The sequence below is a fragment of the Mustela nivalis genome (genome assembly GCF_964662115.1).
Source record: "Mustela nivalis genome assembly, chromosome: 16".
Taxonomy (NCBI): domain Eukaryota; kingdom Metazoa; phylum Chordata; class Mammalia; order Carnivora; family Mustelidae; genus Mustela; species Mustela nivalis.
Genome location: NC_139035.1, coordinates 62,521,611 through 63,049,694, shown reverse-complemented (window position 1 = coordinate 63,049,694; position 528,084 = coordinate 62,521,611). Strand labels below are relative to the sequence as shown.

At 48.1% G+C, this 528,084-nt stretch overlaps 6 protein-coding genes and 1 long non-coding RNA gene across 20 annotated transcripts; 3 read left to right on the top strand and 4 right to left on the bottom strand.

Moving 5' to 3' along the window:
* Positions 1 to 18,187: 18,187 nt before the first annotated feature.
* OLFML2B (olfactomedin like 2B) lies at positions 18,188 to 52,500 on the bottom strand. 4 transcript variants are annotated; one of them, XM_082704202.1, is made up of 8 exons: positions 52,032 to 52,500; positions 49,195 to 49,458; positions 47,337 to 47,444; positions 36,159 to 36,335; positions 30,883 to 31,114; positions 28,730 to 29,239; positions 19,668 to 19,844; positions 18,188 to 19,246 (listed from the first exon to the last, which is right to left on the bottom strand). In XM_082704202.1, exons 1-8 carry the CDS (start codon positions 52,206 to 52,208, stop codon positions 18,645 to 18,647), a joined length of 2,247 nt encoding a protein of 748 aa, XP_082560328.1. In that variant the 5' UTR covers positions 52,209 to 52,500; the 3' UTR covers positions 18,188 to 18,644. The 4 variants fall into 4 exon arrangements, with proteins under 4 accessions (XP_082560328.1, XP_082560327.1, XP_082560330.1 ...); XM_082704201.1 differs by having other exon boundaries at positions 28,730 to 29,242; positions 52,032 to 52,492; XM_082704204.1 differs by having other exon boundaries at positions 30,883 to 31,108; positions 52,032 to 52,492.
* A 38,866-nt stretch (positions 52,501 to 91,366) lies between these two features.
* On the top strand, positions 91,367 to 355,644 carry LOC309850364 (carboxyl-terminal PDZ ligand of neuronal nitric oxide synthase protein-like). Of its 5 annotated transcripts, none has more exons than XM_082704194.1 (13): positions 91,367 to 91,935; positions 116,394 to 116,486; positions 164,617 to 164,688; positions 280,015 to 280,107; positions 290,759 to 290,817; positions 311,032 to 311,140; positions 319,530 to 319,671; positions 327,610 to 327,776; positions 329,368 to 329,547; positions 336,409 to 336,574; positions 337,753 to 337,905; positions 351,205 to 351,496; positions 352,219 to 355,644. In XM_082704194.1, the coding sequence occupies exons 1-13, from the start codon at positions 91,831 to 91,833 to the stop codon at positions 352,691 to 352,693; spliced, it is 2,106 nt and encodes a 701-aa protein (XP_082560320.1). In that variant the 5' UTR covers positions 91,367 to 91,830; the 3' UTR covers positions 352,694 to 355,644. The 5 variants fall into 5 exon arrangements, with proteins under 5 accessions (XP_082560320.1, XP_082560319.1, XP_082560321.1 ...); XM_082704193.1 differs by having other exon boundaries at positions 290,744 to 290,817; XM_082704195.1 differs by lacking the exon at positions 116,394 to 116,486 and having other exon boundaries at positions 91,369 to 91,935; positions 290,744 to 290,817.
* LOC309849566 lies at positions 241,155 to 249,713 on the bottom strand. The gene is made up of 4 exons (XR_014303759.1): positions 249,531 to 249,713; positions 248,633 to 248,753; positions 243,079 to 243,183; positions 241,155 to 241,993 (listed from the first exon to the last, which is right to left on the bottom strand). It is a non-coding gene; the product is annotated as an uncharacterized lncRNA (long non-coding RNA).
* Positions 344,017 to 346,736, bottom strand: SPATA46 (spermatogenesis associated 46). Of its 3 annotated transcripts, none has more exons than XM_082704199.1 (3): positions 346,410 to 346,588; positions 345,275 to 345,388; positions 344,017 to 344,682 (listed from the first exon to the last, which is right to left on the bottom strand). In XM_082704199.1, the coding sequence occupies exons 1-3, from the start codon at positions 346,486 to 346,488 to the stop codon at positions 344,156 to 344,158; spliced, it is 720 nt and encodes a 239-aa protein (XP_082560325.1). In that variant the 5' UTR covers positions 346,489 to 346,588; the 3' UTR covers positions 344,017 to 344,155. The 3 variants fall into 3 exon arrangements, with proteins under 3 accessions (XP_082560325.1, XP_082560326.1, XP_082560324.1); XM_082704200.1 differs by having other exon boundaries at positions 344,020 to 344,583; positions 346,559 to 346,736; XM_082704198.1 differs by having other exon boundaries at positions 344,021 to 344,682; positions 346,559 to 346,731.
* A 6,691-nt stretch (positions 355,645 to 362,335) lies between the features above and the next one.
* Positions 362,336 to 385,770, bottom strand: SH2D1B (SH2 domain containing 1B). The gene is made up of 4 exons (XM_082704192.1): positions 385,472 to 385,770; positions 370,034 to 370,097; positions 367,888 to 368,053; positions 362,336 to 366,355 (listed from the first exon to the last, which is right to left on the bottom strand). The coding sequence occupies exons 1-4, from the start codon at positions 385,633 to 385,635 to the stop codon at positions 366,318 to 366,320; spliced, it is 432 nt and encodes a 143-aa protein (XP_082560318.1). The 5' UTR covers positions 385,636 to 385,770; the 3' UTR covers positions 362,336 to 366,317.
* A 22,380-nt stretch (positions 385,771 to 408,150) lies between these two features.
* UHMK1 (U2AF homology motif kinase 1) lies at positions 408,151 to 460,296 on the top strand. 2 transcript variants are annotated; one of them, XM_082704183.1, is made up of 8 exons: positions 408,151 to 408,628; positions 410,010 to 410,302; positions 411,024 to 411,215; positions 413,187 to 413,281; positions 418,751 to 418,827; positions 418,979 to 419,077; positions 421,046 to 421,134; positions 424,805 to 431,678. In XM_082704183.1, the coding sequence occupies exons 1-8, from the start codon at positions 408,361 to 408,363 to the stop codon at positions 424,949 to 424,951; spliced, it is 1,260 nt and encodes a 419-aa protein (XP_082560309.1). In that variant the 5' UTR covers positions 408,151 to 408,360; the 3' UTR covers positions 424,952 to 431,678. The 2 variants fall into 2 exon arrangements, with proteins under 2 accessions (XP_082560309.1, XP_082560308.1); XM_082704182.1 differs by lacking the exon at positions 424,805 to 431,678 and adding an exon at positions 460,122 to 460,296 and having other exon boundaries at positions 408,192 to 408,628.
* Positions 460,297 to 461,730: 1,434 nt separating this feature from the next.
* Positions 461,731 to 495,361, top strand: UAP1 (UDP-N-acetylglucosamine pyrophosphorylase 1). 4 transcript variants are annotated; one of them, XM_082704179.1, is made up of 11 exons: positions 461,741 to 461,992; positions 468,565 to 468,901; positions 477,221 to 477,425; positions 479,453 to 479,628; positions 480,996 to 481,168; positions 486,372 to 486,565; positions 487,646 to 487,786; positions 488,595 to 488,783; positions 489,828 to 489,875; positions 493,636 to 493,702; positions 494,783 to 495,361. In XM_082704179.1, exons 2-11 carry the CDS (start codon positions 468,622 to 468,624, stop codon positions 494,873 to 494,875), a joined length of 1,566 nt encoding a protein of 521 aa, XP_082560305.1. In that variant the 5' UTR covers positions 461,741 to 461,992; positions 468,565 to 468,621; the 3' UTR covers positions 494,876 to 495,361. The 4 variants fall into 4 exon arrangements, with proteins under 4 accessions (XP_082560306.1, XP_082560305.1, XP_082560304.1 ...); XM_082704178.1 differs by having other exon boundaries at positions 489,825 to 489,875; XM_082704180.1 differs by lacking the exon at positions 489,828 to 489,875 and having other exon boundaries at positions 461,731 to 461,992.
* The last annotated feature ends 32,723 nt before the right edge of the window (positions 495,362 to 528,084 follow it).

The following is a 528,084-nucleotide window of genomic DNA, read 5'->3' as shown; positions in this document are numbered from 1 at the left end:
CCCTGTCCCCAGGCTGCATCCACTGCCTACTCTCTCCATCAAAGCTCTACCTACGAGGGTTTCACTGCTGAATTAACTTCTAGTATGGATACTGACTATAAGATGGGAAAAGATGCTGCTGTAAGAGAGAGCTATTGTGCAGCTCCAAAACATTTCCACAACGAAATGTTTTCGTCTAGTACAAAAGGACAGATCTTTAAAAGAGATACAACATGGCCATATGAAGAAGTGGGTCATCTGGTCAGGACAACTATTTGCAGCACTGTGTCTCCTGAAAACTGTGCTCATTTAGGTGGGGGGCCTTGTGGTGCTAACTAGAAAACCCCACAACTATAAGGTGTTCCCTGTTGACACTATAGCCCTCTGCAGGAGAGTGTCAGCTGGTTACAAAAGAAGAACAGAGAACCCAAAAGCCCGCCCTGAATCATTTCATCCGTGTCCTGCTTGACTCTCGAGGCCTCCAGGGTTATCTACACTGCCTGAGCACCCAGCGGAACGTGCATTCTTGGGCTGCAATTCAGCACAGGCCATGGCGAAGAGGTGGTGGCCCCGGAATTTAAAACTTCGCTACAGACTCTAAGTGTTGGCCCAGGCTCAGACACGTATCACCGATCTGTGGGAAACAGTACAATGAACCAGACAATATCCTTGTCCTCAAAGACATGTGACTGACGTCTCCTCCCCAGGTCCATGGGGTCACCCCTCTATTCCCACAGAAAAATAAAAAGAATTTCCAGAAGAGGGTAAGATTTCTGGATAGCCTGCAAAATTAGTTTATTTAGACACAGGCTGCTCTCAGGAGAGCTTTGGAATGGAAGATTCATCGGCCGGTGCCTTTGTCACAGCCACAGAGCTCACCCACTCACTTGGCTGCTGGTCCTAGGACATAAAAGAATGCACTTCACCACACTGTCTCTGGTTTCCGGGCGGGACTAGAATTCTCTACTAAGTGACTTGTTCACATCAGACCCACACATCGCCCCCTCCAGCCTGGCAGCCTGGAGGAAGGCAGAGTTACCGCAACCCCCTTCCACTAGCCTGGGTGTTTCCATCAAACCTCAGCAGGAGGGGAACTGGAAATTCATCTTAATTTGAACAGTATGAGCAGGAAAGATGCTGAAACATTTAACCTCTTGTTAAATGGCTCTACGGGTCACCACTCAGGTGAGCCCAACTAGCAGCACGTTCCAGCCAGCAGCATATTTGGGGTTAATTCCGTCTCCCCGAGATTTATAACCTGGTACAAGTCAGCAAAGCATGAACAGTCCAAGGAGGGAAAAATCTCCTCTTAGGTAGATGGAGGGCAGGGGGCTTCCAGAGCCACATCTCGTCCTCTCCTTCCCAAACTCACCCCTGCAATGGCTTGTGCACACCCACGCCCCCCGCGTGACAGTGAGCTCCAGAGTGCCTGGAAGGCTCTCCACGCCCAAGCCACTGCTGTGTCCCCAGTAGAGCCAGAGTGCTTAGAACAGGGCACTTTGGGGCATTTTAGGCTAAATCTGTTGTTGAGTTGAAGTATTGAGCATTTAGAAAGCGATGGACAGACTTTGCCTTTCCTGGAGTGCACATGACAGACCGGCATTTCTTGCCTGTTTCGGCACCACACACTCGCGACATCGCCCTACGAGGAAGCAGTCACGGAGCCCGTGCCGAGCAGGACACCTGCTGCCCGGTGCTGGGCCAGGACGCCAGGATGCGGGAGAGCCTGCCTTCCTTCAACAGAGGAGGCCACATGAGCTTTCCTTGCCCCTTTCGTACTCCCTCCACCTTCCAACTGTGGCAAGCTGGAAGGGAACCTCGGAAGAAGCTGCAGATTGTGGGTCTGTGAGGGCGACCTCCATTCTGCAGCACTTGGGAACTTGCTAGAAATACCACCTCTCTGGCCCTGACCCAGACCTTCTGAGTCAGACTCTGAGGCTGGGCCCAGCAATCTGTGTTTTCACAAGCCCTCCAGAGGGTTCTGATACGAGTTTGCGAACCACCCATGGAGCTGCCTGTCGGGGAGGCTGGAGGAGGGAGGGCAGCAGGTCTGCCAGACCCCAACCTTCCCAGGCTGCCATCGCCAGGGCTTTTAAGGAAACACCAGGAAAGAATTTCCTGCTGTCACTCCCTTTCTGAAAGTCCACGGGGGTCGCAGCTTGAGCCTTCCCAGCCTCCCACCCGTGGTCGCATCATCTGGCCTCGCCATCAGCTACAGGCCGGGAACCAGGCCCAGGCCCCTCATCCCAAGTGTGCCCTCAGTCCGTCCACAAGCCCAGGGCTCGGGCTGCGAGACACCGAGCTGGAGACCTGCCTCCCTACAGATCCAAGGCTCTCCTAGAGACTGAGCTCCTGGGCCCCCCACCTCATCCACTTGGACCCAGCACCCTCCGCTGAGGAAGGGAGAGCCCCCGGAGAAAATGCCCCCTGATCCCCCTCCGTCACAGCTCTGAAGGTCTGCCTGTGCCCCACACGCCACGAGGCTGGCTGGGGCTCCAACCCGCTCCGGCACATCGCTCAGTTCCTGGTGCCCGCACTTCGCACACTGGAATCACCCGGGGACCTTTAAAACCTGCTGCCGCCTGGCCCACACCCTCAGACGTTCTGACTTCATGGGGACAGGCTGGGGCCCAGCTTGGCGGTGGGTGGGTGGGTGGGGGTTGCTACCATTTCCCCAAGGGATTCTCATGTGCAGCAAAGTTTGGGAACCAACAAACACTGTCTTTGGAAGCCAAGACCTAGTTCGCCTTCTAATGCTTACAGAGCAGCGCGCAGCCCTCGAGCTGGACGGCAGAGCAGGTTCCAGGGAAAAGAATGAAGTGTGTCTGGATCGTCAGAGGCCAGACTCAGCAAAGAGCTGGTCAGGAGAGGAGGGGCGGGAGGGAGGGCAGGGAGGTAGGGGTGGCGTCTGGTGAACACTGGATTCACTAGTGGAGATGATGTCAGACATTCCTGTGATGTTAGAACTGGGAAACGCGTGAAAAGACCAGGGCTGTGAAAATGGAACTTTCTGTGAAATGGCATATTCTTGGAAGGAGAGGGACCGGGGAGGAGAAGGGCCAGACCAGAGAGGGCACCAGAGGCCAGCTGGCTCCCCGGCCTTGACGTACGAAAGAGAGATGGTCTGGGTTGCCCTGATGAGCGGGTGCGGGAAGACCACTGCTGACCCAGAGGAGCCTGAAGCCACAGAGGAAAGATGAGGCAGGAGGGAGAGAAGGAATCACACTCATGCTGGGGTTGACCCAAACCCACCCAGCTCTGGCCACGCGGAGGGCTCTGGGAAAAGGCTGAGTGGACAGCTTCTCTCCACAGCAGCCCCTCGGGAAGGGAAGGGATACGGCGGATGACCTGATTCCCCTTCCTCCTCCTCCCGCCCCCAGCTCTGCAGGCCTCAAAGGAAGCCAGACCCGTCCCCCGGGAGTCTTCAGGCTGAGAGACAGCCCAGACAGGCATAGGCCTCTGGCTCCTGTCTTGGGGTGCAGTTCCCCTATCTGAGGCCTGGCCCCAGCCCCTCATTCTTAGATCTCACCCCAATGGCTTCCCTCCAGGGGAGCCACCCAAATATGAAGTCACAGAGAGAAAAAGCCTTGCAGACTAAACTGAGAAAAATTACACGGGCTCTTCGATTCGTGGGTGAAAGGCTTTCCACCTGCTTTGCACAATCAGGAGACTTCCCGAGCCCAGGTGTGACCATACCCCACGTGCTTGCAACGAGCACCCGCAGAGGAAACACACGAAGCAGCCGCACGACGTAGCCCCTGCGAACCGCACGGGAGGCGGGCAGGAAGGTCCTGTCTCTGCCAGTGAGCTGGTCGGGGCGGCGCAGGCATGAAGACCCCACTGCCCCGTGGGGGGATCCACGCTCTCCCCCACCGGGCTGCCTTCCTGAGGGTGTCAAGAGAGAGGCTGTTGGAGCTCCAGGAACCATCTGGGGTTACGGAAACTGATCTCAACATTAAGCGCTTCAAGATGTCGACTGGTCCCCACTAGTCAGTGTTCCTTCTCCCTGGGCACCAGCCCCACCATGCCAGGCTATCTGCCCCTGATGCCTCGGCTCAAGCCGTTCCCTCCCCCGGAGGGGCTTGCCAGCTTGCCCGGAGGAGCCCGGGATCCCCACAGTCACCTCTGAGACCGTCAGAGCTTCCAGTTGGCAGTTTCCTGTGGGAGCACGGCCAGGGCCTCAGCTCTCCACTTCCTTGAAGACTTCCCTCTCCCCCTCTGCCTCCGTCCACCCCGACCGCCGGCCTGGCCTCACCAAGGAGCAGGAAGTGGATTGGCGGATTGGCCTCCCCCGGCCATAGATTGCCCCTCCCTCGGGGTGGGGGGGTGGGCAGCAGCGGCAGAAAGCCGGAGAGCAGGAGCCCACCACAATGGTCTTGTGCTTCGGGGAGAGGAAAGAAGGGGAGAAGGGGAGCCTCTTGGGACCCCAGGGTCAGGAACCCATCCCCTCCAGAGCCCCTATGGGCAGTACAGTCTATCCTTCAGGAATGCCATGACCCCGACGGCGCCCCCGTGAAGGCTGTCTTTGCTAGAAATGCAACACGGAGGACAATGGCCCCTCTGAAACAGAAGAGCCATTGTGAGACAAAGATGTCAGAATGGGACCAAGGTCTTTATTCCACTGCTGACAGAGCACAGTGGGCTGGAAGGGCCAGGGTGACTGAAGGGCAACTGTGGCCTAAGGGTCATAGGTCCTTCTGTGTGACCAGAATGGGGCTCTCTGGTGGCAGCCTATACATCAGTACACGCGCGCACCCCTCTGAGCCAGGCCCCGGCCCAGTTCCGACAGGGACACAGAGCCGTCCTCTAGCAGCAGCCAGGCTGGTGGAAATGCACGCAGGCCTGGGTGATGGGGGTGTGCTCGGACGCAGGCGAAGAGGGAGACGACGAGGATGGGCGCCGCCCCGGGGTGAGCCACGGAGGTCTTCATGAGGGCGGTGGCTTTGAGGTAAGACCTTACTTGTGGGGAGAATTCCCACAGGTAGTGACTGGGGAGGGTCACCCCTCAGGGCCTTGTGGGGGGGTGGTGGGAAGCAGCCTGAGCTGGGGCAGGGAAGGTGAGCTCCAGCCAGTGTACCCTCTTGTGTGGGGGCCTTTTGTGCCCAGTGGGGGCAAACCCGCTGGAAGATAACTTCCTGACTTTTAGAGCACCACTGTGATGCTGAGAGTGGTTTTGAACAGCCCCGAACTGTTCCTGGAGCTTGGATGGCCCTATCTCAGCAAAGTCATACTCTGAGGAGTTTCCTAGAAAGAAAGAAAGAAGGATCAACCTGCCGAAAGTGAGCGTGTTTCACCGCAAGTTAAGAGAGTTGCTGTTCTCCAACAACCAGACATGCCTCACGGGTCAAGTGGCCCTGGGGCCCAAGGATTCCTTCCATGGCACTTTCAACAAGAGCCTTTCTTGACTTGAAAGGTCTTAAGCACCCTCCCAGTGGCCCTTTGGCAAGAGGAAAAGCTAGCGGAGTTAACCTTGACTAAGCCCTACTCTGAGACCTTCTTCCCAGCCATGGCTGGTGGACAAGGGATCAATGCAGTCAGCCGCCATGCCCAGCGCGACAGAGGAGCTGAAAGCTTGAACAAGCTGGTGCGCACACGGGTCCTCAAGCTCAGGGACCTCGGCGAGGCTGCCACCGTGGGGGGCCATGGACAAGATGAGTGAGCAGTGGGAAGCAGGAGCTCAGGCCCCACAGGGAGGAGAGGATGGAATTTCCTGAATTTTCTGTCACGGTCCTGGGAGGACTGTGGTACCTCCCCAAATCACTTTGGGACACATGCCTTGTCCTTGCCACCAGCTGCCCTCCATCTGAGCCAGCCTGGAGGAGGGACCCGAAAGAGCCTAACACCTAGACATCCCTGGTGACACTCCCTTCCCTCCACCGGGTCTCAGGGTTCAGGGGGGAAAAGCCAATGTCTTGTGGCGGGTGGAGCTGGATAATTCTGAGGGCAGCGGGCGGACTTTCCGACTTTCTAGCCAGCCCTCGCTTTGCCTCTCCAACCCTGTAATGAGGCGGCTATGTGACTCTGGGAAGTTCACCAGAGTTTTCCGGCCTGTTCCTGGCACCTGCTGCTATTGGCTGCACTTTAACTCCCCAAGGCACTGCCAAATTTTCCTTGGTGCTCCCAGGCCAGGCGATCTCCTCCAGAGAGAGAGCTCAGCTGAGGTCACATGGAAAATAACCCCAGAGCAGAGCCCTGCTCCAAGCTGCTTCAGCTGACTTCCCTTTGTTCTCTCTCTCTCTGTCTCTCTGTCTCTCTCTCTCTCTCACACACACACACAGAAGAAACAGGCCTGCACCCCCACAGGTCACACTGCATGCCCCTAAACAGAGGAGTGCCATGCAGTAAACGTTTGAGACAACTTGTTTGCATCTAATGACTCTGGGAACACTTAAAAAGTAGAGAACTCCCGGGACACCCTGCCACAAGGTTCCTGTAACCGCTGGCTTCCAAACTACAAGGCCTTCCAGGGGGAAAGCTCTCAGGACAGATGAACCTTGCTTTACACCATAACACATTCCTGAAGAGTCACAGATAATCTACTAATTTCTACTCTGCCTTATTCCAGGAAAACAAAACACAAAAACACAGCAAACACGAAGATGGCAAGTTAGAAAAAAGAACTTTAAAAATATAAAATACAAAAAGATGCTCAACATCACTTGGGATCAGGGAAATGCAAATCAAAACACCAATGAGATAGCACCTCACACCTCTCAGAATGCCTAAAACCAGCAACACAAGAAACAACAGGGTCAGTGAGGATGCTGAGAAAGGGGAATCCCTCTTACACTGCTGGTGGGAATGCAACTGGTGCAGCCCCTCTGGAAAACAGTAGCTCTGAAAAAACAGAGCTACCTTAAGACCTAGCAATTACACTACTAGGTATTTATCTAAAGAGTACAAAAATACTAAATCAAAGAGACACAGGCACTATCATGTTTAGAGCAGCATTATCTACAGTAGCCAAATTATGAAGGAGCCCAAATGTCCATCAATTGACGAACGGATAAATGCTGTGGTGCATATATACAATAGCCTAGTACTCCAACATCAAAAAGAGTGAAATCTTGCCATTTGCATCGACATGGATGGAGCTAAAGTGTACAATGCTAACGGAAATGATCAGTCGGAGAAAGAGAAACACCATATGATTTCATATGTGGAGTTTAAGAAACAAAGCAAAGGAACAGACTCTTATCTAAAGAGAACAAACTGATGGTGGGGTGGATGGGGGAAAAAGGCGAAGGGATTAAGAGCACACTCATCACGATGAGCAGGAGGTGATGTATGGAAGTGCTGAATCACCATATTGTACACCTGAAACTAACATAATGCTGTCTGTTAACTATAGTGAAATTAAAATTAAAAAATTAATTATGGGGTGCCTGGGTGGCTCAATGGATTAAGCCCTGCCTTCGGCTCAGGTCATGATCTCAGGGTCCTGGCATTGAGCCCCACATCGGGCTTTCTACTCAGCAGAGTCTGCTTCCCCCCCTCTCTCTCTGCCTGCCTCTCTGCCTGCTTGTGATCTCTGTCAAATAAAGAAATGAAATCTTGAAAAAAATAAAATAATAAAATAAAATAATTAAAAATATATAAAATAGGGGGGTTGGGTGAGCCTGGTGGTGGGTATTATGGAGGGTATGCATTACATGGAGCATTGGGTGTGGCTCATAAACAATGAATTTTGGAACACTGAAAATAAATAAAATAAAATAAAATGAAAAAATAAAAAATATAAAAACATAAAATAGAACCAGGAGAGAGGTAAAATCAGCATGGACACCATCAGACAGACAGACTCGCAATGGGTGAGACACAATGCACCATAAACTCTCCAGCAGCTGCACAAACAGAGAAATCTGATTGGTTACCCAAATTATAATGTATAAACTGAACAATGAGAAACTGAATCACATTTCAAATACCTTAGTGTCATTACTATTAAAGAAAACCTTCGTAGCAGACTTCTAGTTTCATTTTTTGTTTTTGTTTTTTGTCTGCTCAGCAGCCCTTCTTTAGGGGAAGTGGCCCTTCCTAGCCTCCTGTGATGGGGTGGGTTGTCACTCACAGAATCCCAGCCTCATTAGGGCGATAGGCTTTAGAGCCAATCATACACATCAGACCCTCTCTTGGAAATCTGCATCCTGAATGGAGACACCTGGGGACTGCAGGTGTTAAAGCAGAGTCTGCTGTGAGGCTATGCATAAGACAACTCATCTCAGGACATCGGGCTACTTGGGGCCCCAGGCCTGACCTAGTTCTGTTCTTCCCATGTCTTGATTTTCCAGATTTTCCTTGAGTCTACAAACTTTCCAGATTCTTTCCAATAAAATCTTTCTAGCCTAAGCTAACAAAAGTCTATTCTGGGAGAAGGAGGAGCAACATGGCAGAGTAGGAGACCTAAATATCATCAGGTCTCAAGAGTTCAGCTAGATAGTTATCAAACCATTCTGAACACCTACAAACTTAACAGGAGATAGAAGAGAAGAAGAGCAGCAATTCCAGGAACAATCGACTGCTTTCCAGAAGGTCTCTTCTGATTTGATTAGTGTATTTTTCTGGGGTCATTGCTACCTTTCTAGTATTTTGTTCTCTCATTCACCTACTCTTATCTGGATAAAATGACAAGATGGAAAAACTCACTACAAAAAAAAGAACAAGAGGCAGTACCGACAGCTAGGGACCTAATCAATATGGACTTTAGTAATATGTTAGAACTAGGGTTCAGAATGACAATTATGAAGGTGCTAGCTGGGCTTGGAAAAACCATGAAAGATACGAGAGAATCCCTTTCTGGGGGAAATAAAATCCCTTTCTGGAGAAATAAAAGAACTACAATCTAGCCAAGTTGAAATAAAAAAGCTATTAATGAGGTGCAATAAAAAATGGAGGCTCTGACTGCTAGGATAAATGAGGCAGAAGAGAGAATTAGAACAAATGATGGGGAATAAAGAAGCTGAGCAAGAGAGACCAACTACTGAACCACAAGGGGAGAATTTGAGAGAGAAGTGGTACCATAAGACAATACAATATTAGAATAAATGGGATTCCAGAAGAAGACGAAAGAGAGACAGGGGGCAGAAGGTATACTGGAGCAAATTATAGCAGAGATTTTCCCTAATTTGGCAAAGGGAACAAGCATTAAACTCCAGGAGGCACAAAGAATCCCCCTCAAAATCAATACAAATAGGTCCACACCTCATCATCTAATAGCAAAACTCTTAAGTCTCAGCGACAAAGAGAAAAATCCTGAAAGCAGCTCAGGACAAGAGATCTGTAACATACAACAGTAGAAATATTAGATTGGCAGCAGACCTATCCACTGAGACCTGGCAGGCCAGAAAGAACTGGCATGATATATACAGAGCACTAAATGAAAAAAATATGCAGCCAAGAATACTATATCCAGCTAGGCTATCACTGAAAATAGAAGGAGAGATAAAAAGCTTCCAGGACAAACAAAAACTAAAAGAATTTGAAAACACCAAACCAGCCCTCCAGGAAATATTGAAAGTAGTCCTCTAAGCAAAGAGAGAGCCTAAAAGTAAAAGACCAGAAAGACACAGAGACAATATACAGTAACAGTCACCTTACAGGCAATATAATGGCATATCTTCCAATAAATTCATATCTTTCAGTAGTTATCCTGAATGTAAATGGGCTAAATGCCCCAATCAAAAGACACAGGGTATCAAAATGGATAAAAAAAAACAAGACCAATTGATATGCTGTCTACAAGACACTCATTTTAGACTCTAAGACACCTCCAGATTTGAAGTAAGGGGGTGGAAAATAATTTATCATGCTAATGGACATCAAAAGAAAGCTGGGGTGGCAATCCTTATATCAGATAAATTAGATTTTAACCAAAGACTATAATAAGAGATGAGGAAGGACACTATATCATACTTAAAGGGTCTGTCCAACAAGAGATCTAAGAATTTTAAATATCTATACTCCCAACATGAGAGCAGCCAATTATATAAAACAATTAATAACAAAATCAAAGAAACACATCAACAATAAAACAATAAAAGTAGGGGATTTTAACGCCCCCCTCACTGAAATGGACAGATCATCTAAGCAAAAAATCAACAAGGAAATAAAGGCTTTAAATGACACACGTACCAGATGGACATCACAAATATATTCACAACACTCCATTCCAAAGCAACAGAATACATATTCTTCTCGAGCACACATGGAACATTTTCCAGAACAGATCACATCCTGAGTCACATATCAGGTCTCAACCAGTATCAAAAGATTGGAATCATTCCCTGCATATTTTCAGACCACAATGCTTTGAAACTAGAACTAAATCACAAGAGGAAAGTTGGAAAGAACTCAAATACATGGAGGCTAAATAGCACCCTATAAAAAAATGAATGGATTGACCAGGAAATTAAAGAAGAATTTTAAAAATTCCTGGAAATACGTGAAAATGAAAACACAACTGTTCAAAATCTTTGGGATACAGCAAAGATGGTCCTGAGGAGACAGTTTATAGCAATACAAGACTTTGTCAAGAAATAAGAAAGGTCTCAAATACACAACCTAACCCTACACCTAAAGGAGCTGGAGAAAAAACAGCAAAGAAAGCTTAAACCCAGCAGGAGAAGAGAGATAATAAAGATCAGAGCAGAAATCAATGAAATAGAAGCCAAAAGAACAGTAGAACTGATCCACAAAACTAGGAGCTGGTTCTTCAAAAGAATTAATAAGATTGATAACCCCCTGGCCAGACTTATCAAAAAGAAAAGAGAAAAGACCCAAATTAATAAAATCATGAATGAAAGAGGAGAGATCACAATCAACACCAAGGAAATACAAACAATTATGAGATCATATCATGAGCAACTATATGCCAGAACATTTGATAATCTGGAAGAAATGGATGCATTCCTAAAGACATATAAACTACCAAAACTGAACCAGGAAGAAATAGAAAACTTGAACAGACCCATAACCAGTAAGGAGACTGAAGCAGTCTTCAAAAATCTCCCAACAACAAGAGCCCAGGGCCAGATGGCTTCCCAAGGGAATCCTACCAAACATTTAAAGAAGAATTAATACCTATTCTCCTGAAACTGTTCCAAAAAATAGAAATGGAAGGAAAACTTCCAAACTCATTTTATGAGGCCAGCATTACCTTGATCCCAAAACAAGTCAGCAACCCCATCAAAAAGGAGAATTACAGACCAATATTCCTGACGAACACAGATGTGAAAATTCTCCCCAAAATACTAGCCAATAGGATCCAACAGTACATTAAAAGGATTATTCACCATGACCAAGTGGGATTTATTCCTGGGCTGTAAGGTTGGTTCAACATCTGCAAATCAATGTGATACAATACATTAATAACAGAAAGAACAAGAACCATATGATCCTCTCAACAGATGCTGAAAAAGCGTTTGACAAAGTACAGCATCCTTTCTTGATCAAAAGCCTTCACAGTGTAGGCACAGAGGGTACATACCTCAATATCATGAAAGCCATCTATGAAAAACCCACAGCAAATATCACTCTCCATAGGGAAAAACTGAGAGCTTTTCCCCTAAGGTCAGGAACATGGCAGGGATGTCCACTACGAACACTGCTAATCAGCATAGTACTAGAAGCCCTAGCCTCAGCAATCAGACAACAAAAAGAAATAAAAGGCATCTGAATCCGCAAAAAAGAAGTCAAACTCTCACTCTTTGCAAAGGATATGATACTTTATGTGGAAAACCCAAAGGACTCCATTCCAAAACTGCTAGAACTCATACAGGAATTCAGTAAAGTGTCAGGATTTCAAATCAATGCACAGAAATCAGTTGCATTTCTATATACCAACAGCAATACAGAAGAAAGAGAAATTAAGGAGTCAGTCCCATTTACAATTGCACCCAAAACCATAAGATACCTAGGAATAAACCTAACCAAAAAGGCAAAGAATATGTACTCAGAAGACTATAAAGTGCTCATGAAAGAAATCAAGGAAGACACAAAGAAATGGAAAAACATTCCATGCTCATGGATTGGAAGAACAAATATTGTGAAAATGTCTATGCTACACATTTGATGCAATCCCTATCAAAATACTATCCATTTTTTTTCAAGGAAATGGAACAAATAATCCTAAAATTTATATGGAACAGAAAAGACCCTGAATAGTCAGAAGAATGTTGAAAAAGAAAACCAAAGTTGGTGGCATCACAATTCCAGACTTCGAGCTCTATTACAAAGCTGTAATCATTAAGACAGTATGATATTGGCACAAAAACAGACATATATCAATGGAACAGAATAGAGAGCCCAGAAATAGACCCTCAACTCCATGGTCAACTAATCTTCAGCAAAGCAGGAAAGAATATCCAATGGAAAAAAGACAGCCTCTTCAACAAATGGTGTTGGGAAAATTGGACAGCCACAAGCAAAAGAATGAAACTGAAACATTTCCTTATACCATACACAAAAATAGACTCAAAATGGATCAAAAACCTTAGTATGAGACAGGAATCCATCAAAATCCTTGAGCAGAACACAGGCAGCAACTTCTTCCTAGAAACATCACCAAAGGCAAGGGAAGCAGAGCAAAATGAAGTATTGGGACTTCATCAGGATCAAAAGCTTTTGCACAGCAAAGGAAACAGTCAACAAAACCAAAGGACAACCGACAGAAAGGGAGAAGATATTCACCAATGACATATCAGATAAAGGGTTAGTATCCAAAATCTATAAAGAACTTATCAAACTCGACACCCAAAGAACAAATAATCCAATCAAGAAATAGGCAGAAGACATGAACAGACATTTCTGCAAAGAAGACATCCAAATGGCCAACAGACACATGAAAAAGTGTTCCACATCACTTGGCGTCAGGGAAATACAAATCAAAACCACAATGAGATACCACCTCACACCAGTCAGAATGGCTAAAATTAACAAGTCAGGAAATGACATGTTGGCGAGGATGCGGAGAAAGGGGAACCCCTCCGACACTGTTGGTGGGAATGCAAGCTGGTGCAACCACTCAAACAGTATGGAGGTTCTTCAAAAAGCTGAAAATAGAGCTACCCTATGACCCAGTAATTGCACTACTGTGTATTTACCCTAAAGATACAAATGTAATGATCCGAAGGGGCATGTGCACACAAATGTTTATAGCAACAATGTCCACAACAGCGAAACTATGGAAAGAGCCCAAATGTCCATCAACAGACGAATGGATAAAGAAGATGTGGTATATATATATATATATATATATATATATATATACTATGCAGCCATAAAAACTGAAATCTTACCATTTGCGATGACGTGGATGGAACTAGAGGGTATTATGCTAAGCGAAATAACTCAATCAGAGAAAGAAAAATATCATACAATCTCTCTGATATGAGGAATTTTTTAGAGGCAGGGCAGGGGGCCATGAGGGGTAGGCAGGGAAAAAAAATGAAACAAGATTGGATCAGGAGGAAGACAAAGCATAAGAGACTCTCGATCTCACAAAACAAACTGAGGCTTGCTGGCGGGCGTGGTGGTGGAATAGGGTGGCTGGGTTATGGATATCGGGGAAGGTATGTGCTATGGTGAGTGATGTGGAATGTGTAAGCCTGATGATTCACAGACGTGTACCCCTGGGGCAAATAATACATTATATGTTAATAAAACTGTATATCAAAAAATCCAATGAAGCAAATATAATGCAATATAGATGATTATTATATCTCGGTGATAGGGGTTTTATATACTTTTCTATTTTTCTTTTCTTTTTTTTTTAAGATTTTATTTATTTATTTGACAGACAGAGATTACAAGTAGGCAGAGAGGCATTCAGAGAGAGGAGGAAGCAGGCTCCCTGCTGAGCAGAGAGCCCGATGCGGGGCTCGATCCCAGGACCCTGGGATGATGACCTGAGCCGAAAGCAGAGGCTTTAACCCACTGAGCCACCCAGGCGCCCCACTTTTCTATTTTTCTTATGAGTGCAAGTTTGCACATAAAAACTCAGTCCCTATGATTTAACTTGTGCTTTAGATATTATTTCGTTAAGCCCCCAAACATCCATGTAAGACAGATCCATTACTGAGTGCTCAGAGTTCAGTGTTTTGTGCAAGATCGCACAGCCAGAACAGGGCTGACCCAGGGTGTGTCCACAAGCACCCACCTCTCATCATGCCGCTTGCAGAAGGATAGTATCGGGGAGGGGTGTGAAGCTATATACCAGGGGACCAGGGGGCCAGGGGACCATCAAGGGAAGTCCAAAAGAGGAGCTGGGCAGAGGAGTCAAGATAAGGACTTCGGCTTTGGACAGCAATAACAGCTGTATTTCTCACTTTTCCTTGCATTGCCTTCTTGAACCTCCTGTGAACATACTCGTTTTGTAGGCAGAATGTGCTTTTTAAAGATATATTTGTTTTATTTTTTAGAGAGAGAGAGATACAGACAGAGCACGGTGGGGTGGGGCAGAAGGAGACCCCAGAGAATCTCAAGCAGACCCTGAACTGAGCATAGAGCCCGCCACAGGGCTGGATTACACGACCTTGAATTCACAACCTGAGCTAAAACCAAGAGTCTGACGCTTAACGGACCCCCCAGACTGCCCCACCCAGGTGCCCCAGAGTGTGCTCCTTTTTGCAGAGGACAGCCAGATGCAGAGAGGCTGATCCAGGTCATGTGAACGCCAAGTGGGGGAGCCAGGACTCATTCTAGGCCCCGGAGACAGTTTCCTCCAGCAGACGCGCGGCTTCCCTGGGTGGTAGCAGGTGGGAAGAAGGCATATACGCATCACCCAGTTGTGCCCAGGTACATGCTGGCATAAGAGGTGGCAGCAGCTAGAGTGCCTCCGCACACCGCTGGGTTGGTTGCAGGTGCTTCCGCCAGCCTCCCCAAGTGCCCAGGATACCTGGGCCAACTCAGGTGGGCAAGGCCACCCCAGTTCCTATCCTTTGCTGTCAGCCTCTGGAAGTCTTCAGGTTGAGCCCCTTGCTGTCTTCTGCTTCTGCCCAAATGTGCCCTCATCACACAGACTTTCTCTGAGCTGCCCATATAAAAAGCCATCCTGTTTTTCTCCATACCTTTTTCCTGCTTGCTAATATTCCCACCTGTCACATTATGTATAAATGCATTTCTTTCTCCTCCTGCTCTACAATCTAAGCCCCGTGAGGTCAGGACTTAGCCCCGGTCACTCAGGACCCCCAGGGGAGGCTCCATGAACATTTGTTCAATGAATAAACGTACACGCGAGAAAGCGAATGTAAAAAGACGGAGGATAGTCATTTCTTTTCTCTACTTCTGAAAATTAAGCTGTTGGGAACTACTATAGAAGGAGAAAAAAAAAAAGTATACCTGACGCTTGACAACACAGGTTTGAACTGAGCAGATGCACTTCGTGTGTATTGTTTTTCAATAGATACAGGGTCATTAACGTATTTTCCTTACAATTTTCTCACCATATCCTGTTCTCTAGCATACTTTATGGTAAGAATATAGGCTATAACACATACAGCACACCAAGTATGTGTTAATTAGCCGTGTCATCAGTAAGGTTTCTGGTCAAAGGCAGGTTAATAACAGCTAAGTTTTGGGAGCAGTCAAAAGTTACGGAGGATTCTCAGGCACTGAGGAGGCTCAGTCGGTTAAGTGCCTGCCTTTGGTTCAGGTCGTGATCGAGTCCCACATCGGGCTCTGTTCAGCGGGGAGCCAGCTTCTCCCTCTCCCTCTGCCCTCCCCCTACTTGGGCGCTCACTGGCTTTCTCCATCTCTCAAATGAATAAATAGAAAAATCTAAACAAAAACAAAACCAAAAGCTCTCATAGAGGTTGTCGTCCCTGAGCCCCGGGCTGGAAGTCTATCTTCCCATCCCTGGGGCACTTACCCGGGAACTCTTCCAATGCCCGAGGTCGGGGGAGGGTGGCAGAGATCAGGAGAGACCAAGACAAGCCTGAAAGCGCTGAGATCCCTGCGTTCCCCGGAAAGGGGAAGACCCGGGAAGGCCCGAACTTACCGGGCCGCCGGCGCCTCTGCGGCCGTCTGAGGAACTCACCGTGGGATTCCTGGGACGGCCCGCCTGTGCTCGGGGAAGCCGCTTCCCACCACCCGGCTTCAGGCCTGCGGTCACCGCTCCGGCCCGCGCGGCCACCTCTTCCTCCGCTTCCTCCTTCCAGCCCAAGGGAGCCACGCGGGGCGGCTCCTCACCTGCCCCGGGGTGGGCAGTTCGCTCGCACGCAGGAGCGGCCGCTGGCGGGCCCTCGCGGGACGGCGGGCGGGAGAGGGCGCCCCGCCGAGCGGCCCGTGGACGGCTCTGGGAAGCCTAGAGCGGGAGCACGGACGCCCAGGTGCGCGGCCAGGCCGGTTTCCAGGTGGGAGCCCGACCCCAGAGTCACCGACCGGGTGAGGAGCTGCCCCTCCGACGGCTGAGCGCCCGCATCCTGGGCCCCGGCTCCCAGCTGCTCCCCGCGCTTCGCCAGACACGGGCCGTCGGGGCGGCCGCTCCTGGGCTCTGGTGGAACCGCGGCCGGGCCCGCCTCTGCCGCCCCCACCTTGAGGCTTCTCAGGCAGGATCCTGGCTTTCCAGGGACGCCGGCCCGTGTCCCGGCATCCCTGCAAGCTGCGCGCGGACCTCTCAGAACGGGTCCCCTCGCCTCACAGCCGGGCCCTGGGCGCGGCTGCCGCACTTCCGGCTGCCCCTGGCGACTTGCTCGAGGCCGGTCCGCCATGGCCGCCCTGAACCGGAAGCCGGAAGTCGGAGGCCTTTCTGGACGCTGCGGGGCAGCCCGCCCTCGGGTTAGCCCGGAGACCTCCAGAGTAAGCAGTCTGGGAGGCCCTGGCACAGGCGGCAGCGGGCAGACCGCTGGCGCTGGCCTCCGGGGTCCCCGGCCACGAGGTCACCAGGAGCCGGTGGCGGGAAAGTCCTGGTCCGCGAGGCTGGCAGCTGTACTCACATTCCTCAGGCAGAGGGAGGTCCGTGAACATTTCCCGGAGACCCACGTTCCCACCAGCGACTCCCTCGGGGCTCGCCCCCTGCCCTCACAGCGGCCCTACCTGGTGGACTTGAGTCTTGGCCACGGTTTCCAACCCGTTCCCTCCGCTGGCCGAGCGGGGCCTCAGGACACGGGCACCGCCTGCCGTCTTTCCGAGCCCCGGACACACACCTCTCTCCCTCCGACGCTCCCGCTTCCCCCAAACCTGACGGGCACTTGCACTTCCTGCGGAAAATGTGACCCAACAGCCCCGGATGGGGTGAGGTCGTTTGGGTATTTGTTATCTGAGACCTAAGTGGTGGACGCGAAGAGCTGGGAGGGGGTGGGACGTCCCCACCTCGCATGGAGGTTGTATGCAGCACAGGGATGGACACGGGAGCACGTGTGTATGTGTGCGTGCGCGTGTGTGCGTGTGTGGAGGGGGCGTCTGAAGTCTGTGCAGAAGGAATCACCCGGCAGCTGCTCCTTAAACAATGGGGGGGGTTGGTGGGGACAGCGCGGTGGTGACATGCTGATGCACTGGCCTTCCTACTTCATCCTGGGAGTCGGCCCTCCTCCCAAAAACTCAGGAGTCACCTGTTCAGGCTTTTCCCGATTTTCTGTCTCCTGGTCCATGTCCTCTGTAGGAAAGGGGAGGCCCATGGACTCAGCCATGCTTGGGGAGGGGTGAAGGCCTCACTCCACCACAACCTCCCTCCGCTGCTGGTTTCAGAGCCAGGCCCCTCTGCTGGAGAGGAAGGTGGGCAGAGAAGCCTGGGGAATGTTCATGACAAGGATGAGGGAGACAGACTGACCCTGAACTTCTTCAGCAGTGCCCGTTACCCTCACTCAGCCTCCTGTTTTGTTTTGTTTTTAAAGATATTTATTGGAGAGAAAGTGTGAGAGAGAGCATGAGTAGGGAGGAGGGGGAGGGGCAGATGGAGAAGCAGACTCCCCTCTGAGCAGGGAGCCTGAAGTGGGGCTCCATCCCAAGGACCAGGAGACCATGACCTGAGCCAAAGGCAGACGCTTCGCAGACTGAGCCACCCTGGTGCCCTGAGCCTCCTTTCAAGAGTGTCTACCATCCCGCATGCAAGGGCTAAGGAATGAACAGCTTCCCACACACAGGGTCAGCAGGGTGCAGGACCTCCCCCCTACAGCAGGGGAGTGGGCTCCATGTAGACTGAGACTCCTGGGGGGTTGGGGAGCAGGATCAGCCCTGCCCCACACAACCATGCTGAACAAAAACACACTCGGGGGTGGTTTAACATTTTTTCTTTATTAAAAAAAAAAGCATTTTTCTGGGTTTTTAAAACTTCTCCAAAACATAAAAATTTTCCCGCCCCTTAACACTTCATTCTTGCCTCCTTCACTCCTGCTCCTGGTGCCTGCAAGCCCCAGATGGAGAACTCTTTTCCACTGCTAAGATCTGGGAGCGGGAGAGGTTGAGGACTTGAAGGAAGGTGGTTACTGGTCAAAAGGAGAAGTCCATTTGCACAAAAATATAAACCGTGGAGGATGAGACCAGCACATACGTGTAGGGATTGATCTACAATCCACTTAAAAAAAATAGACCCAAACTGTCCTTTTACAGTTGTAATATTATACAAAATAATATATATTTTTTAAACAACACATACGCATCCACACACACACTCACGCATGCACACAAGGTGCCGGGAGCCCCTCTGCACTTCTGCATGTGGGGCCAGGGTGTCAGTAGGCGAAGATGACGTGGTAGGTGACCTGGTGGCCATTGTCCCAGGCGTAGAGCAGGCGGTCCTTGGGGTTGTAGTCTATCTGGGTGGTGTAGGAGTACTCGTTCTCGAACAGCAGCCGCGGGACGATCTGCGTGTTGGTGTGGGTGTCGAAGGCGTAGGAGATGTTGGCGTTGCGCTGGTTGTAGCTGTCCACGGCGTACAGCACCCCACAGATGACGAAGCAGTTGCCGTAGAAGTTGCGCCGCAGCCCCGTGCGCCACGTGGTCTCCTTCTGCGTGCTCAGGTCCACGGCGTTGAGCTTGCTCAGCACAATCACCTCCTGGCTGAAGCCCTCGTCGTCCAGGGCCGGGTAGATGAGCCACAGGCCGTTCTCGTCCACAGCGAAGTCCACGTCTGAGTGGCCCTGCCACCGCCAGGGGGTGGCCTCCTCGTAGGCCACGTCGTGGAGCATGGCCCAGGCGGCCACGAAGCGCTGCTTCAGGTCGTACTTGATGATGTTGCGGGTGAAGGCGCGGTTGTAGTAGAAGGCCCCGTTGTACACCACGTGGCCGGTGCCGATCCAGCTGTACGGGAGCTTGTAGGAATTGCTCCAGCGCCCTGCATGCGAGGGTGGGGCTTCAGGATGGGGGCGGGGCAGCTGGTGGCCCAGGGGGCGCAGCCCTGGGGCTGTCACAGCGCGCCCAGTTTTGTGCAGCAAGCAGCTTCACACTGCTGAGCCTCCCTACGCTCACCCGCACCCAGAGGAACTGTTCCCACTTCCAGGCCCAGGCGCTCACCCCCTGGGGCCCCGCTGTAGGAAAGGGGCTATCTCACTAGGCTACGCCCCCACCCCCGGCCCTGGACCCCAGCCAAACGCAGATAATGTGGGGCATGGAAGGGGGACCTCCGCCACCAGGATGGTCCTTTCACCATCGGAAGACGGCGTCCCGCTTCTGGACCGCAGGCACCTCCCAAAGCGATCTGGCTGTGATGAGGACAGGGGCCGCAGGGACGGCCGAGGGGGGCCGACGGCGCCTACCTTGTTTGAAGTTCTCCAGGTTCCGGAACTCTACCAGGGTGTTGCCGTAGTAATAGTTGGTGACGTAGATTCTCTCGTCCTTGGCCAGGGGGTCCTTCATCCAGGCCCCCTCGTTCCGCCCATATGTGTTCTGGGTAGTTGGCCCCGTGATTGTGGACAGGGTGTCTTTGCACCTTCCTAACAGAGAGGGGGAGACAGGGTTGGGATGAAGGAAGACCTGAAGTCCCAAAACCTGTGCCCTGCCTCCCCCCACCCCGCTGGGGTCTGTGGCCCCTGGGGGGCTTCTAACCCAAGTCTGGACACCTCAGCATCATCCACTTGCCACGGCCCCACAATCAGTCCTACACGCCACTCCTACAAAGCCACCTGCTGCCACCGTCCTCTGACTTCTCAATCCTACAGACTCATCCCTCCAGGATCTAAGCTCCAATGTTCTTTCCTGACACCACACCCTCCCCTGAAAAACCAGTCTTTGTGTTCCATCTGTTCCCCTAGTGCTGTGAATGAGCCGCTTCCAGGATGTCCTCTACCTGCTCAAGGATGCTCTGTTCCCGCCCCGCCCCCATGGCCACCCCCACCCAAGCACAGAGGGAGCTGGGCTGGGACTTTCCTCTCTGTCCTCCATCCTGGGGAAACAGCATCCGGAGGAATGCATGCCAGCCCCAGAAGCGTGAGCAGAGCTGAGGGCCTGGGCCACACGTGACCCAGGAACACGGAGCTCCACCAGCCACTGAGCTGCCACCTGCTGGGTCCTAGAGAGCTGACCTCAAGCCTGTGCTCCTGTCACTACTGTGGGCAAGGTGCCAGGGTCCCCTTCTGGGGACAGGGAGGAACAGGGGGCCAAGCTCTGGCAGCCAGATGGGTGACAGTGGCCAGAGTAACTGGTCCCTGATGTTCACATGGACAAAGCACAAAGGCCTCCAGTTCAGATTCAGGGCTCTCTCAATTCCAGGCCACCCTCACTTCTCAACTGTTCCAGTCTGTTCCATCCACCCTACTGTCCCATTTGTGGTCTGAGGAAGGAGCGCAAGCTGGCAGGACAGGGCAGGCACCGTGCCCTTGGCGCCGGGCCTGGGGCAGCGGGCGGCTGGAGGTGGGGTGTACACTGTTTCCCAGGCAGCCCCCGCAGTGGGGTGCAGTTGGCAGGTTCGGGCAGCTCTGTGTGGGGTTCATTAGGTCCTGATCTGACCGACTGGGGAGGGAGGGATCCAGTCTCCGCAAGACAAACAACAGAGCTGAGTAGCCAAAGCCTCATTCCCCCACAACTGAGCTCATCTGTTCAAGACAATAAAAGAGAAAGCTCTAGCTGGCCCAGGCAGCAACGGTCGGCTGGAAAATCCCTCCTTCCCTGGTGCTGAGCGGGGGCCCTGCTTCCTGTGCCTGGAGGTAAGCCCTAGGGTGCCATCCCCAGGGAGGAGCATTTCCACGTGCCCCCTGCCCCTGGCACAGCCCAGCAAGGGCACGGACTCCCTGTCTCCCTCACCCACGCCCCAGAGCCCTGCAGATGGGAGGCGAGGGGTTTCCATCGGGGGCTGCCACGACCATGCCACCTCCCGGACCAGACTCAGAAGCCGCAGATGAGCTCCTGCAAGCCAGGGCTCATCTGAGTTTTGAAGTACTGGGGTGCCCTGGGAAGCCCCCTAAATTCCTACACAGTCCTGTCTCAGCCCTGAGGCTCTGTAGTAGCAGGGTCCTGCTTGGGGGGCTCCAGAATCTGTCCCGGCTTTGGAGCCAGAGGCCTGGCCTGGGTCTTGGCCCTGCTACCATTGGCCCTGATGTGATTAAAGTGGGCAATCTGGAGACACCTTGGGATTGGGGACTGACCAATCCCCAGTTTGTCATCACCCGGGTCTCCTTCAAGGGATGTGCCCCATGGGTACAGATCCTTAGGGTGTTTACTTTACTTTGACACCTTGATTTTAGCCCCTCTAAGACTTATTTCAGACTTCTCGCCTCTAGACCCGTCAGAGAATCCATTCCTGTTGTTTAAGCCACTAAGTTTGTGGTAATTTGTTACAGGTGGCCAAGGACACTGGGACAGATGGAGACAGTGAGCTCTGGAGTCGGGCGTCCTTATTCTCGGGTTGTGGGGAGTCCCAGCTGGTGGGCACCCAAGACCTGGGGGCACATCTCTACAGGCCCAGAGACAGAGCAGTGCTGACCCACACGCAGGCAGACACATGTGGTTTCAGAGCCTCGTACATAGGTTCAAGCTCAGTAAGCCATGAGGCCCGGACCCATCACCACGGTACAAGGGTCAGAGCCGTTCAGATGCACCTGCCCTTGGAAGGAACTGTCAGCTGTGAAGAGAAGACACTGTGTGATAATGCTCCTCAGGGACGAGGAGAGAAGGTGGGGGGCGGTTGACAGGAGCCACAGAGAAGACAGCGCTATCTGTGACTCACCCTGGAAGTGTCCCCAGACTCGGAGACAGGGACCAAGTACAAAGCGTTCTCTAAGCATTGGCCCCTCTCATCGCTGGTAGTCCTGGGAGCCGGGGGCTCACAACACAGGGTCCCAGGGTCTGAAAAGAAGGCGCTCTTCCCCTCAGCATTTAAACCTGCCCACACCTCACCATCTTAAAAGGGAAATCTGCCGGAGAGGTTCCCCTGCCACCCGGGCTCTCAGCTGTGGCCTTTCCCGGGGAGGCCTGGCCACGGGGGCACTGGGGCATCATCCCATGACCCCCAGCACCCCGGCGACCGTCTGCCCACTGCAGGGGCCAGGCGCCTCCCTGCCGGCTGGGCTTTCCCGCTGCTGTCTCCTGACCGCCCTCCCCACGCCGCGTCCTGCTTCCCCAGCGGCCTTCCCTCCGCCGCCGCCTTTCCCCGTCATCCTCACAGCTGGCCCTGGAGCCTCCTCTCGCTCGTCCTGCATCCCCTGGGCAGACTCCACCCTCCCTGAGCACCTCAACAGTCCCCCACACGTTGCTCCTGTGTGTCCTCCCGGTTCCTCAGACTTACTGGATGAAAAGCAGAATCTGTGTGCCCCAGTGGACAGCCCGCTGCTGTCCTAGAGCCCGGCCCAGCGCACCAGCCAGGAGCCACCCCAGGAGCCCCGGGCCTCTCTGCGGCCGCCTCCTGCCCCCACACCCACAGGTCGCCGTCTCCTCCCTCTCCCTGCCCTTCCTTTTCACCTCCGTGGCTCAGTTAGGACCTCACCGTGTCTTTCCGGGTTCATTCTGGCTACCCCGCGGTCCCCTCTGGATCTTCCCTGCCCCTCCTGCCCCACAGTCATGAGCTGTGTTCTGCGTAAACCCTTAACAGCCATCGCCGACCATGGTGGGGAGCCCGGGCACCCTGATCCTGTCCACGCTGGCTCTTGCCATCCCCTGCTTCGGAGTTCTTGAACTCGGATGGCTTGGAAGGCTAGGCAGGGACTGAAGGGGTGCAGCGGGGAGTGCGGGCCAGTGGGCAGACGCAGAGGCTGCGGTGGGGCGGGAGAGCCGCGGACCCGATGGAGAGCTACGGACTAAAAGCAGCTTCGGGACGAGCGCAGCCCTCGGGCTGCCAGCCTGACCTCCCTGGCCGGTCCCCCGCTGATGGTCTTCCCAGGGGCCCTCCTGCCATGTCACCTGTGCCTTGCTCAGAGAGAGGCACCCTAAGGTAATGCCCTGCTGTCCCCATCCTGACATTCTTCGTCATTTTACCTGTGACCTCGTGTTCTAGAAGCAAAGTCTAACAGGACAGTGGAGAGTGTGTGTGTGTCTGGGAGCAGGCCCCTGACTCTGTGTGCCTTCCTGCCACCCGTCTGCACGCAGTGTTTGCTACCCCTGATGAGCACGGGCAGACCCAGGGCACGTGGGCGTTCAGCCAGACTCAGGGGAGCGCGCTCCCCCCACAACTGAGTAAGGGGGGCCTCACGGCCCCCGAGGTTACACCTTCCATCGGGCCAGAGCTGGCTTTGAATGAAGAAGACGGCGGTGCTTTAAGAAACATGAAAAACCAAGTAAAGAGCTCCGTATTATTTCTTACTTGTGTTACTTCCTTGTATTCGCCAACAACTTGGGCTAAAAATGATGAGACGGAAAGCCTGGGTGACTCACAGTCTTTTCCTTGTCCGCCTTTCCCTACTCAGTGGCCGGAGAGAGGCAGTGCTGCCAACACGGCACACACCAGCGAGGGAAACAGAACAGCTGAGCTGGCTTTGGGCAGCGTCTCCCCTGCTCCACCAAGAACAAAATGCATATGTACGAAGGAGCTATGACACAGGCATCATGTCATTTCGGTGACTGCCACACTGGAGTCAAATGACCTTATATTTGCAGTGAAAAAACCCGACATTCATGGTATAAAGATGAATGGTAAAACTCGGGCTAATTCTGGGAATTTTTAATATTTCTTCACTTAGAATGGCATGAAATAGCCAAGGGGGAAAAAAAAAGAGCCTAATGAAAGAGCGAGAAAGAGTGAGTCACCCCAGAAGGAAGGGAGAAGCTTTTGACTGACGACCTTCACTGGCGCGGCCCCCACGTGCTCATCGGGGCCAGGACCCCCCGCGGCCCCAGCCCGCTGGCTCGCTGCTCCCATGGCCCTGCTCCTCCTCGCTGTGGCACCACCGCCCTTGGCAGCCCGGCCAGTCCTTCAAACGGCCAGGTCAGCGTCTCTTTCCAGGAGAGAGTCCCTCGGACCCCAAACACCCGATGCATCCCTTCCCCACAGCTGGAGGGATGTTCTCATGTCTGAAACACAAGCGAGGGGGTCGCTGCCCTGCCTCTCTCTGAGGCGCTGTCACCTGTGGGGGTCACCTTCCACCGGCCTGCCCGAGAACCTCCCCCCGCAGCTCTGACTGAGGGCAGGGGCTTCCGACTCTCTCTACCACTTCCAGCGTTAAGGCCGCGCTCCCCTCCATCAGGCCCCTGGCTCCCTATCCCAGGGCCCTGTCCCTGCCCCCCAGTGTGTGCCCCTGCTCAGGGCTCCCTTCACGGCCCCCCACGTGCTCTGCCTGTGTGGGCGTCCTCTCCCCTAGGGACGCACTAGCTGGCGACCACATCAGGAGATGGGGGTTCACTGTCAGAGCCCATGGCCTCGGCTGGACCAAGAGCATCCTGTCTACCAGGCTTCCCTCGTGCCACGTTGGTCACCTGCCACCCTCCACCAGCGGTCCTCTCGGCAAGTGAGCCCTCTCACCCCGTCAGGGTGGCGAAGAGTGGTGCTGGAGGAACCTTTTCGTGGCAGAGGGGAAGACTTTATTCCTCACCCACTTCCACACAAGGTCCTACTTTCCATTCTCATTTCCATGGCCAGAGCCCCTGTTATGACTGAAGATCCCTGTGGCTGCAGGGGGCTGGCTAGGGGGCTGGTTAGGGGGCTGGACTGCGCGGCCGGAGCAGGGAGCCCGTGGAGTCCGGGGCAGGGACCGGTCTTGTCAGCATCTGGTCTGGCCGCTGCAGAGGCCAGGACCTCATGGGTCTTGCCTTCTTGCCCTGCCAGCACCACCTTTCTCGGGCAGCCCAGGCCAGTCCCCCTGACGCGTGGCAGGCAGGCCTGGCCACCTTCCCCCTCTCCAGTCCCCTCCCTGCCCACAGCTGGAGGGCCAGCGAACCTCAGGGACTGTTAAGGTCTCAGGCTAGTCTGGGAGCCTCGTCTTCCCAGATCAAGTTTCCTGGATTCAACAGGGACAGGCTCTCGCTGGCGCTGTCGTCATCCTCACAGTCCTCTTGTCTGCTCCTCCCCTCTCCCTCCCCACCCCAAACCAGCCCCGTGGAAAAACTCGCATCAGGAGCTGCAGCCATTCAAGTCTGGGGCTCTGCGGAGCCTGGCCCACGTGGCACAGCCTTTCCCTGCTCTGCAGAAACTGAGCAGCCCTCTCCAGGCCCCAGGACGGTGGCCGACCCCTCCCCAGGCCCCAGGACGGTGGCCGACCCCTCCCTTGGAGAGCCAGCTGCCATCACTGACAGTATTTTTCCCTTGCCGGTCCCACAGTGACTACACTTCAGCCAAATGCTTGTTTCCATAACCAAAAGTTAATTCTAATTTACTTGTTTTTGGAGTTTTTCTGAAAGGTTTATAATTCCCCTAGGGATCATGGTTAGGCATTTTAGGACATCACAAAATCAGATTTGGAAAGCATGGGATAGGATGTTCCTCTTAAATGCAGCCCTGTTTAAGACCACACCTCAAACAGCTCAAAATCAAAACGGACAGACTCATTACGCAGCAAACAACCTTCAGGGGCAGCAGACCCGTGGCCTGTGTCGGTTTCAGCCAAATGGTTTTCATTTACCTGCAACCAGGACACGCGGCACAACCTGGTCTTACTCACCCGGCACAGATAATCAGGAGTCTGCAGAGGATCCAGAAGGGAAATCCCACCCACACTCACAGCAGCTTCAGGGAGGCACCTGACAGCGATAAGCAATTAAAAATGATTCCCCAAGGGGCGCCTGGGTGGTGCTGTTGGTTTGAGCTCCTGGTTTCAGCTTAGCCTGTGATCTCGTGGGTCATGATCTCAGGGCCGGGAGATGGAGCCCTGCGTCGGGCTCCCTGCTCAGTGGGGCGGGGTCGGGGGGTGGTAGAGTCTGCTTGAGATTCTCTCCATCTCCCTCTGCCCCTCCTGCTCGTGCTCAGGCATGCACATGAGCACACGTGGGCTTTCTTGCTCTCAAACAAATAAATCTTTAAAAAAAGATGATTCCCCAAAACAAGCCAGTCAGGAGTCCACGCAGCCCTGCCCCTTCTCCGAGCCACGCCGTCTTTCACCTGTGTGTGTTTGAAGAAAACCCCACGTGCACGTTCTTGTCCCTGTGTTTTCTCGGTGGTGGACCCGAGCGAGACAAAACCCTACAGGCCAGTCTGGAAGCAGAACCTCACACCCTCCACGCGCTGCTGTCGTTCTGGTTAAACAGAATCCGGAGCAGCAAGAGGAAACATTCCCCCCGCTCCGGCTCCCACCAGGCAAATGGCCACTAGGATGCTGGTGTCTCCTTCCTGCATCAGCATCTCAGGCTCCTAGAGGAGAGGGATTCCTGAGGGGCCCACAAAGGTGCCCGTTGGAAGCTACACTGCCGGTGGCCCCCCGAGAGGCAGGCACAGCAGGGAGGGGAGGCTCCACTCCACTGGCGAGGAAGTCACCTGGGGAGGCGGCTCCGAGGCTGAGGGACAGCATCGCTGGGGGCACAAAGGTGTGCAGGCCTACCTGTCTTCACTGTCCCTATCCGAGCCAGCCGTGGAGGGTCGCAGCAACGTTTTTGGGGGAACTGATCCTCCCACTCGTGGGTGAGGCGGTGGCAGAGTGGGGGGTATGATGTGGGGCTCAGGGGCTATAGCCCCAGGAGCGTGGTCAGGCTACCCAGAGCCAGGGAGGAAGTGGAAACCTCGGGCTCAGGCCCCAGGGCAGTCTGCAGAAATCAAGCAGGACTTACAGCTTTAGAATTCACCATCCATGCAGAGCGACTGCCTTCTCTGCCACGTCAGCTTGCTTCCACCATGCGAGGGAAAGAAAATGAAAAAGACCACCCCCTCCTGCTCCCACCCCTCTGTGGCCCAAGTACGGGCTTCTTCTAGAGGTTCATGAGCTCTTGCCCTGGGGTCTGCTGCTAGTGGTTATCTCCCTGCTCCCACGGTGCCATTATTCTGGGAATTTCCCTTGTATCACCGCCTGATAAAACCACTGCAAGAAACCACAGGATTTCGTGGAGGAAACAGGCTTTAGCAAATAGCTAATTACATCGGAGCCCCATTGGAGGGGAGGGATTCGGCCAAGGTCACACAGCTGTCAGTGGCTGAGACCCAGCTCTGACCCAGGTGTCTGCTCCTGGCAGGTGCTCCTTCCCCAACCTTGTCTGACAGCAGCCAGCACCTTGTTCTGAGCAGGGAATGGAGACAAGGCGGCCAAGGGAGCAGAAAGTGGGAAGAAGGAAAAGGTAGAAGGCAAACCATGTCTTCTGTCAAAGCACGTACATTTTTCAACAAGTACTTTGATGAAACTCTTATTCAATAGTCGGTCTCAGTGGTGCCTCAGTGGATGTCTGGCTGTGCTCTCTTTGGGAGAGACCCCTGCAGCCTGCTCCCGTGTCCTTCTCTCGCTGTCTTTCCCCAACACGTGTTCCAACCACGGTTCTCAGGGTCACCATGTGGCTCTGGAGCTCACGGAACAGACTGAACTTGTCACACTTCTGGAATGTGCTTTGCTCCTTTAGATCTAACAGTCAGAAGGTTTCCCTTCTCTGTTTAGAAAACTCCTGTTCATCCTTCAAAACCCAGCTCAAATGACACCTCCTTAGAACAGCCTCCCAGCCTGCTTAGCATCCAGGCTATGCTGGTGCTCCCTCGGTCTCTCCCTCCCTCTCCCGCCACAGCATCTATCACACGAAGCCACAGCGCTCCACACTCTCCAAGGCCGCCGCTCGGGGAACCGGGCCCTGGGGCCCACTGTACTAGTGGTACCGTGCTCCCTCTTCTCTCTTATTTTGGGACCTCCACGACTAAAAGTCCCTTGTTCCGTCACAGCCTGGTAAACCTACTGCAGAAAACCGAGTCATTGCCAAATACCCAACCCCCATCACAAAGCCTAGGACACAAAAGGCGCTCAACAAATGTTCACAAAACTGACCCATGAGGTAGGGCCCTCTCTCCACTGACTTATGTATACCTCAGAGAGGAGCTTCCCACCGGCACCACTGGCTTGTTTGGAATACATAAACCCTAGATGTTGGGGCACCCGGGTGGCTCAGTCAGTTAAGAAACTGACTCTTGTTTTGGCTTAATTCATGATCTCAGGGTCGTGAGGTTGAGCCCCGCGTCGGGCTCTGGGCCCAGCAGGGAGTCTGCTTGAGAGTCTCTCTCTCCTTCTGCCTCTCCCCACCGTCGGTCATATGCATGTGCACACACTTTCTTTCTCTCTAAAAACCACAGCAGCAACAACACCACCCCTAGATGTTATTAACATCTAGGTGTAAGATGTAAGTCACTGGCTAAAGGTGTAAGTCCACCTGCTTTTCCTTCCAGAGAAGGAAGGACCTTCCGGCCTTCTGGCTCCTCTCTCTCCTCTCTCTCCTACCCCCGGGCTGAGCCCGTTACCAGAGCTGAGCAGGACACAGTGGCCAGGTGGAGGGAACTCACCTATGACATTCCGGATGTCATCCTCCTCTTCTGGGCTCAGGGTGGGGCCGGCAGGGGCTGTGCCCTGCCCCGTGGTAGCATCTCTCCCCAGCGAGTCCGTCCCAACTGTGGTAGGAGGCACCAGGGCCATGTGTGGAGCCTCAGTAAATGGGTTCCCAGAGGCCGCTGGCGGGGAAGCTGAGGCCGGAGGCTGCTGGGTGGCTGTGTGCGCCACGGTGGTGGCTGGTACCTGAGTGGAAGGTTCCAGGCTTGCCTCTGCTGTGGGACCTGGAAACACGGAGGAGGTCTGGAGTGGTGCTGAGAACTGTTCCACTGAGGCAGACAGGGTGGGGTCCGGGGTGCTGGGCTCTGAGGGCGCGGCCAGGACTGAGGTCTGCGTGTCACTCATCCCAGTGGTGCCCTGACGGGTGACCACTGGCCTCCGGGTAGCACTGGTCAGCAGGTCATTGTGTCTCAGAAGCTGGTCTTCAATCAGCAAATCCACTCCATTGTCACCACTGAAAAACTCATCTTCTGGGAAACAAACACAAGGTCATCTGTGACTCAGGGGGAGGAACCCTGTCAGAGGAGCAAGAGCATGTGGCACTTGGAAGATTAAGAAGACTGTTCCTGGGGCGCCTGGGGGGCCCAGCCAGTTAAGTATCTGCCTTCCGCTCAGGTCATGATCCCAGGGGCCCGGGATCGAGCCCCAAGTCGGGTTCCCTGCTCAACGGAAGAAGCCTGCTTCTCCATCTCCTTCCACTTGTATTCTCCCTCCCCCTCTCTCTCTCAAATAAACAAGATCTTTAGAAAAAAATAATGAGAGGGTTCCTTCCCTCAACACGACACCCTGGTTCAGAGATGGAGCCCGGCTGGGATTCCGGAGAGGGTGAGAAGTTGCAGGGATGGGAGGGCACCGCGTTCCCCGGAGGGTCTCCGACGGGGCTGCCTCTCAGCTTCACCCAGGCTCGGGGACGTGGGGAGGACCTGCACCCACGGCCACGGAGCCCAGAGGAAGCCAGTCACCCTGTCCATTCGTCCAGCACGCTTATGGCGCACACTCAACAACCGTGAGCAAAACAAACATCTTGCCCTTATGGGGCTTCTGTCTAGTGGCACAGACACTAAAGAACAGATAGACAGCACACTTGATGGTGCTGAGGAGAAAATTCGAGTAGGATGAGGCGTGTCTGGAGAGCTGGCAGTGGGCAGGGGGAGACTTGCAGTAATGAATCAAGTGGTCAGGATGGAGATGAGAGAGGCCTGAAGGAGCTAAGGGAGCTGGCCAAGCAGCCATCTGAGGAAGAGTATTCTGGGGCAAGGAGCAGCAGTGCAAAGGCCCTGAGGCCAGAACATGCCTACAGTGGGTCCAGTGTGGACAAGGCAGAGGGTGTGCAGGAAGAATAACCCATGATGGCGGGGAGGGCACGGGAACTGGGTCACCTGGGATTTGGGTGCTGTGTTTGGCCTTCAGCTCTTATTCTGAGTGAAATGCAGGAGGGGGCAGGGTTTTGAGCAGAGAAGGCATATGAGGAAGCAAAGCTCTGTTAGGACACAAAGAGGTCTAACCACAAATGAAATAAAGAGCAAATTGCGTTTCTTCTGTTTGTCAAAACCACCATTAAGGAACTGAAGCTGCAGTCCCCGGGCAGGGCGAAAACGTGTGCGGCACTTACCACTGACAATGGACTTGTTCCAGAATTAAAAAAAAAAAAAAAAAAAAAAAAATTCCCACAAATCAGTAATTAAAAAAGAGAACAGACAAGGTTAAAGTGGGCGAACTGATTACGTCAACAGCTAGGTGAGCACAAACTTGGAGAGGGGAAAAGCCCAGGTCCCCTGGAGGCAGGGACAGCAGGTGCTATCCTGAGCACAGCACCCCTCTCCCCACAAGCCTCAGGGTCCTTAAAACAGGACTGGAGGGCACTGAAGTCCCCTATAGCTTTGCTACGTGATCTTCAAAAGCCCAGAGACCTCAAGTGACCCGCTGGAGGCAGCGCAGCAAATTGTGAGGAAGCACAGCAGGAACTCCCGTCTTTTGTCTCGGCAGGCAATTCCCCCATGACCCTGCTGGCTCTGCGAGGCCACAGCAGTCATTAGACTGCGGGAGGGTCCAAATACTGACTCCCTCCCCTCCGCCCTGCCTCCGCAGCGGCCTGCTGACCCCAACTCACGCTGCTCTTCGATGTCATTCTCCTCCTCGGGGACCTTGGCCTTGTAGTAGGTGATGCCCCGGATGACGGTGGGCTTGGAGGCTGGCCGGCCCCGCAGGTGCACCTGCCTCTGCAGGGGCCGCTGGGGCCTCGCCACCTGGGGCGGGGCCAGGGGCCGTGTCTGCAGGAGCTCGACGGAGTTGATGTGCTGGGACACGGTCTCTTCCTGCAGAAACCGCTCCTCATACTGCTCCTCGGAGGGGACACAAGGGAAGGCCGGGTCACTGGTCAGATAGGCAGGGGTCGGGAGGAGGCAAAGCTGTAGGCAAGGCACTGTCTTCCGGGGTAGGAACTCTTTACCATTCGCATTTACACGTTAGGAACCTGAGGCACAGAGAGGTTGCCCCAGGTCCCACAGCTGGGCAGTGGTGGAGGCAGGATTTGAACCCTGGTACCCGGACTCCAGCGTGTGTCTCTGACCTCCACGCTGTACTTCTCAGAGCGTGCAGTCCTCCTCTCAGCCTGGGCTAGGGCTGCTGTGTGACTTAGATCTGGAATCAGGTGTTTCCAGGGAGATCCCTGTGTGGACGGACAATGGTGCCCGGGCCGGGACATGAGGCCTGAGGCCCAAGATGCCCACCTCTGGGGGAAGCTCTTACTTCCACCGTCACAAGGAATGACCCCAACCCACCCTGATGCATCCAGAAGAAAGTCCAAGGTCCCTGGCCTGGCATTTACACCCCTCTTAAAAATGCACCTTGACCCAGCTCAGCATTCTTCTCTCTAGTTCTGCCCCTCCGAGCCCCGACCCCTGGTCCTTCAGGCATTTGGCTAACCTCTCAGCCTTGGCTCTCCTGAGCTCCGGGCTCTTGGTTTTGACTGCTCTTTCTGTCTGGAAGCCCATTTCCTTCTCCCATCCAGAGCCACTTACCATAACCTACCCATTTCTCAAGGCCTGGCTAGCATCTCAGGTCCTTAAAAAAATACTCCCAGACCTTCTCGTTCGTAATTAATCTTTCTTTCTCAGTCCTCACTTCACACGTTGTGGCAGAGACTTCTGACTGACTGAATGCAAATCCCGTCTCCTGTTCCTTTCCAGTGGGAAACTGGCTCTGCGGGAGCAGCCCAAAGTTCTGGCCAGTGGGGTACAGGACAAGTTGGTGGAAAGAGCTGCTGGGAAAGTTCCTTAAAAGGGGGCTGTCAGGGGCGCCTGGGGGGCTCAGTGAGTTAAAGCCTCTGCCTTCAGCTCAGGTCATGGTCTCAGGGTCCTGGGATCAAGCCCCGCATCGGGCTCTCTGCTCAGCAGGGAGCCTGTTTCCTCCTCTCTCTCTGCCTGCCTCTCTGCCTACCTGTGATCTCTCTCTGTCAAATGAATAAATAAAATATTTAAAAAAAGGCAGGGGGTGCTGTCAGCTGGAAGGCATCTTTCGCACTCTTCCTGGTCGGTGTGGCCTGCAATGTGCATGGGGCAGCTTCCACTGAGCACCCATCTCGTGACCATGAAGGGATTCTGAGGACGGGCCTCACTAACGGCATCGTGCAGCTAAGCACAATGGCCAGGTCGGCCTGCCTCCGAGGCTCCTTCTTTGTGAAAGAACAGCAGCTTCTCCTCAAAGCTGAACACAACTTCCAACGGACCAAGTCCACACCTCCTGTCATAGCCCCTCTCCCCACCTGCCTTCCACGGGCATTGTGGAAGGATTTTGCCTCTGCAGACTCAAAGGAGCTGGAAGAATAGCCACCTCTTGCGCATCTCTGAGTCCCCCGAGTCGGTGCTCCTAAGGGCCTATTACACTGACACTTTTTTTTTTTTTTTAAGTAATCTCTATGCCCAACATGGGGCTCGAACTCACAGCCCTGAAATCAAAGAGCTGCATGTTCTGATTGAGGCACCCTGGTGACAGTGTGTTTTTCACCCATTACAAATCCCAGAGAACAGGCTACATTTATGACGGGCACTGGGATTTTGTCAAATGATGCTTTACAGTAGGCTACAGGCTTTCCTGTGACAAAAGAGTTGACCCAGGTGACAGAGCTGACGCGACAGCTCCTCACGCCCCAGCACACTGTGGAGAGGACTCCTGCAAGCCAGGAGCACCCTTCGGCCAGCCCCCATGGCGGGGGTCTGAGAGGGGTCCTGGGGAGCCCCCACACCTGCCACTAGCCTGTCCTCAATTCCCATTTCTTGCCACTGTGGTGCTCTGGACGAGAGATGCAGGGATGCGGGGCCCCTGGTGATGGGTTTCAGGGAGCACCCACCTTGACCTTCATGGTGTTTTGGCCCTTACAACAACGGGGCAGGGCAGACAGCACTATCCACACTTTGCAAGCCAAGAAAAGGGGGCTCGGCGTCATCTAGCGAGTTGGTTGCTGGTTAGTTGCTGAAGGGCAGAGGGGGCACCTACCAGGCAGGGGCGGGGCTGCTGTGTTCAGAGCCCTCCCCCTTCCGGCCATGCAGCCACGCTGCCCACACCCGTGACCATGGGACCAACTTGTCTGCTATCCAAAAACTCGTCTACATCCTCAAGCGCACAGGGCCCTGGTCTGGCCGGTGCCCAGCAGACGTGGGGATCCCTCCTTTCCCACTGGGGAAGGAGGCTGGGAGGCAGATAAAGGCCCCATGTTTGACTCAGACGCTGTGGGCCGGCTAATTGCTGGACCCTGGTCTCCTGTGCATTGCGAAAGCGGGTTGCCATTTCTTCATGGTAAACCCCAGGAACTGTCTTTAATTCCAGGCTCTCCGGGACAGGCGGGAACTGCAGTTCCTTCTCCCAGCCAAGGAGATGGAGCAAGACCATGGCAGCCTCTGCCAGAGAACATATAATTTCCTTGGATTCACTGGCGACAGGCTGAGCTGGGCGGCAGCTGCCCCCACCACGCTTTGCTTTCCTCTCTCTGCTAATCCGGGAGCCTGTTGTATGACTTCACCTCCTGGCGTCCCTATGTCCCAGCTCCCACCCTGCCCTCTCCACTGCCAACCCAGCCCCCGGAGCCCCTTGCCAACCCTCCAGGCAAGACCTTCTTGGAGAGAGGCCTCTGACATATTGCCACTCACCACTCCGAGAAGCCCCAGTATCAACGGAGAACCCTGAAAATAACCACCAAACCTCGCCTCCACATGCCTCCTTTCTAGCACGGGGTGCACTAAAGACACGGAAAGATAAAGAAGAGGAGGAAGATCCTAGTCTTGGGACTTCTTGGATCCCAGTCTTGGGACTTCTTGGATCCTAGTCTTGGGACTTCTTGGATCCTAGTCTTGGGACTTCTTGGATCCTAGTCTTGGGACTTCTTCCCAAGTGCTTCCCACTTTCCCACCCCTCCCTGGCCCTGGCTCTAACCACCACCCCCCCCCAACCCGTTTGGGTGGATTGTGCTAACTTCAGCAGAGTGATGAATGGGAATTTCAGGAGGGGAAAGGGCTTTGCTGAGCAAAGAGAAAAAGAGTTTGGTGTGTTTGATTTGGGTTACTGTTTGCCCTCAGGAAATATGAGCTGGGTTGCTGAACATACCACGTAATGTATCATCAAGACAACAGCCGAATTCTCCAGCTCAGCCGAGCGGGAAGCTGGAAGCCAGAAAGGATGGGGAATGCCGGACACCACGGGGCACGGGGCCAGCGGAACATGCCAGATGGGCTGAGACAGGAGCCGCTGGGCCCGGGTGGGGGGAGGGGGTACCGCCAAGGTCCCTTCCAGCCCAAATGTCCTTGGCTTTTTGGTTTATAAGCTCAGATCTGTTCAAGGATGACCCACCAAGCAGACTAAACACATGCTCAGTAGCTAGCCTTTTGGGGGACAACTAAAAACGAGAATAAAAATAATCATTGAAGAAATATAATACGTCCAAAAAAGCATCAAAGTAGTCATCATGGGTAAAGCCAGAAAATTATTGGCCTTTCTTATCCTTATTTTCTGGTTTGGAACTGGTTTTATTTTGAGTTACACGCTGGGCAGGGTGCGAGTGCCGTACCGTCTTTGGGGCTTCTTGCCTCCAAAGTCCAAATCCGCCTGCCGTCCTACCTTGGGAACACATGTGCCCGGGGTGCCCTCCTAACCCACGGCTGCTGCCCACCTGGCACCACGGTGATGAGTTTCCAAGAGTTCCAAGCCCAGGCTGACTTCCTCTCCCGTCCCAGTTCCTACTGACCCCGGCGGAGTCCGGGGTAGCAATGCTTAGCCCTTCTCCATGCCCTGGCACATGGCGCAGCTCAGCGACTCTGGAGGTCCCGGGCCCTGCTCCCCTCCACCCCACCTGCTGCCCCAGGAGGGTCCATCTGGTATCCAGGCTCTGCCGTCCACCACCCACCCTTGGCCCGGTTAACGCCAGCAAGGCCTCTCTTAACTGCTGTTGTCCCCTGTTGCCAAGGACCCTCTTCTGACACTTGACCCAGACCGGCTCACACACCGCATCCTGCCACCAAAACTGTTTCCTCCTCTTCCGCTCTTAGGGCTTAGCTCCCAAAGAGATACTGTTTCTTGGGCACCAGCTTGGGACACAACCACCACATTAAATGGCAACACTCAGAGCCACAGAAATGCACGTGAGCGTCTCTTCCTAACTGGGGTCAAAAGGAACCAGCGCCACGCGGGGGCATTTTTGATAAGCAGGTCCTGTGGCATCGCTCCAGACCTCGTCACACAACGTTCCCCTTTACGCACGGGCAGCGGGGGGCTCGCGCCGGGATGCCACTGGGTGGGAGGAGACAGAGGTTTGAGAAGCCCTGCCACCGCCTCCGTGGCCGAGTGAGGGGCCCCACGAGCGTCCCGGGATGTGTCCCCTCCTCTGGAAAGTGAGGATCCTGATCTCCGCCCGGCCTGCCGCAACCGGGGGAAAGCCCCCCGGGAGGGCGATGGGCGGCCGGAGCGCACCACAAGCCCTGTGTGAACAGGGAGGCCCCACAACTTCCTGTTTCTAACTGGGGAGCTTTTGAGAGCCGAAGAAGGTTCTGTCAGTAATGATGTCAGGGCGGCAGGAGTGAACCACGACGGGCCCAGACAACCCAGGAGCATGCCCGCTCGTCCTCACTCCTCACTCGGGGGGCGGGGTGGGGCCAGGGCTTCACCGCTTCCTCTCGGAGCCCCTGTGGGCTTCACCATTAGGTACCACAGACCCGTCCCCTGCCCCATCACACCTACAGAAGAAGGGCCGTCTAGAAGAAATGTGACCATGGCTGTGAAGGGATCCAAACGCACAGAGCCTGGCACAGGTGCAAGCCTGGCCGTGTGCTTCCCGGGGCTGTGCACCCCCCAAACCTTCCCAACCCCCCACCCCCAGCTGCCTCAGGGCCAGGGCCGCACCTCTGGGTGGGCGTACGCTGCAGCCGCGTCCCTCTGCAGAGCCGAGCGCACGTCAGGCATGCCGTCTAGGACGCCGCCGGAGCAGTTCTCTTTCCCTAGTTTGCTCATCTCCGTCCGAATTTCTTCCACGTCTTCTTTGATTTGTTCATTTTCCTTGGTGAGGTTTTTAGAAACTTCCTGAGAAAGGAAAAAAATGTCACGAAGATCCATGGAAGAGCTGCGCAGGAGGCAGCCAGCCCCTCTCTTGGCTCAGAGCTGGGTGCATGGAGACGGGTGGAGAAAGCGGCCAGGGAGCACCCCGAGTCCGGAGAGCATCTGACCCCCTGCACTGCGGGCCAGTCCTGCGGGCGCAGCCCGTCTCCAGCATGTCCTGCAGCAGGAGATACCCCCCCCAAAGCCCCCATGGCTTTCCTAACCCTGATGCTGTCGTGTTTTTGGGTCACCAGGACACCTAGCTTCTTTTTCGTCACTGGTACATGGCACGTGCCCCCTTAACCCATGAATATGAACACGACAAAAAATTCCACTCACTTGGACCCAAAACATGTGAACCAGGAGCTCGATTAATGAAAGAAGAGTCTTTAAAAAAGCAATTTGAGAAGAAGTGGCCAAAGATACCTATTTAGTCTGCTTTTCTAGTGAACACAAACTATTCCCTGGCACTTTTTAAAGGCATTGGTTACATAGAAAACCCACGGGCAGGTTTCAAACTTTCCTATTGACCCATAAAAAGTTTCCCTAAATGACCCCCACTTGGCAAATGACCTGTGTTCCAGGTCTGGTTCATACTGGAAGGGACCAAAGGTGTACTTCAGCCAACCCATACTAGTAAGCATCTCCCGTGTGTCTAAGGTAGAGTGTGGTACCAAAAAAAGGCTCAAATACTGCTGGGGCTTTGTCCTGGGGTGCTGGGGAGAAGCCGCCTGTAACTGGGAAAAAGGCCCACATGGCGGGAGGAAGATGACCCAGCACACTGGACTCTGCAAGTGGCAAGGGTGAACTGACGGAGTTCAGAGGAGGGAGGGGACAGGGGAGAGACAGTGTCCTAGAGGAGGGGACGCTGCACGGGATCTGAACCAGGGACAGTTACCGGCAGGCTCAGAGGTGCCCTTTCTCCTCAGGTTATTTTGAGAGACGTTTACTGGCCTGAGATCCAACATTGTCCAACTCTGGCCGGTATTCTAAAGTTTCCATAAGCATTAGAGTTTTTGTTTTATTTTTTATTTATTTTTTACAAAAGATTATTTATTTGAGAGAGAAAGGACATGGAGGTGGTGTGGAAGGAGAGAGAGAAGCAGGCTTCCCACTGAGCAGGGAGCCTGACGCAGGGCTGGATCTCAGGACCCTGAGATCATGACTAGAGCCAAGGACAGACGCTTAATGAACTGAGCCACCCAGGCGTCCTGCATCTGAGTTTTCAGATGGGATGTTCTCTTTAAGCATTGTTTATGGGGGTAGAGGAAGCAAACACGTAAAACAGAGGATGCATTTGCTTTCCATCTTTAGCAGACAGATGCGAGGAGTGTAAAGGGTCAGACCCCTGCCACCTGGCAAGATATTTCAAACTCACAGAGGAAAGGCACAGTAGCTCAGAGAGCGTATCTAAGTACCCAGGCAGATAGTAACCCCCAGACACTGTGGCTCTGGTGGCTCCTACAGGGGCTGCCCCAAAGAATGCACCAGGTACTTGTTAAAACTAACCAGACTCCAGGACCCCTGGCCATGCCGTTTTTCTGGCATTTCATTTCATGGCAGATTTTGAGACCTGGAAGGGCTTGCTGTGCTTCTGTGGGGCTCAAGCCAAGCTCGCCTCTCTAAATTGCACAGAGTTCACTGGAAGAGATAAAGCCCCTGAGAAAGAAGGCTTCTTTCAGGAACAGCTGGATCGAGCAGTCTTAGTGGATGAACAGTCACTCTTGACAGGTGTTACCAGTGGCAGTTGAGGGCAATGGTTAAGAGTACAGATTCTGGAGGAAACCGTCTGGCTCACATGTTGGTGTTATTGCTACTTCTTTGATCTTGGGCTAATCAGACTCGCTGTGCTTGTTTCCCTAGGGGTAAAATGGGGCAATACTAGCACTTTCCCGATGAATTCCTATGAGTAAATAAGTTAAAATATGAGGAAGTGCCTGGGACACACAAAGTGGTTATTATATTTCATAGGATATTACAGTTGAGGTTTCTAGGCCCCTGGAGGATCCCAGAACTCAAATATGTCTCAGATGGGGACACCGAGGCCCAGAGGAATGATGGGATTTGCCCAGGATGATAAAAATAAAAGTGGCAGAGCTGAGCCCAGCACCTAGCCTCCTGGTCCTTGTCTCTGAAATTCACTCACGGGACCACTAAGACCCCTACGGGAGGGTCCTGGTGCTCAGCCAGCTCTGGAACCATGGGGAGCCCATCAGAGGGGCCTTGAATACTGCAGTGTGGCCTCGGGGTCTCTGAGAGACTGCGCATGTGCATGTGCAGAGACATGGGGTGCAGTGGACCCGCAAAGTGGGACGGACCAGCAGCGGGGAGCACCTTCAGGAGCTGTTAGGAAGACAGTCTGGGGCCCCGCCCAGACCTGCTGAATCGAAGTGTGCTTTTTAACCAGACCCCCAGGCAATCTGCAGACAAGTTAGAGAAGTGCTGCTTTAAAGGTAGGAAGCTTGGGGTACACCTCTGGAAAAGAGGGGCCCAAATGTTCAAAAGAGGCAGTTTTATAGGACCCAGATTTTTCTGGGGCCAACAAGAAAGGTGCCAGGTGCCTCCGTGGGATTCACACATTTCTTTTTTTGTTCTTAAAGATTTGATTTTTAAGCCACGTCTACACCCAATATGGGGCTCTAACTCATGACCCCGAGATCAAGAGCACTCACTCCACCGAGGGAGCCAGCCAGGCGCCCAGGATTCACACATTTCTGTGCATCCCCGAGCACCTGCTGTGTCAGGTCCGGGCCCCTCCCCCCTGTTACCACTCAAGGTCCTGAGACATACGACACAGCCCAGCAGGCTCAGGAGTTCCGGGTGTTACTTCCACATTAATACATTCACGTGCTCCATGCTGAGCCTCAGGGATCAAGTGTAAGCCACACCCTGCAGGACCCTGCTCTGATGAAGACCACCCTCCTTAAAGGGATGAAAGCACCAACCAATGAAAAGTCAAAGGACCAGGAAAGCACCAACCAATGAAAAGTCAAAGTCACGGCGGGTGACACTTGTATCTCCCGAGACGTCAGGAAGGTCAATGACCCAGTCTCTAGGATGGGGGCTGCGGTGCGGCCCTAGGACTCCCTGCTGGGTGGACCCAATGCCTGGCCCCGCAGAGCCTTGCTACAAACAAGATCCCACCTTGCAAGAGTCTGCACCAGCCTCTGCACTCGCTGTGAGGCAAAGGGGCAGCCCCATGGACTCGGCTCCCGTTCTCCAGATCTTGGGGTTTCTAGGTCCCTGGACGGGACTTCTTCTCCCTGACTTATAAATCCCCAATACCCTTTCCCATTTGAGCAAGGAGCCGTTATCTGGAGTTTCCACAGAGGAGGGTCTGGTACAGTCTGGCCTTGAGAACCCACAGAAGCTATACGGTTCCTTCCCCCCGCCCAGGAACAGAAAAGTCAGCCAGTCGCCGAGTAAACAGCCAACAGGCAGGGGCATCACCCCATTGGCCTGCCAGGCTGGGCCAGCGGGCGTCCCCCAGGGCAGCGACCACCCCCTCAGCCACCCCCGACCCGGCCGCCTCTACCGGGGGGCGGGGGGTGCTGGCCTTTCAGGGCCCCCCCACCATCCCCTGCGATTCTTGCTTCCCCACACCAAGGTTTTTCATGTGCCACTTCTCAGGAAGCACGCGGGGCACCGCCCACATGGGGCACTCTTGACTCTGCTCTGGCCGAACAGCGAAGCCCATGACCTCAGGCCTCAGGCTCTTCCCCTCCGGACAGCTGCAGCCGTGATGGTGATAGTGTGTGCAGCTTGGCCCACGGGCGGTGCCAGCAATGCGGTGGAGGACACAGGCATGGGGGCCTATCTAGCCCCCGCCAAGGATGCTGGTGTGAGGAAGAAGAGGGCAGGGAGGAGAAAGGAAGGGCCTGTAGACGGGGCTGGCTCAGAGGCTGGACACAGCCAGCCACGGCATATAAAGATCTGAGCAGAAGCAAGGACCTGAGCAGGGTTCACAGAGCATGTGCCATGGACTGGAGGGACTTGGCGTTGGCCCCGGGGCCCAGGAGATGCCCACCGAGAGCAAGCCCAGACTGCCAGAAGGGGACACGTGTCTCACATTGACACAGCCAGAGGCATGCACACCAGAGGGGAGGAAGTATGCAAACCTGGCGGGGTTGCTGGGCACAGGGGACTGGAAGTTGGTGGAGCTGGGGGCAGAGCCGGCACGCGGGTGTCAGGCCGTGGGAGGTGTGCAGCCCGGTGGAATGGATGTAGGGAAGCTGTTTCACAGGTACAGACTGTGTCCTGACCTTGTCTGGCTGTTGGACAGGGACAGGGGTGTCTGGGTGAGACGGTGACAGCGTAAGCAGAAAGCGTTGGGGGTGACGGGAGCAAGCACGGTGCAGAGCTCTGGAAGGCTTCTGTGCTCTTGCACAAAGGCCGACGATGCCCCCAGATGAAGCTGGAGCAGGGCTGGCCCTCGCCATCCGGAGCAGATATGTAGGCGGAAAAGGGGAAGTGAGCTAAGGTTTGGCAGCTCGGGCAAGAGGGAAGGTGAGAACCCTCGTCCCCTGGAGAGGCTGCTGGGTTGTAAAAAGACGCACTGGGCCCCTGCAGGAGGAGACAAAGCCAGACTGCAGCTGGGTCAAGTCCTGCAGCAGGCATGTGCCTCCACATTCGAGGAGGCCACCTGACCCCTATCACTCGCTGGCTGAATGTGCCCAGGGCCCGAAGCAGATGGCAAGCCAGAGGGCGCAGGGAACGGCCTTCCTTGAGGGGGTGAAGTGAGCGTGTGGGCGACCGGATTCTGGGGGCTCTGAGCTCCCAGCAGCTCGCCTGCCCTTCCCCCTCTGAGCCCTCCAGGACACAGGTAGGACCTGGTGGCCTGGGACAGCCACCCCAGCCAACAGCTGTCTCCAGCCCCTAGTGAGAGTGCTGGAGGGTGAGAGCAGCTAGAAACAGCCGGTGTCCCAGCTGAGCGGACAGGCAGGACCTGGCACAATCCCGGACCACAGCTGACGGAGCTGGACAGGCTGGCCCAGGGGCAGGGGCCACCAGCTGCCCCTTCAATCACTCCCCCAACCAAACAGCTGCTGAGTGTCTAGTCTACCTTGGGTGGGGGGCCAGCACACTGAAATAGAGATGATTCAGGCTCAGGTCGCTTTCAAGCAGTCCAGAGCCTGGAAGGACAGTCAGACAAGTTGAACCAAGAAGTCCCAGGCCTCTGATGCTGAATTTCTGGATCGGGGTAACCTCACCCGTCTATATAGCACACAAGTCCTGGCAGCTAGAAGCTGTTCCTAGGGCAGCAGATGGAGGGCTGCCTCTCACACCTTCAGTCTGCTTCGCTGAAAAGAAAACCTTTCATTCCACAGTGACAAATTAGATTTGAAATATATACAACCCCAGGAGAACTCATATTCAGATGTAGCTGAATTAAATAACATTAAAGCTGAAATGTAGCTTAGAAATACTCTCTTGAAGCCTTTCCCTTTCCAAGGTGACAACACTGGGGTCGGACTGGGTGGGTGAGACTCCTCTCCAAGGCTGCACTGGAGTGGGAGAGGCATGAAATGCCTCACCGCAAACGCAGATTTCCTCGGGAAGGAGAGTGAACACTTGGGGTGTCTCGATGGGCACAGAGGGCGGGCAGAGAGGGGAGGCCTGCAAAGAGACCTAACTCGTGGCCAGGCCTGCACAGACGCACATGACATTTTCCTATTAGTTGGTGAAAAGATATATCCCCCCAGAGTCGGAAATGCTCTTTGGCCTTTCAGACCAGAAATCCAAAGGCCACCACATCGTCAGGGCTGAAGGAGAAGCCGTAGCAATGTCTGTGCTAGCACATTCTGGGGAGCAGGCCAGTTCTGAGCCTGGTAAACACATCACAGATGTGAGATCTTACTTGGACACAATGCCATTAGGAGAAAAGCCTTCGGATGACACACAAGGTTCCACGGTGACCATGCCCTGTGCTCATGGACACGTTTCGCAAAGCCTGGCAGAGAAGGGCAAGAGAAAGAGAAGAGTCGCACCCGGCAGCCGGGGCCAGGCTTCGGCAACAGAAATCGCACTTTGGGGAGCTGCAGGCACTTTGTAGATACACGCACACGTCTACAAAGGCACGTGTGTACACGGTCATACCCATCTCTAAGTACTTACGAACATGGACAGGTGCATCCCACAGCTGAGTGGGGGTGGGGCGCTTCTTCCCAAAGATTTGCCCTCTTTAGGGAATGACTTAATCCTACTAAGACTGTGATGCTATAAGAGATTATTTTAGCGATCTGTCCCTCCGTCCTTTGTTCCACTTTGCTAATTAACCTCCTGGAAGCAGCAGTTGGATTCTGAGTTGTAGCCCGCGCCTGCGTCCCCATGCCGAGGCTCAGGCAGCCCACACAGCTCTGGGTCTCTGGGTGCCCTCAGAGCTCGGGGTAAATTCTTCTTAGCTGAATCAGTGCCATGACCAGGGTTTGCCCTCGCCTTTGGAAGCTGCAGATTTTCCTTCTACACTTCTGATTCTCATCTCTGCTGCCTCCTGTTCTGTGTACTCACCCCCAATTTCAATGCACCCTCATACCTCTCTTATCTCCTTCCCAGCCTCTCCCAATGGCCAGCCTTAGTCTACCACATTAGAGGTTCTTGGCTTGGGGGTGCCCAGGGGGCTCAGTCGGTGAAGCGTCTGCCTTTGGCTCAGGTCATGATCCCGGAGTCCTGGCATCGAGCCCCACATTGGGCTCCCTGCTCAGCGGGGAGTCTGCTTTTTCCTCTCTCTCTGCCCCTTCCCTGGCTTATGTGCTCTGTCAAATAAATAAATCTTAAAAAAAAAAAATGTTTTTGACCTGCTGACCACTTCAGATGTTACTTCTACTGGGGCCAGTTCTAGAGGAATGCCCATGGGGCTTCAGGCCTCCACCAGGCGAACAGAAGAGATGTTTTGGGGGTTAGGTTTCTGGAATACAGTCACATGGCCCGACTCTCTTACACTCTCCAAGCTGACAAAAACTGGAAAGTCTGACAGTACCAGCTGTTGGTGAGGACGTGTGTGGCACTTCCATACCCTGCTGGAGGGAACGTAAATTTGTACTAGCACTTGGGAAAACAGTTCTGCAATCGCCCCTACAACTGAAGGTTAGCCTAACTCACATCCCGGTAGCTCCGTTCCCACTTACACAGCACTGAGAAGTGCCCGCAGGCCTGGGTCCAGGAGCACACATGGGGCTGTGTGTATACAGGGGAGCTCCCAGGGCTATTATGAATTAAAAACCTGAAAACACACCCCATATCCCTCCTCAGTAGGACAGTTGGATAAATTACGCTATAGTCACACAAGAGAATACGGCACAGCAGTAAAAATAAATGAACCACAGGATACGAAACAACATAAGTAACTGTTAAAAACAAAATTGAAAAGGGGCACCCGGGTGGCTCAGTGGGGTAAACATCTGCCTTCGGCTCAGGTCATGATCTCAGGGTTCTGGGATCGAGCCCCATGTTGGGCTCCCTGCTTAGCGGGGAGCCTGCTTCTCCCTCTCTCTCCGCCCCCTCTGCTCTCGCACACTCATGCTCTCTCTCTAATAACTGAATCTTTAAAAATAAATAACTAAATAAATAAAAACAAAATTGGGGGGCTCCTGGCGGGCTGAGTGAGTGCAGCACACAGCCCCTGATCTCAGAGCTGTGAGTTCAAGTCCCACGCTGGCCTCAGAGATTACTTAACAAAACAAAACAAAACAAACAAACCAAAAAACGAAAACTGAGTAAAAGAAACCCAACACACATACACGGGTACCCACACGTTCACACACACAATTCTGTAGGACTCTATATACCTACCTAGAGCTCAAAAACTGACAAAACTGTTATATTTAGGGATGCAGCCTTAGGTAATGAGAATGTTTAAAAAAAAAAAAACAAGCAAAGAAGATGATTAACATAAAAGTCAGGATAGAGGTTCCTTTGGGGGAGGGAAGGCGTGTGGGGGGTGCTGAGCTTTCCTGAGCTGGGTGATAGTTACATGGGTATTTGTTTTGTAATAATTAAGTTGTACATTTGTTGCTTATGTTCTTTTTTATGTGTGTAAATAACACACACATAAAAGGAAAGTAATTAAGGAAAATAATCCTTAAGTTAAAACAAAAGCTTAACCAAGATCTCCCCACTAACCAGAGCTCTTAGAGCTGATTTTACCAAAAGGCAAGACTCAAGCCATTTAGATTCTGTTTCTCTCTCCTTCCTTCCTCTTTCATCTGCAAATGGAATTTCCATTTCTACATACACATGGGGGGTGGGGGGTGGTGTTCACACGTGTGCCCACTTCTACTGCCAAGCACTGATCCTATTCTGGGCAAAATGCCCCTCCAATGTGACCCCTTTGTCTGGTCTGACCTCCAAAGCACCCCCCTTGGGATTCCAGAATATCCAAAGACCAGAAGCGGAATTTCACGTCCGTTCCTCCTGCAGAGCCCGGCTGGAGGACTGGTTTTTCCATTTACCCAACACTGTGCCTTTCCAGTGACTGCAGACTGCAGACCGAGTCCGCCAGCCTGAGCCAGGAGACAGAGGCTGAAGGTCACACGAGGAGACAGTGCTCTGTTCTGCGGGCCCCGGAGCCTGGCCCCATCTGTGCCATCGGCCACACCACTGTGCCTGGTAGCCCTGGAAAGTCTGTTTGGGGAAACCTCTTGTTCCACTTTAATCTTGTTCAACAGGACTTCACAGGCCGCAGCCACAGCTCAGCCTAAAAATGCCCTTGGAAGAGCTGTTGCTTGAAGCTCTGCTTAGGAAAAACTGATGCATCCCAGGGCAGAGAGCAAGGACTCAAAGCAGCTTACAGGTTGATTAGAAAGAGCCTTGGCCCAGGAGCCAGAAGGCCTGAGCTGCTGCCTCCACTTCCCTAGAACCTACCACAGGCCTCACTCACATCCTACCCAGCTTGCGGCAGCAAAAGCGCTCAGTGTCTATGGGATGGTTCAAAGCCATAACTGCTGTGGGAGTATACAGGGCTGTTGATGTTAATATAAAGGGCCAGTTTTTGCTACTCGACATACCATGGTTTTGGAAAAAGAGATCGCTCTGATCGATACACCTCAGATTGGTTTTGGCAAAAACCCAGTTACTTTGTGCCTACACAGAGGACACCATCCTCCCGGGGCAGTGTCACTGCACCAGATTTGCCCACTACATGCAGGCCTACCCTCTGTCAGCAGGAAAGGCTCGCTGCCTGACTACGGAGTTGAGCAGAGCCCTCGGAGGCTGAGCACCTGACTGTGGCCTCCTGAGCACTGTGCTCTACCCAGGAGCCTTCTTTCCCGGTCTGTGCTCTTGAGACAGAATGAAAACCAAGTGGCTGCCAAGGTGCAGTGAAAGCAGCAGAGGTGGCTGTCAGCCCTTTCCCTATAAAATGTTAACCCCCTTTTAAAGGGAGCATCTCACATTTGCATGGCTCTGGGGGCCAAGGGAAAAAGAACTTCCCAATTTCCAAGGTCAACTTGGATCCAGGCTTGATCCCTTCTGAACCCATCTGAAGGAACCAGAAAGTAGTTGTAAATGGGAGAACTAATCCCGGGCCTGGATGAAGGCCTTTGGTAGCAGGACGGTGCTGACCGTTCCCAAACTCCTCACTCCACCCGTCGAAGTTAAAGAGAGAGTGAAGATTAGGCCTAATTCTCTTGCAAAGGCCCCTCAGGAAGAGTGGGCTGACGTGGTCCTATTGGCCACCTCAAACTGTCCAGAAAGCTCAGGTTCCACAGCCCTGACCCTTCTCGCCAGACCTGGGAACTCAAGTGACTGTGGACCCACCAACCCTGCCAGAGCTGACAGCCACGTTCAGAAAGCACTCATCACAGCACTGCGGGAGTCGGGCCCAAGGACAGGTGGACAAGGAAGTGGTGTTCACTTTCCGGGAACATTTTCTGAAGCACAAGGGGAGTGCTGACAGTCGCAGTCTAAAATTTAAACAGACCTAATTTTTTGAGTCACCGTTTCAAGTATCAGTTGAAGAACGGGGCGCCAGTAGACGACACACACCCGTAAGCTCCCGACCAAGGAGGCTGCGTGGTCGTCATTCCCTTCCTGGTGACCAAATGACTTATCTCTGTTTTGAAGCAGGACAGCAACAAAACGGCATCAACATTATTATTGTGTGAATGACTTCTATTCACACCAGACCCCCCGCACCGCCCGCTGAAAACCGTGGAGCCAGCCATGCACGTCCCGGGAGCCCCGTCGGAGCCACGTGATGTCTGTCTGGGAAAATTACACCACCGGTCTGTCCTTCCAGCGGGAGAGGAGCCGGAAAGCTTTCCAGTGGGGAATGTTATTTATTAGTAATCACTTTTACGTCTTCTTTCTCTAAAGCGGATTTGAGATGGATCTACGCAAACACACACACACACACACACGCACACGCACGTAGGGAGACGGACGGCAGGACAGTTGAAATAATGAAACAAAACCAGAAGAAGAGATGAACAACCCTACTCCCAGAAGGGAGATGCCCCCACCTCAAAACCGGAAGTAAGATGCTTACTGTACTCTGAGATTTCATTTAGCTCTGAGCTTCCTGGAAGTCAAGGTAAAAACAGAAATATGTTGGGTGTATGGCTCTTGTCTATAAAAAAAGATATTTACATTTATATGTCACAGATCCTCTTTGTCATCAACAGTTTGGCATGATTTGGGGTGAGCTTTTTACTATTTTGTCTTTCCAAGAAGAAGATGGGTGAAGTCTGGTCAGGATACCTGCTTTCTGAAAAACTACTGTGGGGAGTTTGATACAAACTTTTGGACCTGATCAGACAAAGATACAGCAGGGTGGTCTGGGTGGCTCAGTCGGCAGAGCTTCCAACACTTGATTTCGCCTCACATCATGATCCCAGGGTCTTGGGATCGAGCCCCGTGTTGGGTTCTGCCCTCAGCATGGAGTCTGCTTGAGGATTCTGTCTCTCCCTCTGTCCCTCCCCCCGCCCACGCTCTCTCTCTGAAATAAAGAAATAAAAGCTAAAAAGAAAAAAAGCATAGGCAAAACCTTACCTCCTCCAGTTTATCTACCCGCCCCACCAGTTTGGTAGTGACGGAATGCAGCTTCAGGAGATCCAGGCCATAGAAAGCTCCCTCCAGCATGTCTATGATGGTGGAAAGCTAGGAAACAGGAGTGGGGGGTTAGTCAAAGGCTGGGGTGCGACAGACCCGGGACGAGATGCTTCCTGTCGGACCTCCACGCTGGAGGCTCCACAGGGAGGTGGCCTTGGAAACTAGCGTTTGTGTGTGGGGGGCACAGGAGCAGGGGTGGGAGACAGTCTGACAACTAGAACACACGGATGAGACAAATGGAAGAATCCTGTAAGGACAAGTGAACAACAGAGAGCTGTTGGTCACCAAAACCTTCGCCAAACTGTCCAGACCTCCTATTCTCTCAGCTCAAAGGAGTCTCCCCAAGCTACCCAGCACAGCACCTGGCCCACAGCAAGCGAACCAAATACTCAACAACAGGGCTTAGGAACTTCTTCTGTGCTTCTGGAACACTTGCCTTCATCGTCTCCCGAAGGCCTAGAACCTACCAGCGATTTTCCCTCAGCACTGAAAGCTAACCTGACCCTGGGGTAACGGAGGCCCAGTGACCCTTCTCCGAGGTGGCAAGAGCTGTCAGATGCACCAGCCTTTCTGCCGGCGGCCTGGGAGGATGGCGGCGGAGGCTCTGGGGGCATCCAGGGCACGCCGAGTGCAGGCAAAGGGGCCGATGAGAGATGCCTAAGCTGAGCCGGCCAGCCAAGGACCAGTCCCCGAAGGGCCTGCCGGACACACTTGTCTCCCGGCCTTGCTACTGGGTGAAGAATTCCATGTACGAGACACTCGTGGTTCCCACCAGAGGAAGGCAGCTCGATCGTGGGGGAGAGCCACAGGATGGAATCTGTGAAGGTCTTCGGACTCCTAATAGATGATTGTTCCAGAAACTCTCAGGGCCCAGACAATCCCATAACAGGGCAGTCCCAAAAGTAGTTACAGGCAGGGCTGCAGCTCTGTGAGGCCAGCTGAGTTCCGGGACGGGATGTTACAGCACCTGCTGCGGAACCCCACTCTGCTTGAAGGGAATCCATGACCACTGGTCATAGGGTGTGTGGCAGGCACCAGGCTCCATGGTGGCCCTCTGCGTGGTCATCCACGAGCGAGACCAGTGGCTCCTGACTCTGACTGTGTATCAGGCATTCTGCTAAGGTATGCCATCTCAGCTCCCCCGCAAGGGAGATGCTGTAGTCCCCACTTTCTGTGCAAGGAGACGGAGGTCAGGCAAGCGAATGAAGCGCCGTGAGTAGGATCACAGTCAGTGGCAAAGCCAAGATCTGTACCCAAGTCGGCCTGTCTGCAGGCGGCTAGCCCACACTGTAAAGATCGGGCCAAGCTCTCTGCCCAGCCGTGCAGTGGCCTCAGGCAGGCCTGAGCTTCCCCACCCTGGGGACCCGGGTCTCCATTTGATCCCGACCTATGGCAGGCCCCAGGCTTCTGCTGCCCTGGGTCACCCCAGCCCCGGTGCTGAGGACTACCAGGCTCGCTCCTATGTCTCTAGCCTCTGGGGTGCGTTCTGGGCCGACAGCAAGTCGTGGCAATAACTCTCACGGAGAAGAACATGGAGTTCTTTTGGCCCCTGGGCACAGCAGCTGCTCCCAGGCCCAGCCTCCCTGGTTCCACAGGGAGAGGCCGGCACACTTTGCTCTCAGCATCCCCTTCAGATATCGGGATTCCAGATGACCGGCCTGCCAGATGACCGGCCTCGGACACGCACTCAGCACGCTAGATGCTGGGACATGACCTTTAACAGGCTGAGCCAGGTCCCATTTACCCAAAGGCCTTAGGGCACCCTCCCACTCGTGGCATCGCACCGCCCTGGTCCTACCTTCAAGTCCCGGCTGTCCGCTGCCCGCAGCTTCTGGAGCCTGAAGTCTCCCTCGCAGGGGTTGAGGGCCGATGGCGGTGCCACACACGCACACTTGCAGGACGAGCCTGAGGTGATGGTTTCCACGGTGTAGAAGTCCTCCTTCCTGGAGGTTCCCTCATTGACCCTCTGGCAGGCATCTCGGCCCAGGGGTCTCACCACACACTTGCACTGACAGTCGGAGCCCTCAGACACAGCCTTGACCTTGTCATAGTCTCCTAGCAACTAGACACAGAGACAGAGGAAGGCGTTGAGTGTGCAAACAGAGGTATCGGCTCGGCTCCCAGGAAGGGTCTGCCTTCATTGTGTCGAACATCCTGCACTAGCCGGAGACCTCAGACGACTCCGAACAGTCGGGAGAAGAGGTCATCGGAACACGATTTGCTGACACTGAAATTTCCTTGAAGGCGCTTAGGAGTTCAGCTGTCTTCATTTGTCTTGGAAAGCTGTGCATTTCTCAGGGGGCCTTAGGCTTTCATCATTTCAAGGGAAAAACAGATGAGCCCTTGCCTTCGCTAGAGCCCAGGTTGAGGTTTAAAAAGGAAAGGACAGGGGCGGAAGGGAGGATGGCAGGGCTGAGGCGCCAGTTTAAAGGCTGCTTTGCCTCTAGCCTCATCCCTCAAGGACCACTCATAGGGTGCCCACTCGGGACGGTGCCGGGGGCTAAGAGAGGGAAGTGGACGGGCCAGAGAGCCCACTCGCAGGAGCTCGCGGTGCAACACCCACACAGATCACAGCCATGCCAAGCAGAGAGAGGCCAGTGTCCTGATGTGGTGCAGTACAGCCGGGCTCAAACTGGCCAGAGAGGCCCCAGCCGAGTGCCAGAGAAGACTTCTTGGAGGAAGTGGTACTTGATCTGACCTTCGAAGGATGCTTTCTTTTTTCTTTTTTAATGATTTTTTTAAGTTTATTTGCCAGAGACAGAAAGAGAAACAGTACAAGCAGGGAGAACAGCAGGCAGAGGGAAAAGCAGGCTCCCCACTGGGCAGAGAATCCATTGCAGGACTCGATCCCGGGACCCTGGGATCATGACCCGAGCCAAAGGCAGATGCTTCACCGACTGAGCCTCCCAGGCGTCCCTGAAGGATAGTTTCGGTTTCAAAAAGAGACCTGGGAGAAAAGAGACAGGCCCAGAACTCGGTAAGGTCTACTCAGCCTAAGGATTCCTTTCACTCCTAGAACAGCTTCTGAACCCAAGCCCTAGGCCACAGCTAGGACAGCAACCTGGCAGCACTTGCTGCTTCTACAATGCTAAACATTTCCTTCTGAGCTCTCGCCCCTGCCAGCCTCCCCAGGCAGGAAAGCACACCATGGAAGCAGGCTTTCTGGGGGAAAAGGCTCCTCCCCAGCTCCCCAGCCACAGAGCCTGCAGCCACAGAGCCGCGGAGCTCTCCCTTTCCAGGCACAGAAAAGGGTTCCCTCCTTTTGACTAAGGACCCTGGCAGGCAGGCAGAGCCCTTGCTGGGGTGGGAATGTTCCTGGGATGCCGTCTAGGGGAAGAAGGCTTGTAATGTTTTTCTTGCAAAGGCTGGGTTTCTTCTAACACTAATATTTGTTTTAGAGCTGTTGTCAAATACAGAATGGATCAGAGCAGGAGTCACCGCGCAGGGTGACCGAAGCGGCTGCTCTTTATGGGCTGACAGACAGTAAATTGTGGCTGTCTGCTCGCTGAAACTCTGCCTGGATTCCTGCAAAGCCCACTCTGGGACCTTGGGTGGATTCCTTCCTCTCCTAGACTCGGGTTTCAGGAACACTTTCATGCAGGGTCCTCCAGAGCCCCGCTGTGACAGATTTTTTATGTCCTTTCGATTTAGGAGCCAGTGTGAGGCTATCGGGCTATGTGGCATCAAGCAGTGTAACTTCTGAAGGAAAAGGGTGAGGGCAACACGAGCGTTTGATAACATCACTGTGAAGAGATCTTCCTCCGGAAAGGAGACAACACCCAGCCCAAGGACTTAGCAAGATGCAGGCAGCACAACAGACCCCCTCCCTCGGCCAGCCCCCATCCTTAGGGTGATGGCAACACCCACCACACTGTATCCAGCTCTGGAGCGCGTGCAGGTCGAGAGAGCTGTCCCTTGCAGGTACCTGGGCTGCAGACGGTCAGGAGACCTAGCTCTACCCACCCAGCACTCCTGCCATTCCAAGTCTTACTGCTCCACCAGTCCCTTGCTAATAGAACACAAACCAGGGTGTTTGAAGTTGGGTCAAACCCAGCACTTTGCAAAGGGACACTTCACAAAGCCCGACACAATCAGCTGTCTGTCACTCACCCCCCACCGATTATCCACCAGAGGAGAGCAGATCTGCATTTCCCCCTGCCTCTCCAATATGCTGGCTCTTGTCCTGGTACCCCCTGTGCGGGGCCACCGGGGGGCATCACACCTGCCGCTGTTCTGTCTTCACCCCTTCCTTCCTGGTGTGCGTCCCACTCTGGGCTGTCAAGTGCCACCCCGGGGGAGAGCCCTCTGCCTCCCGGCCCACACGCCCGCCTGCTGTCACGTCCCCTTTCCCACGAAGAGCCACACAGGCAAGAGACCGCCACGCTTTCACAGCCCTGGAACTAGAGGTTTGGGTTAGAATCCTTTTTTTTTTTTTTTTTTTAACCCTCCTTTTCAGGGAGCTGTGTGGAGTCTTGCCTTCCTTCTCTCCTTTCTCCCGATTCGGTAACCTTGAAAGACCCCATGACGCCAGACGCCAGGAGGAGGACCCCGTCCCTCCGCTGAGGAATCGCCTCCGGAATCGGGGCGCAGCGGCCCGGGGCCTGGGGCGCGGGGTGGCCAGGGCCCGCAGACTACCTGCGACAACACGTTCTCCTGGTTGTCCGCCTCGTTCTGCAGCGTCTCGTCCTCCGTGGGCGCCACCGTCGGCGCGTCCGGGGGCTCGCTCGTCCCGGCGGGGGGCGCGCTGGGCCCCCACTGGACCCCGGCCGCCACCAGAGCGCCGCAGACGACCAGCAGCAGAGGCTTGGCCATGAGGGACGCGGGCAGAGGGGCTGCGCCCGTGGGAGAGCGGCGGGCTGGGGCTGCGGGCCGGCACTGAGGCGCGAGGGCGGCGCGGCCCGGGAGTGGCGGCTCAGGGCGTCTGCGGACGCTGGGCGCGGCTGAGCGCGGCGGGAGGGTGCGCCCCCGGGCCCCGGCTCATGTCCTCCCCGGCGCGAGCCGCCGCGACTGTGCGGCCCCGGCCGAGAGCCGGGCGCGGGGCGGGGGCGCGGCCCGGGGCGGGGGGCGGTGCAGGGGGGCGGGGGCGGCGGCCCCGGGAGCGAGCGCGGCGTCCGCGCGAGGGCTCAGGTGGCAGGCGGGGGGCCGGGCGCGCGCGGCGCTGGGGGGCGGGGGCGGGGCGGCGCGGAGGGAGGGAGGGAACGAGCGAGGGAGGGAGGGAGGGAAGGGGCGAGGGAGGAGGAGGGGCGGGGCAGGGGCGGGGCCTCCATTGTGCGGGCGGCCTGCCGGGCCGGATCCCGCTCGCTCCCCCCGTGGCCTCCGCGCACCCCTTCCCCCTGCGAACGTCGCCCCCGCGCTGGGGGTCCCTGTGCGGTTCCGGCGGGAGCCGCGCGCCCGCTGAGTTGGAGGCGGGCACCGGGCGCTCGCTGCGGGCCCGCGCCCCTCTCCTCGGCGCGCTCCTTTTATTGCCCCCGGGGGAGAAGGAGCCCGGCTCTCCGCCGCCCCTTTCCCGGGCTCCGCTCGGCCGCTTTGAACTTAGCGCCACCGGCGGCTCGCGGGCCGGCCGCCGCGGCTGCGTCTGGCCATACCTCCCCCCAGAGGACGGCCGGCGAACTCCCTGCCCGAGTGTGTCCCGACCGCTGTGACTCTTCAGCACGAGGAGCGCGGCTGGGAGGCTCTGAGGCTCTGCGGGTCCGCGTGGGCGCAGCTTCTGCCCGAGAATCCGTGACTGTCCCAGAGACCAGCTCTTACTGTCTTCCTGCTTCGGGACGGGTCGCTAGATGATCCCCGAGAGGGCGTCCACTTTCAGTGGTGTGCGATTATGTTACCGTGTCCCTTAGTCTGCGTCCCTTTTATGTACCTACTGTAGAGATTAATAAAGTGTGGATCCGAGGAAAGGCACTGTGCCTTCCGGGACAACTGTCACGCAGACAATACCGAACAGAGCCAGACCCCTTCAAAGATGGGTAAAGTGTTATAAATCTGGGGAGATGCGAACCCCTTGCCTCTCACACTAAGGCATGAGCGTTGTAATAATCAGTGACAAACTAAGCCGAGTTCAGCTCGTGGAAACGATGGTCATGGACTCACGTATAATGATAGTCTTTATTAATATGCTTTAATAGTTGTTGTTTTTTTAATCTGAGTTCTTGAACAAAAATCCAAGGTTCTGGATGTCTGGGCTGGTGGAAACATCTCTCACACAAACACATACATACATCTGCAAAGTACTCTATGGCAACTATCAAATCGTTTCTGAAACTAGATGGGAGTAAAAAGCTATAAAATATACTTTTCCAAATTCAGTTGAAGTAAGTGTTGAATGTTGGCTAAGTGCAAGAAAACGAGAGAGGTTGCTCCTATTTAATGGGAAGATAAGCCCGTCCCTGTTTTCCAGGAGTGGGATGGGAGTGCGGAGCTAAGCAGAACCACGGCTCAAATTTTAAGTTGAGGTGAGAGCATTTCCCAACAGCGTTGGAGGAGGCAGGGGTCCCAGGCAGGACTGCGTGGGAGGCTGACGGTGGAGGATCTGGGACGGCGGGAAGGCTTCAACAGAGCAGATGGTAGGCCAACAACAGCAGGCAGGCAATAGAGAGATGCCACTGCAGGCAGAGACAGCAGCCTGAGAGTGGTTTGTTCAGATCTCGGACTGGCCAGCTCGTGTCAGGGAAGCCCTCCCGGACTCCAGGACGATTCCCCTGCCGCATGCTGCCATGGTACCTTGTACCCTTTTTATGGGAATTTCGTCTTTCTTCTCCTTGGTAGGTGGCTTCAGCCGTACCTGTCTTCTCCACTAGAATGTAACAGTCAGCGAGGGCTGCGCTTTTGTCTGGTTCTGGTCGCTGTTACGTTTCCAGAGGTTAGCCCATGCCTGGAACCAAGAAGATGCTCTGGCAAACTGGTTGGATGAATGGGAGCTACACGTGGTCCGGCTGGATATATCCCAGTTACTTTCATAAAGACCATCTTTGTATCCACCAGTGTGCACTTGACTGCAAGGAACAGAAACTCAACAATGGCTTAATCAAATGTGAATTTATTTTTCTCTCACTCTAAGAAGACTGGAAGTTGGCTGTTTTAAATTTAGTTCAGCAGCTCAGTGATGTCATCAAGGGCCCAAGCTCTTTCCATTTTGCCCATCTACTATTCTTAGAGTATTGGCTTTTTTATTCCATCATAAGTGGTCGAAGCCAGGCTAGCTTACCCCTTTGCTGTTCTCTTCTACCGGACGTTCCAAGTCTCCAGTCTCTCGGAGAGAAGTCACTGGCAGCTAGGGGTGGCCATGTGACTCAGTTCTGGCCAATAGAATAAAATAAATCTGCAGAGTCTAGAAAAGATAGTTTGCCTCCTAATAAAGGAAACAAATAAGAGAGAGGAGCTTTCTGGTGCCCCCACTTCCTGTGTTTGATGGTGGTCATGGTGCCTGGAGCCGTGGCACCATGACCACGACCATGAAGCCCTTCTCCTATAGAACTGAAATAGATCTCCTTTTAAAGATTTGTTTTAAAGTTTTGTTTTAAAGCTCAGTCCTAGAGTCCTGGGTGGCTCAGTTCATTAAGCTTCTGCCTCCAGCTCGGATCATGATCCCAAGGTCATGGGATAGAGCCCTGCATTGGTCTCCCTGCTCATCGGGGAGCCTGCTTCTCCCCTTGCCTCTGCCCCTTCCTCCTGCTCATGCTCTCTCTCTCAAATAAATAACAACAACAACAATATCTATATCTAAATATATATATATATATATATATATATATATATATATATATATATAATATTTAAAGCTCAGTCCTGTGGTCCTACCCAGAACATGTCTAAGACCTTTCCAGCAAGAGAGTTTTTCTTTCACTTAAAGATAGAAACCAAGTACCTTCTCAATCCCCTCTTTCTCTGGGTGCCGGGTGGCTCAGTCAGTTAAATGTGTGCCTTCAGCCCAGGTCATGATCTCAGGATCCTGGCATGGAGTCTCTTGTTGGGCTTCATGCTCGGTGGGGAGTCTGCTTCCCCCATCCCTCTGCCTGCCACTGTCCCAGCTTGGACACACACACACACACACACACACTCTCTTTCTCTCTATCAAATGCATAAATAAAATCTTTTAAAAAATTAAATCTCTTTTTTTGAGCTTATTACACCCACGGTCACCTTCTGTCTCTATTTTACTCACCTATTTCTCAGACCACATGGTCTTTCAAACCTACCATTTTTCTGGTTATTTTTTCTCTAGAGAGGCCCCAGTTTTGAGTAGATGTTAGGGCATATTGAAACCATTTTTTCTCTTTTTCCAACCACTGTTATTTTATTAATGTAGCCCAAGATTGACTTTGATTTTTTGGCAGTTACACTGCACCAATGATTCACATTAATTTATTTTTTTAATGTAGTTTTTTTCCTTTTTAAAAAAAATATGAATTTAAGCTGGTTTCCTCCCTCCTGTGCTTTCCAGCTATAGTCTTCCTCTTTTTCTTGTTTTTAACTCCAAGTACAGGCTTTTACATTTTTTCCCTCTGATTATTATGATACTTTCAGCCCATCTTCTCATCCTGTTGAAATCTTGCCGCTTTTGCCCTTGTCCAAGTTTTCCGAATTAAGTAAGCATGGTTTCTGTCTTAATTCTAATCATTAATTTTAATAAGTCATATTCATTCCAACAGGGCTAGGTTCTAGAGAGCTAGGCCCAGAATAGGAAAAGTATTAACGCTTTCGGTGTGTGCTCGTTCAGGCAGTCAGAGGCGTCGGCGCCCAGCACCCCACGTCTTCAGCATGTCTATAAACGTTTCTCGAGAGACTTTTATCGCCTGCCTTTCAGAAACTGAGGTACGCTGCCCATGGCACTCCTCGCACCTGCCGGACTGCTCGCCTGATTTAAAGATCCCGTGGAGAGCTTGATGTGGCTTTAGAACCTCCAAGCTGTCGCACAAAAAGTTCCTTGCATCCTTGAAGCTTAGCATATTAGTGCAAAATAGGTATTGCTCTCCCCGTTTAACAGATGAAGTCACTGAGGCCTTGAGACAATGTGTGAGGGCTACTCTCTACAGACTGTTCACCAGGCACCAGGCATGATTCGATGTTCAAGATACCCCAGAGGTGGCTATTGTCTGTCACCCCCTTCTGCAAGTGAGAAGGCAGGCTCAAAGATGGACACGCTTCCCCTCCAAATGTTCAGAGGACAGGGTCTTAGAAAGCCTGGAACGTGCCCCTTGAGCTGCCTGAGCCCCAGGACCTTTTCCAGTCAGGTGAAGGGTTGGGGTTCCCCCGGCCGCTGCATCCACCAGGCCTCCCCAGCCGAGTTTGCTTCTGGCAAGAGCATCTGTTTTCCAGTTTATCTGGGAGGCTCTCGGCTTTGCTCTGAATCGCCCGCCCGTGGAAGACCGAGGCTTCCTCTGCCAGGTGAAGCTGGGGCGGCTGTAAATGACCCGCCACCTCCGTGAGTAATTTACCCAATGCACCTGCCCCACGGCCGCAGCATCAAAGAGCGAGGCGAACTCCCACGGGCAACGTCACTCTGCCGCCCCCCTCCCTGGCTCGCTGCGGCGTGGGAGCCTTGCCAGGCAACTGCCATAAAATGCTGGGAAGGAATGATGAAATGCTCGGCTGAAAATGAAGCCTTTTTTCCCCGTTCGCCCCGCTTTGCTGCCTGCTCGGCTTCTTATTTTGACTTTGATCTTCGGCGGTTTCTCTCTTCGTTCATTCCATTTAACTCATTATGGAACATGGGTTAGGAGGCAGGTGCTCTGCAGGCCTGTGGGACACACGAAGGCGAAGAAGACAAGACCTTGGCCTTGGGGAGCGCCTGTTCTGAAGGTTATAAATGTGCGATCCCCAGCAAGCACACAAAAGAGCTTTTTCCGCCTTAAGAGATTTTAGGAAAGAAAAATGTTTTTCTTCACTGCAGGAGAGATGGGAGTGTGTCTTGTAGGCAGTGAGAAGCCATGAGAGGGTTCGGGTCAGGAGGAGAGGGCCGTCGTCCCTGAGATGAATGGGCTGTTGTCCCTGAGATGAACGGCCGAGGCGTGAAGAGGAGAAGGCAGACAGGACAGCAGTAGGCACTGGTCTCTGTCTGCAGACCTCCCCGGGGCCTGTGCTTGATGGGTCATTGCTCTGACTCGGAGGGGAGCACCCCTGTCTTCTGTGACTTGTGATGACCCAGAGAGGGATGGATGGACAAAGGCTCTTTGCCTGCCCACAGGATTTCCCAGCGCTGCTCCATGGCCCAGCGCCATAGGGACAAGTCAGGAACACTGCAGCAGCCCCTGGCTTCCTGCCCACCATGATATCCCCTGCCTTCCTCTCTGTCTCCCCTTTCCCCGTGCTCTCTCCTCCCTTGCTCTCCCCCCGGTTCTCCAGGCTCACGAACAGAGCGGTTCTGCCACGGACGAGGGGCTGTGCTACAGTGCGCCTTCTCCGAGCATTCGCGTGCCTGTGCTGCCTCGCACAGACACCTGATGTCGCTGTAACAGTTCTGCTTCGGGTGCCTGGGTGACTCTGGGTATGAGGGTGCGGAAGGGTGGGGATGTTGATAAAAATCCTCAGTTGTAAGTAACAAAGAGAAGGACGGGGTGGGGAAGGAGACTGATTATAAGGGTCTAGGGGTATCTCACAGAATCCAAGGCTTCGGTGTCACTAGGGTCCATATGATGGACAGAAGGTGTCCAGGCCACAGGTATTTGAAGAGAGGGTAAGACTTTCTCCTCCTCGGGGCCAACGCCAGATGCCCAAGGAAGGGGGTCTCACCCACCATGAATCAGGTGCCTAACCCTGAGCTAATCACAGAAGGTGAGTGTGGAGGGGGGCAGGTCACTTTGTAGAAACAAAGTGGGAAGAGGAGCAAGTCCCTGGGAGGACCGGACAAGTCAAAGTGTATCCATTTCACTCTTGCCCATGGCTGGCTGGCTCTCTCTCTGTCTCCCCTTGACCTCCAAAGAATCACTTATTTAATGTAAATTCATCATCTTATAGAAAAGCAAAAATATCTCCTTATAAGAGACAATCCAAATTATCCTGCCTCAAAGAAAGAGAAAGAGAGAATCCAAATTAGTATCTAAGAATATCCTTGGCAACTTTTCTGTGTGCCCACATCCCCAGGAGGTATCTTTTCTAGCTTGGCATGAAACTAGTCCAGATGGGACTTCTCCCCACCCCGGGCACCAGGTTAAATGGTCGCCTGTGGCTCTGAGCTCGTTGTAGATACTTCTTGTGGTAGGATAGCCACTGAAAATGATCCGTCCATTCCTGTACTCTTCAGGACGCTTCCTTCCCTTCTCTAGGGTGCATGAAGAGCATTTAATTCTAGCCTCATCAGGCAGCCTGGGGCCATGGGGAGTCTAGGCTTTGGGGTCAGACAGATGGGCTATGAAATTTGGCCTTTTCATACTTACGAGTGACCTAGGGCAAGTCGTTTCCCCTCTATGGTCTCTTCCTTCCGACTTGAAAGTCATCTAGACACCATCCTCCATTTTCTCTGTGCTCAGCAACATTTCTTTCTTTACCCTTACAGGAATGAACTCACCCCCCAATTCCAATGCTAAAAATCACGAGGAATGTAAAGATCCCAGGTGCCTTAATAAAGGTCTCCGATTCAGTATCAAGAGGAAACTCAGACACAGATCCAAAGGTGAAGCTTTACTTGGGAACAGGATAGGTGATTCTAGCCTGAGCTTTGTAGGGGTTGCAGAAGCACAGACCTGGGTTCATACTAATTCTGCCACCTATCCGGTGGGTGACCCTGGGCAAGCTTTATCTCTTCTAAACCTTACTTTTCGAACATCACTAGGTTGTTGTGGAGATTAGAGTTACATACAAAAACGCCTGAGCCATTGCTTGCCGCACTCACACACAGGAGCATTTTAAATGTTGACTGACTGAGCACATGGTCATCGTGTATTAAATGTTTGTAGATGACCGTTCCCCTTTCTGGGTCACCATGTGAATTTCGTAGAAACTCTCTGCCTCAATTTCGTTACCTGAGAAAATATAATTTTTGAATCTCTGCTCCTCCCATCTGGTGATAGTGACTTCGGTAAGCAAGTTTTCCCTTTTGGGGGTCTTGCTTTGTTTCAGGGACTAAGGTTTAAACAGGTAACTTTCTTACACTTGAGCAATTCCTGTGGTGTCCTTGGACATGGAGCCCTGGAGGCAACGGCCAGCTCCCTTGCCGCTGTTGGCAGGGTGGCCCGGGTACATCTGGAGGCTGCAGCTGCCCTTGAATGGGGCTGGGGGGAGGGTGTAGGTGGGTCCGGGAGGGCTTTGTGCAGGGAACCTAGAGCAGCGCCCAGAACTAGGAAGTGAGCAGAGCAAGGCAGTCATAGGCATCTCTGGCCTAATGCGGAGTCCTGTGAAAAAACCCAAGGGACGCCTCACTCCAGGCAGGAGGAAACCCAGCTTTGTGCTCTGAGAGCCAACCCTCCCATCCAAGGAGAGACACCTAAGATAGCAGTGATGCAGCTGGGACAGAGCAGCATCATCGCGGAGTTTCAATTTTCTTCTACTTCCTCTAAAAATTGCTCTCTTCCATGTGAAAACCTAATTTGGGGTGCCTGGGCGGCTCAGTCAGCTAAGCATCTGACTCCTGACTTCAACTCAGGTCATGATATCAGGGTCATGGAATTGAGCCCCACATTGGGCTCTGTGCTGAGTGTAGAGTCTGCTTGAAATTCTTTCTCCTTCTCCCTCTGCCCCAACTCTGCTCACGTTTGTTTTTTTTTTTTCCTCTCTCTCTTAAAAAGAAAAGAAAAGAAAACAAAAGAAAATAAAAGAAGAAAACCCAATTCAAGCTTGTTTCAATTAACCCTGAAGCTTCCCTACCCCCTCCTCCATCCATGATTCCTGGTCATTCTCCATCCCGTTGATAGCACCCTGCTTCCCTCCCATTCTCCTCCTCCTCCTCCTCCTTCTCCCCTTCCTCCTCTTCCTCCTCCTCCTTCTTCTTCAAAGATTTATTTATTTGACAGAGAGAGCACAAGCAGCACAAGCAGGGGGAGTGGGAGAGGAAGAAACAGACGCCCTGCTGAGCAGGGAGTCTGATGAGGGACTCAATCCCAGGACCCCAGGATCATGACCTGAGCCAAAGGCAGATGCTTAACCGACTGAGCCCCCAGGCGCTCCACCTCCCATTCTTCTTGCAAGAAGAAAGCCCCTCAGAGCTGTCCTCTCAGTGCTAAGTGTGGCTTCCAAACCGTTCATGTTTTTTATTCCTTCACAAGAGATTTTCAGTGTGTGAGCGTCACTTCCTTTGGACCTAGAATCACGTGTCCAGCGCCAGGCTGCCTTTGCATAACTCCAGGCAGACCATGCGGTATAAACGTGTGTCCCCCCGGGGTTCAGGATGGTTGGAGCACCGACTATGGCCAGGTGCAAAAATCTCATGTCGTCCTCACAACCATCCTGCGCTGTGGGCAGTGTTACCTCCGGGGGGGCAAGGCAGGGATGGGAGGTCGGGAGATCGCCTGACCTGCCCAAGGACAAGAGCGCACGACTAGTGAGTAGTGAGGTGGCTTCCATCTCAGGTCTGTCTCCAAGGTCCCGCCATTCATCACAAGCAACACACATCCTCCAACATTTATCCTTTAAAACCCGACTTCAGCTTCTCACCCACAAGAAACCTCTCCTTCTGGAATTCTGTACTCAAGGCTCTCTGGCCACGTGCAGGCCAAGGGACACATCTAAGGGAAAGCAATTGGCTGTGGCAGTGAGCAGTCCCATCGGGAGAAGTGGCACTCAGTCCCAATGCTGCTACTCCTGCTGTGGCCTCTCTAGCAAGTCCCGGGCCTCAGTTTGGCCCATTTGCCGAGAGAGAAGTGGTCGGACTCCATGATTTCCAGGGTGGCCTCTTGCAGCCCAAACATTCTGGACTCCTCTGTCCAAGCAGCTTGATTTGTTATCCGAGCGGGATAGACCCTCGGTGCATTTTCCTCAATGCCTGTGCATCAGGCTGCCCTCAAATTATACCATGGTGGTTGTGCAGCCAACACATGCCCCTTGAAGGCAGGTGGGAGAGGAGAGATGGGACTTGACTCGGTGCTGCCCCAGAGCTTGCTGGCGGGAGAGGCTGGCGGGTCTGGGCAGCAGTGGGCCAGTCCGTGCGAGCATGCCTCCTGGCCCGGGCCGCAGGTCCCAGCTCTAGACCTCCCAGCAGCTCACTCTGGGTCAGAGACCAGCCAAACAGAGAGGCCAGCATTCACAGCAACACCACTTCTCCGGTGATTTCAATGTTCTTGTCACGAATTCTCAAGGCATTGTTGGGAAGCACGTGTGGCTCTCTGTATGGCACAGATGAAAACACAGAGACTCAGACAGTGGAGGTGCTCAGAGTGGGGGCACAGTCTAGATTGGCACTCGGGGCTTATTTCTTCAAAGTCAGGACCCTGAAACACCAAACTGCATTCAGCCTTTCTTAGGAAAAGTCTAAAGGAAGAGTCTAAATAAAAAAGTGAATTAATTTAAGATCTATTTAAAGAAAAGGGTTAAGTCAGTCTAAATGATGTGGCAAAAACAGGAAGGTGGGGACCTTCATGAATGTCCGAGGTATGGCGGGGCCTGAATCAGTTAGTATGTTCCCATGTCCACTGGTTCCGTGTGGACAGAACAGGACCATGGCCTTCCTGAACATCTGGCACAGTGTCTCCAATTCTTGGGCATTTGGAGGCCTTTGAATGCGGAAAAGAAACAAATTATGTATACAGAAGCGTTACTTTGTCTACATAATCTAATATCTACTACACCTACCCTCACCCTTGTCTCCTGAGCATCCAAGACTTTGCTATCAGGTATCTGTCAACATATCCCTTGAGAGAACGGCCTGAGTCATAGGTTGTAAGGTGGTTGCCTAAGATGTATTCAGTTTGGCCAGCACAGTGATTGCTTGTTAGTTTCTGCATTTGAACGGCGCACAATCTGGTTTGCATGGAACCCCTTCTCCACCAGATACCATCCTAGCTAACTCCAAGGCGTATGAACCTGTGACCCCTGGTTTGAGGCCTTAGCTTCCCCAAGATCAAAATCCTCAGTGGTGGAATTTCAGATCAGAGAGCTCCCGGGAGCCACCAGCAGCGCAGATGTCTGTACACAGTGGTAGTCTCTAATGCTTGCTGGGATCTGTACCAGCCCTGCAGGAGACAAAGTCAGTACAGGATCCCAGGCCAGGACATGGCTACAAAAGGTCACAGTTTTCTATGGTCCCTTGGTAGCTCAGTGAGTGCTTTGTGTTGTTCTGCCTGGAGTAGAGTGACACCTGCTGTCTGCTGTCCCTCTTCAAACCCAGCAATTTCCGGTCTCCATGCCCAAGCCAGCTGCTCCTCCTCCCCTAGTCCCCTGGGACCAGGCTGCGACCATCATGGTCTTTGATCACTGACAAAGTCATCAGTCATTGACAATGCTTTCTTCTCTCCCTGCTCCCACAACCCATCTGCTGCCGAGGTCTATCAGTCTGATTTGTGCTGATTTCATATATCTTGCCCCTTCTCGTCACGGTGTCTTGAGGGCTCGTAAGTTCATCTTAGTTTTCTGAGGTGGGAGACCCTCTGCTGGCATGGATGATGTCATACTTGTTTTCTTTCCCTCAACAGGGCTTGTACGTTTTGTGTATTTTGGTTGTTCATTAAATGCTTGCTGATTCGTTGGTTGACTCTTTCTTCAAGTGAAGCTATTTTTTCCCCTTTACTTTCCCTTCTTTGTTATGCTTTCCTCTCTTTCAGTCTGTGACCCAGAATGTTTCTTTTTGCATTTTCTATCTTTTCCTCCCCACTTAACTCTCAGGTGACTAAAGGTAGCTGTGAGCATTGCCTTGTGAGACTAGGTTCTATTTTTTTTTTTTAATTTCTTTTCAGCGTTAACAGTGTTCATTGCTTTTGCACCACACCCAGTGCTCCATGCAATTCATGCCCTCTTCTAATACCCACCACCTGGTTCCTCCAACCTCCCACCCCTGCCCCTTCAAGACGCTCAGGTTGTTTTTCAGAGTCCATAGTCTCTCATGGTTCACCTCCCTTTCCAATTTCCCTCAACTCCCTTCTCCTCTCCATCTCCCCATGTCCTCCATGCTATTTGTTATGCTCCAAAATAAGTGAAACTATATGATAATTGACTCTCTCTGCTTGACTTACTTCACTCAGGATAATCTCTTCCAGTCCTGTCCATGTTGCTACAAAAGTTAGGTATTCATCCTTTCTGATGGTGGCATAATACTCCATAGTGTATATGGACCACATCTTCCTTATCCATTCGTCCGTTGAAGGGCATCTTGGTTCTTTCCACAGTTTGGCAACCATGGCCATTGCTGCTATAAACATTGGGGTACAGATGGCCCTTCTTTTCACGACATCTGTATCTTTGGGGTAAATACCCAGTAGTGCAGCTGCAGGGTCATAGGGAAGCTGAGACTAGGTTCTCTTGAGGCTAAGAAACTGTGCTGTTTTAGAATATATGAAGATCATGTAACAAATGGAGATGGTAATGCCCCCTGGACACTCTCTGTGTATGTCACTGGACTTCTTATAGCCATAGGGTAACCTTGACTAGAGTGAATCCAAAGTGGATGAAAGCAAAATCTTTAATTGCTACAGACAGAAAGCGTATTTAATTTAATAATATTACACAGGGGCCCATGGTAGCCATATTGTTCCTCAGTTCATTTTTTTTCTAGGATTCTCTTTCTTTAGATGTTGTCCTCAAAGTGCCACAGCCAGAAGCCTAGGCTCACAGAATTCAGCAGTAACAAAGGAATATACACAGACATGAACTCCCCAGGGGGTAGGCTGGAGATGTCCCGCCCCCTTTATATCTTAATCCCTGGAAGTATTACCTTATTTGGGAAAAGAGCCTTTGAAATGTTTTCAAGGATCCTGAGACAAGGAGATTATGCTGGATTATCTAGGTGGGCCCCACAGGCCGTCTCAAATGTCCTTATCTGAGAGAGGCAGAGGAAGAGTTGATACACACAAAGGAGAAAGAGAAGTGATAGAAGGAGCCAAGGGAGACTGAAAGGGGACGGCTGAAAAGTCGGAGCAAGGCAGGGAATGCCAGCATCTGCTCAAGTTGAAGGAGCCAGGGAACAGAATCTTCCCTAGAGCCTCTGGAGGGAGTGCAGCCTTCTCAACACCTTGAAACGGGTCCCGTGAAACTGAATTCGGACATCTGGTCTCCAGAGCTGTGAGGCACTAAATTCCTGCTGTGCTAAGCCACCAAGTTTGGGCGTGATTTGTTACACTAGCCACAGCACAGGAATACACCACACCAGTAAGAAAACAGGCTGTTGCGTGATGACAGGTAACCACTGGGGGGCATTTGGCAGAGCCTGCTGGAAGAAAAAAATATCATCGCTGTTTTGGTTGTGCACGACCCTGACATGCAAAGTAGAAGCGAGCAGTTTGAGACAGAGGCTGAAAGAGAGCTGTGCCTCTGACAGGAAAGGCGCTGACAGAGAGGTGTCCAGCTCAGACTTGCATGCAGCAAGGACAGCCTGGGGCACTCAGAAGAGGGTCAGCCAAGCTAGACGGGGCTGCTGAAAAAGGGAACGTGGGAGCACCCAGCTGACTCAGTCGGTTAAGCGTCCGATTCTCAAGCTCAGCTCAGGTCTTGATCTCAGGGTCCTAAAATCAAGCCCCCTGTTAGGCTCTGCGCTGAGCTTACCCTGCTGAAGTTTCTCTCTCCCCCTCTCTCTGCCCCTCCCCCTGCTCATGCTCTTGTGCTCTCAAAAATAAATAAATAAATAAATAAGTAAATAAATAAAAATGAATAAATAAGGGAAATTGAGATTGTTCCAGAACAGACACAAGCCTCTGAGACATACTTGCCTAATGATTTTTCCACTTTTCTTACAAGGAAAATATTGACGTTAATATAAAGACAGTCAAATGTTGAGTAATTATTCTCTTATGCTTAACTAATTGTAACAACTTGTCCTGCCCTCTCATTTGCCGAGGTGAGTTCTGTTACTCGGAATTAGTCCTCGTGCTGGTTTCGGAATCTCCTGAGGTAAAGCCCTCCTCCTGACACTGTTATGGACAATGTCAGATAACAACCGGGGGTACCTGAGGAGAGCAATTTAGTCTGCTGCTGAGGTGGTTGTGCTCTTTTAGGACAACCCAGAGGAATGGTGCCTCTTCCAGGATGCTGGCTTCGTAAGACTCATTCCAGGGCGGGCGGGCAATCCAGTTGGTAAAGCAGGAGTGGCAGGCTGATGGGTTCCGTCAAAGCAGAACTCAGCGAAGCTCCTTTTCTGTAAAAGGAAAACATGAAATCCGAGATACGAAATCCGGAAACGGGGGATCTCCCTGTAAGAAAGGAACCTGCCCCACTTAAGTGGGAACAGGAGGATGACTCCCTCTCCTGGCAGCAGCGGAGACTTGCACTCCCCCTGTAGAGAACCCCGAAAATTGGACAAAATGTAAGAAACAACTGCGTGGACCCGACACCCCAGGCGGCATAGAACTGTGATCCCTGAGGGAAAGGAAGCAAGCAAGGAGAGCCCTACAATTTTTAACACCGTTTCCTGCCTGGACCAGGTGAGTTCTACAATTATTAACAGTTTCCTGCCTGGAGGCCCTTTCTAGAATGTGGCGCAGAAGTGGGAAACCCAAGAAGATGCCCACCGTCTCACCGAGCTGAGGAGACAGAGTTCCAGTGGGTAAAGGTGATGTGGATATGCAAAGCAGAGCACTGGAGAGAAGGGAGATAAAAAGAGAAAGATTCAGAAATCTTAAGGTTCCCTCTTGAAACCTTGCTGAACACGAAGCTGTACGTGGATGTAGGATAAAACTCCATGGAACCTACGCAAATAAAATTCTGAGAGAAGGAGCAGTGACTGGAAAGATATGATGAGCCATTCTCAGAGCTCACATGGGATGGACAGATGTTCAACTTCTCATAGTTCGGAGTGGAAGATCTCTTCCAACACCCATGCATTCAGTAGAGATCCAAGATTGTTACACTTCCATTTTAGGGCTACCTGGGACCAGAGTAAAGGCAGGGGTGTGTTGGAGCTGGCTCACGCTGGTTTGTGAGAGCCGATGGTGCATGTCTCTTCCTAACCGCACCTTCAGGGACATTGTGTGGAAGGCCGGACATCTGCCATTATGAGATATTTACACCGAGGAAATCCGCATTCATGACATACACTTAAATTGGGGTTTTATTTTCCCCGAGAGCGTTAGTTGTTAAACAGTTGCCAGCATGCCAGTGGTATGTAGGAAGATACTTGGTCTTTGTCCCTGGTTCCTAGCCCAGAGCTCTTACAACCCTTGGAATTTCCTGAGTGATAAGGGCAATAGAGCGTCTTTTGTTCTGATGAGGTGACTATTGACAGGCTCCTAGACAGCTTCAGGATGAGGGCTGGTTGCCAGAAAGAGCAAGCCTTGATTGGAAGTTTAGGACTTGTAGTCTCACTGCCCAACCTCTGGGAAAGGGAAGTATCCTGGTAATAAGTTAAGTCGCCAATGACCAATGATTTAATCAAATGTACCTGCATAATGAAACTTCCATAAAAAACCCTAAACAATGAAGTTTGAAGAGCTTCCATGTTGGTGAACTTATCAACGTGCTGGGAGGGTGGTACGCCTCTCTCCCTCATGGGCCCCTGCACCTTTCTCTTTACATGTCTACCATTTGGCTGTTCCTGACTTCCATCATTATAATAAACCAGTAATAGTGAGTAAGGTGCTTTCCCAAGTTTTGTGTCATTCAAGCAAATTATGGAAACTGAAGGGGGAGAGTGTGGGGACCTCTGACTTTAGAGCCAAGTTGAATAGAAGGGTGGGTAACCTCAGGATCCAATACTTACAGCTGGCACCTGAAGCAAGGACATTCTGGTGGGACTGAGCCCTGAAACCTGTGGAGTCTGACACCATCTCCACCTAGTCAGTGACAGAATTGAATAGCATCATGGGACATCCAGTTGATGTCAGAATTGGTTGGGGTCAGAGGTAAAAACCTCTCAATACCACTGAGTAAAACCTATACAGAGTCTACCCTAAAAAAATCTTAAAAACAATTCTCACAAGATTCAAGGTATTCTGAAAATAACTGTGTCTGAACACAAAATTAAACTTGCTTAAAAAAAAAAAGTACAGGGTGTCTGGCTGACTTGGTCAATGGAGCAGTTCTGGACTTTGAGGCTATGAGTTTGAGCCCCACATTGGGTGTAGAGATTACTTAAAAGTAAAGAAATCTTTTTAAAAAACATGTTCACTATTTATTGGGGGGGGGGGGGACCAAACATAGATTATCCCAGACAACAAATAAACAAATGAAGCAAGCCTTAAGAAGGTTTAATATGGGGACACCTGGATGGCTTAGTCGGTAAAGGTGACTCTTGATCTTGGGGTTGTGAATGTGAGTCCCATTTTGGGTGTAGAGATGATTTAAAAGTAAAATCCTGGGGCACCTGGGTGACTCAGGCTTTAAGCACTGCCTTCGGCTTGGGTCATGATACCAGGGTCCTGGGATCAAGCTCCACATCAGGCTCCCTGCTCAGCAGAGAGCCTTCCCCCCCTCCCACTCCTCCTACTTGTGTTCCCTCTTTTGCGTGCTCTCTCTCTCACAGAAGTAAATAAATAAATCTTTTTAAAAATTTAAAAATGTAAAATCTTAAAAAAAAAAAAGTTTAACATAAAATCTGAATATAAGAAAAATGAAAGACAAAAGAATCCAGTGGACTCTCTCGAACTGAAAAATACATTCACTGAATAGAAATTATACAAAAAAGATTTGTAAACTTGAAGACAGCAACAGGAACAATCTAAATTGAACTTCAGAGGGGAGAAAGTTGGGAAAAAACACATAGTGACCTGTGGGACAGTTCCAAGTGACCTAATATATGTGTAGTTGGAGTCATAGGGGAGAGAAGAAAAGTACTGCGAAAATGCAGGAACTGAAAAACTTCTATTTTGATAAAAATGACAAACCTAATTACCTAAGGAACTAAATGAATCACAAGTAAAATATGCACACACCACACACAAAAACCACGCAAAGGAACGTAATAATTAAATTGCTGGGAACCCATAGGAAGGAGAAAATCTTAGCAACAACCAGAAGAAAAAAAAATAGGCACATTATATATAGCAATGCAAAAATAAGAATTTCTTGACTTTTTATCAGAAACAATGCGAGGCAGGAGACAATGGAACACACTCTTTCAAGTGCTGACATTTATTTATTTATTTTAAAATATTTATTTTTCCAGAGACACAGAGAAAGAGAGAGCAGGGAGTAGGGCAGAGGGAGAGGGAGAGAGAGACTCTCAAGCAGGTTCCCTGCTGAGCATGGAGTCCATTGCAAGGCTTGATCCCCGGACCGATGAGATCATGACTAGAGCTGAAACCAAGAGTCAATGCTTAACTAACTGAATCACACAGATGTGCCTCAAAGTGCTGAAATTTTAAAAAGAAGAGCCTATCAACCTACAATTCTATATCTGGCAAAAATATTCTTCAAAGATGAAGGCAAAATCAAGATATCTTTAGAGAATCAGAGGCTGAGAAAAGTTGTCACCAGCAGACCTACATTAAAATAAATGCTGAAGGAAGCTCTTCAGGCTGAAGAAAAATAATACCAGATGGAAAGGCAGATATACAAGGAGGAAATAAGAAATCAAGAAATGATAAATATGTATATATATATATATATATATATATATATATATGAGAGTTTTTCTAATTTAAAATATGTTTAAATGTAATTGTTTAAAGCAAAAACTTTTAAAAAACCAGTGTATTCTGAGGTTTATAACATAAGTAGAATAGCATAAAGGATGAATAAAGGATGGGGGGGGAATTGAAATATAGTGTTGTTTCTTAAATTATACTGAGATTGTATAATATTCAGAAGTAAAGGATGATGAATTAAAAATATTGTAAACTCTAAAGCAACCCCCTAAAAATAAGATTAAGAGGTATATAGCTAATGTTTTAGTTTGCTAGGGCTACCGTAATAAACTATAACAAACTAAATGGTTTAACAGCCAAAATTATTCTCTCATGGTTCTAAAGACTAGAAGTCTAAATTCAAGGTGTCAGCAAGGCCAATGTGACTGAAAATTTTAGGGCAAAATCCATTCTTGCCTCTTTCTAGCTTCTGGTGGTTGCTGGCACTCATGGCATCCTTGGTTTGTAGACACATCACTTCAGTCCCTGCCTGCCTCATTTGGTGTTCTCCTGTGTCTGTGTGTCTCTGCTTTCTTTTCTTACAAGGACACCAGTCATTGGATTAAGACCCATCCTTACCCAGTAAGACCTTACTTGAACTCGAGCTGCAAAGACCTTATCTCCAAGTAAGGTCACATTCTGATGTTCCAGTGAACATGAATTTTGGGGGACACTATGCAACCCAGCACAGGGGTTGGATATTAGTAAATAATATCATTATTTACTAATAAACCCAAAGTGGAGATTAAATGGAATTATAAAAATAGTCAATAAATAATAATTATTAGAAAGTAGACAACCTCCCCAGGTGTGAAAAACAATCTAGTTATATCTCTAGAGAGCTGAACTGGCCAACTATTCTCTTCATGTCCAGTTCAGGCATTTTGGTGAGTAGAAGACATGGTTTATTTGTTTACATATTTATGTCCATTTAGCACCCATTTCTTTCCCTTTTTCCCATAGTGATCCATCTCTTACCCAAGTGACTTGTCAGAAGGTAACTCTATTCCCTGCTCAGGATTCAGTCTTGATTGGTTTGAGCCACTCAGATTAGTCCCATGTCCATTGCCAATTACTTATTTAGGGGTGAGCCTGTGGCACAGTTCTGGCCAATGGAATGTGGTGGGCACTAGTAAGATTTTTCTGGGAAAAGTTATTCTCTCTCCTATAGAGGACACACCAGGAGAGACACTCCCTTTTCTATCTGTGAATGTTGTGTTTGAGTACCATGTTTAGAACTGTTGTGGCCATCTTACTACCAGAAAGATTCTAGAGAGGAGGAGTTGGAGTTTGGTGACTCATACATAGAACTTTCCAACTTCTGAAACCCTGATTATAGGGCAAAGTACAAGTCCTTTTTGTTAAAGCCAGAATACATGAGGATGTTCTGTTCCTGTTGCTAACTCCCAGAATGGGTCTGCACAAGGCTTAGGTAAATAAGCCTAGAGCTTTATTAGTCACTGCTGCATGAATGGGAGATGCTTCTCATTCTTGGGCTATAATCATGTGTTATCTTTCAAGGGCCAAGAGTGAATCAGCAAACCCCTACCAAAATAAAGAAGATTACCTACTTTTAATAGATGCTGTCTTGAAAAATTTGATATCTAATTGTGATTATCTACATTAATTTTCCTTTTCTTGGTCACATAATTAGCCTACTTCTTCCCTCTGCTAGTGATTTTATCAACCACATGTACTCATGCATAAACATCTCATCAAAACATCCTATAAATGGTGTAGATGTAAAAGTGAAATGAGGGTAAATCTGACATTGTGATTGTCTGATGTCATAATAAGGAAAAATCTGATATTTATATCTTTCCATCCTAATTTTTTAATCACGTATTTTTATTTTGAAAGTATTTTAGAGGTCAGACATAAGGGTATTCTAGAACTGGGTTCACAGCTACATTTGTGTTGATGATTGTCACCCAGTGATCCTCTAAGTGACAACACCATTGCAGTAAAGTCTGATATGTTCTAATGTTCGAACAATAATTGACCCATGAGTGTTGCTGCTACCATGTTATATTCTTCTAATAGTATTTTTTAAAGTAATCTCTATGCACCCAATGTGGGGCTCAAACTCATGACCTCAAGATCAAGAGTCACTTGGTCTACTTGTTGAACCAGCCAGGCACCCCTGAATTCTTCTAATAATTTAAGGACTAAACTTTTCTTCTGTGATGATAATTCATGCTGCAATATCATCTAGTCTTCTCTCGGCATGAGACGTTAGTCATGTTTTCAAAGAAGTAAAACTCCCAAAGTGGAGTGCTGATGCCTAAAGTGGAGGTATTTTGAGTTCAGGATGCCTATGCCCTGTGACTCAGTTCTTGCCCCATTTTTCTCTGTTTGAACTACCAGCAAGGTTTTAGTCACTCTAATTGCACTGGACTCCACGTGACGCAAATGCAAATGCAGGTCTTGACGTATGTGGCAGTATTTGGTTATACGATTATATGATGATCCCCCAAAACACCTTTTTTTTTTATGTCTTCCTTTTGAAAATGAAACTGAAGCTCAGATATTAAGTAATTTCTTGAGGTTAAATAACTGCTAAGGGGCAGAACTATGACTTGAATTTAGGTATTCTGGTTCCATTTATAGTGCTTTTCCCACCATAAGACTATTTCTCAAGTTGGTATGCATACCACTGTGCCTGATCATCTTAAGTGACAAATGGGAAGATATTCTTATTTTAACAGTTGTCTTAGTTAAATGTGTATTAGAAAATATAATTAATTCTATTTCAAAACAGGTTTTTCCATAGGACAGGGTTAAATTAGCACCATGAAAATCTATCTTAGAACTCATAAAACACAGGATATGCTTAGGCAAGTATATGGATGTTTCTAAATTCCAGTAACTGAATCTTCTGTTATATAAAGCTACTGATGTTAGAGATGACATAGATCACTTATATGGCTTCTCATATAATGAGTTCTTGTATTCTTTTCAGCAAAATACTGAAGTCTTTGTTCTATAAACTTTCAGTTATTTGCAAAATCAATAAGAAGACTTATTTCTCATATATAATCTATAGTAGCAATAGGAAAATTTGCTTACTGATGTTAGCACAGGCAAGTCTTTCCCACTGGAGAATGGCATGAAGATTTAACAAACCCATTAAAAGTGTCAATCACATTATAATGGATTCTTGGTTTTTTTCTCAGATCAGTGGTGACCGTGAGCAACATTCACTTCATACTGAAATTCAGTAGCTTTCACAAGAAGCCCTCTCTTATGTATTCAAGTTGCAAGAAGAAGTTCAGGACTTCCAGAAGGAACCCATCACTCTCTAAGGTCATGTGCGTGATTGAGACTAACATTGCAAACTAGCTTATCTCATGGATATATTTGCTCATTTAAAAAACTTAAATTTTTCCTTTCAAGGCAGGCCTATGAAAACAGACCATGTGCAAAACCGAGTGCACACAATTCTCATGAAACCAGGGTGTGGGATACATGCCATGACTGTATGGTTTCTTTTTATCTAAATTGTCTGCTATTGCTTTGACTTCTGAGCTTCCCAGTATAGTTTCCTCATATGTTCTCCCTGTACATTCACATCATGTCCTGTGGCTTGTTATGCCCATTCATTACTTCTAATTTATTTTTTATAAATTCTTCAGAACTTTATACACAGGTGATCAAATTGTCTGAGAAATAAGGCAGCTTTATTTCTTTCTTTCCAATCCATATGCCTTTTATTTCTTTTTCTGGTCTTATTGCTATGGCTTCCAGTAGGGCGTTGAATAGACATGAAAGTGGACTTGTTGCCATTGGTGGGGGTGTGACATTGTGACTTATAATAAACATGTATTTGGTCTTCCTCCAGTTTCTGGTACAGAGCTCCTGAAACTGATGGAATTTTCAAAATAATGAGAGCAATGAGAGCAATAAAGTCTTTTTTTATTTTTCTTGTGAGATGACTTTAGACCCCACCAAAAGTTGGGGTCTGGTTGCCAGGAGGACCAACCATGTGACTGGAGGTTTGGAACTTTTAGTCCTACCTCCCTAACCACTGGGGATGAAGATGGGGCAGAGGCTGAATCAGTTGCCAAAGGCGAATGAGTTAATCAATCATGCCTATGTAATGAAGGTTCCATGAAAACTCAAAGGACATATTCAGAGAGTTTTTTGGTTGTTAAACACATAGAGATTTGGGGAGAGTGATCCACCTGGAATGGGCATGGAAGCTCTGTGCATTTTCCCATACCTTGTATTATGCATTTCTTCCAAAGTTATATGCTTTTATAATAAACCATCTAGATAAATGAAATATTTCTACAAGTTCTATGAGCCATTCCAGCAAATTAATCGAACCTAAGGGGGCTGGTTCATGGGAACCTCTGATTTATAGCCATTTGTTCAGAAGGGACCAAAGGTGACAACCTGGGCTTGAAATTGGCATGTGAAGTAGAGCGGGGGACATCTTACAGACCCAGTCACTTAGCCTGCAGAATCTAATACTATTTCCATAGACAATGTCAGAATTGAGTTAAATCATAGGACTAAGCTGGTGTCTGAGAATTGCTTGGTGTTTGGGGCGGTGGGAGGGGGAGACCTACAAGTCAAAATTGGTGATCGGAACCCATTAGGGAAGAAAGAAATCAGACTTTCACTCTAAGGATAATATGAGTTGTTTTTTCACAATTTCCTTTTTTTGTATTATCTATTTAATTCTCTCATTAGGGGATACCTGGGTGGCTCAGTAGGTTAAGCATCTGTCTTGGCTTGGGTCATGATCTCAGGGTCTTCGCATGGAGCCCCAAGTCTGGCTCTCTGCTCAGTGAGGGGGGGGGTCTGCTTCTATCTCTCCTTCTTCCTCTGTGTTCTCTTTCCCCTCCTCTCTCTCTCAAATAAATAGATAAAATCTTTTAAAAAAAGCTTCTCCCATTAGGCTTAGTGTTTGTGTAGAATTATTCCCATTTACAGATGAGAGTACTAAGGCTCAAAGACGTTATGTAAATTGTTACAATCATGCAGCTAGCAAGAGGCAGTCAAGACTCCAATGCCCAGGCTGTTTCAAACTGCACTGATGATCTAATTTGTTGAGTATCTGGTGCTTTATTTAATTTAAATAATTCAGTGAGTTCATACGGTGTGCTTTGAAAGTGCAGAGCATCTAAAGAAAGTTATGCATTTGTATCAATTCTTTCAAAATTAAGATGATTATCTTTGTTATCTTTGAAGAAAGGCTTGCAAGATGTTCTTCCATGGATTACTTAGGAGCTAAAACGAAGTCACTTTCCAGATGGAAATTCATGTTCAAGCAGGGTGGTGCATCCCATTAGGCATTAAAGAGATGCTGAGTTTTAGCTCTTAAAGCATGAGCTTGTGTCTCCAGAGATCATTTGTGATAACAACTGTATATTTGATGGCCCTATTTGTCTGTAGTGAGGAACACAGTAATTCCACTTTGAATACAGGTTCTACTTACGGAAAAGCATCATTGTCAGGATGGTTGCCATTGTCTTCTTGAAGCCTTACGTCACAGCACGCTCTCCCATTCTGATTTTGTTGAGAGTTTTATTTATTTATTCACATTTTAAGCACTTTAGATGAGGAAATTTTCATTTTAGGTACAGATTTTACAAAATCATTCTAATCCATTCATTCTAAATCCAGGGGTAATTTGCAGAGTAAAAATCAGTTCATCTGTCTTCTTCAGATTATGAATAAATACGAAGAGGAAGGTGAAGACTGTCACAAGAAAAGAGTCACAGAATGTCAGGGTTGAGAGAGACCGTGGTGGTCACCCCGTTATTGTAGAGATGGAGAACTGGAGACCAGAAAGCACAAGCCACATGTTCAAGGTTATACAGCTACTGCCCAAATGACAAAGCCGGGGCTCAAACGCAGGCCTTAGCTTCCAAGGCCAGCATCGTTCCCACAGTGAGCATCAGATGAGCAGCTGGAATAGTTTACTTTTAAGGCCACTTTCAACTCAGAGTCCTTAATTATGTTTTCTATTATATGTAGAATTTCATTATTTCTACAAAAACTAACATTTGCAGTATTTCATGCGACTCACCCTGAAAAAAAAGAAACATTTCAAACAAAAGACAATTGTTTTGGGGGCACCCGGTTGCCTCAGGAGGTGGAGCTTACAACTCTGGATCTTGGGATTGTGAGTTTGAGACCCACGCTGAGCACAGAAATTACATAAAAGAAAAGAAAAGAAAAGAAAAGAAAAAAGAAAAGGAAAGGCATAAAAACAACAGGTTTTTGTTTTTTTTTAAATCCATTATAGGACACCTGCGTGGCTTAGTCAGTTAGGCATCTGCCTTCTGCTTAGGTCATGATCCTGGGGTCCCAGGATCGAGTCCCTCATCAGGATCCCTGCTTGGTGGGAAGTCTCCTTCGTCCTCTGACCTTCCCTCTTCTCATGCTTTCTCTTTGTCTCTATCTCTCAAATAAATAAAGTCTTTAAAAAAAATAAAAAATCCACTAGAGGCCAGTTTAATTAGAATCTCCGGGGACCTGGGTCACTCAGTGGGTTAAGCCTCTGCCTTCAGCTCAGGTCATGATCTCAGGGTCTTGGGATCGAGCCCCACATTGGGCTCTCTGCTCAGCAGGGACCCTGCTTCCCCCTCTCTCTCTGCCTGCCTCTCTGCCTACGTGTGATCTCTCTGCCAAATTAAAAAAAAAAAAAAAAACTTAGAATCCCCACCACCTTTGAAGAAAAGCACTCAGAATTCTTGGGCATGTTTTAGTTAAACAGAACACTTTTGTACAACTGCTGTGTTGTGTAAGATCCATGTTGTCCTTCTACCGCCTGTTTCAAAAAGGACCTACGATTCCCCGGCCACACTGGGGATATTTAACTGCACTGACTCCACACATCTGTGCCTAAATGAGCAACTTAACATTTCGCTTTCTTGAGACACAAAATCAGCCTCAAAAATATAAAAATTGGATCACTGCTTCAAAATGTAAAATGTGTACTGCCAAGAAGTGAAATATACATATTCAACTTCTGAAAGCTCTATGATAAGATTATGTCAAGTGACACGAATATTTTCCTTAAAAAAGGGATTTTAATTTTTCCTGGATGGTGATAGAAATCATTTCTATTTCTGTTAAAGCCACCAAATTGTAGCCTCCTAGCCCACAGCTGTTGTCGGCTATGTCCACAACACCTACTGGAGAATTACCTCGTCATGCCGTTGAAAAACACAGATTTCTGGTCCTGACCCAAAAAACTTTTCTACTTGGTGCCCTGGGGCATTTTGGTACAATCTCCTCCCCAGGATGATACTTACGTGCACTAAGTTTAGATCATCAGCCTGGAGAACAGTTTTATTTATTTATTTGTTTGTTTGTTTGTTTTTAAGTAATCTCTACACCCAGTGTGGGCTTGAAACTCATGATCCCAAGATCAAGAGTGGCGCGTTCTACCACCTGAGGCAGCCAGGCGCCCCTTCATTAGCCTGAGGACAATTTAATCTTAGTTTAAACACCACTAACCACAACGGGTGGTTTGTATTGCATTCTCTGATGATGATCATGCTATGTCTACCCATCCCCTGCTTCTCAAGCCCTTAGAGCTAGAGCTAGCCCAGCCCCTGCTTACAGGCCAGTCCCCACCTAGGCTTTTGGAGCAGTCCTAGTCAGGGAGAATTTTAGAATGCATGGGTCCATGGTCAGAGATTGGCACTAAGAATGAATGAGGATTCCATGACTTCAGTATTCTTCTGACCCCTCTTTTGTTCTCTGTGTTTGGCACAGAGCTCCAGGCAAGGGAGAGAGTGCATACTCTAGGACCCTCCTTACTTCTGGGGGGCCCACTTCTCACTAGTTTGTGGGTTCATTCCACAAAGCTGACCATACAGTCCTTGCACTGACCCTTCCCCTCCCCTTCTCCCCCTGGTCCACACAAAAGGACAAAATGTTGGGCAGGATCTTAGGCTTGGGCAATATTTATATCTATTTTAAAAGAGATTTTTATCTATCTATCAATCTATCTATTTAGAGAGCACAAGCAGACCCCCTACTGAGCATGGAGTCAGATGCAGGGCTCAGTCTCACAACCCTGAGATCATGACCTGAGCTGAAATCAAGAGTCAGATGCTCAACCGACTGAGCCACCCAGGAGCCCCAATATCTATTTTTTGATTGAAGAGTGAAGTGTTAATCATTTTTTCCAAAACAGACTGTTTCAGATATTCAAACAGATCTTAGAACTCTCTCTGCACTTTAACGATACTATTTTCAGTAGCCAAATTGTCAGTCAATTTAAAATATATCATCAAGGGGCTCCTGGGTGACTCAGTCAGTTAAGCATTTGCCTTTGGCTCAGGTCATGATCCTGGGGTTCTGGTGTCGAGCCCCGAGTCAGGCTCCCTATTCAGTGGGGAGTCTGTGTCTCTCTCTTCCTCTGCTACTCCCCCTGCTTGTGCTCTCTCTCTCAAATAAATAAAAATTAAAAAATAAAATAAAATATATAATCAAATCATCACCTCTAGGTATGGCAAATGCACACGTTGGATCAGAAACCCTTTGAGGTTTAGGTCTCAAATTTTAAAGGAACAGGTGCAGACACCAGGGGCCTCAAATCCAATTCTCTCTGAGCTGGTCAAGGCACCTGCAGGAGGCTGGAGTTTCTGCTCATCTGCCACCAATTCCTCAAACCACATCTTACTTTAGTGTCAGATACAGTGTCTTATGCCATCTCTGCCTTTATAGCTCAGAATTTCTTTCTTTTTTTAAAAAAGATTTTATTTATTCATTTGACAGAGATCACAAGTAGGCAGAGAGGTGGGCAGGGAGAGAGAGGGAAGCAGGGTCCCTGCTGAGCAGAGAGTACAACTCGGGGCTCGATCCCAGGACCCTGGGATCATGACCCAAGCCAAAGGCAAAGGCTTTAACCCACTGAGCCACCCAGGTGCCCCTCAGCTCAGAATTTCTGGAACAGGGAGCACACTTTTATCTGTGACCTGTCTTTATGTAGAACAAACTGTAAGTCAAAAATCCATTTTATTTCTTGTGTCTCATAGCAGAACTTTAACGCCTAATTATTCCACAGTGCTGTTTGGGCGGGGATGACTAGCAGAAAATGTCATGCTCCCTTCTGAGATGCAGAGTTACCGCCGACAAGTAGCTATCCAGCCAGGGACCCCTGGATCCCGGCTTCTGGTGCGTGTGTGAGGGACCATGTGGCTAGTTCTCACTGCAATATCAGGGGCAGAAGTGATGTGTGAACCCCCTGGTTGAGCTGAAACAGCCTTTCCTCTCTCAGACTGGCTGTCTTTTAGAAGCATTTAGAGGATCCCGTGGAGATGACAAGGCGGAGCCACAAGGGAGAAGGAGCCCGGGTCCTGAGGCGAAATTGACTAACCATTTTAGAAGAAGCTGTGCAGACCAGCTGCTTGACCAGAAACTTCCACTTCAAATTTGCATGGGTGAGAAATGCTTTTCATGGGCTAAGTTACTGAGACTTGGGATTGCTTGTTATAGTAGCTAGCATCAATGGCTGACTCGTACAAGCATCTTCCTGAGAGCGAGGTATGAGGAGGGGAAAAAGGCGTGAGGCATGAGGAGGGTAAAGGAGAGGACAATCCCATGGGTCAGGTAAATAAGAACAACACCCAGTCAGAAAGCCCAGGGCCTAGAATTCCACACTTGGCACGGGGAATCAGCATCTCTAATTGTCCTGAATCACACTGCTCAGATCTCATACTTACCAGGTTGCTCTGCACTGGCCAAGCAGGATGTCGAGACAAATGAGTGTGAGTCCCTTTGGTCTCTTGTGGCATCGCGGTGCCCGTCATAGAGAAGCATCGATAAATGTTGACTTGGATCATCTGAGGGTCGGACAGGAAATGAGATACAAGTTAAGTATCCATTTTCCATTGTCCAAACAGGGCAATGGGAACAGATCATGGAATAGCTAAATTTGCTTACTTACAGTCTATGTCAGTGGTTAGTAAAGAAAGGCCATGGTTTCTGGGTGTTTATCACAGAACAAAGAGTGGGGAACGCCCAGTTCTCCCCAAATCTTGGCTCTCCGTCTTGCGGTCTTTCCTATCCGAGTCAGCCGTCGTGGGTCCCCCATCCCTGCAGCATCCTCACGTCCTCCCTCCTCCCACAGCCCCTGGGCTTCTGGCTTCCATGGCTTCCCTTTTCCCCTGCTTCATTGTCAGCACCCACCGTTCACCAGTGCTCTCAGGCCTGAACACTCTGCTCTGTGGCTCCTGGGACCCAGAAAGTGGAAACCAGCACCCCTTTCTCTGGCTGAGGCACCTCGCACTTTCCCTAGCATTTCAAGTTCAGGCTCTGGGGAGGCTCTTCTGGGAGCAGGCCCGGGTCTGGCCTAGGCTTTTGAAAGTGTCAGGGGCAGTTTATGTTTCAAATGTGTTTTGACACATTTCAACATGTTTCATGATTTTCAAAATGAAAAGGTGATTCCCAAGTATTCTATAAAATTGGGGTGGGGGTGCATCAGAGGGTTGGGTTCCCAGGCTGCATCCAGACGCCGTCTTGTGTGAGCAAGTCGCCGCTGCTCGGTTCGGCCCCTTGAGGGCACCAGAGACTATGTTACTGTACAGAGAGCTGCCCCTGGAAGGAAAGCAAGTTGCGGGAGCCAGGCGGCAGTCCGGCAGTCCGGCAGTCCCCTGTGAACCGTCTGTGTCTGGAGTGCCTGCGGAGTTCTGTGTGGCAGGTAGATAATCCCAGGTTCCTGGGCTCACGGAAGGACCCAGAAGCTCGAGTCCCAGCTCCACCTATGCTATCAGCTAGCTGTGTGGTCTTTCAAAAGTCATTAACTTCTCTGGGCTTTCGTTTTCTCCTGTGTAAAAGGATGGGGTGGAAGGCGCTAACCCTAAAAGTGTGTTCCTTCAGTGTTTTAAATTGCTCTAAATAGTAAGGGAAGGGGCACCTGGGTGGCTCAGTCGGTTATGCGTCCGACTCTTGATTTCCGCTCAGGTGATTTTTCTCAGCGTGGCAAGGTCCAGCCCCGCATCACGGAGCTCCTCACTCAGTGGGAGTCCACTGCTCACTCTCTCTTTCAAATCAATCAATCAATCAATCAATCAATCCATCCATCCATCTTTAACACTAAGGGGAATTGGGAAGTGATAGAACAGCATGGATTCTTGCTTCCCTGGGCCTTTGAAATGTCCCTGTCCTAGACACAGACCCCAGGGTGACCAGGAGCAAGTATGGCAAGACAGCTGTGATGGGGACAACGTCGGGGCTGCGAATGACATTTCCTCAGGGAAATGAGGAGACAAACTGGAGGTGGAAATCTCATGATGAGGTCTCCCTAATCTAGGATCTCAGCTAATGGTGGGATCAGGATCTGGAGAAAGATGAAATAACCTTTGTGTGACCATCCCAAGCTGCCTAGCAGTGTGTGGGGTGACAGCTTCGAAGCACAGTACACCACAGCACAAGGGTCCTGTCACTCACCGGCCCCGCTGCCATGTGGGCGGTTGTCTTAATAGTATTCGAAGCCCAGAGGAGCTTGCCTCGACAATTCATTTCCACTCCTGAGTTAGGCACATCATACCAACTCACTGGGGCAGGGAGACGAATGCACGCATGTAGCACTGTTACATGAATAAACGGATGAGTGAATCAGGGAGTGGGAGGGAGGGTGAGCACTGAGTGGGAGTCTTGACAGTGAGGAGAGTAGAGGCAATTTGGACTGAGGCATAGTGCTCTGAGGTGTTAGTCTCCAGCTCCCAAGCAGAGGGAACATGGAGGCCGGTCAATGGGGCAAAGTTCACTGCCTCCAGGGGTGCTTGTATGGAGGTTGGACTCAGAGCCCAGGGTGTGGCAGAGGACTCTAAAAAGACTCTGTGGGGAGACCATGTTACCCCTTTGCTGAGGCAACATCTGACATTTCATTCCTTGTTTTGTAAGGATATCACGTCAAGCTAGACAGAAGTCTGAGGAAGATCTCGTACAGAGAGACATCGAGGCTGTGGGATCCTTGGAAGCCTTCTTGAGAGGGCATGGTTCTCTCAGTGTTGAGAGTTCACCACTCTTTCTGAGGAGCCATAAGGAAGACAAGGACCCTGTCTTTGGTCTTGACTTTGCAAATATGCCGCTTTCCAGAAAGTCCCTCTCGTCAAGGTAGCCACAGGCAAACAGACTTACAGTGGAGTGGGTTGTGGAAGTCAAAAACTAAAGAGAAGGAATGCGGGGTGCCTGGGTGGCTCTGTCTGTTGAGCGCCCAACACTTGGTTTCGGCAATCTCTACACTAGGTATTGCTTATAAGTAGAATCACACAATATTTGTCCTTTGGTGACCAACTTATTTCACTTAGCATAATTCCTCAAGTTTCATCCGTGTGGTAGTATGTGTCAAAATTTCCTTCCTTTGAGGAGGCCTGGGTGGCTCCACCTGTTGGGTGTCTACCTTCAGCTCGGGTCATGATCCCGAGAACCTGGGATCGAGTCCCATGTTGGGCTCTCTGCTCAGCTGGGAACCTGCTTCTCCTTCTCCCTCTGTCTACTGCTCTGCCTACTTGGGCTCTCCCTCTGTGTCAAATGAATAAATAAAATCTTCAAAAATGTTTCCTTCCTTTTAAGGGTGAATAATATTTAACATGTGTATACACCATGTTTTATTTTGTTCTTCTTTTTATTTTTTAATTAGACAGAGAGTGTTGGGGGAGGGCCAGAGGGAGAGGGAGAATCTGAAGCAGACTCCCTACCGAGAGAGGAGCCCATGTAGGGCTTGACCTCGTGACCCTGACACTCAACCAACCGAGCCACCCAGACGCCCCTATTTATCCATTCAACTACTGATGCACGTTTGGGTTGTTTCTGACTTTTGGCTCTTGTGAATAATACTGCTTAAAACTTTCTTTAAATGGAAAGTTCCAAGCATACAAAAGCAGACCAAAAAATCTAATGAGCCCCCTTGTACTATGATCAACTCATCAACAATTAGCAACTCATGGCCAATCCTATTTCATCTGTAACCCCACCTCATTCTCTCATCCCATGTGATTTGGGGGCACATCATACCTGCCATTACTGTTCCCATTTCAAAGATGGGAAACCTGAGGCACAGCGAGGTTAATTATCAAGGTTACAGAGCTCAAGAGGGATGGGCCAAGATTTAAATTCGGGATGTGGGGGGCAGGGCATTTGGCACCTGGCTGGCTCAGTAGGTAGAGCAGACGACTCTTAATCCCAGTAGTGGTGAGTTCAAGCCCCACACTGGTTGTTGAGCTTACTTTAAAAACAAAAACAAAAACCAAAAAACAAAGCTCAGGCAGTGTGACAGCTGGTCTTGTCCTCATACGTCTTCCCCACAACTCTGTGTGTATGTGTGTGTGTTCGTGTTTATACACACACACACACATGCATCAGGTCACCTTTGGGCAAAATTGTCTGTTTGGAAAAGTTTGTCTCTGGTGCCTCTTTTTACATTCCCCCCCCCCTCCCCGGCCCACACACACACACTTGGATGCTGTGTGGAATCTGGAACAGACAGGCATTGACTTTGAGGTCTCAGTTCTTAGTTCTAAGAAGAGTCCGTGGTCTCCAGCCTCCAGAGTTGTGAGAGTTTGATGAGATAAGGTCAGGGTCAATGCTGGGTATCTTCCCATATGTCACGGGAGATCATTCTGTGTACTTTGCCCTTCCCTTCTGGGTGGTGGGCACAGGGGGTGGGCAGGCTTGCTTTCCCTCCACAAAAGCAGACTTTAAGAAAACACACACCACTGGGGTGCCTGGGTGGCTCAGTGGGTTAAGCCACTGCCTTCGGCTCAGGTCATGATCTCAGGGTCCTGGGATCAAACCCCACATTGGGCTCTCTGTTCAGCGGGGAGCCTGCTCCCCCCCACCCCACCCGCCTCTCTGCCTACTTGTGATCTCTCTCTCTGTCAAATAAAAAAAAAAAAATTAAATTAAAAAAAAAAGAAAAAAGAAAATAAAACACACTGCCAGCATGTGACTCTCAGAGCTCAACGTGTAATCACTGCTGGGAGATTTGTGTTGTGAAATAAAGGATTCTCTCCTTTCGCTTTGCAGTGCAGGGTGTGAGTACAGAATCAGGGTGGTCCCGTTCCTTCTTGCCCCTGAGATCATGGATGTATGTGGCTATATGTGTGCAAAGGTGTAAGACAGGCCTATCAACAGGCTTGGGCAGGGGATGGGGGGATGGGAGGACAAAGGGAGAGGGAGAGAAAGTCTCAAGCAGACTCTGCACTGAGTGCAGAGCCTGATGCAGGGCTCGATCCCATGAGCCTGAAGGTCATGACCTGAGCTGAAATCAAGAGTTAGATGCTCAACTGACTGTGCCACCCAGCCACCCCTGTAATTGTGGCCTTTAAATAAGCAACCACTTTAAAAAAAAAAATCTCTTTTTCCTCTTACTGGCTATAACAGGAGGAAAAGCTCTTTGTTGGGACCCTATCATTATCTGGCTGAATAATATGCAAACGCGCAGGATGGAGGTGTGCAGTCAGCCGGGTCTTGGCCAGTCCCGCTCAGCTCCTTCCGCACCTCTGTGGCCAAGGCCTTGTGTTAATCTGGGACAGACCTGCAGAGCTCAGTGGACAATTGAGCAGGGCTCACTGGCTGACCGCAGGGAAGTCTCAGGCAACCTCACAGTGCGTCTGCAGAGGATGGGGGCTCTACTGCCTCCAGTATATTGAAGGACAGCGCGAGTCTCAGGGCTGTTTCCTCTGCCTGGAATGCCGTTTTCTGACCTTGGCCATGGATATACTATAGTCCTTTAATGCCAAGAGAAATTAGTACCTCCCCCACAAAGCTTTTCCTACATCACCTCCCACCACCATGTACCCCTGGCTGCCAGGCAAGTGACTTCTCTTCCTCTGAACCCTTACAGGCATTTTTACAGCAATATTTTTGCACTATCTGAATACCAGTCTTAACTTCTTGATGGGTCAAAGTGAGTTCCTGGAGAATAGGAACTTTTATTTATTTATTTAAAGTAGGCTCCACACCCAACATAGGGCTTGGACACATGTCCCCGAGACCGAGAGTCACACGTTCTACTGACAGAGCCAGCCAGGCGCCCTGAGAATAGGAATTGTTTGATTTCTTTCTACTGTTCAGAGTCAGTCATTCATGGGGCACACAGTCAGTGACTATTAATGTCTGTTGAATGAGTGACGCACCGGCACATAGTAGGCACTCAATAAATGCATCTGGAATGAAATAGCATCCATCTCCAGCAGCTGGGAAATGTAAGCCTTTTCCCCTTACCCTTGAGGTTCAGCTGGAAATTCATTTCCTCTAACCCTTGAAGCGCCAGTCTGTCGAAGTCCCGTGGAAATAAGCGTTAAGAACTGCCTTGAGGTAGCCCCTGAGCCTTCTTGTTTATTAGCTTTCTCATTCAATAGCCCAACTTGTCTCCAGAGGGACTTGAAATCGTACAGAGTGCGTGTCCCATGGGAACATCGGATTAACCAGAGCTTTTCTGCTCATCCACAGAGCGATCATTGATATTCATGGTGGTGACCTGTGGTTCCAAAAGAAACCCATGCACCTTAAGGAAGCATCACAGTATCTCCAGACACATACTTTTTATGTTTTTATGTGATCGCATGAGCGCAGGCAGAGGGAGAAGCAGGCTCCCCAATGAGCAGAGAGAGTGGATGCAGGGCTGCATCCCAGGACTGTGGGATCATGACCTGAGCCCAAGGCAGACGCTTCACCGACTGGACTGCGCCATCCAGGTGCCCCCAGAAACACCCTTTTTATATATCCCATTTTGTTTTTCCATTCATTTGTTGATGAACATTGGGGCTGCTTCTGCCTTTTGGCTATTATGACGAATGCCGCTATGAACACAGGTGTGCAGATATTGTTCAGAAATGTGCTTTGTATGCTCGTCTCATTCTCCTTGGTAAATCCTATATCCATGGTAACTCCCCACTAACCAGAAAATTTGACTAATTAGAATAGCCCATTCCCTCATTAGGCTCCGGGAGGGCTTTTTTTTTCGGAGCATGTGTTGGAAGCACAGTAGGCAGCCATGGGGAAGGATGCCCATCTCACAGACGGACACGGGCCACTACAGGCAGATCACGGACCCTGAGAGCGCACCAATGGTGTGCCCAGCCCCTAGAATGGACAATCAGACCCGTATCCAGAAGTCCCGCCCCGCTCCTACCTTCGCCCCCCGACCCTGTCAGGGTTCTAGCTGTTAGACTGGCAGCTTTTCGAAAAAGGTAAGAACTTGAGGAACATTTGTTCTGAATTAAGCTTGGCGGCAGTTACCCTGTTATCACGTACCTAGAAGCTCAAATTACAGAGGCTGCCTCCAGCCGGTGAATGGCACAGACGAGGCTGTTCAGAGAGGTGGAAAATTCTGAGGCCCCTCCAGGAAAAACGCTCTGAGTGGTGTGGAGAGGGGCCAGCTGGTGATGTCAAGGGATTTATAAAGGAGATTTCAAGACCTTTTAAGGGAGTGAGGCAGTTGCTGATGACGGAAACTGCCGAAGCTGGGTCTGGATAAGGCCTCAACACTTCATTTGCTGGTAACTTATCTTGAGATGCCTGTAATTTTTTTAAAAAAAGTATCATGCCACTCCCTTTGCATGTAGGTCAAAAGACAACCTTAGGTGGTGGGGAGAGGAACCTATAAAGGTGATCAGAGTCTGGGGTCACGGAAACTGAGCTCTCAGAACACTCGGAGCCCAAAGTGGGTGATCTGGGACCTGGGTGGGAAAATTAAATGCCCAAACACACCTGGGCACATTGCACATCTGTATTTTTCTTTCCTTCTTGTTTTAGTTTTCTTTTCTTTTTTTTTTTTTTAAAGCACACAAGTGGTCTGGAGGAAACTTATTTTTTAAGCTGCTACAAAGCTGCTTAGCAGCTTTGCACCTCCAAAGAGAGATCTGAAAATAAGATATTTACTTACATCGCATTTCCAAGGCTTCCCACAGTGTTGTCAAATGGTCAGGCCTCTCCCAGCCCCCCATGGCTTCTTATCTTAAGAATGTGGGTTTTATAAAGAGGGACCAAGCCCAGCTACCGCCACAGAGTAGATTGAGTGGAATAGATAAGCTCCAACTCTAACAGCTGGGCTTACTTTGTGTTTTAAATCGCTAAGAAGGAAAATAGCCCCAGATTTAGGAACCGAGATTTAAGTTAGGAGGAATAAAAGTGAAGGTCCTAAAACCAACTTCGTGCAGAGCAGGTAACTAAAGAAAATTCTCCTTGCCATCACAGAGCATTAACACAAACACACACACACCACAGAGAATTGCACGGAGGACCATACGGATAATCCGCAAATAGTCTCCCAATGGGAAGGCCTGAGGCTGAAGCGGAATGGAAGCAAGAATTAGGAAGCATCTGGAAGCATGCGAAGGGAGGTGCTTTGGGGCCCGCCATCCTGAGGGAAACTTGCGGCAGCTCTGTTTCATCATGTTTGCGGGTGCGGGAGAACACAATCTCATGGTATGAAAACCCGATCATCTGTTTGGCACCAATTTTTTCATTTGTAGCTGAAATAAAAGGGCCAGGGACAGCATGTTGTTTTCTTTTCCTTTTCTGCGGGGTGATCTTTCTGAATTAGCACCCCAGGTCACATCCCTGTTCACACGTTTCCCACAGAGGAGCGCCGTCCTGGCAGTTCGGTGTTGACGGCGTTGGCACAGTGCACCCAGACTCTGGGACCAGCCTTCCCTCCAAGGGCAATTACTTGCAGGCTTCTCCCTCCAGGGAGCTGGTCCCCTCAGTGTCTCCTGAAGACACTTTGTAGATTAATGTCTCTACAGGCCTGCATCCACGTCTTTGGTGCTCCTCCTGCCGTACTATTAAATCCTTCCCCTGTTTCAGATTGGATTTGAGCCTCACCTCCCTCTTGAAGCCTTCCCTTTCCTCCCAGGATCCTTTTTTATACTCAGATCACACATTACCCTCCACCCTTCAAAACTGTCTCCCTGCGGTATATACCTCTCTGACTCCCCCTGCTACCCCCCACCCCCAATGAAGAAACTCTTGTTAGTTTTTGTCAAAAATGATTGTATTGCCTTTGATCGCAAGGCACTTTGGTGAGAAGCTGTTGAATTAATAAAAATTTCTCACCTGAAATATTAAACAGAACCCAGAAAGACAGCTGTTAACTTGGAAAGGAAAGCTGAATTCAAAAAGCAAGGAATGGTCTCGATGCCCAGGAGAGATTAGAAGAATCTCCATGAGAAAGGGCGCTCAGAGCCCTGCCAGGCACCCAGCCTTCTGCCTTCAGTTCAAAATTCCGCAAACCCGGGCGCCTGGGTGGCTCAGTGGGTTAAGCCGCTGCTTTCGGCTCAGGTCATGGTCTCAGGGTCCTGGGATCGAGTCCCGCATCGGGCTCTCTGCTCAGCGGAGAGCCTGCTTCCCTCTCTCTCTCTCTGCCTGCCTCTCCATCTACTTGTGATTTCTCTCTGTCAAATAAATAAGTGGAATCTTTAAAAAAAAAAAAAAAATTCCGCAAACCCAAGGCTTCTCGGCCTTTTGGCTAAGATCAAGGCTTTTGGCTAAGACCTGCAGCCTGTGCTCCGTCCTCAAGATCTCATTGCACAAGTGTTCCAAGAGAAAGAAGGCTGTGAGGCAGTGAGCAGACCTTCCCAGAATGTCCAAGACCTTCCGTTCTCTTTGTTTCTTGCCTCTCGGGTTCAGAGATGAGTGGGAAAGCGCTGCAGAAGGCCAGAACTGGGGAGCTGCAGCCCGGCTCCCCACGGCCCCCTTCTTCCTGCCTCATTCCTCTGCACTGGCCAGCTGTGCCAGAAGGCCTGGAGCACAAACTTCCATGTGGAAGTCAATTTGAAAGAGTATTTAGTTTATAAAAACATAACACACCTGATTTTGTCGACCGAGAGGCTCACCTTTAAAATAAATACATGGGAAATGTGGCCTGCCCTTGGCATAGGGGTGTAGGTCACGGCTGTCAGTTTTAAGGGGAAAAAATAATGTAGGCCGGTCCTTTGTTTCAGCAGATTCGAGCTCAGATTGAGTGCTGAACCCTGAATTCTGAGTTCTCACCCCTTCTGCAGTAGTTTCGAACAAAGTCATCCTTGTCCACTGAGAATAAAAAGGGGGCTAACAATTCTATCTCTCTGTGCCCCAGGCAACTTAAAAACACTGCCGTGAAAAAAGAATTTGAACTTTTGGGAGCTAAATGTTATCTAGCAGGAGGAAATCGTTGTGTGTTCTTAATATTTGATAAGATTTCTACAAAGATTTTGAATTATTTCCATGTGTGTATCTGAGCAGTATTGGGCAAGCTGACATTATCTTCATTCTTTGTGGCTAAACTCACGGAAGGATTCCCAGGACCTATTGCTCTATGACGTATACAAGTTTTCCCTCTCTTAGTTTCTTCATCTGTAAAATGGGTATACTGATCATACTTATCTCCTATGACCAGGTAAGAAAATGCACAGGAAGTACATTGAGAAGCAGGTGTTTTACAACCAAAAGCAAATGAATTTTCTCAGCTCCAAATATGTGTTAAAAATAAAGTTTCCTGTCAATTTACTTATAACCCATCATTGTGTAAGGAAAAGATCACTGAAGTAGGAGTTCTCATTTAGAGTGAGATGTAGGCAATATCGCTTCTCGGCCTTTTGGCTAAGATCAAGTGTAGAGTGAGATGTAGGCAAGCTACTTACTCTCCCAGGTTTGTGTTTCTTTCAGGTGAATTAGGGGTGACGGCGACTCAGTCGGTTGCGCAGCTGACTTTGACTTGGGTCACAATCTGCGGGGGGATCCTGAGATGGGAGCCCTGTGTCAGGCTCCTTGCGGCTCCTCGCTTGGCAGGGTGTCTGCTTCTCCCTCTCCTCCCTCTGCTCCTTCTCGTGCTTGCTCTCTGTCTCATAAATGGATAAAATCTTAAAAAAAAAAAAAAAAAGAGTCACTTATTTAAAAAAAGGGTGGGGGGAGCTGGCTTAGAGAATCTTCGAGAAATTTCCAGTTCTAAAAGGACTCAGGAATTTTTTTCAATTCATTTTTAAACAAAGTTTTAATAAAATTTAACACAGCAAGTATTATACGCCTTAGCGATTTATATTTTAAATGTACTTCAGATTAAAATTGTTTTATGCAGTTTTTAAATACAGAAGGATATGGAAAGTGATAAAACTTGACTTGTTTAAAAAATAGATTTGGAAATGCTGTGGGAAATTCAATTATATTTAAAGGTGCAAAAACAAGATTGAGATCACTGCTAAAAAATAAGGAAATTCACTTTGGATGCCCATTGTTTCTGGAAGAAGGGTGTTTTTATGCCTGTGTGGCTCTGACGTATTATGTGGAGGTCAAAGCAGAGAATAGTCCCCTTCTTTTTGGAACATTTCATCCAACTAAAATGGAAGGAATACAGCTTAGCACCAATGCACATCCAAATAAAACATAGACCCTAAATTTGATATGCATCTCGTTTGCAGTAAGAAGAGTTTCATGGCAATCCAGGCCATGATGGAAACACCTCATGACGTAGAACTGGATTCAAATTCTGGCTCCTCTCCTTTCTGGTGTGACCTTGGGAAAGTTCATAACACATGTGTGCCTCGGTTCTTAAAAAATGGGACGACCCTTGGAGTGTTGTCAATATTAAATGAGATAATACACATAAGGCTCTAAGAAAAATGCCTGACACATAGAAAAAGTTCAGCAAACATTAGTTATTATTATTGGACTCCATAAATTACAACTAGATGTCAACTACAGAGTAGTCACTGTATTAGACCCTGAAATATCTTTGGGGTTTCAGCTTTTTGTGTCTCATCTACCGTGTGTTAGAGAGTTATATAGGAAATACCAAAAATTTAGCAGTCCAGTAGGGCCCAAGGAAATCTAGAAAAAAGGCACTTTGGAGTCAAAAGACTAAATTCAGGAGGGAATAAGAGAGGTCAATGCGTAGTTGCTTGAGGTCTTGTCTTGAAGTTGTTGAGTTCTGTGCCAGGTTTCAGAGAGCAGGTTATGATGCATATATTAAAACTATGGTGACATTCAAAGAGTCAGACGTGCTTGATTAGACTTTCATGTTCTGTATTTATAAAGATGTTAGTGGTGCTTTTCCTCAGTGCAAGTGATTTTTGGCTCTAACTAATATTTATGACTATAATAAAGTCTATTCAGCATAAAGTATGTGATGAATTTGTTCCAGTTCTCAGCTTGCTTTTATTAGAGGGGATATCCCAGAAGATGCTACATCTTGACCAGTCATTTCAGCGGATAGGGAGTGAGCAAAATTTAGGCAAGGACAATTGGACTTAAGCACTATGAGACAATATGAGAAGTAGAATTTTGGCAGTAAGGCATTCTGTTATATGAATTTATCATGGAAGTGGCATAGGAAGATATGCCTTTTGCAAGCAGTAGTGTTGCTTTGTGGTGATTCCAAGCTTGCCCCGTAACAGTCAATGATGTTTGGTTTGAGAGTTTCCGCACATGGACATGTCGGGATCAAAGGGCATCAAAGGTGATGAATTCAACCTTCAAGAGGTGCCTATTTGGTCTCAGTGATCTCAGGTTGGACTCCCACTGGCACCAGAGTGTTTGGTTGTCTTTGGGGGCTTTGGTAATGGGAAGCCAAGGAAATCATAGTTATTCTGTACCACTGCCTATGAAGTTTCGGCAGGTGTCTGTGGCAGATACTCTTATGACCCCTTCATTTGCACCTTGCGCAAGCCAAAAGCTCTAGATGTAAAGGAGAAAAGCAAAGGGGTCTCTTCTTAACGGGCAAACTGACTGAAGTATTTAGGGAGGGAGGAAGAATAGAACAATCGGAAATAACTTGGAAGTTCATCTTGTCCATAGCCGGTTACAGAAGGTTTAATTAAGAAAAATGAAAAGGCTGAGGATTCTCCTGTGCTTAGTATTCCTTTTTTGGCCTCCTCCATTTCCACAGGCTGATGGCTTTTTAATATTAACACCATTCCAAAAGGCACCCCCCAGGTCCCATTACACAAGGCACAAATCACCGCTCCAACAAAACGTTCCGAAGAAAAAGCGGCTGTGATGGGCCCCCACTGGGTACAATCTTGATTCTCCAGGGAAAAGGAACTCTCAGAATTACTGATTTGGATGTATTTGGGCCAGGAGCTGGGCCTTCCCGGGAGAACATAAACACCGGACAATAAACACCGCCCCTCCCCCCCACAGCAAAAACAAAACATCCAAGGCGCTGCTGCGGCGGCTGACCCTCGGCACCCGGCTCCGAACGTGATCATAAAAACAGAAGCAGGGCTGAGCCCGGGCGCCCGGGAGCACGGTGCAGGTCGCGGGCCGCGCCGCAGGGCTCGCCTGCCTGGCAGCGCGGGTCCGGCGCTCCCGGGGACTTTCACCTGCTCTGCAGGCGGGCGTCGCGGGGCGGGGCCAGTACGGGCGAGGGGCGGGGCCTGGGCGCCCGTGGGAGGAGCCGGCCCAGGCCCCGCCCCGCAGGAGGAGCAGCTCCCGGGCGGCCGATCCGGCGTCTCCGTGACAGGCGCCCCGCTCCGCCGCCGCCGCTGCTGCTGCCGCCGCCGCCGCCGCTGCTGCCGCCGCCGCCGCCGCCTTTTCTTCCTCGTCCCGGGCAGCCGCCGCGCCGGGTCCCGCTTCGGGCCGCGCGCCCACCGCTCCCTTCCCCCGGCCCGGCGCCGCCCGCTCCCGCCGCCGCCGCCGCCGCCCTCCTCGCCCGCAGGAATCGTGCGGCCACAGCGCCGCCCGCAGCCGCGCAGCCCGCTGCCGTCCGGCCCTCGGCGCCGCTCGGGTCCCGGCTCCCGCGGCCGCCGCGCGCCCCTCCCCTCCCCTCCCCTCCCCTCCTCACCCCTCCCGGGTCTGGCCAGCCCCTTCCCGCCGCCGCCTCTGGAGGAGCCGGTCCACCGCGGGTCACCACCATGCCCAGCAAAACCAAGTACAACCTTGTGGACGATGGGCACGACCTGCGGATCCCCTTGCACAACGAGGACGCCTTCCAGCACGGCATCTGCTTCGAGGCCAAGGTGAGGGGCCCCCGAGGGGGGGCAATAGCCGCCTGGGGGCACGTCCGAGCGGACGGGGGGCTGGCGGGCCAGGCTGATGTCGGGGGCCTTTCTGTGAGGGAGGGGACGCCCCTGGTCGGGACTGAATTCCGCGGGCTCCTGCCCAGAACTGCTTCAGAGCGGCTGGGAAGTTTGGGCGGTTTTGCTGCGCCCCCTCCTCCCACCTGCGGACGCCCCCATCCTCACCTCCCGGGACTGCCCGACTTCCCGATCCCTGCTTCCGAGCAGGAGAAGCCAGCGAGGGAGCGCAGCCTGGACCCCTGATTCTTTAGAATCGCTTTGGGGAAGCTCTGGTGTTATTTACCTGCTGGGATCCCGCGGGAGAGGTGCTTTCAGGAAGGTTTTGTTTTTGTTTTTGCTTTTGCTTTTTTAAATGGGGGGATGCCTACTTCCTGATCGAGGAAAATATTACAGGGGTGTTTCTGTGTTTGTTTTTGTTCTAGATTTCAGGTAACCGGGTCCAGGTGTCAGTCACTTCTTAAATGCCTGATTTGCCAGGACTTCTTTGCAGGCGCCAGTCATTGAAGGGGGAGGGGTGAAAGCTGCCCATTTGCTAGTTTTGTGGCGTAATGTTAAGTTTCAGCAGCTAGTGGGGACCCGCTGTTGAAGAATTTAGCGGGGATGACTGGAATTTGCAGCGCCAAGGCCAGAGCCCCGGGTCGGTCCTTGGGGAGGGGGCGGGGCGCAAGCCTCGGGACTGGACCCGGAGGTGCGCGGTAAGGCTGGCCCCCTGGGATGCCCTTCCCGGAGGGAGGCGTTCTGGTTCCTGCGATCGCAGCTGGGCTCCCGCTGCCCATCGCTTGCGGAAAGTGCTTCTGCTCTTCCTTCGTGCCGCCTGACCCCAAAGACTCAGAGTTTCTCAGCACCTGCAGCGTGCCTGTCGCTGATAAGTGACAGAAGGTATTGCCCCTGCCAGGAGGTTGTTTTTTAGGTTCTTGCTGGTTTTGAAAAAAGACACTACTTTAGATGTGGAGACTGTTTTACTCTCCGTTCCCTTTTTTCCTTCCTGGCTTGGAAGATGCAGGTTGTTATCTCAGGCAAGGGTGATTCCGTCAGGTGGCTATTTCCTTCAGTTTGTGAAACATTTTTTGAGTGTCTGACACGTGCCCAATGCAGTCAGTTACCTTCAGATCTTTCTCCTTCTCATGGGGATGTGTGAAGTGATGAATCTTACTCCCCCCACCACCCCATTACCTTCCCCCAACCACATTTGCTTGACCTAGGACACCCCTGCCTCCATCCCACTCAGACCCTGTGGAGGAATGCAGAGCGGAGTTAGTGGGTATGGCTGGGACCAGAGTGGGGCTGTAGCCAAGATCTTATCTTGTTTCTCTCAGAATAGATCTGGTTGGTCTAAGATGGGATGTTTGGGTTAATTTTTGTCCAGGCCTGTTGCTCTGGTGAGCCTTTGTCACTTTACAGCATGGCTTTTCATTGTGCCTATAATTCAGTTTTCTTGGATATCCGTAAACTGGGGAATTGGCTTTGTCTTGTTTGGTTCACCAGTGCTCTGTTTCACAAGAATGAGGGCAGGAAGGGGGATCAAGAATTAAAGTGTTTTAAACCCTTTTTAATTCTTTTTTGCACAGTCTCTGCCTTTGGTCCCGACGAGGTGTCAAAACGCGACAGGCATAAAAATCCTATTGAAAAGTCCGATTCTTGCCACCCCCAATTCTAATTTCACTCATCTGGGGGGAGCCTGGGACTGGGTACCTTTAAGGGGGATTGTAGTGATTTAATGCAAGTGGCTGGGACCAGATTTTGAGAAATATTGGGCTTGAGGCTTGCCTCCAACTTGCTGGATCTTACCTTCACCTTCCCTACATGGAATTTCTTTTCTAAGCAAATGTCTGGGGCATGATGTAGTTCCTCTAGTGACTTCCCCAGGTTCACACACAGTGGTGCTTGATTAGAGGATGGGGAGCCACAGCTGGTCCAGGCTGTTCCTAATGCAGACCTGAGACACAGCTGACCAAGGGGTTCTGTCCTGAGAACGGCAAGGTAGAGGAGAAAGCACAGGGCTGACTGAGGACTGGTCCTAACTCCCAGCCCTTTGTAATCGATGCTGGACACCAGGACGTTCAAACTGCATCAGCCGGAACCTGAGTAGCGGTGGAATCCGATTTTCTGTCCCAGAAAAAAACCCAGCCTCCTCGGGCTGGTTTCCACCTTCCACCAGAGCAGGGTCTGTGGACCTTCACGCTCCTTGGGATGTCAGGGTTAAATCTGCACCACATTCGTTTTGGAAAAAAGCACGGGCTGGGAAATGTAAATGTAATCTCGGGGCCTTGTCAGATCCCCTTGGAAAATGAGCCCAGGTCTTTTCTGTCCCAAGCGCTGGCAGTTTTTCAGAATCAACACTGGATGGAGGGGCTGTGTGGATGGATGCCACTCGTCTTCAGGCCTCTGCAGGGATTGAAAGGGTACGGCTGGGGTGGAAGGGTGTCTGGGAGTCAGACGGTCGGCGCACTGAGAAACAACATCATGAGGGCACCTGGGTGGCTCAGTGGGTTACGCGTCGGACTCTTGATTTCGGCTCAGGTCATGATCTCAGGGTCGACAGATTGAGCCCCGATGGGGCTGGTTGAGGAGCCTGCTTAAGATGCTCTTTCCTTCTCCCCCATCTCTCTCTCTCGAAGAAAAAAAAAAAAAAAGAAAGAAAGAAAACAAAAAACATCATGCACTTAATCTCAGATGTTTTTCATGCGTGGTTTCATGTGATTCTCACTGCTTCCCTGGAGGCGGGTCTCCTCATGTCTTATAAATGACGGTATAGGCTGGGGGGTTGTTGCCTGCTGTAGTGCACACAGCTGTGGATGGCAAAGCCAGCATTTCAACTGCTGGGAGCGTTGACTCCTTCAGACTCCCAGATCGCCTGCTTACTTAGTCATTTTTATGGAGTGTCCACTCTGCTGGGCGGTGGTCTGATTCATGGCTCCCTGGCGGGGCATTCTCAGGTTGCTGGCCTCTTGGACTCTGATGTAGGAAATTCCGTAAACTTTTAGTGTCGGGCTGTTTGCACATATCCCCTTTGGTTGGGCGCTGCTCCTAATTACCTGCCCTCCGTGGGCAGCATGGGTGCCTAGCCCACTGATCCCTGCTGGGAGGTGGGTGGTAAAATCTCACTCGGCCTGATGGCTTATGTGGCTGCTCTGTCCCTGCCTCTCCCTCTGTCCCCATGTGTCTTCCTGGTAGCCAGTGCCACTGACCGACTGTCTCCCCGTGCTGGGTGAGGAGGGGACTGGGCATGGCTTTGGTATTTATGCATTTTGTAGGTGTTTTTTTTTTTTTTTAATTCACATGGGACTTTCCCATACAAAGCCTTTTCTTCAGGTAGAAACAGAAGCATTCATGTCCTCTCTGTTTCTCCGATGAAAAAAATTGGGGGTCAGAGGGATTAACTCATCTAGCATCACAGAACTGCTCCTACCATCTGATTCTAGCTGATATTTAGTGAGAACTTACTACGAGCCATGGAGCTGCTGCTGCCCCAGGGCCGTTGTCTTCTGGTTCCGGTTCCTCCTCCTGATGCCCAGTCTGTATACCCAGGGCTCATCGCCTCAACCCTTCCTGGAGACCATGAGTCTGGCGCAGACTGTTACAACCAGAAAGCACCTCAGCTTACCTAGGACACAACCCCCTGTTTTATAGCCGAGGAAACTGCAGTGCAGGGGAAGTCGATGATCCAGGCTCACCTCACTAGATAAGATGAGATCCAGGCTTCAAGTCAGTTTCAGGAATCTCTTGTTGCTTAACCGATTACCCAAACACGAAGTGGCTTTAAGCAGCATCTGTTTTTGTGTGCCAGGAATTCAGGCGGGGCTTGGCTGGGCTGTTCTTCTGTTGCACGTGTTGTTGTTGATAGGCTCAGTCATTTGGCTTCATTTAGCTGTGGCTGGGCCGGGTTGGAAGGTCCTTGAAGGCCTCTCTCACATGGCCGGTTCTCCCAGGGGTGGTTCGCTCCAGGGGGTCGCTTGGATGTCCTCATAGCATGATGGCCCTTTATATGGCAGCTGGGTTTGGGGAGGGAGTGTTCCAAGCAACGAAGGCAGAGCCTTGAAGTCCTGTCGTCAAAAGTTAACGGGGTCATTTTTTTATTCTGTTGGTTAAATCAGGCCATAGGCTGGCTCAAAATCAAGGGGAGGAGAGGTGGACTTCATTCCTGAGGGGTGAGCATTAAGGCCACATTGTATGGGTGCACACGGGGTGGGAGAGATTGCTGAAGCTGTCTTTGGGTCATGGTTGGCTACGAGATTTTGTGCCCCTCTGCATACACTGTCTGCAGAGATGTGCGTGTTCTTTGAGGATGTTGTCTCCTGCCTCTGTGTGGAACCCCTGCCCCAGCATCAGGGGCATACATAGCCAGCAGTAAGAACATATTTGTCAAGTGGAAGAAAGTACCCGCTGTAGAAAGTCTGAAAGTAAAGATATTGTCCTATTGTGGAGTGATTTTGCAGTTGGGAGCTCCTGGTCAAATCTGAACTCTGCTGTCTGGACATATTTCCCTCCTTGCTAAATGGAAGCTTCTGTGATTTGGATTTTAGAGATTCCAGAAACCCTGGACGGCAGGCTGCCTGTGGATGCCTCTTGAGCATGCTGCGGCGAGGCCTTCCAGATTAGGACATTACATTATTGGCTCACCATAAATGGGGTGCTCTGACTCATGCTTGAGCGCGTAGCGTGGTGAAGGGCTCTCACCCCGACTCCACAATATCCTGGGTGTGGGAGTTTTGCCTCCAAGGTCTTATCTTCTGGACCAGTAGGGGTTCAAATGGAGGGCCTGCTGTATATACCGACACTGCCACTGAAGCAGAGTTTCATTTCACCTTCTCACGTATATGTCCAGATGCTTTCAAACTCATTGTAATCTTTTTTTATTTTTAATTAAGTAAGCTCTGCCCCCAACATGGGCTTTGAAGTCACGACCCCAAGATCAAGAGTCGAGTGCTCTACTGACGGATCCAGCCAGGCGCCCCTCCCATTGTTATCTTATGCTGGACCACTTTTGGGGGGCAGTCAGTTTCAGAGATGCAGCGCTGCTCTGAGATGATGGCTATTTTTACTCGTGCAGGTGCCCCACTGTGTTCCTCCCCAGCGGATGTTTGGGGATCTGGTGGGCGGGTCTGTTTCTACCTAGCCATACATTTTGTGAATTGATGGCTTTCAGTCTTGTCTCCTTGGCGCAAAATGTCCGGGTCCCTTCAATGTGCAGATCATTCAGCCACATGTAATGTTGACCTTTGCCAGTCATTATGTCTAAGACCCTAATCAGACTCACCGTTTATTATCGCTTACTCATAATGCTGCTACTTCCAAGAACTTGAACTTTCAGAACGCTTTCTTTGACTATAATTATCCGCCTCCTCACACCCTCGTCGCCTTGAGGCCTTGAGCTCCCTGGTGAACTTGCCATCTTTGTCCTGCTTCCCAGGGCTGCCTGGGGCCATGCCCATGACCCTTTCTGCTCCTTCCACTTTGCTACCCAACATTGCAAACTTGGTGTCTGCTGCTTTCCTTCCTCTTTTTGGAAAATGAGCTTCCTTTCCCTGCAACATTCTGAGAGTTTTATTGAGGCATAAGTCACATACCGTACAGTTCACTAACGTGAAATGCACAATTAGGGGGTTTTAGTATATTCACAGATACATGCAACCATCACCATAGTCGGTTTTGGGATATTCTCATCACCTCAAAAAGAAACCTCCATACTCTCAATTTAGCATCCCCTACCCTCCCATCCATCCCAGGCCTAAGCAATCATTCAACTACTTTCTGTCTCTAGATTTGCCTATTCTTGACATTTCATATCTGTGAAATCATATAGTATGTTTTTGTGTGCGTGTGTGTGCGTGTGCGTATGAGTGGTATCTTTTTTTTTTTTTTTTTTAAGATTTATTTAATTGAGAGAGAGTGCACCCACACACACGGGGTGGAAAGGAACAGAGGGAGAGAATCTCTAAGCAGACTCCTTGCTGAGTGTGGAGCCCGGCGAGGGGCTCGATCTCACCATCCTGAGATCACGACCTGAGCTGGAACCAAGAGTCGGACGCTTAGTGGACTGAGCCAGCCAGGCGCCCTGCGGGTGACATCGTTAGCTTAGCATGTTTTCAGTCCGTATTGAAGCCCGGGTGAGTGCTTCATTTCTTTTAATGGCCAAATCATACACCACTATGTGGGCCTACCACATTTTGTTTATCCATTCATCCACCGATGGCTGCTGAGATTCCTTCTTTAGCTTCTATGAAGACTTTTTCTATAAACACGAGTGTCCTTGTTTTGGTGGGGATGTCCGTTTTCATTTCTTGTGGGTAGATAAGGAGGAATGGAATTGCCTGGTCTCCTAGTAACTGGGTTTCACTCTTTGTGGAACCGGTAGGGGCTGTTTCTAGTGTGGTTGCCCCATTCGCACCAGCGGGGTTTGGGTTTCCCATGTAAGTAAGTAAGTAAGTTTCCTCATCGGCACTTACTATCGGCTGGCTTTTTGAGTCTAGCCAGTCTGGTGGGTGTGAAAATGCTGTCTCATTGTGGTTTTGATTTGCATTTCTCTGATGAATAACGATACAGAACATATTCTCATGTGTTTATTGGCCATTTATATGTCCTCTTCGGAGAAATGTCTATTCAGATCCTTGACCCATTTTTGGATTGTCTTTTTTTTTTTTTTAAGGATTTTATTCATTTATTTTACACAGAGAAAGAGATCACAAGTAGGCAGAGAGGTAGGGAGAGGGGGAAGCAGGCTCCCCGCTGAGCAGAGAGCCCAATACGGGCCTCAATCCCAGGACCCTGGGATCATGATCTGAGCCAAAGGCAGAGGCTTAACCCACTGAGCCACTTAGGCGCCCCTTGGATTGTCTTTTTTAAAAAGTTCTTGAGCTGTAAAAGTTCCTTATTCTGTATTCAAGTCCTTTATATAGATGTGAGCACATTTCTCCCTATCCTGTGGGTAGTCTTTTTACCTTCTTGATGCTGCCCTTTGAAACACAGATGTTTTTCATTGTGATGAAGTCCAATTATATATTTTCTCCTTGTCCTGCTTCCTTTTTTTGAGATCCCTCTGCCCTCCGTCCTCTGCAGAGTTCTTGTTCAATCTCCTCTGCACTGGCACTCCCCACCTTTCCCTGGGCCCACCTTCCTCCCCAGTTGGTCACTTGTCTCTGCCCAGGAATGCGCTGTGCCCTTCCCTACATGAGGACTCACTTCTCTGCATCTCTTTAACAAGTGTCCCTCCCTCCCTTGCGCAGCTCATTCCCAGGAGAGAGCAGTCTAGTCTCTGCAGTTTCCCAGGGTCTCTCCAGCTCCTGGAGGTGTGCTGACTTCTGTCCTGGCTCCACATATAGGAGCTGTTGTACTGTTTCCCTTTTCTGTCCTTGTTCCTTGCTGATTTTCTTGCTGTGCAGCCTGTCCTCCTCCTCGGAATGCCTTAGTCTGCCCTCCGAGCAGGCTCGCAGGTGGCTGTGCTCTGCCTGTCCCTCGAACTTGCCCTCCTCCTCCTTGCTGGCTGTTCTCTCTCCTCCCTTGGACCTCTCCTGGGAGGGCTTGTTTGCATGCCCTCCTCGCTGCTAGGCAGGTTGGCTCCTGGACCTCTAACTCTACTCCAGCCCGCAGATCTCTGTTTGCTGCTTCCGCTGACCGTCTCTGCCCCAAGGAACGTGGATAAGCTGGCAAATCTCTCTGACTTGGGGCCTCTCTTAGTGACCCCACCATGCTCTTGGGCACTGAGGCCTGACATTTTGGAGCACTGCCTGGACCCTTTGGTTTAACAGCTGACTCATCGGCTGGCCACCGGATCCCCATTGTGGCCAGGCTCTTCTCTCTGTGAATCCCCATATCAAGTCAGTTGCTACGTTCTTGAATCTTCTCGATGATCTCCGCCCATGCACCCTGCCTGTTCCATCCTTTCCCACCTCTGGCTGGTTCAGACGCTAACCGCCTCTTCCCAGACTGTTTGAATAACTTTCTGGAGGCCTCCACTTGATCCTATAAACTTTTGCTCTGGTAATTTTCCTGCAATATAATTATGTTGTCCTCCTACTCAAAAACACAGAGAGTCTCCAAGCCTACTATATTAGATCCAAAATTCTTAGCATGATATTCAGGGCTGTTTTTGAACAATTCCCCTTCTCACCCCATACTCCGAGCTGGTCAGAGCATACCCTATTCCCTTGGCTCCCATGTCACGTCCCACACAGATCTAGCCTAGCGCCCCTTGCTGGGGCAGATGTGACCTGTCCCTCCTCTGTGTTGAGGGGACTAACCAGACCCCACTGTGCAGTTAAGCAGCTCTGATTTTTTCTCCCCGTGCCATCATCAGGGGCCTTGTCACTTTGAGTCCCCCCACTCCCATGCCTTCTGCAGTGCTGAGTGCAGTGCTTTGCATAGAGAATGTGTATTTGCAGTAAATGAACATAATTTCTGAGATGCTCCCTGTGAGGACTGCCAGGAGGGTGCGGACGTGAGCCCAAGGACTGGATAGGCCTCCGCCAGCTTCCATCCCCTCCTGACCTGGTCTCTTGCTCTGTGTCTGTGACTTGCAGTCTCCTGGCTTCCCAGGACGCACACCCTCCGCGCAGCCCGCCCCATGCCTCTTCCTTCCAGAGGAAGTGCCGAGTAAGCATTTTTCCTGAATTAAATGGAATCCCCATGATGGATGTGCCATGGAATTAGAATCTTTGATTACAGAACATCTGGCCAGTTTCAGGAGGAGATAATTGTCATTTATTAGTAAAAAGAAAAAACCCCCAAACATTTTCAGCCTGTTGTGTTCTCATTAATGAATTGGTATCCCCTACCCCATTCATTGTTTTGTTTCCTTTAACTTGCTACTTTAAGGACATGGATTTGGTAGACAATATAGTATAGCATGAATTCAGGACCCAGACTGTGCTTGGGTCCAAATCCTGGCCCTGTCCCTCTCTTGCTGTGTGACCTTCTGTGAGTTACTCAACATCTGTCCCATGGTACCCTGGTCTGTAAAAAGAGGGTACACGTAACCCTACCTCCTGGGATAAATGGGTTGCACATGGAACGCCTCATGCAGAGCCTGGCCCAGGCTGGGCTGTTGTTGTTGTTATTATTATTATTATTATTTTGTCCTACAAATTGCACCATAGGTTGCATCTGTGCGTGGTTGTAATCTGCAGCCTTAGATTCATTCTTTGGCAAGTCAGAGGCCTGGTAGTGTATCCACGCCGCACGCCCGTTTAAAGCTGTAGCTACAGGACCACTTGGATTCCCAAAGTTGCAACTCAGACAGCGTGGCTGCTTTGGGGGCTTAAAATAGCTGTCAGCCTCCTTGGGAGGGAATTAAAAAAAAAAAAGGGTTAACTTGCTTCTGGTGCATGCCCCCATCACATGTGTTTCAGCCTTTAATCCTCATTAGGATTAAAAATCACAGAATCTCCTGGCGTGCGGGATGCTGTCTGTCTTCACTGTCTTTCTCTGAATGTCTTGGATAAATATTTCTTTAAGCAGAGGTAATCTAAGCTGAAGGAATCTGGCATCATGGGATTAATTAATATCTCGTGATGCTTACATTTTCCTTTTCAATTTTTTTGATTCAGCATCATGTTTCTTTGTAAGCCCCGGAGCAGCTGGTTTTAGAAGTTACTTACAGGGGCACTTCCAGCAGGTTTCACATCCAGAGCGCCCCAACACTTTGGACCCCTTGCCCCCCCCAACCCCCAGTGTGAGCCCAGCGGTTTTCTTGTCGGTTTTCTGCAGCACTTGATGGGGGCTCGTGAGTCTTCCCTGATGGTCATCTGTGCAGGTGGAGGGCTGTGGGCTCTCTCCCATTTATTCTGGAAGCTACCATGTTCCCGGGAGGACTGTTCACCTGACCAGCCTTGAGAGCTGAATGAGACCTGGAACTCTCCTACACCCAGAACATTCTGAACTGTGGAGAGGGAGACTCATGCTTGCAAATTGTCCCAGGTCCTGGGTTCAGTGCTGCTGTTCCCTGCTGGTCGGGTGTGTGCATCTCTGGCCTCCCAATCTAGGCCGTAAGCTCCTCTAGAGCCCAGCGGAAGCACCACGTGTCTGCCTCACGCTGTCCACATCATAGAAAGCCAACATCATAATCACGGTCATTTTAAAAGCACTTACTGTGTTCCAGGCCCTGTTCATATTCTCTGAAGTGATTCGTCTTCCCAGCAGCCGCGGAAGTGAAGGTTCTCTTATTTCCCGTTTTACAGATGGGGAAGCCGAGGCATAGGGAGACGGAGCTTGGTAATGGGTGGGTCCCCCCAGCCAAAGCCAGGCATCTGGGCTCAGGCATCATCACTGCCGATCTTTAAGAGCTAATGTCTATCAAGTTCCATATTTTATGCTTTGTTCTTAGCGTTTTACGTATGTTGACTGGTTTAATCTTTACAGTGGCCCCGTGGGGGGGGGTGCTGTTCCCATTTCGCAGGTGAGGAAACCGAGGCACATCTCTTTAGGCTGGATCGAATGGGCAAATGGTCTGTTAGAGGGGGTGGTCTCGCACCTCCCACCGGGGTCTTGCCTGGGACCCGGGGACCGGTCTGCTATGTGCCAGCGGGCAACAGGCCACTCGCAAAGACCCCTCTGGTGCGCCATGTTGCTGCTGTCTAGACACGGGCGTGCGGCACCCGTGAGCGGGCCAGCGGCTGGGCGGAGAGGAGCTCGGGAGGCCCCTCCTTCCTGAAGAGTTTGCTGGGCTCTGGCTGTGCACTTCCCCTCACCACCCCTCTTCCTCCCGGCCGCCTCCACGGCCCTTCTCGGCCTTTCTGGGCTCCTGAGGACCCGTCCTCTAGGCCCGGAGGCACCTCCAGGAGAGAGGGAATGCGGGCCGCCTCCCGCCGCGGAGCCCCTGTCGCTCTGGGTTGGAGCTCTCAGCCCACAGCCCACCACAGAGAGGCTCCTCCGTGGTGCCCTTTCGTTCGGGCTTGACGGCGGACGCTTCCGTTTCTGTGTTGGCCTCTCTGGACAGGCAGAGGCGCTCATGTGGAAGCGTTTTCTTTTTCTGCCAAGAGGAAGATTAATGTCTCCCAGGGGCCGAGTGACAGGTAGCATGACGTCTCACTCCCACGCTCTTTCCACATAATCCCACGTGACCTGTACCTGGGCTGGGCTGGCCCGCCACGTGTGTGGATTTTCTTTTCTTGAATTTGGCAGCGCCGCTTGAACGCGTCGTATCCTGGGCACCCATCCCCAAAGTAGGATTGAAACTTGACCCCTGGACTCAAGGTTACTGAAATGCAACTCTTTCCTCCTTCAGGTCAAGAATTCTGCAGCGTCCTTCCACGAGGAGAATCTCCCGCAGATGCCTTCCATTAGCGAAAGCAGCTGTTCTCAAACTTTGACGTCTCTCAGAATCATCTGGAAATCAATCAAAATACAGAGGCCTGGGCTTGTTGAAGGAGCATTAGGGCCTGATCTGTCGTGATCGCATACGTCTTCCAGGTGATGCTGACAGACACCCTAATCTGATGAAGCTGGAGCACTGGTTCTCACACCTGGTGCTCATCCGGGACTTAAGAAAACACGTTCTGATGGTGGGCTGTTCTCGGTGATTCGAATTCAGTTAGTAGGGGGTGCCTCCTGGAAGTTGCTGTTTTCAAGTCTTCTCTTTCTTTGCTGAGGCTGTTTTTTTCCCAAGCACATACTTAAATGAAGCCTGCTTTAACATTTTGGTCAGATAATTCTAATATATCCTCCTCTTGGTGTTGGCATCTGTTGTTGTCTTCTCTCATTCATGTCGAGATTTTCTTGGTTCCTGGAGTGATGAATGATTTTTGATTGAAACCTGGACGTTTTGGGTATTAGGAGCTTCTGAGTCTTAATTAAATCTTCTGTTTCAGCAAGATGCTTCTGCCCGTGGCAGGGGAGGGGAGTGCTGTCTCATCACCGTCAGGTGGGGATGGAAGTCTAGAGTCTTTATTGGCCTCCGCTGAGACCACGCCGGAGCCGGGCGGGTGTGCCTCACTGGTGGTACTCGTGGGGTCTCTGCTGACCCTCTGCCTGTTTAACCGCTGGGTAGTGGTGAAAGTTCTGAACTCTCTGGTAGGTCTCCTCTGACCCCAGTGGGGAGGGGGACGGGGAGACCATGTTATCTTGGTGGCCCTGCTTCCCTTCAGCCTTCCCCGATAGCCCTGGGAAGAAGGAAAGGGTGAAGCATCTCCTTCCAGCCTGATGAAGGCAGATGTCAGGTTTCTTTTTTTAAAAAAATTTTATTTGAGAGAGAGAGAGAGAGAACACAAGTAGGGGGAGCGGGAGAGGGAGAAGCAGGCTCCCTGCTGAGCAGGGAGTCCACTGTGGGGCTTAGTCCTAGGATGCTGAGATCATGACCTGAGCCTAAGGCAGATGCTTCACCCACTGAGCCACCCAATTGCCCCAAAAAGCAGGTTTCTTGAACCAACAGGTGGGGGCACGGTTTTCTTCTGTGACGCTGGGCTAGAGTAGGGCTGTCATTGTCTAAAACTCTGTCATGTGGAGCTGCCCCTGTCCTGGTCCTTTAAGCTGGAGAAAGCAGGCTCATCTTGGGACATTTTTTTTTTTTTTTAAGGATTTTATTTATTTATTTGATAGAGATCACAAGTAGGCAGAGAGGCAGGCAGGGAGAGAGGGGGAAACAGGCTCCCTGCTGAGCAGAGAGCCCCATGTGGGGCTCAATCCCAGGACCCTGGGATCATGACCTGAGCCGAAGGTAGAGGCTTAACACACTGAGCTACCCAGGTTGCCCCTCATCTTGGGACTTTTAAAAATTTTTTAATTTTTTTTAGGAATCTCTACAGCCAACGTGGGACTCGAACTCACAACCAGGAGATCAAGAGTTGCTTGTTTTGGGGACTGAGCCAGCCAGGCGTCCCAGGATTTTTAAAATTGTCCGTCTGTTGGCTTTCCTGGGTTTCTGATTTTTCCAGCAACCAGTCTGGGATACATGAGGCCGAAAGAAAACCCAGGGAACCCTACTACCATGTTGTGCCTTGGGTGCGGAGGTTCCTGGCCGGTTGGCCTTCTTTCCACCTTTGAGTCCTCTTCTGCTTCTTTTCTATGTCCTAGTTGGAGTTCTCAGTGCTTGTCAGTGGGAGGATTAGAGGGGTTCGTGGAAGAGGTGATGGGAGACGAAGGTCCAAACTAGCAGTTACAGAGTAAGTCCGAGACGAGCAGTGCAGCAGAGGGAGCTTGGTCGATGATCTTGTAATAACATCGCAGGGTTATCGGACGATGACGACGCTTGTCCTGGTGAGCACCGAGTAACAAGTGGACTTGTTGAAGCGATGGGTACACCCGAAACTAGAACCTTGTCCTCTGTACGTCGGTAAAGCTCCCCCAGGTGATCGTAATCAAATCAGGACCCATAATTGAGAATCTCGGGGTCAGCAGCTGGAGCCAGCCGAGGCAGTTCTGGTGGAATGACCAGAGGCCCCGGTCTCTTCCCCAAGGGCTGGTCTTTATGAATCTTTGTGTAACCTCTCCTAAGTCCTTAAGACCCTGATAGTCCCTTTCCTTCCATAGATTTATGGCTTCCCTCCATGTGGCCCGTTCTGAAGCTAACTTGTGTTCCCAGAATACATGTTCCCAACTGCAGGTGTAGAAATAGATCCAGTCCTATAGGACGTATTTATCGTGCTTCTGTACTGGGGGCACAGTGCTTGGTGTTGGGGTCAGAGAGCCAGAAGACTGGACGGTGACCGGAGGGCCGTCCTGCTAGCTGGGGAGATATGGATATGTGGAAAGATGGGCACAGTGGTAGGCGTGGGTAGGAGCACATACCGTGTGCTGGCTGTTCTCCGAGGTACCTTACGCCCTTTCTCATTCAATCCTTGTAAGTACACTGCGTGAGAGATGGTATTTTCTCTCTTATCATGGTGGTTTAGGAGGCTCCGTATTAAGTGACTTGTCCAAGGTCACTCTATCCCCAAATCTAGGCAACACTGGATCTCGAATTTGCTAAAACAAGGCCTTGCGTTTTCCAGTGGATGTTCTACTGAGCTCTCTTCACAAGCTGTGGGTACTGCTAGGCTGGGAGAGGGCTTATCTGTCCATCTTCTTCCCCAGTCCCAGGATGGTGTTCCAAGGCTGTGGTTAGTGGCTTGGTCTGTGACTTTGCAAGGGGTCCTGAAAGAGCATGAAATGAGGATTCTTGAGTGTAAGAGTGTCACTGTAGTAGTTGTGCAAAGAGTGGGTTGCACGTGTGTGTGTGTGTATGTGTGTATTGTAGGGGGTAGTAATAGACTGGTGAGAGCTGTTTGCGGCTGGAACCAGGGCCCCTGTTTCCTTCTGGAAGTTGCGAGAGGTGCAGCACCTTTCAGTTTCGTGTGTATGAATAATGACGGGAATGGGCAGCTTTTAGGGAAGTGAAGGAGAAGGGAAAGGTGCGCTGTGGTGGGAGTGGGGGAGACGAGGGTGTATATGTAGGTTTTAGTCCTTTTTTTTAAGAGTAAGAAAACCACAGATATGAAGAAATGTGTGAGGTAGGAGGACCCATACCCCAGGAAGCTTTTAAATACCAGGCTTGAGGGATACCTGGGTGACTCAGTCGGTTAAATGTCTGCCTTCGGCTCAGGTCATGATGCCAGGGTTCTGGAATCGAGTCCTGCATCAGGCTCCTTGCTCAGTGGGGAGCTTGCTTCTGCCTCTGCCTGACACTCTGCCTGCTTTTGCCCTCTCTCTCTCTGACAAATAAATAAATAAATAAATAAAATCTTAAAAATACCAGGCTTGAGAGATGTGGCTTGTACACAGTAGGGAACAAAAAATGTTTCTAGGGGTGACCTACATGCGTGTGTGTATGAATGCGCACACACAGTGTCTTGGGATCAGGAGAGAGAGAAGAGCTGTTTGTAAAAATAAAGCCAACAGAGGACCAGTGCTAAAAACCCACGTGTAGGGCCCCAACCAGTGTGACCAATGGTGGGGGACATGGAAATGAAGGGGGAGAGGTCAGAGAAGTTACAAAGACAGACTAGGGCCAGGCTGTATTGGGGAGGAGAGTCAGAAAAGATGTAGAGTTAAATACTCTGTGCTTCCTAGGAAACTGGATTGGATCATTGGGACTCGTGTGACAAAGCTTTAAGCCACCTCCATTAGAGGATCCTCTAAAGTCTGAACTGCACGAACTTGAAAGGTGGTTTCACTTGCCTCCTCTCGCTGTCTGGCCCGAAGCTGTTGGCCGGGGCTGGACCCTTGGCTGTGCCAAGTCCTGATGTCCCGTGTGGAATTCTCTGCCTTTCTTGAGCAGTCCTGACGTCTCTCACTCCCTAAGAGCTGGGGAAGCACATTGAGGCTTCTGACATGCGGCAGTTTCCTGTCCGTTCAGCCGCACGATGAGCACGAGACTGTGTCTGTGGGAGCCCCTCGTGAAAGGTGGAAAAGGCTGAGTGGGCTGCTTGGAAGGTCTGGCTCGCTGGCCTTCTCCGCAAGCTGGGATTATGACGACCCCTTCTCCCTCCCAGTCTCTTCTTGAAGTGGAGGTTGCTGAAACACGAGAACTTCAGGTGGCGATTCTAGAGGTCACTGTTGACAGATCTGTAATGGGTTCCTGAGGCTAATAATGTTGTTAGAGGCATCAGACAGCAACTTCCGGGGTGTCCCTAGGCCTTTGGCTAATGTTCCCTGCCTGTATCCCAACCACTTCTGTCTCGTACAGTGCCCCCCCCAACCCCACCGTCCCCCTCTGTGGTAACTGCTGGCCAGTGGGGTCCCAGAGGGAACACCATGTCTGATGCACTATGGACGCATAACAGGTGCACCACTGACCTTGCATGAACAAGCGAACCAGGCCGACGTCACTAAGCACGCATAGCTTCACTCCTCCCCACGTTTCCCTGGTGCCTTTGTCTGGAGTGGGATCCCTGGCTTCACTCTTGCCTCGGGGATTCTGCTTTGACCAGCCCGCTTGTTGTCTGAGTTGTGTTGGACGTATTTCTCAAAATGGTTTTTGTGGAGAGCGTGGGGTGTTGGACTTTGCCCTCTCAGCCTTTCCCTTGGCAAGACGGTGCAGATTTCTATGGTCAGAGGCTCCTTTTCCTTGACTGAAGGTGATCCAGCCCGCAGCCGGAAGCTGGCTTCCTCGTTGCCCCTTTCAGATGGGTTTGTCTGCTCCATCCTCCTCTTACGGGGCTTCCCACCTCAAAGGCTGGTTTCCCACTGGTCTCCCGACTTTGGGAGGTGGTCTTCCTCGAATTGCTAAGCACCATTTGGCTTATAACCTGTTCTTTGTGTACGTAACCTGGGCCCTACATGAAGGGGTTGAGCTTCTGGGTTTTCAGCAGTAGCTGCTCAGTAAACACATGGAGATGTGAGCGGAATGCAGCAGGGGTGTGGGTTTGGTGTGTCAGGTGAGGCTGCTCCCCTCGGGTCCTTAGACGTCAGGCGCTTCATGGCACTTATGCCTTCTGGTGATGATTTCCTTTTCCCAGCAGTAGCTTATTAAGATGTCTGAACTACAGGTGAACTACACGTGAGAGGCTGCGGACCCCCGTCTTCTGTGGGGGAGGGCTCGCTGCCCTGGCTCTGCCACATGGAAGGGATGCCCCTCCTTGCTCCCTGCTGGTCATGTCTTCACCAGCGTTTCCTCCTTACCCGGGGTGGCCGGGGCTGGGGAGACCTGGATATAGCATAGGAGTCCCGGATGGTGGCAGAACCAACCCTACCCTTGCTTGGATCAACAGCCTGGTCCTTGTCCCTTTCCTTTCCTTGGAAAGGTCCTTGTCCCTTTCCCCTCTTTCTACTTCAACCCCCCCAGCCCCAACCTGTAAGACACCAGAGCGGAACTCTCACAGCTGAAATCTCAGCAGATCCCCGAGGTCCCCTCCAAGTCCAAGAGTCTGATTCTGTTGGACTCTTCCCATTCCTTCTGCAGACCATCCCCCTTTCTTGATGATGTCGCATCCCAGTTACCTGATGTCCACATACTGGTTGACAGATCAATTAGAGCAAACAGCCAGAATGCAGCCAGACGGCATGTGGTGCTGCCCGTGTTCCCAGCTGCGGCGTGCCCACTCTCGGGGGCGTGGGTGGCGGATCTGGTGCTCCTGCCCCGGGTCTTCATCTGTGTGTTGCTGAAGTAACCACATGCAGGCAGAATTTATTTGCTCCGTGTCTTATGTTCTCAAATATTTACACCTTTTTCTCCTCTCGGGGTTGGGGGGGAGCCTTTGAAGTCTCAGTTGTCCATTTTACCCTATTGCAGCCAAAAGAGAAGTTTTGAAAACAGTAGAACACTACAGGGTCATGTTCTGCAGAAAGGCAAAGGAGGGGGAAAAAACAAAAGATTGAGCTTGGTCTTGGATTTTGTAGAAATTCAGGGGGGCGGGGGACTCTGTGCGTCTGCCAGCTCTCGGGCCTGCCAGGCCTTGGTCCTGAGGGCAGCCTTCTTGCCCCCTTCATATGTCAATGGAGCTTTGCAAACCCAGCTGTGCCTTTGGATCCCACGAGAACTTACAAAACAGAGATGCCTCTGTCGCCTAGGGACTCTCCTTTCCTCTACCTGGGCTGGGGCCTTTCTATCCCTGTAATTTAAAAGCTCCCAGGCAATTGCTCGCGCAGCCAGGAGACTAATGTGCGTGCAGGCAGGCCCCGGTAATTCAGACGGACCAGCTGATCGGGACAGAATACCTTTCTGTGGCTTTCCACGGAGAGGCATAACTGAACGAGGGACTGGATATGCTTGCGGGTGCGAACGCAGCACTTGCCTCCCCGCAGGTAAGAGCATGGGGGCCCAGGTGCGTAGGTCTCCATCAGAAGGTGGCTGGCAGGTTTGATGGCAGCTGGCCAAGAGGGTGGGAGGGTCATCCACGCGACGGTGATGGTCCCCTCCGAGAAGCCAGGAGGGGAGAGCCTGTAGCTGAAGCATGGCTGGGCGCTGCCGATGATCGCCTCGATGTGTTGTGTGGAACCTGCTGGGGCTGATCCACATCTCCCTCCCCGTCCTGTGATACATCTTTCTTTGCGTTGGTGAATGCACACTCCCTGGTAGCTGGCCTCTCTTTTGGGCCTGGGAGATTTTCTCTCTGTCTTCCCTGCTTTCTCGCTGTTCTCCTTCCCCTTCTCCTCTCTTCGGCTCCTCCAATTTTTTTTCTGCCTCAGACTGGATTCCGCCATTTCTGGTAGCTTTTAATGCAAGATGATTTTTTCAGGACCACTGTATGGGCACCTGAGATGATGATTTTTATTTATTTTTAATTTTTATTTATTTTTGTAATGCCTTTATTTGACACAGAGCAAGCGCAAGCAGGGGGATCAGCAGGGAGAGGGAGAAGCAGGCTCCCCACAGAGCAGAGCGCCCAATGCGGGGCTCAATCCCAGGACCCCAGGATCATGACCTGAGCCAAAGGCAACCACTTAACCAACTGAGCCACCTGGGCACCCTGATGCTGAGTTTTATTTCTAAATAAAAACCAGCATGGGAAAATACATACAAGGAGAGCTCAAGAATGAATGTGACAGATATAAATGTACTTATGAGTTCATAGTCCTATTTCCAACTCAACTACAACTCAAGACTGAGGTTTCTTTTTTTTTCTTTTAATTTTTTAAAAAGATTTTATTTGAGAGTGAGGATGTGTGAGCAGGGTGAGGAGCAGCAGAGGGAGAGAGATGAGCAGACTCTATGTGGAGCTCGACCTGGGGCTTAATCCCAGAACCCTGAGATGATGACCTGAGCTAAAATGGAGAATCAGGTGTTTAACCAACTGAGTTCCCCCACCCAGGTGCCCTAGACTATGAGGTTTCTACTTAACCTCTATTTCATCTGTGCTATCACACTGAATTCTAGTTTTCAAGTACATAGGGAATGATAGAATTCAATATCCTGTAATTACTCTTTTGGTCTATCCCATAATACCCAGGCTGCTGTCTCCAAATAGTAGATACTAACGCCGGCATCAATTATGATGCTGAACACATTCAAAAGCCTTGTTTGCCAGGCCACCCCTATACTCTGCCATTCAAAAGAGTGGCTGTCCTAGCTCCTTGCAGTGCTCTGAGTAACATATGGCCCCTTATAGTGTCCATGTCCTGATCTCTAGTACCTGCACTTGTTACTTTATATGGCAAAGACTGCATTTGTGATGAAGGATCTTGAGAAGGGAGATGATCCAGGTGGGTTCTAAAAGCCACCATACATGCCCTTATAAGGAGGGGGCAAAAACCAATCACTTCCAGAAAAGGAAAAGAACCAAGTGATCTTGGAGGCAGAAATGTGGTGATGTGGCCACCAGAAGCTGGACGAGAAAGGAATGGACTATCCCCTAAACCCCTTGGAGAGAGGGTAGCCTGCCAACACCATGATTTTGGTCAGGGAAAAAGATTTTGGACTCCTGGCCTCCAGAACTGTAACAGAATAAGCTGCTGTTATCCCAAGTCACCAAATGTGTGATAATTTGTCACAGCAGCTGTAGGAGACTGATACAGTCACATGGCCTTAACACATTGTCATCGCTCCCTTTTAATGCCCACTTAGCCTTATTCCTTAATGACTATATACTTCAAATACTTCTATCCTTGTGTCTTGTCATTTTAATTATTCGAAGTTCATTCTCTGGGATCCTGAAGAAGGACTCATGGAACAGTATTTCTAGGTCTAGTTATGTCTTACAGTTTTCTTAGAGTGTGTCTTTATTCTGAGTCTGTGTTCTCAGGTACATAATATGTTCTCTGTGAGGTTTTCAATACATATATATATGGGGGGTAGTTTGAGTTACTGTTCTTAGAGTTCTATTTCCCTGCTTTGATTTTGTTTGCAAGGACCCCTCTTAACCCTATGTTGGTTCTTCTTTGTCCATCTTCACTATTTGTCATGTTCAAGTCCCTTCGATGTATATTTTTCATCTGAACACATTCCTGACTTTTCAGGAGTTTTGTTAGGTCTAATTTTTTCTTCCTTATAGTTTAGTTTTTGTTTCTAAAATGATTATTTTTAAAATTTCTGATTCTTGAATTTAGTCACTTCTGAATTTTCATAATTCTAACTTATGTTTTCATGTCTTGCATAATTTACTTTTTAAAATAATTTTAGCTCATTTTGAAACGATGTTACATTTTAACATTTTTCGAATGTCTCTCTGGCATGTTTTCATTGTTCCACATCTCTAGAGCTATTTTGTTTGGTCCTTATTCATTTTCTTCTAGAGCTGCCTATGGAGTTGACCCTGATATTTTCTTTAATTTTTATGTGAACTTGCTTTCCTGAATTTTTAAAAGGATGTGAGGTTCAGGAGGATTTTTGACTCCATAGTTCTTCTGTTTTCAGTTAGATTAGGATAACATGGTTCTGTTTCCCGCTCCCACTTTTTTTGGAAGCTTTTCTTTCCTTTGTCCCTGTTGGCTGCCCCACCCAATTTTGATTCTGCTGTGGGTGGTTTCTCCTCTCTGTGGGATCCTGTCCTGGTAAGTCCGTTGAGAGTTCATGGAGGCTGGAGCTGCCCTCACCCTTTGGATCTCGTTGTGGGCCCTGCACAACAAATGTGGTTCTCCACTTTTCCTATTGTGGTCTTCAGTGAGTACCTGTTGGCCCTTTTGGGGTTCTCTTCTCTCCATCCTCACGGGCCCATTGCTTCCCTTTGTTTTTTCCCACACAGACACCAATACTATGCTGGCTGCTGATTTGTACCCATCCACATGTATTTTGGGGATTATGGGGCTACCTTGTCACCACTTTTTTTTTTTTTATGTTGTCCATAAGTTTTTAATTTTGTTACTTAGTTGCCCTGTTTTTAAGGATTGCTGAGGGCCCAATGATTATGTGGTTTCATTGCTGCCATTTTCCCAGAATTGGCGTTCCATCTTTTTATTTCCCCTATGATTGGGAAAACTGCTGACTGAGAGTTTAAAAGTTGTTTTCCTCCCCATGAATCAGCAAAAGGTGTAAATATTTGAGAACATAAGACATGGAGCGAATAAATTCTGCTTACGTGTGGTTGCACTTGAGCAACATATTGATGAGCAGTTAAGGGAAGAAAGAACACCAGTTCCTTCCTCCCACACCCCCGAGAGCGGGCACTGCACAGCCGGGAACACGGGGAGCACCACGTGCCGTCTGGCTGCATTCTGGCTGTTTGCTCTAATTGATCTGTCAACCAGTATGTGGACATTAGGTAATTGGGATGTGACTTCATTAGGAAAGGGGGATGGTCTGCAGAAGGAATGGGAAGAGTCCAACAGAATCAGACTCTTGGAGTTGGAGGGGACCTCGGGGATCTGCTGAGATTTCAGCTGTGAGAGTTCAGCTCTGGTCTCTTATAGGTGGGGGGGCCTGGAGTACAAAGAGATGAAAGGGACAAGGTCCAGGCTGTTGATCCAAGGAAGGGTAGGGTTGGCTCTGCCGCCATCTGGGGCTCCTGTGTGCCATATCCAGACCCCCGGCTCCCTGCTGTGTAAAGGGTAAACAGACTATTGTCAAGTTGAAGAGGGCTTTTGTAGAGTAAATTGAAGGGTATTCACTCTCTTGTTTTAAGAAGTTCAGTGTTTCAGTTAGTGGATTTTCTTAAAATAGAGGCACACATAATTGGGGGTTTGTGTGGGATGATTGGGGAGTGGAACAGAGGATGTCATCCACGGTGTCTCTGCTCTCCCATGGCAGGATCAAGAGCAGAACCTGAAGGCCCGACCTCGTCCCACTGAACTTTTCACTCCAGCAGTGATAAATCTGGTGTTTGTTGACATTTCCAAGAAAAGGAAGTGTTTCTCTGAGAGTCTGTGCTATCCATTGCACAATTGTTTACAACTGATGATTTAGTGGATTGCCATTTATTCATCTTCTCGTATTCTCTCCTTAATGGTCGTCTTGCTTCTCTGGCCACGGAGGCAGTAATTCATATTTGTGTACCCAGTTTGGGTTCCATATGTATTACATGCATTGAGTGAACCTGGAAAAATGAAAGTAGTATGTGAAAAAGATTACTCGAATTCCATGCATTATTGAGCATTAATAATTCCCAGATCCTCAGGAGGTGCAGGGTGGCACGCCTTCCTGGATGAAATGGTTGAGAGGATTTGAATACTAATCCCCTTCTATACTCCCAGGCGCAGGCTCTCACCACCACCTTCCTGTGACAGTGACAGTAGATAAAACCACAGCAAAAGTGTTTTGCCATCAGAGAGACATGGCTCCTTGACGAGGCAGGTGCTTGGCAGCTGCTTTTTCCTTGTTTTTTTGGGAAAGATTTTATTAATTTTTTAAAAAATTCATTTATTTATTTGTTTGACAGACAGATCACAAGTAGGCAGAGAGGCAGGCAGAGAGAGAGAGAGGAGGAAGCAGGTTCCCTGTTGAGCAGAGAGCCCGATGCGGGGCTCAATCCCAGGACCCTGGGATCATGACCTGAGCCAAAGGCAGAGGCTTTAACCCACTGAGCCACCCAGATGCCCCTGAAAAGATTTTATTTTTAAGTAATCTCTACACCCAGGGCAGGGTTCAAACCTACAACCCCAAGATCAAGAGTCGCACACTCCGCAGACTGGGCCCTCTAAGTGAACCTGCTTTTCTGCCTCCTTCCTCACGTAGTCAGCTTGCTCCTGCAGTTTCTCAGACACTTGAATTACTGTGTTTGATATGCAGGTCCTCTGAGACCGTTATTTCTACCTACAGATAGGAAAATTAGGTCTTAGCCTCCAAGTGTCCTTCATCCCTTGGCTGGTGAAAGGCTGTTTCCAGCAGGACTGGGACTCCAGAGCCCCTGCCATATTGCATGCTGTCTCTCCAAGCTGGCTCTGGAAAAATGTTCCCCTGCCCCCGGCTCCCCCAGCAAGAGAACACGTGGGAATGTGCTTAGACTAGAGGATCATGGAAGATAATTTTGTTATTGCAGTGGGCAAGTACTTCTTGAGTTCTATGGCAAGCCAGGTACAGTGGTAGGTCTTAGGGCAATAACATAAAAATTTTTTTTGTTATTTTTTTGTTATTATTTTAAAGAGCCAAGTATGAGAGAGCATGCCCAGGGGAGAGGCAGAGGGCGAGGGAGAGAGACTCTGAGGCAGGCTCCCCACTGAGCGTGGAGCCTGATGTGAGACTTGATCCCATGACTCCTGAGATCACGACCTGAGCTGAAATCAAGAGTTGGGTACTTAATCTGCTGAGCCACCTGGCACCCTGGGGAAGATGGACTCTTAAGTTCCTTTTGGCATTCTAGTTCTTCTGGAGCTGAGAATTCAGTATGTGTAACATGTTGGTCTACAGCCTTCCTCAAAGTTTGTTATGTCCATGTGTGTATCAGAAGAGGGACTTGTGCTCTCGTCAGAGTATGTAGCTCAGCTCTCGGCCGGTGGGTGGGACGGGGCTGACTGTTACCCCTTGGGGTAGGAGAAGGCATTAGCATACTCTTGCCTCACCCTGAAAGTGGACTTAGCTCTCTGATAGGGTAGCCCTGATGGTATCACAATCATGGGTTGGTTCCCTTGATCCTTCTTCCCGATGCACATGATTCCATTAGCACTAATCTCCCACTGGGACAGTGGCTGGGTTGGGGGGGCGGTGGGTGGTCTCTGCTTGCTTTGTAGACTTTAGGTCTCATTTAAATGTTGGCAGTGTGTGCTGGATTGGATTTGGTCAAGCCCTGCTTGATTTATTTTTACTGTGGAGCCCACAAAACCCATAAAACAGAGTTAGAGAACCAGTCCCTAATCATGCTTAAGGCTAACCATAAACACAGTCTTGTTGATGGATGGTTTAATAAATATCCACCAAGCGTCTGGTTTGAGACTGCATGCATGTCCTGGGCCTGTTCACAACCTGGCCAGAGGTGGCTATGGACATGTGGCGGATTCTTGGACATCTTCAGGCCGTCTCTGCCTTTCTTTTGACTCTACAGGTTGAAGCTCAGGCTTGGCTCCATTTAGTGATTTATCCAAGATCACACAGTTAACTGCTTTATTAAATATTGTAAGATCGCTGGAGGGAGGTAAACTGACAAGCAGTGTGTACTTGTTGCTTTGCTTCACACTCATGCTCACACTTGGCTTTCTTAGCTTTCTTTTCTTTTTTGGCTAGATACACTGAATGTGAAGTATCAGAATTTACATTTCCCTCATTACTAGTGAGCATCGGTTCTTCCTGTTTTGCCATTTTTTTCTTTCTTGTGTGAATTGTTTGTTCCTCTCTCTTGTTTATTTTTCAATGGAGTCTTTAGTGTTTGCCTGGTTGACTTGTCAAAGACTTATCTGAAGCCTGAGCTTCGTTATGTGCATTACTGCGGTCTTCCTCCACTCTGGCTTGTCTCTTCACTGTCATTGTCCTATCTTTTGTGGTATAAAAGATCCAGATTTTAATATAAAATGCACTGATCTTTTCATTTATGCTTACATTGCCTTTTAAGAACTTCTCCGTACTCTGAGATCCTAATGGTGCTATTCTATATCTTGGGTTTTATAAGATTTGCCTTTCCCATTTAGCTCTGGAATTTATTTTTATGCATGGCTAGAAATAGGAGTCTAATTTTATTTTTTCTTCTATGTAGATAACCAGTTGTCCTGGCACCATCTTAGCCTGTCTCTTCACTCCTTTCGCTGCGTCACTGCTGTCCTATATCAAGTGTCTGCAAGATGTGGAGGTTTGTTTCAAGGCTTTACTGCTCTGTTCTCTTGGTCTCTTTGTCTGTCATTCCTTTAGAACCTCTATTTTAATTATTATTGCTTCATTATAAGTCTTCTCATTCAGTAGGAGGATTCCCAACCTTATGGTCTTCATGATTTGTGGGACTTTGCTCTTTCCTAAAAATCTTAGAATTAGATTTTTGAGATTCTTCAAAAATCTCAAGCCAAAATGACAAGCCAGGGGTGGCCGGCTGGCTCATTTGGTAGAGCGTGTGACTCTTGATCTCAGGGTTGTGAGTTCAAGCCCTGCTTTGGGTGTAGAGCTTACTTAAAACCAATCAGTACAGGGGAAACTGATATACACATCCTTATTTTAATCAGAATTAAATTGAACTTCTAGAATGATTTCGGTGGTAGCTGACACCCTTATGATTGTCAGTCTTCCACTTCATGTATATGGCATATCTATTTAGATCTTCATGAGTGTCTTTTAATAAAATTTTATAATTTCTTCTCCACCTTTCATCAGATTGATTTGCACTGCCTTATGGTTTTGGTTGTTACAATAACAGGTATCTTTTTAAAAACTTTTCTGACTGGGAGCTGGTATTCTTGGCTTGTATGCTGTGGCTCTTTTCACAAGTAGGCCGTCTTACATGGTCCTCATCTTCCCCATGCAGAGGTCTCTCTGTTCTTCAGCTGGTCAATGACAGACTTTTGAACTTCTTATCAGAAATATGAAGAATCGTTATTTCAGATGGCTCATAATCATATGAAGTTATGCTCAACTTGATTCATGAAAGTAATCAAGATTACACCAGGATCTCATTTCTCACTGAAAATATTGGTAAAACTACAAAAGTTTGATCACCTACTCTGTTGACAACCTGCTGGGGACCTGAATACATACTTTTCCACTTGCTGGGGGGAACGTGGAGCGGTGTCCTACCTGTCTTTGTAGGGGACTGAGCAGTTAACTAGTACAGTTAAATATGCATATCCTCTTTGATCTAGGAATCCTAACTCTAGGCTTCTATTTCAGGCTTACTGATTTTTTTTTTTTTTTTTTGGTTAATCTTAGAGAGTGAGTGCATGTGTAGGTGAGCTGGGAGCAGTGTGCAGAAAGAAAGAATCTCCAGGCAGACTCCCTGCTAAGGTTGGAGCCTGACATGGGGCTCCATCTCATGACCCTGAGACTATGATCCAAGCTGAAATCAAGAGTCAGTTGCTTAACCGACTGAGCCACCCAGGCGCCCCCTGACAGAAATATTTTTTGAAAGTATGCATTGTGCTGATGAAGCACTGTTTGTACTAACAAATGGCTAAACATGACCCACATGTTCTTCCTGGGAGGCAGACTGCTGTCGGTGTCTGAGGAGGGGAGGGGAGGGTGTGTCTGTAATGCAGTAATCTCTCGGATATATTAAGCAAAAGGGCAAGATTCTGTTTATCTAAGAAAAGAGAGAATATGTATTTGCATTAAGAAAAATGGTGGGGTGCTGGCTGCTTCAGCTGGTAGAGCATATGACTCTTGATCTCAGCGTTGTGAGTTCAAGCCCCACGTTGGGTTTAGAGATTACTTAGAAATCTTAAAGCAAAAAAAACCCCAAAAAACAGAACACCAAAATTAAATGGTAATTAAAGTAATCCCTAGGAGAAGAGAAGAAATAACCTGGAGGGAAAAGGAATAAAACTTTATCTTCTTTTTTTTTTTTTTTTTTAAGATTTTATTTATTTATTTATTTGACAGAGAGCTCACAAGTAGGCAGAGAGGCAAGCAGAGAGAGAGAGAGAGAGAGGAGGAAGCAGGCTCCCTGCTGAGCAGAGAGCTGATGCGGGACTAAATCCCAGGACCTTGAGAACATTTCCTGAGCCAAAGGTAGAGTCTTAACCCACTAGCCACCCAGGTGCCCCAAAACTTTATCTTCTTTGAAGATTCTTTGTCTTGTTAGTTTGGACCTCGAGTCATGTGAATTTTTTAACATAATGTTTAAAAAAAGTAAGCAATCCCAAACCAAGTGAAATTGAGCTGGTTGGCATGACCCACAGAGAGAAACTGAGCAACTCTGCCAACTGGCTATGAACCACAGTGATGTGATTGTACATTCTTAGTGGCATACACCATAAAGATACCAGAAGTGTAGAAAACATTCTAGACTGATTTTAACATCACTGGTGATGGCAGTGTTGGCATGGGTCTTCTGAGATCCTTTATATTTGTTGTGGGATAGAGTGAATGACTGATTATTTTGGTAGGAAGGAAACGCAAGCATGAGAACGAGGTTAGAGCAAATCCCCGCTGACCTGAATTTGAATTGGATGTGCAGTATGAACTCGTGAAGCATTTTGTTATTAAAAAAATATGTTCTAGCTTTGTCTACTGGCAAGGCCAATAAACAATGACAGTGAATATTCTTGGTGTCCAGATCATGATTACTAAATATCATTTCCCACTAAAAGGAATCCGAGCTTTTTGGAGGAAAGTCTGCTTTCAGATCTGGGGCAGGAGATCCCCAGGATGTGCCTGGAGCAGGGAAGTTATGAAGGAACTTTCAGGGTCCTTTTTTTTTTTTAAGATTTTATTTATTTTTTTGACAGATCACAAGGAGGCAGAGAGGCAGGCAGAGCGGGGAGGGAGAAGCAGCCTCCCTGCCGAGCAGAGAGCCTGATGCGGGGCTCCATCCCAGGACCCCGAGATCAGGACCTGAGTCGAAGGCAGAGGCTCAACCCACTGAGCCACCCAGGCGCCCCTCCAGGGTCTTGTTGTAAAAGGACCCAGGAACCAACCTCAAGAGGCTCCCACGGGCAAACGAGGTGACATTCTGAGCATCATTAAAGATCATACTGGAGTAGATAGAAACAGATGACTCAGGATTAAATACCTGAGTTTACAATGTAACTGAAGAGAAGTCATCACTTAAAAAAAAAAAAAAGATTTTATTTATTTATTTGACAGACAGAGATCACAAGCAGACAGAGAGGCAGGCAGAGAGAGAGGAAGGGAAGCAGGCCCCCCTGCTGAGCAAAGAGCCTGATGCTGGGGCTGGATCCCAGGACTCTGGGACCGTGACCCGAGCCGAATGTAGAGGCCTTAATGCACTGAGCCACCCAGGTGCCCTAAGCCATCACTTTTGTAGGATGCTTTGAAGTTAACTCATTATTTTGAAAACTGGTGAAGAAAAGAAACGTTTATGAAGGGTACTTTAGGATGACCAAGGAACTGGTGTAGGGAAAAGGAACCGTCTCTGTGTAGAAGTACAGCTAAGAGATGAAGAGGGGATGAAAAAATCGTATCGTTTTAAATACTTGCTAAAATCCTGGATTTAGGTCATGACCAGCAGTGTTGGACAACATGAAAGGGGACACGAGCAGACAGGATATGCCTCCTGATGTGGCCTTGTCAAAAAAATGAACCCTAATCTGATGAAGCCTCTAGATTTAACAGATGTTTTGAAATGCTGTCTACGGGGCAGAGGAATCATCCCTGGATGGGATGCCATCCGTGAAATCCACACTGTTGAGCACCATAGGAAAGTAACCCAAGTTTTTAAATAATGACCAATAATTTGTAAAGAAAAGATGGCAGGTAAACCTGTAGCTTAGAATAGACCCATGAACCCATTCAGGTGTTTGGACTTATTTGTACCTGAATTAAAACAGTTTAAAAAATTTAGAACCATTAGCTATTTGAAAGAAGTTGTAATGTTGGGTGAGATAATGGTGTTGCAAGTGTGTTTTTCTTTTCAGATATGTTTAAAGAAAGGTCCTAGGGCACCTGTGTGGCACAGTTGTTAACCTTCTGCCTTCAGCTCAGGTCACGATCCTGGGGTCCTGCGATTGAGCCCCGCATCAGGCTCCCTGCTCCGTGGGAAGCCTGCCTCTCCCTCTTCCGCTCCCCCTGTCCATGTTCCCTCTCTTGCTGTGTCTCTCTCTCTGTGTCAAATAAATAAATAAATAAAATATATATGTTTTTAAAAAGGCCCTTTATTTTTTAAGGTTTTACTTTATTTTTAAAAGATTTATTTATTTGAGAGAAAGCATGAGCACACAGAGGGAGAGGGAGAAGCAGATTCCCTACTGAGCAGGGAGCTCGATGTGGGGCTCAACCCCAGAACACTGAGCCGAAGACAGTCACTTAACTGACTGAGCCACCCAAGTGCCCCAAGAAAGGTTCTTTAAAAAATGCATACTAGGGCGCCTGGGTGGCTCAGTGGGTTAAGCCGCTGCCTTCGGCTCAGGTCATGATCCCAGCGTCCTGGGATCGAGTCCCACATCGGGCTCTCTGCTCAGCGGGGAGCCTGCTTCCTCCTCTCTCTCTGCCTGCCTCTCTGCCTGCTTGTGATCTCTCTCTGTCAAATAAATAAATAAAATCTTTAAAAAAAAATGCATACTAGGTCATTTTCTTTTGAAATAAGAGGTCGGCTGGGATTCGGTTTAAAATGAAGGGCTGATGAGGAAGTGAGTGAGTGTGGATGAGACCAGAGTGGCTGCAAGTTGGGGGTTCCTGAAATTGATGACGAGTTCACGAGAGTTCATTCATTGGTACTCGCGCTCTACTTTTGTGTATGTTTCAGGTTTTTGGTGGTAAAGCCTTAAACGAAAGTGGAATTCTTAGCATAAGTATGGCTCGGATGAATTTCTGAAACGTTTTGTCAAATGAGAATTCTGTATGAACCTCATTTTCATATCCTCTTTATACATCAGAGATATAGTCCTGGCGGGAAACAGAGCACATACTGGGGGTCCGGAATTAGTCCTAGTTTTGGTTCAGTGATTTAGTTGCTCATGCAGATCCTGAGGCTCATGACTGGTGAAGGGGGTTGCCCCAAGTTTGCGCCCCGGAGGACCATTCATAGGATGGCTTCTTGGGGTTGATGATATTTCTCTTGTAGTATTGCTCTGTCTTCTCTCCTCTCTACCTCCAGCCAACTGCAGACTGTAGAGTCTCTGTGGGTGGAAAAGAGCCCGTTTCTTGATCTTCAAGTGTTGCGGGGCTTTTGAAGAGTGAGCCACTTAGAGGTGGTCTGTGACCTCCCAAAGTCACTTGGACAGTTAGTGGGAGAGCTGGGATTCGAACCCCAGTCTCTGGACCTCCACCACCCTGTACTTAACACTTTCTCTTATTTGGGAAGTTAAGTTCTGCCTGTTGTTTCTCCACGTTCTGAGAGGTGACTCTACTCTTCTTTGAGCCTGCAATATGCTCTTTCAAGAGTTTTTTTGCCCTGAATAAATTATATAGCACCGTGCCTGTCTGGGTACGCATTCACTAGCCAAATAAATTTCAAGATGCCCAAGGAAATGAGCACTGCTTCCAGGGTCTGAGGACTATTAAACCAGGGACAAGAGCATTTTTTAAAAAAGATTTTATTTATTTATTTGACAGACAGAGATCACGAGTAGGCAGAGAGGCAGGCAGAGAGGGTAGGGGAAGCAGGCCTCCCTGCCAAGCAGAGAGCCCGATGCAGGGCTCGATCCCAGGACCCTGAGATCATGACCTGAGCCGAAGGCAGAGGCTTAACCCACTGAGCCACCCAGGCGCCCCCTAAGAACATTTTTAATATTGGTAATACTCGTAAATATGGTGCCTTAGAGTTCAGAAAGTGTTTCATGTAAATCTCCCATCTCGTTTGTTCTTCACACCTGCGGTCACCAGTGATGGGATGGCTCGTCAGGTTGGGATCTCCTGACTCCAAGCTCCATGCTGGCTCCCCTTTGTCACACTGCTCTGTCCTTTAGCAGAAGTTGAGAAATTGGATGGTCTCTTTGGCTGCCAGTGGCCTGTCGTCGTTATGGTATAGGCTGCTGCCATCACCGTCCTTATTAAATGAGGAAAGATCACTACTGATGTCAACTTAGGACTTCATGTTTGTTAAGCATGCTTGGAAGCTGGAGTTCTAAGATTTTAAAACACCTAATTCTTCTACAAACCTGGTGACACATGTATCGAAACCTTATTAGCTGTGTGGTCTTGGATAAGATTAGTTTCTCAAGGTCACAATGCTAATGAGTGGAGGCAGCATTTGAACCCACAGGTGTCTGATGACAGGGCTTGTGCTCTAACCGTGAAATCCATTCACTGACATTCATTCATTCAGTTAACAGATTACTGAGCATCTACTCCATGCCGGGGACTTTCCAGGCACTGGGGATGTAGTCGTGAACAAGACAGACCCACTCCCTTGTCCTTAAACAACTGATGACTTGCAGGGTGAGACAGAGTAGAGTAAGCAAGATATTTTTAGGTGATGATGAGTGGTTTGAAGGAAATGAAACTGGGCAGTGTGACACAGAATGTCTCGCGCATATGACTGGGGTGCTGCTTTAGGCTGGTCAGGGGGCTTCTCCGAGGTCAGGTAGGACTTGATGTGTTAGACAAAAGAGGAAGTGATCGCTTAAAGTCATGCAGTGGGAGCTTGCTGGGGTGTTTGGGAAACAGAAAGTGTACAGGAGAGAACGGGAGCCATTGGGTAGGGAGGGCTGCTTGTGGTCATTGCTCATCGTCGTGGGTCTAGATTTGCAGCGAACTTCCTACCTTCCCTGTCTGAGGCCCCTGGGGATCCAGGCAGGCAGGGCTGGGGCAAGGACTCTTGCCTTTGTCCGTGGCGCAGAACACATTCAGCTGTGACCAGTCCTGTTTCTGAGAAACCAAATCTACTCCAGACAAGTGGCATGATTCTCCAAGACTTTTGGCTCTCTAGTCTCAACACCAGTAGGTTGGATCTAAGTTGTGGAGACCTAAAACAATTCCAGGGTCTTTTTTTTTTTTTTTTTTAAAGGTTATTTATTTATTTATTTACTTGACAGACAGAGATCACAAGTAGGCAGAGAGGCAGGCAGAGAGGCAGGCAGAGAGAGAGGAGGAAGCAGGCTCCCCGCTGAGCAGAGAGCCTGATGCAGGGCTTGATCCCAGGACCCTGAGATCATGACCCGAGCCGAAGGCAGAGGCTTAATCCACGGAGCCACCCAGGTGCCCCAACAATTCCAGGGTCTTAAATGGCATCAGGAGGAAGTGACATCAACAGTGTGACTTGGTTGCCAGCAAAGTGGCCACAGTTGAAGGCTTTCCTGCTGGAGGATAGAAGGAGAGGTAGGCGTCTGTCACGTAGAAGGAGGACGTTCCTGGCCCCAGACAGAAGAGGCATCTTGGGAAGCTGACACGTGCCCTCTTTTGGGGAGAGACTCCGTGGTCCTTGTGAGGCCTGGATACGGTGGTTCGAGCGTGGCCGGAGGCAGCGGAGGAGCTGGACGTGGGTCATCGCTGTGGGCCTTCCAGCCCGTGGGCCAGACGGCCTCCTTGCCAGGCTGGCAGTCATTGATGATGTTGGTTAGTAGCAACCTGAGGGAGCTACCAGACCCGCAGTTTTGTTCCTGTCTGCCTCACCCCGAGGCCCAGGCTCACGTTGCAGCCCCACGTACGCTCCCTGACTGACTCTGGGATCTCTCTTAGCTTAGTGGCTTCTTACTTAATTCGGTTCCCGATTTTCCAGCTCACTGGCACCATCTGTCTGCAATCACACTTCTCCGAGCTGCCTCCTTGTCACCAGCCTGCCTGCGTCGCCGATGGGCTGGGAGCTGGTTGTGTTCTCTGTACTTACTGTACTTGAAAATCTTCGCTTGGCATGGTCAGCCGAGGGACGTGGCAGCATCTGTGGAAGCCAGCGGAAGCCTCAGAACAGAAGGCTCACGCTGTCCTCTTGCGCTGAGGCGTCCCGGCCTCCGGCGCAGGTGCTTCCGAGGCGGGTCTGGGTTCCAGTTTCTTTGTCACTGGGTTTTGTCTACGCAGCCTGGGCCGCCTCTCGTCACACCTTTGGACCCTAGTTCTTTGATCTCTACCCAGGCTGACAGGATCAGACCCGTGGCTCTCCAGAGGGCCCGCCCAGCTCTTGGATCATTCAGAAGTGTCCTTAGCCTGTGTTCCGCGCCCTCAGGAAAACCTCGGACTCTCCAGGGCTGATGGACTTCCCAGGGCTTGCCCTCGAAGACCGTCTGCCGTGTGTGTACATTTTAGAGCCTGGGACCCAAGAGCTGCTTGGACAGTTTTGTCAGGGGTGTGAGGAAGCTGGCATTTGTGCGAAAAGGATGTGTGTGTTTTCCTTGTGTTTTTGCTACTAGGTTAAAGTGTTTGCCCCAAGAGCTCCCTCGAGTGTAGGCATGCCTGTGCCATCGCCGAGTACGTGAGCGCGGTCAGCATGTCCGGGATGTAAGAGCTCATCTTCACTGGTACTACCTATCGCATTCCTAACAGCTGCGTGTGCTCTGCGGTGGAAAGATACTCGAGGTCAGAGAGGAAGAGGCCTTCTGCAGGTTACGTGGCTCTTCCGTGGTATCTGGCTTCAGGGCTGGTGCTACTCCTGGGCTGGGCTGGGCATCTCCGAAGAGGGCTGTCGGCTTGGCAGGTGTCTTGGGGAGAGGGTGGAGGGGGGTAGGTAGGGGTCACCGAGAGAGGCAAATTGAGATAGGATCATAGGTGAGCATTCCTGGTGCCTGGAAATGCGGCGAGCGTGAGCTCTTGCCTCTTCTCTCCGTGGCTTCGCTGGGACAGGGGGGACTGGAGGCTGGCAGTGGCTAGGTTGTGGGGGAGCTTGGCCCCCATGGTAAGTACAGTGGTCGCAGCAGGACGGAGGCAGACCAAGCGTGACTTAGTTGGTAGGAGGTCTATACATCGAGCCTATGAGAGTGCGTCGGGTGCCCCAGTGGCGCCCTGTCAGCACCACGGTGGAACGCGGTGTGGCGCTCAAGCCACCAAGGAGGGTGTCGCCTCTCTCCTGCCCATCCCTCTCCTCCAGAGAGGGCAGCCGTGGGAGAGCGTCTGCCTCTAATTTGCTCTTGAACGCCCTTCCAAGGTGGGAGTTAAAAATATATTTTTTAATATTCTGAAGGTAATGTCCTTGTAGACAGTTTGACAACCTAGAACTTATGCAGGAAAGCCATAAGGCGGTGGGAGAAGATGGCAAGCGCTGGGGGGAAGATGGTTTCCTTTCCTACTCTGTGATTTGAGTGCATGTGCCAAACACGGAGCCACTTTATTTTTTTATTTTTTATTTTTAAAGATTTATTTGAGAGAGAGAGAAAGAGGGAGATAGAACACAAGCTGGGGCAGAGCACAGGGAGAAGCAGGCTTCCTGCTGAGCAGGGAGCCCGATGTAGGGCTCGATTTCAGGACCCTGGGATCATGACCTGAGCCGAAGGCAGATGCTTCATTGACTGAGCCTCCCAGGCGCCAGGTATGGAGCCACTTTAAATGAATACTCAATGGAAAGGACTGTGGTGCCTTCCGTCATGAGCTCCCCAGTGCTGGAAGAAGCTGTGTTGCTGTCCTGTGGGGCAAGATCACTAGGCTTTGCAGGAATATCAGCCAGGGTCGACCCAGGGATGGTTGGTCAGAGAGACCTGAGCAAGGAGCTGTACTTCAAGCCGCTGGCGCAGGTGATGGGGGGACCGTTTAATAACCCTAAATCTTCCGGGCCAGTCGCCAGGCTGGAAGTCGTGGGCACAGACGGAAGCTGCTGTCCACAGGCAGGATTTCGTCTTCTGGAGTCCTCTGCTCTGTTCTTGAGGGCTTTCAACCCCTTGAATCAAGCTCTTCCAGATGGTCTAGAATCCCCTGCTGTCCTTGAGGAGGATCGTGGACCTTAATCACACGGACAAGGTATCCCACAGCAGCACCTGGATTAGTGTTTGGTAGGATGGCTGGGGACAGCATCTGAGCCAAGAAGACATTAAAAAAAAAAAAACAACCCCCCCCTCCAATCCATCATTTGGTAAAGTATCCTGTTTGAAAATTAATTTGGAAAATTGAGTGTATCCTCTGCCTTGCTGACCCAAGCTCTCCTCCCAAAGCCCTCCCTGAATGAAGAGGTCTAAAGTGAACCCCACGGGTCTCCCCCGAACCTCTCTCCACCCAGAACGTTCTGTTTGGTCTTGATTGTATGTGTTTGTACTTTTTCTGAAGTATGTTGAAGTCTCATGTATCTGTGACCTTTCCCTGTGACTAGGGTGGAAGTTCTTGCTGGGGGGAGGGGCTGCTAGCTTCTGCTGCCTCCGTCTGTCTGTCTGTCTCTGGTCTTGAATGCACACAGCAGTGCCCTCTCAGGCTTCTCCATGACTGACGCTGATGACTTCCCCCCAGGGCCCAGCATGGTCAAGGTCCTTGTTCTAGCTCCTTCTGGAAGAAGAAGCCATTTGTTTTGTTTGCTTTAATTCATGCAACAGATATTTTCAAGTGCCCCCCTGCCCCCACCATGAGCTCGGGCTTTATCTTTATACCAAAGATCTAGCCAGGAGCAAGACAAGTGTGTTCCCTGCTCCTTTGGAGCCTTACAGACGGCCTGGGTGCTGGGGATGTGGGCAGAGGAAAGGAGAGGAACAGAGCCTTATCAGTGAAACAGGCTAAGTTTAGATAGTGCTAAGCATGACAAGGACACAGAGGAGGATGCTGGGACTAAACCCAGTCCCTTCCTGAGTTCAGATAATGACTTCCGAGTTGTGTGACGTTAGGGAAGTCCCTGTGCCTTGGAGAGCCCCCGTTCCATCCTGGGTAAGAATCGCGGTGTTTGCAGCCTGGGCCACCACCTGTTGGGACCATTACAGGTTTGGGGGGAAGAGGCCAAGGTGGGGAACTGTCCAGAAATCCTTTGGGATGGCTGAGCTTTGCTCCTCAGAGTATGGCTTGTGCGCCAGCATCTGAGTCGCTGGAGATCTTGTTAGAAATACAGCCTCTCAGGCTCTGTCCTAGACCCGCTGAGATAAGCCTGCATTTTGCCAAGGTGACGTGTCTGTCACCTGCAGTTTGAGAAACACAAGGCAGAGAGACTGAGGGCAGTTCAGAGGCCGACAGCAACTTGTAGGAAACCGTGGATTCAGGAGGGAAATGAGAAAAGCATCCAGAAGGTCCGTTTTTCAGGTTTTATCCTGAGTGAGGTCAGTCTCTGAAGCAGGGACTGCTAAGAAACCAGCTTCTCCCTAGATTGCCTGTTGGTGTGACCTCATCCGGGGAGGTCAGTCCCGAGCACACGCTCTGGTGTCTGGGTGTCAGACGCACAAAGCTGAAGGCTGCATGGAGCGGAGAGGATCCAGAAACCAGAATTGGACAAATTCTGAATTGTCAAAAGGACATTCAGGCTGCCGCTGCTGGATGTACACTCCTCCTGTGCTTCAGGAATGTTCCCCTTCGAGTCCTAGGTGCAGCCTTCCTCACACCAAGCCCCGGCCTCCAGGTGTGGCTGCAGACACAGCCACTGTCCCTGTCTCCAGAGGCCGGCGGAGGGCTCCCCTCTGTGTGCCGACCATGGTGTCCCCATCTCCCTCTAGTTGTGACTCTTCGAGGACTGCAGTGTCCTGCTCCCCTAGTATTCTTGATGCCTTGTGGGAAATGACTCGATCCTCTGTCCGTGTTTCCAGAACGGGCTGCTGCCTGGTGGATTTGCAGGAACAGCGAACCCTACCTGTGAGATCCCTGGTCGAGTGCGCTTGTCCCCAGGAGGGCAAACCTTTCTCCCTTGGGCATTGCTGAGTCCTGTACTTACTCCGGCTACGGCTTAGGAGGTGGTTGGGTGGGCTGGTGGCTGCGTTGGATAGCTGCCTGGTGTGTTACCTTGAAATCCGTTCTAGCTGGGGATGACTGTGGAAGCTGGGGGGCTTTCTTCCAGAAAGATTTGTGTCCTGGAGATGATGCATGGGAAGATGACAGAGGACCGGCGTAGTTGGTGACTGAACACGTTAGCATCCTGGTTTGTTGACTTGGGAGCTGATCCGGGGCGGGTGGGTGTCTCAGAAGTTGTCACGTGCGGGGTGAGGACAGCTTCACTCCCTCACGCCCTCCCTTCCTGCCAGCATCCTCTGTGACAAGTACAGTTTCCTCCAAGACCCCCCCCCCCCCCGCCACCAGCCGTGTGTTTTGAGGCTCCCATGTAGACCTGTGGTTTCTTTGCAGGGTAAGCCTGCCTTTCACTTTGGAACAAAGGGGCAGTCTTGGTGCCTGTGTCTGAATCACAATTAATCCCGTTTCATTTTCTAAGTTCCTTGAGTTCTCCTGCAGCTTCTTGTAGACCGAACACGCCACCGTGCCAGGAGGGAGGGAGCCTGGAGTTAACAGTGCCCCCGTGGACAGTGTTAACCCAGGTCTGGGGCGTTATCTGATCACAGAATGCTGGCTTCGGTTTCCTGGGGACGGGAGCTCATTTTGCACATCTTGTTCTGTGTGCGCGGCGGTCCCTCCAGAGGCTGGGGCTTCCCCACGTCGCTCCTGTCTTGATCAGATTAGTGGCGGGCCCTAGCGATGGGCTGCGCGTGTGCATTTCCTCGCTGTGCTGAAACGGGTCTCAGCCTGGCTCTGCTTCTTGGGAGCCGACTTCCTCTTCTTCTTCTTCTTCTTCTTTTTTTTTTTTTTTTTAAAGATTTTATTTATTTGACAGAGAGAGATCACAAGTGGGCAGAGAGAGAGAGGAGGAAGCAGGCTCCCTGCGGAGCAGAGAGCCCAATGTGGGACTCGATCCCAGGACCCTGAGATCATGACCTGAGCTGAAGGCAGAGGCTTAACCCACTGAGCCACCCAGGTGCCGCGGGAGCCGACTTCTTAGCAGCTGTTTTGTTGGTTGGTTGAAACTGCTGAATTCTTTCCAGGTCCTTCATCGTGACTTTTTCCTTCTGTAGACAGGGAGGTATGAGCCCACGTGCCCTGGTGCTTGTCCGTCCTTGTTTGGAGGGAGGGAGGGGTGTGTGGGGAAGTCCACGTCCTGGGCCCTGGCAGCTCAGAGCCCTGGACTCCTTGGGGCCTCAGCTGCCCCTCAGGTGGCACCTATGATCTCCCTCCTCCGGGCCTTTGAGACGGTGGCGGAACCCATAGATGAACAAGTGGGCTGGTGCTCAGAGCGAGAGGAGAGGCTGCTTCCCTGAATGCACTTTGTCAGGCTGCTGCTGGGAGACCATTAGGCTCTCCCTTGTGCTGAGGGTCTTCTGGGAGCGGTTGCTGGGACTATACCCCTCCTACCCTCGGGAAGGTTCTGTGCAGAAGAAGCTGCCTGGCCTGGCACGTGTTTTGTGTCACATGGGTATGTGTGCTTGTACGTGTGGACACAGAAGGGGCTCTCACTGCTCCCCTGGGAGCCTTCAGGACCCATCAGGGGTTCTAGCCATCCGAGGGCGGACATGTCCATGGACCCTTTGTTGGCCTCGACTTTCTTACCACGTAGGAGTCTGCAAACCTTCCTCTGTCCTCCAGGGCCTGGATGTCCTAGGGTCCTTCTTTCCAGAGGTGTTGGGGGAGCTAGAGGGAAAGAGAAGGAAGCAGTTCACCAATATCAGCTGCTTAGCAGGGCTCAGCCTTGCTGATACTGCGGTTGACTCTTCATTTAAAAAAACAAAAAGCAGGGCGCCTGGGTGGCTCAGTGGGTTAAGCCGCTGCCTTCGGCTCAGGTCATGATCTCAGGATCCTGGGATCGAGTCCCGCATCGGGATCTCTGCTCAGCAGGGAGCCTGTTTCCCTCTCTCTCTCTCTGCCTGCCTCTCTGTCTACTGTGAACTCTCTCTGTCAAATAAATAAATAAAATCTTTAATAAAAACAAAAAAAAAACCAAAAAACAAAAAGCACACTGTTCTTGGCCTGTTTTTCCTGCAGGATGATCAGTATCTATAGACCCTTATGTCTCCCCGGTGGTTTTGAACTTGCTTCCCAGTGCACTGAACACCCACTGTGTGTCCAGGGCTGTGCATGAGGTAGGGGTCGAGGTGGTGGACGAGTGTGTGTTCCCTGGCCGTGAGTCCAAGCTCTGCTCTGGGTGGATGCTTTCTCGGTCCTTTGGAATTGTGGTCCCTGGGGAAATCTCACAGAAGCTCTGGTCTCTCTCCTCTGAAAACTGCTCATAAACTGAACCCTAATATTCCATTTCAGGGGGCCCCTGGGACTTGTGAGACATTCACAGGCATTCCTAGGACCTCAACGTAGGGGCCACTTGGTTGAGGATAGGACCAATCACTTTGAGCTGCCTGGTAATCTGTTACCCTCTGCATTTTGGGGGAGTTGGGATGCTGATTTCTAGACCCTCACAGCATGTTCTCCTTCTTAGGAACAATCTAAAAACTGGACCATTTCATTGTCCTAATAACCAGAAGAGGGTCTGCTTGGAGTCCAAGAAGGGGGGGGGGTGGAATCTATGTCCGTAGCCTGTGAGGGAAGGCAGGGAGAGGTTTGGAGGAAGTCTGTCCAGACATTCCAGAGAGGTCTTTGCCCTCCTCGAGTTTGGAAATGGGGTCTGGACTCAATGCCTGACACAGGCAGTCCACGGTCTGCTTCACAGGGAAGGATTTGCTCTGTGGCCCTAAGTGTGCAGACAGGGAGCCTATGTGCCTGCATGTCCCCAAGGACTGACTGGGGATGTCCCTGCTTTCAGCTTCTGTTTACATAGAGCTGACGTTGCTCGGTTTACTCCACATTCTACAAAAGCCAAAAACCAAAACAAAACACCAAATGGCAAAAAAAAAAAAAAAAAAAGCAAAGGACTTGGATTGCTGCTGTTTGTTTTTTATTTAAAAATTGCCAGCATCGGGGCGCCTGGGTGGCTCAGTGGGTTAAGCCGCTGCCTTCGGCTCAGGTCATGATCTCAGGGTCCTGGGATCGAGTCCCACATCGGGCTCTTTGCTCAGCAGGGAGCCTGCTTCCTCCTCTCTCTCTCTGCCTGCCTCTCTACTTGTGATCTCTCTCTGTCAAATAAATAAATAAAATCTTAAAAAAAAAAAAATTGCCAGCATCAGGGCGCCTGGGTAGCTCAGTCGGTGAAGCATCTATCTTCTGCTAGGTAGTAATCCTGGGGTCCTGGGATCGAGTCCTGCATCGGGCTCCCGGCTTCTCCTTCTGCCTCTGCCCCTTTGTCTGCTTTTGTGCACGCGTGCGCTCTCTCTCTCTCAGATAAAATCTTGAAAACAAAATTGCTGGCATGAACAGGGTTCAGTCAGCATTAGTAGGAGCCTACTTGTGTGTGACTTTTTTAATGAAAAATTGTGTGAAACGGGGGATGGGGCTGAAGGGGACACTTAGGATGAGCCGGAGTGATGTGTCATCGTTGAATCACTAGGTTGCGCCTGGAACTAATACAACACGGTATGCTAAGTGCACTGGAAAGAAAATTAAAATTAAATAAACTGTACACCCCCCCACACAGAATCACATGAAACCCCGTTCTGCAGCGGGAGCTTTCTCGTGGATTCTGGAACACTTAACAGCCGGGGCTAAGGAATCTCTGCGTCTGTGAGGTGTGGGAGGGTAGAGGAGGTATTTCTGTTGGTGAAGGGATTTCTGGAGGCATTTGGAATTGCCTCGAGTTGTCCTCTGAAGACTTGGAGAGTGAAACACACCAGGGTCCTTGGCTTGTTGGACAAGAAACGGAGGGCAGAGGGGAGGAAGTGGGGATGCTAATAGCCAGCATATGGCCAGAGGGACCGGTGTGAACCTAGTCTGTGAATCATAGGATGTCTCCCTTGCTGCTGGTGGGGACATAAATTAGTACAACCTTAAGAAATCAGTTTGATTTTTGCGGCTTCTGGGTGACGCAGTCGCCTAAGCATCTGGCTCTCGGTTTTGATCTTGGGTCACGATCTCTGGGTCTTGAGATTGAGCCCCGTGTTGGGCTCCATGCTCTGTGCGGAGTCGCTTGGGTTTCTCCCTCTCCTCCTGCCCCTCCCCACTGCGTGCTCACTCGCTCTCTAAAATAATTTTTTTTTAAAGATTCTATTTATTTATTTGACAGATAGAGATAATAAGTAGGCAGAGAGGCAGACAGAGAGAGAGGAGGAAGCAGGCTCCCTGCTGAGCAGAGAGCCCAATGTGGGGCTCGATCCCAGGACCCCGGGATCATGACCTGAGCCGAAGGCAGAGGCTTCAACCCACTGAGCCACCCAGGCGCCCCTAAAATAAATTTTTAAGAACACAATTTGATTTTATGTATGTGTACATAAGTGTGTATGTGGATCCTTCAACATTTTTCTAAACTTTTCACCAAATAACTCCTGTTTTGGGGGATCTAGCCTAAAGAAATAGAAGGGATTTTGTGCACGAGTTCTTCAGCCCAGTTTCCTAATAGTGAAGAGTGGAAGGACAGCTTAAGACTCACAACTGGGGAATATGTTATGCAAGTGACAGTTTGTTCAGATGATTGGCATTTGTGTGGGTGGCCATTAAGCTTGTTAATGGGGAAACAAGGAGAGAATGGGGGATCTGGTGTGGGAGATGAGGGACCAATCCTTTCAGATCCCGCAGCTCTGTCCCCCACGCCCCCTGCAGCCACGCCCCATCCTTTTTAACAGGTGCTTCTCCACATTCCCCACGTAGAAGCCATGCGCTCTTGTTCCCTCATCTGCCTGATGCCTTCCTCAGCCGTCTCCCTGAGACTCCGGGCTCTGGCAAGGGTGGTGTTGGCGCCTCTGATCTCTGATCCCCGTGTTCCTCTCTTGGACGCGGGTTTCCTGTTGACCCGCAACTCCAGGGTAGAACTCCTCCTTAGGAGTTAAGCCGAAGGACTTGGAGAGCCAAGTTCCAAGTGGGACGTCTTTCTGCTGAAGGACTTGGAACTTCAGGGTATATTCATTTGAAAAATTGCATTTGTAAGGGGTAGAGTGATCTGTTCAGAGTTTGCGGGAGTCTCTAGTCCAGCTTCCTCATATTGCCACTGGGGAAACTGAGACCAAGTGACGCTCTCCAAATGTCACAGCTGGTATTAACAGGTGCGCCTCCTCCCTTTGACAGAGGACCACAGCTGAGGACGTGGCTTAGCCCTCTATGGGCGCTGTGACTTCGGGGGAAAGGTGAGCGTCCTGGTGGGTGCGTCTGTAAACTGGAGGTTATGATGCGTTTCGCACCATGCCTGCCATATTTTAAGTGTATCTACTATAAATAATGAAAATAACAGTGATGGCTCAGCCTGGGTGGCTCAGGGGGTTAAGTATCTGCCTTCTGCTTAGGTCATGATCCTGGGGTCTTGGGATTGAGCCCCACATTGGGGGGAGTCCATGCTCAGTGGGGAGCCTGCTTCTCCCTCTCCTCTGCCCCCTCCCTGGCTTGTGGTCTCTGTCTCTCTGTCAAATAAATAAAATCTTTAAAAAAAAGTACTTAAAAGAGTAACAGGGAAAGTAGTTTTTATTCTTAAGGAGTCTTCTAGCATTGTCTGGACCTTCTGGGGATGTAGAACCCTCTCCTGTTTAGGGATGTGGGATAATTATTCAATTATTCATGTCCCCATGTGGGAGACATTGAATAAAAATTCAGTGTTTGCAGTTAGAGTGGAATAACCCTTTTCTAAACAGTTAGGACCATTTGAAACAAACACTTTATAATGCAGGTGAACCTCTATTTTAAGATAAGCTCATATTTGAAAGCTGGAATCTATCAACAGATTAATTAGGGTGATTACCATAATTACAAATGACTGTCACTTGGCAAAACAATTTCACAGTATGTTTGTCTGATTGGATATAATAAAACGATTCACCGATGGTTTTCCCTTGGACAATAATTAGCAAAATGAAGACGATGTAAAGCAGGGCATGTGATCTGTTAGAATTGTCTTCTGGTGATGGAATAAATGTCCAGAAAGCATGCTTTCAGTTGTCAGTATTTAGAAACCCTAATGCTAGAACATATAATAATCTGTCTGCTGGGCATATAAGGAAATGAGAATTAACTGTTCTAATCTTTATCGCATGGAGGTTGTTCATAAATCTTGAATTCTTGGGGAGAATAGTGAGCTCTCCAGAATCCAAGGTCCCATGTGTTACGTGTGCGGTAGGTCTTTGGAAAGTCTATTGTAAGAAATTTTATTATGAAAAAATTATAAAATCTACAAAACAAGAGCAGACAATACAATGAACCTCTGAATACTCACTGAATTGTTTTAAGATTTCACCACATTTGCTTTATCTGTAACTTGCTTCCCTTATTTTGTTGAAGTATTTTATGGTAAGTTATGAGATCCTGTTTCCCCCTCTGTCCTAGACTATGTCCTAGACTATGAATTTCCATAAAAAGGGGGACTTCTCTTATGTACCTAAAAAATTAGCCACAAACTCCTTGTACCTTGTCCTTTAAATTGCCACAGTCGTCTTCAGATGTCTTTTTATGCTTCCTTTGTTGGGGTGAGGATCCAAACACCGTATGCGCATTGCACTGGGTGGTTAGGACTCTGGGCTGTTTTCTGGAGTAGACTCTCTTGCCTCCTTTCTTTAACCTTTGAAGAAACTGGTTCAGTTGTTTGGTAGAATGTCCTACAGTCTGGAAAAAAGTTTTTTTTTTTTTTTTTTTTTTTAAGATTTTATTTATCAGAAAGAGAGGGAGAGAGAGTGCCAGAAAGCGGGCACAAGTTGGGGGTCAGGGGGAATGGCAGGCAGAGGGAGAAGCAGACTTCCTGCTGAGCAAGGAGCCCCGATGCAGGGCTTGATCCCAGAATCCTGGGATCATGACCTGAGCTGAAGACAGATGCTTAACTGACTGAGCCACCCAGGCGCCCCTGGACTTCCATGAGACCCGTGAACACATCGATAATGATCTCTTCAGCGTGTCTCATTAGTTTTGCAGCTCTTACTCATTCGAAGCTCCTGTTGTCTCCTGTTTTGATAGTGACGACTCTTTAGGTTGGCTCTTGGTCCTTTTGACATGACCCCACTTACTTAAAAAAAAAAAAAAGTTTCCCATTCGTTGTTATCGCCTCCCTGCTTTGTGATACACTGAGATCTCCTAGGCTGATCTGTACATTTCCTAACCCAGACCTGGAAGCAGCCTCTCCCTCAGGAGACCTGTTTTCATAGAGAAGGATTTTAGACACTACAGCTCAGGTGTTGGTTGGCAGGGGCGGGGGTGGGGGGAAGGGTACCCTTTGCTTGCTTCTAGGCCTTTTCACTGTTAGAATTAGGAAACCTATATTTCTTAAAGTTTATATTACCATTTCCTATTTTAAAGAACAGTACAAATTTTTAACTTATTTAATTTTATACCTGTATGTTTTTGTTATTGAAAAATCTTAGTTCCTAACAATATTATTTGCTTTACAATATATAGAATATTACAATATATGGGATACTTTCCCCCAAAATACCAAATTGCCACTGCCAATATTGAATAAATTTTATAAGATTTCATCGCAGTTCTCTCTGTCCTTAGAATATATTCCATCAAGTTTTTACTGCCGAAATAGTGTGTTCTAAAGGCCTTTGAAATACTGATTTTCCTTATGTTTATCTGTATTCGTTTCAAACTTTCACATTGTTTTTGAATAACCTAGGACTACAAATTCAAAGCTATTCACATGATATATTCTCAGATGCTCAACCATCTACCCTGGGTCTTCCCTCAGCCTCTATGTGAACATTATTAGTTTTGGATAACCTTTTCAGTTTCTCTTGCAAATGTAAATATATATAATATGAAGTTGACCCTTGATCAACAGAGATTTGAACTGTGTGGGTCCGCTTATATGTGGATTTTGATAAATAGAATTCATTACTGTAGGTTGAAAGAACAGGACAATGAACCTCTAAACTCTCTACCTAGGTTCCCCAGTTTTGAATAATTCTGCCATATTTGTTACGTCTTATATCCACAATTCTGTTCCTTTTGAAAGTCAGTTGTAGAAATTATGTACTTTCTCACTAAATACTTAGATAAATGTTCTAAGAACAAGGACAAGCCACTTGTAGCTACGTAATACACAAAAATACACAGAATTTTTTGTTTCTGCAATGATTCATGTAGTTTATATGCTTTCCTATAGTTTAATTGATCTCGTAAAGCTTCCAGAGTTTGAAGCGTAGTAAGATTTTTCTCATTTTGGTAGATGTAAAGAAATTCACCCATGTTTTCTTTTAGTGCTTGGATGGTTTTTTATTTTATTAAAATTTAATTCAGATCTCTCATTTGCTGTCCTAGTATACAAGATGAAGTACAGATCTGATTTTATGTTTTTCTACATGCACTCAGGAGTCCCAGCACTATTTGTTCAGTAAATCTTCCCCTACCACGAAACGATAACCTTGTCTTTATTCTATACTTGGGGTTTTCAGGTGCTTGCATTTTGCATTGTCTTTTGGGGACATATTCATTCAGTTGAATTGTTTGATTTCAGCTCACTCGATAATTTGTTATCCTACGGTTCCATTCTAATCACGAAGTATTCATTCCTTGTGCTTATTTACAAAATATTCATCATATGAGAATGAAATATTCAGTGGTATTTTATTTTTTAAAAGATTTTATTTATGTGAAAGCGAGCACAAGCGGGGGGAAGGGCAGAGGGAGAGGGAGAAGCAGGCTCCCCTATGAGCAGGGAGCTGTCTATGGGGCTTGATCCCAGGACCCTGGGATCACGACCTGAGCTGAAGACAGACGCTCAACCCACTGAGACCCCCAGGCGCCCCAGTTAGTGGTATTTTAAATACTGATCATTTTCTTCAACACTCTCCAATATCCCTGAATGAAAACTCCTCAAAAAGAATTTGCATTCCAAACTGAAGTTTATCTGTAATCTTTCTTTAAAAGGGGCAGATTTTCCTGTTTTATCTTTTTCTCTCATTTCCAAAAAGTAGGAGTATGTGCTATTTACAGTGTAACTTAACTGATACAATGTAGCATACGAATTGTACAAACAGGGAAAAATTAGTTCCACGTTCAACTTGTTTCCTTTCATTATTTGAGAGAGTCTGTTCAAGCTTCCAGATTCTTGAGCTACCAGGCATCAGCCGCTGGCCGGTGAGGTCAGCCTGGGACTTCCCGGCTAGCTGATTACTTTGGCGGGGTGACTGTTGAGTCACCTAGGGCTGGGTCCTGATGAAGCCGTTGGTTCTTTCCCCTGTCCTGGGAGTCTCCTTTGGCTCCGATAAGCCCTGGCTCAATTTTTTAGCCTTTACTCTGCACACACGGATGCATGAGGACTTGAAGGTGCTAAACATACTGATGTTTGTCAATGTTCCCGCAGCTCATGCCCCGGTGGTTTGAGTCCCCATCTAAGCTTTCCCCTTTGTGTTCGTCGTTGTCTGTGTGTGCATAGCTGCTCTCTGCTCCCGTTTAGAGAGGCTCTGTGTGGAACCAACTGTTCTAGCCTCTGTGCTCGGTCTCTTAGAATTCCATGCTCTCCTTTGGCCTGTGGCACGCATGCCATGGGTCATTCTAGAACTGTTTCTGTAGCTCTCCTCCCTCTAATTGAATAAGCTGGGCTCTTTGTCATCTGACCTCATTTTTGTTCTTTCCGATCTATGAGCTATTATCGCTCACTTGCCCTTCTCTGCTCAGTGTCCTATCATGCCTCAAGCACACCGTTACGCTTTCCTACCTCTGTCTCCCGTGTCTCATCTCCCACTTTCCCTGCCTGAAATGTCCTCCCTTACCACTTCTGTTTGTCCATTTGTCCTCCTAGGGCTCAGCTCAAAGGCTCCATCCCTGGAAGCTGTCCCTGATCTCAGTTTCCTTAGCAGCTCGTACAGTCTTTGCATAACTCTTCCAATGGGAATGCCTGCCCTCCTGAGGCTGTGAGCTCCTTGGGGCAGGTGATCCCATGCATTATACTATTCTCTCTCTTGGAAGACCGTGCTGGGCCCAGAGCAGGCACTCGCTGGGCCTTGCAAGATGAATACATCCAGAAATGCTTTAGCCCCTGGAGCACTGCCGAGTCTTGCTCTGTTTCTTTGGCCCTGACGGAGGTGTCGTGCTCAGGTGTACCACAGCCTCTGTAAACTGTGTCACGCGCGTATGGTCTCTGGTTTGTTCTGTGCATATTAACCTTGCCTGTCTAAACTGAGTCCCCTGAGATCCGGGACCTCTCTCCCACCGTCAGGAATACTCTTGTCGGCTGAGTGGTTGCTCATAAGCCTTCCAGCAGCGGAGGTGCTGTGCTAGGCTTCCTACATCTTAGCACCGGATTTAGTCTGGCAGTGTAGACCGTTCCTTGAACTGTTCAAGGAGCCTGTAGCTATTTCGGATATTGGCAATAAAAACAGCCCTGGGAAGAAGGTGGCATTTTCTCCATTTTGCAGATCAGAAAAACAAAAATGCAGAGAGGTTGAGTAACTGGTTCCGGTTTTCTCAGTCCGTAAGAGGCAGAGCTGGGGTTTGAACCCAGGTCTTTCTAATTTTTGAGGCCACAGTGCTCAGGAGCACAGAGGTATGGCATGAGGTTTTCTTTCTCCCACAGAGTTGATGGTGGCACGTTGCATCTAGCGGACGCTCTCCGTGTTGCCACTGAAGTGCTGTTTATCAGCTTTGGGTTAGAGGCGATGAGTGTTCACCTGCTCTGCTCTGTTTCTCAGGCAATAGCCACATGGCACTTGCTGAAAGCCCTGTTTTTGTCACCTCCCAAGAATAGGAGGAACAGAATCGAGTGCATTAGGGCCATCTCTACTGTGATTTGACATCAGGTTACAACGTCCAAGGCCGAAAACAGGCCTTTCCAGAGGCTTTTGCTCTCTGTTGAGCAGAAGGAGAACTTGCAGGTCTCTAGTCCTAGACCTTCAGCCTCGACTCTGTAAGGTGGCTTCACAAGGCAGGGACCACATCGGTTTTACTTTATTTATTTATTTTTTTTAAAGATTTTATTTATTTGACAGAGAGAGATACAGTGAGAGAGGGAACACAAGTAGGGGGAGTGGGAGAGGGAGAAGCAGGCTTCCCGCCAAGCAGGGAGCCCAACACAGGACTGGATCCCAGGACCCCGTATCATGACCTGACCTGAAGGCATCCCCTTAATGACTGAGGCACCCAGGTGCCCCTGCCGCATCAGTTTTATTAAAGTCAGCAGCTCGTACAGTGCCTGCTCCATGTCATGCTTTCTTGTTTATGGAGGCTGAGCATCAGAACCCGCTGGGGAAGTAAAGAACAGAGATTCTCAGAACCCACCCAAGGCCTAGCAGGTTAAAATTTTCTTCACTGGGCTCCAGTAGGTCTGATAGACCAGGTTTAGCATCTACAAATGTAGTCCTTCTCCATCTTTCTGCAGAAGAGAGAAAACGGAGACTTAGGGGAATGGATTTGGAAAAAGACGAGATTGTGAGCGAAGCAAAAATGCTTTTTCTGTTCTCTTCCTGTTTTCTGAGGCCAGAGGAGTTTCCCTTCAGATTTCTGTAGGTGGGGTCAGCGAGTGTGGCAGGAAGGGGTCCCCACAGGACTTGTGTGTGTTTTGTATTAGAACATTCGGATGCCTGCTTATCTATACGAGGCGCTAGGTGTGGGGCTTCACAAGGGCTTTGGTCTTGGGGTCACTTGATTCGGTGGGGAGCAGATTTATAAGCGAAGGATTGCTTTAGAGCTGACACATGACAGGACAGAAGGGGGAACACAGACCTATAAGGGTCTTCATTGTATTAGCGGCTGAATTAGATGGGCCAGAAACCGTTAAGTCTGTGATTTCCCATGGAAAGAGGCTCCTCACTGAGATTGGTAAACAGGCTGACCCAAAGTACAATGTCCTTGCAGGGACATTTCCCTGAGAGTTTGGAAAGCGTTCAGAGGTGATTTGATTTAGTTGCTGTCCAAGCTCAGCAGAAACAGCCTTTTTTATAGGCCTCCTGGGCTAGTCTCTGGGTTCCAGGGTTATCCTGTGGCATCTTTTTTTTCCTCGATTGTGATTTAGAGGCAGAAAGAGCACCAGACGGGAGTCAGAAGCTCTCCCTTTCCCTCCCCGGGCTGCTGTGAAACTTGGGGCAGGGGTCTAACTTCTCCAGTCCTCGGGCTTCTCACCTGTGAAGTCGAGCCAGCAACAGTGGCCACTTGTGCTATGGCGGTGATTAGCGGGATCCAATAAAATCAGGCGTGAAACTACTTCGGGAACTGTAAGCCGCATCGTGAAGTCCTTTGTGATTATCAAGAAATTCAGTTTGAGGGTAGTGGGAGTATGTGTCCTAGACCCCCTGACCCCAGGGTGTGCATGAAAAGGTGTGCCAGAACCTTCTCACCACAGTGGAGGGTGGAGGGAAATGTCAAGACCAAGTCCCTGGGAGGGAGGAGGTCATGGGCCACCGGACTCAGCCATGTACTGGGTGTATTACATCAAACAGTACCCCTTCAAGCAGAAAGTGAGGGCATCCGCAGACTTGGGGAGGTGAAGCCTGTTGGAGAAGGGGCAAGTCACCTATGCCTTCCCTGACGAAGGGGATCCTTGGGAGGCCCATGATGGAAGATTTAGGTCTGGGGAGACTGGGTACATGAAGGTGAAGCAGTGCTACTGTGTATGATCATTTTCTCTCTACCTTGGTGAGATCAAAGGAGAAATGACTTGGTAGAGAGAGAAGCGGTCAAGGAAACCTAGATTTCCTCCCTGAGCTTCAGGTGCGGTGGAACGTGGAAGATCACCTTCAGACGGAATTACCCGGTGATGTGAGATCATGGGAATGGGATGACTGTGATTTCATAATAGCACTTAATAAATGTTCGCTGCAATTTCAGCTCATTAAAGTAATATGGGAAGTGGTGGTAAATGTGTTCTGAAACTGACATTAGTGTAAAATGCGCTGATGATGGCCTAATTCTCATGTCTCCATATTGGTTCCTTCAGTTGTGTGGGCCATGAGCGGCCTCTCCTGGGCTCCAGACCCCTTCAGTTTACCCCACTTACCCAGTATACCCAGTGTGCTGGGTGCCATGGTGGGACAAAGAGCTGTCTTCTGAAACCAGAGCTCTCTGCTTGCTAAGATTTCTGGCTTTGCCTGATTGTGCCCGGTTTTCTTTGTGTGCTCGGAGCTACAAGTCTTTCGTCTTGTCCTTTAGGTCTGTTGACTTGGCACCCAAGTGAAACTTTGGTGTCCATGAGATCCAGTGGAAGTAGTGAGCGAATATCACGACGCAACGTGTTGGTTGAGATTTCTGAGTCCATTGCTTTGGTTCTGCCCGTGTTCACTTTCTAGCAGTCATTCGCCTATAGTACTCTCCAGGGGTGTGCTTGTTATGTGAGTCCACTGAATTTGTCTTCTTGGTGTTCAAGCCTAGACATTTTGAACTAAACTCTTTAACAGCAAAGGCAAGTGAACGTTTTATTAGATATCCCGTATTTGGTTATACTTTCCAAACTCGTCACAGGAGACTCTTTCATTCCCATCATATAGTTGATTCCTTACCCGTCTTAATCTATTCTTGATAGAACCAACTCCAGGAGATTTCATATCCCTCTTGGTTACCATTGTGTCTGAACCCAGAAACCATTTATAGTTTTCCCTAAAATCTGTAAATGAGGTCATGCTATTTTGTTGTTCTTTTGTTCTAAAAGTGCTATTTTATGTGAATGAGATTTTAGAACAATGTCTCCTTTTTATAATCTGACAGGAGTATAAATTATTAATGTTTATTATTTTATGTGGTAGATTAATCTGTTCGATGTTAGCCGTTGGGTGACTCATGTTGTCAGCCTTCTGCCGCGGCACTGGGTGGTCTTCACATTTTATTGGACTGTTACATTAAACTCCACCAAAGAAATATGTTGGAACTGGTATTTATTGCCTTAATCTTGTTGTCTGCATTGAGAAGTTGCTAACTGAATGTTTCTCCAGCCTTTCCTTAATTGCAGTGTGGTTAATTCCTCTTAACTGCGGGAAGCCAAGGTATTTATAGATTGTTGTTCTTATTTCTGTGGTTGGTAGAAGTAACCAGCATTCACCGAGTGCCAAGAACCTACTTGGCATGAAGTAGAACCTAGAAGCCGATCTTGTTCCTGCCCCACGAACTTGATGCGGAGTGAGCTGGGCAGGGAGGAAGGAAGGAAGAGAAGGCGTTTTCACAAAACTGAAATGGATGCTGAAAGGGAAAGGAAAATGAATTCAGCTCCGAAGGACACCGTGGGAATTAAATGGGATAAAACACAGGGGATGCGCCATCAATACTGCATTTATGCTCGGTTACACGGATCTGAGGCGTGAGTCCGAGCGAGCACAGGTGTGATGGATAACGTATCTCAAAGCAAAGCTGTAGTGATGTGGGAGGGGGGCGAAGGGGGAGAGGGGGACAGTGAAGATGCATCAGGTTAGAAGGATCCTGAACATCCTCCTGGGTCGGTCTCCCGCCTCCCTCCCTAGCAGCCCCATCTGCGGAGTTTCCCAGGCCTGCCCCTGCTGCCTCTCGGATCTCCCCATCCTGCCCGGATTGTGTGGCTCTGGTTCTGGTCCTTCTCTCTCACCGGTCTGCCCTCTTGTCCCCTCCTAGTCCGTCCCCCATGAAGCTGCCATATCAGTCTGAACAAAGTGGGCGCCGACCCTTCTGTCTTGGGGTTTAGGGGTGTGCAGCGCCCACGGGCCTGCGCACTGTGTGTGCGCGTGCAGCTGCTCCTGCCAGGAACGGCCTTCCACCGTTTCCACAGGACAAGAGCTCTCCATCCTTCAAGTTGTGACTCGGCGCTGCAGACGTCTGATCCGACCTGCTTGACTTAGATTTTGGCCTTCTGTGCCGCCACTGTGTTTTGTAGAGAGAACCTTCTCGCGGCAGTGGCCTTAGCTCTTGGCTGTCCTTTATGCATCCTGTCGGTGCTTACAGGATTGGCGTGGTGTCTTCACGTTTTTCTGCCCCGTGTGGTCGTGGCGGCCTGGCTGGGTCATGGCGGGGTGCAGGCTACTCAAGGACTGTGTGCCCCGAGTGTCTGCAGAGGCTTTTGACTTTTATAGATTGCCGAGGGGGTGGGGGGAAGACAGGCTCTTGGAATCGTAGGAAGATGAATTTCTTCCTCATTCTGGAAGATGTCCAGTACTGGAGGACAGGAACAGTTGGTACAAATGTCCTGAATTTGTGGATGTGATCTGGATAAGGGGACACCTGTTCTATCTGCAGAACTGGCATTTACTTTGGACTCTGAGAAACGGAAGACTTCAATATCTTCCAAGGGGATGGCCAGGTCGCGCAGGGAGGGGGCAGACCCACGTTTGCTCTGTAACTTGGCAATTACTCTCACCATCTGGGGATCTGCCTTAAAGCACGAGGATGGCTGGGACACTTCTGACCTTTGTGGAGACTCAGGGAGGGTAGCTGAATTTCAAGAGCAGTGGTGACAAACAGACCTGCTTTCTAGAACCCTAAAGCCTCATCCTAAATGAGCTTGGTGCATTTATTGGACAGCTTGTCATTTGAGTCATCTGTGTCACTTAAATTGGCCTAGGCAATGGAATATTGTGAATTCACTTTTGAAGTGGGAACTCCAAACACTTTTTAAATTCAAAACCTTCTATATCACCTCCCTGTGTATATGTGATTGAGTGTCATAGGGGGTGTGATTTAGGTATATAAGACAGTCTAGGACCCTTAAGATTTGGGGAATCTAGTGAAAACTGTTACATGAGCGAGTGAAAACATGAAAACAACTCAGGTTAGTACTGTCCATATCTGTCTCAACAGATGCCCCAGGTCTTCGGAGGTGGGCATCCTGCTGTGGGCTGGTGTGGTTGGGGAGTATTGTGTAGGGAAGAAAATGAAATTGACCTGGATCTTGAAGATGGTGGAATTTGAAGAGATTTCATGGAGAAGAAGGGATTTCAGGGCAGGAAAATAGCACAGGCAAAGCCAACCAGATGGGGATCCTTCACTTAATACTTAAAAAAATTACGCTGTTAATTCAGATTTCTATGATCTGAGCTCATGATTACTCCATCCCCACCCCCTTACCTTTTTATCTAACCTCTTCTAATTCTGGGCTGGATACAAAAAGAAATGCAAGATCGTGATCTTTTCCTTATGGAACTTCAGTCTTGTAAGTTACCACATCCTATTGCAAAGCAGAATCAACAGCAGATTTTGAAAAGAAAATGTCAAACTAGAACCTCAGATTCTGTTTTCCTGGTATGACACACTGGGCGTGTGCTCTCATTTTCCCACTGCCTTCTGGATACATTTTTTCCCCCTCCCATGCTGCAGAGGTGGGTAAATGCCTTACCCTTTCCTGGTAGGAGCTCTGATATCAGGTGGCTTGCCTAAGTTCAGGAGACCAGTTGGTGGAAGAACTAGAGTAAGAGGGTTGTGTTCTGTGTCCTTATCTTTAACTGCTTCCCAGCTGGTGTGTAGGGAGCTTCCTTTGAGCAAATAGATGAGTGCCTCTTGGGCCTTTCTGGGATGAAACACTGGAACTTTTTGAAAAGGTGACTTCATCAGGCCAACCAGAGTGCAGGTCACAGGGCAGCAGCTCTGAGCTTCTATGGGGGAATGGGTGACTCATGCAAAAGCGTACAAAGATTCTGAGATTCCTGTCATCTCGGGACTTGGTTTCCGAGTCTCTGTCCTACTCTGAGTCCTCAGGGAACTTGGTTCTGGAGATACAGGTGGGAGCCAAAGGTTGGAGTGCTGTCTTCCTCGCTTCTTTGACTTTGTCCCATACGGCCTCTCCCCCCACCCCTCTGCCCCCTGATTAGGAGGCACAGCACATTTGCACTTGCAAGAGCCTCCTTGGGTGGGGCCGCCTCGCCACAGTTTCTATCCATCTGTCTCTTCTTGGTCAGTTTCGTGCTGATCCGTACATTCACATTCTGGGCCATTCCTGCCACCCCCCAGAGCGATTTGTCTGTCCCTCTGCACTTCTGCAATGCTATTGATTTGCCCTTTGCATGCAGTTTAACTGGATTTGGGTTGGCATGTGTTTCTGGATGCTTTTATAGCTATTGATCTGATTTAATGGTACCCATCACCACAGTCTCTAGGAGTGCTGTGTGTGTTGCTGTTTTTCGCTCTACAGCTGAGGCTTTAAAGGTCCAGGGACTTGGGGGCACTAAAGGTGAATCTCAGAACTCTGTTTTCTTTACGTTGGTATGTGGGGAACTTTTTCTGCTCTTTCTGTGCTTGATTTCTAAACCCATTCTTCTCCTTACCTGCCTCCTATTCTGCTGTCCTAATCATCAAAAACCTGATGCCTTCTCTCCACCATGATCTCTCAGCATCTCTCCCGTGCCTTAACATACACATGTGTGAGTGTATACTTACGTGATTCTGTCTTACTATGGTGTTAGAGACGCACACTGAGCACTTCCTCTGGGGTTGCTCAGGCTCCTCCCCATTCATGAATCCACAGACGGAACACCCTACTTAACTGAAATAAAGTCCCAATAGCTGTGGCTTATCTTGGATTGTGTATATGAGCATCTTTATATCCGTGAGAGAAAGAGAACATGTAAGTGGGAGTGCTGGTGTGGTCAGTAGAGTCTATTCTCTGTCCCTCACATTGAAAGGTTACACAACCTGAAGGGATAGAATGCGTCGGACAGTTCCTCTGGATACAAAATGTATTGACTTGGTAAATTACTTCAGCTAATTCAACAAATATATTGGGTATTAGTTGCCAATTCCTCAAGATTTAGCTCCCTAAAACAGCCATAATCATTTATTATGTCACCTAGTTTCTGTGGGTCAAGTTTCCAGGAGCGGCTTAGCTGGGGAGCTCTTGCTCCAAATCTCCTAGGAGATTGCAGTCCTCTGAAGACTTGACTGGAGAATCCATTTCCAAGATGGCATACTTTCATGGCTAGCAAATTGGAGCTGGCTGTTGCCTCATAGACCTGCCCATAGAGCTGCATGGGTGTCTTGATGATGTGGCCGTTAGTTTTCCCAGAGCGAGTGAATTGAGAGAGAGGTAATGTCTTAAAAACTCAGCTACAGAATTCATACTCTGTCATTTCTGTCACCTCTTACTGGTTACTCAGATCAGTCTATTCACACTTGGAGGGAACTACACAGGGGTGTGAACACCAGGAGGTGAGTCATTTAGAGCTTCTTGGAGGCTGGCTACCACCCACCAAAATCTCTGTGGTTTATATCGGTTGGTATTTCTCACTTCTCACTGCACAGTCCTTAGACCCATGGGGACCCAGACTCTTGCTGTCTTGTCTGCCCTCCTTGAATGGGAAAGACAGCAAGGATGTCCCATGAGAGTCTCTTTTTTAATAACCAGATTTGGTGGGGGTGTGCATCACTTCTAGTCACATTTTATGGGCCAGAGCCCCCCAAGATCGTCTCACGGGGGTTGGATAGGGCCACCAAGCTGTGTTTGTTCAGTAAGGCAAGAACACAGATATTGATTGGTCTTGTGGTTTTTGCCACATTTCACTAAGTCCTATAAACCTGTGGTAAAAGCTCTGTGTCTTTCCAGAAGGAAAACTATCAACTGAGTAGACTTGTGGCCTTCACAGGCCATTAGTGAATCATCCTACAGTCCCAGAAGGCATTCTGCCCCATATCTCTGGGCTGACCATGCTGGAGCAGCAGGGCAGTGAGCCCCAGGAGGGAGGGGACTCCATGGGGTCTCAAGTATTTCCTTCGACATCAGAGCCCTTCACGGAAGACTTTGCATGTGGCAGGCTGCTCTATGCTCTACGTATGTTATTTAATTTTTATACCTGAGCCTTCACTGAGGTATTCTCTCTGTTGTCTGATGAGGAGATCAAGTCTCACTCCATGAGGGTGAGCAAGTCTCCTGAGACCCCATAGTCCGTATGTGATGCTGAGATGTAGGCCCTTTCTACTCCACAAGGCGCCTCTGAGCTCTGCCAAAGTGGAGCCCAAGAGCGCCAGCAGTCTGGTGATGTCTTATGGTTGTAATCTTAGGAACTGCCCCTGCCTCTCCCTTTCTGGGAGAGAGATGGTGTCCAAAGGTGGTCCCCCTCAATGAGAACATGTGGCTCTACCTCTCAAGACCAGGTAGAGCTGTAGAAACATAGAATCTGTTCCCAGCCTGGAAAGTCTGGTGCTTTGGGTTGGCTCTACCCTACCTTCTCCCTCTGGTTGTACCTCCTGCTCCCCATCCTGGCGGGCAAGGACCTAGTGACTACACTTCCACCATATTAGAACTGTATCCCCACTTGCTCTTGTAGGGCTTTATGCTTTTCAAAATCCGTTCATATTGATCACTCCATTGGGCCTCACACACACACTCTGTTCCTATTGAGGGTGAGAGGAACGGAAATTCTTTCTCTTGTTTAGGGAGGCTGAAGCCCAGAGAGGTCAGTGGGACAGTGGTGATGATGGAGTCATGGTTTTCCTTTGGTTTGGTTTTGTGTATATGGGAAGAGTGGCCCAACAGGATAAGACTGTGGTATTGTGGTTTACAGTTCTTGGAATTTGTACAGAAATACATTGATATTAATGTGGTTATTAATTTCCATATTCTTTTTTAAAAAAGTTAAAAAAAATTTTTTTTTTAAATTAGACAGCACAAGTGGTGGGGAAGGGCAGAGGGAAGGGAGACCAGCAGACTCTGCACTGAGCAGGGAGCCTAATGCAGGGCTCAATCTCAGGACATAATATCATGACCTGAGCCACCCAGGTGCCCCTAATTGCTGTGTCCTCAAATAACATTTTACTTTGTTCATTTGCCCCCCTCCCCATTCCTGGGCAGAAGATAGAGGAAGAAGCTGGTGTGGCTGAGTGCCATTTTTCAGGGGGCATCCTGGGAACTGGCCAGATGGTGCCTGCAAGACATCCCAAGGGGCTGGTCTTGCTCACTCCTATTTCTTCCTTTCCTATACCTTTCCCCAGGAGCTGAGGCACTGGGAAGGCCCTCCAGTAAGAGAGGTGGCATGCTTTGCCAGTAAGGCTGCTGGCACCCATGGCATTCCCATCATGCTAGGTAGGCCAGGCTAGGGGACACTTGTATCTGGGGTGACCAACCAAGATAGGGACAGGGTTTGTCCAGGCCTGGGGATCCCTCTCATGTGGAGTTTTCAGTGCTAAAACCAGGACCACTCTAGGCAAACTGAGATGGCTGGTCATCTGGTTGACCTTCACCCCTACTGCCCTTGCCCCTACAGTTCATGCTCCAGGAATTGTGCCTTTTATGACAGGTCAGCCTCCGGTGGAAGGCTCCTTTGTGGCCGAGTGTCTTGGCTCAGCACCTGTTGCAGCGTTTCCTTCTGCCCCAGTGGCTGTCTTCTGGCCCAGCTGGCTGGCTTTTGTTCTCATTCCCTTTCTCGTGTTCTCTTCTCCAAACCTGTCAGAGCTCCAAGGATGAGGTAGACCACTAGCGAGGACATCTCAAAGGGTTTGCTAACTCTGTGGTATGTACGGCACATCTTTTCTACCTGTCCACACAAATCTTTACTTAAAATACCAGTTTCTCCTTAAGTCTTTCATCAGACAAATCCAAACCCTTGCTGTGATTTGTTGGCATCTCAGTCTGGGAGGTGAACAGTGTGGCTTATGATGTTCAGGTTTTAGGCCAGGTTTGGCACAGTCTGTCTTTTATTTTCTAAAAAGCATTTCTCTGTCCCAGAGAGATCTTTGCCTGCAAATCCTCTGTCCCTGTCCTGGACCACTTTGCTTTTCTGTAACCTGGTTCCTTTCATATTTTGTTCAAGGTCAATCCTTAACAAACATAGTTCTTTGTTAGGAAGGAGCTTGGTCATTCCTTGTTATTATCCTCCACCATTACAGTCTCTTCTTGCCTCCCTGATCTTTGGCAAATAAAACGTGCTCTTTATCTTCTTTTTTCCCCGAAGATTTATCTGTTTATTTTTGGGGGGCAGGCAGCAAGGAAGAGGGAGAGAGAGTCTAAAGCCGACTCCATCCTGGGTGTGAAGCCAAACTCAGGGCTTGATCTTACCACCCTGAGCTCATAACCTGAGCCGAAGTCAGGAGTTAGACACTTCACTTACCAAGCCATCCGAGTGCCCTGTGCTCTGTAACTTTCTAATAAAGGACTAGAGCTCTGATGAGCTACAACATACTCTTCTCACAGTCTCATGTAATCCCCTTGATAACCCTGCAAGTTTCCATTTCCCATGAAGAGGAAGTGCAGCAAGGTTGACCAGTTGACTCCTGTTGTAAACCAGCTTAAAAGAGGCAGAGTGGGGGTTTGAAACTGCCCAGACCAGAATCCAATGATTCTGTCCTGTGATTTTTAGAGCATTGACTTGGAGGCCAGGACACCTGGATCATAGTCTCGCCTGGAGTCTGTAACTAACTGGGTGACATGGAGCAAGAACTTGATCATTGGACATCAGTGTATTTCCTAGCTGGAGTGAAACAGAGGGTGAGGGTGAAAGCCTTTGGAGATGCTCTCCTGTGTTTGCGCTTCTCTTCCATCATTTCCTCCCTCTGGGAAACTTTTCTTAGTCCATGTTCCCCTCACTTCTTCCTGTCTCACTGGCTCCCCTTGCGGATTCTCCAGTTGGACTTCTTGATTATATCTGTGGCTTATCATTTTTTTCTTCCTTTTGGTGAGAGGAATTGTTACTGTGACCCTTGATTCCTTAGACTTCCTGCTTTCTCTAGATTACCTGGATGACCCTGTCTGACACATCACTGCTCAAGTATTTGCCGAAGGATGGGTGCTGGCGGTGATTAATGACTCCGCTATGAGGACTGTTGGGTGATCACCGTGGTTCCTTGGGTCATTAGATCATTAGATATAAACTTAACAGATGGGATTGCCTAAAGGTAGTAAGAGAACAGCATGTTAAAGATTTTTGCTTAACAGGAAAAGCTACCAGTGGTCACTGGTTTGAGGGGCCAGATCTTGAGCTGTGTTGGGATACAATGGCAATCAACACAGTGGCCCCTTGTCATGGTGGTCTAGTGAGGGAGGACTCAGTTCATTTAAGAAACAAACAAACAAAAACTCACCACTGATGAGTGAACCAAGTGTAACGGGGAGAACTAACCCACAGGGAGCCGAGAAGGTGTAAAAACCCAGCACTGTATGTGGCTTATCTCCTTGAATCTTTACAGTGGCTCCGTAAGGAGGTGAGACTCCGTCCAATTTTATAGAAGAGGAAACTGAAACCCAGATATTTATCCAGATCTGACTCCAGGGCCTGGGTTCTTGCTTACCTCCCCCATGCGAGTTCATAATTCCAGCCTCAAACTCTCCGTGGAGAGCTAACACCTGCCCTGGGCCAGAAAAGACGTTGTGATTAGAAGGCTTTAGTTAAAAGGCATCTCTGTCCCCAGATACCCACTCTCTTGTGCTGACACTCAGGCCTGGAGACCCTGGCTGGTGACTGGCACGCGAGGATACTCCGTTTCCATGAGATGCTGCGAAGGTAAACGCATCACCTGGCCTGGCTAGTTCATCAGGCCGTTTGCTGCCAGTGTTGTCCTAGCAGGGTTAGTGTACGTGACTAGTTAGCAGTGTGTAGAGTTGGGGGGAGGGACTTGGAACACCAAGCAGGGAAGTCTTGGTGGGGCCAAGGGAAGAGGGGAAAGAAGTCACAGGAGAGGATGAGGGCTGCCCCAGGAGGAGGGCCGGATGCAGGATGCCTGGGTCGAAGAGGGAAGGGATGGATGGAAAGCAAGAAGTGAGAGGTCACCTGGGACGATCTTTGGCTCCCTGCTTCTTAGTAATAAGTGGTCTGTCGCTGCATTATTTCCTCTTTCAGAGGGAAAGTACACGATACCTCTGTTTTCTCAACTCTTGTGTAAGAATGAGGACCCGGTACCCGGGGTCTCCGTTGCATGTGGATTAAAGACCAGGGCAGCCTCACGGCTGAGCCTCGCGCTGAGGGACTAGGGTGCCTGGAGCTCCGTACCTGCTGCAGCTCAGGCTTTGGTTGGCATCAGGGGAAAGCGCCTCTCGTGGGCGCCTCTGGTTTCCCTCCCTGGTTCCTTCTCGCATACCTTGTTGTTCCTCACTCTCTCCTCATTTAGGCTGCCCCCTCTCCTCCTGCCCTGGCCTGCTGGAGGGCGCTCGGCGGGGCCATGCTAGCACCTGAGACACCTGTCCGAGGAGAGCCATGGAGGCTTATCCATGACGCCCTTTGAACTCTAAAGATCAGAAGAGCCAGGGTGTGCGGAACAGAAGGCCTCTGGCTGCCAGGGACAGAGTAGAGTCTGAATCCTTGTGGAGACCAATTTTTGCTTGCCATAAAAAGGAGCAGTTTCTCACAGAGCTGTTGTCCGAGGTAGTGAGCTCAACATCAGGAGTGCTATTTAAGCATAGGCTGGTTGACAACATGGCAGGCATTTACAGAAGCGATTAAAATTCTAGGTGTTGGGGCCCTGGTGGCTCAGTGGGTTAAAGCCTCTGTCTTCAGCTCAGGTTATGATCCCAGGGTCTTGGGATCAAGCCCCGTATCAGGTTCTCTGCTCAGCAGGGAGCCTGCTTCCTCCTCTCTCTCTGCCTGCTTCTCTGCCTACTTGTGATCTCTGTCTCTCAAATAAATAAATAAATAAAAAATTTCCAGGTGTGACTGGTCAGCGTGGCTAAATGAACAAGTCTGGAAATGACAGATGTTGGAGAGGATGCAGAGAAAGGGGAACCCTCCTACACTGGTTGGTGGGAATGCAAGCTGGTGCAGCCACTCTGGAAAACAGTATGGAGGTTCCTCAAAAAGTTGACCATAGGGCTACCCTGCAACCCAGCAATTGCACTTCTGGGTATTTACCCCAAAGATGCAAATATAGTGATCCAAGGGGCACCTGCACCCCAGTATTCATAGCAGCAGTGTCCACAATAGTCAAACCAGGGAAAGAGACCAGATGTCCATTGACAGAGGAATGGATCAAATTGATGTGGTTCGTGTATGCAATGGAATATTACTCAGACATCAAAAGGATTGAAATCTTGCCATTTACTACAACGTGGATGGAACTAGAGTGTGTTATGCTAAGCAAAATAAAGTCAAAGAAAGAAACATATGATTTTATTCACATGTGGAATTTGAGAAACAAAACAGCAGCATAGGGGAAGGGAGTGAAGAAAAGATGAAATCAGAGGGAGACAAGCCATAACAGACCTTAATCATAGGAAACAAACTGAGGATTGCTAGGGGTGAAGGAGGTTAGGGGATGGGGTAGCTGGGGATGGGCATTAAGGAGGGCACTTAATAGAATTAGCGCTGGGGATCACATAAGACAGTTATTGAACTCTACCTCTGAAGCTAATAATGCACTATGTTAGTTAATTGAATATAAATTAAAAATAATTCCAGGTGTATGTATGTGTGTTGGGGTATGTGTGTGTGTGTGTGTGTGTGTGTTGGGCAACATGATCTGTGTTCCTTCCAAACCTGAAATCTACTTCTTTCTCTTAATCTCATCATGGCATAGCCTTTTTCTTTTTCTTTTTTTTCTCCCCCCTTTCAGTCGTGGTCTTGAGTATTAGAATTTCTTAGTTGCAAAATGTATAATACATCATTTTATCTTTTTTCCTGCTGTGTCTTTAAAAACCCATTTCTGCCTAGACAATTAGTGCTGTTTGTGTTTTGGGATCACCTCTAGTGAGCCTGGTTCACCCAGGCAGCCCCTAAAATGTCATGGTGTTGAGACTCTGAGAAGTTTCAGCATGAGACAGAAATAGTCTATTTTGTGAGCTGCTTTTTCGTTTTATGGCATTGGAGAGTAGGAATATGAAATGAGATTGCTGTACTCGTTCAATGTGGGAAAAAGGCATATTCTCTGGGGTGGGAAATACATCTTTTCGAACGAGAACTAAAATTCAGGACAGTTATAGCTCACTTTTTCCCTAGGAATGCTTGTGTTATCTGAAGAATTTAAGCATCTAGATGATAGCAGTGCAGAAGGGCCCAGAAGAGCGTTTGAGCAGTTGGAGTGGCCGGGGAGGGTCATCGCCTTGCCTTCGAGAGCTCACTCAGAACCCAGCTGGGCTGTGATTGTCCCTTCCTGTCCACAGCAAATCAAAAGGACGACAGTCCTTTCTCGTGGGTGTGTTTTTAAGATTGCAGTTTTACTGAGATAAATTTACATGCCGTACAATTGACTGTGTTAAGTGTGTACGACTCCGTGGTTTCCAGTGTGTTCACATTGGGGTGCAGCCACCACCACTGTGGGACTGGAGACCGTTCCCATCCCCCCCAAAGGAAAACTGTCATTATTGATCCCCCCAGTTCCTGGCAACTGCCGGTCTACTTCCTGTTTCTATGGATTTGCCTATTGTGGGCATTTCCTGTAATGTGGAGTCTTCTGTGACTTGCAGCTTTCACTTGGCATCATGGTGAATTTATTTATGCTGGAGCACGTATAAGCACTCCATTCCTTTTTATATGTAATACGACTACTACTAATAATACATGAACATGCCCCATTTTCTTTATGCATTTATCCATTGATGGACATGTGGGGTTTTCCCATTGTGGTGGCTGTTACGCAAAACGCGACTGTGAGCCTTCATGGACAAGTTTTTGTGTGGCCTTAGGTCTTCATTTTTGGGGGCTGCTTACCTAGCATTGGAGTTGCTGGTTCCAATGTGAACTCTTTCACCTTTTGAGGAACAGCTAAACTGTTTTCCAAAGTGGTTGCACTAATTTTTTTAAAATTTTTATTTATTTATTTATTTTTTACAGATCCTTATGAGGATTCTATTTTCTCCATATTCTCATTAACACTCGTTATTTTGGGGCTTATTTTGGCCATCCTGGTGGGTTGAAGTGGATCTCATTGTAGTGTTGATTTGCAGTTCCCTAATGACTCATGATTCAGTGTTTTTCTCATGTGCTTATTGGCCATTTATCTTTTGGGGGAGAACTGTCTCTTCATATCCTCAGTCCATTCTTTATGCGGGTTGTTTGTCTTTTATTGTTCTGAGAGTTATATTCTGGATAAAGTCCCTTCTCAGATATGACTTATAAATATTTTTCTCCCGTTATGCCAGTTGTCCTTTGACTTTCTTGTTCAAAGAACACTTGGAAGCACAAGCATTCTTAACTTTAAGTCCAGTTCATTTTTCTTCTGTTTATGCATTTGGTGTTCTCAGAAACCATTGCCTGATCTAAACTCATGATTTACTCCTGTGCTTTCTTCTAAGAATTTTGTAGCTTTAACACTTAGATGTGTGATAGGTTTTGAGTTAGTTTTACACAACAGTGTGTGGTAAGAGTCCAACGTCATTCTTTTGCGTGTGGATATTTAGTTGTCCCAGCACTGTTGTTGACCATTTTTTTTTCCTCCAGTGAATTGTTTTGACACTCTTGTTAAAAATCGGTTGGCCATAAATTTAAGGATTTATTTCTGGACTCTCAATTTCATTCCATTGATTTATGTGTCCAGCTCTATATCAGTACCATACTATACTGATTTCCGTAGTTATGTAGTGATTTCTGAAATTGGGAAGTCTGAGTCCTACAACTTTGTTTTCCTCCAAGATCATTTTGGTTATAATGGATCCCTTGGATTTCCACGTGAATTTTAGGACAGGCTTGTCGACTTATGCAAGAAAAGCTAATTAGACTTTGTGATACAGTAATACATTAAATATCTGTTTGGTCTCTGCTTCCTGACCCATACCTCCTAAAACCACTTAGAATCTCCTGAATGAGAAGCACGAGAAGAACATCTTTCATTGGTCTTGAGAAGCCTCTCTCAACTTTACCTTGAGTTGATATTAATGAGGTGAATCTTAGTGGGCCCCTAGAAGCTTCAGCATGGGGGCTGATTGTGAGAGAGATACCGACCATGTAATTGGAAGGTTGGAAATTTGAGCCCCGCTTTCTGACCTTAGGGGGAGGGGGAGAGGCAGGAGATTGAATTCAGTCTCAATGACCAGTGACTTAATTATGCCTGTTAGTGGACCCTCCATAAAACCCCTAAACAATGGGTTTGGAGAGCTCTTAAGTTGGTTAACACATTGAGATGTTGGAAGGGAGGCCTGCCCAGAGAGGCTTCCTAGAGCACTGTGCCCCTTCCCACATACCAGTGTCCCTCTTCATCTGGCTGTTCACTTGTATCCTTTGTAATAATTTGGTAGTAGTAACTAAGTGTTTCCCTGAGTTCTGTGAGCTGTTAAAGCAAATTATTGGACCTGTGAGGGGATCATAGGAATCCCTGACTTAGAGTTGGTTGGTCGGTCAGAAGTATGGGAGGCTCAGGAGTTCTGACCAGCATCAGAAGTGGGGGGCAGTTTTGTGGGGCTGAAATCTTAATCTGTGCGCATGTGCTAACTCTGGATACTGAGTGTCAGAATCGGATTAAGTCGTCAGGCACCCAGTTGGTGTTTGCAGAGAATCAGAGAATTAGTTGGTATGGAAAACCTATACTTTGGAAGTGCTAGTTTATAAATAGGTTTTATAGATATTAATGGAGAAATTGCATTGAATTTGTAGATCAGCTGGGGAGTGCTTCCATTTTCAATCTTCCAATCCATGAACATGGGAAGTCTTCCTGCTGATTTAGGTCTTGAATTTTATGGAGGTGTTGGCAAGCTTCAGTGTATAAGTCTTATGCTTCTCTTGTTTATTCCTAAGTATTTCTTTGGATGCTATTGTGCATGGAATTGTTTTCTTAATTGTATTTTTAAAAAAGATTTTATTTATAAGCCAGAGAGAGAGAACATGTGCATATACAAGTGCAGGGAGCAGCAGCAGAGGGAGAAGGAGGCTCCCTGCTGAGCAGAGAGCCTGATATGGGACTCAATCCCAGGACCCTGGGATTATGACCTAAGCCAAAGGCTGAGGCCCAACTACCTGAGTCACCCAGGTAAGGCATCCCTCTTAATTTCATTTTGACTCCTTCACTGAATCTGTGTGTGTGCACACACGCGTGTGTGTATATGTGTGTATTCCTTAGGATTTTTTATATCCAAGATCATATCATCTATGAGTAGGTAATCTGGCTACTTCTTTTCCAATCTGGATGCCTTTTATTTCTTTTCTTGCCTGATTGGCTGGCTAGAATTCCCAGATCATGTCGAATAGAAGTGATAAGGGCAGACCTCCTTGACCTGGTCCTGATCTTTGGGGAAAAACATTCACTCTTTTGCCATTAAGCATGATGTTAGCTGTGGGTTCATTACCCTTTATTAGATGGAGGAAGTTTCCTACCGTTCATAGTTTGTTGAGTATTTTCATCATGAAAGGGTATTAGATTTTATGAAATACTTCTTGTCTCTTGGATTGATTGAATGGCCTTTGATCTTTATTTTATTAAGTGATATGTTGACTGTCCTGTGTTCAGCCAACCTTATATTCTTGGGATAAATCACACTTGGCCACCGTGTATAATCCTTTTTATAGGTTGGTGGATTTGTCTTGCTAGTACTTTCTTGAGGATTTGGGACAGTTATTGTTAAAGGCAGAAGCATATATAGCCTGCTGTTACCATTCTTGCCACTAACAGTGTAGGAAGCATTCAATTCTAAAATCAGCCTCAAGGACTCAGAGGGATAATAGTAATCTGGAGCCTGTTCTCATTGCCGTAAGACTTACACAGTAAGTGATATATTTAATGGTTATTCTGAATCCTGAAGAAATGTATTCAGTTCTAGCTTACAGAATCTCCATTGTTGGGGCAGAGTATAATATATTTTAGGAAGATTCTACTCAAGACCATTCCAAATAGAGAAAAGTTGGGTATTTCCATGGGGTACCTCCAGTTATCTGGAAATTTTGCTAGGTTGTGGGGTTTCATTCTGCGATGGTGGTAAATGATGAGTGGGTTAGAGATCTTGCCTCCCCGCCTCTGGGGAGGTCATGGCTCAGTCAGTTGGGAGGGAGATGTGGCGAAGTATTTACCTCAAAAGGCATCTACCCCCTGAGGTTCTGCGAGCCTGTGTGGTGGCCATTCCTGGTGCAGGGGTGGGGGTGTTTGTCAGCTGTCCATGTGGCCCAGTCACACTGTCTTTCCTGGTGGTCACCCCTCCCCTTCTCACTCCTGTTTGCGCCTGAGGGACCAAGTTCCTGATTCCACCTTCCACTGACTCCATGACATGTTGGATCAACTTTTGCTTTGTCTGGTCATTAGTCTGTGAGAATCAAGAGGCAATTATTGTAAAGCTACAAATTCTGTGTCTTCAACGCCTTGTTGGCCCATAAAGCAAGGACATAATGACACAAAGAATATCCTGTCTTGATGGTTATGTGGTATTTTATTTATAAAAGATTTTATTTGAGAGATATCAAGAGGGAGAGAGATCATAGAAGAAGGGGGAGAAGCAGACTCTCTGAGCAGAGAACCTGATGCGGGGCTCGATCCCAGCACCCCGAGATCATGACCTGAGCTGAAGGCTGACGCTTTGCCGACTGAGCTGCTCAGGTGCGCCAGTTATGTGGTCTTTTAGAAACTATGGAACTTTCGTCTGTGTTACCTAATTTTGATTCCTAGGACACCCTGGACGTTGAGGCAGTTCAGATACTGGCTCTGTTCCAAGGAGAAGACCAAGGCTTGGAGAAATCAAATACTTAGAATTCAGCTGGTGCAGAATGCTGGTGCTGCCCTGAGGTGAATGCCTTTGTTCTTTATGTGGAGAATCAGGAGACTTTTTCCAGCCTCATCTCGAGGGTCTTTCGTGTTTCCATAGTTGCATTCCCAAAGTCCTTGGAGGAATTGGAGAGTGAGCCCTTGTCCTTTACCCTTGCCCTGCGGCGCTTCCTTGGTTTGGTTTTGAGCTCACGACCGTTCGGGTGCCTGTGCACAGGCCTCTTCATCCAGACCCACCGGAGTTCAATGTCGTGAACCAGGCCTTGGTGGGGCGCTGACTGTGCTCACCCCGCTGCTGTGTCCAGGGCAGGGGGTGCAGTAGCGAGACGCACATTGATTCTGACCCCGCCACTCAGCTGGGATTTGGTTCTCTTGAGCCCAGTTTTGCCTTCTGTAAAATGAATGTTTGGATCAAAGGGTCCTTGATGGCCACTTTAGCTCTGTCCTTGGGGTCTGACTGTTCCTCTAATCTCGTGGTATTTTTGTTCATCTTCCCATTCCTGGTTTACCTGGTTGTTTTATAGCTGGTGACTTAGTTATCCTGTAGCCTGGGTCCGTGTTTCGCTTGGCTGTCACCGTGTCCCCCCCCCGTCCTTTTTAATCCCCCCAGAGGAGAAGTAACCCATGGGCCAAGGAAGCCTCCCAGATGGGCAGGGCAGAAAGTGCTTCCTGGCCTCCGCCGCTCGCCCGCGAGCCAGATTTTCATGTGGCGCTGAGGCTTTCATTTGGGAGCTGGTGGTTGAAAGCGCAGAACATTTTTTTCTGTCTTACGGCTTTTTCTCTCCCCTTTGCCTAGATCCCTCAGATCCTTATAATAAAGAGAAATAATGAGGCCAACCCATCTAAGCTTTTGCTAATGGACTAAAAGAACCCAAAAGAGCCTCTCCATGGGCTTGCTGGATGGTTCAGTCCGACCTGCTGTCCCTTTAGAGAGGCACATGGCATTAGCATAAAGACAAGTCACCATGATGATTTTGCACCCAGCCCGGTTCGTGTGAGGAGCAGGAAGGATTCTGCTGTGATCTCCGGCACATTCATCGGCCCCCGCTGAGCCCCTGATCAATAGTGACACAGTCACATCAGATGGCCCTCAAATAGTACTTCCTTTTTTGGATGGGCTGGGAGAGAGAGGAAGAAATATAAATGCCTCTTTCCTCTTAGACTACAAATAAATAAAGACGTGGTGTGCAGCTGCATTTCAAGCATTTTGGAAGCTTTTCTGGTTGAGTGTGTGTGTGTGTGTGTGTGTGTGTATAGGGAGAGGAGGGGTGGGGGGACCCTGCCCCTGAGGCTTCTGCCTCCTTGCTGTCAGGGTGAGTACCCTGGTAAATGTCTGTATGGGTACTTCGAACCCCCTGTGCTCCCCCACCCTTAGCATCTCCCACCTGGGGACCACAGAGCAGGCCTTAGAAGTGGGGCGGGTGACACCCTGAGGCGATGTTTTTCCTCCCCTCCCCCAGAGCAGTTAGTAGAAGGTCATTGGCTGAGTGTGCGCCCTGGAATCTGGGGCCGCTGCTGCCTGCCGTTAATGCTGCTTTGTTCGATGCTAAATGAGGCGAGAACTTTCACCCAGGTCACATTCATAATCCTGCTCGGTGGGGACACTCAGCTGTGCACCAGGAGCCGATTCTGAGGCCGCAGGAGAACTTTTCCCGTTGGAGTGGCGGCGCCAGCCTGGAGCGGGGCGTGGGGGCTGCTGGGCCCCGGCCCTGCCCCTGCCCTGGGCCACCTGTGACTTGGGCAGGCCCCCTAAGCAGTGTGGGCTGTGCTTGCCCCCTCCTGCACTCGGCAGATGCTTGAGTCTGACTCAGCCAGGCCCTGGTCTGAGGGCTGGGGAGACGCAGATGGGTATGGAGAGGACAAGGTCCTGGCTCTCCCAGGAGCTCCCATTCTCTGGGGAAGGCCTATGACGATTGTGTAGCTGGGGCCCAGCCCGTAACGGCAGGCCATGTAAAATGCTGGGAAGGAAACCAAAGGGCGAATGGGAAAAAGAGCAATTTGAGCGGGTCATAGTGGCGGACGTTTAGGAAGGCCTAGCAAGACACCCCGCGAGGTACTTTGTACACGATCCTCTTTAACTGTTCTTTTGTGACGGCTTCTTGAATGTGCTTCCTAAGGTTCATTTTGGAAGGGAGCTTTGCTTCTGTGATTCTAAGTTTTTATTTTTAAAAATATTTTATTTAGCAGAGAGCACGAGCAGGGAAGAGGGGCAGAGGGAGAGGGAGAAGCAGACTCTCCAATGACCAGGGGGCCTGATATGCAGCTTGATCCCAGGACCCAGAGACCATGACCTGAGCCAAAGGCAAACAAGACAGATGCTTAACTGACTGAGCCACCCAGGCGCCCTGATTCTAAGTTTTTAGAAGGTATCAGGATAGGATTGGTTAAAGGACTAGTTCAGACAGGCCCTCACTGGTGGTTTCTAGATTCCTGCAGGGTATCAAACTGCTTGGGCGTGTTTTTGAAAAGAGGACACAGTAGGGCCAGGAAACCAGGGGGTGGGGGGGATTTTGGAAGGTAGGCAGGGGGGCAGAACAGAAGCCAAGCTGGGTTGGGACCCGAAAGGAGAGTGCTGGCCCAGATGCAGGCGAGGAGGCCAGAAGCTGGGAGATCTCACCCTTCCTGCGCCTTCTGCTCTCGGCTTTGGGCCTCCTTGTCCTTCTCTGACCGGAGTGGCTTCCTCCTCAATCTCATGTTGCATTTGCCGTGGGCTGAGGCTGTTTAACTGAGTGGTTTTCAGAGAGAAGAGCCAGGAAGGCAGAATGTAGACACCTTTACATTGTACCCCTTTCCAGAGGCCCTTTTCCTTTTGCCCCTGAAAATGTGGCCCCGTGGCCTTTCCCCATGGCCTTGCCTGTGCTGGCTGGGCAGTAGGGCTCCAACAGCCCTTTGACGCAAGATTCAGCTATTCTCCTTGGAAGAGTGTTCGCTTTCGTTCTCCATGATGGTGGATGTGGCTGGTCCTAAATCCCTTACCTGCCACTCCTGGGTGGAAGCTGCCGCCTTCTCCTGGGCTCCTTGGACTCTCCCATGCACATGTGTTGTTCGGAGGTCACCCGCAGACCCTGCTTGGGTTGACATCCGGAGGTCACCCTGCAGCGCCCCCTTCTGTTGGGGATTTGTGCCCCCCACTTTCCTGTTGCTCTGGCTCTCCCGTCTCTGGCGTCCAGACCGCCCAGGCTGTCTGTCTGGGCTCCTGGGCCCCAGCTCCAGCCAGTGGTTCTGTGCAAATGACACAATCCGAGCCTCGTGTAGGTCAGTCGCCTCCTTTCGGGGATGATTCCCTGCCAAGCCCTGCTGTTCTTGTTCTCTCTCCGGTGCCTTCAAGCTTATTTTTATGACTTCAAGTAACAGACTTGATGTTTTAGGGTTACAGAAAAGTGGGGAGGCAAAGACAGAGTTCCCATATACCCTTTACTGCCTCCACACCGCCGTGCGCCCTCCCCCCCGTGCACACATGGTTTTTCCTCTTAGCATCTTGCATTAGGGAGGTGCTTTTGGGATGTTTGAGTCAATACTGATACGTTACACGTCAAGATTAATTAACATCCTAGATGGTTTTTCAGCTCAGTCCTTGTACACTCTCTGCAAAGTTTTTTGTTTGTTTGTTTCTTTTTTTTTTAATAATCTTGCCCAGACTTCCTATTTATTGCTTGTCGGAGGCCTGGTCTGGTGGAACAGTTCCTCCAGCATTATCGGAGGCAGGATCACCTGCTATTTATTTTTGACACAAAATCAGTTTTGTGTGTGTGATCCTTTTTTTCCTTGGTGTCTGGAAACAGTTGGCAGAAACCTTGTAAACTAAAGGGCGCTCCCGAAGAAGGTGATGGCACAGCGTCTAGCCAGTCCACAGCGGCTGTCAGGTTTCACGGCTGTTTAGTGTCGTGGGTCGCACCCCAGGAGACCCTGCGCACCGAGCAGTCTATCAGTGTCTCTTGGAGTTAATCTCCTGAACGTGGAAACGAGAAAATGAATGTAATTTTGGGAGGTATTAATCTAGCACCAGGGCTGAGGTCGTCTAGAAACTCACAAAAAATATCTGAAGTCCTACGGGTTAACCTTGTTTGCAGCCGCCTCTTGCTTATCTGGAAGATGAAGCCGCAGATAAAACCAACACAGGTGATAGCGTATCTTGATTGCCCGCTACAAATTGCATCTTCCTTCTAGGCTCCCCCCGCCCCTCCCCGGATGCTCATGAACAAGAAGTAGGCCTGGATATTTTAAAACCCCTTTATTCTCTCTTTAAGCTGCGTGGTAGACGTTCTGAATAGCAGCCCTGTGAGGTGCCCCCCAGCAGGGATTCCTACAGAATCCTAACCGAAGTCCTCCCCAGTGCCAGGTGGCTGAGCGTCGGCCGGCAGGAAGGGCTGATGTACTTCACGTCCTGGTAAGCCGGGAGCTGCGGTGCTGCCGGAAGAGCGTCTGGCTTGGGTCCAGCTCAGGTGCTGACATGGAAATTAGGGAAGTTTCTGGAATCACAGTGAGGAGATCGCACAGCCGGGAAGGCTGATGACGGGAGGAAGGGGCCCATGGCCTCTGACGTCGGAACACCAGTCAGAGGCCAGGGCTCAGGCCTCTCCTGCCCCTTCTCGGAGCACGGGGGGTGGGTGTGCTCTTTCTGGGAGGATTCCAGTCAGGTGGACGTGAGTCACCAGTGACAAGGAAGTCCTGTACGTGGCCATGTGTCAGTGCTTTGCAAGGGATCTGGGGGGCCTTGCGGGAGGCCTCCGTAGGAGGGCAGCGGGAGCTGTGCTGAGGGCTCTGGTGGGCCTCTTCCTAGCAGTTGGCAGCAGGTGTATGGGGGTCTTAGGGTGAAGCCAGCGGGTTTGCGCTGGAGAGTGCTCACTCTGACGCCTCGTGGGGAGCGGTTTGGAGGGGCTCTGGGGACAGTGGAGGGGACACTGCACAGATGAAGCCAGAAGGAAGGGTTCTGTGGGATGTGGTAGCGGCAGTGTGGGAGGGGGAAGGGAGGAGCTCGTTCCAGGGTGCCCCCCCAGGTTTTAGGCTTGAATAACCCGACTAGTGGGTATTCGGGGGCTGTTAATCAAGGGGGAGAAACCTAGGTGAGGAGCTCAGTGCGGGGCGTGGGGAGGAGAAAGAACACGAGTTTCCCTTCTGGAAACAACTGCTTTGACTTTCAGGCATGGAGCCAGCCTGCTTCTGCTGGCACAGGAGCCTCGACACCCGTGTCTTGCAGGAGAGGCAGATAAAGGGGATGCCATCTCTCAGCAAGAACCCACCACGGTGCATCAGCCTTTGGCTGAAGGCAGGCTTTTGCCCGATGGCTACAGGAGGTGACAGAAGTGCGGATCTTGAAAGGTTGTTAGCTCAGCAGGTAGACGAGGTCCAGGCCTGGGAGCCAACTTTCCAAATAGCGTGGGAAGGCCCTGTCCCGTTCGCCCTAGAAATGATGGCGATTAAAAGGAAACCCAACTATGGTTCTGGTCCACATGCCGTCACAAGCTAGAGAGTCACACAAACAATGTGAGTCACAACGCAGAACCACAGTACCAGGGGAGCAGGGGAGGGTCACAGAGCCCACTCCTTGGGGCAAAACTAGGCTGGAAGCCAACACTGCCATACATGCAAGTATGGCCTCAGGACCTCCATGTCAAGGATGAAGCATGAGCACCTCCACAACGGACTCCAGTCCATCAGGGTCTCGATCTTGAGACAGAGCAAGTGCAGGACCCAGTCCAAGTCCAGACCCACCTGCTCCAAATTTCAGAAAGAACCTTCCTTTCCTGTGACCACAGGAAATAGGGGATGACTGTCCTCTTAGCGTCTATTAATGCGGTCTTTGCTTAGGTAGACTTCTAAGTTATCTGGGGGCTGTTCATTCCTAGGACATCCCCCAGGCCATTTTCTATCATTTGAATGTCAAAAGGGAAGGTGGACCCAATAGGTCAGTATGGCTGTGTGAGAAGCAGATGTCTCTTGCTTAAAAAATGTCCTCCATCTTGACTTGTTTCCTCCTACTGAGGAAGGATCTCAAGATATTTCTGTACTTCTGATCTAGCAATCCTCCTCATCCAAGTCCAGCCTACAGAGCACCTGGATGAGCTCTGGGGTCTGTAGATGATGGGGTCGTGGACTCAATGTGGTTACTAGTGAGAGGGGAGGTGTCTGCCAGTCAGTGAGCCTTCACGGGTAATGTGGCAACAAAAATGCCCAAGTTGTATTTAGAGTAAAACAAAACAAAACAAAACAAAAAACCCCAAAACCCAACATGCAGAACAATATGAAGAGTGTGCCTTTTTTACATAAAACAGACTCCTTTGTGTCTGTGAATGTATCTGTCCATCAGCACGCACAGAAATGAATGTTAAACTATCAAGGGGAGTGGGGTGAGGGCTTTATTCTTTTGCTCTGTGTATTTCTGCTTTATTTGAATAGTGTACTGGGAGGAAGTATCCGTATATTAAACATTAACCTGAATGTCATTGGGTCTTAAAAATAACTCAAAAGTTTTAGATTAAAAAATTGTTTCAGAAGATTACGTTTTTAAATAAAATATAATTAGAGTGTTCCTTTCCTCTAGTTGGGAACTTAGTCAAGTGTCTGAGGTCTCTGTAACATTCAGGGCTAACTCACTGAAGTGCCATTCATTGAAAAAAAGCATATATTCCTCATTTTTTTGTGGAGGGGGGGACTTTAATATAAGTAAAGTGTATTTTTGTAGGAGATTAATACCTTCTTTCGTTGGATCTTTCCTGAAATGCCATTTTACCAATGAGGCCGGGCAAAGTACCTCGCCCCAAAGACAGTGGTGGGAGGTTGATTACAGGTCTTTCTGGTTTAGGAGGCTGCTCGGGGGGACACTGGGATCTGTTTCACTTCTGATCAAGAGTGGGGTGGGAGAGGAAGCAGGGCTTTCTTGTTCAGGGGCTTTTTATAACTTTAGGAGTCATCCCCGAACAAGACACCCCTTTGGCTCTTTCCTCCTTTGCAAAATAGGGAGCTCGGCTGGGTGTCCTTCTGCGAACGTTCTGTCCTTCTGTGAACGTTCTGTCCTTCTGCGAACGTTCTGTGACCGGGGACCCTTGCTATCTTCCTCTCACCGAGTGCTTGCTTCCTCCCTGCAGTACGTCGGAAGCCTGGATGTGCCGAGGCCCAACAGCCGAGTGGAGATCGTGGCTGCCATGCGCCGGATCCGGGTGAGTGGCTGGAGAGGGGCTGTGAGGGGTCAGAGCCCCAGCATCTTCACTGTCAGCCCTGTAGATGGTGCTGGGGGCATCAGAGTAGACGGCTCTACCCACTGCAAACCCCAGATCCCTCTTCCTCTACCCTCCAGGGAAGCTGTTCTGAGCTGCGTGGTTGATCTTGATTTAAAGGCCAAGGTTAAGATGGATGTGATGGCGGGAGGGGTGCCCCCCCCCCCCCATCTCCTGGCCTGTTGCTTCTGGAACCGAGAGGCACATACCTTGAGGATATGTGGGGTCTCCTGGGGACTGAGCGAGAATGGCGAAGGACCTTTGTTTATTCAGATTTTAGGGAAAATGTTTGATAATTAGTTGTTAATTGGCTCAAAACATTTAAGAAGTGAAACGATTTATTGTGGTATAGAAGAAGGTCGACTTGAATTTTTAAGGACAAATTGTGGGATTTCAGCAGAATTTCCGTGGTCAGTTGCTTTAGGCTCTGAAAATGTGTACATTCTCTTCTGGAATTTTGGGGATCTTCTAGCAGCATCTGGTAAACATTCTGGACTGTTGTTTTTTGACTCTGGTGCACAGAGCAGAGATTGAGCAAGAATTAAGTTGTCTTCTGAGCACAGTGAAGAAATTTGTCCATCTGCTCTGCATTGAAATAGAAGCTACTTTAAAGTTGTACATTTCAAAGGGAGGATGGGGATTGATTGAGTGGAATTGTAGGACTTCTTGGAGAAAATGGGTGTTGGAGGTGATGGGATCAGTCATCTCGGATGCAGCCTGGTTTGGGCTCTTTGTCTCCAAAAGAATCTACTAGGTAAATAGAAAACCTGTGGCAGATGTTGGGTGCGTCAGTTGGCTTCCTGCCAGTTTTACTTCCTGCCAATTCATCCCATCCACAGAAATCTCAGTTCAATGACAGCAATTTGGGGAAGAAAATTAGTATGTTTGCTCCTGTTTCTCTGAGTAGTTCATTAGCTTATTAAAATTACTTTTTTGGGGCACCTGGGTGTCTCAGTCGATGAGGCATCTGACTCTTGATCTCAACTCTGGTCTTGATCTCAGAGTCATGAGTTCAAGCTTGGTGTTGGGCTCCTCGCTGGGTGTGGAGCCTGCTTTACAAAATAGAAAAATTAGGGGGAGCGGGAGGGGGTAACAGGAGGAGGAGTATTAAGGCGGACACGTGTTGTGATGAGTGTTGGGTGTTGTGTGTAGCTGATGAGTCATCAAACACTTCATCAAAAACTAATGTACTACACACAGTGGCTTACTGAACATAAAAAAAAGTTAAGTGATAATAATAATTAAATAAAAAGATCAAAATAACCTTTTCACTGCCTTGATCCTCCCAGTCCTTCAACATTTTTTTTTTTTTTTATTAAGTTGAATCTGTCAAAACTATGAAAAACAGCAGTGCCCTTTCTCATGGATGTGGGAGTGAGTTGCTTCAAGCCCTTCCACATGGGTTCACTCCACATTCACAGCAAGCTGTGGTGTTGGGGTCTTGTTACCCTCGTTTTTTTAGGTTCAACTGAAGCTCGGAGGGGTGGTGAGGAGTCCCAGGGTCCGGGAAGTGGTGGGTGTGTGGCCTGAGTCAGTTCCCCCTTGGTCTCAAGAGGCCACGTGAGATCCTTCGTCCCTGTGGCGTCAGGCTTGCCATTCAGTACGTCCCCAGGCCTCTCCTCTTCCTCGGCCTTCCCACTCAGGGAGGGAGTGCAGCGGCCTTGGCTAGGGGGTGCCGGGTGGGGCTTTCCCATGCTGGGGGTGCTCCTGCTCTCACTGGCTTGGCACTGTTGCAGCCGTCAGGCCTGGACCTGGGGCTGGCCGTCCTTGGGGTTTCACCAAGAACGTCCCTCTTTTCTTCCTATTCAGCTAAGATGCAGGAAATATGTTGAAAAAATACCCTTTTCATAATTAGAGTCATATCTCTGTTAATATTAGCTGTCAGGAGTAATACTGTGTGTTAGGTGCTTCAGTTGGCCTTTTAGGATGGAAATAAATTTTTCTCTATTATTTGCCACTACTCTAGACAAGGTGAGGATGTTATCACGTGTTGTAGGTGAGGAAACAAGAGTTTTGGTGAGGCTCAATACGTGGTTCTAGGTCAAGTTGCCATCAGGAGGCGGAGCTGGGACTCGTACCCAGCATGGCGCTACCTCCTCTGTGGCCTGGCTCTTGGACATGGGTTTGGGTGATGGTGCGCCCAGTTGGTGAACCAAAGGGTTGGGCTGTGGGACTTCCCCAGTGAGGGAGTCCATGGCAGAAACACCATTTCGTAGAAGGAACAGAGTGTACTTGTGTAGAAAACCTCTTCCCAAAGCTGGGGTGTCCGCTAGAACTGGTCACGCCCTGGGAGCTGGGGACCCGCAGGGCTGGAGTGGCCCTGTCTCCTCTGCCCCGTCATCTGTTAGCCCGCGTGGCCATGTGCCAGGAGCTCCCGTTCCTGTGACCTGCTTCCAGTGCTTAATGAGTGAGCGGCTCATTCAGTTAGAGGGAGAACTACATTGGCCAGAAGGCTGCTCAGTCTGGCTGGCCGGGCCCTTGTGTAGACAGAACGCTGCAGCAGCAAGCACTCTGGGTGTGTGTTTTACCCCAGAACCCCCAATTCACTGCTCGGTCCAGGCTGCTGTTTTCTCTGCCTCTCTCCCTTTCAAAAGAGCTGTTTTGGCTGTAATTACAGTCATCGAGAACCAAGGCCTGGGATTTCTGTGTAAAGGACTGTTCCTGACTTTCTTTGTCTGTGGAATGGTGCCAAGCCAGCGCTGGGCAGGACACTTCGGGGTTTAGGTGGCTGAATGCTCATGCGGATTCAAAGACGCAGGCCTCCTAGGGCAGAGGGCTGGTCCTCCAAGAAGCCGCCGTGAAAGGGATCATGGCGTCTTACATCTGGGGGCCTTGCCAAGCCTTTTATGTGCCCCTCTCCCTGATCAGGGAGCTCTGCACGGGACAGGGGATGGGGCAGTACAGGTAGAGAGAAGCCCATGGAAGGGGAAGTGACTGGCCTGAGGGGGGCCGTGTTCGGCCTCAGGCCTGGGGCTGCAGCAGGTGTACGGGCCCCTCCTCCTTCCTCAGTTCCCACTGCGGGGCCGACTGCACTGAATACGTGTTCTTCTTCTTCTTCTCTCCCCGCCCCCCCATTTCTCATTTGTTCTCTGACTGTATAGATTTTCTTTTAAAATTCTTGGTACCTCTTCTGGATGTCTTTTTTTTTTAAGTTTTTTCCTCCTTTTGTAATGTGCTTTCAAGATTTTTAAACTGATGTTTAAACCATTTTTACATGTAGAGTTCGGTAGTGTCATTCCCATCATGCCACGGATCGTTCCAAAACTTCTTCCTTTTGTAAAACAAACTCTGTATGAAACCCCAGTTCCTTTCCCTCTTCCTCCAGCCCTTGGCAACCACCTTTATACTCTGGTCTCTCTGATTTTGGCTGCTTAGATACCTCATAAATGGAATTCTACTGTATTTGTCATTTTGTGACTGGCTTGATTCATTTCGCATAATATCCTGGAGGTTCCTCTGTGCTGTGGCATGTGACAGGATTTCCTTCCTTTATGAGACTGTGTAGTAGTCAATTGTACGTGTATAATTAACACATTTTCTTTATTCGTCCTTCTGTTGATGGGCACTTGCGTCTCTTCTCCCTTTTGGCTGTTGCGAATACACGCAGCGTATTCACGAATACACGCTGAGCACGAACGTGCAAATATCTTTGAGATCCTGCTTCGAATTCTTTTGGGTCTATACCCAGATGCGGGAGGGCCGCATCGTATGGCAATTCTATTTTTAATGCTTCATATTATCTTCCATAATGGTTGTATTGTTTAAAATTCCCACCCATGGTACACCAGGGTTTCAAGATTTTTCTTTTTTTTTGAATAATGTGTGCCTTCTTGGTGCTGGATCTTTAAATAGATGGGTTTACTTTTCTGGAAGGGGTATGTCGGGGTGGAAACCACTAAGCCGGCGGGGGGGGGTCTCTGGGCGGGGAGGAGGGAGGCATCAGGAGGCAGAGCAAGCACTCGCGGTGGGTTACCCGACTGCCTCCTGTCATAGAGCCTTCCTGGCTGAACTTGCCCATGCCAGGGCCCAGGGGTTCCTTGTACTGCACTTCCGAGGACTGGGCTTGAGGTTGTGAACGGCTGTAACTTCAGGGTGACGCCGTCCTGGATATGGGGTGGCATGTATGTGGGGGACTCGTCAGGACTGAGCCGAGTGGACTGCTTGCTGTCCACCAGCGGGACGAACGTGCGTCAGCTCGTTCCTCCGTCCTGCAGGTATTTCCTGAGCACCGTACGCTTCATCAGCGTCCGAATCTTCCTCTGGGGCTGGCATTTGGCCATGGACGAGATAAGCACACGAATAACTAAGTTAATAGGCGAGGGGCAAGAGGTTAGGAAGTGTGTAGCTGGAGATCTAGCCCAGTCTGGGGACACAGGGCAGCCGTGTGGGCTCCCAAGGTAGAACCCGGGATTAGCAGCCGCTGCAGCCGGATGACACCCCCCTTGACCCTGCCCAGCTGAGGATGTCACGGCTCAGGGAGGACTTGCCGTCTTGAGGGAGCACGTCCCCCCACAGCCCGCTCCGGGCCCCAAGTGCCTCACTTCCTGCCTGACCATCACTGCAGACTCTGGGAGTTTTTCCTGAGTGACTTTGAACAGAGTTCTTTAAATCCGGTCTGTCCTGCACTTAAGGGCCACGGAATCCTGGCACATGCTTCATTGTTTGGTGGGGACTGGGATTGCGGCTTCTCCGTCTGTCCATTGGGTGTTCCCGAGGGGACAGTGAGGCCCACACAGGAGGAGGACCCAGGTCTTCGGACGCCCAGTACCTCCCACCGCTGTAGAGCGAGGCCTGGGGGAGGTCACTGTGCAGTTTTTGCTTTTTTGTTTTCTTCATACCGCTTCTGGGAGTTTCCACTGACGGGGAGTGAGGGTGAATTCTGGTTTGCTCGGGGGATCCTTCTGCGTTGGAAGGATCTGCAGTCACAGGTAGCTGTGGTTTTGGGGTCTCTCACCGCCTTCTATGTTTGCTCATTCAGGATGTGCCCCTTTGCTCAAGGCCATGGGGACCCTGGTCTGTTCCCTCTGTGGTCTGTCCTCTCCATGGTCTGTCTTACTCAAGCTTCAGCTTCTCTCCTATTCTGTCTGCTGTTGCTGCTGTAACCAGTCATCACAGACTTGTTTAGAACCACACGGAGTCATTAGCCAATGGTCCTGGAGGTCATTGTGCGGGACAGTCTTCGCGTCTTGTGATTCTTAATCACAGCTGCAGTGTCCTTTTTGCCACATGCAGTAATAGTCCCAGGTTCTGGGAGTTAGCGCTGGACATCACTGGGGGCCTGTTCCACCAACCCCACGTGCCTTGCCTGTAGCCTACAAAAAAGAAGCAAGTGAGGACCCAACCCAGGCGGCCTTCTGATTCCCGCCCTGATCCTTTCCCTCACCCGTCCAGTCCCATGTTCTCCTCTGATCCCTGGAACCATCTGGGCAAGAGGGAAGTTTATACTCTCCAGAAGCAAGCACAGGCTGATTGTCCTGCTTTTTGTCTACCAACGATCCCGGTGTCTGAGCAGGTGCCATCTGGAAGACGAAGAGGAGAGGGGAGGGGTCTACGGGCCACCCTCCCCGACTTTGCAGGCAAAGTGGAGGGAAGTTCTGTGTGAGCCCAGGGCTGGTTTGGTTCCAACTGGGGCTGCTTGGTTGCAGGTTTCTGGTGGAAGGGGAAGGTGGATCCAGCCTGCTGGCCTTGCCTCACGGTACCTGCGTGTGTAGAGGGGAATGCAGCAGGCAGATATTTGCTATGATTTGAATGCCTTTTGTTCCCAACATGATCACCAGCCAGTCCCTGTCCCTGCACGTTTTGGTTTCCCTGGGAAAGCAGCGCTGTGCAGTTAGAGCCCTCAGTGAGGACTAATAAGAGTTGGGTTCTGAGTCTTCTTATTGGAAGGTGTAACCATTCAGTTCATCTCCGCTTCCTGGTTTGTAAAAGGGAGAGGATCATACTTCTTGTCTCGCTGGTGCTGTTGTCAAATCTGGGATGATGCCTGAAAAGATACTTTGTAAGCCACAAAGGGGTATTTATATTCATCTGTATCATTTCTGTACCTTCTTTTGGGTTTCAAAGCATTGTGCAAACACAGATCAATACCCCGAGAGACACCACCCTGCTTCATGGAAGTCCTTTTAATGGCTAGCGTCTTCTTGTAGATTTCAGTGCAAACCTCGCTTCCTCAGAGAGGCTTCTCCAGCCCCCACAGGTCATTTTGTCCCTTCCTGCGTTCTTGGGCACCTCACCCCTCCCTTTGCTGCGCTCAAGTGACTTTGCAGGCTGTCTGTATGACAGCCTGTGCTCAGTGGACTTTTGCTGAGTGACTGAGAAAATTAATCTTCATTGATGACCACGTGAGCATCCAGCAGTGAAACCCAGTGAGATTTCGCTGAGGGGGTGCCGGGAAGGAGGAATGCTCTGGGCTACGGTGTGTGGAGAACCAGGCTGGGCTTGAGCTGGGTACCTGCTGTTCTGTTACTTCCTCACCTTTGGAACCTTTTGTAGCTTCTAGAAGGGGAGCCTTCTAGAAGGGGAGAAGGGGAGAAGCATCTTGCTGGAGCTTTGGTGTGGGAGAGGGGACAGACAGCTGTCCTTGTGGCCAAAGACTGGATTTCTGGCTGTGAAAAGACCAGGGGACGGGTCCCTGCTGTAGAAACATGGCATAGTCTCCCGGAAGCTAGAGCAGCCTGGACCTGAAGCTGTGTGTGTGCTTGTGTCCAGAGGTGCTCAGAGGTGGTTGGTCTTTCTTTGTGGCTCCTCCGGCTGTGGGCTGAATTAAACCTCTGGTCATGCTGCAAACACCTTTCACAGGTGTCCAGGATGGGAGCATAGATTTCCGTCTAGTGGTGACCTGATTTCTCAGATGTGGCTGCTCAGGAATGCTGTGGCTCCGTGGTCTTGAACAGGATGGGCTGGTGCCCAGGAAGTGGCCAAGCCCACCCCTCTCCCACAGGCCCCTTCTGGTATTACTGACTCTTCCAGAACTTTTTCTCAAGGGATAACAACCCCAACATGAATCGGCCCGGGGTGCTGCTGTTTTGGGAGAACATCCGGGTCCTGGGCGGGCTGTGTGGGGCAGCCTCAGCCCTTGTGAGAGCCTCCTGTCCCTGCCGCCTTTCCTTCCCCACCGCCAGTCAGCCACAGCACCCCATCCCCCCACGTGTAACCCTCTCCCTGTGTGGGTTCCTGCAGCATCACATGTTCCATGGTCGGTAATTTTTCTCCTTCTCAAGTTCAAGGCTGACTCGTCTACCTTGGAACAGCTTAGGTGGCAACGCAGACCCTCTCTCGTTACCTTGGTATGGCCCTGTTATTCCCCACCGGCTTCCATAACCCATGACTGCTAATGTATGGGGCTTAACACAACTTTGGTTCAGGGTCTTAAAGATCAGGAGGCCAAAAATTTTGAACTGGGGCTCAAGTCAAGGGGTTGACATGGTTGTTTTCCTTCTTGAGGCCCCTTGCTTTTCCAGCTTTTAGAGGCTGCCTGAATTCCCTTCCATCTCCCGGGCCAGCAGTCCTGGCCTTTGACCTCTTCTCCAACCCTCCTGCCTTCCTCCTTCCCTCACCAGGACCCTTGTCAGTACCCAGGCCTCTCCATCTTGTGCTTCCCTGACCATCCAGGTTAGTCTCCCCGACTCAGAGCCTGTGATTGAAAGACCGGGCAGAGCCCCCTTTGCCGTGCAAGGGTAATACACTCACAGGGTTTGGAGGTCAGGTTGGGGACCTCATGGGGTGGGGGTGTCCCTGTTCTGACTCCCAGCATAGGATTAGAGTGTTAGACTTGTAGCAGGGTTGGAAGAGTTCAACCCCTTGACTGAGGTGCTCTAGTGGGGGCCAGGACACCATCTGCTCAAATCCTGTCCTTTTGTTTGCCGCCTGAATGATGGCGCAAGTTTCTTACCCCATTGGCCTTGGTTAATCACCAGTAAAACTGGGATGTCGTGTTGGTAGATGCATCTCATGGGTATATCTATGGCTGCAACGCACTGAGCAAAGCCTGTCGCACGAGGGTTGTGCTCCATAAACCATAGTTCTTTCCCCTCCTTTTCTTTTTTTAAAGGTTTATTTATTAGAGTGGTTGGGGGGAGGGGCAGTGGGGGAGAGAGAGAGAGGGAGAGAGAGAGATAATCTCAAGCAGACTCCCGGTGGAGCACAGAGCCCATGCGGGGCTTGATCCCAGGACCCTGAGATCACAACTTGAGCCAAAATCAAGGGTCAGATGCTCAACCGACTGTGCCACCCGCTCCCCCCTTCCCCTCCGTCCTAACTAGTATGTATTGGGCAGGGACACTGGGGAGCTGGCACGGGGTCAAGTTTCGCTTTGGGAGTCAGTTACTTTTTTTCCTTCGTCTGTAGATGAAGGCTTCTCAGAAGGGTTTCCATGGCACTCTTGGAATCTATAAGTGTGCTTTCCAGGGTCGGAGAATCCTCTGGAAGAATTTTTAAAATTTGGTGTTTCCATTTGATCCTAGTGAAGTCACCCAAGCGTGTTCCAGGCTGTCTGAGGGCCACCCCCTGTCCCTGGGCAGTGAGCGGATTCACCGTCTGCAGGGGTGTTTGTCTGCCGGAGCCGGACCCACGTCTTCCTCCGTGATTGTCAAGCACCGCGGAAAAAAAAAAGTTCATCCTCCGTCTGTAATGGATGGCCATGAGAGCAAAGACAGATGACTGAACTGGGCAGCAGTCTGGACAGCGGGCAGGGGCAGAAAGTGGGCTTGGTGGGTGGAGCTTGGGGCCGAGGGCCGGGCGCGGCACAGCCGTTCTCCCTGGGTGCTGGTGGAGCTGTTCGCTGCTGCGGGGACGGGACCTTTCTGGTTAATTCCAGCAGCTCCTCTGACGGGCTGGCCCCCGGACCATCCCAGTGGTCACGATGCGGAGTATCACCCTGAGTGTGCGTGCACCAAAGTTAAGAGAACCCTGGGGCCAGGTGGTCAGCGCTAGGGTTTCAGTGAAATAACAAGGTCTTCTCTGACACAAACAGCTTTCCGTTGAATTTATTTAGGGGTACACTTTGTGTTTAATTTAGAAATTTGTATCAGACCTGGATGCACGAGTACGTACTATCTTGTTTTAGGCCATACGTGTGAAATCATGTTGCAACAAACTTGATTTGTCGGGGCTTGTTTTGGTAGTGACTTGATGGGTACTTAATTCCCATACCCTACAACTCACCTGTTTCAGGGACGGAATTCATCGGTGTTTAGTCTGTTCCTAGTGTTGGGCAACCGTTACCCCAGTCAGGTTTAGAGCATTTTCATCACCCCAAAAAGAAATTATGCCCCTTAGCCAGCATTTCTCAGTCTCTCCCCTGAGGCCCCCAGCTCTAGCAACCACTAATCTACTTTCTGTCTTTAAGGATTTGTCTGTTCTGGACACTTCCTAGAAATGGCCTCCTACGACACATGGCCTTTTATTCTGGCTTCTTTGATTTCACATCATGTTTACAAGCTTCATTTATGTTGTGGCATGGATCAGCATTTCATTTCTTTTTATTCCCAAATAATATTCCTTAGTATGGATGTAGCAAAAATCATGTACTCATTCAAACACTGAATGTTTGCGAGAACATTTCTTGTTTTCTCTAAAGGGGGGGCCGGACTTTATTGAACTTCAGAGAACACTTGGTGTGGCTTGAGCAGCGTGTGATGGCTGGGTTACAGCTGTCTTCTCAGCCGGAGGAAGAACAAATCACTGCTTTCTTAGGGGAACTGTGGTGACGCACTCTCATCAATATGAAGAATGGTGTGCTGAGAGCAGAACCTAATATTTTTCCTGTATTCATTAAAAAAAAATGTATTGACTCCTTTTATGAGTCAGTATTCTTTTAGGTGCTGAGGACACAGCAGTCTACAAAACAAAGCCCTTGTCTGCCTGGAGTTTCATTCTGCTGGTTGAAATTGGAGGTAGGGGAGGAGGCCATTTACATAGTGTATCACGTGTGAATTCTCTGCAGGAAGACAGAGCAGAAAATAGAATAGATAGTGCCAGAGGAGAGGGGGTGGGTGCTACTTTATATGGAGTTTTGGAAAAGCCCTCTGCATTATGGAGGCCTTTGAATTGCAAGAGATGTGAATATGGAAGGGAGGGAGGATCATGTGACTGTCTGGAGGAAGATACCCAAACCTGCAGAGGGGCAGTAAGTGCAAAGGCCCTGGGGCAGGAATGGGCTTTGCAGGTTCAAGGAATAGCAAGAAGGTCAGTGTGACCAGAGACTCAAGGGTCCCAAGTAGGGACAGTAGATCACACCTCATGAGAATCTGGTTCACTTAGTACCTACTAAAGTCCTGCCCACACTTGAGGAAATGCATTCATGTGTCCCCTGGACCTACACTGGACTGGAAAATCATTCTGTATGAGAAGCTTTGGTTCTGCTCCTAAGGCGAGCGATTCGGAAATGCGTTTAAAATTGGAGCAGGACTGCTAAATACATTCCCCATCAGCAGAGGAGTTAGGAAGAATCAGTTATCATCAAAGCCAAATGCCCTTTTGCTTTGAAAGAAGCTGTCTTGATTACAGCTGTTTGTGCTCAAGAGTAAGAAATAATTTAATTGTGTTTCCACAGGAGCATTTGAATATTGCCCAGCCCAGCCCCCAGATTCTTGCATGGCCCGCTTAGTACCTGAAGTGGTGGTGTTTCTCCGTCACACCAGAGGTTGGGAAGAACCCCACTTCATTGCTGTGACACTGGCCAGTCTTTGGGGACCCATTTGTTCAGGTTTCTGCCATTAGTAGCTGAGCAGCCACTCCTCATTTTGAGGACTTCTGTGGATTTTTAAGTATCTGTAATCCTCATCATGTTAACCATTTGTAAGTGTACAACTCAGTGGCATTAAATATGTTCCTAATTCTCAGGACGCCTGGGTGGCTAAGCATCTGCTTAGATCATGATCCCAGGGTCCTGGGATCGAGTTCCGCATCAGACTCCTTGCCCAGCGAGGAGCCTGCTTCTCCCTCTGCCTGCCGCTCCCTCTGTTTGTGTTCACTCTCTCTGACAAATAAATAAAATCTTAAAGATATTCACAGTTCTGTGCCCATCACACTCTATATCCAAAACGTTCTCATGGTCCCCACCGTGAGCCCTGTGCCCACTAAACAATAATCACCTCTTTTCCCTTGGACCCTGGTAGCCTCTATTCTGCCTGCTGTCTCTACGATTTTGCCTTTCCCAGAATCCTCCTCTAAGCAGAATCTCCTACAACATTTGCCTTTCTCTGACGTATTTCACTAAGTATGCTGTTTTCAGGAACCATCCGTAGTGTAACGTAAGTCCAATTTCGGCCCTTTCAATTGAGTAGCACGCTGTTGTGTGATGTCTTGCACTCAGCACATCACACAGACTGTAGTGTGTGGCTGTTTCCTCTTTGGATCCTGAGCCACGTGCTCAAGGACGGGGATGTGCAGCTCGGTTCACTGAGGACCTGAGCTGCTTGTGGGGGGACCCCTCAGACCCCTGTGGAGTGGCCCGATCTGTTCCTTAGGGGTACTTCCTAGTTAAGTCCATGTTCATGTCCATTGTCCTCTAATTTAAGTCTCCAGGAGCCCCATAAAAAGCAAGTCTTACCCTTGCTTTACAGATAAAGGTCCCGAGAAGGGAAGTAACTCACTCAAACTAATGACACCACTGTTGTCCTTATCAGTAATGACCAAATTTGGATAAAGACTGTACTGTGTGCTGTGTCACGGTGTCAGGCTCTAGCAAAGAGCTTCATGAGTGTCACGTGACTTGGTCCTCTCGGCAGCCACACACATAGGCATGGTCATGGTCCCATTTTACAGATGAGGAAACCAAGGCCCAGAGAGGCTCACTCGCTTGTCCTGAGTCACAGGGCTGGGAAGGGGGGAATCTGGGATTCTGTCCAGAGCTTGGATGTGGTTTGGCTGTGTTGTCAGAACCAGCATGAGTCTGCAGCCCACTTACTCCGGGCTCAGATGTCCTCCAAGGACGTGCTGCTGGGCCCCGTGTTTCCAAACGTCGGTCCGGGCCACGTCCTCTGTGTCCCTGATGGTGCCTTTCTTCAGCCTGGGAACTCTGCCAGACAGTGTACAGCACTGGCTGTAAATAAGGCCATATTTGATTTTTATAAACTTCTCTTTAGAGTTTGAGAACCATACGTCCTGACTGACACCCCCGCTTGGGTGTCCCAGAGGCACCTTCATTTCAGTATGTCAGAAATGGAATTCGTCATTCCCACAGTCTCTTCTCTTTGCTGTGAACCCTCTCCCCTGAGTCTGTTTTTCTCCTCACATTTGCTTATCTCCCTGCAAGCATCTTATCGGTGCAGGAATGGAAGCCAGAAACCTCAGGGTCACCTTCCTGACCCCGCATTAGTCACCCCTACTGATGGGGCCTCTCAAATACTGCTCAAATGCGTGTCTCCTGTGAACCCCTACCCAGGGAGGAGGGCCCTATCCTGTCACCGCACACCCCGTCGCAGGAACCCCTGCACGGTGGCCGTGCCCTTGGCTGAACCGCACTCTCCCCATCTTCTGCACGGCGCCCTCTGTCTGAAGACGGGTCTGCAGGTGGGTCTGCAGGAATTGTCCTGCTCAGAACTGTTTGGCGATGGTTCATCACCTGTGGGCTGGAGTCTGAAGTCTGTGCGAGACACATGGGGTTCTTTGGGGACCCTCAGGCCACAGTGGGGTCCTGTTGAGGTCCCCCTCTGCTCTGCTCTTTACCGCTGTCTGGGAAGCGTCCCTTTATCCACAGGGTGGGGGTCTGTCCCACAGGGACTCTGCTGAACTTCTGCTTATCTTCCACACGGCCGCAGAGCATTTGTCCCTTCTGGGAGCTCTCCTTCTACAGAGACCTCGGTCTCTGCATTTGCTGTAATGTAGTTCTCTCCCCGAGGGCATGGACTGTGGTCAGCCTCCCGCGAGCCAAGGGGCGAATCTCTCAATGGCTCTTTCTTCTTTGGGAAAACAGGAGCAGTGTCGCCCCTGTGGGAAAGAAAGGCAGGGACGGGTGTCTGGTCCGTAGCACTGCCCGGCCTGGGATGGGTGATGTAGTCGTTGTGGGAGTCTCCTGTCCTTCCCCGCTGGGGATACGACTGGACAGGAGCCTTGCCTCCACCCCCCGCTACCATCTGTTGGAATGTTTCCTTCTGAGTTGTTCGGGACTTGGAGGCAGGAGCCTTTGGAAGCAGGAGCCCTTGGCGGGTTTCCTGCTTCATGGGGAAGTTAATTTTTCTTAGGGGACTTACGGGAAGTTAATTTTTCTAAACCTCAGGCTTCCCCTTATAAAATAAGGGGCCTCTCTGCAAGGTCACCTCGTGGCTCTTCCCTGCAGCTTCAAGGACCCGTGATGTGGAAGGTTTTGTAAACCGTCGGGTGCGCACACAGGTGGGTTGTCAGACCCAGAAGGCAGCGAGACCAGCGCACGGGCTCCAGGCCAGTACGGTCTCCCACCGGTGTGGAATCTGGCGCTTCCCTCGCCAGGTCTGGGTGAAAAAGTTGCCATGTCTGCCTATTCTGTATGGCCCCCACTCCCCTGGCCTTTTGGTTGGTGTGAAAAAGAGCGGGACAGCTGCCACGCCCGTCCCTGTGCTCCTGCTGCCCTGTCCTCGGGGTCCGAGGAGAGGCGTCTCCCCACGTGGCCGTCGGCTGCAGGAATGACAGACCTCTTCCCCACAGTGAACTCAGTCCTGCTAACCAGCAGGAATCCCCCTTGTTAGTGTGATATTAGCAGTTTCCCCACCTGCTAACCCTCTCGAGGAGATCTGGCATTCCTGCTCGCTGCTGTTAATGGTCCCCTCACCACAGGGCTTGCGCAGTCGCTGGTGTGCACATCCTGCCTTCCTTCGGCAAAGTGGATCTTTGTTTATCCTGGCCCAGGAGGAGCTGGGAGAGAAGGCATTTTGAATAGTTTGGGGTGTCTGTTCGTTGCTAATATTTTAAAACTTGATGTGGTGCCTCTTTCATTCTTTTTTTTTTTTCCCTAAGATTTATGTATTTTGAAGAGAGCGTATGCACACACAAGCAGGGGGAGGGGCAGAGGGAGAAGGAGAGAGAGAATCTCCAGCAGACTCCACGCTGAGCACGGAGCCTGACGCAGGGCTCGACCTCACGGCCCTGAGATCACGACCTGAGCCGAAACCAAGAGTCGATGCTTACCCAGTGGAGCCACCCAGGCGCTCCCTTAATTCTTTAGGGGTATGAGTTAAAAGCCACTTCACGGGAAAGCCAAGAAAGAACAGGGAGGGAATGGTTTCATTTCTTCTGGGTACGTGGGCACCCCCAACATCAGACACGTAGCAGTGAGAGTCTAGGTCAGATATACCAATGACAGCAAGCCGATCCTTGCTGTTCAGTAACAGGTGCTGTTCCGAGCCCTTGGCCTGGGTGCCTCTTTATAGAGGAGCTTCAGTTACTCGGCCGAGGTCACACAGTCAGTCAGTGGCCAGAAGTCTGGCTCTAGCACCTGCACTCCTCACTGCCACGCTGCTGCTCTAAGGCGGACCGACATTCCCACTCGGTTCCCCCCATTCTGGATCATCTGTAGGTGGACATCGTGTGTTAGTCCAGAGTGTGGCCTTGACCTCTCCACCCGGCCTCTCCCTGCGCAGAGTCGGCGGCAGTCTGCGTTTGCTGCATCCTGCAGATGCTGGACCCATCCCGCCTCTGCTTCCCGGGAGCAGCTGCTGGTTGAGCCGGTTTGCTCAGGTAGGGCTTCCAGACCAACCTGTTCTCCCCTGGTCTTCGCCATCCGCTGGCTCTGCTGCAGAAACAGCTGATAAACAGAACCAGGCCGCTGAGAGGGAGAGTGGGACAGCAGGGTCCCCGTGGAGGTCGCCTGCTTGCTGGGAAGAGCCGAGGCCTAGAAATCCATGTGCAGTTGATGGGGGCGCTGTTGGCCTGCCGAGGCTTGGGGGCGCACAGGTCGCTTGGTCTCTCCCTCCCTCCCGAAAGGGCATGCGATGCTGACCAGCAGGACTCCAGGTGCTGCTCACAGCTGAGGCCCTCCTCGGGTGGGTCCCGGGCAGCCCTCCGCCTTCCCTCAGTGCCGACCCTGCTGCTCAGGGGCTCTGGCTGGACCCTTCTCCCGGCACCTGCTGTCTTCGCCCAGGCCCGCCCCCACTCCGCGCCCTTCTTCAAGCCTGGTTAGATGTCGATGTTGGCTTGTTCATGTGGTCTTCATTTAGCAGGGATGACACTTAATTTAAGTAAGAGTTTGGCTGCTTTTAAACTAAACAACTATCCCCCCCAAGGGGCCAGTGCGGAGTCAGTAGCCAGATCGTTTAGTGAAAGACATGGTATTGATTTACGACTTTCACTTTAATCCATTCCCAGACACCTCCACACTTAATTGTACGGCCAGGCACGCAGGCTGCTCCTTTGAGAATCCTGTGTCCTGCCTGCAGAGAGAGGGGGGTTTCTCCTGAGTGTGCCTGTGACAGGTGTGTCCGGCCTCCTGGAGGAGGCTGTGTTGGCAGAGCTGACGGGTCCCTCCTCCCCCTGCTCACAGCTTCTCGACCAGCTTCTGTCATGCCTCTGCTCAAACACTGTCCATGGCTCCCTATTACCTGTGAACAGAACACGGAGTTCTCAGCTGGTGGGCAGGGGCCTCCCAGGCTGGCTCCACTGTGCCTGTCGAAACTTCTTTCCCGTTGTTGCCGCTGTGGCCATGCAGACTTTCTAACTTGGTGTTGAGTGTGTGGTGTCCAGTTTCTCCTGCTTGTCCTCTTCTTCCTTTCTCTGGGATTCTCTCCCTTTGCTGCCCGCCCGCTGTCACCACTTCAAGGCCCACTCCAAATGGAAATCTTGGCTAAAAAATTGTGATTTCTCTGAGCTGTGGTTCAGCTCTGCTCTGGTCTCTTGCTCCTCAGGTACATTTTAGCCTGCTTTGTTTTACAGTTGTTGTTCTTATTAAATGGGGACTCCGTGAGAGCAGTGACGCTGTTGGTCACGTGTGTCCCTGGCAGCGGCGAGTCTGAGCCTGGGGGAGTAGCCCTGAGTCTCCCAAGTGCGCCCTCCATGCCCTTGTAAATACTATACATATCCAGCCCGGTCGTCCTCACGGGAGCTTTCAGAGATCGGAGCTGTGTTTAGTCCTGCTCTCGAACCTCAGTGTTAGGGGGCCGGGTCAGGGGCCATCTGAGGAACCCTGCAGGGGTGGAGACTGAGGGTTGATGGTCTGATACTCAGGCCGCCAGCTGCTTCACCTGCCATCGGGCCATCAGGGACCCCTTCTCTAAACACGCGGTCTGCTTTATTTAAGCTTTTTAAAAACGTCACCAGGTTTGCAGAATTATGGCAAAGAAAGTACAAGGAGTTGCTGTACCTCTCCCTCCCCCACCGCTTCCCTCAGTTTCCCCAGTGACTGGTGTGTGTGGCATGTTCGTAACCATGAATGAACCAATAGCGATCCACGACGATGAACTAAAGTCCCTACCTCTTGGGGCTTCTGTAGCTTTTCCTAATGTCCCTTTCCCAGGGTCTGGTCTGAGATGCCCCATTATATTAAGTCTCCGTGTCTCTCGAGGCTCCTCTTGGTGGGGACAGTTCTCAGCTTGCCCTTGCGCCGGTGACTTCCACAGGCTTGAGGGGTTCTTCTCCAGCATATAGTTTAGAATGCCCCTCAGTTGGGATTTGTCTGGCTTTTTGTCACGAGTGGAGGGATGTGTTTGGGGAAGAACAGAGAGACGATGTGCCCTTCCCATCCATTCTGCCCGTGTGGCTTATCCCTGTTGGTGTTAACCTTGCTCCCAGGACTCGAGGTAGTGTGTGTGAAGTGATGACTCTTCTTTCTCACTTTCCGTGCTGTTGTCTCTGGGAGAAAGTCCCTGTGTCACTTACAGAGTGGGGAGGCAGGTTCTACTCCCTGAGTATCTCCCTAAGTTGGATGGAATTCTGCATCGAGATTTGTCTCTTCTCGCCACTCACTTCAGGAATTTTTTTACGTCAGTGTGGACTCGTTCACGCTCCTTTCATACTTCGGGCTCTAACTGCTGTTCTATTTGGTTCTTCTGCTGTTCCTGCTTTGGCCACTGAGAGCTCATTTGCGTGGTTCCTACATCCCTTTGATAGAACCCCATCAGTGTGGAGGCTTGTTTTGTCCTTTTTTTTTTTTTTTTTTTTAAGTTTTCTGGCTCTACAAGATGCTCCAGACTCAGTGTAGATTTCCTGACGAGTTCCGGGGTCCCCCATTTTTGTAGGGAGCCCTCATTCCTTTCACCAGAGAATGGTGTCAGGAATCCAAGACGGGGGGCAAGGTGTGCACATGCTCCAGGGGAGGCTTTGCTCCTTGGCCCCCTCAGCCATTAGAGCAAGGAAAGGTGGGCATGCAAGTGCTCCTCTGCTTTCTCTCCCATCACTGATTCTGTCTATAACCACCTGTATCTGTGTTCAGCTCAACCTTAATCTGTGCTGAAGCTTCCAGATCTAATCCGTCACCTCCTGACTCGTTCCAGCCTCCTCCCTTGGTTTATCTGTGGCTTCCTTGGCAAGGGTGAGAAAACTGGCTCTCACCGTGGCTTTGTTTCATTGTTGGGTTCCAGCGCAGTGGTTGAAAGGTTGTTAAGCTGGATCCCTGGGGGAGGGCCCTTAGCTCTCACACGTCTACGCATACTGCGTTCTGCCTTGACTTTCCCGGACTCCGCCCTCAGACTCCCGCCTCCACAAGTGAGGCTGTTTCTTATGTCTGTGGTGTGTTTAGATGCTTCTGTCCCAGTTCGCCCTTCCATCCCGGGATTTCCCTCACTTTCCCGGCCGCCCCCCCACAACCTCCCCAGTGATATTTGTCTTAATGGCATGCATGAAGGATTCCTCTTGTGCTGTGGAGTTCTCTGGGCTTCTGACAAACGCTTAGAGGTCTCATTTTTACCATCACAGTATCCTACAGACTGATTTCGCCATCCTAAGTAACCCCCCGTGCTTTACCTGTTCAACCCCCACCCCCCGATCGCAAATCCTTGTCAACTGCTGTTGACGCGGTCTCTCCAGCTTCGTCTTTTCCAGAATGTCCTGTGACCAGAATCACAGCGTGTAGGTTTCCTACAGGCTTCCTTCTGTCACTTAGCCATGTGCGTTTAAGGGTCATCCCTGTCTTTTTGTGGCTTGACAGCTCATTACTTTTCACCACTGAACCACATTCCATGGTGTCCGCGTACCCACCGCCCTTCATGGACTCAGCGTTCCTGAAGGAGGACACCTTCCGTGCCTCCAGAGTTTGGTGACTCTTCATTGTGGCCAACGAAGCTTCTGTAAACATGCCCGTGCAGATTTTCAAATCTCTTGGATAAACATCTGGAGGTCCTTCCCCTTTATACAAAGTCAGCGCCCTCTGAAAGTAGACTAGTTCTGGTGCTGAGCTGCCCCTACACAGGCTTGCTTTTTTTTTTTTTTTTCTTCTCTGTTTATGAGTGGTAAGCACGGCCACCTGCGTTGCTGAGATTTTTTTTTTTTTTTTTTTTTTTTTAATTCTGGGAGGTTATAATGGGAAAGTAGGGTGATGATGTGATTTGGAGCAGCCCTGGGGAAGTCGGGCCGTAGCTGAACTTCGAGGATCCCTCCATGAACAGGAGCATAATGTGATGCCTGGAGCTCCTCTCCCCTTGGGGGTGACAGGAGGCCCGCAGCCCTGGGGAGTTTCCTGCAGCTGAGCCCTTCACCCTGTTGTGACTCAGAGGAGGGGCTGGCCCACCCGTGGCCCTTTTAGGTGTTCAGGTCACATTGGGGTGGCAGTCCTGTTCTACAGGCAGGTGGGTTGTGCACTCTGGTTACCAAGTCACTCGCAGGAAGAGACCCCAGCCCCAGGCTCAGCGTGGTCCACCTTCCCTCCTGGTTTCAGTGACCTTAGGAGGTGGGATTTTCCACTGTAGGATGAGCAAAGTGAGGCTGAGAAGGTAGAATGGTGAAAGTTAGCATTAAATTGAACCCAGCACTCCTGATGTCCATGCTTCTCAGTCTGTCAGCCCAGGGCATCTCTGGAGGGAAGCACAATGTGGGGAGGACATGTGCGCTGCCGGAGGGGCTGGAGTGGTGTGCCCCCGAGCTCCCTGGGGACCTATGGCCACATGGGAAGCACAGTAGGAAGGGGGCGCTTCCTCGGCACGTGAAAGGCAGAGCCTTGCCCAGATGCTCAGGGCTCTTTCTGGGTGCTAGGCCGGGGCTGGCTGATTCAGCCTTCGGCTGTGTTCATCCTGGAAACTGTCGAACTTGTAAAACCCGACAAGTAGAATCGCTGGTCTCCCTGTCACTCAGGTGCTGGAATCATCAGGCTTTTGCAGTTTCTGCTTTCTCTGTTGTCTCATAGTTTATTTTTTATTTATACCTTTACTTTTTCGGCTAGAGTATTTCAGAACAACATGGCTGAGGACGGTTTACCTGCTGGTAAGATCTCTCTGATCTGTGTGCCATCTCTCCTTTGTTTGGATGGATTTCTCACCATTGCGTGTCCCGTGGTTGTGGCGTGACCAATATTTGTATTGTCCCGATCCTCTCTATACCTTTTTCCGGGTCCTTCACAAATATCAACTTGTTCATTCCTTATATAGAGCTTATAAAGTAGGTGTTCTTTTTTCTAAATTTCAAAGACATTTAAGAATTAAGTTTTTTTTTTTTTTCCCAATAGAGATTTTTGATTGGGAAATGATGAAACCAAAGTGCAGAGAGGTTGAGTAACGTGCCCTGAGTCATGCTGCTAGAAGTGGTGCAGCCGGCCTTCAGACCCAGGCCCCGTGGTTTCATAACCCTGGGCTCTTAATTGCTACCTTGTGCTAGAAATAGGGTTAATGCAAATGCCATCACTGTTGCCTGTTCCCCGGTACTGTTGAGATACAGGAAGGAAAAAATAAGTTCTTGGCCTCCAGATGCCCCTAGTATGGCAGGAAGAAGAACCTAGAAGCCAGTAGCTCTAGCCCAGGGGGTAAATGCTGTGTCGCAGTTGTGTGCGATGGGAAGGACCATGCGGGACGACTTGGGGGAGTCAGGGTTGGCCTCACAGGGGATGGGACCCTGGAGCTCAGGTCAGAAGGGTGGACGAAGGGCAGGGAAGTCCAGGCCAAGGTGACACCCTGGGTCTTGAGGGGAGAGCACAGGGCCAGCTGGGGAGGCAGGCCTGTGGCATTGGACTCTACAGGCCACAAGACCATGAAGGCACCTCCTTGCCTGCAAGAAAGCTTTGACTTTGTCCTGCCGTTCCTGGGGAGCTACTCACGCGTTGTAAGCAGATGCGAACGCTGTGAGGTGTGCGTGGTCCAGAGCCCTCTCCAGGGACAGAGCAGAGGCTGGATGGAGAGGAGACGAAGACTAGCCACTGTATCGTTCCCACTGGCAGGAAATGCGGGGCCCCCAGAGCCCTGGTGGGTGGGATCGAGAGACTGGATCTGAGGGTGAGGGCCCGGGGGTCCTGACTATGCCCGGGGTCGTCTGCACTCGCGAATGATGGGGTTGCCTTGGAAAGCAGTAGCATTTGTAACATCAAATCTTCACTAAGGAGCTGATCGCTTAGAAAATGGTCCTGTGGCACCTGAGTGGTGCGGTCAACGGTGCACCCAACTCTTGATTTCAGCTCAGGTCGCGATCTCAGGGTTGTGAGATTGAGCCCCGCGTGAGGCTCTGGCTCAGTATGGAGTCCCTCCTTCTCTCTCTGCCCCTCAACACTGGGTTCTCTTTCTCTCTGTAAAATAAATAAATCTTTATAAATAAATAAAATGGTCCTAATGACAAATATGCCCAAGGTGACCCTAGTGCTTCATGCTTTTATATCCTCCCCTACCAAGATTATGTCGTTTTATAGAAGGCTCTTTGGAATGAGAGCTTCTCCTGAAGGCTTCAAAGAATTGCCGTGTCTGAGAGGTCACATGAAAAGGGACGGCGGACAGCGTGGAGGAGCTGAATGACCCCTAGCTTACAGCCAGAAAGAAAATGGGGGCTTCAGTCCTTTAGTTGCCGGGAACCGAATTCTGCCAACAACAGGGAGCTTGGAAGAGGATCCGGAGTCCACAGTGGAACACAGCCTGGGCCACACCATGATAGCAGTTTATGGGACCCTGAGCAGAGGACTCAAGCTGGGTCCAGAGGAACAGGGAGAAAATAAACGTGGTTTCTTATGAACCCCAAAGTTTGTGCTAATTTGTCATGAAGCAATAAAAAGCAAAAACCATCCCCCATTCAGTTTCCTCTCCTCTGTTCTCCATCCCCAGGGTCTGTCAGCCCCGGTTTTCTTCAATGCAAATTCCATGCAAATGCATTTCAAAGTGAAATTGCAAATCTTCCGAAGATGTCGGTTTCCAGATAGTCAATAAAAGGGTTGCCGGAGAACTGTTCAAACCACTCTCCAGACAAACGAGAAATGGGCAGGGTTAGATCTGTTCATAATTGGCGAGAGAAATAACCAGCATGCTGACAAGAAACGGGCTTCAAAGGAGGATTTGAATATCTTTGAATACAAAGAAACACCTTCGAGAAAATGTAAGCCCTTAAATAATTTTTGCAAAGATTATCCACGTACAGTAGTGTGTGTACAAGTCAGAGGTGGAGGATGGCGTCCTGGTGTGTAGACCTGTCAGAACAAAGAAGAATGTACAACAATAAGTCAGGACTCCACTCTTACTCCAGTTTAAGAATTCAGAATAGAGTGTAACCTAAATGTTCCATGTTTCACGTAGTGTCTTGTATTTTAAATAAGCTCATCTACGTAATTTTTACTTCTTTTTGAAAGATTAATATTGGTGAGCTCTTTTATTATTTGTTTTCCCTGTTTTCTGTGCAGATTTGGTTCTTGTTTTGGGGGGTCTGGAATAGGACCAGCTGACCCGGATGACCTGACGTCACAGAGGGCCTTGTGTTTTGGGGGATTGTGGTAATCTGAGCCCCTCACGCTAGCCCTAGCCCGGTTATCCGAGGATGGATTTTGGCGTTCTCATTTCCGGGAAGGAACCCAGAACGTCCAGTTTATTCCATCTGCGGCTTATGAGCTGCCGAGAGCTCTGACACACCATGGTTTATGTTTAGTACCTTCCTCAAGTGCACGCAGCGTGTTTTTTTGGTGATGGCCTGACGCGGGTGGCCCTCACGAAGGACTCTGGAGAATGCGTGGATAGAAATGAAAAAGTCCTTGCTTCCCATCGATGTTGGGCTTGTGTTTTTCACGTTGTTCCCATCACAGTTTAGATTTTCAGTCTCAGAGCTGTGGAGCCAGATGGGTTGGGAGCCACCAGCCTTCCTCATTGACTAGCCAAGGAAGCCAGGGCCGAGGGAGATGAGAAGTCAGGGCCGTGTTCGTCACTTGCTGGCCCAGAATGAGCTCACTTATTAGCACCAGTCTCCACTGCTAGCTACAGAGCAGCCACTCACAGGGTCTGCTGTCTGACGAGGTGCTTGGCTACTGATCCTCACGTGGCATTGGGTCTCTCCAGTTGGATGTGGTGCTGTCAGGTCAGATGTCCCTTGCTGCTGATGAGTGGAGCTGGGATTTGAGCCGCACTTTTCCTGATTCCAGGACCTCTTTCCACATTGTGGGGTTTTCCAGCGAGCGTCCTCTCTGCTCCCCCAGCACCATGTCCAGTAGGGGAGGCAAGGTCCCCATAGGATGCCTGTGGAGAGCCTGGCCGCCATGTTTCCCCCACGGCTCCCTGAGCCTGACTGAGGCACGCAGCTGGGGTGACGTGAAGGCTGCAGCCTTGTTCCCTGTGCAACAGTGGACTGCAGGCCCCCAGCTCTTGAGGAGTCACGATAGTCTCTCTTACTCTCTATTGCTGCTGTAATAAATTTCCACAGGTTTAATGAGTCTGTGTAAATCTATGCTTCTACAGCTTTCTGTCAGAAGTCAGACATGGGTCTCACTGAGCTCATGTCAAGGTGTCTGCAGGGTCATGTCCCTTCTGGAGGGGAATCCATTTCCTTGCCTTTTCCACTTTCCAGAGGCTCTGCTGGTATTTTCCAGCTCAGGGCCCCTTCCTCTCCGTACTCTCACTCCTCAGACCGTTCTTCCATAGAAGTTCCTCTGATGCTCCTCTCCTGCCTCCCTCTGCCATCTTTTTAAAGATTTTATTTATTTATTTGACAGAGATCACAAGTAGGCAGAGAGGCAGGCGGGGGAGGGGGAAGCAGACTCCCAGTTGAGCAGAGAGCCCAATGGGGGGGCTCGATCCCAGGACCTGGGGATCATGACCCGAGCTGAAGGCAGTGGCTTAACCCACTGAGCCACCCAGGTGCTCCTCCCTCTGCCATCTTTAAGGACCTTTGTGATTACTTGGGGCTGTAAGATCATCCAGGATAATCTCTCCAGAGAAGGATTCTTTTTTTTTTAAGTATTTATTTATTTTCAAGTGAGAGCATGCTCCCGTGGGTGGGGGAGGGGCAGAGGGCGAGGATCTGCAGGCTGACTCCCCGCTGAGCGCAGAACCGACGTGGGGCTTGAGCTCACTGAGGTCATCACCCTGAGATCATAACTGGAGCCGAAACCAAGAGTCAGACAAGCTTAGCTGACTGAGCCACCCAGGTGCCCCTGAAGGGCTCTTGGTGTGATCACGTCTCCCAAGAACCTCAGCTGGGTCAAGTAACATATCCATGTGTTCTGGGGATCAGGCTGTGGACGTCCTCGTTGGGGGGTGGGCGGGGCGCTGTCCTTCCTCTCCCAGTCTCTGCGTGGTGACACTAGTTGGCAGCTTGTGTTCATTTTAGGCTAAACTGATTCCACCGTACTTCCCAGAACCTGTTGCTTTCATGAATTGCTCTTGTCTTCTGGTCGATGACTTGGCGGCTCGAAGAGCTATAGAGTCTGGATGGGGGTGATGGAACAGCCACGTGGGTGAGGGGCTGGACTGCTTCCTCCGTGCTGGGCTCTGATGTCGCCTGCTCTGCGTACCGGGACTGCACGCCCCAACTGCACAGACTTCTGCCTCTGAGCCTCCAGACGTCTGGGCATCCTCCCCTCTGTCCCAGTGCCACTAGAAGCACTAGGAAGGAGATTATAATGTAATCTCTTTTTCTTTCTTTCTTTCTTTTTTTTTTAAAGATTTCATTTATTTGACAGAGACAGTAAGAGAGGAAACACAAGCAGTGGGAGAGGGAGAGGGAGACGCAGGCTTCCCGATGAGCAGGGAGCTCGATGCGGCACTCGATTCCGGGGCCCTGGGATCGTGACCTGAGCCGAAGGCAGCCGCTTAATCAACTGGGCCACCCAGGCACCCCTATAATGTATTTTCTATTGACAACTTTGCACCTAGACACAGTGTAAAAGCTGAAATAACAACGAGGCATGTCACGGGACGTGTGACGAAGGACTTAGAAAAGCTTATTCATGCAGCTTCTAGAAAGAGTGCCTGTGCACCACCTCCCTTCTCTAGAATCAGATTTCAGTTCTGAACCTTGGGCTGACACGTCCTGTCTCCTCTTCCAGGAGACAGTGAGGCTCTGACGTTGTTCCGGAGATTCACTATGAGTGCGTCCCAAAAGAGGCTGAGTCCTATGATAAGCTCTGCCTGGGACCAGAAAAGCAAGTTCTTTGCTTCTCCTTCCATAGTGGTTTTGCTGAACTCTCTCTCTCTCTCTCTCTCTCTCTCTGTGTGTGTGTGTGTGTGTGTGTGTGTAACAGATATATATGTATAATTTGCAAATGTTAAGCTAACACTGGTAATTATAGCATCAAGATACGGCAGTCCTGGTCGGATGGGTCTCTATCTGGCACCATTTGTTTCAGATCTCGGGAAACACGCAGTGAAACGGCGTTCTGGCGGGCACCGTGGTATAATGTGTGTCTTTGGGCAGAAATCTTAATGTCACTGTGCTTGTGTCTGAGCTGTTGTGATTGTCTCCCGCAGATGAGTGTTTAAACCCTGTGTGATGTTTCCACAGTGCATTATTTTAAAATAATAACCCCTATTCTCTTTGATGGGAAGCCTGTTTCACATTTACTGTATCAAAGTGTTTTAAAAGATGAGGGGGAAACAAAAAGGAATACAGAGCTTGCCAATGATCCCACTGGCCAGAAATAGCCATTGCAAAGCTTTTTGGTATATATCTTACAGGATGTAATTTTAACAAAAAGGGAATATTTTTAACAAAAAGATCTTATGTAGAAGGTTTTGCCATCTTTTTGTCGCTTAATATTTCATAAGATTGCTTCATGGCATTAATCCTTTACAGCATTGTATTTTTTTCTTTTTCTTTTTTTTAGAATTTTATTAGGGAGCATGTGCAAACAGGAGGAGGGGCAGAAGGAGCAGGAGAAACAGGCTCCCCACTGAGCAGGGGGCCCTATGTAGGGCTGGATCCCAGGACCTGGAGATCATGACCTGAGCTGAAGGCAGATGCTTAACCCACTGAACCACCCAGGTGTTGCTACGGCATTGTTTTAATGGCAAATATATTTGCTTTCTCGTAAAAGGATCTAGCATAATTATTTAACCAGGACCATGTTGCTTGACATTTAGCTTCTTTCTAGTTTCTTTTTTTTTTCTTTAAGATTTTATTTATTTATTTGACAGCAAAAGAGACCATGAGAGAGGGAACATAGGTGGGGGGAGCGGGAGACGGAGAAGCAGACTTCCTGCTGAGCAGGGAGCTCGATGTGGGGCTTGACCCCAGGGCCCTGAACCGAAGGCGGATGCTGAATGACTGAGCCACCCAGGCGCTCCTTGTTTCCGGTTTCTCATACCTCCCTTGCAGTACCTTGCAGTTCTTCTACTGAATGCACTCAGAACAATTCCTTTAGAAGAAATTACTAAATGGAATTGTACTCAAGGTATGTAAAATTTTAAGCCTTTAGGTACTTATGTTGCCAAATTGTCCCCCCACCCCCACCCCACCCCACCCCGAGGCATCACACCTTTTGAATGTAAGAGTGTGCTGGGTTCGCTGTCATTCTGTCCAGCCTGCTGAGGAATGGTACGGATCCGTGAAGCCAGTTGGCGAGAGGACCTGGGATAGTTCATGGAAACATCTCGGGTGGTGAGCTGGAATCTGATTCAGAGTGGCCTTGCTGTGGCAGCAGGTGTCCAGAGCCCGTGACCTCTTGTCTGTTGCCCTGATTGAGAATTTCCCGGTAGGCAGGCAGCCCCTGCCCTGTCCTCCCTAAACGCTCTCGTCTCTTTGTGTGTCTTGGTGATTTCGAAACAGACGTGCTGGACTCCGTGGCTACTGGTTTTGCCTCTTCACACCCTGAACCTGGGGAGGAGGGAGCCAGGGCCCAGTCCGCCCGGCCCCTCCCGCCACGCCCCCCCCCCCCCATGAAGCTTTGGACACCTCTTTGTCTGACATGCTCTAACGGAACCCTCCGCCCGCTCTCCTGTGGCTGAGGATGGGGCCAGGAGTTTGGGAGAGAAGCAGCTCAAGGCACAGACCGTTTCGTATTTAAGGAGAACGCAAAGCCAGAACGCGGCCCCGTGTACAAAGAGCCTTCCGTGCCACTTGATGGGCTGGACAGAAAGCCGGCTGTGTGAGCCATGCTTGATGCAGCTACACTCCTGCACGGAGCGTAGGAGTGTAGCCCTCCTGCGCGGAGGTCGGAGCTAAGAAGGCATTTGGAGGAGTTTCCGGGGTCACAGAAACACGATGGCATACCATCTTGTTGTCCTCCTCCCCGGCTAGCATTCTTACTTTGAGGAGGCCTCTTGCGGCAGAGAAAACACTTAGCTCCCCAAAGTCAACCTGCCTAATTGCCCACGGATGGCTTTCCCACCTGCCCGGTGGAGAAAGGGGTTGGACCCTTCAAAATTGGGACGGACTCATTCCTCCTTAAGATCTCAGTAGGAACAGCCTCTGGTCAAACGGCATGCTGGAGTCTTCAGATAAAAGATGTTATTTTGGGGGCACATGGGTGGCTCAGTGGGTTAAAGCCTCTGCCTTCAACTAAGGTCATGATCCCAGGGTCCTGGGATTGAGCCCTGCATCGGGCTCTCTGCTCAGTGGGGAGCCTGCTTTCCCCTCTCTCTCTGCCTGCCTCTCTGCCTACTTGTGATCTGTCAAATGAATAAATAAAATCTTAAAAAAAAAAAAAAGATGCCATTTTGCATCAGCAAATGATGCCCTTGGCAGTTATTTTGCAAATTAGGGTGGCCCGTTGGGAAGTGGGCTTGGTATTCTGTTCCACAAACTTGTTCTCCGTGAGAATTCTTCCTCGATTTCTGTTGCTGGAGTTGGGCCCATATGCAGTCTCTTTATGGGCCGTTTTCAGGATGCTTGATTAATGCGCTACCGTTAATGTCCCTTATAAGACCTGGACCACTGGCTTTATTGAAATGGGATTTTTCGCGTGCAGGCATGCTGCTCCTCTTTGCCACGTGGCCCAAGACTCAAGTCTGGCAAACCCTGAGAACAGCTGGAGTGCGTCAGCATCGGTGCAGGAGCGCGATCTGGCTGGCACTGTTGAATCTTCGGGAAAGGCGGCAGAGGGGGGCTGGAGATAGACTGTGCTGTGGTCCTACCCTGTGTCATTCCAGAAGTATAGTACGTTTCGTTGAACAATCCCAGTGAGAGAAGTGTTTTCATTTTTCATCAAATTTTCAACAGTTGGCTAATACTAAGATTATGTCAGTGTGTTCCACAAATATATCGAACTTGGATTTGTATCCCCGTCTGTGTTGTGATATTTATATCCCGCCATTTTGCCTTACAATAGGGAGTCTAGGAGTGCTCTTTCCCATATTGGCTGTGTTCGGTATTAATAACCACCCAGAATTATCACTTGAAGCTGCCATTATAAAAAGCAAAAATATCTAGGCAGATTTTATTCAAAATGTGGAAAAAGTTTAAGGTGCTCATTTAGTTCTGCTACCAAGTTATTACGGAAAAACTGGCGTCTTTTTGTCAGTGATCTGCCAGTTCGTAAGCAGCTAGTGTTCTAGAATTTCCATGCCAAAGTGCCCACCTTTGTGTGCAGAGCCAGACTCCTCCTCCTCAGAGAAGAGGACTGTGCCCGTGGTTTCAGCAAATACTCATTTCATCAGCGAACGTTGGCGTGCCATTACCTGATGATGTTCTAGGCCCCGGGGGACCGGTGGGTGAGGGCTCTAGTCTTCATGGAGCTGAAGCTGACGTGGGGAACATGGGTTACAGGGCAAGGACGTAAGGAACAAGGTAAGGTCAGGGAGTGGTTAAGGCCTGTGAGGAAAGCAGAATGGTGTGACCGAGGGTGAGGCAAGGGCAGGAGGGCCGGCCTGCTTTGGAGCGGGGCCGGCAGACCCGAGGGAGCTTGGGTGTTGGCCACGAGCCAGCCTTGCCGAGATTTGTTCATGGCTGAGGGATCAGCGCACGCAAGACTGGAAGGCGGGCATGAGCTTGGCTTCTTCCAGCAGCGGGGGGAAGGCTCATGTGGAGTGTGAGGTGCAGAGAGGGGCCGGCCTGGATCGTGAAGGAACGTCGAGGCCGCGGCCGGTAGGGAGCCTCCCACCATTTATGACCCGGACCTGCATATCGACACTGGATGAGACGCCGTGGAGCTCGACCTCCTGTGGTTACTGCAGAGATAATGTGGCTTTGGTGGTACCCGGGCCCTGTTTTCAGCCCTTCCCCGGCCAGGCGCGCACTGAACAGGATCTGTCCGTGTCTCTCCTGTGCTGGTGGCGCCCCCCAGCTCTGGTGTCATGCGCCAGCCTTTCTGCTTGGATGGAGTCGTCAAGCCCAGGCTCTCTCCTCTGAACACACATCAGGACCTGGTAAGATGCTGGTGGCTGTGAGCACGGCAGCGGAAGAGGGCTGTCATGCTAGGCTGAGCCTTGTTAAGCTCTTTGGAATACGGTGTCTGTCTCTGGAACCCAGGGAGACTCTCTGTTGCGTTGCTTTTCTGGGGGCCGGCATGAGGAGGGGCCCCGACAGAGGTGTTGCCCCACCAGGACCGTCCACCTCCCCGTAGCCACACCTGTCCACATCAACATCATTTAATAAAGCCGCTTTTCTCTTGGCCTCAGTTTGACTATCCGAGCAATCCCGTGTGAGCTCATCACCAGCCCTGTTCACACCACACCGCGCAGGTTGAAAGCGCGCCTGAGTGGGAGAGACCAGAGGGACCGGTGCTGCCCCGGGGATGCTTCTGCCCCTGCCCCTAGGCTTCCACCTGCTAGCCTGCGCCCCTGGGTGTTGTCACGGCTCCTCCGTGAGCACGCTTCCTCGGGGAGTCTTTCCTGCTTCTAAGTGTGTCCCTCATAGCGCCCTGCGGTGCCGCAGTCTCGTGGGACAGCCACTCAGCTCCTTTCTGTTTCCATAAAGGCTCCATCAGCCATTTCGAGGTTCTGCCCCCAGCTGCTGGCTCCGGCAGGACGGACCGTGGGAGGAGACAGACTCCTGAGCCTCCCAAGGACTCTTCCTTTGTATACTTTGATTTACTGAGTTGCTTAAGGATCCCTGTTTGGGCTGGCAGAGGGAGATAAGAGATTCCAGAAATTCTTGCTTTCTCCCCCACGGCTGGCTAAATTCCCTTCCTTTTCCTCCTCCGTGAGAGAGGCCTGGGGCAGAGAGAGCAGAGTTCAGACTGGTCCTGTCATTGCCCTCTCTCGGGGTTGGCCACTAACTCTCGGTCCTGCTGACCCGTTGGCCCGTTAATTTTAATAATTGTCGTTCCTGTGGGGCGCCTGGGTGTCTCAGTGGGTTAAGCCTCTACCTTTGGCTCAGGTCATCATCTCAGGGTTCTGGGATCAAGCCCTGCATCGGGCTCTCTGCTCAGCCGGAAGCCTGCTTCCCCCTCTCTGCCTGCCTCTGCCGACTTGTGATCTCTCTCTGTCAAATAAATAAGTAAAATCTTAAAAAAAAAAAAAATTTGCTGTTGATGTTACAATTACACCATTCATTTGGCTGAGGCCTTACTCTGTTGATTGAGAACCAGATGACGTGGGCCAAGTGCTCGTCTGCATCCTGGGGTGGGGCTGGTGTTCAACTAGGAGGTCCACTTGTGCTCAGGTAGGAGGTGGTGGTCCTTTTGCAGGGAAGGGAACTCTTTGGGGTTTTCAGTCAATGACCATCTCTTTGGCTTCCCAGCCCTATATCCTGGATCACTGGAATGGTCTAGAATGGTGAGTCCCGAAGTGTGGTCCCCAGACTGGCAGCATCAGGCTCACTTGGGAATACAGAGAAATGCAGAGTCTCAGGCCCCACCCAAGAACTACAGAGCCAGGAACTCCAGGGTTAAGGCCAGTAATATGCTTTCGCAAGCCTTCCAGGTGATTCTGAAGCAGAATGGTCTGGACCATCAAGTGGGACGTTCTCCGGGATTTTTCAGGGTTGATCTCTGATTCTGGTGTGAACCTTGATGCTCTTAAGGTGGTTCTGTTGAACTGGCAAAGGTTTCAGGAATGGTTTGTGGTTTGGTTATGTGATTAAACCGAGAACATGTGGTTTGGTTTTGGTGATTCGCTGGTTGGAAGGAAGGCCTTTTGAGCCAGCACAAGACCGGGTGGGGCAGGCTTGGAGTTGAAGTGGGACAATGGGTGAAGGGGCAGTTACAGATGGTGAATTCAGAATAAGGGGTACAGGGAACACTTGTGTTGGGGAACCGGGCTGAGAGGCTTGATGGCTGCCTTCACACCTATGTTCCTCCTATCCCTGTCATGTGGCTGCGGACCAAGGCTTCTCTGGTCTGTGCCTCGGTGGGTAATACACATTTGCTTATAGGATTCTGCTTCTCTGTGCTTCCACTGATGGCCAGTCCCCTTCTGATGGGGGTATGAGTAAACATAGATACAGATTTTAAAATAACCTAATCTGGTTATAGTCCGGTTTACCAGTCTGGGTACCTTTCTCTGTTGGGTGATTTTGCATCTTTCTGTGTGACTCTGATGTGTGTTTGAATTTTAAGCTCAGCTGGAGACCTGGCGTGCCTGTTGCCACCTTCTTGCGGGACAGGAGGTATCCCCACTCCCTTTCTATACATACCGACCACGAAAGAGACCGGAGCACGTGTCGAGCCCAGTCTCCTGATTGCAGCCAGACCCTGTCACGTCCCTCTCTGACCCCCTGGTGAAGGGTTAGGGTGGGTGTGCTCGTGTGCCAGGATCCCACAGGCTCTGCGGAGAAATGCCTGTGTGAGAGGGAAGGGGAGTTTTGACAGTTACGGGTTTTTCGTAACTGTTCCTGAAGGATGACTCTCGGGCTATCGGGGGATACCATTCGCCTTCAGCAGCAGCGCTCTTGTGGCTGTAAAGGCTAGAGGTGGGAGCCTGGACTGTCCTGTAAGTTTTTAAAAGATTTTATTTGTTTGGGAGAGAGAGAGCGCACACACACCTGAGTGGGGTGGGGGCGTAAGAGGGAGAGGGAGAAGCAGACACTTAGCTGAGCAGGGAGCCTGATGCTGGGTTAGGTCCCAGGACCCGGGGGTCCTGACCTGGGCTGAAGGCAGGTGGGCTCAACGGACTGAGCCACTCGGGTGTCCCTAGACCCCTAGTTTTCATTCTGCTTAGCAACAGGTTGTCCCTTTTGGAATCTCTTCAGGCTGCCTTCAGGGCTGTCCCAGACTGCAGTGGAGGTATGCTGGGCCATTCTGGACCTGAGTATGTCCCAGCACCCTGGCTTGTGGAGAGGAACCTAGGGCACTGGGAGCTGGTGGGAATGTGGTGGCAGGTGTGGTGGGGGGTGGAAAAGCCTCCAGCAGGGAGAAAGCAGGAATGGCCCCAGGTCTTAGAAAGGGACCCAAATCAGCAATCAGGCTTGAGCAGAGGAAGGAGACGGTGTTCAAGAATTCGCGTTGACGGGTAATTCCGTGTGCTTCCTTTTTCTCTTCGCCATTTACTATGTGTTTGTCTATTTTGCTGAATAGCAGCCAAAAGGCTCTAAATTTTCTTGGCTGCTGTTGGAATTTAGTTGGGTTGTCTGTTCCCTTCCCTGACCATTCCCTAAAGACTCTTTCCTCATTTCAGAGGGGGCCCGGGAAAGGGGGCATTTCTCAGAAATCAAGCCAGATCTTTTCTCTTTCTTTCAGACCCTTCTCCTAAAGCCTAGAAGCCTCCTTTCTCACTGGTGCACCCCCCACTGTCACCCTTGTTAGATTCTGCTACTCTGTTTTCCATGTCTAGATGGCTGTTTCTTTCCTTTCTTTTTAATTAAGAGATTACCTTTCCACCTGAGCCGTTGGCATGAATTGGCCAGAAAATCTAAGGCAACGTGGCCAACTCACCAGAGCATGACACAGCTGCTAGCACTGCCTGTGTCCCAGGCTCCACGGAGGTGTGAGGCTGTCCCTTCAGGTGTCAGAGAGACAAACTCTGCGCGCAGAGTTCCCCATGTATGGCCCTAAATAAATATCCCACACGCATCTGCCCTGTTTCCCACCTCTGATCCGTTTTTATAAAACATGATTTCCCAACTTCTCAATCTTTCTTCCCTGGATTCCTATAGATTCTCTTTCTTTTCTCCCTCTCTCTAGCAAAATAAGGAATCAGAGCACCCTTTATGATTTCAGTGATGAGCAGGGACTACATTCCCGTGGCCATGACCAGTTTGCAAGCGTGCTCTGCCCAGCCTGGCGGGCAACAGAGAGAGCCTGGCTGGTTTGTCTGTGCAGGTTGTGTGGTCTGGGTCAGTTTGGGAGCCCGTCCCCGGCTGAGGAAAGGCCTCTCCCTATTGAACTAATCATCAGTGCTGGCTGTGCCCGTGTTTTGTTTTGAGACCTTTGCTCAAAGGGCACTGTGGTTTCTGCTTCCCTGTTGGAAGTTCCGTGTCCGCAGAAAGTTCCCTACAACATTTTAAGGTTTGTACTCTGTTCCAAAGTGGATCTTGGAAATGGAAACCTGCCCCCCCACCCCGAAAATGATCTCACAGAGGATCAAAAGGAGCACATGGAAACCGTAGTGTGGAGCTGGCGAGGTTGCCCGTGTTCTCTTTACCTTGGGTCTGGGCTCTTAGTTCTGAGACAGTGTCTCACCAACAGTCCTTGGCTGTCCTTGGGGATCGGGGCTGCAGGGGCACAGGAGGGGGAGGTAGGAGCGGGATATTAACGCTATGAGGAAGTCTAACTTCTGTTTTATTCTAGGGAGAGGCTTGAGAAATTGGGTCGAGATACTCAGTCTTGAAAAAGCTTGTGAAACCAGGGTTTGCCTTCTGCATTCTCTTGCAGGGTTTGGCCAGTGCTGTCTTGGGTGCATGGCCTGCTGGTGAGAGGAAACCTGTGTGCCTTGGAATTGCTCCTGCCCGGTAGCAGGGGAAATGCCGGAGAGGACATTTTCCCTGTTCTCAGGACCTTGGGCTGCCACTCAGTAGCTCGTGATCTTTGTAAATGCACCTTTGTAAATGCGCTTTTCTGAATGAGATGGGGCTGGGTACTGACTGGAGGGCTCTCCGAGGGCTACACCAGTTCTAAGTCCTGTGGCTGATGTGCAGTAAGTGTTCAGTAAATGGAAGCTGCCGTGAAGAAGAACAGCACTGAGGCACCCGGCACCCGGCTGGCTCCGCCGGAGGAACATGTGGTTCTTCATCTTGGGTTCAGAGTTCGAGTCCCATAGTGAGGATAGAGTTTACTTACAACAAAAACAAAACTAAAACAAAATGGGAAAAAAAAAAACCCAAACAACCTAAACCCCATCCTAAACAAGTATTAATGACAGTAAAAAGGGGGTGCCTGGGTGGCTCAGTCGGTTGAGTATCTGCCTTTGGCTCAGATCATGATCTCAGGGTCCTGGGATTGAGCCCCGCATTGCGCTCTCTGCTCAGCGGGGAGTCTGCTTCTCCCTCTCCCCCTTCCTATGCTCATCTTGTTCTCTCTAAAAATCTATAAAATCATATAAAATAAAATCTAAAATAAAAATCTATAAAATCTATAAAAATCTATAAAATAAAAATAATAGTAGAAAAAGAATAACAGTGTTGATAATGATACCAAAATTGCTGTTTTTCTTACCAGCATGAGGTTGGTGCTCCTCTTTACTGCCCCATAGTACTTTCTGCTTCGTGTGTGTCACTCTGTCTGCTAACTGCCAGTGTGTTTGTGGACTCCGCTGGGCTGTACTGTGAGGTCCTTGAACGCCCTGACCTGTTTAAGTCGCATCCCAGCACCCAGCACAGTGCTTGGCACGTACGATGGGCTCAGTGTCTAGGCACTGAATAAATAAACGAGCAAACGCCACTACCCGACTTCTCTTTTTCCCATTTGTTCTCAGACTTCCCGTTCCGCCCTCTGGAGCACATCCTGTCCTTCATGCAGGCAGGGGACCTGTGGGACTGACTTCCTGCCTCCCCACCACCCCGCCCCCGTTACCATGTCATTTGTCCTGTCCTTCCTTTATTCATGATCATGGTCTTGTTTTAAATGCCGTTTATCTTTTCCATTCCCGTTCAGCCTCCCCTTTTCTCCCCTGTGCTCTTCCCAGCCACTCCGGGCCATAGGAATCCCGTTCGTGCAGACTTATTTCCTTTATGGCCCAGAAGCCCTTGTTCTGGGGTCGAATTTTCGTGGCATAATTTTAGCTTTCCAACGAGATTGTCAGCGTCTTGAGAGCAGCCATATGCCATATACTGTATCTGTTCACTCTTGGTCATGGGCCAGGGCCAAGTATGTCATTGATTTTAAAGAAAAAACAGGCTTGGGGCACCTGGGTGGCTCAGTGGGTTAAGCCTCTGCCTTCGGCTCAGGTCATGATCTCAGGGTCTTGGGATTGAGCCCCATATCAGGCTCTCTGCTCAGTGGGGAGCCTGCTTCTCCCTCTCTCTCTGCCTGCCTCTCTGCCTGTTTGTGATCTCTGTCTCTCTCTCTGTGTCAAACAAACAAATAAATAAATAAATAAAAACTTAAAAGAAAAAGCAGGCCATTGTCAGAATAACTAAATGAATTTGTTGGATAAAAAAGTACTTGAGACAAGAATATCTTTGCTGATGGGACACAGGTTTGGGGGTCAGTCCTATGCCTGGGGGGTTAGGGGCAGGAGCTGGTGCCTAAATGTCTTGTTGGGATTTGGGTTTTCTATACATTTTCTTCCCAGTTCCTTGCGTCTTGCGTCTCCTGGTAAGCTCTTCTCCCAGTCGGGACTCGGACGTGTGCTAGGAGAGTTCCAGAGCCCTGGGGTACTTAGGTTAGCTGGAATGAAATGGACACTGGCTCTCGGGTGGCCGTGTCCTGTCCAAGGAATCATGGCATGACAGTGCTGAGGGCACTTTCATCATCTCTCAGGCGCAGGGTCCCATTGTCGTCCTTGGTGCTGGCTCTTCACTTTCTTTAACTCCTGATAGTTTTCTTTTCTTTCTTTCTTTCTTTTTTTAGAGACTTTATTTATTTGAGAGAGTGCCCGAACATGAGCAAGGGGAGGGGCAGAGGGAGAGGGAGAAGCAGAGCCTCAAACCCAGGACCCGGGATCATGAGCTGAATGAAGGCAGACACTTAACCGACTGGGCCACCCAGGCACCCCACCTCCTGGGAGTTTCTACAGTGTTCCAAGAGTTCACATTTCTTTAACACGTGAAGGGAAATGTGGGAAAATGAAAATCCGTCCACCGGCTCTAGGTTGGGGGGCAGCGTGTTTGGAAGGGGGAGGAGACTTGGCTCACCAGTCCCGTCGTGGGTTTTACTTACGCACACGCTCTTCATTTCTAAATCAGGGTGGTCGATTCCAAGCAGTTTCTGTATTCTGCGTGATTGATACAGAATGACCGATTGATTCCTTCAACCTGGTTTTGAGGCCAGAAGGACAGCCGCGAGCTCTGTGCCCTGCTGGGGGCACAGGGGTGTGGTGTGGAGCCCACGCTGCTTTGTCGACGCTGCGAAGGGAGGGGTACGACCGCGAAGCGGCTCTGGGACGGCAGGGAAGCCCGGGACGGAGGGCACTCGCTCTCCAGAGGGAACCGCCAGGACACAGTGGGAAGGAGATGCTGCGAGACACCACCGGCTGCTGGAAACAAAACAGCATGCGTAGAATCCCATTATACTAAATACTGAAATCCTTGCAAAGAGGCTGTTCGGTGGGGAGCACCTGCCCGGCGTTTCGTAGGTGGTCCGGCAACACCGGTGAAGTGAACGAACCCAGGACAGAGCGGGCTGGGCCCCGGGTTTGGGGGACGGGGGGGGGGGCTGTCCCTCTTGTTTCCCGCACCCAGCCCTTCGGCTGCTCCGCGCGCACCGCGGGGACTTAGGACAAACCGAACAGCGGCACAGCGGCCACACAGCTGGGGGTGGTTTTCCTTTTATGTCCCCATTCCGTGGTGAGGGAGGCCATGTGCTACGGGGGCGTTTATTGGCGAGTGCAATAAAACACACGTTTTAGAGGGCACAGTCCATTTCTTTGAGTAATTATTAACCAACCCACCATGGACATGGTCTTGGGCGCTGGACGGCAAATAGTCGGAAGTGCTCCAGCTCTCGTCAGGGAGCAAAGGCCACACACGGTCAGACCTGAAAGGTGGTGTTTCGCCCACACGGGCAGGAACAAAGGGAAGAGGCCCTGCTGGCTGCGTGTCGCCAAGTTGAACTGCGTGATGCTGTGGGGCCCCCTGGATGGCCTCCCGCGGGGTGGGGGGTGGGCTGCCTGGTGAGGAGCGGGGATGGGGCTGTGCCTGTACCCCACCCCAGCCCCCCAGCAGCTGGGACATCCCGGCTGCTGGCTTTTCTCCTGTCGCGGTGTCTTCGCTGCACGTTTTCAGGTCTGAGTGTTTGGAAATGGAACAAGTGCACTGAGCCTGGTCTGTCCTTAAAATAAGTCTCAAGAGCTAAGTTAAGGGCTTTTCAGTTGGAAGTGTGGAGCCTGGAGCGCAGACTACAGAAGCGAGGCAGGTTAGGGTCTAGTTTCCATGCCTCTCTTTAGGCTCAGGAAAGAGGAAATGACTTGCCCTGGGTCCCTTAGGGTCAGACCTAGAGCCTCGATGGGCCGCACTGCCTTCCCCGGCCTCGTCCCAACAGTGGCCACTAGCCGTCCGCAGCGTCGCTCCTCTGAATGAAGCAGAGAAGGCTGGCTGGAGCGTCCCCGACTGGCCCCTGCCCAGCCTGGGCTGGAACTGTCCTCAGGCTAATTTGTGTCTCTAGGGCTGGTCTGCCCGGCTCTGCTGGAGAGAGCTCACAGCAGCCTGCCCTAAGTGACACTGATTCTGCCTGCTCAGTTCCCCTCCACCACGGTCCCCCCAGCCCTGGACGCAGACTCTGACCGGGATGGTTTTCTAAGATGCAGAAGGAGGGATGAGCCGAGGGGGGTAGGAAGAGAGTGGGCTGCCCCGATCTTCATTTAGGTGCTGGGGGCGGGACAGAGAGAGAATGACATTTTAATTAGGGACTGGGATGTCAGGCCTGTAATCTTCACCGAAGGTCTTCTGTATTTGCCTGTCTTCAGAGTCATCTGCATATGAATCCCAGACATGGAGGCTTGGAAGTGTCTCCTTGTCTTCGCAATATCCTGTCAGTGAGGTCTTTTATGCTCTTGCCCTTGGTGAACAGAGGGCAGGAGCTGCCCGTTTCCAGATCGGCTTTTAAGAAACTCTCGATGCAAAAGTTGACCCAGAAAGAGACCTGGAGGTCTCTGGGAGGTTTCTGGAGGGTTCTTGCTGAGCTCGCTGAGGGGTGGGGCTCCGGAGGACCTGAGAATGGCTCCCGCCTCTGCCGAGCCTGGGAGGCGGGCCCCAGCCGGAGGGCTTTGCTGTGTCTGTTTCTCTGCCCTCTGAGATGACTGCCTGGCGCCGACTCCTGCTTAATTCCCTCCTGCCGCTGCTGCTTTATGCATCGACCTGATAGTTTCTGAGACCCTCCCTGGGCCAGCTCTGGAGGTGAAATGGCAAACTGGACGCACTCAGTGCCTGTCTTGAGACCATCCTGATGGAGTCTGCCATGTAGATGTGGTCCCTGAGGCCGGAGAGGGAAGGAGTGTAATCACTCTCCGGGTTCCTGGCCCTAGCTTCCCAGGTTGACACAAGCAGCTGGAGGACAGGATCAGGTTTTGTCCTCCTGTTACGTCCTACAAGCCGTAGCAATGCAGCAAATGTGGATGGATCGATCAAATATGGCAAAGCTAACTCCTTACAGCTTCTTGTCCTCGGAGAGGTTCCAGTCCCTTGCCTTCCAGGTGGTGGCATGGGGCTGTGCCCCTTTCCCTGCACCTCACCACAAATGCAGCTCTAGGTTACCTCTGACCATCAAATCTCCCAGAGTTGGCTGCTAGAATTACACGGAGCCTGAGGTAGGAGGAGACAGGATGGATATTTCTACGGTCAGAAGGGAGTCTTGCAAGATGTTCCTTAAAGAGTGGGAGACGGGAACAGCATCATTTATGGGTTTTCTGCTCTGCTGCATGTGCTGTTTGCTTCCTCAAACTTCAGTTTTATTTAACCTTTTAAACCTCTGTAAGGACCAGGGCACCTGGAGTAGCTCCATCGGTTGGGTGTCCGACTCTTGATTTCAGCTCTAGTCGTGATACTGGGAGTCCTGGGATTGAGCCCTGCATTGGGCTCCCTGCTCAGCACGGTGCCTGCTTCTCCCTCTCCCTCTACTGCTTTCTCTCTAATAAATAAATAAAATCTTTAAAAAAAAAATTCTCTCCCTCTGCCCACCCCCTCTCTTTCTGAAAAGAAAAAAATTCTAAACCTTTGTAAGATGGTGTGATCTCCCCTTTCTTGAGGATATACAGAGAATAATTGGCAGAGCTGGCTGAAGCCCATGTCCCTGTGTCCTCTATTATTTTTCCTAACCCTGCATGGGAGTATATAGCTGTCCCCAAGCTCCGAGTGATTTCTGTGCTTTCTTTCACCCAGAAGCATCTGGGAGACTGGGACTCCTAGGAATTCCCTTGATGATCCCTGGAAGCAGAGCCTAGATCGCTGCCTGTGTTGTGTTTGTGCAAGTCCTTGTAAGTTCTCCTGTCCCAGAGTGAGTGCCCACAAACCACCCACCTAAAAGCCAGCCCTCAGGCACTCTTAGGCTGGGCACAATAAAACGTGCTGGTTTTAACACTGAAGTAACTTGTGGCTAAAACACCTAGTTCTGGGTCCGAGGACAGTTGCACAAGACCGGCCTGTTTGTTTGATCTCCCCACTTGAAATTAAGAACTGTGAATTCTGTATGCAAATGCAAATTAAGCGGGATACAAATGACCTCCCTGGTCCCAGAGTCCAGAGGGCAGGGGATGCCACTGGCTTTGTGGGAGGGGGTGGGAGCCTGGTGCCTGGAGATGGAAGCTATTTGGTGCTGGCAGTGGCTCCTCCTGGGGAAGTGGCAGTAAACCCGTCTCACTTCCTCAGCTTCCATTTGCCCATCTGAGAACTGGGAGGAAGAGTTGCCGGCTGCTTTCTTTCCCTTCCTTGGTGCTGTGGTGTCCAGAATTCCTCCCGCCCAGACAGGGTAAAAGCTGGTGCATGAACGCCTGGTCACTGCGGGTGGGTGTTGCGTGCCTTCCACTCTCGTGGCCTTCCATTCATTCCGTCAGGCCCAGAATTTGGCTTTTTAAAGCCTCCCCGACCTTCCCTCAAGACCTATCTGGTGACGCGGGAAGAATCCTGAAATCTCCCATTTCACCTCCTAAAAGGCTATGTGGATTCTGAACCTGGAGCAGGACTCTCTGACTCCCTGGGGTGGGGGCCACCCACCCTTGCTGAGCCCATGAAAACTGGTTGGACAGAAATCTGACCCAAGTGTCCCTGTGTGTTTTGTGAGACCCTGGGGCAGGGGGTTACCTCCAGAGAGCTGTGAAGCTCAGGGCTTCTGCTGTACCTCCCCTGGCACCCTCGCCTGGGCTTTAGAAAGTTCTGGACTTTGTTCAGAGTGAAGTTGAGAGTGATCCCACCTCTGAGGAATTCTTGGTGGGGGGAATGGTGGGAGGATGACTCTTGGAGAACCAGGAGCTCTCAAAAGAGAGAAGAAATGTGTGTTTTTGTGGTGAATTCCATCTCTATCTCTGAGACCGGAGCTGTTCTTGTCACTCCTGTTCTGAGCTGGAAGGAAATGGGAACTTAGGCCACATTAATAGAGGTACTATATCTAGAAGAAGGGAGGTGAGAATCCCATTCTCTCGGTGTAAGTTATTAGACAGTACCTGGAGCATTGTGGTGAATTCAGAATACCTTTTGCAGAGCTGCGGATGCATTGGAACGTGTTCAGAGGAGAGTGGAAGAAGCCACACTGGTCTGTGGGGACAGCTGGGAAAATGGATTTGAAGCTGGAGAGGGCGAAACTCAGGTTGTGGCAGGGTCTTAAATATCTGAAATGTTGTCCTGGTGATCCTGTTTAATAGGAGGAAGAATGACTTTCATTTAGCCCAAGGGGGGGTAGTTTTACTGTTTTTCTCCTTGACCATCAAAGTGTTGTATTCGTTATAGAGCATTTGAAGAGGAAGGAATTAAAAACAAAACAAAACATGAAATAACTGTGATATACCCCTATTCAGAAGCGGCTACTACTAACATGTGGCCCTCTGTCTTCTATTTTTGTGTATTTTACTTTTCTTTACAAAGTTAAAATCATAGTGCCTTAAAATTTTTTTGAACCCTTCTTTTTTAAGTAAGGGAAAACATTTAACCTTGCATTTAATAATTTGGGGTTAAGATGCTCTTTTCATGGTTTCATAATATTCTATCCCTAAAGATAAAAACGTGATTTTCATCCCATGCAGGCCATTCCATTTATTTCCTGGCTTGTGCTTCTGCAGCCGACAGCATATGGACGAATCTCTGCATGTATTTCCGATTATCACTTGGGTTGAGTTCCTGGAAGTGAATTTGCCAGGTCAAAGTGAAGGAAAATTTTGAAGTCTCGATGCATATCGCTATATGCTTTCACCGAAGTGTTGTACCAATTTACATTTGGTATCCGTATGTTTGTTTTCCAAATGATCAGAAAACATAATCTTAACTGCCTTAAGTAAGAAAGGAATGTGTTGGCTTAGAGAACTGGGGAGAAAGATAGAGGGCAGAGCTCCGCTTCGTGTATGTCTGGACACAGGAGCTCAACTCCATCGAGGACTTGGTTCCCCCTTCCCCATCACAAAGGGTTTGTTGGCTATGAATGGCCACCATGAGTGGTGGCCTTTTTGGGGTGTGTGTGCAGGGGTGGGCTATCGTTGAGGGGTGGTGTCTTGGAGACTGGTCTCATCGCTGGGAGGCTGTCACTGGAAACTGCTTATTTCTTTGGTCCCATTTGATCTACTTTTGCTGACATGAAGACATTTTTCCTGTGAAATGTTTTATTTTTATTACTTTTAAAATTTTATTTGACATAACGAGCAAGAGAGAGAGTGCGTGCACATGCGTATGAGCTGGGGGGAGAGGGGTAGAGGGGGAGGGAGAAGCAGACCCCCCCGATCAACAGGGGTAGGGGTGGCTCGGTCTCAGGAGCCTGTTCCTGAGCTGAAGGCAAATGCTCCGCTGACTGAGCCTCCCAGGCGCTCCTCTTGGGAAAAGTTTCGTTTGAAAGAGGTGGATATAGAGCCCTTAAAGGCTTGTCCGTTGGTCCGTCTCCACATTCGTGCTCGTCCATTTGTGTCTTCGTTCATCCAGATGATGTAGTGGACTGAGCCTTGGGCTCGGGGTAGAGAATGTAGGTGCCCTTCTGGCTCTGGCACCGTCCCTCCAAAGCGGTGCGCCTTAAGGGCAAGGCCCAAAGAGTAGCTGGGATGGGGAGTGAGGAGACCGTTTCTCCTCCCAGGGCCCATCCCCCAAAGCATTTACGTTTTCAGCAAATTTTTGGAAGGCCGCATTATGATAAAAAGGCATCAAAGGAAGGAGCGTGGAAGCCGGGCTTAGGGCCGCCAGGGAGAGAGCATCAAAGAGGATGATCTTTTTCTCTGACCGACTTTGCCACTCCACCCCAAGGCCGCTCCCCATGACTTCAGAACCTGACTTTGTATCTGCTTTCTGAACATCTCCTCAGTACTTCAAGGGGGCTAATTCTAGTTCTGCATTCCCAGAGGCTCTTGCGGGGCAGGAAGGGGGAGGCAAATGAAATGAAAACGCACAGGACAGCACCGCATGAGTGGAAGATGATGCTTTGAGTGCTGAGCACCTAGGACGTGAGAGCTAGCTCACCTTCCTTCTCCCAGGAGCTCTTCTGCCCAGCGGGCTCTGGAGGAATTGGTCTTTTCCCCTGGGTAGAGCGGCCCAGAAAGAAGGCTGGTGGGATATTCAAGAATGTCTGGGGGTCGACACATAAGGATCTTCATGTCTAGAAAAGCGCACAGTAAATGCAGATTCTTGTCCATGTCACTGCTGCCACAGGCCCCTGTGGATCGGTGGACAGTTCCCGCAAGAGCGTGGGCTTGCTGCCCTTGACTGTGTCCCCTGAAGGATGCTTGCCCTGCACCGGCCCTGCTCTTGGGATGAGGCAGATTCTCTCATCATAGCCGGAAACGGCCCACAGAGAACCTTCAGGCTCCAGCTGATTTCTCCACCTGCTTTCCCCTTCTCTGCTGCTTTACAGGATGGCGGGACTTCTTCAGCTCGACCACGCTCTCCTTGCTTCCAGACCTTCCACGGGTAGTGCACGGCTCCCCCCAGCCCCAGTCCTGCACCCAAACTCTTAGTCCTCTTTCAGATTTCAGCTTACATGTCACTTCCTTCGATTTTTGTCCATCTTGAGATTAGAAGTCTTGGAGGACTTGTCACTAGGGGTAGAGGGACTTAAAATGGCTTTTGTGTTCACTTCCCCTGGGCAGCTGGTGACTGGGCAGGAAACCCAGGTGCCACAGGTGGCTGGCGGGTGTCGGAGGGGGCGGCCACCTCGAGCACAGTGCACAGTGGGAGCTGGGAGGAAGGTGGTCCATGGCCTCTTGTCCCTTTGGTGTCATCCTGTGCCCGTCTGCTTTGGGTGCGTTCTAAGGTTAGAGCACCCTGCTCCGTGGCGTGGTGTCCCAGCTTTCTGTCTGGTGCAGCTGCGCCCAGCTATTGGAGCGGTTTTCGGAAGGGAGTGGAATGGAAGAATGGAGATGTGAAGCTCCAGCTTTCCTTAATTCTTAGAAATAATGACGATTCTGACTCACCCGGATGGTGTTGCTGCAGTTTTCTGGGGATTACATGTGCACACGTGTGGCTCTGGGTGCTTATGTGGGATGTGAATGGGTGGTGATTTGTTTACAGGGTAGGCCCAGGGAACTTGGAGAAGCAGCTACTAAAATTTACCCTAGATTTTTTCAGAAGGGGATAGGAAGATAACTGGGCTCCATGGACTGCCGAGCCTTCGTGGGGCTGGACAACAAGGCATTGAGGGATTTTGTAAAACCTTATGTAGCATCAGTTTGTTGCCAGAAACCCTCGAGCCCATCAGTTGGTCCCAGAGATGAAACTGAACCGATGCCCAGCTTCTTAAGGGATGAGAACGTGAACCCTGGACAGAAAGCTGGTTCCTGGTGATTATTTATACGTTTATGGAGCAAACATCTGTTGATGATTGTGTGGGCTTGCTTGTGCCTGCATACACATGACCTCATTTCTTCTCGCAATTCCTGGATTGGTTTGTGTTTTATTTTGGGAGTTTTTAAGAAGTAGCTTTGACTTTGTTTGAGGAGGTGTGGATGTTTATCTAATGGGGAGTGGTGTTGACTTATGCCATCGGATTGCAAGGCAAAGCGTTCAAAGCAAGCTTGGCTCTCTCTCTGCCTACCGTGCCCTCCCCCTCCCCTCCTTTGGCAGAGAGCAACCATGAAGTGAGTGGGGACCGGAGAAAGCAAAACTTGTTAAACCAGATGCCTCTTGGAAATGGGACTCTAAGTTACAGGGTTTCCCTTGCAGCTCTCCAAGCAGATGCTAATGCCACCGCACTCATGCTGCTATTTGGGAGTTCCTTCCAGAACAACAGAACAGCTTCTCCCAGGAGTGTTCTGGTGTCATCATTGTTAAGTCTTTTTGTTAGGGAGGACTGTGGAGATGGGCAGAAGGCGTGCTCAGCCGAGAATGGTAGGTCTGGGAATTGCAGCTGCCTTGCCGGGGCTCAGCGGCTTGTAATTGCTACCTCGGCTGCGTGAGGCGGCCTGCAGAGTTCCGAAAGCTCCCACGACCTTGTGCATGCCACGAGCAAGTGGTGCTTGGGGAGCCCGTCGCTGGCTCTTTAGTTCTCGTCTTCAGCAGTCTCCTCGAACCATTGCCTAAAGGTTTGTTCCTCCCACACTTTCAGGGGATTGTTTCTGGTGCATTGGACCCGTGCTCACCTCCCTAACATGCTGATGACCAGGAGCCTGCGTATATCCGGGCCACTTTATCTCAGCGGAGCCCACTGTTCGGACTGTAAAGACCACTTCCTGAGCAACCGGAGATCCTCTCTTTACCCTTTGAAAGGGGAAACAGTGGCATACAGCCTCTCGGGGAATGTTAACATAAGTAACTGGAAAATTCAGGGAAACAGGGAAGAAAAGAAAAATGGGGGAAAAAACCAAGGTGATATTGAGCTAAATCTTCAGCTTAGAATAAAGAGATCTTTAACTCAGGAAAGGGAAGTGGACTGAGGCATTTTAAACCTATTACCACTAGAAATTATTATTTTTCAGAGTCCCTAATTTATGGGAGTTTGACTCTGATGGGTTGATCTGATTTGTAGGAGGGTAGTTTCGTCTGCTTGGGCTGCAGATGAATTCACTACGACAGAACACCCCAAAGAACAGAAATTTATTTTCTTATGGTTCTGGAGGCTCAAGACCTAGTTCCTGGCAGGGTTGGTTTCTGGCGAGGCCTCTCTTCCTGGCCCGTGGACAGCTGCCTCCTGGCTCTGTCCTCACCTGCTCTTTTCTCTGTGCGTACATACTCTTGGGGTCCCTTCCTCTCCTCCTGAGGACCCAAGCTCTCTTGGATTAAGCTCCCTCCACTCTTACAATCTCGTTTAACTCGAATCACCTCCCTGAAGGTCCTCCCTGCAAATACTGTCACTTTGGGACTTAGGGCTTCAACCTGTGAATTGGGGTGGGGAGGGGCAGTTCAGTTCTTAACAGAGAGGAAGCCCTTGTGATTAAGGGTTAGCCAACTAGTCCCAGTCCTGGTTTATATAAGTTGATTGGCACAAAGCCACGCCCGTTCACGTGTAAATTGTCTGCAGGTAGTTGTGTGCTCCAAGGGCAGAGTTGAGTGGTTGTGATAGTCTGTCCTACAAAATCCTCAGCTCTTTGCTGCCTGGCCTTGTGCAGAAAAAGCTTGCCAACCCTTGAATTGGCTGAGCCATGTTCTAATAAGAGGAAGGATTATTGGGTTTTGTATCAGCAATTTCTCTTTATTGACATACAAGTAGACACTGTTTGTTATTTACAAATTAAATAGGATAGGAAAGGAGAATGAAGAATTGCCCCCGTGGCCAGTAGGTCCTGCCCAGTGGCCGGTCCACATGAAGGTTGACTGGAACAGATAGCTGTGGTTGGAAGACACTCCTGTGTGACTGTGGGAAAGGCACATTGCATCTCGGAGTGAGCCTCGGTTTCTCCCACTGTAAAATGGAAAATTGGGGGACCTGCCTCATAACCTGCTTGCTTGGATCCTGTGAAATAAAGCCACAAGAGCATCCTCTAAATGGTAGGAGGGTTGCATAAATAGAGGGGATTAACCAGTACCCATTCGTGCTGGTGCAGCTGCTGTAGATACGTGCCTTGTAAAACTACCCTATTATTTAGAGACTGAGGAATATTTGGATTGTGGGAATGTGCTGCTCTGGGAAAAGCAGTTGCCAGTAGGATTTTTATCACATAATTAGAGGCTGTGTTAAATGTGCTGGTGAAAAGAAACTGCTGTGAGCTGCTGCCTGGGCTCACAGGAACGGGGATCCTGAACCTTTTCCCCGAGAATGTTCCTGGAGCAGCGTTCCTGCTATGGTCCCTTCTGTGGCGCTGGCTCTGGCCAGCAGAAACTCCAGGAGGTCCTAGGCCTAGTGCTAGCGCCACAACGGCCTTAGGGACCCTTGTAAAATCACCAGTTACCCACTGGATGCCCCCGCCTTGCACAGCTAGGTGCTGGGCAGCCCCCTCGAGGGTGCGTGCCCTGATGCTGGCGGGGGGCGGGTGGGGTGTTGCAGGCCGGAAAGTGGGGGAACAGTCAGAATAAGGAAAACTCCAGGTTAGGAGGAGAGACGGGTCTAGCAGAGCTGTTCAAGGTGTTTCTTTGTTGACTTCTTTGTGATCTCCCTGTTCCTTCAGTATCCCTCAGTGTCGCCCTTTAAGCACGTGGTTTGGTGTACGGGACAGGGTTGGGGCGAGAATTGAGTGAGGGTCAGCAGACTCTCTGGCCTGGAGTAAATGCCCATTGAATGGTAGTTCTTATTGTTATGGTCATTTCCCAAGTATTTCCTACTCATTAAGTTCCTGTCCCATTTCAGGCCCTGCGGAACAGGGGGAGAGAAAGACATGCAGGTTCTCGGCTTCTGTAGCTGGTGAGGAGGTAGGAGAGCCAGAGGTCAGTGGGCTTCGCGTGTGTCCCCCAGGCACGTGTTTCTCACAGTGGCACAGCAAGGCCACTGCTGCCTTCTAGCTCAGTGAAGTCACCTGCCCCCCCCCCCCCCCGCAACCCGAGCCTGCCCCGTCCCAGCCTCCCCTACCCTCCACGACCAAGTTGGGGACCCATCTTCTTCCTGATGAATGCCAGCCTACCCTTGTCCAACTTTTCTCGGGATCCTGAAGCATTTATACACCCAGTTCAACTTGTATTTAAGTGTTGTTTTATGTAGCCTCGAGAGAAGAGACTTGCCTTCCTCCTAATTCCTGAGTGCTTCTAACCTCACACCTGCATATGCGCAGCAAATGTTGAATTGGGTGGATTCTGATGAGTGTCTACTTCAGAGTTTCTTAACCTCATCAATACTGTCATGTTGGACCAGATAATCCTTTGTTGGGGGGTCAGCCTGTGCCCAGTGGGACGTTCAGCAGCATCCTTGACTTCTATCCACTATGGACCAGTAGCAGTTGTGACAACCCAAAACGGCTCCAGACACCATGAAATGTCCCCTGGAGGGCAAATCACTCCTTGCTGAGGCCCACTGATCGACCAAGTTCTAGACATGACAGGTATGCTGTCCCTCAGTCGGGTTGTAAATACCTTGGGGAAATTGGGGGAGATTTTTCATTTTCTCTATGATTCCTATATACAGACAATAGCATAAATGTCTCATAAATGTTTGTTTACTCCGTGCGCTCAGCTCGTCTCCCTGGTTGTGCCATCTCCACCTGAGGCCGGGCAGAATGGGAAGTCTGAGGCCATGTTCATCATTGTCAGTTAGCACAGATTAAATAAATACTTACAATTTCGTGGTTTTCACTGTGCTCTCCTTGCCAACTTCCGGGTCTGGAATGCCTTACCTTCAGAATGCCAGCCCTGCAAGGGAGTGAACACATCCCACATACTTGGTCCAGATTTACTTTGAAAGAAACTGATCAGTAGAATAGGCTTATAGAACCCTCTAGTTTCTCATCGACAGCCTTACAACTCTGCAGGGCCCGGGTTTGGCTATTTGTACCAGATGGTCCTAAATTTGCTTGGGAATGGTTTCCAGAAGGATTTGCTGTGCCCTTCCAAATGTGGGCCCCAGTAGGGGGCTCAGGGGGCCCAGGGTCCCAGTTTTACCTGTAAGGTTGTTCCAAGATAACCAAAGGCTGAAGGTCTAAGCCTGTAAGTTAGGAGCAGTGCTGAATTGATGTGCGTGTGTGCGCATGTGCGTGTATGGGTGTGTGTGTGTGGTGGGGCAGTCGTGAGGACAGACCACAGTGCTCTTGGGAAAATGAGGGGTGTATTCTAGGAGAACTCACTCTGGGGAGATCCTGAAGGGAGGGGAGCTCACATCTAACCTGACTGTGAGGACTGGACCAGGCAGGTTCTCCTCTCTGGACCTGCCTTGACCCTTTCATCCTTGAAGGGAGAGAAGAAGTTAAATGAACTTCATCTCTTCAGCCTCTGACCATCGTGTGACTTAAAATTTATCCTGAAACCCGCTTCTTTTATGCTCATGGAAGAGAAACCTATTAGAGTGTTGGGCCAGGGTCTTCCCAAAGCTTTGTGAAGACCAGGCTCTTGCTAACCATCTCCAGCTTCTGGAAAGACTGTCATGAAGCTGGGAGCAGAACCTCGTATGGTAGGAAGAGCAGATTTGGCTCAGAAGAATTTTCTAGCTATCAGAGTTGGTGGAACGTGAAATAATCCCAGGAGAAAAAGCGCTCTCCTCTCTGAGGGTCTTCCTGCCGAGGCTGATCCTGGCCTGGCAGAGATGGAGGAAGCAGATTGTGCCCAGACTGGGGGCCTCAAAGTCCTCTCTGACCCTCTGCATGTAAGAAAAATTGTATATTAATTTTCCTTGAATCTTGAAATCCTTAGTGAGGGAAGGGGAAGGGAGATGAGCAGAGCTGGCGCCTGAAGACGAACTTCTTGGTAGGGATAGGTATTCCAATGAAGGCTCCAGTGGGCCAAGAACCTTGCTGTCATTACATTTCTTGAAAAACTTTCGGTTGGGAAGTGAGCTGAGATGTGTGGGCTCAGAGAAGCCTGGGTAAATCAGAGGGTTTATTGGCTGTGGTCCTGGCTTGTCCTTCTGGGGCCAGTGACTGCCCCCCTCCCCCTGTACTTGACTCTCGCTGTGAGCCATCCTGCCCTACTGAGCAGCAGGCAAAGGCCGTGTTGTCTCTCTTGCAGCCTTCTGCCTGTCCGCACGGCTCGGAATCAGCTGTCAAGGGAGCTGGCTGTGACTGAGAACCAAAATGAATCCATCTTCTCTGGAAATTGTTGCTTCCAGGCCCATGACTGTCCCATCACTGGGCTCTCCAAGGCCACTGTCTCTCTGTGAAGTCCTTGCTTTCCATGACAGCGTTTTTGTGGGGCTCCAGGGAGCACTGGTTCCACTCTGCACCCACCGGATGGATTTACACCATGTGTAATGACCTCAAGGTTGTTGTCTGCTGACAGTAGGGACTCGTCCCCGGTGCCCTGTACTGGCATTTCGGGCTGTGCGGTGGGAGGCCAGTTTTCTCTGGCATGGTGGGGAGGCCGTGATGTACCCGCATTGTTCCATAACATTGGCCGTCTGCTTTCCACTGACTGCCTTTACTTATTCTTCTGCCTCCTCCTCCTAGTCTTCTTTTAAATCTTTAAAAATATTTAAAATATTTTAAATGAGAGAGCATGAGCTGGGGGGAGGAGGAGGAGAGGCAGAGGGAGAAGCAGATTCCCCTGAGCAGGGAGCCAGATGCAGGACTCGATCCCAGGACCCTGGGATCATGCCCTGAGCCGAAGGCAGCCGCTTCACTGGCTGAACCACCCCGGCGTCCCTAGAACTTCATTGTTGATTCAGCTGGCCCCTCACAAATACTTAACACTGGGCTGGGTGTTGGGATTGAATGGCGAGCAGCGCGGGCTTCCCTGCCCTCATTGGACAGAGTCTCGTCTCCGCCTTCCTCCCTCCAGGTCCTCACTGACATGTCCACACTGGGAACCTCTGAGGGTCTGGGGCTTGGGGTGGCAATGGGCAAGCTCTGACCGCCCCACCGCCCCCGCCTGGCAATAGGCGTGTGTGCGGTGGCTGTGGTGGTGGAGGAGGAGGAAGGAGGAGGAAGGGGAGGACTGGTGTTGAGGGACACAGGGTGAGACCAAGCAGGTGTGTTAGAGCTGGAGGGCACTAGTGAAACTGTGTCCTTGCCTGAAGCACGGACAGGTTAGGGGACCCACCTGTGGACGAAGGCCTGGGAAAGGACAGGTGGGTGGGATGGAGAGTAGTTTTGGGGATGCCTACGGAGCCTGTCCCACTGGGTGTCCTTTTGCCCTTGGCTGCTCCCTGGCACTTTGCTGCTTCTTTGAGAGCTGCTCGCTCGCTCTTTCTTTCTTTCTTTAGATCAATGACAATTTTAAATGAAAGTTGTATCTGTTTAAGGTGTCTGATATTGGATATACACAGTGAAATGATGACTGGAGTTGAGCTCATTAACATGTCCTCTCCTCACATCATTACTTTTTTTGATGCGATGAGAGCACTTGAAATCTACTTTCAGCAGAGTTCCAGAATTCTCTACAGAATGATTAACTCTAGTTCCCATTCTGTGCATTAGAGCAGTCCTCGGGGCCGAGTACGTAACTTCTCCGTACTTCTGTCCCAGCGTCTTCCCATTGCCTCCGTCTCGGCGCCCCCAACCCTACCACTCTCTGCTCCGTGTAGACTATTGATCCTACACGGGATGAGATCAGGCAGGGCTTTTCATTGGCTCATTTATTCGAATCACTTAGCGTAATGTCCTCTGGGTTCATCCACGTCGTTGCCAGTAGCAGAATCCCCTTTCTTAAAGCTGAGCAACGGTTCGTGGTATATATACAGATGAACACTGCTCTTTCTTCATCCCTCCCGCGGCGACACTTCCATCATTTCCATATATTGTGTATTGTGAGGAATGTTGCTGTTGGACGGAATCACAGACACGTCTCGGTGGTACTTTTCATTTCATTTCTTCTGGGTATAGAGTCGGGAGTGGATTGCTGGATCATATGGGAGTCCCATTTTTAGTTTTGTGAGGACCCTCCATACCACTTTGCAGAGTGGCTGCACCACTTTGCACTCCCACCGGCAGTGTATGGGGGTTCCCCTTTCTCCGATCCTCGCCAACCCTTAACTTCTGTTTTGTTGATAATACTCATTGTAGCAGGTGTGAAATGATAATCTTCTTATGGTCTTGAATTTTATTTTTTATTTTTAATTTTTAAAGAGAGCATGTGTGGGGTAGGAGGAGAGGCAGAGGAAGAAGGAGAGAGAGAATCTTAAGCAGGCTCCACATTGAGGCAAGAGCCCAGTGTGTGGGGCTCGATCTCACGACCCTGAGATCATGACCCGAGCTGAAATCAAGAGTCAGACACTTGACTGATTGAGCCACCCAATCGCCCCTTGAGTTTTATTTGATGAGTAGTGATTCTGAGCACCCTGAGTTATTTGTCTGTCCCTTTGGAGAAATGTCTATTCAGGCCTTTTGTCCATTTTTAAAATTGTGGTGTTTGTGGGTGGGTGGTTTGTTTGTTTGTTTTGCTATTGGAGTTCCTCAGCCATTTTAGACATTAACCCCTTATCAGATATGTAGTTTGCAAATAATTTCTCCCAGCCCATAGGTTGCCTTTTCATTCTGTTGATGGTTTCCTTCGCTGTGCAGAAGCTTTTAATTTGTTATAGTTCCATTCCTTTATTTTTTGCTTTTGTTGCCTAAGCTTTTGGTCTCCTATCCAAAAACAATAATAATTGCCAAGACCAATGTCAAATATTTTTCCCCCCTTGTGTTTTCTTTTAGGAGTTTTATGGTTTGGGGTCTTATTTTAAGTCTTCCATCCATTTTCTGTTAACTTTTATGGGTTAAGAGATGGGTCCCACTTTATCTTTTTGTAGGTGGATACGCAGTTTTCCTAAAACCATTTATTGAAGAGACCACCGTTTCCCCATTGTATAGCCTTGGTGCCCTTGTTGAAAATTAGCTGACCATATAGGCAAGGTTTGTTTCTGGGCTTTCTCTTGACTTCTGTTGGCCTATGTGTTTCTCTTTATGCCTTACCATACAGTTTCAAATCAGGTACAGTGAGGCCTCCAGCTTTCTTTCTTAAGATTGCTTTGACTGCTTGTGGTTCCCTGTGAATTTCAGGATTGCTTTTCCTGTATCTGTGAATGTCTAGTTCCTGAGCTCCCCAGGGCGTGCTTGGCGGTCGGTACGGTGGTTGGTGTTGACAAGCCAGGCTGTGTGTGTCAGTACCAGTTACCAGATGAACCTGGAGACTGTCCCTTGAAAGTCCGTTCCGTGACTACTTTGATCTCAAGGGACAAGTTGCTGATTCTTGTTCAGCAAAATCATTTCGGACTCTCCTGAATGGTGTGGGTGGAATGGGAAATTGTATCTAGGCAGATATGGGGGGGCCTGAGGGGGTTGGGGATCAGGGCGGTGCTGGCTGCCTGTGCTTACTTCCCCAACTCTGAAGAACCCAGGTGCAGTTGGGAAGTCCCGACTTACTTGAAAACCCTGGCATGTTTCCTTAAGGACATAAATTTGTGATCACGGCCCTTGTGCTTTGTTCCACATGCATTTAAATACCCAGGAAACTCTCCTCCTTAGCACTAGCTGTAATAACCTACTGCATTTCCTGTTGCAGAGCCTTTCCTTATCTAATAATTAGCTCCTTGGTCTTGTCCCTTTAATCTAGTGGTAGTTACACAGGGAGCTGCCTGCCTAGGAATTTTTGCATTAAGGAAGGAGACTCTCCCACTGAACCCGTGCAGGCATTTCTGCTGACAGGTTGATATGGCCGGTGCCCTCGAATCCAAGAAACGGGAAACCTTTCACCTTCGCCTGGGTCGTGTGCTCTGGGGGAAGAGGGATGGGCCCGGTCCCCTCCTTCCTGCCCTGACTGTTGAATTTGGTTGACACTCCATTGCCCAATCTGCAGTCATACTCGACTAATTGGATTGTTTTTAAATTCTCCTCCGGATGAATTATGAGCTTTCTTGACTTGAGTCGGGCCGCCTGGAGTCTGTCCCAGCCCTGGGCAGGTGCCGTGCCAACGTCGCTGGCATACGTCTCTGCCAACGTACTTCACTATTGACCCTGAGCTATCCCATGGAAACACCGAGCCTGAAGCTGTGCGGAAGGCACTGCCCCTCCCTTAGGTCTCAAAGGCTGCCTTTGTCTGGGGGAATGCCTGTCGCAATGAGGCTTGATAAACAGCCAGCTCATTTCTCCGGTAAATGGAAATGAAAGAACCTTGCCCGCCAGAAGTAACTTTCCTTGTCTCTTCTCATCTTCTTTATTCAAGCCCATCTAATGAATAACTATTTAAGACCCCAAGTCCTGCTCTGCACCAGGCGCTGGGAAGGAGGACGTAGGAATTTGTGGTCCCTGCTCTCAAGGATCTCGGGCTTCCTGGTGGACACCAAGCCTGTGCATGGGAGACCAGTGAAGGGTATAAGAAAATGGAATTCCAGGAAACGCCATGTGCATGAGTCACCTTCTCTGGTGGCCTTATGGACTAGAGCTTGCCTTCCCTATGTCTTCCAGAGATGGGCTTTTATCTCAGGGTCCTTAACACTTCTTTGCTCACTCACGAAACACAAACGGAAGGCTTCCTCTCTGCCGGGCACTGTGCTAGGTGCTGGCCACGAGGAGTCAAGTCTATAAGACCCAGCCCTCAGCTCAAGGCACGGGTGGGCTGCCGTGCAAAGGTGTGGATGGAGGAGCTAGTTCTCTTGGAGATTGGATTCTTACCTTGGTCATTTGTCTTCTGATCAAAAGTAATTCTCCATGTTTCTCCCATCCTTCTGCCATTCAAATGACCGGTTAACCTTTCCCGCCCCACCATACATCTTTCTGATTCTTTGAAAGATCCTTTCCCTTATCAGCTACTTTGTATTCCTTTGCCTTCCTTCTTCATATTATTTCTTACTCTTGATTGTTACTAAAGCCCCTCATAAGGCTATGGAGCTGCTATTTTGCTTAATTTTCCGTCTGAAATTAGCCACTCTTTTGTTACACCAACAATGGCTGAAACGACGTGGGAGTCCCATCTGTGTGCTTAAGTTAGTTTATTAGTCTATTCCTCTCTTTCTCTTGCCCCTTAGAGTTGCTTTCAGTTACTAATTCACCCGTGTTATTTTTGAATCTTAAACTTTTTTGAAAACAAAAAACCCTTGTTTTCCCTCCAGGCTGCACCAGTGAGTGGAGCATCAAAAATAGAACAACTCTGAGGTGCCTGGCTGGCTCAGTGGGTGGCGCATGCGACTCTCAAGCTAAGGGTCATGGGTTCGAGCCCTGTGTTGGGTGGGGAGCCTACTTAAAGAAATAATAAGGTTGGGGCACCTGGGTCGTTCAGTGGGTTAAGCCTGTGCTTTCTGCTTAGGTCATGATCCCAGGATCCTGGGATCGAGCCCCGAATCAGGCTCTCTGCTCAGCAGGGAGCCTGCTTCCTCCTGTCTCTCTGCTTTTGCCTATCTGCCTACTTGTGATCTCTGTCTGTCAAATAAATAAATAAAATCTTAAAAAAAAAAAAAGAAAGAAGGAAATTTAAAAAAAAAGAAAGAAGCAAAAAATGCAAAAATAAAACAACTTTAATATAAGAAATATTCCTCTAGCTGTGCCCTGAACACCACAGGGAGACTTTGATGCTACTTTCTCTGGAAGCTTCTCCAAGTGTCTTTGAGCACCCCTGGAAGCTGCCTCATGGGTCCTATGGCCACTTTCTTCCCGTGTTCTTTATATCCCCATGACTGTTCTGAGCACCCCAACCCTGGGGCCCAACAAGTCCCAGTGTCCTGCTAGGGCCCTGGGACCAGAGTCGGGCCACATAGCACCCTGCTGCCACCACGGCCCTGTGCGGCCTGACGCTGCCTGGCTGGGCCACGGTGGGCCACCCACTGGCTCCTCCCAGGTGGCCACACTGCTGTGCCCTCCACTGAGGTGCTGAGACCATCACTTGCAGCTCCGACAGCCCCTGGTGGTGGTTTTCTGTTGCTCCCCTGTGTCCTGCTATTGTGGTCTTTTCCTAAGATGCAAACAGGAGGCCGGGGATGCCAAGGCACAGGACGGATCAGTTGGCGCTGTGTTGGCCTTAGAATTGCCCTTGCCCCGGCGTGGACCCTGCTACTGTTTCAAGTATTTCTGAGCACCTGTGGGCGGGTGCCTCGTGGGTCCCACAGAGGACTGGCCCTCCTCAAGATACACCCGCTTCCCGCGGGTCCTTTGTCCATCATCCTGATGGTCTTTTGGCAGAATGGCCCGAGGTCCCTCCCCCGGGCCAGATAGGCCCGGATCCCCAAGTGCACTGTAGGCCCAAGCAGCACCCTTCACAGTAATTACAAAAGAATATAACCTCCTTATGTAAAATTTGGGAAGCAGGAAAAATAGCTCATGATCTCACCAGCCTTGTTTTTTTGTTTTTTTAAGATTTTATTTATTTATGTGACAGATCACAAGTAGGCAAAGAGGCAGGCAGAGAGAGAGAGAGAGCAGGCTCCCCACTGAGCAGAGAGCCCAATGTGGGGCTCGATCCCAGGACCCCAAGACCATGAACAGAGCCGAAGGCAGAGGCTTTAACCCACTGAGCCACCCAGGCGCCCCACCAGCCTTGTTTTTTAGCCATCAGGTCTCCCTCGTGCACATACCATTCACACGATTGTACTATCATACCTTGGCATTCTTTGACCACCCTGGGGGCTGGGTGGTGTTTGCCCATCTAGGGGTGCTGCCAGCGGCTGCTGCAGAGACCCTCCCACACACTTCTGATGCTGCCCCGCTCCCCCGCCCCCCCTGCTGACCCCACTGACACTTGTTGACATTCCTTTTCCTTCCCTGCCCTGATGCTCATCCCTGGCTGCCTTCTCTGCGTCCTTTCTCAGAGGTTGCTCCCTGCCCCGAGCCACCTGAGTCCCATTCCTGTTCTCATCTCTGCTGGTGACCTCACTGGGCTGGTGTGGGGTGGGTCCCCCCAGCAGTAAGACACCCCACCTTCCCGCAGTCATGGCGAAGGAAGATCAGTGCCTGCGTAACTGCTCTGACCCGATGCGGAGAAATGCCGCTGGTGGGGGCACGTTAAGGACACCGGCAGACATCCCGTCATCAGTACCTGGGCAGCCACAGGCCATTCACTTGTAGAGTTTGGCTCTTGGTATCCTGCATTTTAACCTCAGCCCTGGCACAAATTCCCGCCGTGAGGCAGGTCACGTAACCTCTGTGCTTTGGTTCATTTGTCTTCTAAATGGGAATATTAAAATTTGACCTTTTAACCTCACAAGTATGTTTGCAGATAACATGAGAAGCCTGTTGAATTTCTAAGAGTGCTGTGAAATGTAAACAAAAATTATAGTTAGAGAAGTAGGAGAATAGTAAGATTATTGTAAGTACTGTGGCCCCGGGACCAGGCTGTCTGGGTTCGAATCTTGATGCTACTGTTAATAGCTGTGTGACCTTGGGTAAGTTTCTTAGCTTCTCTGGGCCTTGGTTTCCTCTATTGTAAAAGGTTAAGGCAGCATGATGGTACTTTATAAGCTTGTGTTTATGGTGGGATTAAATGAGAGATAATTATGTAGCAGGTCTAAAGGAGGGCCTGGCATGTTGTCAGGTGTCCTTATGGGTGCTGTAATCATTTACAGACACCCTCTGCTACCAAATCTTCCCGCACTGGTTAGGGAAGGGGCCCCAAATGGGGGCCTTGGAGGGAAGGACGTGTATTTCTCTGGTGCATGTTGTGTAATGGGGGAATGACGGATACTTGTACATGTCCTCTCCTTTATTTTATTTTTTTAATATTTTGTTTATTTTAGAGAGAGCAAGAGAGCTGTGCGTGCTTGCACAAGCAGGGGAGGGGGAAGGACGAGCAGGCTCCCACTGAGCGTGGAAACTGACCCCCCCCCCCCCGATCATGACCTGAGCAGAAACCAAGAGTTGAAATCTCAACCAACTGAACCATCCAGGCCCCCCAGGCCTCTCCTTTAGAGGAAACCTAGCTCAGGAGAAACCCAGCAAGAGGCAGACCCTTTGGTCCGACCCCATGGAGGCCCGGCCTCCATGCCCAGCCCAGCAGGTTCTTTTTCATTGGTCTGGACTACTTCCCGTTTGGGTCCTGACCCGTGTTGTTGGCTTCTGGGTCACCCCACACCGGTGGGTTCAGATGCGTGTGGAGTCCAGCTGCGGGGGCCAGTGAGCTAGCTCTGCCTTAACCCCATGGAGGTAATTAAACCCGCGTGTATACCTCTCCCTCTCTCTCTTCCCCTTTTCTATACATTCCTCTGATTTGATCAGCATCCTTGTTTAAACGACTTTTGGCTGCTCCACCGCTTGCCCTCGGACCGACTGATGACGGCATCGTGCTGGCCACTGGGCCGTGGCCGCTGCTCCCCGCAGGCGCAGCGGCAGCGGTGACCGGAGCCGTCGCAGGTTCACTGTCTGGGAACTTCAGTAGTCTCGTTTCCTTCTCACAAATAACCCTGAGGGAGGCTGTCTGATCCCCTTCGTTAGAGATGAAGAAATGGAGTTGTGGAGAGCCTGACTTCCTCCGGGTTTCACTGTCCGTGAGGGGCCGACTTGGGATCAGAAGCGGGGTCCTGGGGCTCCGGGAGGCCCGGCCTCCGTGCCCAGCCCAGCAGGTCCACTTTTGACCGACCTAAAATCTGAGCTTCCAGAGAAGTTCCTACTTGAAGCAGTTCTGAGACTTTAACTTTTTGAAAATCATTGGTGACCTGAGGTCTCACTCTGGCTAGAAGTGAAGTCACTTGTCCCCAAATAGCCTCCGTTTCTTCCGAATCTGCACACATGGGGAACGTTATCCGCCCCCTGATGCCCAGCGGATGAATGCGCTGCTGCGGAGACAGGGCCCTGAGCTCCCGGACCCGCCTCAAACCCAGCCTCCCTGGGTGTGCCCCCAGCGATCACAGGAAGGTTCCATGGTGAGGACCAGTGTGAGTTACGGTTCCCACTCCCACCACCACCCTGGGCCAAGCCCTGTAGGTGTCCTTGTCCTGCAGATCTTGAGCAAGGGTCTTCGGGAAGGACAGGGGGCTTGCTGGTCTCCGGGGGTGATGATCACGTGTAGTGTGCTCGTCGCTCTAGAAGCCTCCCAGGACCAGTTTGCCTCACTGAGTGGCCTCGACTCCAGCCTGCCTCCTGCTCTTTCTGGAGCGCCCGGCCTGTTGGGCAAGAGGCAGGTGGTCAGGAGTGTCCGGGGCAGCCTGTCCCCTCCAGCAGCCCACGCATGTGGTGTCACTGTCGGATGCTTCCTTGGCTGCAGGACAGTTAGGACTCTGGGCACGGTGGGCTCCTCGCTGCTTCCTCAGCCGGTTTGAAATGTGTCTTCTCTGCGCTGCTGGGCTTGAGATCACCAACACGGCCGTGGACCACTTGGCCTAAACCAGTCTTTCACTCAGTTTTTGGATCATCATAGAACATTCCCCAGGGATGCAGGACGAGGGGGGAGGGGTTCTCCGGGGTAATAGCAGCTCTGTGCGCAAGCATGGTGTTACCTAGTACTTAACGGGAATGCGGGGTGGGATTCAGTTACACCTGGGCATGGGGTGTGACTCTGTCACTTCCCAGCTGTCTCCGGAGTGAGCTCCTGAGCTCCTGACCTCCAGCCCACCTGCTTATAGAATGGGGATGAGAACGCTCGCCTCCTGGCGTTGCGGTAACAGATGACAAGGTGTGTCCGGAGCCTCCATGCATCCCTGGCCCACGTAGGCGTCCTGTCATAGTCTCCGGAGACGTGGGCGGTCTGACTTAAGCCCCGGGATGATTTCTTTAGGTCTGCGGTGTGGGTTCCTGTTTGCCTCTTCCTTCATCTCGTGAGCCCTGGGGATCTGGTCCTTCTGCTTCTCTTTCCAAATAGCCTCTCACTCCTGCGTGGTCTTTACTCCCATGCTGTGGATCAGGGCCCGGCGCTGCTTTCATCCTTGAGCCTCATTCCTAACCCCTCCCACCCAAACCGGACAAATCCTTTTCCTTTTGAGAGGATCACAGTGGTTGGGGTCATGAGGAGGTAGAGTGGGTGCGTTAGTGGCTCACCGGAGAACTGTCAGAGACCGTGTCCACCTTCGGCGTGGCTCGTCGCCCCGCTGGGCAGCACCTCATTCCAGGGGAGCAGCCCTGGAAACATCCAGCTTTCTAGGAAGATGCTTCCTCCCTTGAGAATAACGGTGTCAGGTTTTCAGCTTGCTGCTAGGATTCACTGGGCTTGCTGTAAAGACATCGCTGCTCGCGGGAAAGACAGATGGTCGGGAAAACCTGTTGCCTGTGCCTTTACCTTTTAGGAAGCTCTGATGTGTGTTGGGGAGAGAGAAAGCATCACCCCACGGACTGAAGTCGCGGCTTCTTTTCACGCATGCACGGGAGTTGGGGACAGGATGCTGTAGGAACTGGGGGGTTTCTTCCTTCTTCGTAACTGCCTCCCCTGCTCATGTCCAGCTGGGGTTTGCTGTGTGGCCTGCATGGGTCTAGGTGGTGGTTACCATGGACAGTGGGCATCCTAAGGGGGGGGGTGGCAGGTGGATGGATGGCATATGGAGAGCACAAGGGGTCCAAGGTGCACGTCCAGCCTACGTGCTTGGCCCAGCTGGCACGAGTGCGCTTGCCACAAGTCAGCTTTCTCACTTATAATACGGAGACGTTGCAATCTGGACTTGGGAGGCTGCTGCGACTTTTCTGGGGCTGGGGTTTGATTCCTGGATTGTGCAAGGACAGAAGCTTACATGAGGACCTCCTGTGTTGCCCTGGTCATTGTTTTCGTTCTGGCTATAAATTCTCCCACTTTGGTGACCTCATCAGGAAAACCTGTCCTTCCCCTATGCCCTCGTGCCGAGGGCCCCCTGCCGTGTGTGTATGGCAGATGCTTGGAATCTTTGGGCCAGTTGGGGGGGCGTAGTTGATGGGGTCCACGACTTCAGTATGCATATCAGATAAGGAGTCTCCTCTTCCCGGATGTGTCGACTACTGCTCAGCGCTCTACTCCAGGAGAAACCAAACCCTCTAACTGCTGCGTTTGAGGTGATGGTTTGGCTGACCGCATGGTGTTAACCTGTTCAGGAATTTACACCGAAGGCCTACTTTCTCTCTGTCCGTCTGTCTTTTTCCATTTACAACTGGAATTTCTTGATGGAACAAATAAGTTCTAATTGTTGAGAAGAGGATGAAATTGTATTTAAAAAAAATATATATTTATTTGAGAGTGAGAACATGACATGGTCAGTGGGAGAAGCAGACTTGAGCCCGCTGCAGTACTCGATCCCAGGACCCTGGGATCATGACCTGAGCTGAAGGCAGACGGTTAATCAACGGAGCCACCCGGTTAATCAACGGAGCTTACCTACAGTCATATTTTCATTCTCCCTCTCTAGAGAGCTTATCACCATTAACCCCTCTGGTAATCTTGCGTTCCTTTTTGTTTGTTTGTTTGTTTTTAAGGCACATGACACAGGTCAGTGCCTGACCCACACAGCTCACTGGCTTTTCGACCTCAGGCAAATCTTTACACCAAGAGCCTGACTTTGCTTGGTTTTCAAATGGAGAATATTAAGTCAGTCCTAAGACTGTGAGTGATGTTAAATTTAAAAACCCATGTCAATATTTAACAAGCCCCAGAGCACAAGCACTCAGATGCCAGCTACTGATTTTTTTTTTTAAGATTTTATTTATTTATTAGAGAGAGCGAGTGAGCATGAGAGGGGAGAAGGTCAGAGGGAGAAGCCGACTCCCCACGGAGCCAGGAGCCCAATGCGGGACTTGCTTCTGGAACTCCGGCATCGTGACTTGAGGCGAGGGCAGTTGCTTAACCAACGGAGCCACCCAGGCACCCGCCAGCTACTGATTTTTAACAGGAAAATGGGATTGTACAGGACATACTTCTACAGCTTTCCTTTTTATTCTGTGTGGCAAATGGCAGATATCCTTTCATGTCCGCGTACGCAGATGGTCTGCGTCCCTGTGTCACAGCCTCACAGTGTTCTGTTCCATTAAATGATAATTTATAGAATCATTTCCCCAATGAATTAAAAAACTCTTAAGGATGATCGATGTTGTGACGAATACGCGTGTGGGTGTCTCCACACACGCTGTGCGTTTCTGCAGGCCTTGCTACTGCTCGTGGGGAAGCTTGGTTGGAGGCTGTGCCAGTGTTGTAGGGACTGTCACCCTGCCTCTGTGCCCACCGTTAACGTTCGTCCTCCACTGGAGGAGGAACTCAGAATACTGCTCAGCAGTATTCTTGTGAGATGCAATGAAAATGTCTGATAGTGGCCAGTATCCTACGTTGCTCTCTCGAGCATGAATGGACCTTTGAGAGCCCTTTCCATCTGACCGGGGTTAACTGAAGTGTTTGCTGTGGACTAGGTCTTCCCTGCATGATGTGGATTCTGTGCAGTATGAGGCTGGTTTCGTTCGTAGTACTGATACCACTGGGGGGATCCCTGTTCTATCTATGGGTCAGAGATGCACCCTGGGGCATCCTTTGTCAAGCGGGGTTCTTTTAAAAATAATTCTTAATGAAAATCATTTGGTGTTACATCAATCTCAACTGTGATTTTTATTACTCTATTCTATTTTATTTTGTTTTTCTATTAAAGATTTTATTTATTTATTTGTTTGTTTGACAGAGAGCGCGAGAGGAAGAACACAAGCAGGGGGAGTAGGAGAGGGAGAAGCAGACTTCTTCCTAAGCAGAGAGCCTGATGTGGGGCTCAGTCCCAGAACCCTGGGTCATGACCTGAGCTGAAGGTAGACGCTCAATGATTGAGCCACTCAGCTGCCCCTCAATTGTGGTTTTTATTAATCAAGGTCATAAGACCAATAGGCATGTGGCCAGACACAGGTGGCCCCTGGCAGTGGCCTTGCTGGTTGGCAATGAGGTCATACGATGTTTGACCTCTTTGGGGACTCCTTCCATTTCCTGCTGAGCATAACTGGCGTATTCCACATCGTTCCGAAAAGGCACGAAGCTGCTGACAATAAAACGAGGAAAGAAAAGTCACTTCCATTTGTCCATGTGGATGTTTGCATTCCTCGTGGGGGCAAGGGTAAGGCCCCATGTGACTTGGGAGGTCCAGACAGGATGGAAGACCATGTGTGTGCCGGTGTGCGGGGCTGCGCACACAGGTCACACTGTTCATTTTGTCCTTCGAGAGCTGCGAGGAGGCTCAGCACCCCTGCTCATTTATTGGTTGTAATACCACCTGAGGGGCGCCTGGGGGGTTCAGTCGGTGGAGCGTCAGACTCTTGGTTTCTGCTTGGGTTGTGATCTCAGGATGGTGAGATCGAGCCCCATGTCTGGCTTCATGCGCAGTGCAGAGTCTGCTTGGTGTTCTCTCTCTCCCCTCCTGCTTATTCTCTCTCTCTCATAAATGAATAAATCTTTTTTTAAAAAATGGTAATTCAAGGGGAGTTAGAGAGGAGAAGGGAGTTGAGGGAAATTGGAAGGGGAGGTGAACCATGAGAGACTATGGACTCTGAAAAACAATCTGAGGGTTTTGAAGGGGCGAGGGGGGGGGTGGGAGGTTGGAGGAACCAGGTGGTGGATATTGGGGAGGGCACGGATTGCATGGAGCACTGGGTGTGGTACAAAAACAATGAATACTGTTATGCTGAAAATAAATTTAAAAAAATTTTTAAAAAAAGGTAATATAACCTGAGCACTCCATTCACAGACTTCTTAACACTTTATCCAGTATGTGGAGTATAAGAGGTGGAATCTTGATGAAAATGTTCAGGAATTCTGTGCAAGACTATTGCGATAATTCCTGTTACATGCAAGTGTCGAGTGAACAAATTCCTCGTTTAGAATCTGCTTGTGAGATTTTCTGCTTTCAGATCAGAGGGGCAGTTTTAGACCCACCTCCCTACCCCCTAATCTCACACCTTCCCCTAGATGCCCCCCCTTTTTTGTCTTGAGAAAGCAGAGAAACTCTGTAAAGGATAGGAACACAACCAAGACCAGTCCTGTGATTATTTAAAAGCTGTCACAAAGTAGCTTCTGCCTTGCTCCAGAGTGGGTGGGGGTCGGTGAGGGGCTGAGGCCCTACAAGGGTTGAGGAAAGGCAAGTGGAAAGGCTTCTGGGTTCAAGTGGAGCTTAATGTTTGGAGGGAGATTTGAAAGGGGTTGATTTTCCACAGTCAAAGCACAGAACAATTTAAATAAAAATCTGAAGTTGAGATGAGGGTTCAATTAAACTGTGATTAAGCGCTTTCTGAGAAAAATTCCTAATTGTGCCTGTAATTGTTTCCATAAATACTTTCTTTATGAATCATCGAAGTTCAGCTGTTTTAATAGTCCTAGTTCAGTGGCATGTAGGAAATTATTAAAATTTCAGAGCTTTGCAGTTCAGAGTACGGCTGCCTCTGTTGGCACATTAGCCCGTTTGCAGGAGGAAACCTGAGAGGAGTCCAGGTAAACATTTCAATACCTTACACGGTTATATAACACATATAAAATTTATTTCTGAACCCCAAAGGCACCTTTCCCTTGTGCCTGGGTGCTCTGGAGGGTATCTTTTTTTTTTTTTTTTTTTTTTTTTAAACTGGAGAGTTAGTCTGTGAAAGGTAGTCTCCAGTTCATGTTCAGGAAGTTTATGTAAATAATGATTTTTAATTTGTACTCACTGGTACTTTGCATCTGCACGTTTAAAGAATGTAGAGTCACTACCTTGTAATGAGCAAAGTGTGCAGTCCTAACGCCTCTCGTTCCAGATCTCGGAGTGTTTCTGGTGGAAAGCGAGGGAGGAGGCGAGAGGCAGACCTTTCTCGGTCCGTGTTAGGCAGTTTTGAGGTTTGGGATGTGGCAGCTCAGGAACCCACTCGGGAAGTCAGGTGAGGATGGATTCCTGACACCATTTGTTCATTCATGTGTTTCTTGCCTGCCTCTCTGTTCAAGGCACTGTTGTTTGTTTTCGCATCGACTGTATTTCTGGCAGTTTCTTCCTGCCTCTGACATTTACAAATTCTTTCTCCTCTGGTGGAGACTTGGCTTTATAAGAACAATGAACTTTGTTAGTAGAGGAAACACGCCAGTGGCAACTTAAGGCTTTATTTGTTTTTTTAGGGCGGTCGAACTTTTTAGGTACGGGGTCTTGGAACCGGAACCCTGGGAGCCCAGAGAAAGGTCAAACAGAGGAATACGAGTTGCGTTGGAGGCAGGTAGCTGCGGCGCTAAGAGGGGGACGCTTCGGATAGAAAGCTTTGCCTTAACAAAAACTAAAAACAAAACATGAAGACTGTATTAAATAAGAAGACAGAAGCGATGCTGTGGACCCATCCCCCGAGTCTGACTTCATCCAGAGAAACTTTGGCAGAAGGTCAGAGAGAAGTTAGGGAGGGAGTCTAGGCTCTTTGTTGCCCCAGGAATCCTCCCCCCGGTTTTGGCTAAGACCAGTGGTCTTCACAGGATGGAACCACACAGGTCCAGAGTGACCTTCTCAGAGGGAGGCCAGGGGCTTGGGGGTCATGAATAAAATGGAGGGGGGGAGGGTCCTGGGAAGACTTAAATGGGGAGAGATGAGCATCTAAAAAAGAAGCATCGCAGGAAATATAAGGTTCTAAGAGAATCGGAAATGATTCTCTTCCCGGCGATAGACCCGAGACCCAAAAGCCAGGCACAGGATGCCTGCCGCCCCGCCAGGACCCCACATGCTTCTCCCCGAAGCCAAACCATTCATCCTGGTCCCTGCCGCCCCGCCAGGACCCCACATGCTTCTCCCCGAAGCCAAACCATTCATCCTGGTCCCTCTGGAGCCTGCGACAATAAAGATCAGCACAAGCTTCAATGTTTTCTAAACAAGGTCGTAGGGTTAGGAGGTCACTCCCCCATTTCTTACGCATTCGTTTTTATTTTATTCAACGATCTCCCCTTTCCCGAAGGCCTGGACTGTTGTCACAACACAAAGCACAACTGGTCATAGGCAGAATATCCCTTCCGGTCTCTCCCTCCTGATCCCTCACCGTGTTCCAGCTCATAGACCAGCGCTGCAGCCGTGCGCCCCCGCCCCCCGCCCTCCGCCCTCCACAGCAGGTGCTCCAGCCCAGCTGTGCCTCTGAGTGCCACTGACCTTCCCCAGCCTTTGAACTGGGTACACCAGCACCTGCAGGGCATCCCTGTTAAGGGAGGTTGTGTAGAGAAGCTGTGTCTGGGGGAGTGCAGTGTATACATGACGATGTGCCTGCTCTTTTCCAAAGAGGATTAAAGGTACGTCAAACAGGTCATCCCAAGTGCCATTTCCCAAGTGTTCACTCTCCAACTAATCTAGGTTAAGGTCATGCCTTTGCCGACTCGAGCTGTCTTACCTGCCTGAAAGGGGCGAGGATTGTGACTTCCCGTGTTCTTGGCCTTCCACTGGCACAGTCCTGAGATCACGCGGGGTGCTCCTTGGGATGGAAGTCCAGGAGTCACCCTGCCTTTAGCTAGAGCCCACTAGCAGCTCAAGTTGTTTTTCTTTTCATAAAATGAAAGTAAGCAAATTAGGCTGATTTGTTTAGAAACCAGGAATGTTGTAAGAATGTTTTTGCTTGTGTCCTACGTTCACTGAAGAGACGTTTTACTGGGTCCTGCGGCTTCAGCGGGGAGGGGAGCGGACCCAGGCCTTGGGCTCTTGGGTGGGGGTCCCACCCAGCACGGCCGCAGGGGGGCGCACTCGTGGACTGTGACAGGTGCACCGGAGACAGAGTACCAGGTGTGATGGGAACCCGGCAGACCACCCTGATGTTCGTTTGGGGGCATCGGGAAGGCTTTTCTGTGGCAGTTTGGTGGAAGCCGTTCCGAACTTTTCTGAGCCATTTACTGTCTTCTGCAGGCTGATTCAGCTCCCTTTCCCTCCTTCGGGCTGTGTGTCTTCCCTGAGCTCTGCTAGTTAGGGAGCGAGTGATAAATACGCCCATTAGCGCTTTGTGTCTTTCTAAGCTGGTGCTGCCCTCGGGGAGCTCTTAAATCCTCCCCTCTTTAGTAGCCTTCCACGACAGGCCTGGATTCTGTCCTTCACTCTTCCTCCAGGAGGCTCCTAGCTTTTCCTCCCCAAAGGGCCAATTTGTCTGGGGGATGTGGGCAGGGGGAGAACAAATTGGTCTCATTGTACCATTCATTTCCCTTTGCCTTGCAAGCTGAAGAAAAGCATCCTGGACAATATATTAATGATTGCAGAAAATATGTTTAAAATAAGCTAAAAATAAAATTCTCACCCTGAATTAAAACATTATCATTTAACATTTATTGACTATATGCTCCCAGTCTTTCTCCCCCCTCGCCCAATGCATTTGTCATTGAATGATCTATTTCTATATGTTAAAAAAATTATAACCTTTTTTAAAGAATATAAGCTTTTTAATAGTTAAGAGGTCCATATTAACATCTTTGTAGACTTCTTGTGACTATAGGAAACACATTCAAAATAATCTCTCCTCTGTTCCCAGCACAAACTGTTCTGCTCTTTCCTCTAGAAATGTTTTGAAACAAAATTAGGGGCACTTGGGCGGCTCAGTCAGTAAGTGTCTGCCTTCGGCTCAGGTCATGATCCAGGGTCCTGGGATCGAGCCCCACGTTGGGCTCCCTGCTCAGCAGGAAGTCTGCTTCTCCCTCTCCCTCCCTGCCTCTTCCTTCTCATGAGCTCTTTCTCTACAATAACATCTTTTAAAAAATTGAATTTTTTGGACCAGGAATAGAAGGTAGGGGGAAGTGCTGTTCCAGACTTCAAAACCTGCCCCAGTGAAGTGTGTCCATGCACTTTGCACGTGGCCCGCGGGCAGGACCAGATTCCTTCGCCAGGACTCAGGAGACGGTCATTTACGGCGGCTCTCAGGGATGGGCCCCGCGGCCGGACAGCACCACGGATCTGCTGGGTATCCTGTGCTTCCTAACAGATCCTAACAGCCCGCCGTCCAGCCTTGCTCAGAGTCGTGTATCCGACTGGGCACGGCCCAGCCATGGTGTCAGCCGTCGGGGAGGGGCAGCGAAGGAGGGAAAACTCCTAGGCGAGATGAGTTCGCAAACAGACCTCTGGAGCCCGGAGCCCGCTAGGAAAGCCGTTGTCCATGGGAGGCAGGCAGTGGACGAGCAGCCCTCCTCACGTGAGCAGACAGGACCAGCGGAGCGCTCTGAAAAGGTCTTAAAATGTGTGCATGAGAGACGCAGGAGGAGGAGGAGCAGTAAGATGAAAACAGTTGATTGCACAAGAATGTTAAAGAAGATTCACGTGGGAATGTCTGCAGTGGAAACACAGGGTTTATGGCCAGGGCGGGGGACGAAGACCCGGTGTCCGCTGCAGGCCGGTGTAGCTGAGAAGCCTGCTTTTGCAGCCAGAAGTGAGGCAGCAGAGGACCCTGAAGAGAGCAAAGCATAGGGGTTGGGCTGAGAAGCTGACCCACAGCAAGCTCTTTCTTTCTGGGGTTTTCTCCTGATTTTGACAGAGAGGTTTGTCTCCTACCCATCCTTCCACGGTGGCGGCGGGAGGAGACTAGAAAAGCATACACATGCCTATCGTGTGCGTGAATGTGAGTGATGCGGGGTCTGTGTGCGGGCTGCTGAGGCTGCGTGTCCTGGGGAGAAGGGAAAGACCGAGAGGTGAGCCTGACGTTCCGTGCCGCGTGCCCCTCACTTTTTTTTGGCGGGCTTGTAAGCAGCAGCAATGCGGCTAAACAGGTACACAGAGCTTTCAATGATCTTGCAGAACTGGAGAGATAAACTGTGGGTCTAGGGCTCACCCAAAAGGGGAGGGGTCCTGGAAAACACCCTCCTCCCCCACAACCACGCTTTCAGCTCGGAGACCCGACAGGTTGTATGTTGGGAGAGAGGACACGGGGGAATAGACTAGCCCTCCCCACGTCCACACGTAGCTTACGATCAGCGGGGTCGAATCAAGGTGGTGCTGCTCCTCTCCACTTGCTTGCGAAAGGCACGTAATTCCTCTCTGGAGGAAGAGAAGGTTTTTCAGAGCCTCACCGCACTCATGAGCGTTTCACAGACAATGTATTACAGTCAGTGAAACATGACCGATGTTTGAGTGTCAAATCAAAGGAAACACAAGAGGGAAAACAAAAGGAGTAGACCCGTGCAGGAGCTCCTGGTGTTGGAGTTACCACACGGGGGCTTTAACCGGTGGTGATCAGTAAGTCTAAGGGGCCAGAGAAGATGGGGCACTTGGGCAGAGAACTGGAGTTGATTAAAATGTATTGCTAGGAATCTGAGAACTAAGATTTCCATGGAGCAGGTACCATCTTAATCCTTTATTTATGTAAAAGATTTATTTTAGAGAGTGAGGGGGAGGGCAGAGACAGGGAGAGAGCATGCATCCCAAGTGAACTCTGCGCAGAGCGTAGAGCCTGACGCGGGGCTCGATCTCTTGCCCCCGAGCTCATGACCTGAGCTGAAATCAAGAGTCGGACACTTACCTGACTCAGGTTACCCAGGCGCCCCATCTTGTTCTTTTATTAAAGATAGGAGTTGGGGTGAAGTTGGGGTCTGGGGCTGATGCTGATGGCTTCGAATGTCCCCAGAAATGTCCCTGGGATGTGTAGCTTGCCTGTGGCTTTGGGAGGAGAGGGGAGGCAGAGGTCAGTGTGAGAGGAGGAGCCAGGCCTGTGCGGACACAACATCCAGAGCTGTTGATGGAGAGCAGAACCTTCGGTTAGTAAGAGGCTGGCTGGGTGCCTGGGGTGAGGAGAGGACGGGTCCAAAAAGGTTTTTTTGTTTTCTTTATATATTTTCCTGGGGCCAGGTAGGGCTGGCTCCAGGCCAGCTCACTCCGTTTTCGGCTCATCCCAAACGGATGAGCAGCTGCTTTTTATTCTTGTAACTTTTACTTTTTTCTTGTTTTATAATAATTTGTAACATCCGCTATTTTTATTGGCTAGGCTGGGGTAGGGGCTAGAAGCTAGCTAGCGTGTGTTTGCTCTGCCTGTTTTCTCTTCTCTGCGTGTCACCTCTCCCTCTCTTCAGCGGTCACCTGGTCACCCGCCACCCAACAGCAGCTGCTGTGATGATGGCAGGGTGCGGTCGTGTCGTGGGTAACAGTTCTGCCTTCAGGGAATGGACCACGGGGAAGGATGGAAGACGGTGTTGGAGAAAAAGACCAGTGGGGAATGGAGGGTGTGGGGCACGTGTTCCAAGCCTCGCTGACACTCTGTTTCTGACTTGCATATCCGGGACTTCCCTATCCACAGGGTCTGGGCAGGAGACGGAAACCAGACCGGGCATTTTACCAGGGAAAATGGAATATAAAAACAATAATTATTATTATTTTAAAGATTATTATTTACTTGACAGAGAGAGACATGGAGAGAGGAAACACAAGCAGGGGGAGTGGGAGAGGCAGAAGCAGGCTCTCCGCCCAGCAGGGAACCCAATGCGAGGCTGATCCCAGGAACCTGGGATCGTGACCTGGGCTGCAGACGCTTAACGACTGAGTCACCCAGGTGCCCTGAATATAAAGAATTATTAACTAGGAAACGAGAACCAATTGCAAGAGTGGTAAAGAGAATTTTAGAGAATATAAGTGCAACTTCTAGCTCTAGGACGAAGAGAGGTTAAAGTAGGAGACAGAGTCTCCCAACGTTGAGATTTCTGTCTCTTGAGAGAGAGTGCATCTGGGGCTCACTGGCGGGTGGAGAAGTCACGGGGGGCCCCAGGAAGACTCAGTGAGGGGAGGATGTGTGCCACAGGAGTCTCCCACTTTCCAGGGGCCAGGAGGCCTCCTGCTGAGCCATGCAAGCAAGAGCAAAAGCTCGAACCTCTTATTACCGCAGTGTCCTTCCAGCACCCTCTGCTGACAAGACCTCACGTGGTGCCAGCCGGCAAAGGAGAAATGTTTACAACAGCTCAGTCCAATAGAGATAGAATGCAAGTCACATATGTGAATTAAAATTTTCTAGGAGCCACATAAGAGAAACCAAAAGAACCAGGTTACATTTGTTTGGGGAATGTGATCTGTTTACGCCGATGTGTCTAAAATGTTATTTCAGTATATAATCAGTATAAGATCAGTATAATCAGTATGAGATATTTCATGCATGTTGTGCTAAGTCTTCAAAGGCCAGTGTTGTGCTCTACCCAGAGCACGTCTCTTGTTCACCCTGGCCATATTTCAAACGCTGAACACTGTGGTTCGTGGCTACCATTCTGGATAGCACAGTTGGATCCGAAAGCTGGTCATAGCATCATGGATATGCAGCTGAGATACCAAAAATTGATAACTGGCTCATAATTATAATAATTATGTGTCCGCATAATGGAATATTGATGTTCTAAAATTTTACAAGAATCTTGGTGGGGGACCTTTATTATGCTAAGTCAAATAGCCTGTAGAATTGTGTATAAATAGAATGCCAATTTTGTAACAACAACCAAACTCCAAACAGAAACTTATGTATTAAAAAAAGATAGGGAAACTCAAATATTAACAGTGGTTATCTGCGGCAAGTGATACCGGGCTGTTTGGCTTCTTCTTCCTACATTTACCTATTTTCTCTTTATTTTTTTAATTTCAATTCAATTAGCCAACATACGGTACATCATTAGTTTCAGATCAGATTCTCTTTAATGAGCACAGAGTTCACTAGAAATCCATGCTCTTGTGGCTCAGAGGCTTATGGGGACCCAGGACCTTGGGCTTCATTTGATCACTGTTGAAATGGGATGGACTCCAACGAGGGTGTGAACCCAGCTTTGTAAGGTGCAAGACTTACCCTCTTCTCAGTTTGAAGAGTCATGACCAGGAGTCCTGAAGGTGGCAAAAACCCTGATCTCCAAATTTCTGAATAGGAGAAGGTAGTTTATGTTGCTTCTGTTAAAAGCTGCTTGGTAATGGCCGTCGTTGGCATGCTTGTCCTTGTTCATTTCCTTTCTTTCTCTTGGGGATCAGGGAATTAAAAGGCCGTTATTGGAACTGATTTATTTTGCCTCTTCTGTAGAAAGCATTTCATCCCCTCTGCTGTGTCATAAAAAGTAGAAGTTCTTTTTTCTTCTCCTCAGGGAAGCCGAAGATGGGGAATGTTGTGATCTTTTGTGTTGTATGTGTGGGGTCCATGGACACAGCTGCAGGACCATTTCGGGGAATTGGACATTTTGCAGGGCTCTCTTGTGTCCTGCGTCTGTTAGCCTGCCTCGGCTTTATGCTGGTCTGGCTTCGAAAGGGCGAAGGTCCATGAGACCAACTTGGAATCTGACTGTATAAATTTTAAAGAAGCAAATGCTTTTAAACTTTATTACGAACCAGATACAGTTGTTAAATATTCGTCACGACTACCTTCCTCTCATCTTTGTGATAATCCTATGATGTGTGGGCACGGCTGCTTCATTATCACAAAGGGAAACAAATGCTTAGAGGTTAGGGAACTTGGTCTAGGTCACTTTAAGTAGTAAGAGGAGGCAGCAGAATTATATTTACACAGTCTAGCTTCAGAGTCTGGGCACTTATGAATTAAGCCAGTGTAGTGGTTCTCAGATTTGTGCCTTGGAGTCTGCTTTTGTGAGTTTGAGGGTGTCTCTGGAACAGGGCGGGTTTAATGAAGCAAGGATGGGAAGGTACATTGGGCTCTCAGAGTGAAGGCACTGAGTGCCCTATCTTACTCCATAGATGGTGGAAAGTCAGTAGGTTTTGGTCAGGGGAAAGCTGCTGGACACTGTTAGAGCTGTACTCTAGGACTATCTCCCAGTAGACCTTTTTCTCTTATGAAGTCAGTGGGGTCATTTTGGCCTCTGTTCTCCCCAGCTTCTGAACCCCTCCTGAGCAGTCTGTCTGTCCTTCTCTCTGTTCCCGGCAACATGTTATGTCCCTGTCCTTCCCAGTTTATACCTTCCTGTAAGATGTTGCTGCCCTGCTCTCTGTGATCCCAGTCCTACTGGAAAGAGCTATGTCACGGGAGGAGTGGCTGCTGCTAGAAGTCTCGAGCCCGTTCCAGAAAGTGCATGTGTCCCCAGTGTTCTGTAGAAGAACCCCCACCCCCCCACCCCCCAACACACACCACCCTCTGTCCTCGGCCAGTTGGAGTGGTACATCTGGATTCATGCAGGAAAACAGGCCATTCCTTCTGGGGTCCCCCAACTGCACCCCAACTCTAGCCCCTTCTGCTGCTTCCAGTGCTGTTCTGGTAGGATGCATGCAGCCTGAGTCTGCTGAGTCTGCCTACCTATCCTCATAGATTGGGGCTGTGACTTTTTGGTTTAAATCTGAGAATTCCTTTAGTGAGTCCTTAATACATGGGGAATAGATGCAACGCAGGGGAAAGTTTGTCTTTCGCACATCTTACAACCCTCTGTAGACTTGTCAGTTAGACCCTGGACCCTTGTTTCCGAGAGCTTTCCCATCGTGGAGAGGTTCCCACAGCTTACATGAATTTGCTCCGACTCCTAGTGGTCTCCCTGCAACAGAGCATTTTTCTCCCTGTCTTGGTTGGATGGCATATGTAGCAACCAGCCTTGGCCCTCCTGTGCCTCTGTTTGGTCAGCGTCCCTAACCCAGAGAAGCCTGCCCTGGCCTCCTCCTCCTCCTCCTCCCCGGCCCTCATCCTCGGGCACACCTGTGTGGGTGCCGCTGCCGGGAGCTTGGTCAAGGCTGAACTGTCAAAGGCTTTTGCTGGCTTGTGTTTCAGACTCTTGGAGCGCGGTCAGCAGTGCAGAAGCATGCCCCGTGGGGAGATCAAAGCTTTGGTGGCTGGATGGGTACAGACATTGCTCTGCTTAATTAAAACCAGGCCTGCATGCGTGCCCATGCCTGTGCCCGTTGAAGGCCCAAAGGCGGCCACACAAAGGTGACGGCGGTTAATCCCTGGCATTCTGTCCCTTGGTCTGCCTGGGGCTGGCATTGGGGGAGGGCTAGCCCGCCTCACCCCTTCCCAAGATACCGCACCAGATACATAGGCATACGTGTGGGCTTGTCTTTGGCCTATACCTCTCTCTCATGGGCTGAATGAATCCTAGAGATAGTCTGAGCACTGGAGGGGACATGCAGGTCCTTTGGGCCCGTCTGGTGGAGATCAGAACTGAGGCTGGAAGGATCCTCAGGGTGGGGTGGGGATAGAGCCTGTATAATTCATGTCCTTTCTCCTCGTCCCAGTGTAATGTCAGGAGGCAAATGACGTGTTGTGTAGCTTCTTATTCCAAAGATATTTATCAATCACCTGCTGTTGGCCAAGGTCTTTTGTATTCTGGATTTCATTCCGGACCTGCTCATCTGGCTCCTTTCCATCTTAAGTGCTACAGGACGGTTCAGCCTCGTGATCCCTCTGCTGGTAGCTCTCCCGCTACCCAGGCGGCAGATTTGAATTCCTACCCTGTCGGGCCCTGTGCTACCATTTCCTCAATTACTCAGCCCAAAGGCAGCCATTATACTGCGCCTAATAAATGCCCGAATCTGTGTCCGATGCTTTGCAGAGCTGTCTCACTTAATCGTCTGGGAAGTATTTTTAGGGAACCCATCGCTCACAGTAGGACATTTGTACTGTCCAGCTGAGGGGCTGCGAGCTCGAGCAGTGTGCCCAAGGACACTCGGAAGAAGCTACACGACCGTCTTAACGTGACTCTATCCACCTACCAGGCATAAAAGCACATGCTTCCTCCTGCCTTTGTGTTTGACCCTGCTAACCTCTGAGGAGGTGGGGCAAGTCTGTCTGTCTGGTCTGTCTGGTCTTCCGCTGCCTCTCTCCATACTTCTAGAAAAGAGTATCCAACCTTTCGTTTGTTTCTGGTAGGACATGGCATGGGTCTTATTCTTCATTCTCTTTCCTTTAGATTCTCACTATTTAGAGATGGAGTCTCTCATTGGAAACCCACAACCCCCAGGCCGACCCACCGATTTCAGCGAGACTGGCAGGTTCAAGGCCGCCATTCACCAGCTTGCTCTGACGCAGATCCTGCTGGCTCCCTCACTTATCCCCCTCCCCAGCACTGTCGGGGCAGGCTCCTGTAGCTAAATCACTTTATTTGGGAGTGAAGTGGTATGTATCATCTGGATGGTAACATGTTCATCACCACCTCAGCTTACCCTTGACCCTCAGAGAAGCGCAGTAATCCATGTATGGGCTATTGAATTCATCTTGGTGTCTGGAGAGAGGGCGGTGACTTAAACCAGCTTATTTCCCGCTTACTGCTGAGGCCAGCTCCCACCTTTGCTGGGGAGGATTCTTGACTCTTCCCTTTGTGGTAGGAGCTCCTGAACCAGTCTTTTCAGGAACTTTGGCCTGAAAGCTGCGATCAGTCCCTCAGGAGTAAGACCTCTGTTCTTCTTTGGGTAAATTCTTATTCAAGGCAGAGGGCCACGGATCGTGTTGGTGGATTCCGTTTTCTAATGTTGACTTCAACCTAGTAAACCCCTCTTTAAGCCATTTACCTCTAACATGGGCCATGGGAAGGCAGTGCAGCTGCTGGGACAGGAGAGAGGTCAGGAGGGCGGAAGGCCTTAGGCCAGCCCCTTTCTGTCCCTGTTCCCCTATTTTGCACTGAGATTCACATGAGCATTAAGGCCCACTGGGGACCAATCCCTTTTTCAGTGTGGTGCCTGGTTTGGTGAGGATGCTGGTCAGTTTTGATTTTTAAGTACACAGGATTGTGGATTAGCTCTGTCTGAAATTCCACGGCAATTGTCAGTTGGCCTACAAGAATGAAAAAACGAGACCTAAAGAACTAAAGCATTATAACTAAGTCCTTTATTAAAAGAATGCTCAACTCAAGTGAACACAGACCACCCATTCTAACATGCCATTGGCCAGCCCGCTTAAATTTAGGGAGACTTGGCAGAGAAAGGTTTAGCTTTGTATCTTGCAAAGTGGAAGCAGACACTGCAAATAAAAACTGATACTGTTGCTGTTCCTGGAGCTCTCCCTGAGAAGCCAGGTGTGGCTTTACACATTGGCTGTGGTTGGCGATGGCGTCTACGTAAGGGATTGGAAGGACTTCATCAGAGCAGCCGCTCTCTTCCGTGATCTCCATTTAACTTACTTGCTAGTCTCCATCCCTTTTGCAAAATGCATTAATGGCTACTGTATGCTCTATGCCCATGTTACTTTTGTGTGCACAGTAATTCCCCTCCATTAAGGCTGAGTGCGTAGCAAGAGTCCATTGTGCAAGTTGCTGTTACCTGTTTGCAACAGTAAATTTGCTGTTGTAACTTGAGTAACTTGATCATGACATAAATGGAATGAGTGGGATAGATAGCTAACGTGCATTGAGCACCCCTGGGTGCCAGGCACTCTTCCAAGTGCTTAACACCTAATTGCCTCTAATTGCTGTGTGAATGAAACTAAGTTGAGGGTTTCCAACAAAATTGGTAAAAGTGAGTTGCTACAAAAGAAATTGCTGGTGAACTAGGTGCAAAGACAATGGCAAGAGTTAAAAAGTTGAAAGGAGAGAAGCAGCTGTGGAAGGGGTCTGCCTGCAGCCGTCTTTGTGTCTTACTGTGTGATGTCTTCAAGGTCTTCATCCACTTGGAAGAAAGCAAACTAGAAATCTGTTATTTATGCAAGAAGACTTTGGGCAATTAATCTATGGACCCGTACCTAAAGGACAGATCACCAGTAGGCTCAAAAATATTAGTAAACCTATGTTTATATACTTATTTTAAAATGCTCAAGGTATATCCATTTTTTTTTGTTTTAGTGATTCATGGCTTTAACATCTGGTTTAACTAATGGACCATAATAGTCTTGATAAGAAGTCTTTTGCTATAAAAGTCACCGAAGCCAAAACAGATATGAGCCCCAGATGGCTCTGGTCCGTACACAGGTGCCCACAGGGGCTTGCTCAGGCTCCTCTTTGGAACGAGTCTCCGAAGTAACCGTTGTGGCCCACGGATCGTGTTCTCGTACTACAAGTCCCTTTCCCCACCGTCAGTTAAAGTGGGTCAGATCGGATTTTAACCTGTCAACTGTATCCACAACTTGGTGGACTGCGTCAGCAGAGGTTTTGAAGCTCTGTTTCAAGGGCAATGCAGTTTGGCATAAGAAAACACCGACTGCCCTTTGGTGCCTGTCCCGGAAGGGGTCGACTTGCTGTCCCCGTGGTCAGCTCCTTGGCGGATGAGAAGGGCAAGCACTTGTGCACCCGCATGTGTGTACACCCCGGCTTGGGGTCCGCGAGCCCATGGGCCAGGGGCTGGCCTCTGAGCTTTAAGGACACAAGAAAATACCTGATGTGACCACTGCCCTCCAGCTGGGGTATGTGTCTAGAGGAGCCCCCACGACTGGCTGAGCGAGAAGGGGTGTCAGGAGCCGTTGGAAGGACGAAGACCACAGGAGGGGCTCCTGGAGGGAGAGCCGCGGAGCAGCGTGGTGACCACACAGAGGAATGAGACAACCCAATGACAATAACTTAGGGAATCATCCGCTTTCAGAGAGCTTTTATGTTTCTCTGATGTTATTCTCGGCATAGTTGCAGGGAGCAGAAGGACCCCCTTGACTGCTCACCGACTCTTGGGACCCAGATGAAGAAGGAAAGTGCTTGTGTCTAACGTGAAACCAGGGCTTGGACCAGGCTTCCCGGGGTGTACATGGTTCTGCTCCCAATGCCAGGCTGTGCGGCTTCTCGCACACTTGCTCCCCTCCCTGCAGTGACACGTTGAAACCAGCCCCTTAACTGCCCAGGTACCTTGTCTTATTGCCTTACTGTGTCCTTTTTAAGAAGCTGCAACTATCAGCAGATTACTAAATGTGGGGCCTCACTGACTTCTGGGACTGAATGGTGTGTGCGTGCACGCACGTGTGTGCGTGTGTCCCCTGCCTGCTCACCCGGCAGGTGGCTTGGGATTCCTGTCATCTGGCTCTGGGCGACAGTGGCTGGGCAGCACCCTTAACCGGCACTCTCTGAACCCTTCAGGGAAATCTTAGGTAACACATTCTCTTCACTCCTGGGCAGACTGAGCTGCGCCCTCGGCAGCTCCCTGCTGCTTAATAGGGTGGCGGTTGCAGAGGTCCATAAGCCACCTGGACGGAGGGCCCTTAAAGCAGAGTGCTTGTTCCTGCTGGAGCCTGAACTCCACTGTGTGAGCAAAGGATCTGGAAGCTTCCCTCCCCGTTTCTCGTACTCAGAACAAACCCCACAAATGCGTGGGTGACAAGTCAGCATGTGTTGTCGAGGGCTTGGTGTTTACACCGGGGCCCTGGAAGACGAGAATAAGCACAGGGGAAGAATACAAGGCCATGTCCGTCCTTCATGGTCCATTCATTCATTCACTTAACAAAGATTTACTGAGCAGCTCTGAAGTGCAGAGTGGTGTGTTAGGTATCGGAGACTCCATTTGGAGAAGCTGTAGCCATGGCCTGGCGGAGTCCTCCTTCTGGAGGGACACAGACAAGGGCTGATTGCACCGGGGGCTGATAAACGCTGTGGGTGCTCACGAGCAATTGGGCAGCTGTGTGTGGTTTTGTTGGTGGGGGTTGGGGTGCTATTCACTGGCTGTTGGCTAAAGGCGTGAGTAGAGGCCAAAATCCAGTCCATCCCCCTCTCCAGACACTGCTGCCTTGGGGTAGGAGAGCATTTTTGTAAGCGACACAAGGCCCCTCAGGAACCAGCAGTGTCCTTGACTGGAAAGACACCTGAACTACATTTGCAGGGAGAGGGTAATCTTGGAAGGAAATATTTGAACTGAGACTGGAAAGATGATTGGGAATTAGCCAAGGGGTGGGGGTGAGGGGTACAGAGGAGAGATGGGAAAGAACATTCCAGGCAGAGTCCTAATTTCCAACACTGGGATGGTAGTTAGCACGAGCTGGCTGCTGGTCTGAGGGCTTTAAGCTGATCCTCGTAGGAGGAAGTTGCACGTGGACAGCACTGAAGTGAAAGAAAACACGGCATGTTTGGGATTCTGGAGGGTGTTCATTGTGGGTAGAGCACGGAATTCAGAGGGAAAGGGGACCCGTGAAGGCGGGGCCAGTGCCTGTAGCTCATCACGCTTGCGCCACCCTTGCTGTGTGCTGGGTCCCTGGAACACACAATGCACAGTGACGCGTTTTGCCCTCAACACAACTCTGCGGGGAAGGTATTATCTTATCCTCAGGCAGCTGCAGACGAGACCAAGGAGGATGGAATGACCTGCCCAGGCTGGCTGCAGAAGGGGAGAGACAGATTCACAGTAAGACACCAGGTTTGGTCCCCACGCTGCCCATCCAGGAGGAGTGCGAGCCGGAGACAGGCTGCCAAGAGCTGACGGGGCAGCGGGGAGGAAGGAGAGCCAGCCAGACGGGGTGACGGGTCTCAGCGTGGGCAGGAGGGCAAGCCGTGCAGCTCTGCGGACGACGATGGGCCACGTGTGCCATCTCGAGTCTTTGCCAACAACTAAGGGACCATGAAAATCCGTCCTCATAAATCATTGCGTTTATTCCTAAACACAATCCTATGAAAGTTGGATGTAGTATCCACTGTGGCCGTGGAGGAGGAAGAGGAGTCTCCAGGGAAGTAAGAAACAAAAACAAAAAACAAACAGATCCTCACTCGGCAAGCTCATTTGTCCATTCACTCAGCATCTATCTCTTGAGCATCTCCTAAAAGCCAGACGCTCAGTGAGGCATGATGGGTGATGCGCAAAGCCATTCCCTGACCCTGAGGGGACGGGGACTTTAAAAGTTAAACAGGTCAGTGCAGGGATTTAAAAATGCAAAATCTTTGACACTGGTGTCAGGGAGAGAAATGAGATCTGTGACTGCCCCTGCCTGGATCCTGGGCTGACCTTTGGGGTTCCCCAATTGCCCACAGATCGCTGTGGAGGCACTAGACTTCTGAGGCTGGTTTCCAAAGACCAGACACGTATCCCTCACTCTGAGCAGACCCAGCTGCCAAGGAGCCCGGCTAGCCTCCTCCAGCCAGGCCGGAGAGGCCACGTGCAGACACTCTGGTCGACAGCTCCCGCTGGGCTCCGGTCAGTAGCCAGGGCCATCTGCCAGCTTTGTAAGCGGGCCATCTCGAAGGCCCGGCCCAGGCTGACCTTTAGGTGACCGCAGCTCTAGCCAGCCTCCTGCACCAACGTCATGAGAACCCCAAGCAAGAACCGTCAACCCAGCCTCTCCCACGTTCCCAACCCACGAAGGCAGAAACCAAATAAAAAGGTGGTTTCGGTATTAGAGATGTTTTGAGTCATTGTTTAGAAAGCATCTGAAGAGTCAGCCATGGGGAGCCGAGGGAGGCAGCACCTACCTCCAGGCACCCAGCGGTCGTCGGGCTCAGATCCTGCGAGAGAACGCTGGTCCGACAGTGAGTGTCCGCATCCCAGCTGCCTCTCTGCTTTTATTGCGAACTGGTCTTCGGGAAGGAGGGGGCAGGCAAAGGTAGAAGAGAACAAGTGAAAACGGACAATGTAATTCAGAGGACTTGATTTTTGCACGCTGCTCTGGGTTTGAGCTGACAGCCGCCGCTCCGCATGCACCCAGACATGCACCCACGCACCCAGCGGGCGGGCTGGGGGCCTGATTAAGTTACAGGCATCCCTGACGGAGCCTATCGTGCTCCGTCTTTAAGCGGGTCACGAGTGGTGCTCTCGGCTTTATTCGGGTCTGACACCTGCTCCAAGTGTTTGCAGACGCGACTGCAGGGTCTTCGCCTTGGGCTTTGCCGTGGAGTAGTTGTGGCTGCAGACCGGGGCTGAGAGCGGGGTAAAGGCGTGCTGCTCCGAGTCCCCCACGCACTGGGGTAGTGCGAGGCACGTGCGGTGTGGGTGAGGGGGAGGGGCGCTGGGAGGGGCTCTGGCCCGAGATTGTGTCCCATAAGAGGCCAAGGCGTTTGCTTCCTCCATTCTGGGTCCCACCTTTGCTCCCCGTTTCCTGGCGGTTAGGCCTGTGGGACGCCTTCCGTTGTCACAGAAGAGACACGGGGAGAGACATGGCCATTGGTGAAATGGGTCCCACCCGTTGCCCTCACCCTGCTGGGAAGGAGCAAGGAGTCCACAGTTTCCTCATTGTTGCAGGAAGAGCAAACCTCTCTTCCCCGCCGGCCTGGCCTTGCTTCTCTCGGTTCTCTGTCCATTACGGTGGAAGTCGTGATGCTTTCACCAGAAATATCTACAGGCAGCTCTGGGGATCGCTTCTGGGAGACCGGGTGTTCCCGGTGAGTCTCCTCTCTTAATTAATGTTTCTAATTTTTAGTCATCTTGAAATGAAAGAACTTTACCCCTGGGCTGTCCGAGATGCTCGCCATCAGTGTGCTCTTGCCGAGACCCAGAGGAGCAATTTTTCAATCTCATTTAACCCGCGCAGCAGCTGTTGTAAGAACTGGCGCAGGATCTTCTTCACCCCACAGGGCGGGAGTGACAGAAACCTGATCCACATTCAGTGTCTGTACTGCTCAGGCCCACAGGGAAGCCTCTTGTTTTCCTGAGGTGAGTCCCGGGGTCCTTCAGGAGCTGACTCTTCCTCCTGGCAGAGCCCTGTCTGGATTTTCAAAGACGCTGTGTCATCGACACCATCTCCCTTCTGAGCTGGGGGCTGGCTCTGCAGGGCACACGGGCCCTGGAAGGCTCTCTCCTGTGAGAGTCACGCCTGGCTTTGTGGAGCTCGTGTTCCTCATGGAAGCTGGGCCGGTGGGGGGAATGGAGGAAGGTGGGGGTCCAGCTCCATGGGGCAGGTTCTCTTTAGGGAGCACCTGTTGGGAAAGTCGGGCAGCCTGTGTCATCTCCCCCCTCTCTGTTGAGGCAAAGTCCCTGCTGAGGTCAATAGTTGATCCCCATCTTTTCAAGTAGAGTTGACACACAATGTGGTGTGAGTTTCGAGTGGACAGTGCGATTTGAGAGCTCTGTTTTACGCTGTGCTCACGTGCGTGGCCACCATCTGTCACCGTGCAGCGCTATCGCAATACAGTGGACTGTGTTCCCTTTCCTGTGCCTTTGACCTCTTCATTCCATAACTGGAAACCTGCACCTCCCATGCCCCTTCACCCATTTTGTCCTTCCCCCATGGCAACCACCGTGCGTGGGTCCCCTTCCCCCTTTATCAGACACTTTCTCAGAGACTCTTCCCTCGAACCAACCTTCGTCGCCATCTGTTAACCTGGAAGTGTTGAAAACCCCAGGCCCATTTTATGGCTGCTCCAAGTTCTGTGGGTTCTGAATGAACAGTCATAGGATTGTATTTGTTTGCAACTGGTGGAGAACTTCAAGGTAATTTAGGTTAAGCCTTGCATTTTACAGATGAGCAATTTGGGGCTTTGAGAAGTTTGGTGCTTTGCCGGACGATATATGCCTAGTTAGCAACAGAGCTTAGAGAATCCCCTCGGGTTTCCTGCTCTTAGATCAGTATTTGCTTTGCATTCTATTGCTTGACCTAAAAGCAGTACCTGCCAATGGATTTGAGGCAGGGCTTCTACATCACGCTTTGTTGTGGGGGCTGACCTGTGCTTTGTGGACCTTCAGCAGCATCTCTGGCCTCTACCTACCAGGTCTCAGGAACAACTCTTTGCCCACCCAGTTGTGAGAAGCAAAAATGTCTCTAGACTTGCTCAAAAGTTCTGTGAGGGGGCTGAGATGTTCCCTGACGAGAACGGCTTCAAGTTAGTGTGTCTCTTAAAGATTTATTTATTTATGAGAGATCAGGAGGGTGTGTGCGCGCATGCTGGCGGTGGGGAGAAGGGCAGAGGGAGAGCGAAAATCCCAAGCAGGCACCACGCTCAGCGCAGAGCCCGATGCGGGGCCCGATCCCATGACCCCGAGATCATGACCTGAGCCGAAATCAAGAGTCGAATGCTTAACTGACCGAGCCCCTCAGGGACCCCAAAGTTAGCGTATCTTTAAAGAAACAGACTTATGTTCACTCATCCCTGGAGTGTGTGAGTATAAAGCAGACAAGCAGCAGGCAGGGATTTGAGAAGACATGAAGCTTTCCAATGAGCTGTGACTAGACCGGCTATCCTGGGGTTTCAGACTGTATTGCCTGTGCCCTCACTTCTGTGTTTAGACTGTGATGCCACCAGAAGGAGAGTCTGGCGGGGTGGGAGAACAGTTCGAGGAAATCAGTAGGATATTTGGTCTATGAAGGGAAGCACCCACGACAGACATTCTTGTATAAGAGCCTTGTCTCCAGAATACATAAAGGACTTAAAGTCGCCAGCAACCAAGCAAGTGACCCATTTTATTTTATTTTTTTAAGATTTTATTTACTTATTTGAGAGAGAGAGAGAGAGAAAGCACGAGAGTGGGGAGGGTCAGAGGGAAAAGCAGACTTCCTACTGAGCAGGGAGCCCGATGTGGGACTTGATCCCGGGACTCCAGAATCATGACCTGAGCCAAAGGCAGTGGCTTAACGAACTGAACCACCCAGGCGCCCCAAATGACCCATTCTAAAAGGCGGGCAAAAAATTTGAACAGACACTAAACCAAAAAAGATGACAAGACCATGACAAGATGTTCAGCATCATTAGTCCTTTGGATAATGCAGGTTAAAACAAAAGAAGATGCCATCACTTCACTTAAGGGTGGTCAAAACCGGAAAGACAGTTGCTGTCAAGTGTTTGTGAGGCTGTGGAAGTTCTGGAACCCTCACACGCTGCTGGTGGGGATGGGAAGAGACAGCCACTTTGGAAAATGGCTGGGCAGTTCCCTTAAAATGTTAAACATATACCTACCATGGGGTCCAGCCTTTCTACCCCTAAGCATTTCCCCAGGAGAAATGCAAGTGGACATCCATTGTACATTCATGGCAGCTTTAACACAGTGACCCAAACTGGAAACAGCCTAGATGTTCATCAGCCATCACTTTTTCAACCTTGTATTGTGAGTGAGACATTTTCACATCTTGCCAAACAGATCAAGTTCAGTAAAGAAATGGATCAGATTGAGAGCATCTGTTTGGGTCCAGATACTGACTTGCTTTTTGAGCATGTCCGAGTGTCATTAGAGTAAGTCAAGTGACACTTCTGTTCTTTCTGGTGATGGAGTTTGGCAGTGGAATTGGTAATCTTTCCTCCGTAGTCCCAGATGGACTATTTTAATGGGCTGCTAGCTGATGATGGTTTCTTTAAATAACAAGATTTAAAAGATCACACCTAGCTTTAAAAACTAGCTCTGTTAATGCATTTTATTTATACAACATTAAAACATTTAGGGAGTAAAGATGTTCTTGGTCACTGTAACTCCTCTTAAAGATGGCAGGCCAGATGCCCTTGTGGCTAGAATTCTTCCCAAAGAATCAAGAGTTGGGAACCAAGAAAAGAAATTATTTCAGGGGATGGTAGAGTGATAATTCCTGCCCCAGAAATAGCCAAGATTTCTGTGATGTGTGTGGGTGGGTTGAGACTCGCTTTAGAATCCATTTTTAAAATTTAATATATATTTTTTGAGTCCCTGATAGGTCTTGGGCATTGAGATCCATAAAAGAAGTAAGACACTATCCAGTCTTGTCTTTAAAGATGTCATAGTCCAGTCAAGAGAAAGACAAGTCTGTGCACAAGGACAGTCCAGAATGATGAATGCCACGGTGGAGATGGGCATTTGGTGCTGCTAGCAGGGCACACCCAGATCATTAATAAAAAGTGAGGTGCGAGTTGATCAGGAAACGCTTCCTCATTCCTCCTAGATACCCTAGCTCGGTGCTGGGTGTTCGAGCATGGGGAGCAAAAGTTACTAGTAAAAGATACGGGTCTTGCTGTCAGAGATTTTAGTCTAGCGGAGATAAAGTTAGTGTGCATGGGACTAAGATGGCCATGTGTTGAGACGGTGTAAGGTGTTGGAAGCAGTCCTGTGATGAGTGGCAAGAGAATTGAATTCTGGCCCAGGTTCTGCCCCCATGTGGCTCTTGACCCCGGAACAAGTCACTCACTGGCTCTCTGGGCCTCAGTCTTTTTAACTCTAAGAGGAGAAGCCAGGAGAACAATTTATGCTATGTCATGTACTTTCTAGGTCTTTCCACGTTGTAGTGTGTCGAGGGGAGATCTGGGGAGAGGTTGACCAGTTTGTTCTCATTGGAGAGATCTGCCTCGGTGAAGCTCTGGTTAAGGAGAAATGCTGTCTGGTATTAGGGTGGGCAGTCTGTGGGAGTGAGATTTTCAAAGCTCTGAAGACTTTTTGTGGGAATCCTATTTAAAGCTAAAGCAAAAGGTGAGTCTTACCTGCTGGAACCAAGAGCATTAGTCCCTTTGGCCTCAGTCCTTCAGTGACCCCTTTTTGATTGTGTGGTCTTGACTTAGCTTTGGGTTCCTGATCATTATCAAGAGGGACCTACACCCAAGATCTAGAACACTAGCATGTTCTCTCTTGTTCTGGGGCCTTCCCTCCTGGCATGTAGGATTAGCCAGTGCCACTAGTCCATGATTGGACAGACGTTTGCTCCTCTTGCTTCTTTCTTTCTTAATCCCTCCTGTCTGACAACATGGCAGGACATGTGCTCCTGATCTAAGAGTGTCCAAACAATGCACAGCACTGTTATTTGAAAGAAAAACATAAATAAGGAACTTGTACAGAATTGGAGGAACTGAATTGCATATTTTTTTCTCTGCCACATCCGGTGCGCCTGAATGCCTCCTTTGAGGCACTCACTTCCTGGAGCAGACCTGAAGGACTGCAGGTCTACCTGGCAGCTTGGCGAGTGCTTGTGGTGATGGATTTCCAACTTGGTGTCTTTCTAAAGGGTGTGGAAGACATGAAGATGTTCTAGATTGGGGTAGCAGCAGTGAATTGTTTCTACTCTCCTTTCTACTTCTGGACCCCAGATCTTTACCAGCTCCCATTCGTTACCCTAAATTCAATGTATGGGGTTCAACAATGTACCTGCCATACTGATTCCTTGTTTTCCTCCAGACAGTATCTGGTGGCCATCCACGGTCTTCCAGAGAGTTTCTCCTCTAAATTCAACAGCTTATTCCCAGTTGAAATTTGACTTCCCAAATGACTATGGGGGAAATGACAGGTCTGTCAGGCTTGATGAGTAGAAAATAATCAGAAGGCTAGATAAGAAAATAATCAGAAAGCTGTGTAGGGATTTATTTCATTTTGTCACCTATAATTTTAATGTCAGAATAATTGGCTAGGTACCAATTATTTTCTAAACAAAAGGTTGGATAACACAAAAAGAGTTGTAACAGTCCTGTCCGGAGTAATTGAAGTTAAAAAGCCTTTTGCTAGTATGGATGGGACCAACACCATCATACTTGACACACGAGAGGACAGTTCCTTGATGGGGCTTTATACCATGTGAAGTAGACTGGCAGTAATTGGGACTCAGCAGGTAAAGTGTCCAATGTCATGCATATAATAAGGAATGAGACTGACTTTCAAATTCTGATCTTTCAGACTTGATTCCAAATCCAATATGTCTTCCATGACCGTATGCATTTATGATTAATGGAACTTGTCTAATTTACCCATAAGCTGCTCTTGTTAGATTAAAAAGAAATGAACACTTTATTCATGATAAGTATTAAGAGATAGTAGCAAAACTCTGAGGAGCTTCTCAGAGTTTATATCCCCCTTTTACCTGAAAAGCATTTCAGCAGGAAAGAGGGAAAGGACGGACAGTTTACATCCGTTTCCTTATGGTCCCACATCTTCAGGGCTCATGGCCTGGACTGTGCTGATGACCCTTATACCCAAGTGTTTTCTGTGGAGAGCCTTGATGATAGGACCCAACAGATGGGTAGAAGTCATTTTTATGTGCCATGGTACTCACCCCGAACCCAGCACAAATAACATCACACCACACTCATGTCCCAGATTCATCTCCTTGGGACACTGGAGGTTTTGTTACTTACACCAGAGAAGTTTGGGGGGGACCCATCTCAATATGTGTTTTCATCTTGAGTTAAATCCAACTCTTCTTGTTTCTTTCTCCATCAAACCACACCCCCCTTGCCTTTCTGTCAAGGGGTGATGGACAATAGGTGGTAGCAACAGTTTCTATGGTAACAGCATCTGAGTCATCTCCTTGGAAACCTGCATAAAGGCCTTCCATCTCCAGACCAGCTCAGCGCAACTTGGAAGGCCTTTGTTCCCATGAATGTATCAGCATGGGGCAGCAAGCTCTCCCGGGCTCTGGCCACTGCAGTTTCCTTTGGCTCCCGATGCCCACAGCAGTCTGGGTATAGAGTTGGATTCAACCAAATGTGGGGGTCGGTGGGCCCTGGGGTGCTTTTCTCAGCCTAGCCCATGTCCAGAATGCATTGTCTTCGGTCCAACAGCAGATGCCCAGCAGCTTTAGCCAGTAGACTGCTTGCTTTTTAAAATGCCCAGATGACTCAACCAAGTCTCCCACAGTGACCAGCGATGGATCAGAATAAAGCAGGACTGCTTCAGAACGCTGATGAGCTGGGTATTTTGGCATGGTCCTGAAGAGAATCCTGAAATGGGGCACCATGGGATAGCTTGTCAGAGACCCTCTCCTTACGGTGTCCTTCAAATGCAGCAATTTTGTTCCTTAAATGAAAGCAGAATGGTTTCCAGCAGCTAAGAGGATTAATTCTCATGTCATCATCCACACCAAGTCACAATCACAAACGCTTCCATTGTGCTGCTTATTTTATAGATCATTTTCACATTCAGGAGCTCAATTAATCATTTATTCAATCATCAACACGTGTTAATTTGAAACTTACTACATGTTGTGTATTGTGTTGGGAGTTTGGGGCAGACCTGTGAGAAAAAAAAAACCACAGTCCCTGCCCTACTGAAATTTACAGATTGGAGACTCCAGGGCTAATCAGATAATCCCACGTGTGTGAATATTCAGCCAAGCGGCACTAAAGGATCAGGTCCATGGTATGATCAGTGTGTCGAATGGAGGGAATTGACCTTTTGGAGACCTCTTCCCTGAAGAAGCAATGGTCATGCTGACACCTCATCAGCCCTTTGCAGATGAAGAAGCGAGGATTTGCAGGGCGAAGTAGCTTCCCTATGATCACACGCACTGCTGAATGGCAGTCCAGGAGTCCGATCCCAGGCTCTGTCTGTCCCTTCCTGCTGACTCTCCAAGCTCCACCTACGGTCCGTCTTAGACCAGATAGCCAAGGAGGTGTTCTCCCATTTTCACTCAGGTTCTGCCCAGCTTCCAAGCCTGAGCCCATTGCCTATTTGCCCAGGAGGACAACTGTAGGAATTTTCTTTATCCATGGACATTGTCCTCCAAGATGTTAACTGATGGAGGCAGCTTGCTTTTTTTTTTTTTTTTTAAGATTTTTTTATTTATTTGACAGAGAGACATCACAAGTAGGTAGAGAGGTAGGCAGAGAGAGAGAGAGGAGGAAGCAGGCTCCCTGCTGAGCAGAGAGCCCGATGTGGGACTCGATCCCAGGACCCTGAGATCATGACCTGAGCTGAAGGCAGCGGCTTAACCCACTGAGCCACCCAGGCGCACAGGTAGCTTGCTTTTAAGGGTTGACCCTTAAACTCAGGACTCAGGCTAAAAGTTAGTCTCCTCCCAGTCCTCCAGAAAAAGGTTAGAGGTAGTTTGACATAATATAAGTGTGTTCTTAATCCCCTTGGTGAAGTGTGGATGGGCCTCAAGACAGAGTTTTTGCCAACATTTCAGAGCAGAGCAGCTGTGCGGGGCAGCTCTATTCCTCTGTCGGTGGACATCCAGGTTCTTTCTACAGTTTGGCTATTGTGGACATTGCTGCTATAAACATTCGGATGCATGTGCCCCTTGGATCACTACATTTGTATTTTGGGGATAGATACCCAGTAGTGCAATTGCTGGGTCATAGGGTAGCTCTATTTTTAACTTCGTGAGGAACCTCTGTACTATTTTCCAGAGTGGCTGCACCAGCTTGCATTCCCACCAACAGTGTAGGAGGGTTCCCCTTTCTCCGCATCCTCGCCAACATTTGTGGTTTCCTGGCTTGTTAATTTTAGCCATTCTGACTGGTGTGAGGTGGTATCTCATTGTGGTTTTGATTTGTATTTCCCTGATGCCAGGTGGTGTTGAGTATTTTTTTGTGTCTGTTGGCCGTCTGTATATCTTCTTTGAAGAAATGTCTGTTCATGTCTTTTGCCCATTTCTTGACTGGATTATTTGTTGTTTGGGTGTTGAGTTTGATAAACTCTTCATAGATTTTGGCTACTAGACCTTTTTCAGAGCAGTTTAAAAATAAGTGACAGTTTAGGCATACCCCTTAATCCTGGATTCGTAGCTAAAACGGTGTTATCCATCTCTTTTTTGATGCTGAGTTCTGAGCAAATGTTGCCATTTTTGTGGCTGTCATCTTGTGAGAAAGTTCTGTTTTCCTACCATGAACAAACTGATCTTACTTTCTTAAAAAATATGTTGTTTTTTAAGTTTTCCAAGCCATGTCTTTAACAAATGTTTTTGCTGACACAGTTGAAGATTTATCTTTTTTAAATGCATGAATCCAGAAAATAAGCAGGCATCTCCTGTACCAAGGAGACCATTCCTATCTTAGGGAGACCATGTCTGTTCCTACTGAGGCTACTTTGAGGTTGAGGAAGGAAAGGGGAAGTAAGAGTGGAGCTGTGTGATTGGGGGCAAGTTGGCTCTCCCATTCTCTCTATAAAATGTATATTAAGAACCATTTTCTTCTAATGAAATATTTGTCTCATTGTCTTGAAATATTTTTGAATATTTCAAATATATTCTGAATATATTTTGAATATTTTTGACCTCCTAGGGTTGGGATTTCTGGTAACCCAGAGTGGCTTTAGGAGGGTGCCCCTGGCTGGGAATGCAATGTCACCATGTGTATGAATGGGCAAAGATGAAAGGTACCATGCCCCTCCCCACCACACACCACACTGACACTAACAAGGGTTTGTAATTTTGAAAATCATCTGACTGTTTAAGCTGATGGAGTCCTCTCATTAACATTTCCTAGTATAGGGAGACCACCCTGGGCCTCCTTGCTGTTTTTCAGACCTTGAAAGAGGAAGGTAGGCAGCTTGTTATTGAGATTCGTGGATGAGGACAGAGTTGAAGGTGCTCAGAACCCTGGCAGAGGCTGATGGGGAAATGAGTGCACAGGAGTAACAGCCAAGCAAGGAGACTGGTAGGTGAGGGAGCACGAGAAGCTTCCCCTTCGAGGCTCCACCCCCACCTTGCTGGCTAGGACAAGGCAATCACATTGGTTATTTTAGAGTCTGGAACGTGAGGTCTAGGGAACCTACATGAATGTGTTTTCTGCAGCGGCTGGCATGTCCTGAGAGGCTGGGATGGGTGGGTAATTACAAAGGAGAAGGGAAGTGAGGCTAGAGGCTTCTAAATTACAAACCACTACAGCACTTTCTAGCAAACCACAGTGTACAGCGCACTACAGATTATAACTAGAGCCCACTGTCAGCTGAGAATAGGGTGAGGGCATTTTGCCAGCACAGTCTGTGGGGTGGGTGGTGGTAGTCTCCTTGTCCAGGTAAAGAAACTGAGGTGGATCTCCAGCTCACATAGCTGGTTGATGCCCAATCTGATATGGATCCAGACCTTTCTCCAAGTCCATGTTCTTTCCACTCTTGCTGCATCCTCTCCAGAGAGACTCTCTGTGGTCCATTTAAGTTAGGACAGTCCCTGATGCTGTCAGGATGCTTTCTTCAGAAGGCCCTTTAAAAAGCTGTTTGAGCTCCAGGAATAGTACAGATTGAACTTGCTCATCAGTTAAACACATTTACATCTCCCTTGGGGCTGCGGAATCCGGAGGGTTAATTAGAGGGTTAATTAGCATCCGTCAGGCTGTTTTCAAGTAACTGGGAAGGACTCAAGATGACCTTGAAGAGCCTTCTAGTATTTTAGGTGGCTTCCAGAGTTTGAGTTATAGATTGGCCACTTTCCCCCTCCACCTCTTTTAATTACGGTGGCTCGTCCTCAGGAAGCTGGGATCTGCATCTTTTCTGTGCTTGCCTGTTCCAGCTGGCCTTGGCCCAGACTGAAGGCAGCACCCCAGACCCTTCCCCAAGCTGTTCTCTCTTCTCCTCCAGCTCCTTTTCCTGTTTCATGCTGAGAAACCATGGTGGCTGGCCTAAGAGAGGGATTTCAGGTGTGAGTCGTTTGCAATAGATAATGAATTGCTATGAGCTATCCACATTTTCTGATTTCTTCTTTCCATGACCTTCCGTTGCTGTGTGGAAGGTGCTGATTAGGGTAGCTGTTGAGCCAAGGTGAGAGCTATAATTGTGGCTGTAGGATGAACAGGTCAGATGCATCTTTTGGGGAGTGACCTCCGCAGTGTCATAAACTTGATGCATGACTATTGTCTCACATGCAAGAGAAACATGGAAATCCAACCTGTGCCCGTTGATTATTTTCTGGGTGAGCAAGAGCCTTTACTCTCACGGTTGGAATAAGGTAAGGAAGAATTGAGTAAGTCAGAAGAGAGATGAGACTGGGAAGACAGTGTCCACCATACACGTAGTCCCGCCCTGGGGGAGCGTCGGGGTGCTGGTACGCCGCCTCTATCTTCTGATGTGTCACCAAACATCCCTGCAGTTTCTTCCTTGACTTTGGCTTCTGGATGGACCTTAATCTTCCAGTGGATTTTGCTCCCCTTTCAAAAGGTAGCTAGGTAGGTAGGTAGGTATTTAATTTAATTATTATTATTATATTTTAAGAGACAGAGATGGGGAGGGGCAGAGAGAGAGAGAGAACCCTAAGCATGCTCCACGCCCAGCACAGAGCCCAACACGGGGCTCGATCTCACGGCCCTCAGATCTTGACCTGTGCCAAAATCAAGATTTGGACGCTTAACCGACTGCATCACCCAGGTGCCCCAGTCTTTATTATTTCCTAACTCCTGTGAGTCCTTGGGGTTTTCGGTTGGTGGCCAGACAGCTACACTGGCGTGGACACTGTTTAATGTCCTGTTTCATTTCTGACCGGACCATGTAAATAACCATCTTATAGCACCAGCTTCGCTCATCTTACTGCACCACCCTCTCTCCTTTGCCTCTCTGCCTTTTTTCCTCCTTTCACACATGCCACACACATGGCTTGTTATATGCTGTAACAGTGTGTCTCGTCTCCTAGAGTGGCTGGGGTGCCTGGGTGACTCAGGTGGTTAAGCGTCTGCCTTCAGCTGAGGTCATGATCCCAGAGTCAAAAAAGTAAATAAAATCTCAACAGAGTGGTTGATGATGCAAAAGTCATTTCTCATGGAGTCTTAGGGTTCTGCATGCATTGGGTCTGAGTTGAGGATTTCGGATATTTGACCCCAACAGCTGGCGCCAAATACCTACAGTTCCTCATGAATTTAGAAAACAACTTGTTTTAGAGGCTCTTAATGATTCCAGGCCCGTCCATGATTTAACACTTCCCCAGCACCTTCTACTTCTATGGTGTCCTCTCCTTGCTTCAGATAATTCTAGGTGAAATTAACTTTTGTTCAGGCCTTTCCCAGGGGTTGGTTCAGAAAGCTCGGGTGTTAGAGGAGAATGGAGGGAGGTGGAGGCCCAGCATGGGTTGGAGCGGGACATCAAAGATGATAAACACTTAGTTTATCATGTAGTTTCCTACATTCAGGCCTTGAACCTATGACAGATGCCACAGAGCCTTCTGGTTGGAGAAGCATTTAAAAAGGGAGCTCTGGGCAGAACTTGCCAAAAGCCAGGGTGAGGACCCATTGGGAAGCCAGGGGAGGCCAGTGGGTCTGTGTTCACGTGGGTATGTGATTGAGTAAGTGCTGCTGGGAGGTAGCTCCTGGGCGGTGAGAACACAGGTTCAAATCTGGCACACACATAAAAAAGTCAAAGGCAACATCACCTGTAGTGAGAGTGGGGTGGGGGCCACCGCGGAGGGGAGGAGGCCATCAGCTTGTGTAGGATCTGAGGCCTGCATGGCCGTCTTAGTGCTGTGGATCATGGGGATGGCAGCCCCTGACTGCTGGGCCTCATGTAGCTATTTCTCTCTTCAGATTTTCTCTACTGGCCATAGATGTTTCTTTTTTTAATCCAAATTTCAGAGAGGACATTTCCTTCTTGAAGTACCTCCTCCATACCCCAATGTGGGGCTTGAACTCACAGTGGCAAGGTTAAGAATTGCTTGTTCTACCAGTGCTCTGCTTTGTTTTGGTTGTTTAGAAAATGGACCATGAACTGTCCCCTAGCTCAGTGGTGAGCCTCATTTCTAACCACATCCCTGAGCTCGCTTCCTCCAGAGGCATGGGCCATTTGTGTTTCCTGAATGCCGAGAGTTGGTGTCTGTGTGTGCTCTTGCCACCCAGTCTCCCAGAGCCCCCCCTCTTCCCCTCGCCCCTTGTCTCGGAAGGCAAAGGCTTCGTCGCCCTTCCACTGCACCCCACAGCATTTGTAACCCTGAATTAGAATTATAGGACACCTAGCTTTCCTCGTCTGTGAGCCCTGTGACAGTGGAGCCGGGTCTTAGTAAGGTTTCATCCACCTTGTTTGTGGAACGGTCACTCCTGACCCCTGTATCTGCTATAGCCCGCTGAGTGGGAGCTGGTGATGGGGTGAGGTGGGGGCACCCGATAGAACAGGACTGGTGCAGCTCCCACCCTCCCAACCTACCTGTGAGCTTTTTCTCCTACAGAATCTACCTCTGTGTCCCTCACCTCTCTCCTACCTGGGTTCATCTCCTGGTTGGACCCGAGTGGTCTTCGGCAGTTCCTTGTGTCTTTTTTTTTTTTTTTTTAATTTTATTTATTTTATTTGACAGAGAGAGAGAGATCACAAGTAGGCAGAGAGGCAGGCAGAGACAGAGGGGGAAGCAGGCTCCCTGCTGAGCAAGAGAGCCCGATGCGGGGCTCCATCCCAGGACCCTGAGATCATGACCTGAGCCGAAGGCAGCAGCTTAATCCACTGAGCCACCCAGGCGCCCCTAGTTCCTTGTGTCTTATATCCCATATGGGGCTCAACTCCTGGCTCTAGATGTTTGTTAGGCCAAGCCCTTAAGGTCTACCGTAGAAGTCTTGGCAATCATGCCTGTCCGACCCACTGCAGGATGGGTCATGTTCTGATAGGTGGTGCTGGTGGCTCTGTGCTATTGGGATTTTTTGTGCCACTTCCTACCTGGGAATTTCACGGAGGGAGAGGGTGGTCCCAAAGAAGCCCACCACTAGGATGAGTAAATGAGTCTGTGTAGGGTTGCTCACTCATAAACAGTGCGGTTTACATGCTTAATGAGCCTAGCAGGTTTGACATGTGTCAGTAAGGAAGGAATGGCCGCGGGTTGGCAGGTGTTGCGGTGGGGGTTTGTGGCAGCGTCCGTAGGGGGATGCATGGTTGAGTCCATTGAGACCCTTCCCCTTGGCTTGGAAACTGGTTTTCGTACTTGGCACTGCTCAGCCATCGCCATCCCTCCCTGCTCAGGGAGACCAGAGACAACCTGTGACCCCCGGTAGGGTTGTTTGGTTATGCTCGTCAGTATCTGGGGGCAGAGAGCTCCCGTATTTGCACACACATGGTCTCTCTCCGAGAATCCACCCTGTGCACTTTTCATCTCATCTGAGCTAGATTGCTTTTGGGTGACTGATTTGGGCAACATTTTCAATCTTTGAAAAGACTGTCCCACATCCAGGAAGGCATTCCTAAGATGTTTCTGGAGTTGTAAGTCAGACTATTAATTATAGACGCTCAAAAGAATGCTGGTTTCTCTCCCTAAACACAACAGGCCGTTTCTAGCAATACCGAGGAAGTCTCTTATGTTTATATAAAGAATCAGAGGATGGTACTAGTGCCTGATTTTCCTCTCCATGAATTTTTCATTTTTGAGATTGCTTTTGAAAAGGTTCTATTCAAGTTTTGTGTAGTGGTTTGACTTTGCCTTTGTGTCCGGTTTCATAAATACAGTTTCATTGTTCAGTGTTCACATGGTTGTGGCTTGCTTCTTTTATATATATATATATATATGTATATATATATATATTTTGTGGAATATGACTACAGGTGAATTATTTTTCTTAGTGGAACTGCCAAAAATTATTAAAATTTACCTTCAATTATATTAACTCAGGATACCACATTAAGTCAAAAAGCACATAAAACTTTAAAATGTTTTTAAAAGCATTCATGCATTAATATGCCTGCATTATGGGGTTGCAGGGCTTATTTTAAGAAAAGTTAAATTTCTTAAATCTAATTTGGCAAAGTAAAGTGGATTATCTTTCCAAAAGAAATTTGTCAGTTGTTTATCCTACTTGCATTTCTTCTCCATTTATTTGTAATTTTTAAAATTTGTACTTTGTGTTTGTGTGGGCTTTTTTTTTTTTTTTTTTTTTTTTCCCTGCAGAGAAACTAAGTCACCCTTTCAAAAGCATGCTAACTAATAGCTCACATATTCCAGTTGCATTGTTCGGGCTTTGTTTTCTTTCCGAATCCCGTGTCGTCCTTCCCCCATTTGAAAATGTAGTGATGTTGTTTCTATGGAAACAGTGATGTCATGGGTATGAATGGGGCTGAGTGACCACCAAGAGTGCCATATATCAAGGCCAGTGATAGAGCCCAGCTTTACCTATGAAGTTGCTAATGGGGCTCTGTTGTCAGCAGCTTGCAAGATATATGGCCGGGAGGAAAGTACATTTGTGTAGCCGTTCTGGACAGCCCATATGGAGTGAGTGTGTGTTTGTGAAGCCATGTGTATTTGATTGTGAAATAAATCCTTCACAGTTGACTGTAGATCATCTGGATTCCCAGGTCTGTAGGGTGGGAACTTGAAACCTATGAAATCAAGTCCCCACCGTCCCTGGAAGGAAAGGGGAGAAAGATCTTTGTCTCCAAGGTTTGGCATCCAGATACGAAAGACTTGTGATGTCAGCATTAATACGAATAGAAGCTTGTAAAGCATGTGAGATACAGGCATCAATACAGACCAGACGTAGAGTTTTGCTTGCATGCATTTAAGTGTTCTTTCCATGTAACATGCAGTGAATAATAGAGATAAGTGGTGACTAATTGATCAGAGCCAGAGTCCTGTTAAGCAGCCAACCATACCATAACTTACACATCCAAAGAGTGTGGTCCTGTTCAAAGAGGTGGTCTGGAAAGGTTAACCTCGTCATTCAGTGATAACTCCCACTTTTATTTACTTAATTATTTTGACTTTCCTATTTAAGAGCTATATCTAGATCTTGTGGCTCACTCTTTTGACTACTATCAGGATAAATGATATTTGATTTTTTTTTAATGTCCAGAAGTCATGTGAAACCAAGTCTAATCATTGGTTGCCTATCTTAATAACTCAATTTATTGCTAATTCCAGTTGAAACGTGAGATATGTTAATGAAATGACGATGCTGATGATGATGTGGTTTATATATTCATTCTAAAGTAACTTCTTAAAGGGAGATTTCCTCAGAGTTCCAGACAGGAATTATTTGTTGAAATCTACTGTGCTCCCTGGAGTGCCTGCTTGGAGAGTTAACATTTATTTGGATATGTAAGTGCAGTTATGCTGGACAGAAGTACAGTTCCCTGGTAAACATTGTCTAAGTCCATTCAGACTGCTGTATCAACACCATAGATGGAGGGTGGCTTTTCATCCCCAGAAATCTCTTTCTCCCAGTTGCGAATGCTGGAAGTCTATGATCCTAGCACTGCACGGCCAGGTTTGATGAGAAGCCTTTCCTGAGTTGCAAACAGCCATTTTCTCATTGTTTCCTTTCCTGGCAGAGAGGGCAGGGGATCTCTCTGCGGTCTTTTGTTAAAAAGGACACTCATCTAGTTCTTGAGGATTTCACCCTTATGACCTAATCATCCCCCCAAAGCCTCACATCCTAATACCATCCCAAGAAGCAGTAGGATTTCAACATAGGAATTTGGGAGGGATCCAACTGTTAAGTCCGTAACAAAACATAAATTTCCTTTGGCATCAGGGAAGATTTTCCATGTAAGTCAAATTTTCAGGGAACCCAAGTCTCCCCCTCTGAGACTTACCTTTCAAAATTCAGGATCATTTAATTGAGATACTCTCATGGTCCCGCATCCTTTTTCTTAAACCTAACAGAATGAAATGAACTTTTTTCTCGTGACTCCAAGTCTTTATTTTGAATTGCTGGTGATACTGGACCCTGAGACAAAGAAGTTGCTGTCCTCCACCCAGAGGTCCTTGAGCGAGCACAGAGCTAATTTATGCCCACTTCAGAGGACCCAGGTTGCTTCATTGATTGCTTGTTGAGTTTTCCCTGACTTTCCACCTTTTTCTGTTTCATCCTTTGCTTTTAGGTCACTGGCAGTTGCTTTTTGCCACTGTCCGTGCACCTGTCTGTGCTCAGCTGAATAACAACAGCCCCTCAAAGATACCCCAGCCAGGTGTCACTTCATACTGCAAAAGGCATTTTGCCAATGGGATCAGCAAGGGATCTCCAGATGGGAGCTTGCCCTGGATTATCAGGGGGCCCAGAATCATCACAGAGGTCCTTATGAGAGGTGGGCAGGAGAGTCAGAGGTTCCAAAGACACTGCCCTTGCTGGTTTATGAAGAGACCCCAAGCCAAGGACTGCAGGCAGTCTCTAAGAGGCGAAAAAGTGGATAAAACTGATTTTTCTAGAAGGAATGCAGCTCTGCAGACTCATTTTAGACTTCTGGTATCCAGATTTGTAAGAGCTTAAATCTGTGGCATTTTTAAACCTCTAAATTTGTGGTAATTTGTTCTAGCAGCCACAGGAAAAAGAAAAAAAAAAAAGCTACCACCCCTGGCTTGTTTTCCTTCTAATCTGATGCATTAAATCAGGTTAATGAATTGGTTAGAAAAATACCATCCGTCCAATAACCGTTTGTTATCGGTTATGTGCCAGGTGTTTAGGATGGAGTAAGCCCAGTGTGTCCTAGATCTCAGCTTTGCTGGCTTCATTGGCCCCCTGGAAGGTAGACCTGGGGAAAGACCGTAGAACACGTAATTACAACCTAGTGTATTAGACGCTGAAATTGAATTCTGAACAAAGAGTGCTAGGAATTCAAAAAAGGGGCAACTCTTATTTTGGGGGACCCAGAATGGTTGGGCCTTCTAGAATGAATGTATGTTTATTTGGCAGAGAGAAGGTGTGTGGAAGAGGAGGCCTGCCTCATAGAGAAAGTGGTAGCTGGGCAAAGACAGTTCCAGGTAATGCCGAAGGTATAAATCACCCTGGGTTTGCCTGAGAGGGAAGTAAATGAAGATTGTACAGGAGCCCACCCCTGTCTTGGTGTTCTGCAGTTCCTTTACCTTTCACTCTGCATGGTGGCTAGATATGGGATCCTTCAAGCTGCAAAATAACACCTGTAGATAGGAGAAGCCTTGATTACTATGAATAATAAACCAAAGGAACACCTAACCTGTGGCTGGTATATTTTCTGGAATATTCCAGAAGCTCACATTCTTTCATTGATCACAGCAAAGAGCAGCTCCTGATCCCAAGATCAGCTTCATTTTCAGATGCTGGAGACGCTCAGTGGCATCCTCATTTAGTCTCACAACCTTGAATCATGTCACAAAATATAACCAGTTTTTCCCTTTTAGGCCAGATTTCCTGTGTGTGTGTGTGTGTGTGTGTGTGTGTGTGTGTGTGTGTGTGTGTATGTGTGTGTAGGGGAGTAGTTTCATCATGTAGTAATCTAGTGATATTTTAATGAAGATTTTGTTAATTCATAGCATAGAGAAATGAAGAATACAGAATCCCATTTAGATTAGTTTATATTAGGGCATCTGGTTCACCAAGAATTTATAGCTACTTTTAATTGCAAATTATGTAGAATAGAATGATTTAGCATCCCTTTGTTCCTACTTAACAGTGATCACATCCAAAATATTTATTGAGTACCAGCTAAGTACAAAGCTTTGTTTAAAGTGCCGTGGGAGGTTTAGAGCGACCAGTAATCTCACTAGTCACGTTGAAAAAAAAAAAAAACACTTAATCACTTAACCCATTTATCAAGTCCTTTAAATGAGCCAGGCACCCTTCTAATCTCTTTAGATATATTATCTTGTTTGGTCTTGAGAAGAATGGCTCACTTGCTACCCATACCCCAAATTTCTCATCGCTCTCACATCTTAAAAGGGCTTCCAACCCCAGTCTTTCTGCGAGAGTAAGTCTTGTCAAAAGAACTGGTGATTACTCTCTCCAAATGTGACTGGATGTTTTTAGTCTTCCTCCCAAATTTCTCAGGAATATTGTTGCCACTGACCATCATCATCTCTTTTAAATTTTTTGGCTTACAGAATACATCCTACTCTCCTGATCTCACGCACTCTGGCTATTCTTTCTATTGGATTGAACCATTAGAAATTTCTGGTAGTCCACCATTTTGGTGTAGAAAGTGGCATTTTCCTATGATTTCATAGAGAAGTAGACCCTCCTATTCTAGTCTGCAAAGTTCAGAGTTCTTTCACTCTTTACTTTCCCCTAGGGTAGTCTCCTTACATTCATAACTACACACAGGCGATCCAAAATTTATATTTCGGGCTTAGACTTCTTCCCTGACGGCAAAGTTTGATCATTTTCCCTGCTGCCTACTTGACCTCTCCTCTTGCATTTCTTAAAGACACCTCAGAATTGTCCTGTCCAGAATCCAACCCTCCCTCCATGAGTCTGTTCTATTCCAGTGATCCTGTCCAGGGACTGGCACCACCATGTATCCAGTTGCCCAAGTATCAGCAACCTCCGTCTGGGTTCCTGGCTCGTTCTGGTCAATATCAATCCAGCTGTAGACCTTGTCCCTTTTATTGCTAAACTAGGTCTTGAGTCCAATTACTTCTCCATTTTTATTCAGGAAGCAGAGTATGAAGCAAGTAAAGAGTTCACAGTGGAAGAGAGATGCCAGGAATAGAATGTCAGCAAGCTGGTGGGGTGGGTATGGAAATGCCGGATAAGTTTTGGTGCTTCCCAGGAAGGTACCATAGCCATGAATGGCCTGCTAAGAAGATTACTCCCTTTTATTTATTTATTTTTTAATGATCTTATGTGTTTGTCAGAGAGAGCGCACGAGAGAGCACAAGCAAGGGTTGTGGCAGGGAGAGCAGGCAGAGGGAGAAGCAGCCTTCCTGCCGAGCAAGGAGTCCCATGCGGGGCTTGATCCTAGGACGCTGGGATCATGACCTGAGCCAAAGGCAGCTGCTTAACCAACTGAGCCACCGAGGCAAACCGATTACCACCTTTTAAATTCCCTTCTAATCTTTCTGCTGATATGGACACCCGGTGATAATTAACCTTTACCAGTGCTCTCACAGGGCTATACAAAGATGACGTTTTAATTTCACTACTGCCAGTGACACCTTTGTCTTCTGGTTCTTGGCCTCTCGTCACTCCTGAGTCTCAAGCATTCAGTTCTTTTTGTTGGTGAAGTACTCACCAGAGGGTCTGTCTGCACATCATGGAATAACTCTGCACTGCCTTCTGTTGAATGCGGGGTTTCTAACTTACCGTGGTAGAAGAAGGTATCAGCTGTTGCCACATTTCACCAGGATGCTTGTAATTCTGACCTCCATCCCTTTCTTCCAAGAGGACACACATTTCAGTACTGGGCCATGGGATGTTAAGCCACAATGTCACGACTGCCCTTCCGTAGTCAAGTTGGTGGGGATGTGGCTTCTTAGGAAGGTGCGTGGAAGACTCAATCCTTCCTTACAGTTTCTGAAGGGAGTGGTGTCCTGATGTTAGGATACCAGGTCTTGGGCACGAGAGCTGCTCTTTTTGGTAGTACGGTGTGGTGGAGGTGGTCTGTCTGGTTCTTGTCTGACACCTGTGGCAGGGGTCAAGTACAAACAGATCATCATGACACGCAGTGAGTCATTATAGGGTTTTTGACACAGCCCCATAAAGAGAACTATGTGTGACAGGCCTGCAGTAAGTGGGAAAACTAGCACACAGATCAAAGGGCTTCTCCCTGTGCTGTTTAATATAATAGTACTTCCAGATTCATATTTCAGGAGAGGAGTGGCTGCTTCTGTTCGTTTTAGCATCACTAAGATTAGTTCAGAGAATCCTGTAGAATTTTTTCCGGCTGAGGGAACGGTCTTGGTGGATTGGCTGTATGTATGTATCTCTCCCTCTCTCCGGAAGCCTCCCTGGGATGACTGTTAAGGCAAAGATCAAGAGAGGAAAGAGTCAGTAAAAGGATTTCAACGACTTTTTAGAAGTTGGAATGCATGGATGTGTTGATGGCCTTAATCGAACAGAGGCAACTTCAGGTGACAGGTAAGTTGGCTGATGTGGGAAATCCCTGGACAGACTCAAGACACGGAAGTACCAGCTGTTGCAAAAGCAGGGGAAGGCACCCCAGTTTTTAAAAAGTTCACGAGTTAGGGGTGCCTGGGTGGCTCAGTGGGTGGAGCGTCTGACTCCTGATTTCGGCTCAGGTCATCATCTCAGGGTCCTGAGATTGAGACCCCCATCAGGCTCTGTGCCTCCGCAGGAAGTCTGCTTGACATTCTCTCTCTTTCTCTGCCTCTGCCCCTTCCCCTCTGTAAGATGTACACACGGGCTCTCTCAAAAAGTAAAAATTTTAATAAAAATGTTTAAAGTAGAAGTCTTCTTACTTAACCAGTGGGGCTCTAGAGCTTCCCCTCCTGTTTCTGGAACATTGATGGCAAGATTTTTCTCTGGAGAAACTGAAGGTCCCAGAGAAAACATCTTTAGGCCTTGACATTGGGTTTCTGCAGCTAGAAGGTCACTTTGCATCCTCATCAGTCTGCAGCAAGGCTCCCTGGGCAGTGGAGCCTTCCTGGCAACCAGCCCCACCCCCACACAGAGCATTTCCAGTCAGCTTTTGACTTCCTCCTTCTGAAATGAGGACAGGCGGCCCCAAATCATGAGATGTTCAAGGAAACTGTCCAGTGTAATAGATACCAAAATAAAGGGAAGGAGGAAGCTGAGGAAACAGACACAGCAGAGATGAGAAAGAAACCTGAAAAAACAACCCCCCAAACCCCTAGAAAATTAAGACACTACTTCCTAAACTAAGAACAGGAGGCTAGGAAAGAGAAATCACGAGAGAACGCTCCAAAATTAAAAATGACAATGAGACTTAAAGTAGAAGGGTTGAAAATTCTGAGGAAAAAGAAAGGAACCAAAAATTAGAGAGAAAAGACTGATTATCAGGTTTGCTTCTCTAGGAAGGTCAACATCTGATGAGTTCTGAAAGAGAAACAGTAAATAGGAAATTGTCAAAGAAGCAACACAAGAAAAATTTCCAAATTGAAAGTTTCCACATTGAAAGGACCTACTGAGTGCCCGGGAAACCCAGGCACCTCCAGGATCAAGTTTGAGTCCAAATGCAGCCGTGCCAGAGGGCTGTCCCTCTCCCTATTGGAAGAGGCCACAGTCTGTCACCAGGGAGGACTCCCGCTCTGTCCTTCAAGCCCCTTGAATTCAGGAAGAGCCTGTCCCCTTGCAGCAAGGTTCTTATGGTAAAATACCCCTTTAGAGACCCTTGGTTATCTTATTTATTCAGTATCAAATGTAATGTCCCTGTTTTAAAATTGGATTTTCTTTTATCTTGGTGGTGGCTGTCCAGGAATGGAAAGATACAGAGATATGAAATGAGGGGCCTTTTGTACACCTTTTTGAGAGTAATTTGAAACATTTTAAGAAAGAGATCATGGCTGATATTTCAGGGAGTGGAATGGATAAACACATTTGAGTTTTTAAAAAAATCTGTTCATTTTTGAGCGGTGATCTGAATGTAATTGGTTACTTCTGAGTATCATCCTGATCAGAAAAAAGATGGGGAGAAATAAAAGCAACTTGGCTCATTTTAGCCTGGAGAAAAATAGTTCTCTTTTTTGGCACAATTATTCCAAGCCAATAAATTGTTAAGATGACATATGATTGTGGAGCTTAGTCATAGAAGAGCCTTTGATTTGGACTCACAATGTGGTGATTGCTACGAACAAGGTGACCATTAGAGGTAATTTCCTATGGGGCTCCATGGCTATTGTTCTTTCTCCTTTTTCAGGTTTTTTATTTTATTTTTTTTTGGGAAAACGTAAGGAAGTATGCAATTTACCTGTGGTCCAGTCAGTAGCCTGATTACCTATAAGCTGTTAAGCTCTTAGGAACTGAGAAGTAGGTCAAATAGGCAGAGTTTGTGTGTTTCCTGAACTCAAGTAACTTTTCAAAGTGTCGCGCTCAGAGTCTGAGGGCAGGAACCTGTGTTCTCAGATGTAATGGTGCTTTGACTTTCCTTTCGATAGCCATCAGAATAACCACATATTGAAAAAGGAAAAATAAATGGAAGGAGAAGTTGGCTGTATTGAGAAGACTGTCTTTCTCCAGGATTAAAGGGTGCCTAGCCAAGAGCTTCCCCTGGGCAGTGTTCTTCCTGTCCGGGATCTGTCTGTCTGTAGGTGTGGGTGGCGTGTGCAAGCTTGGTATGAGAGTGACTTGTACATGTTCTCACCTCCCTGGGACAGCTGGCCTCCCTGGAGTGTTCCTTGCTTCTTCCCTGGCCCTCATATTCTCAAGTCTGTGGCCCAAGTGTGCTCTCTGCATTGTCAGATCAAGTCCTTCCATTTGGCTGAAAATCCTATAACAGACACTACATTGGATATAAAGCTGAACCTAGAGAGCACCTGCCTTCAAAGAACTGAGTTGGGTTGAGAAGATGAGAGAGGACACGTTCCAAGTAAAGAGTGTTAGCGTGATTTGTATTCAGCGTAGTTAGGAAACCAGCCCCCCGAGTGCTCAGTGCCGTAGCAGCACGGAAGAAATTCCTTTAAGTTCCGGTAGGAAGCATGAGCATGAGCGGAAGGGAAGGGCAAAGAGGGAGAGAGAAGCAGACTCCTCGCTGAGCAGGGAGCCCGGTGTGGGGCTCGATCCCAGGACCCCAAGATCATGACCCAAACCGAAGGCAGGTGCTTAGCTGATGAAGCCTCTCAGGTGCCCCCAGGTCTTAATTTTTTAAAAGAAAAATTTGAGGTGTTATGATCCCGGGGTCCTGGGCTCAAGCCCCAGTCAGGCTCCCTGCTCAGCGAGAAGTCTGCTTCTTCCTCTGCCTTGGTCCGTCTGCCCACTCCTGGCTGGTGCTTTTGCTTGCTCTCTAAAATAAATAAAATCTTTAAAAAAAAACGTTAAGATCTCATTTGTCAAACAGAATATTATGTGGAACGCCAACATATTAAACATGAGAGCTGTAGGCTGCAGGTCGGGGGACGCACATTTCTGCCTGTGTGGTTTCTCAGCCCTGAAGTGGTCGCTGAGGCCCTGTCCCAAGCCCAGGGGTCTGCAGAGTCAAGCTTAGATGTCACATGTGTCAGGGAGCAGTTTGGTAGAAGGGAAACTGGCCGCTTTGGGTCCGTTGGCCCAAAGCGTTGAATAGCGGGTTTTGAGTCTCTTGTTTAGGCAGTCTGTTGTTTTAGAAAATTTTTGGTCAGAACCTGTTATATATAGTGTTTCAAGAAGATTAGGATCATGGCAGGGTGCATTTTTGGGGCCCTCCCTCACCCTGCAGCATCATCTTCAGGACACCCCTGAAATTAGGGGGAGAAACAGAAAAGACACGAGGCCAAGTTGGAGAGCGCTGGCCTGGGTGAAGTGGGGTCATGGGAAAGTGCTCGGAGACTTCCAGAAGGCTGGAGGGCAAGACTCACGTACAAGGGTTAGACGAACCCTCTCTGGGTGGTAATGATGCAGAGCGGGGGGGGGGGGGGCGGTAAGGGGGTGCCTCTGAGAGAAGTTCCCCTGTGTGTGGATTTGGAGACGAGGCCGGTGTTCAGGAGCCTACAGGGTGGTGGGCTCGGTGTCGCCCGGTGGCAGACTCCTGCCTAGGAAATGCCGAAAAAGGATTTCTGCCTGTTGGAGTGTTGGACTTGGCCCTGAGAGCCTGTGCCTGGAGAGACACATCCACTCTTGATTACAGCTCCCGAAGGGAAGGGGTGACTGCCCCGGGGCCACAGAAATGGCCTCCCAAAGGCGCCAGGGTACCAGACAGAGTGGAGAAGGCTTGGATGCAGAGCAGTGGGAGGACCTGGGGGACCTGGGGGCGTCTGTCGCCCCAGCCCAGTGATCCAGCAGGTGTCTGGACGGGCTGGCCTTGGACGGAGCCCTGGGGCTGGGGAGTCTTCCCCATCTCGTCCGGCCGGTGTGAGGTTCTCCCGGCCTGCACTGTAGGGCACCACAGGAGCCCTCGCTCTTAACCTGGAATGGCCAGGATCTGGGACCGTCACTGTCATTGGCACTGCCGTGGGAACAGCGCTCCTGACAGTCTGTTCCCGCCCTGGAGGTGTGGAGGAGGGACCCCCTGAAGAGGAGGAGGTTGGAGCATCCCCCGGTCCTAATGTTTCATCCAGCCCAGACCATTTTGGTTTTCATTTTATTTTTCAAATTAATTTAAAATTTAAATTTAAAATGTAAACTAAAGATTTTAAATGTCATTTCTTTTTAAAGTTGACAGGGTAAAATCGCTTTTATGATACAGTTTTGTGAATTTTAGCCGCTAGGCTCTAGTGGCCGCGACCACGATTAGGGTGCAGCACTGTCTCCGTCACCCCCTTCTCCCTGGTGCTGTCCCTTTGTGGCTGTACCCGCTCCCCAGCCCGAAGCCTTGGCAATTACCCCTTTGTTCTCTGTCTCCAGTTTTGCCCTGAGGATGGCCTATAACTGGATTGTACACCTGGATGTAACCTTTGAGTCTGCCTTTTGCATTCAAAGCGTAATGTTTTTGAGATGCTTCCAGGTTTTGTGGGAATCAGTTCATTTTCATGTGTTCGGTTTTTTTTTAACCTTCCAACCAATTTACCATTTTAGTTTCTTTTTTTTTAAGTTTTTAAATTTCCACTGGTAAACACAGTGTTGTGTTAGTTTCAGGTGTGCTGTTTAGTGCTTCGTCCCCCGGTGGTCCTCACAAGAGCCTCCTTCATCCCCATCACCTGTTCCCCCCTCGCCCCCCCACCTCCCCTCTGGTGACCAGCAGTGCGTTCTCTAGAGTGAAGAGGCTGTTTCTTGGTCTCTCTCTCTCCCTCCCCCCAACCCCTTTGCTCGTTTGTTTTGTTTCTTAAGTTCCACATATGAGTGAAATCATATGGTATTTGTCTTTCTCTCACTGACTTATTTCAGTCAGCGTCATACCCTTTAGCTCTATCCATTTTGTTGCAAATGGCAAGATTTCAGTCTTTTTTTTTTTTTTTTTAATTTGTCAAAGAGAGAAAGCACAAGCAGGCAGAGTGGCAGGCAGAGGCAGAGAGAGAAGCAGGCTCCCCACTGAGGAAGGACCACAATGCGGGGCTCGATTCCAGGACCCTGGGATCATGACCTGAGCCAAAGGCGGCAGCTTAACCAACGGAGCCACCCAGGCATCCCAGATTTTCGCTCTTTTTGACAGCTGAGTAATATTCCGTCATGTATACACACCACGTCGTCTTTATCCATTCATCCGCTGATGGACACTTGGACTCTTTCCATGACTTGGCTATTGTGGATGCTGCTGCTGGAAGTATCAGGGTGCATGTATCCCTTTGAATTAGTATTTTCCTATTCTTTGGGTAAAGACTTAGTAGCACAATTGTGGGATTGCAGGGTAACTCTATTTTTAACTTTTCGAGGAAACTCCATACCATTTTCTGGAATGGGTGCACCAGTTTTCATTCCCACCTGTGATTTTTTTTTTTTTTTAATAATGATACACCTCACACTTGAACTACATATTTTCCTTATGACTTTTGATTATATTCCATTATATAGATGTACCACAGTTTATTTACCTGCTAGAAGGATATTGGGTTGTTTCTAATTTTAGTGATTATAAATAGAGCTGCTAGCGTTTCCTATACGAGTTTTTGTGGGAACATAAGTTTTTCTTTCTTTGGGTAAATACCTAGTTGAGCTATCACTGGCCATATGGTAAGCATATGTGTAACTTTAGGAGAAACTGCTCAACCATTTTCCAGAATGGGTGTGTTATTTGACATTTCCATCAGCAGCCTACAAGAGGCCCAGTTGTGTTCCATCCTCGCTAGTGCTTGGTGGTAGTACCATCTATTTATTTGTTTGTTTGTTTGTTTGTTTATTTATTTATTTATTTTTTACTTTAGCTATTCTAATTAGTACAGAGTGGGATCTCCTTGTGGTCCCATTTACATGTCCCTAACGGCTAATGATGTTGAGCATCTTATCATGGGAAGCCATTATTCCTGCCTTCGTGGACTGTGCTGTTGTCTTAGGGAGCTGTGATGATGTCTGGACACAGCTCAGTAGGCCCTAGGATGCCGACTTCAGAAGTTCCAGCGCACACAAATAACATTATGCCGTCCTTTCCTAGGCAAGACTCACTGTGGTTATGTTTCCTGCTGTCACACAGCAGCTCAGAACCGACCTCCAAACCCCGCTGGCTTCTTTTCATGGGCTTTTTGGCCTTCCTGTGTCCTCTGAGGAAGTTCTGTTTGTCTCTTGCCCAGTTTTTACTTGGAATTTTTTTTAATGGGTTTTGAGTGTTCCTTAGGTATTTTGGATGTGTCTTTGGTCAGATGTGTAACTTGCAAATATTGTCTCCTGGTTGTAGCTTGTCTTTTTCTTCAAGTCAAACTGGCTTCCACAGAGCAAAAGTTTTTAAAATTTTGATGAAGTCCAATTTATCAGAACATTTTCTTTGGCGGTTCCTGTTTTTGGTGTCAGGCCTAAGTATTCGGTATAACAACCTGTAACCTGTTGGTAATGGGATGGAAGAGACGATGTAGTCGAGTGGAGGTTATGGGATGCGCCTGCTGATGGGGTGGCCAGCATTCACCTCTTACGCCTCTTTGCCTCTTGGTTCCTCTGGGTGTGTTGCATCTCACTCTAGTACCTTAGAACCACCTGGGGAGCTTTTCAAAAATCCCAGTGTCCAGGCTGCACACCACACCAATGAAATCAGAATTTCTGGGGGTGGGATCCGGATGGGGATTTCATCAGCATCCCAGATGGTCGCATTGTACGGCCAGGGTGGAGAACCTTTGCTGTGCTTCGTGATCCCTTGGATCTGGAGGAAATATTGCCACCTGCTGACAGTAGGAAATTATTATGTTTGGAAATAAGTCAGTAACTCTTCAGATTGTCCTCCCTTCTGGGAACTTGTGCTCTGGATACTATTTTTTTTTTAAATCCTTTCTGTCTATTAGAGTTTGATTTTTGGCCATCAAAGGTGGGCTGTTTATGAGAAATACCCTCTCTCAATTTTTAATGTAACCAGGATAATAATATTACAGTTGGTGGGAATCATAAAATACTAGGATAAAAACAAAACCCTTAGGGATCATTTGTTCAGACAGTTAAAGTTTCCAAATACCCTTTGGGCGTACATGCATGCTCTAGACTCTTGCTACTCAAAGTGTGGTCCGCGGACCAGAGCACCAGCATCCCCTGGAACCTTGTTGAGAAATGCATCCGTGCCCCACCTCCCACCTCCCCAGCCTGTAGCTTAGGAAGACCCCCGCATGAGTCACGTGGACCGTCAGGTTTGAGAAGCACCACATTAGAGAATCATCAAGTGGAAGCTTCTGGGAGTAGACTTCAGACTCCTCATGGAAGCTGCTTTTCAAACACAACTGCTGCTGTCCTCTTAAAGGCTGAATGATCACTTGACGGAGACAACACCATTACTCCAAGAACCCTCCCAACTCCTCCTTCTCAAGTAGTGTCTTTAGGTCTCCCGAGAGTGACCCTTTCGCTCCCATCTTTCATTATACCACGAACATTCATCTCAGTCCCCTGATCTGCCCACTGTTTCCCCCCCTTAAACCCGAGAACACCCGACCCTCATGGGTGAGCGCAAACACAGGCGTCTCAAATCTCTCCTCGCCTCTGCATGCTGCAGATGGGGCCGAGCCCAGGAGGGAGAGCCCTGGAACAAAGACTTAGGAGAGACAAGGAGGGGGGAAGCCTCACGCGAGCTCACCCGTGCGCCGTCCCTGTTGAAAGCATCGCTACTTTTTCCAGGCAGAGGATTGAGAGATGGCTTATTTATCCTGCTTCTCTGTCTCTATAGGAATTTTTTTTTAAAGCTTTTATTTATTTATTTATTTGTCAGAGAGAGAGAGAGAGGCAGAGAGAGGACACAAGTAGGCAGAGTGGCAGGCAGAGGCAGAGAGAGAAGCAGGCTCCCTGCTAAGGAAGGAGCCCGATGTGGGACTCGATCCCAGGACCCTGGGATCATGACCTGAGCTGAAGGCAGTGGCTTAACTGACTGAGCCACCCAGGCATCCCTCTACAGGAGTTTTATCAGTGCGTTTTCTTCATTCTTACAGCCCAGTACTAGGTCTATGTTCCTGGCCTTTCTTGGGGTACCCCTTTCTACTCTCGGTCCTTTTGGAATCTTCGGTTCTGATACCGGGATTGATGTTCAGCCTCTGCCCCTCTGCTTTGAACTTCTTTCAAAACCCTACAGCATGTGACCCCCACGAAGCTTTCTGTGCAAAACTCTAATAATTTGTTCTCCAGCTGAGAACCCTCCCCTGTCCCTTGCACGCTTTCTCCCTTCCACTCTCTTCCCTTGCTTCTGGGTCGGGCGTGGGCCCATCCCCGCACACTCGCTGCAAGGATGGTTGTGGTGTCAGTCGCACTGAGAACTGGGAAGAGTCTCCGACGTAATCCAGCCCAGGACCCTCATTTCACAGAAGGAAAGGGCGGTTCCCAGAGAGGTTAAGTGTTCCACTCAAGGTCACACAGCCAAGAGCATAAGCCTGGCTTCTTCAGGAACCCTCATAACCCTCGATGCAAAGGGTTTCATTTAACTTTACAAGGTGGCTGTGGGATGCTCTTAGCTTACAACAAGGTTGCCCGGGGAGGTCACGGTGCATGATTGATGTCTTTCTTTTAAAGATACCTTAGAAAGATCGAAGGATTCAGTATTGTCTCATAACCCATTTGGATCTGAGGAAGAAAACCCTTAAATCTTCCATTCACGGCTTTCCTAAATACTAGCAGACCTCTCCTCCCGGTAGCATGTCTGTCTGTCTGAGTGTGTGTAGGGACGAGTTACACTGTTGAAGCATTTTTTTCTTTCTTTCTCTGAAAGGCTAGTTCAATGTTCCTGTCTTCTAAATTATGAGCCTCACCATTTAGAGGAGCATCTGGGTTGGATACTAGAGGGGAAGGCAGAACTGGTCCTGTGGGTCACAGCTGCTTAATTCGTGGCTCTTCACCCACTCTGCCTCGGGTTTTGCTCAGAAGGTGCTACTAGGTATTTCTCACGTGCCATGAGCACCGGCGGAGGGGAAAGCAACCCGAGAGCAGTAGCTTATTATTAGTGCTGGTTCTTATCCTGCTCCATAAATCACCCCTGTGAGTCCCCTTAATCATTCCGGTTGTCGTTCAGCTCCCCATGACCTGTCAACATGCTCCGGGTTGGAAAAAGTGATGGCTGTGTTTCTCTCCCCCAGGAGCAGGCGCCACGCATGGGCTCCCCTGAGTGCGCAGCCCCAGACCGCCTGCCCTTGACGCTCTGCTGCTGCCCGCCATCGGGGGCCTGTTGGATATGCCCCCAGCCAGCGTGACGGTCTCCTGACCCTGCAGATACTTCCCTCCCCTGGAACATTTGTGTCTGGATCGACCTTTCGCCCCTTCCTTGCTGTTCCAAACAGCGAGAACTTGGATATTTCCTGCCCCCAAACCCCGCCTCTGTTCAGAGGGCCCCTTTGCCATATTTTCATGACCTCATTGGCATTCTGCACCCTTCCCAGGTCACTGACCTGTGTCCCTGGGTGTGGAACAGGGTAGGAAGCAACTGAGGAAATGAGAGCAGCCAGTGTGAGTGTGTGGGAAAGAACGGGGGGGAGGGGCATCGCAGCTGTCCACTGAGCAGCCTGAGAATGTTCCAGATTCTGTAAAGTTGGTTTCTTTCTTTCTTTTTTTAAAAAAAATTTATTTATTTGACAGAGAGAGCACAAGTAGACAGAGAGGCAGGCAGAGAGAGGGGGAAGCAGGCTCCCTGCTGAGCAGAGAGCTTGGTGTGTGGCTCCATCCCAGGACCCTGAGACCATAACCTGAGCCCAAGGCAGAGGCTTAAGCCACTGAGCCACCTGTGAAGTTAGTTTCTAATTCTTCCTTCTTTTCTTTGTTGTAAGGTGGGGTGCCTGCACACCAGAGAGCTCGTTATGCTTATATTGGATGTATGGAGGAATGAATGAATCACTTCATTTGCTAGAGCCAGGATCCCGGGCCCATGAAAAGAACAGATACAACGAAGTCATGAGCACAGGGAGGGGGTCAGAAGATACGGGTTCCGGACTCGGGTTTTCTGCTCATGAACCTGAGGAACTTTTTCTCGGGTCATCTTTGGGCAGTGGCTTTCTTCATTCCTAAGATGCGATGTTTGGTCAACGGTTGTGGTCCCGACCATTTCGAACACAAGCATTCCTCTAAAATTTTGTTAATGAAATATTTCAGGGCTACAAAATGCATAAAATGGAATGTAGGAACCACACACCAGAATTCTCTCCCGACAGAATAGTTGGATCTTTAGTTGCCTTTGATTTAGGAAATGTATGACAGCAAAGAGCCACGGTGCTGTTCTAAGAATCTGTATTTTAATTGCCAACAGTAGTAGCCATACTTTAAAACACAGTACCCATATGAACAAGACACACTGATTCCGTCTAATGCAATTCTAGAGGCCGATGAAAATACGAACGAGTTCTTACAATACACTTCTGGGACCCAGAGTGGTGTTTCTGAACAGTGCGATCTCTATTACCACCAGTATCCCCCAAAAATGCCAACTTCTGGCCCAACCTCAGATCTGCTGAATGAGCATCTCTGAGGGCTGGGTCTGGAATTTTGCTTTTTTAAAAAAAAAAAATCAGGTATGCCAAGTAAATTTAAAACTTGAGTTTCAGATCTCTTGATCTACAGAGCTGGGTCAATATATAAGCTCAACATTTATGATACAATGGCAGTGAATATTCCTTTCTTTAAAAAGTAGCTCCTCTGGTTCCTTTTGAGTATTTTGCAGCTTAGAGAGATTTTACTTATACCCAACTTTCACTTATAGGTCTTGCTAAAATGAGATGCTGGGCTTGAGGTTGATTGATTATTAGGAACTAAATGTCTTCACGTAGGGTTCACAGGAAACTTCACAGGTATTTCAGAATTTGGTTTTAGTCCTGACTATGGTCTTTACCTTGCTCACATTTTTTTTTTTATGATTTATATGCTTTTTTAAAAACTTTAAGTTCAATTAATTAATCAGGTAGTGGATTATTAGTTTCAGATGTAGAGTTCATTGATTTGTCAGTCTTATTTATTTAATTAATCAATAGTAATAATTAAACATTAAACTTAATTTAGTAATTAATTATATATTATAGTATATATAATATCCTATATACTATCATATAAATATTAATATATATTTATTTAATACCCAGTGCTCATTATATCATGTGCCCTCCTTAATGGCCATCAGCCAGTTACCCCATGCCCCTACCACCCCCACTCCAGCAATCCTTAGTTTGTTGCCTATGATTAAGAGTCCCTTAAGGTTTGTCTTCCTCTCTGATTTCTTCTTCTTTTATTTTTCCCTCCCTTCCATTACGATCCTGTTTTGTTTCTTAAATTCCACATATGAGTGAGATCATATGATAATTTTCTCTGATTGACTTATTTCACTTAGCAAAATACCTTCTGATTCCAGCCACATCATTGCAAATGGCAAGATTTCAAATTTTTTGATGTCTGAGTAGCACTCCTTTGTATATATATATACACCACATCTTTATCCATTCATCTGTCGATGGACACCTGGAGCCTTTCCATATTTGGCTATTGTGGACATTGCTGCTATAAATATTGGGGTGCAGGTACCCCTTCGGATCACTACATTTGTATCTTTGAGGTAAATACCTCCTCATGCAATTGCTGGGTTGCAGGGTGGCTCTATTTTTAACTTTTTGAGGAATCTCCATACGGTTTTCCAGAGTGGCTGCACCGGCTTGCGTTCCCACCAACAGCGGAAGAGGAGTCCCCTTTCTCCGCATCCTCGCCAACTTCTGTTATTTCCTGACACGTTCATTTTAGCCCTTCTGACGGGCATGAGGTGGGATCTCACTGTGGAGTGTAGTTCCCTGATGCTGAGTGACACGGGGTTTTGCTCACCTGTCTGTGGCTTCACATGAATGAGCAGTTCGAGTCACTGCTACCCGCTGGGGCCCGGCACTGCCACAGTTCCCGAGCACCTCGTCCCTCATATTTTGGCTGCCCAGGCACAGGAGCTGGAACTTAGGGAAGCGGGACAGCCCTGGGAGCAGAGGTTCCTCTGGTGCCATCAGATGATTGGGAACAGCCTTGACCAATAATGAAAGCTGAATTATTTTATTAAATGGAGTATATGGAGCCGGCAGAAATGAAGATGATTAGCGGTGTGTGTGGAGTAAGGAAGAATTTGGGAAGTCAGATCTTCTCAAAGCCCTTATGCTGATAAAATGGAATCTAGGTTTTAATAACTTCAGTTCATTTATTAATTAATTTCAGGAATGTTTATTTTACCTTTGCAGACAGTGTCATGTTTCCTTCGGGGTCTGTGAATAACCACCGTCAACTGACTTCCTGAATTTATTTGACATTCCTTTCTCACCCTCTTGTGTCCTGGAGCTAGATTCTTGGGGACAGATAGGTCCTATTTCTTGTTCTCAAAGGAGCGGGCCTGGCCTAGTGGGGACGTCAACAACCAGTTGGTGGGAGTGGTTCTAGAGGCTTGTGGATGGCTGTCGAGTCCCTGATGATGGCTCAGCCCCGGGGGGAGGAATCAGGCTGCGGACCTGCGAGGCTTTGCTGTGCAGAGGGCTCCCAGGATAATTCCAGAAGAAGCAGAAGCCCACCAAGCAGGTGGAGGCGGGGGGCATCCCAGGCACAGGAAAGAGCAACCGGAAGACTGGAAGAGGGGGGCCTGTTTCACGTGCCTGCGGGAGGGGGACAGAAGTAGGAGCGAGCACAGCTAAAGTGGCCCTGCCAGGAGGAGGGCTGTATTTCTTTACCATGTTTACAATTTTCATCTTTTTATTGCGGTAAGATAGACCTAACATTTTCCACTTCCACCGTTCTCGAAAACTGCTCTATGGCGTTTGCATACAGCACTCATATTGCCCTGCGACTGTCACCACGCTCCGTCTCCCTGTTTCCCCATGTTTCCCCGGGTATGGAGTTTCCCTTCTGGAAGCTGAGAAGGTTTCCTCCAGGCTGCCTTGCACCTGAACACCTCCCTCTTCCCCGCCTCCCCTGCATGGGCCCCCGCTGCTGGGCACCGCACTCCGCCCTGCCAGCAGGTCCCCAGGCTCTGGTGACAGACCCCTGGCACGATAATGTGGTCTGGAGGGCTTCATCTATCCCTGTGGCGGGGCCCCAGCTGGCAGAGCCAGTACATTGGGTCAGCCTGACCGCATGGAGCGGGAGCCTGGTGGGTTGGCTCGGCCTCCGGAGCTGGCCTGGGCTCCGCGGGAGGCTGGAGTCGGTGCAGACGGCGGCCCCGGGGTCCTGTTTGTTCCTCGCCCCCTGGCAGAGCCGCAGCAGCCTAGCTTTCCATCCCGCGGGACACACGCTTCCTCCTGGGCCTGACCCCCCCGCCCCCGACGAGCCAGAGCACACACCCTGGGGAAAAGGAGGCTCGTCCCTGTGTCCCTGTGAGCCCCTGCCCTCTGCTCTCCTGGTCCCTCCTGTGATCTCCCCTGCCTCCAGGTCGGTCTCGTCAACCCCCACGAGCACGATATCCCGGTTGTCCAAGTGAAGTGCAGTTGCCGTATAAACTGAGTTTCAGGAGAGTAACTGTTCAGCCTTGTGAGACACTTCATTTCCTTTGATTTATGGAGTTTCCGGCGGACCTGCAGTTGGAGTTATTTCCTCTCGGGCTGGAAAGGGTCAGGGACACTCGCGCACACCCAGGGTCAGAGGTGCCGAACGTGAGCAGCCCATGAGCTCTTCTAAATGTCACTCGGGCGGTGCTGGCAGCTGTAACGGGGCCCATTTCACGCCTGTCTTGCCCCTGTTTGTATGGAAGCACTCCAGAGCATTCCACCCGCCGCTGTCAGGAGTGATACCTGCTTTGTCATTGCCACTGAGGCTCTGGGGCAGCCAGTTTGGTCACGCTTTTACGGGTAGGCCCTGTGCCCACAGAGCCCAGAAGAGCCATCCGGGGTAGGGGGAGGCTGTGTTCCAGGTCTGAAGAGGACATTCAGTTACGTCGTCTCTTCTTCAGATCAGGGTATTAAAAGGCATGTGTAGTCAGGATGTGAGCTCTAGAAACAGTGTTTCAGATGCACGGGCCAGGTGCTGGCTGGTTGCCTCCTTGCCAGCCTTGGCTGTGGGGGGAATCTTGACTTTTAAAAACTAGGGACCGGGCAACCAATGGGGAAGTGGATCCAACAAGAAAGAGATGATCAGCTGCTACCAGATTCTTCTGGAAATGGAGGACCTCTAATACGGTTTAGCAGGCAATGGAGGACCTCTAAGATGGTTTAGCAGGCAGTGGGCTCTCTAAAACCCCCAGTAGGCTGGGGGAGGGACATAGCGCCTTCTAGATGTGGACACCTAACACTTCATGTTATTGCTGGAAAAGCAGAAGGAGGAAATCTGTGGAGCTTGTGAGTGGACTCCTGGAAGAAAGCAAAGACAAGCCACAGAGGACAGGTTCACCTGTCCCAGTGGGCACGGGGCCAGAGTCGGTCACTGGCAGATTCCCGGGCTGGCTCTTCCACCCGAGGTCATTTCTGTTCATGGAACACTGTACCCGCGCAGAAGGCGCAGGCAGGGCACTCGCCGTGGATCACAGCCAGGTCCTGCGGTGCATGCCAGACATGCTGTGCCTTCAGCGGCTGACAGCTGCCGCCCTGGAGAGGGATCAGGTGCGTGGCCGAGGCCTGGTCCTGAGCCACACGCCGGTCTGACACGCTTCTCCTCCCGTGCGTGCTGTCGGACACGCTCCGAAGCAAAGTCTGAGCTTGCTGTTTTCTTTCTCCACACGCCTGCCGCTCCGGTTTGCTTTTCTTTCAAGCTCCCCTTGGCAAAAAGGACAGCTGTTGACAGGGTAGGAAGAGTGACCACCAGAGCGGGGAGTGACGTATGATGCTGTCGCCGGAAACTCAAATCAGCCATAAGCCAGAACCTGCCCTCACGATGGAAAGAAAAACCTCTGGCTGCAGTTAGGTCGTGTCCTTGTCTGCAGGCAGCAGCCAGCCTGGGGTTATCGGCACAGACTGTGCAACAGGGTAGGATTGGCTTGGATTGTGGGGGAAGGGACAGAAGGCAGGCAGGGTCGGAAGCTCTAAGTTGAATCCTTAAAATCAGAGTATTGGCCCATAGAAGGTTCTGGATTTCTAATGAGAGTGTTCAAAGTAGGTTATGTTTTCATCTCATTAGGATGTATTGGGTTCATTTCTAGTTAGAAATAATTAGGTTCTAGATGTGCCGGTGAGGAGCTGAATGCAGTGCCAAGCTTGGCTGGGGGCGTGCTGGGAGAGCGTGATGAGTATAAAAAGTCCCAGAGAAGAGGGGCTGCAGGTTGGAGTAGAAGTCTTAGCTCTGGGTCTTGTGTTTTCACTGTTTAACCTGTAGCCCAGATGTCTTACTAATTAGGTTGGGAAATTTGCTACGAGCTGCTCCCAAGATGGGGACCCCATGAAAAGAACTTTAATAAACTGGGCCAGTGCTCATGAAGAAATTCAGTGAGGAAAATGTAGAACTATACCGGCCATCACAGATGTCTGCACAGGCAGAAGCAATGGCTAGGAATGAGCAAATGTAACGGAGAATGTCTGGGGATGAGGATGAGGCCAGTGTCCGTCAGCAGCGTAGGGACCCATAGGGGTTGTGAGGCAGTGCCCTCCCTCGTAACCACCATTAGTCAGATCCTTTCTAGAATACTATCCAGAATATTTCAGGCTAATAGAGCTGTGGGTAGACCTGGAAACTGACCTACGGATAAAGGAATTTGAGACTTGAGCTTATAGAGAATAAGTGAAAAAACCCACAACAGCCCTGATCTGAAGACTGGTAGCAGCTCTTCCTAATCCTCAGTGAAGATGGAATTGCGTTTCCACAGCGTTTGCGTAGACATAGGAAAAACCTGTCAGTGGAGGTTGTCGAACATCAGAATGAGTTTTTGAGGGAAGGTTCTGGGTTTCCGATGATGTTTTGAAGGCGGGCTCTGTCTTCAGCTCGTTAGGATGGATTACCCCATCTCACGGTCATCCCTGGTGGCCAGGTACTGACCCCGAGACACCCACCTGCCTTTACATCCCCTGAGAATCCGCCTGTGGCCACCTTCTGGGGCGTGAGCTAGTTGGGACCTTGCAGGTACGTTGACCTAACTGGACTCTGCTTCTTTCTCTCCTCCCTCTGCAGTATGAGTTCAAAGCCAAGAACATCAAGAAGAAGAAGGTGAGCATTATGGTTTCGGTGGATGGAGTGAAAGTGATTCTGAAGAAGAAGAAGAAGGTAAGGGGCTCTGACCCAGAAACTAGTGAGGAGGGGGGCAGGGAAGGTGGGCATGGGATGCCTTGTCTTTGCTAGGCCGCTCCCTGGACAGAATTCTTCCTCGTCTGGTGAATGGTCTTGCTCAGGGCAGCCACTGTGTTGAGAGGCCACGGTTGCAGCAGAAGAGGTGGAGGCCGGTGCTCTCCACAGCCCAGCGGCTCCATGTCCTGGCGTCCTGTGGGCAAGCAGGGCTCCACCTCCTGCCATCCTTACGCTTTGTCACCTGGACCTTGGAGTCTTGATCTCAGGAAGTACTTGAAATTCAACGGGATGACGAGTCAGAGGGTTCGGCAGGAGGGTGGATGGGGAGGCTTCCTTAGCAGTTGTCGCCTTCTGTCCCGAATCACCCTCCGTCCCCCAGCCCCACTGTGTTGTCCTGTTGCTGCTGCTTCAGCCCGTCTCTCGGAATAGTCCCTCAAGACCCAACCACGGCTGTTGTTCCGTGTGCAGGAAGCCTGGGCTGTAGCCAAGGTGGGGAGGGGGCGGGGGATGGAGCCATTTGGGGGGCATTCCTCTGAGTGGGGGTGACACAAGAGAGGGGGCAAATGTCGCTTAAATGTGTGGCTGTGTTTGTGCTACTTGTGCGTGTCGTGGGAGAATGATGTTAACCTCTGGGAAAAGCTAGATGTACGTATTGGCAGAGGGGAGAGTGTATGTTTCCAGAAAGAAGCAGAAAGGGGCTTTGTGAGATTGAGGATATAGGAGGAGTCCTTTTGTTTCTCTGTTTCTTCACTCTGCTGGTATCTTTTGGATTCAGGATGGCCTTGTTTTACACGTCCGATGGCGGCACCCTCACACAGGGACATTGTAGTGTAGAGACCCCACAAGCTGCTTTTGGTTCTGAACCCAAGATGCCGTTAATTCAGGTAGACCCTGAGGGTCGGGGCTCTAGAAGGTGAAGACGAGTATGTAGTCACAGGCGACATAAACTGGGAGAACCAGATAGTTGAGAGAGACGTGGAAGGGGGGTCATCTTGCTGGTCCGAGGATGTGAATCTGCTCCGTGTCCTCCTCGCGAAAACATGGGCCAGGGTAGGACCGGACAGCACTCCACGGCGGGGGCTGCTCTGCTTCCGTAGGTCGCCGTTTTTTCTCTCAACAAATGGACGTTTACAAAGGTCTGCTATGTATTAAAGCAAAGCTTGTTCTCTTATGCGCCCTAAGTATCTTTAGGGGAGGTTCTAGAAAGAGTTATGGCTATGAGGCTGGAATTATACAGGAAAAAAATAGAATATGATAATACCGTTCGTAAAGAGCTCTTTAAAAATTTACAAGCAGTAGGGAATTTGTAATCTCTTCTGAAAAGTTTTTGCCTTGATAAACCTCCACAGCGTGGCCAGAGTCCCCATCTTGTTCTCGGTCGGCAGTGGGGGGTGGGGAGGGGCATTTTTCTGCCCCTCCCCCACCGCACGTGTGCGCACGCAGTGCTTAACCGTGGGGCAGTCTTTGGAACATCGTCCTCTTAAGGGTCCCTGGGCAGGTGAGTTGCTGAAGCCAGTGAAATAAATCACGGGTGATGATGGCCATGTGAGTTTAAAAGCGAGAGGTGCCCTCAGGAAAAAACACGGGCCCGCGCACCCTGGCTCGTGACTCAGGCAGCCTGAGTCCCAGGCAGGCTCTGGTCTCGTGTGTCAGGGAGCTTTACTCAGCCCTTTGTGTGGCAGGGGGCCGGTGGCTGAGGGCCCTCGTGTCCTATCTGATGAAGTAGTGGTTGTGGTGTGGGGGCACTTTCCAGATTACAAGATGCTTCCACGCCCGTTGCATGTGTCTCTGCATCAGACCTCCTGGGAAGGGCTTGGGGACACGCGGTCAGCTTCCACAGCACCCAGTCCCCTCGGGAAATCAGCCACTCTCACGTGTCCTCACTCAGCGGCTCCCCGGCCGGGTACTGAGCGATCGGCCTTCCAGAGTCCAAGACTTAACCCTGGCAGAGCTCCAGAGAGGCCCGCGTGCAGACTTGACCAACAGTTCCTTTATTCACTTTGAGACACAGAACGGTTGGCCAGGCCAGATACTCCCGTTAGCCTGACGGGCCCGAAAAGCACGTTTTCTCTGAGGCAAGTGATGTGGGAAGGCATGTGGTTAGACATGGTTTGGTGAGCATGGAAGGGAGAAATGGAGTAGGTCCACTAATCGTGCGGCAGGAATGTTTCCTGACCCCTGGTTCCACGATAAATGGGTCCCTTGGATGTTCGTAGGGACCTTGTTGGGCCCATGCTTCCCAGGGTCTGTTTGACACGCTCTGCCAGAGTCCCCTTCGTCACCGACTTGTGTAGCTTCCCGGCTCACCGTCCCTGCCCCTCCCCACTACCCTGCTGAGCTCGCACTTCCAGCTGACATCGTCTGTCGGGTGGCTTCCATCTCACGGTCGGCTGTCGTGGGGCCTATTCTGTCTCTGCGGGTGACTTAGTAGACCTCTGATTTGGTCCACGATGATGGCACTTTGTGCTTTGCCCTTAGGGGGCAGTCTTACTCCCCATCTCCTGGGGTCCTGCCTGCGTCAGGTACCCTAAGCCACAGCATCATCCGCAATCTGCAGATGAGGAAACTCATGTTGAAGAGCCGTAAATATTTTTGCCCAAGATCACACCCCCTGTAAGGACACCTGTGTGCTGAGGACCTGGCAGAGAAGCCAGCTTCCTTCTACTGAGTAATGAGAGCTAAGCTGGAGAAGCGTCTTCCCCAGGGGGCCCGTGGGACCTTGTGACTCATTTTGAAACTCCATCCCTGCTAATTGCTAGTGTGGGTTCCCTCTCCAGCTGGCCTAGACAAGAGGTGATCTAACAGGTCTTTCCCCAGTCTGATTCTTTTGATGCCAGGCTTGGGAAAGGGATGCTTCCCGTCTTGTTTTCTCTACCCCTGCCTGGTTGTTTTGGGCGTGCTTGTGATTTGGATAGAGCCTGTAAGCACAGCGTTCAGTTATGTCACCTGGGAAGCTGGGTGCACAGTCACAGTGGTCAGCCTCTGTGTCGTTTGGTTCCCTCGTGGCCGGTCCCTGATATTTGAGAGCTCACGCCACCTCGCCGTCTGCCTCTCTGTCTCTGTGTAGAGAATGGAGAGAGGCCGAGTGCAGACGTGCCACGCTTGTCTCCAAGGAAATGGAACAGTCTGCAGATGTCTGACGGCCATCCTCATCAAGGTTAAGAACTAGAACTCTTGCCCAGTGGCTGAGGGTGTAGAAAGGTCACAGCTGATAATGAGCCATGGGCACAGTAGAGGTCCAGCCTGACATTCTTAACAGATTCCTCAGTGTCTGGGCTGCCCTCTATGGTCAAAATGTTGACTTGTCCCCTCCGCCTGCAAACACATTGACTTTCCCCAGATTAGTGTGCATGCTGGAGGGAGCCCTTTGCTAAGAAGAGAAGACCTGGGTCCTCGTCCTGGCTCTTCCCTACCTGGCTGTGGGGTCATAGGCAGGTTATTTTGCCTCTCTGAGCTTCACTATCAAGAGTTGGATCCGGGGGCACCTGGATGGCTCAGTGGGTTGACCTCTGCCTTCTGCTCAGGTCATGATCTCAGGGTCCTGAGATCCAGCCCCACATTGGGCTCTCTACTCAGTGGGGAGCTTGCTTCCCCCTCTCTTTCTGTCTGCCTCTCTGCCAACTTGTGATCTCTGTCTTTGAAATAAATAAAATCTTTAAAAAAAAAAGAGTTGGATCAGGTGATCACTTTCACCTCGCCCACCGGGATGCTCTGTGCTGCTTGGGCGTGTGGGTCACCTGTCCTTATGTAAGTCCTGAGAGCCCCCTGGGCTAGAAACAAAGCAGACCCTAGAGGCCAAGTGGGTTTGTGCACTGTTGCCTCCTGATTCTCTGGGGCGGGCTGGGACCTGCTTGCCTGTCTATGCTTGGTGAATAGTGGGATGCTTTCTGCTGGGGTGGGGGTAGGGATTGCAGAGAAGGCATGTTTTTAAGGATTCCCTGCCCTCCCAAGAATTTCTTAAGGACGGGGCCATTGTGGTAAGCCCAGCACTTACTCGGGGACCTGGCCGTGTGGTGTGTTTTCAATTATTGTGGTTGTTGGCTCACTGGATGAGTGAGCATGATTTGTGATGATGTCCTCAAATCGGGAAGAACTGAGTACTTAGCAGCTGGATCAAATGAAGTCTCGTTTGATACTTGTGGCTCTCACATTCCCTCCCTCTTTTCTGCTCTTGTCCATTTGCCCATTTGAAGACACAAGGAGAGCCTTTCCCAAGCTCCGGAAGGCCTCAATGGGAGTCGTTCACTTCAGTGGTGCTCTCAGCCGGACCTGCTCAGGGGCCTGATTCCAGGACAGACCATAGCCAGATATTTTATGATCATCTCTCACTGAGATGTAAAATAGACCTTTTCGGTTATGTTAACAAGCATCTAAAAATGCTGTCATCTTGAACTGATGCCAGCAGGTAATGAATCTCAATTTCCATGGACTCTTGGTTGAGATTTGTGTTGTGAACCCCACTATTAAGGGGCTTTGTCAGCTCCCAGTCAGTTCGTTTTCTTCAACTCCCAGCCAGACCCAAGTAATTAGCCTTGCTGTGTATATAATAATGATCATTTATTATAACCCTGGAGTCCCACTACAGTGCTATTTGCTAGGGAGTGGGCTTCCGAATAAGAAAGATTAGTCTTGAACTTCATCCAAAGGGTTTTTCTATGAAAGGATCTGAAAGGCCTCAGTTTCATATGATAACTCTTGTATTCCAGTAACTGGGTTGGGATCTCCTAAGGCTCTCCTAACATCCTACAAAGGCTCCTTCGTTCTCATTGTGTGTCTACCCTGTTCAAGGAACTGAGTAGGATCCAAAAGGGTATTAGACATTGACCCTTTCCAGCAGAATTATTTTTAATGGCATTATCTGCACACGTGGGTCTATTACAGCTCCCACAGATGTGCATTAGAGTTATTTATCTCTTTTCCCCCATGGACTAAGCCTTTAGGGGCAGGGACCCTGTCTTCTCTCTAATTCTGTTTCATCTGTTTGGGAAGTTAGAAGGACAGAGGGACCAAACTCATGAGAGTTTGGTCCATGGAATGATGGTAATGAGAACAGCTAAAAATAGGAGCTAACGCTGGTCTGGAACACCTGCCATTTGCTGGGCCCGTTTGATGTTCTGTATGCTTATTAATTGGTCATAACCACTCTGTGATGTAGGTACCGTCCTTGGGCTCGTTTTGTGAAAGAAGATTGAACAACTTGCCCAAGACCTCACATCCCATCAGAAGTTGACGTTAAGGTCTGAATCGGGTCTCTCTCCCTCAGATAAGTAGGTTCTTCCCACCACTGTGCTGCCGTGTGTCCACTCATCTCTTCAGGCTGCTCAGAGAAAAGCTTCTCTATAGGAAATGCCTCATCAACCCAAGGTCTTTAACTTCTAGCCTTACTCTGTCACTGGGATAGCACATCGCAGGAGAGCTAGTTTCCTGCCCAAAGAGTAGCTTTAGTTATTGTGGAAACATAGACGTCAAACCCAATTGCATAAGAAAAGTGGCAGGAAGAATGGTAGAACCAGGATTCAGGAGAAAGAACTTCAGGAACAATTGAGTCTGCTCCCATGGTTGGTTGGGTTTTGGTAATGGAGGACAGGAGAGGTCCCGTGACTGTCCCAGGGTCACTCACACAGATACTGATGGAGCCAGGACCAAACTTGGTCCAGTTTTTTTCCTACCATGTCATGTTTCTGGGCCCCCTTTACCGTCTGCTCATTTTAAAGCACGCACATTAGGAATTATGTACATCGTGTGAGGATTTATGAACACTGCGGTTTTGAAATGTGTTACCTGTATCCCTAGGTGATGTGTGAAGATGAGGGATTGCTCTATTTTCAGACTAATCCTGTTCTGTCTGGAAACATGGAGAACTTGTCAAACTGAGTTAATAAGGCCCTTGCAAGGTTGTGTTGTGTTTTGTTTTTTAAGAAGTCTCCACTGCTTCCAGGAGCATGAATAATGATAAAGCTTACAGACTTTTGATGTGTCTAGGGAGTCAGTGCCAATACAATTTCATCCTCCAGTTTTGGGTTCCTGGGGAAGAGCTTCAAAGATGCCTTATCCATTTCCGGGCTCTACGAGGAGACAGGACAGCTAGGATAATGATCCCAACTCTCTCTCCTGTTCTTGGCACTGTTCCGGGCAGTCCTGTCTCTGACCCAGTTCCCACATCCTATTCCCTGCCGGCAGATTTTTGGAATGTCAGAATGGCTGTAACTTTCCCTGGAGGACTGGCCATTTGCACTCATTAGGTAAAGGACACGCTTCCCCCATTTCGTGGTCTGCGAGCCCTTTACCATTTGCAGGTGGTGGAGACTGACTTTCTCTGATTATATCACTTGGAGTGGCAGGGAGAATGTGGGGCATGGAGGTGTACGAGTTGGGTTTCATTACCACCGTGCTAGGTGAACTTGGCGGGGGGTAGTAATGTCTCTGAGCCTTAGTATGTATCTTTTAAGGTTGTGATCAATGCTGAAAACATGAAGGAAGTATTGTAGAAACGTTATTAAATGAAAGGAAGACTTTTCTTCTGTATGCGCTGGAGAATTTTTTTGTGAGAATAGAAAAGGAAGCAGCTAAAAATGACTTGCCCATATCTTTTCTTTCTCACTTTGTGTTATTCTAGGTCCTCCAAAAACCAAAAGCCAAGGCGGGATTTAGTGCCTGTTCGAGAAGGTGGGGAGGCCCTGGGCGAGGCCGGGGGGCTCACAGTTCAGTGTGGGGCTGTTTCCAGGTGAAGGAGAGAGCGGGGCAGGAGAGAAGGTGGGAGACAGTCTCTTGGACGGCGGTGTGCTCTGAGGAAGCTGTGGCAAGGCTGTCAGGGAGTCCTGGAGCCAAAGCCAGGTGCCCAGGGCCTCCCATGGCTGCCAGGGATGGGCCTGCCCTGGGCGTCCCTGCACACTCCTTAGCTGGGGGTGTCCCCGAAGCAGGTCCTTCACCACACTGATGGTGGGGTTCAGAATGCCCCAGGCGGGACCCGTGGTCTTACCCCCTGTAATTGGAGGTCTTGGGGCACATTCAGCGTTCTCTCTGCAGGAAGTTTTGACAAGGCAGTAATGTGACGCAGAGCCTTCCTTCAAGTTAAGCTGCTCTATTGGTGTTGATTTTTTAAATTACCTTGGCGTGAGGAATTCATAGGAAGGGAGGAGACGTGAGAGAAGGAGAGACAGAGAGACAGGCTGGTAAGCTCTAGTTCAGAGGCCTCCTGAAGGCTCAACGATGCTATGAGCGTCCTGGGCAGGTGCAGAGGGACGTGATTCTGCACGTACAGAGTGGGAGTCTGGCAGCGGCTGGACGGGACCCCGCGGCGCTGCCTGTCCTCTCCCCTTCCTTTCTGTCTGCGGAGCCAGTGAGGGGGTCCGTCTCCATCTCCCCGGGCCTCGCTGAGCGGCCTCACCGTTACCACGCGGACTCTCCGTGGTGCTGGGGAGGCCCCGCCTGAGCCTGGACCTCGGGCTGAAGGAGGCTGAGGACCAGCTCGTTCCGCCCTGCTGGTCGACCTGTTAGCAGTCAACGTGGCTGTGAGGTGCCCTCTGCCTCAGCCGGGGGCTGACAGCTCGTGTGTGCACCCTCTCCTTCCCTCCTGTCTTCTCCCTGCTTCTCCACTGCACTCCCATCTGGACTTGAAATGTCGTCATTCCCGGGTCCGTCTCGAGGACGGTAGCCCATTCAGGACAGTGGTAGCAACACTGAAAATTTCCTCATGCAGCTTCCAGGACTCCCAAGATCTTTATTTCTAATCATTGAAACAAGGAATGGTTTCAGGGAGAAGCGGGAGCTATGTGAGCTTCTGGAGCCAGTGAAACTAAGTCTGGCTGTAGGTGGCCTTCATTACTAATGTCGCTGTCCCATGGTTGAAGCCAACTTTGAGGCCTAACCGCAGCGCGGCGGTAGGTCATTCGTCTCTCTTCCTGTTTTCCTTCTCTTATTAAGAACATTATTTTTCCTAAAATGTTTTCCTTCAAAGAATATTTATTTCTGTGTAGAAAAGTGAGAAGGGGGCGATTCGTGTGTGTCGTCTTTGTTTTTTTTTCCTCTGGAACATTTGAAAAAGAGGAGGTCTGTGAAATGGTTTCAGAGCAAGAGAGAAGACATTGTTCCTTAGGTCCGCTGGGCTTCCCTCTGAGGGATGAGGTTTACGGTCCCGCACTGATGCTCACTTGTACCGGAGAATGGTCACTGGTTTATGAATCAGAACTTAGCTCTCATCTTGACCAGGCTGTACACGAGGGGGACACCATGCTGTGGTCTCTGCACGGCTCAGGGTCTTATTTGAAAGATGATGGCCTGGAAGGGATATTGAAGCGTAGACTTTGCCCCAGGTCCTTTGACTTATCTTGGTAATTTTCTGATCCCTTCATCAATTTAATGGACATATGCAAGGATTCCTGCAAAATCTATGAAGGGATTGGACCAGATTTTAATGCAATTTTCAGAAAAGGAAAATAAGTAGGTGGAAAGTTGTTTATTCTTTGGTCAAGATATCCTCTAGGGGTGCCGGGTATCCCTTCTAAAAGTATTTTCTGAAATGTTGAGGTTTCGCTCGAAAAACACTTCTCTACCAGAAATGGGGAAAATCTCAAATGCGTAAAAAGAGAGTCAAGAGATTGCACTACTGAGATGACAGGTGTTGGAATCATCTGACAAGGATGTTAGGGCGCCGTCACAAAGATCCTTCCATGAGCAGTTACACTCTTGACACAGAAGAAGTAGGAAGGCTCAGTAGGAAGAGAAGAAAGAAGACCCAAATGGAAATAATAGCACTGAAACCTACAACTGCTGAAATACAGTCCAGGTGAACGGGCTCACCAGCGAGGGAGGTGCTCTCTCTCTCTCCACACGCTGCTAACTGAACTGAATTAAGACTGGGCAGGAATACGTGCCCATAAATAGAAATGTGATTTAATAATAATGTCTAATTATTTAGTATTTGTATTACAAGTTGCCCCAAATCAAGCCACGTTTGAAATCTGTTTTGCTGTTCAAAGGACTCCCAGGGTGAACATTTCTACTGCATGTTTAACACAGGCATCCAAATGATGAGTCACTTTGCCTTGGAAAAATCTCGGTATTGCAGTGGAAGCCCCGTGTGTGCCAGTAGGGCTGCTGGAAATACGACCCACTAGTCCTTGCTGGGCTAAGAGTATCAGCCCTGGAATGCAGAAATGGACGGGTCTCTGCCAACCTGACCCCCTATGAATCAGTAAGGGATTCCGGCCAGAGGACCAGGTTTTGAGGGGGACACTGGCAAATGGTGTGGGTATAGACAAGGTCAGCTAAGGTAGCGAGAAGTCTAGAAGCCCGGTCTGGTGAGGACTCTGCTAAGCTGGGGATGATGTTGTATGAAGAAGAGGGCCTGGCCTGGCTGTATGTCTACATCTGGAGCGATCTTGTTGCGAAAAAGACGCAGGCTCCTTTGTCGGTGTGTGTGCTGAATGGGCCGTTTGTACATGAACATCTCGCACGGCCGAGCAGGGCCATTCCAGGAAGGCAATTTTTTTGAAAAACTAGTTCTTGAAGCAGAGTTTTCTTTTCTGAGACAGCGTCGGTGTTGAATGCTTGTAAGCCCGTCGACAGGCCACCTCTGTGGGCCGGATTAGGATTGACTCAGACTTCGGGGAGGAAGTGGCCCGTGCAGGCGGTGCTGTCTGCTGGGCGCGTCCGGGGTTGTGTGTGAGCAAAGCTGCTGGACACATACTGCTTCATGTCTCTGAAGGGCCTAAACAGGGACTCCCCCGGGCCCTGGCGGAGGCCTGTCTTCCCACACCGGTGCTTGGAGGGCCACCACCCTGGGTGCAGAGAGCACTCGTGAAACAGCCATGGAGTCCACAAAGGCTTTCTTGCCTTCACTCTGCTTGACCCTCTTTCATGGAGGGAAGAGCGTGTTCTTCCCGGTTGTCCTGGACAGCCCTACCTCTGTGGCCAAGGCCAGTGGAAGTGCGGCAGGGGTCCCTGTCCCTGCACCTGGTGGTGGGGGGTGGAGGGGGCCTGGGAGGGCGCGGCGGCTGCTGTCCTGGTGCTTCTTCAACGCCCGGGGGTGCTTCTCACTTCGTCAAGCACCTGGGGTTTCCAGGACAGCCCTGAACCCTCTGGCCTTGTCCTCACACCCAGTTGCCCTGGGGTCTCCTTGGCACTCACAGTTAGGTTCACGGGCAGCAGGACTGTCCTCTTGGGTAGCTACAGTGTACCAGTAACCTCTCCAGGCGTGGGTGCCCCCAGCTCCCCTCTAAGGAGGGGGCTGGCAGCTGGCTTTCCCACAGCTCTGCCTCCTTCTCCGCTGTGTTCCTCCTCCTGCTCCCACTCCTCTGGAGTGACGTGTAGTCTCTTTTTCTCCCCTTGGTGATCTCTCCGTGAAATTTTGCTTTGGAGTCCACTTGTGGTCCTCGGAGGGGTGGCAGCCTTGGCTCCCACCTGCCCTCTGTGTCCCGGAGGGACACTCTCCTTAAAGTGCTCGAGGAAGCTGCCCAGACTAGACAGGACATCTCCCACTTGTCCTTTGGAACCCTTAGCCCCAGGCCTCTCAAAAGTCAGGCCAGGAGCGGAGGCATGTGTTTGCGTAACGATTAGTAGCTTACGTGTGCCCTGGTTCTGTAGCGAAGGACAAGCCTAACTTATTCATTTACAGCTTCTTTTATTGCAGAAAAAGGAGTGGACGTGGGATGAGAGCAAGATGCTGGTGATGCAGGACCCCATCTACAGGTAAGAGCCCCGTTCCCCGCCTGCTGGCCCCTGGAGCTGTCGGGCTGGTGGGGCCAGATAAATTCAACTAAATTTCTGCTGCTTTTCCCTTCTGGACCTGCTGTTTCTATACATGTAAGTACAAGAAGCACATCCACGTTATCGTTCAGGCTGAGAGGGAAATGCTTCTGAGGCTCGATCGCACTGTCTAGAAATGAAGGAGGATTTCTGCTTGGTGTTTAGTCCTCATCGTTTGGTGGTCATTTGAGACTTTTCCAGCTCGTGTTAGTTTTATCTTGACTGAAATTTTATAATTGCCTATCTGTTCACCTCTGCGCCTTCAGAAACTGAGTGCAGATAAAGGGTTTGTGATCTGAGAACGCAGAAAGTCACACGTATAATCCCTAGAAGTTGCCTTCAGGAGACCGGTAGGATTCCTCAGAGGTTAGATGTGTGCCCCCTGGGCAGAGGAATATCTGGGGGTCACAGTCCCGAGCGCCAGGGTCCCCCTCGCACCCACCGCGGGACCTCGACTCACCCGCGTCCCTCTGGTGTCCCGGACTCTGCTGAGCGAGCGCCCCCCCACCCCAGCGCACCCCTACCTCCTTCCTGTTTTCTTCACCGGCAGAATGGGTATCAGCTCTTCCTTTGGGGTTTGGGGGAACCCAGAGTCAATTGACTTGCTTTGGTCGGCAAAATGGATAAAGGTTGGGACTCCATTGCGGAGTGGGCAACATGGTGGCCCTGCCTTCTAGTCAGAGTGGTTGCCTGGGAAGGGAAATTTCCATTCACTCAAGGAATTATACGAACGTGAACCCCCGCGGGCCGGGTGTTGTGCTGGGTGATTCGGTGGGTGACTCGAGTGAGTCAGTCATGGTCCCTTACTTTTGGGGGGTGTTAGTCTGGAGGGAAGCACGTCACTGAGATGCAAGACCATGTGTCTGACAACGTAAATTTCTTTCTCTGGGTCCCTGTTGTACTTTCATATGTTTGTGGAAACAAGTGTTATCGTGTGTTACTGTCACTTCAGGTCTTTTGCTGGTAGACTATGAGGCTCTTCCAGGGGGAGAGCTGTGCCCGCCTCACTTCCGTATTCCCAGCCCCAAGCCAGTGTCTGGCCTAGATGCATCATTTAATAAACGTGCGATGGGTGGTTGGAGAAATGCACTCAACTAATATCTGAAAATTAACTTAAGTGTTACAGTGATTCACAGGAGGGAATGATCACTTTCTACTTGAGTGATAAGGAAAGGCTTCGGGGAAACAGATCGCATCAGAACTGGGCTTGCAGGATCTGAATGGATGAGCCCCTGTCATTCTCCTTTTGTAAAAGGAAGAATTTATGGGTGTGTTGTTTTGTTTTCCCACAGGGGCACCGTACGCATACAAAGCCAGCTCATTGTGAATGCTGCTCGGGGACTTGAATCAACCTTTTCTGGGTTGAAAGAAAAGACTTTCCCCAAAGCTTTAACAACATAATCCATACAGGATATCAATTTTAGGTCTTATAACAGCTTTATTTTGAGGTGTAATTGACTTACAAAAACGGAGCATATTTAGCATGATTAATTTGGTGAATGTTGACCTGCGTTCACTTCTAAAGCCATGACCTCAGTCGTGATGGTGAGTCTCTGTCACCCCCACAAGTTTCCTCGTGTGCCCACTTGTGATTTTCTCCACCCACCCTTTCCACTTTCCTGCCCGATCTCCCTCCCTCCTGCCTGCACATGCCCAGGCAACTACTCTCTTCCTTTCTGTTGTTCCAGACGAGTTTGTGTTTTCTTAAAATTTTGTATAGAGTCGTGCAGTGCGTCCTTTTACTGGGCCTGGCTTCTGTCATTAAGCATGGTTATTGTAAAGATCATTACTTGTCATTGTATGTATCAGTGGCTTATCTGTTTTTATTCCTAAATAGTGTTCCATGGCATGAGTATAACTCGATGTGCTCAGCCATTCGTATGTTGGGGACATTTTAGTGTTTCTAATTTGAGGCTATCACAACAAAAGCTTATATGACTCTTCAATACAGGTGTGTATACGGACATACACTTTCATTTTTCTTAGGTGAATACACAGGAGTAGAATGATTACATGGTAGGTTTTTTTTTTTTTTTTTTTAGTTTATTTTCTTGGTTGTTTTTTGGTTTTGTTTTAAAAGATTTAATTTATTTGAGATTAAGAGAGAGAGCACAAGCAGGGGGAGCAGTAGGCGGAGGGAGAGGGAAAGCAGGCTCCCTGCGGGGCAAAGAGCCCAACACAGGATTCGATCCCCGGACCCCACGACCATGACCTGAGCCGAAGGCAAATGCTAAACTGAGCCAGCAACGTGCCCCTATTTTTTTTTTTTTTTTTTTTAATGAAACTGCCAAACTTTTCCAAAGTGGTAGAACTGCTTGTGGAGTTTGAGACCTCCAGTTCCTTCATATCTTTGCCAGCATCTGGTATTGTTTGTTTTGTTTTGTTTTGTTTTTAGCCCTTCAAATACATGCATATTAAGATCTCACTGGGGATTTAATTTGCATTTCCTAATGACTGATGACCTTGGGCATCTTTTCATCTTCCATGCCATTCCTGTATCTTTTGTAAAGCATCTGTTCAAATCTTAGCCCATTTTTTTATTGGGTTGTTTTGTTTTCTTACTGAATTTTGAGAGTTCTTCATAAATTGTGAATTCATATCCTTTATCAGGTGTGTGGTTTGCAGATATTTTCTCCAAGTCTGGCTGGGCTTCTCTCTCTCTTTTTGAAGATTTTATTTATTTATTAGAGAAAGAAAGCACGTGAGAGAGAAAGAGAGCACAAGCAGGCAGAGCCTGAGAGAGAAGAGAAGCAGACTCGGTGCTGAGCAGGGAGCCCGAAGCAGGGCTCGGTCCCAAGACTCTGGGATCCTGACCTGAGCGGAAGCAGACATTTTACCAACTGAACCACCCAGATGCCCCTCAGTTTGTTTCTTTAAGATGCTATGAGGCATCTATCAAAGCTTTCATTCTTCCTCCTGCAAACAGGCATCCAGTGGTTCCAGACTCATTTGTTGAAAGATTGTTCTCCCTCTGCTGAAGGAGCTCTGGTGGAAATCTGCCTTCCCTCTCGGGCTAGTTTGTTTCGAACTCTGTGCTCTGGTCCGTCCACCCAGTTGCTGATCTTGATGCCAGAATCCAGTGTCGTGTTTGCTGCAGCCTAAGAAACATCCCAGGTTCGGTAGTCTTTCTTCTGGCTGCTGTTCTTTTTCAAAGATTTTTTTTAAGGAGTTCAAGGAGCACCAGTAAGATGTAGCTTTTGCCTTTCCTTTCCTTTTAAGAAGAAACATGCTTTTTCGTGTGGGGTGAAAAATGTCAAAGAAATTTTAAACTTTAAAGTTAAGTGTGAGTGTCCTAAGCACATTTTCATCCAGGTCCCTGGCATGCCAAGGCTGTTGGACAGAACAGGACTCGGCCTGAAAAGTGAAGGCTTCGTGTTTAATTTCTCCTTGTTTCAGATTTCACTTCCTTGGTTAACGTGCTTACTTTACTCTTTCTGGTTTAATGGGCATACTTTGTCCCCCCCAAAGTTAAAAAAACAGCACTGGAGTGGTCGTACCATTATAGAAGTCCCTTGCCTTTGAAATGCAGTTCCCCTGCCCTGGTATCTTCTCAGTCTTACTGGGCACTGGAGGAATAATCAGTCCCCTGAAGATTTCTGATTCTAGGCGGCAGACATGTAAAATGAAAATCCTTCTTTTTAACCAAAGGCAGTAAATTAATTGACCTGAAGCCTTCAGGGGCCAGGCTGGCAGTCGTTCTCCGGTTTTTGAGTGTAAATGAGCAAACTAGGGAGGGTCCCCATAAGCTGTCCAGCCAGTCCTCAGAAATGTCATTAATTAACATGCAAGTAGTTGGTGAGATCAGACATGAGAAGAAGTGCGGTCTGGTTTGGGGACCTTGTCTTTGAGCCACGCTTTGATTTTGAGCAAGTCTGAGATCCGTTATTCAGGGCTAGCTGGGGAAGGGAGGCAAGGATGCGTGGGGGAGCTCCGGTGTGTGGTGTTCGCCGTGCTTGGCACCGTGGAGAACAGTGGTTAATCAGTCCGGGTCCCATCGGAAGCCAGAACTCACACCGTGATTTAAACAGAAGAACTATAAACAATTATTCAGATGTAACAAAACAGTATCTTTAAAATGTAAAGAGTACTCTGGGGGTGCATGGCTGGCTCAGTTGGTTAAGCATCTTGACTCTTGATTTTAACTCAGGTCATGATCTCAGGGACGTGAGATGGAGCCACACGTCGGCCTCTGTGCTCAGTGGGGAGTCCTCTGCTCGAAGGTTCTCTCTCGCTGCACCTACTCTCTCTCTCTGTCTGTCTCTAAGTACATAAATCTTAAAAAAAAAAAAAATATGAGAAGTTAAGAGCCAAATCTTAGAACGTATCCCCTCATACTTTATTTTTGGGAAAGTGGGGTAGAAAAACCCCCGAGGCAGCATTTTTAGAGGCTTGCAAATAAGCAAAAAGAGGCAGCCACCCTAAAAGAGAGCAAAGGCTGAAGGCGGGCTGGCCTTCGGGAAGTGGACGATACAGTGAGTCCTCCAGGAGCTTCATCAGAGGAGGGGAAGAGTCCGCCGGTCTCTCCGTAGGAAAAGAAGGGAGAACCACGGTGCCACAAACTGGAAATGAGCAGTGGAGACCAAGCAACTGTATGTTTTTAAAAGCGATAATACCCCTTTGAAGGCAGAAGGACAAGTTCCCGTGGGGATTAAAATAGAAGGTTTTAAAAATGTGTATAATATCTAAGGATTATTTTCCTAATGGAATCAGATACTACCCTAACCTGTAATACACAGGCGGCATCCTGTAATTAGGAGGGAAGATAGACTGTGTAGTAATTACTCACCACTGTCATTTTGGGGAGCCACAAAATCTCTCGGGATTCTTTTTTTTTTTAATTTTTTATTTTTTATAAACATATATTTTTATCCCCAGGGGTACAGGTCTGTGAATCACCAGGTTTACACACTTCACAGCACTCACCAAAGCACATACCCTCCCCAATGTCCATAATCCCACCCCCTTCTCCCAACTCCCCTCCCCCCAACAACCCTCAGTTTGTTTTGTGAGATTAAGAGTCACTTATGGTTTGTCTCCCTCCCAATTCCATCTTGTTTCATTGATTCTTCTTCTACCCACTTAAGCCCCCATGTTGCATCACCACTTCCTCTCTCTCGGGATTCTTAAAGGTCTCCAATATCCAGGCTGTCCCTGCACAATCAGACCAAGACCTCCCCGACAGAGACGATCCTGCTCTCTAAGTTCCCTCCCTTCAAACCTTGGCATGCCCAAGTCCCCCCTCAAACCCCGGCACACGTTCCCGTGGCTCCCTTGTCACGGGAACATGGCAGGGCCCCGGGGTACCGGAGTCCTGGAAGGTCGGAGGAGGAGGAGCAGACCTGGGTGCTCGTACACCCGGTCTCCTTTGAGCCTCGTCCCTCAGGAGCCTCTGCTGGGCCTCGGAACCGGAGATCTCTCCCCGACGTCTGCTGTCTTTTCTGAGCCAGCTTGTCTGAGGGATGGGAGTGTTCATGGCTGCGGCGAGTCGTGTTTCATGTAGAGATGATGCTTTTATTCCCTCTAGTGCTAGAACATTCCATGGTCAGTGCCTCTTCATACATATGCATGAGTAGGAGTAGGAATTACTCAATTTTACGCATGGTGAAAGTTACGAACTAAGAGGGTAAAGGGCATATCTTTCGTGCTATCTGGCTTCAGTTCATTCCCCAGGGCCGCTCTGCAATCCCTTATTCGCCCCGGTACGAATTGCACTCTGTGCCGCATCCTTCTCGCCCGCTTCTGCCTGTGGGCTCCGTACACCCTCCCTCTCCCTCGGTGATCCCCGTCTTCATGTCGTGGCCCACCGTGGCTCTGTGCCCTGCCCTCCTGTGTTCTGGGTGTGGCTCCACTTGTGTCTTCCCCATGGGCTGTGGCCAACCCTTCCCCAGCCTCCCCATCTCTCCCTGCCAACATGTTCTCCCTTCTATCCTGAAATAGCCTCCCTCACCCCTGCCACCCCGTGCAGGAGCACATCTGTCCACCCTCAGCTCCCTCCCAGGCCCGGTGCCTGTCACCCTAAAGCTCCTTGCAGTCTGACTTTGACTTCCAACCCTTGGCAGAGACTGTGCGCTCCGAATTTGCTGGCGCTCACCCCACCTCTCCAGACCCCGTGCACCTCCTGCTGCTGCTTCGGTGCCCCCCACCCCCTGCCTTTCCGTTCTCCTCTTATTTTGGTGTCTCTGCCTGCCTTTCCTTTGCTTTCAATCTTACATAGTCTTGTTCCTTCTTTATCTGTTCCCATCCTCTAGCTTCCTCAGAAGTAGACTCTGCATAACCTGCCTACCTCGTTGTGGGCTTGGCAAAGTCCCCTGAGCTTGGGAAGCCTCCGTATTCACGTAGGACTCGGGGCAGCTGGGTGGCTCAGTCGGTTAAGCGTCTGCCTGGGGCACAGCCCTGATTCCAGGGTCTTGGAATCGAGCCCCGCATTGGGCTCCTTGCTCAGCGGGGAGTCTGCTTCTCCCTTCACCTCTGCCTGCTGCTCCCTCTGCTCGTGCTCTCTCTTTCTGACAAATTTAAAAAATCTTTAAAAAGAAACAAATTCAATCAGGGCAAAAGAATGGCAAATTGCATCATAGTAACTCTAAGTGCGAAGGCAGGAACCGCTGTGTTTTGTGCACGGCTGTATCCCTGGGGTCTGCAAGGGGCCACGTAGTAGGGCTCCACAGATGTGATGTGACAAAGCTGGGGCGGTTGGTGCTGAAATATCCATTTCAGGCAGCCAGTAAGCTTCCTTATTTTCTCGGTGGCCTTCTGCTCTGCCCTTCTTGGCAGCCTGAATTGCAAAGCTGGCAGGTAGCAAATAGCAGAAAATCGAGGGGCCATCAGCATGAGCGAAGCTGGACCTCTGGCTTGGGGTCTCTGTGCCCAGCCTTAGACATCTTTTACACGAACGATGGAAGATGCAATTAGGCCAACTTTAGAGAACATCACCTAATTAAACTCTGTCCACTGGGGAGGAAATCACCCTGTGGAGGGAACACTAGGGGAATAGAGAAACCAGGCCTGGTCCCTGTTCCACTTCTAAGTGACTGCTGACTTTGGAATTCTGTTTCTGTTTCATTTTCTCCTCCTTACATGGGTAAAGGGAAGGCACAAAGGGAATCTGCAGAGCAATGACGAGGCTCTGGTGCGGGGGTGTGGGCAGAGCAAAGCCAGCACCCCTTCTCTTGACCCCTTTGGCTGCTACCAGGTAGACCCTGGCCCGGGCACCCGTGGGATGGTCTTGATCTTTCCCGGGGCGCACATACTTCGGAGAGTCTGATGCAACTGGATTCTGTCCCTGGAACAGAGCCTTCCTGTACATACTTGCAGAATTTTGAATCTGTGGGCACTTTGTGGACCACAGAGGCCTGTGGTTTATCATTTCCAAGGTAAGACCTGCGAGTGCCAGTAATCGTTGTCAGTTATCTTTGAATATTTTGCTTCTCAAGCAGGGAAGCTTTATCATTAGAGGTCCTTCTGTAGGAGGATGGTGGGGGGAAAACCTACCTTGCTTAATAATTTAGTGTTTGAGTGATTCATGGGGTTTATTTTGTCAGCGCAAGTGGCATTTGCCCATTGTATAGAGGCACTGCCTCTTAAAGGAAACCAGTCTTTTGTTGGTGGGTTTCCAATCACGTAAAGGGGAAAGGAGTTTGCATAGGACGAGCTTTTTGGTACCCTAGGTGTTTGGGAATTCACTTGGATGTGGGAGGGTTGGTACAGGGTCTGTATGTGACGCTGGGGTATAAGGGCCATTGTGCAGTCACCCTTCACTCCAAAGGCAAGTAAAGATTGCCCTGGCTCCAGAGCTGTGGCCCTTGTCTGATGAGTCCTAAGAGACCGGGTCTATTATCGTAGTCAGGTGCTGTCCCAGCTCATCCCACAGTGGTCCCTTGGGCATTCTATACCACACACTAGTCCAGACGCTGTGTGTAGTGCCCTGTCTCTTGATTCTGGCTGGGAAGCCCACGGGGATCCCTCTTGCATCTTGGCATAGTTAGGAAAAGGTGATGCACTACTGCTCAGAAGGGTAGAGCTAGTCATGAGCCTGGCTGCTTTCCTGCTAGCACAGACCTCAGACCGCGGAGATGAGCATGACTGGGAGATCCAGAGGGCTCTGTAAAGTTCAGGAAATACGGGAGGAGAAAAGCTGGGTTGTCTGTGAGTCCCCACAGCCTTTATTGGGAGACCCTGAGAAGCAGCTGTGGGGAAGTTCCAGCCTTTCCCAATGGCTGGTGGCCATCGTGATCAGACCATGATTGGTCAGGTCTTCTGGGTTCAGTTACCCGTCTGTCAAGTTCTTGGACGAGAATCCCAAGGTTTGCTGCATCCACGAGGAATCCTTTCTTGCTTTCAACCCTGCTCCCACGGTGGAGATCTGATTTCGATTCTTCTCTGGACCCCAGGGCTATCTAGTCCTTAAGTTCATTCTGTTTCTCTGTCTTCTGGTTCATCGTAGGAACTACATCTTACTCCTCTTTGTGCTCCCATGACTGCTGTCTTCATGTAATTGTGCTCAATACATGTTTGTTGAATGGAACTGATTTCTTGTTAAATCTTTGCAAAATTCCCAGGAGATGGGTACCTTTTCTATGGACTTTTATCTAGGGTTGATTGGATGGATGGATGGACGAAGGAATGAACCAACCAACCTGTAGACCTACGTGGAGCACTGAATGCCACCCGTATTTTATTTGGGGAAGGGGATAAAAAAAATAAGAAGCTTAACATCAAGAACATACATGACTGTTCAAAAGGCAGCCTTGCCCTTGGGAACACGGAGGATCCAGAAGTCATGTGACCTTGCTCAGTTCCGCTCAGGGAGCCAGCCAGCCGTGTTGTGGGATTCACCACAAAGCCAAGGCCACCTCTGAAAATAGACTCTTTCCTTCCTCAAGGTGGCAGGAGACGCCAGCCCTGTCCTCTGTTACTGCTGCTGCGGGGGGGGGGGGGGGGGACATCTTTTTCTCTGCATCATCTCGGTCTTTGACTTATGTCTTGTCCAGTTTGTTACTGTTTTTTACTGATAATTCAAAACCGTCCGAGAGTGGATGGGAGGAGTGAACCCATAATAAAGGGTAGATGTGTTCCTCTTGGCTTTAACAATAGCCTCGATAAAGGGGTCTTTGGAGGGGAAGAGCTAGAAGAGCCTCCGAGAATAACCCCGATGGGTGCCGTCTGCATGCGAGCGCATCGCTGCCCCGTTGTTTTTGCCTCATTTGTTTGCTCCAAGCTTTTCTTGCCAGGATGTCTCCTCTCCCGTGACCTCTTAATCGTTAGGGGGTCCTGGCTGCTGGGGCTGGGGTATCGCGGGTGCGTGTCCTTCCCGGAGGAGCTGTCCGGGCGGCGGGCCAGCGGTCCCATCTGCTCTGTCGGTCCTGATGTCCAAACACGGGTGAGCACATTGTGTATAAACACAATATGTGAACACAAACCTCTGTCTTTATGTTTGTAAGAAGTTTTTTGGTATTTTTTGTTTTGTTTTGTTTTTTAATATCAAAAGAGCTGAATCCCAATCCCTCCCAGTTGCCTTTGTTCACTGGTGGGAAGGACAGAGCCCTCAGGAAGCAATTAAGCCTGGCAGTTGCCTCAGCTGACGCGGAGGAATTGGCCAAGTTCACTGCGAGAGACGGGCGGCAAGGGCGCGTAACCCAGGTCTCCGGAGAGGCTGCTGCGTCCCTGGCTGGGCCTCCCCCCGCCGCTTCCCCCTCGCCTCCTTCATGAATTTCTGGGAGACGCTCTTCCTCCCGCCCCCCCCCCCGCCCCCGCCACCAGCATGAATGAAGTGTCCCTCCCGGTTCTAAGAAGACGGCCACCGACTTTTTCTGGCTGCACGTGCTTTCCTTTGGATGCATGGCCGGCGTCTGGGAGGTGTCCTCGCCCCGCGGGAAGGGAAGGAATTAGCCTGCAGGTAAAATGCAGGTGGGAGCCCTTAAAACAGCCTTCACGTTAACCAGGACACGTGACTAAAAAAAATCTTCCCGAGCTCTTGCCTCAGCCGCAGACGCCTCCGACTCCTACGCACACATCAGGACGGCCTGGCCGCCAGGATGCCGCGCCACGGAGAGGGCGACCAGCCGGGGCAGGCCCAGCGCAGCTCGGGCGGCTTCGGAGGGAGCGCCCTCCTGACTCCCCCCAGGCGGGCTCTGCACCCAGACCCCATCCCCGGCCGTCTTGTCTGCATCTTGAAACGTTTTCCCTCTCTTTTCCCCTGGATCTTGCGGCTATTTCTGCTGTGTTTCTTCCTTTTTGAGCCTATAAATAGGTTCAGGTTTTGCCATCAATAGAGCGGAGGCGCTCCCGGGGCCCGCCTTCTTAGCTTGTCCTTTCCCTGCCAGACTCTTCAGGGTAATAGCTCTTGGGGTGTGTGTTTCCCAAACCCCTGCTTGTTGCTCAGCTCATTAGATCGGGGCTTCTGCGCCCCGCACCAAGCCCGCCCTGGCCGCCGTTGCCAGGGATGTCTGACGTGCTACTCCCTGGCTCTCCGCAGCCTCCTCCTCAGCTTCTGTCCCTCCAGGGCACCGAACACCGTGGACCTTCCCTCCCTCTGGAGACTCTCTGGAGACTCTCTCCTCCCTCACTTGTGTGCTGGTTCCTCGTGTTCCTTCTCTTCTCTCCTGGTCTTTTCCTGCTGTGTTTTTTGAAGGCTCCCCCTCTTCTGCCCTTTGTTTCAGTCAGTCCCATTACCAGGACTCTGAGTGAGCCTGAGAATTCCCTTCCTTCCCTACCCGCCCCGAGGAGGGGTCTCCTGCTTCCCATGGCTGCCGTCGCCTTCTGCATCCTGGTGGCTCCTAAGTCTGGGCCTCTCTCCTGATCACTTATTTCTACTTATCTCACCAGAAGGGCCGTCCGAGTGCTTTAGTCACCCCTCAGCGTTGACATGTTCAACACCACTTCCCTGTGCCCTCTCCTTTTCCTGCTTCTGTGTCCCATAATCTAGTTAGTGTTTTGTCCGCCCAACTCAGAATCTTCCTCCTCCTCCTCCTCATGTCCAGGGAAATGGCTCTGGAATCCATGTCCTGCTACCCATCATCACGGCTGCTGTCTTAGAGCTTCCCCTTTTCTTGCCTGGACTTCGGGCCCATCAGCCTGGTTGCCCAGACCGTGCACTGCCCAAGTCCAGGCTGCATCCATCCCCTGCCCTGTGCTTGGCATCTGACTTCCCAGATTAGCTCTCCTGAGGGTTTGTATGTCTGTGGATGAGGAAATGGAAACTTGACCACTAGAAGGCTCGCCCAGTGTCTCACAGTTAGGAGCAGCAAGACCAAGACTTGAGTCCAGCTCCTCGGCCTGCAAAGGCCCCGGTCCCAATTCTTCCTCTGCCCCCACGCCTTCCATATTGTATAGCCTCTCCTTGGCCTCCCTTCTCTTGCTCACGTCCTCCTGCAGTCCGTTCTCCCACCACCAGCACTACCAACGATGTCACTGCCCTGCCTAGTCCCCATCAGTGCCATGAGCACACGAAGGGACAGCTGGGCTGTCCTCACCTCCCTCTGCCCTCGCCTCCTGCTGGGCCCTTGCATGTGCTGTGTTCCTGGTGCCAAAGCACATTGCGCTGTTTCATAACTCTGGGCCCCAGTTTGTTTTGTTTTGTTTTGTTTTTAAGGGAGAAAGCATGTGTGTGAGTGGGGAGGGGCCGAGGGAGAGAGAGAGAATCCCAAATCGGCTCCATGCTCAGCGCAGAGCCCGACACAGGGCTCGGTCATGACCTGAGCCAAGACAAGAGTCGGATGCTTACCCGACTGAGCGACCCACGTGCCCCTCACCCTTTTCTTTGACTCCATGCCTTCTCTGGGCAGTTTCCCTTGCGAGGGGTGTTCTCCCTGCCCCGTCTGATGGCCGGTTCTCCTTGGCTTATCCAGATCTGCTCTGCACCGGGCCAAGTGCCTGCTGGCTGGACTGTGTGTGCCGTCCATGGGCTGCCTCCCCGTCACGAGGGCTCTGCCAGGTGGTACACGGTTCCTTCTCTAGGCTCTGGCAGCCACCTGCTGTCCTGCTTCGGGGGCCCTGGGGTGCCAAGGGCTCCCTTGGGGACTGTGCTGTCTTCCTCTCTCCCTGTACTCTGCCCCGACCTTTGTAAATAGTCCGCTAGTGCACGCACCTTGGATGACTCCTGTGATCTTTTTCGTGCCAGGCCCCAGCCTGAAGCATCCCCCTCCACAGTCCCCATCACCACCCACCTCTTCAGGATGCTGCTGGGACAGCAGCTTCCGAGTGCGCCCTTCCCGGGAGCAGGCCAGCTCTGCGTCCCCCACGTCCCCAGGGCTCTGCTCCTCGGTGTGTGCTCGCCCCACTGTGGAGCACTACCAGCTCCTTGAAGTCAGAATCTGGACTGGGCTCCGTGCTGCCTCCCGAGACAATCTGCTGTGGGGCTGGGGAGGGGGTCGGCAGAGTAAGATACATGTTTCTTAGACTAAAGCTATGCCGAACCATCCCCAGGGCTCGACACTGCCTCAGCTGCTGCTCTTGGGTAGTGGGAGACAGCCGAGAGAGAGAGTTTGTGGCATCACGGCGGGAAGAAAAGAATTCTCAAGCCAGGACAGTCTGGTTTCACGACCTTTTCCCATCCCCCAACCCTGGTGCCTGGCTTCCTCAGTCCCCCCAACCCAACCCTTTCCAAAGTGAAAACAGAGGACATTAAAACGTGATTGGGAATTGTAATGAGATCAAGAATGTGTTTGCTCCACCCCCCCAACCCCCATTTTGTTCCAAGATCTGTTTGTGGTGTGCAAGTAAAGATACATGGTTCCGTATGATTAAAAAAAGAAGAAGAAGAAGAAGAAGAAGAAAACAGGAGATCGTGATTGCGAGGAGGTTGTCTTGGGACAGATTGTCCTGGGCTTTGTGAGGGGTTTGGGTGCTGATGCCCGCCCCACCACCACATTCTCTTATCCTTGAGTCCTGAGGTGATGTGCCTTCAAGGGAGCTGTGATTCGGACCTTCTTTGATGTAGGATCGGGAGGTGGGTCAGAGGAATCAGAGAAGGAAAAGTACCTGGTCATGCCGGCCAGGCACCCCAAGCCCTGGAAGGGGAGTGGGTGCCCTGTCCTTGCTTCCCGTCAGGCGCATGGGGGTTCCCATGTGCCGAGCAAGTGATGGCGGAAGCGGGGGTGGATTAGAGCAGAGGACAGAGTGTGTCATGAATCCCATGAGTCCCAGGAAGCTCCAGGTGGGTCATCTGAGGACTGACAGCCTTCGGAAAAACTAGGATGAGCATTTATAGTATTCCCGGGTTGGTCTATTTGAAGAAACTCGGGTAGAAGGTGCGCAGGCGGGGATCGCAGAGAAACCAGCACCTCTCCCCCGGGTGTCCCCTGGAAATCTTATCCACGGGAGGATGAATTTATAGGCTACCAGAGAGAACCTGTGGAGGCATCAAGGACTTGGGAACATATCTGGAGAAGGAAATTCACAGTTTCGAGGTGGCCTCAATGCCTAAAAGGATATTAGTCACCACCACAGTCTAGTAATCAGAGGCTGTTTGACGGTCGGCGGTCAGCTACGTGGACAAGCAGGTTGTGTAGAAGTTGAGGAACCTGGCTGAGACGGCTGGGGTTCAGATTCTGGCTCAGAAACTGTCATGGGTTGGATTGTGTCCCCTCAGAAAGAGAAGTCCCAGTCATAACCCTGGATACGCGTGACCCCTGGCTTCCCCTGGACCATGCCGTTGGGGAGCAGGTCTGTTAAGACATGGGACGTGGGTGATGTGTCCCAGCCCTGGGGACAGCTGTGAAGTAAGCAGTTTCACTGTGGGACCAGTTCGTGAGTTCATCGTGGTCCCCTCACGCCAGAGAGCAGCCTGAGAAAGCGTCTGAGGGGAGCAGGCCTCACGTCCAGAATGGCCAAAATGAGAGATGGAGGAGACAGAAACGGAAGGAACTTCTGATAGAAGAAAACCAGCCCAAGTGATAGAGAGCCCCGGGAACGCAGCGGGAGGAAAAGCTAATCTGACCGAAACGGTGATGAGAGAGAAAAATGATCACCACAAAGGTCAATTTTATCTAAAGATTCAATTAAAGCTCAGAAGCATGGAGAAAATGTGACAAGCAGGGACCGGAGTGTGGACACATGTTCACGTAGCAGGGCTGGCGGGCTGAGAGAGACACACCAGTCCTTGGGTGAGGGGCGGGGGCGGGGGGCGCGCTTGCTGCTCTGACCCTCGTGTGGTTCTGAGAGCAAAGCCCTGGGGGCTCCCTCCAAACCAGCACCTCTCCTAAAACTGCCCCCAGGTGCTCGGAGGATAACATATTCATTTGGGGGCAGGTGGCTGGGCTGCCTGGGGGCGTCCTTGCTCTTGCGGGGTGGGAGTGACGTGGGATTCTCTCAGGACAGAGCTGTCCTCGGCAGGTCTGACCCAGCAGGGCGGTTCTGGTGTCCCCTGTGCTTTTCACCTCATGCTTTGTTCTCTCCCAGTGCTTTGGCCTTGGAAGACCCACTGGGGGCACCTGGCTGGCGCAATCGGTGGAACAAGCAATTCTTGATCCTGGGGTTGTAGGTTCGAGCCCCACATTGGGTGTGGAGACGATTCAAAAATAAAATCTTAAAAAAAAAATAGATCCCATTGGGTTATGTTTCTGCCATCTGCAAGCTACTTGGTAGCTTATCGTTCCAGCCACGGTCCATTCTGCTCTGTCCTGGGGGGTGTCTTTTGGGTTAGGAACGCCCACGGCTCTGAGAGCTCAAGAGAACCTCTCCTCCCTTATAGCTCGAGGCCCTGCCCCCATGGTGACATCAGGGGCCCAGGGGTGACTTCGCTTTGTTCTTTCACTCACAGGCTCACAGGTTAAAAGTCTTTCTACAGCACATGGGCTACGGAATATTTGCCCATCCCCCGTCTCGCCCACTCTCCATCTGCCCGTCCCAGACCTTTACAACTCTGAGAGAGATTTTTAGTCTCATTTCAAGGATAAGGAGAGCAGGAAAAAACTGCCCAAGGCCCCATGTGTGGTCTAGAACCCCCATGTGTGGTTTGGGCTGCGGCAGGCCCCCAGCCAGCCAGTGAGACCCTCCCCACAGGCTGTGAGCAGAACAGGCTGTGGGGGCCCGTGTGAGGGGGACGCAGCTCTGGGTCCTGGGTGGAACGACGTGTACACAGACTCAGGAAACCTTGCTCGAAACTCTTCACATTCTCTGTAGCCAGTAGATTCCATAGTCAACAGGCCATCCCCGCTGAGACGAGGACGGGGGACGGAGCTCTCACACAGGGGGCCAAGGCCATGCCGGTTTAGAGGTCATCCTATCAGAGAGAAGGCTGGGGACAGAGTAATCCGGAGTGGCGGGGAGGGGTGAGCACTTGTGGACACAAGTGCAATGTTAACTGATTCCAGTTGGTCCCAAAGAGGGGAGCCCATGGAGAAATATCATGGTGGCTACCCAGATTTTTATACGGGGCTCCTTAAAAGAACACGGAATGGCAGGCAGAGCTTAAAAGCAAACGTGAACGCAGAGGAGCAGCCGCGATGGACCGAGCTTCCGGGCTCAGTGGGCTCTAGGAAGGGGCTAAAGACAAGAGAACCGGCACAGGGGATGGAGCATGGGGCCCGGAGCTGCCAGGCCTCTCTCTGCATCTGCCCGTTCCATTTTTCTTCCTTTTCTTCCTTCAGTGCAGCACCATCCAATCTTCAAACTAGAAATGCTAGAATATAGGAGACTTACAAAACAACGTTTAAAAACCATGAGGACAAAGGTGCTCCTTCTTTAAGTGTGTCTGAGCCTCAGGTACTTGGGTCCTGAGGTCCTAACGAATGAGATGTGAGAAGGCGGCCGGCATGAGACATTCCATGCCACTTTTTAGGAAGGAGGAAAGTCTGCGTCCAGGGATCACACACTAGTGAACTCCTCCAAGAGATCATGATGCAGACAGTCTGTGAGAGCTCGGAAAAGGAAGTCGTGGTCACCAGGCACCAGTGCTAAAAAACAATGACCCAGGTATGCTTATACACCCGCCCTGGAGCACCGTCGTGCGAATTGGCTTCGATCGTCTGAGCTGACCACAGTGCGGAGCAACCAGGAGATCCTGTCCCGCTCCACGAACCCCGGAATGTAATTCAGTTCCGTGTCCTTGGCAAGAGTCCCTGGAGAGCTGGGGGTGTGCAGGGAAGTTCACAGGGAAGAGGGAACTCCTGTTTGCCAAGCAAGCAACTTGCCGTGTGCTGGTTGTTGTGTTAAATAAGGAGTGTGTGTGTGTGTGTGTGTGTGTGTGTGTGTAAATACTGACTCAAGTGAGGATGGAAAGGGCTCCTCAATGGAGGGGTTGGCCTGAGGTCAAGAGCTGGGAAGTGGAAAAGCTACGACTTGAACCCAGATCTTTCTCACCCGCAGCCCTCAGTGCAAGCCTGGTGGGGCCATAAGCCACGGACATGGTGCCGTGCAAGAACTGTCGAAAGAGAGGGTAGTGGATCGCTTTACCAATGAGCACATGAAGCGTGGCGGCAGTTTCTGAATATCCCGGAGGTTGCCCTATGGACAGAGGATTAGCCTTGTTCTCTAAAGCCCCAAAGGGTGGAGGTAATAAGGCGCTTACCGTCCCATAACCACTTGCTGCTGGGGGCTCCCCTCTCTGGGTGCATTCCTCCTCCGAAGCCCCGGCCGAGAGGCAGTGCTGTGATCATCCCTGGTTCACTGGCGCAGAACCATGGGGAGCCGGGATCTCCTGCTAGTCCGTTGCCGAGCCCGGCCGATAGCCGATATCCGATATCCGGGTCTGTCCCCAACAAGGGCCGGCATCTGTTTCCCTCTGCTGCATTCCTGTTGGTCGATTTCTAATCAACATATGCAAAAGTTGCCCAAGTAAGGAAAAGCTCCCAGAAAGGGAGTCCTCTACTGGGATGCGTCACCCTTCGCGGACACATCCTGAAGGGCGGGGACGCTGGGTGGGATCCAGGCCTGATGACCTCCCAAAGTGTCTTTGCGCTACTCTGTTTTTCTTCTGTGCTCTTGAGAGAAATAAGTTTACTTTAGATTACCAGTCGAGGAAAGGAGGTGTTGGTGGTGGGTCGCTGTTCCTTTAGTGCTCTGTCAACCTGAATTCTGTGATAATCTCCAAATCTAGTTGCTCCAAGGTCCCCTTTCTATTTCAGTCATTCATGGTAAGTTCATGAGTAGAAAATAGAAGAGTTTATTACTATATAGTGAACTACTGTGGTATCCCACCTTTGATAATTACACAGAAAGTTGAGAAAATCGAGCTGCTTTTTGGAAGCAGGATCAAAATGGCACCAGACTTCAGGATAAAGAAGAGGAAAAAGTCTTCCCTCATTCTCTGGAGCACTCATATTGGTCTCCTTCCCTCCCCTGCCCCAACACACAGAATCACAGTTCTTCTTTAAAAAAAAAAGAAAAAAGATTTTATTTATTCATTTGACAGAGAGGGGCACAGTGAGAGAGGGAACACAAGCAGGGGGAGTGAGAGAGAGAGAAGCAGGCTCTCTGCTGAGCAGGCGCTCGATCCCAGGACCTCCGGATCATGACCTGAGCCAAAGGCAGACGCTTAATAACTGAGCCACCCAGGTGCCCCCAGAATCACAGTTTTTAAGAAAACCATATGAAGAAATAAGTGTTCTTGGAATATGTTTCTAGACCTGGAAATTTGGATCTGCAGCCTTAATTTGTTGGTTTATTCACTTCTTGGTGAATGAGGTCGCTTGGAAAAACTTTGTGCCGCTTGGCTATGTTGGTGGACACTTGTCGAAGCTCTGACTAGCAGACATTTTGGGTGAGCTAGAGGTTATCTTTTCCTTTTTTTGTTTTGTGGTTATTTTTCTTTAATAAGGACGCTGCACCTCTCTGAACTCACGCGTAGCACCACCTGCCGCTAGTCCCCAGGGGCTGCCTCCACACACGGCCGCCCTCCAATTTGCTGGAATGTGCTTTGTCCAGCAAGGGAATGTTAACCTCCCTTGCTGCTGCTCCCGGCCGCCTTCCTGGTCCCCGTGCCCTGTCGGCAAGCTGCTCTGCCTTCCTATCGGCCCTATCCGTTGTATTTCCCGTTCCCAGTCCATAGGGCGTTGCATAGTAATTAAAAACTCAAAAATGGAAGGAGTTCTCTGTGTGTTTCAGCTGCGCTAACCGACCTTACTTCCTTGGTTTGGGGGCAGGGGGAGTGAAAAACTAGGCAGACCACATCATGGCTCGGTGCCTCCCTCCCTCCTCCACGAGCATTAGGAACCTTCTGGGTGTCCATTACCATGCTGGCGCTGGGGGCAGCAGGAGGTCGTCCTTTCTCCTTCAAGGAGCTCTAGCGTAAATGTTGGAGTACAAGGGAGGTGCTGTGGTGACGGGGAGCCCAAGGGGGTTCGTCAGCTCCTGCTGGGAGCATGGGGTGGGCAGGAAGGCTTCTCTGACCCGCGTCTTGAAGGACACTGAGGCTGTCGGATGGAAAGGCAGGTGGATGTCTGTGACTGGTTCTGAAGGGCTATGTAGGGCAGGACTCTGGGGGAAAGACGAAAGCAGGGAGGTAGCCATGCTGAGGAGTTTGGACTTGATTCTGAGGGCAGTAGGAAGCCTTTGTGAGGTTTTAGAGGGAAATAATGAGACGTAGTTTGTGTTTTTAAAAATACCACTTTGCTAGCAAGGTAGAGAATGGGTTGGCCCCAGGGGAGCTAGGAAGCAGAGAGAGAGATGCTAGACAGGTTGCAAAAACCCAGGTGAGAGAAGAAGGTTCTGTGAAGTAAGGCCGTACCGTGGAGGAGAAGGAGAAAACACATTTCCGAGCCGCCCTGAGGAGAGGAGATGGGCTGCCAAGAACGGCGTCGTGAGCAAGAGATGACGGAGAACAAGGGAGGGGTGGGTGTGCCTCAGGCTTCTGGCTTGATGCTCCGGGGCCCTTGTCCAGATGGGGCTTGGGAGAAGGAAGGCCCGGCTGGCTTGGAGAATTACGAGGACGCTCATCAATTTACTGGGCACCAGGATAAATCTGAGACGATTCAGAGACACTCAGTGGGGGGCCACCTAGAAGGATTGCTGTGGGGGGCAGGGCTTGGTCTCAGTAACGAGGGAGGAAGAGATGTTTTCGGGGAATGAGGAGAGGGAGGTCCCACAGATGCGCCCCCGCTTCTCCCCTCCCCTGCCCCATGCTGTCAGCGCTCAGACGCGGCTGATCCCGTGGCAGCCTGCCCTAGACCCCTTCAGACTCCGCCAGTGGGGGCCTTGCTCACGACTTTTCCCCTTTCCTCAGCCTTCCTTCCGTCTTCACTCTTGTCCCCAACAGCCAGAAAAGAGCACCAGGAAGTGAGTCTCTGCTCAGACGCACCCCTCCCCAGGGGTTCCTCTTCTCCCCTGGAGCACATGCTCTGACCTTCCAGGGCCCCCATGTGCTGGCCTCTGGCTGCTTCCATGACCCCGTCACCAAGCCCACAAGCTCCACTGAAGCCACTGTGACCTCTGGCCGTTCCGCGAATGCTTCCAGCACCTTCTGGATGCCGCAGGGCTTTCACGGGAGCGGCTCCCACTTCTTGCAGTGCTGTTGGCACGGGGCTCCCCGAGAGGTTCCCTGTGCTCCGGCCTCTGCCTCTCCACAGGGTCTCCCGCCCTGGCTAGAACAGCCGCCCCACACACTGCCCCCCATTCTGCCTCTTTTTCCTCAGAGCCCTCGTGTTGTTGATGGAGATCCCCTGCTCGTGAGCTCTGTGGCTTTAGGGCTTTTGTCTGTCCTGCTGCTGCCGGGATAGCGCCCGGCCCGCAGTGGGCACGTGGGGGTGGGAGGATGGGTGGAGCCATGAACAGTCGTGTAGAGGCCGTGGGCCTGCTGGAGAGGGACTCTGATAACCACACAGACTGTCTTCATCCCCCCAGCGGGGCCTGCGCTACCGGCTCCCCGACTCCCCTCGTCTGGATAGACCCATGGACAGGCGTCCAGAAACTTGCCCCCATTTCCATCAGTAGGATGTGGACTCATTGCCCCTGATAAGGATGGTAACAATTTTTTTCCTTCTAACAGACAAGCTCCCAGCACAGATTTGCTGCCCAGCAATAGCACGGGGTCCGTGTCCCGCCCAGGCCCCCACTTCTGAATCCAGAGCTCACTCAGGGGAGTGTCTGGTGCTTTTGGAAAGTGCTGCCTGCCTTCGTAGGAAGAGGCGAGCTCTGTCTTCAGCATGCCCTTCGACAGAGTTTACCTTGTTGGAGATTTGAACCTAATGCAATCTTCAGTGCATTTTTCTGTTCCTCTTCGTGTAGGATCTTCTACGTTTCTCATGATTCCCAGGACCTGAAGATCTTCAGCTATATCGCCCGAGACGGTGCCAGCAACATTTTCAGGTGTAACGTCTTTAAATCCAAGAAGAAGGTAAATGGGCCGTCTTTGGTCATTTTTTATTTTCCTCTGACAGAACCAGAATAACCCCCCTCCCCAGTGTTGACCCCTTCCCTGTTGTCGGAGAGGCAGGATTCGAGGTGGCTCTGCATGCGTGACATGCGGGAGCCTTCCGAGTGGTCTGTCAGTGTCCCTGTGTAATGAACTTCCCCTTCAGTTTCATCTCAGCTTTGTACTCCGTGACACGCGGACATCTCGAGCGTTCTTGGGCCGATGGACAAGGGCTCTGGAACAGGACAGGTGGATCGCACCAGGAGTGTGGTAGGCAGGAAGCACGGCGTTGACTTAAGGGACCTTCTATCATATTCTGAATATCGATCAGGGGCCTACAAGTCATGACATGTGGAGGCTAGTGGAGACTCTGTGTGCGAGGCTGGCTGTCCTGGGTGGCTGTTTTGGGGTTGTAACCTTGATGCTTGAGTAAATGCAACTTTGGCAATTTGGTAGATGCCATTTCTATCTTTTCTCCAGAATTTAACACAAAACTGGAGTTAGAAACCTGAGGTCTGGCCCCTCCTCTCTATGAGAGCCCTGAGAGATGTTATGTGGGTCACTATCCCCTATGGGTCTCCGCTTCCTTGTCTATAAAACAAGGAGGTGAGTCAAAAGCAGAGTTTCCCACAATGTCTCCTGGAAAATATTTACCACCCAAAATGTTCCATATCAAAATTATTCTCTTTGAATTTGCTGGGAAGTCCTAAAGTTCGAGAAACTCCTTTAACTCTGTTTAACCCTGCATCTCACAAAACTGATTTGGCCATGGGATCATGTTTTTGCTTTGTAATCTGTGTAATCTCCTAGGAGTTATTTTTCTGCAGAGGGGATTTCAGAAAACACCTTATGCCTCTAAGATTCCTTACACGTCTGCTGCTCTGGCCACAAACTACAGAGCATGGCTTTCTGTGAGGACAACTTCCAGATCCCTTCCTGGGGACCCCTTCTTTGATGCTGTATGACTTCATAGACTATGAGCATCTTTAATGGATTTGTAGGGACTGTGTCAAGTAGGCCTAATCAGGGTAATACGTGACGGGGCTGTGATTCACTAATGTGTGTGTCCAGTTCCCGACTTGTCCCCCGTGCTTTGCCAATTTACCTTCTTCCTCTAAGGAGATTGGTGCCCTTGGCCACCTGTTCCCAGGCTTTTTAATGCAGATCATGAAATCTGGATAGAAGGACCTAGAACTGGAAAGGTGGAAGGAAAATGCACAAGTTGCCAGACTTGTAGATGATAGGACAGTGGAGGGAGAGTGTGTCAGTGGGGCCGAGTCCAGCTGCGTGTTGAAGAACTGATAGGAAGAGGAGGAGGGGGAGGGGGGCAGAGAGAAGCCAGAGGGGCCGCAGACAAGCACGGGGGGCTTGGGAGGGTGAATGGCTCTTCTCTAGTTCGGAGGTGTAAGGGATCTGGGAAACGCAGTGTTCCTGAGAATTAAGAATCGGCTCCCCATAATGTGCTTTGACAGGTGCAGCTGAAGACTGCGATCCCTTTTAATTCATTTTGAGTGCCCGACTGTCCATCCGACTTCCATTTTGTCTGGAGACTGGACCACGTGGGCCTTGGGATTTATTCGAGCTATACACGGCATGTTATAATTTACCAAGTACTTTAATATCTAACCTTGCTGGAGTCTTCTAAAACCTCTGTGAGGAAGTTCGGGCAGGTAGTTTTCACCCCCGTTTCCCCGATGACTAAACGGAAGCTCAGAGAGATGCAGTGACTTGCCCACGGTCGCCTGAAGAGGCACTGGCCGGAGTCAGAATGGAAGAATTTTGAGCAGGGAAACCTAGGGTAAAAGGTATCATTCCTTCTGTTTGCTTTGCCATCACATCTAGCAGAGTGACACAAACACAGTGGGGTCGTCCCGTCCTTCGGCCAAAACCTGATTCGGGGAGCAGGGCCCACTGGGACTTTGACCTCGAAGCGAAGCACGGAGTTAGGTTCTTATTACCCAGTGACAAGCAGCGGTCGCCTGGCTCCCTCTCAGTTCAGCTTTTCCGGTGTCTCCAAGCTCTCGGGCCTCATTCGGATCTGGCTCTTCTATTTTCCATGGCCCTTTTCCCCTTGGCTCCTGAGGTTGTTACTCTCGGAGGAGTGGGTTCTCAGACCCCTTGCTGGCCTGCAGCCACGCAGCTGGAAGAATGCTATCGCCAGCCTGTGGGGTGTGCTGCTGCCCAAGTGTGCGTGGAAGAGCCAGTGAGGAGAAGTGAGTTGTGCGGCGAAGCCTGCAGAGGGGCGCGCGGGGGACCCGCCTGCAAGGTTTTACATGCTTATCCCGGTGAGTCTCTAGGGACGGTGATTTGCGGTTTTGTAAAGCGCTTCTGGCCTGGGGAGGTAATAGTTTGGGTGAGAGTTTTAATTGGCCAGTCATAGGAACTTAGGGGGTATGGGGGTGTGGGGACTCCATGCCCTCAGGAGACGTGTGTTGCAGGGATGTTTTCAGAGCATTGGAGGTCGATCGGGAGATCTTTTGACTGGCAGCCAGCGGGCCTGGCTGTTCTCCAGAGCCTTTGTGTTGCTCACAGTGTGGAAAACCCACTGATGAGCTCCTTGCTGTGTCAAGGGCTTGGGGTATCACTGTTTGGATCACACCATGGCCCCAGGGTGGGCGCCCAGGGCCCAGACAGTCTCCTCATGTGGTTCCCGTTCACCCTGGGGAGCAGAGCTGTCTCTCCTGTGGGTTGAGACAGGGGTGAGGCGTCTCTGCTGTCCTGTTGGAGGCCCCCGTTTGTGCCCCCACACGACCGTGATTCTGGGTCTGGGGACCCTCGCGCGAGTTGCTCACGCATACGGCCGGCGTGGTTCTCCTCTTGGGCTCTTGTCAGGAGCCAGACAGCAGAAGACTGTGGCAAGCCAGCCTAGCACCTGCTGGTCACCCAGGACCCTGGGTCACTCAGGTTCTGGCTTAGAAGGAAGTCATCTGTTTTGTTTACCTGCTATGCCTGTGACTCTTCTAAACTCTCTATATGTAAGTTCTTTTACGTCATTCCTGCGGCAGGTGTGTGAGATAGGCACTTGTCCACTCTTCATTTTCCAGATGGGAAAACAGAAGCTTAAGGGGCATAAGTCATAACAAGTGGGACTGAGCCCAGAGAATCTGACTCTTAACCACGCCATTGTACTGTTTTCCATCAGGAAGTTGAAGAACAAGGAGTAGCCTTGTTCTCCAAGACCTGTTTACAGTGAGATTCTCCTGCCCTTGTCACTTGTGCACGGAGAGCTCCTTAACTCTGAATGACCCAAGGCACTCTGACATAGATTTTCCTTTTTTTCCTCTCACTGTTTTTGTAGGGTAGGTACTGACTCCATCATATAGTTGGGGAAGGAAGGGCCCAGGGAAGTAGTTTGCCATTGGTCGCACAGTGAGTCAACAGTGCCACTGACGCTAGAACCGGGCCTTCCGCCTCCTCACCCTGAGCTGGGAGTGGGGCTTCTCCTCGCCAGAGCTTCTAGTGGAGAGGTTTCCTAATGACCACGGCATCCTCCCAGCCCCCTTGGGGGGGTTCGACGCTAGTATTCATGTGCAAGGCCTCTTGCCTCCTGCCTCTTGCCTCTTGACCTCTCCTATGCAGTGGCTGTCGCCCTCCTGTCTTTTCCTCCTGCCCCCAGGAGGATGAGGCTGTCAGCCCTGATTAAGTGTGACTGTACTTAATAGCGCGTCAGTGCGTGAAGTGTTGGTGATTAACAGAAGCTGTAGGAAGCTCCGTTCTCTTCGCGGGCAGCTCCTTGAAATCATTTTGCCTGCCATCACGGCTCAGCTGGTTTGGGTTAGGAGAAATGACTTCCTCCTGTAATGCTGTCACTGTCAGATGAGGGCCCACTGCTGAGAAGTCTCACAGTCTGTCCTTGATCGCTTGCGATAGACTTGGGTTGATGATGACGGTCGTGGGCTAAACAATAAGTCACTTGCCCCACCAAGTTTAAGATGAAGGAGAGGGAGGTCTGACACTCAGGGGAAGAGCATTTTTTTGTGTGTCTTAAATGCTGGGGTAGTGGGATGGAGTTGGGAAGTCAAAATAGAGAAACCACAGGTTTCAGAACTCACCTGGTCCATACCTCTCTGTTTATGGATGGGGAAATCGGTACCTGGAAAGGTGAGTCAGCTTGCTCCTGGTCACCTGGGTAGTGAGTGCCAGTAGCGAGGTTATAACCCAGCCTTCTTTCCTCTATGGTCCTATGGTTCATGGACTAGCAGAGTACAAGGAAGAACCCAGCAGTGTACTGGAAATTTTAAGATCTCCTGTGTCCTGTCGATGTCAAAGCTCATACTCACTTTGAAACCAAACTTTCCCCATCGCGAGCAATATTCTGGTGTCCCGGGCGCTGCCTCAATCAGATTATAGATCAAGGCCATCCCATAACCTGTTGGACAGAATCCTCACCCATCTCCAATTTCAGAGCCTTCTTACCTTGGATCTTCCTCGTGTTGAAGTCCAAATATATTTTTTTGCTTCAGCATTGTGAATTCTGTACACTGCAATCATTTGGTAGATATAAGCTTAAATCTTTTACTACAGTTCAAAAAAAAAAGCACATTAAAGAATCATGATCTTCAGTTCTATTTTGTTGTTGTTGTTCAGATTCTGTGGTAGTTCAGGTCGAGGTAAGGAAGGGCATTGGACTTGATTGCTGAGAAGAATCATGAACCAGGGGCCATTCTGGAACTGACTTATTGGACTTCAGACCCCTAGAAATCAGAAGCACGTGGCAGACGGGTCTCAAGTGCAGGGGGCGGGCGCAGTAGACGAGAGTGGAGAAGAGACAGCCGTAGACTAAGGAGGAGCGTGCCCCACGTTTCTCCCTCTTACTGTTGCCTTTGCCATCTTCATATCCATGATGAGCACCTGCTCCTCCCTTTCCTTGCTTACCCGAGGACTCATTTCATCATCTCCAGATTGAGAAATACACCTTCTTCCAGGACAGCAAAAAGCGGAGCAGTGCCCAAGGTCATTCATTAAGTCAGCTGCAGAATCAGACAAATAGCTACCAGTCTTCACGCTTGTGTCAACAGGGCCAACCAACAACAGGGTCGCTTAACATGGGAAGAGAAGCTAAAATCAGGACAGGCTATACTTTTTCCTTGGATCAGCCAAGTACGGGGGCATCAACCTTTTGATTTCTGTCTTCCTGAAGCCACCACTGCAGGCTCTCGTGTGCCTTTGAGTCGCCGCCCACTGTCACAGAGAACGTGGCCTTAGTTCCTGGTGGCTGCTGCGGTTCCCTGGATACTGACACCCATTAAGCGTGCCGTTGGCAGCCCCAGTAGGCACACTAAAGAGGACAGACAGCCTTTGGTTGTGTCTTGACCCCTGTGCTGGACAGACGGATGGCCTGCGGTCGGGGAGGGGGTGGAGGCTTTGTTGGCGTGAATAAATGGAATGGTTTAAAGAAGCATTTCTGTGTGTCTAGAGGGTAATAAGTAGCACCAAGTTGTAAGACTGCCTCCATTCCAGGCCTGTTTCACTAAATCGCCTGTAATCAGCACTCTCCTGAGCTGCCGTGCTCCCCATCTGTGGCCGAGAGCTACTCCGAGGTTAGATATTCCTTCCCAGCTTTGAAAAACATCAAAGTGACCACTGCCGGCCTAGTCTTGACAACTCAGAGCCCACAAATGCTTTGGGGCTGCTGATGGAAAGTGGCTTTTGGACGGGAACATTGGATCCACGTGGCCGAGCACTGTCAGGGGACTTTTGTGAGACCAACCAGGATTTGTCGAGAAAAAAATGTGGCCAAGTGACACTTTGTAGAAATCTAGCAAATTCCAGAGAAGGGCCAGATTCTGGACCTGGGGAAGACTGCTTTCCCAGCAGGCCACTCGTGCGTCCTGCTCCATGCCTGGCTGCCTTCTCAGCTTTACATCTCCACTCTGATGTCCGAAGGCCTGTTTGTGGTCATGAGATGTGAGCAGCTGCTTGTGGCCCGTGGGGACCTATGGAGAGGTTCTTTCGAAAGCTGCTTTTAGTGAGAGTCCTCCCTCGTGGGCTTAGGCATGGCGTACGAACTAGTAAGTCTTAGCACATGTGAGTCCTGCATTCCTCGGCGGTGGCAGGCAGAACCAGCTTTCTTGCTTGGAAGACCAGAAGGCCCAGTCCCTGGGTGCAGCAGGCCCAGCAGGCAGGAAGCAGCACGGCTGTGCAGAGAGCAGATGGCACCAGCGGAGGGAGGGACAGGCCCTGCCTGGCACAGGTTGGCTCTCCAAGCCTCCTTCCAGTAACTTCCCTTAGTGGGATCCTTAAATGGGAATCACCTAACAGTAGACTTCCCACTGGGGAGGGGAGGGGAGCCTGAGAGGTCAGTGGGCAGCAGAACTTGCACAGCCATTTCTGAGAACTGGAGCCATCCAGCGTCTCACAGCTCCTGGAGTGGTGAGAAGGGAGCCCCGTGCTCTTACAGGTCTCTCTCCACCTGTAAAGCAGGCTGCCGGGTAGCTTGACTCTGTGTTCAAGTTCGAGGGCTCTCCACGGAACGTGCCACTGGGTCCTTTCACTGTGAGTGGAGATGTGACTCCATTAGCACAAACCGAAGGAAGCCGTTTAGCCGTGAATGTGCACATCTAGAACTCGAATCCGACAATTTCCTGGTGGTGGAAACCATCACACAAGCGCAGACCAAAGATCATCCGGCCCGTCGCTTCTCCTCTGTTACGCGCTGTGGGCCAAGGGTGGTTGTGCATTTCGCTTTTGGTGCTCACCTGTGTAGTAAGAGGCAACTCTCTTAACATCTCTGTTTCTGTTGTGATAGAGTCAGTGCAGCCTTTCCTATTCATTTTCTTAATTGCCTCTCTGCCCCAGGGCTGAGCCGAGCACTGCAGGAGGCGCTGGCCGGCACCTTAGTCGTACTGGGCAGGTGAGGGGAGGTCGTAGACGGCGCCGATTCAGCGCTTCGGGTGACATCACAGAGGCGCACACAGAACAGCTGTCACGAAGGGCAGGTCAGAAGGAGCGGGGGCCTGAGGCGAGGAGGCGGGGAGCCATTAGCGACACAGGGATGGTGGGACCGGGGAACCCAAAGTCCGCATTTTCTGCCTCTTCGGGGAACCGAGCTGAGGGTCCCCGGCCGCTGGTGGTGAGCGAACTAACGTGTGAGCGCGAAGCACGAGGGGGGCTGAGCCCACTTTCTTCCGGCCGCCCTGGGCTTGTCAGTGATGGCAGTGGGAGGGTATGTTCTGGACGTTTGTCCCTGAGAAAGGGGACAGAGATGTGGGCCCCAGTCGAGGCTCTCCAGAGGTCCGTCCTGAGTGTGCTCGGTCGTCCGGCTGGGATGCGGGAGAAACGCAGGTCCTCCGAAGAGCCGGTTCCCGCTGGATTGAACTCCGAGCGCTCCCTTTCGAAGAGAAGGTGAGGAGTCCTGGCCCAGCCCCTGTCTAATCCCCTAGGTTCAGGGGCACGTGTGTGAGGACTTGCCAGCTTCTAACATCATCCTCAAAGCCAGTTACGGAGCGTGTCTGTGACTCCCGGGGGGGTGGAATTGGTCCCTTGTCCACCCCAGGAGAACCTGAGATATTTTAGCAACAGATGCTCGAATGACTATGGAGCTTGGCCGGGTAGGCACAGCCGACCTGGGGTCTGATCAGTCAGAATGTGACGAATCTCAGACACGGGCGTAGCGGGGAGAGCCACGGTTAAATAAACTGCTGTGGTGGTGGGACGTTTGGGGACCCCCACGCACAAGGAGCAGTGAGCGGAGCTCACCCAGCCTGTCGCTTGCACCAGACTCAGTCTTGGGAGGAAGGTGAAAGCGGATTGATAATGTGCTCGGTCAGCTGTCCCCTCCGGAGGCCTGGCCCTGGAAACCGTGCTGGGGGCTCTTCCTGGGAGCCTGCGTGGGTCCCTTGAGACTATAGGGGCCGAAGCTCCCTTGTCCCGTCTCCTCCTCCTCCTCCAAGTTAAGGAGAGCTAGAGTCAAGCTCTGTCCTTGGGCTGTTTGTTAAAAGTAGTTAAACATCCCCTCAGCCCAGACTCATCGGTCCCAGGAGGGAAAAAGTGGCAGCTGAGTTGCCGGTCGCGTGGCAAACCCACTGAACGTGTGATTATACTTGGCGAAGGCGTCAGAAGATCTTGACCACTTTTGTTAAACCCGGGAGGAGGAATTGGGCTGAGTCCAGAACGGGGGTGTTTGGTGTGTGTCCTTCCAGTTGACTTACTGTGACGGAACCCTGGTGAGTGTCTACTTTCTGGGCCATTTCAAGAAGAAAACTGGCTTCGCACTCCTCTTGGTCAGCATGGACATCACTTTCCATCTCTTTTTGTGGGTTTCTGTCTGCGAGGCCCCGGCACGTCCTCTCCCATCCCTGGCCTTTCTTGTGTCCTTGCAAAGGGTCCCCACGCCCTTCACTGGCTCTTCTCTTTCCTTTCTCCTTCCCAGAGCCAGGCTATGCGAATCGTGCGGACGGTCGGGCAGGCTTTCGAGGTCTGCCATAAGTTGAGCCTCCAGCACACGCAGCAGAACGCAGACGGCCAGGAGGACGGAGAGAGCGAGAGGAACAGCAGCAGCTCAGGGGACCCAGGTAGGCACCCGGCAGGCGGCTGCGGTGAGCGTGGGTGGACGGGTTGGGGGATACCCAATATGGGGCCACGCCTCCCTCCACCAGGGTCCGGGCAATCGGTCCACTTCAAAAAACAACTTAGTGTTTTTTCTCTCTCTGGATTCCAAACCTTCCTTATGGAAGCGCGTGTGACTTTCCTAATAGAAAATTACAGATGTTTATTGAACAAGGAAGCATTTAAACGGCTGATGCTACCAAATCCGACCCCCAGGAAAACTCCAGTACAAAAGCGCATTTGTGAAACAAATCAGAAAGAAGATAAAGTTTGTAGTGACCTTAATAGCTCTTTCCCAGTTTTCTAAGTTCTGTAGTGCTGTAAACCTGTGATGCGGACATATTTTCAGTACCTCTCATTTTGGAGGAGTCATCGAAAGTCAGGAAACCTGCGCGCCTTATACAAATACGAATTCTCGTGTTCCTCTCCCGCTTTAACAAAACAATACAAATTTCTGACAGCGTGAGGGGCACCACAAAAAGCTATGATATTCAGAACCCGGGGGACACAGATAACGTGGTGTGCAGAGGAAAATCCAAAGTTTCAACTGTTTACGTTAACAGATAACCAATCGTGAAAATCAAATTAGTGAAGTATCAACTCAGGAGGTCAAACAACAAAGTAAAAGCTCACACTGCAAAGGGCTCAAGAACGCACATGATTGGTTTTAATTCTGGCAGCACCAGACCCTGGCTGTGTGATCTGGGGCAAGTTAATAACCTCTCTGGGCCCTAGTTCTCTCTTTGGAAGAAAACAAGAATAAAGTCGTGTCCATCTCATAGGATTTTTGTGACCACAGATGAACAGATACTTGTGAAACACTTGGTCCATAGTAAACACCAGATACATATTAGCTGTTATTATTTTAACAGAAATATGGAAAAATAAACAAGAAAGAATAGAAAAATTCCTGGAAAAATGAGCGATGACAGATGAGTGGCTGTGCAGACATGAAGACATGAAGCTACACTAGCTAGAAATACCGAGGCGTGAATGTGTCCCTGAATGGGTCATGAGACCCCAGCACATCCAACATGTGATGTTATTCTAGATGTTGCTGGGAAGCTGTTTTCCAGATGAGATTAACATTTATTTTAAAGACTTTATTTATTTATTTGGGGGGGGGTGAGGGAGAGCACAGAGGGAGAAAGAAATGGAGAAGCAGGCTCCCGCTGAGCGGAGAGCCAGATGGTGGGGCTCGATCCTAGGACCCTGAGACCATAACCTGACCTGAAGGCAGGCGCCCAACTGACTGAGCCGCCCCGGTGCCCAGAGACTAACATTTAAATCAGGAGGCTTTGAATGCAGCGGAACACCCTCAGTGATGTAGGTGGGCCTTAACAAATCAGTTGAAGGCCTTAATAGAGCAAAAGGGGGATTCTGCCAGCAAATGGCCTTTGGTCTTGGACTGCAACTCTTCCCTGGGTCTTGAGCTCGCCCTACAGATTTTGGACTTGTCACATCTCCACAGTCCCATGATTCAGTTCCTTAAAATCAGTATGTTTACGTCTATTTCCCTGATACAGTTTCCATCACTCTGCAGGCCTGTATCCTCATTTACACGAGGAGGGGAGAGGCCCTGTCACATGTCCTGCGCTGCAGGGATGCCAATAGGTTACACAGACATCTGATCTGTGCTGGACCTCCTTAAGGATGAAACTCAGGTCTTTGACCTCTTAAACTTGGAAGAAACTGTACTAGACCGGGTGTTTCTATATGTAGGGCATCATTTACATTACATCTTGGGGAGAGGGGTTGCAGGAGAAGCCAGGTAGCTGAGGTCTTATGTATACTAATGTTACTTGAGAAAATGCTCACTGAGAAGGTAATAAGGGAAGGGGTGGCATGGCTGGCGAGCCTGTTATTTCAGCCCTGACCATCCACCACAGCTGGAGGAGCACAGTCACGTTGGTCTCAACCCACAGTCACTGTCACTGTCACTATCACCAGCTCTCTGCTCAGCCCGCCGGTCTCACCCCAAGGTCCCACTCCTGCGATCCTGCCAACCTCCCCAACCACCATCATTCTTAATAACATGTCCTTTTCTCCAACTTTCTTATTCTAAGATTATGGTGTGTTACCTCTAACCTACGAAATATGTGTTGGTTGACTATTACTGATACAGTTATTAACAACGGTGGGCTCTTAGTCATGTTTGGGGGGCATCAGAAGTTACACGTGGATTTTCAACCTCATGGGGTGGTCGGTGCCCCTAATTCCCATGTTGCTCAAGGGCCAACTGTATGGTACTCGAAAGACATGTTACACAATAGCTAGTTCTGTGGCTCAGAGTCGGAAATGCGTGACCTCCCCCATTACGCACTGAGGGAAGGAGGCAGGAGGATCTCTTGAGTCCCAAGGTCTTGGGGTAGGTCTGAGTTTAGTGACGAATTAGGGTCCCCTCCGATTGCAGCCGTTACCACGAAGGGTACGTCTACTTAGAACACTAGGTTTGGGATGCCACGGATCTGGAATGGAAAATCTTCCTTCCTCCAGGAAAGCTGCTCCCTGCCTGGCCCCATAGTCCCGTGCTCTTTACGGCCCCTCCTGCTTGCTGACCCGCTGTAAAGCACTAGGAGCGCGTCTCTTCCGTCCATACTGCCTCCCCCAGAACCATTTATTGACTGCAGCGGGGTCTTCGCTTGTAATGAGGCACCCTGAAACACCAGGGTAGAGCGGTTGGTTGGTGTGTGTGTGTTTTGTTACGAGCCCCTCGCATCCATGTTCCAGAGGTTTCCATTTACCGCAGGTTTCTCTCCCCCTTCCCCGACCCCCACCCCGCCCCCACCAGAGCCGCCCCACGTGACCTGACAACAGGCCCGTGACTGTGCAGGGCCGACCTGTTTACTCCGAGGACTTGGACGGCACCGGGTTGTGCTGCCTTTGATGTCTCGTCCGCCCCTTGCCTTCTGGTTTCAGCAACGCTTTCAAGATGGCATTGACCTTGTCTGCGTGTGCTGCCAGCCCCGCACCCTCTGTGCCTGCCTTTCGTTCCTCCCTCATTCTTTCCACCGTTCCCTACCCCCGGGGAGATTTATCTTTTGTATCTTCTGGCAGCGGCTGCCTTGGGCCCGTCCCTGGGGCTCGGAGCCAGGTGGGGCCTCGGCTCCCCTTCCGCCTGCCTTGCTCTGCCTCGTGTGGTTTCTTTGGCTCCTGGAGAGGGTTTCCTGGGAGAGATCGCGTTTCCTTGGAGGCACCCTTCTCCCGCGGCAGCCATCCCATGAGGGGAAGGGCTTGGAATCCTTGGGAAGAATAGAACTTCCTGAAAAGAAAGCTCTGACCGTCGAGACAGTGAGCAGTGGGCGGGGTGACGTTTACCGTGCACCTGTGTCATCTGCTGCTCGGGGTCCCGTCTGCTCCCCTGCCTCCCCGGCTCCTCCAGCCCCGGCGACTGCAGCCCGACTCTCTGTTTCCCCTTGGTTTTAGCATCCTCCTTCATTCAACAGGCATCTCTCTCACGCCTGCCCCTCTCACCCCCCCACCGATTCTGGGGATAAAGTGTGAACTGCAGGACGGGTCCCCAGGGGCGAGGAGCTGGCCTTCAAAGTGGGGGTTGCAGTACAAACCCGTGACAGATACACCAGATCATATGGGAGTGTGTCCGTGAAGCATTGAAGTGGGGTTGGGGGGTCAGGGGGCGGCTGCAGGTGGAAGCAACCAGCCGGTGGCCGGGGTGGGGGCGATCAGGGTGATAGCACCCAGCTTCAGAGCCCCAGGCCTGGAGCCCCGGCACCCGCCTTCCCAGCTCTGTTCCTCAGTTTATCTTTCAGTGCCTGCCTCTGAGGGCAGTTCTGGTAAATGATTTATATGAGTAAAACCCTTAAATCAGTGCCCAGAAAGTAGTGATGTTGTTTAAGCAAGTTTCCAGGGCAGTTTTGAGGCCCCACAGTGGCCATTTCTAGCATTCCCGACCGAACCGATAAGCTCCTGATCTTTTCTGAAACCATTTTATTACCGTATCTTTGACATGTAACAAGTTCTGCATTGACCCAGCGACGCCTTTCCGGCTCGGCTCGGCCGGTCCTGCTGCTCGTGTCCAGCTTCCGCCCCGTGGCCAGTGTCCTCCCCCTGGCCAAGATGAACCTTCACCTTCTTCCTCCTGAGCACCAGGCCACCGGTGCCGTCTCTCCCAAGTGGTCACCTGAGTCTTCTGCTAATGCTGACCTCTTGCCCACTGCAGACAGATAAGGTCAAGCCGGTCTCATCGTCAAAACAAACCCACGCCAGCCGGCCTTGCCCCCCGCTTCTCCCCTGCCTTAGCTCTTTCTCTCACGGTTCAGCTTCTTGCCAGATTTATCCGCACTCATACAGCTTCTTCCTTGTCACCCCATCCTGGCTGCTAGCCCTTCAACTCCCACGACGCGGTGTCTGCTCCCTGCCAGCCGTTCCTGGGACCGTCGGTCAAGGTCACCGAGGGCCCCTAGCTAGCAAACCACAGGGTGGGCACAACCTTTCTTTTTTTTTTTTTTTTTAAGATTTTATTTATTTATTTGACAGAGAGAGATAACAAGTAGGCAGAGAGGCAGGCAGAGAGGGAGAGAGAGGGAAGCAGGCTCCCCGCTGAGCAGAGAGCCCGATGCGGGACTCGATCCCAGGACCCTGAGATCATGACCCGAGCCGAAGGCAGCGGCTTAACCCACTGAGCCACCCAGGCGCCCCACAACCTTTCTTTTTTTATCTGCTACTTGCTTTCCAGCATCCTTTCCATTTCTGCTGGGCTCAGTCCCTGCTGCTCTCTCCGGACTTCCCATGTGTTTGACTGGTGTTTATTGCCAGACCAGACCTTTTTTCTGAACTCTCCAACAGCTGATGGGTATCTCCACTTGGCTCTTGAAGAGAGACCTTGTGATTCCAGTAGGTCTGAAACTCCCTCTTACCCATAGCCCTGCTCTTCCTGAAATTGCCCTAAAGGGCACCAGTCCCTACCAGGTCACCTAAATCAGAAATTTCAAAACTCATTTTACCCATATCCCTCTCTCCCTTCCTCTGTCTCTCTGGATTCCTACCCCTCTTTCTCCCCCCACCACAGTTAGTCTGTCACCCTGTCCTGTCATTCCTGCCCCCTGAAAACCTTTTATATCTGCTCTCCTGGGCTACCGCAACCCCCTTCACGTAAGCCCTCCTGGGTCTCCCCTGGAGTGTTGCTTTCTATGTTGTCTCTTCTCGGGTGAAATTTGAAAGGATGAAAATCCTTCAGTATTACTCACCTGCTTTCAGATAAAATCCTGACTCTTCCCGGTTGGGTCCTGCTGTACAGAGCCATTGGCAGTCAATACCTCTGAATCTTTGCCCCCCGCTGGGGCGCCTCTGCTCTGGCTTCTCTAGCACCACCCCACCCCCCGGCTCCGACTCTGCACCCAGGAGAGCTCCAAGGGGACACAGCCTCCTGCTGCCACCTTGGTGTCTGTCTGTTTCCTCCATCAGACTGGGGAAGCCTTGAAAATACACCTTTTTGCTCACTTATTCTGATGCGCAATGCCTTTCTGTTCTATACAGGGGTTTTGCACATACTTACTGAAGTAAATGAAATCAGCATATGTTCTGTGGTTCCTAGTTATAATTCATTGCATCAAGTAGAAGTAGTTTAAAGAAGCAGTTCAGAAAGCAAAATTACCCTCCCCTCCCCTGCCCCCCCCCAAGTACAGTCTGACTTCTCCCTCTTACATGTGGGAATCCAGAGTGCCCAATCTTGTAAGTGTCCCAGTTTTGCTTGAAGGTTTTGCATAGCGTTTCTTGTCCTTTAAGCTTCCTGATGCTGGGAGAGTTGCAAATATGAGATATTCCCCCCACCCCGCCAACTTGTCTGTCAGAACCTAAGGAAGACCACTGGCTGTGGGTCCACCCTCTCGATTTGCCTTATCTGGTATGCTAACAGGCATGGCATCCAGAACATTCTGTCTACCCCCAGCTTTACCCTCCTGGTTCTAACAGGTCTGTTACCATCCTGGCCTCCACCCGTCAGCCATCATCCAAGCTCAGGACTTCAGAGGTGATCATTAGAGAGCCCGGGAAATTCCTCCGTAAGCAGGTCCCGTGGCTTGGGACTCCCAAGGAAGGGGTTCCTCAGCCTTGGTGTGGGAACCCCACTAGTACAAACAGAATGACTGAGAAGTCTGTGAGTCCCTCCGAAGCAGAGTGAGATCCCAGGAGAGTTTCTGATCCCTCCAGGCTTCTGGCTGGGTATTTCCACACACTTTGCGCCCTTGGTATTGGAGACTCCGGGAATGGGGAGCTGGTGGGGCTGGGGAGGGGCAGCCTGCTTCTGTAGCCCACTGCCCTGTTTCGCTATCCTGTCATGACACTAGTTCCTTTGTTAGTGTTTACTGAATACCTTCCCCATGCCAGATCCCTGGGAAACATGACTGAGACCCAGCCCTGGCCTCAAGACTAAGGGGTGTTGAAAGGTGAACTAGAAGGCCAGGCATGCCTGATCCCAGGGGCTAGTGTGCCGACAGATGGATACGCAGTGCCGAGGGACTGAGCCTCTCCTGGGGACTAGGGGGAATCATTTCTGCTCACCCTGTTCTTCTCCATACTGGCACAGAGAACCAAGCCCATCCACCTACTGAGAAATGACCACGAGTGCTCCGTCAGCCCTCTGTCTCACAGGCTAGCCCTCCTGACCATCAGGAAGGTCGCTTCTGGGCGCAGGGGTGTGGAGGGATGCAGCCTGCTCTGGGTTCCTGCCCGCTGTCTCGCAGGGGAGCAGAGCTGCTCTGCCAGGCCATGGTCTGCAGCTGTGTCCCAGGTCCCGGAGCCCCCGGGAGGGAAACCAAGCACCCCATTGGCATTTGGAATACCAGACTTGCTTCCCCAGATGACTCACATGGGTTTGCGGAGGAAGACCTGCTAGAACGGTTTGTTCTGGGGGTACCTGGCTGGCTCGCTTGGTAGAGAACCAACTTTTAATCTTGGGGTGGTGTTCAAGACCCATGTCGGGTATAGAGATTATGTAGATAAATATTAAAAAGACAAAAACCAAAACAAAACCTATTTGTTCTACAAGGCAGGCCCTCTGATGACCGAGGCCTGGCTGCTCAGGGAGGAGCAGGCTCTCCATATGTCCTACAGACGCTAACCTCTTCCATTTCTTGCGTGGTGCTTGGTCCCTGAAATCGTTTAAGCAATCTTATTTGCGTACAGTAGCAGTGAGCCTAATTCCAAATGTAGAGAAAGAAAACTGCTTCCAGGAATGGCCCAGGAACGGCCAGGTTTTTATAGAATCAAGAACTAGGAACAGGGACTGAAGGAAAAGAACTAGCAGGACTTTCACACATATGCGGCACACAGCTGCTCTCTTCAGTGGGAGGTGAACAGTGGAGTGTGGACAAGCTGGAGAAAGCTTGAAACCCGCCTACCCCCTCTGTCCCCCCACTGCTGCCTCCTGAAGGCCCTTTGCCTGACTTCTGCGCTTGGTCACAAGGTCAAAGTCTAGCTCCACTCAGAGGGGTTGGGGGGCTCTTCCTGTCTCCGACGGGGCCTCAGGTCTCCTCATCCTCATTCTTCTGTCACATACCCCTCCTTGTCCATCTAACTCAGCCTCTGATTTTGCCATTGGAGCTGGGGCACTGGGAGTGGGGTCCGTTACCCCCAGGGGCATGGCCAGGGAGCTGCCCATGGATCTGGAGCCTTTCCCGGGGTGGATTCCACTCCTGAGCTCAGAGGACGTCGAGGTGACAGTCCCTCCCCTCTCTTGTCGAGACCCCGCACCCCGACTATATCAACCTTATGCCAGTCTGGCAAAGCAGTCATGTCCAGCCTCAAGGAAACATCATTTTTGCTTCTGGCCTCTGAAAAGATTAAATGGGAACATCCGGTTGGGCTGGGAACGAATGTGACGCGCTAGGAAGGGAGGAGGATGGTGTTCTTGGTGGCGCCCTGCCCTGCCCTCTGTCGTCCTGCAGGCCGCCAGCTCCCCGGAGCCGAGAGGGCCTCCTCGGCCACCGCGGAGGAGACGGACATTGACGCAGTGGAGGTCCCGCTCCCGGGGAATGACATCCTGGAATTCAGCCGAGGTGTGACTGACCTTGACGCCGTCGGGAAGGAAGGAGGCTCCCATCCGGACCCAAAGGTAGGCGGGAGGTCACCCATCACACAGTCTGCGTGCACACGACCTCCTGGAGCAGCACAGACAGCGGCCTTGGCCACTGTCAGAGTCACGTCCTTGCCCGTGCGGGCGGGGTCAGCTTCAGAGGGAGGGGCATGGGCCGGGGGGGCCCCAGAGCAGCTTCCCTCTCCTGTGAGAGGGGCCCAGTGTGCCGATATAACCCAGTGTGTCAGGACACCACAGGGTTATGCCTGATGAGCGTCACCCTCCAGAGGCCCCGCAGTGCTCCCTGATGGTGCTCCATGGAGGTCCTGCCCTCCGTGGCTCCTCGTCTCCACTCAGTGCCTGTGCAGAGCTAATCCTCACACACCACAACCGATCCCCGAGGCTCAGCTGCCAGGGCAGAGTGGGTCTGGGCTCCTTCTGCCTGCAGCTAGCGACCGCTGGGGCACTCCCATGCATGGGGGCTGAGGCTGGCACTGGGCCCCTTGGGGGTTAGAAACCCAGGCACCATCAGCTCCAGCCTCCCATCTTCCAGCTGAGATGACGGGGCTCCCAGGGAGTTCCTTTTTTTTTTTTTTTTAAGATTTTATTTATTTATTTGTCAGAGAGAGAGAGAGAGAGCACAGGCAGACAGAGTGGCAGAGGGAGAAGCAGGCTCCCTACAGAACAAGGAGCCCGATGTGGGACTCGATCCCAGGACGCTGGGATCATGACCTGAGCCGAAGGCAGCCGCCGCTTAATGAACTGAGCCACCCAGGCGTCCCTCCCAGGGAATTCTTAATAGAATCCAGACCGACACTGAGAACTGGAGAGCACATTCCAACCTGAAGACACAACGGAAAAGCCGGGAGGAGGAGGCTGAGAAGTGGGCCTCCACTTCGACTCCCTGCCACCCGGCCGCCTCCCCTTCTTGCCGGGCGTCAGTCGGCCTTTTCTGGTGCAGGTCGGTGGGTGGCTCATGGGGAGAAGCCCGTCTCTAGTCTGGAGGGCGGTACAGTCCCCCGTCATGGGCCTGACCTTATCTTGGCATCATGGGTCTGCCTCAAACTGCAAGAGCCGCCTGTCAGTGGGTGCCTGCGTCCCTCGTGCCTGAAGAAGCACCAGCAGCAGAGCTCGCAGACACAAGCCGTCTCTCCCTGCGCTTGGTCCACATAAGCTGTCTTAGTGACACTTCCCACCTGCCGGGAGGGAGACCGAGGGGGAGGGCCCAGAAACCATGTCCAGCCTGCAGAGAGGGTCTGTCCAGACCAGGGGCTCTCCCTGCGAGGCAGGGCCGGCTGCAGTGGCCCCCCTTACACAGCCTCATGGCCCAGCGGGCAGCCCTGGATGAGGGAGTCCCCTTCCCCGTCTCGTGACAGGGTGGTGGGTAACTAGGTTCCCTAGAGATCGGCCCCTCAAGATCCGGGCACCTGAGCCAGTGTACTCATCGTCTGCCTCTGTCACGCTGGATCAGTTACAGAGGGTCCAGGCAGGGTTTCCTGCCCGATGGCCCCAGCCCAGGGCCCTAGCACATTTCCCCTGGGGACACAGCATTTCACTCCAGCCGCGTCCGTGCCCTGCGGCAAAGAGCGGCCACGGTCCGGGCTCACGCCTGTCTTGTTTTCTCCTCCAGGCTTCACCCCACCCCCCGGAGCCCATGCTGGCGGCCTCGCCCAGGATGCTCCTTCCCTCTTGCTCGGCGAAGCCCCCAGGCTTGGGCCCAGGGACGCCGCTGTCCTCCCACCACCAGATGCAGCTCCTCCAGCAGCTCCTCCAGCAGCAGCAGCAGCAGACGCAAGTGGCTGTGGCCCAGGTTCTCCTCCGCCTCCTCCCTACCTCTCAGGCTCCACTCTCATGGGCTTGACGCGCCTTCCCTAGCGAGGGGAAAGGGGCAGGTTTAACACCTAGGGAGCCAGAAGGGATCGCTCACGCTGTGGGACCATCGCTTATGGGGGAAGGGGGGTGGGGGGGATGCAGTCGAATGGAAGGAAACCCCGGGGTTTCCCGTGTATCCCCTGCTCTGAGTTGGGCTTGGCTGGCTTGGCTGGACGTTGTTGGGTAAGGACTTGAGCTCGCCAAGGAGCAGGATGCGCCCGATTCCACCCTCCCCTTCCTGCCTCATTTCCTGGTGTTTGGGGTGGACAGGGGTGCCTCTGGAGTCAGGACAGGTGTGACTTTGTGCAACTGGTCTTAAAAGAGCTTAAAGTACAGCTTTGTGCAAAGACCACCCTGGCGTCCTCCCCACCTTGTCCCCACAGGTCCCCACCCTCCATCACACGGGTCCCTACCCTCCATCAACGCTCTCTGCTGCTTCCAGGCAGGACATGACCGTGTCCTGGCCTTGGCATTTGCTATAACGGGATCCAGCTCATAGGACCGTAGCCGCCATATTTGAGCCACAGGAGGACTGGCTTTGATCTCAGGAGGAAAGTGCTGTTTGAGCCCCAGAGGCTGGTCCGGCTGCTGCCTTCTTGAGGAGGGGGCAGCCGGTGTCTCTTGCTGCCTCTGGCAGTGGTCCCTTCTGCTTGCTTTCCACGGAGGGCGTTATTGTCCCCATCTTCCTTGGGCCTCGCGCGTCTGAGGTTCATCTTCGCTGTGGCCCATCAGGGAACCGCGAGGACAGGATGGCTCCTACCATTCATCGGCTAAATTCTGAGACCGAACGACAGGTCAGGACCTGGGGGAGTGGAGGAGGACGGTGAGGAGAAAGAGGAGGACAGTGAGGCCCCCAGGACTGGGGGTTGGGGAGCGATCTAGGAAGGCAGCTCCATGTACTGGCCTCCTCGATCTGTGGGGCTAGGCTGACCTATAAGGTTTTCTGTGTTCTGGAATGGCAGGGGGCAGACTTCTCCGGGGAGCACTTACTCATCCCATCAGTGCTCCTGCCTACTCTTCTCGAGACCCTTGGGTGGAGCGGTCGCCCAGACAGAGCTGTCCTTTCCCATATGGGCACCTTGAGAAGTTGCCGGCAACCTGCCCAGAGCCCGATCTGCTGGGACTTAGTTCGGAGAAGAGCTTCCAACACGGTCTCACACAGAACGGGCCTGGGGCCCAAGGCTCACCAGAAGCCTTTGCAGGTTGGAGAGCGTAGAATCAGTGGGGCATGGCTCTGAAATGATGTGAGCCTTTTCAAAAATTCCAACCATGGAACAAAAGGATGTGGAGTGCTAATGCTAGGAGCGTTTGCAGGTGTTTCCAGAACAGCAAGAAAAAGGAAAGACTGCCATTAAGGGCCTCTCACGGGTGGGGGGTGGAAATCACTGTTCTTTGTCAGGTAACAGAATTCATCTCGTCTCCTTAATGGCGATGTGGCAGTTCTGGGAGTCCCCTCCTCCCTGGGGCGCCAGGTGACAGGAGCACAAAGCCCGAGTGCCCCAGCGCAGGGCCCTTCCACGACTCACATCATCCCTGAAAGTGTCCCCTTGAATACAAATCCATTCTCCAACCATAATTCTTTTCTCTTTTGGCATGTCAATTGCCACGTAATTATTATTTATCTAAGAAAGGGCTTGATGCATATTCATGATGGATATTATCAGAGTCATTTGAATTTGAAGTCACTCCTAAATACTGACGAGAAACGGTGCGCAGGTCTGTAATCTACACGACAAGAAGATTGTCGTGGCCGTCTGTGCAACGTTCGGTCTGCAAAGCCACAAGACCTGGAATTTATCATGGCTTTGCCGCTGTTGGCATGAAACCCTAAGACGGGTTCTCTGGGACCGAATGGGGCCTCTGTCTTGGTGGGACAGCCCTGCCCTGTCTCGATGGTCTCTCTCCTGGAAGACAATGAGTCTCACTTGTGGTGTAGCCCTTCTCCATTCCAGCATCTTCCACGGGCTGGGAGCCTTGAGCCTCCGACTCATAGTCTGTGGGTGGCAGCTGGCGGTACCCTCGTTGACACTCGGTTCAGGCAGCGTAGCATGTCCATCCTGGGGAGGGGATGGGTAGGGTCTGGGACTCGCAGGATCTTTAGCAGGACAGGACCTCAAGGTCAGAGATCACTTCTTGAACACACGCCTCTCCCACTCTCTGGCCTCCGCGGGAGCAGGCTGTGGGCAGACTCGCAGTTGGCATCTTTCTCTGCTGCCTGGAAACGCAGCAGTGGTAGGGGGGTATCCGAGGCTTCTGGCTCCTGTGTCCCCCCGGCACACTCAGCCCTAAGCCTTTCTTCTCTTACGAGTTTCTCTGTATGTTCCTCCTTCTCTCATTCTCTTTGTAGCACTGGATCCAAGGGCTTCCTGTTCACGTTCATGTCTCCGGGTAACAACAATCATAGAGGAGATAGAGGTAGATTAATAGGTCTTCTTGACATCCTTTGTGCATTTAAAATAGATCTGCTCTGGCACACTTGGTTTCTCCGTGTGGTGAGTCTGATCTCAGTTTCCAGCATGAGGTCAGCTTTTAATCGTCTTGTCAAACTCTATTGCCACCGGACTGCAAGGTTTCTGCCGTCTTCATTAAACTGCCAGTAGTCCCAGAATTCCAGTGGGCAGTGCTCTCAGCTCAGCACTGCAGGTAGGAACGCACCTTCCTTTCCTCTGGGAATATCCAAGTCCTTCTGGGCAGAGCTAAGGATACAGAGCATCTTGCAAACAGGTGCACTCTTGCATTATTTATGCTTCCCCCCGCCATTTACTGTCCTAGGCTATTCCCGTTTGCTCTTATCCTGGGACCGGGCTTAGATCTCTCTCCTTTAAGGTGTTCTGATTTGGTCTAAGGCCTTGAGATCTCTCCCAGCCTCTCTCTAAATTGGTTCAGAGCTGGTCTAGAGGAGCCTGCCCTGCCTTACAGGTATGGAGGAGATGGTGCTGCCCAGCCACTCAAACATTTCTAGCTCAGATTTCAGCATGAAAATGGTGAATACCCAAGCCCCCTTGACCACTTTCTCGACCCAGCATGAGGCTTGCCTGGCTGCCCTGGCTTCCTGTTTCGAGTTGGGCCAGAAGTTCAAGGGTGTGAATGACCGTACAGACAAGCCTTGAACCAGAGCTGGGGCATAGCTGTCACCTGCATGGCCTTGCGCTGGGCCCGTTGAGGTCCAGAACTGGACACTGGGCACTGCGGCTGACCGGCAGAGGTGAAGGGGGCCGGATTCCTTCCCAGGGTGCCAGCTGTGGGCTCGGCCTGTGCGTGCACCGCTGCTGTTTAGAAATCCCTCCCCTACCTGTGGCTACTTGTGCTTATTCTGAAACCCGTGATGGGTTCCTTGTGCTTTGCGATCGCGTGCGCTCTAGTTCGTTAGACAGCGTTGAACACACTCCCGCACCCCACCTCCAGGCCCTAGACTTCGCTCTTGTCCCTGTGGCTTCTCCTCGTCACCAGCACCCTGGGGGCCGCGCCTTGTGCATGCTGAGACAGCGCCACCTGCCTCCGCTTGTGTGTCCGGTGGGGGGTGGCGGGGCAAATTGCTCTGGTTCTCTCCACGCCATTTCCATGTGCCTGCTCCCTAACTTCAGCCTGGCCCTGCCCCCACTTCTCACGGAGGAGCTGGAGTCCAGGCAAGTAGGCTGGAGAGCGAGCGGGCAGCGGTCTGGTGTCGCCGGGTGGGCTGAGGGTGGGCGTCAGAGCCGGAGGGTGCAGGGCTGAGCCCCTCCTTCCCCACTCCGGCCATGGCCTTCCCGCTGACCTCATCGGTGAGCGGGATAGTCCTGGAAAGCAGAAGCGAACTCGTACCTTTTCAGAAATGAGTACGGCCTACTTTTTTGCAAAGGGTGTTTCATTTTTTGAAAGAACAGCTTGCTGGACACAAATCACGGTCCCGTCTGGCAGGGCAGGAGGGCGTGGTGTCTGCGCTGGTCTCAGGATTGGGGAAGGAGCCCACAGAGCCGGAGCAGGCGGCCCCAGCCAAAGCTGAAAATAATGCTGCCTTATTTCGGCGCTTCCAAGGCCAGACCCATGTGGGCAAAACCCGGGGACAATCACATCGTCTCCAGTTTAAAAGCAGCCCAGGCCGTTCTGTCTCCGCCTGGCCTGGCTGGGGTTCCCAGGGGCACGGAGAGTTGCTTGAGCCTCGTGCCTGCTCCCACCTTGGGCGGCCGCAGAAGCCAGCAGGTTCGTTCGCACTGGCTATATAGGCAGCAGCGTGTGCTTCCGCACTCCTGGGGTTGGAAAACCTGAAATGTTCTAGCTCTGCACTTGCGAAGCTAAAATTCTGATTGAATCTGTACAAGGAGCGCGCCGACCCGGGGACGTTTTCTCTTGGCTCTTAGTGCCAGACGGAAACGTTCGACTCAAGGGCCGGCTTTTCTGTTTGGACGGCGCCCTGCCCTGGGGAACTCGAGCACCTGCGAACGAAGCTCCCCATATTCTCCCTCACCCCTGCCCACCCCGGCTTCTGCAGGAGGGGATTCCCTTTGTGTCCCCAGTCAGTAGGGGACACAAAGTGACACTAGGTGTCACTAGGGGATCTGGAGATTTTCTTCCTTGACCCTTTGAGGAGTGGCCCTGGTGCTGGAATCCTATGTCGCCTGAGCCTCTAGGCAGGCCCTTCCGTTGAGAGTCTGAGAAAGTGAGGTCCAGGCAGAAGGGAATGACCTTCCATGGCAGAGAGAGTCACCAGCGGTCTGGAACATTCCAGCTCCTGGTCTAGTGCTCTCAACTGGCCTGTGTGTTGGGACGTCCATGTGCAAGGGGCAAGGCCCTGAGGCCGTGGTGTACGCACAGGGAGGCCCCTCCCGCAGGTGCCGGTTAGCAGGAGACGGAATTCTGTGCTTTTCCTGCTTCTGCGCATTGAAAGATTCTGTCCCAAATTTCTGCCTAACGCTTCTGTTTCATTCCAAAGAAACTAGAAACGGGATAATGAACAACTCTGCCTGCTCACTAGATCCCTTTCAATGATAGTCTTGATTGGAATCAGTCGCATTACCAGACGGAAGGTGAAGGCTGGCCCTTCCTGGGGTGGGCCTTCCAGGAGCTTCCCACAGCAACTGTCCTGTTTCTCAGAACCAGGAAAATGCCGGGGGGCGGGGTCTCAGGTGAAATATGTCCATGCCTCAGTTTCCAAAGAAGATAAAGTCTTAACAGCCACCCACCATTTGATACCCAGATTAAAATGTCGCTGTTGCTTCTTTCCCTCTTCTCATCACTCTCTAGATTTTTCCGTAGTTGATTCGGGGCAGCAAAGGAGGCTGACTTCTAAACCGAAAACGTCGGCTGTGTCCGTAGCCTCACCTTGTGGAGGACAGACTCACTTCACATTCCTTAGGCGTCCTCCCCAGGAGGATGAGACAGGCCCAGCCTTAGGAACCGCTAATGGAAAGTGGCAACTAATCTCATTAGCGGCTCCCACTTAGAAGCAGAGGCATCTGCAAGGTCAGGTCCTCCAATCTGCCAGGAGGGAAGCCGCTGCCGCATCCAGCCGTGTGGTTCTCCAAGTGCCGGCGGCTGGAAGGCGCAGGCGTTAGGCTAGGCAGGTCCCTTGGCCAGACTACAGGTTGGATACAGCCTGTTTCTCCCCGAGAAAATGCATCTCGTTGGAGCCAACTGCTCTTCGGAAATCTAGAGCATTTGTTGTCTAAACCAGAGTCGGCTCACGCTTCCCGCCCTTCTCCTGCCCCACCTGCCCCACCCCAGACAGCCTGCCTCTGACTTTGTCCACACTGCAGTTGTAGTCCAAGGAAGCCTCTTACCTGTAAGTTGCCTTGGTCTGAGCCAAATTCATTAGCTCCCTTTCTTCAGGGACCTTCTAAAACCCTCCACGAGACCCCCTTATCCACCACTTAGAGTAAGAATCTCATGTGCATGAACATGGCTGTTGCCTTATGACTCAGTTGCTTCAAGCCAGGCTCCTGACACAATCACCCCATCTCCCGCTGTGTTTTCTCTCTAGACCTTGTTATGCACCGAGAACAGACCCCCGACCCAGGGTCCCAAGCAGGCTGGGTGCACCATTGCCAGCTGCTCCCCTGTGAGAGGAGAGTGGATGGAGGCCCCCCTCTTCCCACAGGGTCCCCCTCTTCTCTGAACCGCTGGTTTCACCTTTCTAGGTTCGCGGGAGGAGGCCCTCCTGTGAACCAGGCAGCAGACGTTTGACCGCTAGCAGGTGTAAAGCACCTGGAAATGAAGAGGGATGGACAGTCAGGGAAAGAAAGTGGCCCCCCAGAGGCGAGAGCGCAGAATTTATTGTGACCCCGGCACTAGGGAAGGGCATCTGGGGGGCTTCCTGCTTCTCATTCCATGTGGGCCCGAGGAAGAGGAGAGGAAAGGCCACTTCGGGGCTGCTGTGACTCTCTTCTTAGCTACTGGGCCTGTATATCCATTTCTGTTTTTCTCTTTTAAAAGACACGAGGAGAAGAAGTTCCCTCCCTCCACATGGCAGGAACGTGTTCACCGTCGAGACACTCTCCTGGCAGGGCTGGGGGACAGGGGCCGGGGCTCGGCTCGTGCGTACCTCTTGCTCTGGGTGCTGGGCCCTGAGGGGTCTGTGAGTGACCCACCGTGGCCCTCACTCGGGACATTCAGAGAGACCCCCTGTCCAGCAACCCAGCTTCTTAGGGCTGCTTCTCTGAATTCCAAGCCCAGGTCCCCATTCCACCCCGGAAGGGATTCTTTGTGTTGAGTTGAACATGGCGGGTGTCTCTGGTCCCCGCGGAACCCTGGTGACTCCTGGGTGCATTCATGGCCCTCTCCTCTCTGTCCCGTCCTCTCTGTCTTCTCCGCCTCCCGTCTGCAGGTTCACTTGCTGAAGGACCAGCTGGCTGCCGAAGCGGCTGCGCGGCTGGAGGCACAGGCCCGCGTGCACCAGCTCCTGCTGCAGAACAAGGACCTGCTGCAGCACATCTCTCTGCTGGTCAAGCAGGTGCAGGAGCTGGAGCTGAAGCTGTCGGGACAGAATGCCAGTAAGTGGAATCCCCCCCCCCCCCCGCTTCCCTCCGCGGGGGCTCTGGAAAACGCCTTTTCTTCTCCCTGAAGCTCTTGGTGGTGTGTTCTTAGCCCCCTGCTCTGCCCTGGTGTTCTAGTGGAAGACAGAGGCAGCTCCATTTGTTCTGTCCGTACAGTTCATGGAACAGCGAAATAGCAGAGTCAGAGAGGAGCTTGGCTCCTTCTAGCCCAGGCTTGACCTTGAACGTCCCTGGGAGTCCCTGCCACGTGCTCATCCATGCTCCTCTCGAAAGGGGCTCAGACACTCCACGTCCTAATAAGGCAGTCTGCTTCTTTCTTCATGGGCTTTTCCAGTGGAAACAGACTGAGCACCTGTCGAGTGTCGTGCTGCCGGGGGGCTCCGTGGGAAACCTCACACTGTACGCGAGCTTACCCTCCCCTGCGCTGTAGAGTTTACAACTCTAGCATCGAACATGCTGGTAGCAGGTGTCTGCTCTGTGCATAAGGCAGAAAAGAACTGGCCAGATAGCATGGCTGGTTCTGGGCAGAGGTTGCCTGGTGCCCGGCCGGAGGTGCCTGGCCGCCTCTGGGCTGGCCTGGGAGGTTTGAGAAGGCAGCACATTGCCAGGCCTCCCTGGTGCTGACCCGTGGCCTGGTATGTGCTAGTCACAGAGCCACTTGCCATCTTCCGTGCCAGAGGCTGTGATAGAATTTCACGGGCAGGATGTCGTCTAACCCCTAGAGTCGCAGATGTTATGCCCATTTTGTACATGAGAGAGTCTCAAACAGGTGAAGGCAGCTCAGGGTTCCAGAACCAGCAAGGGGTGGGGCCAAGATTCAAACCTGGGTCTGACGGCAAAACAAATGTGTCTTTTGTGAGACCAGTAATTCCTCAGCCTGTCCCTATAGCTTTTTTTATAAAAAAAATGAATATTCCCAAGTCCAGCCCATCGGGGTCATGATCAGTAGGTCTGGGCAGGGCTGGGACTCTTGCTTTAAGCCGCACGAAGGTACAGATTGGGAACAGCCCCTGCATTTCGCTGCTGGAAGCCTCTCTGGGCTTCCGTCTCTGTTTACAGAGACCCTGCTCTGGCCCTCTCGGTTTGTACCCAGCTCATGCCCCCCCCACACCCACTTCCCCCCACTCCCGGCCACCTTGCTAACCTGGGCTGCTGTGCTCTTGTCCCCCCTCCAGTGGGCTCCCAGGACAGCTTGCTGGAGATCACCTTCCGCTCCGGAGGTCTGCCGGTGCTCTGCGACCCCACCACCCCGCAGCCGGAGGACCTGCCCTCACCGCCCCCCGGCGCGGGCCTGGCCGAGCTGGCCCACCCCGCCGGCAGCCCCCTAGGTAGGCGAGACTGCCTGGTGAAGCTGGAGTGCTTCCGCTTCTTGCCGCCGCCTGCGGGCCCGCTGCTGGGGGGCCTGGAGCTCCTCAAGTTCCGCGAGTCGGGCATCGCCTCGGAGTACGAGTCCAACACGGACGAGAGCGAGGAGCGCGACTCGTGGTCCCAGGAGGAGCTGCCGCGTCTGCTCAACGTCCTGCAGAGGCAGGAGCTGGGCGACAGCCTGGACGATGAGATCGCTGTATAGGGTGGGCCGCGGCGCAGGGCTGGGCCAGGTGCAGGGCCGGAGGGGCGCGGGGGCCGGGCGCACCGCCGAGGATGCCGGCGCGGCGGAGGGCGGTGAGTGCCGGGAAGATGAGCGACTTTGGCTCCAGCCAGGGGCCCCAGAGAGCCTGTGGTTTCAGGAAAGAATTACGACTCTGCTTTGGAGGGTCCAATGGGGGAGAACTGGGACTCCCAGAGGCGAGTGGGCCCCTCTCTCCCACGTGTGACTTGGGAGGGGAGGGCAGGGCCTTCCAGAGCCAGTGGCTTCGGGAGAGGGTCCCTCGTGCGGATGGCCAGGCTGCCCGAGGACCTGCCACGAGCGGGTTGTTTCATCAGGCTCCTCCGCTCTGTCCCGCCCAGGGTGCCCGGGGAGCCCCCTCCCGCCCCATCTCCCAATCCCATGGCAAAGGGAAGCCATCAGGTGCCGGCTCAGGTCCTGTGTGTCTGGATATCCAGGATGTTACCGGTTGCCTAACCCTCCCCTGACCTTCTGGAAGGAATTCCTTCTCTAGGCCGTTGTGGAGATGACAGAGGTTGAATGCCCCGGTGGTAAGGGACGGGGTGGAGATCTCAATGTGATCATGGAATTGGGATGTTTCACGTCGGGTAAGCACTGGGATGACTTGAACCTGGACGTTTGCTCTAGCTGGATGTGACGTGTTACTTCCGAGGGAGACTGGGAGTTGGACATCGTTCAGGCCCTTGCGGTGCAAGCCCTGGGGGAGGGCAGCCCCTTTGGGGCTCCAGATGATGTTGGTCCGATTCCTCAGTGTGGGAGCTCCCCCCTCTCCCGCCCCATCCTGCCTACAAGCTCAGCTCCTCCGCATGGAGGCTGGGAAGCTGCCTCCTTCTCCCTTCCGTGTCTTGCCTCAGGGTCCATGTCGGCCAAGGCTTGTACAGCATCCTCCCCTCGGAGAAAGTCCCCGAGCCCCCGGCCTTACCTCTCAACCCGTCCCCTCCACTGGGCGTTAGTGGTCAGCGTTTACTGCAGGAAAAAAACCAAACGCGAGCTGGTAGCTGAGACTGTTTCTTTCCACTCTTCAGAATCACTGCCACTTTGGTCAGGGACCACAGCCCTGTCCCCCCTTGACCTGTCTTTGACCATCCAGGCCTTGTCTAGAGAACACCACCTCGGCTGGCCGGCCAACCATGGCAGGGAGGCCACGCTCCCTTCGTGACAGTCCGGCCACGAGTGGCTGTTAGCAGATTTAAAGCTGCCTCGAGAGAGAGCCGAGCCAGTACTAGGGTCTTGTGTGTGGGGAAGTAAGTGTTCGTCCCGGAGAACGAGCAACAGACCCAGACAGCAGTAATCTGTGAGGATTCGGTGTTAAGGATGGGGTTGCCCAAAACACAGAGTTTTTCAACCCCAACCTTGCTTTATAATTTATAGAAGTGAAAGCGTAGCCCTTTTTCTTAAATAGCTGGGTTTCTTCTACACTAGAAAGTCCAAAGGAAAGGAAATACACATAGCTTTATGGTGGCCTTCCTGGGCACACCAGGGTATTGGCAGAAAGAGGATGGGGTGTGGACGGATGTGTGTGTGCACGTGTGTACAGATAGGCTTGTGTACCCGTGTGAGGGAAGGTGAGTACATGTGTGTGGGTGTGTGAGAAGTGACCGGAGAGAAGAGAGTGTGAATCTTCAGGGCGTTTGGACGACAGCAGGGTTGTGTTGTTTTTCCTAACGGTTTATTTAGTTGGAGAAGGGTGGTTCTGTTTAGTTCGCTGTCTTTTCTAATTAGCCGTTGGACGGAATAGGTCCAAATACACAAGGAAGAAGCAGGAAGGTGAGAGCCCCAGACTGAAGGAGGTGTTGGGAATCCGGTGTGGCTGAGCCGGCTTCCCAGACTCTCCCCCGGGTGCAGCCTCTCTGAGTGGTAGAATCTTCTGGAGGGTTCAGGACAGTGGAAGGTCTGGCTTCTTGACCGCTGCGCTGCCTGTAAGCAGGAGCCCAGCGTGAAGCCACCAGATTTGTGGAATGTGGCAGGAGAGGGCGGGCTGTGGTGGGGAAGGGCCAGGGGTGGGTGGGGCGTAGTTGCGGAAGGGTTTAGAGAAGCTGCGGAGGGAAAGAAGAAAGGGGGTTGAGCAGAGAGTAAAGGATGGGAAGCGGCTGTCTGTACGCTGACTCCGGACCCATCCTGGACCCTTGGCCTCGGATGCTCCGCGGTGGTTTCCAGCTGCCTCAGCCCCAGCCTCCCCGCAGAGGGGGCCTCCCCTGGAGCTCTGGTTTGCACGTCCGCACCGTCCCCAGTGTGCCTGGGGTGTGGCGACGGGAGACAGGATGGAACTAGGGGCCTTGACGGGTCGCCAGCCACTGGGCAGAGCAGAGAACAGCGCAGACCTGATTCCCCAGCGACGCCACCCTCTCCTCCCTCCTCCCTTCTTGCTCCGCTCACTCAGCTGCTGCCTTCCTCCTCTTTCATCTTTCTGCTCTGCCCTGCAGACAGGACAAGTGGACACCGGGGGGCGCCTACCCTATTGGTGCCTGCCTCAGCCTCCCCCCAGGGGCCGGCAGAGTCCTGGGCACCTGAGGCTCTCCCAGGTGCAGAGCCAGCAAAGAATTTCTCTGCACAGAACAGACTGCGTGTTGGGATGAAAACGATACTCCTATTCCCGCTTCTATCAACGCTCTCTGTGAAGCCCCTTCGTAGCTTCCCTTCTGCCCACGGCTCCTGTTCAGCACTTGTGTTCCTTTGATTTCCTCTTCGCCTCACCGCCTCCTCTCACCCCACCGAGCCCGAGCCCTCTGCTTTCTGAAACTCTCGTGTCATTAACTCTGTCGGTTCAACTCTCTGGGACAAGATTCTGTTCATGTAAAGTGCACTTACTCCCTGGATGTCGTCACTAGTCTAGTGGCTTTTGCTAAATAAACCTTTCTTATTTCTAAAAGCTTTTCCATGGTCTTTTCTTGCTTCTTCTATCTGCTCCCTGACTTGCCCTCACTCCCACCCCACTTCCCAAGCCAGCGGCCATCAGCTCTGCGAGCCACTGTTCTCGGGGTGGTGGTGGTCAGAAAACGGGGGAGGAAGGTGGTGGCTTCAGGCGCGATTTAGCTAGACCAGCCTTGCTCAGCAGGCGGCTGTGCCGTGGTTTTTCCGGGACAGTGTGGCTTCCCCGGGGGGTCATTCGGCGGTGTCTGGAGACAGTTTCGGTTTGACCGAACTGGGGGAAGGATGCGTTTGATAATTAGTGGGTAGAAGCCAGGGACGTTGCTAAACATCCTACACACACAGGAGGACCCTACCCCCCACCCCCCAAGAGAGAATCACCCGGCCCCAAATGTCAGTAGTCCCGAGGTTCAGAGGCTCCGGGCTCATGCCTGCTTCCAGACTCTCCCAAGCCCGGGTCTTTTCACGCTGCAGATGTCACTGGCGTATAAGCACATTTTGAGTGCTTGAAAAAGTATGACATCGTAGATATTTCCAGCTATAACGAAGATCATCTAGATCATAAAATTTCTTGGACTCCCTGACTAAATGTCTGAACTACGCAGTAGTAGTAGGTAGGATTCTGAATGGCCCCGTTCCTGAAATGCCCATCCCGGGGTCAAAACGGGCTCGTCCCCACACCTGGCCTCAGGCATGGTGGTGCCCTTGTCGCTCGGCTCGGCAGAGGGGTGCTGGCTCGAGGGCACTTGGCCTTCCTGCCAGGAGGCGTCATGGAAGGCAGGAAGAAGGCTAGTGAGGGAAGAGCATCAGAGAGATAGAAGCTGCAGGACTTCGAAACCCGACATCATGGAAACCAGATTACTTTGGCCAGGACATTTAGCCGCCTCGAAGGCAGAGGCACTGTTGGCCTGGTACTTTGTCAGGTGCGGCCAACTTTGCAGGAAGGCTGAGAGGATCTGATCAACCCTTTGCCCCTTTCTGAGTGAGGGAACTGAGCCTCATTTTTCTCATCTGTAAAATGGGGACAAAACAGACCACGTAAAGTGGTAATGACAAGTAAATGAGCAGGCATTTTCCGAGCATCAAGCAGAGTGCCTGGCAGGGGCTCAGGGCACCACAGAGCTTACCTGCTAGTTGATTGGGGTGGCGGGGGGTGTGCCCATGTGGTCTGTGCCTTTGTGGGCTGTGTGCATTTCCTGCGTGCTGAAACTTCCCTCGGAACTCTGCACTGAGAAAGTCCCTGGGGTTCCCAACGACGCTGGTAAATGTGTGTGAGGCAGAGCGCGTCTAGCTTCACACGAAACTCCAGCCCCTGCCGGGCAGTGGGCACGTGCTGTGACCCCCCTGCTCAGACCCCGGCTGCAGCATGGCTTGCTGTCTTTATAACGGGTTCCGTGCCTGGGACACACATACCCTGCAGGCGGGAGTGTGGGTTGGGCAGGCGGTGTGAGGCCGGACAAGAGCCGAGTCCTCCTGATTCCCTCACAGACTGAAGGAAGGCCACGAGGCCCCCAGGTGAGCCCATCCTCTTGCTCCCTTCTCAAGGGCCCCACCAAGGAGACCCACGTGTGTGGGGATGCACAGAAGGGGAGGTCTTCAGGGGCGTAGGTGACTTTTGCATTTTGGGAAACAGGAAATCAGAGTGAGAACCCCTCTGCTACCCTCCCCTGAGGGGTCCAGGGGATGATGTCAGGGTTCCCCAGAGAGACCACCCACCCTGGAGTGGGCAGGCTGGGAGTCTGGAGCCCACAGTACAAGTACCCTATTGCACTCTGGCTGGGACGGTAGCAGGTGGGGAGAGAGCAAGTGGGGAAGGGTCTCGCCACGTGCGACGTGATGGGATTCGAGCCCAGCCTCTCACAGAAGTACCGTGACCGGCATTTTAGCAGCACAGGGATAAGCAGAAGCAGGCCTGCTGAAGCCGAAAGCAGAGGCCTCACTGGGGGCCAATCTTCCACCCCAACCTGTTGGCCAACGGGGGCCTGGGCGGAGGCCGAGGTAAAGGGAGACTTGATGTTGGGGGCCCCGGAAAAGGAGATGCCCCACAGCGGTGAGAGCGCCCCCTTGGGGCATTAGGGAGCTGAAATGAGAGGTAAGTAAGGCCTAAAAATAAGACCAGTGAGCATTCAGCTCGCTTTTCGTTTTTAGAACCACGTAATGGGTAAGACACATGTCCTCCCCACATCCCTGGTGTTCGGCCACGTTTCTGGGTCGGAGCTGGTAGTGAGGCCGCCTCGGAAATGGGTTGACCGCCGGGGCTGGCCGCTGCTGCGCTCCTCGGTGACGGGAAGCCGCGTTTTCACGCGTGTCCCTGCCTGCTTTGCCGTGACGCAGCTCAGCCGGGTACAGACGCCCCCCAGGTCAGAAGCAAGTCTGTCGTGCTTCAGCAAAAGTGCCTCTTCCAAGTGAAGGACCGTGGGGCACGTGGGGTGGGGGTGCCCGGCCCCATGTGCCTGTTTCCTGCCTTACGCAGGGGGCCGTGTGGCCCTCCCTGTTCCTCCCCTCGGGAGATCTAACAGCCGAGAAGCTTTCAGAGCACACAGAGGTGCTGCGGGGGGAGCCTCCCTGTGCCCGCAGTAAAGGGCGTTCACTCTCCTCCCCTCCGGCCGAGCTCTTCCGCAGGGGAACTGACCACAGGGGGACCCACCAGTAAGCCAGCGTCGCCCCGGAATCACCCAGAAGGTCGCTGAGAGCCCAATGGCCAGGCCCCCTCCTGCCCCCACCGAGTTTCTGATTCCGTGAATCTGAGATTTCATTTCTAGCAGATTCTTAGGGGATACTGACGCTGCTGATCTGGGCACCTCACTTTGCAAAGTGCCCCTAGAGCAGCTCTTCTCCAACTTGAGGAGGAGAGGGGAAGGGAAGGCGGGAGGGGCCGCGAGGGGTCCTGCTGTTGCTCGGCAACCGTTCGCCAGAGGGGGCATGGGCCGGGGGCCGGGAAGGACCACGGGTGGATCCAGGTGACCCGGGACTTGACGGAAGGCTGTGACCAACTTGGGTTTATTGACATCTCTCTGGAGGCATGAACGGGCTTCCTCCCCGCTTTACCTGAGGCGCCCACTAACGGGACAGCTGCCACCCCCAGCCCCCAGCCCCCAACCAGGCTACTTAAAGGCCTGGCAGTTGCCTGAGGAGAGCCGGTCCCCGGGCCGGGCCTTCTGCTCCTTGCCCCAGAGGGTTTTGAGCTTGCGGTAGTACACCCTGCAGCTGAAGCCTTCCCTGAAGCCCCCCTTGATGTGGCTCTTGAGGGAGTGCAGAGTGGGGTACATGCGGCAGCAGGCCGCACACTTGTAACCGCTCTGCTGGGCTGGGTGCCACCTGGAGGCCGTGAGAATGTCCTGGGACGTGATGTAGTCCGTGGAGTCCAGGCCATGCCTCGACTTCTTGCTGGCCTCATGGGCGCAGGTGTTCTCTGGGGAGGAAGAGGACGAGCAGATGCTCTCAGCCAGGTCCTCGGGAAGGCAGCTGGCCCCCCTGCTCTCGTCCCGCTGCACCTCCAGGAAGCTGTAGGCCTCCAGGTGGCTCTCCTGGTCTGTGCAGACAAAGTAGCTGTAAGGGGAGAACCAGGGCCGGTAGATGGTGCAGTTCCGCCTCAGCTGCTCCCCGTTCTGGGGGTCCCTCAAAATGCAGTCTGCAGAGGAAAGGGTCGGGTTTGAGCGCAAGGCCCCAGGGTGGCCAGGGGTGGAGGGGCCGGGAGAAGCAGAGAGGCAAGCGGTCAGGAGTCAGGTGTGGTCCAGGGGTCTCTCCCCGCGCCCCCTCGACTGCAGTTCTGAGAGTAAGCAGGAGTCAGGGTGGCGAGAGCTGTCTGAGACCCATCCTTCCTCTGCTCCCACCAGTGGCAGTTGGGTGTTGGGGGGTAGAGACCACTTGCGTTCCCTAAGCCTCGGCCTTGGCCAGGTGCTTCTATCCTGGCGGACACCTCGTCTCCCCTTCCTCGAAGGGCAGGCAGGTGGCTCAGTGGCTTCCCAGCACCCCTTTCCCACACCCCCTGGCCACGGCCATTGTCCCAGCCTCTCTGTCTGTCTGCCCGCAACAGCCCACCCCAGGCGGAAGCGGCGGTTTCACCCCCCGCTCGGGAGACGGGCCTGCGGGGGCCTGCGGGGGCCTGCGGAAGGGAGGACCGGGAAGGCGAGGACAGGGGTGGGAAGCACCCGTCCTGTAGGGGAGCAGCCCTGTCCCTCCAGCTTCTCTCAGGTGCCTGCCCAAGGCAGAGAAGGCCTCACCTGGAGAGAACCCCGGGTTCTGCACCCCGAGCCGGAACGCGCTGCTGTGGTACGGGGCTGGCAGGGCCTGAGCTGGGCTGGATGCCTCGGAGGGTAATGCGGTCTTTGCAATGTCTGGGTTAGGGAGGAAACGCTCTGGTGAGCTGCGCGAGGCTGGGAGTCCTCTTCTTGGTGACCAATCCCCCAAGACGTACCTAGAGGCTCTACCTTGGGACTTGATGACATTGCAAAGCTGAAGACAAACAGCGCCCTTTTTGCACCCAGATAGGTTCTGGGTGGCATCCTGGGGAAATCCAAATGGGGCATTTTCATGGAGATCTGGGTAAGATTCTCTCCACGGGAGAAGTTTAGATACAGACCAGATGACCGCTTTCTGCCCTGCGCATCTTTCTCTTGACCTTCCTGCAGCTTGGTTTGTGTGTGTATTTGTGTATGTGTGTGGGTGTGTCTGTCTGTCTGTCTGTGTTCCAGCCTCAGAGCTTCCTCCGGGATCCAGGGGAGGGAGTCTGGTCACGGATCACATAGCTATAGTACATAAAGCTATGTGGTTTCTCCAACTGAAAGCATTTCCTGCCCACTGCCCAGGAGTGTTCAGGTGGACTCTGGCCGTGTGAACGCACTGATGGCTGCTACCACTTGGTGAAGAGCCAGCCCGTCTCCACTCCCAGAGTGGAACCAGAGCTCAGTCGGTGAAGCCACTGTGTAAGGGTCCTCTGGACAGGCACATGGCTGTTGAGGAGAGCTGGCTGGCCTCCTCCAGCCGTAACAGGCGCACCTCTCCAGGAGGTGACCCATGCAGGTTCCTATTCAGCAGGTCTGGGGGCAGCCTGAGCTCCTCCATTGCTAACAAGCTCCCAGGTGAGGCCCACAGGGAGGCCCGCAGACCACAGTGGGAACAGCGGGTCCTTAGACAGTCCATCTCGATTCCCTGCTGTGCTCCTCAGGGACCCTGCCTCCTAGGTTCCTACTGATGCGGTGGGAAGCCTGTCTCTTCTCTGGCCTGTCCCAGCCAGGGCTTCAGCAAGTCCCTGCCCTACAGAGACCTGAGATTCTAGAGGGAAAGAAAAACTGGACAACAAATGTGTTCCCCCATCCTTCCCTTGCCAGAAATGAATAAACATCAGGAACTACTTACCATGAACGCAGCATTTTGAAAAATTATTTTCTCCCCATGTGTAATTTGACTTTCTCACTAAATCGTAGTCCTGTGACATGATCTGGTAGAGTACTCAAAAGCTTCCAGAAAAACCACATTTTTGTGGCCCTAGTGGCACCAGAGTTTACCTGGCAAGCTGGTGGCGTGTGAGGACATAATGTCGGGAAAAGTGCTCAGGGCTGAGGAAGAGATTCGAGGTCCGGAAATGCTGAGGAGTGAGAAGTTCTCCATGTTCGGACTGCCGTCGGGTATGGAGATCACACATCTGCTCCCCGGAGGCTGGCTGGGTTGTCCAGACGATGAACATTCTCAGTGCAGTTGACATCACAAGAGGGTCCCATGATTCCGCTCGCTGGCCAGGCTGTCCCTTTCAAAGACGGGCGGAGTCTCTAAAATTTTAGAAAGACTTTTTGGGACTTGTCATCCCTCATCAGCCTACCTCGACTGAGTATGCCCGGGGGGAGGAAGCCTGTGGCAGAGATGTGACCACCGTGTAATCTGTTGACTCCCATCCTGTTGATCTTTGGTGTCCTTTTGTGTCCTTGCTCTCACGCCCCCCAACTCTGGGGACCTCTGTCCTCTCTGAATAAGCTTCTCGCTCAGCTTCTCCTTCCTCTGCCTCACCTCTGCTATCCGGTGTTTTTGTTCTTTCTGCAACTGAGTTTGGAGTATAATTTTTACATTTTCTCTGGAAATTGTTTGAAAGTGGCAAAAAGTTGCAAAACGAAAACTAGTTGTTGTGCATTCTGTATCCGGGTTTTCCTGTTGTTAACATTTTGTCCCGTTTGCTTTGTCATCCCCCTCCCTCCGCCCCACACGTGGCTCGCTGAGCTATTCCAAGGTAAGTTACAAGCATCATGGCCCTTTGTGCCTAAATACTTCCGTGCGCTGCCTAATAGGGACCAGGTAGCGTTTTAAATGGCGGTGCTGTCTGTTTCTAGCAAATGACTACAACACAAGCAGGCGGCTTACTCAACACCATTTTCTCCTGGTGAGCAGTTTGCCGAGGGACTGAACTCCAAGTGGCCAGGTTGCTTCTCCTCTCCGCTTCGCTTCTGTCCAACCCCAGCCTAGCCTGCTGCGGGCGGTGGGGTAAGGGTGAGAGGTGATCCCGCCATTTTGAAGATAAGCCCCGTTGTAGAGCGTCACAACAGGTGCAGACTAGGTACAGAGAGTGCATTTGATGGAACTGTGCATCTGCTTGGGCTGCATGGAGAGACGTGGCCCGGTCGTGGCACACGTGCATGTGCGCGTGAGCTTCCGGGTGTGAGAGTCCAGAGTCGTCTTCCTGTTGGTGTCTGCCCGCAGGACTTCAGTGTTGCAGGACAGGGTGGAGGACCTCGCTGCCTCCCGCAGAGCCTGTCTTGGAGACTTAGAAGGTGTTGGAATTTAGTGGACACCATGGACCTGGGCAGCTTTGAGGGAATTGGCTGTTTGATTTGGCCCTTGTGGTGCAGAGGAAGATCCTGGGGTCCGGGGAGCTGGTGTGCGTGAGTTCTCACCCCGCTCTGTTAGCGACCTGTGCAGCATCAGGCAAACCTCCCTGCCACCGTGTCCTCTTATTTTACTCATTTAGACGCTTGGAATGGTCTAAACCCGGGTGGTTTGTGTGCAGAAATGGGACAGGAGAGTAATGAGCGACGTACACAGGGTCCAGAAGATTTGGAATTTCATCCTGCAGGAGCGGGAGGGGTGTCATTGAATTCTTTCCACTGCCAGCTTGGGAACGTCAGACAGACTTCCTGTAAAGGGGGTTCAGAATACTGGGGAACACACGCAAAGCTCCCTCGGTGCCTGTTGGTAGAGTTTTTAAAAACCAGACACTTCCGGTCTGGGGATTGAAGAGTTCGTGGGAACCTGCTTGTCCAGGGTTTTCTCGCATGTTATACCCTCCTGGTATGTTGTTGCTGGTGGCCGGGGGCAGGAGGTGACAGTCCCAGAGTGGCCGGCCACTACATAAAATGTGTCTCTCTCTTGTTTGCTTCCCACCTGCTTTCCGAGCCCCTTTCTCGGACAGGTAAGAGACCGTCTTTCTGATGGACGACGTTCGTCACAGATGCTTGGCTCTGCTCGGACATGTGCATGTGGGGGTATTGTGGGGTGGGCCACCAGGTTGGGCAATCATCGTTTCTCTTTCCATCATCATCATTACGTTCTGAACCACCCCGCATCTAATCTGGGGGGAGGGACGGAGTGTGGGGGTCGTTAGTGCCATCAGCAGGAAAGGTGCTCATGGCACACCCGAGGGTGTGGAAGCAAAGGAGGCCCCCGCTAGAGCCCCACATCCACGAGCAGACCGCTTGTTCCCAGGCTGACCTCGGCAGAGGAGGTTATGAGTGACTTCTGTAAATGGTAAAGCCTCGGGAACAGCTTCTCTACACCGTCTGCCTGTAATGTGGTCAGGTTTTAAGGGTTCCTCTCAAAAGCCCATTCAATTAAGCCAAACTTACGAAATGGCCAACTCTTGTGCCAGGCCCTATGCCGAGTGCTCCAGAAAGTTAAAAAAAAAAAAAAAAAATCACTGGGGATACAGCGTCTCCTCCAGGAGCTCCCCACTTGGTTTTCAAGACCAGGTGCGTTGGCCAGAAAGACACAGGGAATTGCAAAGAGCACATAGGACAGGTTTTCTTTAAACTACTGAAGAATTCAGCATAGACATTTGGGAAGGTAGCGAGTGAGAAGTGCGGGAAATCTACAATGGGGGCGTGATCCTGTAGTTGCTTCTTAGGAAGGTTTTCAGATAAGAGGAGCTCACAGTTCCCGAGTCACTTGGGGTTTGTTTGGGTTACTTACACTCGCAGAAATGAGCAGGTCCGCTCTGTACATTCACCGGACACCAGTAAGGAGACCGGCTCAGATCTATCAGAGTCAGGAAGTGGCAGGGGTGGGAGGGGGGGGTGTGCCTTCCCCAGCCAACCTCTTTTGGACACTTGCCCCGGTTTCACGGTGGCCCAAATACACTTGCTGGTTTGGAGGGCAATAGTTAAATGTTTACATGGCCAAGGGCTTCCTGGCAAGTCCACAGATTTTACGATTAAAGAAAAGCTAGGATGCAGGACACGATAGGGAAAGCACGCAGAAGTGGGTGATGGTGTGGCGAGATAGTGCTCTCCGTAGAGCCATAGGAGCTGATGACCCCATTAGGGGCTGGGCTGGAAGTCCTGCTGGTGCGGTGTGGCCACACCTGGAGCTCAGGCCACCTCACCCGGTCAGCTCTGTGCCCCAGACCCCGGGGTGGTTCTACCCCAGTTCCCTAGCACGGGCCCCACTGTGGTGCCTTCCCTGTGTGCAGCAGACGCATAGACCTGGGGGTGGGGTTTGTCTGCTCTGCCCCCTGCAGCTTCCTGCTGCCGCCCAAAGACCTTTACAGGAGGGCTTCTCTAGCTCGGGTGCAGAAGGGGTATGTCTGCTGAAACCGCAGTAAAGGGAGATGCACCCCCGGGCCAGGGACTCAGCAGTGCAGGGCAGGGAGAGCTACTTGATGGCAAGTTCAACAGAAGCAGCAGCACACCCCAACCTCACTTACTCTTGGGAAGGCTCCGCGTGCGTAGGCACTTGGAGGTGGAGACCAAGAACAGAGTCTGTGCTCAAGTGTTACCTCTTCTTCCCCCAGATCGGCAGAGTATCTAGAGTACCTGGTAGGGACAGAAACCTCACGTGTGCCTCCAAGGCCCCAAAGAATGGATCTGTCTTTGGAGGACGGAGCTTGACTTCCCGGTGGGGGAGGACACCCTGAAACAAGCGTGTGGATGGTGTGGCTTAAAGCCCCAAGCACCATTCATTCCAGTGACAACCCTTGGAGCTATGATCTTGACCTCTGTGGTTCTCCCATCTGCAGAATGGGTCTGGCAGTTCGAGGGATTTATTGAGCACCTTCTGTATACCCGACCAGGCTAGCTGTTAGGGATATAAGACGTGGCCTTGTTCACAGCCTGGTGGCTCTACCTGCCGCCCTTGGAGTTAGTCCTTCAGACCGAAGTTGGGGAGAGAAGGGCCGCCTGTGAGGCTGCTCGTCCGTGACACCAGGCCACGGGAAGTCCGTGGAGAGGGCGAGAACCGAGGAGTTCTCGTTCAGCCCCTCTGGTCATGGCCCTGTGACCTCAGGCTCAGAAGACAGTTCTTCGTGTCCATAAGTAGGATTCCTCCCATGGCCCAGCTCGCTGGCTGGTCGTGAGGCTGCGGTCAGGCTCCTCCTGCTCCCCTGGGTGTCAAGGCTTCGACGTGAGCCGGTCCGGAGCCCCCACCCGGCGTGTCTCGGCACGCAGCCGCCCATGCTCCCACGTTCCTCTTCAGGAGACAGGGAGCCTGTTTTCCCACAGAGAAAATGTGCCCCACGGGCGGCCTTCAGCGGGGAGCTTCCCACGCGAGCCTCCACCAGCTTCGGCCCCTGTGCCAGCGTCCGCTCAGCTGTGTTCACAGTGACAGAAAATACCACAGTTCATTTCTTCGTCATTTTTTCTTCAGAGGGCTCGGTGGCCCCAAGGTCAGGGGTCAAGCCAGGAGTCAAGGAGGCAGGTGTAAAGGGATAAATTGGAGGGAAGTGGTAGGTTTAAGGCTGGAGCTCGTCACCAATGGGCCGGGCAGGGTGGAGCTGGAAGGGCTCATCCCACGTCCCATCTGGAAAACCCACACAGAAGGGTTGAGAGCGTCTCTGCGGGTTCTTCCCCGAGTGTTTCCAGAGCCCGGGGCAGTGACAGCTGTGCGTGTGGTGTGTGGGCAAGAGGCCGAGCGACCCGTCCCCGCTCACCCCAGCCCTCTTCCCCTCTGTTTGCAGTGGACCACGGCATGTTCGAGAACGTGAACGCCGCTCACGCCCCGAAGCTGCAGCCCAGCTGCTCCTTCCCCCACCTGTCCCGGTTGGCGGCCCCCAGCTCGGCCGCCCCGGGGTCGGGGGTCTGGGTGGGCAGCAGTCAGCACCTCAAGAACCTGGGCAGAGCCGTGGGGGCCAAAGTCAACGACTTCCTGCGGAGAAAGGAGCCCTCGAGTCTGGACGGTGCAGGTGCCATGGAGATTAATAGGACTGCGGGGGCCCGGCTGGCCGGCGGGGTTCCGGGCGAGGAGGCCAGGTGAGTGCGGTTGGGGGGGCCGGCAGCGCTCCAGACTGACCCGGGGCCTCCAGAGAGCAGCTCTGAGCGGGAGACATGAGCTCGCCCTGTGGAGGACAGAGCTGGGCTTGTCCTGGGGTCACTATGGCCGAAGTTTAGCAAGCACCTGTCAGGCGTGCACAAGCGCCAGGCCCCACGCTCCCCTAAACCCTGAAGCAGCCCAGATGGTTTCCATCTTGCACAGAACCAGGTTCAGAGGGGTGAGGTTATGGAGTCAGTAGCGGCACAGCTGGATTCGAACCCCAGCATTGCCCGAGGCTCCCGGGGTGGATGCTAACACCCAGCCACAGCTTCGAGCCGCTGCTCTGCCGCTGGTAGGGGAGGAACGTGGGTGTCCCTGGGACCCACCAGGGCAGGGGAGGGAGAAGCCTGCTGGGGTCACCAGGTCCCTGCCAGGCCTTGTTTTCCACACCGGCTATGCTCCTCGGCGGGCAGCGTCCCCCGTAGGGTTCATGGCAAAGCTCTGATGTGACACAGCTCGCCGGTGGCCCCAACGGCAACACGTAGCTGCTGTCAGCGCCGGGCAGGGGGTCACCAGGGAAAAGCCAGCGGTGCTCCAACTGCCACAACCCACAGAGCAAACCGAGCAGGGGTGCGCTTGCTGGGTGGGCGAGCCATCGTGCGGTGGGAGCCGGGGTCTCACCACCCTCAGAGCGCCCGGGGCTGTTGTCATTGACCCCCAGGTCGGCCGTGCCAGAAGCATTCCCTCGGCTGGACCCTCCGCCTCCCATCACCAGGAAGCGAGCCCCCCGGGCCCTGAAGACGACGCAGGACATGCTGATTTCGTCACAGCCCGTCCTGAGCAGCCTGGAGTACGGGGCAGAGCTGTCTCCCGGGCAGCCCCAGGACCCCCTTCCCACTGCTCCACCCGAAGCCCCCCTGGAAGTGGTGGACAAGGGCGAGGCTCTGCCCAATGGAGAGGTTTCCGTGTCCGTGCCTGACCTGATTCACCAGGACGGCCAAGACGAACCCAAGCCGAAGATGACTGAGTGCCGAAGGGCCTCCTCCCCGGGCCTCCTGGAGAGGAACGGCCTCAAACTCAGCCTGAGCCGCCCCGACCTGGCCGAGCCGCTGGAGGACGGCAGCTCCCCTCCTCGGGCACGGACCTCCAGCCTTGACAATGAGGGCCCGCACCCAGACCTGCTCTCCTTTGAGTAGGGCCTCTTCTTCCTGCCAAGCACCCCCTTCCCCTCTGCCGTCTCCTCGTCCATCTCTTTCCCTGGTCCCCCAGCCCCCGACCCCGGCTCTGTGTGCCCTTGGCTCCCTGGTGCAGAGGTCAGCAGAGAGCTGGTCCCCCCGCGTGGGCTGGGCAGGGCCAAGAGTCCCTCAGTTGTCCTTGTCAAAGGCTCATTTTCTGTAAACCTGAGGACAGGTCCTCTGGGTGCCGGCCACAGCCCCGGGCTGTTGGAGCACCTCTACTCCCCCGCCGCCCTGACTTCCCGCTGTGCCCCTGCCCCTCTCCTTCCACGGTCTGGTTCCCCTCTCCGGCTTCGGCGGAGGGAATCTGGCTGGGTGGGAAGTGAAGGGTTTGGCTGAGGATGGGCCCAGCCTGGAAAGCGGCCTACCCTGAGTGCCGCCCAGCCTCCGTTCCGCCCGGTCCTCAGACCACGGAGGCCCCAGGTGGTTGCCTCGCGTCTGGCCTTTGGGTGCGGGCCAGAGGAGACACCAGGCCTGAGACCCGGAGGCAGCCTGGTCGCCGGCAGTTCTCGGGGTGTTTCCCATCTGGCCAGTTGGGGAACACACCAAGCCTCCCGGGATAGGGCCCAGAGCCAGGCACTGAGGAGGCCCTGAGGGAAAGGGGTATAACCTGGCACATGTGGGCGCCAGGTGCAGAAGGGGAGGCCGGGGCACCCTTGCTGCACGAGGACAGGGCTAGGTGGGCCCTGCAGAGGCAGCCAAGCGGGCCACCATCCTGCTTTGGGGGAGGGCCCGGGAACTTGGCGTCCAGGCAGCTGGCCCCAACAGAACCTGGGGCCGAAGTCGTGGAGAAGACCGGATGAGGCCAGGGCAGTCGCTGGGGGCTCAGAGCAGTTTTCAGGGACCACCCCATGGCCTGAAATGAGGCAGAGGTAAGGTCCGGGTATGGTAAGTGTCCGAGCTGGGGTGACAAACAGGAGACTGCGATGTGGCAGGAGCCCTGGGACAGGCTCCCTCTCACCAGGCAGGAGGTGTTTGCGCTCGTGTTCAAATGGCCTGTGACTCCCGTCTCCCTCAAGCAGCCTCTGCCCTGCCTTCCACTGGCCCAGGTGCCACAGGGTCCTCTCTGCATCCCGGCCTTCGGGATCTAAGTCTGGTTCATCCAGCACTAACCGGTGCCCGCCCTCCTGGGTTAACCCACTTTTATGTTCCTCTCTCCCACCAGGGACCCTGTCATGCTGTCTTCCTGTGGCCAGGAAACCCTGTCGGGGGGAGATCCCAACCCCGGGGGCCTTTGCAGCAAGAAGAGACCCTCCCTTTTGTTGAACAGGGTGGCTGGCTGCCTAGAGAAGCCAGCCGTGGCCCGTCCAGCGTGGCAGCCGGTGGGCCTCCTGCTGCCGTCCCTTTTCTGTCCATTGTTCGGCTCCCCCTGCTCCCCAGCACTGCTCATGCTGTCCCATCACCCGGTTCCCGCTCCCCGCCCTCCCCACCTTTGTGACATCCAAGCAAACTCCTCTGGACCCAGGATCCTGGAGCCTGGTGGGAGGCGGCTCAGCAGGGTGCTGGCGGCCCTTCTGGTGTTCTTGCTTCTGGAGCCTCCTGCCCCCTCTCGCACCCCGTCTTCCGTTGCCCCAGAAAGCCGGGCTGCACCGTGTGCTCCTGGCAAAGCCTCAGCTCCCTTTCCCACGAGGGGCTCTGCAGGCCGGGTGCCGGGGGCAGGGCGGGTACTGAAGGTCTAGATCCTGCCGCCTTCCTCCAAGAACATCACTACAATATGATCTCTGACCCCGAGACTCAGAAGTGCTCGGGACTAGCGTTTGGAAGCCTGTGAGTCCTCCCAGAACAGCTTGAGGTTTTGCAGACAACACAGCTGGGGACCGGGTGGGGGGCGGGCAGAGAACCGAACGGCCTGTGCTGGGAGCTTCCATGCCAGAAGATCTCTTTGCTTTTCCGGTGGGAAACTCAGCAGAGCCTTGGCCCCTGGGGCTTCTGCCCCAGAGATCAGGGTGGCCCCCGCCAAGTGACTCGGCGGCCCGACGTGCCGAGAGCTGGAGGGCCTGGGCTGGCTGAAGCACGCTGCTCTCCATGCCACACCCAGCCCCTGCTGAGGTCCGGCACCTCAGACTCAGGGTAGCCCAGGGATCCCGGGACGTCCCAAGACCATTGCCAGCCTAACGCTGGAGTTCCTCAGACTCGTGTCTGGTGCCCAACGAGGACCGGCGGGACCCTGCTCCCATCGTTGGCGTCTCTATGATCTCCACCCAGGCCATCGACCTCCCACCGGGGGTGGGGAGGCGGTGAAGCTGCCATGTGGGGGAGGGGGCGCTCAAGCCTGAAGTCCCAGCCTAGATGCGGCCGGTAATGCCTGGTGCTAGGGGCTGACTGCTGCCCCCAGGCGGCAGCAGTGACAACTTCTAGTCCTCCTGAGGGCCTGGGCTCTGAGCAGCTTCCTGTGTCTGTCTCAACAGCCTGACCTCACTGTGGTCACAGTGTCCCCCCCTACGCCCCGCCAAACACACCCTCATAGTGAGTCCAGCTTCTCACTATGGGCCACTTGGGTGGCCTGGTCAACGCAAGGGCAGGATAATGAGAAACAACCTATCTTCTGAGCCTGCATAAGGGAGGTGGGGGCACAGTCTCTTCCCTCCCTGGTACCCATCCCCAGCCCCACTGTACTCCTAGTCGGCACCGAGCCTTCCCCTGATAAATCACAGGTGAGCTTCCAGAACCTGGCAGGAGAGTGGCGCTCTCCCCTGCACAGAGAGAGGGGTGTCTGTGTGACGTATGTGGGCGATATGAAGACTAATGGGCATAGCGAGGCCCATCGGCTTTGAAAGAACAAAGAGCTTGGCCCCACTCTGGGAGAGGAACTTTACAGATCTGAGTATTTTCTAGAGATTTTATATTTATATTTTTAGTAGTGTTCTGGTAGAAGGAAAGTGCAGAATAAAACGATCTGGTTTGGTTTCGTCCGTTGGCTTTGGTTTCTCTGGACTGAGGGGAAGTGGTCGGTTTTCTCAAGGCTGGCTTGTTGGTGGGCGAGCACTGGCCTTTTGGGTTAGGAGCCCCGGCTGCTGAGACCGAGGTTGAACCCCGAGGCTGGTGGGCACTGTCTGTGACCTCCCACCAGAGGCCCTCGGGGGAGTGATCTCAGGTTTCCCCCTCCATGAGTCCCCCTAACTGGCTGGCCACTAAGCATCCCTCTTCCAACCTGACCGTCATGTGGCTGTTGGAGGGGCGACATGACGGAGGCAATTGGACCCCTGGATTGTCCTCTAGGCCATGACTTACCTGGGGCACAGCCCTCTTCCCCGGAGGAGGGGACAGGGCTGTGCCTGTGCACACGGACCTCCTGCAGAGGGGCCAGAGCTGCTGGCTGAGGTACCTCCCCACCCTGGAGCAACCTTGACGCTCGATTACTGGTGGGAGCCTTGCTGCTCCGAGGCCAGTGTCGGGCCCTGGGACCCGGAGGCCTCACACAGCCGAGAGAGGGCCGGGCCTCTAACTGCCTGAAAAGGCAGGAAATGGAGAATGGATGGGAGTGGGGCAGGAAAAGGGGCCTTTCTTCTGTTCACAGTAGCCATACACCTTTTTAAAGGGGGCCCGGCTCTGTCCTTTGCTGGGTGAGAAGGGTGGGTTCTACAGCTCAGCACGTGGGGTCCCAGGCTCCACATCCGAAACGCTTCGGGCAGGAGGCCCCCAGCCTTTTCTGCATTGAGTTCCACTCAGTGTCTCAGAGGATGAAGAAGACAATGGTCCTGAAGGCCGTGCTGCTTGCTTCCACCCAGCGGGGCACGGCGCATTGTTCTGGAAAGGCGGCAGAAACACAGACACCAACCCCACACATTCCCCGCATGGTGAATGGTCCAGGTGAGGGGAGCATTGAAATCACAATAGCAACTTTTCTCTAGGTCCAAGCCCTAGCAACTATACCCCAGGTAACATCTCCGACTGACGGCTCCCCGGATGGGCTTCTGCGGGCATTCAGGTGTGAAATACACCTTTCCCGTGCCTTTCTTTTCCACTGTGATGCAAAGTAGGTATTTGGGGCGAAGATCAAAGAGGGGATATTGTAGCAAAACGGTTTTTTGCAAGTGTAGAAACGGCTGTGCCTGTCACTCTTCATGCGGTGCTCCAGGCTGAGCTGATGGTCTAGAAAGCTGGGTGCAAAGATGGATTTGTTCATAAAACATATCCAAGCCCCTCCAGGAGCCCAGTACTGTCTGGTGCGCAGCGGTAACCTAGTGGGAAAGGGCTACCTCATTCTCTCCATTTCAGGAAGGGGTGAGGACACCGCAGAACCCTCACTCCTGGGACAGGCTATGTTAGCAGGGTACCAAAACGCAGCAGAAGCATTGAAGGGGGGCAGTGAATTTCAGCTGGTCGTGTCCTTCCCTCTGAGCTCAACCTTCCAGTAACTGCTGAAGAAAACCAACAAAGCAGAGGTCATCAAGAAACCCACTTCATTCCTGAGGGCCGTGCACAGGCTGCTGGGAGCTCCGCTGGTATTTGGAATTCATGGAACCGAGAATCCAGGACGGCTCCCCAGACTCCGCTCCCAGCTCTGAGATTGCCTCCTGGTTCAGTTTGCTCTCAGGCTTTGGAATTCCTTTCAGGTCAGCGAATCCTGGGAGTGCTCTAGAATGCTCTGTGGTTGGACTCCGCGTCCTGTCCAGCTGGTGGTCGCAGATGACTCGGCAATGGTTTATCTTTGAGATTCGGTCCCCCGTGGTCCCCTGGGCTTCACTCTGCCAGCAGCATGTGGGGTGCCCCCACGCAAAGTCCCTGCTGGGCTCCCCTGGGAGCGGGAACAAGTAATTAAGTCTGCACAAAGAAATTCAGCCCCGGGAGATGACTCCCCGCACCCCCCCCCCCCAGACAGTGTCCTACGTGCAGATGGCCTTTCGCATTTCCATCTCTCCCACGGTAATGCACTCGGGAAACTTTAATTTAGGTTGTTCAGGGAGAGCATCTCTGAGCGCTTTGCCCCTCCACCGTGCCCTCCTCCCCGCTGGCCCTCACGCTGGGACACGTCGTGAGAGCCCAGAGTCCCCGGCACGGACTAATGAGAAAATTCCTCCGTGTTGGGTATCTAGGGCTCGTCCCTCCTGGGACACAAATCCTCTTTGTGTCCAGCTTATCTCCAGCTGCTGCCATGATAAATGGTCCGAGTGGAGGGAGCCCGGGCTGGCCCTGTCCCGCGGGACAAATCCCCTGGTTGCTGCCCACATGGCCCCGGAAGCCAGCTTGAGGGAGCGTTGAAAGACACGCTGGGGCGCAGCGGGCTGCTTTCTCTCTCAAGGGAGGTGCCTGCGGACTGTGTCTGTTGCAGACTGGGAAGCACAGCCAGCATTTTCTCCTTGGAAACAGCCAGAAAGGGGGAAAAAGAACCAAAATGGAAAAGCAACTCCACCCCCAACAAACCGCACTGGTCTGGTTTTGTTTTTACCATTTAACGAGTTAGCCATGGTCGGGCCGTTTGCTAGCCTCTTCCTTAAGGCACCGTCCAAGTTTACCACCTTATTCTCTCTGGGTTCCCATGGGTTCCCCAACTCCTGTGAGCCTGGTGGTTAGGCCCCGGGGAGTGTCCGGCCGGCTTCTAGGGCTAACTCTCGGCCTGTGGCTCCGTGGGCCTGGTTCAGGGTGGTCCAGGTCACCGGGAGACGGGCGGAGGAGCAGCCTGGACCTGGGAGATGGGGGGACATGAGCCCCGTGGGTGCTGTGAGCGGCTCCCCGCGTCAGCCAGCATCTGAGCTCCGTCTGCATCCCGAGCGCCCGGGGGCAGAGCCGGCACCGGACGGAAGCGCTCGAGCGAGTCTGGATCACTCATCTCCTACTACCTTTCGGGCCTTCTCCGGCAGCCGGTAAATTCCGCTCCTGGCCGCCCTCCTTGCTCTCCTGAAGTCCTGGGTTCTCTCGGCCCAGAACCGCAAAGACCGCCTTTGCGGCAGCCCCGGAGAGTGTTCGATAGCCCAGGGCAAGGAAGGACATTCTTGGGGAGCTGGTCTTCCCGACGGGGGCGGAGGCCGCCTGGGAAGTGACACCCCCTCCCCGTAATAGGCGGGGTTGGCAGCCCCGCCCATGCCTCACCCCAAGACCTTGCTCGTCACCCAGGGGGGCTGTGGGTGATGTACACCGTGAGGAGGCGGAGGCCTTCCGTGAACCGCGTGAATGGCGGCAGGAGGTGTGAGACGGGCGCTCTGCTCTCCAGAGCACGCCCAGCCCGCCGGCTTCCTCTCCTGCTGCGGCCGCTGTGCCTCAGGACATGCCCCCGACGTGCTTGTGCTCAAGGCTGTCCCTCTGCCTGCCTTTCTCTCTCCTCGGACCTTGCCAGGCTGTCCTAATTAATCCTGCCCATTCCAGCTCAGGCCTCCCTCCCTCCGGGGGCCCTTCCCAGATGCCACCCCCCAGCCATGCGCTCTTCATCCTGGCGCTTGTGGCGCGATGTGGAAAACAGCCGCCTCCTCGTCTGTTCATCTCCAAGGCCTCAGCCCGCAGCGCAGGGCCTGGCCCAGCTCAGGAGCTAGTAAAGATGTGCTGTGAACTGAAGTCCAAGAACTAATTTATTTTGGGAAATTTTATAAATACGTCCCATAGACACAGTCAGGTGCTAAATGGTGTGGAACAGACCAGACAGGGTTTTCACTGAGGTCTGGAGCAGACCAGCCCCTTCCTCGGGGCCTCTGCCCGCCCGTGGTCTCTGCACCGGATCTCAGACTTCAGAGGATGGACAATGATTAATGGGCCGGGGCGTAGGTCCTTTATCTCCCGCCGGAGCCTCCATTAATTCAGTTCCCTGGACAGGTGGGTGCCCCCTCGCCCCGGAGCCAGCAGAAGCCGGCACTCATGTCATGTCCCGCCTCAGGTAGGAAGGGTCTCTCGTCAACGCCAGGCTCCCCACCCACCTCCGGCTGCTGCTTCTCCAACACGGTCCAATACTGGACTTCCACATTCTACCACTTGGGGCTCTGCTATTAATTGGTGCTTTATTCTTTTTATAAAGATTCTATTTATTTATTAGAGCACAAGCAGGGGGAGTGTCAGGCAGAGGGAGAAACAGGTTCCCCACTGAGCAGGGAGCCCGATGCGGGGTCCCAAGACCCATGATCCCAGGATCGTGACCTGAGCCGAAGGCAGAGGCTTAACCCACTGAACCCACTGAGTTAACCCGCTTAACCACTGAGGCTTAACCCACCCATCCGGGTGCCCAGTTGGTGCTTTATTATTATACTTCTGAAGCTCCTGTGTATTGCAGGAATTTGTGCTAATCTGTTTACCTTCATTACCTCATTTGTCGTTCTCAGTCAGCCTGTAAAGGAAGTCCTGAGAAGCCCATTTTTCAGATACAGTCGGTCTCTTACTGCCTTCTGAGGTATTTTTACGTGCGATTGCATTAAAGCTCACATCCCGTGACAGTTATTTCAACCCATTTTGTAGATGGGGACACTGTGGTTGAGGCAGTGACAAAACAGAGCCTGAATCTTAAAGACACATAAAGGACAGGGCAGGACCTGGAGGCCTGGGTCTCCAGACGGGAGGGGCAGGTGTCTGCTCTGCTCGTCTCTGTCTCCTTCACACCAGCCTAAGAAAAACCCTCAGGAAGTGGTCGTGGCCCAGAAACGATGAAGGCAAATTTGCTAAACACCGAAGATTCATGCAGGATAAGAGCTGAGGGACCCATTCACCGAACTCACTCATTTTACAGAAGAGGAAAGACCAAAAGCTGCATTTTTTTCCAAGTTCTCCTGTGCTGGCATGGTCTCCAGCTCCCCACCGTGCCCTGTGCGGTGAGACCTGTTACCCCGTTTTCCAGGGGAGGCTGACCAGAGGCTAATCGAGTTTCAGCAACTCGCCCAAAGTCACTCTACCAGGAAGCGACAGAGCAGACCTGCTGCCTCTTGAAAGTGTTCGTTCACAAGGGTTTGGGGTAGAACTCTGCTCTTGGGTTTGCAAGAATTTCAGCCCCAAGTAAGGGTGGCAGTCCAACTTCGACTGTCTTTCAAATTGCAAACTGAAGGAGAAGTCTGGCTTATACACTAATCCTGTTATTGAAGCTGGAAATTAAACATTCAAATGTGAGGTATTATTCCAAGGAATGGTTCGGGTTGGAAGAGCTACCAGGGTTCCTCACTGTGGTGGTGGTGTCGTTTACACACACACACACACACACACACACACACACACACATTTGTTTTCTTGGTTATTGTCTGACCTCTTGTGGCTTACTTTAGGCATTGCAGTTTCTGGTAAGAATTTTTGCAAAAAGCAGCTTTGTCATATTCTTAAGATCATGTCCTAAGGTCAACGAATAGTATGTGGGGAAGAAAAGAAAAGAGATGACCCGTCCTAAGAATTTCAGTAGCAGAGAGAAAATAGATGGGGGTGCTGGGGAGGACAGGAAATGAAAATTTCCAGAAGTCCAGAAAAGTTAAAACGTAAAGAGAAAATACAAAAAGGAGAGAGAGAGAAGAACTTCACATAAAAGAAATAGATTAAGATGATCATAATCGAAAAAGATATGTACCTAAAAGTATAACATTAACATTGTTAAAACAGGAATGGCAGAGCTACGGGGACAAGTCTGTACACCAACTATGGTAACTAGAAAGGGAAACTCTATTATATCCTGTGATAGGTCATATAGGTGAAAAATCTATAAAAATATTTTTTACATGATTTGTAATCTTAAATACATGGGGTGGGCCTTGAGAATGAAATTTAAAATGAATAGAACAATTCTCAAATGAAATATTCACAGGATGTCCACCAAGAAAGCCTCAGAAGTCATGTCAAACCATGTCTTCTAATTATAACGCTCTACGGTTTGGAATCGACACAAAAATAAAAGCTGAAATATATGTTTAAAAACAACTACAAATTACTGAATCATCCCGAGATTGCAGAGGATGTTCTTCTATAAATTAAAAATACCTTGACCTGAACAGCCATAAAAATCTGTGGGATACCACTGAAATAGTACCATGACCTAAAGTCATGGCTTTTGTGTATATACATACACAAAAAATAATATATAATAATATTATATTAAAATATATAATAAAAAATGTGAAAATAAGCCAGATAAACTAAAAAAAAAGATATTAAAAATCACTGAAATCAAGAATAGCGGTCTAAAAACAAGATTAACAAAGTTCAAAGCTGGCTCTGACAAGACTGGATAAAATTAATAAAAAAGGAAGAAGAGTAAAGAAGGAGGTGTGACTACAGTCAAAATAGAGTTTAAAAAATAATATGAGCTACAGGCCAATAACTGCAAAAGTGTAGATAAAATGGGTAAATTCCTGGGAGAGCAGAGAATGCCAACACTGGCAAAAATAATTGAATGAAGCACTAAGCTTGAAAATATTTAAATGGTAGTAAGAGGTGCCCTCCTCTCTTCACCAGAGCTGCAAACTCACTTTTGTAAAAAGTACTGATAAATTTTCAAGCATGAGATCATTCTTACCTCACAAAGTTGTAGCAGAAACGAGAAAAAGGAGAAAGCCGGCTTCATTTTCTTTATATGACTAGGATAGCCATGCTTCAGTAAATTATAGTTCTGCTTGGTTTATGAGCTTTAATGTGAAAGTCTTAAATAAAGTATTAACTTATTAAATCCATCAGTTTATTGAAAATAATGCAGCATGAGCAAGTGAAACAAGGAAAGGTGGTAAAATAACAGCAAGTTTATTAATGCGATTCCCTTCTAGGACGGAAGGAAGATAAAAGGAATGTGACTATTTCAGTAGTTGCAGAAACAAATCACTTAAAATCAATTTCAAGGCATTTTAAGTTTCTTCTTAAGTTTATGTACATAATCTCTATACCCAATGTGGGGCTCAAACTCATGGCCCCAAGATCACGAGTCACGTGGTCTTCTGAGTGAGCCAGCCAGGTGCGCCAAAACATTTCTGATAAAAACTAAGTCATCTTAAAGGCGACAGCAGACATGGTCCTGAAATGGAGAAAGTTTCCATACATTCCATTCAGTACTGGGACCCACTTTTATGACTACTGTTTAATATACACTGGGGGCCCTAGAAATCAATGGGAAATAGATGGGTAAGTGTTGAGAAAGAACAAAGTGGTATGATTTACAGCTGACAAAATCATTTACATAGAATTTACAATTCCATTTACAATAGGATCAACAGGTAAACCGTGGGTCTAATGAGAGAGGAAGCCTTTTGCCACCGTCAGAGCCTGCTAGAAATGTAATAAAACAGAAGACAGAATTTATAACAACTAAATATAATTAAGAATTCATCTAACAGAATATACAAGACTTCTATGGTAAAAATTTGTGATTCCATGTTAAAGAACAAGAAAGATCTCCTGAATAAATTGATGTAGCATGTTTATGTGTGGGAGAACGTCACCAGAATGTTGTTTTCCCGATTGCAGATTCACTCAGAATCCCATCAAGATGTTTTGAGCAAATGTAATGTATTTATACTAAAATGTGTATGGAGGAACCAAGGTCCACAAATAACTTGGTTTGAAAAATGAGAGAGGGCACCTGTCCTCCAAGACAATAAGATGCTGTAAAGTCAAAGGATTCAAACCCTTGTGATACAAAGGAGGAACCATAAACCAGAGGGAGAAATTATTTATGAAGCAGGGGTGAAGTGGGAAAACGACTTTAATACGTATGGAAAAATACAAAGTTGGAAATACCTCTTACCATACACAAAGGTTGACCCTGGATTCAACCCTCATTCAAGAAGCACTTATGGAACACCACTATGTGTGAAGGGCTTTTCTCATTCCTGGGAATGTGTCCGTGAAAAAAATACAGAAGCCCTTGCCAGCACTAAAACCTTAACTGCAGAGGGTAAATGTATAAAAGCCAGTAAAAGAAAATGTAAACTTTTTTTTTTTTCTTCAGGGTCTTGGAGTGGGGAAGGGCTTCTTAAACAAGAGTCAAAAAGCACTTGATGGGTTTGGTGACGGCATAATTAAACATGAACACACTGTATGACCATATGGCTCAGAGAAATTCTCTTATATTTCTGTAGGGAGACTCATTCACATTTGCTCCTCATAGTATTGTTTCTGGAACCAACCCCAGTGTTTATCTCATCAGGAAAGGACACCCGAGCTGTGGTGGAAGGACACTATGGACTATACCATGCATCCTTTAAGATACTCGATTACACTCAACAGTACAGATGAGGGCCAAACATGGTATTGAGTGAAAAAACTAGTAACACAATGGGAACAAGAGAATATTGTGCATGTAAATATAGAAGATACATATTTACAACCAATGCTGTACATTCTATGAGGGTATACATACATGTCAAGGGCATATATCAAACACTATTGAGCTGCTTCCTATGGGGGAGGGTGTGAGCGTTGGAATGAGAATTAGGGACAAAGTGAATAAAGATGAAACAAAACAGAAGAAAGGTCTTGTATGGATTGATGGTGATAATGAGTTAAAAACTAAGGAAAGTGACTAACTCAATTCTCCATACTTGAGTCTAGAAGAAAGAAAGGGGAGACATTCCCACCGCAGTTGTGGAAAGATGGCGGTAGGATCCAGTGGTCCCTAAATTGGAAGGTACCTTAGCAGGCAGGCAGTCTGATTTCTGCATCTCTCCTGTATTCTTGGAAAAGATCACCCTCCACTAGACTACAACACAGGGTAGGCTATTCATGGGAAGGAGGCTCTCGTGGGCTCAGAGTTCCTTCTGATGCATGGCCAACGTCACCCTCCCCTAAACACCCAGCCACTAGTGTGAGTTCTGCCGCCTGGTACCGTACATTCTGTCACAGAAGAGCGCCCCAGATGCTCAACGCACCTGCTGTTGTGGTTTGTCACATCTTCCCTCTTCCAGTCCCACATGCCCAGATTTTTCAGCTGTTCTTCCTGCAACCTGTTCAGGGTCTCCTAAAAAGTCTCAGTGATTTACCGCATGACATCAACATCAGCTACTGAATGTGCCTTGTTCGTCTGAGAAGTGTGCTGAAGTCCCGCTGGGGACCAGGCATCTCATAAGGCACTATCATGGGAGCTCAGAAAAAGGAAGCCAATTTTGACAGGGTTATGACTGAAAGGTCTTGAACTAAGAGTCTTGTTCTACTGGGTTTTGAAATATTTAAAGCTCATATAGATCTCTGTTATCCAGAATGAGAGCCTACATTTTATATATTGATTTATTCAGTCATCTGTCCAAGAAATAAATATATTTTCATTGGCACTGAATATATTTCCTGTCCCAAAGGTTCCTGTGGACTCTGGAGACTGGAACATGCTTCTTTGTACCACGGATATAGAATCAAAGACCGGGGACCCAACCCTGGGGAGCAAGCTTGCTTCCAGTCTCCCTTACTGAAACAACTAGAAGGATTTGCCTCCCTTGGGCTCTCTGAATATGGTGGCTGCATTTCACTTCTAACTGCTTGGTAGCAGCTATGGATTTCTGTGGCCCAAGAAATCAAGATGGCTCCCACTTTGGGACGCCAACCACAATGTCTGTTCATGTTGTTTGGAAATCTAGAGTTCCTCTCTTTAATAACTTTGGGAGATAAGTCCAGTAGGATTAAAATGAATCACTATAGTTTGAAGATGGGTCAAAGAATGGGCAGAGAATCTGGAACATTCCACATTAATCAGCTCTTCATTAAAATTTTTAACTAGAAGAAAAATGCAAAGGACTTAGAACAAATTCAACAAGCCCTTTGGGACTGTGTTTTCAGTCAAAATCCTGTAAATGGGCACAGCTCTACACAGCACAAGTTTCCATGCTGGGGAATACCGGGAGGCCCCACTGGGTTTTGTTGGCACTTAAAACTAGTTGGGAACAGGAACCACACAAAGGAGAATATCTTTTAAATCCCCACAGATATCACTGCGGTACTGAATTATATCCATGCTGCTCCAGTGGTTGGTGCACAAATGAAACTGGACAAAACCAGGGAGAAAGTGTCTCTGTGCACATGTCTGGCAGGAAAATCAAGATTAGGAGAAGGAGAAGAGCTAGAATGGCAGGGGAGAAGGGCAGTTGGGAGGTCAGTGCCCCTCCATGACCGACAGGACAGGCAGGAGCAGAGACCATGTTGGCTGTTCGGGAGGCTGGGATTCAAGAGCTCTTAACCCTTCCCGTGTCCACCTCCATGACCCCAGGACTCCTCCACTCCACCCAACACATCCAGGCTCTGCAGAGAGGTAGGAACATGAATTTGTTTTCCACATGAAGAAGTGGAGACCCCAGACAGGGCTAGAGTTTTCTCCAAAGTCACATAGCCATAGGACTGGGACTCAGGCTCCTAATGCATGGCCAAGTGTACTCTCTAGTATGAAGCTGTGCCTGGTCTGCAGGAGGGTGTCAACCATGATGTCATGTCATCTCTAATAAGTTAAGGAGAATAGGTTCAGGCTGTCCTATTCTAAGCAAGAAGCGTGAGGGGAGGGAAGCAGTTTCAAAGCTGCTCATGGTGTGTGCATACGAGGCCGGGACGTGGGGACCGATTTCTCTGAGGCTGGTAGACAGACTGTCCTCAGTCACCCAGACCAGGAGAGTCTGAATTGTCCCCTAGAGCTCAGTCTTCCAGATCTACACCTGCAGGAGAAGTAGGGTTGCCGATGAGAGCTGTCACCCCATCTCTTCTCTAATTGCTTTGCTCAGTCTCCTTGTCTTCAAGGCAAGACCTCCACATAGTCGCTGTTACTGTTCTCTGGGGGGAAAAGCAGAAGACCAGCCATGAGGTTCACCACCTAGGAGTCACGCGGACCAACCTCACTCAAGGGAAAGAAGCCCTCTTCCCCCGGCACAGGAAGACTCGATGCCACATCAAAGTGACATCTTCAGGGGCAGATGTATTGCAGGGAGTTTTCCCGGCAAAATAGGGGGTCTCTCGGTAAGTTTAGGCATCCCGATTTCCCGCTCCAGATGCCTCCACTCACCTGCAGGAAACCTGTGTCTCCCTCTGGGAGAGAACAGCTGAAGCTTATTCTAAGGACGCCAAGGGAAGGGGAAGAAGCCAGCGAGCTGAGGAGAGGATGTCTCCCCTTTACCTACCAGGGCTAATCAAGCATGGGCAGCCAGGGTGGTAAGTCTCCCGCCCAGTTCTTAGGAAAGAACTTGAAAGTACTCTCCGCTTGGCATTCGTGGCTCATTTATCATTGCTGGACAGGTACGAGCACTGCCCCCACCAGCCTCGGCAGCTCATCCGGGTGTTCCTAAGGGCTGAGGCGCATGATGTTGCTGCCCCCTCTGTGCTTTTGTTCCTGTAAGTTTTGGTGGATCGTGGCCATGGGATTGCACCTGTAGCTAAATCTATAGGAAGTGACCTTGTGTGTATGTGGGGGTGCGGTCCTTGGGGGCGGCAGGGGGCTGAGCGGCAAAGGAGAGGTTGTTATTTCCATCACTAAAAACCCACGCTCAGTTTTGCTGGGAGGTGAGAAGCTTGCTGACGGTCCGCGGAGTGACTTAAGCAGCCGGGGTAGAGTGTGGGGTGATTGCAGGCGTCCTGGAACTCTGCCCTTCGCCCTTCTCCCTAGCTAGTGTGTCCCCCCACCCCCAGGGACAACTGAAATCCCTTTGCTTTGGAATCAGACCATTCACGCCACCATGGGAAAACCCGAGAAAACCGTAAATGTCTTAGGAAACCCGTGTTCGATTTAAACCACGTTGTAACTACAGATACTAGAGATGGTTTTCTGAGGGCAGGTAAGGGGAGGCAGGTAAGCAATTGTGGCTGCTAGTGATACAGTTTGAGGGGCCCCCGCGTGGATTCTCTGCCCTCTGATTTACTGGCCATCTCTCATTTTCCTCCATGGCTTAATTCTGTTAGGGATATATCTGAAATAATTTGGTCCCCTAATACTAAATAAATGAATGCTCAGCAAATATTGAACAAAACGTAACCATATGAGCCTTGGGGAGGGCAGCGAAGCAATGTTCTCGTTGGAAAAATTTGCCTGCTTGTCCATCTGTTCCCAAGCCTGTGGGTCGCTCAGGGTCACAGGATGAGCTTGAGGTCAGCTCTCCCAGAATGCCCTGGGGACCACTCTCTGACCGCTCTCTGACCAGCTCTCCTGACTAGCCAAGCAGAACGTGGTGGGTGAAGCTTTTAGAGATAAAACAAGAGAACATGGTGTGTATCTGCATAAATTCTACAAAGTCGGCCAGTGGAAGAAATGGAACTGACCCCATGTCAGAGTTTTTACCGTAAATACTATTCAACCCCCATGTCAGAGTTTTTACCGTAAATACTATCCAACTGTATCTGTGACCTTCTCCATCGCGGGCGGGAGCTGGCTTGCTTTATCGGATGTCTAAGTTGAACCACCAGCCCTTGATTTGGTTTCTCAAAGGTGGAAATCAATTCCTTTAGGTTTGAAAAGACCATCTGGGGAGCACCTTCCACAGTCTGCCAAGATACAAGGAGGAGATCGCTTGTCACCGTCCACTGTGTGTGCAACGTGACACTTCTCCCAGCAGCGGTCTGAGCCCTCAGAGCAGGGCTGCCTCTGGGCTTGCAGACTGAAAACCAGCAGCGGGCGGTTCCTGCTTAAGAGTTCACACCAATAGAAATACACAGAAACCTTTGTTTTGGAGCCCGGCCCCGACTCAAGCTACTAGATTCATCAAGGGAACCCACCCGGGTCTGCAGTACTGAGCGAGCCCCCACCCTTGGTAAGTGTGTCTGGGACAGTTCTTAGAGCTGTCCTGTGGACGGCCGCCCTCTGGGAGTGGATATCAGTTGCGTGCCTGGTTTTCTCAATGATCACAGGGGTTCTCATACAGCTCCATGTCAGTCTGTAGAGAGGGGTGGAAGCCAGAAGGTTCTCGGACAGGTGGTGTGGTTAACCTCCATCAGACACGCTGGTGACACTGAAGTCGGCTGCAGGGAGGTTCCATATAAGGTCATCACTTCAACCCTCAGAACAGGTTCTAAGTGCACTGCTACCCCTCCGAGCAATGCCCCATGTCTGAGTGATAGCCGATTCCTATGCCTCTCAAATTTTGTCCAACAAGAGACAAAACGGTGTATTAAGGAATTATCACAATTTCCCAAAGCATGCATGACAAAAAAAAGAGTTTATACATTGCTTTTTAGAAAACATTTTATGTTGAAATAGTTTCAGACTTGAAGTTGAAAAAATACTTAAAAAATTTTTATACATATCCTTCACCCACACCCCCAATTTTTAAAAAATTCTTTTTATTTTATTGATTTTTTTTTTTTTTTTTTTTTTTTTGGACAGAGAGAGCACAAGCAGGAGAAGGGGCAGGCTCGATCCCAGGACTCTGAGATCATGACCTGAGCCGAAGGCAGACACTTAACCGACTGAGCCACCCAGGCGCCCCTCACACTCCAAATGTTAACATTTATATTGTACATATTTGCTTTTCATTTTCTTTTTTTAAATGTACACGTGCATACATGTACAAATATAGGGGTGCATAGACATATTCTTTTTAAAAAAATATTTTGAGATTAAGTGTGGACATGATAAGTCTTTAACCCTGAAGATGTCAGTATTTCCCAAAAAGCAAGAACATTCCATATCCACACTAGAGTGATTAAAATGAGGAAATTAATCTTGATGTAGTTCTACATGCTAATCTACAGACCTTATTCAAATTTTGCCAGTTGCCTCAATAATGTCTTTCGTAAGAAAAGAAAAATTACACACACACCAACATGTAGATATACTTATATGTGTGTGTGTGTGTGTGTGCTTGTGTTTGGGGATCATGTTATATTCTAATTTCTTTTTGATTTGACAACAAACGTTAGTATATTGAAGATTCAGAGAAATCCGGCGTGAAAAGTCTGGTTAACCTCATCTCCAAGTGTTTCAAAAATATTATTTCAGGATCCACCGTTAGTAAAGACTCAGCTAATCTTATTATATTCTACTTCCTAAGCCAGAGATATAATTTCAAAACAGAAAGTGTTTTCTGCTTAATTCTCAATAAACCAGAAAAATTAAAGAAACCCCTAAGGCTGCCCACGGACTGATGCTTCCCTTTGCGTTTTCATAGCCCGTGGAGCTCGCTCGTCTTCTCCGCGCTCAGACTCCTCCTCACCTTCCCGTTCCAGCCTGCCCTGGTCCCTCTGTCATCCGCTCACTGGAGTGGCCTCTCCTTTAGTCCAGGTTGGTGCATTTGACCCCTGGGAAATCCAGGGTCTACACATCTGCATAATAGTCTTCAATAGTCAAAAATTCTGCCCATTTCCCTCAGAGAAAGACAAAGTTTACTACAGATCTGACTCTAAACTCTATGTTGCTTCCCTTTTTACAATGCCTCTCCATGGCCACGTCTCAGGTTCTAGAGATGATCTCAGGTTCTCCCCCAATCTTTCATAACTGCTGTTAGAAGAGTTCTCGTATGTTCTTACCTGTATATTGTAAAACCCACGTCCGTCTTTGAAGATTCGATATGTGTAGACAAAATTTTTAAACCTGTGGAAAGATGACTGTGTGAATTGTCATGTTCTCATATGCAAAACCAGATCACCTCTACCTACAACTCTATTTTCCGTGCAATGCTTTTGGCACTCTTGGGTCCCCCGAAGCAACTGATCATTTTCAGGCATTCTCATCTGTGGGAATTTGAAAGAGAAAAAGACTTGGAAACGGGGACCTTTATTCTGATGATGGAAGTCTGGGCTTGTAGCAAAGAGGGTTAGGAGAGAGAATTTACTATTTCCATGGTCTTGGTATTCTCTCTAGTTTTTTTCACTCAGCTCTAAGTTGATACAACATAAAAACACCATTGAACCATTCCTGTATTGCTTACTAAATGACATGACCTTGAACTTGATGGAGACGGTTAGTGTTAATTAAAACAGAGAATGTTGCGAATTTTGCCCAAGGAAATGATATATTGTGTTCTTGTTCTTCATTGGCACCCCTGGTTAAGTAATCTAACCAGAATCTAGATAATAGACCCAATCTAGCAAGTTCCAAAGCACAACACAGCATACATACATTACCATATTTCTCCAATTCCAAGACGCCATTAGTTGTAAGGGATCAATTTAACAATAGCTTCCCAGGAGGAACATGCATGCATTCAATGTCTCTGTCAACTGTTTAACATGTTCTGATTCCCCAGAAATATTGAAGTGTAAAAAAAAAAAAGATACTAACATGAGGCTCAGATTACCTAATGATCTGCCCATGACTCCCCACGCACCCCCCTCCCCAGGGCTTGCATCTATACCAAAGAATCATTTGTCTGAATTGGAAATTTAGAAACAACTTAGAGCTTTAAGGTACAGAAGATTTGGTCACTTGTTGCCTGGAGGCTTTGACAATTGACTTCAAACCCCCATCCTTTTTGTGGGGGTACCCGAGGCCAGAATAAGCCAGTGGGTGTCCCCAAGTCGCATTGCAAACAACAAAACATTTCACATGAGTCCTTATCCACATGGAAGAGGTCTCAGAAACTTCTTTCCACAGCGATATCATTCCAATAGAGATCCAAGCGAGGTCCACACATTGCATTTGGCTGATCACATAGTTTTTTGAAACTCAACTATCATGTGTTTAATTCTTAAATGACTTCATTTTTAGTTACGTCCTTGTCTTATCAACTAAGAAAATATGCACCAGAGGAGTATGGAAGACTAAAACCAACGGAGCTTCTATTATTAACCAGTCCAAAAGCCATTTACTTCAAGTTCTAAAGACAGACATTGCTCAAATATCATTTTATTGATTTATTTATTTGAGAGAGAGAGAGAGAAAGCACAAGCAGGGAGTGCAGCAGGCAGAGGGAGAAGCAGGCTTGCCCCTGAGCAGGGAGCCTAAAGTGGGGCTCGATCCCAGGACCCAGGGATCATGACCCAAGTTGAAGGCAGATACTTAACTGACTGAGCTGCCCAGGTGCCCCAAATATGATCTTTTTCTTTGCAAAGCATTTAAAATGAAATAAAAAAAAAAACAAAAAACAAAAAACAAGCCACGTTGCAACAGTGCTCGACAAAGAAATGGGTTTATTGAACTTGTGATACCTACATGTCTTTATTTTGGAATGTTTAGGGGAAAAAAAACTCGATCAGAGATTATATAGCAGTGAGATGAGTATCTACTTCATAGGGCTATAGTGGCATTGGGTAAACATAGAAATTTATTTTTTAATGTCCCTTGTTACAGTTATTATTTAAAATTATAAAATTTGTAAAAGAAACGGTGTTTTTCAGCATGCATTTGTACTAAACATTTATAAAAAGACCCAGCTTACCCTAGGTCTTCACCCCATCACCAGGGGTAACAGGGGGCCCTCCCTGACCAATGCTCGCAGTCTTGCCTCCACTGTGCCTCGAACCTCTGGGCTCCGCTCACCCGCTCAGCCCCTGCTGTCATCATTAGAGGAAGTCCAGTCTTGCAGGTCATGTTCTCTAAACATCCCTGTCACCTTCTTGCTCTAAGAGCAACTGGCTCTGCGCCAAGATACAGCCTCCCCTATCCCATCTACAAGGCTGCTTCTTTCTCCCGAAGCCCCCTCCCTGCAGGGCCTGGAGGGGAGGCCAGTTTTCTTGTTGTTGGGGCTTTTCTGGGCTGTTGTCCTCCTGCCTCCAAACCCAGTACTTTCCACGGCGTTAGGTGATGTTGCCTACCACCCCTCTCTGCTGCGGCATCTCCTGCCCTGGCTTGTGGCCACTCGTTTCTCTGGGCTCCAGCTCTTAGCTCACAGTCACTGTCTTCAGAGCTGCTCCTGCCTCCATCTCTGGCAACTGCAGTCCATACGTACACCACCCTTCAGCTCTGCAGGTCCTCAGGTCCTCGACCTTTCTCCTCCAGTGGGCTCATCCTGTACCTACGTCAACCCCTCACTCTGTGTTCACAACCAGGACAGTGGGGCCCAGGGCAAAATGAAAAGAGAAGGCCCCTTGCTAACAAATGGTTAGGGAGCACCTGGGTGGCCCAGTCGGTTAAGCATCTGCCTTTGGCTTGGGTCATAAAACCAGGGTCCTGGGATCAAGCCCCATGGTGGGCTCCCGGCTCAGCAAGAAATCAGCTCAGCTGTGCTTCTCCCTCTGCCCCTCCCCCCATGCTTGCTCACTTTCTCAAATAGATAAAATCTAAAAAAAAAAAAAAAAAAAGGATGTACTTAAAAAACAAAATAACCCCCACACCCCCATAATGTTTAGAAATTTCGAGATCGTGATAGCAGAGTATTGGAGCCCTGTGAATGCTGGCTCTGGGCAACAGCATGGGTTGTACATCCTGAACGCAGCCCTGCTTATAACTTTGAGCTTGCGGTTGCCCGCACCTGCAACCTTTTCCTCCTGTGAATGTCACGCATCCCACTCTCTGGCCCCCACTCCCAGGTCCTTTCCTCCCTTCACTGACCCCATCAGTCCCTCGACCCCAGAGCCTCTGGTCCTCTGGCCTGACCACCTTCCACTGTTCTCGCTCGCCTGTCCTCGTTCCGTTGGCCTGCTGACCGGTCTCACTTTCAGTTCGAATCGCCCCGGAGGCCTCGAGGCAATCACTGACATCTCCGCTCCCTCAGCCGTGAGTGCACACGGCCCCCTTTCTTCAGAAACCCGAATACCTCACTTCACTGATGACTTCCCAGAGATTCAAGCAATCAGAAGAGCATTCCCAGACTCTGAGCCGCCACAGCTTTTGTCCTGGGCGCTCAGATCCTCAGCCCTCACAACCAGGCACAAGCATTGCATGCCACTCTCTGGAGCTAATCCCTCTTCCACTGAAGGCTGCCCATCGTCATCTGCTCAAGGACTTAGTTCTGGCAATTTCTTCCTCTCTCTCTCTGGTGTCATTAATTATTTTTCTTTATCCAACAGCCAGGGTGGCCCTTATTCAAACATGCGAATCAGTTGTTTTTTGACTTATAGAGCTTTATTAACTTTTCCCACTTGTTCAAAAGACGTCCCCATACAGATAAATAGCATAAATATTTGTAATCTACTTGCAATCGATATGCCTTTGATTTTAGCATAAAGTATTTTGTCATTGATTCTTATTTCATCTAATGTTTAATAAATGCCTTTAAGTTGTGTGCCCCCAAAAACGTGAGTCAAGTCACGTCCCTCCCTCGCACAAAAATATGCTTGATTTTTTTTTTAAGTTTTCTTTAAGAGATTACTTGTAAGTGATCTCTACGCCCAACATAGGACTCAAACTCATAACCCTGAGACCAAGAGTTGTATAGTCTTCCAACTGAGCCAGCCAGACACCCCAAATCTGGTCAATTTCAAATAAGAAAAATAAGAATGGTATGTGTGTGTGTGTCTGTCTGTCTGTGTGTCTGTGTGTGTGGCAGATGGCAGGCGGTGTTTCTGTATCAACGGGTCTCAAATCTTATAAAGCTATAATTAAGACAGTGAGAAGAGTTGCAGGGCAGAAAAGATATTAATGGGATAACACAGAGAGCCCAGAAACAGACCCATACCTGACTGAAAACTTGGTATATGACACAGCTGACACAGCAGATCAGTGAGGAGGGATGGACTATTTATTTGTTAAATGGGGATGGTAATGTCTTAATGTGGAAATAAATAAAATTGGATCCCTATTTCACATTCTGGTTGAAAACAAAACAGTGAGCTCAGGAGAAGGAAGTGGAAGCGAACAACTTCATGACCTTGAAATAAGGAAGGAGCTCTTCTTACATCACCAAAAGTACGAGCCCTAAGAAAAGATTAATAAACTCAGTCTGTTAAAATTAAAGCTTCCAATTATCAAAATGTATTATTAACAGAGTGAGAAAGTCCACAGATGGGGAGAAATCACCCCAATGCTACTGTATGAGAAGAACATTAATGTACTTTTTAAAAAAGGGTGATGAAATGTCCAATAAACACATGAAGAGAGGTCTTCCTTCTCTATCAATCAGGGAAATACAAATTAAACCACAATTAGATATCATTTCATACCAGATTGGCAAAGACATGAGAGTTTACTCATGGAAGATATTGGCCGTGATGTGAAGCTATCGAAGGTTCTATGTACAACGAAGGGGGATGTAGTTAGATACTAATGTCTTGGGGAACAATTTGGTAAAGTTTATGAAAGCTGAAATGCATACAATCTGTAAGCCCAAATGTGCAGTTTTTGAGACTGGCAATATTGGCACAAAAGTGGCAGTGCCAAAATTATATTCTTTATTAAAAAAGCAGAGATCACAGAAACTAAAGATTTAATAGCTTAAAACAGCTTTACAATCTAGAAAATTATAAATATAAAGTATTAAGTAAAAGTATACATTAATGAAAATACATAAGGTAAATAGATATTTTCTAATAGAAGCTATCATTAGATTAGATTCATTGGGGTACCTGGGGGGCTCAGTCAGCTCAGGTAGTGATCTCAGAGTCTGGGATTGGAGCCCCATGGCAGGCTCTGAGCTCAGCGCAGAAGCGGCTTAAGATTCCGTCCTCTCTCCGTCTCCCACTGCTTTTTCCCCACCTCTCTTTCCCTCAAATTAATAAATAAAATTAATTAACGGACATACAAAAACCAACCACTCCACAGGCTCCAAACCTTATTACATTTTCACTGACAATGAAAAATTCAAAGTAAAATAGGTCTTTTTAGTATAATTTTGATGTGAAAGAAGGGAAGGAGAGAGGTAGGGATGAGGGAAGGGGGGGGCAGGGAGGGATTGTGAAGCAGCCTGGTCCTCACTGAGTTCTGAGGGCTTTCCATGCAAACGTTTCCACCCGCTGGAGAAGCATTGTTTGTTGATAAGGTTTGGGGAAGGCTAAGGATGCCGAGTTTAAGCTCACGGAATACTTTCCTCTGATTTGTTTACCTTCAAGCAACCTCATCCCTTGTCCTGCAACTTGGGGAAAAAAATCTGTTTTGAAACTTCTGGATCTTTATAGAAGTTGGTGTCTTTTTACTGAGAGCAGAGTTTGCCACTTGAGCCATTCGTAATGTCAGTAGTTACGTCTCTAAGATTCTCCATGCTCACAGGCTGCTCTGAAAGGGTCTTTATCCAAACATAAACACAAAAACAAAACAAATAGTTGAAAAGGCCTCACTGTAATTCTAGCTGTAGCTGACACAGTGTTATCTTAGTTCCAGGCGTACCGTACAGTGAGTCAACACTTCTGTGTTGTCACCGTGTGTCACCCGTGTGTCACCGGGTGGTCATCAGAAGAGCCCCCCTTCATCCGCATCACCTGGGGACTGTCTCCCCCCCCCCCATCTCCCCTCTGGTGACCAGCAGTGCGTTCTCTCGAGTGAAGAGCCTGTTTCTTGGTTTGTCTCTTCCTTCCCTTTGTTCGTTTGTTTTGTTACCTAACTTCCACATCAGAGTGAAATGGAACCGTATGCCCACAAGATCGGGTGCAGATAATTCATACCAACTTCAGTTGTGATCGTTGTGGTTGAGTAAACAGCTTGTGATGTCTCCCTGGAATGGATACCAACGAGAGGTGTGAACTCGGGCGCGTGTAACCATATGGATGAATCTCAAAGTAATTACTCTGGGTTCGGACTAAAAGGGCTACTACTTTATGATTTGGTGTACGTTACGAATTCTGGAAAATACGTAGGAATCTATAGTGCCAGAAAGTAGATGATGCTGTGTTGGGGCCTTGGCGGGTGGTGTGGCAGGGAAGTTCACAAAGGGGCTCGAGGGTGTTTTGGAAGGTGACGGAAATGTTCATAATCCGGCTGTGGTGGTGGGTTCATGAGTGCAGGCAAATGTTAAAATTCATCAAATTGTACACTTTTATTTTATATCGATGATTCCTCAATAAAGCTATAAAGACCATGGCATAAAAAGGTATATGAAAACAATCCCAATTGCTCTAGTATAGAAACCAAATTTAAGTCCATTTTACATACATGATTCTCACTGTTTTCACGGTTCATCTTGACGTTAGAGAGATAACAAATATTTCCTCTATTTGCTGTTGAGGCCTTAGTAAATATGCCGTGTCTTGACCTCCAGCTAAGGAGGGTGAGTTACGGTGAGGGCGGCTCTGGGCAGGACGACAGGGAAGAGGTCCAGACAGGCACTCAATTATTTCTAAGGTCTGTAATACTTGGTGTATTGAGATACCTGCTTTCCTGGCTATCCCGTGGAAATCTTCAGCGTCATTTAAATGTGAGAAATACACAGGGCTTATAAAGCCCATTTTAAAATCTTTGGCATAACCATTTAGTTGAGATGGAAATTTTCAGCTGGAGAAGATCAGAATAGGGGCGCCTGGGTGGCTCTGTCACTTAAGCCGCTGCCTTTGGCTCAGGTCATGATCCCAGGGTCTGGAGTCGAGTCCTGGATTGGGCTCCTCACTCAGCGGGGAGCCTGCTTCTCCCTCTGCCTCTGCCCCTCCCTTTGCTTGTGCTCTCTCTCTCTCTTTCTCTCTCTCAATCTCAAATAAATAAATAAATAAGATATTTTAAAAAGAAAGAAAAGGCCAGAATGCAGCTTTTCTGAGCTTCTGCCTATCTTTGAATTGCTTTACTCTTTCCAGTGGGGCTTAGCCTTACAAAAGGCCACCATGCGAGGCTCTGTTCAGGGGTCTCGGTGTCCTCCATTCATGACGAGTCCACAACTAGCAGAAGACCTCACGTTGTCACCAGTGAGGCAGGGAAACTTCTTCACATTCAAGTCTGTAGTTTTATTTTAAACCAGACATTAAAAGGTCAGTTGAAGGAAATGCAACTGTCGGCCCTATGATGACAACTAGGTAGTCTGTATTTCTCTGGGCCCTGACGCAAGTGTGAAACACGCATCAATAAAAAGTGTTTTAAGACTTTTGACTTCCGGCCTTCTCGCTCGTTTTGATTGGACTGTGCCTTGGCACAACCTTTTATGCCGCTAATTGGTGAAGGTGTGTTAAAATGTTAAAAATTCTAGGATTTTATCCTAAGGAGAGAGTTGGGCAAACTTGCAAAGATGTATGCACAAAAATGTTAACTATCTCAAGTTCCATTGGGTCCATCGGACCGAAGTGCAAATAACCTAAATGTATGGTTATGTACCAGTTATGACAGATCCCAGCAATAAAATAGTGAGCGATCACAAAAAGATGATGTGTATTAGCTTTCTTTGACGATACCAACAATGCACTGACAAAAAAATTTCGTAAACTGTCGCGTGTAATAAATCAGGGGCATAGACAACAGTCTGGAGGCGCATATACTGAAATATTAGAAATGGTCATTTTCCTGTGGTGAAACCGAGAACATTTCTGCTTTCTTTTGGTGGCTCTTTCTTGGACCTTTCCCTACCATGGATTTTTCTAAAATAATAAAAACGTTTGAAACACCTTTTTTCTCCATGAGCCCTAGAGTCTTTCCAAAGATCTCAGAATCTGAGAGAACCCCCTCCGCTGGGATCTCCCACTCCGGCTTCCTGTTGCTGTGTCCTCCCGAGGGAGGGAGGACCTGCGGCCCCCCCACCTGCGGCCTGCTGCCGGCTACAGAAAGTCCCCCTGCCCCTCAGGCCCACAGCTCTGGCCCTCGAATCTCCCCACATCTACTCCGTTTTGACTCTACTGATTCTAGAGGCAGCCCCGGTTTCAGCTTCTCACACTCACCAAGTCACACTGCAGAGAGAGTGGTTTGGCACGTTGGCGTTTTCTATCAGGCTCTGCGATCAAGTCACATTTCCTGTCCGCATTTACCACAGAGCTTTCTGTTCAATACTATCTGCTGCTGGGCCAACTCTACGCATGACTTTATTTCTAAACTTCCCCCTAATGTTTTTGTTTAGGTCTGGGAAGGCACGGACATTGGGATGTTGCCATCTGAACGCAGCAAAGAAGACGGGGCCGCCCAGATTCTGGAAGCAGAGTAGCAGGACCCCACAGATCAGGGTTTGCTGCCAAGCCCTCAAGTCCTCTGCTTGGGTGTGTCATAACACAGTTCCAGGGTCACAACCTTGAACATATTCCAGCGGCCCTGGGGACATCGGTAAGAGGGGTCATAATGACATACTGCCAAGTTGGGCTTGGACAATTGTTTAATAAGAAGCTCCTGGTTCTTTTCCCACAAAATAGGGATAATGTCACCTACTAGAAACGGCTTTGCAAAGAGTCAATGAGATAAGGAATGCGACCTGCTGACCAGTGTTTGGCTCAGAGGAACGCACCTTCATGGTGGCTCTGAATGCACAGATTCGGGAAAGTAGGCTACCCCTGGTGTTGCACACCACTTTGCCTTTGCTCACATAAGGTTGTGCATCGGAGCATGGGTTGTTCTGTGTGACCTTTCCTGTACCCACCTTGCAAGAGCCTCTCTGTCCTTCCCTATATCATGACCCTATTTGGTTTTCATCATCTTGTTTCCTCTTGCTGAAATGCATGTGCATGAGGGCGAGCCCGATGCCTGTAGTATTTATCACTATTTCACCAGTGCCTAGAACCGTGTCTGCAGCATAAGAGGTGCTTGGTAAATGCTCACTGAATGAATACCTACAGGTACTATTATTCATCCTCCAGGTCTCTGCAGCTCACCGAGTGAGTCCTCCCTGCTCTCAGTCCCTGTACGCCCCGACGCGAGTGAAGTCATCTGCATGTGCTCTATGGTATCTTTTCTTCCCCATTAATTTCTTTATTTTCCCCACTAGGCTTTGAGCTATGTTGAAGGCACCAATCAAGTGCCTAGCATAGTGCCTGGCATATAAGAAACTTTCAATATTTGTTGAACCACTAGAATCTAGTTCAATTCGTTGTTCAATTAGTAGAACAACTAAGTCTGTACTGAGCTGTGTGATCATTTCACAAGGATCATGCTAAGGTCCGTTTTGATGGGAGCCATTTGACCTGAGCCTTAAGCCTGGCGGACCTGAAACGTGTCTGCCTTTCAGGGACATGGGCAGGGAAGAGGGCGAGGCCTGGTTATGGGCAGATGGCCCCCAAATATGTATTCTTCCCTCTTCATTTGATTTTTTAACTATTTTTCACCTTCTTTGGTGACTTGCGCTTTAGAAGAACACATAAGCTGGGTTGATACTCCACAAAATAGTTGAAAATAAATATTGATTTTTAAAGAGAATTCCAGTAGAGACTACCCACCCTGAGGTCTAGATCAGGGTCTCCTGTCTTTATGATATCTCTTGCAACTTCTTTTCCCATTCCGGCTGCTTGCCTCGCCATTGCTAATTCCTCACCATCTCCCACCGGGAGACACAACCCCGGCCATCTGTCCCCTTTGATGCATCCTCCATACATCAGATTGCGTCCTTAAATCTCCCATTGGGACTTTGGAGGGTTCTAGTCTTGTCACTTGCCTGCTTGGGAAGCAGCTACATCTCCCCGCTGTCTATGGACCCATTCTTCTCAGACCCGATAACATTAGTCCAAACCTACTTTTCCAAAAGCTGGTTTCCAAGCTACCTTTTGGGAACCCTGTATGATTCATGCGTGCTTTCAAACGTCCTGCCTCTAGACCTCTGTTCCTGCTCCTTTCCCTCTCTGACATGCCTTCTATCCCATTTCCATGTGATCAAATCTTATCACACTTCCAGGTCCCAGCTCAAATACCATCTCCTAAGAAGACTCTCTTGCTCATATTTTCTCTCCAATTTGTATAAAACTGTCTCTTCCTAAATTTATATTTTACTCTTTTTAAATTGATTTACATGCTTTGGATCTCCTTGGGGAAAAAAAAAATGCAGGTTCCCTATTGAAATTCCCCTGGCTCCTAGCACAGCGTTTGAAGAGATTAGCAGGGATTCACTACTATTTTGTACACTTTTTTTTTCATTACAAAAGTCATAAATGCACATAAAAAACATTTAAACAGTGTAAAGTTATCAAATGAATACCTGCGCCACTTCTCCCCCAAGTCACTCTTTCTCAATTTCCTAGCTGTAACCACTGTTGCAAGTCTCTTACACACCTCCTAGAAATTGTGTTAAGAATATGCAAGGATCGGGGCACCTGGGTGGCTCAGTGGGTTAAGCCGCTGCCTTCAGCTCAGGTCATGATCTCAGGGTCCTGGGATCAAGTCCCACATCGGGCTCTCTGCTCAGCAGGGAGTCTACTTCCTCCTCTCTCTCTCTCTCTCTGCCTGCCTCTCTGCCTACTTGTGATCTCTCTCTGTCAAATAAATAAATAAAAATCTTTAAAAAAAAAAAAAGAATATGCAAGGATCCAGGCATACTTTTTTTTTTTTTACACAAATGGGATCACGTTTTACATCTTGCCCTTTTCTTACCATAGACATTAGAGTTTTTTTCATACCATATATGGATTTACCCAATCTTCTTAATCAATTTGCACATTCTCATGCTGTCATAAGTAAGATAAAGTGGGCTATTATAAGGTCATATAAGATAAATGTTTTTAAAAAAATCTTTTAAAGTAATCTCTAGACTTGGAGTGCCTGGATGGCTAGTCAGTTAAGTGTCTGCCTTCAGCTCAGGACTCTGATCCCAGAGTCCTAGGATCAAGCCCCATGTTGGACTCCCTGCTCAGTGGGGTGTCTGCTTCTCCCTCTCCCTCTGCTGCTCCACCTGCTTATGCTTAGTCTCTCTCTCTCTCTCTCTCTGTCAAATAAATAAATAAAATCTTTAAAAAAAGAAAAACTAATCTCTACACGCAACAGGGGCTCACACTCACAATTCCAGGATCAAGAGTCGCATGCTCTACTGACTCAGCCAGCCACGGTAGGTTTATTTATTCACTAATAGGTGAATTTGGGGTCGAAGGTTACATCCATGAATTTTATATTTGGGTCACATTGCCATTTGAAGAGACTGTGTGCGCCTGTGCGATGGTGTCTGCTTCCTGGCACCCTAACTTTGTCTGAGTATTTCCATAGTTTTAATTCTTGCTTATTGAACATTTGAAAATAGTATCTCATTATTCTTCCGGTTTCTATTTCTCTAGTTACGAGGGAGATCTAGCATTTTTCTTTCTTTCTTTTTCACTCTCTCTTTCCAAGAACCTCCTTCTCTTCCCCTTTCCCTAGTTTTGTTTTGACTTTTTAAAAAACACTGATCTACCTGGTGATTGACAGACCTGTACCCCTGGGGATAAAAATATATGTTTATAAAAAATAAAAAATTAAAAAAACAAAACAAAACAAAAGAAATACTGATCTGTTTACGAGGTTCACTTGTCTTGTCAGTTTGCTGATAGTCTCTTAAGTTGTTTTTATCACAGTTTTGTTTTTTTTTTTAATAGTGGTCAGATTCATCAGATTTTTCTTTTTTGGCTTCTGGGCTTTACCTCCTGCCTAGAAAGTCCCTTCTCAACCCCAGGCATATATTTTAAAAGTTCATCATTTCTTCTTAGTACGCATGGTTTCACGTTTTTTAAAAAAATAACTTATGCATTAGAACCACTTCAAATTAATTTACTTCAAGAAGAAAGGCATTCAGGTGTATTTTTTTTTTTCTTTCCGAAATGACCAGTCAAACACCCAACACCATTCATGGTTGTTCAACATCATTGATGAGAAACATGCTTTTAAATCATATGCTAAATTCCAATGTATTGGCCTTATTTCTATCAGACTCTGTATTCTATTCCACTGATCTGTCAGCACCAAACTCCTTTTCTCTCAAAGTTTTTTTTTTAAGATTTTATTTATTTATTTGACAAAGACAGCACAAGCAGGAGAAATAGCAGAGAAAGAAAGAGAAGCAGATTACCCACTGAGCAGGGATCCAGATACAGGACTTGATTCCAGGACCCTGAGATCATGAGTTGAGCCAAAGGCAGATGCTTCACCAGCTGAGCCACCCAGGTGCCCCTAAGATTTTATTTTTACATAATCTCCACATGTCAGGCGGGGCTCCAACCTATAACCCCCAAGATCAATAGTCACATGTTCCACTGATTGAGTCAACTAGGCACCCTTAGTTCCTTTTAAAAATAAAAAATATTTTGGGGCACCTGGGGAGCTCAGGGGGTTAAAGCCTCTGCCTTCGGCTCAGGTTGTGATCCCAGGGTCCTGGGATCAAGCCCCATGTCAGGCTCTCTGCTTGGCGGGGAGCCTGCTTCCCCCCCCCCCTCTCTCTGCCTGCCTCTCTGCCTACTCGTGATCTCTGTCTGTCAAATAAATAAATAAATAATCTAAAAATAAAAAATATTTTGTGTTCCATGTCCCACCTGAATAAACTTTATGATTCTTGATGAAAACTTTAAAAATTCTGTTAATCTTTTTTACTGGAATCATACTGAATTTATAGATTAATTGTGGCAAACTGATATGCTTCCAAATTGAGTCCCTAATTTCCTGTACATCTTCTAGTGAGTTCCCCAGTAAGTACTGAAGTTTTCTTCCTACAAACCTTACACATTTCATATCCCTTTATTCCTGAATATTATTATTATTTTTTGCTAATGTCAATGACAAGTTTTATTATGTTTTCTCACTGGTTACTGTTGTTTTTTTTTTTTTTAAGATTTTATTTATTTATTTATTTGACAGACAGAGATCACAAGCAGGCAGAGAGGCAGGCAGAGGGAGAGAGGGGGAGGCAGGCTCCTGCTCAGCAGAGAACCCGATGTGGGGCTCTATCCCAGGACCCTGGGATCATGACCTGGGCCAAAAGCAGAGGCTTAACCCACTGAGCCACCCAGGCGCCCTGGCTACTGTTTTTTTAAATGAAAAAGATATTGATCTAAATTTGAATTTTATAAGCAGAGAAACTGAATGTTCTTAAATTTACTTTTTTTTTTTTAAAGATTTTATTTATTTGACAGAGAGAGATCACAGTAGGAGAGAGGAAGGGAAGAGATCACAGAGAGAGGAAGGGAAGCAGGCCCCCTGCTGAGCAGAGAGCCCGATGTGGGACTCGATCCCAGGACCCTGAGATCATGACCTGAGCCGAAGGCAGCGGCTTAACCCACTGAGCCACCCAGGCGCCCCTTAAATTTACTTTTTAAGTGTTTTTTTTTTTTTTCAATTAAATCTTAGATTTCACAGGCATAAAATCATGTCAACTGGAAAGAATAATTTTGCCTTTTCCTTTACTATTTTTACCTTTATTTCCTCTGGCTAATTACACTTGCTCATCTCTCATGGAAAATGCTCCCTAGTAGTAATGAGTATCATTGGCTCATTTATGATTTTAGCAGCAATTCCCTTATGCTCTATCCGGCCTTTGGTTAAGAAAGTATCTGTCTAGCTTTGTATAACTAAAAGTGTGTAAGTGCATGTGTGCATGTAGATGTGTGTGTATTTAATTGAAAGATGGATGTGGAACTTTATCTAATACCTTTTAAGCAAATTTGAGTGAGTTTTTCAGTTTGTCAACTTTGACCTATTAATACCTAATTAAACTATTAATTTACCTAATGTGTAACCATCTTTGACTTCTTGGAATGGACTGAACTTGAACATGGTGTATTTTCTCCTCTGATGTGTTACTGGTTTCTGTTTTGTTAGTAACTTCTTGAAAATGGATATAAATTGAAATTGAAATTGGTCTATAGTTTTCTTTTGTGCATATGTCCTTATTGGAGAAAAAATAAATGATTTACCTTCATGCGTAGGAACTGAGGGAAGCAAAAAGAGAACAGAAGATAAACAGCTCCAGCTAAAAATGGGTAAAGAATGTGATTGTGCAACTCTCAAAAGAAGAATTACCAATGGCTAAAAAAGACATGAAAACACCTTCATCATCCCTGGTAACGTGAAAGTTCCAACTACTAACCCCTTCAGACCACCTTCCTTTTACCTGCATCCCTGGTATCCTACAACAAAGGAAAGGGATCTCTCTGCCTATTCTGTTAGTCACAACAGTCCCTTTTGTCCACACTCTCAGAAGCACTAAAGCATATTCGCAGACATACTTCGGTTTTAATTCCCTTAGCAGGCAGAAAGAAAAATTTCGGTGATCTCTCCAAACAGAGCATTTAAAGATAGTAGGTTCCCAATGATACCTGTTCAAGATTGTTTTCTTTCTTTTTAAATTTTTTAATTTTTTTAAATAAAAATAAAAATTAAAAATAGAAAAATTATTTTTAAAAGATTATTTATTTATCTATTTGACAGAGAGAGAGAGAGAGAGAGAGAGATCACAAGTATAGAGAGAGGCAGGCAGAGAGAGAGGAGGAAGCAGGCCCCTGCTGAGCAGAGAGCCCAATGCAGGGCTCGATCCCAGGACCCTGGGATCATGACCTGGGCTGAAGGGAGTCACTTAACCAACTGAGCCACCCAGGTCCCCTCCCCACCCCACACCCCTATTTTCTAAATGAGACTAAACAAGCTCCTTTAGCAGAGGGGTTCTTGAACTTCATACAGAACTCTTTGGAAATGCCAGATGCATTTTAACACAAGCAAGTCGTTGGAAAAATCCGGGTCTGCTTCTTCATCTAGAAAATGCTTATGCCGGCACCGATAGACTTTAAGAAAGATAAAAGGAAATGATGCACGTTGAAGCTCTTTACGAACCTAACACAATTTTGTGCTGAAATCATATGTATGAAATCACACCGTATTTCATCAAGTATGAAATCATACTGTAAGTGTCACAGGCAGAACCGGCAGAACATACGCGAACACTTCATCTCTCAGATAAAAATTTCATGGAGGACATCGAGCCTTTTCCACAGCAACTGAGCTGACCTGTGCAGGCGCCTTCTCTCTCTCCCCCTCATCTTCATGCTTCCTGAAGCCCTTCCCTTGTTGCTATCCTGCTGCCCCCCTGCCCTGCCCTGCCCTGCTGCAGAGGGTCCTGCTGGGGTTCTGCTCCAGGGAGAGAAGGGCAGGTGGCCGAGCTGGGACAGACGGGTCCTCGCACGCTCGCCTAGCACCGCCTCACTTTATCTCATTCTGCTCATTGGGGCCGCAAGGTCAGAGCGCAGGACAACTTCTTTTGTGTTCAGCTATCAGGACCACACCCGGGGTAAGGCTCGGAATGTGTGGAAGTTGAGACTACTCACGAGACACAGAGGCACAGGACTCCCCGCACGGACTCGCTGTCCCTTATCAGGAAGTTGCCGTCCACCCTGTCCTGCAGCAGCAGGGTCTCACAGTCTTTCTTGGACAGAGGGCCGTGGTAATAGGGCAGATCCACGGCGAGCCTGCTGGGAGCCCTGTAATCCATCCCCAAGTTCAGGGCCGGCTCCAAGGAGGGAACTGGAGGAAGGGGCTTCAGGGAGCCCGGGGGAGCTGCTCTTCCGCTGGCTGGTAGGAGCGAGATGAGGCGGTTCTGCAGGACTCAGAGAGTTTTGCAAGATTCAGGAAGTGAGAAGGGTGGGGTGATGAAGTGACCACACATGTCAGCCTGTAAATGACCCTAGTGTGATTCACAGACGTATGTGAGAGCAGTTTGAGCCGCAGTATCCTCTGCGATGTGGATGGCGGGGGATGAAGGGCTGATGCCGAGCTACCTGGGCTGCAGCCCCGTATAGCACCATAAATCCATTTTTTAGCTCCTCTGCTGCTGGTGTTCCTTTCAGAGAGCGCCCCACTGCTTTTTGCTGTGGTGGATGCCCATGGCCTGCTGAAGCGGCCTCTGATTGTGCTAAACTTAGAGCAGGTGCCAGAGAAGTGCACAGAGGCTGGATGAGTAACGGAGCAGTTGGAAAGGTAGGACTTCTGCAGGTTGAATGGCATGAGCTATGGGAGATGTTCTTTTCCCAAAATGGGAAGAGAAAGCAACTGAGCATAATGGGGGACGACAGACTGTCCCTGGCTGAGGCTCCCAGCCATTGATGAGCAAAGGCTGCTGCTAACATCTGCCGGCCTTGTGCTTTTGGGGGAAGGAGCCGGTGCCGGTGGGAGGGATATCTGAGTATGCAAAATTTGTTCAGGGATGCACCTCTTGGTGGGAGAAAAAGAGTACAGGAACGTTGGTTTGAATATCCTCTGACGTTCCCATTTTGGAGGGCAGCAGTGATGTGTCCCCATGAAGAAAGACCAAGGAGAGTTTGTCCAGCCAGAGACACTGAGCCCTTTTTAGACAAGCTGGCATGGATGAGAAATCCTTTTCCTCCCTTCTTTTCTTCTTTCCTTCCTACCCTCCATTCTTCCTTCCTTCCTTTCTGAACCTTTTCTACCAAGATAGATATCTCCCAGATGATATTCTTGGGAAAGGAGGCTTCTGTTATCTGAGGGTCAGAGTTAGCCCTAAGAGTAATTTCTCTTCTTTTTAAGATTTATTTATTTATTTATTTATTTGAGAGAGAGAGCATGAGCAAGAGGGGCAGAGGGAGAGGGAGAGAGAATCACAAGCCAACTCCGTGCTGAGTGAAGAGCCAATGAGGGCTCCATCTCCCCACGCTGAGCTCACGACCTGAGCTGAACCAAGAGTCAGATGCTTAACCAAGTGTGCCACCCAGGTGCCCCATCCCTAACAGTAATTTCTAAAGCCTCTTCCCTCCCAGCTTTATTGAGATATAATTGACAGATCGCACTTGTGCAAATTTAGGGTGTACAATGCATTGAGTTGGTATATTTATACATTGCAAGGTGATTATCACCCTACCATTAGCTAACACCTCTGTCTTGTCACCGGTTTACCATTTCTTTTTTGTGATGAGAACATTTAAGATCCACTCTCTCAGCAACTTTCTAGTGTGTCATACGGTGTTAGTAACTATAATCACCATGCTGTACACTAGATTCCCCAGAACTTACTCACCTTACAACTGTAAGTTTTTACTGTTTGGCCAACATCTCTGTTTCCTCCAAGACCTTTTTAAAAAAAAAAAATTAACATATAATGTATTATTTGTTTTAGGGGTACAGGTCTGTGATTCATCAGTCTTACACAATTCACAGTGCTCCCCGTAGCGCACCCCTTCCCCAGTGTCATCACCCAGCCACCCATCTCCCCAGCCCCTCCCCTCCAGCAACTCTGTTTGTTTCCTAAGATTAAGTGTCTCTTATAGTTTGTCTCTCTCTCTGATTTCATCTTGTTTCATTTTTTTGTCCTCTTTTCCTATGATCTTCTGTCTTGTTTCTCAAATTCTGAGAATTTGATATGGTATATTTATGATATAATATGATAATTGTCTTTCCCTGAGTGAGTTATTTTGCTGAGCACAATACCCTCTAGTTCCATCCATATCATTCACTGGGGTGCATGTGCCCCTTTGGATCACTACTTTTGTATCTTTGGGGTAGGTCCCTCGTTGTGCAATAGCTGGGTCATAGGGTAGCTCTATTTTCAACTTTTTGAGGAACCTTCATACTGTTTTCCAGAGTGACTGTACCAGCTTGCATTCCCACCAACAGTGTAAGGGGGCTCCCCTTTCTCTGCATCCTCACCAACATCTGCAGTTTCCCGACTTGTTAAGTTTAGCCATTCTCACTGGTGTGAGGTGGTGTCTCGCTGTGGTTTTGATTTGTATTTCCCTGATGCAGAGTGATGTTCAGCACCTTTTCATGTGCTCTAAGGCCTTTTTGAGCAATCAAACCATCTACATATTGTTAATTAATTAACTTCAGGTAGAATGAGCCAATGTTTTAAACTGGATCACGTTTACTTAACTCCCACAATCACTACTGTGCAATGGCAATTGGTTAAACATATGTGAATTTCTCTGTATGTAGCCGCATTATTCAAATATCTTTAGAGCTTGCTACATATCTCAACTACGTATTTATAAAAATAAGAACTATGTGCTCACGATTCATCCTTACTTCTCTTAATGCCTTCTTAACCAGAAGATTATTCAGTCTTGCTGATTTGCTTAAGCTATCTACCTACTCATGGGAATCTGTCTTACACTAACTTCCTTGTAGCAGATATTTGTTCTTTGGAAATTCCACTGCTCTGCTGTTGGTGTAATGAAGTGACATTCTTCAAGAAACTTGCTATCAGAGAGCTATGCTTCAAATCCTAATTTATCTCGTGCGGCCTAGGGCCATGTGCTATTGAATTTCCTAGGAATTATGACACGGGAGGAAAGAATTTTTACTGGTAGAAGAGGAAACTGGGTATCAAGCTTGGTGTGAGGATATTTTTCAACCGCAGTTTGGAAGTAAGTTGGTACATGCTCAAAATCTTTATCATCACTGAGCCTTTTTTTTTTTTTTCCTTTTTTTTTCTTCTTCAAAATGTAGTCCCCTCAACCTCACTCATCATAAGAGAATGCCAATTAAATCTACACTGAGATAACAACTCACCTATCATACACTAAGATAACAATTCACCTATCATATTGGTGAAGATCAGGACTTTGAAAACATACTGGGTTGGTCATGCAGGAGTGAAAAGTAATAATACTATTTTGTACATTATTGGTTGGCTTACAAAATGGTTACATATCCAGTGGAGGAGAATCTGACCAAACCAAGGAAAGGTACATAGTCACTTGCCCCCTGTCCCCTGCCCCGAGAGAATCATCTCACTCCCATTTTGTTACACCCAATGAAATAAATAATTCAGGCATAAGTAGGCAATGGGTGAAAATTTTAGGCAAATGTTTGATAATGACCTTTTCAAGGAAGAAATCAAGCTGTTACCACTCAAGCCCTCTGATCAGTCAGCATAACTAAAAGTGGGACAACTAGACATTGAATGACCATGAACTTGAAGCAGCAGGAAACACACAGCCTCACTATGAAGTGTACTTTCAAAACATATTGAACTTGAAATAAATCAAGCCTTTTAAAAATAAATTCTATTTATGAGATCATAATGAGGAAGCAGACAGACAAAAGCCAGTATGTGGTATATTTGGTAAGAAAAACTAACATGGTTTCTTCATAGGTCAACATCATAAAAATGGAGTCAGAGAATGGGGAAGGGGGAAACTGCTCTATTTGAAAAGAGATTTATGAGGCATAAAACCAATGTAACATGAGGATCTTGTTTAGATCCTGGTTGGAAAAAACAAACACAAAAAATTTTCCTGCCATTGGGGAAATTTAAATATTGATGGGATAGTAGATGACACCAAGGAAATATTGTTGATTTTTTTAGGCACAGTAATAGTATTTATTGTGCTTATGTGAGTAAATATCCATAGCTGGGTGATAGGGAGGTTCATTATATTAATGGCTCTGTTTTCACATGTGTTGAAAAATTTTTATGATAAAAAGTCTTCCATTCCTGGGGCACCTGGGTGGTTCAGAGGGTTAAGCCTCTGCCTTTGGCTCAGGTCATGATCTCAGGGTCCTGGGATCAAGCCCCGCATCAGGCTCTCTGTTCAACAGGGAGCCTGCTTCCCCCCTACCCTCTGCCCCTCTTCCTGCCTACTTGTGATCTCCCTCTCTGTCAAATAAATAAAATTTTTTAAAAAGTCTTCCATTCTCATGTATTTTGATTTATGTCACCTCTGGGAGTAGCTGTGCAATGCACAGCAACATCTTTAGTTTCTTACATGGATTCCCCTTTCTTTCATCCATGGCAATCAAAGCCTAGAGTCATGTTTATAGAATGTGACTCTGTGCCTCCCTAGTCATAGTTGATTGGACCAGGGGTAGGCTGCTGACCCAACATGGACTAGTCAGAGATCCAAACCAAGGAATTTGGCAGAAATGAAGAAAAGAAGGGAGAGAGAGGTATGGGGGATGGAGAGTAGCAATAAGAATGCAAATGAGTTCTCTAGGAATGGCTATATAACGGGCACATTTTTTTGCTGTGGACTCAGCAGACAGGATAAGAGAGAGAACTGGTCCACAAAATGAAGAATGAAATAGACTCATGGAAAGGAGCAGAGTCAAGAGATAGTCCTACTAGAGCAACTTACTGAGTGGAAAAACAAATTGCAAATCATGTATCTAATAAGGGGCTAATAGCTGAATATATAAAGAACTCATACAACTCAATAGCAAAAACTAACTAGTCTGATTTCAAAATGGGGAAGGGACTTGAGCAAATATTCTTCCAAAGAATATACACAAATGGCCAACAAGTACATGAAAAGGTGCTCAACATCACTAACCATCAGGAAAATATCAATCAGAACCACAACAAGGTATCATCTCACACTCATGAAAAGAGCCATCACCAAAAGATAAGAGATAACAAGTGCTGGTGAGCATGTGGAGAAAAGGAAATCGTTGTGCACTATTGGTGAGAATGTAAATGGTACAACCATTATGGAAAGTAGTATGGAGGTGCCCCAGAAATCTAAAAATAGAACTACCATATGATTCAGTCATTCTACTTCTAGGTATATATCTGAAGGAGATCAGTATTTTGAAAAAAATATCTGCACCCCCATGTTCACTGCAGCCTTATCTACAGTAGCAAAGACATGAAAAGAATGTAAGCGTCCATCAGCAGGTGAATGGATATAGAAGATGTGGTGTATATACACAGTGGAACATTATTCAGCCACAAAAAGAAGGAAATCTTAAAATTTGCAACATGGGTGGAACTTAAGGGCATTTTGCTGAGTGAAATGAGTCAGGCAGAGAAAGATATTGTATGATCTCACCTAGATGTGAAATCTAAGAAAAAAAAAAAAAACTCATGGAAAAAGAGATCAGATTTCTGTTTACCAAAAGTAAGGGGTGGGGGAATTGGATGAAGGTGGTCAAAAGGTACAAACTTCCAGTTACAAGATAAGTAAGCACTGGGTATGTGATGCAGACATGGTGACCATAGCTAACACTGATGCATGGTTTATAGGAAGGTTATGAAGAGAGTAGATCCTAAAAGTTCTCATCACAAGGAAAAATATTTTTTTCTTTTTCCTTTTTTTTTTTTGGTATCTATGGGATGATGGATATTAACTAGACTTATGATGACAATCATTTTACTTTCTATTTTAATTTCCATGAAAGTATATGTAAGTATATGTAAGTTAAGTCATTGTGCTATACCCTTAAACTTATACAGTGCTGCATATCTATTATATCTCAATAAAACTGGAAGAAAACAGAAAAGAGAGAGAGACAGTCCTACTTAGGTTCCCAGGGATTTTCATTTCTTGGATACAATGATTTCTTAGGTCTGGCTACACTCTTGCTTTTGGGTTTTTTGTCATTTTTTTTAAAAAAATTTTAATTGAAATTAGAGTTAGTTAACATACAGTACAGTATTGGTTTCAGGTGTACACTATAATGATTTATACTTCCATAAACACCTGGTGCTCATCACAACAAGTGGGCTTCTTAATCCCCATCCATCACCTGTTTCATCCATTCCCCCCACCTATCACCCCTCTAGTGACCATCAGCATGTTCTCTAGAGCTGAGAGTCTGTTTCTTGGTTTGCCTTCCTCTATTTTCAGCTTTTTGTCATTTTAGTACATCCTTCTTTTATCATAAGCTAACTGGTATTTTGTTTTTATTTTCTATGAAGGATGTCAAATAAACCCAGCCTTACAGGCAAAATTCTGTTGTCAAGTCCAAGGGAGCATAAAGCTAAATATGAGCTACATAGTTACATGAATAAGTAGCTATATAGAAACTGGGCAGTGGAGGTCAAGACCAGAAGATCCATGTCATTGTTGACTACAGCAGCCTGGTGAGTGCTTGTGTTGTGCTTATCACAAGATGCCTTGTTTGGGAAGACAGTGTAGGGCCTTCCAGTTAGTTCCTGGTATCTTATTCTAGAACATAGCACTCTGTCTCCTCCAATAGCTAACCCATCCAACCAGCATTATTCACTGAACATGCTTTAAGGAGGAATCCTAGTATTTCTGAACTCTCTAGGACTTTAAGGTAGAATCAGCTATGCGAGTGGTGTAGTAGGGTTGTAGATGGCTTTAAATGAAGATATGTACATAATGTGCCTGGCACATAGTTAAGGCTCAGTTGGCTATTATTGTTTGTATGTAAGAAATTACAGGGAAAACTGTCCATTCTTTTGTCTAGTGTGCGTCTGAATGGGATGCCTGGACCTTTGGCAATCATCTTGGGACCTTAGGATCCAGGCTGCCTGCTGAGAAGGGCAGAGTGGAGAAAGAGAGAATCTGGGCCCTTGACAATTACACTGAGCTGCTTTACCTCCTGCTTCTCCCTCGTCTGGACTTTTAGTCAGGTAAGAGAATAAGTTTCCTTCCCATTGAAGCATTTGAGTTGGGGTTCCTTGTTGCAGCAAAAGGGATTCTAATAGATACAAAGACGTATGACCTTGGAGTTTTTAATTAGTTTGAATACTATCACCCTTGATTTGGGGATTATAATTAATTATTCATCTGTAACTGTAATTAATTACCCATTTGGATGTAATAACTCCATCTACTAATAGTGTGTCAGTGTTTCCACAACAATGTTGAACATCCACTGCTCTCTGATTTCATCAAAACTTGGTTTATTGGCTTTCCTTCAATTTCTCTACTACAGATTACCCCCCATCCCTCCTCCCATCAGTCTTTAAATAAGTTTTTAAAAACCATGTTATACGAATGGCTAACAGACACAGGAGAAAAGGTTCAACATCACCAGCCATCAGGGAAATACAAATACGAATACCAGTCTCCACATGAGACACCACCTTACACCAGCTAAAGTGGCCAAAATTAACAAGACAGGAAACAAGTGTCAGCAAGGTTGTGGAGAAAGCGAAACTGTTGGCGGGAACGCAAACTGGTACAGTCCCTCTGGAAAGCAGTATGTTTTCCTCAAGACGTTCCTCGAGACGGTAAAAATAGAGCTACCCGAGGACCCAGGGATCGCACTACTAGGTGTTTACCTCAGAGATACAGATGTAGTAAAACAAAGGGGCACATGTACCCCAGTGCTCATAGTAGTGATGGCCATTGCAGAACTGTGAAAGGAATAGAGATGCCCTTCAACAGATGAATGGATAAAGAAGATGTGGTTCACATATACAATGGCATATGACTCAGCCATCAGAAAGCATGAATACCCACCATTGCATCAACAGGAATGGAACTGGAGGGGGTTATGGTGAGTGAAATAAGTCAAGCAGAGAAAGACAATTATCATATGGTTTCACTCATACGTGGGACAGAGGACCACAGGGGAAGAGAGGAAAAACTGAATGAGAAGAAATCAGAGAGGGAGATAAACCATGAGAGACTCTGGACTCCAGGGAATAAACTAAGGGTTACAGAAGGGATGGTGTTGGGGGGATGGGCTAACCAGGTTATGGGTATTAAGGAGGGCATGTTTTGGGATATGCAACCAATGAATTATTGAATACTACAACAAAAACTTATATGCTGGCTAACTGAACATAATAAAAAGAAAAGAAAAGCCATGTTATAACTATTGATTACTGAGTATTATTGATTATTGATTATTATTGGTATTATATTAGTATTTACATAGACTATTTACATAGACCTATGACACACAGGTAAACTTGAGCTATTTAATAGGTGAACGTGAGCTATTTAATAGGTGAACACAGGTGGTACAGTTGACCCACACACAACATGGATTTGAACTGTGCCAGTCCACATATATACACGATTTTTTGGTTAAAACAGCACAGTACTACAAATGTATTTTTTCTTTCTTATGATTTCCTTAATAACATGTTCTTTCCTCTAACTTACTTTATTGTAAGACTATCATACATAACACATACAACATACAAATCATGTGATAATTGGCCCCTTGTGTTATAGGTAAGACTTCTGTTCAACAGTAGGCTATTAGTAATCAAGTTTCAGGAGAGCCAAAAGTTATGTGCAGATTTTGACTGCTTGGGGTGGAGGCTGTCAGTACCCTTAATCTTTGTGTTGTTCAAGGGCCAACTGTATATTCATTTCACTCCTTTAACTCTTTTATACGTTGGAAAAACATTTTTATATGCATCGCTTTATTTTTAAATTGCAATATCTAAATAAATAAGTATTTAATAAATAAAATAAAGTAAATAAAATAAAAAAGAAATCCCTGAAGACTGCAAACAAAAATCTCGAAAGGTGCTAAGAGACTCCAGTCAAAAATAAAAGGTAAACCTGGTGAGCATAGATTTTAGGAGAAGATAGGATTAGGAAGTTTGCTCATTAGGCAAGTAAACATTAGGTAGCTTTTTCCAACGCCCCTTCCAGTTTCCTTTAAGTGAGCAGGCTTGAGTTCTGTTGGAACAACATGAAAGAAATGAGGTTAAAATCCTTTTCCTGCAACAACGCTTTGCTGCCGGGCTAATCACAGTAAAGTAGATCATAGTCTGTGGCGTAAAGGCAGGTGAGTGGAGAGACAAGAGTTTAGGGTATCTACTTCATCATCCACAGGTTTTACTTCCTGAGGGAACCAGATTTGTGAAGTGTATTATTTTCTTAATGCTGCTGTAACAAACTGCCACCAACGTAGTGCCTTAAAACCACACAAATTCATTATCTCAGTCTTCTTAGGTCTTAAGTCTGGGCGGCTTGACTGGGTCTCTGCTTAGCTTTTCATAAGGCCCAAATCGAGATGTCAGCCTGTGTTCCTTCTTGGAGGCTCTGAGAAGGGAGTCCATATTCTGGTTCATTCAGATGGTTGTGGAGTTCAGTTTCATGCAGTGTGGGACTTGCTACCCACTTTCTTATTGGCTGTCAGTTGAGGACTCTTTCCAGATTCTAGATTCTTTCTGGCTTATGACTTCTTTTGTCCATCCTCAAAATTAGCAATGATGGTTCAAATCTCTCTCGCACACTGGTCTCTAACCACCAACTGTGTTCTACTTTTACTTGGGATTCCACTGGACCCATTCAACAATCCAGGATACCCTCCTTGCTTTCAGGTCAACTGATCAGCAGTCAGTGTTCATTCCATCTGTGCGGTCAAGTGACTTAACAAATATACAGGATCCAGGGCTGAGGAGGATCGTTATTGAGTCATCACATTAGGGACATGATCAAAGGAAGAGCTAGAATTGAAAGTTACCAAGGCAAATGTCAGAAGCAAAAAACAGAACTATGGTGGTTAAGCGGTCAGCTTGAGGAAATGGCAGATGTCTGCCTTGGTGCCCAGGTGTGTGACAGGGTTTTGTCTTCTCTGCCATCTTTTTAGCTGTGTTTCCTGGCCCTGGGTGGAAGCCCAGCCCCTGAGATGGGGAGCAGTGATATGTCCCCTGAAAGATCTCAGCAGGAAGGCAATTAAAATTATTGGCCATTTCTAGCTCCAGCCACAGCCCAACTGGGAATACTAGTTTCTGCCTGACATTTCTTTTTTTTTTTTTCTCCCCTTAATAAACAGCTAATTCTATTTTTTTAATGTGAGAGAGAGCACAAACAGGGGGAAGGCAGAGGGAGAGGGAGAAGCAGACTCCCCATGGAGCAGGGAGCCCAATGCAGGGCTCCATCCTAGGGCTCTGAGATCATGACCTGAGCAGAAGGCAGACACTTAACTGACTGAGCCCCCCATGTGCCCTCTGCCTGACATTCCTCAGGGCTCATGTGTGTGGCAGCAAGAGATGATCCTGTAGAAGTTCATCTTCTGTGCTTATAAGAAACATAATTTCACAAACTGAATCAATCCTTCCTGCTGTGAATGGGAGTCTGGGGGAGCTTGTATATTTTTCCCAAAGGCTCCTGCAGGAGAGTCAGTTAATACCATCAGCTAATTTCTTGTGTGTCTAGCTCTCGCTCTCATCAGACCAAGAGAAGAAAAGCAGGAAACATCAGCCTGAGGAATTCCGAAAGAGAGCAGAGACAGCCCCCTCTCCAAATTCTGCTCCCTCCAGCCCAGCATTCCAATTTGTTAAAGGACCCACATCACGTTAAAGACCTCTAGAATAATCTCACATTTCAATGGGGCTTCACTACGTGGGGACATAAGGAACATCACTGATGACAAGCTTGGGAAGGTCTTCTCGAGGCCTTGGGAACTGGATGACTCTTTTTAAAAGTGGCCCTCCAGGGTCACTGACATGGCCAGTGGGGCCAGAGATCTCCCTGAGTAGACTTCTCGTTTCCTCCCTGTATGAATTTCTTAGGGCTAACACGAGAAAGTGCCAAAAACTGGGTGGTTGAGAACAGCAGAAATTTATTTGCTCATAGAAGCTACAAGTCTGAGACCAAGGTATTGTCAGGACCACGCTCCCTCCGAAACCCGTAAGAGTCTTTCTATGTTTCTTCTAGTTTCCGGTGATTGCCAGAAATCCTTCTCATTCCTTGGCTCGTAGACACATCATTCCAAGCTCTGCTCCTGTTACCCATGAGGTTCTCCCGGTGTTTTCCTGTGACGTTCTGCTCTTCTGTGTCTCTTCTCGTCTTCCTACAGGGACCCCAGTCATACTGGCTTAAGGACCCATCCTACTCCACTATGACTTCATGTTAATTAACGACATCTGCCAGCCATGACCTTAGTTCTGTAGAAGGTCCCATTCTGACGTTCCAGGACAGACATGAATGTTACTTCCTCTTGGCCCAATTCTTTCACCTCCTTCTTTCTCTTCTACCCCCCAACCCCCCGGCTGGCTCTATCTGAAGACAAACTAGACAAGTAAACCCCAAGCCCCTCAGAGCAACTCCAGAGCAAAGGACAGCTTCATCTCAGTGCCCAAACTCACCTATAGATGGATCCTGGCTGAAGGTTGAGTGACCCCAGATGACTCATTTCTTTTTCTCAGGGGCTGGGATTAGAAGAGTCTACAGAACTGTCTGGAATCTTCACTGTTTTCATTTCCCTTCATGTCTATTTCCTCTTCTTGTGGGATGGCATAGGGAGGCCCCTGTTTGTTCTTCTCATTTTTGAGACATGATTGTTTCGGACAGGAAAGTTAATAGGGCCTCCAGTTTCACCAGAATCCCCTGTCTTTGAGACCAAGGCCTTAGTCCTCTCACAGAGGCTCTGTGAAGGGAGGAGGAGTGATCAGACACATGAATGGATGCCAATAGGACTGGGGGGTTGGGGATGGTCTGTGTCCCAGAAGGGTCTGTCTGCAGTGATCTCTCATCTCTGCAACCTGCACCAGGCCCACACCTGCACAGCCTGAAACCCTAAGGGCAATCATTTCTCTCACTATCCTTGCCTGGAAGCCTTGTGCCGGTAACTACCCCTTCTAGCATGTCCGGGACCCTGGAGAAATGCTCTGAGAAGGCGTGGAAAGTGCTGTGAAAGAGACACACACACGTGCACACACACCCCCCCCTCCACACCACACCACTGCCTCTGCCCTCTCCCTGTCTCCTCTTCTTCAGGTTTCTAAGCAGCTGAAGGTACTTACTGTCCAGGGATGTGGATTCTCCGGGGAAAAGTGCTTTTATTCCTCATGATCCTGGGTGTCTTAGGAATTTGGCACATCCAAGCGTGATGCCGTTTTAAAATATAGTGGATTAATAGGAAAGTGAGATTCAGTAAGGCTCACAGATTGGGAGATGACTGCTGTTGGAGAAAGCTTATTACTCACCGTTTCCAAGGGGAGGGCTCATCCCACTCCATGGGAAACAGAGAGGGGGGACACATGGAAAAGTACTGTGGTAGGTCAAGGGGCGGCAGAAAGGGAGGAACCCCCGGCCAGAGCCTCCATCCCGGTTTCCCTGGGAGAGGACAGGCAAGGCAGGACAGCAGGTTTGGGATTGGCTAGTTTGAAGGATATCAGCAGCTCTGAGGCAAAGGAGTTGTGGCCATTTGCCTGATACCTGGCCATGGGTTCACAGGGCTGAGGTGAGATCAAGGAGAGGGTAGAGGGGAGTGGACTCTGGATTGGCCGGCTTGTATTTGAAAAGCACGGCAAGCTGTTTTCCTACATGAAGGAGTTGGCTAGTCCTGAGGGGGCCCGTCCCTCCAGGGTCGGCAAGGCCCCCAAGGTCAAAATATCAGAATACACAGAATGTGTCTTGGTTCCATAGGGCTGCTGTAACAAAAATGCCACGGACTGGGAGGACTTCATTTATTTCTCACAGATCTGAAGGCTGGAAGGCTAGGATCAGGGTGCTGGCATGTTCAGTGTCGTGTGAAAGTCCGCTTCCTGATTCACAGACAGCAGCCTTCTTGACGTGTCCTCACAAGGCAGGAGTGAGAGCTCTCTGGGGTCTCTTCTATAAGGCGCGGCAATCACACTCCTCACCCCCTCATAATCGAACCAACCTCCCAAAGGCCCCCAACTCCTGATACCATCACCTGAGGAATTAGGATTTCAACACATGACTTTGGGGGGGACACAAATATTCCATCCACAGCTATACTATGACGTGTGCTGGTTTGCAAGATGGCGCTGTGGTTTGCTTCCCCTCCTGCAGGAGAAAGCCGTTCCCCCACTGAGAGGAGGAATCCATTCCCTTGCTGTTTTAGAGTATGAGCCGGAATGTGGTTGCTCTGACAACAAAATGCAGTAACATGGGGTGACTTCTGAAGCTAGATCGTAAGGAGCTTTGCAGCTCCCAACTAGAGCTCTTGGAATATTTGTTCAGGAAGTAACTGTTCAGGAAGTAGTCACTGTGAAACAGTTTGGCTGTCCTGAGGCTGTCATACTGCGAGGGAGCCCATCTGAGTCACTGGGAGACATCTTAGCCCCAGCTGTTCCCAACATCTGAGGTGCCAGACAGAAGACAGGAGAAACCTCGGGGAATGCCATCCTCACATGCCATCTCATTGCGACCATATGAGGGACCTGAAGGAGGAACGGCCCATTGACCCTCAGAACCATCAGAAGTAATAGTACATAGTTGTTTTAAACCCCTAACTCTTAGAGGGTTTGGTTATGAAGCAAGAAATACTTGAAACATGAAAGGAATTACGTGACATGTAGCACATTTTCGTGGATGTGGCATACACTATTCATTGCCTATGCAATAACTCTTCTCCCCTCTTCCTTCTTAACAGAAACTTGATTTTTTAAAAAAGATTTTATTTATTTTATTTGAGAGAGAGAGGAAAAAACACTCCTCACAGAGCCAGACACAGGGCTAGATCTCACGCCCCTGAGACCATGACCTGAGCCAAAATCAAGAGTCAGATGCTTAACCAACTGAGCCACCAGGTGTCCCAGAAACCCAATTTTGTTCAAAGAAGCAATAGGCAGATCCCAGGGGATGAATCATGCCTGGTTGAAATCAAGTTCAGTAATAGCTTTCTTTTATCGGCTATTAGTTCCTAAGTTGGTTTTGGCCAGTTAGATAATAATATTTTGTTTCTTGATAAAAGGAGACTTTTGACAGAGTGGTCACTGACTGCCACGGCCACATCCCTCCTGCCTGCTTCTGAATGCTCTCACGGAAGATGTGCCTAGAGCTGTAGCAGGCATTTGCCCCTGAGATGCAACAAGCCCGAGGGCAAAACGAATCCACTGAAAACACCCAAGGGGGCATGGAAAGAGCCCAAGAACTTGATACCCTCTTTGAGCAACTGAACCAGGGTCAGCAGCCACTTTTACAAAATTACTTATAATAAATATCATAAAATTTTTTATCTTCCTTGATCCACAGTCTTCAGAATTCTTGTTTCTTGATCTGACGTCATTCTTTATGATGCATTCTGATTCCTAGGATTTCAGTTCAGCATGTACTATTGCATAGTTTAAATTGTTTTTAAGATCTTCTAACATCTATATATTTGTTCAGTAATTTGCGCTAAGGTAAGCTGACCCTGAAAAACTAGTCACTGTGGGGAAGAAAGCAGTGAAGGTGGAGTAGTACGGACAAGGTCTTTCAGTGTGATATAAATATTGTTAACTTGGATGGGGCCCCTGGGTGGCTCAGTCGGCTAAGCATCTGCCTTCAGCTCAGGTCATGATCTCAGGGTCCTGGGATCAAGCCCCACCCTGAATTGGGCTTCCTGCTCAGGGAGGAGTCTGTTTGTCCTTCTCCCTTTGCCCCTTCCCCCCTCCACTTGTGTGCTCACTCTCTCTCTCCTAAATACATAAATAAAATCTTAAAAAAAAAAATACTGTAGAAAGGACTTGACTAAATCCCGCAGATAATAATGACAAAAGACAAAGCAACCTTAAAGCAAATCCACATTGTAGGACTTGTGGATGTATGATCTCTAGATATGTATAATCCCACTTTCCTTCTATTTCTGTGGGAAAACAAGTCTCAAAAATAATATGACTTTTAAATTATGAAAGTCTTATCACCATAAATCTGTTGCATATATATATATAATAAATTCAAAATTAAGATTAGCTAAAATATGCTTTAAATGCTCAGACTATAAAGAGTACTTAAAATATGTAAAAATATTCAGGAAGGAATAATCTGTTCTATCGCTATGAAATAGGCCAAATTTTGTGATATTCATTAGAAACATTAAATCTGGATTCAAGAGGCAAAAAGAAGGAAAAAGTTATTACACTTACGTCAGTAGGGATAAAAGCAAATCAAGGGGTCCTGTTGTGTTTCAAGTAATGAGGGAAGTCGGGCTATATCCAGTAATGGTTACTGCTATGCTTCGCAGGTCAGGGGGCGCCTGGGTGGCTCGTCATTAAGCATCTGCCTTTGGCTCAGGTCATGATCCCAGAGTCCTAGGATCAGGCTCCCTGCTCAGCAGGAAGCCTGCTTCTCCCTGTCCCACTCCCTCTGCCTGTGCTGCTGTCTGTCTCTCTCTGTCAAATAAATAAATAAAATCTTTTTAAAAAGAGGATTTGGTGGGGTTTGTTGTAATGCAAATCTACCATTTTCCACTGCACACCAATCACGTTTCTTTGCCTAAATCCCATCAATACTTTATTTTATTTATTTTTAAAGATTTATTTATTTATTTATTTGGCAGAGAGAGAGAGAGAGTGAGCACAAACAAGAGGAGCAGGAGAGGGAGAAGCAGGCTTCCCTCTGAACAGGGAGCCTGATGCAGGACCAAAGAAAAAAAGAAAAAAGAAAGAAAGAAAATATACACTGTGGCAATTAAAAATGATATGGATAACGATGAAAGCAACACAAAGGTAAGAGGAAAGCCTGGGAAGTAGGGAATTGCTGATTTGTATCAGGCTGGTCTCAGGAAAGTTCTCACCCATTCAGTGACATTTGGGCAGGAACCTGAAAGAAAGGGCAAGTGAGCCATATGGATGTCTGAGGAAAGATGGTTCTAGGCAGAGCGCTCCGCGAGTTTCCTTGCTGAAGAAAACAGACACTTGGGTTTGAGGAGCATTTGAGAGGCTGGTGTGTTGGGGCCAGAGTGGATGAGGGGGACAGTGGGAGGAGTGGAGATTGGAGAGGTCAGAGGGGGTCTCAATCATGTGAAGTTTTCTGATCCATTTTATGGGGTTTTTTGCTTTAATTCTGAGTGAGACAAGAGAGCAAAGGCATGGGCGGACATGGCGTCTGCTCTAACTCCATCATTGGCCATGACATTGAGAGTAGATTCTTGGAGGGCAAGAGTAGACACAAGGGACCAGGTGGGAGGTTGTTTCAGTCATCTGGGCAGGAGGCAGTGGGGGCTCGGCCCAGGGAAGAACAAGAAGAAATGGCTAGAATCTGAGTATATTTTGAGGGTGGGAAAAAGAGAGGAATCAAGGGTGACCTCAGGCCTTTGGGGCTCAGCATCTGGAAGGACCAAGTTTCCATTAACTGAGCTGGAAAAGAGTGTGGAGAAAGCCAGCTGGGGAAAGAGCCAGCCGGGGAAAGGCACTGGGAGTAGAGTTGGATATATGCTGAGTTTGAGGCACTCACAAAATGCTGGCATTGACATGCCCCAGTCGGAATTCCCAGGACGAATAGCTCTTGGGGCCAGTCAACAGGAGGTGCGGAGACATACCTCCTCCCCTAGTCTCTCCCCAGCTATGAGTCTAGTGCAGAACTGCTATAGAAGGTTGTCACAGAGCCCATTCAAATCCCACTAAGAGACAGCCATGGGCTGTTCCATTTAAACCCGCCCTCCTCTCCAGCATGCTTTTTAGTGAATTTATTTTTTCTTTCAACCTCTACCTCTCCCCTCCTTCGATGATGATGTCCTGACACCTTAATGGAAAAGCTTGGGGTCATGGGTGCTTTGCTGTTCATCAGCTCATGTCCCCAGAGTCACCGTCTTGGGACTCTCTTCAGTCTCACAGGACGAGTTTCCCCCAGTGTTCTAAGCAAAGGCCTTTGCCTTGCAGAGGGAGAGGGGTCTGCTTCTCTCACCATGCTGGGAGTTCTTTGCTAAGGAAAATCTAATCATTCTTTTTTTAAAGATTTTATTTACTTATTTGAGAAAGAGCTAGCGAGAGCACAAGCGGGGGTGGGGGTGGCGAGGGGAGGGGAGGGGTAGAAGGAGAGGGGGCAGGGTCCCTGCTGAGCAGGGAGCCTGGCACAGGGCTCCATCCCGGGACCCAGGGATCATGGCCTGAGCTGAAGGCGCTTAACCCACGGAGCCACCAGGTGCCCCCAATCTAATGGTTCTTTATAAATATTTATTGAAATAATGGATAAGTGAATGAAGGGTTTCAAGCCATTGGGCCTTCCGGCTTTCTGGATTTGGGCCCCAGAGTCCCCTCTGTGAAGGTCCAGACTGGACTGACTTTCATTCATGCCTTGAGAAATAAGTTTTTCCACTCTTTCCCCCTATAATATTCAGGACCTACTTTTTGCGCAAGAGCTAGTCGGAGGCAGCTGTGAGGTGCTACGTGAGGCCTCCACACCTGCCTCTCTGTGGGAATCGGATGCTCATACCAGGCTGCGTGGCTTTCGAACTCCATGCACACATACCACCGTGTGTGTGTGTGTGTGTGTGTGTGTGTGTGTGTTTGCCTGGCAGAAGTGGAAAGAGCAAAGAATTGGAAAAACCATAACTAACCACAGGCATGCCTGTGATGCGCCCCCTCCCTTTCCACGCCTTTTTGATGTATTCCTCCGGCTTCCCATCCTGGAGCAGATCGGAGGAAAAGGCAGCTCCGTCCAGTTTCGCCCCTCTTCTTTTGGGACGATGGCCGCAGAGGGCGCGACCCGGCTGCAGAGAGGAAACAGGACTTTTGTACAGTTGCTATAAAGAGCGCATTGTCCTTCAAAGGGCCCACACCATGGAACAGCTCACAGTAAGTTCTCTGTCAACTCAGTGTCCATAGTTTCTCACAATAATGTTTTCCTTTTGGTCCCACATTCGTAGTGGTCTCCCCAGCCCCTCTACCCCTCCCTGGGCTCTGAGGCTGCAGCCCGGACAACGGACCTGCCCGGCCCTCCTGTGTCCTTTGGGGAAGGACAGGGATCCTGGGGTTAGACCCAGTGGGTGAGCCGCCCCCTTTACAGCCTGGAGAGAAAAGCCTCCCTCTCCCCCTTGTTCCCTGCGTGTGGGGGCCTCTTTCCCCCACGGTCTGGGACTGGCCTCCAGGCTGCAATGTGTCCGTGCCACAACAGAGGGCACCAGCGCACTCTCTGCAGAACACTCCCAGCTCCGCCCCGAGTCCCCACGGTCTCGGACATTCCCGTCTCAAATTCAGCCTTCCGGAGCTGTGGGAATCCCCTGAGGTAGCCCGCCCACGCTGACTTCCCAGATGCACATCCTGCACCACCTGGTCCCTCCTCTTTCCGAAGGGCCCTAGACTGGTAGGGGGAAAGGAAATCGGATTCAGGTCCCTTAGGTAGCACAAGGGGACAGGATACCTGGAGGAAAGATTTAGAAGTAGTGGCAAGGGACACAATTAGTCATCTGTGGCATCTCTGCAGTCCCCTGAGGAGGAGTCAAGGTAAGGTTTTATTTTGTTCTGATGGGCTAAGTCCAAGGACGGAAATATAGAAATAAGTGAGGGGCACCTGAGGGGCTCAGTTGGTCATGATCCTGGGCTCAGATCACGACCTCAGGGGCCTGGAATCAAGCTCCACATTAGGCTTCCATGCTCAGCAGGGACTCTGCTTCTCCCTCTCCCTCTGACCCTCCTTGTGCTTTCGGGTGTTCTCTTTTTCCAATGGATAAATTAAAAATATTTTTTAAAAATTTAAAAAAGAAATAAGTGAAAGTGGCAGGGGAGCAGAAGGCTAGCCAAGGACAAAGCACATAGTGACACGCCCCTCACCCCCCCCCCCCCCACCGCCGCAACCACCACGCCACATTCCTGGATGGCATGTGTGGCATTTCTCCAGGAAACTTCCAACTAGTTTAATGTTAATGTCTTGCTAGTTGGGGAAGGGGGCAGCCTTAGCTTGATAATAGCAAGTCCTTCGTATCCTGAGGGTCTTCCTTAGCCTATGAAGACCTTTTGGATGCTCCCTTTCTCCTTACCTCCCCCAACCCCATGGCACAAAACCAGTCATCCCTCCCAACCCCAGTGCAGCTCTTTCTGCTCAAGGGTCCTGACATCTCAAGAACTCTAGGCCTTCTGCTGTGCACCTCACCTACATTCAAAACTACATCAAAGGGAACAAATCTTACTGAGAAACCACCGTGTGTCATGAAACAATCCACATTTGTTGTTTTACTTCATATAACAAAACAGATTTTCCATCCCCTCTTAAAATTAGTCAAAGAAAATAGGACCAAGAGAGTTTGGTTCCTTTCCTTGGGGTCACATAGACATCAGTAGGAGATTGAAATTAGGTCCGACTCTGAAGCCAGGCTTTGCTCTCCAGACCTACAGGGAAAGCATTCTAAAACCTGGTTCGGCTTCTTTCTAAAGATGGGAAACAGTCTTTGTGACTGACCACCAATTGGCTCACTTACCTGAAAGGTGTAGAGGAAGGGAAGAAGAACAAAGTCTCTTAAAGCAGGTATTTACAAAGACCAAGAAGAAATGGAGTCCTCAGTAGCCAAAGCTTATGTCCACCATTGTGCTTTAGTTCAAGCTGCCATAGTGAGTTACCATAGACTGGGGGGCTGAGACAACAAACATTTATTTCTCATTTTCTTGGGGGCTGGATTCTGAGATCACAGTGCCAGCACAGTCCAATTCTTGGTGAAGGTTCTCTTCTTACTTCCAGATAGCCCCTTTCTCCTAGTGTATTATTCAACAGTGGGGAGCAGAAGGAGGAAGCAAGCTCTCTGGTATCTCTCCCTCTTCTTTGTAGAGAGAGAGAGGGTGTGTGCACATGAGAGAGGTGGGGGAGGGAAGAGGAGGAGGGAGAGGATGTCAGGCCGACTTCTTGCTGATCATGGAGCCCCACCTGGGGCTGGATCTCACGACCCTGAAATCACGACCTGAGATGCGACCAGGAGTCAGACACTCAACGGACAGTGCCACCCAGGTGCCCCTTTCTCTGGTATCTGTTTTTAAAAGGGGACTATCCCCATCGTGAGAATTCCACTCTAATGGCTTAATTACCTCCCCAACCCTCACTTCCAAATATTATCATATGTGGGATTAGGGTCCCAACATGTTAATTTTTTGGAAGGGGTGACACAAATCCATGGCACATTGCAAAGAGATACTCTTCAGGAGAAAAGAAAAAACGGGTTGGAGAGGGGCCGTGGATTCCTCCCAGTTAAAAATTGGAAATCCAAGTGATTCCCCGTTATATCCTGGCCAGCCAAAACGGAGAGGATCTCAGCAGAAAGACAACAGGAGTGAGGGAAACTAAAGGGAAAAAGGAAATCTACCAAGGGCTCTTGCAAGAACACTTACAGGAGAGAAAATAAAAATATCTAATAAAAGTATGACAAAGTATACTCTAAAAATAACAAAAACCATCAAAATATCATGTTTTACTTATAAAATTAAAAAGAAAATTTTAATAACAATGTTTTATATTGATATGGGCATTGTAAGTCCTGTATTCTTTGACTGCTAATTACGGCACAGATGTATGCAACTAGTCTACAAAGCAATTTTGTAATGATGTTAAATTTTGTGGACATTAGTTAAATATTTGTTCCTTTCTAGTTCATAGTTTTTTATTGCTACATTTAAAAATGACTTCAAAACTTAGCAACAGGAAACAATAATAATTATTTATTGTCACACATAATTTCTGCTGAATTGAATTCAGAATGGCTTAGATGGGAGGTGCTAGCTTAGGGCTCTTTCATGAATTTGCAGTCAAATTTTCAGCCAGAGCAACCTGAAGGCCTCACTGGGACTGGAAAAACCACTTCGAAGATGGCACGTGGTTGCTGGCAGGAGGCTTCAGTTCCTTAATTCTGCCCTATGGAGAAATCTAGAGGGTCTCCATGACATGGCAGCTAGCTTCCCCCAAAACAAAGGATCAGAGAGCAAGGTAGAAGCTGCAATATCTTTTATGAATCAGGAAGTCACACCCCATCATTTCCACAATATCCTATTGGTTACAGGGGTCAGCACTTCTCAGGGTGAAAGGAGCTATGAACAGTAGGAGACAAGGATCATTTGGGGCCATTTTGGAGACTGGCTCCAGAGTTGCTACTTTCATGCTTGAAGGATTTGGATTTTCAAGAGCTCAACAATTAAAATGTAGGCCAGCCCTTCTGTTAAGGGGATTCCCTTAACAGGGAACTACACTTAGTAGTTTTGGGTTGTTCTTGGTACCCCTTTTGAAGGTGGCTCAATTATACAATTTAGTTCCTTTACCTTGTCTGTCAGCAAGGGAGCAATGGGAAGACATCTTGGAAAATTACAAAGAAATCAAGCTTTACAGGAGATTGGTTTCAAACTGCTAACTTCTGATTGTAGCATTCAGGAGAAGGGCTTATATGTAACCAAGATAAGAATTTTAACAATAGTTGTTTTTCACAGGGAGGACCGTGTCACCTTCTACAAGTTCAGCATTTACTCTCTCTCTGATTATAATATAATCTTTCAACAGGATGGACTGGAACAAGATGCTTTTTACTCACACTTTTCTAAGATGTGAATTGCTCAGAGTTCTTCTACAGAGTCCTAGCAATTTATCTGTACTCCTTTAGAACAATTTTTACCTTGACTCCTTGGGTCCTATTGATATACATGTCTAATTCAGTCTCTCCATTCAAGTTACTTGAAATCCATGTTCATTTCTGTTTTGTCTCTTTTCTCAATTCAGGACCTAATTTCTCTCCCCGCTCTCCAGTTTCGCCACTTTGCCTTCCCTTTATAGGATCAGATAAACGCCTGATTGCCTTAGAAGAGCCTATGAATTTTATTCGGTTTTTGTATTCCAAAAGCCCAAGCTCTTGGGAAGCTCTTATTGCTTGTTAGAAATCGCTGGAAAATGCACAGAGCTCTCCCTGCTCCAGACCCGGGGAGGGCCATATAGACAGAAAGAAGGCACATCTCAGCAGCAACCAGACGAGCCGATGACCCAGGATACCGAAGAGCAGATGGTTCCTCTGCCTCTCCATTTTGCACCACAGAAGTTACCCCAGCTGCCCGGAAAGTGAGGCAAAAACCCGAGGAATAGCGGACGGGGGCAAACTGTCTGAAACTAAATTTCTGCCGCCCCATCTGAATGGAGCTTGAATCGCAGAAAAATAAGGAAGGCTACATTTATTGCACATCCCAGTTTGCGGATCAGGATTCTTCTTTGCTACCTCTGTTACTCAGTAAACGTTTATTAAATGCGCAAAAGAATTGAACGAAGACATGAAACATACAAAATCGTGCAAGGCCCACGTCCACCCAGGGCGCATGCATTCCGATAAGGCTAAGTGGACTCAGGAGCTCAGAGGCTGGGCTTCCAGAAGTAGGCTGCTGGCAACCCCCTGGCGAGGGGCTGGCGGCGGTGGCCAACCCGCCGCTGCAGTAACTGGGCTACTTCCCTGGGGACACCGTCTAGGGGAAATGCAGGCTGGGCTTCATTCTCCTAGGTTCCCAGTGGTGAGGGACGCGCCTCCCAAGAAAAAGGACCAGTCTTAGTCTCTGGTAACGTTTGATAAAGCACTTTGCCTTGGCCTTAAGCAGGACGCACTCCAAGCAGCGCTCACGCTCGGGGCGTTTTTCCAAAACCCCACTCCTCCTGTCAGCTCTAGGCCCGCCCCTTCTCGGCCCGCCTCTTCTCGGCCCGCCTCCTCGGGCCCGCAGGATTGGCTCTTCCTCCACTTCCGGCTTCTGGATCCGGGTGCACTCGGTTTCCGGTGTCATGGCGCCCTGAGGTCCCGGCAGTCGGAGAGGCGGCGGCAGGCACCTCCCTGCGGAGCCGCTGGTCCCGCAGGCGGGGATGTGACCGCGGGCCCGGCCGGCCTGCCCCGGGCGTCGCCTCAGCTCCCGCGCCAGTGCCCTCCGTCCACACCGATGGCGGGATCCGGCTGCGCGTGGGGCGCGGAGCCGCCGCGGTTTCTGGAAGCCTTCGGGCGGCTGTGGCAGGTACAGAGCCGCCTGGGGAGCGGCTCCTCGGCCTCGGTGTACCGGGTGCGCTGCTGCGGCACTCCCGGCTCGCCCCCCGGCGCCCTCAAGCAGTTCTTGCCGCCGGGAACCACGGGCGCTGCGGCCTCGGCCGCGGAGTATGGCTTCCGCAAAGAGAGGGCGGCGCTGGAGCAGTTGCAGGGTCACAGGAACATCGGTAATGCCGCTGCCTCCCTTCTCTTGCCCGGGTCCCGGCCCAGCCGTACACCCCCTCTCGGCCTGGCGTTCCGGGTCCTGCCCTTAAGGGGGGAGACTTGGGTCTGGCCCTCTCGTCGTCACCCGATCCAGGCCCCTTTCCCATCCCCCTTCACTCTGTCTGCAGTAGGGTGGAGGTGGTGGTCGGCTTTGCCCAGTGTCACGTAATAGATGCTCAGTTAAGTTCTGTTTTGCATCGGAGAATGCAGCACTTATTAGCATAGGATTATCTTTTTTAAGGGAAAAGAGGCATATCTTGTCTAGACTGGTTAGTTCTTGTATGGAAATTCTGAGTCTTTGCATACCAGTGGAAAAATGAGAAATTCTTCTGGGGCTTGTGATAATGCTAATAACTAGTACAGATGTTATCGGATACATATTTAGTATGGATTTGGGAGAAATGACTCAGTATTCACATAGGAGTCCTCCGGAAGTGTGGAAATTAGGAACACTTTATACCTTTACCCTGGTAAGACTATGTTACCTGATTTAGATATTCACAGTATAAGATACATGGTTACTGATGATTGATTTATGAAAAGCCTTCACTGTCATTACACTGAGTTTATAGTTATAGCTGTGGCTAATAAAGAAATGTCTTTCTTCCTGGCAAGCATAATCTGTGTGTAATTTGAAGAGTTGCTTTTTTAATATTAATTAAATTTAAATTAATTAAATTTAATATTTTTTAATATTACCACTTTCGAGAAGAATTTCTTAACCACTAGTGTTGACTTTTTTTTTTAAAGCTTGCTAAATGATGTATATAACCCTGGTATTTAAGAGTGAAAAGGTTTTTTTTTTGTTTGTTTGTTTTTCCTTCAGTTTTTGCAAGCTTGAGGACTTGTTGAATCCCTGCAAGATTTAGTTAAATTGTCATCTTGAAAGACTTAATAAGCTTGTAATATTTATTTACTTATTTCCCCCCTCCTTAGATTATATTATAGAACGCTATTTTGGATCAAGAACCAGTTTCCAATTGTGTTTTTGCAGGTTATGACATCCATGTTAAGAGTCTATAATGTTTAGACTTTATTTTTAATTATTTTTGCTTGGTACCCTGATTGTATATTCACCTATTGTGAATACTTACGGAAATACAGTTTGATTATTGTGCCACATTTAATATCTTTGACTAGTATTGAGCTGTGGAAGCTTTTCTCATCTTGTTTCATTAAAATAACCCAGTTGCCACAAAATCTTACTTTTGGGAGAAACAAATTGCAGTGGAAGCGTGACGCTCATCTGAGCTATCCCAGATTTGCACTGCAGAGGTAGCTATGTTAGTTGTAACTTATTCTGAGTCTGATTTTTAAAGCATTATAACTCGTTTCTTTTTCTAGTGACTTTGTATGGAGTCTTTACAATCCACTTCTCTCCAAATGTGCCATCACGCTGTCTGTTGCTTGAACTCCTGGATGTCAGTGTATCGGAATTGCTTTTATATTCCAGTCATCAGGGTTGTTCCATGTGGATGATACAGCATTGTGCCCGGGATGTTCTGGAGGCCCTTGCTTTTCTTCACCATGAGGGTTATGTCCATGCAGACCTCAAACCACGTAACATATTGTGGAGTGCAGAGAATGAATGTTTTAAACTCATTGACTTTGGGCTTAGCTTCAAAGAAGGTAATCAGGTAAGAAATAATAATAAGGGTGCTTTGGTCAACACTTAGAGCTATTTCTATCTAAAATAATGCTTGGTAGGTGTCTGGGTAACTCTGTGGGTTAAGCCTCTGCCTTCGGCTCAGGTCATGATCCCCAGGGTCCTGGGATGGAGTTTGGCACTGGGCTCTCTGCTCGGTAGGGAGCCTGCGTTCGCCTCTCTCTGCCTGCCTCTCTGCCTACTCGTGATCTCTCTCTCTCTCTGTCAAATAAGTGAATAAAATCTTTAAAGTAAAATAAAATAATTCTTGGGGATAAAGCAAATAAAAAGAATTTCATTGTCACCATGTAAAAAAATGGTGGATATTTGGGCTAGGTAGGGTAATTAACTAATGGGTAATTACTCTTACTGCTACCTTCAGTATTACTCTTACTGCTACCTTCAGACAGTGTTGGCACTCTGTCTCATGGCAGAGCACACATAACAGTTCTGGCAAACCCTCCAGAGTGTCCTTATTTATCAGCAGTGCCTACAGACAGGAGACTCTGAGGAAATGAGCTTCTGTGTGGAGAGTGTACAGCTTGCCTGTGAGAAGTGCCCAGATGTTGAACCACATAATTAGGGTAGCCAAGGACTAAACATTTTTGGGCAGTTTGACCGTGGTTTATTATACTTTTAGAGAAGTAAATATGCTGTGGCGATGGAAAGTGAGCAGTTGTTTATTGGTTGTAATATTGACTCATCTTCTTTAGGATGTGAAGTATATTCAGACAGACGGGTATCGGGCTCCAGAAGCGGAACTGCAGAATTGCTTGGCCCAGGCTGGCCTGCAGAGTGATACAGAATGTACCTCAGCTGTCGATCTTTGGAGCCTAGGAATCATTTTACTGGAAATGTTCTCAGGAATGAAACTGAAACATACAGTCAGATCTCAGGAATGGAAGGTAAATCATACCAGTGCTTTCATTTGGAGTCCTTCATTCTGATTTAAAAGTACTCGGTTTATCATGATTCTCACTGGAGACACTGTTTACTTCATCTCTAATACACTCCTCTTCCTGCATGTTTGATTACCTTCAACGCTACTATTTGTTTTCATAGCTACAGATGCGCTAGTGAGTATTGTATACTTGCTGATCTTAGCCTGGGGCCTGATGTGTAATAAGTGCTCGTTAGAATGAATAAATGCAGAAGTGATTCAGTTATACTACATCCTACAATGTTGCTAATACAAGAATAAGTTTAATGATAATCTTTACGTAAAACTTTACAGTTACTACTTTATAGTTAAAAGTATTTTAATGCACAATCTCGTTGAATTTCCTAACAATGCTATGAAGATCTTTAGTGTATTGGTTATTCTTTTACAACTGAAAAACTGGAGGCACAGATAACAAAACATTATTTGGTCCGGGTCATACCACTAGATGTTCCTGACCTGGGCTTCATACTCTATTCTTCCTGTTCGAGTTCAGCATTCTCTCCAAGTTCCACAGTGCTTTATATTAATTTATATCCCATATATGAACTATCCTGGTGAAGTGAATACAACTTATAACATTGTTTTTGTGGGAATGTGAGTTCGAAATTCCAGATCTCTGACATAACGATGAACTTTTTGTTGTTCATACCTTAAAAATTAACTTCATTATGTTTTCAAACATTGTAGGGCCTAAGTGTTGTGATGGTATCCACGTCATTCAGGCTAGAAGTTTGATAAGTAATACAATGTTTAGGAATCATTATTGGTTTTCATATTTAGCAGCAAGTATTTTTCGAGCATCTAGTAATACATAGTTTGTGTATGGCTAGTGTACCATGTAGAGTTATAATTCTTTTCAGCCCTTAGCCATCTGTTTCTGGAAGGAATGCTTTAATAGTCTTGTGGGTGTACCTAATGCTTACTTTTGGCAAAAATGCTACCATGCAAGTAAAACCAGTATCGTTATTCTGCATTGGTACTTTCACCCAACCTAGAGACGGAGTAGTCTTTCTTCAGTGCTAACCCAAATACAGATCAATTACTTGCATTAGTTTTGATTATCTTTGAGACCTTTGGACTGTATCTGCTTGGTCCTGAGCTGATCAGAACTAGGTCACGTTCAGACATTTTTGTATGTAATTGGGAAGTATGATATATATTAAATCCTCAGTATTCACTCCTCTAAATAAAGACAGTATTTTATATTTTAATCACCTTTGGGAAGGCACAATTGCCAAGTGAGTATGAGTTTAGGCTCTGAAGTCAAACTATAGGGTTTATATCTTGCCTTCACCTCTTACTTGTTATTTAGGGTTACTGAACCATGATTTACTTTCTATAAAATGAGGGTAATAGCATTTTTCTTACAGAAGAAACTGAGGTTAAAAAATAAATGATGCCTAGTTCTTAGCATAGTGATAAGGATCGTATCTGGTCTTTTTACTCATGTACACACTTCTGAGACAGCTTAGTACTCAGGGAGAAAAGTTATGTTCCGTAGGATTTAGAGTATGAGTAATGTGAGGGATGCAGATTTTGGATACTGCATTACTTTCTCTCTCGTGGTGTAGTTGTATCTAAAAACCAGTTAAAGACTCCTTACCAAGACACTCGGACTCAACTGTCACATTCATTTTCTCACTTTGTATGAAACTACATTTTTATAAGGTTGCTTTAGTATTCTTACTCATTCGTCTAGTAAATATTCATACAGAGTGCCAGGTACTGTGCTAGGTGCTGAGAATAGAGAAGAAAGTTCCTCCTCCAGAGGCTTATAGTTATGCACATAATCCCCTCCAGTAAGATTATAAGCTCTTTAAAGAGGGTTTTCTTTTGCATATTACCTACCAAACAGTATGGTGCTATGTGGCTAGTACTCAGTAAATACAGAATGAATTGAATAACCAAAGGAAGACTTTTCTCCCTTTTTTAGGCAAACAGTTCTGCTATTATTGATCACATATTTGCCAGTAAAGCAGTGGTGAATGCCGCAATCCCAGCCTATCACCTAAGAGACCTTATCAAAAGGTACATCGTGTGTACTTTCAAGTTCCTATTTGTACATTTATCATATAAAGGTTATTTTTGTTTAGTCTTTGTTTTTGTTTGGATCTTACTGAATGGATCACGTTGAGGCTCTTCCTGGCAGCCATATCTGTGGTCTCTTGTGACTCTGGCAGTCCTGTATACTTGGTGGACATTAGGTTTTTGTTTGTTTTTGGTTTTTGTTTGTTTTAGGCTTTTTTTGAAAGTAGGGTTTTAAAGAGCGTCTTTACTAACTAAAGACTGAGTTTGCTTTTGGACTACCAAAAAAAAAAGTTTAAAATAAGGTAGCTATGTACTATACTTTAAATAATTACTTCTGGGCACTCTGGGGACAGATACTGTGTTTCTGATTTCTGAATAGGTCGAAGCACATCAGATGTTTTAAAATAAGACATAATGTGTATTACCAAATAGTTGGCTTTTCACATTTCTAGCATTATGGACCAGAAACGAATAAAATAATAGTTATGTTGCAAAACGATAGATTTCCCGATCAAGTCAGAATATTACTTTTTCTTTGGGATATTGACCCTATAAACTTTCCAACTAGGTCTTTGGGGATTTTTTTGTTTTTGTTTTTGATTTTTTTTTTTTTTTTTTTTAGCTTTTTATTTTGAAACAATTACAATTTATGGGAAGTTGCAAAAATGTTACAGAGAGGTCTGTGTGCCCTCCATCCTGTTTCCCCCAGTGGTAACATCTGATGTAACTGGAGTACAATATCAAAACCAGGAAATGGACATTACAGTCCACAGAATTCATTCAGATAAGAACTTAAACATTTTACTGGCACTTATTCAAGTATGTTTGTGTGTTTTACCAATTAGTTTTCAATAGCTGTTACTATCTGATTGCTATTAGCTTTACAAGTGGCATTTTACTTGGAAAAGATGGCATTGTGAAATTATGTAATGGGTTCTAACTTGGAAGTCAAGTCATATAAATACTGGTATTGGCTTTGTCTTTGTTTTTGTTTTGTTTTTATTTTTTGGTGCAAAAAGGTGATCTATTAAGGCATGGGATAGGCCCCGTGGGCAGAAAGAGCTCCTAGTATTGACTTGTTATTTCGGATTTTCCCCCCCTTGATTGTGCAGCTAACACTAAATTTGGAAGCTGTGGAGAATTGTGATCAGCAAAATAAAAATTGTAAACCTACTCTCTAGTGTAAGCACTTTGGTGTATTTCTTTTTGGGATTTTTCTATGGATTTTGCTGTGTATGCATGCAAATTATTTGAACCGTTTTTTATGGTAGAATAGAGCACAGATGCTGAAAACAAATGTGTAACTTCATGAATCCTTAGGAATACTCTTGTAGTCACCATTCAGGTCAAGAAATAAAACTTTGCCAGCTACCCCAGAAATTCTCTGTGTCCCCATCTCAATTTTCAGTCCTTCTTCCTCCCTAAAAGTAGCCTCTGCGTTGACTCTTACGGTAATTACTTCCTTGTTTTCATTATAGCATGTATCCTTAAACACTATAGTTTACTATTGCTCTTCTAAACAAAAGTCTCTTTTAAGTTTCTTTTAAATCTGAAAGGTCCTTTTCCATCTCCTACCCCGCTTTTCCCTTGTTTACTTGTTGGACAACCTAGGTTGTTGGATCAGTATAGCTGTCTGCAGTCTGAATTTTGCTGATTCTTGTGTAGCGTAACCTATTTCTGTGTTCTTCCTATATATTGGTAGTTGTAGCTAGAGGGCTACATTTTTTCTTTTTTTTTCTTTTGGCGTGACCATAGATGGTGTTATGTTTTTTTTATTATAAGGAGGCACATAATATAGCCATCTCTGTTTTATGTGTTAGTAACTGTTCATGTTACTTTGGATCCATTACTTTGTTAGGAGCTGCGGAATGGGGATGTTCTCATTCTGTCATTCTGCTTCCTTTGGTTAACCAAAGACAAAATAAATGCTTTATTCTTTCTCTCTTTATTTACTAGTTTTTGTAATGAGTTGATTCCTGTCATCCTCCAAAGGGGACCATTTCCTTTTGAAAGTTCAGTGTGTTTTGATTTGGTACCTGCAAATGATTGCAGTTCTTATCCTCACTGAAGCTAAAATTGCCCCATCTTTGATGACTGTGAGCTGTGTGAGTTGGTTTCAGCAGACCTTATTATCTTTTACAGCTTCTTTGCTCTCTGGTGTGACAAGATTTTCCCAGTTTGTCTTACACATTTCCTGCCCCACACTTGGAAGTAGCCATTTCTCTAAGAAGCCTGATTTCTTTTAGTAGGAAATAGTACTTAAAAAAAACAGTCTGGGTTTTAGGAATACTCCTTGCTACTGGGATGGTCTTTGTTTCTAGGCCTTAAAGTGGATGTAGTTCATACTGATATTTCCAAGTCAAATTTGAGACCAGAGGTTTTATTTAACTTGTATTTCACATCTCTTTCTCCTTCTGTGTAAAGAATTATGGTTCTTAAGGACAAGGGGAATGCTAGAATTAGAATATTTTGTAATTACTCATTTGCTTTATTCCAGCTTACATTAAAACTGTCTCAGAATCATAATATTCTAGGAAGATTACTGAAATTATTTTTGCATGTGCTTTTCCCATTCTTTCTCATTTGAAAATTAGTTGTATCTGTGTCATCAGTTTCTGTAACCATTATGTGCCATACACTCTGTTTGAACACTCGCATTTATTCTCAGTTCTGCATGTAGCTGCACATCACTGTTCACCCCTGGTCCCTGTGGGGCTGTCTCTCTCATTGTTTTAATTTCTGAAGCTTGATCTCTAGAGACCATAGGATTCATGTTCCCTGAGCTCTTGCTTGCTGGTGGTCAGTTGTGCTTATTATACTGGAGAGTCATTCATCTGGGTATAAAAATGAGTGGCATTCTTTTTTTTCGTGAGTGTCTTAAACATATTACTCCATTTTATCCTGGCATGTAGTGTTGCTGTTGAAAAGTCTAAAGACACTTTTAATTGTCTTTATATTAAAAAAAAAAAAATCAATTGGTCTTTTTTGCCTAGATGGCCAGACAGTTTCATCTTTTTAAAAGTCTATTGATTTTGGAGCGCCTGGGTGGCTCAGTGGATTAAGCCTCTGCCTTCGGCTCAGGTCATGATCTCAGGGTTCTGGGATCAAGCCCCGCATTGGGCTCTGTGCTCAGTGGAGAGCCTGCTTCCCTCTCTCTGCCTGCCTCTCTGCCTACTTGTGATCTTTCTCTCTCTTTCTCTCTCTCTCTGTCAAATAAATAAACAAAATCTTAAAAAAAAAAAAAGTCTATTGATTTTACCAGAATATATCTTGATTGTTGATTGTTCTGGGTTGATATGGTCAGGAAAATAGTTTCAGATCTCTTTGCTCATTTATTTTAGGGTGGTGTTCTTAAATTACTCTTTTTAGTATTCTCTTGCTTTGATTTTCTCCTTCAGGCACTCCTATTATACGTATATTGGATTTTCTTTGACAGTGTTCATTATTCTTATTTCTCTTGAATTTTTTTTTAATCTCTTGTATTCTTTTTTATTTTATTTTTTTTAAGATTTGTTTATTTGTCAGAGACAGAGAGAGCACACACAAGCAGGAGAGGGGCAGAGGGAGAGGGAGAAGCAGACTTCCAGTGGGCAGGAAGCCTGATGCAGGGCTCAATACTAGGACCCCGGGATCATGATCTGAGCCAAAGGCAGACACTTAACTGACTGAGCCACCCATGCGTCCCTGTTTCTTTTTTATTTTTAAAGATGTTCCTTTCCACCTTCTGTCTATCTTTGAGATGCTATTGCTGTATTTGTTCATCCTTCAAGTTCTTGTAGCTTTATTTTATGAAGTGATTTTTTATTATATTTCTAATTCTTTCTGGAGTTCTATTACCTAATTATTGAGATTTTCTAATTTTGATTTCTCATATCTTTTATCGTTTTAAAAAATATCGTTTGCTCATTTTGAAACAGTAGGTTATCATGTCCATCTGTGTTCTTATCATGTCTTTCTGGCATGCGTTCATTGCCTCGGGCTATCATTTTGCAGTTTTGTCTTTTGTGTAATAATTTTGTTAGTAATACTTTTTATGTGGTTCATTTTTATATGAAATTCATTTTCTAAACTTACAGAAGAAGGTGTAGTTCGGATAGCTTTTCTAATTGTAGAGGGCTCTTCCTGTTTTTATGTAATCTTAAAAGGGGGGGGGAGGTTTATTCTGAAATCTCTGCCTCTTCTCCTCCATTCCTTTTTTCTGGTCTTTCTCTCTACCTCTCTCTCTCTCTCTCTGTGTTAATTTTATTTACTACATCCTACTCAATTTGGATTCTGTTTTCCACATTTACATTCTCTGTGGGACTTTGCCCTGGGAGGGAACTTTAGCTAGTTCATTTTGAGAAGTCATCATTTCTGGGTTATTCCAACCCCTTCAGGTTTTACAGACTTCTTGCATTCACTTGGAATTAGAATGTATACCCCCTTGTAGTTACAGTTGCTTTTTTCCAATTGACTTACTGGGCTTTCCAGTCAGTACCTGTTGGATATTTTGGGTTATTTTCTCTGCTTCATCAGATCGTCTGTTGCTTTTCTCTGCTTCCTTCCACACAGATGTCGATATGGTGCAAGACTTACTGCTATGATGGTTTGTTCCTAGCCTCTTGTATTTTGGTATTTATTGGGGTTGCTTAGTTTTGTGGTAAACGTCATCCATGGGTTTTTGATTTTGTTACCAAGTTGTGCTGTTGTAGGGGGATTTGATAGAATTCAGAAATCATCTCACCACTGTCATCTTTTTTTTTTTTTTTTTTAATTTGGATTACCTAAATTTATCTAGCTTTTTTTTTCCCCCACTTAATGTTATATAGTATGGATGACTTTCCCATGTTGCATTTATTAATCAGAAACATTATTTTAAAATATAATATTGTGCCATAGGTGTGTATCATGAATTACTGAACCATTTACTTAGAAATAGCTTTGGGGCACCTGGATGACTAAGTCGGTTAAGTGTCTGCCTTTGGCTCAGATCATGATCCCGGGGTCCTAGTATTGAGCCCTGCATCAGGCTCCCTGCCCACTGGAAGTCTGCTTCTCCCTTTCCCTCTACCTCTCTCCTGCTTGTGCTCTCTCTCTCTCTCAAATAAATAAAATCTTAAAAAGAAAAAAAGAAAGCTTTTATATTTTTTTGTAGCCAAATGGCTCAGTAAGCCATGCTAATATAATTAATGTTGTGATGAACACTTAGACATTTTAATTTCCTTTAATGGTTTCATTTTCAAAAGATTTTTTTTTAAGATTTTATTTATTTAATTTTGAAAGAGCACAACCAGGGGGAGTGGCAGGCATAGGGAGAGACAGAAGGAGACTCCCTGCTGAGCAGGGACCCTTATGTGGGACTTGATCCCAGGATCGTGGGATCATGACCCAAGCTGAAAGCAGACGCTTGCTTAACCAGCTGAGCCACCCAGGTGCCCCTCATTTTCAGAATTTGACAGTAATTACAAAGATACACGTTTTGTGTTTTAGCATGCTTCATGATGATCCAAGCAGAAGGATTCCTGCTGAAATGGCATTATGCAGCCCATTCTTTAGCATTCCTTTTGGTAAGTTGCATACATCTTTATTTTTCCTTGGTTGTTTTACAATCAAATAAGACATCAGAGCTCAGTTGCACTCCCAGGCTCTTTTGCCTAGTGTTTATCCATTGATTTTGGTTGAGTTTACATTTAACCATGTTACGATGAACCTTAACAGCCCCTCATATTGAAGACCTGGTGATGCTTCCTACTCCAGTGCTAAGACTACTGAATGTGCTGGATGATGATTACCTGGAGAACGAAGAGGAATACGAAGGTAACTGCTTCCTAAATTGTATTTTATGTCTTTTGCAAGTAGAATAGATGTATTGTTTCATAAGTTTCTCTATTCTCTTAATTTATATATGAGGATATTGAACTACATGATTTCTAAAGGATCTCACTTTTTAATTCCTGTTGTAGATTGAATATGTCCCCCCAGAATTCATGTGGCAAAGTTCCAGTCCCCAGTGTGCTAGTATTTTGAGTTGGCGCCTTTAGGATTTAATAGGACTAGGTTATGTCCTGAGGGTGGGGCCTTTTTTTTTTTTAAGGTTTTTTTTTTTTTTTTTTTTTTTTTAATTTGACAGAGATCACAAGCAGGCAGAGAGACAGGCAGAGAGTGAGAGGGGGAAGCAGGCCTCCCCGCTGAGCAGAGAACCCGATGCGGGGGCTCGATCCCAAGACTCTGGGATCACGACATGAGCCAAAGGCAGAGGCTTTTAACCCACTGAGTCACCCAGGCGCTGAGGCTGGGGCCTTTTTAAAAAGATGAAGAAACAGGAGAGCTCTCTCTGCTGCGTGAGGTTATGGCAAGAAAGTCGCCAGGTACATGGGACACCGAATCTTCCTGTACCTTGTTGTGGGAATTCCAGCCCTGGGGACCAGAGAAGTAAATGTCTGTTACAGAAGCCACCCAGTCCGTGTCTGTTACGGAAGCCGCTCAGTCCGTGGCCTCTTGTTCGAGCAGCCTGTTTAGGTGAGGACGATTCCTCGGGCCCGCTGGACTCCTTCACTTTCATAAGCCTTTCCTGAATTAATCAAGATTAATTTTCCCAGCATGTTCTTTCCATCTGTTCTTTCTAGTCCTGCCCTGTGCTTCCATTTCTCCATCTTAGCTCTGAGCTAAGCCTGGGTGGCTCAGAGGGTTAAGCCTCTGCCTGCAGCTCAGGTCATGGTCTCGGGTCATGGTCTCGGGATCCTGAGATCGACCCCTGCATTGGGCTTTTGGCTCAGCAAGGAGCCTGCTTCCCCCTCTCTACCTACTTGTGATCTCTCTCTCTCTGTGTCAAATAAATAAATAGAATCTTTAAAAAAATTGGATTAGGAGAGTGATATAGTCAGACTGAGGTTTTTGTAAGAGTAGTCTGAGAGCAGAGTGGTGAATGGACTAAAACAGAACCAAGTTTAAAAATAGATGCTCACTGAAACTGTACGGATGAGATCTTTGTTACCTAATGTGGATGGTGAAAATGTTTGACAACCCTCTTACTGGTAGAGTATAGGAGAATATTTTCAAAATACATTTCACATCATTGGAGAGAGTTTAAATTGCTCAACTTTATGAAAGGCAGATTGATAATTCTAACAAACTTACAAATTTGTATTCATTTTGTCCTAGTAGTTCCACTTCTAGAGTCAACTTGGAAATACATAAGTGAAATGAGATAGATACAGATTTATCTGTTAGAGTATTTATAAGGGCAAAAAAATTGGAAATAGTTTATTTAGTAGGAGACACAGTGGAGAATTTATTGATCACTCATAGGGTGAAATTATTACACAGTCATAAAAACAAATGAGAAAATTTCACACAGTAATATTCAAGAATCTTCAAGATGCAATGTACTAATAAAGAAAAAGCGAGATTGGAATTTTTACTTAGAAAAAAGCATGTATGATCATGTTTGCTTGTATAACCTTACAGTATTTACGGAAGGATGCAGAAGAACTGATAATGTTTGTTGCCTTCAAGGAGAGGAAGAGAGGCAGTTGGAAAACTGGGAAGAAGACATTTTTTTGGGGGGGGGGTCATTTGAATATTAACTATTTAAAGTATTGAATTTAACAGAATTATTAGATGCATTGAATTTATATTATTCTTAAGCTTAATTTTAGATGATGTAGAAAATGACCTCATTACTTAGATATGGATTCCTGAATTATTTAGTACTTTAAAATTTTTAAATAATGAATGCTTGGTAATTACAGCAAAGCGGTTACTGTTCTGTGTTTTCATAATCAGATGTTGTAGAGGATGTAAAAGAGGAGTGTCAAAAATATGGACCAGTGGTATCTCTCCTTGTTCCAAAGGAAAATCCTGGCAGAGGACAAGTAAGTGAATGTTTCTATAGTTTCAGAATTATTCAGAGGTTACTAAAATCCTGAGCAAATGTTTTAGTTCTACATGAAAATGTTGCTAGAAATGATGAATTTTGCATCATGGTTGTTTTTATTTTCTTGTACTTTTCATCCCCCCTCAAGGTTCTGTAATATGCATGCTTTTTATATGGGTTAGAATTTTTTTTCTTAAAAAGTGTTCTCTACTTTTGAGCCATTGTGAAAAGTGACACCAACCATATCATATGCTAATTCAGGTCATGTCCGCTACAGAAATATTATGGCCTACTTCTTTTCTAATTAAGTAGAGTTAGAAAACCATTTAGGTTAGGTTCTCATTTTAATGGAATCATCGGTGCTAATTTAAAGAGGGAAAGTGTGTTGACAGAATCCTGCAGTCGGAGCTCTGGTCCAGTGTGACTGACTGACTGTGGTGATGAACCTTAGTGCTTGCGTCTCTGAAATGTACAAGCGAGAACCATGAGTCTCAGTTTTGGGGGAAAGAATATTAGAGAAATCTTTGAAAGCTCTTTTGAAGATCTTTCTTTTATCTGTAGTATTTTTACTTTTCTGGGAACAGAATATTGTATTATTTAGGGTTTCCTCAACCTTGACACTCTTGACCTTTGAGCCAATATCTTGGTTGTGGGAGCGGTCATGTGTGTTCTAGGTATTTAGCAGCGTCGCTGCCCTCCACTCTGGAGAGCCCCTCCCCCCACTCCCCTTCTCAGTTGTGGTGATCAGAAGTATCTCTAAACACGGCCAAATGCCCCCTGGTGGGTGAAATCACCTCCGATTGTGGATTGTTATTTTCTCCTTTGGTTCAGTATTTTGAAAATGCTTGGCAACTGAAGAAAGAAATGAAAGAAATTTCACTCTAATCTTAGTGAAAAGTTATTACCAATGTAGTAATAATATTTACCTTGTTTAGTGTCGGCAACATACTATATGCATAATTGCTGTTTATTTAGTCAGCTGGTATTTATTGAGCATCTGTTATGTTCTAGGCCCTGATACAACAGTGATCAAAATAGACACAAGGATATAGTGATAAGTGCTCTGGGGGGAGGGTCTCAGGAGAAGAGGTTTCTTAAGTGCCTGGTAGGGAAGATTATAGTTGCATGTCAGTGGTGGGGAAGGCCATACTGAGGTTTCGTTGGAGTGGAAGTATGAAGGAGATAAGGAAAAGAGGTCCAGGCATAAGGGATAGCAGGCCCAGAGGCCGTGAGTTTGCCTGGCGGGTTTGAAAGGCTTAGTGTGGCTCTAGCAGAGTGAGAAAGAGGGGATGTGGTGGATTTGCTCCCAGGGGTGAGGTGGGACTCGAGACAGCACTGGCATTTATTCTAACTGAGAGGGAAAGATCTTTGAAGACTTTGAATGAAGGACTAACATGATCTGACCCGATGTTAACCTCAACCGTGTGTATGAAATAGAAGACATAGAATAGAGAAACAGAAGGAATATTTTCGGGATAGAAGTACCCCGGTTTCAAACAATACAAAAATAAATATTCATCAGCAAGAGGAAATTTGCTATGTGAAGAAGCTTTCCTTGACGTTTAGAGGAGAATGAAAACAACCGATGAACTTGTGCTCACAGGTTTAACTTCTCCAGGTTATTGAAATGTCTGTTGGCAAAGTCAGTCTTCATTTGAATTTTCCATTCAAATCAACAATGCTGTGGATTTTTTTTTTAAGAATATTTTAAAAATCACTGAAAACAAGAATTATGGAATGGATCTCATAATTACAAAAGTCGTCACGATTAAATTGATTAAATTATTTAATCTCATTGTAAATTATAAAAATGTTTCTCCTCTTTTGTTTGGAATGATGTAATGTATAAAACTGGGGGTTGTCTATGAAGTGAGGAGCGTGCTAGAGAGCAGGGCGTTCCTTCCATAAGTGCGTGTCTTCTCGTTGAACTTTGGTGTATGGATTTAGAAGTCATTTAGAATCAGGTTAAAAAAAAATTTCAGAAAGAGCTTCATTCTTCTTACTGAGCATCATCTTCTAACTTCTCTTTGTAGTCAGTGAAAAAGTTCTACCAACATAGGGTTGGTAGAACTAACTGGTCCTGCAGCCAGCATATACTTTCATTTTCTGTAAAAAAGGGGATATAAAGTATTAAGTATTTCTAAAATGAATAAAACAAGTATTGACTGGTTAGAGTCCGGTTTTAAGATATAATATAGGTCTCACCTACATTGTTACGTGAAGTTGCATACTCTGAAAGAAATCACTGGATGGTGTCAGTAGCATTTTCTCCATGCTGTTCGGTTTACAGTAAACAGCCTGACTGACTGTACTGAGTTGGCCATTTGGAAGTGTTTTTATCTCCAGCTAATAGCACAGTTAAGGGTGGCTTTTAAGAATAGCTAAAAATCCCCACTTAGCTTTATACATATGAAAATCAGGGCAATTTTTAGTGCTGGATGATCTCTACATGAGGAACACGTAGCTTGGGAATAGTCGTGGCATGGGAGAGGAAGAGAGTCTGTCACCTCTCCACTTACCAGTCCCCAGGAATTCAGAAAATTCCATCCCGGATCAGAGTATCTGAGGCCTGACGTCATGCATCATCCGTAACAGAAATACTCACGGAAGACAGGGAGTGAGCAGGCAGCGAGGAGTGCTTTGTTTACCAATGAAGGAAGATTCATTTAAAGAGTGCTGTATTTGGAATTGTCTTTCCTTTTCATACCCTGGAGGTTTTTAATACCCTTTGGAAATAATTTTATCAGTGGGAGAATGGCTCCCACGAAAGGGGAAATGAAAAAGGAGACTCTTGCCTCGAACTTCTGGGTGCATCCGATTTTAAGAGAAGGTACAAGTAAAAGCTGAAAACCTGAAAATTGGTTTCCTTCAGACAGTCTGTTTTTGCTTCCCTTTGAAAGTCCGAGTGTCTAGGATGCTGGCACCCAAGTTTGAAGACTTTTGGCATCTCAGATGAGCATGTAACTGAGAAAGATGAGGCCGTTCTTTTTCTGGTTCACAAATTTATGGGTAACTGAGGACAAGTCATTTAAAATGATTTTCCCTCCTAGTAACTTTGGCTTTAGATCAACAAAAAGAGCATAACCTATTACGCTGTATCCTCTACCTGTCTCCGGTCAGAATTCAGATACTCTGGAAACGGAGATTTTACCTAGTTTTAAACTTACTCTTCACAGTAGTTAAGGCTTCTACGAGTCTTTAGTAGGTATAAAATCCGGTAACCTTGACTGGTAGTTTCTCCTCCTTCCTCTTCTAAGAGGGCGGACTGTCTTCAAGGCACGGTGGAGTGCATTTGCTCCCCAGGCTGTATGGCCCTGCCTCTGGCACGCGTCCACTGCTGCTCACCACTCCTGCAAGAGCATGGCCAGTGGGTGTGCATTTTTCATTCGACTTGTCTTCGATGGATTTTTCAGAATTGAACTGTGTAAAGGAATTGTTCTAACCCTGCTCCTCGAAAATGTGGTCTGTGGACCAACCGCGCTGGCATCGCCTGGGAGTTGATTCAGAAATGCAGAGACTCAGGCCCACGTTAGACCTCCTGAAACTGAGTCTGCGTTGTACCAAGGTCCCCAAAAGATACTTGTGTGTACACTAAAGTTGGAAAAGCCCTGTTCTGGAACAGTCTTGGTGGAAATGAAGCCGACTTTGTTTTCTCTGTCCTCTTACAGGTCTTTGTTGAGTATGCAAATGCTGGTGATTCCAAAGCTGCTCAGAAATTACTGACTGGAAGGATGTTTGATGGGAAGTTTGTTGTGGCTACATTCTACCCGCTGAGTGCCTACAAGAGGGGATATCTGTATCAAACTTTGCTTTAATCAGTAACCTGAGGACTCTTCCCTGTTTCTCCTCCATTTCCTGGGTTATTGTATTCTATATCTGAATGCAGAAGTACCCCCTTACCATTTTAAGGGAATACTTTGTACATTTATTTAATCCTACTAATGTGCAGTTGAGCAATGGCTGCATTGCAAACATTTGGCACCGAGTAGGACAAGACCTCTCAGCTATACCTTGAGGGGTTTTAGAGCATCCACATGGGCAACCCTTTTTTTGTGCAGTAGGGCAAGTGCTGCTCTTCAGTGTGTAACCTAAAAGGATATTAATTATTTCATGTGATCATGAAGCAAGGATGAGTAATATCATGTCATAGTGAATATCAACCAATTTGGTAAGAGTTGGTGACGGCCGTCACGGATCGTTCCTTTACGCTGTCGGGCAGTTCTTCCTCATCCCAGATCTCCACAGCTGGCTCTGGACGCTCCCAGTCATTGTTAAGTAGCCGTCAAGCAGCCATGACCTACTGTGTTCTTCACACTGAGTTATGAATTTTTTTAAAGGAGTACTGTAGTACTGAATATTCCTTTAAAGAAACTGCAGTGAGCCTATCTCCTTTTTTTTTTTTTTTTTAATTAAGGCTTTTCAAATAGAAAGCTGATGCTTGATCTTGCACAATTTTTATGTCTAGTACGTATGCTTGAGTGAGTGTGCAGATATGAGAGATTAGAGAAGATCTGAGTCCGCGTGCTTTATAGTGTGAGTCTTGTGAGCTAATGCAGTCTCCACCTCTCTCTTCCCTAGATGTTTCGTATCTGTCCGATTTAGGATGTATGTTTGAGAGTTGGTGTGTCTGATAGAATGTAAATGAGAAATAGATCATTCCTGAGAGGCTCAGAACAGATGAGTCTAGAATGAGTTACACTGAAACTCTCTTAAAGTGATTGGAACAAAGCGAACGACTGCCCCGTCCTTTCATCTCCTTGAGACCCTGTATCAGCCCGTTTTTGTACCGAACCTCCCATGATCACTGTAAGATTTCTCAAGATAGAGTTCTGCCTACAATGAAGGGAATTGAAATGGCCAAAAAGCAAGATGTTCAGTGAAGGGAAAAGAAAAAAATGGGCAAAGAGAAAGTGAATAGTCCAGGATACGTTGTTTTTTTCTTCTTTCCTCTCTCTGTCCTCCCCTTTCCTCCACGGCGTCTCCTCTGTGTGGCTGAAGAGAAGCTACTCGGAATGTACTCAGACTTCTGACTGCAGGGAAGTTAAGAAAAGTGTAGCTCTAATAAGATGGAAGTAGAAAGGAAGAAAAACTCAGAATTCTTAGAAGGATTCACAGCAATCTGCTGTGTCCCTGAGCCCAGGATGCTGGTGTGTGTGAGTTCGTGAACATGGGTTGATGATATGGTTTTAGGAATTGTAATTACGGATTCTTCCCACTTCATGTAGATTGACTTCAAAGGTTTAAAACTTAGGAAACCTTTATAAAGCACTGATTATACAAAAAAATAAGTTGTAAACAGGTTATGAATTTTTTTTAAATTTCCTTATCTAAATGAAAGTTTTCATTTTTTTTTTGTTTTTCCTAAGGAAAAAGCCTTTTATACCTTTCCCTGTTGGAAGCCTCCTCATAGAGTCTTTCTTTGAAATGTGTGCCGCGCAGGTTGTTGAGAGCCCAAGTAGGAATTTACATTTCAGAGGATGAATTATCTTACCCTTTTCAGACAATTACTATCTGACAGTTGAGTTATTTACAGTTATATCATTCAGGATTCTTCCTTATTATTTATTATGAAGCCAGATTTGGTGTAAGGAGGCTGATTTATGAGTTGCCAGAAGGCCTTGTGGCGCGGTCCCCAAGGGAAAGTTGTGTCTAGTATGTGCCCTTAGGAGGAAGAACTGTTAGTTCTCGTTTTGGCCCTCTCCGAAGTTGATTAGCCGATATGTGTTCAAATAACAATTCAAGAGAGGATAACCAGTACTCCAGAGACCTAAGCTTTCTTGAAACATCAATGTTTATAGGGGTGACAGCTCCCAGGGTGATTAGAAACACCAGGTTCTTGCGTGTGTACAGATGAACACAGAGCACGAGTGAGTGCTTCTCCAGGGCAGGTATTCTAGGCGCGCACGTGTCCCTCTCTCATTCCCCCTCCCACCCCTACAAAGAGAAGACCCTGACAGATGAGCTGCAGGTAGGCTTCTGAGCTTAGGGATGCAGTGTGCTGCTAGCATCTTGATGCTGAATTTCACAGCATTCTTTGTCTTCTTCTTTGCTGTTGTAGTCATACCTGTATGTAGTGTTTAACACTGTAGAGTTGTATTACAGAAGATGCTAACTAGATTTTAAGAGAACTAAGGGACTAACTGATGAGCCTAAATAACCATGCATTGAATTCAGAATTTTATATTAAAGCTACAGACTTGAAACAAGATGCCTCCTGTGATTTAAATGGTGATCTTCCAGCTTTTAGCCCATGACCGCCAAAGAAGACATTTGCAGATCCTCCCCCGCTCCTCTGATATTACGCGAAGTTTAATCTTAGTTTCTCAAACCCGAACCAAATATTATCAGAAGATGTAATTTTTATGATACCTTTAGGGTGAAATAGATATATAGAGATTTTAATTCCTTAATTACTAAAACCTAGGAATTTTCTTTTTGAGAGGCAGGGGAAAGAGGCAAGGGTTTTTGTCACTTAAACCTTACTCTTTGGGACAAATTTTATCTCAGGTAGTTTTTCTTTCCCTCAGTTAACATCTGTGCTTCCTTCCCTCTTGCCTTTCCAATTTCTCATTATTCCATGGTTTCGTCATGGTACATTTTTTGGCCCAGGAAACACCTATAAATTGGTTATTCTGTAGGAAATCTTTGGTTCTTGGGAAACATCCGGAGGAGGTGACTAGCTAGCCACTTCCCAAACTCGGATGCCCTATTTCGAGGAGAGCAAGTCGAGTTGGACCCCTCAGTAAAAGAAAGCAGCACCTCCAAGCAACTGTTGGCTGCATTTTAAAGGGAGAATAAAACAGTAACCCTCTGGCAGTAAGAGATTGCACTTACTACCACTGGGTGTCTTCCTTTGGTTTGTGGCCATTGGTACCGCAGCTCTTTGGGGAAACTCCCTCCCTGCTATGCCTTGAGCCAAAACTGGCTGCTTTTAGAACAAAACCATAAATGCAGTTTACTTGTCCTTTCCTTTGTTTTCACTGAGACAAGGATTGCCTTCTTTTCGGTACTTCAGCTGCTAAAGCATGCTGGGATACGTTAAATTAACCTTTAAAAAAAAATCCTTGAATTCTTATTTAACTTGCCTTCTACATTATATTTTAGTCTCTGAGCACATTTGTGATCAGGAATGCGGCCAGAAACAGTGCTGGCTGCCATGGAGAGGAAGTTGAAGAAAAAAGACTCTGGGCATAAGGTGTGTTTCTATTTTAATGCCCCGGGCTTTCACCCTGCTGAGGGCATCAGTTACCCTGCTGGAGTAAATGCCCGCCCGAGGTTGAGCGCTCACGTTTGTTCATCCGGTGCAGGGAACACTCTTCCATCATTTTCTTCTTAGGTCTTACGTCCCGACTTGATCATTTCTGCCATCAGTTTGACTCGGCAGCATGACATTTTAGTTTTTGTCATTTAATAAAAATCAGCACCATAGTAACCGATGGTGATTATAATATCATAGTTACTGGATGAGGCTCTGGGGGAGACACTCAGTAACTGTGTGTTTCACTGAGAGCTTTGTGCAAGGGGACATGCTAGCTGGTACCGTTCAGGTTAGGGTACAGAGGGCATCGCAGCATGACGAAATTTTAGTCTGGTGGCTGTGGAGACAGTCAAAGATTTAAGCAAGTGCCTTGTGTTTCCTGGAAAATATTAAAACTCATTTGGGTGAAAGCTCCCAGATGATAATTTATTGCACCTCTGCCTTTTCCTTGGAATAACTTTTGGATTAAGTCACATAGTATAAAAGTCCAAAACTTCCCTTGTTTCCCTTTATTTTATATGTGTGAAACTATTCATATTTGATTCCCCCCCCCCCGCCCCAATATTACATTTGATGGAAAGCCAGAGTTATCTGGCAGAATCTAATTCTTCCTGGGGTCTAGTTCCATTTTCAGTACTAGGTTCCTTCTTCCAATCTTACTACTCTGGCTCTCTGATAGAATTTGTTTATTTCTTGGCATATGTGGTCACACACAGACCAGCTTTGGGTCATCATTAGCTCAAGAGAATTTCCATTTCTTCTTAAGGTGCTCAATAAATCACCTTCACTTGAGATGATAGTCTTCCCAAGTTCGTATCGCCAGTAGGCTTTCTTGGTGAATATAAAGATGTTGAGTCTCTTTTCTGGACCTCTTGTGGTATATTTGGATAAGTTACATTTTCTTAGTTACAGAGGGACATGCATATTTCATTTTAAAGTCCCCAGAAATTTAAACAAGTTGTTTCGTTTTGTTTAAGGTTAGCTGCTTCTCTGCCTGACACCGCAGGATGTCAGGGTTATTTTAGCCGCCTCTCCCTCCTCGCTATTGGTCAGTTTTCTTTAAAATTGGGTGATGACCAGTAGGTAGACACAGTGACACGTAATCGACAAGTACTGTGGATATTTAAGAAGGAGGTGAACAATTTTAACTATTTTTGCTGCAATTTTGTAGGGGAAATGGACTATAAAAGAAATACCTATAAACCAGAGAGCATGTAGGAGATTGTATATTTTATAGGTGGTAATTAAGGTGATTTTCAGGATATAAGATACAAGGTTTATACAGCCTTTGTTTTCCTGATGAAAAGTTTTTATTCATCTTGCTACAGCTTAGTACTTTTGTTGTTTCTTACATGGCTTTTGAGGATTGATGTTTTAGATTCACTCTGTTTGTGCTTTTCAGACTGTTGTCATAATTGTGCGGTTCTTTTTATGTCACCATAAATGCTGGAATTCATGGGAAGCTTATCAGATGATTGCTTGAGTGTGATTTCCCATTAAACAGAGTAGCTTCCACAGTATCCTAAAAGAAACTGTACCTAGGATCATAGTATTTTATTTAGAGGCAAAGAAAAGCATACTATCTTACTTGCCTTAACCAGCCATCAATCCTTGTTGTGCAGAAAAGAGCTTATTTTGTTAGACTCTTGACTGTTGGCAAGAAAATTACATGTAGTTACTTGCCCCCCTCCCGTCCCCCCTCCCAGTTGCAGATGGCTTCCCCTTCTAGGCTCCCCTCTTACTGGTATTCACGATGTCAGGATTGTGTGAGAGCAGACGTGAGGTGTTCCAGATCATGCATATGGACATAGAATTGCTTCGGTTATTGGAATTATGGATGGCTGTATTATTTCGTTAGCATGGGCTGTCAGAAATCTGCCAAATTTAAGAGTAAAAAAGAAAAAGAAAAGTCAAAATAGAGAGGTGAGGGGAGGAAAACCGCTTCCTTACTGGTATTCGTAATCTTCCATCTAGTTTTTGATCAAAAAGTGCTCATTTATTTGTAAAAATCCAGACGTGGTACCTGAAGCATCGAATGTTGTCTTTCCAACACATTCCTCACCGTGCTTTCCCCAGAAAATCGTTTTAAGAGCTTATCAAAGCAGACTAGGTATCCATATTCAGTTTGACCTAAATTTTTAAAATAAACATTTAAACTCCAGTTTTTGTGTGTTTACTGTGCATCAACACTCATGCAAATCCGGGATCAGAAAGAAACTGGGGTTTAGCCATCTCCGAATTGCCTTTGCACATTGGGTACAGTGGGTTTCCATATGCACTTGCTGCAGAGTTTTTGAGCACCTTATGGGAGTAAGTAGTGTTTATTTATTATAATTAAAAAGAAAGTTAAAGCTGCATCTCTGTAGAATATTTACTTTGCAGAGTGTAAAGCTGTTGTATCTTTTCCAGCAGGATTTACTCTTTCATTCTTAATTCTTGGTTGAGAAAATCTTCAGTGATTTAACATTCCTTTATATCCTCGTAACAGTGTCCAATCTGGGGTAGAAGGGAAATTTTTTTCCCAAAAAGGGCTCCATCTTTGTTACCTTTCTGATCACTCTTAGAAATCTAGCTATGATCAGTAGATGGTAACAGCTCATGGCTTCCTGTATCAGCACTGGAGAGGTTGGTTGTGAGGATTAAAATCTACTCTTTTCCCTCAGTAACATGTAATTGCTATGTTTTTGGTAAGAAGGTCTGGTCAGAAAAAATGTGAAAGATCACTCAAAACCAAAGCCAGTTATAAGGAGTACTGTCTCCTGTTGGTTTACCTTCACCTCAGAACTACAAGAATATTACAGTACCTAGTGAATAGTCTGTAACATTTCTACCAGTCTTTTCAATAGCCTATTGGTCTTGGCATTTCTTGGCACTATGGCTCTCTGTTCTTGGTGATGTCTTCTTGTTTGTGACTTTTTGTTGTTGTTTTTTTTTTAAAGTAACTAAATGGGACTATAAATGTAGATGTGTATCAGTACCAATAAGTTTTTTTCTGAAATCCCTAAATTCCCGATTCCTATTCAAGTCTTTTAAACTTGTTTTTTTCTTGCTAAGTAGCAAAGAACTTTTATTTTTCACTTTCCTATATACCTAAGTATACCTAAAAAGTATGGACACTGCGTTTCAATGGACTGTATTGCGTGTAGTTTTTTGCTGAAAACTTTTTCTGTAAACACAATGGCCTTGTTCAGTTTTGTTGTAAACTGACTTACCATAAGATGCACTGTTGATATGCTTTCTGATGTGTGTTTCATAAGGGTGATAAAATAAAGCTTAAAAATAAACGAGGTGTTTTTTTCATTTCACCTGTTCCTGCAGTTAGTGTAAATATTCCAAGTTAGATAACAGGTAAGTATAGTTATTTTATGATTTAATTTTTATGAAAAACTATTGTTGAAAAACTTCCGTGTGGTCTCAACCATCCATTTCTAATACGGTCTTTCATGGATGGAAGTAGGGCATCAGACTGACAATACGGATAGTTAACTTTTTATTTTGGAATGAACGTTCTTGATGCTGTAGAAACAGACTTATCTAATGAAAAGAACCAGAACTCATAGTTGGGAGATTCGTGTTCTAATCTCGGTTCTTTCATCAAGTTGGAAGGCTTTCATCAAGTGATAAGTGATTTAATTTCTGACAGTGTTGGTATTTCTGTGGTATCAATTTTATAGTAGGACAAAATGGGTTGGGAGGTTCAGTAGCATCAGTGAACAGTCCTCGGTTGGGAGCATCTGCGGGATGACGGAGCTGGTCTAGGTGGTGTAAAGTGGAGCGTGAGGCCCAGGCAGGGAACATACGCTTGCCCAGTTTCTCATAAGACTCAAGAGGTGGTAGTCCTACACCGCTGTGTCTGGGAGCGGCGTGTTTTCAGGAAGCCTCTGGACTGGGCTAGACTGGTCTGGTCTGGGCAAGCAGTTCAAGTGAAAGGTGGCCTGGCGAGGTGCACCCTCTGGCTGTTTCAAGAGCTCAGATGGGAGAAAAGGAATGTTTAAATCCGCAATTCCTCAACGAGTGAAGGGTCCCCTGGGAGGGCTTGTTAGATCACAGACTGCTGGACCCCAGCCCTAGTTTATGACTGTAGTTCTTGGGGAGCCTGCAGATTCGCATTTCTAACAAGTTCCCAGGTGACGCTGCGGCTGGTGGTGGCATGGGGACCTCTGCCGGAGACGCACTGGGCTAGGACTGCACTCCGAAGGAGGCCAGACTGAAGAGCTGCCTGGGAGTCCTCAGCTCGCCCTTTCCCCCCCCCCCCCCGAGGGCTGCCGCAATCCCAGGAACAGGCTGAGCACTTACTTTGTGCCAGTCTGTGTACGACAGGCTTCGTGTGTCACCTCTCCGCGCCCTCTTCACACACTTCGTCCTCACAGCAAGGCTGTGGGGAGGGCAGGGTACCCAGCGTTCACTCGTCGTCTGGCTGGGGAAATGGGCATCTTGTTTCCTGGGGTTGGCGGCAACAACCCCTGCTAGACCCCTCCGGTCAGCCCGGGACTCCCGTCTCTCTTCCCTCCCGTCCTCTCGCACCACTGCGTCCAGCCGTTGATCCGTCCCTGGGGCTGCAGCTCCCTACGGACTCCCCGTGTCTGGTCCCCGGTGCTTCCCGGCTCGCCTTCCTAGACTGACTCTGCGTGATGAAGCAGGAGCCCCGTCATGCTGCTCCCTCCCCGCCTTTGCCTTCAAAATAATATCGAATCCCCTGAGACTGGCACCTAAAACTTCGGAGTCTGGCTCCACCTGTAAGTCCTACCTCATCTCCTGTCTCTGTCGCTGTTCACACTGCACGCTTCCCTCCAGCCAAGCTGCCCCTACTTACAGATTCACGGCTTTTTGCTGTGTATTGAGCCTCTGACCAAAACACCACTCGGTTCTCTGTCCCCGCATCTTATCTGGGGGGTGGAGTCCTGTTGATCTTTTCAAACAGCTCAGTTGTCACCTTTTACATTTCCTTCTGCATAAAATTGCATATCTGAATAATCAAAGTCCTAGAGTCCTCATCCTCCCCCCCCCTTTTGTAAAGATTTTATGTGAGAGAGAGAATGAGCAGTGGGGAGGGGTGGAGGGAGAGAGATTCAGAGAGAGAAGCAGACTCCCTACTAAGCAAGGAGCCTGATGTGGGGCTCGGGGCTCACTCCCAGACCACAAGATCATGGCCTGAGCCAAAGGCAGCCACTTTGCTGACTGAGGCACTGAGGCACCCCCTGGAGTCCCTTCTTAACATGAATTTGCTAGGCAATTTCCAATTTTTAAAAAAGATATTTTATGTATTTATTTGACAGAAAGAGAGAGAACACAAGCAGGGGCATGGCAGAGGCAGAGGGAGAAGCAGGCTACTGATGCAGGGCTTGATCTCAGGACCCTGGGATCATGACCTGAGCTGAAGGCAGACTGAGCTCATGACCTGAGCTGAAGGCAGACTTAACAACTGAGCCACCCAGGTGCCCCAGAAATGCATTTTTGAGCTTCATCTTCAAAAGTTTATTGCAAATTCTCAACTTTAGTTTCCTTAATCTATCACTGATCTCTCAAGAATTGTGGTCTTAACAATATAGATGTTCTAATTATAAAGCAGTCATTTTTTCCTTCTGGACTGTTGAATAGTTTCCCACAAAAACATCAGTAATATGCCTCACTGCCTTACAGTCTCGGTTGAACCAGTTTGTTCACAGGTCCTGTCCCAGACGTCTTGCTGGGTCTTCTAACTCTGGGAGCCATCTGAGTTAGCAGGTATTTCAATATGCAGCTGTCATCACTTCCTTTCCTTTGAATTGACCTGAGCATTATTTTTATTTCCTATGTAAATCTATGAAGCATAGTATAGACATTGTATGTAATTTATAAAACACAAATATAATTCATTAATGCACATAATAGGTATAATACATGGAAAATGGAATTTGAAAATGGTTTAATGGTTATGCGTTACAGACTCCCTTACAGTCCATCCTTATAATCAAGAATTTTTATTAAAAATTGCAGAATAACCACGACCAAGTGAGATTTATTCCAGGGCTGCAAGGTTGGTTTGACATCTGCAAATCAATCAGTGTGATACAATACATTAATAAAAGAAAGAACAAGAACCATATGTTACTCTCAATAGATGCTGAAAAAGCATTTGACAAAGTCCAGCATCCCTTCCTGATCAAAACTCTTCAAAGTGTGGGGATAGAGGGCACATACCTCAATATTATCAAAGCCATCTATGAAAAACCCACCACAAATATCATTCTCAATGGAGAAAAACTGAAAGCTTTTCCATGAAGGTCAGGAACACAGCAGGGATGTCCATTATCATCACTGCTATTCAACATAGTACTAGAAGTTTTAGCCTCAGCAGTCGGACAACAAAAAGAAATTAAAGGCACCCAAATCGGCAAAGAAGAAGTCAAACTATCACTCTTCGCAGATGATATGATATTATATGTGGAAAACCCAAAAGACTCCACTCCAAAACTTCTAGAACTTGTATACGAATTCAGTAAAGTGTCAGAATATAAAATCAATGCACAGAAATCAGTTGCATTTCTTTACACCAACAAGACAGAAGAAAGAGAAATTAAGGAGTCAATCCCATTTACAATTGCACCCAAAACCATAAGATACCTAGGAATAAGCCTAACCAAATAGGCAAAGAATCTATACTCAGAAAACTATAAACTATTCATGAAAGAAAATGAGGAAGACACAAAGAAATGGAAAAATGTTCCATGCTCTTGGATTGGAAGAACAAATATTGTGAAAATATCTATGCTACCTAAAGTAGTCTATTCAAAATCCGATCCATTTTTTTCAAAGAAATGGAACAAATAATCCTAAAGTTTATATGGAACCAGAAAAGACCTCGAATAGCCAAAGGAATATTGAAAAAGAAAGCCAAAGTTAGTGGCATCATAATTCCAGACTTCAAGCTCTATTACAAAGCTGTCATCATCAAGACAGTAAGGTGACGGGCACAAAACCAGACATACAGATCAATGGAACAGAATAGAGAGCCCAGAAATAGACCCTCAACTCTATGGTCAACTAATCTTTGACAAAGCAGGAAAGAATGTCCAATGGAAAAAAGACAGCCTCTTCAACAAATGGTGTTGGGAAAATCGGACAGCCCCATGCAGAAAAATGAAATTGGACCATTTCCTTACACCACACACGAAAATAGACTCAAAATGGATGAAGGACCTCAATGTGAGAAAGGAATCCATCAAAATCCTCAAGGAGAACACAGGCAGCAACCTCTTCGACCTCAGCGGCAGCAATTTCTTCCTAGGAACATCACCAAAGGCAAGGGAAACAAGGGCAAAAATGAACTATTGGGATTTCATCAAGATCAAAATCTTTTGCACAGCAAAAGAAACAGTCAACAAAACCAAAAGACAAAAGACAGAATGGGAGAAGATATTTGCAAATGACATATCAGATAAAGGGCTAGTGTCCAAAATCTATAAAGAGCTTAGCAAACTCAACACCCAAAGAACAAATAATCCAATCAAGAAGTGGGCAGAAGACAGGAACAGACATTTCTGCAAAGAAGATATCCAGATGGCGAACAGTCACATGAAAAAGTGCTCCACATCACTCGGCATCAGGGAAATACAAATCAAAACCACAATGAGATACCACCTCACACCAGTCAGAATGGCTAAAATTAACAAGTCAGGAAAGACAGATGCTGGCGAGGATGCGGAGAAAGGGGAACCCTCCTACACTGTTGGTGGGAATGCAAGCTGGTGCAGCCACTCTGGAAAACAGCATGGAGGTTCCTCAAAAAATTGAAAATAGAGCTACCCTATGACCCAGCAATTGTACTGCTCGGTATTTACCCTAAAGATACAAACATAGTGATCTGAAGGGGCACGTGCACCTGAATGTTTATAGCAGCAATGTCTACAGTAGCCAAACTGTGGAAAGAACCTTGAGGTCCATCAACAGATGAATGGATAAAGAAGATGTGGTATATATACACAATGGACTACTATGCAGCCATCAAAAGAAATGAAATCTTGCCATTTGCGATGACGTGGTTGGAACTAGAGGGTATCATGCTTAGCTAAATAAATCAATGGGAGAAAGACAACTATCATATGATCTCCCTGATATGAGGAAGTGGAGATGCAATGTGGGGGGTTTCGGGGGTAGAAAAAAAATAAATGAAACAAGATGGGATCAGGAGGGAGACAAACCATAAGAGACTCTTAATCTCACAAAACAAACTGAGGGTTGCTGGGGGGAGGGGGATGGGAAGGGGCTGGTGGGGTTATGGACATTGGGGAGGGTATGTGCTATGGTGAGTGCTGGGAAGTGTATAAATCTGGCGATTCACAGACCTGTACCCGTGGGGCTAAAAATACATTAAACGTTTATAAAAATTTTTTTTTAATTTTTTCAAAATTGCAGAATAGCCCCACGTTGAGCTCTCTCTCAAATAAATGAAACCTTTTATTTATTTGTTTATTTATTTATTTATAAGATTTTATTTATTTATCTGACAGAGATTGACACAGCAAGAGAGGGAACACAAGCAGGGGGAGTGGGAGAGGGAGAAGCAGGCTTCCTGCTGAGCAGAGAGCCCAAAGCAGGGCTGGATTCCAGGACCCTGAGATCATGACCTGAGCTGAAGCAGATGCTTAATGACTGAGCCACCTGGGTGTCCCAAAATCTTTTTTTTTTTTCTTTAGATAAATAAAATCTTAAGGAAAAAAAAAAAGTAACTGTTTTAGGTAAAAATGGGCAATTTACAAAGGTTGCTAACACATTTGATCAACTGACTGGACAGACATCGCCGGAGAGAGCTTCTTGGAAGCCCAGTATGCCTAATACTTTTCTGGTGTTGCTGAAAAAGGCAAGCCATATGTTTAAGTGCATTTTAAAAACGTGTTTAAGGGGCACCTGGGTGGCTCAGTGGGTTAAAGCCGCTGCCTTCGGCTCAGGTCATGATCTCAGGGTCTTGGGATCGAGCTCCACAACGGGCTCCCTGCTCAGCGTGGAGCCTGCTTCCTCCTCTCTCTCTGCCTGCTGCTCTGCCTACTTGTGATCTCTCTCTGTCAAATAAATAACATCTTTAAAAAAAAACAAACAAACGTGTTTAAGTGTCTTTTGAGCAAGGATCAAGCCTGTGAAGGTTCATCTTTAAGAATGAAAGCCCAAGATCAGGGAAGCAGGAATTGAACAAGCCAATGCCAGAGAAGGGCTTCCTGGGTTTAGTTCAACATTTTCCAAACTATCCTTGGAGCTCCCGGATGCCGCGTGGTATCAGGAGCAGCTTCGGGGAGCAGGGTAGGATGACAACATCGTGTGTTGAATAAGCTGGAGGCACTGCAGGCTTTCTTCCGGGTTCCTCGGAGCAGTCTTGTGCAGAAGACAAAGATCTGGACGGAGAGCAGAGCTGGTCTCTGCAGACCCTTCACCCAGACTCACCTGTCGTTAGCGTTTGGCCGCATGATTTACCTCTTGCTCGTCTCCATTTATAACTGTAGATAAACGTAACCTATTTTCTGAACAATCTGAAAGTTGCAAGTATGATGACATTCGACCCCGAAGGACTCCAGAATGCTTTTTCTGCGAATAGACAAATAGACGTTGCTGTCTGTAACCGTGATCCTTAGCACACCCTCGGAATTGGGTGTTGATACGGAAGTTCGCAGTGTACCGCCCATATCCAGTTTTTCTCCACTGTCTCAAAGTCTTTCATAACCTTTCCCCCGTCCCCCACCTAGGACCCAGTCAGGACTCTTTGGTATTTAAGGTCTGTTTTTTTAAAGATTTTATTTACCGTTTTGAGAGAGAGAGAGAGAGTGCGCACTAGCGGGCGGGTGAGGGAGGAGCAGTGGGGGAGGGACAAGCAGACGCCACCCCGAGTGCTGAGCCTGATGTGGGGCTTGATCTCATGACCCTGAGGTTGCGACCTGAGCTGATACCAAGTGTCGGATGCCCAATCGACTGAGCCACCAGGTGTCCCTTCAATGTATGTTTAAAATTTGTGGGATGTTCATGTTCTGCAGAGCACTTTGAGGAAAACTGGTTTGGATTGTATAACTAAATTTGTCCCAAGTCTTGTAATTTAATAAATGCTAACACTTCTTTAAAAGTGTTTCCGGGCACCTGGGTGGCTCAGTGGGTTAAAGCCTCTGCCTTCGGCTCAGGTCATGATCCCAGGGTCCTGGGATCGAGCCCCATATCGGGCTCTCTGCTCTAAGCAGGGAGCCTGCTTCCCTTCCTCTCTCTGCCTCTCTCTGCCTACTTGTGATCTCTCTCTCTGTCAAATAAATAAATAAAATCTTTAAAAAAAAAAAAGTCTGTTTGCTTAGGGGAAATAATACTGAGTGGAATGTATGTGTCGTTGTTTGTGTTCCTCGGTTACATTGGAAGAAGAAAGCAGAATTATGGTTACCGAGTACCTGAACATGCCTGACAAAATAATAAATATACAGAACATTAACCAACTCTCTCCAAGACTGTACCTCAAAACTTTAATGTTAATTGCTAATGATGTATAGACCCATGATAGATTTAAGATTCTGTTTCTAATTATATTTTTTAAGTTCCATGCTCAAAGAAAATTTCGAAAAAAATAGAGTATGTCTCCTTCCTGTCTTTTTTTTTTTTTTAATATTTCATTTATTTATTTATTTGTCAGAGAGCGAGAGCATGAACAAGTAGGCAGAGTGGCAGGCAGAGGCAGAGAGAGAAGCAGGCTCCCCACTGAGCAAGGAGTCCAATGCGGGACTCAATCCCAGGACACAGGATCATGACCTGAGCCGAAGGCAGTGGCTCAACCCACTGAGTGACTCAGGTGTTCCTCCTTCCTGTCTTCTTTCTTTTCAAGATTTTTTTTTTTCAATTTTTAAGTAACCTCTACACCTAATGTGGGGCTTGAACTCACAACTCTGAGATGAAGAGTTGCAGGCTCCACCAACTGAGCCAGCCAGGTGTTCCCTTCCCTTCTGTTTACTGTGTCACTACATATGGATCTGGGGGCAGAGGAATGGCATGTGTTTTAGGGCCCAAATTTCCAAAAAATATTCCAATTGGAATGTGTGACTCTTAAGAGGAAAAGGAAGGAGCAGTAGGATCCAAAGAACCATCATAATTGACAAATGTCCTAGTGATCACTTAACAAAAAAATAAACTTTTTATTGCACAAAGTTATGTGACAAATAATACTTAACACATGTTTGGAAATCGTCCCAGACAGAAATCCCAGGGCCATCGCTGATTTATGAGGTGCGGTCAAGTTTTTGACTCACTGAGGCGTTCTGGTCCCATTTGTAGTTGAACTAAGAAATCTTTCCCAGTTTCTTCAGCAAAGTCAGTTGTGTTACATCCTGAATGTCTGCATTCTGGGTAGGGGGTGATGGAGTCATCGAAGTTGTCCAAGTTTGTTGATTTTTCCTGGACAGAAATGGAAGGCCTGAGCAGGGGTATTCTTCTGGGATTATACTTTTTTGTGAAATTCCGTGTGGAGGTTTCTCTCTAATAATGTCTGTCATTACTCATTACTTCTAGTATTATTAGATTAATTATAATGTTAATAGACCTTAATTATACTTAATAATTCTAAGAGTTATGAAAAGTTCTGTTTTTAGCCACAACACCCAAAGGATTATTTCTATTCCCTCAGAAATAACAAGGCTTTAAATTTCCTCTACAGTCACTTTAGTGTCTAGATAGTTTATATGTATTTTTTTCTTCTTTTAAAAGATTTTGTTTATTTATTTGACAGAGAGAGACAAGGGAGAGAGGGAACACAAGCAGGGGGAGTGGGAGAGGGAGAAGCAGGCTTCCTGCTAAGCAGGGAGCCCCACGCGGGGCTGGATCCCAGGATCCCAGGATCACGACCTGAGCCGAAGGCAGACACTTAACCAACTGACCCACCCAGGGGTGCTAGATAACTTATATTTTTTATCTCTTTCCTCATGATCTATCTAGATGACCACAGCCATTCTTATTCAGCCTCAACTTTTATGCCAAACACAAGCAGATATTTATTTCATCCCAACCACTCATCCTTTTTTTTTTTTTTTTGTGCACCAAACTCACATGTCAAACATCTTATTAGATGAGTCCATTTGAATGTCCCATGGATACCGAGAATCTCCCTGTGTCCCCACCCCAATGTGGCTGTCTTTATGCCTATATTGCAAATAGCAAAGCAGTACTAGCGGAGCTGAACAGAACAAAACCCAGAAGCATTTTTATAAGGCCAAAGTTGAGTTGATGGCGTCCAAGAGCGCAGCGCTGCCCAGTGTCACGCAGGTAGGACGCAGGAACTGGGAAGGTGCCAGTGCTTTCCCTGACTGATTTCTTCCTGTCTGCTCTGAGGAGGTGCTTTATTCTCCTTCTCCTCCTCCTCCTGCTGGCACTAGAACTATGACAGTCTTTCCTCTGCTTCTCCAGCCACTGATGGGATGTGACTGCCCATACTCAGTTAAAATTCCAGCCACATTTAACAACGCTGGCTTTCGGTAAGCCCAGTCACAGATGACCAGAAGACAGTGTGTTAAGTGGCACAGGGTTCTAGATCAGTAAGATATGATCAAATATTGAACTACACTCTGCAAAGACTGTTGTGGACACTTCCTTCGGAAGTGGGCCAGTGCTTACAGAACGGCCAGTTGCTCATAAGCTAAGGAGATCTCTAACCGTATTCTGTCTCCCGGGAATAGCGCATCCCCCTATTGACCTGCATCAGAAACGCCGGAGACCTCTAGGTCTTCTCCCTCACCCTCAACACGCAGTCAGTTAAGTCCTGCCCCTCTAACACCTTTAGTATCTCTTACATTTTGTCATTGAACTTCATACCCATTGTCAGTAGCATTTTGGGACCCTCATAGTCTCTTGTGGAATCTATTACAGCGATCTTCCTGCCTTCATGCTCCATCGTCCTAACGGAGGTAAAAATCCTGTTCTGATCGGATTCCCCCAACTCTTGAAGCCCTTCAATGGCTCCCCAGATTAAGGCAGTGGTTCCTAAACTTTCTTGATCAAAAACGGGGATTCTGATTAAAAATACACATTCCCAGGTTGCTCCTTCTGGACCGGTACATCTGTGGTAGAGCCCGGTCACTGGTGTTTTTAACAGGCATTCCAGTTACTTCCCATGTTTGCCCAACTCTTCTCCGCTCCCCAGCTCTCCCCCGGGTGTTAGGGCCGGCGTTATGGTGTCCGCCCAGAGCGCACCCTCCAATTCTGTGCATCACCGCTTGGCCAACAACTGCTCATCCTTCCAGAATCAGCCTGTGTTCCACTGTCTTTGTCAACATGGGCTGAGTCAACTTCTCCACCCTTCATGCCCCGATGATTCTTGGGCTCACCACCCTTAGCATTTCTTCACACTAAATAACCTTCCTCGTTTTTTTCCCATTCTAAGAGCGGTGACTCTGTCTTGTTTATCTTATAGCTAAAAGGACATGTTCTCATAGGAATGCTATGATTATTTCTGCCAGAGCATGAGGGAGTGTAAAAAAAAAAAAATCACCCCTTTCTTCTGAGCCAACTTATCAATATGAAGTCATCAGGCCAATGGAGCTCAAATAGTCGCTGTCGGCTGACAGCTGGAGAGCATAGTGTGGGTGCGCAGCTCCCACAAGCTTCCTAATGTTGCACCAGACCCTTGGACAGACTTAACAGGCAGTGGCAGCCTCCTCCTGCAGGTGCAGAGCACCGACCTTACCAAATGGCTGGTGTCTGCAGAAACCAGAGCTGTGCATGCCTGGTCCTTGCGCCCAGACGGACCCATCAGCTTGCTCCCATTCCTCTGGAAATGAGTGAGGGGGGAGCAACAGCAAGACAGGATGAAGGGGGCTCCTTCTGCACAGAATATCAGGAGCCAGGAGCGGGGACTAAGCATTCCCCCTCGACCCCTCCAATCAGAGATGGCTCCCGGCTTGTCGAACACTCTCTTATCATTGCAGCATTTCCCTCAAGGACCTCAGCACCTGACTTGCAGATTGAAGCCAAGGAAGAGAACTTGGAGATGGGTGCTTTGGTGCTAGATAACGTTTTTTTTTCTTTTTTGAGAGAGAGCAAGAGAGTGCACGCACACTTGAGAAGTGGGGTGGGGGCAGAGGGGGAGGGAGAGGGAGAGAGGGAATCTTCAGCAGGCTGCACGCCTAGCACGGAGCCCGACTCGGGGCTCAATCCCTCAGATCATGACCAGAGCCGAGACCAAGAGTTAAACGCTCAACCGACTGAGCCCCCCATGTGCACCATTGTTTTTATTCTTTTCATTAAGTTCTCAAGTCTGTCAAAGAATGATTAATATAAAATCTCTCTATATATATTTTTAAGGGGCACCTGGGTGGCTCAGTGATTTAAGCCTCTGCCTTCAGCTCGGGTCATGATTTCAGGATCCTGGGGATGGAGCCCCACATCAGGCTCTCTGCTCAGCAGGGAACCTGCTCCCCTCCTGCCCCGCTCCACGCCTGCCTCTCTGCCTGCTTGTGATCTCTCTCTCTCTCTCTGTCAAATAAATAAAAATAAAATCTTTTAAAATATATATATAGGGCGCCTGGGTGGCTCAGTGGGTTAGGCCGCTGCCTTCGGCTCAGGTCATGGTCTCAGGGTCCTGGGATCGAGTCCCACATCGGGCTCTCTGCTCAGCGGGGAGCCTGCTTCCTCCTCCCTCTCTCTCTCTCTGTCTGCCTCTCCATCTACTTGTGATTTCTCTCTGTCAAATAAATAAATAAAATCTTTAAAAAAAATAAAATATATATATATATATATTTTAAATTTTTATTTATTTATTTGAAGGGAGTGGACATGGGGAGGGGCAGAGGGAGATAATCCCAAGCAGAGTCCGAAATCAAGAGTCAGATGCTCAACCAGTCGAGCTACCCAGGTGCCTCTAAATTGTACATTTTTTCTCTTTGATATTTTGGGCAAAAAATAAATATTGCAGCCATCAAATTTTTACTTCATATAAAAATTACTATATATTAAAGTTAACCTCATTAATACAATTTCACTGTCAGGTTTAAGTGTGGATGTGGACAAGATTTTGGTTTGGAATCTTAATAATACCTTTTCCTTCCAAGATAATGAGCCCTTCATTTGCTTATAGCTTACAGCTGTGTGAGTAGGTGAAAGAGAATTATTACTTTAGGAGGAGAAACTCAGTAAGTTGGCGGATGACTAATTTACAAAGGATATTTTACTGTGGGTGCCGGTGTGGGCCTGTGGGGGCCAGTTGTTTCCGAAGTTGGTTAATATGTCAGCAGTGAAACGCCGTGGCCTCCGTTAGTCCATCCCAGTGTGGCCAGAATTTCAAACCCTAAGTCTCTCTTTAGTTCTACTTTTCACAATTGCCTTTAATGAAACTGAGTAATTTCCTGTGTGTAACCCACGTCCACACGCTCTACATAGATAGACAACATTTCTTGGGTAAAAGTCACATTTACTCATTACTCATGATATTTCTTTGGAGTTCCAGGAACATGATCTGGGACATTAATTTTTCAGTTTTCAAGGGAAAACAAGAAGTGAGTAATGACAGACATGAATTGGATCCAACCGTGACGGGTCTCAACCTTCTGGTTGTCTGGGTTCCCAGGCTTCTCACTGTTCACCCCTCCATGCTCAGCCCTTCCAGAGTTCCTTAGCAACTTGAAACCACAGCCTTTTGTTGGAAAAATAAAGTTCTCTCTAAAGGGTAAGCCCAGTGACTATTAGCTCTGTCAGAACAATCTGACGGCCGCTCAAAGACCCTCTGTAGCAGAGAGCAGGTTTCCCCGGTCGCGTCGAGTTAGCAGCCTGGCCCCAAGTCCGGCCTGAGCCCGAGGGACAGCATAAGCCTCCGCTTTCTAGCCAGGGAACGTGTACCCTATATGAAAATTCCGTTTCGTGTTTGGACATTTCCTATCTAAAATCACCTCTGAATTTATTATTATTTTTAAAATTGTATTTATTTGAGAGAGAGAGCACGAGAGAGAGAATGAACGGGAGAGGATGCCCGAGCAGGGGGAGCCGCAGGCAGAGGGAGGGAAGCAGGCTCCCTGCTGAGCAAGGAGCCCGTGCGGGACTTGATCTCACGATGCTAGGATCATCGCCATTGAATTTAAAAGGTATATATTCTAGATGGGATCATTAAGATCCTAGGTAGAAGCCCTGAACAGATAGTTTTGAAAGAGCTTTTCAGTGGCCATCGCAGGTTGTGAAAGTGTTAACAGTCTTTTAAGCTGCCCTTTACAGCTCTCCTTAGAATTCGTCTTTTCTCTGGGGAAGCAGTTTAATGGGCCTTTGGGCTGTGTAGAGATACTCACCGATTAGAGTGTGGAAGTAAGGAGCTGAACGTCTCCGTGGACTCAAGAATGTATGTGTTCCTTAGGTAGACAGCGTCAGGCGGTCACCTGGCTTTCTGCCTTTGGGCTGATTTTATTGGGATAATAAAAATATGTTACTGGGACGCCTGGGTGGCTCAGTTGGTTAAGCAACTGCCTTCGGCTCAAGTCATGATCCCAGCGTCCTGGGATCGAGTCCCATATCGGGCTCCTTGCTCCACAGGGAGCCTGCTTCTCCGTCTGACTCTGCCTTCCACTCTGTCTGCCTGTGCTTGCTCTCGCTCGCTCTCTCTGACAAATAAATAAAATCTAAAAAAAAAAAAAAAAAAAAATGTTACTTCCGGTGGTTAAAAAGCCTCAGGACAGTTGGGCTGCATATTGGGTCCCTCTGATATAGTGTTCAACCCTGGCATAGTCCCCACGTGCTCTTAGCCTTCTCCCTTCCCTGGGATGGACTCCAGAGCAGAACCTCCCCAGAGTCCACGCACTGAGCAACCGAGGGCTTCACACGCACCTTCTCCCCCCTCCCGCAGCCACTCTCTCCTCGAGGCCCGCCTCCAGAGTCTCTCAGCTGAGTGCCCACTAGGCTCCTGTTCTCTGGGGAAATCCCATCCCACCTCCTGGAGGAGGAACTTTTTCTTCTCGGTCCTGTCCTCAGCATTTAAGGAGAACGGCTCAGGCTTGGGCCAGATGCAAGCGATGGCCCTCTAGCACTCAGTCAGGGTCTGCTCCTGGGGAAGAGGAACCAGCTCTCCTTTCTGGGGTGTGGGTGGCAGGGAGGCAGGGATGTTTATTTTCTATTCAGCTTCCCCTCCTGGTGAGAGCAGCCAACGATTTCCCGCTGACCTCACCTAGAGGATGAGCGCCATACTAACGAACCCAGAGCAGCCCACCCTCTTTGGCTTGGGAACCTTATGTCTAAAGTGAGAAAACTGAGCCAGACCTTCAAGATTGCTGATCCGGCTGCTTCTTCTGAATAACCCACCTTGGTTCTTGAAGCATTTGCTTTTTTCTGCGCCTGGTTGTAAATTACTTTTTGTTTCCTAAAAAGAAAGGGAAGCACCAGCTCAGATTGAAATTCTTTTCTTCTCTAGGCCACGCTTTCTCCTGATGGCATCAACAATAGTTCTTAAGAGCAAAGCAGCTCAATTCATATTTATAGTAAAAAAATTTCTTAGAGGCTAAAACATGTATTGACAATGACAATACGTTTTAGGTATAGAGAATAATGCACTTTGTTGGAGCTAAACGTTTGGTTTGTCCTGAGAGAGTGGAATCTTTGCTTAGTCTTTGTGTCACCAAAATGGATGTTGTAGAGCTCAAGGGCGGTGTGGCAGCTGGGATGAGAACAAGGATTTTATAAGCCTCAGAATCTTCGAAGAAGACCATGATCTTTTCTTCTTCTTCTTCTTCTTTTTTTTTTTTTTTTAAGATTTTATTTATTTGACACAGAGAGAGAGATCGCAAGTAGGCAGGAGGTGGGGCAGGGAGGGGGAAGCAGGCTCCCTGCTGAGCAGAGATGTGGGGCATGATCCCAGGATCGTGAGATCATGACCTGAGCTGAAGGCAGGCCAAACCCACTGAGCTACCCAGGCGCCCCGATCTTTTCATTTTAAAAATTTTATTCTAATTCCAGCTAACATACAGTGTAATATTAGCCTCAGGTATACAATATAGTGACTCAGCACTTTCCCACATCACTGGTGCTCATCACAAGTGCATTTCTTCATCCCCATCGCCTGTTCTACCCCTCCCCCACACACCTCTCCGTTCTCTCTAGGTAAGAGTTTGTTTCTTGGTTTGTGTATTTTTCCCCTTTGCTTGTCTGTTTTGTTTCTTAAATTCCACATATGAGTGAAATCGTGTGGTATTTGTCTTTCTCTTACATATTTTGCTTAGCATTATACTCTCTAGCTCCATCCATGTCATTACAAATAGTAAATATCATTCTTTTTGATGGCTGAGTAATAGTCCATTGTGTATACACATCACATCTTCTTTATCCATTCATCAAGTGGTGGACAGTTGAACCGCTTCCATATCTTGGCTATTGTAAATAATGCTGCTATAAGTATAGGGGTGTATGTATCCTTTTGAGTTAGTGCTCTTATATTCTTTGGGTAAATACCCAGTAATGAGATTGCTGGATCTTAGAGCAGTTTTCTTTTTTAACATTTTGAGGAACCTCCATACTGTTTTCCAGAGTGGCTGCACTGGTTTGCATCCCCGCCAACAGTGCACGAGGGTTCCCCTCATCCTCGCCAATCCTTGTTGTTTCTTGTGTTTTTGATCTTAGCCATTCTGCCTTGTGTAAGGTGGTATCTCATTGTAGATTTGCTTTGTATTTCCCAGATGCTGAGTGATGTTGAGTATTTTTTCATGTGTCTGTTGGCCAGTAGTATGTCTTCTTTGAAGAAATGTCTGTTCATGTCTTCTGCCCATCTTTAATCAGATTATTTGTTTTTTGGGTGCTGAGTTTTATAAGTTCCTTGTATACTTTGGATGCTAACCCTTTATTGGCTATGCCATTTGCCAATACCTTCTCTGTTCAGTAGGCTATCTTTTAGTTTTGTTCATTGTTTCCTTTTCATTTACAATTGCACCAAAAATAATTAGATAGCTAGGAATAAGCCTAACCAAAGAGGTGAAAGGCCTGTACTCTGAAAACTGCAAAACATTGACCAAAGAAATTAGAGGACACAAGGAAATGGAAAGACATTCCATGTTCTTGGCTTGGAAGAACAAACATTGTTAAAACATCTACACTACCCAAAGCAATCTACACATTTAATATATATCAAAATCCCAATGGCATTTTTGCTTGAGCAAACAATTGCAATAATTGTATGGAACTACCGAAGACCCCCAACAGCCAAAGCAATCTTGAAAAAGAAGAGCAAAGCTGGAGACATCACAGTTCCAGACTTCAAGTCATATTACAAAGCTATAGAAATCAAAACATCAAGGTACTGGCATAAAAAAATAGATACATAGATCAGTGGAACAGAAAAGAGCCCAGAAATAAACCCATGATTATATGGTCAATTACTCTTCAACAGAGGAGGCAAATATACGCAATGGGGAAAAGGCCATCTCTTCAAGGAATGGTGTTGGGGAAAACTGGACAGCTATGTGCAAAGGGATGAAGCGGGACCACTTTCTTACACCACACACAACAATGAATTAAAAAATGGATGAAAGACCCGTGACTCCTGAAACCGTGAAACTCCTGGAAGAGAACACAGGATGTAAGTTCTTTGACACTGGCTGTGGCAACTTTTTTCTAGATACATCTCCTAAGGAGGGGGCAGTGATCTTGCAGGGAGAGGAGTAGGAAATTTATTTCTCACCTTCTACAGCTAATCTCACAGCAACATGGACACACACACACTTGGGGGTGGGGAGGCCAAGGGAAGTAGACTACAGTATTAGTACGTCTTTCTCTAGGTGGCATTATAAGATACTTCTGGAAAAGGGAATCTTTTCTGTATTTGTCAAATTTTCGAAAACAAGTACATGTTGCATTTATTGTCATAAAAAGCATTAAATCATTATTTTTAGAGAGAAATCGTATCTGCGAGAATGTATGCGGTCAGTAACCTCGTATGTGCTCAGTAAATTTGAGTCCCCTATTATCTCTGATAAAAAAGGAACCGGCTACACTTCCAGCAGGAAAGATTAAATAACCATGAGACCATCTAGGGCAATAAGCATCTTTGATAAGATAGGACCATCACCACTGCTGCCCCAAGCTGCCAAAATTATAAATCAAGGACTGTTCTAAGATTCAACCCTTGGAGAGTCTGTTCTGTATAAATCTGAGAGCAGCCCTTCTGGAAGCAAATCCTCTCCCTCAGAAAACAACTATAAAACTGGGCAAAAATGTTGAAAAACAATAATTTCAAGGGCTCTGTTAAAAGATCACAGACAGCAAATTAAGAAGCTGTGTCTTTGAGACTGCTGACCTTGAACTTCTGCACACACAGTGAACAACTCAGTGTTCTTGCACGGGGATGCCTCTCCCAGCCCCACTGGTGTGGCAACGTCACGGAGGTGGGGCTGGCTGGGAGCACAGGCAGACTCACTGCTGGAGGGAGCTGCGTTGATCTAGGAGGAAAGCAAGATCCAATGGCGTGGTCTATAGAATCAGCAAATTTGCTCAGAAATAAATGGGTGGTCTTCATAGGCAGGAGAACTAGGCCTTGAAAAATGAAGGCACATTAAAAATATCCACAGACTAAGAAAGTCGTAGAGACGTCGTTGCTAGCTGGCTGGCTTCAGGAAATCATAAAGGGTGTACTGCAGGCTGAGAGGCGGGGGCAGCAAACCAGAGAATCCACAGGGAAAATGAAGAGCACCGGGCAAAAGTCACTTAGTATTTCCGAGCTTCTAAGAAATAGTGGAAATTTATCTATAGTTTAGTTTATAAATTACTAAAGGATTTGCATACATTATTTAAGCAAATTTCGGGTGAAATTTGTCCAAAATGTACTTTGCTGTGTATATCAAATGTTACCAATATATTTAATATTGAAATTTTGGAAATCTGCCCATCTTGGAACAATAAATCATGTTTAGGACATAATTCGTAGGCACTTTTATTGGATTAATTGTGAAGACAATGGGTGATGGAAAAAATAGGCAAAATGATTATGAGAAAAGTTTCTTAATTTTTGTGGTCAGAAAACTTCCAAGCGCATAACTGGAAATATTTCACACTGCTGGTTAATTTGATGCTTGCTTTCTTCATCCTAAAAATTATCCAAACCATTTATAATCAGGTGAATCACCAACTGCTGTTTGGAAAGTTCCATTTATATTTTCATAATTTTAAATTACTTTTCAGCAAATCACTCTTTCTGTGTACTAAAGCGTGGCCTACAACTGTTGTCTTTTGTGGCTAACAACAAATAATCTTTAAACTGTTATTTAATAAAAAATGACTTCTAAGCAAAGTATCACAGCTTTAAAAAATAGAGGTACTTGGGCGCCTGGGTGGCTCAGTGGGTTAAAGTCTCTGCCTTCGGCTGAGGTCATGATCCCAGAGTCCTGGGATCGAGTCCCACATTGGGCTCTCTGCTCAGCAGAGAGCCTGCTTCCTCCTCTCTCTCTGCCTGCCTTTCTGCCTACTTGTGATCTCTCTCTGTCAAATAAATAAATAAAATCTTTAAAAAAAATAAAAAATAGAGGTACTAGAACCTAAAAAAACGTAATATCAACAGGATAGTATATTCGGCACCAAATATGTAAACAAAAGGACACAACAATATGTGTTCTGTTTGTTCATGGGGGGAGGGGCAGAAGGGGAGGAAGAGATTCTCAAGCGGACTCCATGCTGAGGGTAGAGCCCGCTGATCCCACGACCCTGAGATCAGGATCTGAGCTGAAACCAAGAGTCAGATGCTCAATCTACTGTGCCACCCAGGTTTTCCCAAACCAATTTTTAAAAAGCTCAAAGGGATATCAGTGGAATTGAATCATCATGTAATTTAATCAGGGATTCTTAGAAGTGGAAGAGTTTATATGTTCACTTCAATCAAAATGATTTGTTCTGGGGCATCTGGGTGGCTCAGTGGTTTAAGGCCTCTGCCTTCTGCTCAGATCATGATCCCAGGGTCCTGAGATCAAGCCCCAGTTCGGGCTTTCTGCTCAGCGGGGAGCCTGCTTCCCCCCCCTCTCTCTCTCTGCCTGCCTCTCTGCCCACTTGTGATGTCTGTCTATCAAATAAATAAATAAAATCTTTAAAAAAAGATTTGTTCTATTGGTTTTTTTAAATTTAAATTAAAAAAATTTTAATTTAAATTAAAAAATTTTTTTAATTTTAATTTTTAAGTAATCTCTCCATCCAACGTAGGGCTTGAACTCACAACCGTGAGATCAAGAGTTGCGTGCTGCACTGGCTGAGCCAGCCAGGCGCCCCCAAAGGATTTAGTCTATTCCCGGGTGCCCCATTCGCCCCGTTCATATTTGATCACTTATTCAAGATAACTGCTGAAAATACAGCGCAGCTGAAGTTATTCTTTTCCCCTCCAGAGAAGAACCGGAATCTCTTTTAACAGCAGCCTTATGGCCAAGACAAGTCTAGTCAGAAGTAAGTCGCATGAAAACCCAGAGAAGTCGTGGTGGGTTCGTAAGCAGACTCCAGGATGTCTGATCGGAAACTCGCAGGTGAGAAGTGAGCTCGGCTAGGGCAGGGAATGATGAGCTACACGAAATCACTTCTGAGAAGGTTCTGCTCCTCCCAGTCACCTGGGCAGCGTCCAGGTGGCGATAGTTCAGAAAAGTACTTAGAAACCATAACTGTGGGTAGGAACTGGTTTTTATGGCACACCCTGGGGGGATTTTCTTTTCCTTTGGTCCCTACCTTTTTCTTCCCTCCTTCCTCTCTCTCCCTCTTTCCTCCCGTCCTTTCTCCCTCCCCCCTTCCCTTCTATCCTTCTCTCTGGTTCATTCTGAATTTTAATGTTTGTAATTCTTGTCTGATAAAATTAAGAAGAGTTTCTAAAAATACTAAAAATTTCTGGTGGTTGGATTTTCTGCTTTTCATCTTTTTTTCACCACAAAAAGGAAACTAAGAAAGGAGTCCCAAGCGATGCCAGTTATGCAAAGGGGACTTTCGTGCCCTTGCTGGAGGCAGCAAGGCTCGTTACAACAACTTTATGATATAAGAGACGGATGCCCACGGGGGGCACAGGTTGTGACATCTTCCGTCTTTTGTCCCACATTATAGGCAGAGAAGATAGAAGCGAGGCTTACGGAACGCATCAGAAGCTTCCCACCACTCTCAGGACTGATTCTAATCTCCAGTCTGGCTGGGGTCTGGGGAAGCAGGGCAGGATATGGAGAACACAAAGGGAGAAGTTAGGGAGAGAAGCGTTTGTGTCGGTGACCCTGTTGGACTTTGTGGGTTGTTTGACGATTGTGCATTTTCCTCCAGCTGAAATGAGAAGCCATTTGAAGGTTTTAGGCAGAGGAGTGATGTAACTCCAGACATCATTCTGGCTGCTCCATTGAGAATGGCCTGAAGAAGGGTAAGGGTAGAAGCAAGGAGGCCTCCTGGGAGGCTACTGGCACGATCTAGGGAAGTGATGATGGTGACTAGAGAAGGAGGAGAGAAAGTGATGGTGAGAGCAGTTTACGTACATGTTGAAGACAGAGCCCATGGGATGCATAGAGATTGGATCTGGGATGAGAGAACATGCCAATAATGAGTCTAAGGTTTCTGGCCTGATAAACCATGAGCGTGGAGTAAAAACAGAGATAAGGAGTGGTAACAAGTGGGTTGGGTTGGGATGATAGGAATAGATCAGGATTCAGTATAACATGTTAACTTTGAGATGCCTTTTAGCAAGCCAAGTACTGGAGTGACACCTTTGGGTGGGCAGGAGAAGATGGGCTGGAGCTCATAGGTAGAGAGCTGGGACAGTGGACTGTTTATTACAAATACTTGGAGATAAAGTAAAAAATATGGATACAGATGGAGGGAGATGAATGGATGGGGTGGCGGGAGCTCGGGCAAGTTCTCAGTTTTCTCGCAACAAGATGCAAGGATATCTGGCAAGAGCGAGTGTGGGGGAGGTGATCCCAGAGTTCTGAGGGAGAAAATGTGTGAAACCATCACTTAGAAGAAAGACAACAAGAGTGGACTAGGGAAGTAGAGTATATAGTATTGGCTAATGGTTATGAATTTAAAGTGAGACCTGTCAGAATGTTTGTGTGTTTTCTTCAACCTCTTCAGCTTCTGGTTCAGCATCTCTCATAAGGCTGCAATAAATAGACAGGGCAAGGCTGAGTGGGTTTCTGTTTCTGGGTCTCACTGGACTGCAGCCAAGGTGCTGGCTGGGCCGCATGCTCATCTGGAGGCTGGACTGGAGTGGCATTTATTTCCTTGTGCTCTAGGACTGCAGACTTCACGGGATTTGTTTGTTGGCTTCTACTTCTGCTGGCTCCAGGCCCCTGTCAGCTCCTAGAAACCTGAAGTTCCCTGCACATGGCCCTGTCTATAGGCAGTTTGCTTCATGGCACTTTGTCTCTTTAGGGCCCCGCTAGGGAGTGAATGTGAGCCTTCTGGCAAAAAGTCTTAATGGAACCTAGTTATGGGACCCATTACCCGAGCATATTCACGGGAGTGACATCCATCATCGTCTCCTTATTCTGTTACTTAGAAGTAAGTCTCAGGTCCTTCCCATGTTCAAGGGGAAGGGGGTATTCAATCCAGGAGTTAAGAATTGTGGGTGTCCCCTTAGAGTCTCTCTGCCACACCATTCAGTTCCCAATACCTGATACCAAGAAAGCCAAACTTAGGAAATCGTATTCTTTTAAACAAAAACTTACAGAGCTTTTGTTCCGAGTCAGAAACTGTTCTAAGCACTTTAAATTGGTCCCCACAGCAACACTAGTGGTAGGTCCCACTATGATCTCCATTTTGCAGATAGGAAGAGAGACAGGCCAGAGACATCAGTGAACTCATCTGGGGGGTTAAGTAAGTGCAGAACTGGGACTCAACTCACACTCGTGGCTTCCATGTCCACACTCGTATAGTTTGTATACTCATAGTAGTATGCTAAGCTGTCAAAAATAAAGTCAGTGCATCAATGAAGGCTGTTGAGGGACACAGGATATAATTACCCAGCAGTTCTGATGGACCTAAGTAAGTTTTAAGAACATATTTTTGTCACTCAGTTTAGAGGCCAAGCCATTTAGTGCTGTCAGAGACTTTGGGATATCGGGGTCTTTCTTCTGTTAACATTAACTAATGCAGGCCAAATGGAGTTGTGGGGCCTGGAACAAAAATATGTGGAGGAATTTTTTGTTTTGCCTGAGATTTCCTAGAGGCGATGTCCCCTTGTTATCTTGTGTTTATTTTCCTAGGAACTATAAAGCAGATTCCATCTCCGGTAGAGTCCTAAAGAAACGATAGGTAGGGAGATATCCCCCACACGAATGACTGGTGATAGACTTTGTGTGTGTCCTGCATATTGAGCTGAGAAGCAGAAGACCTAAAATACAGTCAATCCAGCCCAATGGCCTTGGCAGTAGAACTGAAAACATGGTGAAAAATCATTCACATCTGAGAAACCATGGTATGCAAGGTCATCTGGACATAGGTGGGGAGGCAGGTTGGGAACAAAGTATGCTACCATTCTGGTTTCAGTGTAGGTCAGATGCCATTCCAGGCTGTTTCTGAGGGATTTCCCCAGGGGACAGCATGACCCGGCAGGAGAAAGATCCAGCCAAATGGGCTCCCAAGAGAAGGTGTTGAATACTTGACCCGTAATGGCCTGTCATGGCGGTGAGCTGTTTACACTGTCATACAGCAATTGATGGCTGACTTCTCCTCTTGCTTCTGCTTCTCACCTATCTATTTTGTCCTTAGGTAAACCACTTCACTTTGGGAGATCCGGTTTCCTTATCTGTGAATTCAGGGAGAGGGATCAGATGATCTCTAGCCCCTAGCCCTGTGATGGCATTTCAAGTCCACAGGCCTGCTCGGTGTGGAGTCCCGAGGCGGGGCACCGCTCTAATTATTACTCACCAACACTGTCTTGTTTACTTTCTCCCCAGCTCGTTTTACTGGGTTATTTTTGGACTTCCTAAATGGCCGTCAGTTTTTGAGGGGCTGTATTTTCAGTAAAAAAATATGAAATGGAACAGGATGTCTTCATTATTTCACAATGTTTTGAAACACACTCTGAGCTACAGAAAATTTGGGGCATGGAGGAGTGGTGAGCTAAGTCAGGATGATCTCCTGAGAGAAAAGGACTCATGTCCTTGGAAGCCAACGCCCAAGATCCTCCACCAGCCATCTGTTCGCGTCTTGGAAACAGTGATCTCATGAACACTCGGGCCTGCTTCACGGAACGCCTTGCTGGGCCCGATTCTCAGATGTACTTCTGGGAAGGGAGCTGCGTCCTTCTAAAAGTTCAATGACCTACCTGAGGCGGTCTCATTCAGGACAATGACAGGGGATTCCTTTGCTGGAGGTCTCCTCCCATGAGCTGGCTGTTTGAAAACTCCGGGTGGGTCATTCTTGCTTGTACTGCCTTGGAAAGTGTGGACAGCCTCGGTCACCCACGTCCCACACCAACTGCAGGAAAAACCAGCCGGTTCTTTGAGTTGTTAAATAGCATACCTCCTTTTCTGAAATTAAAGGAAATATATACTTTCCTTATTATCAAGTAGTTTTCACTTTAGAAATTTAGAAAAAAAGTTTAGAAAAAATTTGGCAATTTTCAGAAAATTTTAGACAAAAGCAGCCAAAAGAATATAAAAACTCCTATCGTCCCATTGTCCCTAAAAGACCAAAGCATAAGACCTTCTGTTGTATGTCCTTCTGGAGTTTTGAATTTGTGTGCCTGTTGAAAATATCTCTCTTGGAATCCCAACATGATTCTGTGTTTTTAACAGAGGACTATTCCATTTTCCTTCTTGAATAGCTGTTGTGTGGTAGGACCCTTCTCTTTTAATTCTCTTTCCAGCTCTGTAAGACATACTGCATTATCTCAATTCTGTTGATGAGAAAACTGAAGTTCAGGGAGTTATGGTGATTTTTCCAAATCACACAGCTTCTATCTACCTGTTATCTGTCTGTCTGTCTATCATCTATCTTATCTATCAAATGAAAGTATTATCTACTTTCTTAAACCAAGCTGGGATCATATATACTACTAAAAATATTTACCCTTTGGTAGATAATTCCTTTTTGGTGATTTCAATTTCACAGTTTATTTAATACCAACCCTTACGTATCTAACTTCTAAGTTCTTTTTTTTTTTTTTAAGATTTTATTTATTCATTTGACAGAGAGAGACACAGCAAGAAAGGGAACACAGCAGGGGGAGTAGAAGAGGGAGAAGCAGGCTTCCCGCCAAGCAGGGAGCCCACGTGGGGCTAGATCCCAGGGCTCTGGGATCATGATCTAAGCCAAAGGCATATGCTTAATGAATGAGCCACCCAGGCTCCCCTCTCACTTCTAAGTTCTTTACTTGACTACGAATTCCTTGGTTTCTTTCACGAAGGAGGCAACAGGATTTAGAGAGGGGGATGGTGTTGCCAGTGGGAAAATAAATAACCAGTTAGCAGATGCCCCATTATCAAGGCTGGGGACCAGGTCTCCTGCAATGAGTGAGACTGGCCCTTACCTCCCAATGCTTTCTCAAACTCTCTTGGCCTATCCTTTAGGAAAATTTCTTCATTCCTTTATTCTCTCCCTCTTCTGAGCTCTGAAATCCTAGAACTGTGCATTCACTGTGGCTCTCTAGCTTGAAAAAGGAACATCTTCCCCGGCTTCATTTTTGTACTCCAGATTTTATTCTAGCTTTTGATCCCCCTGGTACCTGTCACAAGGACTGGCACAGAACAGTAAACACATTTTAAACAAACATCTATTTGTTCTTGATCGAATGATGAACACACACCAGTTTGTTCTTTAAGGAGTGGTTGACCCCAGGGACATCCATATAAACATCAACGGGTTCTGGAAAATTTCCGCTCTGCTCAAGTTCTTCTCCTATTCAGCTAAGCCGTACTGTTTTCAACTGGAAAGTGGGGCATCAGAGGAACACTCCCCATCATCATCCCTGCCCCAAAGACACACAGCTGCCACTATAAACAGCATGGCCTGTGGCATGTATCGCTTCCCAGGTGATGTGGCATTCTGCCTGGCTGATAGAGGGCATGTGACATGGGACAGGCAAACTACTTAGTGACTGTCACACCCTGGGTCCTTTCCTTCAGAGCTGTGTGCTCCGTGACTTAAGGACTTTCCTTTGTGTTTGTACCGACAATGAAGAACTCCATCATTAGTTGCACTTTTATTTTTGGGACTTTTAAACTTTTACATAATTTCAACCTTTTAGAGAAATTGTGAAGCAGTTATCAAGTTCTATATGCCCTCTCCTCAAATTCAGTAATTGCTAGCGTTTCCCCCAAATATACATTTCTATCATGTATACACACAATCTAGATCTGTCTCTGTATTTATGTTAATAACATGGGTTTATATTTATAACTTTGATTGCAGTCTGCCACTAAAGAGGTAATTCTAGTCTCCCATTCCATATTTGTGATTCCCTTCTCTAATCTAATCTTACACTCCAATTTAATCTAATCATTCTCTTCAATATATTTAGTCATTTGCTCATCTCCACTATACACAAAATAGTGTCAGAATTGCTAACTCATACCGCTATAAAAATCCAAACTGCTAACAGAGTTTACTATTTGTTTACAGTTCTTTCTGTCTTTAGATTGAGAGCATATGCTTAAAATACTTTGCTCACAGATATATTCATATGTCAAAAGTCATCATATTGTACACTTTAAATGTCTGTAGTTTAAGTCAGTGTCAATAAAGCTGTACAAAATTACTGTGTTCAAAAGTTTCTAAGGTTCATTCTCCAGGGAAACATTTTTTTAAAAAAGGATTTTATTTACTTATTTGACAGAGAGAGAGACAGCCAGAGAGGGAACACAAGCAGGGGGAACGGGAGAGGAAGAAGCAGGCTTCCTGTTGAGCAGGGAACCTGATGCGGGGCTCAATCCCAGGACCCTGGGATCATGACCCGAGCCGAAGGCAGATGCCTAATGACTGAGCCACCCAGTCACCCCTCCCCAGGGAAACTTTTCAGAGAAGTTATGTTACTTAAGATATAGTGAGGTTGATTTGCTTCTGTTTGTTTTCTATGTCAGGGTTCAACTTCCCTCTTTGTTAATTTCATTTCATTTTCCTTCCGATATGTAAATTATTAACATGGTTCTGGATGTCAAAACTATCCAGAAAGTTATATATGGAGAAGTGCCTGATTCCCACCTGGCCTCTGCAGTAACCAATCTTACTGGTTTCTGGTTACAAAATAAGTTACAAAATAAGTAAGTTCATCCACGGAAAATTTGGAATACAAAAATCAAGCCAGGGAAGATGTTCCTTTATCCTTACTTTTTTTTTTTTTTTAATAGGCAGATATAAATAGGTGAAGAGGATTCAGAGGCACAATCTTCCAGTTACAAAACAAATCAGTCACAGGGATGTAAAGTACAGCATAAGAATGCAGTCAGTGATACTGTGATAATTTATAAGGTGACAGTAACTACACCCACTGCTGTGAGCATTTTGCAGTGTATCTAGAGGTCAAAACTATGTTGTGTGCCTGAAACTAATATAATATTGTATGTCAACTATACTTCAGCTAAAAAGGAATTTGGAAAAGCTGTTTAGGCAAAATGAATTACAATGTGTTGTAGAACGCGTAACATGTGAAAGCAAAATGTAGGACAACGGCCCAAATGCTGGGGTGGGAGATGTGCAAAAGCACTATTGCAAAGAAAAAAGAAAACAACAACAACAAACCCCAAACCAAAACCAAATAAACAAAAAATAAACATTTCTTATTTCTTCTTCTTTCATCTATGTATACTCATGTAGGACACGTTCCTTTTTTTTTTTTTTTTTTTGGTCGTCTTCACGTAACAGTATATCCTTAAAGTTATTCCATATCAGTCTTTTTTTTCTTCTTTGGGGGCAGCGGTATAGTAGTCATGCCTTCCTGTAGAACTTGTATGGTTTCATGCTTTCTGTTTAGATTTCTGATGTATTTGCACTTTATTCTTGTGGCTGAGATAAAGTATGGATCTCGTTTTATCTTTTTCCAAGTGGCTACTCAGTTGTGTCATTTACTGAAATGTTGACTTTTTGCTCCAGTGGTCTGAGCCGTGCTGCTCTATGATGCAGTCCTGGGGTCTGTTCTGGACTGTCTAGTCTATTCCACTAGTCAGTATGTCCACATGCTATGACCTCATGGTTTTATTTATGGAGGCTTCACACAACTGTTGAATATGGGAGGTGGGCTTCTTACTGTAGCTTTTCTTCCTGTTTCTAGCTCTTCTTTCACCTTTCTTTTTCCATGAGAACTCAGGCTGAACTTTTTTATTAACTTGTCTAATTTATAAATGTATAATTTAACCAGGGTGCTTTCCCATTTGATCAAATATCTTTTGTGGCTTTTGGGTAGGAATATTTTCCAGTTTCTGTCCTATAGGTTTTGCACATTTTGTGTTAGATTTATACCTAATTATCCAATATTCTTTGTTACTATTAAAATGGTATTCTCTCTGCCGTCATGTCATCTGTCTGGTTATTGTTTGTGTATATTAAAAACTATGGACTTCTGTCTGTTCATTTTATGGCTGGTTACCTTACCTAGTTTATGATTTAGCCTAATAGATTCCAATAGGTTGAGTTAGTCTTGCCACTGGTTCTCTAGGGCTGTCGACGTATATCCTCTTCCCAAAGTAGTTCTACTAATTTTCTAATTCTTTTTTTCCTCTTTTTAAAATTCTGAAGCCTCTTGTGAGTTCTCCTGTCTCACTGGATTAACTCCTATTTTCAGTGTGATGTTAAATAATCATGGATAGAGTGGGCATCCTTGCCTTGCTCTCTGCCACTGTCTCTTGAATGACTATATACAGTTGAACCTTGAACAACAGAGGTCTGAACTGCACAGGTCTGCTTATACACTTTTTTTTTTTTTTAAATAAATCCAGTATAGTAGTGTAAATGTATTCTCCCTTACTTATGATTTTTTAAAAGATTTTATTTATTTATTTGAGACAGAGAAAGAAATCATGAGAGGGGAGAGTGTCAGAAGGAGAAGCAGACTCCCTGCTGAGCAGGGAGCCCTATGTGGGACCCAATCCCAGGACTCCAGGACCATGACTTAAGCCAAAGGCAGACACTTAACTAACTGAGCCATCCAGGCGCCCCACTTATGATTTTCTTAGTAACATTTTCTTTAGCTTTATTATAAGAATATAGTCTACAATACACGTAACATACAAATATGTGTTAATTGACTATGTGTGTAATCAGTAAGGCTTCAGGTCAGTCGTGGGCTACTAGTTAAGTTTCTGGGGAGTCAAAGTTATACGTGGATTTTTGACTGTGTCTGGTGTCTGTGCTCCTAAGTACCTCAATGTTCAAGGGTCAACTGTGTATGAAAAGTACCTTAAAGGACAGAAATACTTCTTCAGTATAAGAAGTTTCTGGATGTTAGTTGGCAAGATGTGATTAAGGTCCTTCTTATGCCTGGTAACTATAAAAAAAATTAGCAAATGGTAAAAGTAAAAATTTGATTTTATAAAAGTTCATTGGAAACACTTGTGTTGGGCCCTGGTGTGACCTTTTATATTTAAAGTCCTCTTTAATTATATTCAGTTCTTCATTCATTCATTGGTGTAAGATTTACGGAATGCCTCTAATACTCCAGACACTCTCTTAAAGATTCTTTTTCATTTAATTTGTACTATACCCACTGAAATAGGTATTACCCTCATTTTATACGGAGAATATTAAGGGTAAGTGTTCAGCGGACACACAGTCTCTAAGGCTGAACTCTAATTTTGAATCTGCATCTCCTGGTTTGAATTTTTCTAAAATCTCATATATTTCTTTGTCAGGGAGTAGAAACACAGAAGAGTAACAACCAAGAATGACCCACCCAGAGTTTTCAAACAGCGAACTGGTGAGAGGCGGGGCTCCAGCAAAGGGATCCTCCTCTCATGGTCTGAAGGAGGGTGCCTCAGGTAGGTCATGAACTTCTAAAAGGACACAGACAGGTTCCTTCCCAGAAGCACATCTGATCACCAGGAGAAACTGGCCGGGCAGGAAGTTCCGTAAAGCAGGCCTGAGCCTTCATGAGATCACTGTTTCTAAGACACAAACAGATGGCTGGTAGAGGAACTTGGGCTCTGGCTTCCTAGAACATGAGTACTTTTTCCAGATGGTGATAAGTATGTCAAAGAATCCAGGACCTAGAAGAGCATCGGACATAGAATAGGTACTCAAATAACAGTAATTAAAATTTTTTAGTTTTCATTGTTCTACATTGTTGTATTAACTGGCTTCATCCTCACAACAACACTAAGGGCATTTATATTATTGCTTGTATTTTATAGATGAGAAAACTTATACATGAGTTAATTAACTTACCAAGGATCATACTGAATAGAAAAGCAGGAATTCTGTCTTCAGATCCCTTGCTCTTAACCACTGCATTAGAAATCTTTCAAATAAGTGGGTGAAGTTCTGGGATCATGAAAACAGAATATTCTACGTCCTGAATATGAATCTACCGGCGTTACGTACCAAGGGTACGTTATTTCTGCTACTTAATGTGGTGGGTGATTTTGCAGTCGATTAAGTAAATGAAAAGGCTCTTCTATTTAGGGGAGAGGAAAGGCACCTAAGTGCCTGAAATTCTTTATATCACGTGCTTTGTTAAAGCTAGGTGTATTTTGGTGTTTCAACATACTGGACTTCCTGCAAAACTGCAAAGCCCAACGCAGATCCAAACGTAAGCCCAGCTTGTACGGGCCCGCACCGAGGATTTAACCTGCGCGTGCACACCCACACAAGACATGTAACAGGACTGACAGTATGCAACAGGCAATTATTAACACTGGGTCGTGCATGGGCCATGGAGGTCACCCGGTCCAACCACCAGTTTCGTGTCAAATACTGAGGCGGTAACACCTGGCCCGCTTCTCGTTACCTAAAACCTTTGCTTGTCTTTCTTTGCCTTGTTTGTGCAAAAGTAAACGGGCCTGGCTCCCCGCACTTGGAACCAAAAACGCCATGAAGCTGAAGATCGGGCCAACCAGACACGAAACCACCAGCCCAAGGTCAGACGGCGGCCCAGGTCCTCCCCCCCGGGGTCGGAGCGCAGGCACCGCCGCATGTCGCAACCCTCCGCGCGGCCGGTCGGGAATCCGCCGGCCGGACGACGCCGCTGCCCGCCCAGATCCGCCGTGCGCTTCCGTTGACGGGACGCTGGGCCCGGGGACGACGAGAAGCCTGGGCGGGCACCTTGCGGGGCCAGCTGTGACGCCAGGGCTCGCAGGGGCGGGCCGCGGCCACGGGCGAGCCGCGCCGGCCTCACCCCTCCCAGCTGACGCCGCGCACACCTCTCCCCGGCCGCCGCGCGCCTGGGGGCGGGGCCCCCGCGGACCGGACCCCCAGAGCCGTCCCCATTGGGCCAGGGAACGAGTGACGCGCCCCGCCCCGCCCCTCGGCGTCCGCCTCGCCGCCGGCGCTCGCGGCGCTGACGTGGCCGGGCGGGCGGTGGCGGCTCCTCCCGGCGCGGACAGCTACTCGTCGCTGCGAGAGAGGGGCGGGGTGGCCGGGGCCGTGTCCCCGGGCCAGCTCGCGGCCCGCCCCGCCGCCCCGGCCCCCCGGATGAGGGTATATATTCGGAGCGGGCGCGGGACGCCAAGGAGTGGCCGCGCGCTGGGAGCCGGAGCCGGGCGTCGTCGCCGTCGCGCCGAGGGAGGTGAGGGCCTCCCCGCCCAGTCGTGTCTCCTTCCCACGCCACCCGCCAGCCCGGAGGGGACGCCGGGGCCCGGTCCCGCCACGCGCACGCCCCCACGGCCACGTTGGTGCTCGGCGCCCGAGCCTGGCTCTGGCCGAGGAGCCGCCCCGCGCGCCCCGCAGGCGCTTCCCGTGCTCGGAGACCGCGTTGGGGAGGGCGCCCCAGCCGGCCGGGGGCTTTGGGGAGGACCCGAACGGGGCAGTGTGTGCAGTCGGGCGTTTGTCGCACGGCTGGGGGTGGGCCTCACCTGGGTTGGGCGGGGGACAGGGGCCTTGCGGACAGTTTGGGTGAGCTCGGGGGCGTCCGGTGGGGACAAGTGTCCGCTGGGAACGGGGTGGGCCGTCTGGGACAGAAGGGGGAGAGACTGCTGAGGGCGTCGGCAGGGAGGGGTGGGCATAACTGCGGGGACGTGCGAGGGGGTCAAAGCCCCCTTGCCTCTTTTTGTCGGTTGGTTGGTTTTAACCGTGGTGGTGGGAGAGGGTTGAGATTGCGGGGTTTCCCCTGCCTTGGCCACGCAGGAGAATGGGATTGGAGGGCCGAGGGGGCGCCCATGTGCTGAACATATGGCTTCCTGAAGATTGTATTAAGTTTGGCCTGATGCTGTTCTGTTTACTTGTGCACTGTTGATGAAATCTGAAATCAGGTAGTCGTGATTAAAATACGAAGGTGTCATTACGTAGTTCTTTTAGTTTAAGGTCTTTTAGGGTGAAATTCTTTAGGTGTGGACGGAAGGGTTTACAGGAAGCTGAAGGCAGTTTCTATTCACTCAGTTGGATCCCTTAGCTAGGATTAAGAAAGACTGAAGAAGGCTGTGCTGACACGTTTATAGGATTCAGTGGTTATGGGTCAACTCCAAGACTGTTTTTCCAAAGTTCTAAGAAGTTTTATCAATTTCGTGGCCATAATATTAGCAGCAGAAAGGGGGGCAGGAGGGAGACCAGGAAAGGAGGGGAAACATTGGAATTCTTCACTACTGGCATTTAAATTCTAATGAAGGTATATTTGATCATGGTGCATTTTTACCTAGTTTGTCATTGTTTTTGATGCAGATGTATTAGGCTATGGGCTCATACCAAATTCTGTCATCATTTCTAGAGCCGATCCTCGACTTCCTCAGACTTTGCTTGTCAGAATAAAAATCCTACTCTAACTCTTGCACTCAGTATTGCTTGCTGTTACACATACATTCAGACGTCTTACCAGAATTAACTTAGCACGCGTGACCTTGTCAACCTTGGCAGACCGCCAGTGGTCTAAGGCCAAGTATCAGAGTTTAACCTCTGTAGGGAAAAATTTAACATACGAATTGTCCTATTTGCATGGATCCATTTTCCCAAGCATCTGAAGGTGGATGGGTGTCTAATGACTTCTTAGGAAAAGATTGATTTTTATCTTACATGTTACACTACCACATTTGCATTTGTGTTTTAGTAGGTAGGGACTCTCCATTCTTGACTCTTGTTTGAGGATGTGTCAGGAAGGCTGGTTTTATTGTCTTTATGAGGAAATGTGTACACGGGGAGGTGGAATGATTTGTGCCGGGTCAGTTGATGGCGAGCCAGACCGAGAACTAGGACTGCCAGTTTTTCAGTTACCTGCTTGCCTGATGATCTTCCTGCTGTAGTGTTCTCCTTTAAATCTGGGCAAAAACAGTAATATAGAATGAGAAGCTGTGAAGCTCCTCTGCTCCACATTCTCCAGGGCCTTCCCAAACCCCAGAGTCCTTACTTAGACTGAAAGCCCCACTTGATCTGCTCAGTGGGTGGCTCAGTTGTAGTCCCTCAGGCGTAGTCACTCTGCTCCAGCTGTTTTGGTCTTGCACATCCCTGTGTCAGAACTGCTGCTCTTGGAGCATCCTGGCCCTAGAATGTTCGTCTCTGAGAAACTGACTGGCTTGCTTGGGATGGATTGTTCTATGTCTCAGAGGTCCCACCTGACCACCCCTTTTAAAATATCCACCATCCCCCGCCCACTGCACATTCACCGCTTCGCCCGCTTTCTTCTTCTCCTTGACATTTTATGTGTGTGCCTGTCTCTGGTACGGGATGTGGGCATGCGTGTTGCCCCTTCGTGCATTGCTGTGTCTGTGTCCCCAGCATCAGCACCTGGCAGGCAGTAGGTGCTCATTAAATGTCAAATGGACTAATGGCATGTGACAGTTAAATAACATTCCTTAATAAATTGTCTGTTGATGTATCTCTGCATGTGAAGAGGAAACTTTGAGCAGGAACCTATTGGCAAGAGTGACGTTGTGGCTCATTTGTCTTTAACCCCAAGTAGCAGCACGGAAACACCTCCAACCTCCTCTGTGTCCACTTGCCGCCCAATTCCCAGCACTACGGCTTATTTCTTGAATAGATTTCTTTACCTGAACCATTTTTGGTGCCGTTCCCACCGACTGGGTTTTCTTTTACTTCTTGTACCTTTGGCACACTTATTTTCATCCTCAACTGCCTGACTCAGGTAGTGGCTCTTCTTGTGTTCTGGAGGCTGTAACTCAGTGGTCTGAAGCACAAATTTCACTTTTACAGTAGTAGCTGATAACAGTCCTGCAGGGCTTTTTTAATATGCCAGGTACTGTTTTAAATGCTTCTCACTTTAATTCAGTAATCCTCTTACCCTTAGAGGTAGTACTGTTTCTATCCTCATTTTACAGAAGACAAAAACTGAGGCATAGAAAAGTTAATTGTTCAAGGTCACAGGATTAGGAAAAAGTGGTCCTGGGGTCTTAGCCCAGCTGGGCTGGCTCTGGAGCCTGATGGTGACTTCCATCAGTTCTCCTGCCTCTTAAATGAGATGTTGGGTTGAATTCTTAGTATTTCTTCTGCTTATGAGAGTTATTGTTTGATGCAAAGATCATAGGCTTCAGAGTCAGGTTTATCTGGGTTAAAATTCCTGGTTTTCTGTCTACTAGGTACATAGCCTTGGGCAAATTACTGAATCGCTTTGAGTGTCCTTTTCTCATTGGATGTAGTTTCTCTTATGCCTCTGAACCTGGTGAAGAAAATTTGATTGTTGCCGTTTTGCAGATGAAATTAACAGAGTTGGAGGTATCTAGACTTGGCCCAAGGATTGGAGCCAGAAATAAAAGTTCTGTTTGATTCCTAAGCCAATAAAGATGCAATTGAAGCTAGAGTGTGGGAGGCAGGCCTTTAAGGGTGAATGGCATTTCAGTGGATGGGAGGGGTTAAAGGAAGTGCTTGGAGGAAAGGACAGAGCCTTAGGTGACAGCAAGGTAGAACTGTGTCCCACCCTGATAATAAGGTTTCATTTTTGTTTCATATGGAAGCCTTAATTTCGTTAGGAATCATCAGTAACTCATAAAAGGGATTTCATAAGTCCTACCATTGGATTCACACTTGAAGCATTATGTCCCTGAAGTAAATCTAAACAACAAACCAAAAATAAAAGTTGAGAATATAACACACTGGCTCTTGTGTGCTCATCTAATTTGAAGTCGATTTGATAAGAAGAATTGTGAATCTAGTGCATCCCTTCAATTCTAGAGGGCACCTTATTTAAAGAAAACAATTACAGAAGCTATGTGCCTGTCTCTATTGTTTAATACTTTTCCTGAATTTATTTTTGAGTGGATGTTAAAGTTATTTCTGAGCAGTATCTGATTTGGATCAATATGCCCAGTACCAAAGAAAAAGTAACAGTGCATTTTAAAATGAAGTATTTACTCATCCTCTGAACTTCCTCCTGAGCCTATCCTGTGCGTTTTCTTTCTTTCTCCATTCTGTTGGCGTGTGAGCTCATTTCTGTGAAGTGATTCAGGTGTCAGAATATCAGTTGTGTCTCTATTTCTGAATAAAGTATAAATAATGTGCTCTCTGTCACTGCTCCTTTCTCTTACACACGCACACACCCACCCACACCCACAGCCTTTCCTCCTGAGAGCCAGTGTAGCATAATGGGTGAGCGTATGACTCTGAGAGTCAGATTGTTAGGGTTTGAATCCGGGCTCTGTCACTTCACTAGTTGGGGACCTAGGGTGGTTATCTCTGCGGTGCACTATCTTCCTCTGCGAAGTAATCCCAGCAGCAGGACCTTAGCATCGTTTTGAGGATTACCTGAACAAGTATCTGTAAAGCAGTTAGAGTCATACTTTGTCATACACGGTGATGCGGAAGAGATAGGTCTTCTTATTGCTGCCTCAGGGAGCAGATGTAGGTTCTCTTAACCCGAGTTTGTAAGTGGTGTTTGGTGGTTAGTAGTCCTGATGAGATGCATGCTGTTACGAACCCCACTTTACAGGTGAGCCACAGAGAACTCCAGAGTATTGCTCCCAACTGCCATGTCTGTTACGTCCCACTGTTCTTATGGTAGGAGATAGTAGGCCATTTCTTTGGTACCTTTCTTGCCTGTTCTTCACATCTAAACAGTTATAACGCAGTGGTGAATCTTTACAGTGACCCTCAAATTTCTCCCTTCCATGCTATTTCCTTTGCAACTAATCTGATTCAGAACTTTGGCTTTTCATACCTGCAGTTGTCTTTGAACTTGTTTTCCTGCTGGTGATTGTGCCTCCTTATCATCTGTGTTATGCCATCACTTCTTCTCTCATCTCTCTAAAGCATGGTGACATGGCCCTGTTGAGTAATCTGCTGGGGGCTTCTTATTACTCTCTTAGGTCTAAATTCCTTGGCTTGGTTTTCAGGGCTCCTCCTGGTCAAGTCCTACCCTGTATCACTTCCCATCATGCTACATGGAACTTCAACTTGCTGAACTGCACTCAGTCCCGCAGGCCAACTGTGCCTGTTTTCTGATCTTATCTGTGTAATCCGCTCAACCCTTGCGGCACACGCTGCTCCATCATGCTTCCTTTGTGAACTCTTTCTAGACAGCCCTACCTTCTCCTGCATTTACCCAGAGTAGACAAGTAGATTTAATATTCCCCTCTTTCTTTTATTTTTGAAATGTAGCAGTTTAACATTTTGCTTTATTGTCTTATCTGTTGATTGTTCTGTGTGAATTGCTTGTTCCTTTAGGGTTCAATTCTTGGTAAAGGTAATAGATACTTTTTATTGCTTCTCTGTAGAAGTTGCTATTGAAATAAAATTATTTTTCTTGATTATAGGTGTTCCTGTCTTTTTGTATTTTGTTTTATTCTGAATACAACATGATCATTTTTATAATTAGCGCTAAAAGGAGAACGGTTGTTACTAAGAAGTCCAAGTGTTCTTTCAGTGGTAGCTCATGGCCGGAGGAGTACTACAGAGGCAGCAAAGTGGGGTAGTCACATGTGAGCCCTGGAATTGGACCGCCTGGTGGCTTACATCCCAGCTCCTCCGGGTGGCCTGGTTGTATTTCCTCTTTGTGCCTCAGTCTCCTCAGAGTAAAGTAAGGAAAATAATAGTACTTATGTTGCCGAGTTGGTGAACATTAAATGAGACCTTGTAGGTCAAGTCCTTAGTGCAGTGCCTGGTTTATAATGCTAATTAGTCTTACAATTAGGAATATTAATTGTCTTACACATTTATTTTTTAATTTTTATTTATTTTTACTTTTTAAAGTCTTAATTCTGGGATATTTAACTGATGGTGTTATAGTAGTTTCAGGTGTACAGTGCGGTGGTTAAGCAGCTCTGTACATCGCCCCGTGCTCGTTGTGATGAGTCCTCTTTATCCCCATCACCTATTTCCCTCTGATAACCCTCAGTTCTGTGTAGTAAAGAAGAAGTCTGTTTCTTGGTTTGTCTCTTTTGTCTCTTTTTTTTTCTTTTGCTATTTGTTTTGTTTCTTGATTTCCACATGAGTGAAATCATATGATATTTGCCTTTCCCTGATTGACTTATTTCAGTCTTATTTTAGCATAGTACGCTCTGGTTGTATCCATGTTGTTGGAAATGGCAAGATTTCGTTCTTTTCTATGGCTGAATGACATTTCATTGTACACACACCCACCCACACACACACACCCCTTTACCCATTCGTCAGTTGACGGACCCTTGCGTGGCTTCCATAGCTTGGCTATTGTAAAGAATGCTGCAGTAAACATAAGGGCGCATGTATCCTTTGAATTAGTGTATTTTGGAAGGAGGGTAAATGGCCAGTAGTGCAATTAATGGGTCATAGGACAGCTCTATTTTTAACTTTTTGAGGAATCTCCATGCGGTCTTCCACAGTGGCTGTACCAGTCTGCATTCCCACCAACAGTGCATGACGGGTCTCCTCATCTTCGCCAGTACGTGTTGTTTCTTGTTTTTTTATTCTAGACATTCAGACAGATAGAAGATGATATCTCATTCTGGTTTCGATTTGCATTTTCCTGATGATCCGTGATGTCGAGCATCTCTTCATATGTCTCGACCATCTGGATGTCTTCTTTGGAGAAACTTTCTTTTAATGTCTTTACAAGTTGTATCTCTCACAGATCTTGTGTGGGGAAAGGCAGAAGTTAATTTCCTTAACATCAGGTTTTTTAAAAAGTGTACTTATTTCTTATTTGTAGTAGGTAAAGCTCAGGTTTTGAGGTTGGACTTTGACCTGCTGTTGATTACTTTTCTTTTCTTTCTTTTTTTTTTTAAGGTTTACAAGTGCAGAAACTACACGTCTGTTTTCACAAAGCTTGGCTACCAGAGCATTATGAATGTTAACGATCTCAAACTCAGGTTGTCCAGATGTGGACAGGAGCACCTGCTGCAGTTCTGGAATGAGCTGGATGAAGCCCAGCAGGCAGAACTTTATGCAGAGCTCCAGGCCATGAACTTTGAGGAGCTGAACTTCTTTTTCCAGAAGGCCATTGAAAATTTTAACCAGTCCTCTCAGCAAGAGAAAATGGATGCACGGATGGAGCCTGTCCCTCGAGAGGTGTTGGGCAGTGCCACCAGGGACCAAGATCGGCTGCAAGCCTGGGAGAGTGAAGGTACCGAGCATGGGATGTTCATTTTAAAGTTTGTAGTGAGATGTACCGGAGGTATTAACGTAGCTGGATCATGTGACGGGTATTTGGACCCTCATACCTTAAACCAGGTGCCTGATGAGAAGGTGACAGATTATGGCGTCAGAACTTCTGCAGCATCTCCCTTGCCAGTCCCTACGTGCTCTTATCATTTCTGTTCTCCAGTCAAGGTTCTTCTCATTTTAGTCTTCTCTAGTCTCTTTCCTCGCTCATTGCCGGACTCCTGCCAGATTTCCCACCCTGAAGCCCAAGTTAAGTGTTTCAGTTGATGCTGGCTTCATCGAAAAACCTTCCCTAGCCTGTATTTCCAGTCTGGTCTCCTCTCTTTCCCTCCACTCCTACTGTCCCATGCATTTTTGCGGGACCAAATAACTCACCCTTCCCTGAACATTACGTCTTTCCTGCCTTTGCTCATGCTTATCCTGGGCTTCGACTGGCTTTTGCCTCTTCCCTGCCTAGCCTGGGTCACTTTTTGAAAGGCGATCTCCCACGGTTGTGCTCTGTAGCGCAGTGGGGCTTGTGGGGAACGCATTTCTTAAGGTTCTTTGATCATGATCTTTTCTTCAGTGTCCCAAGTTGGAGTTACTTGTCCATGCGAGGCTTCCATTCTTTCTTAGAAAAAGAGCCGTGTCTGTCTTCATCATGATATTGTGGACTCCTGAAGAGCGGCCCATGGCCTGTGTGCCTGTGTCACAGGGCATTTGGAACAGGGTTTTGCAGATCAATGTTGAGTTGCCCGTGTTTTTTCTTCTAATGTATCATAAAATCTGTCCCCATGACCAGTTCTAATTAGTGCTTTTGAGAATGGCAGAATAGCTCAAATGTACCTTTTCTGGTGGATTTCAGAGCTGTGGTTTGATAACCTACTACTTCTCTGTAAGTAATAGTGACTAAATATTGCAGCTCAGGCCATCGAGTGTTTGTACATGGTCCTTGTCTGATCTGGACCTCATGTCCTCAACCATAGAATGAACAGATCTAATACTTTTCTTTCCTTTGTAAAAAATGTTACTTTATTACAGAAATAACATCAAAGTAACAGAAAAACTACAGAGAAGTTGCCCTTAACCAAGTCAGATCTTTTTATTTGCTCACATTGCCACCTATTCCTTGATTTTATGTATATTTACTTTTATGAATGTGTAATAATAATGATAGAGATGTAATCTTAGTCTGTTTTTGTACCACACTATTGCTGTTTTTATTTTGTCTTTCATTCTTTGGCTTCCCTGTCCCCACATAAAGGACAGATAATTGCCATTATCAGCCTTCTATATGCTGATGTCTTTCTCTGGGCATACAAATTTAATGATTTTCAAACTGTGTTCCAAGGAACCCTAGGGGTTCCTCTACTGGGGAGACTGTCTCACCTAGGGAGGAGGGATGGATACTAAACATCTTTGCCTCTAACTACAAGAGCCGTGCTGGTTTGACATGCTTTATGTATTTGATCTTTACATGAGGTTTTATTTAAAAGGCTTTTATTTAAAAGGTTAAAAAATGTCAAAAATAATTAGATGATCTCTAGGAAGTACCCTTTTAGATCTCAAGTGCTTGGTAGAAGCTAATCTAGCTTCTTAGAATAGGGCTTTGCCACTAAACAGTAAGCGATCCAGATGGATCCTTCTGAGTGTAGAGCTGTGGGGATACTCGGATCCTTGCCAACTTCTGAATCGTTAGTCCTCTCCTCCATCCCTGGGATTCAAAAAGGCTGCTACAATACAGCACAAGTCCCACAGGGCTCTCCATACCCTCAGGTATCCTGGCTATATTTCTCCTTGTGATTTTATGCTGTGAAGTCTTCGAATAAACTCTTAGGGAAAGCCGAAGCTTTGACCTTGTATAATGGGGACCATGGGCAGCAGGCAGAACCTCCTATAATTGGAGTCTTGATGGCCTTTTTGTTGGAATTCGTGGAACTTGTCTACCTTAATGACTTTTCATTTAAACTGAAATCCCGAACTGTTAAAACCAAGAACACTACAAGAGTGTACAAAACCAACTTCCTTTTGGCTTATTGTCAAGGGAGCAATAATATTTGTGGCTTTAAACAGTAGGGATGAAGGAGACTTTGTAACTTGTCATTCGCTTAGCCAGAAACTTCCGTGTATATGCAAATTCACAACAAAATGAGGTTTTTCAGTAAGTTGTCAAGGGGAAGAGATTGCCATTGTGAAGATTCTAATGGTTATATTTCAGATAGGAAGACAGTCCCAGGAGTTCTATCAAAGATAGTGCCCCCCCGCAGCCCCCTCCTCAGGAGGGGGGAAATGAAAGCATTGTATGGTTTTTTTTTAGAATGTCTGGTGGCTGTTGACAGTAAAATGGACATTTTCATGCCTATAGTGGAAAATTATTTCTGAAGGTTAAATATGTAAGTGACCACTGTGCTCCTTGTTCTAGAGAAGTCTTATTTTGATTTTTTTTTTTTTTTAAGATTTTATTTTTAAGTAATCTCTACACCCCCTGTGAGGCTCAAACTTACACAACGCTGAGGTCAGGAGTTGTATGCTCTACCCACTGAGCCAGCCAGGTGTCCCTTAGTTCCTGCTCCTGCGAGTGGGGTGTTTGGAAGAGGTAGAGGGAGAGAGAGAATTTCAAGCAGACTCTGTGCCCAGGGTGGAACTCATTGCTGGGCTCGATCCCACAACCCTGCAGTCATGATCTGAGCCCAAATCAGGAATCTGATGCTCAACTGACTGAGCCACCTAGGCGTCCCTAATTTAATTCTTAACGTGTTCTGGCAAGTTGTAGAAAATGGAATGCAGAGGAACAACTGAAAAATTTCTATCTTACAAAGCTGAAATCTAGAGAGAGAGGTAATTAGAAGCTTTTATGAGAATATCGTTTTAGAAACTTCTATGAGACTATCATTTTAAACACCATCTTTAGCAAAGAAAGGCATGCTTACACCAATTATAAAATAGTCTTCCAATTTTATAATAACATGTTAATATCCGGTATTAGGTTCTTTTGTTTATAAGACATTTATAAAATTAATTTGAATGTGCTTCTCTACCATATAACACTGGTAGGAAAGTAAGCGGATTGCTTAGAGAAAATGTATTCATAACATTATCTCCTGTACATTTTCTGGGATCTAGTACAGTGGTATTTTTTTTTTAATTTTTTGAAGATTTTATTTATTTATTTGACAGACAGAGATCCCAAGTAGGCAGAGAGGCAGGCAGAGAGAGAGGAGGAAGCAGGCTCCCTGCTGAGCAGAGAGCCCGATGCGGGGCTCGATCCCAGGATTCTGGGATCATGACCTGAGCTGAAGGCAGACACTTAACCGACTGAGCCACCCAGGCGTCTCGTACAGTGGTATTTTTAATAGATTTGTTTTATTTTAAAAGTAACACATATTCTAGAAAAATTGGAAAAATAACTAGAAATTACAAAGGAAAAAAAAATCTCTAGCTTCCCGCATTTTAGAGATAAATAGTAGTAATATAGTGTTTTCTTAGATACACGTACACTCTGGGATTATGGTTTGTGTATAATTTTGTAGTTTACTTAGGAATTTGTTATGAAAAATTTCAAGCATATTTTGAAACAAATATTTAGAGATGAAAACCATATAATGAATCCCACATATATACCACCTTGTTAAATATCAAAATGTTGCTACTTTTCTTCCCTGTCCCTTCTTTTCTTTTTCTCTGCTGTAGTACTTTAAGACAAATCTCAAACATCATGTTATTTTTACCCTTTTTGTGTTCAGTATTAGTCTCTACACATATGGATATTTTCTTACCATTCACAGTGCTATTATTCTACCTCATGAAGTTCACAGTAATCCTCCAGTACCTAAAACTGGTTCAAATAGTGATTTCCCTTATAGTCTGCTTTTTGTACTTGGCATTTTTGAGAGATAATAATAGTTTTACCTGTACAATAGGGTTAAACGTTAAAGACTTAAAATACCTTTTCTGAATAACTTTCTTGGATAGTCTTCTTTTATTTCCATCAGTTTAATAGCTGGTGTACTTGACTCAGGGTCCTGGGAGTGCTGACAGTTTAAATGGAAAGTTCTGGCAGGGCTGTACGTCAAACGCACCTGTGCCATCCTCCCTGCGTCCGGCACACGCCCCAGTCAGAGTGTGTGAGAGGCACTCGTCCAAGCAGGAAGTTATCCAGGAAGCGTTTGACCTATTTCAGGCCACTGTAAACTCTTCTCTTTGTTTCTTATAAATGTTATCAGGAAAAGTTCACAGACACTGTGGGTCCTATGACACATGACTCTCCTAGGGGAGAAATGTTCTCCAGCCCTGGGGACCGCGAACTCTCCTTCAGTGGGAGGATGGGAAGGGTGAGAATGGTGCTGTACTTTCCGTTTTTTTTTTTTTTTTTTTTCTTATATTTTTGCAGAAGTTTTGGAATAGGAGAAGCTTATAATTTCCTAATTGCCACATGGTTAAGTACATTTATAAATAGTTAACATTTTTCAGATAGGTGCGGTGCCCATATAAAGTTTGTTATGACAAATACAGTTTAAAGTCAGGTATTACTGCCATATAACTAAATAGCTTACCGAATTTTATTGGCCCCTTTAATTTCAAGCAGTATTTTATCTGTCGTTATAGGACAGATACTAATTTATGTGTTACACACTTACTAAACATTGCCGTTTTAGGGCAGTGACACAGATGGGGTGGATGAGTGCTTTAGCCAGTGAGCACACAATCGGATATTGTTAACATCTGTAGCTGCACTGAATGCTTAAAATGCAGCTGGCCTTGATACTCTAGGGACTACTTTCTTTCCTCGTGTTTTTCTCTGGTCGTTAAGTGAGATGGGTAAGTAGGAAGAGGTCAGTGCAGAAACCTTTTCGTTGCAAATACACGTGGATCATGTTACAACTCATTGGGATGTTGTGGTTAGAGGTGTACCTGTAGGTCTGCCTGGAATTGGACACCTGGTAGGCACAGTCTCCGTGCTTCTCTTACGATGTAGTGATTGGATGGGTCTTCAGGTCCATAGGTGGGAAAAGGACTGAAGTAAGTATGGCAGACAGGGGCTTAGGGGACATTTATTTGCATAAAAGATGAGTCCCCGTGAGCTGCTGTTTTGAGAGCCGGAAAACTGAAAAATTAGGAAAACTGGAATGAAACCATGGCTGAGGGAACTGACTGAAGGAAGAGAAAAATGTATACAGTGATACTGTGAAAACTGGTTAGAACCTACGGAAGGCACTGGTTGGTGCTGGGTGGCCATCAGGTGAGCTGGAACCCGGACATGGAGCTGACCCTGGGAGCAGGCTCCTCCCTTTTCCAGGTAAGGTGGCTGTGGGAAGTCACTGACTTTTGCACTGAAGGTAAAAGAAGGACATCAGAAAGGACAGCTGGAGCCACAGTAACAATGAAACAACTTGGGGTGCCTGCATGGCTCAGTTAATCGTCTGTCTTTGGCTCAGGTCATGATCCCAGGGTGTTGGTATTGAGTCCCACATCAGGCTCTCCGCTCAGCGGGGAGCCTGCATCTTCCTCTGCTGCTCTGCCTGCTTCCCCACTTCCCAACCCCCATCAAATAAATAAATAAATAAATAAAAACTTGAAAAAAAAAACACAGCAAAACAACTTAAAACACATGTGCTGGGTGAAGAAAATAAATAGTACAAAGAGAACAAAGGCCTCTGTGTCCAGAGTATTTATCTGGGACTTTTTTGCAAGATGTTTAGAAATATTTCCGGTTCTAACACCTCTGGTATGTGAGGGTTCAGACACCAGACTTACTTTTTCTGCACTTTTGAAGCAGTGCAGACAGAGCCTGTTTTGCAGCAAAACTGAACTTGGACATGTTCAACAGGAGGCTATTGGTGAACTTTATCCCACTTAATGGGATTGCAGGGTACTGTCTCAGCTTTGCTGGAGATAATGTATTACGTGTGTGTACTCTATTTGTTTTCTAAATTTTGAAGAGGTCTGCCCTTGGAAACAACTCTGATCCATGGGGTTAGGTAAGGGATTATGGACGTTTGTTTTCTTAAAACAATGCTTTTTGGGTTGATGACAGCAAAATTAAACTTATCCGTAAAAATCGGAGTTTCTGTGATAACTCAGGGAATAACCAAATGGGAAGCAGTTTTCAGAACTGCCTCTGTCATTGCCTCCTCCCTTCAGAATGCTTCATTTCGTCCCAGTCACTTTGTTGCTTGGTAGTTACGGTGCTTGCTGAAGGAGGTTGCAGATCTGAAATGCTGTGCGAAATTTCAGTGTTCGGCAAGTTCTGGAGAATGTAGACTGTACCCAGCAGCTCTTCTTGTAGACTGGTAGGTAGGAGAGACTAAAAAAAGAGGTGGCACAACCTCTTACGAATTCAGTGGAAAAGAGAAGAAAGGGCAGGAAAGAAATAGAAAGGAATGTTTTTACCCCTGAAACCCCTGGTGCTCCCGTGGATCTAATTAGTGTTCGGGTGTGAACAGAGGCTGCTGGAGGCGGTGTGGTGCACAGCACATGGGCCTGGAGTGAGTGTCTGACTCTCGCTCACATTTACTAGTGCTGACCTTGGGCAGGACCTGCAAGGTCTCTGAGGCCGTTAACCTCTTGCATGGGGGAAATGATATCTGCCTCAAAATTATTAGTTTGGGGTCTGTTTTCACACTTTGATAAGGCACAGTGAGATGCTCTGGAGAAAAATCACGAGGACAGTTTTGGCCTAGGCAGGAAGCAAGAGAAAATTAGGTGTCAGGGAGCCAGCCAACCTTTGCTTCATATCAAAGGTGAAAATTATGGAAATATCTATTGTACTTTTTTTCGTAGGTGGATAGTTGCTGGATCATGTCCTTGGGCTATACTTACTGACTCCGGAAGATAGTTTGTAGAATTAGGACTGGGGAAGGTTCTGAGTTTATAATGGGTTTAGAGCATTTCTTTCAAGTGCTTGATGTACTACCTCATTAGCTTCAGGAAAGCCTAACACATCAAAAACACAAGGCACAGAGATGGTAAATTAGACAAACCCCCATTACCTCACGATATAAAAAAGAACAACAATGGCTACTGGCCACCACTGCACCCTCTGGGCTAGCGTTCAGTTCTGGGCAGTGGCCAGTTTCCTTCACAGAGTGTCTGAGGATTTCAGAAAACAACAAATCCCGTCAACCATCGTCTGATCTCGTCTGGCATTTTCCAGCTTTTCTAGCTTCCCATAGACCCAGTTTCCATTTTGCCTCTCCCCACAAGCTACTGTGCCCTGTGAGGCTGGGCTGGTCCAGCTCTGCATGATAAGGTGGTTCTCAGAAATGGTCTATGGCAAAATTTTTTGTTTTTTAAATCCAAACTGAGAGCCTCTGTTAATAATATTTACAGTTTTATTTGTTTGCATTTGGGTCTTAAATCCATCTTGAATTATTTTGATTCAGAAAATAATATTTTGATTCAAGTATTATGTTTGGTTATTACTTATTGCTGAGTATTCAACTGATGACGACTGATGGGCTTCCCCATCAAGGATGTGACCGAATTTCACATCCTTGTGAGCTGGGACTGATGGCCCTTTGACAAAAAGACAAGCAACCCCCCCAAACCCAAAACACCCCTGCATTCTAATCCATTCTATTGACATATAATTACATACAATAAAATGCCCTAGTTTTATGATTTTTTGCCATATTTATGCACTCATGTAACTACCACTCCAGTGTTCTAGAGCATTTCCACACCCCACAAAGACTCCTCCTGCCCTGCCCTTTTGCGGGCAGATTCCCCAAAGACTTTTCAGCTGAATTGGCTTTCGCACCCAGGTATTCTGACCTGAGAGCCTGGCTTCTTGACCCCTGTACTGCATTGCTTACCTGAGGGTTTCACCTCTCTTCCTTCTCTGGACGGTAGCTAGTCTGTTTGCGTGCTTGTTGACTAACAATTTGGTATCATTGATGGATTTACAGGTTGGAGGTAATATAGTAGCTTATCATCATTTATCCTGAAGCCCAGGTGTTGTCTTTTATCGTGTCTTTCTCTTGAGGCATCACATCTGATAAGTAGACAGACACCTGTAAAACATGTGTAACAGCTTTTTGGGTTTTGCCTTCTAACATTTTCAGAAAAAGAACTATTTATTAAAGCATATTATTCATGGCTTGGTGTTTGGTTGGGTTATATAAAATTTAATTTTTTAGTAGTAAAAATGTTTTTATTAACAAGGTAGTTATTCGTGATTACACGTGGATTTCTTACTCTTTATGCCTTATGCAGCTAGGGTGACTCATTGCTACTTTTTGTATGTGTAGTCCTAAAATGTTGAATTGCAGAGGTTTTGTGATACAGATGTTTTCTCTTCTAGGACTTTTCCAGATTTCTCAGAACAAAGTGGCAGTTCTTCTTCTAGCTGGCGGGCAGGGGACGAGACTCGGTGTTGCGTATCCCAAGGGGATGTATGATGTTGGTTTGCCATCTCATAAGACGCTTTTTCAGATTCAGGCAGAGCGTATCCTGAAGCTCCAACAGTTAGCTGAAAAATATCACGGCAACAAATGCATCATTCCATGGTAAGACCTGCCTCGTTTTGGGAGAGTGTCTGAACTTAACGCCAGTCTATGATATTCAAAATGCATGTATACTTTATTCCTAAGCAGACATACTTCCTGTTACTAATGATTTTCCCAGGAGCTGTAATTTACTATGATGTTAAAATAATCTGTATTATAGCTAGATAAATGATCACAATAGTTTTATTGCACAATGTATATTCACCTCAGGCTTTTACATCCCTCCCTGAGTACTTCTGGGAACTCATTGGGGTCTGTCAGTGTAGAAACTTCATATTGATTGACAGTTTGTCTGTTTATAAATTTCTGATTGGAAGTCAGTTTTCCTCCCAAATTTGAAGGCATCGTTCTCTTGTTGAGTGGTCCGTAGCTGTTCTGATTCCCAGTCTGTCTCTCTCTCTCTCTCCCTCCCCACCGCCAAGCATCTAATGTCTCTTCTTATCATTGGCATCCGAAATTTCACGGCAAGGTGCTACAAGTCTATTTTTAGTTCACTCTGGGCAGTAAGGGAGTTCTCACAGTCTAGAAACTCCTGTTCTTAAATACCAGGTTATCTAGCTCTGCCCCACACCCAACCCTTCCATACACACCAGCTGAAAGCCCCACTGATTCTCTGCTGTGAGCCGCACTCGGATCCCTAGGCTCTAGTAGAATGCTGTGTTCTCAGGGCCTCCTTTGGCAAGTGTTGGTATCCTGAGCACCAAGAGATTATGGGAAATTCTGCTTTGTTTTTTAAAAGTTTTTGATTTAGCTCTTAAATTTCTTTCCCAGAGCAGCTTTGGAAATTAATGTTTTGAGGGGGAAACCAGCTGTGTTTGAGATCCCTCAAGTCCCTAATCTTGTTATTTTAGTCCCATGTGACCCACAAAAGCTTTGCTGGTTTCTCTGTCCTTTTGCCTAGTCCAAGCCCAGAGTCCCTACCACTGTACCCCCAGGAAAAGGCAGCTGCATTTCCTTAGCTCCTCTTTGAAGGATTCCCACTGTCTTGAATTTTAGTTCCAATCCATGTTGCTTCTATAGCTCTCTGATGCTTTTAAAAATAGGCTTTTTGTAAATTTCCCAGCTTTGCTAGCTTTTTTCAACATGAGTATTGGCGGGCAGGAAACTGTTTTTTCAATCTTGATTCCTTTGGGTTGTTTGAGGGACTTCTGTGCTCTAAGCAGCCAATATATTCTCCTTACAGCCCTGCCTCCTACTATCATGTTGAATTTTCTTCTTTTCCCCTCACAACGACGGAGAATCTCTGTGCTTTTCTTATGCAGAGCGGTCCAGCCCCCTCTTCGTACTCAAAGCTCAAAATCCCCAGGATAACTTGTTAAACAGATAACTAGTATGGTGGGAAATTATACCATTTTCTTCATTTATTCATTCAACATCTATGAATGTCTGCTTCTGGGTACTGGGGCTATATCAGCAACCAGAACGGACAAAAGTCCCTATTTACATGTGGCTTAAATTCTAGTAAGGGCAGTGGCTACTGCAGTCACTAACTGTGGTTTTTAGATCGAGTTTTTGACTCCTTTGCCACACTAGCATGGTTTGAATTTTTATGAGAACAGATAATATAATTACACTTTTAAGATTTTAAATGGAGGATGAGCAGAGCCCAGATTACATTTGAAAACTTCAGTGGAAAAAACCATGAGAGATGATCAGAATATTTTATGTCTACCTTTTTCTCCCTATTTATTTATAATGGCAGTTTTAAATTTAGAGTACAGTTCTCACAGAGTTCTGAAATGTTGTTGAAGCCGGTTATATGGGCTCTCTGTTGCAGGAGGTATGTTTAATACTGTTACATAGATTTATTTTATATGTAGGATTGATGATGTTTCTGGAGGGAAGGCACTCGGGCATCGGCTAATGCTACCTTGGCCAGGAAGAGGATGAAGGAAGTCAGAACAAAGAGGCAGTGTGCTCAATGATTTTCTTTTTTTCTTTTTTCTTTTGCTTGGAAAATAGACAAGTTTGAATTTTGCCCTAATACCCAGAGCACTGTTGCTTAGAAACTACTTTTCTCTTGCAAGGTATATAATGACCAGTGGCCGAACAATGGAATCTACAAAGGAATTCTTCACAAAGCACAAGTACTTTGGTTTAAAAAAAGAGAATGTAATCTTTTTTCAGCAGGGAATGCTGCCTGCTATGAGTTTTGATGGGAAAATTATTTTGGAAGAGAAGAACAAGGTTTCTATGGCTCCAGGTTTGTAACCATGCTTACTTAGGGGTGACTAGAAATGGGGGTAACATTCCATTTTGATTTTCTTTCTGATATGGTGATTTGGGTGTTACAAAATTAATATTTAAGATTTTATTGCAATTTGGCAATGACTTAAAAACAAAGAATATGCCCATGGGCAGAATGGATACCCTGCCCTTGAGAACGACCTGGGCGGCCCACGGAGTGTTCATTCTCTTTACCCCACATTTATATCTGCGGTGTTCATGGCTGCATTACTTCTTGCAGTGAAAGATCGGAAGCCATTTGCTATTTAATAAACAAGAGGTAAATTACAGTTGATCTGTAGTATTCTCAAACTGTAATAAAACAGTTGATTGGAGATCCTAAATGACAGAGAGAAGTAGTGTCAGTAGCTAAGTGAGAGAATGCGAGGCGTGAAGCTGCGTGTCTGGCGTGGTGAGGGCCACCGCCCTGGGCAATTGCGGGAGGTGCACGCACGTTGTGGTATGTTACGGGCACCCCTGCCCTTGGGTGGTGCATGCTGTGTGGCCACACGCAGCAACCCTGATAGGATCCCAACTCTGAAAATAAACATGTCGACAGATTCTTATCTGTGGGAGTATTTGGAGGAAAGTCTGACAGGAAATAAATGAGTGTTAATGTGGTATAGCCTCTGGGTACAGGTTTTATTTCATTTTAAGCCCTTTTTTCTACTCAATTCTTTCTCATTAATGGAAGACTTTGCTGTTTTTAGCTCTATTTTTATGAAGTTGTCCAATTTTTTTAAGCTGTGGCTGAGGGTGTTGGCAGATGAAGTACATTAAAGCAACACTATAAATAGATGGGAAAAGAAGAGACTTTTGCCTGTATTTATTTTAAATCTGACCTGATCCTAATCTGGTTTCCTAATAACACGTTATTTGGTATAAAATGCTCATGTACTTTTTATTTTTGAGTGAAATTGCCAGTGTTGGGGCTGTAAATACCAGCGCCAACTTGAATCGCATAAATATTAATAAAACTTGAAATGTTATGAGATAATCATTGCTTGAGAATGAACTTTATATTTTATAATGTATAATGGGCTAAATTGTTAAAAAGCCTGAGTTAAGAAGAAAAACATGGTCTTTGGGTTGCCTGGTCCTACATTAATTAATAATGTTATTCTCTTGATACTTAACACTAAATTACTTTGAAAGTCACGTAGTATAATTTTTTTGACACCCGAATTCTTCCTTCTGGGTATTTACTTTTCTTGGCCCTGTGATGTAAAACTGCTTTTCAGGGATCTTCACCCCACTTTGCAAACATGAACCCTGGTAAACCAGTTTTGGGTTACCTTCATAATGGGTTTTGGTGTACTTCTAATGGGCTGTTTCATTTCCCAGATGGGAATGGTGGTCTTTATCGGGCCCTTGCAGCCCAGAATATCGTGGAGGACATGGAGCAGAGAGGCATTTGGAGCATTCATGTCTATTGTGTTGACAACATCCTAGTAAAAGTGGCAGACCCACGGTTCATTGGCTTTTGCATTCAGAAAGGAGCCGACTGCGGTGCGAAGGTAATGCCTTTCTCCTCTCTAGTGAGGTAGGCAGCTTGCTGTCAGCTCATTTGTTCAGGACTCGAACTGGAATCGTCTGGGTGATTTGAATGTGTTAGAACCATTTCTCTCTCTCAAGTAACTAAACTATCCCCTACCTACTCTTTCTCTTAAATTGGCAGCATTTGATTCTAGAAATAATGTATGCCTGTCCATTGCAAGTTAGAGTTTAAAAATATGTGCAGATGGGAAGCTTGGGTGGCTCCGTGGGTTGAGTGTCCGATTCTTGATTTCTGCTCAGGTCACTGTCTCAGGGTGTCTGGCTCTGCTCTCAGCGCGAGGCTTGCCTGATGTTCTCTCTCTTCCTCTCCCCCAGTTCATGTGCACATGAACTGTCACTGCTCTGTCACTCTCTCTGTCTCAAATAAGTAAAATCTTAAAAATATGTGTGGATAATTTGTAAGTCCCTGGGAAAGTGAATGATTGTCACTAGGCCTGGGACGGGTTCGTTAATATCAAGTCGTATTTGATCAGATTAGCCACTTTCTTCCTATGACAGAGTTGCTTGAGTAGGAGGTAAGAGAAATATGGAGGGAACAGCAGATCAAGACTTCAGCAAGGCATTTGACAAGTGACCTTACGATAGCCTTACGATTAAGATGGAAATGTGCAGTTAAGGACAGGGCAGTAAGGGAGATTAGTAATTGTTTGACTGATAGGAAGATGGAGGGAGGTATTCCTTTCAGTATTTTTTTAGTTACATAGACGATGATATAGGAGACTTGCCTGTATGGTGGCTAATGAAATGTGTATCTAGGAGTAAAAGAGAACATGAAAACACTTCGGAAGATTTAAAAATATTAATAGAAATACTGCTTTTCTGGAAATCTGTAAAACTATCAGTTTTTACCAAATTAAAGTAAACACAGTTTTGGTCAAAGCTCCAATGAGACTGTTTTGGGGACATTAACAAAATGATTGTAAAGTTTAGAAAAAACATGTAAAGGTGGCCAGGAAAATGCCCAGAAAGGTGATAACGGCAGAAAGAGGGTTGGAGACCGTCTACCAGGTACTAAACTGGGTTGTGAATAAAAGATAATCAGGAGAGTAGTACAGAAACCAGGAGAGAATGACAGATTAGTGGAATAGAATAGATCAGTCCGAAGTAAGTCCATGTATACATAAAGAATACAATATAGAAAAACAAGGCATTTCGAATTGGTCGGGGAAATGAATGAGATACCTGGTGAAAAATAAACTGTCTCCTTCAAAGCTCATACCAAAATCCGTTTCAAATGGATTACAAAGTTAAATATAAAAAACCCATAAAGGTGTTAGAAGCAGGGTGCCTGGGTGGCCCAGTTGGGTTAAGCTTCTGCCTTTGGCTCAGGTCATGATCTCAGGGTTCAGGCTCCTGGGATCAAGATCTGCATCGGGCTCCGTGCTCGGCGGGGAGCCTGCTTCCCGCTCTCTCTCTGCCTGCCTCTCGGCCTACTTGTGATTTCTCTCTCCGTCAAATAAATAAATAAAATCTTTTTAAAAAGAAAGGTGTTAGAATAAAAGTGAAAATAATTTTACAATATGGACATGAAGGGAGGACCTTTCTGCCAACAAAAAAACCATATACAGGTTTCTGACAAAAACAAATTAGCCTAGATATAAATTTGAAATATTTGGATTTAAAAAGGTGAACTGCCATTAAAGAAATACCATAGCCTTGGTTGGAGATTTTCTGTTATAAAGATATCATTTCTCTTAAAATTAATCTGAAATCTATGGCAAAGTCATAGAAGCTGGAGTTTTAAATTTACCGGTACAGGTTTTGTGAGATTAAGCTGGTGGACCTCATAAGACTCTTCTGGACTCAGAAAATAAAAAAGTTGGTTTGGTTATTTAAGACCTCTCTGCTCTAATACTCTATACTAAAAATATCTATTAAATTGTAATAGAAAAATAGTGCATTGTAAGTAGCTACTAAGCTCTAAGAAAAAAACTAGACTGTATTTCTGACTCTGCTCCGCTTGGTGTCACTCTTCATTCTAAAACAGAAACTTATATTTTACTGCTCTGAGCTTCAGGTCCATTTAAGTACTAGTTGATCAGAGCGATGAACCTGGAAGGAACCTCAGCAACCCATCTGGTCAACCCCTACGATTTCAGAACTGAGTGCCCTGAGTTCTGGTTCTGAGTGAGTTCTAGGCTCAAGGTCCTTCATCACACTGACAGAAGCAGGATTAGAATTCATGTTTCCCAACTCCTAGCTTTAGTATCCTATCACATTACAAAACTAAGCTCTTTAGATTGATTAGGTTTTTGCTGACAGCTTAAAAAACTTCGGTGTGCTAACTTTTGTGAGTTTACTGGTCACACGGAGACAGGGTGTGGCCAGTCACTCTTCTCCACCACCTATTGGTTCTCCAGGAGCCTCAGGCTTCCTGCTCACTCTGTGTCTGGCACATAATGTAGGAGTCACTCAGTGAGTGACTGCATATTCAGATGGAACCCGAATATGACACGAATGGTATGTGTTAAAAACTTTCAGAAATGTTAGAAACCATTTGTGTGATCGGTCCTCCCACCTTTTAATTTTAATTGCAGAATCAAGATCTCAAAATACATTTTTAAGAACACTGAAGTTAGGGAGTTATTCATAGTATGGTAGTAGAATAATTTGTCTTATTTCTTTAAAAGGCTCTGGTCTTTGTGAGTTAAGGAATTAAGTATTTTTTTATGGAGTGAGAGGCTTGAGAAAAGACGGAGACTGCAGTGGTTTACAGAACTACAAAGCTAAAAGGGTAGGAATCACTGTTAATTAAAGGTCACTTTGTAAAGCAGTTACAGTAACTATGACATGAAAGTGTTATTTGAACTGAGCTTTTCAGGAATGAAGCCGGAGAAAATCAAGCAAACTTTTAAATTTTATATTGTCTAACTTTCTGTGCCATATGAACTTCTGGTTTACACAGTTCAAACGCTTTCTTTTGTAATTAAGACTTAAAATATTTGGAGGCTCCTAGTTGCCATAGAAGTAAATCTTTCAGGGACTCCTGGTGGCTCAGTTGGTTAAGCCTCTGAGTCTTGATATTGGCTCAGGTCGTGATCTCAGGGGCCTGAGATGGAGCCCTGCATTGGGCTTTGTGCTGGGTGTGGAGCCTGCTTGGGATGCTCTCTCTCTTCCTCTGCCTCCCCCCCCCCCCCCCGAAGCATGCTGAGGTGCTCACTGAACAGGGCGAACAAAGCAGAGACACCCCCCAAAGAAGAGACACCAAGAGGGAGCTCTTTCACTGACAGATGAACACTTGGGCAGTGGAAAGTCTGAGTGTGCTTAGTTTTGATTCCTGTGGCTGGTCAGGAGTAGGGGCCTATGGAGGTGACTGGAAAAGTGGGAATGAGAGGAATCTTCCAGTTTCCCTGTCTAGTGAGACCCCCCCAGTGAGGAATATGTGAAGTGAGAGGTGGTGAGGAGTCGGTAGTTGGAAACAGGCCTGTGATAGATTTAAATCATTTGGTTGTATGTTTCCCCACAACGTTATTCACTTCTTTGGTAGAAGATTTCTTTTTATGGAATCCTGTGCTCCTCTCAGGCTGGCAGACAGTGGAAGCACACAGCAGCCTTGCGTACCCAGGAGCCCTGCCTCGCTGAGCTAGACTCGGGCCCGTAGCTCTGACCGCTGGGGCTGTGTCGTGGGCAGTGGTGGCTTCGGTTGTCTGCAGGAGACTGCTGCTGGCTGCATTTATTTTAAGAAATCAGTTGCTAGGGGCGCCTGGGTGGCTCAGTGGGCTGCCTTCGGCTCAGGTCATGATCTCAGGGTCCTGGGATCGAGTCCCGCATCGGGCTCTCTGCTCAGTGGAGAGCCTGCTTCCTCCTCTCTCTCTCTGCCTACTTGTGATCTCTCTCTGTCAAATAAATAATAAAAATCTTTAAAAAAAAAAAAAAAGAAATCAGTTGCTAAAGAAAAGTTTTAGCTTTATTGATGTAATTTCTTAGGATCTTTTCAAATTGAGGACCGAGTTTTCAGACTCCTCTGAAGCATGCTGAGTTGCTCACTGAACAGGGCAAACAAAGCAGTATCTTTAAATACTTGGTATTGTTTGTTCCGTTGAATGCTCATCTCATCGGAATCTTGATTTTATATTAGTGTATCACACACAGTTGTTCAGTGATTTTCTTCTAAACACTTCATTTAGGTCAGTGCTGTGTTGGATTAGGGTGGTGAGGTATCAGAGTCAAGTGTGAGGGTTTTTTAAAAATTACATACTCTATATTTCCCTGTGACATCTTCTTCGAACGTCTCTTTATTTTAGGGGAGATAGAGGGAGAACATGAGTCGGGGGAGAAGCAGAGAATCTCAAGCGTACTCCACACTCAGTATGGAGCCTGATGGGCTCGATCTCGTGACCCATGAGCTCATGACCTGAACTGAAATCCAAAGGCAGTCGCTTAACCCACTGAGCCACCCAGGCACCCCTGTTTTTCTCTGTGATTTTGATATACACCTTTCTCTCAGCTGCCCCCACCAGCTTAGAGCCATTGTTAGAGTATCAAATCACAGGTTTTCAAACTTTTTTTTTAAAGCATAGAGACTCTTTAAAGTCTAGCATGCAAAACAGATAAATATCGTCTGGGCTTCTGTGACTGAAGTTGGAGCCAGACCCCAGTGACTTGCCTGCACTCATGCCCCCTGCCTCCTGGCCAGGTCTCTGAAAAGCAAGGAACATGCTGTATTTGTGAATTAAAATGAAAAAAACAAAACAAAAAAACAAAAAAACCCTCTGTTTTCAAATGAAATGATTTGGACAGTACCAAATGAGAGGCAAGATGCCATACTTTTTGTCGTGTCTCCCTGAGAAATTTCATTTATTCTGAAAGCAGGTTCGTATAGTTAAGGATAAACTGATGAAAATAAAGCATAATTGGAGGGAGGTAGACTCCTCATTTAATTATTCCCAGTCCAGTGTGATTTCCTCTGACTCCGTGTACAGGATGGAATTTCTGTTCCGCAGTTTCATGAGGTGATAAATAGGAAGGAGGTAATTAACTTCATTTCCATTTGGACAGTAGTCTGCCAGAAAATATAAAGATGGACAGGTAGTTTTCTACACCCAAAGATTCCTTTGCTTGAAGACAGTATAAGCAAAACCGCAGATGTGGCCTTGGCGAACGGCCTGTCCGGGGCAGCATTTGACTCTGTTTCTCCTGCTGCCGCTGTCTTTCTTTGGGCAGGTGGTGGAGAAAACGAACCCGACGGAGCCGGTGGGAGTGGTTTGCCGAGTGGATGGCGTCTACCAGGTGGTGGAGTACAGTGAGATCTCCCTGGCGACGGCTCAGAGACGAGGCTCGGACGGACGCCTGCTCTTCAACGCGGGGAACATCGCCAACCATTTCTTCACTGTGCCGTTTCTCAGAGATGTTGTCAAGTATGCGCGAGACGGGGGCTTTTAAAAGTTTTCTTGTACTGGTAATCAGGAACTGAGTCACTGGAGAAGTAGTAAGATACCCCGAATCCAGATTCTACAGAATTCATCTTCTCCCCTGAGGATCACTTTTTACCAAATGGAAATTTTTCTCACTGTGTAGTTGTTTCTTGGGAAGATGCATTACAGGAGGTAGAGTGGGAGGACTCTGTCCTGCAGTGCTCTGCCTGCCGTCCAGAGCACTTCTTCATCTACTTCCTCTTCTCCCTCCGACTGGCTTAGGTTCTGGTGAAGCGAAGAGTAAGAGATGAAGTACGGTCTCTCTACCACAACGGGAAGCTTTAAAAAAAATGTAAATATCTGCCCTACATCTACTGAGTCAGAATTTCTGGTGGTGGATGCAGGTCATTGGTATTTTTGAGAAGCTGCCCACACCGTTTTAGCCAGTTCCCAGACTAGCATTTAGAAACTAGTGCATTTGAGGGTCAGGAAAAAAGAACTTGAGCCTTGGATGGAAATAAGAGCTACTTTACTCTGGCAGTCTGTTAAATGAACGGCATTCTATCTGTTTTTCCGTTTGATAGCTTTTAGACATTCACGATGACGATCTCCTTTTAAAAAAGGTTACTTAGCCTTACTTTAGCATATTGACTCCAGTTCTGGACAGTTCTGGAGTATTTCCCTTTCCACTGTGGTGTCTGTAGCCGTGCTATCAATGCATCCACAGTAACTTACTAATACTTACCTTTCCATTCCACACTTCAGGGGCTCTCAGTTGGGAAAGTTGGGGCAAAGAGAACATTTTCTGGAAGACGGGAATTATGGGAAAGACATTGGTGTGAGCCGTGTGGTGTGTATTCTTTAATGTGGAGATCATGAGAGGAGTTTTTAAAAAATATAAGGAGGTGAATTGGGAAATCTATTCATCTAATGTTTAAATATGAACCGAAACTTAACAGACGTACTTCGCTTTGAAAATCTTAGTTCTGGTTGCTCATGCGCTTGTTCCTGAGTGTGATTATCAGATTTTCTGGCATTTTAACTTTGGAAAGTGATTATGTCTTTTTTTTTCTTCCTACTTAGTATTTATGAACCTCAGTTGCAGCACCATGTGGCTCAAAAGAAGATTCCATATGTGGATTCCCAGGGGCAGTTAATTAAGCCAGACAAGCCAAACGGAATAAAGATGGAAAAATTTGTCTTTGACATCTTCCAGTTTGCAAAGTATGTTCTGAATAGCACCAGTAAGGTTCGAGACAGGTCTTGAGATGTTGCTTTTTACTCTGTTCGGCAGGGCACTGCTTTTAGGAGACACTGGGTCGCATATAGTCAGGTATGGTGTTCTGATTGTGCGTGTCCTGTCTAGACTCATTATCATTCTCTAGTATGAAACCGCCAGCCCAGGAGTGTGGTGTGAGTTGCCTGTGAGAATGTTTTCTTTAGGTTGGTTAGTCCATTATCTGAGTCCTGCAAAACTGAAATTTTGTTAAAATTGTCACTTCTTTTGGCTAAGAAACTAAAAAGGTTGAGCTAGAGAATTGGCCCAGTTTGTATGTAGGATGCCTTCCTGCCCTGTGCGTGAATGTTTCAGGGAACGTGGTTTTAGATTGTATAGCTCTCGGTCAGAGATCGCATTTGGTGTTGAGGTATGTGTCTCCGAATTTGGCCAGTAAGAGAATGCACAAGACAGATGAGCTGATGAGTAAGATTAATCTTGCCGTAAGCGTTTCTCAGCCATCCTTTTTTTACCCCTCCCCCCAGAACTGATTCTAGTGTAATTGGCATAAAGATTTCTGACCTTTCTGACTTAAGAGGAAGTGCTTTATAGTTTGGGATGCAAGTAATTTTTCTTTTTGCGTTGGAGAAGGGAATTCCAACTTCATTTAGTGCAGGGACAAGCATTATTCCGGCATTCATCTGAGAGAGCGCCTGTGGCTAGGGACCAGGGGCTTAGCCCCGTAGAGAGGGGTCAGAGCCCCTGGCTTGCAGTTTCCCCTCCTGCTAGAGCGGTCTCTGTGTGGTTCCACCCTAGGAAGTTTGTGGTGTATGAAGTGCTACGAGAAGATGAGTTTTCCCCACTCAAGAATGCAGACAGTCAGAACGGGAAGGACAATCCTACCACTGCGAGGCATGCTTTGCTGTCCCTTCATCACTGCTGGGTCCTCAACGCAGGGGGCCACTTCATCGATGAAAATGGCTCTCGCCTCCCAGCCATTCCCCGGTAAGTCAGTGTCACTTCTCTGGTGTGGCGTCACATTCTGGACTTTTCTTCTCGGACCTTTCTCCTTTCTCTCTGACCTATTTCTAGATCTTTTTAAAAAAGCATAGTACTGTCGTGGGCAGTCCTGGTGTGGTGTACTGGCCACCTCGTCCATTACAAAGAGAATGATTGCTTTTCTTCCTGTTAAAGAGGAATCCCTTGTTTAGACACACGTCCACCATGCTGTGGACGAGTCTCACTGAGGAATGGTCAGGAGGGAATCCTGTTGGTGTGCCGTACGGTAAAGGCCATCAGGAGCACACTCTCCCGGGTGCTGCCACTCCGTTGTGTGTGGGGAACCCCCACTCCTGCCGCAGACCCACTGCCCCCAGGCCGCAAAGGAGACGCGGGCCGCTCGTCCTTCTTTCCATGGTGCTTTCATGGTTGCTGAGGGAGACGCTGGCAAGGGAGGGATGGCACTTATATTCCGGGCACTCAAACGTTAGAAATGTTTTGGGATTTTTAAAACTTAAAAAAAGAAAGTACTTCTAGTTATTTAAATCTGAGATAAAGCATTTTTAAGTTCAGTCTTCTCTTTTATGAGAAAACCTCCGTTGGCACCTAGAATGGCCCCCTTCTAAATCATTTGGTATTTATGTACTTCTGCCAAAAACGTTCTGGCCTCTCATTTATATTCTTAAGGGTAGAACGGTGGGCTGCGCGCACACAGGCGCTGGCATGCCTCGGTCCGTGTCAGGGCCCTGAGCCTTGGAGCTCAGCGGCCCAGGACTGTGTTTTCCCGGGAAGGAGCTGCGGAGAGCAGCCTCCGACAGAGCCGCTGCCAGGCTCGGCGTGGTCAGCAGCCCTGCTCCGTAGCGTGTCATGTCCTCGTGCTTCATCATTGGCCATTGAGTTTGTTTTTACCCTTCAGATTTCCTTTGCCAAGTTTATAATTTACCACAAATACATGCCTTTGCGGTCAAGTATATTTTGCAATTCCACTTCATTGTTATTGTTTGATTTGTTTTCCATTCCCATTAATGCTTATTTGTTCCTACATAGCAGTGCTACAAATGGAAAGTCAGAGGCCATCACAGCTGATGTCAATCTCAAGTAAATATCCCAGCCTGCCTGCAGCGCATGGTGACGGGGCCGCGCTTCCCTCCGTACTAACTGGCATCATAGTTGCGCGCTCTGCCTCTCCGTGGTCTGGGGGTGGTGGATGGTCGCAGCTTCGGTGGGGGCGGACTGCGCTTCCTTGGTGGCAGGTGTCTGTCTGGACGACACTAACTCAGAGTCTCGGTGCATGCTGGAAGTGGGGAGCATGCTTTACTAAAGACCTGACCGTGGACGTTTGAGTCTGCAGGGCCAGCTAGACGAGCGATAGGTAGGGTGTCGGGCAGGCTACAGGCCAGGGAGAACAGATTTGGATCCCAGCAGAAGCTAGAGGAGCATCACATTCAGAAGCTGCGTCGTCCTGGGTTGGATGTATGTTCACAGTGGAGAGGCTGACTGCCTCGGACATGTCTGATGGCTCCTGATACGGAGGAAACGGTTCTCTTAATGTTTTCTCATACTGACAGCTCCCTCGTGGTGGTAGTTTTAGTCCGTCATTATCCTGCTCCCAAAGAAGGAAGCTTTTTTTGTCCTAATGGCAGACAATTTTTAGCTAGAAGTAGCACCGTATCCTGTCTTACCTCAGTGCTGACAGAGTTTGAAAAAACCATTATCCTTAGAGCTAAAGAGACAGCTTGATGTTTTTGCTACATTTGAAAAGTTACTAGTTTAGTTTGAATTTTTAGTTTTGGAGATAAGTTGGGAAATGCGTCCAGGGCAAAGGATCTGGAGATGGGAGTTACCTCCGAAGTAGAGCAGCAGGGAGGTCATTTCTGTCCCTGTGATATTTTTTCCCCCTACCTTTGCCACTCACTTTTGCCCCATGGAGAAAGATGCTTGTGGGTAGCGATGTTTCCCTGGTGTGGCCCTGTCTTCTAGACAAGGAAGTGGACTTAGAGATGCGGGCGTTTCTTAGAGGAGCCGTAGGTGACTGTGGGCCTTCGTGTCGCGAGAACTGGGCACGGACTGCTTTGTTATTTTCTGCCCCTTCCATCATTTTAATATCTGGAGGCAAGTTGCTTTTAGAATTTGAGAAATGGATTTTTGACCCCAAATTTCCTTCTCACTGAACCATGCTTTTAACCTCAAATGTGAAATAGTTTCTTAATTATGCAACTGAAATTAACATCCGGCTGTCTCGGGCAAGACACAGAGTGTTTCAGACGTTCTTGTTTGTCTTCTCTTGCTTAGTCTGTACCCCTCGGTTCCCCTCATCCACTTCATTGTAGCCACCTGTAGACTAATTAAACAAATCAAAGTTTGGCCCCAAATGAGATCGTAGACTTAATTTCAGCAGGAACGATTTCTATCTCTAAGTGATGTCCTCGAGAGTAAAAAAAGATTATTGAAAAATGAGAGATGACAACAAAGTACTTTGTATAAAAGGGGGAAGAAACAGCTGGGAGATGATTCTCAAAGAGCGGAAGCAAGGATGCTGAGTTTTGACCAAGTGACATTATTTTTATTTTTTATCTCAGCACTTACAGACCAGTTAGTTACTGAAAGTCCACTTGGCTAAAGAATTGGGGGATAATAAGTTATTGGTTTAAGTTGCGTGTCTTCGGAGATTTTGCATTTGGTGACAGTCGCTTCTGTCTCCCTTCTGGGTATCCAACTTTGTTTATTAAGAGTGACTTCCTTAGTTTCCTGCAGTATCTTGACGAGAAGTTATATTTTAGGTCAGCCCGTGTTCCTTGGGTTCAAAACCACCTTCTGATCCTGGCACAGCAAATTTTTCAGGGATTCTGGTGGGACTGGACTGTCTAGATCTTGTCAGTGGACTGGGTCCTTATTTTTCCCATTTGGTTTAGTATGAGTCCAAGCTGCCCCAGAGAGTCTGGACCAGATTTCTTGAGCTCTTTTAGAATCTGACACATATCTGGGTAGATGTGTGGCACATCTTTAATTTGTCTCTTCTGCAGGTTAGTCCGTTACCTGTCTACCCCGCCATAGTCCATTTATTCATTCAGCCAACAGACGTTTGTGGGTCTGCTCGCGGACCTGCACATGCTGCTGGTGTCTGGGTGCTGGAGTAGCTTTCACAAGAGAAGGGAGTCCTTTCTGACAGCCTGTTGGGAGGTCTAGATGCATGAAAGCCAAGTAACATCAGGCAGTATCAGTTTATGTGTTAATGTATGGTATAAATAACAATTTATTATGATTTAGGGGACAGTGACTTGGCAGATATCTATTAAATTTTTTTTTTATGAAGTAAATGAGAGTAGTCACTACAAAATACAACAGGGAAGGGAAGAAGGGGCTTGTGCCAGATCTTGGAAGATGGCTGTAATTTGGATAGTCCAGATTTTTCTTTGACCATAGTTGCACGTGACTTGGAATAATCCAAAGTATGCACAGCTGGTCTGTTTTGAGTGGAAAGTAGTGGGGTAAATAAGTGGGGGTAGGATATAGAGTACCTTGAATTTAAACTACCTAGTTCTGTTTAGAGAAGTTTGGGCATCGCTAAACTCAGAAGCCCTGTGATTTTGTTGACTGCACCAAAGCCTCATGTTTGGTAAAACAAAGGAGAGCAATGGGTTGAGGCTGTAAGAGACTAATTGTTTGTTTGTTTGTTTTAAGAGAGAGAGTGGGGCAGGAGGGGAGGGGCAGAGGGAGATGGAGAATCTTAAGCGGGATTCAACGCCCAGCCAGCACGGAGCCCAATTCGGGGCTCTATCCCACGACCCCGAGTTCATGACCTGAGCTGAAATCAAGAGTTGGGCACTCAACTGACTAAGCCACCCAAGCTCCCTGAGACTAGCTTTTGTGTGCTCTGTACCCTACCAGTGGAAAAAGCTAGAGGTCTAGTGCCTTTATGCATATTAAAAACATTATTTATTGACTTCTATATTAAAAACTTAGAGACTTTTAGAAACTCAGGATTGACTGGCCATGTATGTTAGAATGCGCCCTGGAGAGAGCAGATGGTGACTTTGGCCTTGCCTTTGCTTGGGTAGCATTTAGTCTTAGCTCTTTGAAGAGAGACTTTGGTGAAAGTAGCAGAGAAGCACTTTGAAACCTTGAATAAATCAGCTCAGCTAATCTAGGAGGTGTGGGTTGTATAGAAAATATGTATTGGGAGATAACAGACCTTTAGAACAGTACTGTCCATAGAATTTCCTGTGGGGAAGGAAGTAATCTATGGCAATGCTGTCTGATTTGGCAGTTGCTGAGCACTTGAAATGTGGTTTTAATGACTGAGGAACTGAATTTTAAAATTTTTGTTTATTTAAAAATTCCTAATTAAGTTTAAGTAACCACATGTGGCTAGTGGCCAGTGTATTTTGGCCAGTGCAGCTTTAGAACATTTGTCCTTGAGCGTAAGTACTACTAGTACTTATGCTCAAGGTTGGGGCTAGGATTGACGGGAAATAGGAAGGGTTCACAGTACCTAGCAGTGGGCCTGAAGTGTAGTTTATATTCCGTAAATAGTCCATCCCTTATCACATTAAAAGTTGGAAATGATAAAAAATGAGATGTGCATTAGCAGATAAGTCTATCAATATAGGTGAAGTGCTTTGAAGACCTACTGGTATTTATTGGCCCTTGCCCCAAATAGTGTCATCTGGACCAGGACAAATTCATGCCGACTTAATCCGCAGGGAATTTGGTGACCATCAGGATAGAGGCTATTCTGTTTGTCTAACTGGGAGAATTTGATTATCTGCAAGCTGCTCAGAGGAAAGTGATGGTCTATACTTTCATTCTGGCAATAACGTGAGAAGCAAAACCTTTAACATGCTTCTTTTTTTCTTAGCTTGAAGGATGCCAATGATGTACCAATTCAGTGTGAAATCTCCCCACTTATCTCCTATGCTGGAGAGGTAAGTTTGATTTGCTTGTTTCCCTCTTTTTTTAAATGATAGGATCTGGAGACTGTTTCATATTTAAGTAGAGTTGCCTATTTCCCAGTCCTCTGCCCTGCTTATCTTGGGAATGAGCAAAGAAGTTCATTTGTTCTGAATTTTTCTCTTTGAGAATTCCTGTTAAAGTGGTTAGTTGCCACGAATAGAGTGTTCCGTAATTTAATCCATTTCACTGACACATCAAAATGCAATGGTCTTTCCAAAAAAAAGTACTGTCCATAGAACAGCCTTGTGTTTTAGATAAATCAGCCACCTCTTTTTTTTTTTTTTTTAATTGAAATACAGTTGACCCACAATGTTAATTTCAGGTGCACAACATAGTGACTCACCAAGTCTACACATTCTGTGCTAACCACGAGTGTAGCTACCATCTGTCACCATACAATGCTATTACAATGTTACTGACTTTATATATTCTCTATGCTGTGCCCTTTGTCCCCATGACTTACTCATTCCATCCCCAGAAGCCTCTGCCTGCCATGTTCCTTGACCCATTTTGCCCGTTCCCTTAACCCCTCCCCGCCACCATCAGATTGTTCTCTGTATTTGTGGGTTGTCTGACTTTTGAAAACGGGGTCATTTTTCCTCTCAGAGGGTTATTTTGTTCATATACTTGGTACTCTCACTTTTAAAACTGGGAGATTTAGGGGTTACTCTTCTAATACGGAATATTTTTTCTGGAGATCCTTGTCAGATTGCTTAATTTCAGCATCAGAGACAGCGGCATTGCTTAGAAAGTTAACTCTATTGGGTGATGCTGATCAGAAGAATGACTCACGTCGTATTAACTTTAGAAATTATAATCAGAGTAATTTTCCTTTCTTTGTTGTTTGCTTTATGATTCTATAAATTGGTCATTAAGCCCAGTTTAAAAAGTATATGAAATAGATTTTTATTGACTTTCAGATTCTACATTTACACCCAACTTTTTGGCATCTGTGCTTTCTATCTTTATTCTGGTCACGAAGACCAGCCCTGTAGGACTAGTGCCCGCTAATTTTCTAGCTGTGTTTCGTTTCATTTCATCTGTTCTTTCAGGGAATAGAAAGCTACGTGGCAGATAAAGAATTCCATGCACCTTTAATCATTGATGAGAATGGAGTCCACGAGCTGGTGAAGAATGGTGTATGAACCAGAAACCAAGTTCACCACAGTAAGAATAGCTTTTATTTTTGATAGACCAACTGTGAACCTCAGGACCTCTCCTGCAATACTCGTGTTTGAATAGCCACAGGGTTTCACCTTGCTTGTTGAACTCTTAAAACTACTCCATACTCCCCAAGATCCAGATGACCGAGCTTCAGAAGGCATTTTTATGATTCTCAACTCATTGAAGGTCTTATTTATATTTTTTAATTGTATGATTTTATTTTTTCCAAGCCAAGGAAAACATTGGCCATCCAGGAAATTTCCTAGAGCTTGGGTATAATTAAGGTGTTCAACATCACTGTACTTAGAGCTGGAAACATTTGTTCTTGAAGTTGTAAATAGTAATACTATGTCCTTGTTTGTGTGTGTCGAAAGGTTTCTATGGTACTAAAAGTTTGTTTTATTTTATCAAAAATTAAATTTTTTTAAGAAAATAATTGGATGGTAAAATAAACATTTCTTCTTGTCTCTGGAGTGTCATTTGTACCTTGAGGAAATTATTCCACTAGGAAATAAGAAACTTGGGAGAAACTTTGAGATAGTATAAGAAGCCAAATTGGCGCTCCAGGGAAATGATGGCCCCACAGGTCTTGAACGAATCCCTATATTTGGACGTTAGCCTCCTATCGCTTTGTAACAGTGGCTCTGAGCCAGAGATTGTAGGCCCCTGCAAGAGGCATTTCGCAATGTCACAACCAAGACGGGGGGACAGTGGTTCTGACGTGTAACGAGAGAGGCCAGGGACGATCCTGACATCTGTGGTGCAGAGGGCGGTCTCCTGTAGCGAAGAATTCTCTGGCCCACACTGTCAGTACTGTTAAGGTTGAGAAACCTTGTTTTGTATCATTGGTTTATTCTCTCACCCAAATATTTGGTGGCACTTAGGAATTCAGAAGAGCAAAGTTCTGGCATTTCCCCAGGCAAGTGAATCACTCCCACTTCAGGTTTTCTTTGTTCATCTAGAGGATGAAAAAACAGAGTTGCGGGGGGGTTCCTTAAAATATGTGCCGTAGATCGTTGGCCATTAGTAAGGGTACTCCATGTCCAAAAACAGAGTTTCCATGAAGATATTGAGTTTTATAAGTGCATTTTATATAGCATTTAAGTGTTGACCAAAGCATAACATTTAATATCTGGATAAATGAAAAATTCTAAAAATCATGTCTAGAGAAGAAATTTAGCCAATTTTATCTTTCACTGACCAGGTGTCCCTAGATGGAATGTTACAGGTGGGTGTTTCTTCTCTAAAAGTATAAATTTTAAGGGTCACTTTTTTAAAAAAGTATGACATTTGCACCTACCTAAATTTATTTTGTGTGCTAAGGTGTAGGTGGTGTGTCTAGCATATTTTCTCTTTTATTTCAGTAACAGCCCAGGTTGCTGCTGCTGTTTCTTCCATTTCTCAAAAAGACTTGGGGGGGTTGAGTCCCCGTCAGAGCGAGCTCCGAATGGATCGTGAGGACAGAGCCCCAGGGTCGTAGCACCTGGGCGGGCCGCTTCGTCTCCTTTTCTGGACCTCCCTCTGCGGTTTCACCCTCCCCATCTTTAAGCTCCTGCCAGCACCAGGAAGGGGAGGCCGGGCGGTGTGGAGTAGGGGGTTGTGGCTTCGCTGGAGAGGAGTGGCGGCCCAGGCACGTTGGGTCCAGTGAGGGTGGAGAGCCTGGGAGCCCGCGGCTGTGAAATTACGAGGTGGCAGCGTGATGCACCTTCAGGAGTCCTTGTTAAATAACCGCTCTAATTCGGAAAATACAGAATTGGGTAAAATGGTTCTAAAAGTATGAATTAGAATCATTTGATAACAGTGTGGTGGAGTTTATATGAGTTAGTAATCTCTTTGAGTCTGGTGGAAATCACCCTTTAAATGTGTCAGGAACCTCAGTTTCCCTCTGGCTTCTTGAAATTGATCCAGTTTTGACATCTATAAAGGAATTATTAGGGACATTTACAGGAAGATGATCAAAAAGAATTTCATTTTCCAGTTTCTAGTCCTACTGTCCCCTAAAGTTTGGGCTGTTACCGGCGACAGTGTGGGTTCATGGCTAAGCCCAGCTTGCCGTCTGCACTGTTTCCTCTTGATGATTCGTCACGGTGTGGTCAGATCTGCCATCCAGGTAAAACGAGGCAAGGAAAAATGCATAATCCAAGAGAGTGACTAAAACACCCGTCAATCTGTTGGCTTGGAAGTCTGTTTTCCTACTGGCTAAGACTGTTGCTTTTGCACTTCATGGCCCTCTTGGGAGCCCCAGTTTAGGAAAGGCATGTTGGGAAGTGATGGGGTGAGTCAGCCCATGGGGGCTGATGCTGATCACATGTGCGGCCCTGCGGGCACACAGCCCTCTCTTCCACAGCCTGCAGTCTGGTTCAGGGCATAAAATGAACCCACTTAAACAAGGCAAAGATAATTTAGTACTAAAATGTAAGGAATCAAGTTCAGTGGAAGTTAAACAAAGGCCATCCTTATGAACTGGAGTTCGGTAAAGCAGAACTTCTCTGCAAAGAACCCTGTCATTTTCAGAGTAGAGCTACTACTATGCCTTTCTCAATTAGGATCAGAGGTTCATGTTCTAACAAAAAAATGCACCTTAATAATTCTAACATGTGCTATGAAAAACCATGTTTTGCTCATAGTAAGCGCTCGAACTACTGAGCTCTGATCTATTGGATTTGGTTGCCTTGAAGTCAGATGTGGATTGTGACTCACATATGGATTATTAAAGGGAGTCTGGTTGTTGTGGGGGAAGGGCTACTTAGCAGCATCGAAGCTGCCAGGTGTTGCCCAGGTTGTGGGATCAAGGAGCCAACCTGCAACAGTGATTTTCTGACTGTATCCCCCTGACTGGGTACATCAGTGTCACCGGAAACTTGTTAGAAACGCACATTTGCGGGATCCTTGCGTCACACATTTGTGAGTGAGGCCTGGAAACTTGTGTTCACATGAACCCTCCAGGTGACTCTGACGCACACCAAAGTCGGGGAACCACTGCTCTAAGAAGGCCAGCCAAAAGCTTCATGGATGTTACAAAAAAGAGAACATACATTAGAGGAAAAACAGGCCAGTGTTCCTGAAGCCAGGAATAGGGTGAGCCGGAAACCAAACAGGTGTGTCTTCTGTGAGCTTTACTCTTAGAAATGCCGAGGCCATGGCGCTGGCAGCGGCGAGATGAAGGTGGCACCGGCAGGTGCCGAGCAGCACGGCTGGTGTTGCCGGCGCAGCGCTATCTCAACCCTTCGGCGTCTCTGGGTCTCGTGGAGCAGTTAAACCAGCACTCCAGTTCTGGACACGGTGACCTCCGTCTGGTGAAGCCGGGGTAGCTAATTTTATAAACACTAGATGATTCCAGAGCTCAGCTAGCAGTGAGAATCATGACTTGGTTTAGAAATCAGCAGCCAAGGATGAGGGGGAAAGGAGTTGGATGTGTTCTGGCTGTGAAAAATCAGACACGGGAGGCGGAGAGTGGCGAGCGCTTCACTTGAGCAGCAGCGCACACACGGGGGAGGCGGCGGGGGCCTGCGCGTGCACGTTCTGGGGTGAGTCCATTTTGTAAAGACCTCAGACTGCAGAAAGAACCTCCCTAATTGGGCTCGTTCTAAATTGTATCCCCTTCGATTCATAGCATTTCCTACAGCTAGAGTGAGGTCGGTGTAGGGGGAAAGAGAAAGTTCATGATTTGGCTTAAAAATAGGAATTTCAGGTTGAATGAGAAGTAAAAAGGAAAATGATGTGGTAAGGTGATGGCCTGATGGGTAGCTTTTTCCTCTGTATTTCATGAATTTTTGGATGATGCATTCTTACTAATTTTATGATAAAAAGTTGTATTTTTCATAAAGGCTCAAAGGATAAATAAACCAAGGGTCGTCACATTAACCAGTTAGGTGCAGCTGCAAGAGAACTTGGAGGTGAAACTGGCTATTGTGAGGTTCCGGGACAATGGAATGTAGACAGGGCAGTGTTGGAACAGGAGACGATGTAGTCTTATATGCTGTTATCTCTTCCTTGGCTGTTACTTAGAGTATCCTCAGTTGTGACCTATGATAATGTCTTAATTTGGAGGGATGTACAAAGCAAATACGCTATGAATTCAAGATAATGCGCTTTGAGAGAAAGTCTTTTTGCAGGAGGTTTAACAGGAGTTCTCTGGTGGAATATATGAATCCAGGATTATGTTATACTCTCTTAAAGACGAGAGGCCTAAGAGGCTTGCCAAAAGTTCAGTGAGTCGGTGACACCAAATATGTTTATATAGACAGTGTTTTCAAAGTTCTGAACCAAGTTAGAAGGACAACGTAAGAACAGAAAGTCTATTATTATAGTTTTGTGACTCACTGTTTCCACATGAGCGATCATTTCCATCTCGGTGATTCTACTTCTCAGGAAGTGTTCCTTCTCAGGTTTTCTTCTACTGGGCAAGTTTTGTTCGGTTCTACAAAATGATATGTAGAATTCATAATGTACATATTTTACACTGCAAAACATAGAGTAACATAGGTGATGTGTAGGACATAGAAATGAGGCTTGATAAATTTTCTTTTAAAGTTTAAAATTTCTCCTAATTCATATACTTCTAAAAGGTCTGAAATTCAACAAAAAGAGTAAATCTCATGAACATAACAGAATGAGTATCAAGTAGAAGATAACTGTGGCCAATATCTTAGGGCCCTTAACCATGGACCAGGCACTGCTTGAAGCACTTTATCTGCATCGTCTCATTTAATCCTTATTACTTCCTATGAGGTGTGAACTTCTCTTGTCCAAACTAGTAAAAAGCTGAGCTGGAAATTGAACCCAAAGTCTGAATCCAGAGACCTGTTCTTTTTTATTTTTTTTACTTAAAAATTTAAAATATATACAGTAGTAGAGAACATAATAATGACCTGTTCTAACAGTTAACATTGGCTAATCCTGTTTCATTTCATTCGCACCTCCAGTGCCCCCATGGAATTACTTTAATCAATTCTGTGTGTTGGATGTAATACTGCAGTACACATCTAAGATAGAATCGTGTGTATGTATCCTTAACAAGTAATGATCCTTGAACATCCTCTGCCCTGCACTGAATGTGTGTGTGTGTGTGTGTAGACAACCTAAAATCCTTAACAAGTAATGATCCTTGAACATCCTCTGCCCTGCACTGAATGTGTGTTACCCACTGCCACCCTGCCCCATTCTTACGTTGAACTCTAACCCTCAGTGGGCTATTAGGAGGTGGGGTCTTTGGGAGGTCATGAAGGTGGAGTCCTCATAAATGGAATCAGTGTCTTTATAAAAGAGACCCAGAGAGCTTCGTTAATTGTTTCCACCACTTGAGGACACGACAAGATGACGACCGTCTATCTGTGAACCAGGAAGCAGACGTTCACCAGACACCAGATCTGCCAGTGCCGTGATCTTGGACTTCCCAGCCTCCAGGACTGGGAGAAATAAAGTTCTGTTTAGGAGTCACTCAGTCTGTGTTGTTTTTGTTACAGCAGCCTGAATGGACTCAGAAATCATCGAATAAGATCCAGCAAGTGTTCAAATGTCCCCGAGTTTACGTAAATTTCTTTTTAATATTGATCCATTTGAATCAGGTTTTAAAGTCCACATGTTGCCTTGACTCCTCTGTCTCTTAAATGTTTTTTAACCTGTGCGGGTCCTCCCTCTCTCTATACGTACTTATTTATTTGGGAAAACTGGTAATTCTTCCAGTCTTGTCTTCTAGATTTTGGATTTCATTTCCATGTTAACAATTTCCTCTATTTCCCGTATTTCTTGAAGACTAGGTGCATCTGAGGCTTGATCAGATTCAGGTTCACTTTTTTCCCCATAAAAACACTTTATAGATGGTTCTGTGTATTTCCTACTGAATCTGACTGGAAGGCATGTAAGTGTCTTGGTGAAATGAAGGTGTTTTTTTTTTTTAAGTTTTTATTTATGTATTTGAAAGAGCGAGCACGGAGGGGAGAAGCAGAGGGGGAAGCAGGCTCCCCGCTGAGCAGGGAGCCCAACATGGGGCTCAGTCCCGGGACCCTGAGATCATGACCCGATCCAAAGGCAGATGCTTAACTGACTGAGCCACTAAGGTGCCCCGATTGGCGTTCTTAATGTAGGCCTGACCCAGCCATCATAAAGTCCCCACCAACCTTTCATCTGGTGTCTTAGTGACTCCTGAGCCCCGGTTCCAAGATCCTTATTTCATTAAGGTCTGAAAAATGAGATTTTCCTATCACTTTCTTTTGTATTTATTAGCAAGCATTCTTTATAAAGAAACACTTCCATCAATTGTTTGATTAGGACAGCAGAAGCAGAATAAATGCTGGAATGTTTCCTTTCACCAGTTTCCAGAATAATGTGCTCTGCCCCGGCAGTCTTCAAAGGTGGCCAGTGAAGTCCTGCCTAATCCTGAATATTATTATGAGCTCAGTGATTCTTCAAAGCTATGTTTGATGTGTTTCCATCCATTACAGACATTATTAGTTTTGGCTGGTGAACCCCCCCGATTTGGCTCCTGTGTCCCTTCTGACATAACTCTAGTATTCCTTTGTAGCTTCTTTGCCATCTGATGTGGCAAAATGTCTCAGGATCAACTTGAACATTTCCAGACCTACCCTAGACAAATTTTTTTTTAATACAGTTTAGATATTTTATATATTTATTAACTAATTTATTGTGACACATTTACTTTTTTCACTTTATTTTCATTTTCACTTGCAATGAAAATTTAGATTTTTAAATCCAAACTTGTGTGATGAAGTCTGCACTCTAGGACCACAGGGCTGAGATCTCATTCTAGAAAGATCCAGTCCTCTGAGTTGAAAGTGTAAATAATGACTGAAGTCAGGGGATGCGCCAGGAGTCAGTCTCTGGGAACCATGGGATCCACACTCTTTTCTCCATGTTCCCAGACTCTGTGGTTCAACCTAGTGCAGTGGACAATTGCTGCAGACTTCAAAATGAGACTGCAAGCACTTTCAAGAGAGAGGTACTCAGTGATGCCCACACTGGAAAGAAGTCCAGCTTGCCAAAGGAAGCCATTTCTCTAAGAAGCTTTGTTCCTTATGGTATTTAGATGCTATAATCTGGACACTAGGAATCTTTATTGCTAGAGGTTTTAGGCCTTTTTAGAGGACTGAGCTTGAAAATACATCTTGTTTTGAAAAAAAAAATGATGCAAGTTTATACTGGTTAATTCCAGTTTTTAAAAATAAGATACTTCTTTGGGTCTATGTTTATGACTCTTTTTGTCCTAAGCTGAAAATCTTGGTTCCTAATGATCAATGTAATTGTTTATTTTCCAAGATTTTATTTATTTGAGAGAGGGGGGTTGTTTGGAGGAGAGGCAGAGGGAGAAGCAGACTCTCTGCTGAGCAGGAAGCCTGATGATGTGGGGCTCAATCCCAGGACCCTGAGATCATGACCTGAATTGAAGGCAGATGCTTAACCTACTGAGCCACCCAGGTGTCTCTGTAATTATTTATGTTTAGAATATTACCGTGATGGTTAATTTTGTGTGTCAACTTGGCTGGACCATGGTGCTCAGGTATTTTGTCAAGTTTATTCTGGATGTTTCTGTGGGGGTCTTTTGGGTAAGTTTAACATTCAAATTGTTGGGTTTTGAATAAAGCAGATTAGTCTTCACTGTGTAGATGGGCCTTGTCCAATCAGTTGAAGGCATTAGTAAAACAAAGACTGACTTCTCTTGGACAAGAAGGATTTCTTGTCTTAACAGATGGCCTTTGAACTTGAATTGCAATATTGGCTCTTCCCTGGGTCTCCAGCCTGCTGGACTACCCTACAGATTTTAGCCTTAACCCGTCCTCACAGGAGTTAATTCCTTAAAGTAAATTTCTACATACGCACATCCTTTTGGTTCTGTTTCTCTGGCGTTGAAGAGAAACTTACTGGAACTTCCATTTCTAATGAAGGATGGAATAAACAGACTAGATTTGCTGCTCCCATCTGGAACAACTGATAAACCAGATAAAATAAATGAAACAGTGGTACTGAAGACATCAGACATCAGGCAATGAAGGTCTGTGATCCCTGGAAGACAGGGCACAAATAGAGTAAGCCCTGTGGTTGTCGTGAGTTGCTTTCTGTAGAGAATTTTTAGGTCATACTGCAACACAGAGGAACCAGGAAATATTTGGCCGTCTCCTTGAGTTGAGAGGATGGAGTTTGGGGAAGCCAAGGTGGCTAGAATTCTTAGGGTATCATAGTAGAGGAGAGAAGTGCTTGAAAAGGCTGGAGGTCTCCAAAAGCACCCCTTAGAATATTCAGTTGAATATGAACTACATATATGTGTGTAAAGAAACTATTTGATTCCACATACAAATAAAATCATGTGACATTTGTCTTTTTCTGTCTGAATTGTTGAATGACTAAATGGTGCACCTAAAAATGGGATATTGTGTGTCAGCTCTACTTCAATATAAAAACAGAAAATAAATGGTGAAAAGCAAAACACTTGAGGCTGAAGAAAGAACTGTTTGAAAAGACTGAATAGTGTCGGGAGTGGAAAGCCTCATAATTCCCAGGTGTTGGATTAGAGTACCAAGAAGGGACCTGCCTAGACTAAATGCAATTCCTGTCTGACCTAGTGAAGCCCAAGAACAAGACCTGAAAGGATCAAACGGTTTCTGTGTAATTTAATGGTGTCTGTATTATTATTAATATTTTTATTGCTACATACTACACATTTATTTTCTTATGGTTTCTAGGGATTAGTAATCCATGGAATGCTTTAGCTGGATGGTTGTGGCTCAAACTCTCCTGAGGCTGCAAGAACGCAGAAGATTCAGTGTTGTTCAGATGTAAATTCTCCCCAAATGATCTGTAGATTCAACTTAATCCCAATCATTGTCCATCCTAGCAGCCTTTTTTTTTTTTTCCAGAAATGAACCAGAAGATTTTCTTTTTATAAGATTTTATTTATTGGGGCGCCTGGGTGGCTCAGTGGGTTAATGCCTCTGCCTTCGGCTCAGGTCATGATCCCAGGGTCCTGGGATTGAGCCCCACATCGGGCTCTCTGCTAGGCAGGGAGCCTGCTTCCCTTCCCCTCTCTCTGCCTCTCTCTGCCTACCTGTGATCTCTGTCTGTCAAATGAATAAATAAAATCTTTTAAAAAAAGTATAAGAAAAAGATTTTATTTATTTATTTGACAGAGAGATCACAAGTAGGCAGAGAGGCAGGCAGAGAGAGGGGGGAAAACAGGCTCCTTGCTGAGCAGAGAGCCTGATGTAGGACTCGATCCCAGGACCCTGAGATCATGACCTGAGCCAAAGGCAGAGGCTTAACCCACTAAGCCACCCAGGCGCCCTGAACAAGAAGATTTTAAAGTATATATGGAAATATAAAACCTCAACAACTTTGAAGAGGAAGAATAAAGGTGGAGAATGGATAACTGACTCTAAGACTTACTCTAAAGCTACAGTAATCAAGACGACAAGGTAGACAAATAGTCAATAGGACAGAATAAAGTCTAGAAATAGACTTCATATATAGTCAGTCGATTTCCAATGAAGTGCTGAGGCATTTCAATGGAGAAAGAATAGTCTTTTTTTAATAAATCATCCTGGAAAAATTAGTATCCATAAGTCAAAAAGGTGAACTTTCATCTATTCTTCATCCTATATATTAAAATCAACTCAAAATGGATCATAGATCTAAATATAACACCCCAAATTATGAAACTTCTAGAAGAAAACAGAAGGAAATCTTGTGATCTCTGGTTAGACCAAAATTCCTTAGCTATAGTACCAAAAGCATAGTCCATAGAAGAAAAAGATAAAAATTTATTAAAACTAAGAACTTGTGTTCTTTGACAGGCAGAGAATGAAAACACAAACCATAGATCATTAGAGAAGGTTTGCAAGTCACATATCTGGCAAGAACTTGTTCCCAGAATACATAAAGAACTCTCAAAACTCAATAAGAAAACAGCCTAATTTTAAAAATGATAAAAAGCTTGAACAGATACTACACTAAGATATATTATTGATAGCAAACAAGCACATGAAAAGGTGCTGCGCATCATTAGTTATTAGGCAAGTGGAAATGAAAACCCTAATGGGGGTCCATGACACATCTATTAGAATGAGAAGAACTGACCATACCAACAGTTGGCAAGGATGTGGAACCCTTCTACGCTGCTGGTGCCAATATAAATGGTGCCACCATTTTGGAAAATAGTTAAGTAGGTTCTTAAAAATCTACACATAAATTAAGCCTATTGCCTAGGAATAATGTTGGAAGAGAGAAGTCAGACCCAAAGGGTACGCACTATACTGTTCCATTTACCTATGATGATCAAGAATTAGCAAAATTAGTGTGATGAAGAAGGTCAGAAGAGTATTATCTACAGAAGGGATATCTGTTGAGTTCAGAGTACAAGGGAGCCTACTGAGTGCTGGAAATGCTCTATATTTTGACAAGTGGTGGTTATAGATGGGCATGTATTTGTAAGAATTCAAGCCGAACCCTTAAGATGTGTTCATTTCACTCTTTGAATTTATACATCAAGAAGAAAAATATTTTTCAAGAAGAAAAATAGGAGAATTTTATTCTCCTGTATATTTTGAGGTTTTAAAATACATTTAAAAATACTCCACTGATCAAAGAGAAAGTTTAAATAACTTCCCTGTGACTCCATAACTTAGTAGGTGGCACAGTAGGGATTAAAATCCCAACTCAATCTGACTCTAAAATCCAGACTTTCACTTACTATGCTCTGCTTCCTGGCCCTCCTCCTCCGGACCGCAACAACATTCTGAAAAATGCCGTATCCGCCAGCTATAGCTTTTGAAGGAGAAGAGGAATGACATGGTCGTGTGCTGCGTGTGCTGCGTCTTCCGCTCAGGACGGAGGAGGAATGGAAACAGCTGATAGAACAAAGGGGGAGCAGTTGCTTTCAGTGAACTTCACTATTAGCAATTCAAGTGAAAGGCAACTTGGTAGGAGATTGGTGGGGCCGGCAGCTGCAAAGGAGGAAGGGTCATAAGCACCGAGAGAGAGAGAGAGAGAGAGAGAGAGAGAGAGAGAGAGAGATTGAGCGCCGATGATGATCAGGACCAGATGGCTGTCACCAGGGCCATGCTCAAGGCAGTGTGAGACAAGGGGAATCACAACAAGGTTATGCAACACCAACCCCAAATCAGTCCATGTTCTTGAGCCTACGCTACATTTCCTCTTTATTTATAGGAATGTGTGTGTGTGTGTGTGTGTGTGTGTTTGCAGGGAATACCAGAGCAATTCTGGGAATAACTCATCAACAGTCGAATTGGGCTATATTTAGATAAGCATAATTGTTTCAGTGGAAAACTTTTTCTCATACAGTTCTCCCTCCCTGTACTGTGTTCTCAGCACACATCTGTCCACTGTTCATAAACACAAACTGAGGGCCAGTGCATCTGGCAGGCCGCATTTGGCACTGGTCAGTCCCGGCAGAGAAGGGCCCCGAGGACACTAAATTCTGTTCAATCCCGTTTATTGAGCTGTTGGGAAATGGGGTGGGAATCTTGATAACTTGTCTCTGGGGACTGAAAAGAAAAAGGCACAACCGTCGATCTGTGCCTTGGGTGGCAGGTGGGCGTTGAAAACTCCATCCCTGCAGAGAATCAAGCTGTAAGACCAACTGCTGGGCTGGGCGGTCTGTTCTCAGAGAGAGGACAGTATCTGAACCGCGATCAAATGCAAAGACCTGTAGTACTTGGCTCACTCAGCTTCTGCTGGAAAGAGCCGTTTTTTGCCTCACCCTTCTATCCTTGTATCCATACAGTGGCACTCCAGGGGACTTCTTTCTGGAGCCGTCTGGAGTCCTTTGGAATGTGGCAGCAGCCCTTGGCCGCCCCGAGCGTCCTACCTTAATCCGCCCTGCTGTCAGGGGGACTGGGTGAGCAGGACTTGACAGGAACCATGAGGTCATATCTGAAGCCCCGGAGCAGAATGTATTTGCTTAAGCAGATTTTTAGGGCTTGATTTCTCACTTAGTTTCTGAGTGCAGTATAGCTAGTTCCTGTGAGTCAGCTGCCTCCCTGGGGGGCTGTCCTGGCCCGGCTGTAGTTGCTGGAGGCCTTGGTAGCCGCCCTGGTACGCTTATTTCTGTACAGCAGAGGGCAGCAATTTCAAATGCTCAGGCATTCAGACTAAGCGGGGAACTGGAGGTTCTAGAATGTTGGGATATGTATGTTTATCCCCGAATGCCAGCTAGAAGGCTCTGTGAGCCCTCTTCCCACTCCAGGTCAACTTTCCCGGGGCGGTCTTGCCTCAACTTAGCCCACACAAACGTGTCTGTGTTGTCATCACCTCCACGTGCAGAAGGCCTCTGCCATCACTTTGCCTGAGCAATTTCAGTTTACAGATGAGGTCGCCGAGGGCCAGACTAGATTCTAGTAACAAAGGTCAGACTAGATTCTAGGTCGGAGCTGGAGTTAGAATTTAGGGGTCCTTCATTTACTGAGAGTAATTAAAGGTCTAGGTGTGGATAAAATGGTACAGGCCGTAGAGTAAGGTAAGGATGGACAGGGTAGAGCAGGACCCCGGACCACGTCCTAGAAATATTGCCAACAGCATGGATTATAGAAATTAGTGAAACTTTCTTTATATATGTGTGTGTGTGTATACCATACACAGTCTTCAGATTTCACACCAACAAAAGCTTTTTAGAAAACAGTCTGATAAATTCATTAGTACTAAAATGTTACTTGACGGATTTAATCTTGACCTTGCTTGATGTGTTTAGAAAATTAAGTGATACCCAAAGGATTATTTTTAAAAAAATAACAATCCTCAGCCCCACCCATACTCAACCTCTTCCCAGTCCTGTTCTCTGGAAGTGACCACTTCATTTTTATTTATTTATCTGAGAGAGAGAGAGAGAGAGAGAGAGAGAGCGCCCGTCAGGCTCCATGCTCAGAGCAGAGCCCATCATGGGACCCCATCTCATGACCCCGAGATGGTGACCTGAGCCAAAATCAGGAGTTGGATGCTTAACTGACTGAGCCACCCAGGAACCCCCGAAGTAGCCACTTTAAATTCTTGAAGCTTTTTGAGCGTCCGCTTTGGCTCAGATCGTGATCCCAGGGTCCGGGGCTGGGATCCCGAGATCCGCGACTCCTTTTTCAGCAGGGAACCTGCTTCTCCCTCCCCCTGCCCCTCACCCCGTTTGTGCTCTCACTCGCTCGCTCTCTCTCTCTCTCTCTCTCTTTCGGACGGATAAAAAAAATAAAACCTTTAAAGTCTTGTAGCTTCTTCTGGTATCTATTTCCATATTTTCATATATATGTATTTCTATATATAGATACAGTCTTTGATTTATTTGTCAGTTGTAGGCATTGTTAACTTTCTGTATGGTTGTAAGGGATTCTAATACCTTCCCTTACAGTCTCCCTCTGCCCTTCTGATAACCTCTCAGTGTGATTATAGCACAATAGTTCATCACATCAATACTGGCATTTGCAGTATTTTCGTATATAAATACACCCCACAGTTGCTTCAGACAGTGAACTATGATTAGGCTTTCTTTGATATACAACTCTCTGGTTTAAATTAGAGTTAATTTCCTCATTTTTTTTCTCCTTGCTTAGCTTTCTGTTTACCTGCTGCTATTTTGTGCAAATGCTCCAAAGGATCTGTCAGATGCACAGCAATTGTGTTTTCAAGATGTTTGAACACATCAGACATCCCTTCCAGCCTCGCACACGGACTGGGTCTCTAATCCTGCTTCGTGGCTTTTGTTTGGTTTTGTCTCTGATGGCTTTACTATGTTGATTCTCTGCAGGTCTTCTCTGCCGGCTTACTCCCTTGCAATGACGGAGAGCACACGCCGGGACTTTTGGAAATAAGGGTGCGTGACACATAAATTTATCGAGCCCTTGCATACTTTAAAATATTTCTATTTACCGCCACCCTTGATAGATGGTTTCGTTGGGTACAGTCTTCTAGGTTGAAAAAGATTTCCCTGCAGATTGGGAAGGCATTGATTTCGTTTTCTAACTTCCCATATGGCTGTTGAGAAACCCAATGCAAGGTGGATCTCTGCGTGTACTGTTTCCTCTCTATAAGCTTTGAGGTTCTTTTATCTCTATTCTGATTTCATGAAAAAATTCTGTAATATGAGACAGTTCTCATTAATTTTTTTAGCTTCTAGGGGATGATATCAAACTTGGGATTCATGTATTTTAACTCTGGGAAATCCTTCATGTTATTTATTTGATAAATTCCTCCCCTTCATTCTTCTTGCTCTTTTTTTTTTTTTTTTTTGAAAGTCTGGTGAGGTATTGGACCTGTAGAATTTATCCTCTAATATCTAATAAGGTGTACTCCAATATCTAATATCCTCTAATACCTAATTTTTAAAAGAATTTTTATTTATTTTTCAGAGAGGGAGAGAGAGCACAAGCAGGGGGAGCAGCAGGCAGAGGGAGAAGCAGACCTCCTGCTGAGCAGAGAGCCCAGTGCGGGACTCGATCCCAGGATGCTGGGATCCTGACCTGAACCAAAGGCAGCTGCTTACCGACTGAGCCACCCAGGTGTCCCTTATCCTCTAATTTCTCATGTTTCCCAATTTCTTTTTTTTTTTTTTTATTCTCCTTGCTGGAGGATTTCCTTATATTTAATTTATAACCCCCTTTTCCTGAAGGTTTTGTTTTTTAATCTTGTCTATCACATTTGTAGGAACTCTTTTTTAACCAATTATGTTTCTTTTTAAAATATAACATCCAGTTCTGACTTTAGGTCTAGTGTCACTCTTCAGCCGTCTTCCACAACAAGAAAATTGATCTTGAGGGTTTTGTGTGTCGTGCAGGAGCCTTTTGTCTCATCCCTGCCTGTCTGGCTCCACAGGGCTTGTTGGTCCTACTTGAGGGCCCCATGGGGACAGTGTGGTCCACTTCTCATCCATCTTTCCTGTGCAGGCACTTTATGAAATGAAATTTCATTATGAAATGAAACTTTTGCCCTGCTAAATGAGTTAACAATCCGCAATCTAATTTATCTCGCTAAAGTTTATTGAAATCCTTGTTCACTGTGCTTCCTTTCCCGTGCGGTCAATCCGGCACATTTAATCAGGAAGCATTGTGTTTAATATTTTAGCAGTGGACGGAACTTTAAGTCAGAGAAAGAATTCTTAATCACACATTTTCAGAAATAATAAGATTTTGTGGGGGGGTGGGTGTGGGGAGTCTGTAAAGAAATATTTATTGAAAACACAAGACAACATAGAACACTTTTGTTTGCTATCTCTTAGTAGTTTAGAAAGAAAAAGAGCATCTTTTCAGAAAAACCAGATGGATGAGTGAGGGCAGTTTGACTCAGAGAGGAATTGGGAATGAATTACATATGAATAATGTCATATGCCACCTTTCTAAGAAAAAAAAAACTAATTACAAACAAAATTTCTTTGTAGAGAAACAGTAAGGGGTAGCAGCTAGTCATAACATTTGAGAAGAAAAGTTAATATTTACACTCATTGGAAAATAGAAAGATATTAAAAAATAGCTTCTCAGTAGCAACTGCAAAGAGCTTGAGGTTGCTATAAGATCTTGAGTGGTCCCAGAATTGAGACAAAGATTAGAGTCTTTTTAAAGCTGTAAAGAAAGCAAATATGTAGGTACGTAAAACTTATAAAAGTATAGAAGACCCAGTAGTAATAAGCACACCCAGTTCCCCGATCTTGGTTTCCAAATACGATTTTCTAGGGTTCTTTGGAGCCCCAGGTGCTGTGGCTGGGGCAAGGGAAACAGGAATGAGCCTGAAACATCTTGTGGTACCAGAACGTAAGGAAGTGCCCGACCAACCAAAAGGAGGGGGGCGTATCAAAGGAACAGGAAAGTCAACTTGGAATAATCTGAGTACCTAAATACTGCAGTATTGTATTATAACCTCAGATATGAAATGACAATACATGAGTTCATAGTGATATAAACAAATGAGTAAAGAAATATATAAGTAAGTAAAAAAATGGGGAGAAGAGACAATCTTCCTTGGAGAAGAATTTCAAGTAAAATATATCGATATTCCCTCTTCCGGGAGGTGAAGCTTAATTACCACCCACCTCCTCTTGAATTCCTCGCTCTGTCTTTCCAGACCGTCTTTTAGTTAGATGTTTTCCCTTCTGGACTTGGACTTAAGTATTTACTTATCTTATGTCTCTGCCTTTTGGCTCTGTGTTCACAGTTTCCTTAACTTTAGTATCTATAGTGTTCTCCTACTGAAATATATTTTTAATTTATAAAAGATTTATTCTCATCTCCTTGCCCACTCCTTTCTGCTGTAATATCTATACAAATTATATTATTATAGACTATAAGTCCCTCAGCGCATTTTTGAAATTCTTACTTTATACAGTTGTGTAAATCAGGAAAAGTGTTAAAAATAGAAATACATTTATACTGTTTTCATAGATACTTATGTAGTTAGTTTTACCACTGCTTTTTATTTCTTCATATGGATTCAAGTTTTTATCTTGAGTCCTTTCATTTGAGCATGAAGGACTCCCATCACTATTTCTGGCAGAGAACATCTGCTAGAAATGAATTTTTTTGTTTAAAAAAAATTTGGCATTGTCTTAATTTTTTCCTTCATTTTTGCAGGATGATTTTGCAGGACATAAAATTCTTGGTTGCATTCCCTTTGTTTCAGCACATTAAAGATGTTATCCCACTACCTACTGCCATCCATGGTATCTGGTGGGAAGTCAACATTTAATCTTAATTTAGATCTCTTTTTTAATGTTGGGTCATTATTCTCTTGATGCTTTCAAGATTCTGTTTTAAAAGTCTTAGGCATTCAGTAGTTTGACTGTAATGGACCCATGTGTAGGTATTTTATGGTTTTTCTCCTTGGAGTTCTTATTTGTCATCAAATTTGGCATCTTTGGGGGTATTATTTGTGCATTTTTCTTTTTGGTCTTTTCTCCCTCCTTTTCTTCCAAGACTGCCATAATGCGTATGCTAGTTCACTTGATAGTGTCCTACAGGTCTGAGGGTTGGTTGCTTTATCTTTTTGTTTCTCAGACTGGGTTTCACAGTTGATCTATTTTCAAGTTCACCAGTTTTTACGTCTGCCAGCTCATATCTTCTGTTTAGCCCTTCTAGTGATTTTTTTAATTTCAGTTATTATACTTTATTTTAACTCCAGAATTTCTACTTCATTCTTTTTTTTTTTTTTAAATAACTTCTACCTCTTTATTTATATTCTCTGTTTGGGAAGACATTATTCTCATACTTTTAATTCTTGGGTATGATTTTTTTTTAGTTATTAGAATATATTTATAATAGCTGATTTAAAGTCTTTGTCTAGTAAGTTCAGCATATGGTTTTTCTCAGGGATTGTTTTTATTGACTGCTTTTTTTCCTTGTGCAAGCTATACTCTCCTGGTTATATGTATGTGTCTTTTTATTTTTTAAAATGGACAACTAATGCAATGTTCCAATCTCAAAATCAGGGTCCTCTCTCCTCCAGGGGCTTGTTGTTGTTTTTTGTTGTTGCTGTTTGTTTGCTTAGTGGTTTTTCTCGACTAATTCTGCAGTCTGTATTCTTTGCAGGCATGGCAACTGGAGTCTCTGCTGTATTAACTTAGTGGTCCGTTAATGGTCAGAGAGAGATTTTTAAAAAGTGCAGGGCTTTGTCTTGGGGCCCACGTTCCATGCATTGCTCGGAATTTACAAGTCTTCCTAGTCCTCACTTCCTAATTGCTCAGAACTTCAAGATGGGCCATAAGTGAGAGCTTAAATCTTCCTCAGCTCTTTGCTGAGCTTACTTACAGATATGTGTGTGGCCTTCTACATCCCTTGGAACACACTGGGCGTTCCAAAGTCCCCTATTTGCATAGCATACCCCAGTTTTCCTTTTAAGTTTTTTGGCCAGCCTTTTTTTTTGTCCCAGCCGTCATTACTGCTTTATATCAGTGCAGCATTAAACCATTGCCATTGATTGTTTTTGACAATTTTCTTAGGAATAGGTTTTTTTTGTTTTGTTTTGTTTTGTTTTGTTTTGTTTTTTTTTACTGAGTGAGATCTGAGATAAAAGCCTGTGAGTGGACCTTTTTCAGAGATTTATCAGATAGGTAAGAATAGCAGCAGTTTTCTGGGGATGTGGCTTGTTGGGAAGCTCTAAGCCCCTGTGTCTTATACCATGGTTTTGAAGCTGCTCATTTTATTATTATTTTTTAAAAGTTTATTTAAGTAATCTCTATACCCAATGTGGGCCTCAAACTCACAACCTGAGATCAAGAGTCACATGCTCCTTCAGCAAAGCCAGCCTGGCACCCCAAGGCTATTCGTATTAAAGGCTACTGTAGAGCTCGGCAGAAGAGGATGAGACTAGAGCAAGTTAAAATTCCACAAAGCCCACTTAGTTTCTTACCTAGTTTTAGCTATTTTTCTTCAACAAACACTCTTCAGATGGTTATAAGCCTTTGCTTAATTTCCAGAGTTTTGAGAAAGTTGATTTTGACTATTTTCCCAGTGTTCTTTTGATTTTATGGAAGAGCAGACTTTTGGAGGTGCTAATGATTACTCCACTATTTTGAGAAAGTTTCCCCTTTTGCTAACATTGCCATACAAGCTCAGGTAGAAAGAGATGACGTGCATGTAAATATGTCATCTTGAAACGGCTAAATTGGTTTTTAAAATATTGGCTCTCCACATTACTATTCCTCCTGGCCATAACACATCACAACACATCTCACACAGGCAAATTATTTTATAATCATGTCTCAAGGTTTATGAACATAACCTCAAAATCTGGTTTTAGCTTTAAAAAGAACACATCCCATGACTGATCCAGAGACTTTGATTTTTAGAGAGAATACAAACTAGTGGATGGCGATACCATTTAGAAGATACAAATATATTTCTGCATTGACAGTTCCTTAAACATATACAGACACTGTTTTTACAGGATGCTATTTTTATTGGTAAAACTGAAGTATCAAATTTCATGGTTCAGGCCAGAATAATTTATAACCAATAGCTAAGGATCATGATTCTTTGAGCCTGTGTTCATCTTAGTTGATTTAGGTGAATGAACCAAAAAAAGGATTTAATGAGTAGTGAAGTTGGACACAGAACTTTGCTTTACTCTATGGGAATGAAAGAGATGAGACCCAGAGGCCCCAATCTCTGCATGTCATTTAAAAATTTCCCATACTCTCTAGAAGATTCTCTGTAGGAAAAAACAAAGCAAAACTATTTAACTCATGGAGCAAAACTCGGCCTAGTATTTACAAATAGACCTTTGACTGAAAGCATAATGAAAATATCAATTTTCAGTTGGCAGGCCAAATAAGAGTTCTATTTTAGACATTTTTTCCTTATTTTTTTAAAATGTGCAATTGAAATGATGATGATAGTTTCACATTTCTATAATCCCTTTCTTTTTTTATATTGGGCTGTTTAGGTCCCCAAACCCAGAACACCAATTTTATTTTGATTTGATTATTCTTTTCTCTGAAAACTACAAATTAAGTCCCTTTATATTATTCTAAAAACGGACTTCCTTTCTTTTTTCCATCCCTGGTTTCTCAAATAATTGCTCCTTTGTGAAGAACCGAACAATAGCAAACCACTGGTAATCTGTTGCTGGTTTAAGTCCTATATTTAACCAGCAAGTTGTTTAATCAGAAACATAATCTGACATATTGGGTTACCAAATTTTGTTTAATATATCTGAGAATGATTTATCCCAATCTCTGAGACAGTCTCATCTAGCTTTCCATAGACAACAGAGACTTTAGTACAAAATAGGACACACTGAAATCATATCATTTGATGAAATTTGAAAGTGGAAAATTAAAAGCTTAGCTAATATTTTATTTTATTTTTATAATTCCACAGTGAGTGTGGTTTCTTTTTAAACTTTTTTTCATTTTCTTTGAGACATTATTTCCAAATGTACATTTTAGGATATGATCATGATTATACAATATTGTATTTCAGATTTGGGTACTTTGTCAGTGGTTTCTAGAGACAGTGTCTTTTTTTTTTTTTGGTAAAGATTTTATTTATTTATTTGACAGAGAGAGATCACAAGTAGGCAGAGAGGCAGGCAGAGAGAGAGAGAAGAGGAAGCAGGCTCCCTGCCTAGCAGTGAGCCCGATGTGGGGCTTGATCCTGGGACCCTGAGATCATAACTTGAGCCGAAGGCAGAGGCTTAACCCACTGAGCCACCCAGGTGCCCCCTAGAGACAGTGTCTTTAATCCAATTTCAAAACAGAAATAAAAATGCTGGAGAACTGAGACAGAGAGTTCAGTTCAGTGCAGTTGGTCCTCAAGAAGTTTCACCCCTTAACTTCTCTGGGTCTCCCTCTTATTCTTTTGATAAATAACTTCAGATTTTGATCAGATGGTTGGGTCAACTTTACAGCATTTTTTATGAGATGGTTTTCTTCCCCGAATTGGGTCCTCATTCTGTCTTGTTATTGACAAGAGTAACTTGGGACCAGACTACTTATTCTTTCTGAATCTCAGGTTTCCTCCTCTATAGATTGGAACAGTGTGTGAGTGTGTGTGTGTGTGTGTGTGTGTGTGTGTGTGTGTGTGTGTGTGTGTCTAGGGGGGAAGATATTGAGCTCAATGAATTTCAGGTATATTTTTGTATAACTCAAAAGAGAAATATTTATGGTTTTGCAATAAGTCTTAATTGTGCAGTGGTTTTTTTTTTTTAAGATTTTTATTTATTTATTTGACAGACAGAGATCACAAGTAGGCACAGAAGCAGGCAGAGAGAGAGGAGGGGAAGCAGGCTCCCTGCAGGTGGAGAGCCCAATGTAGGGCTCGATCCCAGAACCCTGAGACCATGACCCGAGCCGAAGGCAGAGGTTTTAATCCACTGAGCTACCCAGGTGCTCCTGTGCAGTGCTTTTGACTTTTCCTAGTTTTCTTGATAGTCAGTCATTTTCTATGTATAGGTGTGCTCTACCTGAGAGCATTCCTATGAAATCTTCTGCAAATTGAAGTGGGGTAAAGTGAAGAGGCAATCGCCATCAATTTATATGAAAAAAATTTCGAGCATTCTCAGATGCAAAAAATAACCTCTCTTTGGCTTTTCCGATACCTTAGGACACATCTTGCCAATGAACGCAGAAGATAACTTGACGTAAAGCACAAATGCTCACACACACACATTTCCAAGCTATGGCTGTTTGATGCTGAGATCCTAAGTAATTCTGGGGGAAAGGGCTTGGCCATGCCACTCTTGCTGCTCAGGGTGTGTACTTCTCTGTAGTGCCCTCCTGCATGACAAGTGCTGATTGCTATTTTCACTTATTATTATTTTTTTTTTTGTAAAAGCAAAAATCCTTTTTGGATTTTTTTTCAGTTAGCAGAAATAGGTATTAATTTAGATCTTTCTTAAAAGTGAAGTAGTAATAATGGAAACTTTTGAAGCAGAGGATACCTGTATTTCCATACATATACATGGAATAGAATATATATGAAAATATATATATATATATTACACTCATATGCACATGTTCAGTCTTCTATATTCTAGCTAGTTAACATTTATTGAGTTCGTTAGTAGAAGCTAGATACTGTTGTAACCGCTTTACATTTCTTAGCTCATTTATTCCTCACTACAACCATTTGAGTGAGCTACATATTAAGGAAATGGGGCACAGAGAGGTTAAATAAGTTGTTCAAGATCACTCTGATAGCAAGTAGTTGAAGTAAGATTAAACTCTAGCAGCCAGGGGCGCCTGGGTGGCTCAGTGGGTTAAGCCGCTGCCTTCGGCTCAGGTCATGATCTCAGGGTTCTGGGATCAAGTCCCGCGTCGGGTTCTCTGCTCAGCAGGGAGCCTGCTTCCTCCTCTCTCTCTCTGCCTGCCTCTCTGCCTACTTGTGATCTCTCTCTGTCAAATAAATAAATAAAATCTTTAAAAAAAAATAAATAAACTCTAGCAGCCAGATACTAGGGTCAGACACCACACTAAACCATTTCTGTGTAAAAATTCTATATTCCAACGTAATAGAACCTTAAGCTACTATCATTTTATTCTTTGCTTTTCACTGCAAAATTGTATAAAACATTCTTTATTCACCATTTTACTTTTTTCTGTATACTTATTCCTCAACACCTTGCAAACTGACTCTTCATTCCCATCTTTAAGTACTGTAGCACCTACGGGTGCCTGGGTGGCTCAGTCAGTTAGGTGTTTTCCTTCAGCCCAGGTCATGATCCTCGGTCGGGTCCTGGGCTCAAGCCCTGTGTCGGGCTCTCCGCTCAGCATTGAGTTTGCCTCTTCCTCTCCCTCTGTGATGTCTCTCACTTTCGATCTCTCTCAAATAAATAAAATCTTGAGAGAGAGAGAGAGAGAGAATTGTAGCACCTAGCTCAATATCTCTCTCTTCCACCTCCTCCTATTATCTTCTCTGATCACAGGGAGATCTCTGGTTCTTACTTTTGCCTTGCCTTACCAACTATAATTGGCTTTCTCTCTGTTCTGTTTCAGATGCACACAGGTACCAACATTTGAGATCCTGTCACCTTTTCTTTACCCTTCTAGGATGTGGTATTCATTTTCTGGCCTTGATACATTTGCTGGCTTGGTTCTAAGTTCCTAGAATTCCAAATTGTATTAGTTCTCCAAGACCTTGAAAAATGCTGTTTTTTTCCATGGAGCCTTTGTGATCCATCCAACAGGATGTCCTCTTTCCCCTAGAATATTATAACATTTGTTCTAGACCTTACTGATGGCATATATTTTCTACCATGTACTATATAATTTTGCTGTCATGGATTTAATTCTGCTGGCATATATAGGATGTTCTATCCAACAGCAGCAGAATATAGATTCTTCTCAAGTCACACAGATCAGTCTCTATGAATGAGCTCTCCTTCTCTGAGCTGAAGACACTGGAGCTGCAAAAATGGTTAGGGCATAATACCAACTTTCAAGAGGTTTTAAGGCTGGTGGAGGAGATACTCACTTGAATATTCAGTGTGGAGAGGTGGGAGGAAGGAGGCAGGAACTATGTTAGTCAGAGGCACTGGAACAAGCTTCACTGTAAATGTACCTCTGTGGGAGGGTTTCCTGGAGAGACTGGTGGATTCCAGTTAGTCATCATGCTCTGTGACTGTACAGAAGGCCTCTCTTTTTTTTCTTGAGAAATTTCTGGAAGAGGCACTTGAGGCTTATTGGAAAGTAATTGTTAATAGTTTCCAGGTGGGAGCAGTTAACACTTGGGAGAGAATTAAGACACTCTGATGAACTTAGATATGTGTAGGACTGAAATAAATGGTAGATGGGAGCCTGGAGTGAGCAGAGAGACCACTTAAGGGAATTGGTCAAGCCTGCATTCAAGAATAGTAATTATAAAGGTAACATATAATGACATAATTATGATGATAATGATGGCTAATGGTGAGGAATACCAACACGATTATAAACTCTTAAAGTATACTGACTCATATATTCTTATTAATGTTTCACAGGATAGATACTATTAACATATCCATTTTACAGATGAGAAAACCGAGGCACCAAAAGTCTAGGTCATTGGTGGAATGGCTTCTTCTGAAGTTACGTTGCATGGGATCCTAGAATGGAAACTCGCCTTGCTTATTGTGAGAATTTTGATAAAATTCTTGTCCAAATGTCATGGTTAGTATGTGACAGAGTGCGGAGGAGGAAATAGGTCAAGGAGAACAAAATTTCAATAATGTAAGATTTGAGTTCTGGAGATCTAATTTATAGTAATGTGAATATAGTTAACAATACTGTATAATATAGTTCAGATTTGCTAAAGCATATATCCTAATTGTCTCATGGCGTACATACACAGAAGTAACTATGTGAGGTGATGGATATGTTAATTAGCTTGATTGTGGTATTTTCTAATGCGTATATGTATCAACACATACATCATATATCTAAATATATACATTTCAAAAATTTATCAATTATACCTCAATAAAGTTTGAGGGGAAATGGCAGAAATCAGATTTAAACTATGTATTTCTCAAAGACCAGCCCAGCCATCTGATGGAGGTGAAGAATGCAGTGACTTCAGTAGAGAGTTTGAACAGCAGACTTAATCATGCCAAAGAAAGAATCAGCAAATTTGAAGACTAGTTATTTGAAATTATCCAGCTGGGGGAACATACAGAAAAAAAAGAGTAGAAAAGAGAAGAAAGCCTACATGACTTATGAGACACCATCAAAAGAACTAATCTATGCATTATGGGAATCCCAGAAGGAGCAGGGAATGAGAAAGGTACAGAAAGCTTATTTAAATCAATAGTGTCAGAGAAATAACAAATGTTGGCAAGGATATAGAGAAAGAAGGAACCCTCATGCACTCTTGGTGGGGATATAAATTGGGCAACCACTGTGGAAACAGAATGGAGTTTCCTTAAAAAAATTGGAAACAGCAATACCATATGATCTAGTATTTCCACTACTGGCTATTTACCCAAAGAAAATCAAAACACTAATTTGGAAAGATATATGCACCCCATGTTTATTGCATTATTTAGAAGTGTCAAGATATAGAAGCAATCTAAGTGTCCACTGGCAAACAGATAAAAAAAAAGTGATATGTATATTAATATATGTATTATGGAATACATATGGAAGATATATACTCCATAATATTCCATAACACATATATTAAAAAACAATGAGATTGTGTCATTTGTGACAACATTGTTGGACCTAGAGGGTATTATGCTAAGTGAAATAAGTCAGAGAAATACAAATACTATATGATTTCACTTATTTGTGGAATTTAAAGAACAAAACAAACAAATAAAAAAAAGTAGAAACAGATCCATACATAAAGAGAATGGGTTTTACCAGAGGGGAATGGGTGAGGGGATGGGCAAAGTGGGTAAAAGGTGTGGGAGGTACAGGCTCCCAGTTGTGAAATGAATAAGTCACAGGTATGAAAGGTACAGTATAGGGAATATAGTCAATGGTATTGTAATAACATTGTGTGGTGACAGATGGTAGCTACATTTGTGGTGAGCATAGCATAATGTTTAGACATGTTGAATCACCATGTACTCCTGAAACTAATGTAACATTGTGTGTCAAATATACTTCAATAAAAGAAAGAAGGAAGAAAGAAAGAAGGAAAGAAAGAAAGAAAGAAATGAAACAAAAAGAAAAGAAAAGAAGAAAACTTCCCAGATCTGAAGAGAGAAATGGCTCATGATGTTCAAAGAACCCAAAATAGACTGGCCATCAAGAAGTCTTCATTGAGATATTTTGTAATTAAATTGTCAAAAGTCAAAGACAAAGAGAATATTGAAAGCAACAAGAGAAAAGCAACTTATCACATAGAAGGGAACCCCATAAGACTATCAGTAGATTTCTCAGCGGAAACCTTGCAAGATAGGAGAGAGTAAGATGATATGGTCAAAGGGCTGGGAAAAAAAAAAAAAGTCCACCAAGAATAATATTCCTAGCAAACCTGGCTTTCAGAAATGAAAGGGAGATAAAGAGTTTCCCATTCAAACAAAAGTGGAGGAAGTTCATTCCCTCTAGATCTGGTAGGAATAAAAGTAGGAATAAAAGGACCCTAATTAGCAACATGAACACATATGAAAGTATAAAACTCACTGGTAAAGGAAAGTATATAGTTAGATTCAGAATATCATCATACTGTAATTGTGATGTGTAAATCAATTTTATTACTAGTATAAAGATTAAAAGACAAAAGCATTAAAATAATTATAGCTAAGTTGGGTACGCATCTGCTTTTGGCTCAGGTCATGAAACCAGGGTCCTGGAACTGAGTCTCATGTCGGGCCTTCTGCTCAGCAGGGTGCCTGCTTCTCCCTCTCCTCCCCACCTGTGCTCTTTCTCACTATCTCTGTCTCTCCCTCTTTCAAATAAATAAAATCTTTAAAAAAATAAAGTAATTATAGCTACAGTAATTTATTAATGGATACACAATATAAAAGGTGTAAATTGTGACATAAATTATGTAAAAATATGGAAGGGAGAGAAGTAAAAGTATAGAGTTTTTTTATGCTTATATTAAAATTAAGTTGCTAACAACTTAAAATAGACTGTTATAAATAGATGTATCATGGAAGCTTCATATGGTAATCACAAAGAAAAATATCTGTAGTACATATACAAAAGAGAAAGATAAAGGAATCAAAGAAAACTACAAAATTATCAAATCACAAAGGAAAACAAATTAAGAAAAGAGCAGAGGAACTACAAAAGAGTCAGAAAACAAAACAATGACAGTAATTCCTTTAACTGTCAGTAATGATTTTAAATGTAAGTGTATTAAATTCTCAAATCAAAATACAGAGTGACCGATGGGTTAAAAAACAAGACCCAGCTATATGTTGTCTACAAGGAACTCACCTAGCTGAAAGTGAAGGGATGAAAAAAGATATTTCATGCAAACCGTAACCAAAAAAGAGCCTGGGTGGCTGTATTTATATCAGACAAAGTAGACTTTAAGTCAAAACTGTCACAAGAGACAAATGAGTTTCAAAGAATGATGAAAGGTTATAAATACCCTAAATAGATATTAACAGAAAAGAAAGGAGAAATCCATAGAATTACAATAGTACTAGGAGACACTAACACCCCATTTTCAACAATGGCTAGATCATCCAGACAGAAAATCAATATGAAAACGGCAGACTTGAACACCACCATGGACTAAATGGGCCTATCTGGCATGTATAAGACATTTCATCCAATAGCGGGAGAATATACATTCTTCTTAGAGTCATACAGATCATTCTCCAGGATAGATCATATGTTAGGTTACAAAACAAGTCTTAATGATATAAGAAGATCAAAGTTGTGTCAAGTATCTTCCCTGATTGAAATAAATGGAACTAGAAATCAGTAACAGGAGGAGAATTGGAAAATGCACAAACATGTGGAAATTAAATAACATATTCTTGAACAATAAATAATGGCTCAAAGAAGAAACCAAGAATGAAAGAAATATCCTGAGACAAACAAAAATGGAAATATACCAAAATTTTATGGGATACAGCAAAAGCAGTTCTAAGAGGGAAGTTTATAGTAATAAATACCTTCATTAAGAAAAAAGAAAGATCTCAAATAAACAACCAAACTTTGTACTTCAAAGAACTAGAAAAAAAAAAAGAGAACAAACTAAACAGGAGGAATGATATAACAAAAATCAGAGCATAAAATAAGAGAAATAATGAATAGGAAAGCAATTAAAAAGTTAAATGAAACTAAGAAAAATTTTGAAAAGTTAAAATTGACAAACCAACTAGACTAAGAAAAGAGGCAAATAAAATTATAAATGAAAGTGAAGACATTCCAATTGATACTATGGAAATATGAAGACAGAAATGAGTCTATGATGAATGAATCATGAAGATACAGAAAATTTGAACAAATTAATAACAAGAAAGGACATTGAATCCGTGCTCAAGGCCTCCCTTCCCCTATGTTCATCTGGTTTTTTTTTTCTTAAATTTCAATTCTCAAATGAGTGAAATCACATGATATTTGTCTTTCTCTGACTGACTTATTTCACTTAGCGTAATACCCTCTAGTTCCACCCACATCATTGCAAATGGCAAGATTTCATTCTTTTTGAGGGCTGAGTAGTATTACTGTGTGTGTGTGTGTGTGTGTGTGTGTGTGTGTGTGTGTGTGTACCACATCTTCTTTTTCCATTTGTCTGGTTCTTTCCATATTTTGGTTATTGTGGACATTTTGCTGTTATTATTTCTGATTAGTCAGCCATCCAAAACCTGCGGAACCAGTTCCTTACATTAAATCTCCCCATTGAAGTACCTAGTGTGGGTCCTGTTTTCCTGACTGGATCCTAGACGGATATAAGAGTAGATCTCAGCACACAGAACTTGAGAGGGAACTATTACTCAGGAATCCGGGCAAGGAAGTAGTCGGTTAAGAGATAGCTACAGTTACTGTGCATGTCTGAGCTGAGTCTCTGAGCTGGTTTCCTTGTCTGTTGTAATTGGAATAAGGATAACTACTTCCTGTTAATTTACCAGAAGAGGAACCTGTACAGAACCCTGAAAGGAGTGTGATTTCAAGTTACAGCAGCTCACCTGACATAGTTTAAAGAAAACATGGGAACACATTAGAAGGATGCAGAGTGTCTTATGGGATCCAAAAAGAGGCATGGTGACCTTGGGAAGACCTTAGGATTGGGAACTAGAAAACGGTCAGGATTCTCACTTGCTTTTGCATTTTCTGGATGTCACATTGACTTCATTCTTTTCTTCCGCAGACCAGTTTTCCTTGCACTGACGGTCCATGTTATGCAGAGAAATCACCCCTTACTGTTTTAGAGTCCATAGCTCCTCTTTCCATGAAACTAGCCTACACTGGACTTGCAACCCTTTGCTCCAATTTCAAATGTTATGAAACAGTTTCTTGCAATCTATGAAGTAGAATTCAAAAAACAACTTGAATCAGCTGTCTAATCCTGGTCCCTTCAATGATGGCCATGGAAGTGGAGATTATGTAATATAAACACAGATTCTGGTAGTTCCAACCCTTTAAGGGAGGGGCCATACTGAGGTCATTGTGGGTTGAGCAGACCTATAAGTATTTACTACCTTGGGCCTTGGGAGTGTTGATAAAACTTGGCATGGGGGCCATGACCAGATGTAAGTCTTTAATCCTAGACAGACTAGCCAGATCCTCCCACCTCTGGCTGGGATTGATTCTAACAGGGTGGGGGAGGGGAGTGAGACTGAGTTGGCAGGTGAGGATCCAGGGGCCTCCACTGGAGGGAGTGGGAAGGATGCAGACTCAAGACCCATTTCTCCATCCTCCTTTGCCAGATGTCAAGTATATTCCAGCTTTCTCATGCGGGGAAAAAATTCTACCTCTAACCCTCATTCTGTTGAAGAAATGGTCATCCCTGTAGGCTAAGTGAAGAATGAAAGGTTGGAAGGACTTAATCTGCATTCTCAGAGCCTGCTGACATCCCATGGGGTGATCTTCTGCACGCTCCATTACCATCTGGCCACTCCCCGAATCCTCTGTTGGTCTGGGGATGCTTTGCCTATTTTTTCCCGTTTATTTTGTTGGCCTCAAATCTCTTAAATATTTAAAATAAAAAGCATTTAGTGCAACTGCATGACCTTTGGGGAAGACCAATGGATAGAGGCTCAAGAGAGATGGGTTTGATGCGGGCTTTCCCTTCCTGTGTTGTGTGACCTCAGACAAGTCACTTAATGGTGTTGAGACTGAGCCATCAGACAAGGGAGCTGGGCTGGTTGACCTCCACAGCTCCTTGCAGCTTACAATGCACCTGAGGTCAGGGTAGAAGGACTTGCCCTTGCATTCTGTTGCATGGGTCCCCAAACTGAAGCTTGCCCCACTGGCCGTGAGGACGCTGGCCAGAGGCCACTGCAGGATTCTGATGGAGCCTGGCTTGGTACTAGTGGTTCCTCTTGGGGCGTGAAGGTCCCTGGAGAATGCAGACTCCATCCAGAAGACTAGCATCTGAGCCTTTCCAGAAGCACACAAGGATTACATTGAATCAGGATCTGGTCTTTATCTTGAAAGGCAATTTGAACACTGCTGGACGTTCCAAACTGGAATTGTACATGGAAAAATAACATTGGCGCTATAAATTCCTTTCTGCTTTGAAATATGTTGTGTATTAGAAACAGAGAGGTGGTGTTTATGGTGTAACTCAGGGCAATGGGATACAGTTATGCATTGAGAGCTGAATGATAGGACATGAAGCAAACAAAGTCTCTAAAGTGAGATGTTTTAGAAGATAAAATAATATTAAATAATCACATAGTGGCTCCTTCCCAAGAGGAGCTCACAGATATTAACCCTTCAGACTTCCCAATGCCCTCGAGACACATAAGGAAAGGAGGATGAATCCCTAAAAGCAAGACACACATAACCAAAAATCCTTTGATTTTCCAAGTTTCTTGGATCCATCACAGGACAGTCCATGCAGATTATGTTGTTTCTCTCCCAGACGCTGGAAAAGCCCCAGCCCGGAAGTGAGGCAGCTGAGGGTCTTCTGATTTCACGAGGCCGGTTATCATTATGTATGGGATGGTTGCTCCAAACTGGATCTTAGCGTGAAAGCATCGCCCTGCTGCTCCAAGTCCACTGCGTCTGAAGCAGTGCAGGTTCGTGTATGGGGGGGCGGTGTTTTCCCGCAGCGCGGGCAGGGCTATGGTACCAGGGGGAACAGGCGGGATGCAGGGCAGACACAAAGCAGAACTTCCGACACCATGTGTTGATACACACTCAGGCTGTCGAGAGATCCTGCTCCCTGGGGACACTTGAAAGCAGGATGCTTTCTTGTCTGACAAGCACAGTTTAGGTATCCAGGCTCTAGCCTGGAGGAGCGTCCCAGTCCAAGGAGGAGGCTGTGAGCATCCTTGTTTTAGACGCCCTTCTGGTGGCCCTGACTCTCCTCGGGGAATGGAAGCCGGGCTACGCTTCTGAGCTTTCCCTTCTGAGTTTTCTCTCCATGCATCTCAGAATTTCTGCCCAGGCGAGGGTTTGCTGCTCTTGCTCCGCGGTGCAGAAGGAACTGGAAGAACCACGAGGCGGACAGGGAGAGCAGATAACCTAGTTCACTAGAGGCGGCGCCCAGCGAGTGTAGAAGCTCTGAGGTCTGTCGCTGTGCCAAGTGGACGGAAAGAGCAGCGAGACACGGCAGACGTGGATTCAAACTCGGGTTCTGCTGTTCACCAGCAAAAACCCCCAAGGAAATGACTCCTTCCCCGAGCTTCGTTCTCCTTATTTGTAAAATGAGGATATTAATATCCGCACTGAGTACATACTAGGGCTGTCTGCGGACCAGATGAAGTCATGTCTGTTGCTCCAACCGTGAACTATTATGTGCGGCATCGTTAACAACACAGGCAGGGAAGAGCCTGCCTTTGGCCGTTAACCTCAACTTCCTCTTCACTGGACGAGGCAGAGTGATTTTGTTTTTTTTTTAAATTTCTCCTTTCTTTCCTCGTGGCTATGCTAAGAAACAGTGACACAAAGGTGGGCTTCAGGGGAAAAAGGATGGGAAGGAAAATGACGTAGGTGATCCCCCGGTGGATAATAAGACTTGCGGCCCCGAAAACCTGAGAACTGACTCCTCCTTCCCTCTTCCTTCCTTCCTTCCTTCCTTCCAGAGAGAGCATGAGCGGGGGTGGGGTGGGGAGGGGCAGGGGGAGAGAGAATCTTAAGCAGACTCCATGCTCAGCTCAGAACCTGACGCGGGGCTCGCTCTCACAACCCCAAAATCCTGACCTGAGTGGAAATCAAGAGTTGGACACTCTACCGACTGATCCACCCAGGCGCCCCGAGAGAACCCACTCTTGTCCCCACTCGCGTCTGACAATGCACACACGTCTTCTGACGCCCCCTGCTATGACCTTGGGCACATTAACTTTTTTGTGCCTCAGTTTCCTTGTAAAGAAATTATAGTACAGGGGCGCCTGGGTGGCTCAGTCGGTTAAAGCCTCTGCCTTCGGCTCAGGTCATGATCCCAGGGTCCTGGGATCAAGCCCTGCATCGGGCTCTCTGCTCAGTATGGAGCCTGCTTCCCCCTATCTCTGCCTGCCTCTCTGTCTACTTGTGATCTCTCTCTGTCAAATAAATAAATAAAATCTTTGAAAAAAAAAAAAAAGAAAGAAATCACAAAATACCCCCCACCCCCACCACTGCCGCTTCATAAAGTTCTCATGAGAAATGAAAAGGGAAAGTTCTTAGAAGAGTGCCTGGCTTATAGTAAAAAAGGCAACAAATTATTCTCCCCCGTTTTCATTTGATCCTGACGACCCTGTGAGTTGTCATTTGGTGTCATTCCCCATCTCACAGATGGAAGGATTAATGATTTGTCCCAGGTCAGGCGTTTGAACTTGGATCATCGTTTACTAATGTCTGTCGCAGAAGAGCAGCGTCTGGTATAGATGGGTTAAGATGGTCTTTGAAAGACCTTCAAATCACTCACCAAGACGATATTCATGCTTCTGTGGACGCAGCTTCATAGGATAAATCTTAAGCACAATTAAGATTTTCAAATAATGACCTAAACTTAGGGGGGAAAAAAGGAAACCCTATATGCAGCTGTCCGGACATTCAGACCGTTCTGCTTTAAAGAAAACCAAAGTATTTCTATTGCCCCCAAGATTTCTACCGTATCGACTTAAAAAATTAAGCTTTTATACCTTCATATATGGCAGTGGGTTGGTCTATTGTGCACAGATTAACCAGTAATAAGACATCTCATTTTAAGGATTAGGTTCTAAAATTGGTACTTAAATACCATGTGACTCCATTGTATATAGTGTTCTCTGGTATTGGTTGATGAGGTACAATACTTTAAACCCAGGGATTGTCAGGCTTTGTTAATTACCGATGCTGCAGATACTTTGACTTGTCTACTAACATATGTCACCCTTTTTCTGAGAACTGACCCCCTTGTGAGCGGGATGGAGCGATATTCATATGTCATGACCCATGGCCCTCCAGCTTAGAAATAGTGTGAGTGCAAGAAGCACACCTGACCAACCATATTCGTCCTCTCAAGGTTCTGGATCTGGGCTTTAATAAAACAGTCATTCTCTCCTATTCACTTAAAATAAAGAGCTATACGGGCACCTGGGTGGCTCAGTGGGTTAAGCGTCTGCCTTCGGCTCAGGGCATGATCTCAGGGTCTTGGGATTGAGTCCTGCATCAGGCTCCCTGCTCAGGGGAGAGCCTGCCTCTCCCTCTCCCTCTGCCCTTCCCTCCTACTTGTGCTCCGTCGCTCTCTCAAATAAATAAATAAATAAATAAATAAATAAATAAAATCTTATAAAAATAAAGTAAGGAGCTATGCATTTGAGAGCTAAGGCATCATTTTAGGGTAACCATCTTCAATAGCATGTGAAAAGAATCAGAAAACCCCGATCTGCCGAAAAAAAAAAAAAAAGTTAAAGGAAGATGTATACAGATAAGCAGGAGAGAGAAAGGTGAGGAGAGAAAGCAGTTAACTAGGAACGAGGTTACAGGGGGCTAACTTGTTGCTTTTAATTCCTTGTGAAGTTTAAATGTACCAGTTGGGTTTGGTTTCTGTTAATACTCCTACAGTCTTGTAAGGTGTGTATGTGTGTGTGTGTGTACGTGTGTGCCTTTAAACTAAACCAGTGACACTCCTTACTTACATCTTCTATTTTATTTTCTAAGGCAACACACAGGTGTCCAACCCTTGGCCATTTGGAAGCAGGAATACCATAGTTATTTCAATTTTTAACACTTCTGTTT

Bases quoted from the DNA above. Each gene is read 5' to 3' on its own strand.
- UHMK1 (XM_082704183.1), top strand. From the start codon at position 408,361: ATGGCGGGATCCGGCTGCGCGTGGGGCGCGGAGCCGCCGCGGTTTCTG. The intron at 419,078-421,045 runs GTAACTGCTTCC...TTTCATAATCAG, and splicing joins GAACGAAGAGGAATACGAAG to ATGTTGTAGAGGATGTAAAA. The intron at 421,135-424,804 runs GTAAGTGAATGT...GTCCTCTTACAG, and splicing joins AAAATCCTGGCAGAGGACAA to GTCTTTGTTGAGTATGCAAA.
- SH2D1B (XM_082704192.1), bottom strand. From the start codon at position 385,635: ATGGATTACAGGGCTCCCAGCAGGCTCGCCGTGGATCTGCCCTATTAC. The intron at 368,054-370,033 runs GTAAGAACATAC...GTATCTTGGCAG, and splicing joins GTGGGTTTTACAATATACAG to ACTGTGGAAGGTGCTCCCCA. The intron at 366,356-367,887 runs GTAAAAACTCTG...TTTTCCCCCCAG, and splicing joins ACAGTTGGATAGTATTTACG to AGAACAGTAACAGCGACTAT.
- LOC309850364 (XM_082704193.1), top strand. From the start codon at position 91,831: ATGCCCAGCAAAACCAAGTACAACCTTGTGGACGATGGGCACGACCTG. The intron at 327,777-329,367 runs GTAGGCGGGAGG...TTTCTCCTCCAG, and splicing joins GCTCCCATCCGGACCCAAAG to GCTTCACCCCACCCCCCGGA. The intron at 351,497-352,218 runs GTGAGTGCGGTT...ATTGACCCCCAG, and splicing joins GTTCCGGGCGAGGAGGCCAG to GTCGGCCGTGCCAGAAGCAT.
- UAP1 (XM_082704178.1), top strand. From the start codon at position 468,622: ATGAATGTTAACGATCTCAAACTCAGGTTGTCCAGATGTGGACAGGAG. The intron at 477,426-479,452 runs GTAAGACCTGCC...TTCTCTTGCAAG, and splicing joins AACAAATGCATCATTCCATG to GTATATAATGACCAGTGGCC. The intron at 486,566-487,645 runs GTATGCGCGAGA...CTTCCTACTTAG, and splicing joins TTTCTCAGAGATGTTGTCAA to TATTTATGAACCTCAGTTGC.
- OLFML2B (XM_082704201.1), bottom strand. From the start codon at position 52,208: ATGGCCAAGCCTCTGCTGCTGGTCGTCTGCGGCGCTCTGGTGGCGGCC. The intron at 49,459-52,031 runs GTAGTCTGCGGG...CTCTGTGTCTAG, and splicing joins AGGAGAACGTGTTGTCGCAG to TTGCTAGGAGACTATGACAA. The intron at 19,845-28,729 runs GTGAGTTCCCTC...CCTCTCTGTTAG, and splicing joins TGACATCCGGAATGTCATAG to GAAGGTGCAAAGACACCCTG.
- SPATA46 (XM_082704198.1), bottom strand. From the start codon at position 346,661: ATGGAGAACTTCTCACTCCTCAGCATTTCCGGACCTCGAATCTCTTCC. The intron at 345,389-346,558 runs GTAAACTCTGGT...TCCCTAACCCAG, and splicing joins ACACGCCACCAGCTTGCCAG to ACATTGCAAAGACCGCATTA. The intron at 344,683-345,274 runs GTGAGGCCTTCT...TTTCCTCTGCAG, and splicing joins GAACCCGGGGTTCTCTCCAG to ACTGCATTTTGAGGGACCCC.